Here is a 576,716-nt window from a genome sequence, read left to right as displayed (position 1 = left end):
GATCCTGTATGGTCTGTACGTGCAAAAAGAACCCCACCCTATAATCCAGAAGGTTTATTTAATTTCTGCATGTTCCTACTGAATTCATTGTTATACCAGTCCATAGGAAGATGGTATCGAAGTGTAAGAATGCCTCTTGTCAGAGTTCCTCCATAGAGCCACGAATTTTTTTTAAAATACCATTTTTAAAAATCCCCATAACCTTAATTCTTACAGAGTAATAGAAAAATACTGAGAGATGTCCAAGGGTCAGCTGACCTACGGCTGTATCCCAAGGCAGGATCCTTATGTACTTAAGCCACTCTAGAGGGACACTTTTCTGACCTTTTCTTAAATGGATATTCTGCCAACTTTACTGGTGTTGCTAGACCACATGGTATGCAATAAGAATTTTGTGTTGTGCAGCAATGCCTGATGCTGAGGCTAAATTTGCTGTTCTCTTTCTCACTGGGAATTCATTGGAATTTATGGGATGCTTTTTTCATTTCCTCAAGCTTGGTTTTTTTTTTGCTTTTCAAAACATACATATATTTGTGTGTGTGTCTCTATATATATATATAAAATGTACTAGAGCATTTTTCATGGCTTAAGTGTTTGTATTACACTGCACCTGAGAGATTAATGGTAGGTAGACAGGAACAGTTTATTATTTGTAAGCAAGGACAATGATGGTGCTATCCAAAAACAAGGCAAAGAGCCTTAGACCTTGACATGAATGTGTAAAGTCAGAGGGAGATTTGGTGAAGACAGTAGAGGTCTTTTTCTTTCTAATCAATTAGAATTTTTAATTACATATTAGTCCCGCAAGGGAACAGAATCTAACTGCCGTGGCAAAGCAGGAGGTAAATAGTGTCAGTGGCCAACCTCCTTATTCCTCCTGTACTTTTCTCCCCAGACTACTACCTGCTGCCCTACCCTTACCATTATTTTCTTTTCCTAAATCTAATGCCGGAATCTACAGGTCAGATGCATAAAAATATCCTGCATGTAGACCATCCAGTCTGAATTAGAGCTTTTGTATTGCACTCATAGATGTGTTTTCCAGGTTCCTGGTCATTGATACAGGAAGATATATTCACGTATGGGAAGTTACAGCACCCCAGCAGAAACAGAGCCAAGAGGCTACTCCGTGCTGGCTACCCTGCCGTTTCAAACAGCAGTATCAAATGGCTCCATTCCTGTCTCAGAAGATTGTGGAGGGGATATACAGTGACTGAGTAATTCCAATACTTTTCACTGGGTAAGAAAATAATTGAAAGGGATTTGTTTCCATAGCCATCTCTTCTAGAAGCAAGTTCTTCAGCTCTCTGGATGTATTTACCTTTGTTACATGCCTGTTGAGGTCAAGAAAGCAAAGAAATATGGGTCCTTGCTTCCATAAACTGTAATGGCACATATGTAGAAAGCTATGCCATAAATACTAGAATTCTGTGAATTTTTAACTTGGTTGGAAGGTGAAAAGACAAAGGCACAGCTGAAAATGTTAGCTGATTAGTCTTGTGTATAACATCTATTTAAGGGGAAATAGCAAAGTTCTGTATAAAAATTAATTAGAACATAGCACAGTCAGTTGTGATCAAAGAGCATACATTTATCGTGAAATATATGGTTGCTGGAGACAATTAATTTTTAATTTATTAGATTCCATAAATTGTTTTCTGATAGGTTAGGAACAGAGATATATCAAGCTTATTCACATAATACTGGCTCTGGTAACTAGCTAAGTGAATTATAGTTTTGAAGTATATGCTTACCCGTTAATAGTAGTAGACATCAGCAATGAAACTACATGGAAGTAGTGCTAATGTGTTTTCAGGATTACAAATGCACTTCTTGCATAGAAGAACATGTTGATATTAGCAAAGTAAAACCTTGTGCTATTCCTATAAGGACTGAGGGAGAAAGTACACATTGGTTTCCTCTTTATTGATATGATGTATACTGTTTTTTCTGAGATGCAGATTTGAAAACGTGGATTCTTGTGTCATTAAGGATCTGAAGTGGCTGCGTCCAAGGTGCTCTCAGGTTCTTTAAATGTGTATATGAATTTATGGTGGAGTTTTTCTGCATTGATATTTTCTATGTTGTCTTTGGTCTTTCACTAGGGACAGAACAAATCTATGCCCTTCAGAGCATGACCACCCCCTCACCCAGCTGGTTTAGCTTGTGCTTTCAGAATTGCACACATGGGTAGAAGTTGGCCAATGTCCTGCTGCTCCAGCAGTTGCCCCTGGTAAAACAGACCTGTAAGGCCTTGGTTACCTCTTGCTTTTTTGTGTTGGTTCAGAGAGTACTGTTAAAATGTATAAAAGTCAATTTTGCTCACCTTTTTCCTTAGTTATTTCTGCTTTTCCTCCACAATACGATCTGTGCTGTGCTGAAGTCAATTATATATATATATATTGTAATTTTTACATCTTCCTTAAAAATACAATTTCAGTCTGATAATTGTTTATAGGCATAGTGGCTGCAGTAGTATGGGAATGAGGGGAGGAAGGTGAGCAGTGTCCTCATGTTCGAAAACCCTTGACTTAATTGCATGCTTCCCCTGCTGTATTCTCAATGTAACTAGACCTTTTAGTTTGAACCTATGCTCATTTTATCCCAGTGAAGACTGGGATTCCTGACAAATAATCATTCTGTGTTGCTGTAGAAACCAAAATTATTTATGTATATTACATAAAAAAGCAACCTTCATGTGCTTTTTTTCTTTTTCTGTGTCCTAGTGTAATTAATTTTCAAGTACAGCCCTTTGTGGATGTCAAAGATGATCTAGTAAAGTAGAGCAAGATATTTTCCATTCAGAAGAATCCTAAAACATGTCCTCAGTAGACACCTGATGGCTGAAGGATGGAGCAAGAGTATATATTCTCAGAACTGCGTTTGAGTATTCAGTACAGAACATATGCCAAACTCTTCAGGAAAGCAGCAGGATATTTTTGTTTTAAGATTATTCTGATATCTTGGGCCTTTTTAATGTTGTTTGAAATATCTGGTAGCAATTTAAATATAATACACTCACTCTCCTCTCTCCAATTTAGAAAAGGAATGAGTTTCTCAAAAATAAACTGTCTTTTGGGGATGTCCAGGTGTGCACATCTAAATCCTGTGAAAGGTTGCACAGCATCAGACTTCTGTTTTCTGAATAAATAAGCTATTGTAAATCAGCAGGCATGAAGCCAAGTTATAATAGAAGAATTTATTATAATTTAATGTAGATGGTGGATAGAATGGATAGATTGTAATTGAAGCTAAGTGAATAATTCCAGTAAATAATTTATTCAATGAATTTATCCTGTTTTTCTACTCAGAGGTTGTTTTTACTCCCCCCTTTCCCCTTCCTCCCCATGTTTTATAGCCCCTGGGTTTTTTTTTTTTTCTCTAAGCAGAAGGGTGAGGGCTCTCTTTGTTTCCTTATGTGTTGGGCTGTGCTGGCCACCGTGGCAGTGTTGCTGTTTCATGCCTCTGTGTCCCCAGACATGCACAACTGGGACCTCATGCTTGGAGGAAGTCTGGGTGGAGTTGGTGGGGCTCCATGTGGGACATTCCCACCATGGCAGCAATGCTTACAGAGATGTGGGTCTTTCTGTGAGCACTGGTGCCTGCAAACACTGTTCTTGCCACTGCAAGCAGTCCTCTCTGTGCCAAGTGACTCCCAGCACTGCAGCGGGCATCCCTTCAAGGCAAGAATTACTTAGTTATGTCATGGCATTTGAACTTCAGTTCACAGTTGGGCAGGACCTACTCAACAAAGACCTACTCAAGACTGTTAACAAGGGACTTTCTAGAGGATGAGAATCATGTTTCACTTGGGCTGTCGACATCTTCAGTTTGGTTTTTGTGCATGTGTGTGGCTTTTTGGTTTTGGTTTTTCGGGGCTTCAAGGAGAGAGTAGAAATATTTGTGCCATACTAACTCCATCCAAAAAAATGTCTTCAATCCAAGGAATTTGTTTACTGAGTAGGAGCTGTGCTGTTGGGCTGTAAGCCTTGTGGGATTTTGTTTCCATGACCGTATATGCTAGCATCCTGCCCGTTGATCAGGCTCGCCAACATGCAGAGTCCTTGCCCATATTCTGTTTTGTTCTGCTCTTTCCTCTAGGTTTTCTTCCAGCTTTTAAAACAATGTTTCTGGATTTTGGAGATTTTAATCAAGCTTTGTCTCTCCTTAGCAGCCCATCCCTTTTCCATCAGGAACTTGAACAAAGATTATTAGATGCTTACACATTCAATTGATTCATTTTTTTCCCAGTTCCCTCAAGGGCTCAAGCTAGCCATCCACACTTCATGTAACAACAGAGGCAGATTTTTGTAATATTTCCTTTCCTTATTTCTTTAAGTAGTAAGAGTTTCATGTCACAAGAATTAATAATCCTAATTGATATTTAAAGTAGGACCCACTAAAACAAATCGAGCTGCTGACATCTCATAGCTATTATTATTCCAGACAGATTGCAAACTTAAGTAGGCATCACTCTGTCAGGATTACAATGGTCACAGCTTGCTTAGTGCTTAAGTAAATGGAGCACAGACTGAGACAAAATTTGATCAGTAGAATAGACTTGTGATGTTTGATGTTGGAGCTCTGAGCCACTAGACTGGGATACAGAAATTAAACCTTTAATGTAGCAGGAGATCCAAAATGAAGTGCTTATGGCATGCACTCTTCCCTTACTCCTGTGGGAGCATCAGTTTAATGTACAATGCTGAGCAGGTCCTACTATGGTTATAAATTTGCCGAGTTCACCCCTGCAGTCACTAGATCAAGGTCTGCAGATTTTAGTATTATCATTCTGTTGTATGTGTTATCTCTTTGCCCTTCATGTTTATGTTTAGCGTATACTAATATAAAAATCAACTGTACGATAGAATCCGCTCTTCCATGCCCTATCTCACTTCTTGCTCCCGTAGCTCTAAGACATCTACCTGTACCTGTGGAAAAGGGCTTTAATCCTAGCTCTCCGTACTCAGTGCAAGATTGGAGTGATATTGCATAAAATGATCCATCATCCCTGTGCTGCTGTGGATCAGACTTTGTCATTGAGCGTAAAATTAAGTAGCAGGTTTGATTTCTTAATGAGGCTTGCAATTTTCTTTTGACAAAAGTGGAATTTGGTTTTACATAGATGATCCATGTACTCCTCAAAGGGACACTATTCCTCTTAACTTCAAAACATTTGAGTTTAATATTAATTTATAAAAGCAAATTATTTTAATAATAGAATGTATGCACAATAATCTGTTCAGCAGTGTGGTGTATTTTTTCATTGATTTCTATATTAATATTGGAGCAAAGACAGTAATTTCTGGTGCTTTTACAGCTGTGAAAACATGCCTATAGTGAAAAGAGACTAAACTGTACCAAAGGGCTCACTGTGCCAGGAAGATTTAATACTTCATTGTAGGTCCACTGTTTTAACCATCTGTCCCTCATTTAGTATATTTTTAATACAGAATTTTTAGTATGGGCAAAAATGTAACTGTTTATAGCAAGATGCTTTCTCTGCTACTGAGAAAAAAGCAACATAGGATTCTATGAGAAAAAATATTTTTAATGATTTATAGGATTTGGGTCATTGGCCTTAAACTTCCATAAAATAGTACATCATTTTTATTGAAATGAACACATTTCTAAGAACATGACTGTGGCTGATAAAGGAAGTTTCCATGAAGTAAATATGGAAGCTGGAAAGGGAAAATTACTATGTAGCCCCCATATTCTACTGTGCATTGTGTATAAACAGGAAATCATTGAGTTATTCGGACTGAGGTGGATGGGTGCAGCAGTCTCCTGCAGTAAAAAAGAAGAATTAGGAAATTAGTTGCATGTGATTTACACAGCATCCCTATAGTACATGAAACAGGTCCACAGAAAAGCAGAAGAAAACACAGTGACTATCATGTACTAATTTAAATTTCCAGATCCATGCCAAGTGCCCATGCCCACCTCATTCAAGTACTTATCAGACACGTGATGTAGGTGAATCCCTCCCTTCCACAGGTATATGAGACTGCATGGCTTATTTGTGGTAAGAGGACTTAAATTTTCATCTGTAACAGCACAAAAAAGCTCTATCCTTAATTGTTTGTCCTGCAGTAATAGTGCTCAGGCACTAATCAGCTTGTTCAGATAAAATTTTCCTAGATCAGCCTGCTCGAGTTAGCCTGTGGATGGAGATGTTTTATCTTGCAAGGTGGGAAAAAAAATACTAGATTTGTTATTTTGATTTATAAAATGAAGAAGTCAGAAAAGGAACTCTGTGTTGGGACTCAAGAGTTTAACGGTGAGACTCAATGACATCTTAATTGCTAGGAAAAATATTATAGGCCTGTTTGTGTAGGCAGAGTGCTTGAAATTAATATGTCTTCCATTTGTTCTTGTGTTATATCTCTGTATAGTTGATTGATAGGGATTTACACTCTGTGTCTTAGGTGGAGGGACTGTCTGAATGAAGGAAAATAATTTGGCTCATATTTAACGCTGCCTCAGCTATACCTTCCTTTGCCTCCTTTGCACAAACATATTACTTACTGCCTCTGAATATGGATTAAAAAGTGGCTAAACTGGGAACCTGTAAAACCCAGGCAAAACACTTTCTTTACCCAGGAAATCTTTCTTGGTTGTGTATGGTTTTTGTTGTTGCACTGGCAGGGTTTTCCCAACATACTATAACAGGGCAGAAAAAGGAAATCTGTCTGAATTTATATCCAGACGCTGAATAGGTTTAGTTTTGGTTTGGGTTTGGTTTTAGGTGGTTTTTTTTGTTTTGTGTTTTGTTTGTTGGGTTTTTTTTTTAAAGAAAATGTGTATTCCCTTTGTACAGGTACATGAGGTTAATGTGATCTATAAGAATTCAACATCTTCTTATGTTCTGGGTTTTTTTTTTTAAAGCAGTTCTATTGTTACAGTTTTCAGTGATGTGGTACGTGGATTAAAATTGTGCTCTTCTTAGTGATGTATCTAACTTTAGAACATGCAAGTTAAAAAATAAAAACATTCAACAGTATACTTCATGTAGATGACAGTGGTGCTAGAAAAGGCAGCCAGGATGTGTTCCTCTTCATTTTCCAGAAGTTTTTTAGGAAGACTCCCACAAGTGTTGGCAGGCTTCATATCTTAGTGAAAAGCCATGTGATTCTTTTTGCTTTCAGAGTTAACACTTGACACAAACAAGGGATTGTAAACTAAGGATTTGCTTCAATGAATGCTACGGTGTTGGTTTATAAACAGCCTTTAAGGTAAATTTATAATTATTTCAAATAAAATCCTTATTTTGTGAACAGTAATTCATGAATTGTTCTACATGGAATATATAATATATCTTAGAAGACCTATTGTCAGCTGGATCACCAATTGCTAGAAATGATTTAAAAAGAGTATAGTTAACTTGGGAAGACTTGATATTAACTAAAAATATAATACATGTATTTTTTGTAATATGCCAGGCATACTTTTATGTCTGTTGAGGCAGCAGTCATACACTGGTGATAATGTTTAGAAATTTGTCAAAAATATGTCCAAGACAAAGAAAAATCTATTTTGTTTTGAATTTTACGTACTATTTACATACACTGCATTAGGGTCTCATTTCAAAGAACAGAAATCCTGTTCTGAAACAAAGAGAATCTCTTTATCAGGGCCTGTTGTGATAGGATGAGGGGTAATGGTTTTAAAATAGAAGGAGGCAGAGTTAGATTAGATGTAAGGAAGAAGTTTTTTTACAATGAGGGTGGTGGAACACTGGAACAGGTTGCCCAGAGAGGTGGTGGATGCCCCATCCCTGGAAACGTTCAAGGCCAGGTTGAGTGGGGCTCTGAGCAACCTGATCTGGTTGGAGATGTCCCTGCTCCTTACAGGGGGGTTGGACTAGGTGGCTTTTAAAGGTTGGTTCCAACCCTAACTATTCTATGATTCTATGAACAGATGTAGAGAAAAGTGTAAATGTGTTTCTGAAGATGGCCACTGTGTGCAGTTTCTTCTTCTGGGAAGCCTGCCCACAAATCTTGACATGGAGTCTGGAACTGTCAGGATGTGATTGGGACCAAAATCCTAGTTCAGAGAGGTGTGGACAGGCTTGGGGGACTGCTGAGGTAGGAATAGCATCTGACACTTCCTGTTACTGGCAATCTAGTCCCCTCTGCTAGGCCTCTGTCCTCATAGGAGCACTGGGATTAGGCCTGCAGCTGTACACACTTAGTCACTAATTAAGAGAACCTGATTTGAATGGAGTTACAGCCAGGGTTAAAACTGCATATGAAGCCAATTGAGAGATTCAGAGGTACTGACTCAATTTATACCGCTATTGGGATCACCAAAAACTTGTCCATGGTAAGACTTACATGACCTTTCATAAGGATATCTAAAACAAATAAAAAGTCTCTGGATTCTCTTTGCATGTAAAACTGGAAAAAAAGTTTCCCATCACTTGCCACTGTATGCATGAATAACTGTGGTTCACATACTTATTTTAAACATTATGGAAATAAAATATCCCCCTACTTAGGGCATCCATACCAGGCTCAGCAACATGTTTCAGTGCGCGTTTCCATACTGCAAGATAACATTTGCGAAGCAGCTCAGATGTAATAAAAAGTGCTGATTTCATAGGAGATTGTAAATGACAAGCTCTGTGTCAAATTTAGCTGCTCTTTGGAGGTAAAAATGGAAGCAGAGAAAATGAAGAGCCCAGTATAATTAAACATCTTTCTGAACTGCTGCATTTTATATATTATGTTAGTTTTCAAAGGTGAGGGCCAAAGTAAATGTTTGGAATTCACTCTTGGCGCAGCAGCGCAGCAGAGATTGACATGCATTTATGGTTCCATCATGGACATTGGAAAAACCCCGCTCACCGTTGGGGAGGAACACGCTTGGCGCCAAGTCAAATGCGCGGCGTGGAAGCGTTTGCCCAATTAGTGTTTTAACAGCTGCTTAAGGTTTGTTTCAATGGGAAGAAAATTATTGAGCACAATTTTATATAATTAGTAGAGCATAAAACACATGGTGTGTCTAATTAAATGTTTAAAACTATTGACATTACGTAGCTACTGTTGAAGTAAATGAAGTGGAAAATCGTTATGATTTTTTTGGTTGGTAAATTACTTCACAATACGCTCAAAGGCCCATTTGATAAGATGAACTCAATCCTGATGCGGAATGATGAGCACCAGTGGCCTTTTCACACCCCACAGGTATGCAGAGGTCTCACCAAGTTAACTGGTGTGACTGGTTGGTATTTCAGGGCTTTCAAATCCTGCCAGCGTGCACTCTGCTCTTCAGAGCACGCTGTGTTAAATGTAAGTATGTCCTGCTGCTTTGGTCCGCTACTTCTTTATCCAAAGAGTGACGAACTGTGCATTGTACAGCTGAAGCCCTAACTTTCGGAACCCAAAACAAATAAAGCCATTGAGTGAAGATCCAGCAGGTACTCACAAAAGAGATGGGAATTGCAAGCAAATTTGTTTTTAAAACCCGTCGTATTTCACAGGTTGCTGTTGTTAAGTATTTGGCATTTGTTTGCAATTCTTAAGATAAATAAAGAAATGTAGTTATGTATCATGCAACATCAGCTGTGCAATTAATTTAAGTCCAGTCGCACGATGTGGTTGAAGGCTACTCTATCTGAGCTTATAACATCCATGTTGTTGTTTTTATTTATGAGGGTATTGAAAAGTGTTGTCAGTGCAAGCAAATTTTTGAAATTTTTTTTTTTTTCCTATTTGAATCAATACAGCTTTCACCTAGCTGCTACTTAATGACAGACTTTGTCATGTAGAGCACTTTTTTTTCTATTTTAAATTCAGTAAAGAAGTAGTAGCACAAAACTAGAGAGAGATGTTTAATTCCAGCTGTGGCACACAAATCCAGCGGAGACAAAAAAATAACACTGAATTTACACTGGGCTAACTTGAGGGTTACCACCCTAACCTTTTTGCAAGAGCATTTATAGCTGTTCAAGCCAGATTTATCATTGCATATCATACTTTTAGTAGCTGTCAATGTAACCATAAAATGAGCATATGCATAGTTGGAGAGGTAAACATTCTCTAAAAAAATGATAATAAGAGAGCAGCTGTCCTTTTTTTTTTTTGTGTGTGTGTCTGATCATTTATTTGTTTTTTTTTTTTTTTTTTTTATGATCTTCAGGAAACCATGAAGTAGGGTTAAGCTGTGGTTACAAGTTTGCGTAGAATATGCTTGCATTGTCTCCCCGAAAAGCCAGTGGATCACTCTTCTGGTGAGGTAGAGTTGAAAATGTCACTACTCAGTGTCTTTCCTCCAACAGCTTGAAAAAAATAGAGAAGACCTACACATGAAATACTAATTCCTCTTTACGATACAGCTGCAAACCCATAGACTGAGGGGAGGTACAATTTTGAATCTTCTAGAAGAAGGAGGAAGTTCTACCAGAAGTGATGTGGGATTTATACCAGGGGAGGGCAGACAGCAGTAGCTCTTCCCTTTTCAGGGGCACCAGCAACCTGTTGCACAAGTTTTAAGGTGGACTCCCCTTACGGACACCCCAGTGCCTTTGGTGATGACCCGCACTACATCAGTCTGAATCCAGAAGGACCTGTAATGCTCTGGTAGACTCTGGATTCCCCTAGAAAATAGATTTGTAGTTAGGTACCACTGCTGAGCCTTCCTACTTCCTTTCTCAGTAAGCCTTTTAATCCTGGAGACATCCTACTCAAGAGATTGAAAGAGAAGAGGTTATTCTTTTTGTTATACAGGGAAGGAGAGGAGGTGGCAAGTATGTGTAAGCCAGACTTACTTTCTAGAAAACAAAAACTTTTAGCTGATTTCTGTCAATAACTGGAATTGTACTCAGGGACTCACTATTTCAAAAACTCTCTGGTTTGGGACTGAAAATTGTCTGCATTTTCCTGATATACCTCAAGCACAGTAAGAAGTTCATCTTTTTGTTTGAGGAACTCTTTCAAACTGAAATGATTTTATCTGCTATTTTAAATTTCCTGACATAACTTTTCAAACTACACTAGTGACTTTAGGAAGAGCAAAAGTGGTCATCCTTCACAAGATCACATGAAACATGGATTTGCAGAAGTCTGCGTGTTTCCAGTGTGTGGCTTTTGGAGGGCTGTAGCAGAAGCATCAGGGCTGTGTGTGAAGCTGGTGGGACTTCATCTGTGAGCTGAAAGAGTTAATTTTCAAGTTCACCATGAGCTGTGTTTACTGATCCTTTCTTATTCCTTCGTGATAATTGGCACCTCAGATTCTCTACTAATTAATTGGGTTGCAAGGGGCAGGTGGCACCATTCTATTTTTATAATCCCTGTTAGCAATGTCTGTATAATCTCCTTGTTTAATTAAAATGAATTTGTAATAGGGGTGCATGAACTTGCAACAGTTTTTCTTCTTTTCTCTCTCTCTCTTTTGGCTTTGCTTTGCTTCAGTAAGCGTTCACTGCTGGGGGCAGTTTTGCAGTTGTGGCACCAGCACAGTTCATGTGCTATTGTCACTCTCTGGTCTCTTTGGAAATGTCTTACCTCATTAACACTCCTCAAACCATAAGCCATTTATTTTTAAACACTTTCCTTTGTTATTTAAAAAAAAAAAAAATTAAAAAACCCACCCAAAAAAGAACGAATGTATCTGTAAAGAGATTTCAAAATTTCTTCCTATTTAAGTTAAAACCAGTTCAGAATGTGCATTGAGGATTAAAATTATTTGAGTTAAAACCAAAATATTTAACCATTGAAACCCATTACTGTAATGTTTTATCAATTCATTGCTGATACATCTCCATGGCCCTGACAAAAATTTAAAGCAAGCAAACAAAACCCAATGCCAAAAGCATGGCCTATCTTAACTCGAGTCAGTTCAGGCAATATGAGCAAGGGTCAACTATTTTTAACAATCACTCACTGAGGACAGATTTCAAAACGGAGAGCTGAAAGTTTAAATTTCTGCTAAGACATATGCAGTTTCAGTGTGTGTTTTATTATGATTATTGAAACTTGCTCATGCCAACTGCATATACAGAAGTGGATTGTAAGATTCATCCTTGAGGAGGCTGCCTGGGTCTGAAGGTCCCCTCCTTCTCTGAGGGCATCCATGGTGTTTTGTCTAGCTTGTCTTCACAGTCCAGAGCAGAGGACAGAAAGTTACAGGAGTCGACAAAATACAGGATTTGTTATACAAACACTTCAAAGGGATAGGAAGGTAGAGTATAGATGCTGAAGGCTTCCTATGCCATGGATGACATTTCACATCATGTGCTCATCTCCTCCAGTGGCCTGACAGCTCACTTCTGCTGGCTGCTATTCAACAGGAAAACTATATTCTTTCTTTCTTTTTTTTTTTTTTTTTTTTTTTTCCCCCCCTCCTGTGCCTGTACAGGAGGCATGCTGGAGCCTGGCAGAAATAAGAATCTCAATTTTGGCCAAAGTTTAACTGCTAAGAGGTCACTAAAGCAGTCTGTCAAACTCTAGTAGTAATGTGAACTTGCCTGGAATCTAAGAGAAACAAACAAACAAACAAAAGGTGTTGTTCAGTAGGTTAATTACACTACCATCCCTCTGTGTTCAAGATGGGGCACGTCAGGAATTGACAGTGGCACCCATTGCTTTTTTATGTTATAGAATCATAGAATCATAGAATGGTTAGGGTTGGAAGGGACCTTCAAAGGTCATCTAGTCCAACCCCCCTGCAAGGAGCAGGGACATCCCCAACTAGATCAGGTTGCTCAGAGCCTCATCCAGCCTGGCCTTGAACGTTTCCAGAGATGGGGCCTCCACCACCTTTCTGGGCAACCTGTTCCAGTGTTCTATAACTCACATCGTAAAAAATTTTTTCCTAATTTCTAATCTAAATCTACCCCCCTCTATTTTAAAACCATTACCTCTCGTCCTATCGCAACAGGCCCTACTAAACAGCCTTTCCCCATCTTTCTTGTAGGCCCCCTTGAGGTACTGGAAGACCGCTATCAGGTCTCCCCGGAGCCTCCTCTTCTCCAGGCTGAACAGCCCCAACTCTCTCAGCCTGTCCTCATAGGAGAGGTGCTCCAGCCCTTTTATCTTCTTTGTGGCCCTCCTCTGGACCTTCTCCGACTGGTCCATGTCCTTCTTGTGCTGGGGGCTCCAGAACTGGACACAGAACTCCAGGTGGGGTCTCACCAGGGCAGAGTAGAGGGGGAGAATCACCTCCCTCGACCTGCTGGCCACGCTCCTCTTGATGCAGCCCAGGATGCGGTTGGCCTTCTGGGCCGCAAGGGCGCATTGCCTGCTCATGTTGAGCTTCTCATCCACCAGCACTCCCAAGTCCTTCTCCTCAGGGCTTCTCTCAATCCATTCTCCGCCCAGCCTGTATTTGTGCCTGGGATTGCCATGACCCAGGTGCAGGACCTTGCACTTGGCCTGGTTGAACTTCATGAGGTTGGCACGGGCCCACCTCTCCAGCCTGTCAAGGTCCCTCTGGATGGCATCCCTCCCTTCCAGCGTGTCGACGGCACCACACAACTTGGTGTCGTCAGCAAACTTGCTGAGGGTGCACTCTATCCCACTGTCCATGTCACCGACAAAGATGTTGAACAGGATCGGGCCCAGCACGGACCCCTGAGGGACGCCACTCGTGACCGGTCTCCACATGGACATTGAGCCGTTGACCACCACTCTCTGAGTGCGGCCATCCAGCCAACTCCTTATCCACCGAGTGGTCCGTCCATCGAACCCATGTCTCTCTAGTTTAGAGAGAAGGATGTCGTGTGGGACAGTGTCAAAAGCTTTGCACAAGTTGCACATGTTTATTTGAAAAGGGTGGCACAAAAGATCACTTCTTCAGTGGCATCTGTTTCAGCATTTCTTCAGATTCCTAGGACTCTCCTGTGGCCAGTATTTTTCACTGTTACATTTGATGTGTTCACTTGCATCTTGCGCTGAAGCCACATATCCAGCTCATTCTCCTGCAGTGTATTTGCTAGAGACACAGATAGGTAGGAATATTTCTGCTGTATACCTACAGAATTTGGGAATTATATGGTGCCAGCTAGAGTGGCGATGCTGGGTGCGTCTCATGCCACCTTTCCTACTCATTCCTCTCCTGGGCTATCTCCCTGAATCCTTTCTCCCTCGTATTGAAAAAGCAGCTGGTGGCTCAGTGTGAGCAGTTAAGGTCAAGCAACACTCCAGTCATCTGTCAGTGATCATCGTACCTGGGAAATGAGCTCACATGCAAGAGACAAGGTCCTAAAGTTACAATGAGGAATGCTTCAGAAAGTCCCATTTGAAAGTTTTTTTTTCTTTTCTTCTTTTTTTTTTTTTTTAATAAATGACAGTGAATTAGCATTTCCAATGGGAGATTGAAGGATAAGCAGAAAAACTTGTCAGCAATCCCACTGCAGTGCTCTAAATGGATGCACAGAGCTGCCAGCATTTGTAACCTCATCATTAGCCTCCCAGTAATTGCTCTTTGTCTGATATCCCTAGTGTCCACAGTCAAGTGATCAAATGAAAATTTCTGCTTTAATGCAAGAAAGCAAAACAAAATTTCTAGTTCTCATCAAGTCAGGGAGAAGTTTCAAAATGAGATTTCCAAAAGTTTGAAGACTAGTATAAAAAAAAAAAAAAATCAAGAAATTATTGTGTTCAAATCATCTGTGGTTTTAAGGGAGCATCCGAAGCTGTCAATGGGCTTTACTATTAAATGAGAATGAAAACATAAAATGAACAGTGTGCAAACGATTGCAGAGTGCTTTTCCCTCTCCTGAAAAATCTCAATTTGTAAAGAGGTAGGCACTTTTCCAAATGTATAGGCGTTAGGGTATAGCAATGTGGATCTTGTTACCACAGTCATAAGCTGCCTGGCCACTGTTCGCCCCTTTGCCAAAAGGGCGCTGTGGAGTGCCTACTTGGGCACAGCAAGGAAAAGGAAATTTCAGTTCTATCTCCTAGCATGAGCTCCATGAGGAGTTTCATACTCAAAAGAACTTTTGTAACACAGCAAAAAGCAATCCCAAAACATTTCTGAAACTGGAGATGCATCCACAGATTTGCCTGCATCACAGAAATTGTTAGATTTTTCTGGTGTAAAATTGTGCCCTTGAGGTACAAGCTGTGCAGATTTTTACACAGAAAATATATCTCATTGCACAGGGACAGAAAAAAACCCTGAAATCCTGAAAAGCTCAGAAGGTCCAAATGAATGTTTTCTCCAAGTTGTCATTGAGTGTAACAACTAGGGATCAGATCTGCAGCATCTAGCCCTCACAGATGGTGCCTACCACAAGTGAGACTCCAGTGTTTCCTTTTTCCTGTTGTTTAAGAGTCATTAGGGTGCTGTTGTGTGACGGGCAGTCTTCAAAGTCCTATCTGAGCCCCCTGCTCATCTGCCTTCTTATTAGTAGGTTTCACATAATACTGATAGCCTTAACAGTTCTGCTGAGCTCTATTTGTTTGTGACTCCAAAGGAAAACATTTTGGGGAGTGGAAACAACTTCTGAGACGTGTGAAGAGCTCTCTTATTTTGAGAGTTAATTGAATTCCTGTCCCTCTGGCTTTAGGTGACAGATTCCCAGGCAATTTCATGGTTTCTTTACAAACATCTCATTGTGACTGCTATGTGTCTGCAATGATTATTAGTAGAGTCACAATTCAAGTTATGATGCTAGGTTTCTGAGACATGGATGTAATATACATGAAATATAATAATATGGATGACTGACATGGCATTTCAGGTACCTCCATTCCTCCCATTTTGAGAGTTTCAGGTTTTATGAATGAGGGTCCTTTTGGTTCCAGATTTAGTTATTTCTAGATTGCTACAGGCAAGTATGAAAGTGTTTGCTCCCTATTACTCTGTAGAATAGAGGTGGAAACTATTAAAATGCAGCATTTAATTTCTTAAAATCTGACTTTGAACCTGAATCATCATATATGGTAATTTCTGTCCAAGTTTTAATATGACAAGACCTAAGTACCTCCCAAAGTAATCCTTCCCTTCTGCTAAATGTTAGCAATGGCAGAATAGCAATTCAGTTGCAAAGACTACCTTGCACAGTGTTTTGAAAGACTTGCATGAATGCTAGAAACTGAATAAAAACTACTAATGCAGCAGAGGATTAAATGCATTCTGGGAACAAGGAATTCCATATCCAAAACATGATTCTGTTCCTGGTTGGATGCCTGGAAATGGTAAGTCCCTTTCTGTGGTTTGTATGTGCTTACTACAGAGAATCTGGCTTTGCTGATATGAGAGCAAGGAGTTAATGCTGTAAAGTGGTCCCATTTCATTGCACTTCTTATGTCTCCCATGTAGATTGTGAATAATTATTTTTAAATTGAGGTTCATGACATACAAGGGGATAGTAGGAGCCATCTGAAACTTCTACTTGGAGCAATTCCCCTCTCAGAGTCTAGAATGTGGATATTAAGGAAATTCAGTTCTCTCCTGCCCCCAGTACCTGTGCTGTAAATTTAGCGGTTCAGAGGAAAACATATATTAGCTACGTATTGTATAGAAAGAACATCAGTAGTTGAACAAGTAATTGGCAGGGTAAAAAAGACTGAGCAGTAAGACAGACTCATATGGTTGTATGGGGAAGGTACAGAAGAAACTACTTGAAAAATTCTACAGATCAGTTTAGAACAATAAAAATAGCAACTTCTCTATTTACTGACAAAGTTATTTGTCAAAGACAGTGACTCCATCAGATTTATATTAAGTAGTGCTAAATGTGACATCACATTGTAGATTATTAATTTAGATAATTTCTTCTCCACATGTAGTGGAATTAATGACTTTTCAAAAAATGGTATCTGGAGCTGGCAAATACAGTAGCATTGTAGATACTGTCTTGTTGGCAAAAAAAGAAGTCGTCTTCCTACGTGATATTGTGGTGAATCCATTTTGGCAGCTGTTAGAGACTCATACTGTAGAAACTCCACTCTTCTTTCTTGTGAGAACATCTCTGACCTTATGAATGCTAATAGTCCTTTATATGTAGTGTCTGATGCCGACTTCTGTTAGTAATATGTTCAGCGAAGGTCAATATTTCATGTTGATTTTTTGCATGGAGTTGATTCATGGTAGGTCTTAGATGTGAAAGCCTTGTGCTTTTTTTTGTTCCTCTGTAAATATTCTGAGTTGCCCTAAAGTCTTAGTAGAGATTGAAACTAGTCAAGGTCTTGTAGGATAGTTCCCTTAAATTTATTATTAGTTGCTTCAGTAATGTTTTTTGGAAAAAAAAAAATCTGAGTCTTGAAGCAGTCTCATGGGTCCATTTATCAAGAATTAAGATCAAGACTACCAAGTTACTGAAGTGATCAAGATGTTGAATCATGCAACATGAGTTTTTCAGCAAGTACTACACATTTTGGATTTCTTTGACTCATGGAGAAGGACTAATCTCTTAAACTGTCAAAGTTTTAAGTCCAGATTCTCAGTTTTTATCAGTTTTCCTAAGGTCTATTTAGCATACTCTCTTTTTTTTTTTTAATTTTATTTTTCTTTCCTGCTACAGGTAAGCTGTCAGCACCAGGAGCTAACCTGGAAAATAAATATCCTCTGTTCTAGTAAATTTTTTAAACATTAGGATGACTGTGCTTTTATACTTTGATTGTATTTTAAAATAGTGGTTTTTTAAAAGGTAAACAGTTGACTCTAAAGAAACATGGAAATAACATCTTGATTTGGTAACAGTTCTGAGAAATAGCAGTTCTTCAGCATGACTGAATTTAACAACTTGGATAAATAATTATTTTTTTCTTAAAGCAGTATTAGTTAGTTCTGGGAGCCTATTGTATACATTACTGTTATTGTAGGATTATTGCCTGTTCAATCTTTGGCCAGGATTCGAGGTCACAGCCACTCTGACAGCTGAGAGTGACCACACTTGGCCAGCAGACAGCTTGCCTTTCGCGCGCATGCTCCACTGCATGGCCTCTTACGGCCTTTCTCATGCTCTTCAATGGGGTGCATCACTCTTCTCTAGCCAGCTCTTCCTGTTGCCTTTGAGATAGCTTGCTGTTTGCCTCCAGCTTTGAGACCATATTTGCATCCTGAAGCGCATGCATAAAGTACCATCTCAGTCTATGTATTTTATTCACTGTAGCACATCAGCTCTAAAGTAAAATACTGTCATTGGAATAACGGGCTTTTAGTTATCAGAGAAGGACTATAGTAGATGCTTTGAAGCTATATTTGCATGTCGCTGAAAAAGTTTAGGGCAGCCCTTGTGTTTTAAGAATTATTAGAGAATTGCAATAATACCCTATAAATTTGCACTTTGGATATTCAAATAGCTGCATTTCATCATGTCAGTTTTCAGACTTGTGTTACAAACTTATGCAAGCTTACAGGTCTAAAGAAAGCAAGTAGTACCATTTTCTATACGTTGGCCTGTGTCCTAGGGTTAGAGAGCTTTTCAGCCAAAGATGAATGATAAATACCTCATTCAGATCCCCCTTTACAATGCAACTTGTGAGTATGGTTGAATAGCTCTTGAGGATAAGAAAGAAAAGATGGGACTAACCCATTCACGTCATGTTACTTCGGCCACTGAATAGGCCTGTGGTTACTGCCTAATCTATCTGGGGAAAATCCCTTGCAGAGGTTTTAAAGAGATCATAGTCAGCTGTAAGGTGATATGTTAAAAGGACTACCAAAACCACCCAGAGAAATTTGAAGCACTAAAGAGGCAAATACTGGAGACAGAAAACGCAGATGGCACAGCTACCGTATTGATTTGGTTTTCCTGGAATTACAAACCCATTCTTCACTTAAAATCAGTGATCGGCAGGGGCTGGGTCACATGGTCTGTGATCTAGACCCCACTTTTCCCTCTCCCAGGGATTGTGTGGGCGTGAGCAGGCCAGATGCACTGCACTGGGGCACTGCAATCCCTTCTCTGCCACCTGCTCTTCTAGGGGCTTTCAGAGACGCATGCGGCTCTCCTCTTGCTAAAGACAGAATTCCCCCCATCGTGGTACAGAGGAACGGGTTGCAAGAATAACGTGCCTTTTGGGTGTCTCTGCATGAGGGTGAGCCCTGTTGTGGCCAAAAATGCATGAACATTTCTAGTTCAGGTTGGTTGGTGGGCGTAGGAACCTTCTGAAGCTGCGCAGAAGCACGTGTCAATGATGGGCAGAGAAGAAAAAAAGCTGACATCTAAAAAGCTGTCTTTTGGCATGATCAATCTGGGAAACACTTTTCCCAACCGAGGATCACACAGGAAATAAGGAGGTTTTCATTGCATGCCATACTATCTGTGTGTGAGCTCCTGGTGTATAGGTTAATAAAGCTGATCAGACTGTAGCAAATGTGGAGATTTGGTGATTGTCAGCAAGCAATACGTAACCTGAAGTCAAAATGAGAAGGGTCTGTTAACTTCAGTAAGCTCCTCATCTAATGGTAAGTATCAGAAAGAAAATTAGTAATAAAATAATTAACACCATCTCTAGCTTGTATTTGGGCCCTTTAGCACCCCTAACCTGTGCTGGAAATTCTTAGCCTGCATGATAGGCATTGTAGATAACAACACTGAGCTCCCTTACAGTGCTGAATGCCAGGTCAGTACATTGATAAAGCAGGATGAAGACAGATGTTTGCTGCTGGAACAGATGTGCTGGTCCTAATACATGACTGCTTATCTACTATCATTTCTGCCTTTCTCCTGAAGAGAGGTGGCAAGACCACTGATTTCTTCTCATCTGCTTTGGTATAAGCTCCGCTGTCTTGCCTTAAGCTACTGCTGAAGGCTGTTTAAACTAAGCCCAGTTGACTTGTCTGCGAAGTAGATGGAGACGCTGCAGGGTTCACTCTAGCTGGTGTTTTGAAAGGAGCAGTAAGATTTCAGCAGAGGCAGAAACGGATGTGATAACTTTGTGTGACTTAAAATAGCAAAAAAAACACCTCGTAAGAGAATCTCTGCCACGATCTAGATCAAGAAGATAGGAAGGGACGTTGCTGTTACATTCTGTGTACCTTCAGACCCACCTGTGACTTAATAACCACACATCTTCCTAGTTTAGAACTCTTTAAAGTCTTCTTAATCAACTCTTAGGGCTCCTAAAGCTTGGAGTCAATTGAAAATGAACTGTATTTTCAATTTACTCATTTTTGTTAGCAGCATTTATGAAGCATACAGATCTGTATAGCAGCTTCCTCTATTGTGCTGCAGTTCCACACAGAAGTAGAGAAGCAGCATCTTTGCAATTAGGAAAATAAGTAGTGGAGTTAAAAAACCAAAACCAATGCTTGAAACATATTCCCTAAATTTCAAATAGAGTATTTCTTTAACACGGATCTGATTTTGGAGCTCGGGGTGGGGCATGTATTTCAAGAGATGCCAGAAATATCTGCTTACGGGAGTTGTGTGGTACTGGGGCCAGTATTTGCAAGAAAAAAATGTGAACATCTTAAAGATAAAATATTATGTGCTTCCTTAAAAAGCAAAGGGTGTTTAATTTGTAATGCTGCATGCTTAAATGAATGGAGGTAAGAATATACTGCTAATTGGAGTGAAAATTCAGTGGAACTGACCATCTCTACATACAGCTCCTGTTTCCTTCAGTTCTCCTGTCTGCATCCACAGGATGATTTAAAAATATCAAACACATTAATGTTTAAAAAACAAGGTTGGACTACTTCTTAAATAGTTCTTAAATACGCTGTCTTAGCCGTAAAAGTAGCTCAGAATTGCTTCTGGAGGTTTCTTGCTTTAAGGGTAGGGGCATTATGTTCATGTATTGTGTAGAATGCCTGCATGAGTTGCTGCAAAGTTCATTATACTGCTAAGGCTGTCAGTGGTATTTATGGATATTCATGTGCAGTGAACCCTTGAACCTGAGCTGGTCATCTGAGCGTTGCTTGTAGTTAGAGTTGTGTTTATGCTTAGCATTGGTAGCAATCTTTAATTACTCCCTAGGAAAAATAATTGCAATTTGAACTCAGCTGTATAGTATACAAGGGATCGCAAAAATGCAAGGCTCACAGGCAGGATCATCCTTCTTATACAAGTATTAATTATTAGACTTTGGTTTTCAGACTTCTGTTTCCAGAGTTTTGAAATTAATGTGGAACAAGTATATAATTCAAACGGCATCGTATCCTATTCCCATTAAAATCAGTAATAGCAAAAATTGCGTTATGGAATTAATCCTATTTCAAAAATATTTTCCAGGCATTTTTCATGTCAGCTGCCAATGAGAGAAAGGGTGATGATGCCATTTTGCAATAGAGAGGAGTGGAGATCTTGCCTTATACTTATCTGAAGAATTTCTAATTCAAAGTATTGCAATGTTATCCCTGCTAAGGTTTCAGTTCTCATAATATAATATCAGATGAGAAAATCTTGCATAACGTCTGGTATGTCAGCAGAACTGTTATGGTTCTGATCCTGGCAGTGGTATATGTGTCTTCGGAGTTCCATTTTAGAGCTCTCCTGCCAGTGTAAAGGGAGTTTATATTTCTGTAACTCTAGTGGGGATTCCTTTGGCTTGACACAATCCCGGGAATGTCTTTCAAACCATGTACATACACGGAACAGATGGCTTTCATGGGAAGCAGGAACTACTGTTCAATATGTACGATTTTTTTTTTTTTTGCATTTCTTGGTAGCTTTCTAACTTGAAATAATCCTTCTACAGATACTGTGTAATGGGAACAATATCTTGATTCTCTCTATCTCCATCGTGCTTTTTTTTTTTTCTTTTTCCTGTCCAATTCAAGGAAAAATGTTTTTCTCAGATTCTGAGGGTAGGATTTTCTCCAAGCTTTAAATTCAGTAGCTACCGAATTTAAGCATTTGTAATGAATGCTGAATTGCTGAAACTAAGCCTTAGTGGAGAATTTGACAATACAGGGCACTGTTTCCTTCTTCTTGGGAATCAATGCAATCTGCGCAAAACTCAGAAGTGTAGTTTTTGACAGAAATGCAGCTGCATATGAAAAATCATTTTTAGAATGTAATGCATTTTGCTTGTAGTTTGATTAAATATGCTATAATATTTGTAATATATAGCAACATCAGTGAGTGATATGTTGTGATAGAACATGATATGAAATGACTACATAAGAAGATAATTAAAGATCATATTTTATCTAATTTTCACACTCTGCACTTAAAAGGTTGTCACCATAAATATACAGTTAAATACTAAATTGGCTGCCCGTTGCAAGCATCGACTCATTAGATGTCTCTGTTTTCTTATAACCATGCGTTTGCCTTCCAAGTCTTGTGGTCTCATAGGAAATTAGCCTTTTTTGGTTACAGAATAGCAGTAAGTAGGATGAGTACTGCTTCTGTTGTGTTACCCTCTCGTGTCAGTCCGGCAGTCAGTTTCTCATAGATTTTGTTAATAGTTCTGTATCTTAATAAAAAAGATGAGAACAAGCAACGAGATAAAGGAAAACAAGACAACTTAAAAAAATTTGGTGTGTAGATATCTTTGTAATAAAATCAGGATTTGATTTTGAGAACGTTTCCTAGTTACTACAAAGACAAAGAACAGAAGCTGTAAGTTAATATTCAGCTGCCTGTACAATAGTGAATTACAACCTAACATTAGAGAGAAAAAATAAGAGTAGTCTATCGTAATTCTTTAATTGAAAATGTATCATTGTGGAATTGTTACTTGGATACCACTTGTATTCGTATGGAAATGTGTTTCCTTTTATTAGCAGGTCGATTTATTTTATGATATTACAGAATTGTAGGTTAATTTTAATCTACTAACCCTGTGTCATGTTGATACTGTCCAGCTACACGTTTTAAACAAGCATGTGACTTCTAGTGTCTAGTTCTTATTTTCCAACTGAATATTTGCAAGTCCTGAGATTAATGTGTTATCTACACCCAGAGAACTAAATTAGCACATTTTAAAGAAGGTGCATACAGAGAATATATCAAAAAAAGATCAGGCAAAATTAATGAAAAATACGGCAAGACTGAATCTAGACACGAGGTACTTATTATGTTAGACCTAAGTGAATATAATAGGAATCGAGAGCATAAAACTGTAATGTCTGTCTGAATCACTTCTCTTAAAGATAGTGGGGAATCGTTCAAGAAAATAAGTAGCATTTCTGTGTTTGTTTTGGTCACGTTAAGTTTGGGAGTCTCCCATCAGCCTCCAGCTTTCATTTGAGAGTATGAGAATTACCACAGCCTGATGATGGTTTGCGGTCATTGAGAGACAATGAAGATACCAGACTTGCATCAGCACATGAACTGACCATGCAGATGTTGCTGAATCATCCAGCCAAACAAACATTATAGGCACTACACTTTAGCCTCCACCTTGCTTGGATATTTTGGTGGAAGTGGATGGAGTTGCAGAGGCAGGAAAAAAAAATAAATCATTGCATCTTCCATTTCATTTGGGAAGTTTAGTGGTAGAAGTTTAATGAGCTCCCCAGAGCCTCCATTGAATAAACATGTCAGTATGCTTTTGGTGTATGGACACACTGCTTTTCAGAGACTGGGCAAAATTCCTTTTGTGGTACCAGAGCTGCCAAGGGCCACGTCGTTATTATGGATTACCTGAGCAGCCCTTTCAGCGATGACTGACTGAGGCAAGTTCAACATCATAAGACTTGTGTGATAATTGTTGGGCTAGTTATTCCTGACTGTTGGGCTAGTTATTTTGATTGCAGTTAATGGCTGGGAGCTCACTGATTGCCAATATTCCCTTTAGGAGTGTACAGGAATTAAAAAGTACATTACTGCACCATCCAAGGAGGCTTATAGCACCAATTAATATTTCATGTGGTTTTTGAGAAGCTTATTTGTTCTACAGATGACACTGGAGCCTGCAGGCCAGGGCAATGTACTGATAGTGTCCTGCAGCAGAGGAGGTGGTGGCAAGACTTACTCAGTGCAGGGAGATGTGTAACCAATTCTATGTTAAATAAGGTGTTACAGTTATGTAAAAAGTCTTCATCAATGAAGTCTTAAACATCAGAATTGTCCTCAGTGGTGAACACACAGGCTGTGTCATTAATATTTACTCACATCCATACTGAGATGTGGGGTCAGTTTTCACCTTGCCAGATTAAAAAAACCCAAAAACGTGAACTGCAGCAGCAACTCAGCCTGCAAACAGCCTATGCTGTGTGCTTTTAAGGGAGTATGTTTTTGAAAGACAAATTCTGCATAACCCTTAAAAACTGTGTTTAATGCTTATTCAAAGTGCTAGCAGGCTGATCATAAAAAGTGACACCTATATTTATGGCTTAAATAAGATGATCTGTGCTTTGATTCTGCAAAATTCTAGCATAAAGCTCTGCTGCTGAGCCTTGTTCCTTCTCATGGCATGAGATATCCCAAATATGCCTCCTCAGTCCTTGGTCTTTCTACTGCAACCCTCAGCAAGAGACCACCAGTCGCTGCTGCCTTGGGTGTGGAACGTGCCCACTGGGGACTTGGTTTGTGATTACCAGCTAATTTTACATAGGCCACCCTAGAAGCTGCTGGAGACAAATAAATCACTGCAGAGCTGTCCTGGATTTAAGCCACTGAAAGACCTGTAAAAATATTTGTTATCCAGATACCTGAGCTGGCCAGCCCTTTCTACAAACTTTAAACTCTTACATGTTTTGCATTGCTCATTTTGGATGGGTTTAGGCAGGCGAGTTGAAAAAGTAGCTTTTGACAGCTGGAGCAGGAAATGTGCATTGGCCGTTTAAGTGCATGTAAATAGGGAAAAACCCCATTAAATGCAGTTGGTGAGACCATGTACAGTGAAATGAAAACTGACTGTTCTGATAGAAGTAGTTGCTGCAATAGAAGTTTTTCTAATGGTGCCTAAAAATTGTTTCCATTTCCTTGTAGAGCAGTTTAAGACATCCCAGCCTTTCTTGCTGTCACTCCCAATGTCTCGCTTACATCTGCTCATCACCAAGGCCTCTCCAAGGCTTCTCTGTGGAGGTCCTTCTCCTTGAAAATGCTTTCAGGACACCCACAGCGTGGCTTTTAAGATTTGGTAGAAGACATATCTCTAAAATAATCATGCCTCTCTTTTTCTCACTCTTCTGTTTCACTCTTTCTGTTCCCCCTGGGGAGGCTTTTCTCCTGTTCTTGGGAACGGCTGAGATGTCTGAGCAGTCAAGCTGGTCGTGGAGCCTCCCCCAGCAAGTGCAACTCCCCAGCTCCTTTGAGATGAGTACTACCTAGGCTAGGGGAGAGAGGGACTTGTCTATGTATAAACAGAATGATTTACGGGTAAAGGAGCTTGCTTAGCGCATGATTTGTTTTACGTGCAGAAGATATTGGGGATTACACTTTTAATGCTGTTTTTCAGCTGTAGAGACAGCGAAGAGAGCTGCTGCATCTCCAGATTTGTTCCAGCTCCTCACTTGCGGCCAAGCTCTGGTTCCCCTGCATCCATCCGGCTGCTGAGGGTTGCTCTGCGAGGAGGGCTTTGGGTGACACTTTTTTTTTTGCACAGAGATTGCTTAAACAGCCAATCCTCACTCCACTCACCCCAGTGAAGGAAATCCTGTATGAACTGGAAAGTGTTAGAAAGGATTTAATGAGATTATCATGAACTGTTACTTCACAAAGAAATCTTAAACCCACAAGCAGCTGTGCTGTGTAACTGGGGACAGGTGAAAGAATGTGAAGGACTAAAGAAGCTGTCTGCTTATTTAAAGAGGCAGAGCCAAGGGATTTTTTTTAATGTTTAATATGCATTTTAGCTAAGAAAACAGAAACAAGCAAAGACGACCTTCCACCAAAAGAAGGGATACTGTTCAAGTCAAATATCTGTAGGTTTATTTTTAATAATATTGCAGAAGTAAGCAATATTGAAGTTACTACTTGAAAATTCAGTAGCCCACTGGACTATGCAAGCTCCTGCTGCCTTCAAGTTCATCGTACCAGTTAGAAGTGACTCAGAGAGGTTGTACTGTGTCCATGTCACATTAGGGACTGCTTTGAGGTTTTGACGTGTCTTCTGTTGTAATATAAATAATTTAGTAGCAAGGGAGTAAAATTTGGTGGGCTTTGTTTTTTTTTTTTTCTTTTTTTCTAACCTGTGCTTGTGACAAACCTGTAAATACAGCTGAGATTTATTTTGATGCCATCCACTACTTGTGCTCTTTGTGACACTGAAGTAATGAAATGCATTTACTTTCTATGTGTTTGGTTACTTCTGTGGTCTTTGTGCACCTGTCATTATAGGAAAGTTATAAATAGTGGGTGTATATTATGGCCTTAACCTCCCTGGAGGCCTGGGTACCTAAAACCAATGTGCCACTGTGGTTCTTCAGGGTGGTATGCTGTCAAGTCCAACCTATAGAGCAATGTGATTGCTAACAGAGGAACGCCTCATTTTGCTCAGTAAAATATGTGATTTCAACTGGAAATTGTTAACCAGTAAGATATACAGGAGAAAAAAAATATCCTCTGCAAGCATTTAGTGTCAGATTTATTTTGGCAGATGCCTATCTTGAATTTGTAGGACACTTTCCAAATCCATCAGACATGCATTGGGGCAGGGGGGTGCAGAATAAATCTATGTCTTTGTCTATTTATTGCTTGGTAGAATAGCAGGCTGAAAAGTAAACTGTGGTGAAAGGAACTTCTGAAACATCAAATTATGTACTGATAAGATATTGTACCAAGAGACTTTGCCATAACTTACTTGGTGAGAATACTTTATGTTATAAAACCATTACCTATTATTTTAATGCATGTTTAAACTTTGTTACTGTAATTTTTCTCAGTTATAAAAGATGACAAAATTTGCGATAGAGTGGCTTATTTAAGCCTTGATGTTTCACACTTTCAAATTTGCATGTTAGCTGGAGTTACAGCCACCTTGAAAGATCTTGCCCAGAAGGGAGATGGTCGGTTTGCCTAACGATGTACCAGGCAGGAGTCGACGTGTGCAGAGATGCACGCGTATTGCTGAAACTCCCTAACGGCGTGCCGAGAATAGGACTGAGCCCGTCTGCCCTCGACCCTTCAACCGTTTCTTCTGGCCAGGCCAGGGGGCTAAATTTAGGTTCCCAGGTGGCGAAAGGGGCTGAAGAGCAGCTGCCAGCCCTGCCCGCAGCAGGCGAGCGGGCGTGCTCCTGAGGACAGGGGGTTTCAGCTCCCCTGCAAGGCTGGCTGCCGATCTCATCTACAGATGAGAGAGAAAAGCCCTGAGAAAATAGTGTGAATGATTAAATGAGGTTTTTTCAGGGTAGTTACAGCCCTCTCCTTGCTTCCCTCTGTACCCAACCATCACACCGAACCATCCATCTCTGTTGGTCTTCCTCTTCTGTGGTCTTGCAGCCTCGTTCTTTGGCATATTGAGAGGGAAGGAGAAATGGAGATTTGGGAGGCACACTGCTCCTGCCGTGTTAACCAGGAAGGCTGTAATAATCTACTTCTGGAATTGGTTTTGGATATGTTAGGCTTTGGAGGAAAGAGTGACTTCAGAGAAGGAAAAAGTAATTATCTAAATTAGCTTAGATCAGAAAGAATCAAGTAAAGCTGTGAGAGATTTGCTAAAGTGATACGCGTAGGCAGGTTAAAGTATTTTTTGGCAAATGTACATTGTCAAATATGAAATCCTGGTGAATTTCTCCAAATGTTGAATGAACTCTGAGTACAGGAAATATCCTTCTTGTCCTCTTGAATAAGTCAATGAAATCTTCTGCTTTTGTACAGCGAGGAAAGCGAATAGAACATCTGACTCCAAACAAAAGATAGAGCTGGTTTCTGTAAGTGATTGTGTGGCTCAGCGAGTGCCACATCCCTCGGGGAACGCTGCGTTCATATCTGGCCACCTCAGCCGATAAAAAGGTGCAGCAGAAATAGGTGGTTGACTAAAATATGAGATTAACTGTCTCCTAGAGGAGCAAGGAATTTAAGATTTGGGGGCTGGTTAGAGAGGACTTTGATAAGAGGCGACAGAAGAAGGAAAATAATACCTATAAAAAGAGGAGGCAAATTGGATTCTTCCATTTAACCTTTTACATAATGAAAGACAGGAGACTTCCCAATGAAATTAAAAAGCGATGCGTTTAAAAATTAACAGAAAGCAAATACCTTTTACTGGAGACAGGAATACGGACAAGGTGAACTGTTGCTCTGATCTGGTGCATCGGTGCAAACATCACTACATTGTATGACCCTTTGGGGGTGGCTTTAGCCTTTGTAGCTCAGTGTGGTTTTGTTTTGCCACAGTCTGAGACATCTGGACAGAAGTCTGCTGTGGTTCAACAGCTGGGTAGATATAGCCGCTGCGGTGGTGGTGGTTGCAGTAGACATGTTGTTGTCTACTCAGTTGTTTGAGCTGATGGTGGCTATGTGGCTCCCAGTTTGTGGTGGTAAATTTTGGCTGGAGTTAAGCCATGTTAAGGTCTGTGCAAGTTCCCACTGCAAGATCAGGCAGAATATGACAAAACACTATGAATAACTGTTTCTGGTCTATTAAGTCAAACACATGTCCAAGCTCCTTTAACTTTCCTAAATAGACACCTTTTACGATGCTGACTCCTTACTGAAATGCAGTCAGCCTACCAAGGAGCTTTAGTAAAGGTAAAGATGCATTCTTCCTTTGCACATTCAGATTTTGATCCAGCTTGTTGGAGAAATGTGCATTTATTCTATAAGAGTAATGTGTTTGAAACAGACAAATGAACTTTTAATGGGTTGAGCATCTATATGTATATGTTTCTGTGTATGTTCATACTTATAAAAAAATCATTCATTTTCATCAAAATATTGCAAGTATTAACTCGTGTTTATACGCCACTTGTTAACTAAGAAAAAAAACCTCAGACACAGTATTATTAGGCCGAGTAGGACCTGTTACTAGGATGATTTTTTTTTTTTTTAAACTTTGTGGTCTAAATGCTGTGTAGCCAAAAACTTTCTAATGAATGCTTTAGTTAAGACTGAACTCAGCTTTATAGGCAGGACATTTGGACTTAAATCTCGGTCTTCAGTTAGCGTACCATATCCTGATCCCCAGGTGGTTTGCTGTTTGTATTTTAGAAATAATATGTTGCAACACCTGACGCGTAGCCACAGCAGGTCCTCACTAGGAAATGTACCTCCTGAAGGTAGTGATTGTCCAAACTACTTCTGGAATGGCTTAAATGAAAATTTAGAGAAGCTGGTAGTGGATTTCTCTATGCTGTCATCTTAGATATTGTCCCTTTCACTGGAAGCTACTAGATCTTCTTGAGCCTGAAAGCAGCTTTCTTCTCAATATACTTTTCCTGTGGTTTAATCCAAAGGTCTTTTCACCTCTTTTGGCTCTTTTGGCTCTTTTTCACCTCTTCTCAAGGATCAGTGGCTTTTGAAATATAACTGAGAAATAAATGGTTTTAAATTGGAAGGAAAACAAAACAACCAACCAGTTCTGGAAAAGCAGCAGAACTTCCCTATGATGAGATGCATTGTACTGTGAAGTGATCTCCCAAACTGCACCAGCAAACCCTCCATCACTGAGAGCGTCTAAAACTGACAAAGAGAAAATGCAATGAACTCTTCAGGGCATCCTGTCGAAGGCTTTGCTTAATGAACGTTTGCATTTTGTACTTATTTATTTCCAGCCACATGGAAAAATGCCTCAGCTCACTGTAACTGCTGGAGTGGCCAGCGGTGGAGGAAAGTTAGTTTACATGGCCTAAGTAGGTTTCAGTGTTAACAGACAGTTAACATGTTGTTAATTGGAAATCGTACCCGGTTTTGTGAATTATTTCATGTTGTCTACAGATAAGGGGACTAAAAGATGTTTGAGAGCTAGGTATGATGGTTTATTTTTGATATTTGTTTGTTTCCATTAAAGTTTGCAGTCTATAGAGTCTGTTCTGTCTGTCAGGATGATTCTGTATGAGAATTCAGACTTTATAAATTAAGCTGGGCCCTGCTGGTAAGTACATTTCAGAGCACCACATGCATCACCTGCTGTGTGCTCTTATTTCCTCCTGACTCTCATAATTTATAATAAATGTGCAGACTGAAACAGAAGGTTTGTAAAACCAGTTGTAATTCTTGTGAAATCGGGGAAGTTTAAACAGATATGTCAGTCATTGCAACAGATGAAATGTTTTAGTGGTTAGTGATGTTTAGAATATATTCTTTACAAAAGCACGCATTATTTAAGGTAATGAGTGTAAGTGCGTGTGGTGAACAATAGGTTCATGGGTTCTTAAGGATGTGCTTTGCTTTAAGACATGTTTTGAAATTACTCTGGTTTTAGGAAGGATTTTGAGAAATTACATTGTTTTTGTAAATAAGTGGCAAATAAGAAAGAGAAGGGTTTTGGTTGTTTGGCTTTTGCCTTTTTTTTAAAGGACCTGGCAAGCCCTTTGTTTGCCTTCCCTCCTCTTCCTTACAGTCTGCCCCCCCCGCCCCCCCTCTGCCCCAATTTGTTAAAGACGAATTGTTGCCCATGGTAACTGCAGAGAATTTGTTGAAAAGCACACTTTTAGAAGACAATGGGCCCCAAATATACTGTGGCACAGCTTTAAACTTTATTAAGTCTGTCTTGGACTACCCTCTCCTCTCCCAAGTTAAAGGGAAGAAAAGTTTGGCAGCCTCCACGCTGTGAGCGTGATTGATGCCCAGAACATCTGAGGGACTTTTGTGTCCAGCATGCTCTCCATGAGTGCATAATGTGTGAATACTCAAATAAGGTCAGCCCTTATCAGATGTAATCTAGGCCTGAAAGCAGATCAACGGTGACAGTCATACCCCATAAGTGAGAACACAAATCATCCTTGCGTGCTTTGGACAAGTTATGGGATTTTCTCCCTTCTTGCTCCTGTTTCACCCTTTCCAAATGGGGGGGGAGGTGACAGAGAGGAGGGGAAACTTTGGCAGATCTCTGGGGGGAGAAAAAAAAAAAAAAGACAACAAACCTCAGAGGAATACGTGCCTGGAATACTAGATGGCCCATTCAGCGGGGCTGCGGGGGGATGGGGGCTGTTTGCGAGGCAGTGGCAGTCCCCACGCAGGGGCTGGGGTGCACTGCTCCTCTTGGGGCTGCCAGTGGAGTACCCCATGGCTGGAGCGGGGCAGGAGGAAGAAACTTGGGCAAAAGAGGTTCAACTCTGACACCTTTTAAGAGTCTTTTCAGAGATTTCTAAGCACGTCACAGCTTTTGTTGTCTGCCTGTCCCGGGGTTTGAATGCCTCAATTTTTCAAAGTGGAGTGAAAGCATCTTTTTATTCTTTTGGAGTCTGTGCTCCATGAATGAGGATGCTATGTTTCACCACAAAGCAAGTAAAAATATTAGAGAATAGTGCCGTAAAGAATTAATATTTGCCAGCTTTTGTGGAGAAAGGAGCGGTAAGCAGGTTTTGTCTGAAAGAAAAGCCTTCCATTTGAGGATATTACTTATTGTAGTTTAAGTACTGGGTTGTTTTTTAAACTAGGAAAAACAAAAGAGAGCAGCAATGAAATATTGTTAATTTAGACTTTTTTGATTTGTGCATCTGCTTGGAAAAGGATTTTAATGGGCAAAGAGCTTTTACAGAACACAATATATAGGAAAGTAGCATAATTAGCAGGAAGAAATCAAATATATGGTTACATCATTGATGACATTAACAACTATGGAAACAATGACGTCATCCTCTGCGATGTGAAAATATTTTTTCCACATTTATGATAACTTGAAAATTTTCATTCAGTTTTCAGAAGCATAATGTCCCTATCAGCACAATAATTCATAGTACTTTTGCTTGCTTACATAGTCTGTATGAATAAGTATGTAATACTGATGTATTCCCTGGGATTGAGGGGAAGATTCATGAATACTGACATCCTGCCTACAAGTAAAGGACATTATTGCTTGCTTCATTTATTTCTTTTGCTTTGTGATCTAAAAGCAACAGGAGTGTCCTACTTCTCAACGAAAATGCACAATAATAATAACAATTCCTTAGTTGCAGCTCACACCTTGATCTCTGAAGACATCAGAGAAACATGAACAGGATATATATCTGCAAACAATCTGAGCTGTCACCTCTTTGAGCTGAATGGGACGGTATTATTCATATTAAGGTCAGAAACACTGGAATATGGGACGGGGGAACTCTCTTGTATCATCAAATTCATGACCATGGTGTCTTGAGCAACCATGTCACACTTCCCCCCATAGGAAGAATGGTCTGTTCTATAGCATTTGATGAAAGATGTGTGATATGTGGCAGCTTGGGATTTTTTGTTTTAGTAATAGAAACATTTAAAATGGTGTCAACAGATCATAAAGCATTGCTCTAAGGGGGTTTTTTTTTTGTGCTTACCTGGGAGCTTGGGAAGGAAACGTCAAGCATGTTTTTTGAGGACAGCACATAGGTTCAATATGAATTTTAGAACTAAGATAATTTTTCCCATGAAAACTGATATGTATGGAGCAAATCTGTAATTAGGACTAATATTAGAAAATAAATAGTTACGCTCTACCATGTTACTTTCTTGCTATTTATTCCAATGAAAACACATAAGAAAGACTGAAAAATTATATTCACATAAATGATGTATTCCAATGCTGTGCATAGAAATGCATGTCTGTGTTGCAGTTGCATTGTAAAATGGTGTAGCAATCAAGCAGGTAATAGAATATTAAACAAAAGGATGAGGAAAGAAGAATAAATTCCACACATCACTGGGAATACAAGGATAATGCTCATGACATTCATGATAGCTGGTCAAGGTCTGGTTTATGAATGCTTTGGCCAGATTACTCTCAGTCACGTTAAACTGAATTTTATTCTGTTATTACTAATCATTATATGACAGCTGCCAGGCATCCACTTCAAAGATTCCATTTCACTAAGCATCATCAAAGATGTGGATCTTCCCCAGAAAGCTTCTAGGGGTTCACTTTTTTGGAGCAAGATACCATTTGAAGCGTCGTAGTGGAATTTACCTATGGAGATGCCATGCTTCTTTTAGTGACGCCAGTCCAGTAGCAGTGCCAAGCTGAACAAACATCATCAGAAAGGAGCTTTTGAATCATGAAGCCTACTTTTCTCATTCTTATCAATAAAAATAAAGGTGCTTTTATTAATAATGACTATATATTGATATGGACTTTATTTGTAAATACCTAGTTTGCCCCTGCTTTTGTTTGGTTTTTGCTCAGTGGTAGTTTGGAGTCTATTTTTTTTTTTTTTTTTGCAGTCTTTCAATCTGTAATATTCCTGTTACCTTGCTGTATTCGTGTTTTAGGGATCTCACTTGCGTTTTGTTCAAGAACACAGACCACTTAATTCTGCTGTCTGATGCCATCACAGTTGTTCAAAACACTTGTTCCTGTCTGAAGGGGCAGGTGTGTTAGGTGGGCTGTCTGGTGGGTTTGCATCCATTGACGCCTGAGCAGCCTTTCTATGGGCAAGCGATCAGAATCGAAGCAAATAATCAAGAAGTGGTTAACATATAAGTCTAATAACCCCAGGGATGGACGAGGTGGCTTTGTTTTAGTGCACCCAGCAGAGAAGTGACACAACTGCTGTACAGGGGTGAAGTTAAATCCGTACGCATGCCTGATTCACTAACAGGCTTATGGGGAAATCACGCACTGCACATATGTTGAAGCAGCTCATTTAGGACTTGAAGAACGACACCGGCTTAGAAAGTGTTTATCCCCGTTGTCTTGGGAAAAGCAGTTCCCGCCGCAGGGAGGGTGCCTTCCCTTAACGAAGGCCGCGCAGAACCGCGGCTTTTCTGCCTCTCTGCTCCTTCCCGGCTCCTGGCCGGCCCCTCCTGCTTGGGAAAGGCTCGCAGCCCCCCCGGGCCTGCCGGTGTGGTCCCCTTACAGGCGAAGGAAACGCTTCATGTGCCAAAGCCTGAAGCGCTTGGACGGGACGGGACGGGACGGGACGGGCCCGGGGCCCCGCCGGGACAGGGGCGGCCGAGGGGGTCCCTCTCCCGGGGCAGCCCCGCGCTGCTGCCCCCACCCGGCTGCCCTTTTGTTGGCGAGCCCCGGGGGCGGCTGGCGGGTCGGCGGGTTCTCTCTCCCGCCTGCCCTGCCCTGACGGGGCCGGCCGGGGGCAGGAGCGGCCGGGGAAGGGGGCGCGGCGCGGAAGCGGCCCGGGAGCGGTGGTGGCCGCGGTGGCTCTGGCTGCTGGCCCCAGGTGAGCGGGGAGGGCGGCGGGAAGGTTTTTTAGCTCGGGACTGCCCGGTTGGTACCGCGGGGCTGCGGGCAGGGACGGTGCGGGGGGTTGCGGGGCTCCTCGGCGTGAGGGGGGCGGCAGGGAGAGCGGCAGCCGGAGCCGTCTGCTCTTTGGTAGCGCAGCCTGGGACTGCCTGCGCGGCTGGGAAGCAACGCTTTAGAGCAGCTGCCTTAAATCGCATCTGCCTTTAGAAATCCTCAGTGTTTGGGGCTCACGCGTTTTGTAACTTTTGTCTGTTTACCCCCTGTTTCTTAATTGTAACCTTAGACCGAGAAACATCGCGCTGGTTTCGTGGGAAGGCTGAACTTGTCGCTGCTTCGGTTTTAACAGCAACGCATCATGCTAATTGTAAGTGAAAATGCCGTATTTACCCATCACGAAGGAAAAATTTGATATAGCTAATAAAAGGGGACACTAATTAGCAGTAAACAGAGACTGTAGTAAGGCAGAATTTTGATTGACAGCAGAATCATAGTGGCTTTATTCATTACAGAGACTGAAAATAAGGAACGTGTATTTAATGAGTTTGAAATGTACTTACGACAGATGCATTTGACAACAAGTTCAGGACGCAGCAAATGAGATGGAGTGTTTTCTCGGAGTTTATAAACGTGCCTTATGTAGTGCGCTTCGTTCACGTACTGATGTTCTTTAGAAGGACTGTAAAATTACTGCCACTGAAGAAATCTTTTTGTGTTAAGCTTAGTGTCTTTTAAAAAGCTGTAAATAATTTAATGAAACACTCTCAATCTTTTTGCTGGCATGTTTTCATCATGAAGCAGTTAGTTTAGCAAACTGAGTATCATATCTAAAAAGCAAAAAATACAGCAAGGAAGGTTTTTCTTTCTCACAGTAAATTAGTCAGTTTTGTTAACTAAACAGATAAACTTTCTGTGACCTCACTTGCAGCCCTTCAGCATCAACCAGGAGTTTTTCTGGTGCTTGAGATGATTTTACTCTGGCTTTCTAATAAGACATGATAAAGCTAAGGAGCAGAGGAAGCAGCAGTGCCACTCATGTAGTCCATTTGTCCTGAAAGCTTTCATGTGGTGGGAGGTCGACGGGGGGTGTCCACGGGAGCAGCTGGGCTTGGGGAGCACATGATAGCTGCAGAGCAGGATTCAGCGTAGCAGCTGGGCTGCAGGAATCTGTACCAAGTGTAAGGGTGTACGCAGTTCAGAGTCAAGCTTGCGATCCTTGGTCAGTCATTTTCTCCTTGAATCACAAGAACTCCTGAACTGATGTTTTTATATCTAACATTTGACCTCGTGTTCAGACTTGACTTCAGAAGCTGTATATGAGGCATGGGAGTGAGCACGCTGCAGTTTTGTGTGGGATGAGCAGATCTTACACACTTTACGTGATATTGAAAACCTAGTTTAAAACCATTCACTGATGCTGTTCTTCCAAAGTGATACTTGTGTGAAGTGCATGCTCTGCACAAATTGCAGTCACACCTGACGGAGAATATTTTTGCGGGGACCCTCAGTATTCTGCCAGCACCCTCTGCTGCCGAAGCGGGGAGTGCAGCTGGGGCTGTGTACAGAGGTCTGCATCCCCTCCCCTGAAACAAGGAGTCATACGTTTCTGAGACTTATTAGTTTCTCCATTCCCTTTTAAAATTTTGATGGATAAATGCTTTAATGCATTTTTTTGTGTGTGTGTGGGTGTATGTGATCCCTTGAAAAACAAGGAGGTACTTAGGTTATCGTCAGAGTTATCCATGTCAAAATAATATGCTCTTAAAGACACTGAGAATCTTGGTGTGATGACCTTCAAGGAAATCGGATGTATTCTGATTGAGGAGTATCCGCAAGGGCATTAGGCAGATCTGTATAAGAAATGTAGTAAGTTGCTGAAAGATGTGCACGGAAAACTTCTCTTGTCCAGAAGAGACCAAGATTCTTCCCTCTCTGCAGAATTCCATCCACAAAGACGAGCCTGCAAAAGTTATGCCAGAAGATAAGATCCTCAGATATTGTGTCTTATCAACAGTGTAACTGCAGGTGTCAGCAGGAGATTCCCAGGAGCATAATTTGAAACCCAGCTGCTTGTGAGTTCACAGTTTGCATGTGAAATACATTCCCAACTTCCCATCAGTTGGGAGTCAAGTCTTTTCTTGATTTTTCAGCACTTGTACAAACTTCTCGGGGAATATAAGTAGTGTCCTGTTCAGCACAGGATTTGTTCCCTTCTGAGGACTGTATATTTCTTGTTTGCCAGCACCGCTCAGAGGGTGAGAGGCTTGTGTTGGGGATCCTTTGCTGGGGAGCACCCTTATGCATTCCCATGGGTGCTCTCATTGGCTCTGTGTCCTCCTCCAAAATGCTGAACATGAGATGGAATCAGCCCAAAATCTTTCAGCAATTAAAAAGTGATAGCAGTTGAAGCTGAATGCTTTAGGATAATTTTAGGAACTAAATCCTTGAAAACAATCTTGCAAAACTATGCACTGTGTAATGATGTTACTTACGTATTTATTTCTTTGTAAGTTACATGACTGTAACGCTTTGCTTCCTCCTACCCTTTGGGTTTTGGGTCAGAGTCTCGTTGCTCTAGGCAGTTTCAAGGCCAGAAGTTGTTATGAAAAGAGAGCTTAAATCAAATTAAGAGATTTTTTTAAGTAGTTCAGTCCATGTCGCAGGCCAAAAGCAAGGTTTTTAAAACAGTATTCGTTCTAGCTTAAATTTGTGTAGTAGATGCTCCTATTCTTTCCCTTCAAAGCTTTTATTTCCTTACAGGATGATCACGGTAGGGACATGAATTATTAGCTTGTGGAGTTTGCCTTTTGCCTCTGCATGTGCTTGGGGAGATCCTGATGGCTCCACATGGTTACTAATATCAGATATATCATTAACGTAACGGCAGATTTGCAGTGCATATAGGGCCGGAAGGCAACGCCAAGGGTTTAGTCAGTCCGTCTGACATGCATATGATGTTTGTTAGCAATATTTAGCTTTCCTTCAGTGATGGGGAGACCACAGGTTTCCAGGCAGTTGGTTCCAGTGCCTCCCTATTCTCACCTCTGGAAAAATTAATCTTAAATGTACTCCAGTCTTTTTTGCTCCTTTACAAGTGCAATTCTGTTTGTCTGGTCTTGAGGGTTTCCAATTATTCTTGCTGACCTCTGCTGTGCATTTTTCATTCTCTTCATATAATCCTCAAAATGCAGAACTTGGACCCAAGCATTTCTTTATTTGTGTAATTGCTTACATGTGTGTGTTATGTTACACCAGCTGTGTATGTTATGTTAGACCAGCTGAATGGCACCCCAGCTTCTCCTGATCATTTCTCCACCTTCTTAAGAACATTTTTTAATACTAGCCCTGTCCTCCAGTTCACGTGCAATCTCACTTGCCTTATCTCCATAAGGCCTATACCTTATCCTAGAGGGAATTTAAATACTTTTGACGTGGTTTTTTCTTGATAAACCTATGCTGGCTGTTGCTTATCTGTCTGTTGTTTGAGGTATTTCTGGCTGAATTTAATCTTCTCTGAATTTGAGATCAAACTGTAAAGAGGAAAGGCAGAGCAGTCCAGTCAGACTGAACTGCAGATTTTGTATTCAAGCTTTAGGACTGAGCACTATTTTCTGTTACTAACTTGCATTACAAACTTACAGAGGGTGATTTTTCCAGTCTGGAATTCAGACTTAAGGAGATCCTTTCTGAAGGAAAGCAAAGTCAGAAAAGATAATTATAGTTTGAAAACTGAAGGATAAGTAATATAGACCAAAAGCGAATTTAATTGGATGTTTAGAAAAAATGCTTACTGAGCTGGATGATGCAAACTAGAGGGTTGTACTGTAAAGGAAACAGGTGACAAAAGCTCTTCTTGCTGAAACACCTCTTTTTCTTTTGGAAAACTCTTCTATAATCTGAGAAAAGTTCAGCTCAAAAAAAAAAAAAGAATTATTGTGTAAGAGGCTTGAGTTTTGGGGAAAAATTGTAGTTTGGACCCAAATCCCTTGCATCTGACACTGCATGCTGTATCAGTCCTGTAGGTGGAATGAAGTGTAAGCCTTAACTTACTGTAAAAATGGAGCTTTACTAAAAAAATGGAGCTTTTCCTGCCCATCTTGCCCATGTAGGATAGAGACAGGATATTGATTTGACAGATTTTTCCACCTTTCCATACTACCATTGATGGCATCCCAAGCAGAGCTACAAATGAGCGTCTTTTCAATAGGCACTGGTCATGTGGGATTGTATGCAGCCTCAGCAAGCTTGCTGATGACACCACGCTCTGTGATGCGGTCAATACACTGGAGGGGAGGGATGCCATCCAGAGGGACCTTGATAGGCTGGAGAGGTGGGCCCGTGAGAACCTCATGAAGTTCAACAAGGCCAAGTACAAGGTCCTGCATGTGAATCGGGGCAATCCCAAGCACAAATATAGGCTTGACTGAGAGTAGATTGAGAGCAGCCCTGAGGAGAAGGACTTGGGTGTACTGGTGGATGAGAAGCTCAACGTGAGCCGGCAATGTGTGCTTACATCCCAGAAGGCCAACCACATCCTGGGCTGCATCAAGAGGAGCGTGGCCAGCAGGTCGAGGGAGGTGATTCTCCCCCTCTGCTCTGCTCTTGTGAGACCCCACCTGGCGTACTGTGTCCTACTCTGGAGCCCCAAAGATAAGAAGGACATGGACCTGTTGGAGCAAGTCCAGAGGAGAGCCACGAAGATTATGAGAGGGCTGGAGCATCTCTCCTATGAGGACAGGCTGAGAGAGTTGGGGCTGTTCAGCCTGGAGAAGAGTAGGTTCCAGGAGACCTTATAGTGCCCATCCAGTACCTAAAGGGGGCCTACGAGAAAGCTGGAGAGGGACATTTGACAAGGGCATGTAGTGACAGGACAAGGGGTAATGGCTTTAAATTGGAAGAGGGTGGGTTTAGATTAGATGCAAGGAAGAAATTATTTGCTATGAGAGTGATGAAGCACTGGCACAGATTGCCCAGAGAAGCTGTGGATATCCCGTCCCTGGAAGTGTTCAAGGCCAGGTTGGACGGGTCTTTGAGTCATGTGATCTAGCGGAAAGTGTCCCTGCCCATGACAGGGAGTTGGAACTGGATAGTCTCTAAGGTCCTTTCCAACCCAAACCATTCTATGATTTTGTGTTGGAGACTTGTTCTAAACCAGTACGTGGAAATCACTGAGAAGTCTTTCTGAATGAAAAAGTGCAGCATTCATGAAAAATACAGGAGAGAAATTATGAGAAAGCTGGGTGGGAGCCCGTTGTGTTTTTGAGGAGGAGTGTAGTGCTTACATTACACTGTAATGTGAGCGTGGTGCTCTCTGTTGGTAGACTTCAGCCGCGTGCTGTGGAGTGACACGTCAGCCTTCACAATTAACAGCTCCAAAGCCACAGGGGCTTTGAGTAGATGCAATTGTTAATTATCGTTGCAATCTGGTGAATATATAAACCTGATGTAACGAAATTCTTTGGCGTAATTACTTGTCATACAGTTCACTGCTCAAGGGATTTAGCAGGCAGTACTGTACTTTGGTTTAATCCAAAAAAAATTTGTGTTCACCTGCTGGTCTAGTTGTTCTCTGGCAGAGCGCCAGGCCTCCCCCTCCCGACTCTGATATTTGCTGCTCTTCAATGCGTTTTAACATTCGGAGGCTTAAAGCTAAAAGTTCTGGGAATTAGGAGATAGAACCTGAGATTGTTTGGCTTGTTGGAAGCTGAAGGATGATTAGAGAAACACAGGGATAGGTAACCTTTGGGCTGCATTACTTCAGAGGTAGCTGTGCGGTGTAGTTGTTCAGCGTGCGTTTAAAGTCATAATTTTCTAAGTGTAAACTGATCCTGGTTACCATATGGCAAAATCCACTGAAAGTGTGAACCCAGCTGTTAAATGCATAACCAGGACTGTGTGTTCGAGAGTTTTATATTGCAGCTATTATGCGACATCCCCAGCTATTAATCTCTCACTATTAATGAGCAATAAAAGCTGCTTGTGGTGAGCATCACAGATGCTCAAAATCTGATCTCTTCAGCATCATACCTGTAGGGAGGGCAGCAGTACTAGGATGTTTCCTTCTTTTATTACCTCCTTCCTTGTTTTTCTGGGAGATACGGTTCAACTGAGGACACATGTAGCATACTTTGCACCCACTTGTTCTGAACTGGAGTTTATCACCCACAGAGTGTCAGGTCCTCAGCTGTCTGGCCTCGACAAAGATTCTGGATTTGAAGGCTTGACTTGTTTTGCAGTTTGGCAGACGCTTCACTTGTGTGATTTTTTGATTGCCTTTTGTTTCAGATTCATCGCTAGAAAGCAGAATATTTAAGCAGACTGAAACTAGATGTGCCATGTGTTAGCCAAAGTAACCATGAAGCGTTTACTCAGCAGGTTACTTCAAACATCTGTATGATTTTAAACTTAAATGATCCTTTTGAGACTGACAGGACTACTCTCTTCCTTGAGTACTTTGCAGAAGTGGAAGCTTAGCTCCTTTAAAAAAATGACAGGAGTAGTGTGCCATTTTGGTTAGCCAGACCAAGGATAGTCATGTCTATTTACTAACTTCTATTTGCAGCTCTATTATTTTTTTTTAGTACTTTATGCACAAACTGACTCTAAGGAGATATTTTTTAATGCCACCGATTTTTTACATCGGTTTGTGGAATTACTGTGATGCTGCAACGGTACCGATCGTCTATTGGCAAATTTTTTGACTGTTGCTTCAGAAACAGCGTGTTCACGTAAATACAACTCAAAACCTGCACACTAAGAAAGCGTATTGTTCTTCCTCTGCTGAAATCTGGCCTTGCATTAGCTTAGCAGTCTAAAATGTACTCGAGTCTTAGCATATAAACATCCAATGAAAAGGAAATGGGATATTCATTGCTCCTATTTTGAAAGAGTTTGGGAAATGTCACTTGCTGGGCCTCTTCAAATAAACCTCTGCTCTCCTTTGGGACGCCTCTGCTGTCCTGGCGTGTCCAGCAACCCCATAACGTGGTCGGGGAGGAGCACAAGAGCGATGGGAAGTGTTAGACTGGTCTCTGTTCCTTCTTTGCTGAAGTCAAAGCTTTTTGATTCCTGCTTCAAAAGTATTCAGAGAGCCACACAGAGAGCTGCAGCCCCTTTATTATTAATCCACAGAGTAAATATTAATCTGGTGTATTAGTTTTACTATGCTAAGACCACCACATCTGTGTGAATTAAGTCACAGTTCTGTATTTGAACGGATATTTGTATCAGGCAGGATTTTGAAGTAATTGAGTGCTAAATGATCCAGAGATTAACTCCCTAAAAAATTCTTCTGGGTTTATCCGTCCCTCAAAAGAGAGAGAAGAGCACCTTGAGAGAGTGCCACCCTTTCAAAGATGATTGCCTGCAGAGGGATGAAAGGTAGGAACAGCTGGGAAAAGAAAACCTGATCATGTTCTGTAGTAGTGCTTACCGTAGCGATAACAGATCTGCTCAGACAGGCAAGACCTGGCCACGGAGAGAGAGAGAGATGCTAGCTGTATTTGGGGATTTTATGCAAGATGTTTATCATTGAAAAAATGGAGGTATTTAGTGCTTCCATGGATTCATTTAAATGTAAATATTATCCTAATTAGTTTATGCTTTCTGGTGCTCTTACCCATTGACTCTTCTTTACACTGCTCTTTTGAGGAAGCCAATACAACTGTGAAATTTTGATGAACAAATAGACTGAAGATGCCTCAGAATATATTCGTTTGCTTAAAGATCTGATAGCGTTCCCTTAAATGTGGAACAGGGAGGGTTTTGTTCATTCCACTGGTATTTGGTGCTCAGGGTATGGTAACATTACAGAGTACTGGATGTGATTTGAGCTTTCTCTCAGCCTTCAAAATACTAAACTTTTGGTGGATAAGGAGTAAAACATAATGGTTCATTTCAGTGTGTTTTTTATAAGTGTTTGATACACTGGTGTCAGAGACAGTATTTGTGGTTGTTGTTTCTGGAATGAGTGGTTTGAATAAAAGCTAGGCAGTCTACAGGAAATATAAGCATCTCAGGAGCTACATGAATACCATCACTATAACCTAACCGAACCTGGCTGGGCGAAAAATGTGGTTTCCTGTCTTCGCTTGTAAAAGTGTTTTTCAGGCTTACTGACATGCATCCTGCAAATTTAATTTTCATAAATATTTCATCTCTCTCTTATGCTCAATTTAATCTATCAAAGCCACATGGTGCAGGAGACATCTGGGATTTTGCTTAAGCAGCTAGGTTTCATTTGGAGGAGGTTTCTAACAAATTTCTCTTTCTTGCCAGCCACAGAATGTCTTAGTGACTGTGCAGTAGCACTGAGAAATTCAGCATAAGTGACAGAAACAAATAGGCTTAGTTTCTTCCTTTACCTGGGTTAGATGCAGGTTGATGAAAAGGAGCCCACCTGAGATACACTGTTTGAGGGGGTGAATTAGCTGGGTCCCTCCATCATAAGGTGATGTGGTGGTCTTTTGGGACTTGGTCTGATTTATTCTTTCAGTGCAAATTAGCTGTTGGAAGCTGAACCAAACGACGTTTTTCTTCTTAAAACGGAATGCATATTGATCAGATCAGATGTTATACTAACCTCTTTTCTTTTGTGACTGAGAAGCAAATGGAAACTCAGTATTTTACTTGTTAAATATATTCTATATAAATAAGGGCCATCAGGTAGAATTTGTTGAATGAATGATAGCTGCCTATGGGAAGTCACCAGCTGAAAATACAGCTAGAGACAAAGAAATAACATTACCGCCTTCTGAATCTGTCACTACTGACTTCAATTTTGCAAATAAATTTAGACTTCGGGAACATTCTTTCAGATCAGTTTTCAAAGAGCTGGAACATCTCATAAAATCTCTTTATTTGTTAAATGTAGTTTTCTGTATATTCTCTTAGCAGTTCAGTTGTTAGTAGCTGTCTGAGGATGTACTGTATTTATTATTTTTGTTGCCTTATAAATTGGAAAATAAATCAATATATACCAGAAGGCAACAGTAAAAAGAAGAAAGGTAAAAATTGTCAGCAGTAATTATGACTTGCATGAAGTTTTATACCAGATTCTGTCCAAATCAGTTGTTTATTAACATTTCTTCCCTTTAAAAAAAGGAGGGAGACAGGAAAAATTCCAGCTATAGTTGCAGTAAAGGAAATTTAGAGACATTTCTTATTGCAAATAGGGACAGCACAGTTGCAGTAGGCATTTTAGTTGGACAGTGAGGATTAAACTCTCTGGAGAGAAGCTTGTTTGCATGGGAAAATTTGGATATGGCATTGCTACTCTGTATGAAATAGAGAGGCTGGTGTGTGTAGTGGTTCCTCCTTGGTAGTGACTGTATTAAATGTACATAAATTCACATTTCTCTTAGATTACTGTCTTCATGCAAACCCAGATGTAGAAGTATAGTTATATTCTGATAGTTCAATTCCCTTTAAAATGGTGTTCTCCAAAATGTTTGGGATTGATCCAATGCGTTTAATAGCAGTCAGTGATAGCTGACCCTGTTGCTGTGGCTGGTTATTAACAGTTCTGTGTGGTGGTTTGGTTTTTGAGGGTTTTTTTAACAGTTGCCTTAAGCTGACTTTTCTCTGGGACGGAGGGAGGTGCTGTGCTTTATACAACCTGAGGAGGATTTGGTCTGAAATACCTACTGTCACTGTACTTCGGTATTTTGTTTTTTAAATACAATGTTGTAACTTTTTTCATAAATCACTCAGAAATGCTTCTTTGAGAAGGGCGAAAAAAGCCCTAGACTCTTTCTAGTTCTGAGGACATGCACTTGAGTCATGTACATGCTTTGTTAATAACAAAATAGTACCACTAAAGAGCAAAATATATCTCATAAACAAATAAAATGGAATGCTGCTAAGGTACGCGAACACATAAAGTGCCTGGGCAGTCGTTTATGTAAAAATCTAATCTTTGTAACCAAGTTTCTTCCAGCCCAAGGAAGGGGCTGCCAAATGTATTTCCCCTGAAGCATGTTTGTGCACCTAGCTAGCATCCTACCACCACAAAATGTGGTAAAATCAGCTTAAGGATATATCCTTCCTTTTACAACAAATAGTTTATTTTATGTAACAGAGAGAAGTAAAGCTGTAGCTCATGTGAAACAAAGGGAAAATAAATTTGGTCTCTAAAACACATTGTTTTTAATAGGTGAAGAAGCTCCAGTTTTTCTGCAAGATCTATAAGTGACGTGTTTGCAGAGTCCTCTCCTTTGAGCAGAAGAAAGATCTGTAAGTGACGTGTTTGGAGAGCAAGGATGGAGTGTAATCTGTAGCTTTACAACCGTGGGCACCAGCAGCCACTAGGAACGAATGCTTCCACCTGGATGTTTTCATGTCCTGGCACTAAGATGACATTGCTGCCTCTGGGAAGCACCTTCAGGCTTTCGGCAGGAGGCTGTTATAGATGAGTGTTACATCGGAGAAAGGCTGCAGCAAGCAGTCGGCCAATAGAGAAAATGAGAATGGATGAAAAAATTCCTGTGACGGTGTACTGCTCTCACTTCTTTCCAAACAACATGTTTCTGCTGGTGGGCAAACACCTTCCGTACTCAGACTTGAGGAGAGCTTTGGTCTTGTGGTTAGGTTTAACACTTCTGTCTGACATCAGAAGGATTTTTCAGAGCTAACTAAAGGTGTTATTGTAAATCTTTATTATATTGCTGTATAGATCTAAAAGATGTATAGAAATTTGTGCTTCCAAAACCGTTGGCCAAAATGACAAGATTTTTCTTACTGTGTGACAGTATTAATGAGTTTTCTATTTTCAATGTTTATTGGCATACTATTTCTTCTAGTGTGTGTGCAATATTAGGGGAAAAATAAGTCACGAGCAGTGTGAAAAAGAGCCATTAAACCCACCATTGCAACCATTTGGTATAAAAAAAAAGCCTCCTTCCCTGCCTAGCCCCCTGATTCCCCCCAAAATTTCTCTTCTCTGTTTAATATTGTCTTGGTGCTAACAGAAAAGAAGACCTTACTGAAAGAAATAATACAACTCAGTTTTCCAAATAGGCATTTTTGTGTTCAGTCCACTAATGACCTTTTAAAGATATAAAACCAGAGTGGGACTTAAAATTTTGTCTTGAGTACATTTTGCAGCTTTGTAGTATAATCCCACCTAGATGCACATCCAGATCCACAGAAGCTCTGTGGTTGAACCCAAGTTTGACTGATTTCAGTGGGAGTTAGGCACAAAGATACCTTTGTGAATCAGGTCTGCTCCCTTGTTTCACCTTGTCTCTTGCAAAATGGAAATAATAATGCAGTTTAACTCCATAGAGCTGTTTATGAGAGACATTAATTGGGAGCAGCTGTCTCCTCTGGTTACAAAGGCTATAGAAATATTTGTAGAGATATGTATGTATATAAACAGCAACAGAATGTTGCTGTTCCATACACTGGACCAAATGGCTTTCAAAATCTGAGTGGTCTTACGGCAACCCACCTAGGCTACAGGCTAATTTCCTGTTACGGGCCCATCGTTTTTCTCAGGGCAGCTTAATCTAAAATAATATTGAATAAATTTCCCTTGTGGAATGGCAAGAGAGTTCTGTCATTCATTCTCACAGACAGGACCTTCACTCATAGAATGAAGGCAACTGTGTTTTGGCCTCATCACAAGAACCATAGGAGGGATGTGATGGAGGAAAGGTGTGCGTCCCAACCTCAGTACTCCAGACTGAAACTGGATCTGGCCTCCTGCCTGATCTGGACCAAATAATTTAACCAAGCACTTAATGTACCCAAGCTAATAGATTTTAAGGAGAGTAACATGAGATTTAGAAAGACAATTTATAGATCTAAAATGAGGGCAAGCCTATAAAGACAGCCTGGTGAATTTTATATACAGAGCAAGTCATGCTACACAAGCACAAAACCAGATGAAAATACCCGTGATAGCGTTGCTTTCAAAATGTCTGCATTTGCGTTGCACATGCAACCTCTGTTTGACCCCTGTGCGTATGCATTACTATGCAGTCTTTAATTGCATGGTAACAGATTAGCTTTTCCATTGGGCCCCTGCTTTCTTCAGTCCAAAGGATGGGCGGCACTTGCTTAATGAGTGCCTATTCAGTATTTTATTTCAGTTGCATTGTTCAATGTGTGACCATTGCTTTATTTACTGCATGCTATTCAAACCCTGCCGAGGCCGTAATTATTCATTTCCTCACTTTTTTTTTTCCCTGAGACACCAATCATTACAGTATCTGAATGTTCATTAACTTCAGTTTAGTTTCACAAATCCCCACGGTTAGACAAAGAGGTATCTGTCTCCCCACTATGCAGATGGAGCACTGAGGCAGAGGACAGTTGAGGCTAGAAGAGGACACCCAGGCTGTGGTTTCACATTTGGGTAAAACCAGCTGAACTCAACATGTGAGCAGCTGTGTATACCTCCTCGCTGTCGATCTCTCTCTCTGCTTGTCCCTGGTACTTAGACAGCTGCATGGTGGAGCAGATCACTGATAAGACTGCAAAATAACCCCACCAAAACAGAAGGAAAATCAGTTTTTGGCTGGACTGTCTCTTTCAATGGAAGTGTGTTCTGACGTTGGCTAAATTCACTTGTGAAATCATGCTATTGTTTTACCACATGCTTGGTTTGAGGTACTTTGGGCTCGATCCTTTGGCACTTATTTACTTGAGGGAAAGCGCAGCCTTCCTGAGATCAGCAGTATTTGTGAGTGCTCAGTGTGCTTGCTGATGAGACCCTAGATTTTCAGGTTGAGCCCATACAAAAAGTGGAGCAAAAAACTCTGCATCGCCTGAAAAAAGAGCGGCTTGGATGTTTCTTCTGACTTCACGCCCGGGTATTGCTGGGAGAAATAGGCATGGCAGAGCAGGTAGCTGCATTACTCAGAGATCATTCCTTTTCTTTTTCCTTTTTTAGTATTTTTTTGTTCTCTTTTCTATTATTTACCTTATCTACCTTTTCAGTTTCTGACAAAATTTGAAAAAAGATTCTACAGGCAACAGAAGTGTCCTTTATTAAACAAACCTGCAGAAGTAACACTAATTCGATTGTCTCCTAAGTCAGTGGGTGGGTAAGTTGATGATTTTTTAAAGTGTGGTTTTATAAGTGATTGTTTAAACTTGAAAAAAAGCGAATGGAAAATAGAAGTCCTATCACGTAGCACACACACCCATTGTGCCAAAGCATGATGCAGCATGATGACCATGCATATCCACTGCACAAAACTTTTCCCTTGAGTGAACAGAGTAAGTGGCACAAATAATAGGTTACAAATCTCCATGTGTCTAGCACTTGGAAAGGACAGGACGTTTTGTCAGAGCCTTGCAGAAAGGTTCTTCCACAGAGGAGAGATGAAATTCAGCAAACCAAAGTGCCGTGCTAAGCTATAGAGAAGCATCCAGTGATTCTTGCTCCCACTCAACTCAATTGTCCCCAGCCCATTTCTCTCCCTGAGCGAATTTATATAGTTCCCACTGCCCTGGTTTCTCAGCTCAATTTTGCTGCCTGTCAGGCTCATTGGCTTTACCTCCAATGCTTTTTCTCAGCTTTTCAGTCCAGTTCAGTCTGTTTTCTCCACCCATTCTGACTCCTCCACAGATCTTCCTCTGTTTCCAGGTATTGAGGTGAACGACAGCGCATCATCCGCTGTGCTGTTGCACAGCCTGCTGTAGCCTCTGGCAGGCAGGAGGAACCAAGGCTGCTGGAAAAGCCCTGCTGAGTTGGCATATTCCCTTTGGAGGTGACATTGTCAGGAAATCCAACTCTTCAGGTCCCTGAGATCTGAATTAGTACAGCCTAGGGGTTACTCGTTTATTGCTTGGTCAAGCTAGGTTGAATTTTTGAAGGAACAGCAACAAATGCACAGCTGGGTCAAACTCTTCCACTCATAGGTAGAGATTTTGTTTAAGAAAAGGTTAATAGAACTGCTTCATGGAATGAACTGTAATGCTTCAAATTATATTTACCACAAGCCTGTAATATTGAAATATGTTTGGAAGTCTCTAGGTCTGAGTGCCACTGGTAAGAATATAGGTCTTTAAGGGGAGGGAAAAAAAAATCAATCTGTGAACACATTGAACATTTTTTTTCCTTGGACTCACATTATATCGGTGTTGTAGGAGTAGTGGAAATCAAAGCTCATGGCAATGTGTGCATCCAAGATCTGAAGTTCAGTTCCAATGAACAGTGGGTTTTTCTCTTTTGGACATGTTTCAAATAATGCTCAGTATAGCACTGGAATGGCTTATGCTTTGTAGGCTTTGGAGTGTGATTCACTGCTTGGGTTACATCCATAGCACCCTCCGCACCATTCAGTTCGACAGGAGGGCGGAACTCGGATCAGGTTGTTATTTGGTTGCTTTTCGTATCCCTGTAATGCCTAATACCACCTGGCAGTGATTTTTTTTTTACTTTGATATATATTGCAGAATACAGAAAGCTGTTTCTGCTGCTGTTAACAGTCAGCTGTTGGGTCTTTTAACTCTGCTGTTCAGGGAGGGTGTTTGCTCTTCTCTACCACTTTCATCCCTTGATTCTAAGAAAGGAATTTTTTACTTAGGCAAAACATGGCCTTTTCCTGTCAGCAGCTGGGAGAATGAGGATTAAGTTCTCTAAACAAAGCTCAGCGCCCTTGTCAGGTCTTTCTTTTCAGAAGGTCTCCAAAGCCATAATAATCAATGGAGCATTGATTATTATGCATTCCTTCCAAACACCTGCCTGTGCTTCCCAAAGGACAAAGCTGAACGTGGCATCCTTGCAGCCTGTCGCACTCCAGTGGTGCATCTGAGGCCGCCTCTTTGGAAATTTCCCCCGATACTCAGTGGACACAAACCGTAAAGAAATTCAAGACATTTCTGCAATGTTGCAGGCACTTGGTATCTGTTTCCTTAAACCCCCTGAGAAGAGACATGAAGGAGCTCTTTGAAATAGCATTTTTCCTCCCTTTTTTGAAACATTCTTTTGCTTGTTAGGGATCTAGGCTATACATAGAGCATTATTGTTGGTAGCAAAGAAACTGTATTGCCTGGCAACTTCAGTCCAGCAGAGCTGACTTGTTTTACCATGTGCATACGTGGCAGTTTTGTGCTAAATGCAAAGTTCTCCAGCAGTGCCTAAAGAATGAGCTTTGGAAAGCAAAATTTTTCTGCTCTGACAATCAAAATCCCACCTGGCAGAAGCTACCATTCGCAAGAGATCGCATACGTTGAATGGGGGAAAACATTTGTTACAGCTTCACTTTGACTCATTTGAAAAGTCAAGGCCAGTTATAAATTAAGTACCTCTGTATTTCAAAATATTGATTAGTCTTTTGGAAAAAAAAAAGATTGTGTAGATGAAGCTGAACATCTTCCATGGGAAATTGCATTAAACAATTAAAGGTCTGGAGACAAATGTCATATAGATTATTTTACTTGAAAAAGATGTTTTCTTGCCTTCATTAAAAATAATCTCAGAGGACATTAGAAAACATGAACAGAGTCACAAAGTAGTTTTTAATGTTGCTTTGTTCCTCTGAAATTAAGCTATCATGACCAAAGAAACATACTTCAGAGTCAGGTTCAGTGTTTTAATTTAGCCTAGGGCTTGCTGCAAATTCTGAGTCTCCGGAGTTAAGAAAGAGCACAATACTGTAGTCTCATTGTTTCCAAAGCTTCAGTGTCTCTTCAAAACAATTTTCCCCTGAGTTCCTTAGCATTTCTTCAGCTGCTGCTTTCCTTTTTTTCTTTTTTTTTTAATCTCTCTGGTGATAACAGTCTGGATTTCAGACTGTCACCGAGACTGATACTATAACTGATCCAACCTCTATTCATATTCTGATGCGAACACGATAATGGAAACAATATGGAACAATATTGTTTTAATCTTGTAATTCCAATAATGGAGTTATCTTGATAAGAGCTCTGTGGAGGATGAATCTTTTGGCTTGGTGGACAACTAGCAGTAGTACAGAGAGTCACCGTAACACATGTTTTATGAACATTATATTGAAACGTTTGGATTTTAGATTATTTTATCTTTTGTTCATTAGGCCAAGTTAGAATTTTGATGTTATGAAATAAAAAAGTGAAAGTACATTAAAACCAGTTTTGATGTTTTAAAAATTTGGAGGTTTGGATTGAAATTTTGAATGAGTTGAATTTGCATTTTAGGGTAAATTTGTAGAGAGTGACAAAAAGTAAGTCTGAAAGGAAGTTTGAGTTGTCTAGGCTGTCCTTCCACCTGAAGGCATGTATAACTGTACGTAAGCCATTTCTGACAACTATTTGTCTAATCATTTTCTAAACCTTTGGGAAGAGAGGTTTGTTCTTGTACCTCTGTAGACAGTCTTTTCCCATTCTTAGTCAGACTTTTGAACAAAACTTGGTTTTCTGAACGTCTGAGATCTCTGTGTTAAAATTTCAGCCTTTATTTCCCATCCTGTGCAAGTGCACATGGAGCAAGAGTACATTTCACCCCTCTGTGCAGAGACCTTTTACTTATTTCAGAGCTGTTACCATGTGGCCCTTGTCTCTAGACTAAACAAACTATGTAGTTTTAATCTTTCCGTATAATTAATTGTATTCAAATCTGTAAGCGTGCTTGTTGCGCCTTTCTGGACTTTTTTTTTCACAAGTTCTTGCCCTTCAGGAGTGATGCTGCCCAAAGCAGGACACCGCTCCTGACGAGGCTTCCCAGACCTGAGCTGGAGGCTTTTTTTTCCTTTCTTACACAGAGCAATCTATGGATATCTCCTGATATGGTAACTGCTTTCTTATCAGTTATTGCACTGATGACTCGCATTAAGTCAGTGAGCCACTGTCTGATGCCGCAGATTATTGACTCTAGCCAGTTGTTCTCCATGTTGTCTTTGTACAGCAAATTGTGACTATTCATTATTTGGACTTGTCCTTACTGAATTTATGGTGTGTCAGAAATGTCTCATATGGATTTGTCATCAATGCACATTGTCCCTGTTTTTAATAATTGTTACTGTTTTTACAGATCAAGTAGTTTGGGATCAGATTGAAATTACAGGATATAATAATTTCTGGGACAACACTTGAAAATACATCAAACCTATGAAAGTAAAAAATACTGTTGCTAACATCGCTTACTGGTTGGTAACCAAGTGATAGCAATAGTTACTTTATATTATATAAATCATTCACTCGTACAGTTTAAGAACATGTAGCCTGGCGATATGAAGGCATGTTGCGCCCTTGCCCAGCTCTTCTCAAACGAGTGTGGAGGAGGATGACCAATGCAGGCATGAACAGTTTAGGCAGAAGGAATGGGTGTTCAGAAAAATGAAAACTTGCAGGGAGAGGAGTGCTTCTGATAATGTAGTAGCTGAGCATCCTAAGCTATTCATGTTTCTGGTAGCATCGTCCTACTCAAGGACAAAGCCATTGAAAATTATGTATATTCCTCTTATTTTCCACTCCCAAGGTGATGCAGCTCTCTGGAATTTTTCACAGTATTTTCTGTTTTCCTTTTTTTTGTTTGTTTTTTATTTTTGGAAGGGGATAAAATAATCTGCAGTTGCTTTAGCAGTCTCATCACAGGTGATGTAGGACTGGAAACATGAGCTTTCATTCCTGGGGTGTGCTACTATTTATGGCCGTTTGAACAGATCTTTGATAGTTGTGCTGGGTGTTATGTTTTGAATGAATGTATGTATACATACAGAGTAGAAAACCGCGTGTGAAGTAGTGCAGAGCTGACCAATGACATTGTTAGCAATACAGGCACAATGGACTGGTGCATCCTCAGTGCTGGCAGGGGAGGGAGCTGGAGCTGGCGAGTGGGAGTGGGGACAGGAGACTGGGGAGACATCCTGCTGCTTGTGCTGCTAGGGGATGGGAAGAGTTTGCATGGGAACTGCTGTTGCTCTTGCTCTGGTCGGGCTCTCTACCCCCATTCCTGTGTGAGCAAGCTCCAGCAACTCTGGCTTTCTGTGGTTCGCATGTAGGCCAGGCAGGCAACGGGGCTGATGCCACACTGCTTCCCCCATTGATGTGCTGCTTCAGTCCTGGCGATTCCCTGCAGACCTTTATTCCTGAAACAGCAGTCCCCTTGAAGGTGATGTGCGAGTTGTTTCTAAAAGACAGGGTGTTCTCTGCTAGGGAGGGAGGAGGATTGGTTGGGAAGGAGGCTTGGTGGTTCATCCAAACCTCAACATCGATTTAAACCACTCAAAATGTGGAACAAGTATGAACTGCTGCAGTGATGCCTCCCCAACCTCGTGGGTGGGCATGAACTGGTGCCTTATTTGCTGTCTTAGTCATAGCTGACTCAAATGCCAGAGGTTGCAGCTTGAACTCTAAAACCTGTGATGGACATCTTTGCCTCAAGTCACGTACATCCCAAATATTTAATAAGATTGGTTTTCGTTTATCTGGAAAGTATCAGTGTTCAGCTGTGGGGAGAGAACACTGTAGACGCCCAGCCCCAGCAGCAATGGTGGCTGCTCCTTGCTGTGCATTCCTGGAGTCAGGCGCTGCTGCCACATCCCTATTGTGCTCAGGGAGCTACTGCCCCGCCAGCATGGAGGGAGGCTGCTATCTCATAGGCCGTGGAGGGAAATCGGTGCCATGGCTGCTTCCTGTCATCTGCAGTTTCACATGTCAGTATTCTCGCTAACCTTTTCAAATAATGCCCAAGAATATGTGATTGACGTCTGAAACAACACATTTGTTCCTAGCAGCAAAGACTAGACTCTGAGTAAGTTATTGTAAAGCTCTGTTTCCACCAGACAGCGATCTATATTGAAGCTTATTAAAGTCATGTGTTCAATTTTTTCATAATTGCCCCCATTCAAACCATGGCAGGCAGCCAATAAAGCACTAAGTGGAAGTTTCTGTCGGTCCACCTGTCTTTCTGTAGCTAACGAAGTGTGCCGGTTTTTGTCTTGTAGACGTTACACAATTCATTGTCAGAGGAACTTGTTATATATAGACTTAAAATAAATTAGTTCAAGACAAGGCCAAAGCCATTCGACTATACTTCTTTGTACAGTAAGTCATGTATTTATTATACAGAGTGACACATTAATACTTTGTTTGGGTGGAGAGCTTACTCTTAAACGAGAACAGGCAGTTCTGGTTCTTAGCCATATTCGTCTGTTAAATGTCCTAATTAAAAAGGATGGCATCCTGAGCAGCATGGGGTTCAGCAAGGGCACCCACCAATCTGGACTAAGGGCTCTGCTGCTTTGGTTCATCAGTTAGTTGGAAGCTCTTCCCCTGCAAATGTTGCTGTGCTTTCAGGCTCTTGTCCTCTGCCGAAGCCCAATTTACAGCTGAGGTTTCCTTTTGCTATGCTTCAAGCCATAGGAAGACATCAGCAGTTGCCTCATGTTAGCCTAGTTGGAGGACTGGAAAATTAACTTTACAGACTTCTAGGAAATAAAAGGGGGTTTTAAGTTTACCACTCCTGATCTCTATGAACAACAGGTACTCAGTTTATCAAACCTGTAATTAATTTGCAGCTGGAAGTGCCTCCAGGATCAGAAACTTGACTCCAGGAGAAGCAACACTGGCAAAGCAAAGAAAAAAAAATATCTCCTGCTTTCTATCAGAGCAATTAATCTTGAAAATTTTCTTTGCCTGTGAGGAGATTGGCAAAGACAGCTGTTGCTTCATCCTGGAAAATGGCCTGAAAAAGGTCTGCAAAAAAAGATCTCGCGGTGATTTTATTGTAAGCAGTTAAGTTTAGCAGCAGGGTTCTGGATTTTCCCTTACTTCTGCTGTAAAATTCAGGTGTGCTGGGGCATATTCATAGAAGGAAATGAGCAAGCAAGCAAGCAACTTTTCTTGCTGGCCGTTAGCAGTGAAACACTTCTGGATGAGCTAAGATAATTCTTCAGTGGAGTGATCTCAGAGTAAGACCTTAACTTTGGTGACACTTAAACTGTCAGCACGTGATTTCCTTGTCCAGCTGGCTTGTAAGCAGCCAACTATTGTGTCTGGTGAAGCCTGAAGGGGAATAAAACCTGGTCTCCCTTGGATCAACTTTGAGCCGCCCTGATTGCTGTTACAGAGAACCTCTCACTTTTGTAAACTGCTCCTGGAAGGCTTTTTCTGATCTATTTTCCCTCTTCACTTCCTCAGAAAGACTCTGTTAACAGAAGCTTCTCCCTAGAGAGTCTTGCCCCTTTTTTAGACTTTTATATTAAGACTCTTAAGCAAAATTCCATTTTTTGATAACTCAATTCAGATACAAGGATGCAATTCACCTTCCTTTATGTATTACTAGCTCTTTGCTTTTATTGAGCAACTTAGGAAAGGGGAGAGAGGAAAGGAAGGATGTTGAAGAGGTTGCCACTGGTTAAATTCCTGCTAAGACTGGGTGTGAGGCTTTTGTCAGGTGACTGGGCGTATGACTTGGCCTTTGGATAATAGGTTTTCTGGTTCTAGGTGTTTTTTACAGGCTGGATTAACTTCTGTGACCTGTTTTTCCAGGGTGAACATACATGTGATTCCAACAGTGTTAGAGCTAATCAGGATTAGCTCCTTTGTTGATTTTGCTTGGAAGGATGACTGAGGTGGCTGTTTACCATTCTGCAGATGGGACAAAACACTGCAGGGTAAATTTACACACCGTTCAATCCAGCTACTTTTCTGAGCAATGCAGAGACTTGTCTTTTCCTGGGATCTGCAGTATGCACATTCATGTAGCGTGCAGAAGAAAATGAGGTGTAATCTCCCATCTCTGCCCATGCAAAGACATTCATGTTCCCTTTGAAGATCTAGGTCTCAATATATGCACATTATATAATGCTTTCGAAAGTTGGAGAAAACCTCCTAATGTCTTGATGGTCTGTTAAATAATTTGAAGACTTTATAAAACATACTTATTAAATACTAAGGTCTCTTCTATCTCTTCAGGAACTGGAGAGTGGTCTTCTCACTGAAGCAGTGTAAAGGGGCCTGAGCAGCGTATCTAATTTTAACTGAACAAGGATTAGTTGTCTAGGGTGTTTCACACAGCCATACTATTGGGTTCTTTCACCACGATAATGCTTGCAAAGATCTCTGTGTTGTTTTATCCCTTCTGAAGGAAATGCCAAAGCTTTGAGTTTCGTTTTCAGCACCTCCTGTAATGTATCTTACTCTTTCTGTACGCTTAACGTGTCTGTTTGCAAGTGTATCCATCAGCATCTATTCAGTGTATGAGAGCTGGCACTGGATTTTTGACTTGAAGGCTGCCCTTCTTTCAGCGTAGGAGACGAAGGTGAGAACTGTAGTCTCATTTTAAAGGACTTCGTAGAGATAAGCATGACAATTTAAAGTTCACCTGCTTGGACTCAGAAGTTTCTCACCTCAAATTATCATTTGAACTTTTAAAAAATCATAAAAGATTGTATTTATTGTACAAAATCCCAGCAAGGGGCAGCATTCTGTCCTTGTACACAAGTAATCCCAGTGTATTTGTGGGAAACAAAATCCATAGTCCATCTCTTCCTTTTGTTAATGAATAAAGGTGAACTTCTGGGTGACGGAAAGGTGATAATGGAGAAATAATTCAAATAGCTGTTTTGCCTCTGATCTATAGAGCGTGGAAGTAAATCTCACTACCAAACACTTGAAACTAACCCTCAAAATAAAACATTGGAGCCATTCTTTTCTGCTCCTTCACTGCTGTTTTTCACACAGTTGGCAACAAGAAGTTGAAGTACAGACAGAATTATTTCTTAAAAGCAGAAACAGTTCCAGGGTTAGCAAGTTTCATTTATAATTCTTCTATAATTAGCATTATACTTACAAGCTCCTCTTTTTAGGTTATAACTTTCATTTAAAGTTATGTAAATGAGGGTTAATGTCTGAGCTGGTGAATGAAGAGGTGTTCTTTGTAGGTGGGTTTTGGCCACGTTTAACACTCATTCTCTGAAGATTTGCTTCTGTCTTCTCCTATTGTTCTGTGGGGACCAACATTCATACAGTCTTATCCTAGCAGGACATGGCCATGCAAAGTACAGATCTCTTCAGAGAATAAGAACCCTTGCATAATTTGGTCCCATTTTCAGGGGCAAGCATTTCTGAAAAATAATATATTAAACTGTAGAAAGTAAATCTATAAATTCCCTTAGATTTCCTTGCACCGGTCAGTAGCAATTATTTAAGATTTGCTCCACAGAGTTTACATGTACTCCGTCTAAATATTTTTTTCTGTATTAACAGCAGTATATCCCACAGAAAGTAGCGTAAGACTGACATTTTGAACACTAAATGTTGAAAATAGAAACAAATGCTGGACATTTGATACATTTTACTCTTGAAAAGGTATTTAATACTCTGAAAATGCTAATGAAAAATTTATTTCTGTTGGCTTAAATAATGACCTTGCCAGGTGGGCTGAAAGCAGAGGAGAAGAAAAAGGAGTGACGAGCAGTTGTTAGCAGTAGTGTGCTATGTGAACCATGCTGAAGTTACCCTGAAAAGTCCAAACTGGGGACAAGGCATGCTGCCAGAACTGGAGAGCTTTTCTTATGGCTGCCCTGTAGTCCAATACAGACTTCATACATCAGGACTGCCATTTGATTAGTGCTGAATTTGTCTAATATTAGAAGCTACAGCTTATAGTTGCTTTACTAGTAAACGCAGACGTTACTAGCTTGTAGCCGTGTTGCATAGAGAGCTGAGCAGGGTTTGAAAGGCATCTTTGAACCTTCGCCTTCAGTGCTGACCTCGGGCAGCCCCGTGCTGGTAGAAGTGAAGCTGTGGTGGAAACGAAAGGGAACTGCCCTAGGAAGTTTGCATGCTGTGTGAAATGGTGCACACTGCAACACACCAGTGGGAGAGGAGATGATATCCTTAGCTAGCTTTAGTTTTTCAGCCCACCTGTATTTTACGTGAGTTATTTCTTTCTCTCCTTCTTGCTATCTTCTAATAAGTGAATGGAAAGCAGCAAAGTCAGCCTTCACACAGTAGAATGTTTAGAAAAGACTTGAGTGATTGTGCAGTTTGCCTCTGAAGGAGAGCTACAAGAGAGCTACTTCCCTCCCTGTCAAAATGCCACTTTTCCGGGATTCCATGGGAAATATTTGGTGTGTCCTTCATGATGCTTTTTATCCGGTAGGGCTGGCCCCAGCTGTGGCTGAAACCCTTGGGATTCAACTATTGATGTGAAGCTGCAGCCTCTCTAAGTTTTTGTTTGTTTTTTTTTTTTTTTTTTTAAAGAGTGTGGTTTACATTAAACCTTATTAAAACGCAGGATTACTTCTAAATGAATGATTGGCATCTTTGTGAGACCAAACTTCTGAGGTGAGTTTGTGAAACCGGAGTATTTCCCAGTGGTATGCTGCCTACTGTGAGAAAGGCTTGAGTACAGAGAGGATCATGACTTATTTTAACTAGGACCCATTGTGGTACCTTTTTTTTTTTTTTTTTTTTTTGCATCTAAATGGAGCTTTTTTAGATATTTATCATAACGCTGTAGATATTTAAGTGACAATCTTACTATGGTGACAAATATCTACAGTGTCTTCCTATGAATTTTCTAGCTGCTAATTCCTCTGAATTTCTACTTTTTTAAAAAGGCACTTTAATTTAGTTTCATCTTGTGTTTCTTTTCAGTCCAATATGTGACTTTATAATTCTATTAAAATTTATAGATACAATAGGAAATTCTTAATTAACTTTTTCACCATTGTCCTTAGTTTGTCTCCCAGAAGACTGGAAAGTGATATGATTGATAGAGCTGATTGAAAAAGTTAAGACAATTTAAAAGTGTGTAACAGTACAAACTGGCAGAAAAATGTTTGGGTTTAGGCTGAAAGTATTCACAAATTTGAGTTACAGTTGACTGATAGTTTCAACTAAATAAAAACAGGATTTTTGAAAACTGGTACAACTCATTCTCGGTGAAATGTAAATATTTTTATTTCAAAATAACATTTATGTATAAATGTTGATCTAGCTCTAAGCAACAAAACCAAAAATAGAAGGATTTCAAGAAGCAGTAAATAATCTAGAAAATAAACTAGATCCTTTGAGCTGAACAATACGCGTTCAAAGTGACACTTGCAGATAGGCTGGGGCATTATCAGAGGAAGCTTCCATAGCTTATTTAAGCTTATTTCAAACTTTTTTTTTTTTGAGTCACCAAATTTGAAAATTCCGTATGTGTTCATCCTCAAGCTTGGGTGCTCTTTTTTTTAAAAAAAAAGACAATGACAACAGGCACGAAGACAGACCATTCAGGGAGAAGTATTATGGAGGGGGGAGTGAAAGATAGATAGATAGATATATATATGTATAAACATGCAGCATATGTGTAGAAACCAGACCGTGGAAATTTTAACTGACTGCTTTTCAATGTGCTTTAATATTTCCATACAAACTCCTCTGTATGAGTGTCTTCTCTGCTTACTGGTATGGCAACATCATTGGAGATACCACGTTCTTCAGGGAAAATGCTGTACTACTTTTCAAAGCTATTTTCAAGTTAAACAAAGCATCTTCCACACCAGAAATGCAGATCACTTAGTGACTTTCCTCAAACAGAAACTCCCAGGCGTCTCCTTCGATGAGCACCCCACAGGAGCGGGAAACACTTGCCTTATAAACAAACATGGCCTAGGGAGGATGGCCTGCTGGCTTGCAAAAGTAATGTATGCGGAGGCAGGGTAAATAGTTTACATCTCCTTCAGCCTCTGGGTTGTGTCACGGAGCTGCTAGTTGAAATGAGTAAATCTGCCACGGCCAGAAACATGTACATCTGGAAAGGGAGGATGGAGAGATTGTGCTTTAGAGAGCTTCTTGTGGTGAAAGAAGATTTCTGCTGTTGTCCTGTGGACCATGGCTGGCCAAAGAACATCACTGCATCTGGTTTTGGCAACAGGCATTAAAACAGCACAGAGGGTTTAAGCGTTTCAGATACTGTGTCCTATTTTTCTTTGCGAAGTGCAAGCAGGAAAGGAGCCACTTGCTTCTAATCCATACCTTTGTGAACCACAAAGTGCAAAAAGTGAAGAGTGTATCCAAACCATGGGAGTACAATATGTGTCACCTGTACTTTACTGCCTAAATGTTAGCTGTCCAAAGCCAAAGGAGGGTGAAAGATGATTTAGAAATATTTAGGTATTTTGGAAATATAGGTCTAGATAATTATTCTTTGTATCCTAAGTATGTGTCTGAGTTACGTGGGAGGAAAGTTTGGTGACTAAATTTTGACAGCTAAAGTGAGAGGAGAAGAGACCTAAATCCGCCAACTTTGAATTTGTTTTGTTTACAGCTTAAATCTGATCTCCAGGGTTTATTTAGGTTTAGATTTCAATTGTTTGTTTTTCTTTAAGAATAATTCCTAAGTGAAGTCCCAGCACATGTGGTGTAGGACTGGAAGATAAAGCAGTCCTTCAACCAATGGCCTAGAAAATTAGGAGGGGGGAAACACCTGCACATCCCTGCTGGCCAAGGAATTTTGAACAAGGTGTTTCTTTTGGCAAGACGAGTTCCCTAGTTGGGGTCACTGTGGAAGTGGAGTCTTTTGTCCATATCCTAATTGCTGGGGGACGTTGGGAAGTTCATAAGCAGGGCTAATTGCTCAAGCTCATTGTCCTCCATCTCTTCTTGAATGAACCTGTGGAAACCTTTTATTGAGATGAAGCTGAGTGCCAACCTTTAAAATCTTTAAGCTTTATTGGGAAAAGCTTGGCCTTCACCTGCCAGACGTTACCGTGATGTCTTTTTGGGGGAGTTAGGTGACCCTCTGCTCTGGCACATTGGAAGGAGTATTGAGCTGACATTCTCCCGGAGACAATAGCAGGGCTGGAAAGGAGACACCGTTGTGACACTCCGTGTTTACTGTAGAACAAACTAAGCAATGGATATAGCATATCAACATACAGAAAAATGAGGAGGGATGAATTCTTTGGGGGATGGGGAGATGATGTTTCTAAGGCAGATTTTCTAGTGCATCTGTTTTGTAAATAATTTTTCCTGGTTCTCACCACATCTCTGTAAGATGGATGACTTACGGTTATTTTTCAGTTTGCTGATTTTTTTCTTGTTCGCATAGTTAGTTTGAAAGGTCTCTGAAAGAAGCGTACAGAAAAAAAAGAGAAAATCTGTTTCGCTGGACTTTTTTTGGACTTGTGTAAAAATACAGCATACAGACAGAGTAATTTGATTGTGCTGGTTTCTTGTAAGCATGTCTGAAAAGCATGGATTTTTTCACTTTTAATTTGGCAGTATTTTGGTTTGAGCTATTCTAATACAATGATCTATATAAAGTACATATGATCCTTGCTAGAAGTGTGCTGAGCCCCATTTTGCCACCATTGTTACAGGCAGAAACTGCATTTGCCTTTGGCAGAAACAAAAGCTCCTGAGAGTGCTAAGAGGGAACAATTTTATGGGGAAAGGACAAGGTGGTCTTAAAACGCTTGATTAATATTATTACTAAATCTGAAAACATTTTATACTAGTAAAGGGAATCAGAAATATGATGCTGCAATACTGTTGTTCCTAATACTCTCTTTCTGAATGGGTGTGAAGTTTTTAAGTCAAGGGTTTTGACTTCTTCCCAAGGCTCCCTGGTATTTCACGGGCTGCAGAACAATGAATGTGAAATCCAAAAGGGACCCTATAAATCTATTACAGTGCGTGCTGGGCTTGGTTTCAGCTTCATTTTTAACATTATAGCTCAGTTTATTTTCAGTGGGAACTAAGGTCTAGGTGAGAAACAGAGGAATCCCTTCAGTACATAAATTTTTTAATTGACTTTTGCTAACTGACAGAAAGCAAGAGACATTCTGCACATATGAGATCTTGTCTTGAAATCTTAAACCCATTGGAGGTGACGGCAAAACTAATGATGCTTGTAGTAAAGCCAGGATTTTGTTCCCTACCTTCAGGATTTTTAAAGGGGTGAAGATTTGAGAGCATGTCCTGTATTAGAGATGTACAAACAGTTTGCAGAAATCACTGATTCTTTCCTGAAACATTGCCAACTTTGAAATTGATTCCGCCCAATTTAATAACTCATGTCAACAGTGCTGTTGAGGGTAAAACTGAAGAAGTATGGTTGTTTTTATCCTGAGTGTATCACATCCTACTGAAATTGCAGCCGGCAGGATGTAGAATATATTATAATGTGTTAATTCCGTTATTTTTGTATTTAACTCTTCCTCTTCTGGATACTTTTTCATGGGTATCTGACGCCTTTCTCAAAGTGTACCTTCCTGGGTTTGTTGATTTCTGACATTTGTTTTCATATAAGAAATTCTGCTGGATGACAAAAATACGTAGTTGATTATACAAGAATTTTGTCTGTTTGTTTGTTTCAGAGTATATTCTGGACTTTTCTGAATGTAAATTTATTAACATTATTCTTTCAAGGAGTTATGAATAGTTTTTTTCTTGCTTGTTTTGAGCTTAGATGGGTAACGTTTAGCACAGAAGTAAAGTGCATAGCCTGCCAACACTTCCACAATCTCTAGACTTGATGTTGAGCTTCATGTTTTTCTCATGCTAGGAGTCAGGGTTTTAAACTTTAGTTTTAAGCCAGCTTCCAACATAAAGCTAACAGAGAGTACCCACAACGTTTCCCCCCCGGTAATAATCCCTTTTACTTTTCTTGAGACAACCCAGCAGCTGGAATGCGTGCCTTGCAACTCAGCTCCTAAAGAGGATCCTACAGCCGTGTCTCACTATCAATTTGGCAAACATTAGTCATAGTCGCAGCTGAATTTCCGCTTGGCATTCTTGGGTTTCTGCCATCTGTGTTATATGTCATTTTTGTCAGTGAACAAAGTGGGCATTGCAGATATGCAGACCTGCAAGTGCAGTATTCTAAAGAAATAATTTTTGAGTGAGATTAGTTAATTACTTATAATCTAACAATTATGTATTTTACAGCAGAAAATTATTAAAACTGACATATTTTATGCTGTCACACAGATTTAAGCATTTGCATTGATTTTCTGATTACTAAATCTTGTAATTACATTTCCTTGGGCGTGGTGATAACTTAGGGCAAAAACCGTGAACTTTGTGTTGGGGCAAATCAGCAGGCCTTTTCTGAAGGATTTTTGCACAGCCTGGGTGTTGGGATCAGCCCAGTTCTTTAGCTCACAGAGATGGTACTTCTTTCCACCACCTTCAGTCCAAGGGGAAGCTGCCTCAGAAAGGAAAGCAGCATAGAAATATAAAGTATTACCTGTAGGAAAGTGTGTGAATGTAGTCATCACATCCATCCTTAAAAACCGCTTTTACCCTTTTCCTTCTCCATCTGGCTGCAACGCCGTGATACTGGTTGTTTTATCTGGTATGGTCCCCACCCAGGAAAGGGCTTTGGAAAATCATTCCTCTGTTGCGGAGTTGAGTGGGCAACTAATTTAGCACTGGTGCATTAAAAGAACAGCAATAAGAAATACAAGTGGGGAGGGAGTAATTTCAGATGGCTTTATAGGAAAATAATACTCCCTGTGCTTATTTACAGAATACCCAAATACTTTTTCTTATTCCTTAGTTAAGGTTGATCAGACCAATAGTCAGGCTTTGTAACATGGAAACAACCTCTTATTTGTCAGAGATTTGACCACCAACACATTCTTTAAGAATTCTGCTATTTTATAGAAGAAAGCTAACTTATATTTTTTTACCCTATATTTGGCATCTATTCCCTTAAATATTCTGATGGAAAATGTTGCACAATTCATGCATTTAGTTATGTTAACAGTATTTACAGTGAGTTACAGTATGTTACACTAATGAAGAAGTTTAATTTTACATCCTTACCTAACTATAAAATAAACTATTTTATACAAATGAAAAGTTGAAAGCTTGGGAAAATATTTTTCTTTCTCTCTGAAGTTACACAGCATCTCAGCTTGAAACATATTTGCTGTAGGCCCCTTTTTCATATGACTTGGAGTATTTTTAGAGATTGACTGGAGCTGAAAGAAATTAAACTTCAGCTGGATGACAATTTCCATCTCTTTAAAATAGCTGAAAAGAAGAAAAGGGAAAGAAAATTCTAATTTTGATTTTTTAAATTCATATCGGTGAGCGTAACCACGTCCTTACAATTTCGCATGAGGTCGCTAGAATACCCGTGCTATTGCATTGTGTTGGTATTAGTTGTAACTTCTCACTGACTTTTGCTGAAGTCAAGGTTTCTAATTCCATTTTAATGGGCTAATGGAAGCTTGGTGAACTTCAGATGGGATCTCAGTTGAAATAAGTAGAATGGCAGCCTCTGTTCTCTTATCTGGATGTTCTCTAAAAAGCATACCAACCCCAAAAAAACAAATCCAAAAAACTTCATCAGGGAAGAGAAGGCAGCTTGTCATGTCAGCTAGCGACTTGGCTAGCAACATGTCGTGTCAGAGAGCTGTTGCCTGTCTCCAGTTTGCTTTTCCTTTGCCTCAGGGGAAGCAGTGATTTTGGGGCGCTTCTCAGGGGGAAACCTGGGAAGGGACTCCCAGGGGAGTGTGAGGACGAGCGGGAAGGACGTGCGGAGGTTGCCCTCCTGTAGAGGACTGAGTGTGTCACATTGCAGGTGTGCTGGGTGTACAGGAAGTGAGGAGAACATAAGTGAGAGAGAAAGGGGAAGAATATCAGTGAGCTTGTGAGAGCATGACTAGAAAGTGGGAGGAGTGAGGAGCTGGAAGGGAGATCAGGTTATAGAAGAGAATAGAAGAAAGGCAAGTGAGAGAGGGAGATGGTCCGGGGGAATGTAAGTGAGGGGAAAATGACTTTTTGGAAAGAAACTTACTTGACTTATTTAAAAGAAAACTCCATAAAGGAAGAAACAAATATTAAAAAAAAAAGGGACTGGAAAAAAGAAATTAAATGCTTAAAACATTCTGGAGGAAAATAAGTTGAGGGAAAATGGGAAAGAAGAGATAGTGATTTGAAGAAGAGAAGAATAAATTATAGGAAGCATTGTTTTATTTTTGTTTCTAAGTGGTGTAAAGTATGATACTTACATTTTTCTTTTCAGCGTGGTATGGAGGGCGTAAGCAGTCACTATTGCTGGGCTTGGCACCAGGTGGTGGTCAGAGCACATGCGCTACACAGCGTTGCGTCTCTGCCATAGGGTCTGTAACTGAGCTGTCCAGAGGCAGGAGTGGCTGGTCTCTTGCACAGGGCTGTTGCTTCGGCTTGTTTTGCCAGTCTGTTCATAATGAGCAATTTTAATTTAAGGAGTCCCTTATTTTATAGGTAGATGCCTGTGATCAAAGTGTTATATTTCAGACTTGTGTTCCTTGTGCATGTGCGAAGAGTGGCTATTGCTGATATTGACATTATCATACTGAATAGTGGCAATATTTTCAATTTTCAGATAATTTCATTTTCACAGTGATTTGTTCAGTGTAACTCTTTGTTCCCCCTGTTTGGAGCTCTCATGGGTTATTTACTCATGTCTATATTTATTGCTTAGATAGAGCATGTATTTAATATATGCAATATAGAAATAACATAAACATTTATTTATTTATTTCAAAAAATTGCTGCCAGCTGGAATTGAACTGGCCAAAGGCTGGATGCATGGCTTGCCTTCTTCCAGTGCTTTTGCTGCATTTCCTTTTCCCAGTGTCCTTATTCCTGGCAGTCCCTTTTGGATGTTTGTAGGTTGAACAGCAGGCAAAATAATCACTGGAAAATATGACACTGCTTGGTCTGCTGTTTTCCTCGGAACAAGCAACTTACGGCACAACTGGTTTTATCATTTCAGGATTGTTATTAGAGTGTGTGCTTAGGATAGGCAGATATCCTTTGGCTGCATCTCCTTTCTGTATTTTGTTATCCTTTGCTGTATTTGGAGTTTCAGACCATTCAGGACAATCTGGATGGAGTAGGGGAAGACAGAATGGCTGCAGGTGGTATTCTTGTACCAATCCTGTAATAGTGATTTTTGTCTGCAAACCAGAAATGCTTTTAAAAGAACATTATTGTTTGCATCAGTGATTTGCAGATGGGCAAGGTACATCATGGAGCATCTGGGATAAGGTCACATAGGTAGTTATCACTTTGGGAAGAGGATCCACTTTTGCTCTCTGCATGTTGTAACCTCACTTTTATGTTGTTCTGCTTGAATGCAGACTAGCTCCTTTTTTTGGCTCCACGATAAAGCTAGGTGTAAGCATGTTCAAATTTTTAAATCATTTTAATGGCAGTGGCTATTAATGTTGAGAGAACCGAGTCTGTGTGATCCCACTGAAGGCAAAAGAATTTGTGTAAGGAAGGGTCCAAGGCCATTTCAGGAGTGTGAAGAATTGTAGGTCCAAGAAAACACCTGCTTTAGGAATACTGTCCTGCTAATTCATGTGGGCTAGCCTGCCTGCTGAGATGAGTCACCCATATAAATCTATCAAATCCTGTTTGGAGAGTGGTCTTTTTACACTGTATTTATTTATGGGAACAGAACCTCTCTCTCTTAATCTCTGTGTTGTAGTCTTTAGGACATTACTACCGTATGATGAAACTGAATATTTTTATTGAATCTATTGTGTAGTGCTAGTGGACCTGAATAGGAGAAATGATACTGGAGAGAACATAAAAGGAGTTTCTTTTCTTTTAGATGGGGGTTAGAGAGTTCAATACTACCAGAAAAACTGCTTTGAACAATGCTGATAAAGAAGAGGTTTAATGAGGCTGGGGCTGTTTGCGGAAAATTAGTCCGCATTAGGCTAATATTCCTTCAGGGAGCGTTTATAATGCCTGCAGGAATGTAGAGAGGGGGAGCAGATCAAATTCCGGCCCAACCTTGCAAGCTTTCAGCTGCCGATGCATGGTGCACCTGCGTGTTCCCCTGTCTGACCTCAGAGCTGGCTTGAAAAGCTCTGGCATCTGGAAGTGCGAGGAAAGATCAGGTTTTTAATTTTTGTGACACAAAAAAAAAAAAAATCCATCTTTTTTTTGATGCTTAGAATGCCTCATATTTTAGATCTTATTAAAGAATACTGGAAATTGTCTTGTGGGTATGCTTTTTAGTGGTTTGGGGTTGGGGTTTTTTTGCTTTTAATTTTACTAAACTGTTATCTTAAAGATCTCACAGAGATATCTCCAAATAGATGAATAGTATTCAGTGAAAAAGTTGGGTTAGTTGGCAAGACTCGAGAAAATAATTTCATACTCTGTTGCTTATCTCAGTAAGAATGTTCTCCCTAGGAAGTGCAGATTCAGGCATGACAGCTTCGGCATTTATCTCATCTGCAGAGGGCTGGGATAGCATCTCATTTTCAAATTGTAGCAATGTGGAGATAAAATTGAAGTACTGCTGTGCAAGGATTGCCACTTCATAACGTTATACTTCATAACAGGTATCTGCAGTAGTAACTTGCAGATTGTAAGTGCATCTAATTTATATCACTTGGAATTAACTGTTTTGTAATTACACTTTGATTGGTATTTCTTTATCAGATATCACAGAGTGGTTAAGCTGCGCTGCTTATGAACTTCCATGTCAGTAATTTCATGGTATGAAATTGTACTTATTAAATGCACAGATTTTCCTTTTTGGAATGTAAAAGTCACTTGCTTTGGCATCTGTAGCTTATTTCTTGCAATCTACTTAATTGAGCAGCTTCTCTGTTTATCTTAAAATGCAGATAAATGGCTTTCAGAGCAGTGTTTATAGCTTAACAGTTCCTGAAATAAGAGTCAACATTATCTCCTAGGCTCTGCCAGTCATAACTAATGATCCCTCTGCTTACACTGTAGAGCAAGTCAGGAGACACTGAACTCTGCAGAGAGCAAGGGCCCTGTGCAGTGGGAGGATAGTTTGTATGTGATGGCGCCTAGTAGACAGGGCTTTCATGGCGCTCTGGTGTTAATTGGGAACCAAAATTTGTCCTCAGCCACCTTTAACCTCCTATCACTGAACTATTCTTCTACGAATATGGATACAAAGCCAAGGATGAGTTGACAGCGCTCAGTAGTCTCCTTTCCCTCATCATTTAAAGTAAATAATAGCAGTTTACTCCTTCTTTTGCCCATCAGAGCACATTTTGCAACACGAAATCGCTACAGAAATTGAGGATATTTTTCATGTTCCAAACATCTCTGGCAGGCAGCCTAACAGAGGCATTGTGTTGAGGGCTGAAAAAGCTTGAGAAAATAATTAGGCAGCTGGCAATTACTGTATTTTGTCCTAGGGCTTTTTTAATGACTTTTTAATGTATTAATGAAAGTAAGATGCCTTTTTTTTTTAATATTTTCCTGACAAGTCCTTTGGCTTAGATTCTGAATGGAGAGTGGTAGGCTTTCCTTTGTAATAGGGCTAAGTGCGTGCTTCAGGAAGAGAGAAGGAAAAGAAAGAAAAAAGGAGCAGATTTACCACCCGTGAGAAATGGTATATTATTATTACCTTGGAAACAAAAGTTGCTTGTTTATCCATTAAATGTAAATAACATGGGGAGCAACAATGCCTCATGGCGTATAAGCATTAATATTCTTCTGCTCTTCTGTCAGCTTGTCAATGTGATCTTTGACCTGAGATTTTTTTTAACTTGCAAGAAGAGTTTTTATTGGCAATTGCAAATACAGGTGTTGCGAGATGGATATCGCCTTTAAAGAATTTCAGTGAGGACAATGTTCTGGTTTCACATCGGCAGTCCAGCAGCCAGGTTTTGTTGGCTTTAGGTGAATTTTAGCTAGTGATATACAAAGCAGTCTCCGTACCTAATTCCTATGTCTCCACAGCCATCTAGTCCATTGTTATGAAAAGCTAATTAAATGTAAACATTTAGGTGGGTGACCGGTTGGAAAAGGAACTGTGTATGAAAGCTGTTCCTACTTAAAGAAACTTATATCAGTCTTGTTTATGCTTGAGCTTCCATTTTTTCATTGCTTTTCTGAGCTTTCACGTTATCTTAAAAGTAAGTTTTGAGCTTCGTGTTGGCTGGAGAACAGCAGGCTGGTACAGAGCACAATCTGAGTAACACTACATATGGTGCAAAGGCCACACTATACAAAGAGAGCAAATTCAAAACATTGCTTACAGCTTTGAAGATGTTTTTATTGGACATTGCCATGAGTGAATGACAAGAGACACAAGGTAAAATGAGCAGGATGCCCTCGGAGAAGGAACGTGATGGATGCCGTTCAAGCAGTTTCTAGCTGGACCACACTGCAGCATTGTGTTGGCAGAAGATTGCATGCCATCTGTCTTTTTCACGTGGTACACGTGGTCTTGTTAGCAGGTACCAGTAGCAGGAGCAGACCAAACAGTATGGCAGAGGAAAAATTCAACCATTGCCTCTGCTAGTACCAAATAGCTTTAAAAAGGTAAGGCTCCAAAAAAAAGGAAATGAGTATTTGCAAAGACAATATACAACTTTTTTTTTGAAAGAGAAAATTGGAGGCAACTTTTTTATTTTGATGTTGATATTGTATAAAGTCTTGTTTCTTACCTTTTCCTCTGTAGACTGAATCGTGTATCGAGATACCTGTCTTTGGTTGTTGCGCTAGGAGTCATACTGGTTTCACTCAGCATCCTGAAGAGTCAGCCCTTCTGTACGAAATCAGTTGAAAGTTCATATAGTTCCAGATTAGTTTTGAGCATTTTCTCATAGGAATATAGCTCTTATTTCTTTGGAAATCATCCCATTGGTAAACAACAGCAGCAATAAGCTTTCCAACAAGAAATTGGATCCATAGTTCTGAATGTGCAAGTGTATCTTATTTTCATTACCAGTTTCCAAACTTGGAGTTAGATTAGGCAATGATGGAGCAGAAACTGAAGTATCATTTTGTAGGAAAAAGCATTTAAGTACAAAATGCTGTGAGCGTGTTCTGACTGCAGTGTCTGAAGTTTACAGCCTCATGCCAGAAAGAAAAAAAAGCTGATTAGTAACAGTAGCTGTCGGTCATCTCTAGCAGTTACACACTAGCATGGAAATGATAGCTGTTATGTGTTACATAAAGGGGGTGTGATATTTTAAATAACCATGTTATCTGGAATAAATGTCAATTACGGGATTACTTTGCTTTGCATTAAAGTTACAAGCTAACTAAATTATATCAAGGATGTGAAAGAATAAATCTGTGTTGTTCTTTTTTTTTTTTAAATAATATTCTTCTGTCATGTATCTGTGCAGATCACAATTGCAGGGAATTTTTGTCAGTGGTTAGTCAACCCAGGAGACAAATATCAGGATAATTAATTACTCTCAACTGTTATGCCTCTACCTTGGAGTGAAATTCTTGCTATCTTTCCGTTATGGGGACCAAATTTTGTTGCTCTTTGTATATAGTTTTTGTCAAGTTTCCTATCTTTGTGACATGCTGTGATAAAACCTACATATCCTTCATGATGTCTTTGGTGGCCCTTTCTCTGGAAAAAAAAATCACAAATTGCCCGTTGTATGCCATCTCTTTTAATAGTCTGTTCTCTGTTGTCATTTTTGTTTTGCCTATAAAGTAAACAAGAGGAAGCCTTAAAAACATGGAAACCTTCTCATGATTGCTTTCGTTGGAAAGCACTTATTGAGTTGGATAAATGGCCACTGCTGTGTCCCGTGCTGCAGGTAGACCGGCTTTAAGGAGAAGTAGGGAGCAAGAGGCTCCCGCTCCAGTGTGCATTTCACGTACTGACCTTGGAAGCTGCTGTCAACCATCTGGAAACTGTTACAAAATCTGTATAGCTCAAAATCTTTATTTTATTTCTAATTCCAAGATTTTCTTTTTTTTTTTTTTTGCTTCCACCTTTTTACTGTCATATCCTATGTAGGCTGAATATTGCTTTGCGCTGGGTTGAAATAACATTGTTTGCCAGCTCACAATCAAAGGGAGTACAGAGAAAAACAGCTGAGCCGTATTAGGCAGAGGCAGTCTGGACTAGGTTTCTTTGCTGCTGAATAACGCGCCACAGGTGCAGGATTAGCCCAGCCTACGGTGCTGTGTTTGCTCAGCGGAGCCCCCCGAGCTGCCCTCTGCCTCCTCACATGACTCTCATCTTTGGGGAATCTGGCAGCGATGTAGCAAGCCCGTGGAAACCCTGTGTAAGTAGAAGGCTTAGCTTTTCAGCTCACAAAGTACTTGTGCTTTTTTTCCCGCTCTTTTTTTTCACTTTGTTTTTCTTTACTTTTTCTTTTTTCTTTCTTTTATTTTCTTTTTAATTTTTTTAAGGCCTCGTTTGAGCAGAACACTAGACTGAAAACAAAAATTAAAAAATGAAGTTCTATGGGTTTTGCAGAAAGGTCAGAGAGGGACATGCGTGACTGAGATAAAAGCAGCATCGTTGGCATGCTGGCGAGATGTGGGGCTGCCCCATGGGGCAGCGGGGAGCCGGCTGCTCGCGTTGTCTTGTGTTTGAAGCTTCAGTTCTTGTGGCAGGGACGTACTGCAGATTTCCTTTTCATTCGCTTGGACTTTGGGCCAGAGTTCCTATGGTGTCAGGGTTCTGCTGCAAACCTTTAGGTGCACTTTGATTAGTTTTGTTTTGAGGAGAGAGGTTGTAGATTTATGGAGAAAATACTGCAGATAAACCAAAATATTTCCTGTTCCCATTTTTGGTGAGGAGTGAGAAAAAAGAGATTTTTAGAAGACCTGGTAATTGGCTTTCAGCCTGACTATGAAGTTAAACGGATGTTTCTTTTTTTCCTGAAATGTGCTTTTATATTAATTTTTGGGTTTGAAGTTTATTTCAAAATAAATGTTTTGGCAATAATAGACCAATTTTGATGCCAGTTTTGCATTTTGAGGATGAATTACAGAGCTGGAACTGGTTTTAGCCTTAGCTTTCTGTCTAATTTTAAAGGGACGTTGGCAATATATAGTGCATGTGTATGTCAATAATCTTACTAAAATGCTGTATCAGTTCTATACATTTTAAAAACTAGTTAATTTGAATAATAGCCAAATAATAAAAACAAATGTACTTTCTCTCCTAAAACTTTTAATCACTGTTCGTATATGGCTAAGTGCTGAAAAAAACCCCTTTCTTAATTTGACCAGAATTGTTTCTTGCTTCATACTCTGTAGGGAGAAAAAGGTGGTCATGCAGCTCTTGAAGACTTCTGGTCAAGGAGAAGAGCACATGGGATACAAGTTTTAAGGGTGTTTGCAATTAATTCTCTTTTTCTTTCTTAAAGTTTAAGGTGCTTTATGAAGTGTGTTTATGAAGATGTAGCCGTATGACATTGGAATAAAACAAGGCAAGCAAACCCCAGTGGGGCTGATGGCTGCTGGTTCCATCTCGTCCAGAGATTGGAGTGGATGGGTGAGCGTGGCAGCCTGCCCGCAGGGTCCAGTTGATGGTTTGGCGGCAGCGTCATTGGGCATGGGTGGCATCCACCTCGTTTCTGCCCAATGACAAGTTCAGCATCTGCTCTGACGTTCAGACAGGGAAATGCTTTTAGGCTACTCAGACACTTCAGGGAAACCATAGCACTTATGTCTGCAGTCAAAATTGATTATTGTTGTTCCATGTATGCAGTTAATTTTAGTTTGCAATAGAGATGCTTTCCTCCCGTTTTAAATGGATTTATTTGTTTTCTGTCGAAGTGAATAAGTCAATGACACTTTCTATTGCTTTTGGCGACGTTTGCAGAACATGAGATTTGTGCCATGGCCCTCCTTTGTGAACACAAAGGTCTTCTTCACTGCCTATGATTTCTGCACGTGCAGTTCAAATCCCTACTCAACGTGTGTGGTGAGGCCAACAGTAGCGGCAGTCGGTTGAATTCAATCCCTGCCTTGGCAGCTGGACAGGGCAAGAATTTATACTGTCATTTGTTCAATTACTTAAAATGCTGCTTGGCCTGGTGACCTGGCAGGGTGGCATTTGCCTCCAGGAAGAAAAATTCTTGCAGATCCCTGAGCGCTTCATTCAGCAGCAGTTAGTTACTGAGTGTGTTGTAAACGTGTGGGATATAGGGATGCTGATGGCATTCGCCTATGAAATATTATCAATATATACTAGTGATTTTTTTCAGACACCAAATGATCTGTCCTTCTAGGAAATAGACAGGCACTTGAGGAAAAGTAAGGAGGGGAGTTGGTAGGAAGCATCATCATCCCCATGATTTGGGAAGCACGTGTGATAAGCTAATCAATAAACCAAGTTTAAAGAAAGTTATATATCTATGGCTATAAAAAATTTAAGAAGCCATTAAAAGTATAGCATGCTTGTGCCATAAGAGAGCTATATGACAGTCTTGCTTTTGTGAATGTCTACATGGTTTAGTTTATTCTTAGGAGAAGTGAGAAGGAACAACTCCGATGTAGTAGGATTGAGAAAGGAGTTAGTGATTTATGAAGTAGGTTACTCTTTAGGCTGAGCTGGGGATGTGTCACATCTACTTATGAACAGCCAAACCCAGTCAGTCAGAAGGGCACTGACACCTCTGAATAATGCTGGCACCATCTTTTGCAAGCATGGCATGTGCTAACTATATTTTAATATACAGGTGCAGTCTTTCATGTTGGGGTGAGAATGGCTAGCTGATATTTTTATCTTCCAGGCACTATTTTTGTCTTGACTACTGGCATGGTGCTCTTGGGTTTCTTTTCATTGGAAAATGGAAGAGGAGTGACAATGATTTATTAAACATATCTAAGAGCCACCGGGTCAAAGCTGTCTGTTTCTTTTTCTTTTAAATGCCATTCAGATGATATTTAGACTGAATGCCTCAGTCTAAATATCATCTGAAATGATAATAAGTAAAAATCTACAGCTTGTCCATTGCAATCTTTGATGCTTTTCTAAAGATCAGATGGCAAAGCATAGTTTAGTAGGAATGGTATCAGTGCATTGCTTCCCATCTGTACTTTTTTTTTCCTCCTATTGCTAGTGTTTAGGAGAGTCTTCAAGATTGCTTGTAGTGATGTTTGCCTGATGGCGGCATTTGGTGTTTGCTGCTCAGAACTGCAAGTGTATGTGGAGATTTGCAGCTTAAAAGCAGAAAAAAACTAGCTTTGGATATTAACAGCAATCTTCGTATCTTTCTTTACATAAAAATTCTGTAAATGAAGAGTGTGGCACAGACTCTGCTCTTTGCAGCTTAATATCCAGACTGCTTATTTCACATCTTTGTACCTGAGTTTCCATTCCCTGTTTTGACCAGGTGATGCTTATAGCTGGGAGATGGGGTTTTGCAGCTGGCATTGTTTCAGGAGTTTTTGATTACATTTAGCTAGACATTTTCCAAAGATGCTATTGAGGAAGAGATGAAAAACCTCAGGTACATAAAAATGATGAGAGACAAAAATAACCTCTTTCAAAGAAACTGCTTCAGCAATTCCACTGAAATAGTTAATTTTGTTTTCTGTGGTAAGGAATATTGTAAGTTCGATGAAGATATGAGACTATCCTTTAATGTTCCTTTGTACACTGAATGCATTCAGTAGCTTATTTTCTACCTGAAGCTATCCTATAAAGAAGATGTAGGCACTCAGTACGAGTCAAATTGATAAATGAAGCAATACTTAAACTAATGCCGCCATGGAAAACTTAGATTTCTGCATGTGGTCTCACAAACCTAGGCTAGTGTGCCTTTGAGATAAATATCCCTTTCTAACTGTTTTGTGGTAGCTTAAATACTAACACTCTGGGGAGGTCTGAAGAGGTCTGATCTAGCTACATCTCCTCTAATTTTTTTTTCAAGTAATGCTCTGTTATGACTCAAAATCCCTCTGGTGATGAAGTCAGAAGAGTCAGTCATTCTCAGATTGGACCTTGGATTTCACCTTAGTATTCCTAAGATACAGATTCCTATTGCAGGTGATACCAAACTAGGCAGAAGTGTCGATCTGCTCAAGGGCAGGAAGGCTCTGTAGAGGGATCTAGGCAGGCTGGACTGATGGGCCAAGGTGAGCTGTGTGAGGTTCAACAAGGCCAAGTGCCAGGTCCTCCATTTGAGTCACAACAGCCCATGTAACGCTACAGGCTTGGGGAAGAGTAGCTGGAAAGCTGCCTGGTGGAAAGGGACCTGGGGGTACTGGTAGACAGCCGGCTGAACATGAGCCAGAGGTGTGCCCGAGTGGCCAAGGCCAGCAGCATTCTGGCTTGCAGCAGGAAGAGTGTGGCCAGCAGGAGTAGGGAAGTGATCATCCCCTCTGTACTCAGCACTGGTGAGATTGCACCTTGTATACTGTGTGCAGTTTTGGGCTCCTCAGTACACAAAGGACGTTGAGTTGCTGTAGCACGACCAGAGAAGGGCAACAAAGCTGGTGAGAGGTCTGGAGAACAAGCCTTATGAGGAGCGGCTGAGGGAACTGGGATTGTTTAGTCTGGAGAAGAGGAGGCTGAGGGAGACCTCACTGCTCTCTACAACTACCTGACAGGAGGTTGTAGGGAGGTGGGTGTTGGTCTCTTCTCCCAAGTAGCTTGTGATAGGACAAGAGGAAATGGTTTCAAGTTGCGGCAGGGGAGGTTTAGGCTGGATATTAGGAAACACTTCTTTACTGAAAGAGCGGTCGGGCACTGGAATAGGCTGCCCAAGGAAGTGGTGGAGTCACCATCCCTGGAGGTGTTCCAAGAACGTGTGTAGACGTGGCACTTCAGGACATGGTTTAGTAGGCATGTTAGGTTGACGGTTGGACTTGATCTTGGAGGTCTCTTCCAAACTTAAGATTCTATGATTCCTGAAATATTTTAATCTCACTGTTCAGTTTTATTACCTGTTATCCTCATACATACATCAAACAATAGTGCTTTTACACAAATGGTTGCAAAAGTGTTTGTTCATTTTGAGTTGTACAAGAACACACTATTCAGAAAAGAGTAATGGTAGCTCCAACACATTTTACCTTTGCTGTGTAAAATGTGGCTCTTGGAAAGAGATTAGAAATAAAGATAATATGTTGATATCTTAATGAGAATTATGTGAAATACCTTTTAATTAATCTTTGCAAATATTACAAACTTATCTTTTAAAAGCTTTAGTTTGTTATGGAATATTTATAGATGGAACCTAAAGTATTGTAGAAGGTAGCATTATGTGAGCGATTCAACAGAGTTTGGGAAATTCTTTGTTAATGGGGAATTACAGTGGGTAGGGGTAGATTTTACTGAGTCCACCTGGCAAACTAAAACAGTTAGCATGTACTTTCCTTTGGAAATTTTAAATAATTCTTTCTTTTGTGGATTTTTTTTCTATTTGTTCATGTGATATCTCATGCTATGAAAAATGTGCAAACTAATTCTCATTTTCTTCCAAATGAAAAATATGTCAAAGATTAACTGTGGATAGCAGAAATGAGAGGAAACCAGGAAAAAGTAACACTCAATCAAACTGTGATGTAATGGTGGACAGAAAATTACATGTGCATTTTCCACGGGCTGTGACACTAAGGAAGCCTTTGCATTTTTAAGTTGTGAATAGTATTGTATGACTATTAATTTGAAGGGTCTTGTCTCATTGGCTTTGGCACAGCTTGTTACATTCCATGCTGAACTTAACTAATTTAGCTAATAATGTAGTGTGTGATTAAGATGGTTTAGACTTTTTGGAGAAGGGTGCTTATCCTTTTCAAATGAAATGCACTAGCAATTTCTGAAAAATAAATACATTATTTAAGTAGTCCTGTCTACATGTAGCTGTATTGACACTTGGTGGCAGTTCTTTGAATTTGGACAAAAACAATTTTTAAGAAAACTACCTCGACAGATTGTTTAAAATTACATCAGATTGTAAGGCTTACTTATTTGCATCATGAATAGAAGCAAAACCACCCCAAATTTTGAAATACAGAGATTATAAGGAGCAATATGTAGGTTCTACATACTTTGGTGTACAGAAAACCCAGTATAGGTGGGGAATGAATAAAATTGTATGTTATAAACCCAGAAGTGCTACAGTTTTTTTTAGTATGCCAGTTTATTACAGTGGATGTATATCGGGGTACAGCTATTTTCAAGCACCATTTGATACCAACCTCAGTTCGGGCTCACTAGTGCAATGTAGTCACACACTGAAAAGAAAAGCACATTGTTTTCATTTTTCTGGGGTTTTTATGCCAGATTTTGTTTACTGTGGTTTTGGATCGAAAATATGTAGATCTCAGCATCTGAATTTTCATTGAGTTTTATGGTAGCCATGAATATCCAGCAAACTGAATCCATTTTTTCCTTCTCTGTTATATGATTGTCTCCAATAAAAAGCGTGTTACTGTTACCTCTTGACTATTTTACACAGAAGATCAGGCTGAGTTAAGAGGTGTAATTTATTTCAGCTTCTTTGACTGCACTGTGTTTTCATTGCTGACTATTTGCCAAAAAATATCCCGTGGAAATTGTTTTATCTGATGACTGTAAAGCACGGTGAGTTAGCAGTTAGTTATTTCCCTTTCTCTTAAAACAATCATGTCGATGGTGTAACCCTGGCCTGGTGGGAAGTCATCAGGCTGTAGTTTATGATATAGCATAGGAAACTCTAGCAGGGTGTTGCATGACAGTTTCATATTTTAATAAAAATATGATTTGAGGAAAAGCACACTAGCTGTATAGGCTAGTGCAGGGTATAGAAGAAGTAACCTTGTGGTTTAAAATTTCCATCCAACCATTTTATGAAGTTGACTGATTTTCTTTTGAAGTTTGGGTGTTGGTTTTTTGTTTTTTTTTTTAATTACTATTCGACACTTTTGTATGGGTGTACTTGATTTCCAGTCCAAAGCAGCAGTTAAAGCAGCCATTCCATGGTGTGCAAAGCTCCCTAGGTGTGTACCTGCTCTGAAGCAGTGAGCATCACTCCCTGTCAGCGGATGCCACTGCTAGTCAAACATTGTTGTTGTTGGCCTGGGAAAACATGAATGGATGGTACTGCATTAATCTGAGGCTTCAAATACCCTATGGAGAAAGAAGAGAGAGCACAGCAGTACTCTGTTGCTTTTTTTTTTTTTTCTGAACAGACTTGTTTGTGGCCCTTAGCATCTGTTTTGGGAAGGAGTGAGTCTGACTTTTACTCCTGACGAACCCATGCAAGCTCATGGAAGATCTACTTTTTCACTGCATAGATAGCGCATAAATCACACAGCTGTGGCACAGAAATCAATCTGTTAAGATAACTAGTGCTAATTATTCATCTTGTGGGAACAGCATGGCTTAAGATTTGGACTACAGAATACAGAGTAACAGAACATAGAGCTTTTCACCTCCTACATTACCGGACTTGTTGAATCAGAGCAGTGCCCAAAAGTCATTACCATCTGATGGCTGTGGGCCGGTGTGAAATGAGTTACTGGGCTTTTTCCAGATTCTAGTGGAGAAATTCCTGTCCAAATCACATAACTATGGCTACAGTTGGCAGGGGCTGGAGTACTTATTGGCAGCCACAGCAGAGAGCTTGAGGACTGAATGTACACTAAGAGATGGGCTCTCCAGATCAAATTTTTTTTTGCACCTACATGAGTCAATGCAAAGCTTAAATAGGCAATTTTCCTAGGTACCACTGTCTACAGACCTGTCAAACCAAAACTAAACAGCATTTTTTTTCAAACCAAGATATAATTCATCCTGATGGTTACTTCACTGTGATTGTGGAGTGGAAACCTGTGATGACTTCGCTATCATTTTAAAAAAAAATTACAGAAAAACAAGCTGGAAAACCGTGAAAGGGTTTGCCATATGAGAAAGTTTGTATTTAGATGTGAAAGCTTAGTGGTCATAGATTACTGTGAAGTCTAGGAGGGATGGGAAGCAAAATGGAAGAATATATCTAAGGATTATTTGTTGGCATGGAGGTTAGTAGGGGCTTAGACTAGATGTTAGTCATTCTCATGGTCATCCAGGATAATGCTTTCATTTTATAGCACTTTATTTTCCTCGTCTTCCTTCTCCTGGCTTCGGGATCTTGGTAGACATGCCTTTCGGTAAAGGAGCTCAGGTGAAGCAAACCATGGAGAGAGAGAGACACTAACGCATTTGGAAGAGAACCAACATGCTGCTGCTGAGCTCACAGTCTCCCTTCTCAGGTAGGGATGTGTAACAGAGGCCATCACATCCCAATTTCGACTGATCCCAGTCCTATACAGGAAGGTGTTTCTCAGCAGTAGTACTCCAGAGAGACATAAAAGCCCTGATGGCCACTTGCCTGTCCTTGTGGTGAAAGGTGGTTTGTACATGCTGGGGAATTTTAGTGTAAAAAGAGGGATAAGCTGAGAAAACCAACTAAATTGGATGAAGGTATACCGGTCTGATGGTGACCTTCAGGCTCTCAACTGTTTCGATTAATTCCCTGGTGCAGTCAGTCAGTTTCTCAGCAGAGTACAATAACCTTATTTCTGATACCACTCTTTTTCTGCAGTTGTCCCAAGCTGTGCTCAGTTCTTCAGGGACGGGAAGCTGGCTGTAAGCAGGCGGCAACAGAATAGACTACAGCAGAGAAGCAGCCAAATTTAAATAGCCTGAAATCCCTTGCTTTCAGGGCACTTGGATATAGCTCTTTAGGAGAGCTTTCAAAACCCAAAGGGCTTCTAATCCCTAGGCAGAGCCAGGGCTGCATGACCAACACGTGCTTGTTACAGCACAGCAGCAAATGCAAGAGGAGTAGGCTGTTCACCCTCTCAAACCTTGTATTTCGCACCTGAAATCGGGAGGAACTTTCTGCCAAACTGGAAAGCTCTTATGGGTTTCTTCCTACGTGTCACATTTTGTGGAAGGGACTGCTGAAAATTTTTCTGCTCCAATGTCAAGCAGACATAGAAGTAGAAAGACCTTGTTGAAACTCAACTCTGAGTGGAAGAAGAGTTCTTACATGTACCATGGTCATCTGCTAGGGGAGACATCTGAATTTTAGAGGCAAAAATCTGCCCATATTTTTAGCTAGGAGCCAGCAATGTAAAACATGAAAGGATCAAGAGAAAGGAGTGAGAAGAGGTTTTCTTTTTAGAAGGCAGGAAAGGGCCTGCTTGAAAGTATCTTATTCCTACTACTTTTAATTTTATTTAATATATTCAACACTATACTGCAATAATTCTATACCAGTTTTGACCCTGTGCATTAGCGGAAGGCAAAATTCTGGGCTACATCCCTGCTTCAGACTCTTAGAAAGTGTAAATTTGAATGTCAGCCTATTTGTCCTAAGTTTTCTAAAAACCAAGCTACATCTCTAAATAGCCATCTGTGATGCTTTGCTGGTACTTCAGATTTCCGATTCTAATTCAGCAGCTCCTACCTGTCTTATTTTAACTGAGACTGCAGCCAGGTCTAGGGATGGAAGCTGTTATTGTTTGTGGCAGGTTCTGCAGAAGCTGGTCATGATCACATCCCTGATGAGTGATGGGCACAGGTTGCTTTGGAGTTTAACTGTCTTAGACATTTGTTGAAAAAGGAATGACCTACAGTTGTATGTATTACAAGGAAGGTATTTAGTTTTCTAAATTTAACATCTTCAGGCACTTCAAAATGTGTAATTAAACATTTCCCTTTTTTTTTTTTTGTGCTAGTGCTTTTGGTTTTGCACTCCTTGCTGAGGAAAGATCCCTGCTGAAACTGTAGATAGCTCGTAGAAAGAGCCATGGGAAATTATACACAAAGCTAACTATTTCACTCAGTTGCCTCATGAACTAGTAATTCACTTTATTGCCTCATGAGCTTGAAGTCTGAAAAATCTTGACAGGAATATTAACACTTGAATATTCTCCATTCAATGGTAACAAAGTAATACAGACAAAAATTGCTGATAGAAAGAGCATTTATTTAATCTGTACTTCTGTGACCCAAGGAGCAAACATCTGTTAATACTAATTTGTTGTCCACAGGCTGCATTTTGAAGTATCATAATTATGTTATGAGGAACAAATAACAGTGCCTTTTTTTCCTTAATTTAAGCACCTACTGTATCTTAAGGTACAGCTATGAGTACACAGATATACAATGCATCTTGAGTGAACTAATCCATTTAGTTCTGATTTTGCCAAATGTTAGTATAAACAGTGTGGGACTTTGACATCCAGTTATGTAATGAATCCAACTGATGTCTTGATGCTGGGCACGAAGGTTACAAGCCCATAGTTGGTGTATGTTTTGCAACTAGTTTTTTTGTTTGACTTTAAGAGGTGAGCTGATCAAAAATCCGGTTGATTTTGGTGGAAGACCTAGGTACTGAGCAAAGATTAAACTATGTGAGTTTTGTTTCATATGTGTTATAGTTGGATATGATGCATTATTGTCTTTCATGTGTATTGCCTTAATATTATTAATACACCTCTTATGCAAGAAATATACAAGCAATGGAAGGACTACAATGTTCAAAAAGCTAACATTTCTTTAAATGAGCTGTTCTTATGTGCAAAGCCCCACTTTTCGCAGAGCTAACAAGTTTTGGCTTTTATCTAGTTTGCTAGGGGACAAGCTTGCATGTTTCTTGTTAAGCTGAAGAAAACTAAAGCCTATCTGCCAGATGTTGCCAGTGCCTGTCCATTTGCAGGGCTTTCCTAGCAGAGCTGTCACAGGAGGGATGTGCAGCACACACACCGATTCTCAGGGCGCTGGCTGGTCCTACGCACCCAGGAGCCGTGGACTGGACTTTGTTAGTCCTCCTAAGGGCGTGGGCTGGTTGAACAACACTGCTCTTTCTCCAGCCTTTCACTGCTTCAGGACCTTTTGGCCTGTTCTTGCTTGCCATCTAAGCCCTGAAGTGTAGCTGCTTGTTCCCATCACCTCTGACTGTTTGCCCACTCCATCTCTTTGTAGGGAGCTGAGAAGGATACATTTTTCTGTCAGCTCCACAATATGCCAGTCCTGATGGTGGAAGTTTGGGCAAAATTTTAATTAGAGTCAAAACAGCAATTCAGGAGCCGATTAAAGTAATAATAATGCCGATTGTTTCTAAAGACTTAACAGTAAATCAAGAACTTCAAGTCTGCTCTTCAACTACTCTGTTGGAGACAGCTGTTTGTAAATGACCCTTTAGTCAGATTTCTTACAGGGAAGCAAAAGGAAAGTGAGAAACTGCCAGCTGAAGCTTTTCATGCTGATCTCGTTTTTGTCTTTGAGGCTTAAAATATTCACAAACACCGAAAGCTGGTATTTATGAGCAGGGCTAGGGGGGTAGTGTCACTAAAACAGCTCCGAGCCCATCACCAGCATCTCTAGCTGTACTCCACCAGCTCCATGGAGATTCAGTATTCTGATATTTTTGCAAGTAATTACCTCCATATATTTCAGCATTGTTCATTCTAAAACACATTCTTGCCTTTTACTTTGTTTATAGAAGTTTTTTAATAGAAATGGGCTATTTTTTCCCCAGTTTTCCAAGTAGTACTTACACAATTCAGTTGCAGAAAGAGCATCACTTGCTGTTAAATCTTTGTTAAGTTGGATGCCTGTGTTCTGCTCTGCCTGGAGTATCATAAATCCCACTCTTTTATAGGGTTCAGTGGATGTAGATGTATGTGCCAAGTATAGAGACAAAGAGCAAATGTGTAACCAAGGATTTGACCTGCATAATACAATAAGTGAAAAAGCTGTACTCTGCCACCTGAAAAGCACAACATATCTCTTTGGCAGCAGCAGAACTGGAACTTCAGCACCTTTGATCTAATGTCAGTGAGGCCAAAAAAACATGGTGACCATTTCAGAGGCTTCTATAGAAAACCACTCTGCAGTGAGCAACTGGCTTAAATAACTTTCTCAAATTTTGATGGGTAGAAATACTTTGAAGCCTTAATTCCAGGTCTTGCAATCCAAGCTAGAACTGTTTCTCTTTCTTTTCCCCTTATGTTTATAGCTAATTTTGTAGACAACATGCCCTTACGAAGTTCCAGCAAGTTGAGCATGGAGACCAGAAAAGAAGATAGTGAGAGCACAGCACCTGCCCCTCCGCAGAAGAAGCTGTCCTGTCAGTGCCACCACCACTGTCCTGAGGACTCAGTCAACAGCACCTGCAGGTTTGTGGAATACATATTTGGTGGTAAAACATGGGAAAACCTATTTGCAGTAGCTCAGCAGCCTAAAATTGGGTATTACAGTTTTTCTTTAGGCAGCAATATGTAAATTAGTTGTTTGTACATTGTATCTAAAAATCAGAGGTAATTTTTACCTAGATACCAGCTACATATTTATATTTTTATGGAATGTTCACATCTTTAGAGTTTTAGTTAATACTTTTATCAATTCATTGCATATGAAATACTCTGAAGGTAGGAGCTTATTTTTAAAAGTGCACGCAGTTAAGAAGAGGAGACTTAATGGAGATATATTGAAATGTCAGTAAATGCTTAGAAATTTATAATCATTCTCTATGGAACACCATTTATAAGAACTCTGCTCTTGGTGTGTGTCTTTGCAATAGCTGAGCTATCTTTTGTAGATCCTCAAGGCTTTGGTTTTTTTCTTACTTCTATGCTAGAAGGAAAGTGATCTTTTTCTTGAGGTGAGGTGTTGAGTATTTTCTTATACTAGCTATAGTCTTCTGTTTGGTTTTGTGTTTAGATGTTTAGAGTACTACAGACTTTTCATTTGGGTTGGATTCTGCTTCCTCAGGTCCTTCTGCCTCCCTTGGGGAGAGGCAAGTCCAGCTGTGCGCAGTCCCCTTGAAGGCTCAGCCTTGGTCTGTATTGCTCTGACATTGCCTGAAGCAGCAGAGGTGACTGAGGGTACCTATGGTGGGACCAAGCTGCTGTTCCCCCACCCAAAAGCAGCTCTCGCTGGACTATTGCTATTGCTGTTGAATGAGGGTCACAGCCAAACACCTCTGTTTTGGCTCGAGGTGCGTGTACAGTTTGGCATAGTTGCAGCAAAGCAGGGCTGAGCTCTTTGTGTTCCGCAGACGGAATTTAAACTTTTCTGCTTACTTAGAGCAGGTAAGATACTGAAGATACTCACTATCAGCTATAGCCTGGTGGAGTTGTGGAATGTGAGAAGCATCAAAGCAGGGCACAGATGCGAGCCCAGCTGGACGTGCCGGTTGGGTGTGCGGTGCTGTTTGAGGTGGGACAGTCTAACATTGCGTCAGCTCTTCAAGGCAGTGCATTAAAAAGATAGATACAGAAAAACCTAAGGTTGCTGAAGATGCTGATTGCTTTGTTGCATATTTGAGTGTTGTTTTGTAACCTGGCTTAATTCTGCTCAGCCTGCAGTTTCACACTGAAGTGTATCAAAGTTTTGATGACAGCTGTAAATACCATTTCCCCTTTTTATCCTCTTCCTTCAAACCCATGCTCTAGCCAGGAGTTAGACTTAACTGCTCTCACATGGCAGTCAGTTTAAAAAGGTGTAAAACCCCACTCTGATACCAATTTGCTGATCCCCTGCAGCATGAATCAGCCGTTTCCTGTTCCTGCCCAGCAAGAGCTGCTCCTTTCACGTGTGCTGTCTCACACACACAGTAACAGGGAAGTTGCAGATGACTTTTAAATCCATGAATTAGGAAGTACAAAGGGATCCATGTTAAGAAGCCCCTTGAACAAGGTTTATCCCCCAGCTGGGTAGGCCTGCTGTTGTGGATTGCTTTGTAGGCATCATTGACATTAAAGATTTTTTGTATTACCAGGAACTGTGGGTAAATGTCCTATTAAAATGGATTTCTGCATTTTCCCTCACTGCAATACTTTAAAAGAACTCTCTTCAGAGTTCCCCTTACAGTGTCAAGTACTAAACTTGTTTTTAGGTGCTAATGCCCACAGATAGGCAGTTAAGTGGTAATAAAACACAAAATTATAACCCCTTTTGTCTTCATAATCTCCACACATTTCAAGATTGAATGTTCTACTTGAGTGACAAAATTATTTTTTCTAATTTAGACATCAAAATAATACTTGAAACTGGCATTTGCCCATCAAATATTAATCATTTTTCTGTCCAGGAAAATGGAAACAGTCAAAAGATTTGCATTAGAGCTACTCCTCTTTCCTGTCCTGGGCTGTCACCTGAGTAGTATCCAACTTGCCATTTGCCCAGTGCGCAACAACATAAAATTGCTGAAGAGCTTGGAGTAATATAAAACACAAAATTTAAATAGACTTACATTAAATACTCTGCCTTCATGGCTTGTCAGCAATAATCCTTTTCAGTACCGTGATCATTGCTATGATCTCACCCCCTGCCTTGGTGTGAGAGCTGCAGTGGGGTACAAAGGACACAGCACCCCTTGTTTTCCCTACATCTACTTAACTGTTAGTCTGTAATAATTTGCTTCTTAAATTCCCTACTACACAGCTGGAATTACAGATGAAAAGTGAAATGGAATATTACAGAGAGAAGAGGGTCCTAAGTCTACTGTTAGAAAAGAGTAGCTACTGGGTCTCTGTTTAGCTGGCTGGGTTGAGACCAGGTTTCAAAAATTTGGCCAAGACCAACCAGGTTAGCAGGGATTATTTGTTTCCCCCATGTTTTGGGATCATCCTACTAGTCAGGCCGTAGCTTTTATGTTTCATCCTAGCCCGAACGAGTGTCGGCACAGTTTTAAAGCACTCAGGAATTCCCACTGAACGTCACTATAAAGGAAGTTCTATAAAGTTTCCCCATATTGAAGTTCAAGCAGTATCAATCACACTGCGTTTGTCTGAAGAATAAGTGAACTGCTGCAGATTAAAAATTATTGCATTAATTATCTGCTTCCCTCAGAGGTAGCCACTAAAAGCCTTCTACATTTTATGTTTAAAAAAAAAAAAATCAAAAATCAAACCTGTTGTCAGCTCTGAGTCTGTTAAGCCTTGGGCTGTGCTTGGACCTGCCAGCCCCACAGGGATGAGCCAGTGCATGCTGGGACACCCAAGGGCCTGGCAAAGCCCTGACACCTGGGAAATTCACTGAGCACATCCATAGCCAGTGCTTAGGCTCTGGAGAGCATCAGGCACTGACCCTACCAGGGCTCTCTCCAAAGCAGAGAAGCCTTCTGTGTGCCCAGGAGCAAGGAGGGCTCTGAAAAGTCAGTGGGAAAGCATTTCCAGCTGTGTTTAAATTAAAACTCTCAAAATAAAATAGCTAGTTCAGTTGCAATCGCTATTAAAAATGTCTCATAAAAGCAGTCTGCCATCCCATCTGAAGATTTTGGTCTCCTAGCATAGGTATTTATCTATTGAAGTATAGATCCTGCCTGTAGTACCAGTAGTCTGAATGTTTATATAAAAATGAGGACATCTGGTGGCCATTTAAAATCCTCTCCATAATTGTATTTTTAGAAATTTAAAAGTCTGTATTCTTTAACCACATCTGTATCAAATCCTCTAGCAGCCTGCTGTATTCCTATACAGAATTTCCCTTTTTTTATACTTCTGCAGCATAAGTCCAATAATAGCTTAGGAAGCTAAGGATAACACTGCAGCTTAAAATGCAGATTGCTTTCTATATCAACTGAAAAGCAGCAGCTCTGGTTAGAGTGTTCTTTTAAAATAGGGCAATCCACAAGCACAATAAGTTTTGGAAGACCTGTTACAGGGTCATCTCATCAAGGGAGAGTTAGTGTCAGGGAGCGGTGAGAGGGGTCCAAGCCCAGAGCCGAGGGGTGGTGGGCGGGCCAGCCATGTCCTCACCCACTGGGACCCCATGTTCCCCAAGGGTACCTGAACGCAATGGGCAGAGACAGTTCTCTTGATGGCCCTTCACACAGCTGCAGCAATCTGGATCCAGGCAGGAGATGGGATGGGGCTGAAGACGGGCTCTCCTGTACCATACTCAGGGAGGGGTTTGAGGCTCGGACCTGAGCTTAAATGGAGCCCCAGGCAGGGAGGGTGGGTTGGGGGGGATCTCAGGTGGGGCCATTCCAAGCAACTGAAGCTCATGAGTGCGTTCTGGGCCCTGACAATTAAGATCTTTGTGGACGGTTTGCAATCCTCTGCTTGTAAAGGGTGTGTTAACCTGCAGCACGTTGAAACTGTATTCTTCTCTTTGAACATCTGCGCGATTCGTAAAAGGCTTTCAGTAAAGAAGCTCAAAGCTGCTTTGAACACAACCAGGACTTTGTTTTACTGTTCCATTTCAAGTTTTGTGTGTACAAAGTGAATGCGCGGGCTGTTGTGTCTAATCATAATTAATTGCATATTTTAAAAAATAGTGTTATATTTAATTGGCTTTGACTGTAATGGGATTGCTGTAAAGGCAGAGGCTGATTAGGTGCCTTGTACTGTATTTTCCATTCACAAATAAATGCTGACAGTTTTAAAGATTGGGCTGATAGAGTTTAATTTCTTATGTGTTGCCTACTGGTCTTGATTGTGTTTCTGCCCAGCTGTGTCTTGAGGTAGCTTTGGTTACCTAAAGCAATCTAATAATTAAGTTACTTTTTCAGTGTTACCAGAGGTGATAATTCACTTGAGTGATGTTATTTTTATTCTCCTGTTCTCCAGATGATAGAATTTAATTTTCTTCTTAATTTGGTATGTAGAAGAAAGACGATTTCAACAGTGGGCCAAAGCACTAAGTTCAGGCAACTTTTCTTTTAAGCAATTTTAATTTTTAGGGTAAAGTTGAGCATTTTCTGATAAAGGAGCTATGGTGAGAACTTCTAAGTTAGCCTTACAATTTTTTTTAATGTTTATTTTTATTTTTTAATGTAATCTTTTATACATGGCTGTACTGGAGGCAGTTAAGTCCCCTTTGATGATTAAAACAAAAATAAAAGGTCAACAGAGACAAATTCTTGCAAGCTCCAGTCTTTCCTTGCCGCCTCTGTCAGGGCTGTATGTCTCGTATGTGGCTCAGCTAGTGTCTTTGCCCAGGTGTTTAAACTGAAACGCAAGGTCCCCCTCCCACGCTTTTCAGCTGTACCCCAGAAATTCCTTGTTCTGAGTTTTGTTCACTGCTTGCCCATTGGGTGTTTAATATAAACCTTAAACTAAGTAGTAATGCAAGTCCAGTCTCCTTGTATTGAGAGCTGTTGCATTACTCTTGGATAGTTTTTTAGCATGCGGGAGTACTTTGGTGTCACAGTGCAGAAAGTGTGGAATACCTAAGACTTCCCTTGCATATTGAATTTACTTATACAAAAAAAAATTCCAAAACAGCAAATATCCATTTTAAGTCTAGCATGTCCTATTAATTTCCTGGCATTAAAGAAGAAGCTAAACTAAACTGCAGTGTAATCTTGAGGTCAAGTAAAGAAAAACATTTGGTCTGTTTTTAAATTTTGGAGACGAAGGACTAGAAGAAGAAAAAAAAAGAAAAGGAAAAGAGGAAGATGAGTAGCTGTATTTTGACTATTTGCTTGTTGATAGTTCTCACATCTGCCGAGATGGATTTTGTACATAAGTGAAAGATTCTAGAGAGTCCTGGTGAAAATGCAGAGGTACCTGTGCTTGGTGCTATTGCCATATCCCAGGTTGTGCTCTCAGGTCTATAGACGTGTCAGAGCTCATACACTCAGCAGGAAGCCTGGACAGTTTCTAGGGCTCTCCCTCACAGATACGTGTAATGGCTGGGTTTCTGCATTGTGACCCCATGTGTTAGGAAGAACTGTTTAATCTGATTTGTGATTTAAGTAGAACAACGCAAGACACATTTGGTGGGCTGAGTCATGTCTCATTCCTGGGAGAAAAGTATGGATGAGTAGCATAGAGAAATTTGGATTGATAGATCTATATATGACATACGAGAAGATGCTCTGCTAGGATGCACTGAGTACCCTCCTTTCTCTCTGTGGGTGGGGTCATTGTTGAGCACCCAGAGAAGCCTAAAGGTACCATACACAGCAGAGCATGCATGATAGGACCAGCATCATAATCTTGGAGACTACTGCGGCCAGAAACTGTGGCGTACTGTGAAACAACCTCTTTGCTTTGTTACACCTGTAGGTCTCTCCTTGCCTTCAGAGTAGCTATGTAAACATCTGAAGGTGTATCTGGCTCAAAAACTGCGTAATGCTCTTCTCACTTGGTTTCATGTTACTTCCCTGATGCATGGCCACTAACTGTATTATTTTTTTTCTGAAAAATTAGCCTGTGTTGAGCACATTTATAGTGACTCTTTGTTTTACGGATGGTGTCCAAAGACAGTGTTATGCTAAATTTGGACTTAATCATCTTTGTTAACTGAAGGATGCGACAAAGTATGTGAATTAGATGCAAATTGGAAGTCAGTCATTTTTTGAATTAGATTATTTCAGCCATTTGTTAGAGTATGAACTTCCCAATTTCTGTATATAATATAACCTATATTTAGATTATATATTCTATATAATATATATATTATATATCTGTATATATTATAATCTATATAATTTTGTATATAATATAACATTGTTTGATCTTTTTAAAAATGGTGCAGAAACTTGTTGTGTTGCTTGGTATGGAAATGAAAAGATGCTGTAGCTTTTTCTGGTATCAAAAGCAGGGATATAAAGAAGAGGGGTGGACAAAAATAATAATACTTGTATGGACTCAGTTGCAAATAAAATTAAAGAGAAAGAATCTTTTCATCAAGTTATTTAACCCATCTGTTTGTGATGGGCACTGAATGAGGGGAAAGATGTTGCTTTTCTAAGTTATATGTTACCATTCCTGGCTGCATCACACACAGAGCAGGACAGGAAATCTCCAGCAGTCAAGTTTTGGTAGCTGAAGTACTGCGTCTTCTGTGAGAAATGGCTGTTGGCCAGTGAGGACATCTGTGTGAGCAGCTGCAAAGCTGTTGGCCTCTGTTCCTCTCTTCTGACATTTAGTAAAGGTCTCAGTTAAGATCACCTCTTTCTTACTGGTAGTCTGTAATTGTAGCAGCACCTTCTACATTGGTGTCTGTCAGTGTTTCCGCTATTAACTCCCTCTATTTTTCTGGCATTTGACTTGGCTGTAAAAATTCACTCTTGGCAAATATGTGACATACCAAATCTGTGGTTATTAATGATCACACCCAGAATACATGTAATCACTTTCCTGCACCATACTCTGATAGGATGCTGCTTTAGTGGACGAGGTTAGTGGATGTGTACTTGGATGTATTCAGTAACATCAGGTTGAGTTCCTTCTTTACAGACCATTCACAGAATGAAATTATACAGAACTTAAATTACCGACTTTAAGAAACTAATAATTCTGTACTACAGATTTTTGCTAGGAAGTGGAGAATAGGTTTTTCGTATTGCTTTGCATGTATCAGCAATGTACGTATGTTTCTATTTGTGCAGTCACGAAAATAAACATAAAACTGAAGACAATGCAGACTTATCTGACGTGTTATAATAGTAAGAACAGATTTGTTTCTGCCATAGGCAGTTGTGATGTAGGGTGGTCAATAAAATAGCAGGGGTATGCCCTGCCCTTTACTTGCAGCGTGTGGTCCGTCTGACATCCTGTGAACCAGGAGAAGAGGTCAGGGGCGGGAAGAGGGAAGCAGGTAGGAGACCCTTTTTTCTTTTCAGAAGAGTCACTTCTACCTCTTGCCCAAACACCTGAGAATTTTTCAGTAAGACAGTGAGTTTATTCTGCTCGGCATTGCTGTTTTCAATTTTCTTGCAGTTTTCCTTTGTTACTCTACCATTGTCTGTAAAGAACGTGATTTATCCTTATTGTTGGAGCTTTATAACTGTTCTGTTTTGCTCTATCCAGTCTAATTTTGTTTGGCTTTTTAAATTTGGAGTAAAATTTTCAGAGGGACTAAAGTGCTTGTGGAGCCTGAATTTAATTTTCAGAAATGAGCCAAGAATCAGAGTCCCATGGCAAGTCAGAAAATAAAGTAATAAACCTGCTGACTTCCTTGCTTCTTTTTCCCCTTTTGCAAAGCATTTGACTTTTCCTTTCCCTATTTTCTTTTGGTGTACTGAGTGTTTTGGTTTTTGCTGGGAACTGTTAGCTGTGGAGTTCATTTTTGTGTTTCTCTCGATTGCAATTTATTGTTTTGTTGCTCTGTCCCCTGAGCTAAACTTACTCATTACTTTGAATCAAAGGCATCATGCAAACAAATAAAAGCTAATCTAATCTAATACTCTAATGGATTCCCTACAGTCTCTCTTCTTGGCAATCCTATTGTTTCTTTCTTTTAAGCTTAAGCAATGAAATCAAGGTGGTTGTTGCCCAAAGAGTTGCTGTCTCCTTTGCCTTACTCGTATGCACAATGTCAAAGAAGGGTAGAAGTCATCGCTCGCTTCTCCAAGAAAGTAATTTGTAACGTGCAGCTGGTTACTTTTCAAATCCAGAAGTCAATAAAGCATGATAGATTATTATTTGAAGTAATAAGCTTACTGTGGCTAGACCCTGCACCACTAATATAAAAATATGCCACAGCAAATACATGACATGATCCTATCCAGCGTCTCTCTATTGTGTAGCTAATACTTACAAATTGTGTTTGTCTCTTATATGTGTAACTGTGCCTCTCGTTTCCTACATCTTCATTGCCTTTGCTGTTGTTGCTCTGTTAGACTCTCCTTTCATTCAAGTAAGGAGCAAATCATCTGAAATTTTGCTGTGTTTAAATTTTCTGATCTTTTTTTTCTTTTTATTTCCATGTTTTAACTGAGTTTGTTTCCTCTCTTCTGAAAAATACTCATTGCACATAATAACCAGTGTTATTTCCCTAGGGAAATAACAGAATATTTTATTTTTATGTGACTTAAATGTCTTTTATTAAAGAGTTTTTTCTTTATTTTTGGATACTCTTCCTGCAAATCAGTCAATTTGTGTTTCTTACACACGTTACGTATCTCCCTCCGAGTGCTGAGAAATTAATGTACAGCAGTCTCAGTAAAATGCAGCCACCCTTTTCATGCCCTCCTCCCCCTCTTTCCATAGCACTCAGGCATTTGACCTTCATCAAGGAAGGACATTTATCACCAGCACCATCTAGCCATCTGTTAGTATACTTGTCCTCCGTGGTGCACGTTCTTGTAAACGGAAGCATTATGGATCACTTTAGGCTTATAACCCAAGTAAACAGTTATGAAGGGTGTTGATGATAACTCAAGGACTCATACACAAGTGTTGCAGTTTGTAATATGGTTAAAACAGGAATCACAGATCACTCGTAATAATATTTTACATTTAGTATCTCAAAAATGTTTCTTTCCTCAGGTCTCCACCATGGTGCAAACATCCATGCCTTGTTTCCGCACGCAGGGCAGACCCCCTGTACCATTGATGCTTGTGTTTATGTGGGGCTCCAAAGTTTTAACATACTAATGACCATAGGCAGAGAATGGAAATGTTTGTTAGTGGGATTTCTAGCTGTGAAATGTTGGAAAGGTAACTGTGTCAGCTCCAAGGCAGAGCCTCCTTTGTGTGTGCAAGGGCTGGTCCGCAGCGCTGTTGGCTGTTGGACTGCATTGTGAGAGGTTGCCTTGGGTGCCCAAGTCTTCCAGCCTGTCTTAGTATGTCTGTTTGCCTTGCAAGGAAAAAAGTTTAAGACTGTATTCAGGAGCACATTTTTCACTTCAAAGCCTTCTGATTCATTCTTTCTAATCCTCAGCACTGATGGCTACTGCTTCACTATAATAGAAGAGGATGAGTCTGGTGGACATTTAGTCACCAAAGGATGTCTTGGATTAGAAGGCTCAGATTTCCAGTGTCGGGTAAGAAAACACTTGCTGACAGTGTCTCACTTGGCTTTTTGATAGCTTTCCATTGAAGTATATTCAACAGACATTACTATGTCCATGTTTTTCACTTCTGATCCTTTAGCAGTTGATTGCTGAGGGGAGTGCATTTATTTCCCTGAATGGTGGTGTTATAGCTGGTCCTAACAATAACTTAAGTTTTTTGTTTTGGCACTGCTGTTACTAGTAACACTCCCACTCAGAGGAAATTTGAATTTAGAGAAATGCAGCCTAATTCCTGAAGTCTCCATGGTAGCTAAAGTTGTTTGGGATGTTGTTTGATGGACCATGGCAACGTTTGTATCCTACCTGCAGTTGCACTTTGGTTTTGGATTTCTGGTGCCAGAAATTCCCTTTAAGTATAGTGATCACCTGATGGAGAGCAAATCTCACTGCAGGAATGGAAGGGCTGTGGTCAGTGGAGCAAGGTGGCTCTAAAGTGTTTACCTTTTCTAATACTAACCTTAAATGATTTTACATGACTACAGGAGCAGTCTAACCGTCAAGGTCCATGGAATGTATTTTATCTAGCTTCCCATGAGAGCAGAAGCAGCAGCTAAATTAGTCCATACAACGATTCCTGTATTATTCTGGCTAAACTGTTTTGAATACCCATGTTAACTTATTTTTGTAATGTAAGTTGAACTGATGGACATATGTGACTTTCACTGTTCTGTCTTGCACCGTTAGAGTCAATCAGTCCCTTCTGCAGTGCTGAGGCATCAATAGAAATATGTTAGGGGTGAATTAATCTCTTAATTATCTAGGTGAAATGTTGCTGGATACGCCCCGTGGCAGGAACCCTTACTCCACAGGTCCTAGAAATCTGTAACAGATTGCAGTCCAGCTAACAAGCACATCTTTCTCTCAAGTGCCAGAATGATGGTGAATATTTACAACACAAATAATTACTTTTCTTTCTATCAAATTGTTTGTTGCAGGACACTCCTATTCCACACCAAAGAAGATCTATTGAATGTTGCACAGGCCAAGATTACTGTAACAAACACCTTCACCCTACGCTGCCACCGCTGAAAAATCGAGGTAAGGGGAAGTAAATCCAGTCCCAAACTGATCTTTTCCAGCTGTTGCCCTTTGTGCCTTACGAAGAAACAAAGACAAAACCAAAGCACATTGTCCTAGCACAGACCTGCTGGCTATCAATGATCATCCCAAAGACTTTGGTTAATTGTGACAGAGGATGTGTCTTGGCTGTGTGTGTTTTTAGGCTGATAATAAAATTGAATCCTCTTATGCGTCCCTGGAACATGCATTACTGTTGTTCATAACTCCACACACATCTGGGACCAGGTCTCCAGTGGTTCATCAGTCAGTTTAAGTTGACTAAGTCCATTAAGCTTTTCTTATTTAAAAGACCTGCTAATCCAGCACTAGGAAAATAACTAGTCACTAAAGCAACTTTTCTACTTGAAAAATGTCGCTGAAAATAGAATGTAGAGTAAGAACTCAGGCACTGATTTTTTTTTATTTTTTATTTATTATTTGAGAACAAATGGACATGTATTAACTTAGTAGGTTCTGCGGCAAGGTTTTTACTTTTTTCTTTGTTTGTTTAAACATCACTTTCTGAAAGCTGGTAAAACTGTTTTGGCTGGACGTTGCAGAGTACATTTTATAGAAATGTATTCCTAAGTAAGTGTAAATTCATCCATGATAAACTCTTGGCAACAATGGCCAAGATTTGTGTTGGTCAGCATAGAGTTTAGTCTGTGAGACTCAGTTCAGGGTTGCAGAAGAATTTGTAATCGTGGCGTTCTGGGTTGAAAATTCAGATCAGTGTACAGATGTGCTCTTAATTGTGCAAACCACAGATACTTACACAAAGGCATACTCAGAGAAAGCCTTCACTCATGTAAGCTGTTCCCTTCATGACTATGAAATTCTGCACAGATGGGCTGCAGAATCAGGCCTATGGAGAGTAGTATGTAAATATTTTACTTGTTTACAGCAAGTCAGTAAGTCAGTGAAACCTCATAAAATTCTGACTTCCAACATACGAGTTATGTACTACTTTGTCTTTTTTTTTCAATTTAAAAAGTTATCTGGACTGAGAGAGAAGCTCCAAAAGGAATTCAATATTAGTTCACATTTACTTAGTATGTCAATAAATATCATTTCAGTTTGGAGAGCACTGCTATGATTTCTTCTTGCTGCTGAGTTTATTCTACATTAAAACTGCTTAAAAATACTGAACCAATGCCTAACACTAGACATCTGCCTTATTAAAATTTTAGTTATTTGGCAATGCTATCTGCTGCTTATACAGAAAGCAATAAAACAAGCCTTTGGTAGTGGCAAAAGTTTTTTGGATCAATGTTGGTTTTGCTCTGTGTGTATATGGGGTAAATAAAGCATCAGTTGGGCACTGTGGTGGCAGACCCATTAAATAGCAGAGAGAATATTTGTTGAAAGAAGGATTTCATAGAGTTGGAACAGGATTCTAGCTGCTCTGTGTTGCAAAGTTGTCTATTTTAGCATGATAAACAAAAGGCAATGTATTCACTCAACATATTCTAAAGACTTTTGTTTGAAATAAGCTCTCGTGCTACCGGTATCTTGATGGTATGTTGTGGAAATACATTTCAGGAGTTGCTTCATTAAATGTGGCGGGACAGGTCTGAAGTCAGCATCTTTATTAAAACTTTAATTAAATATGTCATTCTTGGTGCCAGGCCTTTTTAGTTTGTGCTTGCTATCCGAGTGTTAAAGCTGAGAGAGAAGCCATAGTTTGAACTGTAGATCCTTACTGCAACCAGGTACAAATACATGCTACTGCCAGTGCCCAGTACTGTGGCTGTGATCATTGTTTCTGTTGGAAGCACTTACATTAGGCTGTGATTGACTGAGTACTGTTAGAATTGTATATCAAATCTAACATAAACTCTAAGTACAAAGAAAGAGAAGATGAACTTAAAAACAAGCTTCTAGGAACAACCTTCTGACCTCCAGGTTTCCATGAAAAATACGCATGTTCCTCAGCATTTAAAAAACAAACAGAAATTTGGCTTCTGATGAGCTTATGGTCCAAGACCATATCTCATGGGAAATGGAGTCTAGGGAGAGCGTCCAGCTGCAGGTCAGAGGTTGTTGAACTGCAAATTAACCTATGCACCAAGGTAACATCTACAAAGGCAAGTGACTTGTGTTCCCAAAGTGCTTTTCCAGACCTGGCATCTGCTGGAAAGTGGGTTTTACTACTCCCCCCCACCCCCAAAAGAAAGGAGGACCATGTGTGTGGAAGTGGGAGCTAGAAGAATTAACACTGATCAAAACAAGGCTTGTTAAGCAAGATAGAAGAAACAACAGCTAAGCCTAAGTTTTGAGCTCATCTTGGTACAGAGCTAGCAGGATAAAATACCCCAGAGAAACCATGAAGTCGTTGTCCCAGCCGTACATCTGTCTTATTAAGGAAATGAGAGTCATAATTGGGTCTGATACAACACCTCTGCCTTAAACAATAAGAGATATTCCTGGAAATCCTGGCAAAAGAGCAGGCTGAGACCAGTCGAAAGGAGAAATATATCTTTACTGATTTGGAGCCTATATAAGCAGAAGTGGTGGTGCCACCGTGTCTGGCTCCCTGCCTGTAGAGCTAGTGATGAATGGGCAAGGGAATGATTGGAGGAACGATGGGGTTTGATGTGTGCACACAGTCTCCACGCCTCAGATTTCACTGCAGTTTTTACTTGGATAACCGTAACATTGTGAACTGGGGGGACCTGGGGAGGGAGGAGAACCTCCTCTCCCTTTGATATGCTGACTTCTCCCTTGAACCTGCTAGGTGGCATTTTCAATGCGCGCCTCAGCACGGTCCCACTGGTGGCAGAGTGAGGGAAACGAGTGGTGGAGGAGGGGGAAATCACAGGAAAATAACTGAGAGGCAGCTTGGTATCACTGAAGACACTCCTTTTGCTGCCACCTCTCCCTTTCTATGCTGCTCACCACTGACACCCGCCACACCACTGTTTTCGTACAACACAAAAACTGCTAATGTGCTGTTTGCTAGGCTTCATTGTTACTGGCCCGCCAAGGTATGTGAAGAAGCTTCCCAAACCTACCGCCTGTTTGTTTTGCACTCCCTAGTCGTGCTCCTGGTAATGGCTCATTCCTGGTTCTCTGGAAGCTACTGCTTATTCTCATAACCTCACTGCTTGGCATGTTGCAGTTGCCAAGTAACATAGCACTGAAAAGCACAGCACAGGACTTCTTAAAGGACAGGGTATCTCCATTATGCAAACTGGCACTGACTGGTACGCACCGCAGTCTTCACCACCGAGCGCACGAGCCACTGATTAAGCAGACTGAGAACTGAGCTGCCCCATCCTTCCACCTGGTCAAGGGGGTGACAGACATGGCGCAGGGAAGGGGAGATTTGTCTTGCTGTTCTGTGTGGAACAGCATGGGCTGGAGGAGGAGAGCAGAGTCGGTCTCCAGGAGCACCAGCCTGGCTCAGTTCAGCAGAACAGACAGATGTTGCTGGTATAAGAATGGGAGCATGCTTTTAATCTTGTGTTGTCCACGTGCCAGTGGGTTTATGAAGTCCTCAAGTGAGCAAGCAAATGAAATTCTGCCCAAACGCTTTGAAAATGCAGGAAGTGTTTGAAAAGTGAGGCAACAGCTCACTTATCGTCAGTATTGCCTCTCATCATATGTAGCCAAATAAATATAAAGACATATGGAAGTTATTCTCCTCTCCTGTGAGAGCCAGTTGCACGCCCATGATGTGCGTAGTGAACCACTGCTGAAGCTGCATTAGCTGACTTCAGCATGGGGACCATCACCTACTGCAAGAGTGTAAGCGTCATGTCTGCTGCAGTCTGCATCGGCGACCCCCAGCACAGGGATCAGGACACATTCCTTTATGTCTTGCATGCTTTCCTTGCACTTGCTTCAGGCAATTGCGTTTGGGTACCAAAAAGTTTTGCAGTGTTGAAGCCTGAAGTTTGTTTGAGAGTTACATAGCACTTCCAAGATGCCTTCTGGCCTCTGGAAAGATCGAACTGCATTTATTTGCTTTTCTGAATGTCAGAACTGCATGAGAAACACTGAGCAAAGGGTTTGGATCATGTAAAATGATTGAAATATGATTAAGATTTCAGCATCTTTATCATGCCTCTCCCAAATGTACACACAGGCAGCATGAACAACAATATGGGTGCTTTACAAGTTCTGGTAGCACAACTTTGTGTCTGTGTAAATGTGCTTTAATGTCTAGCACACACAAGTATGAGCAGCATCTGAATTGCTCCCTTTGCGTCTGACATAGGTGTTCGTTACTGCTAAGCACAAAAGCCCAACTTCCATCGTGGATTATTCTGTGAAGCGGTAAAACCCTCGCTGCAGACAGATATCCAGGTTTCTCCCAAGTATAAAAATCCCTCTCTGTGGTCTGCGTGCTCTGTTTATCCTCTCCTCAGCTGATGGGCTGCAATATCTTAAACTGCTACAAACCACACGTTTTAGAGGGAGATGGCTAGCTGACGCAGGCTGCTTATGAAGCACGAAATAGAGCACTCAGCCCTGCCGAGCAGCCATCGCCTTTGTGAGAGAGGTGTGGATTCCCCAGTGGGCTCTCCGTTTCGGCTTGCGGCCCACTTGGAGTGGCAGGCCAGGTAGAAATCTGCTGCACAGGGAGAATGATTGGCTCCCGTGTTTTCCTGATAGGCATCGTGTCAGCGTCACCTTTCAAAGGCATCAGCCGTGTCTCGAGTGTTTACATTGTTAGTGCTCCCGGAGCAGGTAATAGCAGGTTAAAACATGACCAGTGTGATCAAAAGGTGCGTTAGTAGGTAATCTCTGTTTGTAGTGGAAAGGAGAAGGAAAGAAATATTTGGGGCCAAAAACAGAAGGAGAAACTGGATCTTTAAAATAAAAGAGCCTGACGGTAAACCAAGAGTCCCTTAGGAATCTCCTTGTCTCATTATACTTGTAAATCTGAAACGTAATAGTGCCGTTCCAGGGTGAGTCGATAAGGATAGATTTCTTGCATTTTACGACATGTTGGGCATTAGCATGAAAGATGCAAGACGGCGAGGCTGGAAGAGCTTCAGAAAATGTGGTCCTTGTTTGCAGCTTTTGGGAGAGCAGTGCGTGTGTCTACATGCTGAAACACCTTAATTTTGAGAGTTGCGGGGGCAGGGGACGTGTAAGAAGAATAGTGCTAGGTTTCTTTGTTTTTCAGCAGAGGAGCATGCATGAAGGTCAGACTTGCTTGCCTGTGTTGAGAATACAAATTTGGAGATTAATGGTATACTTTAAAGGAGAATATGAGTGTCCCATGCAAAGACTGACTGAAACGTTTTAATAGTTTTTACGTAATGACATTTTCTACAAGTTATTTAACACATTTCGTTTTCAAAGTGTTTTTCCAGAATAGCTCCTGGGCTGGTTTTGCCCACCAGCATAGGAGGGACTTACGGGCACACAGGGCTGCTATAGAGCAAATGGAGGAGAAGATTGCTGCTCTGTTTAGAACAAGATCCGAGAGAAGGATTATTCTGTAGTGATAGAAATACACTTTCAAGGCCTCTCGTGGCCTGCCTTCTTGGGAGTTAGATGGTCCACTGTGTCTTCCCTCCTAGGATAAATACGATTATTCATTTTTCTTATATTAACTGCTCAGTAGGATGCTACTTAATAAGAGTGATTTAAGATAGAGGCAGTAATTTTTGTATGTCCTGGCTGATCACTGAGGTTAACACAGAGCTACAAATCTTAATTGAGTTTTTTTTCAGAGCCACACAGGGAATTGCAAATCAAGGTGATGTTTTGTCTGAGTGAGGGCTGAAAAATCAAACAGGCTTTTGGAGGTGCCAGTTCTTCCCTGGTCAGTGAGGGTCAAAGAGGAAGTGCACAGAATGCCTGGGGAATCCAGGGGTATCTTGCACAGGACTTCAGTAGAAAAGAAATGATCTTGTGCTCGCTGCACTTTTTAAGGCGTGTGTCTCATTTGATACTGACTTTGTACCACCTCCCTGTCCAAACTTTCCACCTTCCTTGTTTTTAACCCCAGACTTTGCTGAAGGAAACATTCACCATAAGGCCCTGCTGATCTCAGTGACTGTTTGCAGTATACTTCTGGTGCTTATCATCATATTCTGCTACTTCAGGTAAATGAGGAATACTTTGCCAGCTTGTTAATGTTCCTCCCAACATGTATCTTTTAATAGACTTAGGAAGTGGAAAAAACTGAAATGGACCTTCAGGAAAAGAAATTAGGAACTGTAATTTTATGATGAGGAAAAACGTGTATTTTATTCATGTTAGTCACAGGTGTACCTGTGTGATGTATTTCACATAGCATCTCTTGCCCAGCATCCTAAAAAGCCATTCAGCTAGAACCACAGATTATTCTTTACTGAGTCTGAGAAAGCCACAGGACAAATTTTATATAGGGCAAATAAACCTAAGGCTTCTAAATGTGTTTATGCAATGAAGAACTGATCACATAAAAGAGAGGGATACAGGAGTGTGAGTAAATATGTCTAGAAGGTTATCATTATCTACATACATCATGTTTAAATAATTTGTCACATTTTTAAATAGTCTTAGATCTCATGACCTTAGCTCCTCTGGCTCCTAAAAGATCCACAGTAGTCAGTAAAATAAAACTAGGTATTTACTTGCTCTGTGTTTTAAACATATTTAAGTTCCTGAAAAAAAAAAAAGGTTGCTTTGCAAACTTACACTGGATTGCCTGGTCTTTTGAGTTTTATACTTAGAGTTTTGATGCTGAAAACAGTTGCTAAAAATAAAATAGAAAATTCTGGGCGGAGAGTCCAGCATATTCCTCAGGGAAGCAGAGGAAGCTGTGAGTCTACAAATGAAGCAAACGTGAAGGATTAATTGCATTATTCATTGCACATGTGTTCATTGTATTCAAAACTAATTTCACTTTCGTGTAAAACGGCAGATACAAACGCCAAGAGACGAGGCCCCGCTACAGCATCGGGCTGGAGCAGGACGAGACCTACATTCCCCCTGGGGAGTCCCTGAAGGATTTGATCGAGCAGTCCCAGAGCTCCGGGAGCGGCTCCGGGCTCCCTCTCCTGGTAAGAAAGCAGTGTTATCTTAGTGCAAGTTTAAAAGGCAAAAATGAGTAGAAGATGACAAAATGAGGCACAAAAAATTATATATTTATGTGTTGTCAGTTGTTCTAGCCTGTTTTTTTTTTCTCTCCCAGAAATGACAAGGATTTAAGCTGGAGAACAGCTGCTTTAGAAGCAGGAGACTTTTTTCATGTAGACTAAGCCAAAAAAGCTTAAGTTTGGGGTTTTTTTTTATTTTTTTACCTCAGCTTATTTCTTATTTTAGATACCATAGCTTAAGTACAGGCTAATAGAGCTCATAGAAATTAATCAGGATTTACCCCAGTGTACAGGACAGCATCTAGCCTGCTGATCGTATTTTCTTGCTTTATATGTGTAACACACAATAGCATTTCAAACACTGACACATCGTCTTTATGTAAAGCGAACTGTAATTCATGAAACCTGGAACCTTTTTGTGTGTGGGCTTCACTTTGTATTCAGAAGTCAAGAGCAAATTATTTTTCCTTGTAGTGTGGCAATCTCAAAGGTTAAAGGCACGGGGATGGAGTTTGATTATTTCTGAACTGACTCCAGGATGACTGAGCCCCTTGAAAAGGCTGCTGAGCCTGCTGAAAAGGCAGAAGTTTTACCTTCTGTGGCAAAACAGTTCCATTCACCAGAGTTTTTTTGTTTCTGCGGGTTGTCGTTGCTTTTTAGCACTGAAAAAAAAGAGCCAGATTACTAATTTAAAATATTGCCTTTGAGAAGATGGATTAGATTCCATTTTCATTTTTCAGAGATGTCCCTCTTGTCTCCCAAACCTGTTAGTTTATAGTGATCCTATTACTGTAGATGTTTTCCAGTTTCCAAGTACTGTGTACTGTCTGTCTGTTTTGTGCCCACACATCTTTTTTTTCTGCATCATAAAGAAGAAATTAAATGGGAAGTTTTATAACTTCTTAAAATGAAGCAACAGACTGAGTGGTTGGTGAAAATCTGATTAAACTCAGTTTGTTCTGGAAGAACTGAGTGCTTAGAGTCTTGTTTAAATAAATTGCTGACTTTTTAAAAAAATCAAATTTTCTGACAATTAACATGGCTATTGAGAAAAAAAGCCAAGCTGCCAAGTGGGTGCTGTGACTGGTGCTGAGCCTGGGAAACCCACAGTCATTTTTCTCTGTTGAGAGAAATTCTATCATTTAGGTCTAGACTTTAAGAAAGCTCTGTCATTTGCCATACCAATGTCTCTGTACCAGCCATGGAAAGGGGGAGATGCTTACAATTTAGGACCATTCCTAACGAGTGCTTCCAATTGATTGAATTATGAAGTTTTCTTGCTTTTTTTTTGCATTGTTTTTTTTTTTTTTGCATAATATCTGCCACATCAAGGTTTTGGTCTGCACTTGGTGTTACAGTGACAGAAATAATACAATAATATAGAGCAAACCCAAGGAACTTGGTTGTTCTTCTCTGAGAGGATGTGTTTCTAGCAGCCCACGTGGGTAGCAGGTGTCCTGGGGCATCTTGTAGACATACATGGCTCGATACTTCATCCCAGGATGCCCTTGAGACAAAAAAGCTGGAGCAGCGCGAGTTGTGACTGCTTGTTCTTTATGCCTTCTATCCCCGCAAGCTGTTTGAAGGTGGAATCTGCGGTCTTACTGGTGTCCCTAGGTCTACACTTGTAGTGGACAGGAAAACTAACTTCTGCTAATTAACTACTGTAATGGCTGAGGTGCCATCCCAACTGGGTCGTTGCTCCAGTAGTTCTCAGAGCTGTGCCAGTGCTCCTTGAAGCAGAACCCATCCTGTCTTCTTCCAGTCCTCCTCTCTCAAGCCTGGAGACTTTGCAGCCACTGGACCAAGTGTTCTTCCTGGAGGCAGGCTTTTCCCCTCTCTCTTCGCCTGCGAAAACATATACCCTTTTTTCCCCCAGTCTTTCCCTTTCAGTAGTGATTTTCTGTGGAAGAGGAGAAAAACGAGAGCTATAATGAATCTTGCACTTGGTGATAGATGTTTGCTGCATTTCCCAAACAGCTACAACTTCTACAGGCTCTCTAGAAATGCACAGATTAATACCTCTGGGCCCATGCCTGAAACAAGTATATAAGAGTGTCTGGCAATAATGCTCTGGACTTTATTGTGGAAGAGTTTGTTTTTAACTGTATTATACATTTCTTATGCAAAGACTAAAACATCCAAAGTTATTATTTCAGGAAAGTAAGCCGCAAATTTATTACAAAATGTCACTTTATGCTAAACAGTAATGTTTTCCTTCTGTGCAGAACATTTATTCTAATGGGTACAAATATTGTACCAAAACCAAGCATTAACCAAGATTTTATTGATATTTTGACATTCAGCAAGCATTCTTTCTCCTGACCTGTTTGTACCTCTGACAGAAAAGTTTGCTGCTGGTCGATGCTGGCAATCAAATTTTAAATCAAGAAAAAAAATACAGTAAGTTGTAAATGAAGGCTTTGAGCCAGCAAACTGGGGTACACAATCAAGTCTGTGCAAGCAAGGATGTCGTGGTTTTGTTAGTGAGGGGGGGCCTAAGGTGGTAGCTTCTGTAGGAAACTGCTAGAAGTCGCTCCCCTTGTTCAGTGGACTCGGCTGGGCCTAGGGCGGACCTGCTGCTGGCCAAGGCCGAGCCGATTGGTAGCAGAATGTCCCGTGATAACGCCTCTGCGATAACGTATTTAAGAAGGGGAAAACAGAAAAAAAAAGAGAGAGAAGAGAAGATGTGAAGAAGCTGAGCGGGGGCAGAGGCGCAGAGGGGGAGGTGCAGGCCTCATGGGCCTTGCAGGCCTCACCCTCTGGCCTCTCGCCAGGCAGCCGACTGGACCCAACTCGGTCCAGCCCAGCTGCAAGAAGTGGAGAGGAGATGAGAAGTGAATAAGATGTAAAAAAAGATCCTGAGAGACATCTACCAGCCTGTTGTGAGGACCGGCTGCAGAAGCCAAGGTCAGTTCAGAAGGAGGGGGAGGAGTAATGCGGCTCCTGGCCAAGATTCCCCTGCAGCCTGTGGTGACGACCATGGTGGAGCAGGTTGTCCCCCTGCAGCCCATGGAGGTGTCCATGGAGGAGCAGAGATCCACTTGGAGCCCGTGAAGGACCCCGTACCGGGGGAGGTGGATGCCTGAAGGCAGCTGTGGCCCATGGAGGGCCCGCTGGGACAGCTGTTCTAGAGGGACTGCACCCGTGGAAGAGATGACCCACGCCGGAGCAATTCCACGAAGGACTGTGGCCAGTGGGAGGGACCCCACGATGGAGCAGGGGAGGAATGTGAGGAGTTCTTCCCCCGACCATGAAGCAGCAGTGTAAAACAACGTATGATGAACTGACTGCAACCCCCATTCCCTCTTCCCCCCTGTGCCACTCGGGGGGGGGGGGGGAGGTAGTAGAGATAATATTAAGCTTGGGAAGAGGGAGGGGTGGATGGAGGTTATCTTGTTCTCTGTCTCATTATCCTGCTGTTTGTAATAATAAATGAATAGTTTTCCCCAAGTCGAGTCTGTTTTGCCCATGACAGTAACTTTAAGGATTTCTCCCTGTCCTTATCTCAAACCTCAAGCCGTTTTTCCTTATTTTTTCTCTCCCTGTTCTCTCGGAAGGTGGGGAGAGTGAGAGAGAGACTGCGTAGTCTGGTCCTGATCGGGGCTGAACTACGACAAAGGAGAACCCCATTGGCCTTGACAGAGCAAGAAGTGTAGGTGAAGCTGTTGCCCCCGTGAATCCATGTGCAGAATTGAGGAAGGAGATTTTTTGCTGGGGACATTTATTTCAGTGGTCTATATGAAAAGTTTACTGAATTACAGTTTGGTCTCTACCTTTTCACTTATTTTTTTTTTCCTAATTCCTCTTCTAATTAATTTTTCCTTTCAAGGGACTATATCCCAGCCATAGGTATGGAGTTCTTTGTTCAAAATATTGAAGTTAAAAAAGGTTGGTTTGTCTGAATTTTCATCTGCAGTAGCTGAACACATTTAGCTGAACATCAGAAAAATAGAAAGCAGAAAGTAGAAATAGTTGGTAATTGGATTGGTTCCAGTCAGGGAGAGGAAACAAAGAGCCATGTAACCTAACTTAGTGGCTCTCAGAGCTCAAGCAGCAAATATACAGATTTGAGAAGAAATAAATAAAACCCAGCTCCACTCAGTGTAAATAATTCATATGAACACATCATTCAGCATGCTTATGAAATCAGTTCATCCAACAGTTTTGATTAACCAATTTCTTTTAGAAATCATAATCAGTTTATGATTCAAGCAAGGGCTAAATTCCTTAAAATAAAATAAATTGTTTGTAGGAAATCGTTTGACCAGTTCTAGCAAGAGGAAACCAGGTTAAGGCCCTTCACATAGTATTCTGCCGCCTGAAAACCCATAACAGAAATGTGTTTTTCATTTTCTTAATGTAATTTAATAAGGAACTTTTCATCATTAGGTATTGTAATTCCGTGTACTTTATGATGCCATTACATATATTTACACAAATTACGTTATTTGATATAACTGCATTATTGTTCAGGATGCATTTTTAAAATGGGCAAAATAGAAAGCAACAATGCTAAAATCACATTACAAAATGTTACAGCAAAATTCCAATGTAATATGACTATTGTTCAATCACTATATGAGGGTATAAAAGAGAATAAATCAATTTAAATATTAAGGCTAATCTCTGTTCTTGGCTTTCGCTGATGTTGATAAAAAATAATGGCAGTGAACCCACCATCTTGGATGTCTAATAATACATTGCAGGGCTGAAAAAAAAAGGAACTCTGTTTAAGTGACAGAACAAGAAAGCTGGGAGTTTTGAAATAGCTTTGCATAAATGCCGCTGTATGTTTTTCTTCTTTAAATTGTCTAATATGAAACCCAGTAATTAATTTACAAAATAAATTTTAATAGAGCTTACCTAATAGGTTTTGAGTTTTGTCTTTGGACGTACATTCCTGCTGCGGTGGGGTTGTGGCAGTCCTGCTCTGCGTTACCAAACTGGTAGATTTCCGTTGGACCTCCCAGAGATAACAAAGGAAGCACATGGTTTTAAAATCAAGTTTGGATCATTTCTGTCAGCCAAGATTGCAAAAATATTTGGGATTACATGAAATGCCTCTGATTTCGATAGATATTCAGACAGTGCACACTTGCTGCAATAAACTACTTGAAATTTGTATGCGGACGGCGGCAAAACCAAGAGATCTTGAATTTGCACTTGTCCAGATTTTGCCAAGTGCTTGGACCAGATAAAAAGCTCCTTACATTTGAGGCTATAAAGTTACTTTCTTTCAAAATCTTGTAAAATCTTACCAAACTAAAGATCATTAGCTGTGGATTGAACTGGCAACACTTCAGCACAAGAGGGTGACAATTTAATCTCCTGTTACACTAGGGTGAGGCTGAGTCAACCAGTGGGTTGTGGTGCAGCACCTACGTGAGGTTTTTATTTGTGAACTTGTAGGAATATGTGATCTGCGGACATGCTCCAGTCCCATGAGAATGTATTAGTCTCCATTTGTCTAAGACTTTTTGCAGTCATAAAAGCGTGTTAAATGTAGAGACAGTCCATCTGCTACGTGGGGTCTGCCGTTCTTTTGAAGGGTCTCTCTGCAATGCTGCTGAGTACCTTGATCTTACGCTACAGCTGCACCAACGGTTTGAGTTTAACATCAGTTCACCAGCCACTAACAGAGCTGATATGGACACTAGAAAGGGCAGTTTTAAACCTGTGCTTCCATATCTTTGGAATAAAAATTCTTACTTTTTATTATTATGTAATGAGGATTATAAAAATTAATGTAGGCATATGGGTTCTAACTGTGTAAGTAGTGGATGAGGTTCCTAACACCAAATTTATATTTTGAAATTATTAGGCATGGGATTTTCAAGGAAGGTCGTAGGAGGCTGCTCTCAGGAATTTTGCTAGTTGTGGAGCACTGATATGCTTTTGGCTCTTGTGAGTCTCAACGGTGTGGAGTATGTAACAAAAATCCCCGCTTTAATTAAAAATGTGTTACCTACCCCTTTAGAATTTGGTTTGGGTTGAAGTGGCCAGGAGTGTTTTCTGTCAAAGCTTTTCCAAAAATAACAAAAAAATTTCCACGAAGTGGTGGCCTCCCACAGGAAAACAAAGATTTCAAGGTTAGTAGCCAAATGTTTCCTTCACGCAGACCAATTTATTTTCTTGAGAGGCCATGGTGTGTTTTGGGAACATATGGAAAAACTTCTTCACCGTGGCAGGAATGGCCTCGCGAGCATTGCTTTCTGGGGGAAATGGGGAGCATCCATATTGCGGAGCTTTGCTGAAATCCATGTCGCAATGGCTGCGTATTCCCCTTTCCACTGGGCTTGCTGCGTGGGAAGGAGACACAGAAGGAGGGAGATGAACACAGAAGGTTTCTGCGGAGCAAGTGGTAACCGCCCGTCTTTGCATTTCACAGGTTCAAAGGACCATCGCAAAACAGATTCAGATGGTAAAGCAGATTGGAAAAGGTCGCTATGGAGAAGTCTGGATGGGAAAGTGGCGTGGCGAAAAGGTAGCCGTGAAAGTGTTTTTTACCACCGAGGAAGCCAGCTGGTTCAGAGAAACAGAAATCTACCAGACTGTCTTGATGAGGCATGAAAATATTCTCGGTGAGTGAAATTAAAGAGAATTATTTGATAGCATACGGGTTTCTTAAGTTTGATAATTCTGTATTTGCTGTTGTCTGATGCCCTTTCCTGTGTGCTTTGTTACCTGCTGTGCTCTGCAATTAGGCACCCAGCACTTTTCAAAAGAAAAATGTTTCAAGGATTACTGAAACATAAATTAAAAGTCAAAAAATAATAGGGTCTGGGGGCTGTTACTCCGAACACCACACGTCTGGTTTTGCCACCTGTATTTCCATATCTGGGCTTTCTGAAAATATGTTAAAGGCTAAAGGTGAGGCATAGTTGCATGGAAGTAAGATGAAAGAAATGAAATATGTTATTAAAATAAAACTATTGAAGTGACTGTCAGTCCAGAGTTCTGAGCAGTCAAAAAAAAACCCCTGAGAAGTATTAATTTGAAAATCTTTTTGCAGGATTTATTGCCGCAGACATTAAAGGTACAGGATCATGGACCCAGCTGTATCTCATCACCGACTACCATGAGAATGGCTCACTTTACGATTATTTAAAATCTACTACCTTGGACACAAAAGCCATGCTAAAACTGGCCTACTCTTCTGTCAGTGGCTTGTGCCACCTGCACACTGAGATCTTCAGTACTCAGGGCAAACCCGCTATTGCCCACCGTGACCTAAAAAGTAAGAATATCTTGGTGAAAAAGAATGGCACCTGCTGTATAGCAGATTTGGGCTTGGCTGTTAAATTTATCAGGTGAGTAGAAGTGAGGAAGTGGGGGGAAGTTGGTAAATCAGACACAAACTCTGGTTGAGTTGTTGATGGAGCAACATGTACGCACCTGCAGTGTATGTGCATACCTTTCACGCTATGCTTACCTGTATGTGAGGTGGGACTACCCTATGTAGATGAGGATGTCACATAAACATAATGCAGGTGTATAAATAGTCACTTTTTAATTGTTTAGCACATTAGTTGCATTTGCATAAAGGTTCAATTTTCATCACTTCCCCCTCAGTAGCAACCTGGATATTGCTACCACGTGCTGAAAGGACATAGCACTGACAGGTTGAAGACAAGTCAGTAAACTTTTCACTGAAGCTTTCAGCTTGTCTGATCCCGAGATAATTCACTCACGACTTACATAGAATAATACTAATCATTTGCACAAGTCACTAATTGGGATTTATTGAAAAGCACCCCATTTGGGCTGCCTTTTGTTTCATTTCCTACAAATCAAATTGCCAAAGTACAGATTTGATTTTTGAAATGGCTTTTAAATTTGATTTAAAAAAAAAAGATTGTGTGTTTAAACAACTTAGAAAGAGCAGACAAGTAGGACTTAGGCACTCCTGGGATTCGTAAAGGAGTCGTCGCTGTCTGACAGCTCCCTTCGAAAGCAGCTTGAGCTCTCGGCACTTCTCCTGGTGATGGAGACGTGTGTTAGGAAGTCTCTGATTTTTCTGTGCACAGAAAGGTGGCCATTTCAGAGGTCAGCTTTGAAACTGTGGGCTCCCTGAAGTATCAAAAAAAATTTAAGAATTCTGTACAAATCTTGAACTTGAAATTATTCAGAGTGTAAGGAAAGGCAGTTTTTATGTGCTCTTCTCACTGTTCACTTATCTACCAGGTTTCTTGGTGAGGCTTTTCCTTTATGAACCTGACCTTTCTTTAGGAGATGAGAAATGAATATTTTCACTTTGAGGAACAGGGGTCTAGAAAACAACAACTTGGAAATACAGTATTGGCTGTAAAAGTTTTAGGGAAGAAATTCACCCTTTGTACGTATACCTTGCCTGACGAGTACAGAGCAGTATCCTGCTTAGGTATGAACTGAAAAGAACTAGGAACTACCAAGTGTGGCTATAAAAAGGTGAAATATGTATTTGTCACAGTCCAAATGGAATTTGCATTACATACTCGGCTGATTTTCATACTGAATCCTTCCTTAGACAGCATTTGTCAGGCAATGACTAGGAACAGAAGAAAAGCGGTTGAAAGGAGTGTGCTCTGCTGAAGCTAATGAGTTTAGTAAAGTTCTCTGCATTTTACATTTTATTCAAAGTATTGCAAGATGGTATAGGTCACTAGATTTATGTTACATTCTGGGAGGTATACAGAAATGCCACCAGCATATGTATTATTTAATGACTGTGTGTGTGACTGTCTGTACCTCAGGCTTGGTTTTTTTTGTCATTTTCATAACTGTAGGTGAAGAAGATGACAGAAGTTGTATAATTATTCTGTGAGATCTTGTATCCATCACATTTTAAATGTTTACATTTTGAGGGTGGGGAAAGGGAAACAAACCTTTCTAAGCAAACCAAAATATATGCCATATATTAAACTTTAAAAAACATGAAAACTGATACACCTGAATTTGAGTTAATGAGAAAAAAATAAATCCAGTCACATAATTCATGGGAATTTGCCTCCTATTAGATATATGTTGTCTCTTCTGGTCGATGTGTGGGGTATGACACATTTGGTTAGATTTTTTTTTACACATTTTACACATTTTACATATTTACATCTATGTGTTTACACATCTTGATGCGTGCACAAAAAAAATAGTTAGACTTGTCTTCCTTGCAGATCTGATTTGCTACAGCTAAGTGATACTGCCCCAGCTATTTAGTGTCCTCCAGTAATTGCTAAGACTAAAGCATTAGGTGGTGGAGTGTGTTAAGAAAACAGCATTTAATGAAGATTTGATTGTTATCACCAGCATAGAGCTCAGGCTAATGCTAATGAAATTTCACAAATGTTACAGCATCCCTGTTGAGTTTTATCTCCGTTGTGGTTCTGCATTTGAATGCTTAACGTCGCCCTGGGCGGGTCAGCCTTTTAAGAAGGGTTGCCTTCACACTAAGAGGCTTTCCTTGTAAGCATCCTTCCATTAAGATTATGTGTTAGTTTTGACCTTGTTTGAGAGTGGATGTGGTGTGAATTTACTACTTCTTCCATCTAAATTGCCTTCTTTTCAAACTACATTACTGCATATTTGATGCCTTTTTTTTTTTCCCCTTCTTTTTCTTTTAGTGATACAAACGAGGTAGACATACCTCCAAATACACGCGTAGGAACAAAACGCTATATGCCTCCTGAGGTGCTGGATGAAAGCTTGAATAGAAATCACTTTCAGTCGTACATCATGGCCGATATGTACAGTTTTGGACTCATCCTTTGGGAGATAGCAAGGAGATGTGTTTCAGGAGGTAAAGAGCTGGGAGATGGCTTTTAATTGTGTCAGTGAACCCCAGTTACAACCTAAATTTTCCATTACATCCTTTTCTCTGGGTAATTGTTTTCAGTGTAACAAAAAATGTGGATAAACTATGGGTAACTTTTAATATCTATTATCTTGTTGAAACTTATTTTAAAGCATCAGTCAGTGCTATTTGAAGAGCGCAGATTTAGACTGTATTTTAATGGCTTGTTTGAGGGCAGCAGATGCCTGCAGTGAAGAAGGAATATGTAACGCATTTGGGGGCCTTTTCCAATGGCAACGCATTTTTGCTGGACAGGAGGTATCCAGCTATTTTGTCAGAAAGAAAATAGTAATTTCTTTGTTTTGCTAGAGTTAAATAGAAGGAGGAGGACAAACAATTTGGGGGTATGCTGTGCCACTATTTAAAATAAATAACCTATTTACAAAACAAGTAGAAAAAACAGAGGGAAATGGCACTTATTACATTTGTTGTCATACCAGTGATGTGCTTCATTTCCTTCTGGTATCAGGCATTCAAGCGTGAGGACAGCAAAGATAAAGCAATGCAGCCAGCTGCAGACTCGGGGCGTAGATCCATCCTTGTATGCGCAGGCTGTGAGTGCTTTCAGCACATACTGCTCAGTGTAGTGCAGAAATGATGGGTGTTATTACCTCTATTTTGCCACTGAGGAAAGTTAAATGCAGAGAAATGACTTGGCAGCAGTTATGTGCCAGATTGGTAGCAAGTAAGAGTAGAGCATGTCCCTCTCGGGTCTGTGCTACCTTCACCAGACTTTATTGGTCTTTAAAGCCTGCAGTATTGTGCTGAATGCTCACTCCACGCTTACCCTAGAGGAGCTGAATTTCACCGATAAGCAATGTGTTTACAAACTGGTAAAGGGTATTGCAATGATGCGATGTAAAATCTGTAATACCATCATCATTGCTGTGCTGAAGGAATGGTACCTTGCCATGTTCTGAAAAGGCACAGAAATGCCGTTTAATATATACTAGGCCCACTGATAAGAAGGAGACCGACCTAATTCATGATTAATTCTCCGCCTAATTGCTCTGATTTGGACCCATTGCTAATAATGCTTTCTGTGATAACTTTCTGGAGATTGCTGGGCTGGGCAGCAGTGGTGGAAGCTGTCTCACTTGGCAAATAACTTTTGGATTCAGGTGCCTGGTCAGTCTTTCAATGGCAACGGTTATGTTGGAGCTTGATTGTGGAATAAACTTCCAGGGCAGGGTAGTCCTTTTAAGGAGAAGTACATCTAATTGTTAAACAATATGGTCGATCAGTTATAAAATGAGAGGGGAAGATGGTAGTGGACGGTGTCTTTTGCAGGTGATGTGCAACTAATTGCTTCTTTCAGGAATAGTTGAGGAATACCAGCTTCCGTACCACGACCTTGTGCCTAGCGACCCCTCGTATGAGGACATGCGGGAGATTGTCTGCATCAAGAGACTACGGCCTTCGTTTCCCAACAGATGGAGCAGTGATGAGGTATTGTCCCTCTTAAAATACAGCCTGTGTTCTTGATTAGAGTGTGTGAGTGAGATTGACCCAATTCTGCATCATTTTGAGTGAGAAGGAACTTTACCACTGGTGCTAGCACCAGTCGTGGTATAACAGGGCTTGGGAAGGAGTGCGACCTTCTTGGATATCTCCACTGAAGGTGTTCAGAGCCCCAGGGGCCATAGTCTAGGATACTTGCAAGTAGATTTCTCGTGTGCCTGTACCAGATGCCACAGCAATAGCAGGCTATGCTCAGGCCTTCTTAGTCTTTCTGTTTTCCTCTTGCACTCATTTAGCTTTCTGCTCCTGGCATTAGTAGCATTAGATCAGTGGCCAGCCAAAAATTTAGAAAGAGAAATTATTTTGCAATGTATAGTGCAGTGGCACTTGGTGTACTGACGGGTACTTCAGTGTGTACTGATGTGTGGGCTGTAATTCCAACTTTTTTCCTTTTGTTTTCAAAGAAGGAAATATCTCTTGAAATTAAATGAGCCTACAGCTTTTCTGTGATGACAGGTGTGCAGGTTTGGAAACACAATTTTACCATGATTTTACAGTAACATTCGCACAGAATATTAAGTTTCACTGTTACAGTATTGAGATGCAATAGTGCAGATCACTGTAGCCGGGCTGCAGCAAGGAGCTCTGATCATTTACTGCTTTACACCTTTGCATTTTAGCAAAGAGGGCTACGGGTGTGGCCTTTCAGAAGAGATGTAGGAACATGCTTTCCAAAATAAAACGAGGAGATGAGAGGGCTGGGGGAGAATCTGAACTCTCCCTGCTGAGAATCTATAATGAGGTAAATTGTGCTTATGGATTCAGAGACGAACAGTTGAGGTACCACAGCAAACAAGCTGACTGCTCTTGAGATGCTGTGGAGAAGGAATCATTAATCATGTTAATTTGTACAGCTGAATGCTGTAGTTTTCTACAGTTGCAGAAGACAGCTGCCATTTGCATTGTGTAGATGAATATTCTACAGGTAGATAAAAGATTTAGGTGGTTTGAAATATAGGCAGTTTAGAAATATGAGGGAAAAATAAAACAACCTCCTTGGAGGACTTGTGCAACAGCCAGGCTGGGAAAATTTAACCAAGACTCACCCACCTCATCCTCTCCCTAGCCAAATCCCTCTGAGCCTTCAGACCAGGAGTAGAAACACTGGAGGAAGCGCTGTTAGTATCGATTCTGGAAAGGACTTTTGTGTGGTGGCACACACGTTTTTGGTCTGCTGCCACATCTATCAAGGACTGGGGAGGCTCGTTGAAATAACTGTTCTTGAGGAATAGATTAGCATCGTCTGTAATCCCCCGTCAGACATTCTAGTGATGAGAGGCAAACTTGTTCGTGCATAAAACCTTGTGTATCATGAAAACACATTTATAAAAATCCACATTAATCTGAAATGTATTAGGCTGGTCTGGGCTCTGCTGGTGGTGTTTATGCTTTCATGGCGTTCAGGATCTGCACTGCTTCTGGGCCAGGAGCCTCATGAAAACAGAGAGCAAGCTGGATGAGATGGAAAACTTCTCTCTTCTTCTTTTTTGCAAGCAAGTCTTCAGGCAGTGTAGCTCTGTAGGCTGATGAGGTTATCACCCAGCTGTGGTGGCTTACGTGGTGCTTTATGTTAGGATGAAGGTGATGGATGCAGAGTAGATATGTCTGCTGCTTTTCCAGGGTGGCAAAGGCGATGCTGTTGGCAGATGAGTTGTTGCTGGGAGCCGGAGGAGGGTCTGGCTCTGGGAAGTGAGCGGGGAATGGCGCAGGACAGGGTAGAGCCGAACCAGATGCTTGCAGCAGTGGCGGCTGGGGAGGAGCCGTGGGTGCGTGCTCACGCTGGGCTGTGCCTCGGGGGGCAGGCGCTTTCTGAGGAAAACTAATTCCACTGAATTTGTACAGCAAAGGCCTCACTGTACAAAGCCACACTTGTGCAGGTCAGGGTGCATGGGTTTGGGGAAGGGGAAATAAGAAAAGCGCTTTTGTGGAGTGTATTGCCAAGTCTAGTCTATAGTCATAAATTTTAAGAGTAATTGGCATGTTTGGAGAACTCTCCTTAACATACAGAAAATGAAAACTCAGGAAAAGCAGTAGCAGCCAGCATGTTGTCTTTATTTTGGCTGCCATTAGAAAAGACCTTTTCCCTTCAGTTTTTCGGCATTGCCACCAACTGCAGCCTCCTCTTCCACTGACCCAGGTGAGACTTTCTCTTCCACTTCTCTCTGCAGTGCCTACGGCAGATGGGGAAGCTGATGATGGAGTGCTGGGCTCACAACCCTGCCTCCCGGCTCACAGCCCTGCGGGTCAAGAAAACACTTGCCAAAATGTCAGAATCACAAGACATTAAACTCTGACTCAGCCAGAGACAGCTCTCATGAAGGCCCATGGAAACAGACTTTCTCGTGCAGGCAGAACTCCTGAAGAGGTATTGAAAGTCTTCACTAATAAGTACCTCGAAGGCAGTTATGCTTAAGAGCAGCTGTAAGTTTGAGAGCTTTTGAGGAGACTATCCTTTGCAAAAATTCAGCTGAATTTTGACTTACAAGATTGGAAGAGGCTTGTCTGCCCTTGTTTACGTGGGGAAATACAGTTTAAGTAACTGATTTAAGATTATGCATGTTGCTTTCTGTGAAAGCCACTTATTATTTTATTATTATTATTGTTATTATTATTATTTTGATTGTTTAAAAAGATACTGCTTTAAATTTTATGAAAATAAAACTTTTGGTTAGAAGCAAAAAAGATGTATATTGTTACATTAAAAAAAATTGGAGGAAACTGTGCTGAAAATGAAAGCAAAGCTACTTTTTCATTTATAAAGAAACTATTGCACTCGAGCATTAAAAAAGAAAAAGGAGAGCAGGTCTGTGCAGCTCAGAGGAGCTGTAATGGAAACCGTGTTAAAAGCTTCCTACCTGCAAAGACGACTTTCCATAGCCCTGCGCGTGCGAGCAGTTCCTACAGTATAGAGGTGCAGCCCAATTACATCCCTGCCATCGTTAGCACGGGCAGGCAGGTTCCTGTGGGCGGCCTGTCCCAGGGGAGGTTGTGCTTCGTTTAAGATAATCAGGAGCCATATGGATATGGTTCGGTGTGGCTTGTTTGAAGAAGGCTCTTCATGTTTCCAGGAAATCTGATGGGTATGGTACCAGAACAAGCACTCCTTTTCTTGGCTTTCTTTTTTTTTTTCTTTCTTTCTTTCCCCCCACTGCAAAACAAAGTATTTTGTGTCTGAGCAGAAATGAAGTACACATTTGTATCTGCTGGTGAATTTGAAACTGCCACGACCTACATACACAATCACTGGGTAAGAGGAAGTGCCTTGTGAGAAAAATGTGTTAACTTGCTGTTTCATCTCTGTAGAAGTGAGGTATCCATCTACAACAACAGTTGGCGGGGGGCAGAAATCTCTGTTCCCTTTTTTAAGGGAAAGCTCCAAAATTCCCTTTTTTTTTAGGGTGGTAATAATTTTTCTTCAAGCGTAAGGAGTCCCAGTTCCTCCTGTCCACAGTAGGAAGCCAACAGGGAAGGAGCATGGACCTGGGGTGGGCGGTGAGAGCTGGGCATCGTAGCTGGCAGCGGGCAGGTGCCTCCAGTGCATCTCCCGTTGTAGTGAGAGGCACCACAAACTGAACCATTTGGCTCAAGCTTCATCTGCCTTACTATTTTGGATGGCCTTCCAGCAGCCTCCATGCCTCCAGGAGCCACTGTGCAGTAGTGACAGGCTCTGCCACCAAGCTGGGGCTGCGTAGCATCGTGGTTCCCAGCAAGAGGAGCTTTTAGGGGAGAAGAGCAATGGGAAACCTATTTGCCATCTTTCCCCTTTCCTCCTTCCTGGGGCTGCAGCAGTTCCTGCAATGTTAATACTGGGAGAAGAAAGGGAGATGAGAGGTGGAATACTCCCCATGAAGTATTTTCTTTGGAAAGGTCTCTGTTCTTCATTGGATTATCAAAGCTGAGCTATATGGGAGTTACCAGATTACCCTTCTTTTATTTTTAATTTTTTTTTTTTGCCTACCTGTGACCTGTTTTCACTAGATGTTGTTCAGTTTAATATTGAAATAAGTTCTTACAAATGCTGCTTTGATTATGCTAAGCCTATTTGAGAACAGAAATAATTGCTGTGCTGGATTTAGCCTCAGCATTTCTGTAAAGCTTCTTTTTTCCCTTTTTGGACAAAACTGATTTATTTGTGGTAGGTAGCTATATAATTGGGGTTTTGCTTCATGGCTCCCTCAAGGTATTTCTAGTTGGAAAAATTACCATTTTAACAGAGAAAAATATGCAGGTTCAAGAAAACCGGCAAGACCTTCATGATTATAGATGTTTAAAAAGTTTAATCAGAGGATTTTTGTTGATTAGAGTTCTTTTTCTGCACTGCAGTTTCCCTGCATGTACCCAAAAATGCAGAGCAATACAAAAAGAAAATCTCTGAGAGCACACCGAGCCCTGGCCCCAAGAGGAGCAATGCTGGTTTCCTCTGTCCTTATTAAAGAGCATGCTTGTGCGGCTGAGAGCAGAGTTTGCTCCTCTCCTTGACGGCCTTGGCTTGAAGATTTGTGGCCCAAAATGAGGAGGACAGCCCAGCCTGTTTTCACCTCTTTGTCTTAGTGAATGGAGCCACGGGGTTTCTACTCTCACTTGTTTCGTCTTCATGACCTTTCACAAAGATGAGCCCCGAGGAGCTGGGGTTTCTTGGCTCTGATGAAGCGGATGGGACTGTTGACTTTGGCAGTGGTCGGGGACAAACTCAGTTGATCCCACCTCCAAGCCCGGTCCCTGCGGGTGTGGGGTCAGCAGTTGCGCAGCAGAAATGCCTCTTCCCTGCTGTGTTTAGGTGTGTTTCACATCTGCTTTCCTCAAATAGATTTTTTTTTTTTTTTTAATTATCATGACTCTCCCTAGAAATGTTTTGGAGGCTGATATGCCAGCTGGTGGATGTGATGCCCCTGGCACCTGCCGTCACTGTGTTGCGAGAGAAAGGGCCAGTTGCTGGTTTTCTGAACAAGTCTTACTTTTTTTGGTCCAAAGGAAAGGGATCTAAAATACTGGTTGATAGGTTACATAAAGTGTGTATGTTAAATGTTCAAGTTTATGTGGTTTTTATATATATATAAAAATATATATATATAGTCAGTTGGGAGTCTGGAATAACTCCAGTATGTGGATTAAGAGTAAACTATTATGGATGATAAAGCACTAAATAAAACATAGTATTTATTTATGAAGATAGATGACGAATCACTGCAACGGTGCTATATAGGAAAGTAAATATACATATATGTGAGGAGACACACCTCTGAGAACGCAAAGGGTCTGCAGTTGTGTAACTAGTGCCTGCCCATTTTCTCCCAAGACTGGAAAGGCCAGATTTTGCCCTCAATTCTCCTACCCACTGTAATCAATGCTTTTGTAAAGGGATATTCTTAAGGCCAGAAAACAGCCCAAGGCAAGTTTGGAAGTCAGTTGTTCTAGCACTGTGACATTTGAGTTACCGCCTGCACGGTTGACTTTATGCCGCACTCAACGTGTAATTATTATGGTTTCAGCATGTACAGTGACTACAGGTTAGTACATTTATTTTGCCAGGTGTGGCCTTTTAATGTCACTTCCAGATTCTGGTAGTTTCACAGTGTACGCCAGTTAGGGCTTGGAAATCAGTGGTGGAGATAATCTTGTCTTCAGTGCCTGCTGGTCTGGAAATCCAGTTTTCAAATGTAAATCACTGAAGGAAATTTAGATTTGTGACTTATTGGCATAGGTAAGATGGCATAGGTAAGTGGAAGAAGAAGGAAAAAAGCCACCCAAAAAGGAAGAGAGATGCCATCTAGCAACTGCTATCATTTCTCTAGCACAACGTTATTTCTTTTAAAGAAAAGGTTGACTGTGTAAAGACTAAGAAAAAAAATTTGTGTTCTTTTTTGAGAACCAGTGCCTTATTAAACCTGTAAATACTGTAATTAGAAACCCTGGGGAACAAACTGTTATGTTGTATTTGTTCAAATTGTATATAGTTGTTTTAACATTCCCCAAATAAAATTGTTTCCATATCCCCATGAAAGAGATTGCTTTTACTTCTATTTAGTTTCCATGTGCTTGAAAAGCACCACCTTTGGATTTCATTTCACTGGCAAGATTATTTCAACTGTGCCTCACTTTATTATTTTTTTTAATAACATTTTTTCCTGTGAGCAAACAAGTAAACAGTAAGACGTTTCGTATGTTTCCACTGGCATAAAAAAGCATCACCCCTTTCACAACTCAGTGAAGAGAGAAATAGTAATTAAAATAGTGTTATCACTAATAGAGAGGTCGCACGCACTTTCTGGCTGATTATGTAAATCTATAGATATTTAGCATTCCCATAACATTTTTGTGAGGCCTCTCTTTCCCTTCTTTCACCCACATATTTACGAATTGCTGCTACTATTTTTAATAGCACAAGAGGCAGAGGAGGCAGTCTCTGCACAGGCTGAAGCTACATTTTTCACCCCTGTGCTTCAGGAGACATAAAGTTGCAGCCTCCATACACGGCATTGGCTGAAACGTGGCATTGCTTAGTGCTGAGAGACATCACAGCGTGTGTATCTCTACCTACGTATTTACGGTCTGAGCTGTCTGCTCTCCTTCTGCAGTGCCGTGTTTCAGCACGCAGCATCCAGCTCAGTGTTTTCTAATGTGTCGTTACCTTGCTGATTATTTTCAGAGAAGTGTGTAAACAGCAATTTTCCCTTGAGCCACTTCTTGCCAGTGACTTAACATAGGCACTCCAGCCCTCCTGCTTTGACTCAGGCCATCTGCTCTCAGTGGCAAAGCCTTCTGTTTGTTCTCCGGCAGCATTTCCACAGTCCCTTGGCCAGGCCACGTCTAGGTGGGAAAGCCCTGCATTTGATGTACATTGTCCCTGGCATGTAAGAGTATCCCATAGTTTTGGGGCTGTTTCTGCTTCCCTGAGCTTCACAGCACTGGAGGCAATCTGGTGCTCCAGCATGAACTGTCTAGGCTGCATCTTCTCCAGGATGCTGCCAAGATAAGTGTTTCTGCAGCTGCCTTCTGTTCCTCCCATCCTGCTTGCTTTTTTCCCTGACTTTCTAGGGATGGCTTTTTGGGGCAGCCCTAGGCTCTGTTCTCGTCTTTCTTTCTCTTCACCTTGCTAGGTGCATGTCTACTCTTTAGCCTTGGGCTCAGCTACCCATATCTTCTGCAGCTGCAGGCAACATTGGGGCTGTTTCACTTCCATTCAAGGTTGGCAGAGTCATGCTACTATCCCCTGCCAAAACTGGAGCTCTTCTTCATCATGAAACACAATGAACCATGCCTTTCACTACCTGGGAAGGAGGGTTGCAGTCCCACCTTCAAATGCAGAAATGCTGGAGCAGACACTTCCAGGTGTCTCAGGAAGAACAGCTAGAAGTGAGGTAGCTGAAGGAAAAGTTCCTGAAGATAGATAAAGAAGGCATTGCTTGACCTATGCCAAGATTGCAGGCTATGGCAGACCCCACCCATGGAGGTGTCGGAAACCAAAGGAAATTTGAGTTCGGCAATACATGTAGACAGGGCGGGAATAAAGGAACAGACAGAAAAGATCGCTCCTCCTGTGAAAGCTAAGTATGCAAAGAGGAAGGCAGACAGACAGCAGGAAATGTAAATGCAGTGATATTGCGTCCAAAGTGGGCATCTTAATGTTGCAGAATCCAGCCCTGCCTGCAGCTCAGCTCTCTTTTGCTGTGGGACTACAGTGGCCAAAGAAGTTATGCCTCGTGTCCCTTGGGATGCAGATCCTCCCTTTACATCATAACTCCAAGTCCTCTTCATATATAGGTTGCCCAAAGAGGCGGTGGATGCCCCATCTCTGGAAACATTCAAGGCCAGATTGGCCAGGGCTCCAAGCAACCTATCTGGTTGGAGATGTCTCTGCTCCTTGTTGGGGGGGAGGGGGGTTGGACTAGATGGCCTTTAAAGGCCCCTTCCAACCCAAACTACTCTATATGATAAATATGATTCTATATAATCTCTCTTCCTATTACGGAGAAGTTAATCATAAAATTAAAAAAAAAAAAATTGAATAATTCTCCCCTTGTGTTGCCAAAGGTCCAGTGCCTTTTGGATGGAGTAAACCTGTCGCTGGTGCTTGGCCGCAGCTCTGTGCCGTACTCCATGTATTTGAGCAATGCCCAGTAGCTTGTCTGGAGTCGGAGAGTCCGGTCTTGGCTCAGTAACCTGCCAGTCCCCAGCTCTGTCCCCAGTAGCTGCAAGGGACAGCCGCATGAGCTGGTACCACAGGGCTGCCTGTGCTTGCCTGCCTGTGAAGAATTACTGCCTGTTAAGTGCAAATAAATTGCAGGAGACAGTGGGCAGAGATTGCCCACATCCCTGTTTTAGCAAAAATGCCAGGGAAATGGAGGAGCCTTATGTTGGTGGTACACTTCATTGTGCTCAGAGAGAACAGCCTGAGCAGTTGCCTGCCATGTAGCTTGCATTAAAAATTGCAATGGAAGGAAAATAAAATAAAGCTGCCTTGCAGATACATTGGGAAACATTTGCTCAACCCAGGCATACAGGGGATGGGTTTTTAAAGGTCTGCCCTTTTCCAGCTGGACTGCAGTGTCTTGCAAATATGCTTTTTGCCACGTTCTCAGCTTTTGGGCTGTGTGCTGTTCAGCTTTGTACACTGTCAGTGTGCTTTGGCTTTGACTTAAACTTGACTTGCCCCTCGCAGGGAGAGCTGCTGAGCGAGCACGTTGCTTGACTGTGCTGGCGGGTGGCAGATCTGGTGTATGCGACGGCAAGGGTTGAGTGTTCCTTGCACGGCAGGAGAGCCCAAGGGCTGGCCGGCAGCCCTGCACCCCCAGGGGACGGGCTGGGGTAGGATGCAATGGGGTGAGAAGGGGACGGGACGCGGTGGTGGTGCCCCCGGCAGCACACAGGACCCCATCTTGCCTCCATGGCAGGCAGGGTGAGTTCCTCAGCCCGGGGCTGACTCCGTGACAAGGGGGTTGGCTGAAAGCGATAACTGTTTCCCCACTGCCACTTCATACCTCAGCTGGGAGAAGCAGCTGTGCAGCTGTGCTGGGGAATTGCCTCTTGCACCCCACCCAGAATTTCAGTACTGAGCACAGCAGGTCTAACAAGGCCGGTGAGACAAAACCACCATCTCTGACAGTGGGGCACGGGTGCAAGAAGGATGAACTTCAGGGTTTGGGCTTTGTATCAACTATCCACCTGGCTAAATCAGACGTAAGTACATGTTGCTGGACAAAAATCACCTCATCCAAGTGGCATCTAATTCGCCTCTCAGGCATTTCCAACAAGCCCTGTGGGCTGCTCCCCCCACCACAACGAAAAGGCGGGTGGGGGGAGCGGAGCTGAGGTCAGCAGCTGAGGACACGTTCTCTTGCCCATTGCTTTTCTCCACCTTTGACGGTGACCACAAAATGCAAACCCCAGGAAAACTGTCCAGGGCCAATCCTCCCATAGCTGCTGGGGTAAAACCCCATGGGTAGGTGAGAGGATTTATAAATTGCAATGAAACAGCCTGCATGGGCGTGTGGATGTCATGAATGGTATCTTATGAGGGGGACTATATCACAAGGAGTTCTTACACACAGAAACATTTATTTTAAGCAGATTTTTTTTTTTTTTAAAGAAAGAAACTAAATAAAAGGCTCCTCTTTCCTTCGAAGCTTCCAGGAACTAAAGAACTGAACACAAGGTAGTTGTGTATTTTTTTTCCAGTTGCTTATAAATATAATTTATTACCTGTTTAAAAATTCTTTCTTACACTTTGTACATGTCAGGCTGACAGAATAAATGCAGGCATTTACAAACAGAGGGAAGGAGAAAAAGGGATGGGGGTAAGAGGCACACTCAGAACTAGTAAACCACACCTCCACTGTACAGCAATACAAATAACGCAATGGCTAGCACTTCTCTGGTAGTACGTCAGTCTTTAGAAAAGGAATTGCATAGAAGATACAGCAATAGGGAAATCAAAACCAAAATAGTTCTCCAAATCTGAATAGCAAAGAAAACAAATCCCATGAATCCTGGGAGAGCTGAGACATGGGAAGAGGAGAGAGACCGCAATACACCTTCTCGGCCTGGGTCGCACAGATGTTGAGTTTCCTTTTTTTTTTGTTTACTCTTCAACATCAACAGAGAGAACACGTGTTAGCAAAAAAGTCTCCCACACAAATGTGCCAAAACAGTAATGCCACAACTTCCCTGTCTCAGCCGTGTCACGCGCCGGTTCAAAGTAGGTTGCTGGCTCACGGCTTGGGGGTGTTTTTTGCAAGGTGCCTTGCAAGATCTATGGGAGAATAGTGTTTTGCTTCTCATTCTTCCTAATTTTGTTTAGTTTCCAGACTGATTTTGCTTTTTATTCATATTGTTTAAGCTCTTAAATTTGCTGGCAAGCCTTAACAAGAGCCAGCTGGCAGCAGCCAAAGAAGCTCTTGGGGCTGTGCAAGCTTTTCTCATCTAAGGGCTATTGTCCCACCAGCTGCAAGCCGGCAGCTGGAGAGCAGAGTGCCAGTGCTGGAAGAGCCAGCTCACTGCTGCGGGAGGGCCCTGCCCCATCACATCCCACTTCTTCACAGGCATCCAGCAGTTACTTACATGCCGTGGCATAGGATGCTGCGGGAGAAACGGGCAGGCCCAGGGTACAGCACACGCTGCAATTAATTTCTTTGTAAACAGTTGAGGAGACCGAACCACTACACTAACCACCATCACAGAAAATGTGAAATGCCTATTTGGTGATAGAGGTCTGTGGGAACTCTGGATTACCATTGCAGAGCTCTACCACAGGCAGAGCTTATCAAAGGACTTTGAGATAAAGGGATTTTCAGATTTCAGGAAGCAGGTGCCAAGCTTAAAGGACAAGTAAGTAAATAAACTAAATGCTCCTATTTCAAGCGAGGAGCTTGACCTACCAAACTGGAGGGCTCATTTCTGTGGCTTTGGTTCAAGTCCAACTCTAGTTCCTTGCCAGTTTTTACTCTGTTGGCTAGCGATGTACTGCCTATTTGACCTTGCAGTTCTGATACAGCAGTGAATTCTGACCTTCACTTTCTCAAGCAAAAGTTGGTCACAAGAGGATGTCCACAACTAACATCAGAGTTAAAAGCCTCCAGCAGTAGTGTCCTTTATTTCTCCTCTCTATGTATGTGTTTATATATGTGCACACACACACACACACACACTTTGCATTTCTGTTAAATTCCCACTTCAAAGGATGTCAGAGATACATGCTTCAGCATTTAAAAATCTGCAGTGCAGTGCATTTTATGAACTCAAGGTTTCACACACAACCTGGGAATGGATTGCAGTGGTGACCCCAAAGTCAGTGCCTCATTGGAGTCCTCTCGGGGGAAGGACCAAAGGTTTGGTTTTCATTCACAAGTGACTCACATCTTTGCACTGCCTGATATTAAGCAAGCCAGCCTGCAAACAATTAGTTACTTCATGGCCAGACGAGAGCCAGAGTAATACCTGAAAAGACTTCTGAACACTCAGTAAGATAGTTTACAAAGTGCCCTGGACACGAGATTTAAAAAAAAAAAAAAAAACAAACCACAATCTCAACAGTATCATCATGTTTAAAATTAATCTCAGAGCTGTGGTAACTACTTGGCTAGAGCATACAATGATCTAAGGGCCCCCTACCCCTCCCGTCCCCATACCCCCCACCCCCCAAAACAAGAAGAGAAGGAGAACAAAAAGAAACTATTGTAGGTAGCAATACAAGACATAAGGACACTGTCCACAATGACGGGCTTACAGCATGTAAATACATTAATTCTATATGTAAGCAACAGAACTAGCAAGAAGCCCAAGGAACAGACATGTTTTGCTCTGTGGGCATCCCAGACTCCAACACGTCTCATGAGTATCTGCATTTCTGCCAGCGATACAGAAAAAAAAACAAGTCTCAGTCTCCCATAGAAGCAAATTTTGACTGAAGAGACCCTCACTACCTCAAAACTTTTTTGAGATTCAGTAAAACAGCACTTTGGTCTTGCACTGTTTAGTGAGAGACAGTGCATCAGCTATGATCAGAAAATTCTGAAAAGAAAAAAAAAAATCCCAACCAAACCCCAGACTTACCCTATACACTGACAGCCACCTTTACAAGACCACAACACAAGAAGAACTGAAGAAAAAAAATCAGGTGAAAAGAACTGCCTCTGATAGTGTCTTACTCAGAAATTAAAGGTTTTCCTTGAAGTCAGTATATATTTTATATGGATTTATAATATATATATTATTTATACCGCTAGCAATCAACATGTAATGAAGAGCTGGTGTGAAGAGCAGCAAAACTGCTACAGCACACAGCCGAAGGTGGACAACTAAAAGGATAAGCATTTTAAAAAGCAGTAATAACTGGTGGATAAGAAGCCTGCAGCCATTTTCTTCTTAAAAGCAGATGTGCTTACCTGACATAAAATGTACAATAACTTTTAAGAGTCGGTTCTGTCTGCCACAATTATTTGCCATTTTCAAGAGCTGCCCATGGGAAAGCCTTTTCCCCAGCGATGTTGCTCAATGCAGTAGCGGCGCGTTGGAGCCGGGGCTCAGCCCCACGAGATGGCACTGTGTCCACGCAATCCAGGCAGAGGGATTGCTGCTGGTTTTTCTCCCACTAAAAATAATATCCTGAGCAGATCTGGTTGCCCTTGCTTCCCAACCTTCCTCCTTGGGACAGCAGGACGGGGATGCTGAGGGGTGCGCATCACCGGCCCGCCACAGAGCCCTCTCCCCAGTAGCATGCCCTGCCAGTGGGGTATGGCCAGAAAAAAAAAGAAAAAAAAACTGAGCAAAATTAGTGCAGGGGGAGTGTCAGATGAGGCGGGAGCTGCCATGAGCAGTGGTAGCAAAGCATGAGCACGGAGCTGCTGGGATGAGGTCTGGCTCTGAGGAGGAAACGTCCTCATCCCTGTCACCTTCTCCCTGCCCTGCCTGGGCTGGGACAGCTCACACAGCACCACACTGGGACCCTGCCAAAGCTGATGAAAATTGAGATGGAAGAAGAGCAGCTCCAACTCCTAGCACTGGTGATGCTGCTGCCCTAGCCAGCAGTGATGTTTTGACCCCCTCATTCACCTCCGTCTTAATCAGAGTGTGCCTGTTCTTCTCAGTACATCCCCTTTACAGTGATGCTGTAGAAGGAAAATGCCCCAGAATATTTTAAGAAAGTTGCTCATCTGGATTTTTTGAAGGAGGAATCAGGGGGTAGGTCAGAGATATGGCAAAAGGAACATCAAGTTGTAGTGATACAGTCGACGAGACACTTCCTGGCAAGGCCCCTGTGAGAAGGGTGCATGCGCTGCCCACCGACCAAAGCCCGGAGCCAGGAGTACCAGCAAGTCTGGGCATCACTAGCAAAGACTGAGCCAAAGAGTAGAAGGGGCCAAAGGACAGTTCAGCACACACATCCACCTTGGAAGAGGAGTCAATGCAGGAAGGATGCACGGGAAGGGTGAAGAAATATGAAGTAAATACAACTGGTTACACCTGAAGACAGCACAGGAGGGAGAAAAACAGACACTTATCTTTTAAGAGCCATTTTAGAGCTCCAAGGTGAGTAAAAAATGTAGGGAAAGGATAGAGCTGGAAGCCCCAGCTGAAGCCTCCTGAAGTTGCAAGTAAGACTCCCATTAGCTTTGCAATGGGCTGCATCAGATGTCCAAGGTGAAAAAGCAGCTGGTTGTCTGTGGGAAGGATGCCCTTGGCATCTCCACATTCAGAGAAGGTGGGGCTTGCATGGGCAAAATGCAGACAGATGTTGAAAGTTAAAATGTATGTCCTCAGGTCTCCTGTTTTGACTGAAATGTTGGTTTGCAAACTGCTGGGTTACCGCTTACGAGGAAGCAAGAGATTTGCAATCGCTGCCCAGCTGTCAGTCAAAACCCCGCTGGTGTCAGGGAACTGAGAAATTAAAAACAAGAAGTCCCAAGCCTATGGAAATGTCAAGTGGGAAAAAGGTCAGATGAAATTTTCCTTTCATTTTGACCAATGACATTTTCAAAGTTACCTTTAAAGGTGCAATCCGGAAAGCCTTGGAGGAAAACAAAACCAAAACCACAAAAGAAAACAAGCCAATGCCAGTCTTGGAGAGCGCATGGAGTGGGAATATGGAAGTGGGGAGGGGCATGTGTGTGTGCAATAACCAGGGCCTTGCTGGAAACCTGGAGCAGATGGACTGGGGAACAAAGCCTTCTTTGCACTGTAAGTAAAAGACTAACAAGCCTGGCAGTAAAGCTGCTGTGATCCTATGCACTGGCATGTACCAAAGAGCCAGTCTTTTCACGGAGCAGAAAATGAAACAGGTTTGCAGTGACAACTGAAAAAGCAAGCGGTCGCTCCTTTTGCCGAGTTCCCACTGCACCTGTTTGCAGCAGCCAAGAGGGACGTGGCCGAGAGGGACAAACGTCTCCCTGGTCACAGCCCGTGGGCCTGCACTGCCCTGCCCAGGCGGTGGCGAAGGCAGCAAGCTGCAGTACACGGGGTTTCGGCTTCACTTCTCCACCACCCTACGCTACCCCACGCAGCAGAGGCTTCCCTGGCTGCAGCAAGCCTGGGAATATCTGCGGAGATCTGCCAAGTGCATCTCACCCAAAAATGTCTCAACAGAGGACTCCCTGTAGTCCTGACCACCGCAAACATTATGGGACGAGGTGGGTTTCAGTAAGAGTGAGTACCTGCGCCTCTGCGGGAAGCTAATGGGGGCTGCTGGCTCTCAGACTGCTTCAAAGCCTGAGCACCAGTGAATGTCCCCATCCCTGGAAACATTCAAGACCAGGTTGGACGGGGCTCTGAGCAACCTGATCTGGTAGGAGATGTCTCTGCTCCTTCCAGGGGAGTTGGACTAGATGACCTTTAAAGGTCCCTTCCAACCCCAACCCTATGATTCTAAAGCAAAGCAAGACATAAGGAGGCCCATATCAGATGGTCAACATCAGTGTCTCCACATGCTTGCCCCTACTACGCTCCTGAGCCAGTGGGCTACATGTATTTGGACTGGGAGGCTGTCACTGGTTCACAGCCACCTCAGGACAGGACTGCTTCTTGGAGCAACCTGGAAGCACCAAGCTGGTGCAAAACATCCCAGAGAGGGGTGCTGGGTTGGATTCTTTGCGGGTGTAGATGAGTGACTTCAGCGGAGTGTCACCAATTCATACCAGCTTTGCATTGAGCACGAAGCACAGAAACGCTAACACGAAGTGAGCAACCCCTGTGGGTAGCTGAGGACAAGTACGGTAGCTGCAGAAGGGAAGGACAGACAGCATATAGAGGGATGTGTCTTAGAAAAGTTTCAGGAAGGGGACAACTGGTTCCATAAAAAACGGGAATGATTCATCCTGCTGCTGACAAAATTAGAAATAAAGTAATAATGGCAATAATAATCATTATAATTATAATCCTTGCACTAGATACTAATTAGTAAATAATTATCATAGCAACTTCTCTTTTTTATTTTTTTCTGAGTTTCTTTTTTTTGCCCCCTAAACACTCTGAATTGTATATCCGGCCCTTCCTGTATAACAACATGGTGGAAAGGGTGTTGTTACATTGTGAACTGAAAATTAATGCCGATCTCATGTTCCCCACTGCCCTACAGCTATTTCCACGCAGGCTCAGCGGGTCTGCCTCGGGGAAGGAAGGGGACGTTATGTGTGTTCCTGCTTAGCACCCAGAGTACCTGCTTTCCAGATGCATGCCTCTTAAACTCTGATTTTCTTGTTTTTTTTTTTCTTTTTTTTTTCCTTACAAGTAGGTCTAGGAAACAGAACAATGACAGGAGGATCATTGTGAGACAATCGATGTGCAGAATTGTAGCCAAAATCTGAGTTCACCAGAAACCAATAAGCTGAAAGAGCCACAACCAACTGTCCATAGCCTTGTCTAGAATGGCTTTAAACAAAAAATACAGAAAGCCATGGACAGTCTCCTTACCCCTGTCCAGAATTTGATGTAAACAACATCCATAGAAACTGGGATTGTTAAGAAAGTTTATCCATATATCTGGATAGCAATAAAAAGCGTTTCCTAGGAAACTGTAAAATCCTGTACCAAGCAGTGTACAGCCAAGCCGAGAGGAACATTAGGTTGATTTATATTTTCAAGGTACAACTTTGCATGATTTCTTTTAGATCCTGTGATAATGTACAAGGAGAGCAAGTGTGAAGGTCAGGGCTGGTTTCTTTTTTGTTTGTTTCCTTGCTTTCTTCTCTGAAATGTCTCTTGTGTAACTCATTGGTCTGGGTTTTCATTTCAATTCTCATTTGTAATAACAGGGCATTACCGCTCCCTGCATCTGTCCTTCCTGTTCGCACCAAGGCTGCATCAGTAATTTCCTTCTGCTGCCAAAGAAACAACAGTTTCGTGTCTTCCCATTTCTTCAAGAACCGCCGCCAGCACGCTTAGGTTTCCGTCAGGGAAATTCTGGGCTTCCCAGAGATCCAGGATCACCCCGGTGGGACTTGATTTTGTAGCAAAATAATTTAGGTACCTGCAAGAAGCCAAAAGAAAAGTAATTTTTTGAGTTGCATGAAGGCTACCTGGATTTGTATGATTTCAGACCATCCCCATCACTGGTGCTGTCAAGGTGCTCATCTCCCGTGCAGTCAGTCTGACCAGTTGTCGACACATCTGCTATCACTCCTCTTCACCAGGACCCGTTTGCACATCCCTCCCGAGGGGTTTTGCCCGACCACACGCAGACAACCCCGCTCACCTGTCCAGTTTCAGTTTGTGGGCCAGCATCCGCCAGTCGTGGCCCCTGGTCTGGGGCGCGTCCAGGCTGCTGCACAGCTTCTGCCTTATCGGGAGGGGGATGCTGAAAGCACTGGGCCCTACTATGGTGGTGATGGTGTCTGCTGAGTCCATGGGAGGATAATCAATGCCAGTAGGTTCCTGAGATTGGAAAGAAAGAAAAAAAAATACAGCATTTTTTTTTACTGAGTGCTGAGATGATTGTAGAAGTGTTTCCTCTGAGACTTGGTACTTTTACTTGCATTAGAGGGGAGCAGCCCTCTACTAATCAAGTGTTTACGTTAGTCAGCTGAAAAGAGAAATATTTATAACTGACTTTTGGGTAGACAGCAGATTTTTTTTTTCCTTTTCTTTTTTTTTTTTTTTTTTTAGGGTAAAGATTACTCTGGCTGGAAAAAAAATTGAGCCCAGCTTAATTAATCACTTACTGGGAAAAAAGAAAGATCAGGCACTTTGACACATTTCAGAGCAAATTGCTACTACTAGGGCAGAACAGCGCTTTCCTGGCTCGGTTGGCAGCCCCCCAGGTCCCCCATCCCAGCACTGGGCTCAAGCCACTGACACCCCTTTGGCAGCACCCGTGCTCTCTGAAGCCTCTGATGCTGGGCAGACCACGGAGAGACATTAATACCACCCCAGGCACAAGCTGATCCCTTATCTTCATGCAGCTTTAACTCTGTGGTGGAGATAGATGGAGCGTGTGTGCTATGGGAGGTGGCCATCACCCTCCTCCCCAAGACCAGCACTGCACTCAAAGGCGGTGGCAGCAGTGTTTCAAGGGGAAAGTCACCTCCAAAGCCAGCCTGTCTGCTGCGGGTATGGGGTTGGTGCTCTCTGATGTGGTCCTCCCAGCTGGGAGGCTCCTTATAACACAGTTGTAATGTAGCCCTGCTGGGAATAGCAAGTCGCTGGCTCTTCCAGGCAACGATTTTCTCTCTTCCTTGGCCTAGAAGGATTTAGTACTCAAAGGTAGGTAGAAAGAGGGCTTCAGTAGTTGGTAGGGTAAGAGTAGTTGGTGGCTGGGTTTGCTTAGGAATGACAAGATCCTGCAGGGCAGCTGAAAGCCTTGCCAAACCCCATTGAAGCCAACTGGCCACATGACCGTGCAGCAGGGATGCTCCTTCCACACACGGCACTTGTCACCTCCAGCTACCAAAGCACACGATAGAAAACGTGGCAAGCAGGGCTGGGTCTCCTTTCATGCCTCCCACTCATCTTCTCAATTGCTCTCCTTTGCAGCAAGACAGATCTGAGGCTGGGCTGGCAGAAACAAGGGAGCTGCTTCATCTCCACCTCTGCCCCAGTCACAGCCCCAGGCAGCCAGAAATACCCATGCAAAACTCATCGTTCAATGCCAATTTGTTTTCTCCTCTGTGAGCTGTCTTGTTGCTTTGTGTCAAGATGGCTGTTGGGAAGGCCCTGTAAAACCTGAAAATGTCTCAAAACCAGGTCACGCCTGGCTTAAGCTGCCATCACAAATCCCCCACCCAGGAAGCTTGTTGGAGATGCTCACAGTCACACAGTCTTTGGTTTCCCCCTAAAAAATGTACACAGAGGTGGAAAGGGAAGAGCCAGTATCTGTGAGCAATGAACAGAATTAAACCTCTTTTTCCTCCACTCTTTCATTCACACCAATTAATTCACTTCCACTCTATAAATATGCCATTTTTGCATTTATTTTTTTTTTTTTTTAGAAATGGCATTGTAGGCAATCGGTGAAATTTCTAACCAAGGAAGGTTTATGCCACATTGTAATGTCCTCAGTTAATGACCAAAGCAGGGCTGAATGTGGCAGCCCCACTTGGATGCCAAGGTCCTGCATCCCAGACCCCACCGCTTCAGGCAACGAGCTACTGTCCTCTAACTGCCTGGCACTGGTGGCTGCCCAGGAGCTGGCAAAACCACTCGTACACCACCGCTGCTGCCTGCAGGCTCACCCGAGCTGGCAGGTCAGAAGCGGCTGTAGGGTGGTGACTGGTGGCATCGCAGATTAACAACCTTCCCTTTTTATTCTGGGCCAAGGGATGCAAGCGATACCTTGAGGCAGTGCTGCCCCAGCTCTTGAGGTGGCCTGCTGCCCCAGGTACATCAGAATGGCTGCAGAGGCAGCCCAGGTATCCATAGCGGTGCCTTGGGGCTCTTTCAGATAAGTACCAACAGCACAAGATAAAAAAGGGGCTTCAAAAACAAATGGTGATAGACCTTTATCTCACTCTTCCTCTTGCCTCATACATTTGCATGTTTTGGCACTCATTGCATTTGTATTTTTTAAGTCCCAGTGGAAAGCATTGTATAAAGCCAGAATAAGACAGTTTAATTTGCAGAGGTTTGTCACAGGGGACAAAAAAGAAAGTCCATAGAGAGGATGCGGGAAACTGTGTTACTGTCTTTTTACCACAGGGTGACAGAGACAGAGAGGCAGATCCAGCAATGAAGAAAGGTGCCAGCACAGTCCTGCAACGCCTAACCACTAGCTGCCTGCCACTCCCACCAGAAGGGAATAGTGTGAAATCACCAGCAGCAATTTGAAATCACCAGTAGTAAACCAAGCCAGACACCATCTGAAAGCAGGGATCAAAACACACCCTTACACGACCTAGTTAGTCACCAGAAGAAAGGGTGAGGAACCACACCTAAGGTTTCCTGATGCCTGGTCTGGTGTCTTTATGATAACCACCCCTTCTTGTTATGCTCCTAGAGGCATACCCAGCGGTTTCCAGGCTGCTGTTATTACACCTCCAGGTAACTTTTGTCATCAAACCAGCTGAGTTTTAGGTTTTTTTTTCTAGCTACAAAGTTGACACGACCCTGTATGCCAGCCCTTAGCAGGCCAAGGTCCTCCTGCCCCTCACATGGACTCAGGAACATCACTATATGTCAACCAGCAGGAGCAATTTTACTGTAGTTGATAGCAGTGGTATTATTCCCTCACTCTATTCATCCCTGACGGATGGGATCGCAGCACAAGACAAGAACACTATGCTATTCCCTCTGAATCCATTAGCAGGCCCTATTACACACGAGCAGCTGAAGATGATTATAGTGTATACTTGCATTTCATTAAAGTTACTCTCAGTTCTTTCTCTTCTCTGCGAAGTTAAATTAGAGATTATCTCAATGCAGCACTTATTACAATAATTGTTTAGGATACTTGTTTTACCATCTGTCTTTAATGCTGTGTAGTCCCCAGTTGAATATGTAACGTTACACCCAATAACCAAGCAGATGTTATGGGTAACGGCGCACACGCTCAGGCCCTACAGCATAAGTAATTTTTGTCTGTGGTCTCCCAGTCCTTCCCCAAGTCAGCCAGCAGTGATGGCTGCCCAAGAGTCTGCTCTTCGTAACTGCTAAGGGTACCAGGCACAAGAGCCACCAGTACATTCACTGAAGTCAATGTCATGTCACACCTGAACATGTTGCTTGGTGTCAACCCTAAGCTTGATTGCCCCAAGGAGTGAAAATTCTCCAGATGCTATGTAGCATCAGCAAAGATGTTGCAAAACTTATAATCATTTTTCTACTGGAAAACACCAGCCATCAAAATAAAAACTGTCCAAGATAATAGTCAGGATTTGCAGCAATATAGCAAAATAGCAAAATCTGAGGAGAAAAGTCTATTGCAACTAGACCATCTGATATTCCCTCTTGCACAGTAGCTATTATGTGGGATCTGAGTGGAGTGGCTCATGCAATCATATGGCAATGACATTTTCCTATTTTCCCTCCACCCTCTCCAGGGAAATCTCGGGCACGATGGTCATGTGGACTGCCAGGCAATGGGACCATGCAGTGCTTTGCGAGATGCGTTAGGCAGTGGTAGGCAAAGAGCTCCTCCACATAGACACAGAAAGGCAGCACTAGTAGGGAGACCATAGCTGCCCTCCTCTCTCCCTTGAAGGGAGGATGCTCCCTTCCAGATGAGAGAAACTAAGGGAAAATGCAGCAGGATACAAAGCAACAACTTAATCCATCCCTCATGTCCATCTCACCAGTCAGGAGGAAACAGGTAGCAATGGGAAAGGATATACCTCCTTAGCCCTCCTATGTTCCTGCAGTTGGACAGAGAAATGAACTGATGTAATTTACCTCTGAGACAGAGCAGTTGAGCTGAAAGATCTGCCCTTCTCCTTCGACCTGCCGCACGCAGAGTTTGCACACCAGCTCCAGGGTATTCAGGCTGAACCTTTCCAGTGTGAAGGTGCAGTGCAGGTTCCTCTGGCATCCACTCCAGATGTGGTAAAAGGGAATCTCCTGCAAAAGAAAAGCAAAAAAAAATATAGTAAGGGAGGGATGCGAGACCACGGCATGGATGCTATATGACCAGAGACTGTGGGCTCCATTCTACTGTCACTGCAAATGGTCCAGGGGAAAAAATGTCCACGGCACTGCAGCCTGACACGGGGTGTTTCTTAAACACCTCTCTGTGCCACTGTATTTTTTGAAGCCTCATTCTAGGAGGCTAGGATCTTTCACTGCTAGGATCTCATGTGAATGGCTTGTACTGCTCACCTGGTATTTAGCCAGCAGTTTGCTCTTCCAGAGAGAGTGGGCAATGTCATGAATGGACAGGCGGAGGTTGTGGGTGCTTCCCTTAAAATGCAAAGCTTTAGGTTCCTCCAAAAGCTGCCCGCCCATCTGCCGCTCCAGCTGGAGGACCTCCTGCATAAAGTGATAACAAGAAGAACGTGGTCAGGTTTTATCAAGACAGCACAGTGGTCTTCTGATTCCTCAAGATCAAGTGCTGTAGATGCTGTAACTTGTATAATATAGAAAAAAAGTGCACAGGCACAATCCAGAGAATTGTGTTTCCCTGTGAACTGGAGTTGCACTAGTGATCTGAGTGTAACTCCCTCACCCCCATCATACAGCAGCAGCCCAGCATGTCTCCTTTGGGAGACACAGCGTTATCTGACATGTCCTATAAGCAGAAAGCTTATTTGCATGCAATTACATTGTACATAAAGACACTGCATACAGGCACTGTTTGAATACTGAAATGTATCAGTCTTCTCCATCGCCCACCAAACTGGACATCTAATGGTAGCTTTACTATTTTGCTTTTGGAAGCTCTTATTTGCATAGGTCCTGCTGATATGGGACCTGTGCATACTGCTGGTTCTTCAGCTTGCAGCCTCCTCACAAACTTCTCCAATGCTCCTGAAACTGACTGTCAAGCAGGATGGTATCAAAACAAGAGCAAGACACTGTGATGGAGCATTTTGTACATATGAATACACAGGTTCAGGGTTACTGAAATACTGATCTTATAATTAAAAGCTAGTGAGCCAGGAGTCTGGCCATTTTCTGGAGCTAAAAATAAACATATGCCTTTACATTGCCTGCAAACAGCCTAATTGTAGTTCACATGGAAGAAGCAAGTGCAAAGGCACCTACATGAGCCCCATTAGCACCCAACATGGCCAAATGCAGTTATATTTAATTACAAAAGCCAACCAACCGACTAGCCTCATGTGGCCAAAGCCAGTCACACACAGAGTGACCAGACTCAAGGAGTACGCAGGTACACAAAACCAGGATGCTACCCCACGCCAACTAAAGGAGCCTGTGTTTTAGCTAAGCTGAACAGCAGCTAAACAAGCTACTCTTGATCACATTCAGGATCTAGTCAGCATACAACAAAAGCCCCTGTCCCTGGCGAGCCCAGCACCTGGCATATACTGAAGCTAAAATGATATTTGTTATCAGCCATTAGAGGAAAAGAAACAAGATCAGGAAACCTTTTAGATTAAGATTATGCCAATGAATCAGTTCCAGCTTCTTTCCAGTGGCCCCTAATTACCTCATTGAGATGTCTAAAGAGCAATCGATAGTAATTACCTGATTACTATAGATCTTCATTATGCCCAAATTACCTCCCTGGAAGGGCCAGAAGACAACTTGCAGCACTATGTGAGCTAATTGCAGACGCCACCTCTCAGGCACGCAGGGCATGAGGGGCCCAACAACCACTCCTGCCTGTGCAGCACCTGGGAGCCACAATTCTGTGGGGAAAAACATTGCAGCGTGATGCTGCACCATCCCACCCACCAGATCTGGGTGTCTAGCTTCAATATCCCACTTTTGGTAACCACCCTTGGTCACTGCAGCCCCTCTACATGCTCCAACTGGAGGATGTTGAGCAGCCCATGCTTCTCCCATGTCGCTCAGCTAATTAATTCAGAACTAATTTGGAGCCATGATTGGCACAGCCCTTCAGACCTTCAGGCTGGCTCTAGCCATACGGCTTTTTATTTAGAGCAGTGCTTATCCCACTGGTTGGCGCCTCTATGCCCACCTGAGCTGAAATCTGAGCTGTGTGTTGCCTGCCCCATGCTGAGGTGACTCCAATCACCCTCCTTATTGCCTCTCACCACCTCTGTGAGCTGGGACTTAACACCCTCACGCTCTTCCTAGGAGAGAGGAAGCTGCGTAAGGCATCACTCCATCGTCAGCGCCATCAGGACAGACACAACCTGCATTTGGAAAGGGCTTCCTCATTAACAGGGCATAAGCAAGCAATGGGGTTCAGTCTAAGCTGTTACTTTTCTTCATTAGAGGGAAAAATACTCATTAAATAAGTGAGAGAAGATCAGATGCCTATTGTGCCTTTTTTTTTGGGAGGACAGTTACTGCGCAGCATGAGGCGAGCTGGGGGGATGCCACCCTGCTACAGCCTGAAATCACTCACTCGCCCCTGGTGTGGGAGGCAGCCGTTTCTGCGCGTCCAGCTGCTCAGCCCCTGCCACTCTGCCACACACAGCTCACATACCTCAAAGCCATATGTGAATAAACAGATGAGAATAAAGCAGCTGGATTTCTTTATAGTTATGGTATTGTTACACTTTTTTTTTACAGCAGGCTAGCGTGGCTTCCCCTTCAAAGTGCAAAAATCAGCCTTAGAAAAAAGGCCAGTGCTCAACGTCACAGCTATCCTCTCTCTTCCCCAAAAAACATTCTTGTGAGCATGCCATCCAGGAGACTGGGGACCCTGCGGGGCAGAGGATGCTGCATGTGTGATCAGCGTGGAGCTCATTCTGCTCCACAGCCCGCAGAAACCCTGCCAAGCCCTTCCCACAATAACCAAGCCTTATTGATGACAAGTCATTACATTTCCCTATTGTCCCGCAGGCTCTGGCAGTTCGGCAGCGAGCGCTTACTCTACAGGATGAGAGGAAAAGCTTGCTGGATAAATACAGCACTGAGTTTTATACCACAACTGCTTGTCTTCCTTTGGTGGCTGTTAGGACACATTCAGCATATGGCACACTCATTCCTAGTTGTAAGTAATAACAGAACGCATTTGGTTGCCTATTAAACACATAATCCCCTACAAAGGCGCTTCCAAACCTCAGACATCCCAATGTGGGAACACCTCATGCTGCTCTTCCCTTTCCTTGCTGTGCCTTGCCTGGAGCAGCCGGCCCCAAGACACTGAGATGTTGCAGCTGGTGCCTTGCTTGTTGCCTATAACTTTCCCTCCCTCTCCAAATTTCTTTTAACCTGAGGACCCACCAGTGCAGCCCAGTCTGCACGCCTTGTCCTGCACAGCCAGCAGTAGTTGCCCAGTGAATGCCTTCCCTTTGCCAATACGGCAGTGCCAAGGACCTCTTCCCAGCATGGCCAGGGCTGCTGCGGGGGCCGGGGGGGAAAGCATGCGGCAAACACTCCAACCTTTTTTATTTTTCTTTCTAAATAGTCAGTTTGTGTCTATGTAAGTGTTTGTACACGCTCGACCCTTTCATCTACAGGTAGTTTACTAGGCTCATTTTTCTTCAACCTTCTCCTTCCCCAGACCCTTCATTCCACAGAAGTGCAACTGATACACTGATAAGTTGTGTGCTTGTCCTCCTGTAACCACCAGCTAGCTGGGTTTTGAATCTCATGGGTGGCCTTCCAGTCTTGGGGTAGATGTGCCAAAAAGAAGAAAATTAAAATGTGTGTACTTTGCTGTAAAAAAGCAGTAGGTACGAGGTGGCCACCTGACTTTTCTCACCTTTCATCACCAAATTAGAAGCTTGCTTTGGGGTCTACCTGCAGCAGAAGACAAGGACTGGCCTGCTCCTCTCCTAAACGCTGGCTGCAGCTTATCAGGTGCCATGTCGCTCAGTGGCTTTCCTGACCCCTTCTGCTATCACACTGAATCGGATTAACTTTACCTCACAACGCTCCCCACAGTCTATTAGAAACAAACCAACAGCTCTTGAGTAACACCTAATTGGATTCCCCCAGCTCTGACTGCATTAGCTGCCTGTCCCAGGCCCCTCCGACTCTCTTATTATTACCTCAGGCCTCGACAAACCCATGGAAAACTGTATTACACAGAACCGGCATAACATCATCAGGACGTTCAAAGCTTGACTGCTACAAAAGATCCTTTCCACTTTTTTTTTGAGGAAAAACAGACGGGAAATCAGATTGGGGGAAATAATTGTTTCTAAAATCCTGATAACACCAATGCATTGACAGAGGCCAAGCTCCCAGGCCCTGTGCAGACAAAACCATGCTAAAGTCATGATGTGCCTGCCACAACCCTTATACTTTACTGCCTTTCTTACAGACAGGGAAAGAGTATCCCCCCAGCAAAGCCTGGGCAGACAGGCCTCGATATTGGGTACTACTGGGGAGGAAAAGGGAGCGTGGCATTCGCAGTGATGGAATTCACTGCTCTGAAAAACACAAACATCTCCCAGCCGGGGTCTGTGGGTTTAAATCCCAACAATTCTCACATGGAGCCAAGGAAACAAAAGCATATAAAGAACCAGGATGACTCTGCTTAGAGCCAGGCTTTGAACTCGTTTTGCTGCAGAGGCAATTGGGAAGTTGCACTGCCTACCATTAAAGAAAAAAAAAACCCCACCTTTTAATAACTTCCACTCTTATACATGCAGTTGGAGCTACATATTTCATGAGTGCATCTATTATAGATACCATCTGTATAAATACATGTACTTATAAAGAGAAATAGCAAGTATGGTTATCTATCTGCTCATCTGCATGTAGCAAGTGTGGTTTGTGTGCCCGCCAGAATTACGCAGTGAGAGTAAGGTTATACAGTTGGAGAAAGCAATGGCTTTGATTTATCTTAGTTGCGAATTCCCAACACAAAAAACTGCATGCGTAGAGGTGTAATAAAGCAGTATGAAAGCAGACAGTGATTAACAGCCCAGAAACTTCTTTTATCATTATCAGCTATTTACAAAGAAGCATTTATATGTCTCCCCATCTCTGGGGAGCTGGCACTTAGCATTAAAAATACATGAACAACAAATGAAGCCCTGTGTACCTTATGGCCTTTTAATAATGAAAAAATCTTAGGATTCAGGATATGATACAGGTAAACAAAGGAAAAAAGACTGGTGGGTGGAAAATTGTGTGAGACCCTTACGCAAAGGACAATTTATAGCCTGTGGGGGTTAAACTGCAAAACAGTGGTTTGTTGTCAAGCTCTTCTAATCGGAAAAAAAAACAGGGAACAGAAATACATGCAGCAGAGTCTAGTCACCGCTACGGCTGCAGTCTGTGAGAGCTGGAGAAGGACAGTGAGAGGCAAAGCGAGCGAGAGAACAACAGCCACCTTAAGGGCATCCTGCGTGTCATCGAGGCAGTAGACCCGGATGCTGTACTCCAGCGAAGAGCAGGACAGTGGTCCGAAGATGGCCAGTTTGAGACGTTTGGCTGCTGCTTTGGTGATTGACTGTCCCACCAAGGCATACGTGCTGAGGGTTTCTGTCAGGATATGGCAGGCCTCCGGGTCTAGCTGGATGTAGCATGGCGTGGTGAAGTTTTCCTCCCCAACGACCACCACATCCTAAGGGAGAAAGAGACCAAGTTAGAGCTCCGGATCCCTTGGAGTTGTTCCACTTTGAGACAGCAATGCCCCTTTCAAGCCTGGATGATGCACAAAGTCCTTGCTGTTGGCACCTTAGATTAATTAATATTTAAAATTCCTGCTTCCAGCTTTTCTCTGGCGTGGGCAGGGGATGATTTCTCTGGGGTGCTGGTGGTGATGATAGTGGCAGAAACCTCCTCCTGTCCTTACTCCCCTATGACTTGTAACTCCTTCCTCTAGGCCCTGCAGCAGCTTTTAAAGCCCTAGGCAGAGTTAGGCAAATAATGAAAATATCACAAATACTTTACTGAAAAAGATACTGCATTTGGTGACCATGGCTTAACACCAGTAGTCTGGTGTGTTGAATAAATAACACTTTTCACTTCCTAAGCATGGCAAAAAAAAAAAGGAAGGGAAGTAACCTCTATGAGGGCTGAATGCTGCATCTACATGGAATATCACCTGGTGCTTCATTGGAATAATCCTCTGTCAGGAGACTGCAAGGTGAAGAAAAAAACACCTGCAGCTCGAGTGCAAACAACCTCCACACCCTGTGCCTACAGGAAAACAGCTTCCCTGCTAATTTCTCTTTCTGACCCTGCATGTAACATCCTGCACACTACACCAAGTGCTTTGAATGGCTTTGAGAGAGAGCAGAAATGAAAAGGCAGCAGTGGATGATGGCCACCTCTTGCAAAGCCACCACAGGCCACACAATGCTCAGCACAACTCATCTCTTTCACAACATACACCTGACAGCTGAGCAGTTGAGCAGGCTCAACTGAAATCTGGTGTTAAGCTCAGGCTCCCTAGTCTCAGGAAAGACAAACGTGTCAGATCTGCACGGGTGGCACAATCCCTCTGGAGGGCAAGGTGCTGAGGTGCTGACTGCACTCCCCTATGGCCACGCTGGCAATTGGCTGTGGCAGGAGGCGCTGGCCCGAAGCAATGCTGCATGGGTGTGCACGTGTGTGCGTACATGTATGTATGCATGTGAGCATGCACGTGTATGTATGCATGCGTGGGGCTCAGCTTGGAGGAGCTGCTCCAGAACTAAGCAGAGCTGTGTGATGGCCAGGAATCCTGTGGACACTACGGAGGTCGCACTGGCACCGCACCGTGTGCACGGCCGGCAGAACAACTGCTTTGTCAAGGGCACAAGGAGAAAATGAAGAGGTGCCAGTAACACACAGACACAATAAGGAACATATGTGCGGTGCCAAAAGTCAGGCTGGTGGGGTGCAGATTAGCTGGCGAGACAGACCCATGTTCACTGCATGCTCCTTCCCAGTGCGAGGAAGAGACGGTGCTGCAGGCAGGGAGACAAAAGTAAGAGCTTTCCAAAGGCAATGCTGGACACGGTGCTCTTGCTGCTGTCAGCTCAACTGCCTTCAAAAGTCACCCTGCCCTCATTAAATCTACCGGTAGGAGAAAGCACCCTTGCCAAATTAATTATGTGAGACCAAACGGGTGGCAGCAGGTACCCAGGAACGGGACAGGAGGGCTCTGCCAGGAAGGGCCAGCCTTGCTGAAAGCATCATTTCATGCTCCAGTTCCAGTGGAGGACCCTTCTGCCACCCTGCCCAGGACATCCACCTGCTGCACCTCTGGCAAGGAACCAGCCCAGGCTCCCACTGGGTCGGCATGGCCCAGCAGTGCTCATGCAGCTCCCCTGAGCTCACAGGGGGCAGAGTTCAGTCCTGGCTGCTGGAACTGAAACAAAGTGATGTTCCACCAACGTCTTAGGAGGGAAAAAGAAAAGAAAGATAGGGCCTACACATTTTATTAAGCTGGTCAGTGTCCTGATGCTGAAGCAGGAGATCATTTGCAGCATTAATTTAACTTTCTTGAAAACAGACTATAAACCAGGGGAGTGAAAAGTATTCTGCAAAAAATATTTTCCTATTTCTAGAATCGAGTCAGACCTGATTTTCAGTTCTTGTTCTTTTATTTTACCTTTTCTCTTCCTTCTCTCCCCATGACTTCGGCACAATATCCTGCCACAATCAAAAGCTCAAGTGCCAAAATCCCGCCAGGATGTCTATGTTGCATGGAAAAATAGCTGGAACTAGGTGGCACCAGAACTGTCCCAAGACAGCATCTCTGCATGAGCACAGGGCAGCTTAGACACCTGGTGCTGAAGGGCACTCCCGCCTGCCTGCAGCAGCCACCTATCTCGCAGGGAAAACCTGCGATAAAGCCATCCTGGTTTGGCAAGGCAGCTGAAGGCTAAGCAGAGAGTCCCGCACGCAGTCAGTGCAGAGGCTGGAGCTCTGGAGCCTCACCTCCCACGGCCCCTGGGCAGCCTGGTGCTTCAGCTGGATCTGCCAGTCCTCCGTGTTCGGCTCTGCGCAGTGGTGCATGGTTAAAATGACGGGCCGGGTTAGCAGGGCTCCTGGCGGGCCGCAGCTCACCACCGGCGTCAGCAGGGTTTGGTTGTCCTCTACAGGTGGCCTGACAAGGGAGCAGAAAGATGGATACGTTAAGTGAGTTGAAAAAGGCAAAAATGTACATTCAGGCATGTAAAAATTAAAAATCCTTCTCTTAAAATAAAGACATGGCGCAAGCAAAGACTGGGTGCGGGGTTTTGTTTTGTTTTTCAAAACCCAAAACATTGTGGGTTTTTTTTTCTCCCCCAAATATCACTCAGTTCCTAAAATGGAGGTTTACATGGCAGCGAATTACAGACCACACTTACTAAGCACCCTCCACTCTGAAGTATCCTTGCAGACCATACTCAGAGGCTTCATTTCATCCAATGCCGAAACAAGGCCACTGCTGCATTTGGCACTTGCTTAGCAGCATACAAAAATGAGCAGTGGCTTTTGTAGGCATCACGTGTGAGAATTATTTACTGTCTGGACAGGGAGAATTGAAGAAGAGAGGAAGACAACGAACTAATGAGCACATCTGAAACCTCCTAAGTGGTATGCAGCACATCTGAGATGTGTAGTTTGGGTTCAGAGCCATCACCAAACCCACTAATATTCCATTTTACTTGAAAGACATTCAGATCTACCAGAATGGCTACTGCAAACGTGCCTGAGGGGAGCAAGCGTCACCAGCGGTGGGGGAGAAAGGGTGAAGGGATGGTAAGGAATAGGGCAGAGGGCAAAACACGCTCACAAAGCCTGAGATATCTAGTGATAACCCAGAGCTGTTCAGTTAAAAATACGAGTATTGTCCAGCACACCTGAGAACAGTCACTAGGAATGGATGATATGGGAAAGCATATAAATACATAGGATACACTGCATACACTGTAATTCGTAAATGACAGTGTGTGTGTGCGTGCACACGTGTGCAAGCGTGTGTGCATGTGTAAACTATCCCAGACCAACTGCTGAGGAGCTTAAAAACAGAGGAAGCATGAGTGACTTTAACTATCCTGACATCTGGTGTATGACAAATACAGCTAAATGTGCCTCATCAACTGCCTCCCTAAATATGGCAGACAAATTAATAATCCAGAAACCAGCAAGCGGAGATTAAGTGTTCGATGAGATCTGTACTTCAAGTCCAAATCTGCCCGCAGGACCTCCCATCTTCTGCTCCAGCTAAGGGTTCAATCCCTTGTTGCATTTACAAATACTTGTATTTACATCTGTATTGGCTTAGTAGAATTAGTTGAGACAACATTAAATACTGTTTAATTCTGCAAGTACTTGTCTTTACCAAAAGCACAAAAAAAAGTAGCTGTAATCTTAAGTAACACTTTCAAGGAGGCCAAATCAGGACAGAAGCTGTTTTGATATCCAATTTATTGCACCTGTTCTCACTATTGCAAAATTATGTCCATAGGCGTAACCTACTTTTGCCCACCTTAATTCTCCCTGAATAAACCATTAATTCCATAGAAAATGAAAGACAAACTTTTGAGAAATCCTTTTTTAAAGTGGGATGAAGTTGCTACAAATGTTGTGGGAGGTTTTTATAACATTTGAGGGAAAAAAGGTCTGGCATGGAAAAATTTATATCTATGCAAATCAGTAAATCCAGATGATATGCATCAATGGAAATTAACTGATGAGTTTACTAAATCACTTAACAATTGTTGCTGAAAAGCCGTGGACTGGAAACAAACAGCTGCGATAGTTGCCTTTCAAAAAAGATGTAAAATACAACAATCTGGACAGCTATCATGTATTATGCTGGTTACTTTAGCCTAACAAACAGTACACAAAAGAAATTAAACACTAGCAGACAGAGTACCTAGTCCAGCTCATCTTGCTTGTTGTACGGATCTCTGGATTCCGATTAAAAAGATCAGGGATCATTCTCTTGTAAGACTGAACCGAAGAAATCACTGGTCAGTTTTTGACTAAAATGATGCTTCTTTTGCAGACTCATTTACTTTTTTTTTTTTTCAATAAGAAGCTTAAAAAAATGCTCACAATGTGGTGGTGGTTTTTAATGGTCATTTACCTAGTGCATTAATGGGTTCCTACAGTTTAATTCAAGAAATTTTAAAAAAACACATGGTCTTATGAGAAAGATCTTTCAAAATTACAATATTTGTCTGGAAAGCTACAGATATGACAAGTTACAGATTTAATCATCCGGTTAACCTAACTTCATCTAAAAGACTACTGACCCAAGAAGAAGGAAGAAAAAAATACAAGTTATCACAGGTTTTTGGACTGAATTACAAAACTAGCAGTCAAAAAGAACATAGTAGGGAATATATCATGATTGCTGTAAAAAAAAATTTCATACACTGTCTTTCAGGTGAAAAATGAGTTAAAAGTGACTAGAGTCTGAGCACTGATGCATGCGGTTAAAAAAAGCCAAAAGGTCATTAAAATAATGCAGTACTGATAAATCATACAGCCTAAAGTTGTCTCAAAGTAAAATGAAGTTTAGTCACTGCTCTGTGACAAAATTTTGTTAGCTGTTAAATTTTAGGACTCTGATGGAGGGCATAATTCTGTGCCGCAACATTTTATATCTGATTAGCACAAGTATAAAAGACGATGTGGAACACAAAGCTGGGAGGCACTCTGCACAGTCAGCAAGTGAGATGGGAAATGCAAAAAAATAGCAAGGCTTAGTATTTTTTCTCCAAGTTGGTAAACAGCATTTTGCCACCAGACTTACAAGATTTATTGCCAAGTGGATGAGATATGCATGGTCCTGACCTGAGTATTTATGATACAGGACACTATGACTGAAAAGCAGAAAAATGGGCCAACTGGGGAGAGTGGTTGACTTTGCAGTCCCCAGTTGCCCACCAGACACGCATCTGAGTCCAGCATCCCAAAGTTATTGAACACTGCTGGTTCCAGTGACTCTTCACCATCCACCTCATGCAAATAAGCCTTCAAAAACGGAGATATAATGAGTTGCAGAGAAGTTCTTGAGCGGAGTGAAACAGGTGTCATTATCACCGAATAGGCAAAATTTCAGCTCTATTCAGTTCAATGCTAAACCTCTCTCTGACTACTGTGAGGTCAGGATTTCTACTCACAACGGGTAAGACAACATAAATAGCAACACAATCATTAAATTTACAGGTAACAACAAATAAGTAATTATTGCAAGTAACAAGAGCCTGAAAATAATGCAAAAGATCCAGAGATGGTAAAAATATGGGTAGGAAATAAAATCCTATTAATTGTATAGCATTTCACGCTTACAGAGTAAAACAAGTTCCAAACATAGCTATTTAGTAGCAAAGAAGAGCAATAAAGGTGAAAAATATCTCCGGTGAGCTTACTGTGAGCTTACAACCCAGCAGGCATCACCTTGAAATGTGACACAGCGGCACAAACCAAACCTGATTTCTGGGGCTGCATAGGACAAAGCATGTCAGAGCACACCGAGCTGACATTCCCTTTCCCATCCAGCTCTAACGTGACTGCAGGTAGCAGGGTGTTTAGGGACTGCAATGAGATCTCGGAAATAAACACTGGAAACCCAGAGGAATAAGGCTAGACCATGCCATGGCACATAAAGCAGAGTGGTACTCCATGACAACTGACAGGAAAAAGAAACAAAAATCTCTCGACAGATCTTTTCTTATTTCTCACTGTTTCTAATTTCCATTTTAAAACAAAAGGATTATGCCTTACGATAGCTAATGAGAACAGAAACAGATGCCGTAGACAAGATATATTATACAAGAGATATTAATCTTTCTGCTTCATGGCATAAACACAACACTAATTGATGGGATTAGTAAACAACAAATTCCCCTGAAGACAGGTTATTGTGTAGTCATTCATTACGAGCAATTTTCTACCTTCTCCTGGAGCAGGTGATCCTGGCCTAGTCGAGTGCCTGTTGTAATCAAGTACTGCGATTGCTCTGTTACAGATCGCAGGAGATCCAGCACAAACACAGACACAGGGGAGCACAAAGAGCAAGGGAGTTATCTCCTCTAAAGCACAAAGATCTATGAATAGACATTTTCAAAACTGTGGGCCAGAACCTACTTTTACACTGTTACCAAAAACAAAAAACCCAAACCCAAATCCCTCAAAAACCCCATCCACATGTGCTTCACTTTAGGCTTGCAGCGGTCCTGGAGCTACTTCTTAGATCAGCCTGGACATTCAGCTGTGCTAGTGACTCCAAAGTCACTCCCCACAGGCAAAAGAGATGTTTTTGTTTTACAAAGATCTGTCTGACTAAAATTCAAACCCCTGTTTAGCATTGCTATTAAAAGGCACTAACAGTAACTGAAAGGTCTTCAGATATTTTTAAGATGTTGTCCCATCCCACACTGCTTCTCAAGAACAGTCAACTTTTACTTAAAAGCAAACAAACTTTTATTTGCTATATCTGCTCCCTTCACAATCAAATTTGTGCTTTTTTAATGGGATTACTCATTCGAAACCGTCTCTCTGTAATAAGCCAGACTATATTCATTAAGGTAGCTGTCAGACAGCAGATGTGAGCACAACTAGAGAGATCTCTGCTCCTCAGTGGGTCTGCATTGTGCTCCCTGGCACCGCGCGTAGATGTTACAGGCAATCACAGCAGCTCAGGAAGCACAGGAGGAAGCACAGGACAGAGCAGGGACAGAGGAATGGCTAACTCATAGCAACAGATGGCAATCCTTCTACACTGCTTAGCCAAAAGTTAGAAGAAAGACATTTTATTTCTTCTTTCATTGCTAGGGCTTTGTTTTTCACATGTGTTCCTTCTTAATATTGTTGACTGACCCTGCTTCTTCTACCTGTCTATCTTTAGAAGGAAAATTATCTGAAAAGTTTTCCTTCCTTTTGCTCATGCTCTAGTCTTTTTTTATTTTGAATTTTTCAATTATAATGACTGACACTTCATGAAATTGTCTTCTGGATTTGCAAAGTAATTTTGTTTATGCAACTGAAATACAGAAAGAAGGCGGAGAAAGAAGACATGGGAGACTTCAGTTTCTTTTATTCCACATCACTAAGCTCAGAGTTTACTGGTGAAAAAGGCAACATTGCTCCTTGGATTAAACTCATTGATCAGCTGCACGACTTTAATATAAAGTCCATAAATTGTGAGGCCACTGAACCAAATCCTGACAAGACTCACCTGACTCTTCTCTCTTTTAAGGTAGCTAATTTGGAAGTTGCACAATTTATTTGTGTCCTCCGTTAAGAGCTTCAGGAGCGCTGCTTTCTCCATTCTTCAGGATTGTCACATTTCATGGGCATGGCAATATCCACTCTCATATGCATCATCTCCCATGTGATGGATTATACAGAAGTGTCCTTCTCTGTGCCATATTTAGTGTAGTTCTTGCCTCTGATTAGAGTATGCAAGAGTAGCTCCACCTAAAGCTGTGCAACCTCGGCAGGGGTTCACATGGGAACACGGGAACTGCCATAGGAGATCAAATCAGTGGTCCATCAAGGTCCAGACTCTGTCTAGCACTGACCAGTGCCAGATGTTTCCAAAGGAAGCACACAGCTCCACTAATTCTGCTCACAGCTAAATTGGTTTTTTAACCTGAGGCAGTCAAGAAAATCCTGAGGGTTGAAGGCTTATACTCATCCTGTTTAATCCTTAATCATGTAAGACCTAGGCTCTCACAGATGCTCACGGGAACAGGCTCTTGCTAGGTACTGGTCACAGCAAAGTGTTTATTTTATAGGTTAAACCACAGTTCAAGAAGGCATCTCTGCTTGCAGATCTCAAAGTCAGTGATACTTCCACAGACTAAAGGAGAGAGCATCTGATCATCACTGCAAAGGCAATGAGCTTCAAGCCAGAAACCTGCAGGTAGCTATAAAATACTCTCACAGGCTTGTCATTTTTTCAGTTACATGTATCTATATGTACAAACACACAAATATACATAGATATCCTCTTTGCCACTGTAGCTGCTTCATAAAGCACATGGACCTTTCCATGAGGTCAACATGAATCTCTCATGCCCACGAGGGATCAGAGCCTGGTAGCTGCTTGCCATCCATCCCACCCTGACTGACAGGCAGAATGAGGATGAACTTCCAATGCAGGAGCTGGAAAACCAGCCTGCTGGAGTATTAGTCTAGGAAAAGAGAAAACCCACTGTGCCACAAGCATACTAACACACAGGGAAAACAACTTGCTCTCAAGTGGTGGTTATTGCAAGCCATCAGAACCTCAATTCACCGCAGAAGGATAATGATTTTAGGGTGACCCTCCTGCTCTCACATGTTTTGATGGATATGAAATGGAATAAATAGTGTGTCTGGGAAAGCTCTCCTAACCACTCTGTAAGGCAACACAATGAGTGGTATTACTGGGTTGTGATGAATCTCAAATTTCTGCACTACAGGTTTCAGAGACAACTGGGGAAATGTATTAGGAAAACAAAGGAAAGGGAAGAAAAAGGGAATTTGCAAGACTCTGAGGGATAAGAGATTTCCTGTTTCAGCTTGACTGTTCAGAAGTCGTTTCATGTTTCTACAAACAAAGTGTGAGCTAAATCTTAAGTTGCTGCAGATATGTGAGCTGTGATGGTCAGCCTCCCTGCTGCTGCACTGGTTCTATTTAGGGTAGTGCTATGGGGACCACATCCTCGCCTCAGTGGTGGTTGTATATCCAGTAAAAAAGTCTGCCTTCATTCCTGATTACAACAACCATTTTACAGTTTCTTATATATCCCCTTCCAAACTACATCCACACACGACAGGACTTTTCAACCCATACACATTTACACAGCGCACAGAAAAATAAATCCAGGGTCTCACAGGGTTTACTGACCACATTCCAGTCACTGCTTGGCCACAAAAGCGAATGTCTGCAGCTCGCCCTTGCTGTGGACCATCACTCTCTGCTGGAGTGCCATAAGAGAGCAGTAGCAAACTTAGAAAATAATTACGCCACACGCTAACTTGTGGTACTCATGTGACTCCAATTATATGAAGCAACATCTGTGGCCCATGCAGTCAGAAAAAGAGGCTGTGACCAAGCTGCAGCTCTCCTACAGCAAGTGAGGTGGCTGTTAACAGTCCTGCAGCAGGAGACCACGACAGCTGGGTGCTGGGTGCCACCCACCCCTCTCTGCTCCTGCGCACCTGCGGAAAGGGAGCAGGTAACAGGGGAGGATGTTACAGTTCTATCCTACAGTGGTTAAGCCCTTTTTGGTGAATATTCAGTTCTGAGTGATCTAGACAACACCCCATGAGATCCATTTTAAAGTCCCAGAAGTGGTTGGTTTCCATGAGCGTGAAGAGCCTGGCATGCTGGAAGGGGGCTGAAAAGCTGCCATACACCAAACAAGCAGCTGGGGTCTGTGTACCCAGGCAGCAATTACCACCACAATGGGATGAGCCCTGCTGCCCCAATGGCCAGGGCAGCCGCCTTTCTACTCTCCTAGGGAAAGGAACCACTCCTCAAAGTCTTCATTGCGAGTGAGGATTCACACCTTTCCGGTCACTTCTGCAGGCATACTTAGCATACTTCCTCAGTTTGCCTGAGCACAGCTCCAAGCATGCTTTTCCCAATACAGGTTAACTTATCCTTCTGTCCTGTGTGACCAGCTGAGTAACAACTACCACAAAGTACGCAGAGGAGGCTTTATGACCCTCGAAGAAAATAAATCAGGCTAGCATGTGACATTGGCTGTCCACAGCTGCATGAACAAAGCGGCAGGGATTCCCTCCGTAACTGGCTGGAAAGCCACATATAGCTCCTCCTAGGAATGAAATACATTTTTTTCAGAAGAATTATGTATTTTAAACAGGGAGATTTGGAGGCAAGCTGAATAACAGGGGATACCTTCTGATTTTAAGGATTTTTTTTCCTTCTGGAGGAAAAGAGTCCTTTTGCAATGCTGTTTCTAAGCGTCTTTAAAACATAGCCAAAAGTAATAGGAATACAATCAATACTAGCTATGAACAGAGACACTTCTTCTGTAGCTGCAATTAGCTATTTTCAAAGAGCAGGCAATGAATAATGTATGCAAAAAGATGGGTGGAGGGGTTCCTTATTTTTTCTTTAAGCAGATTATTTTAGCATGGGTGAAAGACTACCAAGCTAAAGAATAGTGTTCAATATCACACAGCGTATAAACAGCTGTGGCTTAGCACATAATAAAAGCCATTAAGGGGCTGAGCCAAAAAATATATCTAGCTATGAGGAGGGGAAGGAGGCAAAGTACCGTGTAATGATTGCTTAGATACATTTGCCATTCAGCCTTTGTGCATGAGTCAGAGCTGCAGACTAAGATCTCACCTTTCTCTTCATTAGGTTTTTCTACACTGCTTACAAACAGTATCTTGGCCTTTTTGGAAACTCTTTTGTTATGCCAAGGCTACCAGATCGCTCAGTACACCTAAAGGCCTAGAATATGAATTGACCACACATGCAGATAACAGGTGAGAACAGGGGATGACAGGGGTCATCCCAACATTGGCTTCGGGTGGCCTCTAGCCTGGAGTGCCTGGAGCTAAGCAGGACAACTACTTGCTTACCTCTGCCTCGGAGCAAAGAGGGGGGGAGGACACCAAAAGCTTTGGCTCCACCCTCTTCGCTGCATGGACCAGTCAAGCCCATGAAGGGTAAAATAAAAATTCACCTTCATTGTCATAGGAAAGGAGATTTTCCAAGCCAGTGCTCAAGCACCTGTCCTTCTGCTGAGCCAATTTGTCACCTTGCTTCTCTGCTCCCTTCTCCTTTGCAGCATTGGTCTTTATTAAGGGATTACCTCACACCTTCTCTGCCACAACAAACTCACGCTGGCACATTTTCCTTAGTTCTGGCTCTGATTCAGCATCCCGTCAGCCTGAGGGCTTGCTGCAGAGTGCAACTCTTGGTTAAAAAAGCAAAAGTCTGAGCTGGTTTTGTGGCAAAGTGTATTCTCAGCTTTGCTTGCCTTTACCTCCAAGTCATCAAATAGCTTGAACACTGTAGGCTTTGCATAAGCGTATCCCCACAGGTCTTTAGTTACTGCATTTTTCCCCTTTGTTAATGCACAAGCAAATAAAGGCAGCTTTTTACCTCATGTTCTCCTTCCTGTGAACCGTCACATACATCTCATAGACTCTCCCTTGTGGAACAGCCCCCGCTGGGATCAGCAAGCTTACTCCTGCAAACAGAAGAGACACAAAGGATGAAACAGAGAAAAAAGAGGCAAGCGGGCCTGTGAAGAAGAGTGACCGGAGAGGCAGAAGATGAAGCCTGCAATGCCAGATCTTCACCCAACCTCACCAGCAGACTCTACATGACCTCAGGTCGGGACAAAAAGTATTTAGCACGACCTGGGTGTCTCGGGCAGTCTGTTCTCATTCCTCTTGTTCATCGGCACTGAAATATGCGAGTGGAGAAGACGATTTTATTCCCTTCCCTCTTATTTTATTTTAAGATCTGATAGATGGTTACGCTGCTGCTTACCTTGTAAAATGATGGAAAATGATCGACTCTGACTAAAACTTCCAGCAGCTGTAACAGGACATCTTTCCCTAGGCAATTCTTATGTAATCAAAATCAGGAAAGAAAGGCAGCAGAGCACTGTTCGGGGGAGCAACACGAACTAGCTGTTTCCTGAAAGATGGCTTCTGTGACTGAAATCCTGTATTTTAATGCAGTCAGCTTCCAGTTAGACTACCAGGGAGACAAAATGGGGCTTCTTGGTATTTTGAATATGACTAGTCCTGTAAAGTGGCTCAAAATTCAGGTATCCAACCTTGCAAACAATGCGGGGAAATATGCTTGGTGTCCCTTTCAGTGGTGATTAGCTGCACACTTGACTACCAAACACTGTTCTTCCATTACTGCCATTTCAGAAATGTCCTGTCATTACAGGACAAACACAGCACACAAACCAGCTACTTCACTCTACTGGCCACGTCTCAGCCAGCTGTCTTTGCAGATGTGGATTAACTGGAATCAGTGGCAAGGACTTTAATACAGTTATTACTGCATAGCTGAAAACAAACCTGCAGGCAGATTATTTACATATATACATATGCACAAGAGAGGCTTTATAGAAACCTTGCACAGCCCTGTCTCTTTTCTTTAGCATATGTGGTTTGGTTATGCTGGAGACATCCCATGGGCTCAATCCCACCAGTTGACTTTGAAGGGGAGGGATTAGCTAGGAAAGCACTTTTGACGAATGTCTTCTGACACTTGTTTCTTTATAGGCCTGTTACAAGCTTACCTGTGCATGTTCCCAGCCGTAACAGGGCAGGCACAGCATAAATGAAGGGCTTTGATCATAATACTAGGAGGGTACACATACATCTAGGAGCAGCACAGAGGCACAGTAGCAGCAGACAGATTGATATATTTTTACAAAACTTATGTAAATCATTTTGAAGTGATTACACCAATAAATAACCTTTTTATTTTCTTTACAAATTGATATTAATATATGTGAATTAAATGTGACTAATAGACTTTGCTGACAATGTGCACCACTACGGCATAAGAAAACTGAGTATTAATATCTACCTTCAGCTGCTCCTTAGAGAAATGTGAAATCCAGGATCTATATGATGAATTTTCATCTATAGCATGAATTTTCAACATTCCTTAGTAGTCAGCACCAGATTTCTTCAAGTAGTTCAGCTTTCACTTAAATTTAATAGCTGTTTTTGCCCCCCATTCCACAGTAGCTCAGAGAGGAGGGCTACTGCTTACCAGTCACTTTTGGCTGCTTCCTGGGCAATGTGGGACTGCGCAAGGACCAAATCATCTAGGTTACCTGGACATTTTGCTTTCTCCATAATATCAACAAATGAAAAAAGATCCAGCAAAGGAGCAGGAGGCATGAGTAAGCACTATCTCCTCAAGCAGGGCACTACACTGTAAAATGGCCAAGAGTTGACCACATAACATTAAGGAGGAAGGCAGAAATGCTGTGAAACCTTGCAGCTATCATGTCAGGTAGTAGTGAGCTGTGGTCTCACATGTACTGTGGTCCTACCGGGACTCAGAGCTCCAGAGAAACCAGGCAGGGGGACTCCTGATCACTGCATAGCCTGCATATCCCCCACATCCAGTGTTCTGTGCATTTGCTTCGACCTCACTTTTGATGTTAATGTTGCTCTTCATTAGTAGGGCAAACCTATGGGTGCCCTTCCTTTGAATGACACCACTTAATTTAGGGACCAAACAGCAGTATGGCTCTCCTAAAAAAAAATCCAGCTGTGAGAGCTGAGCTCTTCCAAGGCTTCCCAGGAGCTCCCTGGATGCTCTGAAACAGCCTCCCGGTGCCTTGGGGGCTTGAAGGCTGCTCAGCAGCCTGGCCTCCGTATTGCATGAGAAAGACTGAGCAGCACTTTCCAACTAAACCAAAAGGTACTCGCTGCTCAGTCCCCCTCTTTCCTAGTTGTAAAACAAGTCAACAATACATATAACAAGGAGAGAAATATTTAAAAAACATAGATTCTTGGGCCTTATCTTCCTCGGGTATGTAAAGTGTCCAGGAAAAAAGCCTTCCAAAAATTAGTATTCTGCTGTCCTACTTCAATACCACACAGTCTGAAATGAATTGGAAGTGGAACAACCAATTTGTTTTTTAATTAATTTGTACTTTTAAAGTGTGATGACAGCACTGAGGCTTTCTGGCTTGGAGTCCTTTTTCTAGAGCTGCATGAAAGGAAAAGGTCAAGGATGCTGAATCTCACTTCACACAGTGAAGCTCTGAAGCCTCACACATCTCAGAAAGTGGCTAAGAGCCCTGTGATATTCTGTCAAAAAGGTGGCCAGAACTCTGGGAAAAGAATACTTGAAGTACCTTGGTAGACCTGAATGGGGGGAAACAACCATCTGTTTGTTCTGAACAAAGAAAAGGCAGAGTCCCAGGAGTGACTCTGCTTTTTCCTGCATAAAAGCAAGCTAACTCCACTTAAAACCACAAAACAACTGAGCCTTTAAGCCAACACAGCTAGCACTTACCTGAATTCGGAATTACTAGGTGACCTCCTAAAGAGTTGAAGGTCCCAAATGCAGTGCACGATGAATCTGTCTGCCGAGCAAGGCTCTGGTTTTTAATGTTTAGGGTTTCATTTTCCAGCAGAGACTGTGTAATCTGTGGGGACAGCTTGGAGGAGAAGTCAGAGAGGTCATCCTGGGGAGTGACTGCGCCAGAGGTGTTATAAACCTTGATTTTCAGGTTGGGCAGTGGGTCCAGGATTGGAGAATTGGTCATTGGGATTTTATCAGAGACATCATGCAAGGCATAAACAGGACCCCTGTACATGGCCGCAGCAGAAGTGAGGTCTGGTGGCACCGCCAGGAGGTCTGCAGCGGAGATGAGAAGGGAGAACTGTATTACTTCTCTATTCTGATTACTTCCTTCCGGGTAACAATTAAGGTTTGCATTCTGCATTTTGCATTTCTTACCAGAGGTTAAGATGTGCAAAGTTCTTGCAGACTGACCTTGGTTTCCTTTACTTGTATCTCTCCAGCAAATCCCCAGGGCTTGTATTGCCCCAGTCACCACAGAGTCTAATAATCATACAAAATTACAGCACATTTCTGCTCTAAGGATTTTTCACTGGGATTATTTTTCCAGGCTGCACTCAGATTTCCAGTATTACATGCTTAGCTTCAGGGCAAGATGTTTTCCATACTCAGTAGATCTAGTTTTATTAACTATTATCCTCTCCCTAAATGCTAATTGAAAATCATTAACCAATTTATCTACTTGGCCTAACAATAGCATTCCTGAAATAAAAGTCAGAACAAAGCTATGAAGTCATCATGCTCATGACTCCCCACAGTGAGGGATCAGTAGCTGCATCACACTTTTTGGAGATTTGCTTTAAAAGTATCCCCAGCAAAGAACATGACACTTCTGCTAATCTTCCACATGACAACCATCTTGTCTTCTTAATTCTTATTTCAATTTATTCTTTTTGCACACATATTGGGAAAAAAAAAGAGGAACTCTACAGCCTAAATATGGGTCTTGAAAAAGCCAGCACTAACTTTAGAGCATTTTTTTTCTGGCCAATGAAGTGTGGAAATAATCAAGCTGTTATGCACCAGTGATAAAAATGCCCATTATTAAATGATGTTCTACTGCAACTTCTTCTACATTGTGTATTGAAAGTACAGTACTTCTGAAACTACTATTCATGCCTGTGGAGACAGGGCACAGTAAAAAAGGCTATTAGTGAAACAAAAGGGAGGAAGATGCAATAGAATTACTGCACTGTAATATCACTCCTGTGATGAATCCTGCCTCCATTGTTTCTGTCAGAGCTTTGCCTTTGGTTTAAATTTGAGCTGGACCTGTATTTCCATAAATGTCTCTGTGTTTCACTCTCACATTCATGCTCTCTCTTAAATTCCTCTGCTTTATGCTCTGGAGCACATCTGAAACATGCCAATGTGGGTTTTGAGCACTTGACCGTCAGAAACAAATGGATATAATCTTTCTCCCTTTTATGAAGTGCCAACAAGCATCCAGCAAATATCATTCATGCAGCCCAAGAGACCATAACCTTATAGCATCTCCCTGAATTGGTCAACATGGAGTGAAATGACAACTAACCTTGCCTTGCAGCCTTGATGTTAACGGGCTGAAATCCCCCGTTTAGCGCCGAGGAGTCGATAATATCTGACTCAAAGTCACGGTGGTTCTTGCGATAGACAAACAGGGCCACAACCACAGAAATAGCCAGGCACACGATCACGGCTATGACGATCCCGACGTAGAGAGCAACATCATCTGAGTCAGGAGCAGCTAGAGGGAGAAAGGCCAGGAACCTTGAAGAAATGTTCTCCTCACAGGGACTTTCAAGAATTGAAACACATTCTTATTATTCTCGTTTCTTGCAGATATTTACTACCATTTTTATAGGTTAATTTAAAATCCATTTCCAAAGCTATATAACAGGTCTATGCCCTTTTGATGGAAAATGATCTTTGATTTCTCTCTAACTTGTGTTCTAATTTTTCCCTATCTACTTATTCATCTCTCTGGTACACAGGCCGTGAACTACAAAGCATAACACACGTTACAGACTTAGTCTCAGGAAGCAAATTCACCTCATGAAATAAAATAATATGTCTTAGTGACATATTGTGATAATATTGGTATTTAGTAGTCATCTGATAACAAAAAAGTGTTGTGGGTTTTTAAACTTCAGAAGCCTTATTTTTTAATTTTAAAAAAGTCAAATCCCCCCAAAAGTCCATTTTCTATGGAATACCTGGAATATCGGGATGTATTTTTGATTTTGCTTTTTTTGAACTATAGCATGTTAAACCACTTCTCCCTTCCATCCATTTATCTTTAAAAAAAAAATCATCTAGTAAAGCAGAAAATCAAACACAGAATTCTCATCATTGGCATTAACACATCCATATTTGGATGAAAGCCGAAGTAAGAACAAGAAATAATGTGGTAATTTACGAAAAGGAACCCAGATTTATTAGAGCTGTCTTGTGAGAAAATGGCTATGATATTTCTGCTAGCTGCTTATACCGTATCTTCGGCACTAATTCCAGGCTAATCCCTAGCATCATTATCCAGTAGACATTTTTTTCCAAAATGCCTGAATATATGATCAAAATTTGATGTGTTTCTATACAGTGTAGAATCCCAGTTTTAGAGAGAGCGTAATGAAAAAAGAAAGTGCAAAAACAAATCAGACTTTTTTAGTACCCCATTTTTGCTCGTTTGAAACATGTGAAATACTTTTAATTTTTTTGCTCCCTGCATTCTAGCCATTTAAGCCAGGCTGCCCTACAGTGCAGAGGTGAGAGCTGGCAGATGTTGAAAGGGACTGATCAACCTCTGTTAGCTCTTAGCTATCAGCCCTTCAGTGTGCCAGCCCTGAAACATTACATTTTTTTCCTCAGCAGTTCAGGAAGCAGATCTCTGTGTTCCAACTCAAAGAAAATTTAGCCCTCTGCCACATTTCTTCCATTTGCTAAGGAAATTTTAACAAGATTAACAATTCTCTCCAGTTTCTGTCTCTGAGGCAGCATCTTCTCCCATTTTCCTTGTGCATAAGAACCTTTATCATTCTGCGTCAACCCACTGACAACGAAACACTGTGACTGCTGTCAAAGCAAGCAGCATGCCCCTGAATCTGCCGAATAGGTCTCTCTTTGCCTTGTCACACAGAGCTGGTGTAACAGTAAAGCTTGACTCAAGGAACAGCATCAAATTAGCATCCAGGAACGTAAAATCAAACATTAAACTTACAAGAAAATCCATATTCATTCTGGGTTCTCTGTTCAGTTGAAATAGGATAAATGAAACCTTAAAAAGAAAAAAATTAAACAAAAATGGGAACAAAATCAAATTAATGAGTAGAACAAAAAAAGGGAAGCATGAAAAATGGTTTAATTAAAAAAAAAAAGAAGGAAAGGAAACTGATGGCACTTTAAAATTCTGATACAGCACAGAATTATGATTTTGCATCCCCTGTCTCCTCCAGAACCTTACTAAGAATTAATAAGCAGGCAGATTGAATTTCTAAGCCAAAATCGGTCTCGAGTCACTAACTTTGGAGTGCTTAAAGTCTTTCTTTTATTGAGCATAAACTCTAATGGATCTAATTTATTTCAGACATCAAGGGTCATTAGCATATGGAAAGTCTTTTTTTCCCTATCCCTGCCATATGCTTTAATTCCCAGGACATGTTCGGTGAGGCTCTAAACAGTTTTTTTATTTAATTATAATAGCTTGCTGTTGATCTAATAGAGCTAAAGGAGACCTGTCGTCACCGGTCAGAGGTTAAATACCCATTCGCTGAGCAGAGTCCATGCACAAAGTCCTCTCTCTGTCTTTCCCTGAAATTACTTTATTCTATCTTTAATATATGCTCAACAGGAATTCCTCAGGGAGCAAAGAATTTGCCAGCAAACGGGAAACTGAGTGGTTTCTCTTCGAAATGATTACAAAATCAATAAGGCCCCTGGGGTCATAGCATTATTTATTTGAAACCTGTGCAAGCACCGTATATCGACAAAATCATAACACAATTTACAGCTCTATGTCAGAACGGATAAGTAAGAGAGATCGTTTCTTTTGTCTTTTCTTTCTGCAGCTCCTACAGCACGGTGCGCTGGAGCACACGAGTCCTGTGAACTCGCTAAGCATCTCCCAGCTGCTTTCCATTCGTACGGGAAATGGGTGAAATGCTGCAAGTCCCATCCTGCTGGAAAGGTAAACAACAAATCCAAAGCAAGCGGGGCAGTCGCTTCCAGGGACAGCATTAATTGGTGTAAGGCAGAAGTTCCCTCTCCTCCATCACCTTCCCTTCAGTGGTTTTGAAGGGAATTTCATCCCCTCTCCTTGGATCGCACTGCGAGGAGCTCGCACAGCCAGGGACTCCCTGCAGGTGAAATGAAACTGGAAAATGCACTCCTGGCGTGCGCTTAATGCACAGGACCGCATTACAGGCAGATCAGAGTAATAATCCCCAGCTCTCACAAGTGCTGAGCTTGGGTGCTTGGCATCTGCTGTGCTTTACGTATCTCTTCCTGCTTGGCTGCACCGCTTGCTAATGAAGATACAGTCTATCCCAATTGCACGTATAGGCACACCTCCCTCTGAAGTTTCCAGACACTAACTGTCCTGTAAATGCTACCTTAACTGAAATATCAGAGCAAGAAGAGTTGCTTTTTGATGATGATGTTTTTTTCTGAGGCATCATGGGACAGACTATATTGCCTGCAATATCTATTTAAAACTTTTACTTCACAGCAATGTCTCCAGCCTTACAATTGCTTTTAGAAATATTATGTTCTCACATTCATTTAGTTGGTTCTTTGAGGCAAGTTCACCTATGTGTACTCTCAACATGCATACTCAGTCTTTCGTAATAGCTGCTTCCTACTTCTACTAGGGTACTCCAGGCATTGGCCATAAAAATTCAGGTGAGCAACTTCTGAGGGCTTGAGTGAGGGCTCAGCAAGTATGGCCATGAATGTACAACACCCTCTGTAGTCCCCACTTACTCCCCAGATGAATGCTGAGGCCCGTGTTTAGTCAATCTAAATTTCAGCTATGGCCTTATGCCCAATATTTTCTTTGCCAAGATGTCTCTGAAGACCAAGAGGCAGCCAGTAGAAAATATGAGGCACAAGAACAAGGTGGAATTTAGGCTGACTGCATCTCCAAACGCCTTTTTGCCTCATGCTCAAATCCCCTGGGAAAGCTGAGGACGTCCCCCTGCACTTCATGTGCCCCAGCATGTTCTCAGGGGAGCTGGCATGAGGCCGCATGCGTCCCCTGGCTCCGCACACCCGTGAAGCTCGAGCTCATTCATGCAGAGCCAGAAAGGCTATTCCTCTCTCCTTATGTTGCATTTCAGCTGGGAGGTTTTGTATTCAAGGTTGTGCATCATTCCTGCCATGTCTGAAGTGATCTAGCAACTGCCGCTCAATGGGCACAAAGGATGGCACTGCCTGGATTAGCTGTGATGCTATTGAAAGCTTTCTCTCCTCCCAGGAAAATGGAAATCCAAATTCAAGTCTTTTCAGCAGTGTAAACAAGTGTTATCCTCAAATACTCTAAGAGAAATTTACCTCATTGCAACCATTTCATAGACCTTGTTTGTCACAAATACTTACTTGTGTCTTACAAGTTTGCATAGATTCTCAAACTGGTAACAATGGAGTGCATCCTTGCAGCTACATGAGAGTGACAACAATTTCTTCAACTGAAATGTTTTGTTTATGTATTCAAAGGCATGTCTAGTAAAATGCGAGGAAGAGGCGAGGATGCTGCTTGCTGCTTTCATTAGCCTCGCGCACCAACATGCTTAGTAAAGTGAGCTTGATTTTATTCTCCTCTGTGTGCTGTGAACTGAACTAAGCACCCAACTCCAGCCAACTCTTCCCATAGCCTGGCTCGCATAAATGTCTGTGAGGACACATTTTCAGCCTGAAGAACGTGGTTTTTAAATAGAAGGAAGATTTGGCTGAGGTGGAATGGTTAAGGGCTGCTGAGTGAGATGCCATGTGTTTGAGACATGGGCATGCCAATTTTTTGCTGAGGGACAAGAGTCACAGCTGACCACCCTGGCTGTAGATGGATAGGTGGCCACTCGTCCTGGAGGTAAAGTCCTTGTTGAGGTGATGGCACTGCACAAGCTAGGCTGTGGTCGTCATACAACCCTGTTTGCTCACAGTGTGTGGGCAGGCTCCCTTGGCTGAAGCTAGCGGAGACCTTACCTTTGTTTGACTTTCAGCAACCCAGCCAAGCTGGCAACCCCAGCCACCCCCTGGTCAAACACCAGCTTCATTTGCGCTTGCAAATTAAGCACGTTTGTCAGAGATCACTCAAACACTGCAACTACAGATGCCTTCTGCACTTTGGGCAGGACTTTTTAGAATAAAACTACTTTTAAAGACTCCTTTGTCATGAAAGCGCTCTTCCAAAAGGGAGTGGGCATTGCAGTGGCAGCGGTAAGCAGAAGGCTTGCAGCCACGCTGGTGGTGGTGGCTGGGCAGGAGGTAGGGTTGTTGTCATGCTCCCAGCACAACAGCACAGGCTGTTTAGAAAGCTGGCTTTCACATCAGCCCCTCTGACTACACCTTCAAACAATAAGAAAGGACATTTTCATCAGATAATGATGCAAACCTGCTGGGATTAGTAACTGAAATAACAAAGAATGACTTCCCACCTGTCCTGGTTTTGACTCTCTTCAAAGTAACTGCAGTGAAAAGAGATCTTTTTTTCTTGTGGTTTGGGTTGTTGGGTTTTTTTTTTGTTTGTTTTCCCTCCTTGTATCAACAGCATTGCTTGGCAAGTACCTGAGGAACTCTGACCAGGATCATAAAAATTTTTAACGAGGGTGAATTTAGAAAGGTGCTAGTGGGTTTGACTCTGGGAAGGCTGCTGACTCACACTCGGAGCAGTTGGTTTCACAGTGAGCCACTTGCTTTGAGAAAAGTAATTTAAGTTTCTTCCTACAGCTTGTTGGGAAACGTACATTTTCAAAGGGTCTTTTGATGTTTTGTTGTGTAACTTACTGCTGCATGAGTAAAATAGCAATAATCATACTTTACACTTGCATACACCCTTCTGTTTGAGGCTCTTGGAGACTTACCAAAAATGGATATTTATTTCCTTCATTTTAAAAGCACCTCACCCTATGTCATACCTGGAGAATCAGTGGGAGGCTTGGGTTAACACACAGAAATTGCACCACTGTAATTGCACAGTAAATGCATTTATTAAAAAGCCTTTAATTAAGTTAATGTTTCTCCTTGCATTCTGCTATATATATTCCACTTTAGGCTTGTAAATACATTCTTTGTCCCTGTGGAAGTGCTTCTATTACACCTTAAAGGTGGGCTTTTTTTAAACTAATGTAATTACGCTGGCACTAATCCTTTGTACAAATGCAGGTGTATCATTATAAAGGTGCACTACGTAGGCATTGCCCATTCTCTTTTTATAAAGCATGTGAAGAGCAATTTAAGCACTTTTATAACGACGCAACGCACTGGGAAAAGTGAAGAAGGGTGAATACGTCAGATGGTACCAGAAAGATAAACCAGTCCACTGTTGGTATATAGAAAAGACTTCAGCAGGCTTTCTATCAATTTAACTGAATTTCAGCATCAGTCACACTTGCACTGATTTGGGGAACTGTGTCCATTTAACTAAATAGATTTTGAAGCCCATTTAATTACTTTGGTGCAGTTAGTGAAGGCAGATGATCCCCAAATGCAGGAAGTCCAGCTTAAGCACTCTGGTCCCACATGCCTTGCTCTGACCTTCTGGAAACACATTTGTGCCAGAGGCCACAGGAGACTCAACAGCGGGTCTCCGTGGCTGAATGGCCTTCAGCACATCTGCCTGTGTGTGATCATCTGCCTTAGGGGGTTAGCTTTGACAAATGGACAAGCTGACCCTTTTTGCAGCATGAATTCATCTGCGGCAATTTGCCTTGGGAGGAGTAGATAAACCTGCCAAGTTGGGGGAAAATGAAACATTGGGAATGGAGAATCTCAGACCTATGGAAGATAATTGTGCAGATATTATGGCACAACTCCCTCAAGACTGAAATTGAAACAGAGTGCCACCAAATAGTCACCGAAATAACTTTTCTGAACTCTCTTTTTTCCACTGGGGAAGAATCTATCCCTCAGCATATTAATGGGCATAGATACATACACATGGTGCTCAGACCGAGAACTCAGTATCATGACCACGGGCATCCTGGAAGCCTGTGTTTGATTCTATCTAGAAAGCCCTGGGAATACACTGCTTTGGCCTGCAAAATGGCGTATTTTAAAGACAGATTTTATCCCTGTGGTATAAAACACTAGGCCACAGCTTCATGCAGAGGGAACTTTGCAACCGGCTCCCCTTTTTGGTCCTTAATAGATTTTCCTAGCTTTCTAGTCATGCTAAATTTATATTAATGGATATCAATTTTAGAGTGAATTGATCAGATTATGAAAATACTTTCCTCTGTTGCCTCAGAAAATAAAACATTCACGTAAGACAGAAAGAAAAATTCCCAGTTTTCCATTTGCATTTTTCCCAGATACTTTCTCTCTTCCCAGCAAGCAACTCGGTAAGATGGTGGAGTAGCTGAAGGTGATGTTTCTGGGCACTTTTTTACTAGGACTTCTACAGTTTGGGTCATATTTACAAAAATATTTACAATTATCCTGCAATGAAATTGCTTTATACCATTAGCTACTGAGGTCACAGTTAATGATACCTATTTTGAGACCGTATCAAGGTCAGTGAGAGTTGGAGACATGTACTTCATTTAATAAAGTGAAGACTGCATAAAGCATGCCATAACTGCTTGTTTCTTTAATGTATCATTTTTAATCTGGCACCATTTGCTTCTAATCTATAAACACTCTTTACTTTACCATGTATGCAGCAGTTTCAAAAGGAGCTAAGGTCATGTAATTACACAGCCCTTCCGAAAGCCCAGCCACATGGTACGTCTCCACAACATCCTGTTGCAATGAACTCAACAGGTTGAGCATAATACATCCTAACAGCGCTTTTCCCCCTTTTGGCTCCAAAGTCAATGCCCTTAAATTGCCTGTAAGAAAAGAAGAGGGCAGTCATTCAGCTGCTGCCTTTCTTTCTCTGCTTTGATGGTTTTACCTAGTGTAGCGACACTGAGATAGGAATAAGCTCTTGCTGGCAACAGTCTCTGAACCACAAAGTGAGGAAGGACAGATCAACAGAGCCTAATTCTCACATGCAGATGCCTGAAACGTGAAGGAAGCAGTTCTGAGACGATTTAAAGTAGGTATGTGGTGCATACATTGTGACATGAGAGTTTAGTGGAACAACCCTTTGTTTCTCTGTGATACGTACAAGTCAGATGAGTTCCAGTATTTAATAACTCAAAGCCAGCATTCTTCCTGTATCAGTCCCAAACATGTACCCAATTGCTCCGTTCTTAATTCCCACAATGAGGTTTTTTTTTCAGCATTAATTCAGTTATCTTCCTCTTCCCCTAGGCTTCAATAGCTCAGAATTTTCTTTAAAAATCTTTGCGTTTGGCTGAAATTTTCTATAATCAGTCTCAGTCTCACAAATAATCCTGAAAAGTTCGAGTCAAATCATGTTACATATATTTGCATATATATGTAAATCATGTTAAGAACCTTTTTTTTAATTTTTAAATTTGGTTTGTTTTTGATGATTTTTTAGTTAAATGGATCTCAATGGATTAAAAAAAAATAGTATATACTGCTGTTCCCAAATTCCAGGTTCTAGAAATTCAGCTTCTTTCCCTTTTCCTGCAAAATGCTATTCTCAACACAAAGACAGCTGAAATTCAAATTTTATAAAACTCTGCACTCCTCAGAAGAGACATCCAGCAATTCTAAATTCTGAATTCCATTACAAAGAGACATTTTTGAGACAAGGAGGAAAAAAGCCACATGTCCCAGTGTATGCTGTGCATACTGTAGCAGTGACCCAGCATTACCAGTCCTGTTTCCATCTTATGCCTCCTTTTGCCTTACGTAGTTCACCATAACCTCTGAGCAATCCTACAGCTATCACCAGCTCGCTGAGTTTCTTCATTTTATTAAAATAAATTATAAATGATCAATACAGTGTGCAAAGGTTCAAAGCTTTCAAAAGAAACTTTCAAAAGACGCTTTCAAGAGCTTTCAAAATGTTAACTCAGACGCATTGCAATGCTATAGGTTTCCATTTAGTCCCTATGACGGACAAGCAGTCACATATTCTCACATCAGGAGAAGGAATTTAGGAGACTTAATTTGACGTCCTGGAGTTTTTAATTGCTCCGTGCACGCCCCACCATCCAGAGACTGCGACTGCACAAACTTCCAGTATTTCCTTTCCTACAACAGGGCAGACTTAACTGTACAAGAGTAACCTCAGAGTAAACCCTGTATTCTGACTGTTTAGTAAGGCTTCATGTTCACTTAATGTGTTGCTAATGCAGATTTACCACAGGAGAAATATCAACCATCATCTTTGAATTGCAATTGCTGTTAATTGTTTCTCTCCCATGATACTTCCCAGGAACTCTAGCACATAAAGAAGTGGTATCTTATACCTTATTCGTGATGGTTAAAAATAAAAAAAAAACAACAACAACAAACAAAGTCTCTAGAGTTGCAAAAAATGTCTTAGACAGAATGGGCCCAGCTTCTTCCTATATTTGCTATTCTGAAGAAAGACCTTCATGTCTGCAGTAATGATGCTGAAGGTCAGATATGATATCAGCCATCCCAGAGATAATGCACAGTAATTTATTTTCCTTCTAAAGGACTAATTATTGGCATGTTCAGGGTGGGCAAATAAGCAGGGAGCTTGAGGTTTTGTGACTGATTATTTACTTGGGTATTATCTCAGACCTCTCCTGATTGGGCAGGTTAAATGGGGAGTCTTTCTTATTCTGTCCTTGAACAGGAGTTTCTGATATTCTATAATTAAGATTGCAACTATGTTTTCATTTTAAATTAGATTCCTGACATTTTGTTAACATTGTTAGAAAGGTCTTGCCTGAGTTTAAACACGCATGACATCTATACAGGGGTGGGGGAAGATGGAAGAGTAGGGTAACTTGTTGCTAAAACTTGATGTGGATTGGAATATGCAATTTTGACATCATGCAATCTTTTACAGTTAAGGACTTTGACCTTTTGGCTAAATCTTCTGTCAGTCTTTAGTTTCTTAGAAGCACAGAATATTAACATTGGGTTCGTTATGCATGTTTGACAGCAAAAGTAAACACATGTCTAGCGTTGCAATTTTCTAGGCCGCGTATTTGCAAATTCCACGTTTGCAGTGACTGAACGTTAACTAGACTTCCCCGGGTTTGCTTTGTTTTGGAACTGCAGAGGGACAAGAGCAAAGAGATTACAGAGAGGGTGGAATAAGGCTACAGAGCAGCACTGAAAAGGGGACACACGGCAAAAAAACAAGATGAAGGAAGGGACAGTTGGGACAGGATCTAGAAGAAGGATTGAAACTGTTAGGATTGCTAGGAAAAAGGCTTGTGGAAAGGATGAGTTATCCACATGGATGTTCAGTGACACGTACAGGAATCTTTGGCAGGTCTATAAGCTCACAGGTACGGTAACTTGTATTCTCCAGCTTTCTGGCTTGTAACCTCAAAAATCCCTGAGGGTCAGAATCATTTCATCTGCTCAGCGTTCGTTTCCCAAACTACAGAAACTTCCTTCCCCAACATGAGTTTTCATTTAAGGATGCTGCCAATGTTTTTGTTAGTCCTTTATGTACGTCATAGCTTAGTCTCACATGGGACCAAGCTACACAGTCTCTCACTCACTCCCCCCACCCTCCAGTGGGGCAGGGAGGAGGATTGCTAAAGAAAAGAAGGCAAAAAACTCCTGAGTTTAGATTAAAATAAAAAGTTTAAGAGAACAACAGAAGAAAAGAAAATAGAGATGGAAAACAAACAAACCCAATAACAGAAAATACTGAAGCACATAATTTACAGTACAACAGCTCACAGTGGATCCTGATGCCCAACTCCCTACCAAATAGCAGGACCCTCCTCCCCTCAGCACCCTTCTCACTGATACACTGAGCATGATGTCACAAGGTACGGAATGGCCTTTTGGCTAATTTGGGTAAACTATCCCAGCTGTTGGCTAATTACCAAACTATCCCAGCTGTGTCCCTCAGCCACAGGTGCCTCCAAGCTCCTCTTCCAGCTCAGGTGAAAATTAACTCTCTCCTAGCCACGACCAGGACAATGTAGAACACAGCTTTAGAAATAGAAAGTGCTGAGTTTTACTCCAGATCCTGTCACTGACTCCCTGATGGGCCTTGGGCTGCTCGTGTACCCTCACTCTGGCTGACACCCTGCCAGGAAAGCGAAAATCACACAGTATACCCACTTTTGTACATGGTAAGGAAAATATAAACACTCATTATTGTCATTGTATTGTTGGTGTTTTTTCCATGATGAAGTTAATGTCTCAGTTAGACTTCATTATAAGCTTGCAATTTCCTCTCATCTGAGTAACTTTTTTCATGTGCAAAGGAATAAGGGAAAAATAAAAGAAAAACCTAAGGGAATTAAGAAGAAATAAAACTACAGATGAAAAAAGCTGGGCTTTTTTTCTCCTCTCTACACAGCTATAATATTTTTTAATTAGATGAGATATTTCAAAACAGCATAGAGATCTTAGAGCTCTTGCCTTTAATTAGAATTAATGTGGAGGTGGCTTTTTCTGAACAAACTGGGGTAAGACACAGCTATTTCGGTGTCCAGGGTCCTGCTTGTGGCTCTGCACTTCTGTTTTCTCTCAGTATTTTTATCTCCTTCGAGCAGTAGGTTTTCTAGGTAAAGAGCTCTCAGTTTCAGAGGGCCCAACAGAGTACGGATGCTTCTCAGCTGGGGATTTCTCATGTCGCTACAGTAAAAATAAAGATGAGTTGTAACTCTGAGATGTGTGCATAAACTCCCTTGGCTGCTACATCATTACACAGTAGTTGGGTTAAAAATAGAGTGAAGCATCATATCAAATAGCAATATTACAGAAAACTTCCTCTAGGAACAGATGAGATGCATTCTTCAAATGAATGAAACTCCCCCCGCAAGGGCTGAGTAAAACAGGCCAGGTGGCTAAATCATTATGCTGACAGACTGAACATATTAGAAGTTCTCTCTTGACCCACGTGCTCTTAATAAAAGGTTTTATTTCATTCCTCTGCACACACGAGCTTCTGTTGCAGTCTTCCTTGAGAGAGCTTTGCTTACCTCCCGGAGACTGGAAAACATTCCCCTGCTCTTTGTACACTAATCTGCTGTGGAGGACCAGAGGTCCTCATCGAACTGCTCTGCCCTTGAATTCTTCCCTGAATGTCTGCTTTAGAAGCAAGCCAGAAAGAGAAACAAATGCTTATTCCATCAGAGGTCCTGGCATGTTACATTAAAGAAGCAAGGCATGTACAGAATATGTTTTGAGACAAAAGAGATATTAGTATCAGGTTAATCTTGTTTTCTACTCCAGATCTGCATAAAACAGGCAGGAGACTGGAAAGGGGTAGCAGTTAACCATTTCATGCACAAGCAGGATAAATGGCATCTTTTTCACTTGCTGAGGCACTATCATTGTAAGAGGGATCCTTATAAACTTCATATCACCTTTCAGATAAGGATTTCGAAGTACTCTGCAAATATAGATTTACCACCATCATTTCACATCAATGAACTCTTCACTAGAAGGCAGCCTTTTTTAACAAGGAATGGAATTACTTGTCTGATAATAACATCTTCACCATGGAATAGGTGCTTTTTTCTCAAGCGGTGTATCCACTGTTTGAATTTCCAAGTACTCAAGCTACACGCTGGGAGAGAAGCAAAGCCACCTGAGAGTTAATTCAGAGTGCTGTCCGCAACAACGGGTGAAGAAATTTTGAATCTTTTCTTCCATTAAGTGATAGTAGCACATCTCAGTCTTTGCATGCTCATTTATTTAAATCCAAAGCCACAAAGGAGAAGTCCACACTGGATCTGATGACACTCGGCAATGATTCACAAGCAGAAATTTCCTTTTGGCCCTTTTCTATGATGGATTTGTATTCCATATGGTGACATGGTATAAAGCAAACAGTTTTCACTACACAGAGCAACAGCACTATTTATTTAACTATATAACCCATACTCCTCAAGCGACAACAGTGCTTCAGTATTACCTTCCTGCTGTAAGATAGCTAGCCCTGTGTTTTGGAAAAAATTGAAAGCACAACTTAGCCAGCCTTTTATGAAAAGCCACAGTGGTCTACTAAAGCTGAGAGTGAGCTGAAGAAGGGGCACTGCTTGTCTCCCTCTGACCACACTAGTGCCAACCCTGAGCATCACAGGCATCATTTCAGACAAGACCAACAGCTTTACCAGCGTACACAGGCACCAACCTCACACCTATGGACTTTCTGTACTTACTTACTTTCTGTACTTATTTATTCAGGACAGATTGAATACACATCTGAATGCTGTCACTTCAGATCTTCAACAGAAAGGACATCAATGACATGCTCTGAGCATGACAGCTACACGTCACAACTCATGTAATAAGACTTCAACATAACCATGCAAGGCAGCTAACCCTCCTCATGGATTGTCCACCTCTTCCTGACTACTAGCAGCATTTTCTACATAAAGCAAAGCAGCATTTGGCCCACTAGGGACTTTTAGCATCTGTTTGGTACCACACACACGATCTCACGGTCTTTCCAGACTGGGCCCAGCAAAACACTTCCCCTCGTACTTCGTTTTAAACATATTTGTGATCTAGTGAAGGGAACTGCTTGTGCTGAAGTCTGAGCTAGCAGTGGAGTGCTTTGCTTTCTTAGTCCCCACATGGAACGCCCACAAAGTCATTAGGCGGGATGAGTGGAGGGCTAATTGCAGTGTTTCAGTTTATAGCGATCCCCTGTGAGATGCAGTGCGTGCCTTTAAAAGTGTTGTTCCTTGCAATGAAGTATTTACCACAGTGCTCATGCTTCAAATGGGAAATAATGCAACTATGGAGGTAATAATGCAACTAGTGTGGGAGGTAACCAGCCAATTCTTCTTACACCTTCAGCATATTTTGTTCCAGAAGATCATGTTAATGCTATTATGGGAATTACAAAATTGTTATAATGGGACCTGCTAGGCAATATTGTGTATTTGGAAACTCAAAATAGTAATGACCGTCCTAAATTTTCACTACAGCTGCTTTTCTTCTTCAGTTCAGCCTGCTGTCTCTCTGCAGGCTCCCTAGTTTAATGACTGTTCATCCCTTCGTGTTAACAGAAAAATACTAACTACTGGAGAAGGAAGTGTATGTGTGCACTAGCAAGATCATTAGTTTGAATAAATGTGACAGCAGAGTTGCATGAGAAATGCCACAGTTAGTGGTAAGCACAAACTACAGCTTTGGGTGTAAAATACTGTAATTACAAGGGATGGAGAAAGCTCCACAGTTCTTATCCCCACAGAAATCGATATGGTGCAGACTGCTGCTCTTTACTGGAGTAGGGACAGTCTGATGAAAGAGCTTATTGATTTATCCAGCTGATGCTACTGTAGTGAATAATAGACTGGAAGAGAAAGGGCTTGTCAATCCTACATTTTCCAGGATATCTTTTATGTACCCCTACATAGAGATATATATTTACAAGTGGGTTTTTGTCAAAGCAACAGCCTAGTGACTCTTGGTAAGAGGGTCTGTCTACAGTCTGTTGACTATACTCATGGTGCTAAAGTCAACCTTCAAGCTCTCACTAAAGACTGACACCAAAGAGGAAGCACCAGGGCACCCTGGAGCAGGATTGGGCTACGGTGCAGGCAAGGGGCTGGTCAGCATATCTCCTGGAGGGCTACGGCCACAGAGGAAAGGTGGCCATGTCTCTCCCATGCCACCTGTGCCTCCACAGACCCACTGGCATGAAGGTGTTGGAAAAGTCTGCTGTGGATCCACAGGTTTCCAGGCCAGGAAGAATGTCAGTGACAAGCCAATCCTCACCAGCATCAGATAACATGGAAAGAAGCATGGTGATTTAGGAACAAAAGGAGTTCTATGTTCCTTCTTAGTCCAGCAGGCAGGATTGCTATGAATCTAGATCCCCACTGGCAAAAATGTAAGTAATCAGATTGGTTTTGCAAAAACTGAGAAGGAGAAAGAAAGAAAAAAGAGAGAGCAGCAGGCACACTGCCATCAAGTATGGCAAATCAATCTTCTCAGCAGTGATGGATCAGGGAGCAGGACTGTAAGTTTTACAGGTATATGGAATGCCGCGAGTATAAAGATACCATTAAAACACTGCCATTAAATTCCAGCACCAAAGGATGATCACAGCCCCTGGGGCCAAGCAGGTCAATATGTGACTGTATATTTTTCATTACCATTTTTTATATACATATATATGAAGCAGAATAGGATTCACAACAGCCTCACTCTCTCTCCCGCTGAAGTCCTCTGCTTTATACTCAGCATCCACTTTCACAAATAAAATGCAATACACTATCAACAGATAAATGAGATCCCTACAGGGCTTTTATTTCGCCGTACCATTATATCTACTTTTCCACGAGATTTCTGCTTAAATGGCTCTCTTTATGCACAAAGATGACATACACCTGTCTAAATATAATCTGATAGTGAAGAGCTCTTCTGTATGGGGTAATGTATCTTTTCTTCCTAATTTACCATAATGACTTATTCACACCACTGGAGCTAGGGGCTATGTTAGGTTCCTCGCTATAAAAGTCACCAAAGTGTTATACAATAAGATGTGTCTGGATTTTTTTTTTTCTATCTTTAGAAAACAAAAACAGAGGAGCTCTGAATCTCACCCTTCTGTCTTAACCACAAAACCAAACATTTTGAGGAATTACAGCTTTATAGGCTGCTGACACTGACTAATAGTTTTTTAACGTGATGAAAGTGTTTGTGTGAGCCACACTGAAGAAGCCTTTTTTGTAAATCTGGGAAACCTCAGAGCAAATGACCATGCTGTGACATATGGTAGCTCAGAGATCACTGCCAGCACTGTAGCCACCTATATGGCACTTATTCAAGAAGCAGACCTATTTATTAGCTAGTAGTGTCACTTTTCTGTCATCGCGACTACTTCAGTCAAAAGCAATCTGCCTCAGAGAATAAAAATTCCTGACTCCTTTTCCATGAGAGAACTCAAAGCTTTTTATGATCTGGACACATAGATAACGGATAGTTACAGCCACAACTCTTTGGGTAACGTAGAACTGATGCTCGACAGAGAAGTACTGCAGAGAGACAGGATGAAGGAACAGGAGAGAGGTGTATGTAGGGATTTTAGCTCAGGTTATTGTGCTAATGAAATGTGAAAAGAAGGTTCAATGCACCAGCAGAACAGAGAACACCTCATTCTTGAGAAGGGATGGGGTGCAGAGAAGACTAATTAATCATCCCTTCCAGCTCTAACCATTCTATGATTCCATGATTCTAAAGGCCTACTTTTTTTTTGACTTCTTGCTCTTATTACTCACAAAGGCAGGATCATGGCATGAATAGGCACAGGCAGAATAGACTTCAGCACTAGGGCTGATCATGAAGCTACAGCATGCTGATAGCTACATATAAAGTTTGTGCAAGCACTGCATAGATACAAGGTACCTCTTTCTTACCACAGGGCACTCTGAATTAAAAAGGGGCATAACTATTATATATAGAAACACATGCACCCACCATTCCTGACAGCAAGAAGCCACAACGTTGTCCACTTTGCCAAGTTCACTCTTTTGAAAATGCTGGCTTTGCCCTAAACCTTCTTTTCATTTGCATTGCTTTAAGAGTCACTGCCAAGCTTCCCTAGACAGATGTAGCAGATGCTCCATCCCTGGAAACATTCAAGGCCAGGTTGGATGGGGCTCTGAGCAACCTGATCTAGTTGGAGATGTCCCTGCTCCTTGCAGGGGGGTTGGACTAGATGGTCTTTAAAGGTCCCTTCCAGCCCTAAGTATTCTATGATTCTATGTTGAGCCAGTACTAGAGAGAAGGGCTCTTTAGTTGGGAGGGCAGGAGGGAGAGGGCTCTGCTACGAGACTTTCTAATTCTTCACTGCTCAACTTAATAAAACTCAGACAGCATTACATTCATCTCCAGGGAAGAAGAGTGGAGTGTACAGACTGATGAGAACCGGATTAACTCATTTCTCCATCCTACAAATGATTCTGTAACTTTAGGTCATCGATGCCAATCTGCAGCTATTGCAGTTTTTTCTGCAGCCACATACATCTCAGACCCCAGAGGTGTCACAGTGGCACTTACCCTGCATGCACAGCCCATCGGTGCAGTTCTTGGACTGCAGCACCAGCCCCTCACAGTCCTTCCCCCCATTCTTTGGTGCTGGAGCCGTGCACTCCCTCCGACGCCAGTGGGTGCACTCCGTACCACAGGTGGACCACTTGCTCCAGGACGTCCACTTGCCATCCACTGAGACAAAGAAAGGACGTGACTTGTTAGGGGGTACATAAAAGCGAGACCATAAAAGCGAGTGATGCACGTCTCGGCACAAGCCAGCCTGCAACTCCTGGCCATTCCTGGCAAGGCAGAAGGATCGCCAGTCTGCTCTTCTTAAAGTCCAATTTCTGACCTGTAAATGCACGTTCACTCTCCTTCTCCTTTTTCTCTGGCCCCATTTTTGCTCTTTCCTCCCCTTTTTATGAACTTGTCAGCAGTTTATTTGTGCTCAAAGTGTACAAGAAAATGAAAAAGTCAGGAATCTGTTTTTTTTTTTTTTTTTGGGAGGGGGCATTTTTTAACACAAAGGTAGAAGTTAAACTTGGTCAGAAATTCTTCTTTAGTAGGAATATAGTAATGTTAAATACTTCCTATTAAAAGAAATATCTAGAGGCACTGATCTATTTCATATGAGCAGAATCAGGAATGTGGCTTTCAAAATCCCACAAATTATTTTCAAAAGCACTAAACTGAACAGCCAAACAACAAACTATGCAATCGCTCCAGTGATGCAGCCTGAGCCAGGAGTCTGTCACTTGGAATAGCAGGCAGAGATGAAATTTCAGATTTTAAGTCTCACCCACCACTAAGAGTTGGAGCTGGATGGCCAAGCTTCATGAGCTGAAGATGACCTTACTGCTGTAGATTTGAGTGGGATGGCAGACATAGGAAAGCACTAGACAATAGGACAGATGGTAGAACTTTGTCACAGATAAACCACCAACTACCTTGTGTGCCGTGAAGCAATTTTGTATTTTTCAGAAGTTTACATTTAAATACTGTTTGAAGATATGCATACACATGTCTTTCCAGTATAAATGTCTTTGTATTTGAAGTCAGGTGAACACGTGCCTCAAATTTAACATCCGCACTCCAGATGCTCCACTTGCTGTGACAGCTGGACTGAACAGACATTGCAAATATATTTACACCACAGTCACTTTCTATATTCAAATTCCAGTCCTTTTCCAGAGCTTTCAACCTTATATCCTACAATTTGAAGCTCTGAATGTTCCCCAAATCCCCTGAATTACCAGGGCTGAGACACCGGTGCAAGCTGCCTGCAAAAGTAGGACCGAATCCCTTGCTGCTTGATATAATGTGCTCACTATTTTATCTGCTTACATAATACAATTTCATATCATTCACTGAAATGTTGGATTTATTAATCAAGAGAAGGAGGCTTTTGTAACTAATAGTCTTCTCCTGAAATGACTGATGACAAACTATTTATGTAGGGCTATCTACTGTTGATACTGAACCTGGACACAGAGTGGTGCAAGCTATCTTCTGAACACTCTGGCCCTCGCAGAAAGCACCACCGTTGAGTGGGGCAGGATTGGTGCAGGTCCTTGTACGTTTCTGAAAGCCTCTCCCACACCGGCTGTTACACACTGACCACTCAGTCCAGGTAGACCAGCCTCCGTTCACTGAAAAGCAAGAGAGAAAGAGTATGATCGCGTAAGCAAGGCATCCTGGTCATCCCGAATTTGTCTCTGGCTCTGTGTCATGCTGCCTCCCACAGTGGTCACAAGTTGCCTCAGAAGAGCAGGAGAAGTAACACTGACAGACACAAACCCACGTCTCCAATGTACTGAAGGTACAGCGTGCCAGAAGTCATTGTACAAGTCAAAGAAATACTGACACTGAATGAAAAACACCATTTAATGACTATTAGGAATGGCAGGTGACCTGCCTTCTCCTGAAAACCAACCTGACCCAGCACTAGGTACCCGGTGGTGTGTGTACTGCTGAAATCCCTGCAAGTTCAGAGATTACCGGCAGCTCTGCCAGCCAGAAGCCTGCACTCTGAAAGCTGCACCACCTTCCAAAGGGAGGTAACCTGCACTCCAGCATGTTCTCAGGTGTACCCATCATCTGTGCACAGTGAGAGGCTCCTGTGTTTTGAGTAGGAATTGGTAGTTTTCTTTCCCGTTCTTCCCAGAAGGTGATTTCAGGATGGCAGGGCCACTTCCCTCACCCCTCTGTGGACATAACTGGTGCATATGAATGTCCCAGCACTTCCATAACAGATATTTAAACTGCTCTGAATGAACTCACACTGAATGCATTCTTATATGTGGACTATGGGAAGATGTTTATGTCTAGGAAGACATTTGTGCTGACTCTCTTTTTCACCCACCTCAGTTTCTGGGATGGATGGATGGATGCAGAAGGAGCTGTGCTGCTCTATGGAATAATGTGGTCATCAGGGTATGGATAACTTACTAACTGCTCAGATTCCCTAAATCCAAACGTTTGTGATACGACACAACCCTTAAGCAGCTCTGGTAGCAAACCCCATAAAAACAGCTGCTCCTCTACATAAGTCTGTTGACTGCACTGTTGGAAAAAAAAATGCTGTATATGTATGAGGAAGAGTTGCAGTATGCCTACATCTTTATGTTTCTGCATTCATCACAGTTACAAAACACAGTGCTCCTGCATGGTCCATCTCTCACTATCACAAACACTGCTAATCAACTCAATTCAGTTGGTTTTCTATGAAAACTGAACTAAAAGGCCCTCATTGTAACTTCAGAAAAGCAACCGCTTACAATTAAATCTAAATGCTACCCTGAATATGAAATGAATATTAGGGATAATCATAGGGATTTTTTCCTACTTGTCTATCCTATAATTAAGCTGATTGTAAGCAACACCAGGATAGTCAGCTGGCACATTGTCAGAGCAGGTTTTGTTCTGGCGAATACCCTCGTCTGGGACACACCGAGGCCGTAACTTTGCAGGGGCAAAGGCTCGCACTGGTGGGGCAGAGCTGCTGCGCAACACAGGCTGGAGAGACCCCAGGAGGACATCTCATACGGACCCTCCCCAGCCAAAGCACGGCCAACCTCAATATTAGATCAGGGCTGCAGATGCAGACAGAGAATAATGTTATCCCACGTGTCTCATTTCCCTGATGTTTATTTTTAAGCTAGGTTGTGTACATATGAACTGCAATCCCAGAGTGCTCTGCTACTCTGTCCCTGACATCAGAGTATGTGTTGGTAACAGACACCAAAAATAAGTTCTATTTAAAGAGACATAAGAAGATGGAAGATTCTTCTGAGCTCTGACACTCTTACCAGTATCGGGGAGCGCAAACCTCCTTTTGTTTTCACTCTGGTTTCTGAAAAGCGTCACTAAGAACATGACATGAAAATTGCATACAGGCATTTTGCATTCCCCTCCTGTCCCGCTGCTCACTTTGAGCACACGTCCATCCATGGGCAGCAGGACAAGGCATCACTTACCATAGACAATCACAGTCGCTGTGGTGCTTTTCCTTTTGGCCACAATGTTTTTGGCGACACAGGTGTAATTGGCCGTGTCAGAAAGCCGGGCTTGCTTGATGATCAGGTTGTGATCGATGGTGATGTAAAAATTTCGATCTTCCACAGGATCAATCACCTCTTCGTTCTTTAGCCACTCCACCTTAGGGTTTCAAAGGGCCAGAGGGGAGGCAGTGAGTCAGCACCAGGTCACAGCACAACAGGCATAGTATCTGCGATGGTATTGCTCATCCCAGAAAGTGCAAGGAGTCAAGGCACATCACGAAGGACTCACCTGAGGCACGCTGCCATCTGAAATAACACACCACGGCAGAAAGGCTGGATAGCGCCCTTAGCGCCTACCCTTTCCTTCAGCTCCGCTTTCCTCCCACCCACGCACCCAGCAGCTGTCTTGCCTTGCCCTGAAATTATCAGTGCATTTTCAAAGGCTGCCCACTACTGTACAGAGACAAATAGCCGATCTATGTTTTCAGAGTCTGAGGCAAGGGATAAGGAAGGGGTGATACCTTAGGATTATATCCACAAACAGAAAATTCCCTTACAACACCAGAAACTCTGTAACAGCAGAGATCTCGCCCATTGTTTTGGACATCTTTTCTAATTAGGCAGTTAATAATGCAGCGACCTTGTACGTACCTGCCTGAGGTCTAACACAATGAGGGTCTATACCAGAGTAGGTCACGCTAACAAACTACAAACCCGCCAATGTTTTTAAGTATACGTGTACTCACACTTACATGCATGTTATTGTTTTGCTGCAATCAGGATTAAACAAAATAGAGACAGTTACCAAGGAAATAGGGAACCACAAAGACTACATCAGTGCTTATTTTTCCATTTTCTTTATGTAAGCTATATTTTATTTTAATAAAGCATAATTTCATCGGTTATACAGAAAAAATATTTTCATATGTGATTTTTAATCTAGACAATGTTCTCTTTATTGCTTTCCTAGAGAAACACTCTATTATGTCCCAGCGGCCTGCTGCGAGCCACCCTGATAAAATTTGGCTGCAAATCTAGTAGCTTGTTTTGATTTGAACTGAGCGTGCTCTGAAGGATGGGACTGGGGCCCCGCACGGATCAAAGCTGGGCCTTCGTGTCACTGGGCCACTTCAGCTTGTGCCCAGGATTTAATTAAAGGAAGAAAAACATAAACACAATCAACTCACTGGACCTGTGAGGTGCTAACTGGCAAGACCTGCTCTCACAAACCCCATGTTTCCAAAGACATTTGAGGAACTGCCCCAGCACTGACATACCCCAAAACCAACAGAGAACCTGCTCCCTCCCTGAGACAGCGATACAGACCACCTCAAGCTGTGGGGAGACAACCAATGTCCTCCCCCAACGTTAAACACAGAGGGCTCAATTCATCCCTGGGCGGAGACGGTCCAATGCCGCAAGGCCAGAGCTGCTGAACGTGGGCTTGGATTCAAGTTGCCCACTGCCCGCTCCACATCTTTACCCTTACCTTCAAGCAGCTCCAGCTGCACTACCCCAGTTTGGGTGGATGTGCATCAGGTGTGAGCTGTTTCCAAAGATGTACACCTCAGCGAATATAAAACACTGCCCCAAGGAAGGCTTGATTTTAACCCTCCTCTCCCACAGTAGATCACTGTAGTATGTGGTAGCCTCACAACTACCAATACTGTACAGCTTAAAACTGGTGGTGCAAAAAGGGCTGTGGAAACGCATATGTGTGGCTGCAAGGAAAAGAGAAGGAAGAAAAAAAGACATAAGGCTCCAGGGAAACCTTATAGCAGCCTTCCAGTACCAAAAGGGGGCTTATAAGAAAGATGGGAGGAAACCCTTTAGCAGGGCCTGTTGTGATAGGATGAGGGGTAATGGGGTAATGGTTTTAAAATAGAGGGAAGCAGATTCAGACTTGATATAAGGAAAAAAATCTCTATAATGAGGATGGTGAAACACTGGAACAGGTTGCCCAGAGAGGTGGTGGATGCCCCATCCCTGGAAACATTCAAGGCCAGGTTGGACGGGGGTCTGAGCAACTTGATCTGGTTGGAGATGTCCCTGCTTCTTGCAGATGACCTTTAAAGATCCCTTCCAACCCAAACTATTCTGTGATTCTATGATTCTATAAACCTTTGGAGGCTGTGTTTCTGTCACTACAGCATTCAAGTTTTACCACGGAAGATACAAGCTCTTAGTCAATAACCTGTTTTTCCTTGCCAGGATGACTAAAATTGTTCTTCTTCCTTTCTTGAATGCTAATAGGTATCAGGTATAATCAAGACAGAAAGATTCTTGTTCAGTCAATGGCAATATTTAGCTCTGTCCTCACTCGCAAGCCAATTCTTCATGCATCCCAGATTGTAAAATAAGTCAGGAACTTACCTCTCCACCAGTGGTAGGCTGCCACTTACTCCTGCCTCTCACACAAATGAAATGTCTTTCTTGGTTTTTAAAACCATAATTTATTTCTGAGATGGAGTACAGACTTGTATAACGACTCTAGAAGATGTTAGATGTGCTGCCACAGCTGTGTACATACGACCTTCAAATCCATCCGTACTTTCCCTGTGCTTTGCACATTGAGGACATCAGGATGTCAGTGAGGACAGAACTACTACAGGGTCTACGGCTCTGCTCAGAATGTTTCTGGTACGCCCATCCAAGCACATACTCCAGCAACCCTCGGCACTATGCAATGCTCCAGGCTCAAGCACGCAGTTCTCTTTTTCCAGGACTCTGCAACACTTTCTCTCTCCACAAAACCACACACATGCATATTCAGTCTGGGTCTCAGCTGATTAGATAAAATTAAAGCAATGAGCACTAAATTCCCTGTCATCCCTGCAAAATAACTGAAGATGATACAAAAGTAGGAGTTGCCAATATCGGACAAAAAAGATATTCTGTATAATTCAGCATACTGCCTCTGGCTCTTCATCAAATCTCTTGGAGGAAATATCCTTTTCACCTAATGGCTCACTAAATTTGCTAACAATAAAACATTAAGTTTGGAGAACAGCAGGATGCCTTTTTTTTTTCCTGAAAAATCTGTTTTGCCAGCACATCAGTACTGTGTGTACCTGTCTAAACCCTATCTCTTTTACAAGACACCTCTTTAATATATCTAAATCAGTCTTCCTCTGGCATCTCGACTTTTATGATGTCACGAGTCTGTTCATGTTGCAAACTATAATGTTTTCAAATCTGAAGGGAGGAATGGATGGACATTTTGACAAGAAGCAGGAGTCTCTTTTCATACACGTTTTCGCCATCAACAGAGCAACACAAAAAAGAGCACACCCCTCCAGCAGTTGCATTTTCTCCCTCAGTCCTTGTGGAAACAGTAACTAATTAAGCACACTATAACATGTAAATTGTTGGCACTTATTTTCAGTTACTAACAGCCTCATTTTTTCAGGTGCAGGTGACTGCAGATTTCAGGACCTCCAAACCTTAGATTTATTTTCTGGAGGTAACCAGAACAGATGGGAACAGGGTTGTTCCATCATTTAAGTAAGGGGAGATCAGGTGTCAAATACAAAAGAGAAGAGAACAAAGCGGAATGAGACGGTGTGATTTATGAATGACAAGTATGCAAACTGTTATTACAGAAGTTAAAATCAACGATCTCTTTTGATGCCATGTCATTCCACAAGGTGCAGCCCCCTTGCTGAAGTAGGCTGTTAATTCAGTCAATGCAGAAACTTACCCTAAATTTAATTCCACCGCCTGAATAATGGTGACTGGTGCCCTGGGGAAACCATCATGCTCACAAGATGCTGGCAGATGAGGCACTGGACATTTATGTGCCAAAGACTTGCACCACTCTGGGCGAGCGGACAGAGGGGCCGCAGGACACCCATGGGCATTTCAAAGTGCACAAGATGCCTGTCTTCAGGGCCACACCGACCATGCCTTCACTGCTCCATTTTTCAGCTCTCTGGAGAAGAAGTTTCTAGAGCAGATGTTCACTTTTGCCTAACTATTGAGGATGTATCTTCACTGGCTATAGTCACAACGATTCTTGAACAGGTACCTAGCTCTATTTATTCAATTAAATTATGCACGTCCCACCCACTGTTATTAATAAACGTACGGATGGCTGTGCATATACATAGAAAAGCCCAGGCATCAGTTTTTCCTTATCATAACAGAAATAATTTAATTGGCCACAATACTGCCATGAAGGATGGGGTCAGTGTTCCCTTGTGGAGATGACATATCAGCCCCCTGAAACAAAGCAGGCACAAAATCCCCATTTATTTTTGTTAGTTTTCCACTCAAAAAGGTATTTCTCTTATATATTTGCAAACTAACTAGCAAGTGAAGGTTCCTGTGTAAAGGTGTGAGCGCAGTGAATGAAATCCTGACTAACAGCAACTGTGGATGCTGAGAAGGTAGAGCACACCCGAAGTCAGCTACTTTTTGGTTGGAGCTCCTTAGTGCTCTGGATGTAATTTGCAGAGTGCACTGAGGCACATGGCTCCTGCCAGCTGTGCTGGATCTACACATCCAGCACTGCTAACTCACCGGCAAGCCTGCCATGAGATTAAGCCGTCCCCACGACCAGCTGAGGAAGCGCACGATCCAAGGCGGCTGTAATTCAGAGCAACATACCTTGCAGCGTCTTTTCTGTCAGCCCGCTCCCCAGCGAGAGACAGATGTGTTGTCTCTAATTATTCACTGATTGGTATCGGGAGATACATTAACATAATTGGCACATTTGTTCTAATTAACAGAGGGAACTTGCCACATGCCACCCCACATGAAAAGCGAGACCATCAGCAAGAAGAGGAAACCCACAATTGCTGCCCCGGCTGCACGCCGGAGCTGCAGCCAGACCCACGCTGCTGCGGGATGTTTCCAGCATGTCGTGGTTTTGTTAGTAAGGGGGGGCCTAAGGTGGTAGCTTCTGTAGGAAACTGCTAGAAGTCGCTCCCCTTTGTTCAGGGGACTTGGCCAGGCCTAGGGCGGACCCACTGCTGGCCAAGGCCGAGCCGATTGGTAGCAGAATGTCCTGTGATAACGCCTCTGCGACAACGTATTTAAGAAGGGGAAAACAGAAAAAAAAGAGGAGAGAGAAGAGAAGATGTGAAGAAGCTGAGCAGGGGCAGAGGCGCAGAGGGGGAGGCGCAGGCCTCATGGGCCTTGCAGGCCTCACCCTCTGGCCTCTCGCCAGGCAGCCGACTGGGCCCGACTCAGTCCAGCCCGGCTGCAAGAAGTGGAGAGGAGATGAGAAGTGAATAAGATGTAAAAAAAGATCCTGAGAGACATCTACCAGCCTGTTGTGAGGAACGGCTGCAGACGCCAAGGTCAGTTCAGAAGGAGGGGGAGGAGTAATGCGGCTCCTGGCCAAGATTCCCCTGCAGCCTGTGGTGACGACCATGGTGGAGCAGGTTGTCCCCCTGCAGCCCATGGAGGTCCACGGAGGAGCAGAGATCCACTTGGAGCCCGTGAAGGACCCCATACCGGGGGAGGTGGATGCCTGAAGGCAGCTGTGGCCCGTGGAGGGCCCGCTGGGACAGCCGTTCTGGAGAGACTGCACCCGTGGAAGAGATGACCCACGCCGGAGCAGTTCCACGAAGGACTGTGGCCCGTGGGAGGGACCCCACAATGGAGCAGGGGAGGAATGTGAGGAGTTCTTCCCCCGACCATGAAGCAGCGGCGTAGAATAACATATGATGAACTGACCGCAACCCCCATTCCCTCTTCCCCCCTGTGCCGCTCCGGGGGGGGGAAGGTAGTAGAGATAATGTTAAGCTTGGGAAGAGGGAGGGGTGGGGGGAGGTTATCTTGTTCTCTGTCTCATTATCCTGCTGTTTGTAGTAATAAATGAATAGTTTTCCCCAAGTCGAGTCTGTTTTGCCCGTGACGGTAACTTTAAGGATTTCTCCCTGTCCTTATCTCAAACCTTGAGCCGTTTTTCCTTATATTTTCTCTCCCTGTTCTCTCGGAAGGTGGGGGGAGTGAGAGAGAGACTGCGTAGTCTGGTCCGATCGGGGCTGAACTACGACACAGCAGCAGCCTGGAACTAGGCAGCACATCCAGAGAGTGAGACTTGCAAAGCCGGGCCCAGCTTCTGCGCAGACTAAATGAACACAGGGAGCATAAATCACACAAGCGATTACAGACGCAGGAAAACCTATTACGGAAGCTAATTGCTGACACAAATTTAGCCATACCAAGTTACTAGCATTACCAGGTGCTTAAATCTCTTGGCACAGTTGCATACACATGACTGGTTTAGAAACCAGTAGAGCAGAAGCACATTTGCTCCAAAAGAAACCCAAGAACGGAAAAGGGATATGAGCTCATCTAGATCCTCCCCTCCTGATCGTAGGCATTGTTCCTTAGACCTCTCACAATCTCAAGAAGAAAGTCAGCAGGGTACGAGTCCTGGATGCTGGTCTGTCATTGCCTTCTCCACACCAGCCTGCCCTAGAGTCATCATCTGAGCAGGGAGCACCTGCCAAAAACATCAAGTCTTCCACCCTTTAGGCACAGGCAAAGCCCTCTGGTGCAACTCTTCAGAAGAAATAAGATGCAAATGGCTGGGAGCAGTGAGAGACCTGCGTTGATAAAAGGCAATTTAGGATTCTGGGAGGTGAAGCCATTGCACTCCTGCCTTCCCTGTGCCTGGCCAACACGGCAGGATTGCTTTCCATCTAGTTCCCTAACCATGCCGGCATTGCAGCTGGTGTTCTCTGCAGTCATGCCGACCGGTCATGGCAGCACCGCTCACCTTGCTGCGGTCCCTGCTGAGCTCGCATGGCCTCCAACAGCCACAGGGAAATCACAGCTCCCCTGCTTCACCTGAACTGTTACAACAGACAGGCATCCCATACCACATTGGTAGTAAGGGCACGCATATACGTGCTGGTAAGAATAAAACATTTGTGGAGCTAACTACTGATTTGGACACAGTACAAGACACCCAAGTGAGACTGTGAAGACTTCACCAGTTTTCATACGGGCTATTGAGCCAGCAGCTATTTCAGGTACCTTGAGACTTGAGTGCCTCTTTGAAGAATGTTATTTGATTTTTGGATTTGGTTGCAAACCTACATTTTCATCCCAGCAACTGCCCGCTGAGGATGCTACTGTCCTCCATGTACTACTTGCTGAAAATAGTTTGTACTCATTTAAAGTTACAAAAAAAAAAAAAAAAAGGTGGTCTCGAAAGAGGTTGAAATTACAGCTATGAGAAACTGCAAAACACATATTGAGAACAAGACAGCAAATGCAAACCACTATGACATTTTGTTCAGTTGTTGCTACTGTGCTTCTTCTGCCAATAAGGGGAATTTGTTACTCCTGCTGTGGAAACAGTTCCTTAATTGCACATATATCCAGCTTTCTGCGTGTACTAAAATCTACGTACAGCTGCTGGATGTCTCTGGCTCTATTACAGCTTTGCTTTATGCACAACAGGGAAGTGGAGCCTCACAGAAGGAACTCCAAAAGCTGAGGTGGACTGGTAGCAGCAGACAGGAGAACTTTATTTCATAGAGCCTCAAACTCAAATACAGATCACGGCATTATTAATCAAAAACCACAGTTGCTGCCATACAGGCCCCAGGAGTCGCTGGGCTTCCTTTCTCACCTGAAAGAGGTGCTAGGTCTGGAGGTCCCATGGCTCATGTGTGCTGGGTGGCACTTTTGGCACCACGTGGGCATGCAGACCCACCAATCACTGAAGCAACTGGGAGGAGTCTGTTTGGAAACAGCTTTAAGAGAGTTACCAGTGTGATGTCTGTAGTTCTTTGTTTGGATGGATAGATGAATCTCATTCTTCACAGCAGAGAGCTATATGCTTTTCAGGATCCTTGAATTCAATAAGGGAACAGGATGTTGAGGCCTGGCTGCAGTCCCTGAGGACAGCCCCTTTCCCATTTTCCCTGAAAGCTGCATAGTGCCTGTTGTCATACAGACAAGTCCTCCTACCATTTTTAAAAGGCATACAAGATTTTGTCCAGGTTACAGTTTTTAGAGAAAGAAAAGCATCAGCTCTAGAAGCATATGGAAATTGCCAAGCAAAAATCTGATCAAACAACTCTTGAGTGACAGGTGATGTGTGCTCTGCAGATCGCATTGTGGAAGTACCTCTGTTAGAACATGGGAGCATCATAATTCTTCATGCCTAAGATGAGCACTGCATCTGAAGAAGTTACTGCCAGAGGAACTGACCAAGGCAAATACTATCACTGGGTGACTGAGGATGCTGGTAAGAACTGGGGGCTCCACAGAGCCCTGTCCGAGGTAACTCTCGCGCTTTAGGCACCACGAGGGCTGTTGGCTATAGGGAACAAGAATCAGTTGGGGTCAAAGTAGGATGGACTTACTAATCTTGCATGTGTACAGAATAGTATCTGCAAGATAACATACTACCTTCTCTATGGGGAAAGTTAGGAGGTACACTCATCTGCCTCATAAAAACATGCACAGCTAAAAAGCTGTGTCCCACACTGCATATCTTCCAAAAACATGTGTAATGTAAAATGCTCCTCTTTCTGAAGAGGAGAGGTAGCTTGTGTTAGCTAAACCAGCATCTCGGAGACAGAGGATAAGCTAGCAGCGTTCATGCAAATGCTCTTGTAGAAAACTTCCCTTTGCTATATTTTATGGAGGAACTAGAAACCTGACCATTCATCCTTGCCTGTGGTCAGATCCAATCATATAGCAACTTGATTCACTTAGCAGTACACACTGTCCTCACTTATATTGGCATCAATGGAACTGCACTAGAAAGGAAAAGTATAGGGGTAGATCCTATAGAAAATTCAAGTCTCAAAAACCTCGGTCCCGCAAGAAGAGCTGCACATCTTGGCATGCGTTTCTGCACTGTGGAAATGAACTGGTAGGAAATGTGAAAATAGGGTCACCTAATAAACTAGTAGTCAGTGTATTTCCCAGGAAAGCACAAGACCCAAATACAAGACTGTCCTCAAACAGAAGGTTGTAATCTACCTCTCGTGCTTCTCAAAAGAGTGCCCTGACCACCCACCAGTGGATTGAGGTGTAAAAAGTATGGAAAAAGGAACAGAAACGTATGGGACCAGACCCTGACAATTATGGGGAGCTGTATACTTTCGGAGAATTGCCAGACCTTCCCCAATGGCTCTCCATGGCAAAATAAATTAGCGGTCCTCATTCATTTTGGGCTGTGCTCCTTCTACATACAAACCTGCCTCCCCCTCCCCGCTTCTCCTCCTGTTGACACCTGAAGGCAGCTCTGCTGCATGTTGCGAGGCACTGCAAAGGACAGTGTCACTTCCCAGCTAATTAGTATTTGTGGCCACAAACTCCTCTGCTCCCCTCTCCTGGAGCTCACTTTCCTGCTGGGAATATAAAACACTGCTTCAGCGACACACACCTCCACGGAAATGCATACACGTGAACTCCCAATTAAGGGATGACTGCTGCAAAACATAAGTGGCTCTCATGAAACAAAGCAAACAGCGGTCGTATTAATAATCAATTAGATGGAGCAGCCACCGATGCTGCCTATTTGGAGAAGTCCCCAGCTTCCACCAGCTTTTTCCCGTGCTAGAGCAGCTGAATAAAGTCTGCGCGACAGTCATCTTGACTCGGCAAAACACTCTCTTCTGCCTCTTGACTCAGGGATGCTCTTCCCCTTGCCTTAGTTCCTAATTAAAGCCAAGAATGTGGATACATATCACATCTAGTTTCAAACCCAAAGCGGGTCACCAAACTGTTCGTTGCACCCTGTTCTCCCATTAAACTACTCTGTTAAACACCTCAATTATAATTAAAGAAGCAATTATCCCTCTGTTAAAGGTGCCACAAATCACACATTTCAATGCAAAAGTTCGTCTGGCAGCTTATGGCACATTAACCAATCCTACATCTCATTGATGTTTTGATCTATAACCTATCGTAATGAGCTAATTTGATGTGACTTGGTGACTCTAACAATATTTTATCATGTGCAATATGATGCTGGCATCTTTCAGAAAAACAAATTAAACAAGCTAAGGGGTTAATTGCTAATAACTCTGCCATTACTGCTGGAGCATCGCAGAAAGGGATCCTTCCTGCCTTCTCAGGTTAGGTTTGAAAAAAAGCACACAGAGAAAGGAGTGGAATTGAAATGGATGTTTCTGTTGACACGGAGGAGCTGCAACTCCCTGATTTCTGCTGAGCACTGGCAGCTCCCGCTGACACCGGCGGGTCAGGCTGCTTATCTCACTGCCTTATCCTACTCCTCTCCCCATTGAGGAAAAGCAGAAAGCAGGGAGGCATGGAGCTAGAGCAGGGTGTTGTTTGTTTTAATGTCCATTCCTTTTTTTTTTTTTTTTTTTCCACACCAGGAATATATTAATTTGCCCCTTCATCCCTCAGCTACGTGTAACATTGCCTGTGCTGCTCCTTCTGCTGCTTGCCTGGGCCACATATAGGAAAAAAAACCCCACATTTACCCAGGTATTTCAGAACCTGTGCATAGGTTTGGTTTGATATTGACTACAAAACTAGGAGTGGGGAGGCATGCCATGGTGCAGCTGGCACCGATGCTGGTTGGGACTGGTGGGCAGGGGAATATGGCCACAGAGAAGCTGAACTGATTTTCCCAGAGACCAAGCAAACCCTTGATTCCTTACTTTGTCCCAAGCAAACAAGCAGGACATACTTTGATTTGACCTCAGGCTAAGAGGTTGGTGTATTTTAACACACCTTTTTCTATTTGGATCTTGGGTTTTTTTTTCCTAGTGGTCATGTCCTCAGCCTACTGTAATGCTCACCATCTCCTAGCAGATCTGAGGGACTGGTAACTGCTGCCTTAAAAGCTTTGCTGCCCATCTCTGTCTTTGTCCTTCTTGCCCTCTGGAGCAGCTGTATGCTGCTACGTGGTTCAGCTTTTCTGCTCTAGCATTGATCCGTAACAGCTTGACACAGTTAATTGCAATTAAATATGCTGGGAATTATAAGACTAAATTCCCAAGCTACTGACAAGAGGACAGAATGTATCCCTAAGCGTGGTTTTTCACAGCACTTTGAAACACCAGGCAGAAAACAGAATGAAGTAGGAGAAAAGAATCAGAGAGAAAAAGCAAAAGGAAGACGCTGGGACTCTGAATTCCAGCATTACATTACACTGAATGTGTATTTTATGCAGTTTCACAGCGTAAGCTTTTCTTCCTCTGTTTTGGTGTTAAATCCACTGACCACTTCAGAAGTCAGTAGGTGGAAAAAAAACCCAAAACACAGTGCCCAGAGTGGGAAGAGCCTGAAGTACATGCTCACCAAAGCACTTGGAAATGCTGCTCACAGCCGCAGCACAGGCATTACCCTACTCTACCTGAAATCAAAGCCGTCTTTCAACACGACAGAAAACAGCCTCAGCCTGCTGCCTGCCTTCTCCCGAGTCCTTTCTTACTTAGTTACCTGGACCATCATATCAGAAACATCTCTGAACAAATAAACGAAGTCTTAAACAAAGAATGTGTTCATCTCTAAATTAAAATAATCATGTAATCCTTCAACCCACCAAGTTACCTTTCATCTTTCCATTTTTTTAAATTTATCTTACCAGCTTCAGCAAGTGGCTGTAATAAAGTGTCACATAAAGGTATTCATATTCATTAGTGTTCAGGTCTTTGTTCTTTTAATAGTGTTGGAAAGAATCTACAAAGAGGCTGTATTAGGCGGCTGTCCAATCTGGGTGTTTGATCTCCCTCTGACTTCAAAAGTCAGAAGAGGAAAAAAAAAAAAACCAACATTGAGAACAGTTCTTTTGAATGTCAGACGTGGAGTATACTATTTCTGAGCCTGCCAAGTGTTAATTGGTGTCTGCCCCAACCACGGTACAAATAAGATTCAGAGCCAGTTAATGTACAGTCATGAATCTCAGCTATTGACAGAGTGAGCCAGGATACCAAAAGGCAGGAAAAAGTGCAATTATTACAAGAGCAGCTCACAGAGGATCTTTTCAGAGATCACTTCCACACATAATGCTAAATCACGCTGTTTGGGTCCCAGCCACCCAACCAGGCATTACAAACCTTTCTGAGGGAATAACCAGACTTGCTGCCGAAACTTCAGAGGTGCTTGTAACACTACATCCAAACAAACCACCCGCCATCGTCAATCTCGGTTTCTAGCAAACTAATGAAGTTCCCCAGTACTACTCTGCACCTCCAGAACAGCATATCCCATTGCACACACTCTTGTCATGGCACAACGGCAAGTTGATTTGATGCAAAGAAGCACCAGAAAGGAAAATTTAAAAATTGCTGCTAAATTCCTGAGGAAAGCAAACTGATTAATATTACAGTTGTCAGCAAACTGGCTCGGCAGACCTAAATGCTCTTTACAGTTTTGGGGATCTTAACGGGGAAAGAAAACAGCCTACAGAAAAAGAAAACGGGAAGAAACTTCTATGCTAATTGTTCCTTCTGATGTTTGTGGACACATTTCTGCAATTCTGATTAAATCTAAACTTGGGCTAGATGGAGAGGTAACACTTTAAGCTTTGTCTCTTGAGAGATCAGTCATCAGTGCTGAGTGACAACCACTTTGCTACTTAGCCATGACAGTCTAACTTATCCTAATGCAAATTGGCAACAGTTTCTTCTGTGCATGGCAGAGGAAAACCAAGGAGAATTCAGATAGGGGAATTACCATCATTAACGATTAATTTTTCCCTCAACAGCTGCAGCGGATTTAAGATTTCAGAGTCCCCTCTGTGACTCAGAGACCCCCCACCATGAGCAATGAGGCTGAATCTGGAGCCACCACTGCACTTAGGCAAGCTCCTGTTCACAGGGACACCCGCCACTGTCAGTGAGCACAGATTTTGCTGAAGGGTACGCTCGCTTCTGCCAGTTGGAGGGCAAGCTACCTGCTCTGGGTTTACTCAAACGCCAGCAGGAAAACCAGATAAGCCCCCGAAGATGGATTATTAGGCAGACACATCCCCTACTTGTCCCCAGCTCACACTGCTTCACCTGGGAGCCCGTATTGGACCATGGTACGTCCTCGTGTGGCTAGCTGACCCACTGGTGCACACACAAGCACGTGCATAAACATGTGAGGGAAATATAATCTGGCAAACTAAAAATTAAAATGTTTTTATACTATGCTTGAAAGCTGCCTCTCAGAATAACTGAAATGTTTTTTTTTTCTTTAAAATGAAAAGGAAAGACAGTAGGCTGGTATTAATATGCTCCACCAGCCACCTGTCCTTTGGATGTCAGATAAAACTGTAATTTTTGAAAGTGAAGCAAAACCAGAAATCGAACTGCCTGCAGCTCTGCCCAGCAAGGCACCATATCCAAAGCCATTAATCAGTTCCTGATCACTCTTGTCTACAAGCAGCAGTCAGTCAGCTCTCCAGTACCACTCATTTATCATGCCATGCCCTAACTCACTGCACCATTAGCCACCGATCAGGCCTCGGTTAGGACGCCCAAACGCCAGGACACTGCTGTTGCTGCTCACCTCGGCTACTGGGACACCTTCGGGGGGACGGCACTGGAGCAGGACCTCTTGCTCCAGGGACACTTCTTTCCCCAAGGGCTCCTGCTCAAAAGTTTTCCGGAGATCTGGGGAGAGAGAAGGAGAAGAAAAATAATTAGTAGCATTAATAGCTGGTTGTTTAAATTACATTTGATTGCCATTCTGCATAAATGCAAGAGATCTTTCTAAAGAGAGAAAACAGCATTTCTGCTCCTTGGAAAGTGAAGCCCTTAAAAAGGACTGGGACATATCTTCACTTCATTCCAACATTAAGCAGTTAAAGGTTTCATAGTGGATTTATTATTTATGTTGTGATAGAGCATGTGAACCTAGCAAGCATCCAAGGCCTCACTGTGGAAGGTCATGTCCACAGAACAAAAAGCAAAACAAGTCCCTTCTTTAGATAATTTATGTCAGGTAAACTATCCCAGTGAAGAACTAAAGAAAGTTATGGAAAATTAAATAAATCTGTGAAATTACAGCATGTAAGCTGAGTTGCCTTACACTAATGGATGAATGTGCTCCTGCTGAGATTTAATGTACCTCTGGTTTATAAGCATTAACTTTCTAACTTTAGCTAATTTGTCTTCACCTTACCATTATCCCTGTAGCACCAAATAGATAGTAACAATAACCACAATGTGGAGCTGAACCATGCTTGGATCCATGCACAGCACCACAGAAATGTGGCAAGTAGAGAGGGCATTGAATGAGCCTCCAAATGTTGGATCAGTTCATCATACTGGACAGCGGTGCACTCTGGCTTTTTTGTACACTTCTGTAGTATCTTTGCATTGGTGGTAAAATGGACTTGAGAAGTTCTCTCCTTACCACCGGCTCAGTATTTCTGCCACGGACTGGCACTCTCTCTCCTATGCCATGGAGGACAGGGTTTTGGAGAACCGTGCATTCTGTCCCAGTAGTGACTGGGGATACTTCTCCCTGCTGCTGGTTCCTGCTGCAAATGGACATGAGGCCATGTTCAAAATCACATCAGACAGCTGGCCTGACTTAAAAAAAAACCTTGCAAAGAAGTTATTTTTATTTTACTTTTTGTTCTGAAGTCAGACCAGTTCCCTATGCCAACTCATAGCGAGGCTGCACAAATACTTGTGTCATATTGGAAACAAGTAATATGGGAACAATTTAAAAGCCAAATATTTCATATTTCGAAGCCATAACCTGTGGCTGTGCTGGAAAACAGATCATTGAATTGAACCAAACTCCAAAGAGTTATTTTTTCATCCAGATTACTGCCAAGATCTGATTTACAGCTGACCCCACAAGGAACTGCTTCAGCACTACCAAAAGGCAAAATCTGAGACAGGCGAGTGCACAGACAGAAAAGAAGATGGGGTGTCTGCCACCAAAACCAGCTCCTCTGAAACTCATCTTCGGACAGCACAAGACCTCTATCTCTTAGCCTGTATCAGGAAAATGTGTTTGTTCAGCTACCTGGAATTAAATGTCAATCTAGTTGTACCACGGAAAAGCTCTGTCATAGCTGCAGATGCAGATTTTAACTTAAGCTGATAACACAGTAAACTTGTAATGTCCTCAAACTCATGCATTTCCCTAGAGAAACTCAGGCATCTCTGTTCTTCCCCTGCACTGCAGGCACACGAGGAGTGACTCCAAACCCCATTCCCTCCCCACTGCTGGCTTTCCTGCTCCCTCTGGCTCACAGGGCAGGGATGCTGAGAGCCCCTCTGATGGGATGTGATTTATGGCCACAGTTTAGGGCACAGAAAGATAAGCTTTGACAGATCTTACTGTAGCAATGTAAAAAATTACTGCCTCCAGCAGTCTGCTTGTTTCGGGGTTACCCTCTGTCAAAAGGAAGTGCATGCCAATGTCAATGTCTCACTACAAAATCCACCATTTTAACCTCAGTTCTTGATGAAGGGGGCTTTAACTTACAACACCGGATAACTTATGGCAAAGAGGAGGAGCAAACATCTGGAAGTGATCATTTCTTAGGATTACATGCCAGGCGTCACCAAACTGTGCCTGTCAGCATCCTTGTCACACTGGAATTATCCCAGGCCGGCGAGGCTCATTCATGTGGGAGCGACCACAGCAAGACAACCAGCCAGATTAGGTCAAGTCGCTGATGCCTGTACGTTAGCTCCCGCCGCATTGTCAGTGCCCATGTGATCATATTATTGCTAGTTCCACAGGTATTTCCAAAGGAACAGAATTACCTCCACATCAGGTACAGCTTAGTGCATCTAGCAGGTATGCGTATGTGCACGGTGCAGACAGTTATAGCAGATGTATTGTGCTCTAATATCATGGTTGAGGATAAATGAGACAGTTACTGTGCTGGTAATAGATGCATATAAGCACAGTAATAAATAGTTCATTAATAATAGCTTTCAGATGTTCAGATAGGGAGGGATGAAGACAGTGGAGGCAGACTAGACAGATAATAATCTGAGTTTTTTCTTTGACATGTTGATTTACTGTCCTGCCTACCTTCCTGAAACATTAATAGAGCGCTGAATTTCTCCATAGCTTCACGTGCACAATAATCACCTCTCTCATAAAGCACTTGCCTTTAAAGAAAACTTCACACTTTAGTGCATACAAAACTAAACAGCATTAGTCTAGAAATGTATAATAACAGTAAAAAAACCCCACTTTAACCTCTTCATTATCAACAGCTGGAATTGCTGAGTAAGAACAGACCCTTTTCCCTGGGAACCATTGCAGGGGGACTGCCACAGGTGAGAGGAACCCTGTGGGATCCTGACTCCCCCGGCCGCCCCCGCCCACGGAGCCTCACCATGTACAGACGCTTTAACGGCGCCATTGGATTCCAGAGGGTCAATGATCCACAAACTAAAAATACACTAAGTAGGGGCCTTGACATAATAGACAGTAATGTTCTCAAAGGAGCCATTAGTTACTATTGGGTAAATGATACTGATTTGTAGGGAAGGGGAAAAAAAAGTACATAATTGTGTATTTACAGGACTGGGAGCTCTTAAACTCTACACTGTTGGCTCCCTCCCACGTGTTCACAGTTTTATCCCACCAGAACTACCCATCGCCTCCCACTGCAGCCATGCCACCTACAAACAGCTACAGACGGCGGCTATGCAGGGCGGGTTTTACCTAACCAAGCATAAGGTTCACTGGTTGTAACAGACAAACAAGTTAACAAGGTGGTTTTTTTAAGTGACGAAGAAGCGGAGGGCCTGGACAAATAACTTTGTCACCTGCTCTATCATGAAACACCCCGCTGGGACAGCACTGGATTTTGAAATCACTGCTTGCTCTCTATGGCCCTTGCTATGATTTCTGTGGATAACAACATCCTTCTAATTTTTCAATCTTCAGCTTCCTTTGCCATTTAACAATTACAGTCATCATGGCAACTTCACACTGTCGACCGGGAATGGGTGAGCTTGCCAATGTACAGAAGGACTTTGGCTCTTCTCCAAGCAGAGTATTTTCAGTAACACTTTTCACTCTTTCAAAGTATCATGTAAGTTACAATTGCTTGCAAGCAAGGACAGAAAGGATACATTTTGCCAGAGAATGGTAAAAGACAAATAAAGCACATCCCATTTATAAAAAAAAGAAAAGAAAAGAAAAGAAAAGTTTTAACAATCTTCAGAAAATATGCCTGAAAAGCCAAAACAATCAAACATTTGATCCATTCTGGGTCAAGACCTCTTTGACTGTGATGAGGCAGTGTGAATTATTAAAGCCTTGAGTTGACAGCAGCCCTGGTAATGTGACGCTGAGAGAGAGCTTTCTCTACCCTCACCTTCAATAGAGAGAGACACAAGAGAAAGGTAGTTGCACTTTCTTTCCATTATTATTTTGGTAATGTAGAATAATCCCCCATTGTCTGTGTTAGCAATACTCTTCCTCCCCTTATACAGGTAATATTGCTGCCGCAGCTCATCTCTTCCGGAGTGGAGGGAGCCCTCATGGAGAGCGATGCTGAAGGGTCCGTCTTGTTTTCCTCACCAGCTCTCTCACGTATTTCACCCAGCTACAGGTGGGGATGTCACCACCAAGCTCAGGGGACGGCCTGCACCCTCATCAGGCATCTTCCCCTGCCTTTACCTTCCCTTCAAGGCTGTCTTCACAAAAATAATCCAAGGAGAAGAATTAAAATTCTGGTTTGGCACCTTGAGCCAGACTCTATTTTCTTTACTAATGTATAGTCTTAGTAAATTCAGAGGGGGCTCTTGTGGCATATATCGCAGCACATTTACAGCATACTTAAGATGAGACTTTCCTCCAAGACTCCTGAAATACTCTCACACAACCCTTCCTGGTAAGGACAGATGGCTGCATTCAGAGCTGCACTGAAATGAGAGAATTTCCACAAGCATTAAACTGAAATAGTAGAATGGGAAATCAGAATCTCAGTGTACACCATATTGTTAGCTTTGTTCCTGCATCGTTATGCTTTCTGGGGAGAAAGGCATTAGATTTTAATTTTGATGCACTGCTAAATGACTTCCTTCTATGTTTAATGCATTTTTAGCTTACAAACCACTTAGAAGTTGCATTTTTGCCTGCTAAAGGTAATAGTTTCTACAGGAACTCACGGCATTTCCTCACTTCCTTTTCTACCTGTCAATTTCTGAGAAAGAGCAAAGAATGACCCTATTCTTCTTTTTTTTAAATCAAATGTGTTTTATATCTTTGCCGGTCTGGGTTTTACTGCGATGGGTGGGTGGGCAAAACTTTAAGGATATCTTTTATCATTTCTGAGAAATGTGGTAAGAGGCAGACCAGACACCTTCAAGGCAGTGCTAATGCAAGGGTGACTAATGAATGAGCATGAAAAACGGACACTTGTCAGCCAGGAATTAGATGTAAACCAGAAATGAACAGAACAATGCAGCATTACTGTCAGGGAAAGATGAATTTCTGCCCTTGGTAGACCTTAAAGCCTCTGTGCTCCTAGTAACTCCATCATCAACTTTCTTTCTATAACTAACAATTCAAAAAATGAGCACTCTTTAAGAGCTCAAAAAGAAAAAAAACACATTATTTTCTATCCAACTTTCATATTAACTATGCCCATTCAGAGAAGTACATTTGGTGTGTGCCTTCAGAGAAACAAGATTTTAAGAATGTGAAAAGACCTTCACAAGTAGTTCATACTCCCATATAGAAGTTAGCTTGCTTTATATGGGTAAATATATATAGGTATCCATATAAAACTCAACATGTCATAAGCAAAAAATGCAATTAAAACGCTAGGAAAAAAGGGAATATGTCTTGCTATTATCTTAATCATTATTAGAGGATCAATATGTAGTCAAGTTCTCCACTTCAAGTCTACTCCTACCATTGTTCTCAAAAGGCAAGGTTCAATTCTGTTTTAATTTTACCTAGCCTAATAAGAAATACCCAAACAGAAAAATAATCGTCAAAAAAGAGTGGGAAAAGACCACTGATGTTCTACAAAATGAAAGAGAATTCACATGCTTGTAAAAACACTTCTCTCTGCATTTATTCCCAAACTTGGATGACTGATGCTGAGTTAGAGAAACACGACTAATACTGTAAAATGGCCCATTCCTCTTCCATCACTTTCCACGATGCTGGTAGAGTTAAGAGATGCTTCTTTTTTTTTCTGCCAAAAAGGCATTAGAGACTGAATTGCAATTCTAAATGTAAGAAACCATGTGCTATCAAAGGCATATTTTGGCCTCTCTTTTCTGTTCACAGCTGAGTCTACGACCTTTGTGCAGGAATCAATCACACTGGTGGGTAAGTAATGGAAAGGTTAGGTACAAAAAAAAAAAAATCTTTTTTTTTTTTTTTTCATTTTCTCCCTGTGTGGTTCCAGCTCTCTGTTGTTAATTAGATCAAACCAGATTTCCACTGAGACAGTCACAGGAGTGTCATCAGTCTGTAACCCAGGGGATCCCTCTGAAACCTCCATCAATTGCTCCTGTAAGCATGGCGCCTCGCCCCGCGGAGTCCCTGCTGTATCAGCCGCACGCTGGGTGCTGATCAAAGCTGCCTGCTCTCCCTCACCATGCTGCTGCTCACGGGATGAGATCACAGCTGGACAGGGCTGCGCTCTCAGCCAGCCCAAGCATCAATGCCTGGAGCTGAGGACAGAGGAGAACTCGACACCTCGAAAACCCATCCTTATGCTCAACACACAATTCTGTGCCGCTCTCTCCTTCTCTGAAGGGGCTGTTTCACATCTGGCCAGCCCTAAGGACAAATGCTGCAGCACCATGAGGCTACCCCAGCCACCATCTCAGCCTGGAGAGGAACATTAGGAATGGTGGAACTTCCCCCTTTCCAAAGATGCCTGATGGCCTGCAGCTTGGGCTGAGCTTGCCCATTGCCCTCTGGCAGCTCAGGGAGTGAGACTTCAGGCTGCCATCTCACACAGCAGACAAACCACATCAGCCTTCACAGCCAAGCGGCTGATGGGGACTGAGGCAGATTCCTTGAAAGTGCACAACATGTTCTGGGGACACAAGCTGCTACATCCGCTGACCCAAGGTACCGAACAAGACAATGAACACCCTTTGCTTGCCAGGCTACAATCTGAAAGATGCTTTGCCTGAGCCCAGGACCTTCTCTCCTCTTTTATTCTCTATGTATTTGCAGCCCGAGCAAACGGGAGGTGCATACTTGCCAGCCCCTCATTCTGCTGACGGCACCTTCAGCCCACCTGGAATAATGCTGCACCTTGACAACCCCTCAGGGACTCGTTGCCTGCATGGCCGCAGAAAAAACACTTTTCCCCCTTCTCTCTTCAGCTCTAAGCTAGTTCAGCCAGGTGCTGGTAAGGCAAACCACTCTTTTACAACAAGGCTTCCATGTGGGCTATGCTTGCAACAAAGAACGACCCACTCGACACATTTGGTATTGATACAACTGTAAAAAATACAAGCAAATAAACTTTATCAAGAATTCACTGAGCAGATGGGCTCCCAGGTGTACATCGATCACATCATTCTCCCCCTTTTGTATTTTTACTTGATAGTTTGGTATTTCTTCATTTTCTTTCTAAGCTTAACCTGCAAACCAACTTATAAACTTAACTCTATCCATTATTTTATTTTACTTGATGATTGAGATTGAATTGAAAGTTCTTGTTTTTCAAGTAAATCTAAATGTAAAGTTCAAATGGCCTAACACTCAACAGGTGCCTTTCTCATGTACTAAAGGTATATTAGAAACATCCTGTGAACATTGCAATTTACATGTAGAACTGAATTTACAACACACTGAAACACTGAAACAGAAAACAATTTGTATAAACACGGTATTTCGTTGTTGCTCTTCTGTTACACTAATCTGACTCAGAGAGCTTCTCCTCACACAAAATCTGTTAACTTCCTGAATGCATCTATGTTACACCATCAGGCACTAAGCAGACTCTACAGAAAGAGAATAATTTCTTGGCCATGATGCTATAAGTAGGATATTCTCAAGGCTCCTACCTAGAGGATTAAATTCATATACATTCAGTAAAGGGGTTTCTTTTTGTTTCTTAAGTAGCATTAACAGCAAAGTCAAGTCCATCTTAATTTATAAAGTCTTAGCTCCTTATTACAAAGTAATGTGATCTGGATTTATTACTGTTGCAAGTGCATCTTTAAGTTTGGGAGTCAGTCATGCCTGCTAATTTGGGAAGCAGTACAAAAACATGCTGTCAGGAGCAAAAGCAAAGTGGTCGTATCAAATATGTTAAATGCTCAGTTAACTTCTTTGCTGCCCTTTCTGTGATCTGCTGTTCCCTCTTCAGTAATCTTAGCTCAAGATGACGCGCCTCAGTTATCCCTTTAGTAACTACAAGGTGCAGATATTGATTAGTAGCAACTTAAATGGTACACAAGGAAGGAATTAAGGTCCTACCACTGCTAGCTCTCACACACGCTTACCAAAGTGCACAAAACACATTTTGGGGTTATTTTTCAATACTGCATATCCTGGGCACAACTTCCTATTAAAATTTTCAAGTGATGTCCTTCCCAGCTTGCTTTCCTTATCTCAACATCCACCCAACTCTATATCTATTGCAATGTGCTCTAATACTTTGGTGGCTACAGCAGCATGTCCTCACAGCATTGCCTGGATTCGGTGTGTGAAGAGAGCGAAGAAAGGCCCTGCAGCAATGCAACGCAGTGCATGGGCCCCAGTAGTAAAAGGTGAGATAACCGAGTGTCAGTAAAGAATCTCTGATATTTTTTTCAGATCTGTTTCTTTGTACGACTGCATACCCCTTGTAAGTAGAGATAAGGCATCAGGTGAACTAATCTACTTTTCTGTACTACATTTATCTTATCTGTATACAGTATCTGACACGCATATATTAGCTACGCTCCTTTGAAAACCTGTCTGGGGAAAAAAGGCTTTAGATAAGTACATAGGAGACTAATATCAAATTATACAAAAGATTAACAAGCACAGTTCCTTACTACATCAGGGCTTTTTAATATGATTTTTTAAAAATTCTGATTTTAGAAAATGAAAAAAGGAAAAGACGAGAATACACACATTCATCACACAAAAAAAAGATCAGGTAACAGAAATTATGGAGAAAGCCACTATTTTCTTACAGGTTTTCAACAAGTCCAAAATCAGGCAGCAGATTTAGGGCTTATATTCTTACTATATTTTCTCAAGGACAGTCTGGGTTAACATCATGAAGTCAATGAGGCTACAGCAACCTCAAACTGGAGCAAATGAAAAGTGAGGCTGCTTTATGCACATGGGCTCAGAGCAATTTGTCTTAGCCACCCCTTTATTATCTGATCTAAAAATTAGGTCAAATCCTGCAGCTATTGTTTAGTCTTTATCAGATGTATTTTCCAGTGGGTTTAACTCTACTCTTGGTTACACAGGCTCAGGTCTCATTCATCCTTTTAAAAGGAATTTTGCCCTGTTAGGTTTTATCTGTTCAATGACATCAGTCTTGTTACATAAAATTCACATTAAAACTTTATATTGGGCTTGGGTTTTTTCAACAAAAGATAAAGCTATCAAATCCCCCTCCTTCCTCCCTCCAGAAAAGTAATCTTTTTTTAATTGAGCAGAAAAACTGTATCAAAACATATTAGTGACTCCTAGTGCTCCTGATAGGATGTGCCTAGAATAAATAAGAAATGCGTGAATAAAAAGGAAATGTGTTTTGGCACTTTCATAGGCCAATATCTCAGAAAATTACATCTTTCCAGCTCCAGCAAAATATACATTAGGTGTCCCTACTTTGTCAGTTACTGACATCTAGAATGGCAAAGTGAAAATTAATCCCAACAAATCTACTATTTGAAGAGGATGAAACACTCAGCTCTGTTCTCATGGGCAGACCAATGCCTCAGGAAGATGAATCCCATGAAACAGGAAAAAACCCTGAAAATAATTATGTTTCTATCACCTATTGTTTCTCCTCCTTTGCAGAAACAGCCTGCACAGACGGGAGTGATTTCCTACCACACTCGTCATCCAGGAGTGCAACAGTGAGATGTCGTTAAATGCCCTGAACACTTAAGAGAAGCCAGGATGCTGGCTTTAGGCTCAGACTCTTTTCCTGTTTATATTGCTAGCACGGGCAACCTTTGAAAACCAGCAGCATCTTCGTTCCATATTTATAGATTACTCCCTTCCTGAATAACTGAAGCTCTTGGCCAAAGTGATGTTGCAATTGATTTTCACAGAGACCTTTCATTGACTAGGTTGTTACGTACTTTCTGACACATGCCTGACCCTGCATTAAACAAACACAAGCCGCTTTTCCAGGATGCGCATTTTTCACACTTTCAAATTACTTTCTAGTTAATTCTATTACACGCTCAGTGAACAGAGATGTTGAACGCTATTATTTTTGTTTGTTTTAATGGAGTGCAGCTCCAGCCCTTGAGAGGACGCAATAACTACAGAGTAAGACCGGTGGGCACAAAGGAGAAAAGAGACAAAGAGACAGAGAAAAGCAGGAGAAGGAGAAAGGGGATGAGAGGGAGAAGAGGGAGAGGAGCTTTTCCTAATGTGCTAAGTATGGCTGGTTAGGTTACAGTTGTATCTGTCAAGATTAAATCACCAGGTTCAGGTATTAAAATAAATAATAGTATAACTTTAGCAGAGCACTTTACGTGCTCCATTTACCCTTCACGTTTCACAAAGGTGTCAGTGTTCACTTTTTGTACCAATTAGAAATGAAGACTGCATTGGTGACAAACATGCGACTATAGCTGCAGACAGAGCTGGAGAGATGGACTCTTCTGTTCCTCTTAAATTTTGAGCACCCTTGGTTTTCTAGATTTATAAATACTGCATGGACCCTACCCCGCATCCCAGACTCATGGCACATTGTGTAGCCATCAGAAGACTTACCAGCTGTGTTTACAGTTTAGACAGGCCTCCTGGTTTCAGCAGGGATGGAGTTAATTTTCCTCTCAGTAGCCAGTGTGTTTTGGATTTTCTATGTGAAGAATGTTGATAAACACCCTGATGATATAAGTTGTTGCTAAAGAGACCAAGGACACTGTCTGGCTTTCCAGGTCTCGCTAATGTGCAGGTGCAGGAAGCTGGGAGGGATATAGCCAGAATAATTGACCCAAACTGGCCAAAGAGAGTATTCCATGCCATAAATCTCATGCTCGGTATGTAAGCGGGGGTTGTCTGGTGAGGGGCATCACTCTTGATCTCTCTCTCGTGCTCCTTTACTTGCTGCTCCGTTTCGTTTCCGTGATCACTGCTCAGGACAGGCTGTATCAGTCACTGGGACATCGGGTGGTGAGAAACCATGCATTGTTCATTTTGTGTATGTTAGTATTCTTATATTTTGTTATTATTATAATTCTCCTTTGCTATTCTAGTAAACTGTCTGAATCTCAACCCACCCACCCACCCAAAAAAGGAAGTTTTCCTTTCTTCTTAATTCCCTCTCCCATCCTGCTGGGCAGGGTAAGAAAGAAACTGTGTGGTGGCCAGGGATAACCCACAACAATAGGAAACAACGGCTATATTGCCAGGACAGATTCAGCCCTCTGAATTCCAGGCTGCAAATACAGGCGAGTATCGTTTTATCTGAGTCCACAGTTTGAAACAGTGGTCTTGTAGATCAAACGGCACCACGTAAGACATATGGCCCACATCATATGTCTGAGTTCCCCAAAAAATAGTCCTGAGTTACCTGAGAAATTTATAGAAATCTGTGAAACTGGAAATGGACAATTTTGCAGAGAATGTGCTCTTGCTGCTGCTTGAAAATCTGCAGTTTGAAGGCCTAACACTTCAACCCTTAATTCCAAGGAATTTAAGTGATTTGCCCGTGTCACAGCTGCCCAAGAACCCCAAATTCAGGAACAAGAGGTTAAAAAAACTTCACTAAAATACAAAGCCACATCTGAGCTACAAGCAAATAAAACTCCCTGGAATTTATTTAATTAGATTGTTTAAAAAAAACCCCACCAAGACTAGATAAATCACTGAACAGATTGTTCCTTTCTCTCCAAAATATGGTAAGAAAAGAAGCAGAAGTTATATTCTGAGCACCTTCAACAGCAATTTGGACACCTGAGAAGAAATGTCAATTGACATAAAATAACTTGCATACATGTACAATGACTATGTGTTATACTGAAATAAAGTACATAGGTATCATAATATACAAAAGTTACTTAACCATCAAGTGAAATACACTCAGACTTCTGAACTGCGTTAATTTAATGGTCATCTGTCAAGGGCTAACTGGCAGGACTTGAAAATCTACTTAATGAGTTAACTTAAGGAGCCATAATCTAAAAAATCTGTTCAAACATTGCTAAGCCTCTCTGAAGTGCAGACTCCTTAGAAGAAAAAAAAAGTTGAAATCTCCCTCTTGTTTCAGTACAGAGAAAGAAAATCCTCAAAGTCTTGAAAAGTTTCCTGTCATCAGAAAGGACTATGCACATATGAAATGGTGTTTTTAATTTTGCAGAAGGACTGTTTGTACAATAATTTTAGTTCCCCTTAACCCTAGGGAAATTCTTCTCATCCTGTACTCAGAACGATAGGCGCTCTACTTCCAGTCAGTTACTTGGACTAAAAGCATTAAAAAATGGGTATTTAAACTGCATCTCCTAGATCTGTATCTGGATATTTACACAGACGGTAACTCCTCTTCAAGGACTCAACACCATAATACTTTCACAAGAACAAAAGGAGAATCAAGTTCTAAATGGAGAGTTTTAAATGACAGAGTCCTTCCTCTAATGTGTCTGTGAAGAGCTTTATTGGGCTGGAAGAATCCTCTTCTCTCATTATAAATTGCTAAGCACAGTGCAGGAAATACAAGTATACTGCAAATCAAGCTTCTAATGACCTTTTCTCAGAAAATGTGTTTTGGCTGAGGTGAAAACAGCAGAAGAGATACAATTCTGGATGATCTGTTTTGTTCCCATTATACAAAACAGGATTTCATCATGTGAAAGAGAAACGGGAGTCCCCAGTGTGACTACTCTATTACAAAGAAAAGCACCCCTTTGAAAATTAATGAACATTAAATATTCGTACACTAAAATGAAGATCTATTTTCAGGGAACTGGATGCTCTGTGTTCTTGGAGTCTAAGCTGGGAATGGTTTAAAATAAATACTGAGGTTAGTAGCCATGAATAACAATGATAAAATACTAGGGTTGAGATGATCACTTTCCATCTCATATTACCAATCTGATTACATGATATGCTAAACACACACTTTTTTTCTGTGTTAACAAACAGTAGCTTTATTATATGACGCAGAGGGATATATTTTCATCCTTGTAGAAAGGGACCTGGGAGTCCTGGTGGACATCAAGTTGACCATGAGTCAGCAATGTGCCCTTGCTGCAGAGAAGGCGAATGGTGTCCTGGGCTGCATTAGACAAAGTATGGCCAGCAGGATGAAGGAGATGATCCTTGCCTCCTACTCAGCACTGGTGAGGCCACATCTGGAGTACTCAGTCCAGCACTGGTGGGGCCACATCTGGAGTACTGGGTCCATTTTTGGGCTCCTCAGTACAAGAGAGACATAAACATACTGGAGAAAGTTCAGCAAAGGACCACAAAGATGGCTACCATCTCTCCTACAAGGAAAGGCTCAGAGAGCTGGGACTGTTCAGCACAGAGAAAATGCTCGAGGGGATCTCATTCATGGGTATGAACACCTGAAGGGAGGGTGCAAAAAGGATGGAGCCAGGCTCTTTTCACTGGTGCCTAGTGACAGGACCAGAGGCAATGGGCACAAACTGAAACACAGGAGGTTCCCCCTTAAGATCAGGGAACACAACTTCACTGTGACAGGTTGCCCGGAGAGGTGGTGAGGTCTCCCTCCGTGGAGATATTAAAAGGCGTCTGGAAGCAGTCCTGGGCAACCGACTCTAGATGGCCCTGCCTGAGCAGTGGGGTTGGACCAGATGACCTCCAGTTGTCCCTTCCAGCCTCAACCACTCTGTGCTTCTGTGAAAGAGACAGCTGTCATCTCATTTCATAGCTTGCTTTCGTTATATTCCTACTCGCTAGCTTCAGACACTTTTCTTGAGCCATGTAACTGCTGTACTCAAGAACTAGTGGTTTTGATGCTTTCCCCCCACACAAAGAATGAGATTTTGCTCTTAAAAACAGGATAAACTGAAATTCTTATGAACACTTCTGAAGGCCTTAATTTCAGCAAGCATCAATAACTGCAGAAAATACAAACCCTAACTGATTGGAAACAAAATCTCTCTCCTGAACGACAGAAACTCCACTTTTCCTCACCCAAACACCATAGACTCAACACGCAGAGTAAAGACACTCACATGCAATGCGGACGTAGGCTTTCCGGCTCTTGGTGGTGCCTGCAGAGCTCCAGGCAACGCACTGGCACCAGTAATCTTCGGGCCCGAAGAGCTCCTCGACTTGCTGGCGGGAAATCTCAATGCTTACCTCTCGGACAATCAGACCTGTCAGGGCACAAGCAATGCTGGTCAATGTTATGTTTACAGATAGAAGGAAAGAAGTGTAGGAACAGAAGTCTGCCTGCAAAATTGTGAGAGCTTACAGCTCTCTACCAGTATCAACTCAATACCTACTGTCATAAGTACGTGAAGGAAAAAAAAGCAACACTTTATCTGCATAATAGAAGAAGGTGGTGAATCAAAAACTAATCACTATGATTTCTATGATTATCACATACCGCATGTATGTTAGACAAATAAGAGGAACAGCACTTCAGCTGATATAAGTTTGTACCATGTCTCTAGGACGATTTACATCAAGCGACGATACAGCCCAGTTTTACTTTCATACAAATATCATAAAAGCACAGAGTTATTCAATTTATATGACTGCCATAGCCTTCCTGTATTTCATCTGCCTTTGCTAGACAGATACAGCACAGGGAGAAGACTTGCTTGCTCTGACACCGAACTGCCCAAGAAAATTGATTTTGCCATTGTAGAAAATGTCCTGATACTCTGTAATGATGGGCACATGTGCTGCATTATGGTTATCATAAGCTGCCAGTTTGGGGACTGTTACTGCCATATATACTGCAGATGTTGTGATAATTTTAAGATTATTTTATAATACAGTGGAATACACTTCAGTGACTGATGGTGTCCTCAGCCCTGCCCTCCATAACACATCTCAGCACAACCCCCCCAAACCCAGAGTCGCACTGACTACAACAGTGACCCACTCACTATCCTTCCACACAGACTGGCATTTGCCCACATTTCCCACACAATGCTCTCTGTTGGGAAGCTGTTTTGCTTCTTCTAAGTGCAAGGAAATACTGCGGTGTCTCGGTCACCACTGCAATGATTGTTGGTAATGTGTTGACTCTCTAACGACAACTACTGTGTTTCATACTGACACAACCCATTTCTCCGCCTCAAAATGCACTGTATGGTGAAACGCTCTTAATTCCAGCCAAGATACAGGGGGGGGGAAGAGAGTGCTTACACCTCTTGTCAGCATATTTGGTCTTTGTTGCTGATGCCAAAGTACCAATAAACTTCTAATTTGTGTCTGAAAACACCATTGTCATTTCAAAAATGCACTCTTGCAAACAGCCTTGACTATATAAATCCACACGCAAATATTTTGTGTAGTGGAACTGATCTTCTTTTTCCTTCCAGAATTGCCAGGAAACTCAACTGAAAGATCCTTGGATCACACTGTGCGCAGTTTGTCCCCATCACCAAAGGGCAAGTCCTTCTGCTGAGCATAGACTCGAGCCTGTGGAGGCCAGATACCCTCACCCTCATGCTGCACGGCTTACAAGGTGATATTCATAACATGAATGTTCTCCATTGTACAGCACGGCACGTTCCTCAAGCGCTGGAAACCAGTCCAGCTCTTTGATTTGCCTCCAGCCTCACAGAGGCTCCATTCAGGGAGCCAACGATTAATTACTGTTTGCACACACTCGTGCACTGTCACCGAGGCTGCATGCTGTTTGCATCCAGAACTTGGTTAACAACTTAACAGCAGAAAGGCATTCATGCATGTAATACCACAGGCTTCTCTGGTGGGAATGCCTTCTAATGAGATGCATCTTCCTGCCAGAGACCATCACAGCCTAGCTCCCTTTTTATTTCATTATCCTTGACATCTTTAGCCACTGAATAATCAGCTACGTTGGGAGAAACACTTAATAGCTTTCCTCCTTGAAACGACGTACTCAAAATACAGCAACTGCACTCCAAAGAATGGAAATGAAAGCGGTACATGGACATTTGATATGCACTGAACACAGTGTTATAAACTTGTTCTGCTTTGATGAGCTAATTTGGCTCCAAAAGAGGTCTGAGGGATAGTTTTTGTCCTGTTGAGAAAAGCATGAAGAGGGTGGGGAGGGAGCATGTACATTACATGGATAAAAACGGTTATATTTTCCCAGTGCAACCGCTGCTAGCCTGAAGACTACTTCAGATCATTCCCAGTTATTTTAGCACTAGCCCAGGGAGTCTTTGAAGGTTACAATATTATGTTTTTAGAATAAGGCTGATTATGACAGAACTTGATGAAGCAGTGAACTTTGTTACCCGAGGGCTAAAGCAAGCAGGCTCATAATGACAGCACTTGTTAATAATGATTATGAAATAGTCTTAACATTCAGGACACAAATGCCGTTTTCTGATAGTCTGCTGAAGATAAAAAAAACATACAATAAATAGCTCCCACTGAATGAAGCAGCAGAACTTTTTATCTTTCCCTTCCTGATATGTTTTCTAATTCAAAATAACAAGCTACTCAGGTAATGTCTTTTGGGACAGCCATGAAGTACTGATAGGTTTCAGGTTCTTTAACGTAATTTGCCCTTTGATCTTTGAGTAATATCAACAGTTGTGCCATCACCAAAGAGATGCACACTTTCTTTACATACCAAATAGATGCCACCTCGTTCTGCTCACAAGCAAAAAATATCATTGTGTCTTTGTCCCTAAGGTAAATTATTTTTCCTAGAGTTCAGAACTTATCAAACCAGTTGGTGATGGCATGAGATAATCTACGATGTAAAGATGCATGGTCAGAACTCAAAGCTGATTCAACTGCTCCTTCCCAGCATTGCCCATCGGCACCTCCTTGCACAAACAGCCACATCAATTTAAGAGAAACATCTCACCAGCTGAAATGCACCCAGCTTCAGACACCGGGTCAAGCACAACAGGATGCCTTCTCCTTGCTGTAGCAACGCGCAATCCTATTCCTTCTAGCTAACACACTTCGACGTAACATCTAATAGAAAATCCCTTTCTAGACTAGATTACAAAAAATGCAATTTGCTGAGATACCTCAGATAGCAACTACTTTGTTACCGGATGACATACTGCTGTACATCAGATTGCACAGAGGAGCTGGTACAGTCTGTCTGCTCCCATTCAGGAGCATATCGCTTACACACCTCACGTGGGCACCAAGTGCAGGGCAACCCTGCTATGATGACTTTAAACAGAGATCTTCATATTATACCTGATGAAGCTGCTTCTATTTCAAAGAACAGTAGCTAGAGTCATAAAAAAAAGAGGAAAAAAAAAACCAACAAAAAACCCCAAACAACCCATGTCTCAGTATTTCCAGACATGCTGTGCCTGTAGTTCAGGCAATTGTTTATTTAATTGTTTGATTATAGGTGAGTGCAAAGCCTCTGACTGCAAAATTAGAAGTCACTTTATAAAATGAGTCCCTATGTTGTGCCTAAACATATTTAGGACAAGATAGATCAAGAGATTAGCAGTAACTTATGCAGCACATAACCTGCCTGGTATTGGCCAATTCTACTTTGAACAGTGCTCAGTAACAAAAAGTCACCCTCTCACAGTGAGTATCTCCTCTACCTTACCTTCTTTATTAGAAATATATTGAATTTTTCAGTCCAGCTCCTCATATGGCTAAGCTATACAGCAAGTGAGGATATGCAGCATAAACATTTTCTTATAACACCTGAGTAAGCTGCACATTTCCATAATTAATACAGTCACATAGATGGTGGCACAATCCACAAGAAGTCAGGATCTTCCTATTTTAAAGCAATACAATAACAAACACAGCTGAAGGGAGATAACAGAAATGTGGGCAGCTAGAATGCTTGACAGGTCCCTTCTAACATGTATAAATCCATAAAGAGCATCTATATAGTATTTCCAACTCATACTCTCCCTGTCATGAATAGCTGGAATATGACAGGGAAAAGTACGTGCTTGCACTGTCCGAACTTGATTTGCATTCAAGAAAGCGAGAACTGTTTCTGTAGCCTCTTGCAGCCCATCTGGGTCTTGGCTATGGAGACAGATACATTAAGATATTGGGTTTAATTATCATAGCTGTATTTCTAGCAAGAAGAAGATTGTGAAGAGAGAAGCTTTAAAATGAAAATGTAGAAAATCAAAGTAATTTAAAGCAATTCTCCAAAATAAATGGTAATTGTATCTTAAGATTGTTCACAGAAAAAAAACACAGATCCTTAAAAATGCATCCCCAGGTTGCTGGGCTTTTTCTGCACAAGCGTTTGTTTTCTGATCTTGGTGAATAACTGCAGCATTCCAAAGGGAGAGGGGATCTAAAAAGTTTTACAACTTGAGTACAAGGAAGTAAAAAAAAAAATTCAGGAAAAAATAAACCCAAAAATATTTGTTGTCCTCTCTGGGTCCTAAGTATACAGATGTGGGTCTGCTGGGTTATAAAAGATGTCACAGAGGTTGCTCAAAGCTTGAGTTATTTGTAAACACAGATCAGTCAGATTTAATATACTTACCTAAACCTGGCATCAGAAAAAGACATTACATTTGCGGAATTTCCCAAAAGACAGGTCCAAAGCCCTTTAGCCGTTAGGAGACTAAATAAACAGGTCTAAGATATTCTTTTAGTCCTAATAGTTTTCCGTCCATTTGAGGTCAGGGGATGGCTCAGGGCATTTAGCATAATCAGTCTGCAACTATGTCCCAGTTCCATGAATTAAACAGCTTCTCCATGAGCGACAATTTTACATATTTCAGAGAAACACAGAATGGTTTGGGTTGGAAAGGTCCTTAAAGATTATCTGCTTCCCACCCCTCTGCCCTGGGCAGGGACACCTTCCACTAGACCAAGTCGCTCAAAGCCCCATCCAACCTGGCCTTGAACACTTCCAGGGATGCAGCATCAACAACTTCTCTGGGCAACCTGTTCCAGTGTCTCACCATCCTCACAGTAAAAAAAAAATTATTTCTCATATCTATACCTAAATCTACCCTCTTCCAGTTATAAAGCCATTACCCCTTGTCCTATCATTACATGCCCTTGTCAAAAGTCACTCTGCAGCTTTCTTGTAGCCCCCCCTTTTAGGTACTGGAAGGCTGCTATAGGGTCTCCCCGGAGCCTTCTCTTCTCCCTCAGCCTGTCCTCTGACAGGAGGAAATGCTCCGGCCCTCTGATCATCTTCATGGCCCTCCTCTGGACTCGCTCCAACAGGCCTATGTCCTTCTCATGTCGGGGGCTCCAGAGCTAGATGCAGTACTCCAGGTGGGGTCTCATGAGAGCAGAATAGAGAGGGAGAATCACCTCCCTCAACCTGCTGGCTATGCTTCTTTTGATGCAGCCCTGGATGCAGTTGGCTTTCTGGGCTGCAAGTGTACATCGCTGGCTCATGTTGAGCTTCTTATCCACCAGCACTCCCAAGTCCTTCTCTTCAGGCCTGCTCTCCAATCCATTCTCTGCCCTCCTGAAGTCCAGAGTAGAGAGCTTGCTGTGCACCCTGCTCACTGCCCTAAGCATCTTGAACTCCACCATCTCACAGTCACTGCAGCCAAGGTTGCCCTTGAGCTTCACACTCCCTACCAAGCCCCTCCTTGTTGGTGAGAACAAGGTCCAGCATAGCACCTCTCCTCGTTGGCTCCTGTGTCACTTGGAGAAGGAAGCTACCATCCATGCATTCTAGGAATCTCCAGGATTGCTTATGCCCTAATGTGTTGTCCCTCCAACAGACACCAGGGTGGTTGAAATCCTCCATAAGGACCAGTGCTTGTGACGTGAGGCTGGTCCTATCTGTCTATAGAGGGGATCATCCACTTGGTCTTCCTTGCTGGGTGGCCTGTAGCAGACCTCCACTATAATGTTACCTGTCCCTGCCCTCCCTTTAATCCTGACCCGTAAGCTCTCTGTCAGTTCCTCATCCATCTGGAGGGTGACACCTCCTCCTCGTCTCCCCTGCCTGTCCTTTCTAAAGAACTTGTATCCTTCCATTCCAACACTCCAGTCATAGGAGCCATCCCACCAGGTCTCCATGATGCCAATAAGACAGTAGTCCTGCAGCCGTGTGCACATCTCTTAACTCCTCTTGTTTATTCCCCATGCTACGTGTGTTTGCATAGAGGCATTTAAATTAGGTCCCCGACGAAGCCAGTTTGCTGGCTGGAGAGACCGGAATTCCTTTGTGCTGCTCTTCAGGTGCTCTCCTGCTGACCTGTGATCCTTCTGGGAGGCAACAGGCTCTGGGCATCTACTGCTGGCACAGGCATCAAACTGGTAGAAGTGGCATGGATTGAGGTTACCCTCCCCTGGCAGCTTTAGTTTAAAGCCCTCTTCACCAGCTTGGCAAGCCTATGGCTGAAGATGCTCTTCCCCTTCTCTGTCAGGTGGACCCCATCAGCCCCCAGTAGACCAGGTTTCTCAAAGCAAGTCCCATGCTCTAAGTAGTTGAATCCCTGGGCTGTGCCACCGTTCTTGTAGCCATTTATTGATCTGCCAGATTTGACTGGCCCTTTCAAACCCCTTCCTTTTGACTGAAAGGACTGATGAAAAAAACTACCTGAGCTTCAGAGTCCTTTACTGCTGCTCCCAGGGCTCTGTAATCCTTCTTGATAGTCTTCAGACTGCTCTTGGCTGTATCAGTGGCACCCACATGAAAGAGCAGCAGACAACAATCCAGGCTGTACGAGGCTTGGTAGTCTCTCAGTGACATCCCTGACACGAATCCCCGGTAAGCAGCACACCTCTCCAGGGAGTGTGTGAGGTCAGCAGGTGGGTGCTTCCATACCTCTCAGAAGAGAGTCGCCTACTAACACCATCCATCACCTTTTCTTAGTTGCGCTGGTTGTTATACAGGAATACATATTTTTATATATATAGTATATATTTATTTTATATACATATAATAATAATATTCTCTATATTGATGGTTTAGTTTAATATATATTACATATAATAATATATATTTAGTATATATTTACATATATTTAGTAGTACAGCATATACAGTTATTCATGTCGATAAAGTAGATGTATCTCTGGGACTAATACAACTTGGGCTCTGAAAAGGCATCGGAAGGAACAAGAACTTTACTTATTTCTGTATTTGCATGTTAATGAGGGATCAATGGGCAGACAGAGGCAGAGGGTGGAGGGAGCCTTGCTCAGCCTGCCTACTGCTAATGTGTGCAGCCAAATGAGCACAAGGGAGAGGCACTGGCTGATGGCATATGTCAAAATAAAATTATTACCCCTCCTGGAGCAAAAGGAAGTGTGAGGAGGGAATTGTGCCTTATATACATGGTCTTTTATTATAAGCTGTATCCTAGAAACACAATCAAGTGAAGACACACTCCATTCACACGGTCCCCAAGTGCTTAACTTATTAGCTGGCTATACAAACTGTAAGGTAGATTATCTGGTCTTCAGAGGCAGAAATGTTATCTTTTTTAATGTATGCAAATGTAATGTAATTGTATGACATTACGGTAGATTATTAGTCACTGCAGTAATAACTCATGGGTTCCATATTGCACCCACCAAAGGAATTGGCAAATTTCCCAATGAATTTAATAGCAGCAGATTTGCCAATCAGACAAATTTCTTTCTAGAGGGAAACAAAAATGTCTTAGAAGGTTCTACAACTGAACATGACTGCTCAAGACAAGAAATGTCTGAAACCAGAAGATTATTATCAATTAACCAAAAGTAATAATCCAGTCTGGAGTCAGTCCGGGTCACAGAGTTAGCATCTACACCTCACTGGACATTGTTCTGCCAAGAAATTATTTTGATGTATTTTGGTTGCCATAAATGTTGGGCGTTTGATATTAATGCCCCGTATGTGTGAAAATTTTCTACAGGACTTTGATGGAGCAATTTTTGGGGAAGCATTATATTGGCATGTGCCTGACTCTCTAGCACAACACTGAACAGGAGCCATGGAGCTGCAAGACTAAATTGTGCTTGCAAACTCTAAGAAACTGCATGGATAATTTGTTTATTTTCTCTGTAAGTAGAAGTTCAAACAATTTCTGTGCTTTTGTGCTTTCATTTGCCCAAAAGATATTTCATTAATTAGTAATCACATACGCCATAGAACACATTTCTCAAGGAGATGGAACTTTATGACCTACTGGTCTGGAAAAAGACATTACTGTAATACATGCATATAGATTGCAGGCATGTCACAGCCACTGTAAATAAGTAGGGAAATACAGCCCATTTTCATGCAGGTACCTTGCAACCCTTTACAACCTCAATTTCTTGAAATCAGTACTCAGAGCACCCTCCCAAACCCGACATTCAATGCTGTTGGCGCCCTCCCTGCTTTGGCAGGCACAATTTCTCCCGATTGCATGCACCCTCAAATCTCCCTTCCTGCTGTGCAGTGAGGACACAGAGGGCAGGGATGGTGTTTCTTGACATTAGAAGAACGTCAAGACCTAGAAGAGGCTTTGGGCAGTCAGTAGCAAACCAGCTCTGGGGCAGGGGGATTCCTCTGCACATCCATGCAACACATGCTGCTACAGAATCAAATTATATGGCATGTAACTTGGAAAAACACGGTGTGTCCCCATTCAGACCCTCAGCCTAGATATAGAGAAAAATGTGGCGACTTTCTCAGTCTTAAAATAAATCAGTGCCAGTCTGAAACATTCCATGCTTTCTGACTCACAGCTCCTTTTTCTAGCTATTAGGAGTAGGAAAGGAGAGTGGAGGAATACTTTATGAATGTTGCTAAGTCGCGACAGATTTGAATGACATAAGTATACATACTTTTTAATGCAAGATGAGAGTGAAAGGAGAATCCCGATACCAAAAAAGAAAACTGGAGTTTTGCAGTCATTGAGGAGGTGTTGGATTATCTCCACAGTACTTGGCAAAAAGGATTCAAGGCCAAGTCGGACAGGGTTCTGAGCAACCTAGTCTAGTTGGAGATGTCCCTGCTCCTTGCAGGGCGGTTGGACTAGATGGCCTTTAAAGGTCCCTTCCAACTCAAACTATTCTATGGTTCTATGATTTCCAGTTCTCATAGTCCCCATCTGTCTTACATTTTATACAAAGCTTCACCCAAAAAATCCTTAAAATGGCACAGTATTTTTTTGCTTCATGAAAGTGGCCAAGAACATGCACCAAAGTGTAATGACTGTACACAGACTTAATAGAAGGTAAACAGATTGCTTTCTTATTATGCAGTTCTCTGTCATTAGATTGTTCTCTGACAGTAAAACTTAAGAGACTAAAGCCAAGAATTATGATATTTCTACTTACTGATAGTCCAGAACGATCTGTCCGATTTATTTAGTCACTCACCACAGGTGCTATAAATAACTGTAATAATTTCTGTAGCAGAAGGTTGATCACTTTACTTGGTGAAATAATCTTTTCACAAAGGTAAAAATAAAGTCAATGCTATGTCAGAAACGAAATTTATTTACCCTCTTGTAGAGATGGATCCCTCGGAGTCAGAGAGTTCTTCCGCTCAAATGTAACAGAGTACTTAAGCTATGAAATTTGGTGTTTAAAAAATGAATAAATGGGCTATGCACAAGAAGAACGGCTTCAAATATTAAACTTCTTGCTGAGAAAAATGTACTCTGTGCATCCTAATGGGACAGAGATGATTTCATAATGGCACACTTTGCCTATAGCTTATTTTCTATATAGAGTATCTGTAATCTTAACAAAAGATAGACAGACAGATAGATACCTAGAGATAGTTTAAAAGAGCAAACAGCTTTAACACCCAATAATCCTTCATGCTGTGACTGCAAGCACCTGGTTTTGCCTCAGTACTGCTTCTGCATAAATTGTGGCTGGCTGGTGATATGAAATAACTGCATGAAAACAACAAACAATTTTCCACAAATATTAGCTTAAATATTTAAATTAAAGGCTTCCAGCTATTTTTCCTCTCTTCATAACTTTCTCTTTAGGAAACAGACACATTCTTAACTCAAATTAATACAGATGGAAGGCAACAGCCTAAAAAAGTCAAGTTTGTCTTAAAATCGATGTCAAGTTTGCACTGGTTTGCAGCAGTTAGCTACTGGTATCCAATTACCAGCTAACAGTAGGGAGTTAAGCTAAGATCCCAGCTCCCCTACTATTTTTTAACTGACTTGCACAAAAATTACAAAGGGCTGTCTTCAGAGAGATTTCACTTTGAACTGGAATTAAAGAACACACATTCTGTTTGGGTTTTATTTTCTTCTAGTGAACACAAGGCCTTTTTGTTCTTTTCCCGTTAACAACCGAAGGGCCAAGTTGTGTAAGATGCAGGGAATACTTGGAAACAGAGTTCTTGAATGCTGGTGGAAAACAAGCTTCGTGCCCTGGTCCCTGCCAGGGTGGTGGAGGTGGGCAGCACAGCCCTGGGGGCTTGTCCCCTTGGGGAAGGCAAAATAGCAGCTGATTGCTGTACATCAGCCTTGAACTACTGCTGTTTTCTACCTTAGAACAGCACTGCATTCCTTGTTCTCAGCCTATAAACAGTTCAGAGACAAAGGAAAAACACCCCCCCTCCTTTTTTTTAATGGAGGTTATTTTCTGGTTGATGGCATTTCTTGTTAATATGCACAAATTGCTCCAAAATGCATAGTTCTCTTCCATATGTAACAATGTGTGCCTATTGTCGCTGTTTTCTTTTTTATTTTTCCCTTTTTCCTTACGAAAGTAATAATCATGCTCTAGTGTAGCACAACTCCAAAGAAAACCTCACTACAAGCACATATTTACGTTCAGCCATGGGCATCATCGTTTCTGAACTGACACAGGCTGAGGTCTAGGAGCAGAACAAACGCGAGTAGAAGCGTCCTGACTCAAATCATCCTGATATTAAGCAACCCTGAGCTGTGGTACCCAAGCAATTCTCTGCTAGGCTGGTGCTACTTACAGGGAGCAGGAAGAAGAGAAGTCATCTGCATAGGAAAGCCTAAGTATGAGCTCTTAGCAGCTCCAGATTTTGGGTCAAAGTCCAGTCTTCCCTTCTTTTGGTTGAGGCACATGCAGCTGAGAAAAGATGTTGTGGCTTGTTTTTTTTTAAGGGCCAGAAAAAAAAAAACTGTCAGTAGTTCATGTTTTACTTAAAGCTGCAGTTGAGACTTCACAAAGCAAATCTGTGCACTTTTTATTTCTGGTTCAGAGGATTTACATGCTCTTTCTAATGATCTGGGCCTTCAGCAGTGGGTAATGCTTCCCAGTCCCTAGCTTAGTGCTCATGCAAAATTGAAGCACTTTTGAGGCAGTTTAGAGCCTACAGATGAATCTCAATGTGCAGGCAAAAAGGAAGAATGGTTGTTTAGCACTTCACTAGAAGAAGCGAGGAAATTATGAAAAAAAAAAAAAAAAGAGAAATCTAGTGAACTTCAAACATCTGGGAAGCCAAACAAGAGCATCTGAATTTTCAACAGCATGTTTACATTCCCTTCATATAGTGGAGGGGAGGGCGTAGGGAAATGAACAATAAATGTGTTTCTGTGTAAATTTTTATATAAAAATATACACCCATTTGTTTATGTTATTGACTTACTGATATATGCATATGTGTGTGTGTGTATATATATAAAAATACGAATCTGCACATGTGCTTATATACCACACCCACTCTGTGTGGTTTTGAGAAGCAGAGACAGCGTGAAAACGCCTTATTTCTGTGAATTTGATGCAATGACCCAGTTCAGTGACTGGTGCAGGTACTGTGGGAACAAGGACAGTCGCAGTGTGACACAAGGGGTCACTCGGGAGCCTTCCTCAGCTCTTGTGTTCCTGGTTTTCACTCCACGATGTGCAGGCAGGAACAGCAGGCTGGGGCAGGAGCGTAAAAGCCCCGTCGTTTTTTGCCGCTGTGGTTCTGCATGCTAGGGGTGACATTTGACAGCCGACTTAGGTATTTTGAAAAAAAAAAAAAAAAAAAAAAAAAAAAAAAGAATTGGAAGAAAAAAAGAAAAAGCAAGCGCTGTTTTCAAAGCGGCTTTGTCCAGTGCGCTGTCATGTGAAGTGACTTTCACCAGACAGAGATGAAGCTCTGGGAATTTACTGTCTGTTCCCCCATCCCGCGTGTTTTCAGGGCTGTGCCAGGGCAGCAATCAAAACACCACCTCCTGAAAGCCAGGAGATTTTTCTTAGTTTGTAGTGAATAAAGGAATCATTGCAGAAAGGCATGCAAAAAGGCAGCTGGGTGGTCACAGAAGTCATTTGGTGCACACATGCTTCTGGATACTGCGCAACTCATGATCCCCGTCAGCTATAGCGAGGCACCAGGGATGCAGGCAAGTCACTCTGCAGATCCATGCGACTTTGAAATGAAAAAAGACCTTTTTTATTATGTAGGTAAACACTGTTAATATTATCCTTGTGATTCTGGCTGCTTCATTTTTCAGTATTTTTTTCTTCTGGTAACCACTCAGACTGAATTCAGATATTGGTTTCCACCTTAGTTGAAGAACAAAAGGATTAAAACTAAACCCCAAAGCAAGCCTGATCCACTTCTATGCATCGTTATTCTTCGAGCCTGGCAATTCTTACTCCTCTTCAGAGGAGGACATGGCAACCAAGCCAGCTGCAGTGTCAGCAGTCATCACAGAAACATAATTATACAAGTCACTGGAAAGCCAAAAGCAGCAATCAACCAACCAAGATCCTCTCTAAAATCAAAACCTGGGAGCAAATAATAGAAGAGGCCGCCAAGGTCTAAAGATTGGTATTCAGGGGGAAGAAGAGACAAAGAAGAGTCTGACAAAAGGCGCCCTTTCTGCTCTCACAATCAAAATATGAAGAGGGACGAGAAGTTATGAGGAATTGTGAAAGGCATCCCATCAAAACCTGATGAAAAAGAGCTGTACATAACCTTGCAGGTGAATGGCAGCACTGCTGGTACCTATCGCATCGCACTGCTCATTTATACATGAATCAGGAAATCATGGGAATGACAAAATAAATACAGGCAGTAAACCTGCAAAGGTAGCACAAAATTAGATCCTGTACAGGTCAGAGCTGCATGTGACAGCCACCTTGCTTTCCCTTACACATTAGGGATGACTTGGTACCCTATCCGCACAGTGAAAAAAGCCTCACTAAAGGTGACCTATGTGCAACAGTTGTTCAACACAAATACGTTCTTTAAAAAAAAAAAAAAAAGATTTCTCCAGTGTTGTTTTAAGCAATAAGAATTCTTCTTCAGAGAAGTACTTCACTGTCTAATGAGCTAAAGTACAAGATACTACTCAGGTAACTGAGATACAAGCTTACACAGACATCAAGGGACTCAAGACAACAACACTTAAATGTCTTGCACAGTCATCAAGTCTCTATGTCCCCCAATGTCTCTAAACAGCATTAGATCACATTTCCAGTGACTGCATCAGACTATAACTTGTTCTCATAGAAGAAAAAGTAAGGTATAACTTCCATTTCCCTGAATATTTTCAGGGATTTTTGCAAAGAAACTACACACTTACTAGTCCTACTCATTCTCATACTTAATTAACTGAAAAAAAACCACATTTATAGGACGCCCTGTAGGTGCCCTTGGACTGCCAAGCTGCTACTGACTGCAGCACTTTTGTTTGACAGCCCACAAGACCTTGCCTCAGTTCTTCTTTTCCACCATTCCTGTATCCAAAACCCAATTGTTTTCCATTGAGGCCAGCAGATGCAGGATGAAGACTAACCTTTGAGACTTGTCTCCAAACCAAGTAGACATTTATTGGCCTTTTAGGCACCAGACCACCCTTGCTGCGAGGACTCCTCATCCCACACAAATGGTGTTCAGCTCCAAAGGAGCCAGTGGAGGGGGATGGAAAAAGGAAGCACTGCTGTGCAAAGCTGTGACTAGTCGGAAGCTGTGGTGGGTGGACTGGTGTCTGAAGATGTCTTTTGAGGAATTAATGGGAGCATGTAACAAACCATTTTACTGAAGGAAAAACTTGAAGGGAGAGAAGTGTAGGCTAGAAATATTCAGAGGGGTATCCTCAATTGTTTCAGATGAATGCACTAAGCATCCATATCCCTCCTATTATTATTTTAAATAACTTTATTTCCTGTCTCAGATTTGCTTTTCTAGAAGCCCACAGGAAACCTTCAGGACATTTAGGCAAACAGCTGCAGATAGGAAGTTAATGCTGCAATAAGAAAGGAATAAATATCCTAAAGCTTTTATCTTTTAGTCCCAAAGCATTTTGCAAAGGTAAATAACAGAGACATTGAGTGATTTGCACAGAGATACATGGTGTATCCACAGAAAATTTGGAAAAGGCAAACGAGCCTTCTCACGGACCCATCGTTACTCACAGGAAGAGCACAAGCAGGATTAACTCGCAGGAAGAGTAGCTCCCTCTGGGCCCCCCTGTTAGCATCCCTGGATGCCCTGAAGGATAGCGGGACTGCTGAAGCTGGGAGAGCCTGGCTCAGTCAGCTTAGCAGCACCAGGGCAGAGGGTTCGCGAGGTCCATGGCTGCTGTCTGTAAAGGCAAAGAGCTGCTGGAAAGGACAGCAGTAGGAGAAGAACAGGCAAGTGTTAATGGCTGTGAACATGTAAAGAAGATACCTACATGTATCTCCTAGAATATGAAGATATGAAGATAGAAGCTAGAAGCAGCCTTCCACAAAGACTTTTAGGGACAAAAAAACCCACACACAACAGTCTAATTAAAGAAGAGATTAATGATACATTAACGTACGTTTTATAATTATGTTATACATGGTGGATACTATACTCAGTGTAGTCTAAACTAAAAAAAAAAAACAAACAAAAAAACCACCAAAAAAATAATGGTCTTTTACAGGGTTCTATACAAAAAGATAAACTTGCTGAGTTTGGGGGGTGGTTTTGTATTGCATGTAATCATGCCAGAAGCAAATACCTGCTCCAATGTTCTTATTGTGCTTATAAAAATATTATTTTCCTTCTTTAGGTCAGGACTGACCTCAGTGATGTCTCCACTCACTTCAATGAAAATGAACACCATTTTGAATTCATATCCTAGAAAATGGTGATTCTCTGCCCCTGCATGCGTGTTGCTTCCAGTGTTTCCAAACTGGCTCTTTTTCTATCAAAGTATACTGATTACTGAAGATAAAAGTGGAAAATTTGCCTGCTGGCAAAAAAATGCCTGCAGCAGCTTTGTTGTCAGGTATTCCCTTGACCTGAGCATGCTGGGGACCACATTCCCAGCAGCTGATCTTGAAGATGCAAACTGCAAGAAGAGATAACTTCTTTTGCAGGGGTGACAGGCACAGGGCTCCTCTTCCCTGGGAGAGCTGCCCATCAGGCCACAGGCAGCAATAGGCAGAGAGAAGACAGCCCGAGTGACATCTAAAACGGCTGCAACCTAAATGTCAAATTGGAAAAAAAGCATGAGTCTGTTCATACGCTTTTATGTAAGTAAACAGCCTGTATTTCCCCAGAGAATACCAGTTCTTTGGAGAAATAGAGTTGTCTGCTCCTTTCAGCACCAGCTGCAGCCTTTTAGACCACGTATACAAGTATGTTTTGCTTACAGTGTACTTCCAAAGAGGGTACAGGCTTTGAATTACTAAAGAAAATGGACTGTAGTATCAATTCTAACCCACATCTCAAAACTATTAATAGAAACATTTGGGAAAAGATACACAGACACATTTTTAAATTTCCTAAAATGAGTTGGATTACAGCAGAGTATTGAAGAAGCTGAGCTAAAAACTGGCAACATGTTGCTGAGAAAAAATTATTTTGAATCAGGGTACTTGGTGTTTGTAATGGATTTGATCCAATGAAAAACGGAAAATAAAATTACTTGTGACAACAGTGGAATGAAAACAATCCTTATTTATTATATGTGGCTACCCTTACTAACATAACCCCACGGTATTCTACCCCAGAGAGTCAAAATACTGCAGGCTAAGTATAACTGGAGCATTTAGCATCACTTGTCATCTCCTTAGTCAAGTTAATGGGCATACTGTTGCTCAGAAAAATAGCTTTTTTCCCCTTATCTTTTGGACTCTTGAAAAATAATACAGAGAATTAGGAAGCTACAGCAGGTCAAGAAGCAAAAAGAGATTAAGGAAGGAAGATGTGCAGAGAGGGAAAAGAGCAGTAAGGAAAGGAAGATATGCAGGTTACAGAAAAGAAGTAAAATGGTACCCCTCTGCGCTCATCTCCCTGAGCTGTGCTTATATGGGGACAGGTAGCACCTGAATTTCATATCTGGGCTCCCAAATTAAGTTCTTCAACACTGGTATTCAAAAAATGGCTGTATTTCAAAAGTCACAATAGTTTTTCCTATTTATAAAAATTACTAAGACAAATGAGCACAACTGCTCAAAAAGAGCGGTTAGATGATGATCTTTACTGTATAAAAGTCCCAGTTTAAACAACGTCTGAACAAGTTCATGTGACTTTTGTCTTTACGGCAATGCAGCCTTCCAAAATGTGGTGTCACAAACACCAAAATAAACGGCTTTCATGAGATGTATACACAGGGAGGAAGATAAAGTGACAGAGCACTGTGTGCTCAAAGTGATTTTTCTATCTCTGCACACAGTGCCAGAGGAGCAGAGACAGTCGCTGTGGAGGTTTCCCTACTGCTGTCTTGGCTGCAGCATCTTGTAAGAGCTGTTTGAAAGGCAAAAGGGCAGATGTCAATCTTTGATCTTTCTTTTGAGAGGGTGATCTATTAACAGCTTACCTAGCTGGGTATCTACTCCCTCAACAGGATGTCAAACCCATTACTTAAGGTAAAGACCTCCTATTTGCCAGATCAATGCTGACTAGATGTCAAAAGCTCAGTCTCCTTTCATCAAATCTGCAAGTCATCCAAAAATACTTTATTAATGGGGAATGGTAATGACGGGAGGTAAGCGTGGGAATCACAGTAGTGACTATGTAAAGAAACTGAAACAAAGAAGTCTGAGATTTCTGTCTGAAAAGTAGGGCATATTCATTCACCTCAGCACAGTTCGATAAATCCTCTTAATCAGGACAAAAATCTTATTCTGAGCCAGATTCTAACTATATTTTTTGTTGATTTGTGGGGAGGTAGAGAGTTGAAGTGGTACCTGAAGGAAAAGTCCTCGGAGCCACCTATCCTCCTTGCTGAAGGATGAGTAGCACTGGGGATGCTCCTGGGGGACATTAGGTCTTCTGAGAGCCTGCTTCTGAAGGCAGGACATGGGAAAAAGGACTGGCAACTTCACCTGCTCCTTAACAAAGCCTCCCTCGGTGTGCCTTTCCTCTGAAACTGCACAGACAAACCTGTTCATTTTGCACTAGCTGGGCCCTCAGGCCAGACTCAAGAGTTCTTATTCCATCTCGCTGCTACTTGGGAACACAGAGGAGGTCATCAGCAAGCTCCCTGAGCCCTCCTCTCTGTATGCATCCCAGCAAAAGAGGACAAAAAGCCTAGGCAAACAATAATGCTGGTTGAATTGCCCAATATGTCTATTTAATTAGCACTTAGAAGAGTCCCAAATGTTGTTTTCTCCTTGCTTGAAGGAGGCAGAAGAAGAACATGTCACCAGCATTGCAGAGGGCAAGACGAGTTTTATAGATCATTTCACCTTAATAATAATGGATAAACTATTACAAAGCATATCCAAATTGAAAAGACAAAAACAAGATCCATGTAGTCCTGAGTTTCCTCTGTCGTACCTCTCTGGAATGTGGGGTTTGATTTAGCAGCATTTAATCCCTCTGGACAAATGAAAGGAGTGCGGGACACTGATTTTCTATATAACCACAACTCTCCCACCACTGTAGAATTAGTATGTTTGTGTGTGTCTGAAAATATTCCTCCATAAAAAGCATACATGCAAAATAAATTCTTTTGCCATAGCCATTTTCAGAGGTACAGTGACTTGAAAAATGTCCACAAATTGCTCTAACAGTTATTGATGCTATTGAGCTTCCTGCCCTGTGACAACGGAATTTTCTTCCACCCAAAAGCATCAGTTCTGCAGGGTTCCTTTTACTTTTGTTGCTGTTATCTTTTACGACAGTCAGTCATAAAATCAAATATGTTCCCACAAAACAGCTTTCATCTTTGTTTTTTTTTTTTTAAAACCAGTATTCTTATTCTTTAAATATATTTTTCCACATTAACAGGAAAATATTCCAGTAAAAACATAAAAAAGACCATGCTCTGCCTTGTATTTCACATACATAGGAAATGAAAGAATCAAAGATGCACACTAAAAATTTTCAAAGCACCCATTTGACTTCTTCATGAAAATGCTTAGCTTTTTCCATAAAGAAGAAACATGCCAGCAAGTGTGAGGATTAAAAAAAAACCAGAATGTAATGATTTTCTGTGTAAGGCTTCTGGCTTCTCAGACTCAATCACTGGAATTTTTTTTTGCAAGGTTCTCTCTTCAGGCTAATTTAATTAAACAAAGTGGTACCAGAACACCCTGTCACTGTTACTGTTCTCATCCTCTCCAACCAACAGAAGGCAACAACTCCCACAGAGTTCCTGTGCCTGTTCTTTACGGTAATGCTTTACCTACTGTTTAAAAATATTCCACGGTGTGAAGTGCATGTAACTATAACTCTTATTTTGTACCTTCTTTCTGTTACAAAGAAAAAAAGATCTATACATAGGAAAGAGATAAAAATACTTACTTTTTCCTCATAAAAATTAACCTTCTTAATACATTCAACATTTCTATCTAGCAGCTCTCTTCAACGAGAGCTCAGCTGCACTCTCATTCCATCTCCTGTGCCACTGCTATTGCTGTGCTGTTGTCTCTGGTTTTACCAATGACAGAAACAAATTTGCCTTATAAGAAGAGTTAATCATCTCTACACAGATTTCATTCCTGGGCACAGGCTCGAAGTCCATGAACACATAATATTTTGCAAATCAAAACGTATTCCTCTCTTTCATGCATCATTTAGAATCCCAAGATGATAAACTGCTAGCATCACACTTGTATTTTAGTCCTCTTTCTTCCCGATTACTTGTCCTTAACAAAAGAAAGCACAGTTGACCTTTACTTTTTTCCTCTCATGTATTTTATTATCTGTTTGTCTTGTTTTCCTTTGCTTTGCTTTTCTACCAAAAAAAACCTGAGAGAGAAAGCCTGGTTCAAAAATGGTAGCAGAAGACAGTCTCAGCATGGTGCTCTTCTTCATATTTAGGGAGAACAGACCTTAAGAATGGTAAAATATCAGGAAAGAAGAATCCGTCCAGTTTTCAGTCGCTTGGATGACATGACTGACCCGCCAGAAACACTGCATAACCGAGATCCCTTTGAGCCCCAGGTTATCAATGTAAAGTCTAGATGTAAACTGGTTTGCGGTTTGCGGACAATTTCTCCAACCTCTCTAACTGCACGCCTGAAGCCAGCAGCAGCATAGGATGGGCTTGGGCTGTTGTCCTTATGCCATCCTCTGAGCAGCTCAGTTACTACTGCTGTGCCCTAAGTTACAACTACCGCACTAGCTATCCAAAAACAGCAAAAGAAACCAAAATATCCTCAAAAGTGGTGGAGTCAAAGGGCTTTGCCAGCCAATGAACTCATACCTCCTTCTTTGGGCACCAGAATAAATCCTCACGGTCACTGTCGCCTGCAAATTTTTCACCAGCTCCAGCTGGATATATTTTCCTGAGCTTCCACTGCTTTGAAGAACATATTATTTTACCACTACCTTAAATACATTGTTTACCCATTTCTACACTAACTACGTGCTATGAGCCCTAAATTCTCAGTCTACTTACAGGAAGGTGCACAAACACTGCAACTGTGACACGCGTTAACCAACCTTTTGGCAACAACCGGGTTGACCGATAAATTTAGGTTCTGATGACAGCTTCATTTTAACAAGCTATTAGTGTGACTGGGTTTGTGGCTCTTGTGCTAATAATCTGATGCGCACAGGTTTTGACACCCCCCTTCCCCCAAACACCAGTAGATTATGTTAATCTCTAATTGGATATGGGTTTCGTTTGCATATAATTGCTGCTGTTTGTTATGCAAAACGTTTGTCCTTTGATACATTCAGATGCATCTCTTTTCAAGACTGGTGTACATCTGTAGAATTCAATTTGCTTTACGGAGCGATGAAGTTTTTCTACAGTAAGACTTTTGAGAAAAAAAAGAATAAAGTTCTCACCTGTAGTGAAAAATTTCATCTGTAGCGAAACATTTTCATGTTTCTCAATGCTGATGTTAATAAAAGCTTAAAAAAATTAACACAGTGATAGCTACCCTCCCGCTTGTCCTTATTCATTCCAGTGGACTCCCATGGATTAAAAAAATTGAAGATATATTAAGTAACAAGAATTTTTTTTCTCTCCAGTTTTTCTGCTGCAGTCAACTTGTTGGAAAAGCCAATTCTTACAAACAAACAAACAGGCCCAAAGTTCAATACAGGTTTTTTCCTACAGCCTTTCTTCCTACACCCACCTTCTCTTTTTCAAGCTGAGAACACTGCAGTACCGTTAAAAGCTTATGCTTTTGATCTCTGTGCAAATAAATGAGCTGAAACAAATAAAACTCAGTTCACAAGAGACTTCCAAGACATCTGGTGGAGTTATTTTTCTAAGTAATTAGACCAAGTGGTGGTGTAATTCCCAAAGGAAATGTACCTTCTTGCTTGGTATCCAGTTATTTCTCAGCACCATCAAAACAGCAGTAAGTCCTACTTCTCTCCTTGCATGTGACTTAAACTCTATTCATTTCCAGTTTTCACAAACGGGAACAATCTGGTTTATCAAGTTTTTAATCTTTCCCCCCCCTCCCCTGGTACTATCAGTGTCCTATTTTTCTTCCATGAATGTCAGTAAGATTTCTGATATTGACTGAGGAAGGATGAGGCTCCTAGATGCTTCTTTTTTTTTTCCCCTCATTAATTTACTGCATTTCTCCTTCATACAGGCTCCATGAAGCAGGCAGAAAAAGTGTAATGGAATAACAGCCAGGTACTTGCTCTGGGTCAATACACTGCTCTAAACTGTCCCCAGGTGTTTCTGCCAGAAGCTGAGTAAATTTCTCCTTTTTTTTCCTGAATCTCCCCAAGAAAGCATCATTCTGGGAACAACCCAATGGCATTTTGGTGAGAATGCAGTTCTCAGTCTGTGACCACAATACAGTGCAGCCACGGGGAATTTGTGACACTGTGGAAGCACACAGGGAGTAGACCTGGCTGCGAAAGCAATTCTGTTTTGTTTGTGCACATTTGTCCTGTGTTTTTTTTTTTGTTTCAAACTCAGGCAGGGTGCTCTACAACCATGTTTTACTAAGTGACCTGGATGCAGACACCACCTCTGTGCTATGACAGCTAATGTTCAGCAACGTCAGATAGAGAATTCACAGCTGTATCAAAAGTGAAGAAAAGTGAGTAGCTGCCATATGAAATAGATGCTAGATTACAGTGGTAGGCTTGATATTAATGCTTTTTACTTCTCATCCCTCCAAGACATAACGCAAACTCACCAGAGGTTTCATCTACTCTCTCATCCACCACATGGTCCTTCTGATGAACCCATTCGCTGTTGCACTTAAAATAGATCTGCGTGGCTGGGCTCGCTTTGCAGTACAGGTTCACGGGTTTGTTCTTCACAATGTAAGCCTCTTCGGGTTCGATGAGGAAGTGGGGTAATGGCTCTGGAGGATCAGATGGAAAAGTTTCTGGAAGTTCATGAAAAAAGTCATCATCTGTAGGGAAAAGACAAAAAAGACAAATGAAACAACCACAATTCACCTGTCAAAGATTTATAAGCACTTTCTGAAAATTTCAAAAGGAGCATATTTTCATACTTCTCATACTAAAAACTGCTGGGTTTAGACCAGAAGAAGTTGTTTTTTATATCCTGAGCTCTCTTTCCTCTATGCAATGTGACAGGATGTGCACATTCACTTGACTGGGAACGGTCCTTTGTTAACATCACCAGCAATTCTAGCAATGAAGCATTATGTTAGTGCTTGAGAGACTTGCCTGCAAAACCATAAAAAGAAATAACAGAAACTTTTGGAGGCTTCAAGGTCACACTTTTCAATAGTGACTTATCACACTGTTTAATCAAGTGCATGCTCATAGCTAGTATTGGCTGAGGCAGTCAAAAATAGGAAATAGCTCCTTTCATTTCAGATGAGCAATTTGAAATCTGCTCTAAGGGCAAAAGATTAAATGCAAGTCCAGTCTACACCTCTTTGTTCATACTCTGACTCTCTTGCTAAGACTGCTAATGAAGGTGCCAAGCTGTGCTTTATTTACTTGGTTTGTAGTACACTAGTCTGCAGGGTCCTCACTACAGAGAGGAACTGGGAGCTGGAACATGGGGCAGAGCAGCTGGGAGATGGTGACATTTTGGGCCAACGCGGATGCATGCTCCTGACTTAAGGAACCTCTGCACCTCTCTGGTACTGCTGGTAATGAATAAAGTCAACGCAAGAAGTCTCGAAAAGGAGGAAAAGAATCCCATGCACAGGAGGCAGCACTGAAAACACCTAACACATACTGTCCTTTCTCTCTCTCTCCCTCTTTACAACTTCTCTGCTCCTTTCTGCAGAGGAAGTCTTCTACATCAGAAAGCACCAATTCAGCAGAGAATAACACTCTCCCCATCCACCTCCCCACCTGCCGGCAGCACACAAGAACATCCAAGAGGCTCCCAGAGGCAAAGGGGTGGGGGGACACCAACTACTGCCAGATCCACCAGCAGCAAGCTGACAGTCCTCAAGGCCTTATTCAATCCTCCCCTTTCTGCCTCTGAAGCAGCTATTGTTATATGCAGTGATGGATGCTGCCGATGGTCAATAAAACACCAATGAACATCAAACCAAAAATACCGGGAAAGGCTGGCTATCTTCTCCTTGCCAGTCTTCATGGACATGAAATGTCAGGCGGATACCTCCCCATACCTAAGGCATGCCTGAGCAGGCTGTGTCCAGAATTACAAGGGGCATGAAAAACTCTCCCTTTGGCCACTGCTTTTGCAGAAAGAGAAGAAAGAACAGGAACAGATGAAGGAAACAGGGGGAGAGATGGTAATATGGTACTCATTCATGGAACTATATGGACATAGACCATACGTCTCTATCAGTGATTGGAATACCTTACACAGCAAAAGATTTTGTGAACCTCTTGAACTATTTATGAAGGGAGCATATGTTCACTATTTTTTCCTCCTTCATTTTAATTTAAAAATACTCCTGCCCTTTTGGGTGTTTCATTTTACAAAGAGTAACAGGCCTGACTCACCACCACATCACTCCCCAATAGCTGATAGAACTGAACTGTTCAATGACAGAAGAAAGGGCCACTAAATAAGGCCTGGCATTTTTCTAGCAAAGGGAAAATCTGTGACATACTATAACAACTCAATTTCCCTCTCCAACTAATCATCTCTGAATATTCAAATTAAATTTAATTTTTATCACTTTCCCATCCTTCCTTTTCTTCTGTGCTTTCCTCTTCACTCTGACCACACCAGCCTCCTCTTTCTGCAATCCCATTTCCACTGCCCGTTAGGTCCTTGCTCCATTTTGCTCTCCAGTTTTTTTTCCAAAGAGAAAGATAAGTTAGAATAAGTTAATGGGAGTCTATATTTGGTTTCATGACAACAAATCACGCCTGAACTGAAGCAAGAGGCTTTCAGCATTCCTCATTGCCTTCTATCCGTATCTCCCCCTCTTCCCCACTCCCTCCCTCTCACACAGGCTGCTCCATAGACATCCACAACGCAAAAACATTAGAGATGAATCATTTCCCCTGAATTACCACAGGACGTATCTTTTTCTTCTGGTCATTTAATTGCAAATCACTGAGCAGACAGATGGAAACTAACAAAGCACACATATGTTTTATAATTAAACAAGCATTGCTTCACTAATTTCTGGTGACTGGAAGAACAAATGTATTTATTTTCACCACTAGATTTCTGCACATTATCAAAGACAATACTTACGCTGCCTGACCAATTAACTGCATCTTATCAAAGATGTAACTAGAATGTCTAAAAGGAGGGATCAGCAAGCTGCAGAAAAGAAAAAAAGGTGGGGTTTAATATTATTCCTTTAATCAGTCTGGAGACTGATCAGTGTGGGCTTTGGCTCTCCCTCCTGAAGGTAACTGCTTCTGAAGTCTAAATATTATTTTTATGTTACAGTGGATTCACAGTACTGCCAGTACGTGACAACCTAGTGTCACATTTTGATTGTGGCGATAGCTGTTTCTCTCCCCCAGCCTGGGATCCCGCAGTCAGGTACAAGCCACTTTTCTTACCGGCTTCTTGGTCTAATTCCACCTTACTCTTCTTAAGCAATAACAAAGCCCAGCTTTATTTTTCCACACTCTTTCTCATCACTATCGAGAGGCATCTGAACTGCTCTTAAATGTTAGAGATATAGATGGAAACCATTCACAAACTGTCACACAACAGAGTGCGCAGAGGCTGCCTTGTCCCTGGAAACTGGCATTTAGAATCTGCACTTTTCCAATAAATTTAAGATGGTAGCTAAGACGGATTTTTTTGGCTTTTAAAACCGGACTATGTTCATTCAATCCCTGCCCTTGTACTGTTGCTCTTAGTAGCAACACTGGACTCTTTTTTTTTTTTATGGAGTAGGTTCTTAAGAGGAACATCCAGAATATGACCACAACTAGGTTTTTCTGTGTTTGTCAGAAGAAAACCTCAATCACACTGCAAAGCTAGTACTACCAGCATTAGCACCCAGGGCCCCTCGCTCCTGCTGCTCACTGCTGAAAGGTAACAGGCGGCTGTACCAGCCTGTCTGAATCGCAGCGGGAAGTCACTTGGTGTTCCCTGCGTTCCCCAAAGGGATGGGATCGGCTGCTGCAGAGAGGCACTCTCTCCCTACCGTCCGTCCAGGCACACCAGCCGCCAACGGTTAAAGCTGCAGGACGGTGGTTTACAGGCAGACAGGATGCGGAGCCGCGATTCCCCTGTGCCGGGCTGCGGTACTCGCCTCTCAGGATGAGGATGCATCGAGGAAGAGGAACCTTAAATCCCTTTGTGATGGCTTGTCCATCACAACAGACACAGCTTCGGCACGGCACGGCTTAGGACAGTTGACTGATTCGGCTGCTGATCTGGGACAGGGTTTTGAACCATCAACCTTAACATACATCTTGGATCCAAGTCTTGCATCTAATTTTTTTTTTTTAATTAGACTGATATACTGCTATACTTGCAGCAACACATGAGCAAAATTATAATGGCGGTGTAATTATAGAACAAAACATTTTTAAGAATCCAACACAGATATTTACCTCTGAAAATGTCAATATCGGACATGTGATTGTGTTAGGTTTTTTGCAACTGTCTACAAAACAAACTTTTGGTAAAACCAAAGTAAACTCATGAATCTGTGTTTTGAGGAGGCCACAGTTTCTAACAACTTAATAAACACTTCCATCAAAGTTTTACATGACCAGCCCTAGTTGAACACAGTTGGTTCCCCTGGTCCATACAAAGACCAAACTCTGACTTAGGTTCTTCAGGGATGACTGTGTAACAACCATGGGCCTATTGCGCTTGTTTCTGTAGTTTGGATTGCTATACGAGGGGATAAATCTTGCCTGAGACTTTGATTTTAACCCTCCTGGTTATTTAAAATGCTCACCTCTCAACAGCAGAGCAGAAGAAAGCAGCAAACTTTATATATCTCTTATTTAACTCTCCTAAGAAGCTAGACATTTTTCTCTTCTGTCTGGAGGGAAAAAAAAGCTAATTAAACCATTTGGGAGTGATCTGGGAGTGTAGATACAAACAAACACTAAAAACTCACATACTTGATTTCCAATCATTATGTCAAAGTCATGTGCAGCAAGTTCCCCTTACAACCTTGATCAAACGCAAACAGGAGGCATCCATGGTTCTCCCCTGTTGTAACAAATCCCCTTCTGTGCTCAGTAACTTTGAGCTGCAAGTTTACCTCTGCAGTATGTCACATTCATCTTTATTTTCACATAATAAAGTGTACAGCCCATCTGTTGTTATTGACTGATTTATATTAGCAAGACAAAAGACCTGATTAATGGTACCGCTGAACTGGTTTCACTCATGCAATTCATTTATATTAAGAAAATAAATTTTTAAAAGCCATTTTAATCTATAAACTTCATTTGGAATTTTTATTTTAGTCACTGGCCTGAATACTGATACGCTCTTTTATTTGCCTTTTGTAGTACCTGACAATTTTGTATTTTTTTAAATGCAAGTCAAATGCAAAATCTATAGGAACAGGTGAAGTGTCACTGAAATCAGTATTGATAGAAGCTGGCATGGACTGTCACACGTAGGACTTTTAGTTTAATTTTAATTAAATTTTCTTCTAAGGTAAAATAAATCTTTGCTTAAGCCAGGAACCTTTTGACGTTAGGAAAGGTCTATTTTTTCCATGCATTTGTTTGTAAAACTGTACATATTATAGCTCTTCGTGCAGAATGAGTGAAAAAGGAGATTTTATGGTATACTTCCCTTTTTATGGACTAGTATCCCTGCTTTAATCTGTGGCAGGAAAATATTGTGCTCTGTACACCAATCTATTCATCTCTAGATCACTAGTTTTATTACTATATATCAAGCTTTAATTCTCATCAACCCAGCATATAACTCACTGTATTTCTGAACTGCGAGACTTAAACTATTATTGCTTAGATCATAATATATTGGACCATTATCTCTTTGTGCGAGACCTGAAGCAAATTTTTCTCAAATGGAATTTACTTCAGAATGATTCAAGAGTAATTTAAAATGAATGGCTGCAGAGCTAATTCCATTTGCATTTGGATGCCCATCACTCGGCAAGATCATTCCATGCGTTGCAAGCAAGGCAGCTGGAGTTAACTCTATGGATGAGATTTCTGTTCAGTTTTTTAACGTTATGATTACAAAGCTTTCTAGAGCAACAAGTACTGTTTACTGTGAAATTAACAGCAGGTGCTAGCTCGGTAAGGCAGCTTATCAGGATGGAGGCAAGGGTTTGGGTTACAGTACACACATTTTCAGGAAGGGAAAATTGTTTGAGGTGGAAGTCCTTTGGTCACCGGGTTTTCTGTCCTCCTAGGAAGGGCATACAGTATCACAGTACCACCAAACGGGAAGCAAGGAAGCAAAAAATCCTGTATGCCATACAGCCTGCCTCCACTTTAGAGCCTCATAACACCAACAGAGCTACAAATCCAAAATTAGGCCAAGCTGAATGAGAAACGGGAGAAAATAGCACTTTTTCTAAGTTTCAACTCCATAGAGATGGAGAATGGGCACAGCAAAGCAGAGTCTGTGCCCTGAAAGAGAAAGCACATTTTTCTGTCCCGCCTTGGAGAAGAGGAGGAGGAGGGTGGCCTTCCCAGCACTTATCCTCTGCCAGCCCTGCCTCCAGCTGATTGCAAGGTAGGCATGCAATAAGGCAATCACACATTATTCTTCAGCATCTCAGAAGTGGAAGATTTCACCAAATAGCCCAGAAAGAGTGCAATTTTGTAGCAGCATAATATTTGGCCAGCTTGGGAGGCTGGCATCCGCTTGCTTGTAGCTGAATTCACTGCAGGTCTTTACGTGCCTAAAGACGAGGCTTGGTTTTGCGGCAGCCCACAAACCAGATGCTTGCTGAACCTCGCTGAACTCTCATGGGAGCAAGGTCAAGGGAATTTCAGACTCAAATTTACTGAGCACCTACAAAATTAAATGCTCTTTTTGGCAGGGAAAGTAGACTGCATGCATGGTCTGGGAAAAGTGATAGAGAAATCGATAGGGCATGCAATGTTCACTGTTTTTGGGTGACTTCAGTCCAGAAACAGAATAAATAAAGTCTGCAAAGAGGAATGAACTTCCCCTGCACCTGCAACGGCTAGGTGAAGACCCTCCTAGCACATCTCAGCTTAACAAGACATCCCCAGGAGGTTTAACACAAGCTTTGCATGCACTTAAGAGAACAATGAATATATCCGTGGAGTGGCTACATATAGATAGAAGGTTGCTGGGCAAAAGCCTCCCAGACAAACACACACACTCCCCAAACAGAATCCAAGCACATCCTTTCCTGTCCTCCTGTATCCCTACCAAAAAAAGCAACTGCTGGCAGCACTGCGCCAAGCAGCAGTTTCTCCTGTTGTGCACCTTTCTCCATGCTCCTAAATTACACAAATACTGCACAGTCAGATATAAAGCCAATAACAGAGGAAGACGAAAGAGTGAACGGTTATCACTTGGCAGACACAGACACTATGCAACCATGTCACCTACAGCAATCAGCTTGTGCTTTGTCTCCTCTGCTTTGACAGCACCATCACCTTCTCTCAGGTTAATTCTTGGAATATATTTTGCCTCGCTTACCCTGGCAAACTGCACTGCTGGTCATCAATTAATTCCAGCGGAGTCAGATTTGATTTGCACTAGAGTAAGGAAAATGAGAATCACATCTACATGAGGAAAAGACTGACTGTATCAGCTTTATAAAAGAGCTTTCAAGTTATATATTACTGTCTGGGAAAAAAAGGTATCTTCTCTCAGTTTGTTTAATTCATAATTATAATGAAAGTTTCTGCTTCTCCTGATGCTAATGGCAATTTTATCATTAATCAGATCAGAGGCAAACTAAAGACAAAACATGTGTCCTCAAAACAAGTCCCAAAGCCCTAAGGGAGAGAGATTCCTTTATATATCCCATTGCTAATCCAAGACAAAAATTGCAGATATATACACAGGCATGAGATTTAAGATTCTGTATCCAGAACTTTACCATTACCCTGAGACAAACTCTGTCAGACTACCACTGCTGCCTGAACACGCAAGAGATGGTACAGGTACTTGTTAGCATCGGACTTGGTGTAGGAAAACGACAGAACACAGTATGATTTCACGCCAGTCAATGAAAATACTTTCTGTTGCGTATGAAGAGCACCAAGTTGTTCTTGGGGCTACAAGGTTTATGACAGTTGTCAGTATAAGAAATCTAGCACAGAAATCTGCAAGCGCTATCTATTATAAGCCTGCCTAACCATGTAAGTAAATAAAACAGAGGGGAGGCAAATCATCAGGGGGTGAGGCTGCCTTACGAGCACTGACAGTGTGAAATGCCAAGTGAAGAGGCAAAGGCCCTGTTTCTTTGCTGCCCTGTCCTCTGTACCAGCAGTCACATCCCTCTTTGCAACATTTTCATTAATTCTGATGGAAACTTTGGTTTTGTGCTTGTACAGAGCTACCAGATAAAGCTGGCTCAGTTACTGTGCCATGGCTATAAAAAAATACAGCACCTGAAAACACAATCAAAGTGCTCGTACAAACAGCAGATGACATCAGTGACATTTCTTGGTAATTATTATCCTGTGGAAGATTGCTCTGCTTTGTCCTGTTGCTCTCTCTTTCCATTTGTTTACAACTAATAAAATATTCATGCTTTAAAAAAAAAAAAAAGAAAAAGAAAAAAAAAAGAAAAAAGATGGGTTGCAGACTGTCTCTGAAACTTTATCTCCCTTACTCCGCCATGTAACAAAACCACAGAGAATAACACTCAAGTGTTACTTTGCCAAGCTCGCATGCTGTATTGCATAAGTGTGAGCTCTGGGCATTTAATCTAATTAGAAAATTAACACTACTCCTGTTAGGCACGGTTGTGCTGGTAGAGTTCAAGCAGTCTGGCTGCATATTTTTGCTAGTTCTGTTTTCTCTGATACAAATGCAATGTATGAACAGCACAGAAACTCCAGTGTGAGACCATGAGATTTTACGTCCTGCTCGTAAAATTGAAATGTATTTTTCCTTTTGGATTCTAGCTTGTGATGGGTGGTCTGCACAATGGCATGGGACCCCCTCCTAACCACCTGCAAAGCAAAGCCTAATTTGAAACATTTCTGCCCCAGCTGCCATTAGTAGTCATAATGGTTGACACAGGGTCAAAAAATTATTAAACCTCTGAGGAGCATCATTTCCTTTTCAGTGCTAGGCTTCACTTTCCTTTGACACATTAGTCCTGAAGCAGCTCCAGGCTCTTGACCCCTCCTTTAACCCTGATAACTAATTAAAGATGGACAAGGCTTAGGCTAAAATACTTTTTGTTAAACCTATTCATTCTCAAGTCCCCTTCAGGCACTCTTTGTCACACTGGACAGAGCCTGCCATATTTACATTAACATGAAAGTAGGTGCCTGTCACAATAATACAAGAAATCTCTTTTTACAAGACCTAACTTAACCTTTGTGGTTAGACAGTACGATGTACTTTATAGCACATAAAACATATTCTCAACATATACTGGAAACAAGTTTCCTGGGTACAGTCCAAAGCACGCAATTCAGGAAAAATCCCAGGATAATTAACTCTGTATGTATTTTTAGAATCAGAAGTTCAGACTCAGGTCCCTTCATCTGACTGCTATGTCAACAGTCCAAATGTGGTGTCCTTAATACAACAAGCAAATGAGGAATTAATTGATCCTACTTTTTCTCACGCAAGGATTTCTTAAGGCTGTATCACGTACTAGAAACAGTAACAGAGCTCAGGCTAAAGAGTCGTCACCCGTAGGCAGATGGATTTTAGGGCCAGTCGTAAATCGTATCACACAGCAAAGTTGGTTTAATATAGATAAATCCGTGTGCAACATACTGTTGATGGCTAGGGCACAATGAAAGGAGTCCCGTACTGCTAGCTTGAGAGAGGATCTGTAACTGGATGTGGTACTTTGCAAATACTTTCTTAGCTTTTTAGGTTGTTTCATATCAGTAATTAAACTTACTTCTTGTATCTGTACATTAGGGTTAAAATGTCAATCCTTTTGTTCTAGTAAGAAGGGCTATTTTTATCATTACTTTTCCCATTATTAAAACTGCTGCAGAGCTCTGCTCCCAGATTTTCAATGCTTTCAAGGCAAGCATTTTTCTCAGCAAAGAGTGATGATCCAACATGTCATGATTAATAAAACTGAGATCCAGTGGGATGTCATGGATCCTGATTTCATGTGCTGTCTAAAGTGTACGGTTAATCTAGTTAGTGGGATCACTCCATCCCAGAAAAACGCAGGACACTTGTCTATACCTAAAATAATAGCTCAGTCGTATGGCCACCTGGTTAAGGCATCAAGCTGAGACTCAGGGGACAGACACTCCTGTTTGACCTTGGGGAAATCGGCTCTGTCAGGTTCAGGGTCCCATCTGCAAAATGGATGTAGCAGTCTAATAGGTAGCACTCTAATTCACTACCCTCAAACTGAGCAAACAACTTGGTACTCAGATTCTTCCTTCAAAATTTCTCCAGAATACCTGTCAGCATCATTTACTAAACAGCCAACAGCAGTTACCCAAAACATCACAAGCAAATCTATGTTTATGAAACAATTAGGGAAGAAAGTCTAGCTATCTTGGAGCTGATGTGAGTTTTGTCGCTGGTCTCCCTCTGCATCAATGGAGCAGTTGAGGAGCAGGATTTGGAGTGGGAGTCAGACCCTGGCTGCTCTGAAGGACTCTCTCCACAGGTTAGGGGCATCCTGGTAAGACTGCTGTCCTAAGACTAACATCAGTCCTCATGAACATCTACCTACTCACTACTTTCTTCCATGGAACTTAATGAGATTATTATTTGCCTGGTGCTAGTTACCTAATTTCAACCACAGGCAATTTTTCAAGAACCATAAATTATTTTGTATGAGGCTGATTTATCCCAGCAGAAGTCCAAATTAAATTAGAAATCCATTAGCTAAATTCTAAGCAGGAGCTTCTGGGGAGAAGGGGAAAAGGAGGGGGGGGAATCTGAGCACCAGATGTGGAAAAGTGGGGAAAAAAAAAAAAATCCTTAAAAGAAGTAGAAAAGGAAAATAAAAGATAAATATCTTGCTATTGAGTTAAGCACCCAGGTATTTAGGAAGCCAGATGGAAGAGCACGGATTATTGCCTAGGATCAGAAATATGACTCAGACATTTATTTATTTATTTTGACTAGCAATTGGGTTTGTAAATACATAAGACTTTGTAAGCAGATGAAAAGCACTGGTCCGCTTGACTATCCTGGTTGCACTCATGAAAATAACAACAGATTGTGTGTACTATATATACTAATAAAGCTAATAATAAGGTGTTCAACCAAACCTTAATACAAAATAATCAAATATATTCCTCTTGCCTCTGAGGGAAAATGAAAGCAAGAAAGGCTTATTTACTGTGGAAACATAAGGGATGATTTAAACAGCTACCACCCTCCATGCAGAGCCTGCTTATTTGAGGAAAGGCACAGACAAGGCACCTCTTTAAGCACACATTTGTTTACAGGAGGGCACATCCTCCCCTCTTGCGGCTCTGCCTCTACCATCAGTAGACCCAGCAAACGAAGGCTGATGGAAGGAGAATGCAGCTAGTCAATTGACATTAATATACATTTTCTGAAGTTGGAAACTATGATGGACGGATCTCAGGGCCCACAGAAGGAAACTGCAACACAGTACCTCTCATACAAGTCATAGAAACAGTCTGCAGCCACACAGTTATTTCAGCAGTCCACCAAAGGTCTGATGTATTCGGTTACAGATTGGAAATATCCCCCCGCAGCAACTAATTTCATCCACATCCATTTCCTAAGTCTTGCCTTAAAATACAAAGAGCAACCTGAGACAGTAGGCTCCTGACTTTGCTTTACCTCCAACCCAACCTTTGGCTGCAGCGCCTGTGAAGTTATCACCCTTTCCATCATCAGGGCACCCAAGATAACTCAAACAGAAGTTCTTGAAACCAGAGAGCAAAGGTGCAGTGCGTATGGGAAGCTCTAACATGTGGATCCCAGTGTGTAAAACTCCAACACCAGCAAAATCATGGTCACTCCTCCTAGCCTTTGTCTCCAAATCTTTTAAAGTTCACTCCACAGCCACTAACAGGAAGAACAAACAAGGGGAGAAAGAACAGGAAATCTTCTGAATACGCACTAATCACAGCTAGGACTGGCAATGGTGGTTAAAGTAGAGAAATCCCCAGGAAGTGCTGAGAACAGATCCAGCACTGATGTTTTGTGGAAAGACAGACAGTGCCAATGTTAAACTCCTGGATCTATCACACACTGACTTACTTCCCTTCCTTATCTGTGAAGAGTTTCTTGTCTGCCACATCCATTTTTAAGGCAAGGTTCCTACAGGGACCAATATCTCTTAATAGCCCAACAGAAAATGCCACTGGAAGTGGGGCTTCAGGTCTTGAAAAGAAAAAGCCTCCCTACCAAGTTACATGGCTGTTTCTCACCAGTGATGTGAATTGGTTTGGACTGAATCAGAAGCTCTATGAAACAGAAACTATGGGTCAGATAGCAACAGCACTGCATTTCAGTAGCTAATGCACACGTGCAGGAACAGACTGAAAAGGTTGCTTGAAGTGTTTCTAGCTTGACTGCCTCTACCAGCAGCGATAAGAAATGCTGAGAAAGATCAACCTCTGTCTTGTAGATGCCACAGGGGCTAACACACTGCATAGCACTCAGGACAATATTATTTAGCAAGGGTTAAACTGGCACTTAAATATACATTGCCTGTACTGGGACATGTGGTCATTTATACCTGCCTTTGACTCTCTTGTGTTCTAAAGACAGCAGTATCGTTCAAAAACAGCTCAGATTATTCCAAGAGATTGGATTTGTCTGTATCTCAGTCTAGTCCAAAACTGTACATCTTTGAGGTCTCAATTCCCTGCACAAGTAACTTTGCTGCCTGTGCCAGAGCCTTGGCCCTAACCAGAAGTAAAGAGACTCCTTTGGTTTTGATTTTAAAAATATGGACCTGCACTCCAAAAGACAGTGCAGCAATGTTAATGAATGAGGCCAAAACACAAAGAAGAAATGTTGCAGAGGAAAAATGGAAATGCAGTTAATTTGCAGGCTTTGCTGGACATGTTTTATATTGCTGTATCATATTTATTTATTCAGCACTCCTCAGGAGGTCAGCTCGAAGCTGGGGAGCAATGAATCAGTGCTCTAATCTCCCTCCTCATCATCCCCAGCCTTTCTGAGGAAACTGATATCCAGTCCAGCTGAATCTGTCCAGTCCTGATCATAAACGCCATCACTAGAGAAACACAGACCTAAGCTATCTGACTGATTTTAGCATAAAACATACCTATTTCAATCCCACTTTGTTTTCTTATCTCTGACCTTCATCTCTTTTCTTAGGTTTTCTGTCGTATCTTTTATTCTCCATTTTTATCCTCTTCTTTCTTGCCTCTAGTCTCTCTACCTTTTTTTTTTTTTAATTCCACATCCCTCCCATCCTTTTTTCCTCAAGTTCAGCAAACCTGACTCGTCAGGCATCTCCCTATCTTGTTACAAATGGATAGATTAATAGCCAAGAAAGGAGACAGAGAATGATTGAGGACAGATCTTGCAAAAGCCTAAACAGTTGTACTTATTTTTATAATTCTCAGAATAAGTAACTAATAGATCTAGTTTATTCGCATTAATAGAAATCTGTCCATCTATGCAACAGTTATAATATTCTAATATTTAAATAAGGCAAGAGGTAATCCCGCTTTATTCTCATGTCCAACCAGAGACTACAGATTAAAGTGGTTCTCCAGTGAGTTTAAACTGTTTTTTATGCTCTTCATTTGGCAAAACTGGCTTGAATAGCACAAATTCATTTTGATGTTAGGTAGTCTCATTCAGCAAATTTCTAATTTGTGACCACAGAGCACAGTAGTATTAAATCAAACAACTGTGAATAGATGATAGAAGGTCGCATTCTGTGATTGTACAAGGCTTGGGGCAGAAAGGGTAGAAAGCATATAACATTAATTATTAGCCATAGTATGTGCAGGGTTTATACCAAAAACCACCATCTGCAGTGGTTCCATTTTACTCTCTGAGCCACATTTCCTTTTAAGTGGCAAAATCACAGCACAAAGGCAAATTAATATATAAATTAAAACAGCAGCTGTGCATTTGGGTTGTAATTGTATGCAAGAAACCTCAGAAGCCTGTTGCTAATACTTAAGACAAGGGGGGTGTTTTGGTTGGATTCCCACTGTACTCAGCGCTGATGCCAAAATGCATTACAGCACAGCTGAAAACAGGTATTGTACGAGCAAGACAGTAAGCATTTTGCCTCAGGAATCTGGGCTGTAGCTTCCTGCTAATGAACAAAACCTCTATTAGCCGAGAGACTTCTTTTCCAAGTCCACCTCTGCTGTTTGCTAATGTGTAGGACACTGTCACTGAGCACAGTACTTCCCACCACTGTAAATTAATCTGAATTTAACCCCCCCTCCTCAAATCCCCCCACTATTACATTAATCTCTGCCAATCAGCTGAAGTTAGACTGCTGTGCACTATTAACTCACTTACAGCTGGAGCTGGTTTTCAAGTGACTTGCTCTCTTCCAGGATCCTCCTTCCCATGTAGGGTAGGATATGCTGTGATCAGGTAAGCAAAAACCTAAAGGGTGTGGAAGTCGACTGGGAAAGGACTGTTTCACACATAAGCCAGGCAGCAAACGGGCCAGGCTACTGAGGACACACTCTAATGCATTGCACGTGCTTCAGAGATAATAAATTACCAGCCTGTTTCTCCACCGCTCCACACACAGCAGCTTCTTTCAAGTCCTGCTGATCTCCCCCATAGCACCCCTCAAACCCTGTGACCTGCAGGCTTGGAAAGGGGATGTCCTGTGTCATCCCCACCACCTCCGTACTTGCCACAGCTACCACTATTACCTGACTATTGCCACTATGACCTACCAGGACTGCAGCACCTCCTGGCTTCATATCCCTCTGGTCTGCTACTCCCAAGTGGAAAAATGTCGTTACCCCAAAAACATGCTTAATGTATGCAAAGGTAATCTTGGATGCAGAAGGAGAGGGGACTGGGTAGCAGCAGCGAACAAGTTGCTGTACATGACAGTTCATTTCTGGATAGCTAAGGAGATTAATGCCTTCACCTGCTGCTCGTGTATTACTGTCCCCAGCCATACAGAGATGAAATGCTGTCATGTACAGCAACTTGCTCTTCATTGCTCAAGCGGAGAGAGCTCATGCAGTGATTGCTCTCCCGAACCCCAAGCCATGGTGCAGAATGTTTAATTAAGGAAAGCATGAATATGAAGCAGGCATTGTATTTAAATAACGTACTGTAAATGCTACATTCCCAAACAACTTATAGAAAAGTGTAAAAATTGATGCATGATAAATATCTCGGCACAGATCACAGCAGTCAGCTATGAAACGAGTCTTCTCTATCTTTGTCAAATGAATAACATCAAAGAATACTGCTCAAATCTTTCTTCATATTTGTCGCACCCTCCCTGGTTGTATCACTGCTCTTATCATTTGCCATTTCTAGTATCTCCTTACAAATCGGAAAATAACTGTTCCTCAGATACATTTTTTTGAAATTCGTATTCATAGTATGATTTAAGAACTAGAAAAAGTGCTAGTCTGGCTGTTCCAAAAACCAAAATTGGACATGTTGAGGAGTTTCTGGAAGTGCAGAGTAATCCTGCCCCCCTGTCAGCGGTGGTCTCATGCATCCTGGAGATAAAGATGTTTGGGTTTTTCTTTTCTTCTTTTGTTTACAGCATCAGAACACTGTCAGACTGGAAACTGGTTGAATCAGGACTCAAATCCACTTTTCTAAAATCTCAGTCTAAGACTTCACTCTTCTAGATAATCCTTAGTCTTTACTTGGATAAACTTTTCTTGAGGTAGGGTTGTCACTTTGAGTTAAGAGTTTTGTCATAGCCTAGAGAGTTTAAACTCAATTCCTCCTTTAAGGCAGTTTGTCTAGCTTTACTAGACTGCTTTAAAAGATCAAACTTTATCTCTAACGCAATCTAACTCCTGGTCTCACTGCTGAGGCTGCAAATTGTGACCAATCTTGATGCCGAGATTCATGCAACAGAAAAGCGTTAGTTAGAAAGCCAGCAAGAGCACACAGATTAACTTCACAACCTTCAAGTATCATTTGACTTATACGGTAAGAACTTTCATCTTTAGCAACCTCAGACTAGAAATAAACCAAAAAATAAACCATATTGCTGTCCTCTCCTCTTCCAAACAGGTATTTTCCACTTGGTTGTTGCCGCCTACGCTCTGCAAGTCAAAATACACCTCAGCCTATAACTGAACTACGCAAATGTTTGTCAACAAAGTTCATAAAACCACCTGAATATCTAGATTTCAGTACATCTACGCTGACCTTTTCCACCATTAAACTACAACAGGGTACACATGATTTTGATTTATACATCAGCATCATGATAGGGCCACAGCTCAAGAGGGTTTCCAGCTGCTTCTGCAGTCAAAACAACTTGCATTACAGCTGACAGTTTGGAGACTGGGGGGGGGGGGGGGGGGGGTGTGGGGGTCTAAATATATTTGGGGAGTATAGATATATTTAGCTATATAGAGACACAGAGGTGCTCTTCTTTAGAAAGAACAACTACATGTTTCCTTCTGAAAAAGAAAAATTTGCACCAAAATGGGCATTCTTGAGCTTGTATTTATTGGTCTTGCAGCTGCTTCCACTAATGTCACACAAAAACTATTGCCTTCATCAAGAGTAGCATTGATCCCATTATTTGGTGCAATTTTGTCAAATTATTTACTTCTAGCCTTATTGTCTCATCAGCTATATCCATTCATTTCTCTTGTTCCCCTGCTTTAGGGCTTTCTTATCTTACTTCTGGAACAACTCAAGTTTCAACTGCTTAGATATATGTATTAGTCAGTCTTACACACTCTGTAAATACTGCTGTTTATGTACACTAACAATCTTACTGAGAGGGGACAGAAGGTAAAGCATTTCAGTTCAGGAACACCCATACAGATCTTGGCTGTGGACTGGGAAAATAAAATCCTTTTCATCTATTGTGGATGTTGCCATTTCTATGCACGAGGAGTTGCAACATCTGCCTCCTCCAAGGGGATAACGCAGGCATGACAACATCATGGGACTTTGAAGACATCTGGGTCAAGAGATTCTATGCTCTCTGGGCCACTCCATATATCTTTTCCTTTGCCTATAAACTCAAAGGACTGTAACAGGGTAAATGTGCTCTGAAAGAGCCACCAGATAGGTAACAGCTTTTCAGCCAAATCCAGCTGCCTGAAATTGATCCTTGTTGGGAAAAACACATCATTGTAATTACTTATTATATAGAATTCCTCCCCACATTCAGTTTTCTGACCACAATTCTCCCTGGAAGAAGTGACCCAATTGAATTTAACAAAAAAAAAAAAAAAAAAAAAAAAAATTGAGAATATGAAAGGCGGAGAAAATTAGCATGCAATAAGCCATTTCTTCCTGTCAATTTTCTCGTCTCCTTTTATTAACAGATTTGTTTTTGAAGCAATTATACACGTGCAATCCATTTGTGGCATCTCTTTACTTGCCTCCTGACACAACCATTATTAGGGCTGTCACAGCTGATCGGCTGACAGCTAGAGAGAGGCAGTTCCGCAGTGTCCCGGTACTGCCAGTCAATACCGGCCGAATAATAACACCACAGCCTGCGAGCTGCCTATTGTTTTTCTTTCCAATGGCTGTGCTGAGAACAGTTCCTGCTAAATTTTGACAGAAACAAGGGAGATGGAGGACGGTCTTCACGTGCTCCCTGCATCACGTGCTAGCCACAGCCGCTGCTGTTTCACATGTCCTTATAAGCAGGCGCCTGCTGTGATTTGCGCTAAGCTCTCAGCAATCCCCATTTTTGCCCTGGCCAGTAGCCGGTGCACAGCAGAAACGACTCAGGAATATTCCCGCAAATGTATGGCGCTGCTCGTCCTGTCGCTCAAAAGCAAGCTGAGTATGCCCTGAGGTTTGCAAAACTAAACGCAACCCAGCTGCCTGGATGAATTTCCCCCCCTGCTAGAGAGGGAAAATTGGCAAAGCTGTCCATTAATATGAAGAACCTGTGAGAGCGGAGCCAGGAGTGCCAGCACTCTTTTTCAATCATACATCATTACGGAACATTTGATTATCTTTGCTGTGAAGCACACTGTGTGCTGACTATATCAATTTTGCCAGGAAAATTGCAAGCATGCTATACTACAGCTACCAACAGCTGTGTCCCACACTGCAATGACACCTCGGTTCTCTGTGTAAGGATGTGTCAGTCAGGTGGGAGCAAGACTTTGCATCTGATGTGCGTCCCTTATTGGCTTTCCCAGTCCTCTCAACATCCTAAGTGAGGACAACGTGAAGTGCACTCCTGAAGTAAGGACTCCATGAAGTGCCAGGCACAGAAAGAAAGATTTAACCTCTCACACAGTAAACAAGTCCAGCCCAATACAACATAAGCCCAGTGGCAAAGTCCTGAGGAAAAGCAAGCTGAGCTACGTGACAGACGTGTACAGAGGGCTTAGAAGGTCAATCCCAGCTCTGCCACAAAACTTGAGTAACCACAGGCAAGCTATCCAGTCCGCAGGATGGTAGCAGTAATCTTTATTCCTTCCACCCTTATTTTACCCCTTAATATTTTCAAGTCTGGCAGGGACAAAGATGAGCTCTCACTGCATTCACGTTGCATCTAGAACAGGGCAAGCTTACCCCTGAAGTTAAAGGCTACGTGTCTACAACAGCTTCCCCAAAATTACAGAATTGAGGCACAGATGCAACAAGGTATTTATGATTCAAGCGGGAAGACACTTGACCTTCTGCCGACAATGAGCTTACAACTTTGATCAAAGAACCATTTTTTTTTCCGAGACAATGCAAATAAACTGAGTGATGTGTGAGTTTATTTTAAAATGAGCCCTTCAAGAAATTTGGCCTGTGGGTGTCAGACAATTTCCTTCTCATTATTGAATAAGATGGATGCATTATGCTTCCCTTTGAGTTAAACCTGGGTCTACATCACAATCTGAATTGTATTTGCAGGCACTGTGCCACTTTAATCTTTATGGCAAAGATAACAAAAGCAATGAATAAGTGACAGGTTTGTCTTCAGTACATTGTGTGCCAGTCCACCTGGGACCCCGAATATTCAGCTTTCATCACAATCTGCAGTGCTGATCTTCAACAGTATTTGTACCAGTGGTGCCTACGAGAAATGCAAGTTGCAGTATGTCAAGATGCTCTGCAGTCAGAAATAGCCAGGGACTCACTGAAACAGCATGCAGAAGCTGGGCATGAGGAAAGGGAGGGAACCTTTTAGTATTTTTCCAGCAATTATTTTTAATTTTAAGCACTTTTACAATTTTTTTTCAGCATGAACACGATTGTACCATAGAGAATGTAATGTAGAATTGCCACCTTTCCAAATGGCCATAATTTCCTATTGCTCTGAAAGGGACAAAGGTCATAATTTACCCACTGATGGGTGGCTATTTTAAGAACATTTATCTCCCATTATTCACAAGGAAACTGAGACTACAGCTAGCTCCTGGAAAATGCAACTTCACTTCTTTGAAAATAACGAAGGAAATGAAGAGAGAGGGCACCAAAGCACAGCCCTGTCACTGGTCTCTTGACACCGAGGGGAGATGGCAGCATGCTCATTGGCAGCAAATTTAAATATTTAAGCCTTGGGGAAAGAAAAAAAAAAAAAAAAAAAAAAAGAGCAGGCGTTTACACCTTTAGGGTGGGAGGCCCTGGCAGAAGAAGAAGATACTGCAGAGAGAGGGGAACGTAAGGGCACATGGGAATGTGTGTGTCCAAGGGAAGCCTAGAGGCCTGGGAAAGCAACATCATCACACAGCCAGAGGAGAAAAACCTAGAAGAACTGCCCTTCAAGATCAGCTTAACATAATCTAGGACCAGAAAAGTTAAATGCTTCACTCGTAATAACAGGGTTGTTAACTGGGGGATGGTGAGAGTAAAGCTTGTTTTGATAGTGAGCGCTTCCCTACCTTGACAAGCATGGATCTCTGAACTGAAGTCTAAATATCCTGCATCTATAACCCATGACTGGGGATAATTGCACTGTGTTTCAATAAAATTATAGATGTCTACATTCTGCCATTGCTCCATTTTAATACAGCCTTTTTCTCCTCCTTTTCCTCATATTATTCAATGAAAAATAATACCAGTCCTGTTCCAAAATACAGTTACACAATATAGAGCATCTTTACTGACTTGCTCTGGTATTCTCAGACCGTTCATCTCGTATTCCTTCAGCTGGAATGGGCTTTTGTGCCGAATCAGATGAATCCTTACTCCACTCTTGGCTACTGTAAGCCACTACCTTGTGCCAACTGACAAGCTATTCCAATGTGTCAGAATAATATATCCTTCAGTCAGCCGGGACCAGAGGATTTGGGCTAACACACAGAATGTACATGCAAATGGAAGCATTCACCACTGTTCTTTCTATACTTATTCAGGCACACAATTAGCCTTCTCAGTAGCAAGTGGCCTTCATGTCCTTTAGCCTCTGCAACATGTTATGCACACCTGGTACAACCGGTTGGAGTTTCTAGTAAAACTGTCATTTAAACAATAATAAATAAATTCTGTTGTTGAAGGAGACTGGGTTTATGAAGAAATAAATGCGAATTTGTCTCTTTGCTCTAGGTGTCTCCGTGCTCTAGATCAAACAGTAACTGCACACCGCTTGCAATGAAGATGACGACCATGGCGTTGTGTGGATGCATGAAGCCTGGAAGTCAAAACATCCCTTTTTGCCCTATGCCTGTGGCACGGGCAGCCTAGAGCATCGTTCCAACTCTGCCTGAGCTGCCTCTGAACCAGGCTGCTAACACAACGCTGTCTGGACGAAGGACATGAGTAATTCTCTGCCTGCTTATTCACGAAGTCATGGCTGACCAAGAGTAAAGCTTTTTCTGACGGGCAATGCATATCTCTGCAGCATAGTCTTTGTGTAACAGCAGAGAACAAGACTGAATGTGTAATAAAGTTGTGCTCTCTGGAAAGGGAACTGTGGAATGAATCAGGCATAAGAAAAAAATTTATCCTAACAATTTCCTTTGCTGGGCAAATCAGTAGTCTATCAAGAACAAAATCAAGACTTCAATAAACTATCCATGCCTTAAATTTTTCTATCAAATAACAGGCTTTGAAAGTCTATGATATAATACAAGTGCTAAGCTACTCTTCTCAGTAAAGAAACAAGTGCATGAAAGCATGGGTCTTCAAAACTAATACAAATTCACTGCTCGCTCTGTGACTGCCAAAAAACCCGATTCTTTTCTCCTGCCATTCAAAAAGTACTTTTGCTTATTATATTAATTTTATTCTAAGAGTTAGATTTCCTCAAGATGTTAAGTGACGAAACACATTAAACAGGCATTACTCTTACAGTCCCTCATAGCCTACAGCCTTGGACAACATTTCAAAGAAGCTTGTTTCTAAGACCCTGCTGTCCTCCCATGTTTTTTACTTAGCTTCTCTGCCTCTCTTACTGTTATTTAGATGCAATGAGGTATTGCTTCGGAATCAGATCAGGATGAATAAAGAGCCCTTGGCACAACCTCATCTCAGCCATATTAAAAATGCTCCTGTACTCCTAGTCTGCCAATATTTGAGTTCCTCACCTGTCCCAAATCAATATTATGATGCAGATTGTACAAGCTTAGGTATCGACCGCACGAGACTTCTATATTACCACGAAAAATCGAGAGGAGCTTTAGAAGGACCATATTAAAAACAAGGAGTTAAAAACAAACAGATGACAAGCACCATGCAACCAAGGCTCCCAGGGTATTAACATTTCCTACATAGATTAATAAAATCTGTTAAATTCCTATCTCTTACATCTCGGAGCCTACATGTGACTCTGAATCATAAGTCAAAAACTAATTTGATATCAAGAATAAACAAGAGTAAGCAAAGGCTGGAGATGTTCACTGATTTTCAGGGCTGGTTATTTTTACATGTGTTTATGAAACTGTTCCAAAGACAGGTCAACCTTTTTCTCCTTAGAAAATCACTACATATGCACTGACTCAGATTTTGACAATTTTCCATCATAGACTCTGTCACTACTTTCACCTGCACCAACATCCCTGCCTGCACCCTCTCATGATTAGGTTCCAATGACTCCAGTCCATGGAGAGACTCTCTTGAGCATCTATGGGATTTTGATAAGAAAATTGCAGTACAATACTCAATTCATACATGAAAATAGCCTCAGCTAATGATTGAGGTTACATTATTTCAATGCCGTGCTATTCCAAGACTAAGGAAAGAAGGGCCAGATCTTCAGCAGCTCCAAGTGACATTTCAATCACAGTCAGGAGAGCAGAACTCCTCACTATCAGCTGAAAGTCTTGTCCCCAGAGGAACGAGGGTAAAACACATGCAATCTTGACACAGTAACTGAGGCAAGAAATGACAAGTTTTTAGGGTGAGAACGGTATTTGTGAAGGAATTGTGACAAGAAATCCTTTCAGCCTTTCTTCCACAGCAAAACATCTGCTTAGTTCCACATCCTAAGACATAAAATGCATAACATAAACACTGTATAAAACATGCCTACCTTTGCACCCACAGACACAAATATTTGTACATTTGTTGCCACTTTGTTTAGACATGTTTTTTGATGACGCATCTCCTGTCACCAGGGATATAATTAAGCTGCTTCCTATCTACTGAGTAGCAGTATGCTACCTGCTACCGCTATTTCCTAAAGCTGTAGCAGTCCAATCTCACAAACACATAAAACTTTCACCACTGATGCCTGTTGTTTAATGCTAATTTCTTAGTGCTTACTGAGAGAAATTGCTATTGACTACTTTCATTAGGAAACTATTGACCCTTATCCACTGGAGTATCCTGGAGAAGAAATTCACTAAACGTGGCCATATTTCATTCTCTGAAAATCAAGGTAGGAGAGTCATGCCGAAGGATACGGTTTATTTAATCCAAAATTAAAATTTTATAGGCTACATTACCTAAAGTAAATTGCTTAATACATTCAGATGAACAGCTGCCTTCTAAGTGTTTGACTTCCATGTTTTCAAGGCCTAAATTAAGCTAAACAATAGAACACCACTGCTAGCACCATGGACTTCCAGGAGATGAGACATACTCTACCTAAACTTAAGAGGCAGAATTTAAATTCAGCAAAGCAGTAATTTCCAATACATTCCTCTAATACAGCACAAGATGATTTAATTTTCCTTTAGTAATAGCTTTTTCAACATACGTTTTACATAGTCATGACCTGTGTAACAAAGAGAAGTGTAAGAGCTTAGTTGTATTCATATTTGCCATTTTCAAGCAATTATATAGAAAATCACCAAAGTACAGAGATCCAGTGTGCACTAAAGACTTCGGAAGTTTGACCCAGCATCAATTCAGTTACTCATGTCAAAGGCAAATATATCTTGCCAATGCAGAGCAATTTTGGCACAGTGAATGAATCCAGTTGGATCCCTCTTTGTGTGTGACATTGTTCTACTTGTGCACAGAGCCACTCATCAAATGTGCCAGGAGTCAAACATGTAAGGAAAATCCCTGCCCAGGCTCTATTTTATGGGACAGAGGGTACCTGTGCCACTGGCTGGGAGATCACTCCAGCTGCAGCCCTTCCCTGAAAGGCACTGATGGAAAGCGACAGTTACAGATTTTATGTGCTGCTCTACGTTAGCCAAAATGGAGCACTTCGGAAAGTCAAGACCTAATAATGTTGCCATAAAAGCACCAGGCTCACTCGCACCCCTGCCATCAATAAGCTGTGCAGCTCTGCAAACTCCCTTCAAGCCAAGCTGAAGGATGCAACATCAAATTCATTAATAAATGTCAATGGCACATGACATCAGCTCATCTCTCATAACTGAACACAAACGTAACTTTCAAAACCACCTCACAAATTTATTTGTCATAATTTTGACCATTTACCTACATTCTCTTCACTATCTATCTCCTTGAACATGCTGACCCACTTCCAACAGCTGGTCTTCTAAGTTAACTTAGCCCCCTTTTAAACAATTGTGTAAGTAGAGAGCAGTAGAACACCATATGTGGAGTAGGAAGCCGTGCCATAAAATTTGAGAAGCATACGAGAATTTATCATACCTTTGACAAACTTCCTTGCAGTCTGTTTCTTACCACGTCCATCTCCTTAAGACTTCTAATATTACAAAACATGTGAAGAGTTACAAATAGTCGCCATTGTTTTTTATTAAATCATCTGGAATTGCAAAATTGTTATGTCAAAGTTATGGCAAACTGTAACACAAAACAGTCCGTTTTCATGCTGCACTGATCTAAGAATATGTATAGAAAAATGTGTACAGCAAAGCTTTTTTATATGCCAGACTTGTGACAGTGATTTTTGTGTGATCAGCAGAGGCATATATCAGAAAATCAGTGCAATTTACTATAAGCCTGATTATATACCTTACCCACAAATTAATCTCATTGAGATTTATTTCAGCATTCTAAACTTTTATACATGTGTCTGTGTGACTCTATTATAGATATAATTATTGTTTATTAGTTCTGTCTGGTAGTGTTCAAATACTACAATTACAATGAAGCCCAAACACCTATTAAATCTTCCTGCACTGGCAAGCATAGGATCTAGAAAAACACAAAGGAAGATGGGAGAAAACCAGAACAAAAAGTGAAAACAGCAGATGCACTTCTGATCGCTGTCTCTTCTTCCTTCCAAACTGTCGTACCACATCCTTTGGCTTGAAATCTTTGAAAGTTTAAGTACAACACTTCTTACAATAAAATAAGCCACTGCCTTTCACTATCACATCATTATTTTCACTCCTTCTTGTCACTGCCATTATTTAAAGACCCAAAGCCTTCTGGGATTATTAAAATGAGCTTTAGTGATGTCTGTACCCATTCAGCTTTGTAATGATCTTTATTAATCATAACTCTCTTCCCAGCATTCGTTACATAAAAGCACTCGGCTCTGCCTCCCCACTCCTGATGTCAACAGAGACATCCACTGCTGCAGGTTTGGACCTACCCCCAAGCGTCCCTGCCTACAGCCCACCACTCCAAAATGCTCCTCGCACTGCGGGCCGTGGGCCCTTGCGGTGCTGGTGTGCATCCCTACGCGCACATGCGGTGCCTCCACATAGCTTGAGCATTGCTGAAATAAGCAATAAGCTGACTAACCTACTAATTGCTTTTCCAGAACTCAAAAGGACAAAAATATTTGAAGTTCAGACTCCCTAACGGCCAGGCAGCAGCCTGAGAAGTGCTGACTGAGCTAGTGGGACTGTGGGACCAGATCATGCTTTTGGAAAGGAGAGCACCAAATATAGGGCACAGCCATTTACTCAGTTGGATCAATCCATTTATTAAGCTGCCTCCTTTCACTTGCAACCTTCCCTTGAAAAATGGTTATAATACATTTTTACACCCACCAGACCCACCTGGCAGGAGTGCAGTGAGGTTTAAGCAATTAATGGTTACCTGTTTCTTTGAGACTCTTCTAGGAAAGCTACACCATGTATTACTAGCGATAATCAGAAGAATGATTACCAGTGTGTTACTTCCAATACAGCCTTGTGCAAAAACTTCGTATATTTGAATGAAGTAAGCAGAAGAGGTCCAGCTCTTCTGTAACTTCTGATAAGGGATTTGCAAGCTCCTGGCAACTGATTTAGAAAACCTCTACAGTATACTCCGCATGCACTGCTTTGTAAGATAAGCCACCAAGAAAAGGATTTATTTGAACTTTTTCAAATGTCTTTTTAAAAAATCTCGTACCGTAAAGGGAGTAATCTCTACCTGCATTCACATATTTCCAAGGCTCGTAAAAAAGTTGCATTTGCTTACACCAGAGTTTCCGCATTCTTTTGCGAAACACACCGTCACTCTGGACATAACGACATTACAAGGGCAAATGAGATAAAACAGCAGCAGATGTTGTTTCTGTGCCCCTCTGCAAGATTTCCTGCCAGCTTGTGTTTCCTCCTCAAAATCTGCAGAAGTTGGGGCTCTGATGTCACCCTCCCTAGACAGCTCTGGGCCTTTTATGCTGTGTAGCATTATTACCGACGATACAATAAGCCCAGTGACATCTTCATCTAATGCTATTCACTGCATGTACTTAGTGTCTGTCTGTACTATGCCATTCTAAGTGGTGGAGGAAGAAAAGGGTAAGCAAGAGGAATAACAAACAGGATTTTCTTGGAATAATGTTTCTCAGCCTTGGACTGATAACGTGCTGCAGTCAAATATATTCCTGTCACCACTGGCACACAAAGCTGTCTAACTGTGTAACATTTGTTTTACTAATTGAACAATCAATTATTAACCTAGATTATTTTCACAGTCATAAACAGCACTGCACACAGACACCTGCTTGATCTGACAGAGCCTCTGGTCCAATTTACAGTCCCACAAGCGACTCAGCAGCCCCTGGTTTCCACTAATGCTACCCTCTTGTACTGTTTCAGCTCCCTGGACTTTGCCTCTGCCCCTAAACGCCACTTGGCATGGCCAAATAGCTGTCATACCTATGTTCCCTGATTTCCTCACCTGCAAAGTCCCTGAAATCCTTCTCTCCTTATCAGCACACTGACAGGGTAAGTTAAAATGCAAGTTAAGCTCTCTCTGCGCTGCTTTTTGTCATCATAAAGTACAGTTCATTCGGTCAGAACAAAATGCATTGAATCTCACTATTTGATTCCAAAAATCCACATTTCCCAGTGGGTGCACACTGCAAACTGCAGAGAATCCACCCGAGAAATGAGACTTATCCATCCCTAAGCTTCAGTGCTTCAAGACCTCCATCATCTTGAGTTTACACCCATTAATGCAGCCACCAGAAAAATCTTGCTGCTTTTCCCTCCTGCAGCGGCACCTCGTCTACCTGCACCGGGAGAGGATGAGCTCTCGCTCTGTGGGAGCGGGCAGCCCACCAGCCCCAAGCTTCAGCCGCTCAACTGGGGCTGAAGGTCAGGCTGGGGGCGTATTCGTGCCAATCAGCAAAACCTCATATCAAAGCTGAGCCCTCAGGCTGCGTGTATGTAAGCTGGCATCGGCCCACATGGATAAAGATTTTTCAAAGCTAGGTTTTTCTGTTATCAGGACACTCTGAAAGACAAACCTCACTTTTTAAGTAATGGTACTGGAGTTTTGGACCCACCTGGGAGTTGCATGAGGATGTTATGTAAATAATCTGAGAGACTTCCCCTGGATCAGACATACTTGTCTCTGCTGGCCCTGGCCTGCTTCACTTTGGCAAGGAAAACAATCAAGCTGGAGGAAGTATCAGACTTTCCATATACACAGGCTTGAAGAAGTTATTACTGTGGGATCACCAAGTGCAAATTCTGCATCTTGAAGTCCTTGTTAAATCTACCTTCCTGCTTAGTAAAAGAAATAACAAACTGCCTTGGTTTTACCCTTGAGTTAAGACAAGAAACTTCAACACTCTCACTCCCTAACCTACAATGACATTTTAAAATTCCTTCTCAGATTCCTCTTTGCATTTAGCCTGAGAGTCCTTGTGGGAAAAGGCTTGTGGGAAAACCATGATCTGACTGTTTCTCCTGCCCATGTGTGCACACACACAAACACACTTTTGAGGATTCACTTCATAAGTGTTTTAGGAAATTAATCCTGGGTGTGGTTTCAAAAAAGAAAAAAAAAAAAAGAAAAAGAAAAAAAAAGAAAAAACCTTATTGATTCCTTGTTGGTTTGTTTGAGGACTCAAGCTGAATAAACCTGAGAGAAATTCTTCCACATGTGGCTGCTGTCCCTGACGTGAGCAGGCAGGCACACAGGGGTTCCTCCCAACACGCCCCAGGCACTTCCAGGTGTCCTCACAGAGGGAGTTTCACTTGGTGGGGAATGAGGGAAGGAAAGCTGGGATGGGAATAAACTAAATCCACAGCCAAGTTTTCCCCTAGAACAACCAAAGGCCATAACCATGAAGAATACAAACCCTAGGCTGAGTTTGATGTGTTTGAGGCAGTTTGGCTTGGCAGTCTGCACTGACAGCAGTGAAGGCAGCTCTGCTACATGAACCCCATTTCCAAATTCACTTCAGAGCAGCTCTCATTCAAAAATAATGTTCAGCCCAGAGGCAGGCATGAGACAAAGTGCAGGAAGATACTGAATATGCAGGAAAAATATTAGGAATCAGGGCCCCATCCAGCAGCTTAATCCATTAAAGTGCAGAACATCAGCCCAATGAAACAGTGTTTTGTCTCAGAGTTAGGTTGGGCTTTAAGAGACCAAAAGTAATTAATCACTGCTCTCAGCATCCAAGCACTCATGCCAGGCAAGCTCTTAAAACACACAAATACCTCCTCCCAAGTAGTCCACGTCCCTACTTAGGTGAAAAAGCCTGGCTTCTCACCAGTGCAATCCAAATAAGTAACAGATGGTTATAAATGCAGGATTAGAAAAATCTGCAACAAGTCCCAGAATTATTTTGCCTCCCTCGTCTACAAATTCATACAGGAATTTTTGCCTCAAAGTACCCCTAAACAATTTTTTTTCCCCCTAGCACTGGTATATATATTCCAGTAAAACTGAGAATGAGAAAAAATGAACTAAACTGCTTTTTTTTACATCTTCATTAAAATATTTATTGCCAAAACAGGTAAGATAGAATACTGTAGAAAAGTACCTAGTTTTATTTGAAAGAGGTAAGAGCAGTTGTCTACACTGTAGAGGAACTTAATTTTAACTGATTTTATGACAGAAGCAGTAAAAGCCAATTATTCACTTTCTGTTTCACTTTCCCTAACCCTGATTCATACAGAGGAATTCAAGTGTTCCCCATGCTTAAGCAGTCTTTGGTAACATGATTAGCAACGTTCCTGCTTTTTTCTTTCACTATATACTTTGGGCATGATTGAGTGTTCCAGAGTCTTAAACGATTAAGGAGACAAAAAGACAGACAGTGACAAGCAGGAGAAAAAAAGAGATAAGAAATGGATTAGTCTCTAAGAAACCGAAAACTCCTCTAGAGACCCTAGGCCTTCAAGTTCATTTAAACATTAACGAACTTTACATTTCAAATCATATCTAGGAGGACAAGCGATAGGATTACACAGCTAAATCTATAACCATTGATTTTGTCTCACAGATGCACGCTGTGCAGTATTGGAAAATCTGCTAAGAAGATAAGGTTATGGCAAACAGCAAATAGCATGCAGCCCTGGTTTAGATAAACCTTCACGTGTCTTTAAAAAAAACCCACCCCCTCCCTCCCAAAGAACCCAAACACCCACAAATGTCACATTGTCTGAAAAACAAATTCTGCTGGAAGCATGTGCAGACCCTTCCCAACGTTGGCATTTCATCTAATGGTTGCTACAGAACCTGTGTGAATCACTGTTCCCAGAAAACAAGTGTTTTGATTGATTGTTTTTAAAAATTGCCAGGTAGCTCTACATTTTAAAGTCACCATATTGTTTTGCACAAAACAAGAGATTTGTGTTGTGTATCTCAAGACACTCTTGCTATGTTCCCAGCTCAAATAATCCTGTGAGTAAACAGTGCACTATTAGTGGTTAAGCAATATGTTTATATCCCTCAGGTTCTTGGCTTGAATGGAAAGCATTATCTAGTTTCTTAAATCACAGAGAAATTAATTCACAAAGCAGCTCAAGAGATAATGTAACTCCACTTCTTCTTCCTCCATAGCTACCCTCAAACAAGAAGTCTTCAAGAGCCCTTGAGTGAGGGTGGCAAAGATGGGAAACGGACAATGTTGCATCATTCCTATTTAATTTTCTTCCTCCAGGTCTTTATCATATGCTTTGTCAGGGTAACCAAGCATTACTGTAGGCTATGGAGTTAAGGTTGTAAAGCAGGGAAGACATCTTCCTAAAGATTTATAGCTGCAAATTTGGATCTCATTCTGAAAACCTCTAGAGGTGGTTGCCAGCTGACTCTAATTTAAACAAGTCCAGTTTTATTTGAGCTACCAAGTCAAAAGCAGCAAGGCCTAACTCCCACCACATCCACTGCAAACTGCTAGTCCATAAACTGCCACCCTTTAACTGTACTAGAAAGGTGCACAACTAGGTATTTTGATGCAGTTGACCTACTTCTTGTTTAGATTTTTTTCATTCTGAAAGGAGCTATGTGCAATATGGTCACATATCATTATGCTGCATAACATCACTCTAACAGAGAAATGTGTTATCAGAAAACAATTCTCCCTGTCACCTTTTATTTGGCTGTGGTAAGTACACGTCCTTAACAGAAGCAGAACCTAAAAGGCCCATACAGTGTACGACGTAGTATGAATCTCTGCTATGTCACACGACTACGATTTGCTATGCTGAGAAAGCTTGATGCTATTTAATCACTGAACTTAATTTTATATCTTCTGGTACAAAGCAAATTTAAGAAAGTTAACTTCTTGTAGAAAATACCGGGATATGTTAGGAAGAGCTTGGGATCAAACGTTCTGGTTGCAAGTCTCCAATGGTATGTTCTTTGTGCCAGCTGTGCAGAGGATTACGAAGTGAACAGACACTTTGACAGCAGGCAGGACGTGATCTTTTTCAGGCAAACCTGCTGCTAAAATCACAACCCGTTAGCCATAATGCTGCTGTGTCATTTCCCCTGATCCTTTCTCCCTCTTCTCTTCCACCCACATAGGCTTCGACCTGGAGGTCTTTCTCTCCTGGCTCCCAACTCCCATCCCACTCGTGTGTTTCTTGGCTCCTGACCTTGACCAAAGCGAAACTGAGGGGACAGACACTGCCAGTGCAACATCATGGAGCAGCAACCTCCACATCCCTATGCTACAAGCCATTCAGTGTCCAAATTTACTGACTAGCAAAGTGGGCATTCAAAACCAACAGACCAAACCCATGCTTTCTTTCCCCAGCACTGGGCTAGGCAAAGTCAGAGCTTTATTTAGCCCACTAGAGCCCACAGCTGATCTGTATCTTTTTACACGTATCTTAGATTTTTTACAATGAGGGTGGTAGAACACTGGAACAGGTTGCCCAGAGAGGTGGTGGAGGCCCCATCCCTGGAAACATTCAAGGCCAGGTTGGACAGGGCTCTGAGCAACCTGATCTGGTTGGAGATGTCCCTGCTCTTTGCAGGGGGGTTGGACTAGATGACCTTTGAAGGTCCCTTCCAACCCAAACTATTTTATGATTCTGTGATCTGTAGCATAACCCAAATACAGTCTTCAGGTCTAGCTTGCAGAAAACACGGAACCAAAACTAGTGAAGCAAACACTTTTTGTATAAACTTCAAAAATGGGTCATCTCTGCAAAGGAAGCAGGTGCATGTGCTAACATGTAGGCATATTTTAGGGAGTGTGGGGGAAGACAGGAAGTAGGACAGGTTTTAGGGTTTACATTTTTCAATGTTAAGTTTGAGGGAAGGATTATTTCCAGTATCTTTACATACTTTGAACTGAAATTTTAAGCACAAAACCCAAGGATCTTACAGAGCCCCATGAAGTCTGATGGACATATACTGCATGTGATGTGATCCATACGATCTTTGATAACCTACAACTATTACAGTAAAACCTGAGCTCTAAGCAATATAGGACCAAGCATCATGATGCCACAGCATTCAATCTCAAATAACTCAGTGAAAATTACATAGATTTCCATATTTTACTTGGAAAGACTGCTCATAATTTTTACTAAACTTCTGATATACTGATATATACATCCAGTTCAGAATGGGTAGAAATGAAGATCTAATTTTAAGACACACACTGATTCTGCACACAGACCATGACCCACATTTGGGTTAAGAACTGAAGTAAAATCACTTCGCTTATTTGAACCCGGCCACCTTCCTAAAGGTTACAGCTCTAGTTGCAGCAATCTAAGAGAGACATAACTGAACAAAAGCTGTATTAAAGCATAAGGCAATAATACCCAGGAGAAAACCCAGACAACCCAAGGAGGTAGAGTATTCCCAAAAGTTACTGGCTCAGCAACTCTGAGTCATCAGGAGACCTAAGCTCACTGTCTCTGAAATGTTATTAATACATAAATTCATAATGAAAGATTTAAAAATAAGTGTGTGCATATGTACAGCCCTAATGAGCCAAATTCTGCTTTCAATTTGCCCGGGTATAAATCTAAAATAGACCTATCAATTTCAGTAGAAATACACTGAATCTATATCACTGCAAATTAAAGATTTTTTTTTTTAAACACAATTAATCCAAAAGATTTGTGCTTGGTGAAGAAAATATAGGATTAGGCAAGAAAGTAAGTAGCTGTCTGCAGAACTTCAGGACTTAAATAAAAATTGCAAATGTCTGAAAAAAGTTGCCAATGAATGCTGGGTGAAGATGATTTGATCTCTGACCACTGTAAGCTTCTAAACCATCACTTCTCAGACTATGTATTATCTTTATTTTTGAATAAATACTTTAAAAATACTCAACAGCTAAACCCCACAGTATTGCAGCAGTAGAGTAATAAATTTAAGGTATAGGGAAATGCTGTGTAATTCATGCAAAGACATGTAAAATAATTCAGGGAATTTTATTGTATGAAAACTGCATCCCTCTCCTCCTTCTCCCCTATCCTTTCAGATAATACTGTTTGAGTTCATCTTTGTTTGAAGGATTTTCCTAGTAGTTTTAGAAGATAAGTGTTTCTGTACTGAGTAGAGATCACATGCTTTATGAAAAAAGAAATAGCTATATTAAGATCTGGATAATCCCAATCCCCATCACTTGTAGAATCATAGTTCTACTTTGGATGTTAAATCCCTCAAGAAGTTCAGATTAATGCCTCAACAGTACATGCATAACACTGTTGACTCTGCTTACAGGTCACTCCTTAAGCTACTCGAATACTCCAACATCTGGACAAGCCAAGCACCAATTAACCAGGTCAGCCCACGTACATACATTCTTTGTCTCATCACTCTTTCTTTTACTAAATATTGGCAAGATCCCCTCTGCATGGCTGCACAGACCCTGCAGAGTTTTCCCAGTATCTGTCATCCTGCCACCTTGCATTAATGACTACGATGAGACCATACATCAGTAAAGACTTTTACAATTTTCCCTATCTCCTTAGTCTTCTTTTTTTAAGGGGAAAAAAAAAAAAAAGAAAGCCTACACCACCTGATGCATAAAGAATAACCAGCCAAGCACAGGGCTTACTTGAATAAACACACCAAGTGAATGTCCTTCAGGCAGTGGGGGTTTGACAGAGACCCTTTTGGCAATGGGATAAATAGCCACGCTGCTGTTTGATTGGAAAATGATTCACCTAGTTAGCTCCTGCTTCATCAGCGCTTGGCTGCACGCAAAAAGGAGGGTGAGCGGCTCCCGCGGGGTGTGCCGCGCCTGACGAGTTAGCTGTCAAAAGCTCCATCGTTCAAATGACGTTGCTGCCGCGCACTTTCCGTGAAGAAGAAACAATTTACCGCAGCGGTGTGCCATCAGTCTTCTGGCCCCTAGTTCAGTTAGTTTGCAGGTATCAAAAGCTGATTAACTTACTAGGGGCATCAGAATACTTCCTTGAACCCCCTGTCACGTATTTGCCATGATTTCTATTCACTGTCTTGTCAGTAGGGTACAATACTGGGAGACAAACAGCAAGCGTAGTGCACACGAACAGAACCGCTCTAAAACACAGTGTAGCATCAAAGCTGAGCTGCAGGTAGTTTGACAATTAGACAATAAAAAGAAACTTAACTTAAAAACACTACTACTTTGTCTGGTGCTTCCTTTTGAGATAAGGGGTGCTGTCATAACGCCATGACTCAGAAAAGAAGCACCTTTCACTTGCCAAGCGTATTTATCACAGGCAGCAAACAAAGCAGGGTACAGATTGGCCAGAAACGTACGCCAGACCCCAGGCTACGGACTGCACGTCTAGGGGCAATACAGGGAGGATAAGCTTAGCAGCAGCAAGCTGCAGTCTTGGCCAGCATTCAGAGTCCTGTATGAGGCACCCTCGGAGCCAATAGGCAATTGTTACAGATTAAGGAGGCTGCTCTGCTTTCCAAGCTCACCGTACCAGGAAGCGAGGGCCCTACACGTCACAGCTGGGCAGGCCAGGCACCCAGAAATCACAGAATCATAGAGTAGTTTGGGTTGGAAGGTACCTTTAAAGGCCACCTAGTCCAATCCCCCTGCAAGGAGCAGGGACATCTCCTACCAGGTCAAGTTGCTCAGAGCCCCGTCCAACCTGGCCTTGAATGTTTCCAGGGATGGGGCTTCCACCACCTCTCTGGGCAACCTGTTCCAGTGTTCCACCACCCGCATTGTAAAAAATTTCTTGCTTATATCTAATCTAAATCTGCCTCCTTCTACTTTAAAACCTCCTTGTTGCCTTCAGGGAAACTCATTGCCTCTGAGACACCCTACACCTACCTGCAGGACTGCGCCATAGCCTGTAACTCCGGGTAAATCACTCCTAAGTGGGACTCTCAGAAGCGTGTGGCTTTGGCTAAACATGCCTCCTACTGATCACAGCAGACAACCCCACTCTCAAATGGCTTATCCATCTCTAGGCTGTGCAGAGTGCTGCCCAACACCTCTGATGTGGTCTCTGCACTTAACCGCACCTAAAGCGCCTCTGCTCGTTATGCCTTACGTACTCCAAAGCGGGCAAAGCTACTCATTGCCCAGCTGAATATTTGCTTCTCTTTTTTTAAATTTAGGATAACTACCTCCAGCTGAAATGCCTCTATATGCCCATTAACAAGACGTGGCATTTTTCTGTGGTCACTCAAGGCAGGTGCTTGGGCACCATGGCAAGAACACTGTCACTTGGTAGCCATTATTAGTAACTGATGCAGGTAACTACAACCATATATTTATCATCCTGAGGGAAAAAGTTATATTTTTTTTACATATGTGAAAATTTGTTATCTATACTGTTAGGTTTATCATATCCATTCAAAATTATTCCATTAACTTCCATTAACTGTTCTGTTCATTTATTAGCTTCATATATTTGCATAAAATGCTGCTACAGGCTCTTTGTTACTAACTTGAATTTTGCTTAATTTTAACCACAACAAATATTAAGTGAAAATAGAATAAAAATCCCTCTCCAATTACATACATTTGTTCTTTCCCTTTTTGCCCAGCTACCTTTGCACAGCTTGGTGAGAAAGCTACAAAAATTCTCACTGTGCCATGTAGGTGTGAAAAGCTCCACCAAAGAAGATGTAAAAATAATAACCCGGGGTGTGCCACTGACATAATAGCTTCATCTGTAGCTGACCTAGCTCCCAGCCCTAGCCTGCACATGAAGCACATGTGCTTGCAGTCACAGCTGCTGGCTGGCAGTGCTCTGCAACTCCGAACGAGCTGCGGTGGCACCGGTTGATAAAGGGGCCTCGCTTTTCTAGCATGCCCTCAAACCACATTTTTATCTCATGTATTTTGTTCATTTGGGTTTTCATTACTGTAACAGCTGGACTAGCTGTATCTCTTGTAAAACTTCAGGCTTTCTAAGATCAATGGTTGACTTCCATCAAAAATACATGAATTCTAAGAACATTTACAAGGCAGTTCAACAGCTGAACAAAATTCACTAGAGTCCCTCTTTGCTCTACGATGGGTACAAAAACAGTGCCAGTACTCAATATTCAGGAAGCAAACGCAGATACTTTTACATGAAGACTGCATACTGTTGGTGAACTATTTTTAAATAAACATGAAAAGCCTTACCCATGATGTTACCTAAAAGCACGCTCTGAGAAACAAGCAACCTGGTGAACAGCAGATTTAGAAGAAGGAAAATAAGACAGCAAAAGCCAGCAGTACTGAACCATTGTTTTTTGCTTTTTTTAAATGTGCAATTTTGTTACATAACACTACTGTGCAATGATTTTGTAGCTATAAAGACCACTTCTTGATTAAAAGCTCAATGCACAATTCATTATAGTATTTTAGTGGATTAGTTATATAAACCTAGGTTTCAAACAGACTTCTGCTGTATAATACTCTGGCAATCTCAGCAAACCACAGACTGTATCAATGCAGACTAGATGTGCTTAAAATGCTAGTTCGTTCAGCTGCAGCTGCCTTTGTATCCTTGCAAAAAGCACCAGCCACCCAAGAGCAGCTTCAGCAATTGCTGGCTTCTGCCTTTGTCCTTTCCAGCAAGTGCACAAACCTTTTCCCAGCCCAAGAGCAGCACACGCTTCACCATCCCGCCCAAATGCACTGCTTTCTTCTCCTCCTGCTGTTAAGCTGATCCCCTTGCTTGAGGTAGGGTAATGGGCAGACTGACAGCTGAAGAGCCAAAAAATTCAGCCTGGCCTGGGTCTGGAGAAAATCCCAAGAAAAAAAGTCAGTGATCGGTTAAGAAGGGAAATTAAGGCACGTTAACAGGCAACGTGAGGAGCTCTGTGCTGCTGCTACTCCTGTTTTAGGGCCTCTGATGACAAAGAAGAGTCTTCCCTCTCCACCGCTTGTCCATCTGGCACGTTCTACAAGCACTAAAAATTAATGCTCAATTTTTTTTTTTAACATATTAATTCCCTTTAGTTATTAAATTAAATCTTAAAATGTAACATATGGGGAGCAATCTGCAGATGGGAGGGTGAGGAGAGCTCAGTATTTTACTCTGTATATGCACTTACTGGAGTTCAAAAAGAGAGCCGTATTTTGCATCTGGGAAAGGAGGACACTCGAACAATGCTATATTTTAATCCTGTCACTTTAGGATGCATCAACATGCGAGTCGATACATTTCAGAATAACAGCAATGGAAATTTAATGCTGTGCTCCTCGAGCTGCTGAGTTGGAGGACATTTTACCACATTGAAAATACACAGAGATAGAAATACAAGGCAGATATACTACTACCTCAGTAGAACTTTTCACCAGAGTTAACAGTTCCAGCTTACTCCTTCGGCAGCACAGTGGCTTTACTTCTTTTTAGTGGTCCATCACCAATCCTAGCAAGAGTCACGAAAAATCACCCCAAGAAGGCGGTTCCCTCACAGCTAGTGGATCAGCTACTAGAACAACCTTATTAGCAAGTCTTTGACTCGCTTGAGCGGTGGCTTTGGAAAAGCAGGTTGTTAAGATGGAGGATACCACAATATGTGGTCGAGTTGGTGGCAGGAGCCAACAAAAGGAGGAAAATAAAATTTCACCAGACCTATAACAGGAAAATCAGAGTTTGGATATGAAATAGTTGTGAATGACACCTTTGACACAAGCTACACTCCTGTTCCACATCTTCTGCGCTCTCTCCCAGACTAGAGAGGTTTAATTAAGAAGCTGAGCAAGTCCTGTGCAAAGGCATGAGATGCTCCACAAAAGCACATTCCACTGGCAGCTGTTGATAGCAGAAATTCCATTTTCAGCAGACTAAAGCCTCCCAGATTTGTAGGAAATTAGCTAATAAACAGAAACAGATGTTGCATGGCCTGATAAGGGAGGAGGGTTGCTGTCTTTCCACTGAGCAAAGACAAACTGACGGCTGAGACTGTAGAGTTTTAGGGTGCGTGGGAGCAACAAATATGCGGTACCTTGACACTGTTGACCCTCCCTGGGTCAGGGGAGTGTAAATCACAACCCAGCATGCTGGGATGTCTCCTGTGTTGCACAACACTGCAGCCTGGGCAGCATGGGGGAGACCTTTCATTGCCATCGTTCATCTCCTTCACTTTGACCGTCTCTAGACACCTGTGGCTGTTTAGGGATAGCCTTTTGAGGCCATCTTGGGTTCTCTGGCTTGTGTTGCTCCAGTGTGCCACCTACTCAACAGGCCCTGGCCACCATTAAGCTGTTCAAACTTTGCTCAGTACCTACCACAAAAGAGAAATTACATACTTTAAGCTATGTTGGCCTTCCCCATGGAAGACTCTCTGCTCTGAGGACCTCTGCATCAAAGCTTTCCCTAACTTTTGCCACCAATGTTATTAAATAATAATCAGTGGAGCTTCCAGCAAATTCAGCTTAACTGCTAGAGCTGCTAAGAGGAAAAAACAGAGGTACACATCAGAAATACCTAATTTGAAAGTCAGAAAAATGTCAGATGAATACACTAATTGCTTGAATTTAACAGAACAAAAACAAGTTACTGTGATATTACTGATCGAGAAAAAGTAACTGCTTAGCACTAGCTCTTAGATGCCACAGGGAGAACTGCAACCATGAGCACAGCGTCAGCTTGCTATCAGGATAACGCTAGATAACAGGCGCAGGGGCAGCATTCACCAAAATCTGCCCAGTTTAGAGAGAACTAATTCAGCAACCATGATGCTTTTTAGAAAATGGTTACAAAACCCTTAAAAACTCAAACTGATAGTCCTGAATCCTCTTATCGCTTCAGGAGACTAATCACAAAGGAAGCTATATCCTTTCCAACCTTTTTCTGCCTGTATTTATCAAGAATAGATAGCTTAAAACACCCTGAAAGCCAAGGAGAGTCGCTGCACTTATTCAACAACCAAACCCATCATTGAGCCTCTCTTCCCAAGCATGCCTTAATCTTTCCTGGCAGAACCATCTTTGGGGATATCCTTTCACACATGAGGGGACAAAACGTGTCTGCAGCTCTGGCCAGACTATGCATCCTTCCCCAATCTCTTTTTCCCTCCAGCACCCATTATTTTTTCTCATTGTTTCCTTCCTCTATCCAATAGAATTTAATCTTGTAAGGAAGTAACAGCTTACAGTGTGATTACTGTAAAGGTGAAGATTTGAGATCAGCTGGTAGTAGGAAAAATAATATTGAGAAATACTAAGCGTAGGGGGAAGTAATTTAAAGAACTACTATTTCTTGAAGTAATTTAGTTGGTTAAGCATAAGCATGTGGGGTTTGTTACACAAGTTACCTTTTGTTCACATTCTCTCCCTTTTTTCCTGTCTTAACTCCTGTGGCTTGTGATATTCCTCCTTACTTGCACTCCCAGCCTGCTCACTGGTACAGGACATATACCAGAGCCTTGGACTATGGAAGCGGTCGTAGGGAGCTGGTGTATACGGTGTGCCAAGCTTCTTGATTTTTTTGTTTTGTTTTGGTTTTGGGGTTTTTTTTGTTTGGTTTTTTTTTTTTTTTCCTTACAGTAGAACTAAAGTCTTTATTTTCCACAGTTCATTTGCTGAACTTAGCCTTTGTTTTTACCATAGTTGTTCTGGTCAGAGCAGAAATGCATTCTCAGTGCTGCTGCTTGGATAATGGCACTACTGGGTCTTGAATAGAAAAAATGTAAAAAGCTGGTTTGAAATCTGTCCTTGGCAGATCATCTTCTTGTTGTTTTTTTTAGACGAAAGAGTTGCTGTAGCTCTGCAACATGATTAAACTTTCTTTTTTCAGCTCTTCAAGCACACAGACCTCCTACTCTCCAGAAAGCGATGCCTTTTCATTGCAACAATCTTTCAATGAGTGCTGAGAAAACTAATGGACCCTTAAAAATCCACTACATCTTCCTGTCTCATCTACTCATCAAACATTGGGGAAAAGAAACAAACTTACACCTCTGTTAATATATAACATGAAGTCCTCACACAAGGACATAACAACCATTTTCTCTCATCATTCTTATTTGATGAGACAGAAGCAAGACAAAATAGTTTAAGTAAAACTGTGTTTTACATAAAGGCCATCGCATGTTGCAAACTGTATGTGTCATATCATCAGGTATCCAAACCTATTGCAATCCAGTCTCTACATCAAAAAAGAAGTACAAGAATTCCGATGACATAAAAATGAAAAGAGGGTTGGAACAGTTTTGCCATCAAAATCTAGTTGCCTAATTTTTCCTTCCCAAGTGCTATCATATTGGGTTTCTGCCAAGCCCACATTACCTTGCTTGAATGTTAACTGCCAACCTGCTTTTGAAGAAGGGATTTTCCCCGTAGTGGGCAGGCTTACCACAGCTGCCATTCCAGTTGCAGCAGTTCTTTAAAAAAAAGGGTGGCCACAATAAATTTAAGCTGGTTTCCTTAGAGGACCTAGGAAAAATTATTCAAAACAGAAGCCCACTCTGGAGAATGCGAGAAAGATCACCAAAAGGAGCAAATTTGTTTTCAGTGGAGGTAAGAGCTCTTCTCTAAAAATAAATATATATTTTTTTTAATTTTAAATCTATCTTTAGGTCCATTATTTTATTTCCCATTCTACCATGTCCTAGACTCTGTCAGTAAATTATGGATGGGTCTGTGACAACAAAGTAAATTTAAGGTCTTCAAGGAACAAAGGTGGTAGAGAAACAGGCATCAATATCGTTTTAAGTGGCACTTGACTTTATGGGAAATTTCATTTCCAAAAAGCATACCTGTAAGTTATGAAGACATTTACATGGGATCAGTATCATGAATGGTATTTTTCTAAACAGCCATGGGATGAAGAGGCTCCATTTGTCCTCTTCATGGCCAACGTATGCTAAGTGAACACCTATTATATTGAAATGTTACAGCAACTCCTCTCTCAACCTTAAAAAGAACTTGTTTATAAGAACAGCAAAAAGAAGAATAACTTAAAAATCTGAAGGTCACTGATTTAACAAAACTGCACTTAGCAACTTTTTCTCCCTCTCAAATTCATTAGAGGTCACATTTTTTTCCTAGATCTTTGAGCATTCTGATGCTCCTCCATAAATTTTTATTGGCTATTATTTCATCTAGCATCCTTCTCTAACGTGTTACATTAAGACTTTTTAGCAGTAAAGAGGTGAAAAGCTTATAGCTGGCACCTGCACTTTCTAAGTGTGTTCCACATAATTGTATTTTTCCATGTCATGTTTATTTCAGTTTAAGGACTCAAAGTAGAGCTTTTCTGATGTTTTATTATGGACAGCTGTTCTGTGAATTACAAAGGATTTTATAGACTATAAGAAGTGATTCATAGGCAATCTGCTTTCTTAAGATAACTTACTAAAAGTCTTTCGCTAGGCCTTGAGGCTTGCAGGAAGAATTTTAAATTTCAACAAGATTAAAGTTACGATAATAGAGTCCCATTATGAAACCTGTTCCTGGCAACTTATATTGAGAAGGAGAAATAAAGCTGTATGTCTTTGCCTAAGCAGCATTCCCGTAACAAACTGAGGGTCTTTTTATTTAGCTTTCAGTTGTTCAGAACTAACATTTTTCATGTTTCTCTCATAGCCAGAAACCCAGAAATTACTTTCTTTAAGACAGAAAAAAAAATTCAAAACACAAAAAGAACAGAGATAATTTTTTTTAACTCTCTGTCGCTTATCCCTGCTCTGCAGAACGAAAGCTGAGACTGGCAGCAAACAGCCAGGCAATGGCACATCGTGAGAGAGTCTCTCAGACTGCCACAACGAAACCTCCTTTGTGTCGCTCAACAAACCAAACCTGATGCCTTCTAATTCAATAAAAATGCAACAACTGTCGATTGCTAACAAAAATCTAAAGTCACTGTTTACCATACCTGCTACTTCAGAGCCCAAGAAATACCTTCAAAAGGCAATCAGCCCTGGATCTGCGCAGTCTCTAAGACATTAGCCATCCCTGGAGTCTCTTTCATTGTACAACAAAAGCTCCAGAGTGGTTTAGAGTAAGCACAATTCTTGTGAAGTTAAGTTTCCAAATATGCAGAGACCTCAGGATCTCACCATTTGGTACTGCATTTTCAGTGAATCAGCCTTAGTGGGACAATGTGCAGGACAGGAGAGATGCTGCACTTTCCTCAGGACAGAAAACAAGATGGAACGGTGATCTCATGCAGTATGGCAAGTCCTTTGTGTCTGACCTAAGTGCAGAATGCAAATTAATAGCTATTTTTCACAGTTACTCCGGTGCACCCCATCCTAAACATATTTGCCTCTAAAGGCTCAATCACCAATGCTCCAGAGAAGTTCAAAGCCAAAGCAAGGCGTTCCTCAAGTCTACTTGCACATGACTCACAGGGAAAGACAAAAATATTTAGTTACAAGTCCTGTAAGAGAGACCTTTTTTTTTTTAATCATCGATTATATCTTTACACTATTTTTATCTACTGTGAAAACAATCCTGCTGAGCTGAGAGCGAGGAACGTGGAGTGCACTGTGTGTACGCAGTTAAAAGCAACTGCTTGGCACTGGGAACCCTGAAGAAACGAAAAATAGAATACAAACCAAAAAATAACCTCACTCTCCTCCATTCGCAACACCTAAAACAACAGGCTGTGAAAATGGTTTCATTAAAAAATAACAAGCGCACGCTCACCAGGGGATAGATCAGGGCAAACTGAATAAAAAATTCTTCAATCATTGCTGAAGTAGGTCAACCAGAATTAATTCAAAGGGCAAACATTCAAACTGAGCCTGCCACCCCCCCCACCTCACCGCTGCACGTCTCTCTGCCTGCCCTTTGACAGGGCCAAGTAGGGACCCGGACTGACTTATTACTTAATTTTGTACAATGCTTTCGCTGCAGTGGGTCTCCTTCTCTCCTCAGTGTAAACTGATAGGCCATGGATTTCCTTTGGATTTACACCAGCATGAAGCACAGCAGAACCTGCTGGCATCTGGGAACACAAAACACAGAGCAGCGTGGCTCCCCAGCTCAGAAGACAAGCCCTAAGGACACCTTCCGATATGGCACCTGTCGTGCAAATTTCTGCCAAAAAGACATTTATGCTGGCCTAGAAGCCAGAAAACGTGCAGATAGTTAACACCAGGAGACAGGAGTCAGACAAAAAAGCCAATGGAGTAGCCAGCTGCAAACCACAAAAATCTGGACTGCTCAGCCAGGATCCACCTCTTGCCCTGTGCTGCTGGGACAGTGCCCTGGGACACGATATCTTAGCTAAGTACATTAGTTTGACCAGAGCATTGTTCCCTTGAGCTGACCTTCTGTCGGCATGAACTAGCTCTGATGTATTATACAGTATTAATTGACTTAATGGCTTTCAGCTATAAGGCTTTTTCGCACAGCAAAGCTGGCCTAGCACTAGATGTTCTTGAAAACTTACTTATCTTACAGCAATAGATTTTATGAATCATTATCTGGTTTTTAAATCCCCTCTCTCTTCTCCCAGGTGAGCCATCATTTCATTTAGTAAGAGAGAATAATTCAGGTCATCATAAAAGAAAAGCTTATTTTTTTTCCCCTTAGCTGACTCTAATAAAATACATTAACCTCCCCTTCCCCAACCCAGCAGCCTTTTCAAACCTAACCTCACGAGCAAGCTTTGAAAGGCAGGCAGGAAAGGTTAACTCTGGGAAGGGCAGCCTCTTAACTGTTTTATTCAACAACCTGTCTAATGAAACAGCTGTCACACTTTCCCTCCCACTGCCCTAAAAAGCCAATTAACTCTATCCCTAGAAGAGCACATCCTGATGGTCTAAACGAAGATGTGTCACTTTTCCTTTGCCGCCAGCAATGCCACAGCCAGACCAGGGGCAAGAGGGGTAAGTTGTGCTTGGATTTCCAGCCTGTGGAGAGCACTGCCCCAGTTGGAAGGGAATCGCAGCATTTTGGGCAACAACCAGGCTCCCAGTCAAGCACGAAGGGGAGCTGCTTCTTTGCTGCATCAGCAAGTATCAGAGTCAGCCCTTTTAGTTAGAAGGCAAGAGAAACAACATGAAGCTTTGGTGCACTTGGTGCTTCCCCTGGAAAGCACTTAAGGGAACTGGGATGCTTATAATATGTGTTTCAGATTGCCTGTAAAGATGAATGCAACCAGGCTTTAAAAAGTAGAGGTTTTCTTCTCTGGGACAGAGACCCCTCCTTATACACACCACTTAAATCACAAAAGCTGGATTCTACTTTCAGTGGTATCAATAGGGATTTTGTCCTTGATTCTAGCAAGAGCTTTATCTGCTCGTAAGAGAGAAAATCAACGCCCTATAAAGCAACGCAGACATGAGATTGGGTTGCTAGCGGCCCTCCACCGGGAAACAGATTGGGGCCATAGTTTCTGCCATGCTCTTTTGTGAGGCCAGCATCAACAGATAAGGGAGCAACTCTGCGCCGTCTCCTGTGCCGTGGCTACGTGCAATCTTCCAGTGTATAATTTCCAAAAGACGCATTTAAAAACCTTACTGGATTACTCAAGATGTGAGACCAAAAAAGTCTGCTGCTCTCCGCCTTACAAACAGACCTCTCATAATGAGCTTTTTCCTCTGCTCCTGCCAAGAGCATTGTCTGCCTCACAGTGGGTGTGCTGAGCCGCGGCACGCGTCCCACTAGCGCACAGCACTGCGCTCCTCTGCCGTGTCCCGCCAAGGGAGGCAGAAACTTCAGCAGCAACACCATTTACATCTTGCGTTTCATTTTGCATTACAGCTGCGGTCATGCCAGTGCAACACAGAGCCTGCAGAGCCCCCAGCTAAACTCAGAACCTAAGATAAATGGAGTCAAACTTTGTCCATGTGCTCAGGAAATAATAACCAACATTATGGTGTATGTTGAATATCCAAGCCTGGTCTTGAGGGAATACAGAACATTTAAACAAGCTCTTCTATGCAAGGCAAGGAGTGCGGATCATTTTATTGTGCTATTACAAAAAGATTATTCTCAAAAACATTATCCTAAACTCTCATTTATATTTAAGAGCAATTTTACTATTAATTGTCTGGGCTCCCCTTATGCCATAATTCAGTGTGTCCAAGCCTGTTTCAGACTCATGAAACTGGCATCTTTATTACAGCCTTGGGCTACAATTTTCCAACAAGAATTGTCTAAATGCAGGTCTTTTTCCTCTTCCTATGTAAAATGCTACTCTCTATTACCTGCGAGCTCACTCCCAAGGGGCAGGAGAGGAATTTGTACTACTGAGTATCTGTAAATTCAGACAAAGACATCGACATCCATCATCAACTGCTCCCACTTGGGCTTTCAGACAGCCCGGATAATTGGGAGAGGGTCTTTCTCACCCCTCCTCATGGACAGAAATGCTCCCCTGCCAAAGACTTCAAAAAACATTTATTTCTCCTCCTACTCTGAAAATAATGAAGCTGACAATTTGACATTATTTCTCACATTTCTGGCATCTTGATTTCTTTCCAACATTACTCTCTCTTAGAGAGTCTTCGTACTATCTCCTATCCGTCACAGAGTCCTTTCCTTTTGTTCCTGCAACTTACACCCGTGAAGTCTTTCTGGCATGCCACACAATCCACGTCCTTGTTCAGATCTCTATTTGGAGACAAGATGATACACCACAGTTGTTAATTTAAACTAAAACAGCAGAACTGTTCCCCTTTTGTACTCTGCTTTCTCTTGCCAATTATGTATCTGGAATACTTTACTGTGCTGGTTTTAAAACACAAAAAAAACCCGGAGAATCTGGACTTTGTCTTAATGAGATAAAGTTTGGTCTACCCTTTCTCAGTGGAATTATCTCTCCTGTATAATTGGTAGCAATGATTTCAGATGTGAGTCTTCATTCTGCCAATAGCACACTCTGCAACTAAATGAGGGAGCTGTGGAAGGCAGGCTTTCCTTCTGATGAAAAGTTGGCTTTTGTCAAATTAGAAAAAAAAAAAACACAAAAAACCACAATGCAAGAAGTCCCATTCTGCTGACCTCTCAAATTCTCCAAACGCTGTGGAATAAAACACGTCCTCCTCTGAAACTCCAGACCATGAGGTATTTGTCTTTTAGAGATGAGCTCTGTTATGTCAGGCACGGAAGCCCTCCTTCCCACTCCTTTAGGATGCTCTGATACAAAATTCTTGGCAAACATCAGAAGCTAATACTTTATTCCCACTGCACTGAATTATCAATCCAACTCTTAAACATGCAGACTTGCTATTCAGCTCAACACTGAAAATTTGGAAGAGATGCCCATAAATCTTTTGTGAGAAGTCCAGCCTTTGGATCCCATGGAGGAAACCAGATCTCAGCCTGCTTTTGAAAAACAGTCTCTAGATGTTTTCTTTGCAAAGCTGGGCTTGAGAATGTCGGCGACACAGACTTCCTGCTGCAAGTGAAAGGAGTATGAGTAGGGCTTTGTTCTACCCTGAGTAGAGCAGATAAAGTAGACTTTTCCCCTATCTCATACTTTGAAGTGAAAGGGATCAGTTAGTTTGGGGTTTATAGCAAGCGCCTCCCTAGGAAACGTTCTCCAAATCATTAGTTACAGTCTCTGTATAGGGAGGGAGACAAATTGATTTCCCAGCACTGCTTCGAGTCTTCATTGCTGAATCTTTTTCTCACTTCTGTCTACCATTCCTCTCATCTTTAGTGAGCCTTCCTTCACTCTTTTCTATCATTCAGGTTTGTTTTTTTTTTTTTGTTGGAATGAAATGAGAGAAAATGAATCCCTTAATAAAGGTGAAAAGTTACAACAGACAACATTATGTTCTCCTTAACAAAGCACAACATGAGCGGTATTCCACTCATCATCTTTCTCTGCCACACGGGTATCTTTAGCCATCTATCTTCAGCGCTGCTTGGCTCTGTAAGGTTAATTATGGTCATTATATCTTTGCGCTGGGATGGGTAAGGGAAGCTGCTCGGATGCCTGCACAAAGCTAAATGATGTCTTGCATAAATGCTCTAGGAGACGCAGGCACGGGTACCATTACTACAGGGGCAAAGAAAAGGCAGGCAGAGCTCGTCTGACGCTGCTATGACTGATGCCCACATCAGGCACCTCCACGACATGCAATGCTCATCTCCCTTTCCTCCAGGCACAGGGCTGAATTTATTCTAGAAGAACTTGGGTGTAGTCTGAGGTAGAAGGGACAAGTTTTTACCTCCCATCACTTTATCTCCTCTAGGCATGGCTCAGGTTAATCCAAATTTGTCTGAATACTTGCCAAGTTGTTCTTTCCAGCATGCATTTTATTACACTTGCCTGTCTTGAATTACATTGCCCAAGTTTCCAGCTTTCTTAGGAATTTTCAGTGCACTGTGCGGCTGCACAAACGAGTTCCTGTTGTGCCAGCAGTCACCGCTTCCCTCCCCTTCCTATTCTAAACGTATTTAACAACACCTGATCTAGGTTCGAACCCTGTGGCTATGTACTAATAACCTCCTTCTGCGCTGAGGCACAGATATCAGTCCTTGTATTCTTTTTTCCTATCTGCAATCTAGGTAATCTAATTCTCTCTCTTAATCTCTGAGCAGATCTAACTTTACTCCTATCCTCTAGTTAAAAAAAATTAACAGACTTTTTAAAAAGAACTTTATAACAAGACATTTGAAAAAAAACCAAACAGTTATATCTATGTTCTGATAACACAGGATTTTTTCCTGCATTGTTTTAAATATTTTTGTTAAGCCAATCAAAGACTGTAGGACATCAAAAATAATAGTATGTTAATTTATTGAAACATCTATGTTCCTACTATGGAGATTAAATTTGCTGGCCATAATATCATTCCTGCTACTATTCTTGTCTTTAAAAAGTCTTTTCAATTGACAACTGTTCTCATTTAATAGATTAGATTTTTTCAGTGATAATCTACACATATCTTTATAGTAACTCTGCTACTGCATTTTTTGGAACTCTCAGATGAATGCCATCTGGTCCCAATTATTTATTGACATTTAATTTCCCGAGTTCTTCCACTTCACACACACACAAATACATATCTATAGATACATACAGAAAATTTGTTTTGAAACATATGTCAAAGGGAGCACTGCACCTTTACTCTCTGGAATTCACCTACTCCAAATTTATTTATCATTCTCAGTAGCAAAGACCAAGGAAAATAAAATCTTTAAAAGCACCTGCAACATTATTATCTTCTCCGATTACTCATTAATATCTTGAGTAACCTGCTGATCTCTGTCGTTTCCTGCTCCTGATACACTTAAGCATCAGCTTGTTATTTCCCTTTGGCTATACAGATCTGCCCAGTTCTCACAGTCCCTGATGAGCCCGCACTTAAAACTTATCTGCCGATAAATGTGACTTCATATCATAAGCTTACAAGCAGAACTTAAGATGAATTTACATCTTTTAACACTGCTTTCAAGGCTGTGGTCAATCATATACCTTGTAATGCAACTTTGCTTCTTTTGCGTTAGATGACACGCCCAATGCAATAAGAAGTCAAAAACATTTTTATATATTCCTTATATGTGTGAACACATATAGGGAAATCTTGAAGTCTTTTCCAGCACCAGGTCTTTCTACTAACACTAGACAATAAGAATGTCACTTTTCACTACAGTATGAATTACGTATGCATATTTTATTACACAGTATGAATTAATTATACTGCCATCACCATACAAAGGGGTTAAATCAGTTGCCTAAATGTAGGTATCTAATGTAATTTGAGATGCTCTCTCTTACAGCTCATGCATCCACTCGGTTGGCAAGAGTTAATAACTTAGGGGAAACTACTCTGGTTTTGTTCTACATAGTATGTTGAATACCTTTCTTTTAAGTAGCAAGATTTACCTATTATAAGGGAGATGATTAGAAAGGAAACTTTCTGGACGTATTCAACAGACCAAAGTAGAATGTTAGTTTGGGTTGGGATTTTTTTACCAATGCATGTAATAAATAGGACTCACCAGAAGAAATCTCCAAAAAAGCTGAATTATATATGTCTCTGGAATTTAATTCACAAAATGTGATGCTGCCCCACCACCACCGTCATATGTTATAGTATACCTGAATTAAACAATGAAAATGGTCTTCACTGGGGTACCAGCTCCAGACAGACTCATTAGGCCCTTCAGAAAGGAGGGAGGGAAGAATAACATTTTAAAAACAACTCTGAAGCTAGTACAGCTTCAGGCTCACAAAGATTCACATACATTTTTCTCATATAAATATCACACCCCTATCCTTAGTAAAAAGACCCTGGATCATGACCTAATTCCATAATACTTTAGCACTAACAGGGATTTTTCTTGTTCCTATCAAACCCTCACAACTCACCTTGAAGTAGGGGGGTATTATTTCACACTCAAGGCTAGAATTTGGTCTTTGCAATTTGATTCATTTCCCATTCAGTGACACCAGGGATGCCAGGAGACACAAACATGGGCACAGGCATTTTGAGGGTAGGGCTCTTCATAAAGGTAGCAATTAGTGCCCTAAGCCAAGAAGTGGATTTCTGGAAGGAAAGATTGCAGTGAGGGACCAAAATGAAACCTTCAGAATGACTCTGCTTTGAAACTCTTATTACAGACAGCTTCTTAATGAGATTGCTAGGTTGAATTCATTTCCAACTCTTATCTGACTTTGATTGCAAATAACAAGAGGTCATCAAGATAAATGCTGCTCATGCTTTAACTGACACAATGATGTTATTAGGAAAACCCGAGGGATTAAAAACTAGCCTATTTATTTCCACAAACAGTCCCACTGTGGTTCAGGAGATAAACTGGACGCACAAATTAACCAACCTTATATAAAACAAAGAGAAGTTAAAAGTTCACTCTTCATCATAGATGTAATTTCTATTTTTTTTGTGTGTTTTATTCAGCTGAACCAGTAAAATTAGAAACATTATTTACCACTTACAGTTCCTATTAGGATCAAGATCTTAATTAGCAGCTGCTGTATGAACACCTACATACCATAAAGCACTGCAAACACAGCTCTCAAGAGTACAAGCCTTGCTGTTTGCTCAAAAGCCAAAAAAAAAAACAAACCCAAAACAAAAACCCTCAAAAAAAAAAAACCACCACCCTGTGAAAAACACAGACCTGTCTTGTCTCATAATTCGGTCCCCTCTTACCCCTTTCATCCTCTCCTGTCACGGGAGCTCCTCTGCACCGGCAGCTCAGGGCTGCTCCATCTCCACCCGTGCAGGAGCTTGCACCAGGGCCCAGCATTTGCTGCCGGCTTTCGGCTCTTGCAGCATGCCTGGGCACTGCGCTCCCATGCGCACAGGTCTTACTCTAATGAGGGTTTGAGGATGCCATCAAGGTACACTCCCACACCTCAAACCCGCTCAGTGCTTCTAAAGCTGAGCTGCATTCAATTAAACCTAATCAGTAACCACCAGAGCAAATTAAAGGCTTCCATAGTCTTCAGAGTGTAATGTGGCTTCTCAGTAAAAGCAGTAACTTTAAATGGTGCACTTCCTTAACGAATTACCTTTAAAACCCAGTGTTGATAACACAGCAGTTATTTTTAGGCATGCTAAGACAAAGTACCGCATTGTGTTTAGCAAAGCTGCACAGGGGGCTGAGCACTGCCACCGAAGCCAGCACTCCTCCTTCTGCGAGCAGAAGAGCTTCACAGGTAAATGAAGGCGACTGGGAATGCAGGATTGCTAGCCACGGCTAGGGTCCCTGGAAGGAATATTGCAGTAATTCAGTGCCCGTGTTGTTAACAGCAGTGAGACTGTAGCCTGGGCAGATGGCTGACAACCACTGCCCTGCCAAGCACCGCAGCACCTCGCTGATCTCAGGGTGTCTAAAACTGTTGTGTTGGCTGGCTGTGCGGTTACGCTAACATGCCTTATCTGGGGTCCCAGCGGAGAAAAACTGCGTTATCCAATTGCAGTAATTTTTCTGTTGTAGACAGAGGCTGATTATCTGCAGTGATCATTACTGCAAGGTACTGAGATTCCCAGTGAAGCACCTGCACTAAATAACGCGTTGTCTGCAGCAAAGGTAGAAACAGAACTGAAGACACAAATCTTGCTCTGCGTTAACTCTTTAACCACTTTTATTCACATGCTTCCACCTAGACTCTATAGAAATTCTTACAGCAGAAATCTGCACAAAATTGGTGTATTAGCATATGCAAATACAAATACTACTAATACCAACTAAATCTAGAAATTCCTAGAGAGCAACAACATCAAATTACCTGTCTCACTGAGAGAGTGAAACATCTGTTTTCCAAAGGTAACAATTACTAATATGGCTGTGCTTGCAAGTCTAGACACTAAAGTGAAGTGCTGTGTAAGTTAAATCAGCCTATCTAACACACCAAAAGCACATTTTCACCAAGGTGCAGTGCCGTATGAGGGTGACACACATGAAGGGAGTACCATGTACATGCTGATTCTGGAATGAAGATTTCTGCAGAAAGAAAGCAAAAAGAAAAGACCTTGCACGTGATAAAATACCAGCTTTCTTTAGTGTTTTTAAAGCAATCTGAGAGAAGACAGGAGGCTCTTCCATGTTTACCTCTCAAAGCACAACCATTCCCTTCCATCCCTCCCCAAGCAGGCTATTCAGGTTAACAGAAATATCTATACAGTAGGAAATAAAGAATGCATCATTATTCTGTCTATATGTCAAAAAGTGAATTGGAAACATCCATATTAGAAAAAACCCCGTGAATTAATATGGCTTAAGCAAGAGGCCTGGAGACTCGCATCACCCCTGGGATGCAGAAAACACAACTGGTCACATAAATACTGTGTGAGAATTACAAACTGGCCTCTTTGGGGATTTCACAGCTGAATGTTTGGGATCGGGAACTGAACAGGGGAAGAATTTCAAGGCAAGATAAAGCTTTAATTTAATATCCTTCTGCCCCCCTTATGTTAGCATCTCAAAGAGAGAATGCCACCTAGCATAGCTCCATTTAATTCAACGAGCGACATCAAAGCTGTATTTGCTCCCGCAGCCTCAGCGATGCCCCACACAGACAGCACCCGACTGTTGCCTGTGCAGTGCCTGATGTGAGGCCGGAAAGCTCTGATCATTTTTGGCTGCACAGACCTTAAAACCTCAGATAGAGCATGACATCTGCTACCCTTCCTGGCTGTGCTGCCAGAGAAGCCGAAGCCTGAAACTAAACCAGGTAGAAAGCAAAAAAAAAAAAAAAAAAAAAAATCCCCACACAAAAGGCAAAGAAAAAAGGAATATTTCAGCAAAATGGTGTGGTTTCCAGGTGTTGCTGATGCTTAAGTGACTGCCTACTGCCAAATGCTTGGGCAGAGAGAGAAGTGCATGGAAAAGACCCCCTTCCCTGATAGGGAGAGGGGCAGGGAGGGCAGTAGATGCAGCACTTCAAAGCTGAGAGAGAAGCAAGCCCCAGGCAGGGAAGGGGGCACCAGGTACACTGAGCACTAAGTAACTGGCATCTCAGAGATACAGGAGAGCACCCAAATGGGCCCCTTTTTGGCTTTCTTCTGCTCGCTCCCTCTTGGGGCTGCCGCTGCCTGGGGGCGAGCAGCCGGTTGCGATCCCCTCCTGGTTCTCCTCCACTAATGGTCCACGGCCACAGGAATAATGCGATTTGTCAGGAAGGGGACAAATGCTGCAATAACAACATCCACCAAAACTCAGGCAACGGTGCGGTGTAATTGTCCCTGCAAGACACCCTGGGTAGAGCTAAGCTGGGGAAAGCCTAGTAGAGAAAGACATTATTTGCCTGTCCTTTATTGAAAATTTCAAGAAAACCAAATGTTGCTGTCCCTGGAGACCACAGCAAGGAAACTAAGTGACAGCGAAGATAAATGCTTCCTACTGCCAGTGGGAACCCAACACAGAAATATAGAGAATATTTTCATAACTTTGTGCTTTAAATGTCTTTATTAGAGAAACAAGATTTATGCTGCTGGCTCTGAGGGAGGGCAAGACAAACTTAAACCCTACAAGTGGTTGTGTACACATGGATGCGTGTATGTGCATATTGCATCAGGCACAAGGACGGGAAGAGGATTAAAGATCACGTAATCTACCTCTGAATAGAAAGGCCCTCCCTGCTGTTCTCAATTTTCCTGACTTTTGTTCTCGTTAGAACCTCTAAAATAAAGTACGGTACAATTCAATATCCTATGATCAAAGTCATAGCCTCAAAGAGAAACCAACCAACCTTTTTCTTTTATAGTTACATCATAATTAAGGTCACTAGAGGACACAAAAAGTAGGTATGATTCTTCAAGTAGCTGTGTGTATATATATTGTAAGCAAAACCATAAAAACATTGTATATATTAAAAGAAACATAAAAAAGATAACTTTTAGCAGTCACAAGCCTCTGATACCAACTTCAGACCAACATACTTTAACTTGACGGTTATCCTTTGACTGGTAAAGAGAAGAGAATGAGGGCCCATGACATCCACTCTGCCTATTAGTTTAGGCATTAATGTTAAGTACAATCGCTGCCAAGAAATTGAATTAAAGTAAGGAAAAGGAGAAGCACTATCCAAAGCCAGTATTTCAAAATAAGCCTCCCTGAAATGTGCAGACCATGCAAAGATGAATGCATAGAGAGGAATACAGGAAACATTTTTAAATCCCTACTTTAAGATGTCTTCTAGAATCAGTAAAAACACAATAAGGATGGAGCTAACTACTTATCTTTCTAAAAACTTGCATAGGCTTCATGTCTGTCTTTAAATCCTTTGGGGTTTCAAGTCTGTTTATACCTTTAAAGGTGTTTTTTAAATCCTAGCAGGCACACAGGCAGAAATAGTTGGGTTTCTCTCCCCTCAGCAGCTTGACAAATGAGCATTTGTTAAATGAAAAAAAAAACCCTACAATATAGGGCAGGCTCTCTGTCCTATATTCCAACAGGGTTCCCACCCACGTTGTAACAAATACACACTCATTATGTGGTTGACATCAGGTCAGACTGGAGAAGATGCTGCTGTCTTTAAAAACAAGGCTGCCAGGCAGGCTAGCCTGTAGTTCTGTGATCTGCTGGGAGAAAGGGCCAGGGAGCAGCAGGGCTGTCAGGGCTGCAAACTGGAGAACAAGCGGTGCTCTGGATCAGGCCTCGTCTCCCTCTCGGTTCCCATCTGAATAGAAAGGACCCATTGAAATCTGTAGCCAGTCAAATTTGTGGTGCTTTCCTCTCTTCTATGGCCATTTACTTTTTCCACCTCCAAAGGCAGATCTAGATGGTTCTCCTACCTACATGCCAAACGGACACAGGTACCCTGCGGACTCCCTCCCAGAGGTGAGCTGGTCACAGCTTACTCTCTTGATTCAGCAGGCTCAACTCAGTTAATATTACAATACTAATTTTCATGCTTTCACTTTCCAGCAGACAAACAAGTTTTACACTGTGATTTATACTCAGGTAAGACAACAAACATAAAGGGTCAAATTGGGAATTGAAGTTGGCATTTGGAGTCCCCTGCAAATTAGGCTGTATTTGGCTGTGGCTGTTTAGTCCATAGGCAGCAAAAGAACTGCTACGGAATTTGCTGATCTCTCTGTACCAGATGCATGAAATCATACACCAACTTGGGTTTACCCAGATCCCTGCATAGAGCTGAATTCAGCCCAAGACTACGTGAAATTGCACCGAAGCTTTCCAAAAGAGAAAACTATTCGTCAGACTAGGGCTGGCTTCTGAGCTGACAATGAAACCAGAAAATGAGGCAGTTTCACATTTAATTATGAAATCAATGTACCCATCCATCCTCCCTCTTGGATGTTTCTGGAGAACAAATCACTGAGCACCCACTTGCTAACCTGGCAATTACACTCTGTCGCTGTAACCAAATTCCAGATTGTGTCATTTTCCCTCTCCAACATCCTTGTCCATCAATACATTCGGCTCAGGCATACTGAGCAGCCTGTGACGTTCACTAAAGGCTGAAGTGAAGATAAATGATGAAAATGCAAGGACTCACCTGGCTCTAGTCTTGCAAAGGGAACAAGGGAACTATTCGTAAAGCTGGAGGGCAACTTGACCTTCCCGTCCTGTGTTCCTGCACAAAAGTTTCACAAAACTTCTGCCACTGCCCACTGCTCAACTAAACTAGCACTTTCCGTTGAGGGTCTTGGACAAATCCCCTTCTTTGCTGATACACAAAACTGTTGCAGGTTTCTAGCAGTGGAAAACAAAAGTGAGTCTGGCTCAAGGAACTGTAGAAATGGATTTGGTTCCTCATAACTATGCAAGGAATTAGGGTTTCATTTGCTATTCTTAGCATTCTCTCCATTACCCTCATGTGACTTGAAAGGCTAGTGTGACCTCTTGCAAAAGCACTTCATCTCTTCAATATACCAAGGTAGAAGACATTATACTTTAAACACAATTACATTCACGCAGTATGTGCTCCTCTATTTAAATGTCAATCTCTGATGCAAACATGCTTTCTCTTTAAGGTTTCTTCCAGAATTTATCAGGTTGTTATTACTTAGACTTTTTTTCCTGCTAAGATTTGGAGCTGTTCAGAGACAGATCAATCCGCAGATAAAGAGAAAAAGATTAAATGTTTGGGTTTTGTTTTTTTTTTTTTTTCCCAAGGAGTGAAGTCTGTATGAATAATATAATGTACCTCAGACATTTTGGTGACCAAAAGAATTATACAGATTGTATAGCAGCATGAAGATAAAATTAATTGGGTCTCTTTGCATGGTATCTGTTATGAAAGCAGTTAAAATAGTTTTGTATATTTTGGATGAGTTGAGGAAATGTCACTTTCATGATATTTTTTTCCTCTCCTTTCAATCAGTGTCCTTTTATTTTCGTTTTCACACACCTGCTAAGTGTATCCTGCTGTATTCACAGTTCAGCATGATGGGTTTCATATTTAGTGGAAAATGAACAATTCGTACCCTGAAGATTCCAATTATTCGGTTCCCTCAAAGATTCATCTCTGGAGTACCAATGAGGAGAATGGAAAGTTAAGCCAGGAAAAAGTGAGAAAATATCTTTTTTTTTTTCCAATAAAATATTCTTTCAGGGGATGAGGAGGCTTAAAATCAGCAGCTTGAGAGCCAAAAAGAAACAAACTAAGAGCAAAAGGTTGTTGAAGGAGATCAGCAATTTCACACATTTGCATCATTATCAGGACAGTTTTATTGCGGTTCTAATTCTGTCAGATACACCTGAAGAGAAAAAATAATATTAAAAGGAGGTCGTGCTTCTCCTCCATACTGAACAAATGACTGCGTTCTTTCAGAAGAGTATCAGAAAATCTGCAATGTCACCCTTTCTTGTCCTCCTGACCTTTTGGTGAGTCCTGTAAATTTAACTCTCCCTCTACCAGGGGAGGATTTCCTCCAGCAACTCGATCCGATTCTGAATCCAAAGTCGACTTATAAATCACAAGCACATCTGTTAAATCACAGTCAAATGCAACCCTGGCCACAGGGTATGCCCAGATCCTATGAGACGCTTAATTCCCACTCACAGATTTCGAGACTTTGAGATGTTAACTGGAGGACAGCTCAAGGCTCTGTGTTCCTGGCCCAGTTGTTCCCTAGGAATGAAATATTAGATGTTCAGATTTACTGCATGAAGAGTTAAAGACAGAGATTACCCTTATGTGGAAAGTTTGGGCTCAGTCTGATAAGCCTATGAATCTTCCCAAGGTTTGAAGTGTTTACATTTTCCTTTCCTCTTTCAAACACACTGTCCTCCTGGATTCACATGTTTTCAAATTCGGGATTGATGGATTTGAGTCCAAGGTATTACCCAGTGCCACCTGTATGTCAGGTGTGTTCAGAGCATTTTCTATTCTTGATTACATGGCACTGGCACTTCCAGCCAAGCAGATCAGCAGCTTTGGGTTATGGGCAAGGTAAAAGAGAGGAGACAGCCTGGTTGACATGAGATAATAATGGCCATGCAGTGTCCAAGACAAGGAAAGGTTAACTCCTGTTTACTGCAGAAGTCCCACTCATCTATTTTCCAAGCCTTGCACCAAACTCCCTCTCCTGCACACTACAGTCCCAAACAGAACCAGAAATGAAATGGTCAAGACACCACAAAACAAGCTATCTTTACAATTGTATCAGTGTATGTGAAATGCAGACAAACATGAACTCTTACATAGGAAATACAGTTCTACAAAAAGTGGTTCCCAAAAGCCACTTCCCCCCCTATGTTACAGCTTTAGATATTCAAATGAACATCTGGTGAAGTTCAGGATCTTGGTGGGGCTCTACTGATCCTGTAAATTGCCTAGAATTCTTCTACATCTATAAGAACAACCATCATAGGAGTAAAATGAGGAGAGACAAACAAGAAGAAGTCCTGCTGTTTAAGTTCTCTTCTGGCCACCCAACTGATCACAAAATTCCACGCACTCTCTAACCAGCAGAGTTTCCTTTCCAACCCTCCACAATGCAGACGTGCAATCAACTTTGGGAAATAGATGAAGGTCCACCACTTGAATTTCACAATTTCTCATGCAGATAGATAGGAGCATTCTGCAGTAGTAGTATTCACTAAATATGTGTTCATTGTCGTCTTTGTCACATTATTAAAGTAACACAGAAGCATGGATGGTTCACAAATGATGATAAAGATTGCAATGACAACTGTTGTATACAGAAAATTCTACCTCCTTCTGAAAGGGTTATTACATGAATTACTTGGTTTGGTCTTGTTTCAGTGTAATAACTTGGTGGGAAGGAGAAATGTAATGAAAAAGAAATAAATTGGAGAGCAAACAACCAAAGGTCTGAGATGTACCCTTGGACAGAGGTATGATGCATGGGAAAAGAGTGTATTTATAGCCCACCGAGGCCAGTCTTTTACTACAATAACAGGGACATCATTTACTAAACAAACACCAGCTGCCTATAGATCTCTGACACCTGACCATTTAGGCAGTTCAAAAACCTTCATCAAACACAGTCATCTATTAAAGAGTAATGGCACAGCTTTCAGCACTAAGAATCAAGGGAAAAAAATAATATGGCTTGTTCCTCTTAAAGATATGGGAAATAATTTTTGGACAAGCATTTCGTTTCTTCCTGGGCACACTACATCAATCTGTCAGAGCTGTGTGCAGCAGAGAAGGGAACACTTCTCTTGTTTCACCTGGGAAACAGCACCCAACACAAGGATGGCTGTTTTGAAAACAAACACAAGCATGGGCACACTTGCTCCATTTCCTCAATTGACAGACCAGCTCTGATTCTCCAGGAAGCTTTCCTTTGGGTGCAAAGCTGGAGGAAAAAAAAGCATAAAGCATTTTAAAACATACTTTTGCTTGCTTGGTTTTCCTTTCTTACCCGCACATACTAATTTCATACACAACATAGATCATTTAGCAGTTCTGCAGAACAACTGAAAGCCAGTAATCGCTCGGAGAGGTTCAAAGGTCCATGCTCGCAGGGTGGCATTGTTGCACTTGGGCTGCTGGAAAGTCTTCCCACCAGCCAGATGGGCCATGAGTGATTATGAGTGCTCGTCCCAAAGTGTTCTTAGCAAAAGCACCAAAACCACTTCTTTAATATTTGACAGTGAAATAGCCAATCACAGCAAAGGAAAATAACTAGAAATTACCTCCTTCTCTCTTTTCTCTCTCCAGAGATGCCTTGATGGCAGCTACTACTGGGAGACGAGCTGCAAGACTAGAGCTCTGTAATCCCCTCCAGCTGTCCCTTGCAACATGCCATCCAGGATGGAGGTTGATTGCTTTTTAAAGAAACTTCACAGAGTGTGGATGGAAGAATTGTGAGCCACACACACTGTACGATCTGGGAGGACACTCTATACCCATCAGTGTTAACGGAGTGCCAAGGTCTCTGCAGTCATTCATCATCACCCTGTAAATCTGCACCTGCCTTCCAGAGCCATTATTTATTCAGGAAGGAGATCCTAAAATCTCTGTTCGCAACTGCTTAAGGTTCAACTGGAGAGCAACCTTGAAAGAGAAGAGCGTTACAGTTTAAATAAGAACAGAAAGGCATTTTCCCACTGATTTATTCTCTTCTGCTTTGCTAAATTTGGTGATTTTTGTTTGCCAAAAGTTTACTCCCCTTTGGACCAAAGATCTTTCCACTTAACTCTGAATAAGGTCATTGACCTTTCTTTGCACTTACGTTGTGATTCCAAACTAATGCACTGGCACAAATACCGCAGCACTAGTTTGGGGGCTTTCAGCACTTTAATCGTACAACCCAGTCTGAACAAGGAGAGCCAAATCCAGCCAGAACAGTAGTAACTGGTGTAAGACCTGCTGTCTTTCTTCCCTGTCTCTTGGGAATCACTGAAAACAGACGTCACCCTTCAGTCTTCAGGCAAGATCCACTCAACTTGGGTCATGCTTACAACACATGTCCAACGAGTTTTTAATCCCCTTCAGCACAGACCTGGCCACTTTGGCAGGCAACTATCTTGGTGCTTAATTACTCTTCTCCTTTGAAAGATTTGCAGGAGATCTACCCAAATCTCCTCTCCTGTAATCTCAGCGCCCTCAGCTTCGTCCTGTGAGAACACAGAAAGATGCCTGGTCCTTTCTTTGTAGTATTATTTTTTGTCTGTTTAAACACAAATATCTTACCATCAGAACTCATACAGAAATTAATGAAAGTAAGTGAATTTTTAAAATCTCCGAAACATAAGCAGTCTCTAATTATGGAATGTCATATTGTAGGTACAAAATTATGTGCTATTCAAACAAAGCTTTTGTGTCTAAAGGTAAGTGACTAAGGTGTGAGACCCATGGGGCCCGCATCGCTCACATCAAGAGACAGAAATACACAGGAAACACCTGAGGTTTGGGAGCAGTCGAGTGCATGTGCCATAAGCTATACACCAACATAAGGTAAGCAGAAAGAAGCAGGATGATTTCTTACTATAGATAGCCATTTCTAACAGAGATACAATTCACATTTTGAGAGAATGGCCATGTGAGCCATCAAATAGAAGATTAAAAATCCACAAACTACTGTTTGGAGGTGATGGTGGGAATTGTTTTGGAGGTTACATAGCGTAACTACAGTAACTGGCAATACATTTCTTTTGTAAGCCACTATCACGGGAGACAGTAGCTCCTTTTAATATAACACTCTGAGCTAACATACAGCATCCCTGTCTCAGACTGTGTATTCTTCAGGACAGATAATGTTTCCTGTAGGTTATTCTACACTGCCAGTCATAAATGCAACCATGGTCTAGAGCACAGTTACTGAAATATTAAAATAACTCCTGTGAACCTTACTTCACTCTGTAACCTGAACTCAAGGCTCAGCTTAAATTGCAGACAGATGTAACATTTTCCCTTCACACATTTTCCTTTCCCTTTCCCTCGTTCATTTTATCAGGTTAAAAACTTGGCGAGCCTTGGATGACAAAGCTGTGTGGTGGTGAAAGGCCACGCAGCTTCAAAGCAGCAGCTCTGCTGCACAGGCTCATTTTCAGCCTGCTTGCTTCCCTGCTATTCTTTCGCTCAGCACTCAATTGGGATGTTCAAAGTAAAAGCGAAGCCAAAAGTTTAAGCCATTTTATGAGCTCTCAGGCCGCAAGCTTGATATATGTCTGTGTCATCTCATGACTGCGCAGAATTCTTTAATTTTATGTGCCTAGAGGTCTAATAGACTTGTTTTGCATGGCTGTCTGTCTCCTGTAAACTTCTTAAAACAGTGAACTTTGTTTTACTGACTTACTCTTCTCTGGCTGCAATCCCCAGGAACAGTCAAATTCCTCACTTTGTACCTGGAAATATTCCTTCAGAAAACTCTGCTCTGGGGATGCGTTTTAAAATGACAGTAATTTATCTGGTGTCACTTCATCTGGGAGTGCCCTGCCCTCACCCGTCAAAATCAAGCCTCTTTACCGCAGTCCCTTTGGAGACTTCCCGATGCCGCTCTGTGCCACAAGGCTTCCCTTCCATGCTCACATCACCTCTGGGGCCAGCTGAGCTCTGCGTGCGCAGGCAGCCCAGCAGTCCCTCTGTGCCCACTGTCCCCCTACAGTGCCAGGCACAGCCCAGCACCACTCAGGGATGCCGAGCATCCTCCCAGTCTGCTGCTATCGCCCAGCTGTCTTCCGCTATTTGCTTCTGCACTGCATACACGCACAGAAGAAAAGTCCTTTTATCCACCTTCAAGCATTTCATCTTCTCCCCAGACCCACACCAGCCTTTACCCCTTGGCTCCATCACTAGCGCTTTCTTTTTTAAATAAACTTCACAGACTCGTCCTCGCTCTCCTGTGACCCCCATCCCTGCCAACCTTTCCATCTGGTACTTTTCTGGCTGCCCAGTCCCATCAAGAAACCCTCGCTCTCACAGATTTGCTGGCCAAAAAAAGTGTGTGAGTGAATAAATAAATGACTTAAAGGAATTTGGCCAGTCAGAAAACTGCCCACTGCCCTCTGATATTCACCAGTGCGCAGCTAATTTTTCCCTGACAGCAAAATGGTCTGGGGTAAAACAGAGCAGTTTTAAGGAGAGAGAAGATGGTGAAGGGCTAAAGTGTGAGTTTAACAGTGAGTAATAGAGAAAGTTAATATTTCCTTTTCACCAAGACTAATTTCTGGAACTAACGATTGCTGAAGGATAATTCTCTAACGGCAGGGGAAAAAAAAATGATGTGAATCTGAAGCTAGAAATTTTGGCAGAGATATGTTGCCTTAATTTATTTAGAAGTATATAAAATCAGAAAGCCATCCGCTGGAGGCTAGTGACCAGGGCACACTGAAAGGAAAATAATAATGGCTGGGGAATGCTGACACATGTCTGCTCTCCTTAAATGACTCATTTGGAGGCATTTTAGTTTGCCTGTTTATTTTATAAAGTGCAGGTGGATCAAGAACACATGCAGTCAAAAATGAAGGCGTACACACAAAAAAAAAAAGTTAAAACTTTGGCTTGTTTTAAAAGTTTCTATTCAAAACGAGTCACGCGATCCCCCTCCAGAAGGCAGGGCAGACCTCTAGATAAGGAGTTAACATGATGGGAGGGCTGACAAAAACTGGAATACAGCCTAAGCAATTAGTGGACTGTCAGTAATTGGAATTAAGTAATCAACTTCAACCACTATGAGAATGTACTGTGGGGAACACTCTTCCATTGGCAAAGAGATGAATGGGATAATTGTACAGCTTTTCCATCTCTAGCTGCTATGATTCAATGGTGGCAAAATAATCCATGGGCAACTGAATCTCTGCAATTCAACAATGAAATACCAGGATCAATATTTAATTCACAATTCTCTTACCTTTTCTTCAAATCCACTTTAAGCTTATTAATGCTCTGAACACATTAAGAGGCTCTTACTCTTTCTGGGTGAGTGCATTTGAAGCAGAATGCCACCTGCGTGGTCTCAGGTTGTGGTATGTATTGTCTCAGATTTTTTGCCTCGCATATATATCGTGATAAGTGTTCATTAAAATCACTGTAAAGAAAAGCGCAAGTGAGCACTTGAATCCTGAGACCCATCCGGGACTTCACTACCGAGTCCTACCTCACTTTGGCTGAGCCATTTAACAGCTGCCTGCCTGCCGAACAAACGGTACAGCAGCGTTTGCTCCCCTTGCAGGGCACTCTGGAAGGCTTAACAAAGGTGAAACAGTCGCTGCTCCTTGCAAAGTGATCAAGGAAGAAAGAGGGGCGGGATCCAACCATAACCTGGTATTTTCAAGCACGTGAGGCTTTTTGAGCAGCAGGCCTACTGCCAGCCCCAGCCTAAGGGACCACAGCAAACCTGTCTGTAGCATTGCCTAGCTACCTGCCAGGGAAGTGCAGAGAAAACGATTTCAACAGCTTCTGTAATTGTTGCAGACCTCCCTTTCCCGAGCTGACTTCCTGGGAAGGATGTGCAACATGGAGTTACGGGCTTGGGAAGCAGCACTCATGTGTATCCAGATGCTTCACTCCTCTCCTAGCAATGCTAAGACATCATCTGGGACAGCTCACCCAACACAACATGGCCAGGCCCCTGACTGGTCCCCAGGTAACAGCCAGCAAGAAACAAAAATAAGACCAAGACCCTGCTTAGGACAACAGCCCTTGTAGCCAGCCACCCAGCAGAGGGACCAGGAGCCTGTAATAGAAACATGCCTTCTGAAGAGGCACATGTGAAATATTAATTTCCTAGATTGCCTGCATCTGCATAGTAATAAAAAGTTCATCCTCATGGCCCGCTCTAGTTCCCTTTAATGTTTTTATCATTGTACTTGAGGTCTGGAAGAGGAAGGGAGAGTAACAGCTGTGGAAAAGCCTCCTTTGGAAACGACAGCCCTAATGGAGCTCAACTCTACCAACAGTAATTTAATCCAAAACACTGCGGCGGAGGGTTGTAGTACTATATTAAGAAAACATTCTCTGAAATAAGATAACTTCTAACTTCAATTAGACTCTAGCCTTTTATTTCTCCCCTGCTTTTTCCCTTTTCTTCTTTTCTACGTTCTCTCTTCCGCAGCCCCATCTCCAAAGCCAAAGCGCTTGCAGCGAGGCCAGGATTTTCTCCAGAGAAAGCAGCATTGTCAGTTGTGAATTTCACAATGGAGATGTATCTGACCATCTCGACTGATGCACTGCTTATGACAGTTCAATTAGCCCAGACAAAGACCCAGTGTTCCTGCGATAACGCCCCAGTATCTCTCTCTTCCCAGGGTCTCAGGAGAGGATGCAATCTGCTTCACTTTGTGCATGTTAATACAGCAAGTTCTTTAATTACTTTTATAGCAAGGACAAGTGGTAGTTTTCAGAGGCTGCAGACTTTCCCCAGTGTTGCAGAAAGATGAACAGCCCCTATCATTAGCTGAAGAGAAACGTAGGCAGGAAGATTTTAGAGACAAATCAAGTCCTAAGATTAGACTGGACAGTTTGTAAGAAATACAGATCTTTAAGTTACTGCTGGTAAGATGAGAAGATCCCCTTGGGTGGGAGGCAGCAAAGCAAAGCCCTGTCTGCTCACTGCACATTTCCAAGGACCTAAAAGTACTGCAGGAAGTACAAAGAACTGTATTTTTCGGTTTGTTTTTAAGATGCAAAATCAGCTACTTGACACTGCTGCTGATCATCACAGAGAAAGCAGATCGCACATACAGCATGAAACCCTACACATTTTGAGTAACAAGGCATTTCTGGTAGCAGCTGGTCAAAATTTATCTTCCTCCTTCAGTAACCTTTCTGGTTGGGATTTCTGTTGGCGCAGCTAAGCAAACCAACAAAAACCTCTGGACAAATATAGAAGTATTATTGATTTCTTGGAGGGCAGGTTCCTTTCGGGATAAACTCGCACAAAAAGAAACAAGCAACCTCAGCACAAACCTTGAAGTGTTCAGCAAAGGGCACCCCATGTGCCCGGCTGCTCTCATAAGATAAGGTGTTTGCATACTTGACAGCCAGGTACTTGTTACTGCAAGAGGATTCGTAATGGAGTTTCAGGGGATTATAAACTGTAAGAACCTCGTAAGTAAGAATTTCAGTGCAATCTGTGTAAAACAAAAGCATCACACAATACTAGAGGAAGGGCCTTGTTTTCATTAAAAGACAAGGAGCATTGGAAGAAATAATGGTTTGCAGACCGTAAGGTTCAGCTCGGCACCATCTAGTTAAGGCATTCAGGGAAAACCTCTCATATATTAGCAGGATTCAACAGCTAAAGGCACTGGCACATCGCTCTTGCTAAGGGAGGGGAGAGGAGAGGCTCATGAAATCAACAGGCACATATATGGGACCAGAATGGGACAGGAAAATGAAAAAAAACAACCTGCGAAAAGCCTGGCCTCCCCAAAGGATGCTCTGAGATGCTCTTCCTTCAAAGTGTCATCCTACCCCCTTCCTAGCAAGCACCCCAAGGCGAGGAGTACAGCCCCGCAGGATGCAGAGTGCACATGAAAAGGAAAATTTAACAAAAGGATCTGTTCAAAACCCTTCACAGTTTTTCTGGGATGGTCCTAGTGTGCCCAAGGTCACAGTGTCAGGCTCCTGCCTACAGCAATGCAGATTTATCTGTTACAAATACCAACTGTAGTCCAGCAGCTGTGGTTCTAACAGGACCCCAAATGCTGCAAAACCTGTGAGCGCCCCATGAAAGCCAGTCACGCTCCAGGCCTCTTTTTTACCACACAAATCCCATTCCTTTCCCAGACACTGGGAACTGCCCTCTCATCCCATGTCCACTCAAGGGCAAGTGAGTTGCAGGCAAGGGCTGACAGCCATGGGTAGCTCAGAGATGCTTTTGTCTCAATGGTAGCAGCATGGAAAGCCCCTCCATTTGCAAGATGGTTAGGGAACAGAAGGGGAAAAAAAAGCCCACAACGGCTAGCATCCAGATATATGCCGTATATCTGCCAGTTTTTCCATGTTTTCTCCAACAAAGGAAAATAAGGAACTTATTTCTTCAAGATAAAAGTGAAGTTTTAGAGGGCAGTTCTTCTAGTTATTAGTGGGACATGAGGGCCACAAAGATGATCAGAGGGCTGGAGCACCTCTCCTACGGGGACAGGCTGAGAGAGTCGGGGCTGTTCAGCCTGGAGAAGAGGAGGCTCCAGGGAGACCTTACAGCAGCCTTCCACAACCTAAAGGGGCCTGTAAGAAAGATGGGGAGAAACTCTTCAGCAGGGCCTGTTGTGACAGGACAAGGGGTAATGGTTTTAAAATAGAGGCAGATAGATTCAGACTAGATATAAGGAAGAGATTTTTTACTATGAGTGGTAGAACACAGGAACAGGTTGCCCAGAGAGGTGGTGGATGCCCCATCCCTGGAAACATTCAAGGCCAGGTTGGATGGGGCTCTGAGCAACCTGATCTGGTTGGAGATGTCCCTGCTCGTTGCAGGAGGGTTAGACTGGATGACCTTTAAAGGTCCCTTCCAATCCAAACCATCCTATGATTCTATGATTTTCCCAGCATCTATGTTTTCACTAAGAAATAAAACCAAAATGACTCTTAAAAATAAAAATCATGAAATAAGTCTACTTTGCCTTTGAGCTTAATTGCAAACCTACACAAACGCATAGACACACATACACACATGAAAGGGCAGAAAATATTTGGGAATTTGATGGTAACCGACTGGTAAAAACCAAACAAAAGTAATAGATTGAAAAAAAGACCACTTTTGAACTAAGAACAGTGAATGAAGTAACCATTCGGCCACGTCACTTGTCTGAAGCTCTACCGACTGGCATTGTAATATCAAGGTCTGATCTTGAAACAAAGCCTTGCACAGCATAAATGAGAAAAAAATGTGCTCTGCAGCTTTGCACTGGGGTTCCTGGGGTCCCTGTGAGTTTTGTTACCACTTCAATATTTGTCATCTGCATTTTTCTGTTCCTATAGAAAATCTTTGGTATTATTAAGCACAACAGAGCCTAGTCCTGCAGCCTATATGCACACTCCAAATACTCCAAAACAGATTTCTGTAGCCAGTCTACAGGATCACACCTAAAGATTTACAGATTAAAAATCTGCATCCCTCCTGTGGTTCCTCCTCAAGTTTTGCAGCCACTTTGCTGGTTATTTAAAACCTCCTCAGTGGGAAACAAGCTCAGAAAATGCAGGAACACAGGAGTTTCTTTTTATTCCCATTAAACTGTGGCGTTTTAAAATATATGTTTACACAAGAATTCACACAGTAGTATTTCAAAGACTCTCTGAAGGCAAATAAACAAAGAGGGGCCCAGGAGATACGGCGGCCGCTGGCCTCCGAGCCTCAGCGCAGACCTGCGAGCTCTGGCAGAGCAGACTGCTTCTCTGCAAAGCTCTTTGCAAGCCCCTGAAGCCCATCGACTCCCACCAGTGGTCAAGAGGGAAAGCCTAGCAATTCTCCCTCCCCAACAAGGCTGCTCCAGTATCCCTCTCCCATGAAGTCATCCCTTCTCTGCCCCATCTTTAGGCACCACCTGTAGCTCCAAACCAGCTCTCTCTTTCACCGGCCCTGCTATCAGCTCCTTGTAACGGCTTCTGGAGAGACAGCTAAAAGCTTTAACCCCCCTCGCTCTGTTTATTTAAGGCAGTACAATTTAAGCAGGAATGGCTGGGAGGGATGAGCGAGCTTTACCCAGGTGACAGAGACCCTGACAGCAACCGCATGGCTCCCCCGGTCCATGAGGCATTGCCCCCCACCAGTTCCCCCAAATCTCGCCTTCGAGACACCCAGGGGACAGTACTTTCTCCACCGACCAGCTCAGCCTTATCTTGCCGTGTGGATAACAAATGTTAGTGATTCCTTACTGATGAAGGAAGGTTTATTGTTTAATTGTTTTGTGCCTGGACTGCCTGGATTACATCAAGCACTGAAGGCAGCAAGAAGCTTTATCTGGCCCCTTATCTGTGGCCAGCAATTCCCTGATCCAGCCTGAGAGCCAAGCCCCACCTTGAAAACCGACAAGAAAAAAAAAGAGAGAGCCACGGGAGGCTCCTAGCTCTGCACCCTGGCACCCTGCAGAAAGCGCTGCTCAGCATCAGACTGGTTTTTCCTGCCTGCAAGTGTCAAGGGGAGCACACTGATGCTCAGCTCCCCCTGAGCCTTCCTTTGAATTTTATCTGAGCCCAGCAAGAGCCTGCTGATTTCCAGTGCAGGCTGCCAACCTCAGGAAGAGTCTTTCCATGCTTAAAGACTAACCTACATGCTCACCTCTTGAACTGTACTTTGTTACCTGACTCGCACTGTTGTGTCCAGATTCTCAGCTTCAAATGGAAGGAGGCAAGCGAGATACTCAGAGAGATGCTCACACATGGAAGGGAAAAGAAACATTTGCGCGCACCGATGGGGCGCACAAAGCCTAACCAGCACAGCGGTGCTCCGAGAGCTGGGAGAAAAGGAGGAAGGCAGTGCCCATCCTACTGGGATTGTTTGGCTCGCTCTTATCTGTGTATAACCCTCTGGGCCCCACACTGAGGACACTCGTCACACAAAGTTGGAGGCAGCACTGTGAGAAAGGAGATGTACATAAAAATGTAAATAAATGCAGTCCATCCCGTCCGTCCTCCCCCCTGCCCCGCAAAATTAGATTCAAGTGAAGACAGCTTAGAAGTGGCAAAGACCCTTGAGGTCAGTTCTGCAATCTGTATTTGCACTTCCTCTACTTCTATTTATTTATTTATTTTTTTATTATTCCTTGGATTTAATTAGCTGCAGTGCACCCTAGAAAAAGTCTCAGAAATTCCTGACAGACTCTGGACTCTTTCCAGTCATTAGAGGAGCCTGCCTTCATCTGCCTTCATTATGAGTTGATCTGAGTATGGTTGTGAATGTAAACAGCACTTAACAGCACACGCCTCAAGTATACAGCTAGTCAGAGAGAGAGGGGAAAACTCTCCCTTTTACAAATTGCTGGTTTATTCCAAAGAAATATGCATATTCCTTCTATTAAGGACACTGTAAATTCACATGTGGGGTTTTTTTCCCTAATATTAAGCATACATCTATACAGTTATATTGTTATGTTCTGTAATATATCAAGTTTGGCCTTTTGCCCACAGCAGCACAGAATGGGCCAGCTGTAATTAGGAAGGGCATTCTCTGTTTGACTGTATCTTATCTCTGCTCTCTCTTCTGTCTCCTGCTTGGAAAAACAGACATCACAGTGGTTGGTCAAAGCAACATTTTTTCCACTGGAACATGACCAAACCCATACTGTAATTGCAGAAGCAATTAAATGTCTCTGACTTACAGATTAATAAGGGAACTTTGTCTCCTGACTAGAGAGAGTCAGCAAAAACAAGCATCAGAAAAGGGAAAATGTTTGCACAGAAAACGTATGGGGATTGTAAATGACCAAATGCTGGGAACCCAAAATGGTTATTGATGCTCTCAACTAAACCCCACAACTGTGTTGCTTCTACTGAGAAGCAACATATCCAAAGACCAAACAGCCTCTGCCTCTATCGCTCACAATCAATTCAATGTTAGTAGAAGCACTTCATAAACTAAGTTATAAAATTAGTACAAAGCCTTTAACGGGCTCTCAGTAAAACCGTCTTCATTTGTATAATCCAATCTGACATTCACCGTGATACCTTGAGGACAATAAAATTGATAAAATAGAATTTCTTAGCCTAAACTGTAGCATAAAAGCTTTAATGGGCTCCATGGAGAAGGGCCAAAAGTGGAAGCAGCCGCAAAGCTCCTGCATGCCTGGCTCATACCTGACCCATCTGTGAATCACCGGGGGAAACATAGCCCTGCTGCAATGCCATTGTGAAAGACGAAGTGGAGCCAGAATCAATGGGTGGAACAAGTTCTTGGACTGGATCAGTCTTTGCTGGGGAGAAGGTGCATTTTGATGTCAATATCAGGAGCCGCCGCAAAAAGCAACTGTGTACACAGGCTCCAGCTGAAAGAAAATCAGTGCTTATCCATCAGCTGGGAGGCTCCTTAGTTTTAAGGCCCTGAGACAGTAGATGTCTTCTCCAGGAGGCCTTCCAGCATGGACTCCTCTCTCTAGGGAGATCTAGCAGAAGGCAAAGGCAGGAAATACTACAAAAGTATTCTCATTTTCTTTATTTCTAGCCTAATTTTAATTTCCTAACACAGTAACGGCAGTTCTGTTGTGTTGTCCATTGTGCCCAGGCAAGCATAGGTAATTTACTGCTTGGTTTAACATGGTAAATAAGTGCTGAGCCACAGGACAAGAGACGCTTAATAAATCCAGAGAAGAAATTAAAGTAACTTGTAATGAGGATGCAAAGGCAGCCAAAAAAAGAGTTACAGTTACTTGTGTGAACACTACTGCTCTACAGCACTGGTCTCGCCCGCATCCCACTGTGACAAATATTTCTCTCGCTGTCTCTCCACCACCCCAACTGCACCTCTGCCTTTTCCATCCTCTCCTGTCATGGGAAGTACCCCTGCCCTATCCCAGAGACTGCTGTGACCCACAGGCAGCAGTTTCCAGCCCTGTGCTGGAGAAGATAGGCTCTCTGAGGGGGCCCTCGCTGCTCTCCCTCACAGGTACCCCACTGCGACGATGAACTTTCAGCTTGGAGAGGTTATTTAATCACCCACGTCCCATGCGAACCATAAAAGCCCACAGCGTAAAAGCCCAGCGTCAAGGCTTTGCGTGGGGTGCCTTTCCCAGGGGCCGGAGGCTGCCTGTGCCAGGCTGCCCCAGCACATCCCTGTAGACTTGCCCACCCGCTTGCCGAGCAGTACGGGCAGTCCCTGTTACTTGCCGTGCCCCAGGGTGAAATACCCACTTCCAGTTGCCAGCATCGGCAGGCAGACAGATCCCTGAGCCTCCTAGGGCCCCTCCAAGGACGGCAGGGACTTTTATCTGCCACCAGCAGATACCAGAAAAAAACATTCAGGTGGCCGTAAGCCCATGGAGACACTGCTGGGATTTGGACCCAAGAGGTGCCAGTCCTCAGAGTCATGCAGAAACCAACCGCTTGGGCAGGGCTGTGTCTCTGTACGCGTGTCCTGCACAAGAGGATGGTCCCGGTCCCCTTCTAGATAATCCCAGATATAGCCTGGACACTAGCGAAGCCAGGCTTGCTCCTGCATTATTTGACACAGACTGCATGCAAGCGAAGTGTAACAAATTGTAAATGCCAAGAATGGTTTATCACCGGACCTCTTCCCTCCGAAAAGAAAGGCCAAGCATAAAACATCTTTGCTGAATGCAAGGGGAGATTGGCATTTCGGTCACATTGACATTTTTGGTGCCACGCAGAAAATTTAGACTTCTAAGCAAGCCTAATCAAAATAAAGAGTTCCTGTAAATCTGAGGTTTAGGTTCAGAATCATTCCTAGGAAAAAGACAGTGTATCGGGCAGAACAAGCATTTTTTGCTATTCGTAATTTCACAGCTAAAAGGAACGAATTTACGTGGATGGATGACTCAATGGATGGATGGGGAGATAGATAGATATAGACAGACATGTATTATTCATTATCTTATTATGTTATAATACATACAACTACTTTTTAAACATGATGGTCATTGTTACAACCACAAGCTTGTTTAGATGGCTTTTAAATATGAAACAAACAGCATTTTTTTTTACAAAATACATCTCACTATTCACATCTGAACCAAAAGTGACATGGGAAAATGTCTTCTCGGGAAAACTTAGCTTTCTTTGAAGTGCCTGTAACTCTGCATCCAAACCTCTAGTCTTAATTGGTTAGATGCCTGATTTTTCTTTCTTCTAAGGATTATTTAAAAATTCAGTACAAAGACATCAGATCAGATCTGCAGTGCTGTCATTATAAACTTAAGCTAGTGAGGCAACAGAATAAGAAAGCCATCTTGGGAGTTAACACAACTTTAGCGGAATGCTTTGTATTTGCCTTTTTTTTTGTGTGTGATTCACATCAATAAATGAGAGAGCTGTAAGTGTCAGATTTCTGAAACGTATCGTGCTGATAACTCCAATAGCCTTACTGTATGTTATTAAGCAAACTGATTAAAACATAAAATTCCCAGGGCTGAAATTTTATACGTTAGCTTTTCTTTTTCTTTTTCTGTACTGAATCTCATCTTTGTAGGTAATTTAGCATTCCCGTAGCTCAAAAGATGCATTATGTAAAAAAAATAGATGTTTATTAAAGATTTATCGATCTGCACTCTACATAAAAATAGAGAAACCCTTGCAACCCTTGCAACCATCGTTAAAAGGTAGGTTAGTGAGTCTCTGAGCCAGTGACACATTTTCTGACCATTTTCTCTTGGGTAGATTTGCGCGTAAGAGAAGACGTTTACCCACAGAGATGAACTACGCACAGCTTTACAAACCAGGGAGCCTGATCATGTAAACGTAGCTGATGCAAACGGTCATGTTGATTTGAGTTGGAAGAATAAAATGAAAACAGAATATTCCCCTGTGCAAGAGCTTGAAAGAACAGACCAAAGAGTAAGAAATGGATCACTCAAGTGCACAGACAGGGGATGTCGTGGGCCAGACCCACCGCCGAGAGCCCTGTATGTTTTCCCCGCTCTGCGAGCATGGGTGACCGCATGCCTCTCCTCCTGGACGGGGAAGGGAGTGAGATGATCAGAGGAGCTCCCACGAGCAGGGCCAGAGGTTAAACTCTGCAGTTACACTGCCAGCAAACTGCAGTGATGCAGAAGGGGTTATTCTGCGTTTCTGCTGCTGTGACAGTTGGGAGAGGCCGGATATCTAACCCACCCCATGTCCGGCACTTAGCATGACCACCATCCACCCCGTGTTTGTCTGGTATTTGGAGGCAAGAATTTGGATATTGCAGTAGATGACAGACATCTGGCTCTCCAGAAACACCACCAAAGAGGAGAATCTATTTTTTGCTTCTGCTTTCGTTGTACTCAGCTAATTAACTGTTTCCAGATCTACCAGATACGGAGGGCTATTTGAGTGTTTACATTATCATACAAAATTGACAGCTGACCAAGAACAAAAGTGGAGCGTGCGTAGGTACCCATGAGGGCATCTGGGAATAAAATGGGAACCGCGACCCTTCCAGCTCACACACATACTGCCATCGGCGATGCATCCTTGATGTCTGTGAGGGCTCTACATGCAAAGAGCAAGGGCAGCTCACCCACCCAATGCTGCACAGCCATAGAGGACAGCATCACAAAACACAGAGCAGTGTTACAAGTGTGTCGAAAACTTTGGCACGCGAGTATTTCAAGTGGCATAGCAGAACATTTGTTTTCAAAAGCACTCCCAAGAACAGGAGGTCATCTCTGCCAGCTATGCGCACCATCATGTTGTGGATGGCTGCAATTTGGGCACTACCCACCCTACCATAGTGGCCCTCCTCCTCCTTTGACAAGCCTGGGCTGAATTGGTCTGCAGAGCATCACGCCTTGTTTTAGCACACAATTTGCATTAGTCCAGAGGCAAACTGAATTTTAACAATATTGTTGCCCCCCACTGGCAACCCTGAGAAGTTCCTGACATCCAGCAAGTCCCATCACTAGCTTAAAGGTTTTCTACGTCAACGCCATCCCACCCAGGTGACCTCAGTTCCAGCCACAGCAAAGCACACATGGCTGGTCAGGCATGGGTCACAGGCAGCAGTTCTGCACCCAAGCCATGTGAATCAGAGTGCTAAACTAGAGAGAGAATACCTGGCTGTGGACACTCTTTGAACATTTTAACTTAATACTGAATGTTAGAAATTATCAGATAACAAGTGTGGAAATTTATGTGCAGCTTACTAATTTAAATCACCTTCCAGATATTCATCCCTAACCAATCCTTTACAGTTTGCCACCTTGCCAGCTTAAAAAAAAAGAAAGAAATCTTTCTTCTCCAGATATTTAATGGCATAGCTCCATTTTGCAGTCTTAATTACATTAAAAGGGCCCCACCTCAGGGTACTGTTTGGCCTCAAGGTCCAAAATCCACAAAAAAAAAAAGTACATACTCGCTTGAATTTATGCAGTCTAGGTGAAATCCTAGCTGGCCACAGGATGCCAAGATTTTATCTTCCAAATACTTTCTTTGATCTCAATGGACTCTTCAGCCAGCACAGCTGAGCTTGTGCAGGATCAGTCCATAACACGGATTACTCCTCTTTCTGCTTGCTGAAAGCAGGCAGAGAGGTACGTGTCTTTCCAAAGCAGCTACAGGGAAGCCTGAAGCCTGTAGTTGGAGCAGCCTTAATGTTTACACTTACAAAACATTGGATGTCCTTGTTATGGGGTAATATTTTATAAATTATAAGCTCTCACTGATGTTCAGGGACCTTGAATGCTGTGGCTAGTAAGTTACAAGCTTATTATATTAGTGTCTGAAAGCACACTGTAAAGGAACTTATTTCCCCATTAATGTCAGAAGTAACAATCTGAAAATAAACACTAACACTCACTTGAAGCAGTGAGTGGTCTTAGATACATATCATCTATGCATGTACATGTACATACATGTCTATACGTATACACACATATACAGAACCCCCCCTTACTTTTCACCACTGGATTACATAATGACACACACACTGCACGGCTTTTCTATATTAATTCCATTAAAAGAACCCCTGAATGGGATACTGCTTCTAGCTCACCTGTGAATCCTTTATTTAGCTTTTATTTTTTTTACTCTATAAGCGAAAAATCTATTTTCAAACAGCTTAAGGAAGAAACAAAGAAGTCTCACTTGAGCTTACTAGCTATAGTGCTGTCACTGTCAGCTGATACTGCACATCATTCTTTGCTTTTTTTTTGCTACAGAATGGGTTGGACATAAGACCTGGAGCTAAAAATATTTTAAAATGAGGTTCCCAGATTCCTTACAAGGTCTTCAAATCATGATGCTGTGTAGGCACTTACAAGTGCATAAATACGAGGTCATTTTTACTCTCAGTGCTGAACTACCCAAAAGCCCAGATCTATTGAGATGTGGTCTTTTGGCTTGGCCGAATCTCCTACGTAACGAATGTACATGCTTTAATGTCTTTCTAATTGTTCAGACTATTAAAATGTACAAATATACACACTGGACCTTCAAATTGCCTGAACATGCCCTGCAGCAGACCGGCTTAAATCCAGTGAGACAATGAAATGCAGAGTAGTCCTCTATTCTGCTTTTAACATATCTGGCCAGGACAACTCATTGCAGCTCATACGGTCTTCTCTCGCACAGAAATAGATCTACAAGTGGCCAACACATTTGGCAATAGCAGCATGAATTCAGAACGGACTGAAGCTTTAAATGGATTTTCCTCATTTTTTTAGGTTTCAGTCAGAGCACAACTTAATTTCAGAACAACCAGCAAAATGCTGCATACATCAGAAGAGCATTGCTTTGGCACCTTATCTTGCATATTTTTAGTGTGAAACAGTCTCAAAAGTTTTCCCTACTTGAACTGAAAGCTACAATGTACCTGTCTGAATGCAAACCTTCCAAATTAATATCACGCAGATGAGAGATGAAGAGCGTTTCCCCAGTACAAGAGTTAACGGGTCCAGTCATAAATCTCATCTCATGGATTAAACTCAGAAGATCAAATGCAGAGATTTATTACTTCATTTATTACTCCATCCAAGTTAATCACTTTCAGGAAATAGTTCACTCAGTGAAACTAGAATGCTTTTTTATAATCAGGTCATGGTTTCCTCAGACATACTTGTTATTTTTTATGACTATGGTTTATAACATCTATAGTGCCGAGTGGGTTTGCACATACAACAAACCTACCAGTGCTCCAAAAAGGATGTGGCTTCAGGCTTGGAGCCTACCCCTACTCACACGATTTGTTAGGCTGTCTTCCTTCCTGTCTCCAAAATTTCCTCATCCTAGCTTTAACACAGTTTCCTTCACCTCTTTCCACCAAAAGCAGTAGTTTCCTCTGTTCCCACATCTCCAGTCCTTCCTGAAGTGCACGTATTGGTGACCGATGGTTTAGCAATCCGGAGCCTGGGCCCTTCCAAATTTTAGTCATGTTGACTGCGTAACAGAAAACCTTCCTCTACAGCAAAGGTGTAATTAGCTTTCCTGTCCCAGTTCATTTAGCAGTGGAGTTGAAGAAGGTGGATATAATCGCTGGAATGCTGCTCAGACACACCAGTGCTGCAGCAATGATAAGATCCAATGTAACGCCGTAGGTGCCAAAATGGGAGCAAACTGCACATCCAGAGGAAATCAGCTAAATTGTTTTCCAAGCTCAAAATAAATAAAAGTAGAGTGGCATTTTCCTTATCAGGGACCAAAAATTTAATGTGATTAATTCTGCAATTTAGCTGTAGTTTACTTGTGCGTTAGAGATAACAGCAGGGCTGTGGGTAAAAGCCTGCTCACTCGTGCTCCTGACTATTAATAACGCGTGCAGATCGTATTCACCCACCAAAACCAAAACAAACCAAACTAAAAAAAAAGAAACCAATAAAGGAGCTCTGCTGTATGGAAAATGCAGTTAATGCTTTTGCCCTTTTCTTCCCAGAGAACATCTCTGCAACGCTTTTGTTAGCACTGCAGGTAAGTCAGATTTATCTTGCTAGTCAGTGCCACTTTTTCCTCCAATTTTAGAAAAGGATTATCCTGGATGTGTAAAGCAGCAGATACACAGTATAGAAAATATGAGAGTGTAATAGGCATAGCAAACACCCACCACCTGGAGAGATTTACATAGATTACATAAAAAGAAGCCATAATGGTTTTTATTTTTTCCTACCAATAGCTTGTATTACTCGGTGCCTAGATATGACAGTCAAAATGGAGCTCCCTTCGTTCTGAGTATTGAACATGGATATAGCAAGGGAGAACGCGAGAGCTGGCTAGCAAGAATTGATGCAAGGGTTGCATGCTCCCTTACTTTCCCATCTCCTTGCCTAGGCACGCGCCTTTGCTCTCCCAGATTTCCAGGCATGAAGGAGCACCTGTATCCTATGATTCTTACATATTTCTGGTGTACTTCTATTGTGCAATATCTATGACCCCACAGTGGTGCGTGCCATGGCTTTTCATGGAAATCTCAGGAGGACCAGACACATGTCACTGGCTCCAGGAGACATCTCTCTGAATCTAACCTTTATTGCCTGATCCCTGCACATAGCAGATAATCAAAGATCTCCTTCCACCTTCTCTGTGCTGTGGATCATACTGGTCCTTGATGTTCCAGGCAAAACTGCAAGCATTTCTAGAAATTAGGTTACTACTGATCCCTAACAAAATTAGCTGAGAATGCAAATTAAGAATAAAAAGAAGTGCATTTCAAAGTTCTAGTATCTCTATTCTACATCAATGCAGCAAAGCCCAGCTGGGTGCAGAAAAACAACGTTCCTAAGCTGCTGTGTCATCTCCATATCCTTAGTCCCACCCTGTGGCATTCTTGGATGCTGGATCTCATTCTCCTTATTTCTTTTATCCCAGACCATGGCCCATGTAGGCATGAATAAGTAAAGAACTACGTAACACCTGACAGCATGGAGCAGTTTCTCATCTCATACATGTTTTTCTGCCCATCAGCAGTCTCGGGACCACATTCTGTTCACTCAAACACTACAGCTGGAGATGCTCTACCGGCACGTTCCCCTGTGTGTGTGATCAGGGCAGCTATGCTTCCACTTCCCCGGCATGGGGTTTCTGCTCAGCGATGGCTAAGGCTCTGCCTCATGCACTGGAGAGAGATACTTATGAGCTGGTACATGGACGGAGAACCTCAGGAGTATTATGTGATGCTACACTTGTATCTGCTGCATGAGTTGTGGCCAAAGGTAAGAATAAACAGGACAACAAATAGCAGTGAAAAGAGGCCATCAGATTAGGCCTGGGAAAATATCCATGGGTTTAGGTTTTCTGTACTTGCCAGCTCAGCTACAAGACTTTCTATCCATATCACAATACTGGTGGATAATGTATTTCTTGCTCTTCTCCCACTTCTCTTATTTGTGAAGCATTATTACATATTTACCGAAGCACATTTTCTTTCCCTTGCTTTCTGAGATACCCTTCCACACAACGGGACAAAAAAAAATGCCTCCACATGTGCAGTAGGCTCAAAGTAAAATATCCTCCTGCTCCTCATTTTTATCACCTTACAAATAAGAATCCATGTCAAGATCTGCAGGCAAATACAGGTAAATAACTATGTCTCACATAGATGTTCAGAGGAGGCAGAAGGGAATAAAACCCTGCTATGGCTCCATGGAGGCAGAGCAGCACTGCCTCTGTTACTAGCAAAAGTAGAGGGTACAAATTAAGCACTCTGAGGATAACATGCTCCTTAGGAAATACAAAAGCTTTGCTTGGTCTTTGCTCCAAGAGTGTGGCATCAAATCAAGCTTAACTAAGACTCTCTAAATCCACAGAAAGCCTCTGGGGACCTCCGGAGCTCCAAACTGCAGTATGTCAAAAGGGAACCGCACAGATATTGCAACAGTACCAACTCCCAAACTCCAGCAGTGTGCCAGCACCCTGCCAGGCAAAGCAAGGAGACTGCGTCTGCTGCAGTTTTAGCCTTTAACTACTCAAGAAATACTGCTTTGGTTTGGTTTTCCTTTGTTGCTCCCCCCTCAAAACACTGAGGGGATTAGTCATGGAAAAAATGCTGATCATGTTCTGTAAGAAAAAGATGTAACATGAGAACCCATTTAACCCCACACATATTAAATGATAACAAGTCAGAGTATCTGATGAACAGTAGTTTTGCTTAAGCATTTTATATTTGGCCATCACCTAGAAAAAAAACCTGGCTACTTGACAAGCATTAATCCATTTTTGCAGCAAACAAGTACATTTTTAAAGGTCTCTGAAGTGGCAAAAAAGTAAGCAACAACAAAATACTGAGTTACTAGATTATCCTCTGAAGAAAAGCCTTCAGAAAGTCAATGGGATCCTACTGCCTGGTTTTAATCACCTCATAATTTTACGCTGATTTTCTATGTGCTCAGAGAAATTTCATACTGTGGAACAAAGAAATGCAGCAAGAGAGAGGGGAATGGTAAACTCCAGTTACTTGCTGGGTTACCTCACCCTCCAGAGTACTTTTTAATGGCAAGGAAAAAGTTATTTTGCATTTCACAGCCCTGTGGAGAAACACGGCTTTCTGGATCCCGGCACAGGACAGTTAACCACATTCTGTGGTTACTATAGCAAAGGAAACCTTATCTGTACCCTTGTGTGTCACGGTATCTTCTACTCTGGCCTCTAGCTCAGGAGAAGTTTTTGAGACTCTCTTTGGCCCCTCCGACCACCATGGTCTCCAGTCAACGTTCATCAGACCTCACCAGGAAGGTGTCAGGTCTCCTTGCTGACACACCAGGTCCAGTGTGGGAACGGCCCGGAGCAGCAGACGTACCTGTCAGCAGGTCATTTCCAAAAACGTGGCACGGTAGTTGCAAGACTGACCTCCAGGTACAGGAGCAAAGGCACCAGGGCTGGAAGGATCATGGAGCGCAGGTTCCCTGCTTGGCTACCCACTTATTTAAAAAACCCCAACTTCCAGGAAAATTTGGACTGAGAAAATTTGAAAGAAAGAAAAGTGGGGCAAGAGGGAGAGGGATTAACTCCTCTTCCTTCTCCACGTCCTTGTGTACATTGATGTGTTAGAAGCAGATGGGCACATCTGACACTGCTGCTTCCTTGCAGCAGCTCCATGGGATTTGAAAGCAGTTTCAGGAGGGAAGGTAACAGTTCAGAAAGTGAAGCACCGAGTATGTCAGTCATGAAGACAAAGAGAAAAAAACCAAACAAAACAAGGCAAAGCTACTGCCTCGTTCCCAGTTTGCTGTGATTTTTGTCGTGCTTTGGCAGAGGAAAGAATCTGAAGAAAACAGAACATTGCAGTGAAATTTCCAGGAGTCTTTTGTCCTTCTGTCGCTTCTTTCTCCCTTGCACTCTAAAAGGCACTTGAGGAAAAAGCTATTTACTCAATGAACTGTGCAGGATTCCCATTTATTTTTCCACTATTGTTTATTTTTCATGTCTTTCTTAATTTTTCCTTGATCACAATAAACCCATCAGGAACCAAATCTGAGATTATTTTAAATTCCAATCATAGCAGACATTATTTGTACTAAATATTGCTATAGAATAGCTCAGGTCACCTATTAAGTTAACCTACTCAGACACCTCTTAATAAGGCATGCTCTTCATTATAGCCCTTGATCATCCCTAGAGATACACAATGCCCCATCAAAGCTCTGTGACATCCGATACTGTGGAGTAAGACCTCTTTTGCAGTAGGGTTTGCGACTGTACAAAGCCAACATAAAATCAATACAGTTGACTAATGAAGGACCCCTTCGCTTATACAGCCAGATCCTAAAGTGGCTAAAAGCCGTCAGCATAGTGCCCACACAAGCTGCTCTGGGATCCATTCTAGAGATGGGTAAAGAGGCTGATGGGACACAAGCTAAAGGAATTTTCCCCAAATCAACGGTGGCCACCCAATTTTCTATGGAACAGATAGTCAGCACAACTCAGAGCAGTCTCTGAAGCACCAGCCCTGTACACCCTGCGCAGGAACTGAGGGACACAAGGATGCCACAGTCCAGGCAAAGGTTTGACCCCTGGCACCAACATGGCTGAGATTTTATATTTCCAAAGCAAAACAAAACAAAAAAGAATTGCAAACTTGACACACTGATTGGAAAAGGTTTACTAACTGCAACACTCTGGGTTAAATCTCAAAGTCCCTGAGTTTCTTAGCAATTTTGAGGGATTAATTTTGCCTCGTACATATTCCAGAATGTCCTAAGAACTGCCGTTAGCAAGTGGTTTTGGTTAATCTTTTGATTAATCTCTCTTCAACAGGGGGAATTGTTTTTGCCACTCAATTACTATACAGCAGGCTAAATTCTGTTCTCATCATTTGACTTATAAATCTCCCTGTTATTCATTTTTTTTTCTCCTTGGTTTTCTAAAAACATGCTATCAATAAATAACAGAGAAGAAAACTAATTTAAACTCAAAATCTTACTATAAAAACCCAAGCAGATGACAGCATATAGGTCACCAGCTGTAGCGCAGCATAATATGAAATTTGTAGGAAATCTGTTAGAAAGACAATTTCAGCAATGAGGAATACATGATAGCATAAACAATTCCACACAATGATCACAAAATGAACCTGCCCTTCCATTGCCCTCCTATTCTCCCACTGTTTTTTCAGATTTGAGTCTTTATTACAAGAAAATATACCTCTCGGTTTCACTAGCACGTGTCTGAGGGAACACTCTGCATAACAGATAGCAGAGAGCAGAGCAAGATGTAAGTGTGACTCAAGGCACATAACAAGCCTTATTTTGTAAAACCCCACGCAACTAGCACTGAGGATGCAACACTCCTGCGTCACATATACAACTGATTTTTTTTCCTTCGCTCTGAGCACAGTTACCTGCTCTTACCCAAAAGCTTTCCATCCAAATTCAGATGTAATTTCCAAGGTTTTCAGTTAAATACTCAAAGCACAGAAGAGAAGCAAGAACAATACATCATCCATCCAAGAAACGCTGCATAGCAGTAGGGACTCGAGGGAAATTCTGAACAATGACACCAGGACAAATCCCTCTGTGGCACAAGAATCCTCTTAAAGAATGACATGTACCCAATGGAACTTCCATTTTTAAGGTCAAACCTGAAAATCTACCCCCTGAACAACATGAAATCCTTCAAGCCAGTATCACTGACATTACCTGAGCAAAACAACCCTTGTGCAACCAACCAGAGAGTCAGACTGAATGATCTGTTTTGAAAATAAAGGTATAAATGAAGCTTGCCTAAATTTGAGCTGACGGCCCTTGGGAAAGCAGATATTTCAAACCAGATGCTTAGACCATTAGGCCATCTGCTCTAGAAGTGTCTGAAAAGCCAACTGCTACAATGGAATTCTTCTCCCTCTCTTATTTTCTCCTTAGATCAATAGGTCTCTTTACATAAAGTATTTATACCAATGATTTTACTTTTTCAACTCCTTCTTTATTTGTAAATCCTAAGGATCTCATCCCTCAATGGGCTGTGAGGAGAAAAGGAGTATTAGTTGATTCCCTCCAAGGAATGGTATCTCTTCTTTCAAATCATAAAAATAGACTAATATTTATTGTGTTCCCTTTTAAAAATACATTATTAACTACTGCAAAATCATGTCAAAATACTGTCAAAATCATCTGTTATGGAAATGGCTTTCACATGTAACCCTGCTTGCTTCTGTTCTTCAAATGAAAATGATCTGTATCTTGATCTTGAATTTGGGGATATATGTTACTTCGAAGTATTTGCAAAATAACTTAGAAGAACTGGTCATTTAAATCATGCAGGATTGTTTTTTTCTTTACTAATTCACTGACTGAAATAATTTAATAAAAAAAGAACAATAAAAATTAATGAATAACATACAGCAGGTAGGAAGGAACACACTGTCAGTGCTAAAATTCCTAAGCAGTGGGTGCTTTGGAAGCACATTAGTTTCCTGAGGTCATCCAACCTAAGTCACTTCAGTCTTTTGATGCTATGTCTCACAGCACACAGAGGCATCCGCCACCTTTATCGGTGCTTTTGTTTTACTTCTCTCTCTCTTACAGTAGGCAATTAACCTAACATCAAACAGCAAAATTAAAAAAGAAAAAAGAAATTAAATGGTTTCATGCTCGTTCAGAAACTTCTACTTTGCAAAGTTGCCCAGGTCAGTCCTTCTGCACTTTGGCTGGCTGTAAGAAAGACCTAACCATAAGAAGATCTTTTAATTTGTTGCTCTGAAAGCAACTGGAAAAAGAAAAGGGGGAAAATACCAACCAGATATTGAAGCATGAATAGCCCTATTTACACTTGATGTGAGCATGAAGCGCATGGAATTGAAATGAGACGTCTCAGCGGTACCGTGGTCTGTGAGAGGAGGCAGAGATTGATCATATCAGCGATCGGGAGTTTATTCCCTCCTCCTTGCCATGAAACTGACAGCTTCTGTTCTCCCAGCCTCGCTCAGCACAAGGAAGGGTACAACATGGGCAGATGTTCCTAAGTCATGAAGTGTCGAGAACGACATCAGGCATCAGAAAACCTTGAAATGAAGAGAGTTCCGTCTCAGCCATTTCCACCTTTCTGAAGCAGGAGACAGACACAGCCCCATCATAAGAGCCTTCCTGTTCCTACAGCATTGGGCAACAGCTTCCAGCCAGGACCAAGTACTTCACAGGACGCGAGAACAAAATGTATCTTTAAGCCAAGCTCCTCATGCATGCGCAAACTAGCATCATCCTCAAAAAGGTCAGGCTGCTGAAATGGTTGAATATTACTCGTCATTATTTCAAGCGCTCGTATCTTGCGCAAATTGAATCCATGTGCACCAGACCACATCAAGCTTTTTACAATTGTTCATGAGGATACTTTAAAATTTTATTTTTTCCCCATTCTGGAAAATATTTATTGTGGTAGCCAAGAAATTACTCCCTACATTTGAGAACTCTAAAACAGTAGATACATTTAAATAAATGTTGTTGGAAAGCAGATGTAAACGTTAAAAAAAAAAAAGTTACCTCCTTCTCCAAATTTGTATTTTGCAAAAGGCAGAACATCTGAATGGTTTTATTTTCAACAAGACTTACTACAAATCCAAGACCCAGAGGCAAATAACCTGAAGTCTGAGGAGCTGGAGACACATTTTAACATTGTGGTTCTTTATTTGCTCTTTATCTTAACCATCTCTCATGGAGAAAAATCCTCCTCAGTTTTTCCTTCTCCCCCTTGCCAGTTTCACTTTGACTTCCATCGCATTCTTCTCTGCTCATCTTGCTCAGGCTATTGGAGCATCTTCTTCCATTTTTTAATGACTTCCCATAATGTCCTGCAAAAACACTGCTCCTTCTGACCATCTGCACAAGAGCTTTCCATTACAAAAACTCACTGCCTATTTGCAGTAGGGTTGGCATGAAGCACAGAAATTGGGAACAAACATGGCGATTAAATAACAAAATCTAAATACAGGTAGTTTTTTTTTTATTTCAGATAAAATGTTGTTGGGACTAGAGGAAACATTTGCTCCTCATTCTTAGTTAGGATTTTCTTTTGTGTGTGTTAAGTCAATTAAATCTTAATAGGGTGACTCCCTGGCTCTTTATTTAAAACAGAAGAAGCAAAAAGACAGAATACAAATCGTATGGAAAGAATGGACCTTACATTTTATTTGTACCCATATGGCATGCAGGGTTGCTCATTTCAATAATAACGATTTTTAACTAAAAAAAACCTCCATAACTTTCACAACAGTCAAGTGGGAACTGCTGAAGAAAAGATGTTTATTATCCTGGCAATTTTTTCCCGCTCCTCAAACTGGCACATCTATCTTTTGCAGCACAGTTGCAACCAGCTACAGCTAATGGTGTTCCCTGCATCCCAGCACGTCTCTGCAGAAAAGAGAAGCAGGAACTGTGTGGGGGCGGGCAGCACTTTTCCGTTCTGCAAAATTAGTTCGGCACACTATAAAAACATGATTAGCTATGATGCCTCAGCCTTGTTTATGCTGAAATTCTTTTAAGGCTTTATTTTATCAATTTGTAAAGCGATGAGTAATATTGACCTTTCCTAAACATTCCCATTGTCACAATGGCATCATAGCTGAGCAATCTCCAAATTAGTAACAGTTATCTCACAACAACTCTACTGAGAAAGTGTGTTTACTTCTCATTAAAAAATGAAGAACCGAGTCATGGAGAAACCACACGTCCAGGCCAACAGAAGACGTCTCTGCAGATCCACAGCTAGTACCCAGGCTCCTTAAATCCAAGCTTAATCTATTATCTACAAAACTTGCAGCCCATTACGGTAATGACAACTGCAAAATGGTGGTTTGCATTAATATTTAAACATTTCTGGTTGTGGGTAGGACAGCAGAAACAACATGCAGCACAGAGTAAGGCAGCCCATGATATGAAGTTGGATGAGACGATATTTAGGGGCTGTTATAATGCAGGCCAACTGGAGGCATTAAACTGCACCAGTGTCTTACAGCACATGGCCCCTGAGTCTGGTTGCTGCGAGACTCACCTGGAAGGGAAGCGATGTAGTACATATGAAGACTTTGCCAAATAACTCATTCAAAAAGGCAGAGCACACAAGGAAAGCCAGAATCCCTTTTGTATGCATGGAAATACCCTTCAGCAGAGTGCTCTTACTCCTAGGCTTTGCACAGAAGAGGCTAAGCAGAAGGGAAGGAGTCCTCCAAAGCACTCAAGAAATCTCGGGGTCAATAGGAATCACAGCAGCAGCCAGTCCTAAGTGTTTTAACTGATGTAAGAACATGATAAATTAATAAAGCCCAGCTGCAAGAACCAATTTCATCTAATATTGCTTGTAATCACTACCAAGAAGACGAAGAAAGTCTGCAGACAGAGTTTGGTGAAAGGCCAGGAAGCTAATTTGCCATTTGCATAAGTCATTTAGAAGAAGAAACTATTTAAAATTATGTATCCATGACACATTACATGTGAATAGATGAACTGTAATCTTGAATAATAGTTCAGTGTGTACGTGCAGAGGAGGGGGAAGGGAGCTGCCTTGATAAAAGAGTATAATTTGCAAGCCTTAGAGCAGAGGGATGAAACTACCCAGGTTATAGACTATAAGATGTGAAGGAAAGCAATTTGAAGATGCTGCTTCAGGGCAGACGTTTTGTTTTGTCCCTAACTTGAAGGGAGAAAGGAAGAAGTAGCCTTGCATGTACGTCCTCCAAAGTTTCACTGCAGCAGTGATCCTGATGGCACCATGCTACCATCCAGGACAACTCGTTGTTCTTCATGCTATTTCATGCCATTGTCTTTTAAAGTATCACTACTGAAGCACGGCGTTTCCATCATGTGTAGGTATAAAAAGAGAGCTGTTTTACCCAGCAGTTGAATTTGATGGGAGGGGGAGAGGGGGGAAAAAAGACACACACACTTCTTTTTCCTTGAAGACCAGTGTGAGATTTCCAATCCTCAGCTTTAACACATAAAATATTAAGAGCCAATTTTCAGCTGCACCTCTGTCACTTCCATTATCATTCTACACGTCCGGAGGTGATAATGGACTCAGTAAATTGCAGCCTCTTTCCATCCCAGACCACGAGGGCTTTCACCTGGGGACAACTCCGCGCAAGGGGCGGCCCAGATATATGCTAATGGCACCCAGCAGCAGGGCGCTTGGGAAGACAACAGGATGTCTTCAAAAACCTAAGGTACCGTATAACAAAGGCAGGAAAATGCCCAGCAACAAAGCAAAACAAAGAAGGAGCCAGCTTGCTGCCCCCAAAGTTATGCCTGTATTGCTATCCTGACAGACTTTGACTGAAAATATGCCAGGCAGTCAAACTTTTTTTCACTCAGTCACATCCAATCTGAGCTGCTTACTGCTTCAGTTCAGCCCTGGTGCCAAACATGACTGAGAGCACTGATTTTTTAATTATGATGTGACAGCAAAATGGACTGCAGCATGGGCATTGACAGGGCTGTAACTGGTATTCAGCATGTCCACTGAGCACACGGGCGTGTTCCAGAGCCAGGCAAACAAAAGCTACTTACAAGGAAATACTGCCGCTGCCGGCTGCAGCCTTCCCATAGTCCCAGCTCTGTTTGAGAGCCCGGGACACATACACTGAATTCCACAGGAAATAAACCAAAAAGTGGGAGATCTTTAAATTATGAGAGCACAAAACAGCCTCCATGGATCTTAAGCATAAAAGGCATCTCTTTCTTTTCCCATGGATGCAACAAACCCAAATCACAAATCCGATGAAGTAGGTGAAAAGTCTCCAACTGGTATTAATGAAATTGGGATCACGCCCAATCCACTGCAGGGTTTTCCTGTATTAACAAGCAGCCTTCAAGGAAGAAACAGCAAAAATAGAGAGCCAGACCATGAGGATGTTGGTCAGTACTGGGAAACCCTACGTGATTACCTCTGTCAGGGCTGAAAAATCTGGCACGCTCGGGTCGTGGGGACAGCATCCCTCCTGCTCAGGCCCCATGAGCATTGCACTTTATTTCCCCAAACCGAACAAGCAACATCTGTTAAAGCCTCCATCCTGCCACACTGCTGAAGAAGGCAAAGTGCACTTTGCTACTACATGCTGTACTTCAGTGGTTATTATTTAATTATGTTTTTCCCCAGTGAAACATTTTTCACGTATAATAGGAAAGTGAGACAACATGAAACATAGTTAGCACCCAAACACGCTTTTTATTTTCCCCCCTGAAATGCACAACCAAGCCTTACAGCTTAAATAACCAGCTCAAGGGGAAAAAAAACCTGATAAATCCTCAGTTCAAAAAGTCATGTTTGACGTGGGCTTGAACTTCATAGCACCATGGCTAACTAAAGACAGCGGACATGCAGCCAAGAGCTCTACGCAGCCCATTAACAGCAGCAAAGCATTATCATTTACTTACTTCCCAGCTCTCCCACTCAGGCATTGCATCCTGCTACAGCACGTATCATCCTATCAGTGCTTAACAATCTTTACACATTTTTGTCCCTGCGAAGCTATGTATCAATTTTACCTCCACTTACTGCATGTGCTTACAGGTATATCATGCATAGGACGATATTATTTTAGGAAGTCAAACAGCAACACTTGATCCAAGTTGTAAGGCGGCAGCAATTAGCTCTCATAAGAATTACAATTTTGAAAGTTCACGAGGTTGAATTACTCCAGCTGCATTTCAACAAGTACTAATTTTGCATGTGCCAGTCTCCTCACAAAAATTTCATTTCTATGAATTTTTAATGATGCAAAGTAATTTTTTCAAGGTCACTGAGAGACCGACCAGTTATTCAGACATTAAATTTGCTCACAGTTTCTTGGCAGCTTTGCAAGAAAGCGAGCAAGGATGGTGTGTGGTGGCAGTTGGGGGAGGGAAGAATGATGGGGTAAAAAGAGCAGAAAGAAAGTTAAAGAAAAATCAGGCAACAAACTTGATGGAGAACTAACTTTGAAAACACACCCATGTATTTTATTCATGTCCTAAAAGTAGAAAGGAGTAAAACTCACACCTTGGGCACATATATAATCATTTAAACCCCCTTTTAGCATTTTATTCTGTTGAAATAAAGAGGAGGGAGGGAATAAAGATATTTCATTTTATTTTATTTTGGCTTTTTTTTAAAGTCCATTTATGTCACAGCAGATTTTCCAGTAACCTAAATATGGCAATACTGAAACGACTGCTTTACCTCATCGATCAGTTCTGTGAAAAAGCTGGCATGACACCGATGGAAATTAACAATTCAAATGGTTCTGGCAGCCACAAGAGTGCCCGCTCCCAAATATTTCACCTCCTAACACCACCAAAATCTTGCCAGTATGGGAGCTTAGTGCCTGACAGCCATGTAGCAGCACCACCGCTCTCTCCGCTGTTCAGGACAGACAGCTCAGAGCATTTTTTTCTATTCCTCAGGTTATTTCCTTTTCTGAGCTTCAAGCTGCTATTGTCTTTCGAAGCAAGCAATTCCCAGGAAGAGTGTCTGCAGGACTCCCCCCTACTTCGCTACCGCGGCCTGTGCTGGGGCAGCCCACGCTAGAACATTTGACCACTAATAAATGTAGGAACACCACAGACGAAGCTTGGTACCAGGGTCACAATGCAGCCCGTCCTGAGGTCCTGATTCACCTCAGTAAAGCCACTTGTGTCCCCAAGCCTCCACAGGCGTTGGGTTGGCAGGGGCAGCTGGCGCTGTATGAGAACGTGTGGTTTCTCCTTAGCTGGCTTAGGTGCTTTCTAGAGGTGGCTTTACATTGCCTGAACAACCCACACTGGCTGTTAAATGTTATCAAACAGACAGCTTTGGCTATCAAAGAAAGGCTGCTGCAATAACCGCCGTCCTCATCACCCCTGTCACTCTTCATTTGGGCAAGCAGAGGAGACTCCCCGCTGGCGGCAGCGATGCGGGGAGCGGGTGAGCTCGAAGAAAACCGCCTGGAGGAATCTTTGGCCTGCGCACACATTTCCGATTCACCTGCATTTAATGCCGTTAATATTTCAGCAGCTGCAGTGCCAGGGTCAAACTGAAATTTTGCACTCTCTGTTTCACTTGGAAATGTCAGTCGCAGACCTTCTGCTGGAATTTTTTTTTTTCTTTTTAAACGCTGGTGAATGAAGAACAAAAACAAAAAGAGCAGGTAGCAAAAAGTTTACAAAAAGGTCAGAATACTCATTTCCACAGCCTCTAATTTAAATATTGTTTTGAACAGGACCTGACATTGCCATCTAAGATAGACAACATTTCCACGCAACGCAAAGGCAGCTGTGCACCCACCATCACTGCTGGATTCTCTCTTCTCCAGCAAAATCTACAACAGCACGGAGGGTGGGGTACACAAACCACCCCATACTCTGTGGGTAAGCCCACCACCTAAGGGGAACCTTTCCATCCTCTGCATGCTCTCTGCAGGTCTCAGACCAGCAGTGCTGTATCCCTGGTGTGAGACCGACCCTGAGAAGGGCCTCGAGGTGGGAGCCTTGGACATCGCCTGAGGCACAGGGATGGTGTAATCTGGAAGGGACACAAAGGGCAGCAAACAGACACCTTACTTCTACCTGCGTGATTCCAAGCACTTGCATGAGAGCATCTGCAGACCACGTACAGGACCATTTGAAAGCATGGAAACACTCCATCGAGTAGTAGGAATAGCTGGAATATGGGCCTGATCCTGAAATCTGAATAAAGGTCAACATTCAAACAGATAAGGCATCACATTGCACCGTTCAAGTAGACTGTACCCTGCAGCTGTCCCTGCTCGGTGCAGGCCCAAGGCCCTTACTTCTACAAGAAACTCTTAGGTGATGAAACAAGTTGGTGTCTGTTTCTGTTTAGCTTTGCTACCTTTCAGCTAGCACAGTGAAGAAAACTGTCAACAAACGTGTGAGTTGTATCCACACATGTTCATTTATACAAACAGAACATACAGTCTTACGTGTAGAATCACAGAACAGTTAGGGTTGGAAGGGACCTTTAAAGGTCATCTAGTTCAAACCCCCTGCAAGGAGCAGGGACATCTCCAACCAGATCAGGTTGCTCAGAGCCTCTTCCAACCTGGCCTTGAATGTTTCCAGGGATGGGGCATCCACCACTCCTCTGGGCAAACTGATCCTTATATATACTGTAGCTTTGCTTTCCATTTCTTTTAGAGAGGTGAGTTTTAAGCCCTCAGATTTCCCTAGAGATTTCTCAAATAGAAGTCATTCATTTGTGAGACTTGATCCTATTCTGTCAATATTAATGTAATTCACCTAGAGGGAAAAAAAAAACAAAACCAAAACCCAACACCTCGATGTTTTTCTTAAAAACTAAAAGTTAAGCAAAAAAAACCTTGAAAGGAGCCTCTCAGATTCCTTCCACCACTGACACATTTTGAAGACATAATCAACAGAAAAAAACACCACCAGTAGCATTATTTGCACAGACATGCCGGAGTAAAGATTAACCAGCTGTATAGCTTCTCTCATTGACTGTGTGCATTGAAGCCACTCCTTGCCTCAAGCCCGGCAGGAAATACTCAACAGAGGGATGCCATACTGCCTTCAGAGATTAGGTGCAGGACTCATGGCTTCAAAGGGACTCACAGCTGGAAAGCTCTGCTCCAAGGCCATGGCCCCTTCTGAACACTCGTCCTTGAAGCTGGGCCACTGCGAGATGCCTCTGGCCACAGCGACCAACTGCAGGAGGATCCAGGTCCATGGCTATGTCTGGTCTGTGCTCCCCAGGTTATTCCTGATGGCACAATCTCCTCTGATCATTAGGGACTCTGGAGGACTTCTGGAGGTGTCAGGAAGTCAGAAGAAAGCTTAGCAAAAGCAGCTGAGTGCTTAATGAACTCAAATGGCCAAAGAGGACTTTGGATTTCAAATTAAATATTCAGTTATATCTTTTTTTTTTTTCAGCTGGCTGATCCTCAGAAAAGCAGTTTCAGGATTCTTTTCATCCATACATCATTTTTTCTCCAGTCACCTACCAACAGTCCAGCAAACCTGACTGGACTACATCCCTTTGTTTCCTTCAACATAAGGGACCAAATTCACCACTGCTTTTCAGTTACGCTCTACAGATATTTACTGAGCCGGTAAGTGTTTAAACATCCCCTATATCCCTCCTGCAGAAGCCAAACCCTAGACAAAGGAATACTAAAATGGACCTCTAATTTCTCTGAAGACTGATGATTCACAGTGGACAGGTCAGCTATAAATTTAACAAGATTCCCAGGAGCATTCTTATTTTCCCTCTAGAAGCAGGTATACCAGGAGTAGTATTAAAAATTAAAATGTTAGCTGTTAGTTTTAATGAAAGAAAATTAAATGAATAAATATTAATAATTATATTCCCCAAACAGTCCTGTGAGCTAAAGAATTAATATTTAAGTATTTTACACAAAGAATAAACACTATAAAATTCTGGTTGATTGGGAGAGGTTTGCTTTTTATGCCAAACCATGAGCGAGATGAAACTAGAGAGATGTGTCTCTCCATCTGATGTTGGGGCACTTTTTTTCCATTTTGAAAGGTGGTAAATAGCCTTCTCTGCAGTGTAAAATAAGCCAAAAAAGCCAATATAAGGATCTGATGATGATTCTCAAACGTCTTCCTCTCCCTCAAGGTCTCTCTTAATTCAAAACTGAATTTTATAATACAGGCTCTATAGCTGAAAAATAAACATATTATCAAATGAATGAGGGATACATTCATAAGGTTAAAAATGCTGGATTTCAGAGTTCATATAAACAGTAGAAGCATGTGAAGATTATCAACGCCAGAAAGATTTTCTGACCATCCAACTTCTTTTTCAAGACTTAAAATGTTTTTTTTTTTTTCCTTCTTGATGAAGGCAGGATAGTCAGCTTCACACTTCTCCATGCTCATTTCCTACTCAATTTTACCTTCATAGCATTCTGTCTGAATTTCAAATGCTTAAGCAGAATTCCAATAATCATCAGTGACAATGCATGATCTGTCTAATGCGAATAGATAGGCAAGACTAAATTCACATTCACTAAAAGGTAATATCCCTTTAACAAAGGAACGGTAATCATTTTGTGTCTTCATGTGGGTACTTACTTCTGAAGCAGTGACAACCCACCAATAGAAAAACCTTTCCAAACTGTAACTTTCTATAAGACAAATGATGGCTCGACATTTTTTCCTCCCCTTAATATTCCACTTCTAATCCTGAAAGCTGATGCACGGAGATGCCCTGTCCTGCTTCGGTGAGGGCAGGGCTCTGTCAGCCTGCAGACATCCATTTGCAAGATGCAGCACTTAAGAAATAACACTTTTTCCCCTTCCTCGTTTGCATAACGATTTGCCACATTTTATTTTTATTCGCAGCCCACAGTTACAAAGCTCAGGGAGGTACAGCTCTATTTAGGACAAAATCCATGCTGGTCCCATGCCATTTACATCTCTAGCTTCCCATGTGCTGAGAAGGGCAGACAGAGCAGCTGCAGAGATGAAGGCTGGATCAGCCCCACGTGCTTGGAAGTGTGGCTTGCCACAACCACCTGGCAGGTAGCACCTACCCTAGGAGAGAGTTTAAGCCATGGTGTGAAAAACGAGTAAAATGCAAAGAGATCTCAAAGTCCCAGCTGCACTGGGACTATAGGTAGCTGCCATCTGCATCCAGCTCTTTCCAGTACAAAAGAAACATTTCTCCATTGCACAGACGAGGCCAAAACATGCAACGGAAACAGGTGTAGAGTTGGCTTTTTATTCAAGCCTTTTGCCCTTATTTGCTTTTGAGACAGTCACTCAGCTCTGTTTTAAAATCTCTACCACTTTTTCTTTCAGAAGCAGCCTATAGAGAGCCCTTCTCCCTGAGCAGGGCTTTCGTGAAGGTGATGTCCCATGCACAGCCCCTGACTCCCCATTTGACCTCAGAGGACCCTCACTGCGCTATCGCCAGCAACCCCTTGCCTTAGTAACAGAACAAAGTCCACCCGGGCAATCTGCCTGGGGTGCCCTAAGGATGTCTTCTCCCAAAACATGCGGCTCGTACCAGCAGTTCCTTTACGAGTACCCACCAGCACTGGCTTTTCCTTCCCTGTTCTTTGCAATGCAGCTCCTGTGAGAGATGCCTCACTGCTCGCAAGGATAACGGGAAAAGCAAGTAGGAGGCACAGGATGTCTTCACAAAGTCCTTGTGAAACAAAAGCACTTACCCACCAACATCCCCTTCCCCACACAGCTGCAGGGAAGCACGTGCCACCACAGAAACCTTGCTTGTTCATCGCTGAGCTTTTCTTGGTGTTATTATTCTCTTCCCTGATGCCTTCCTGAGCTGCAGCTTCAAGTTCAAAATAAAATGTTAATGAATTTGGTTGTTTTTCATAATTTCTACTTCTATAAGAAAACCTGAGTTCTGCCTTGCTTCTGTTGTTCCAAAGGCTGAGGCACAGCAGAAACATAAATTTTAACTCCTTGTGGTTTTTTTTTAATTAAAATTGATTTCCTAAAAGATCACGTTTGCAAGAAGGCGTTGAGCAGTGAAAATCAGAAACAATCAGTATGGTAACGAGCCTGTTTTGTTAGCCTTCATTACATTATAACAGACATACTTTACTTAGACATTGCTACAAGCTCCATGTGAATAAACCAGTACCATACATTGGCAAGCACTGGAAATAACTGGACTAAATGCCTCTTTCTGCAGGCAACACAGGACTCTAAACACATGATGGCATTAGACTCTGGTCGTGTCAAGGCTAAAGGATGCTTTGCCTTTAGGGGGCTATGCTCATGTCTAGGAGCATGCAAAGGGACATGTGGGGTGGTGACAGCTGACCCTTTTGGGGGTCTGGCCCCACGCTGGGACTCCCATAGGTGTCTTTGAGGCAGAAGATGGTGACTAAATTCTTTTAAAGTTGTCGAGCAGTAAGCAAATGACCCGTACACACCAGGCAGGCATACATGCACCTATAGAGTTTCGGCTTTTTGTAGATTTTTAGTATTGCAGGGGTTAATAATTGCCCTTGAACTCCTGGGAAGTGGACTTGAAAAGTTCCAGAGTTCAAGCACGATGCCATAAGCAAGGTGCTAAATAATAAAAGAGCAGCCTCGTACAAGGCTCCCTGGCAGGGGATGAGCCTGCCAGAAGCTCTGCCTGGGCTGATGGTCCAGACTGCGACGCCGGCAGCATAATTTCTACAGGGTGTCAGAAAATGCATTACTACTAAGTGGCATCACTCTGAATGAAATCTGTATGGGTCAACTGCAGGTTAAGCTAACAAAACAATAAAAAATTTAAAATCTAACAATCACAAAGCCCCCCAAGCACTCAAGAAAAGGACCAATGGGTGGTTTCTCATGTGGACAAAGGAACGAGTCCCCACCTCCCAAGGGCTGGCCTCTCCAGATGTGAAGTAGAATGCTTTTTTATTTTTCCATGGGATAGCAAGACGTTTACCCTAAGTGGATTTCACCAGTTTATTGGCTTGAAAACTGGTTTATGATCTTCCCTTTCATTAGTGAGAAACAACTCAACTAATAATGTCTGAAAACACAGCCTACATATAAGTGCTCGCTATGAACCTGACTAATGTCTATGGGTGGTGAGATCCCAATAGAAGGTTGCTCATTTTCTCTGCTACTACTGTATACAGAAAGCATGTGAAGGATTTGGCATAATTTGTTGACAGTCGTTAGTATATAGCCATGCTACACGTTGGTGACCAACCAACATTCTTGCAGGCAACTTTAGGAAATGGAAAACCTCATGGGATACCTGGGGGAGACATTCTGGTGAGAAAAAGATACCATGGACATGTCATAGTGTCCCTAAAGAAAGATTTTGCTGCAAGAAGCAAGAACAGGGGAAGCAGCAGCAAGCCAGGGGAGGGGATGTTCCTGCTCCTTGCAGGGGGGTTGGACTAGATGACCTTTAAAGGTCCATTTCAACCCAAACTGTTCTATGATTCTATGTTCCTTTCCAAGGAAGGCATGCTCGGGGGAGAGACAGTACTTCTGGGTGAGGTGGGCCTCTGCCCAGGGCTGGAAGGTCTCCAAAAGTCTAAAACAAAATTCAGGGCAATGGAGGAGCAAATGGCACAAATGAGTTCTTATTGTGGCCAAATGTCCTCATTCCTCTTGAAGACCCTTCCTGAGCACTACCTTCTACTTTCATGTAAACGCTATTTTCTATTACTATTTTCTGCATTAAATGACAGAATGAAATAATTGTGAGGCTGGGGTATATGCTGGTCTCGCATTCAGTAAGAGTCTCTTCCACATCAACAGGTAATAAGACAACTATGAAATACATTACATCTCACAGCAAGTTTCAAAGTACTTCTGTGCAATCTCAAAATGTGTTTTGTCTGGCATGTTTTCATATATCAGTGTATACGGGCTCATTAGCAATGAATTTTGGCTGCGTTTTGACTTTAAACCCTGTGCTTTCCCTGTTACAGCCCAAAGGAATGCTATCTATATACATCCTGCTAATGGACTTTACAAATAATTTCAGTGCTTTTAAGACTTCTGTATATTTTTTTAACATTTATATTTGTACTGAAAAACTATTTTGAGTCAAAGACACATTATTAAGCTAAACCTAGATATATATGTATATATTCTAATGAAAAGGCTTCAACCATCTCTTAAAAACATATATTTACTTAAATGAAGCTAATATGGGAATAAATTATTTCATGAGCTCTCTCCTTAACTTCAAGAGCTACTCTTTTTTTTTTTTTTCATAATTAAATTGGAACAATGGCTTTATTTGAAAAGCAAATGAAATGAAATAAACATCAGACAGAAGAATGGAAATCCAAGTAGCAGAGTGCTGTGCTGATCCACAATGATGTTTTCTTAGTGAATGCCAACCAGGAATGGAAACCCAGCAGAAAAAGAAAAGGCCTGAATATGTTCAGATTTATAACAATATTAGTGATTAAAATGAAAACAGGAGAAGGTCACTGCCTTACTCCCATTCAAGTGAAATGAAGAAAACGAAATGTAATTGTTGCAGCTTGTAACTTTCTTCCAAACTGAGTAACAGAAAATAATACATATCCCTGAAAAATGACCCATTTTTGCCTTTAAAAAGAAAAAAAAAAGCAAAATTAATAGCATTGCCTTCTCTTTACAAATATTATTACCATGCATATTTTCTTTTATCACCTAACAGACTACACCACCACTCCAACAATTTCTCTCCTTAACAATTTCTTAAACTTCATAATTATTTTTCTTTTATTTTTCTTTGCTGCCTATCCTGCTTCCTTTGGGCGACATGAAGGGACTTGCTTGTTAGTGGGTGGAATTACAGTGTCCAGATAGTGCTTTTCAGCTAACTAAACCACATGTGCACACACAAAAATAAAAATCCTCTCTGTTGTAAAATGCTTTTCCAGAGCCAACAGCAAGTAGTAATTTTCTTGTTATAAATATTGGCAAACTTCAAATTTTGCAATCCCCCATCCACCTGGATTTTTTTAAAACTTAAAATTATCCCAGCATCTATCTGTTCATCCATCAATCCATTCATCCGTCTATCCATGCCCAAACCCCCCCTCCCTCTTTTCATAAACAGCTCTGCTAATTAACTCCCACATTGTAGCAATCTTTCCATTACAGAAAAAGGAGAGAGAGATTGAATTTATCTATACGTGATGAACAAATGCCCTGGAGAAGCTCTTGTAATCTATCAAGTCAATGTAGATGAACTCCTCGGGATTTCTCTTCTTTGTTTTACCATCCAATAACAGTAAAAATAACACAGAGAAGAATGCCAGTACTTAGGCTACGCAGCTAATCAACGTCTGGAAAGACATTCAAGGTTGCTCTGCATTTGTCTTTTTTTGAACAATAAAACTTCAGGGTGACTGCTCCTGGGTTTGAGGTCTAATTAGTGTAACAATTAGGCTCATCAGTGCATTTATTGTTATTAAGGAACGACGATGGAAAACTGATCTCTATCTGATTAAACGAAATAAAGCACTAATTGAGACGAACAGCAAGTCCATTATTTTTCAAGTCCCTGCAAAAGGGGCCGAACTTCGACAAACGGAGGCAGCAGTAAGCCTCACTACAAGGGAGATGGGTAAGAATGGGCACCTTTCTGAAGGACTGTGGGACAAGCAACATCCCACCGCAGCACGTAACGCAGCACCGGCAGCCACCTCTCCACCCCCAAGTCCTGACACACCAGCCTGTCACCACGATTTTCAGAAGTCATTCATTACCACGACACCTCTTATTTAAAATCGGCTCCGCACTCGTTTTTGCAATGATTTGTTAATGTCACAGTCTTCACTTACACCTTTTCTTTTTTAATTCTTTTTCTCAGTTCTGTTTGGGGATAAGCTCTCGCTGTGCGGTTATACGGTAAAACTCTTGCTGGAGCAGTGGGCATTGTGGCTGCAAACCGAGTGGGAGCTCCGAGCCGCTAATGTAGGAAATAAAATCCCCGTTCACTGCGTTTTTGAAAACATTTCCAACTCTGGGGTATGTCAAAGGGAGACTATCATGGTATGTCACACTCCTCTCTCTTTTGTGAAGCACAATGCAAAAGAGCTAAGGGTTGGGGTTTTTTTTGTCTTTTTATGTAGAAAAAATATACCAATATTTCAAAACCACTGAAAAAAAAAACCACAAAAAAATCCCAGAAGACTAATTACGTCAAGCCTCAAACTTTGTTGTAAAACCAAACAGAAGAAAGTCACATCAGGTGAGATGCAGAACAACCTCAGTTTCCTCCTCTCCTCCCATCTTTCTACATTTTCAATAAGCAAGAACTGTTTTGTTTTGTCGGTTTGTATCTCCTTGCACTCCTGAACACATCATAGCAGACCCCATTTCAGCTCCAAATTCCACCTAAATTAAAAGACTGTGCCTTTTTACTTGGTAAATCTCCCTTCCTGTTTGCAAGGAATATAGTTTGTAACAACATCACGAGACACAAAGCATTAAGCAATCCCTAACCAGTTATTTAACCCCAAACAAACAATGATGATTTCACTTATGGAAAGAAAATAAGACTTATTTACTTCCAGTGGAGAAGGAAATACGTTGTAGGATGGAAGTAATCTACTTGCATGCAAACAGATACACTTTCTTGATCAATAAGAGAAAAAAATATCAGCTCTGCATGTCTCAGACCAATCCTCCCCCTTTTTAATGAAGTATTTCAAAGCTATCCATACATAATGCAGCTGCCAAAATATTTGATGTTGTTTTAATGTTGATGAGTAAAGCAATCAGAAGCTTTTCACAGGAATTATAAAAACTTTGGTTTTCTAATGATGTTGAACAGACAGCTAACAAACAAACATTCACACAAGCAGCTTGGTGACCGCATTTTACCATCATCACAATGGGAGAATCCTCTAACAAAAAAAGCTACCAAGACTCGGGGATCTGCGCTTTCTGAGATGCATGGTTCGTTTTATCCTGTGCAGCACCATTTCACAGGGCAGCAGATTAATCCAGAGCACCGCCTGTTCGAAGCCGCATGATGCAAATATAAATTCACCTTTCAATCACTTCTTCGGGTTAATGACACTGAGTAATAGCACATTAGCAAAGTGCCACTCCAGACACCAGTCAGGCATGCCAAACAGATAATCTGACAAACGTTTCGGATTCATTTTCCATGAACAGAAACACCGTTCGGGCTTATTAACTAGCAAATCTGCATACAGTGCAGTGCAGAGCACAGAGGCTCCATTAGAAGTAGCCATCTATCTCATTAATGTAATATGTAGAGGTGTTTGGCCTCTTCTATTGCCGCAAAATTTAAAAAAAAATACGCTCGTGCTCCGTAATGTTGTAGTACATTTGCACTAATTGCTTCGTATACTCCAGTCAAGCTTTCGATGTAGAGGAATTTCCCAACTGGTTTAGACAGAAATTGTGTTTTCAGTTACTATCGCTTTCAAGTGTGCAAATAATTCCAGTAGCCTTCCCAAACTACTCGCTGTACCCACTTCATTTTTCCTGCTTCTGTTAAATGCTTCCCTTGCAGTGTATCTGTATCTGGTCTTCATGTCTGTTACTGCATCTCTGCTTTTACAGATGTTATTTGAGCATGTGGAGGAGTAGAGTTACAGGGGCTGATTGCTCACTTAATCCAAAAATCAATAGGAGATGAACGGGATTTGTCTTCTTATCTCCAGCATATTGATAACCAAATGGGAAAAACAGCAACTAAAAAAGAATACTTCTCCAAAATGTTTATTCAAAACTGTAAATAAAATTACTTGAGTGCTTTCACAGCCTTTAAATATCGATCTTACAGGAATGTTAGAAAACAAGAGCGTTGCTAAAACAATACATTAAAAACAAACTTCCCAGCAGGTTTATCCAAACCCAATTCTAACAGCAAGCATATGGTACTGAAAACCCAATTAAAAGCACCATTCCTGTCCAGAAAGCAGAAACAATGCTGCGTTATCCATATGTCAGCTCAATTCAGAATTTTTTTTTTTAACAGCTGGGACTTGGAAAACTATCTATAGACATTTCTTTTGTTGTCTAAATCTTAACCATCTTCCTTTGCCTAGCTTGTTAGCTTCAGTTCTTTGGATCTTGACACAGTAGCAGTGTTTTATTCTGACTTTTCCCACGTAAAGATTGGGGAGGGGAGGTGTGTAACTTTTTTGATTTTGCCTAAAGTGTCCTTAACACATCCATTTCTAGCCACAGAATCACTCCCTTGCAGTGTCCAGGACTAGAAGTCACAGTTTACCACCATTTATAACAAAAGGCAGGTGGAAAATCAGCTTTCTGCCCCTTCGTTGGTCACCCTATGGCTTTCCTCAGAGCTTTTGTTTGAAAACGTGGCTGCGGATGATTACTCCAGCAGACCCCCAGCTGGCTAGGGGGGCTGATGCTGATGCTTCAGTCTTCTTTAATGCTGAATTTGGAATTTCAAGCTGTGATTTGCTGTTCTGGATTTCCCATTCTGCGCTGTGCCACTCTGTGTCGGGGTACTGGAGGCGACAGGGACATCTTCCCGCTCCTGGCTTCGGATCAAGGTAGTCCAGGTCTTTTTTTTCCTTTTTAATCTTGTGTTTCATTTTGTATCCATTTTACAGTGCTATGCAGAGCAGTAAAGAGGACACATCATGGTGGTGCGGCACTGCCAGGCTTTCTCCAGATTACTTCAGGAAGCATTTCGGGTTTGCATGGCTCGGTAATCAAGTATTTTGCTTTATTGTTCGTTATATTGAACGGCACACACACTATTTCCTTTAGAAATGCCTCAAGTGCCTGCGTTGGCTACAATTCTTAAATAACCTAGTTTTTAATGACACTGCAGAGTATTTAACAACAAAATACTGCTGCAATTATGGGATGGCAAATAAATGTGTTATCGATTAGTTCAGAATTTGTGATGAAAATGATGTACCAGGACTCGGGAGATTCAATTGCCAGCGCATTTGTGAAGACCCTGGGAGATTACAGGCAAGTCTGTTAGTTTTTCAGACACCTCTTCTGCAGAATAAGGATGAAAATACTCCCTCCTCTCCAAACTTTTTGCCTGCTCAGACAAACCAAGCTCCTTTCTGCTGGAATGGCCACAGCGCATGCAGCAGCCCAGCCAAGGAAGCGTTGATCTCGTGCGAGTGCCTTAGGCACTACGCTGCTATACAGCAAATCTGCTGCTACGAAAGTTAAATCAGAGTTAGAACAAAGGATTTAAGTTACGACTGGCTTAGGATTTAGTTCAACGGATAGAGGGTTCCTCACATTTGTAGTTTACACTATTCTATATATTGGTATGTATACTAAGATAGCCAAACTCTTGCTTTTCCTTGAATCATACGCATTGTTTTACATACATTACAGTCTACAGAGACTCAGCAGCAGAGAGCAATTAAGAAAACAAACAAACTGTAGTAATCAACCATATAAGGAAGAAAAGCAGAAATGTCACCATCAGCCTTCAAACATATGGCTCTCCAAGGCCCTCCTTGCGCCACGCAACCTCCACTGCTCCATCAGGCACAGATGCCTGCTTATTTTGGAGGAGAATTTGCTTAGAAAATGTCTCATGGCCAGCATGATTTCATACCTCATTACTGTTGTCCTGATGCAAGTAATGGAAATAAAAGTCCTGGAAGCCAGCAATTCTGTACACATGCAGAAGCTGCGTGCTTATGAGAGGCTTAAAAATGGTGATGGAAATTGGAAAAAAAAATAATGTGGCAAGGTGTGGGATAAAGGTAACTATGAAAAGGAAAGAGATTAGAGTAGGCACCAGTGGTGTTTGCAGCTTAAGAGAGTGTTGCCCTCATCACCTGGGAACGGAGAAAACAGCTCACTCTTTGCCCAGACATGCTGATATTTTTCAAGGTTTTTTTACAAACTGCATTGGAGAAGTGATATGGGCAAAAAAAACCCCAACCAACTCTTAATCTCCTCTAAGGCTTTCTTTCTCAACTCAGATCATGTCAATAAGGTTACAGCACTGCCTCACAAACACTAGTCTGGGCATAGGCAAGAGGGAAGAATCTGCTGCAGTGGGCAACAGTGAGAAAAAAGGAAGGATGTGGAGCACAGAGAAACCCTGTAAGTCAACTTTTCTGTCAAGGAAGGGTGCGTTAGTCAGGCACAAGTCACTAGTTAGGTTATTTGGTAACATAACTAGGAAAATACTCAGCAATCTCAATTTGTCTCTATTAGTACTTTACAGACTTCTACATCCGATATCTGCAGCCAAAGAAAATTTGTCCAGGTAACCTTGAGTAGGTTATCTTTTTTTCATATGAAATGGAAAGAAGTTGGGCATTTAAAAGTAGAGCAGTTTTAGTCACAAAGTTTCCATTAGGGCTACTGAGTCTCTGAAATTGGGATCTCTGGCCCACTGGCCACCACTTGAGTCAACAAGCCAACTCTGACTTGCTGTCAAAATCCACAGTATTTTAAGATACTCTGTCACTCACACAGAACAGACTGCCAACAATTTTCCAAGGTGCGTAACATGAAAACATCAGGTGAAAGAATGTGATGTTCAAATGAACAGGAAAACCATTCTTTCAGACTTCCTTTAGCCCACCAGCCGAGCACCACTGCAACACCAGCTAAGATATCTTATTGCACTGTAATTAAACTTCATGTCTGTTGATTACCACAAAATTTAGTTGTGTTTTTTAAGTTGCCAGCCACAGAAATGTTAAAAGAGAAGAAAGAATCAGCGCTGCAGCCAGCATCCCGTTTTAGTCATCTTGGCTGGCCATTATCAATAATAAAATGTTCACTTTGTGGCTGTTCTTTCTTTCTCTATTATTGAAACAACTTTAGTTTGTGCAGAACAGCCCTGTGATTTCAAAGCAGTATCTTATTGATTCAGCAAAAATTTTTACAGATTAACAGTGACACAAATGGCATCTCTAATCATGGCCAACCTGGAAACGACTGCCTGAGAAGGATTCCCCCACCCTGCCTCACCACCACGCCCTGCCCCCCTGCTTCCCACAACCTCAAACTTCTTTGGGCTATTTAACACAAGCAGCAGTACCTTGATCATCCCTGAATTTCATTGCGTAGCAAAACAAAGGCCAATTATGCAACAAAACCATTAACACTAAACATCACCATAAAAAAATCCAGCTTGTGCCAAAACCACCTTCAGCACAGCCTGGGGCACACCAGGGCTGGCACGGCCCCGCTGCCGTGCCCAGCGCAAGAACAGGGCATTTTGAGGGGACCCCAGAGCGCCTCCCAGGGCAGCAGCAGAGCTCAGGCACTGCCCACCGCCAACTGCTGCCAGCTCACGGCAAGCAAAGCTCTTCCACTGCCTCTCCTTCAGGATCCCCTGTTGGAAAGCAAAGGCCCAGGCCTCTCCCTGGTATGCCAGGACATCCACTGGCAAACAACTCTGGCTCCATCAAGCATAAGAAGTCATCACTCTCATAACCGGCACATAACTCACCCCTGCCATTTCCTCTCCTGTTTGGCAGCTGACCTCCTGTGGAGGCGGCTGAAAGGGGCATTAATGGTTTTTGTCAGGCCACTTTGTTTAGCAGCTATCAAAATCAAATCAATGCCTCCTCCATTGTCTTCGCTTTTTCCTTTGCAGGTTTTTTTTCCGTACTTCACCTCATCATCGCTGTGGGCTTTGCATCATGATTTATCACCAGGTTCACAAGGTTGCTGCTTCATGGGAGCAATAAGCAAAAGTGTAATTCCCGCAAGTTTGCTTTTCAGCTTGTTCTTGCTGAAGGCAACAGCTATATCCGCACTACCCTTAAACATAACTCATGCCCCAGTGTTTCCAGAAGGAAAAGACAGCAGAAATACTTCAGAAAAAAATCTTTTGCCCTTCCCTAACTCTTCCTTCCTTTTTTGTCCCTGTATCTCCCTCCTCCTGCCACATCTGGAGCCCAGAGGCCGGGTGCAGGGACATCACAAGCTGCCGCAACGTTGCCAGCCGCAGAAGGATGGTCCCGAGGCTGCGGGTCCTCACAAAGCAGAAAGGCAAGGCAGGGTGGTAAGGGTATGCTCGCAGGAGGAATTAAAGAAGGTTGGTCCCTCCCTGCTGAGTGTGCTCCCACACCCCCACCTAGAGAATCTCTGGTTTGGTATCTGGGTCACTGCTGTAGTGACCCAGCAAATGCTAAGAATAAGTCTGGCAGGAGCAGATTGGCAGGGAAAAAAAAAAGTCATATAATAAATTGATTAAAGAAAATCAGATTTTATGCTCACCAAAGACAAGGCTTATGAAATAACCAATACCAAATTACTCACTGAGCTCTGATCCTGCAGTACTAATACAAGATCTGTCCTGCAGTAGCATACAGAATATGGTCCATCATTCTCAGAGGTACTCAAACCTCTTACTTTTATATAGGTGGTTATAGATCTTGTTTATACATAAAATTTCATGCTTTTATAAAAGTCAATTCCAAAGCAAATGTAACTCTTCAGAGCCATCGTTACCCAGGGTTTTACCGCCAGGCTTGTTAACTCTCCTGGTAAGCACCAGGTCCAGGCGCTCTGCTCAATCTTGACTCTGCTTCAGAGGCCAGTAAGATTTCTTTCAGTGACTGATACCCAAGTAAAGTACACTTTCCTTTAGCTACTGGATACATTCACTGTACGACAGACTTGCTCCTCTGTTTTATCTTGTACCTTCTCTCCCCTGTACCCACTTCACAGACCTCTTTGACTTGTGGCCACGGAGGGTGTTCTATTAACAAGTGCCTTCAGGATGATGCCTGCTTTTTTTCTACCACATGTTTGCAACACACCTAGTGCAATTAAGCCCTGATCTTTACATGTGGCCTCTAAGGACCACAGTAATAGAAATAATAAATCATTATAAACAATGCTGTCAGAGGGAAACTTGCATTCTCTTTCCTTTTATCCCAAGGCCCCCAGCAGGGTGCGTGGGTGAGGGTGGGAGGTAAGAGAGAGGGAAGAGCTCTTTGACTTGGGAACCAGTGCAGCAGCACCATTTGACATGCTTTCAGCAGAATGTGAGAAATAACAAACCCAACAGAGAAACAGCCACACAGTGCACCAGTACAGACGTCACCTCTTACACTAGGTCCCTTGGCTAACTCGACAATATTGGAATGAAAAATACCAAGTATTTCCTTCGGGTGATGCAACATTGCACAGGGACACTGCAGGAAGACTGAGGCGCTGAAACATTTTAAATGCTTAAATGAATCCTGAGCTTATTTTTTAAAGCTTAAGGAACAGTGCAACATTTTCCTTTTTCTTTATTATTTCTTTTTGACAAGCTGGATTCTCTAAAGAAAATCAGCTGAAAGGTCTAAAATGAACCTGCCTCCCCAATGCATACAGTTCTGCATGGGCAAATTTCTGCACAGCCAAACAACTACAGAAGGAACGTAGGTAAACAAGATCAGTCTACCCCCAGGCTGTTTCTCTGCACTGAAGCTGTATTTCAAATGAATCCAGTCATCTCAAAACAGTTTGGAATATCTGACATTAGTAATTCTGCCCCCTTCCATCAAAGCAGGCATTTCAACTGTGTGAAATTTATATTCCACTTACATTCAGTAGTATCCTATTACTGAAGTGTCTCTGGTAAACGTTCTTAGGGGAAGAAGCAAAAATTCATTAACTCACTGCCACTAGCCCACATTAGGGAAAACCAGTCACCTTCAGGAAAAGAATTTTCCCAAGAGAGATGAAATACAAAATTCTCTCTCAAAATGTATATACATTGCCTACATACTTGCATACATACGAAGAAAAGAGAGGCAGGGGAAATATAAATCAGAAAATATTAATTTCAGAGAATGTAGCAACAATAACACGAAGACTTCTATCCTAAAGCACTTTATTCTGTAATACACAGTATTCTTCTATTAAAGAGGCTCAGGAGAGCTAAACCTGACCAGACAGCCTCAAACATGAGTATTAGTACATCTCTTAACATCATCAGTCGCTTAATGTTGCATCGCCAGCATCATGTTTGGTTTGCATATTATGGCTTTTCCACAGAGTGCAGAGTCGCAGCAGATTTTTGAGATCACAGGAGGGCACATGAGCAAATGAGCCATTCAGATCGCCTTATGATGTCTCCTGTATCTCTCCATCTTACACACTGACAGCATCTTCTGCTTTCTACTCACCGCTTGAAAAACAGTATGATGCTTATCAATGAGCAGTAATTAGTACAGGGTTATCAAAGAACTTAAAATGGAAAGTTTTACTTTCCAGATAACATAATCTGTCAAGTAAGTGAAGCCAAATCTCACTTCCATGGATTGAGTGTTTCCCTACTGACTCCTTATGGGAAGAGATTTGGTTCACTGAGGCTTTCCTGTTCACTCTGTGCATGCACCGCACAGGAGGAAACAGAAATGATGCTTTGGTACAAATTACTCAGGTTGAAGAATGTAAGACATGTAAAGGGACATTACCAAGGTAAATGCCATAAGCCAAACCCTCGACCAGAGCCCTGCTGTAAAGGGGCAGGCAGAGCCCAGCCAAGGGCACTGCCCTCTTCCTATCTGCTTTTTAAAAATGCTCTGAGACCATTGTAATTAAAAGAAATTTTAAAGCAATGCAGTTGACAGTGCATAAGATACGCTGTTAAGTCAAAACTCCTTAAGACAGATATTCAGTATCAAATTCCCTCTTAAAGGCACAACTCAGTGCACATGCCTGAGTTTGGGAATGTGTCAGACCGGTCGTTACTTCTGCAGCCCTATATCTACACGAGCTACTTGATGTCCCAGCTTTGCTCCCCATATCTTGTTCTGTTTTCAGGACACCCTTGCCAAGACAGAGCCTTTCTCCACACAGCAGCCTAGAAAATATTCTTGTTTTCACCCTCCTATCAAGGTCAAACATCCAAAAGCCAACTGCCTGGTACTGGCAGCCCAGCAACTCCAGCAGCGGCTCCAGTTTGCTTCTTCCTCTCTCGTCCAAGCTCTGAGCACAGCGAGAGCAACCAAGCTCTGTACAGTCCGCAAGATGGGACATGCCAAAGATACGATGGCCTGCAGTGATCCCAAACTAATTAGTCAGAGAAACATCTTTATTTGTGCAACCACTCAATCCTTTACAAAAATTTAGACTTCATGTACTTTTGGGAACTGAAGTTTTAATTGCGTTTAAAAGTTCAACTCCTACAAACGTAGTGTTGCGTTGAACAGACTGTGACTTGACTGGAGACTTAAATCACACGGAGGCCAAGATGATGTATTGAAATGTATTCTCCATGCATTTATCTCAGCCTGGATAATGAAATTAAGCTGTTTAGCTTCATTACCCATGAAATACCCTCAAGAAACAATTGTGCCATATTACAGCGAGCAGAGTTGACTTCCATTTTAATGGTTTTTATCTGCTCTGCCCTGTGTTGTCTTCTCTGTGCCTATACAGATTTGAGGAACTCTGCAGTTGGAGGTATCATGCCTTCCTAGCATCTCTGGATAGATCCTACAGCATGTCAGGTATTCCAGTATAAACAGCAAATGACAATAATTCACCAGTATCAAGTTTTACGTTTCAAATTTTCCATGCTGCAGCATATGGAAATGCTCTCCAGTCTGCCACTTTCTTAAAAAACAAAACTAAAAGATCTTTGCAAAATAAAGGCAAACAAAAACCCAAGCATATTTCTCTCTCTTAAAACAAAAATGGGACTACATCTTTAGCCTACATACAGGGCAGCTTCTTTCAGGACCAAGCTGCGACCACCAGTAACCTAAAGGCAGTTACATTGTGACAGGTCTCAGCCCACGAGAGTTCTCAGCCCACCCTGACTTTCTTCCACTGCTGTTTTAATGATCTTTACTTCACTGTTCTCTAATGATCAGCCCAAGTAGACAACTCCCAATGATTGCAAAAGGAGCATTAAACTCTCCACAAGAGATTTTAAAATGGCCGGAGGCACTGTCAGCTTGCTTTCTTTTCTTCTTAGCTCAGCACACAGCATCAGTCATACGGAAGTAATTTAAAACAGATAAGCTTCCATAAGGAATTGATTGATATTTTCTTTATCTCTTTTATGTAACAAGTTTTACTTTTCACTGATACAATGAACCAGCCTTGCGGCTGCCACACAGCAACCAAATCAAAAACTAAGGATCAACCAATGGACAGAAACAAGAAAAATAGAAATGAGCACTTGAAATTCCCCATGCTGCCGTGCCTAAAGCAGAACGGACAAACCCGAGCATCTTAATCGCTGGGGAGCTGAGGGAATGCAAGACTTTGGGGGTTGCTTAGTGCTCTGCAGGATCGGGCCCTTTCTTGTTTTCTCTCAACCTTCCATGACAGGCAGGTGAAGGTGGGTTTCCACCTCAGAAAGAGGAAGATGTGAATGTGTCGCAGGGCGCCCAAGGGATGAGGTTGCAGTGCAACTCCAAGTGTCACCTCTGAGCTGCAGACCAGTGCAGCAGACGGAGAAGAAGTAACTTTATCATATACACCCAGTGGCTGTGAGTTATCTCAATCCTTGTTGGCTCCTAAACACCAAACGCTCTTGTCGTTACTTTTAAGTCATGTAGAATAGGTTACTTCATTGCATCATTTGTTTAGGGAAGGAATAAATGTGATGTCCATTGTTTAAAATGTCGTAAAAGCCAAAATGCAAGAGGCAATTTTTTAACCGTTCAACAACGATGTGAGTTTGTAGGAGAGAGCTCACTACTTTTTACATGTACTGGTTGAATGACTCGAGAAAAATTATTTACCAGGTACGGACAGTTAAAGTGCAAGGGCTTTCTGCTGGCCTGAAATCAAAACCTAATAGCTAACGCTTTTACAATAAATCATGAACAAGCTAGACTTGATTTGTCTTCTTGTCCATAGATTATATTGAAGATATAAGTAGTTATTGATGTTATGTGGTAAGTACAAAGCTGTATAAAAAAAAAGCTCCAGAGTTTTATATGCTGTAAAGTGATGAATGACTAGCAAGAAGGAAGACTTGGGGGAGGGAGGGGTGGGTCATTTTACATTTTCAGCTCATTTCTGTAATCTACAAAAAATACTCAACATTTGAAAAAGTTACAAGATTCTCAAAAACCTTCTATACATATATATGGAATCTAACTCAAAAGCATATATTTTTAAGAAAGAAGGCAATGTCACTCTTCCTCCAGCCTGCAGAAAGGAAGCTGATGACTGCTGATACAAATCATCATCCATAAAAATGTGATTCAACTATTTCTTTCTGTAGATATAACAAATAAAAAAAAATATTATCTAATATGCAGTCTAATTTGGCTTAGAATTTATAGATGAGTGAATTATAATCAAAATTCTACAGTAATTGAGTAATAACATATGCAATTACCTCAACAAATAAATCAAGTCAGTAGGTGATAGCATTAACATAAGGGAGTTGAATTTGGTGACCTCTGAGACATAGACTTAGTTCTCAAGTCTGGTGCTAAGTGACTGGGCTTCTCAGGGTGTGTGAAACACAGCCGACCCTTTCACGCAGACATTTGTCTATAATTGCATGTGGTTCACATATGACTTCAGAGACGTTGGCACATTTTACTGAGGACATGGCCAATTAATTATGATTTACTGTAAAATAGGCATAGCTCTATTTTTCCTGCCAGGTAACATTCTCTGTTCACACCTTAAGTGCCATACTTCATGCAGCAGGTTGCATATAAATGCAATGATTTATGGATCGTGGATCCCCATGGATAGACACTGCACTGGATGCTGCCATTCTTTCAAACATCTATACAACTGCTAGAGTACATCATACTGCTACATAAAGGATTTAGGGAGTAAGAAGGACAGACATTTGGAGATTCCTTTCATCCAAGTCAACTGGAAAATGGCACGTGCAGACATATGCAAATTTGGTCTTTAGAGGAACGGATGCCTGAAACACAGGTATTTCATCACCCATGCTAACTAGCCTGTTCAGGAATACTCCTAATAACAGCCTTAGTCTGGGATATGATGCAAAGGTTTTCTACAAAGAAGTTCATGGGACAGTCCTGATTTTATGGGGAGTATCTCACATCCCACAAGCTTAGCCTAAAGCTTTGTTATTTTTCTGAACTAGTTTGGGTCTCCAGGACTCCTGAAACTTTGCAATGGAATAAATTGACCCAATGGCCGCAACTTAGTCAAATTGTGTTAATTTATGAGGAAGGTGTCTTGTCATGTAGTGATAAAAAATCATGACAGGACATGCCTTAATCACACATCAACATAACATGACATGAAACTACAAACAGTGAGATGAATTTATTCTCTGCAGTACAACAAATATGATTATCTCTAGTGAAAAGCCAAAGAGAAAAACTGTGACTTATGCAAACTGCAGTGACAAAACAGCCTGTAGTGTGAACCCATTGGAGTCTGGCCGAAACAAACAACTAAGAGAGACAGGATCACAGACTTGGAGATGTAACAGTGGCAAGTGGGTAGTGCTCAGAGCGCTTCTCGGAAGCAGTCGTTCTCTGCACGCATTTTTTTGTGTTAATTTTTTTGCCACTGATAGAGTGCTGAGGCCAAGTAAAGTAACTCTGAATATTACATGTCTTACACCGTAATTACTTACTGCCCTGCTTTATGATTTCTTCTTTTAAAACCATACCAATGCGTCTTTAACACAAATTGCCAACTTTTGCAAACAAGACAGTAAAGTGGAGAATGGCAGCCCTCTGAAAACTTGGCCAAGCCTGGAACAAAAGCAGCTATTTAAACAGTGAACATTGAGAAGTCTGTTAAATCATCCTATTTGTGTAACCTGAGCCACACCATGTGAGGTGTTTCCTCTCCGCTGGCCAACTCTGACTGCCACAAGGGTGAAGAGAACAGGGTTCCTTAGAAATGTCAACCTCTGTTTATCAAAGACCTTTGTAAAATTACTAAAATAACATTTAACCTACAGTGGCCACCCTTAGAAACTTGCCAAATGCTTCTGATAACTGAATAGGTACCTCAGTAGTCCCACTATTCCAGGAATTTCCTACTGTAAGTACTGGGAAACCCAAGTCAATGCTCAGGCACTGCAGCATCGAATGCCACGCTGGCAATCTTACACGGAGCGCATGCCACAGTCCCCTACACCCGCATATTCAGCCCCGAGAAAGTATGATGCATTTATCAGTTGGGATATAAAAGCAAAAGTCATTCCATCAGTAGCAGAATTGCTGAAGCCTGGTTTCCTTTAAATTCCTGCCTTACCTCCCCTAGATCTCCTTCCCTGGTCCCAGTGGGCTCTCACCACTGGCAGCACCCCAGGCTTCCCATAGCGGCTGCAGGGGCAGGGTGTGCACACCCTTCCCTCCACCAGAACATCGTTCAGGTCCTCGCATATCCTGCTACTGATTTTTGCAGAGCTTGGAGAGATACCTCGTGGGGTTTCTTACCTCTTTCTGTTGAAACAGGCTATTTATATTAAAAAAATACTAGGTTTTTGGAGGGGCAGCCTGCTTGAAAAGAGCATGAGTACCTACATCTCACATCTTTAGGAACTCAAAACGTCTTCAGAGGAGGAAATTGCAATGATGGACAGGTCATGAGAACATTTTGGTGAAAACATGCATATAAATGGGTAAACTCCGGTTCCATTAGAGATGATGACAATTCTGCCACCGCTGCCAGTAAGGTCAGGGCTTCATACTGACTATTCATGATTGACATATTTGGAATGACAAAGCTTTACTTTCTACTTATTTACTTACTTGTTCTCCTGTAACGCACTACTATGGTAAGGCAAACATACAGCTTGAGGAACTAACCCCATTCATTAGCTTTAGCCTGACTTTATATGAACTCCCTGAATTTTCTCTCGGAGCTGTTAACATTTACTGGAGCTGACCTCCCCTGCGCCAGCTGTACAGCTTCTCATTGATAATTAAAAGTGACAGTGCTCCTTTTGGTTAAAATTAACAGAGGTGAAACTTAACAGAAACCACCTACTCAAGGAGTCGCACCACTCTCCATTATCAGACTCTAAATTATTAACTTGCCTTAGTTTTATCATGATTAATTATTAAAATTCAGCTGCTTGTCAACATATTCATCATAGGACTGATAGATTAGCAGTGTCTCGTGCTATATTAGCTGTGCTCTAAACAGTGACCTTTTGGCAGTATTTCACGTCTCAAAAGGATTCTTGTAGTGGCACATTTTACTCAGGAGAAGAAGAAACAGTCACCACCACACTGGAAATTTAAGGCAAATCCTACCCTCCCTTTTATCCCAAATATCCAACTGAGTTAAGGGGGAAAACAAGAACTAAAGGTAGTTGGTATGTGTTCTGCAGGAGGAGGAGGAAGGGGTTTTCTTGTATTTTTTTAGCTTTATTGCCTCAGTACTCTTTCCTTTAGACCGAAGATTTAGAAGAACTGTTCAGACATTACATGCTGCTTAATTGTAGCAAGGTTTGCCTCTGGTGTCGAGGGGCTGGACTTGAAAGTATACATTTTCAACGTGTTGTATTCCTGGCACTAAAGACAAAATACTTTGTTATTTGAGATTTATTTTTTTTTAAATAGCAATAATTACAATTCTATGCAGTGTCCTGCATATTTAACACTTATTGGGAAAGTCAGCTGAATACCACAGATTGCAATCAACATCTTTCACAGATGCCAGTCTTTTTTTTTTTCCCTTTGAATGTTCAGAGCTTTGCAAGTCATTAGTCCATTAGCACAAAGTTAAAGTACGCCAATCAATGTCATTTAAAGCTGTAGGTCATCTCAGGTTTTCATAAACAATCTTAAGGCTAATGACAGCTATGTACCCTTCTGCTCTCATTTTCATTTAATCTTGAGCTTTCTTTGAAACACTAGATTTGGCATTTGCAAAGAAATAAACCCACTGCAGGTGCTGCTTTTCACCACGATAAAATAGAAATTATGTTCTCAAAATTCACCAGGAGACTTCAGGAAAATGCAGGATATTGTGACCTGGGTTTATTCTTGAACTTTCTAATATCCTTGGATTTACTAGGACGATGTGAAAGAAGCCATGCCAGAAAGAACTGTAACTGTTTGGCTTTAAACACGTTTTATTCAAAGGTTAGAAGAAGTCTTGAGCTCGAGTTACATGGCTGGGCAACAGTAAATTCAGGTCTGAGCTCCGGTCAGACCCCCTGCCCAGCCTTAGGCATATCACTTAATCTCTCAAAATGTCTCCAGTTCTCCCTCTAAATGAAAATAAACCAGATTGCCTGATATTTTTCCCCATTTTTTTCAGGAGAGCACACTGGTGCAGACCATTATACTAAGCTGGCAGGGAGTTAAATAGCTCTTGTGTGTCCTCCATCAACCTACTGCTTTCTGACTACCTACAGGGAAAGGCCCATCTGGGAAATAAAACTGCTGAATTCTGAAGCCTAAATCCAGAGCTTTCCACGAGGGATGAAAGGGTCGCTTGCAAAATCTGGTGCCATCCTTGCACCAGCAGCAGACAGGAAAGCATCTTCATTCCCAGTCTATCAGATGCCAGGTAGCTGTGGGGGGATGTCGTGGGAACGATGGCTGGACTCCCTGTGCAAAAGCCAGTGCGGAGCACCGCGACACACTGTGACAGTGGGAACAGTCAGGCAGCCAGGGCTGGGTGGGAAGGAGAGCTTAAGACAGCCATGCTACATGGGGAAGAACGAAGGAAAGGGGAAAGCTCTGTACCCTCTTCATTTCTGTTCAGCTATTTAGATAATTCTTTGTCAACCCTAGTTTTATTCGAAGGTAAGGTGCTGTTCTCTCGGACACACTACGAGACCCTGTGTAGGAATCAAGCACTCTGCTGAGGAAAAACTCCCCACCAACAAAGTGCTGCAGTGACCCTGGGTAGCTGCTTGCCCAAGCTGTAAATGCACACTCAGAAGTTGTCCATGGGCTCTAACAGGCAAGATCAGTGCAAGACACAAGGACTCCCTTGAGCACAGTCCTTCAGGCCCAGCGCAGGGACCAGGGTTGGGAGAAGGATCTTCCCTGGTGCTTGTTGCGAAGAGTCATCATTGTATCTCAGCTTTGGCAATGAAGGGTCTTCGATAAGGTTGGAAATGTTTAGACTTATTCTTTTCACTCACTCCCAAAGGAAAATTGGCATAATGAAAACAATTTGATGAAATAAACTTGTTTCTCTGAAGCTTTTGCCAGTTCTTTCTTCAGATCAAAGATATAAGTTCCGATGAAGAAATGAACACAACAGCCAATAGTCAGGACACTCAGTGGGTGTTTTTCAGCAGAAACTGAAATTCAGGTCCCTGGTCTGAGTCAGACAGAATGGAGACTCTACCTCCTTATGACCAAGCACCCAAACTGATGGGTACTGGCTACTCTTGAGCAACTAGTTCTCCCCTGAACAGCTTTGTCATTCTAAAAGTCTTATTTGATAGGCCTGTAGTTTCTAGCCCTTATCCCATCTTTTGCAACAGCAGAATGTCCCTATAGGTTTCTTCCTAAAAACAATATAAGAAAGATAATTACAGGAACAAAACCTGAAGGTTTGTTGGAAAGAGGAAGACACTCTCCTAGTGAACATCAAACTGACTTAGAGATGCTCTCTCTAGATTCTCCACACCACTTTGGTGAAAGAGCTGAGCAGGAAGGCAGAGCCATTTCTGCAAGTCTTGCATGAGTCCAAGCTTCTTGGTGTTCATAGCATCCAGTGCGTTGTCCACTTCCTCAAGGCCTTAATATAACAGCTTTCTGCCTGGGAGGTTTTTGTTACCATTCCATCTTTATGAGAATAAGTGGGTCAAGTAAGTGCCAGCCTCCTTTCTAACACACACCAGCTCTCCTGCTAATTCTAACTACAGAAATCTTTCTTAAATACAATGGATTTGCTTTGCCTAACACCCTTCTCACCCAACTACTCTAAGTAAAACAAGTGTCACGCACGGAGTTACCCCAGATGAGTCAGCAGGGCAAGGAAACACGCAGTTGTGCAGACTCAGCATGCACGAGGCTCAAACTGGGTTTTGCAAGCAAGTTGACTAATTGCCAACTTTTTCTTTTAATTTAGTCTGTTGCTCTTCTGCCTCCTTTTTCCTTCCTTCCTTCTCCCTCCAGTACAAGGAATAACTTTAGATTATCTGGCACCAAGAGGAGAAATAAATCGGGTACAACAGTCATTTCACGCAGCAGCCTAGGCTTTGGTACAGGGTATCTCTCCGCAGAAACCCCAGTTCTCAGCCTGCTCCAGCCTCCTCTCCAGCTCTCCATGTCACCACACTCTACAGAGAGCAATTCCCTGATAATCAGAATCGAGCGTTGACATTACGAACCTTTTCATTACTTGTGGTGTATTGCTGGTTTGTAAAATATAGATTAAGCATAGAGTCATGCTGTGCCCTACATCAGGCTAGTGCTGTTACACATTTCTTAAGAAAGTGATTTAAAAGGGAGATCACGCAGTGAATTACTGATTCTGCACAGCCTACTAAAAACTGGGTGATGAAACAACATAATCATCATGTATCAGCTTCCCATTACCTGATTTAGGGTAATTTGTATTCTCTGCTTCTGTGCAAACAGAACGTCACTTACTACACTGTCAAACTTTATTTTAAGAGTTAAAAGGTGGGTTTATTATTCATAATGCTAACAATCAGGAGTAACTAAAATGTTCCATATGCCAGAAATCAAAACCTGTTACCATGGAATTGGTTACAGGAGATTTAAAGCAAATTAAAGCTCTGACAACATTAGTTTTAGACTGGGAAAGCATAAGAAAGAAGAGTTGCACAAAGACTAATTCTGTGCATCTGCTCCTGCAGGCTGTTTTTGTATTTCAAATGCATATTGAAAGATAGAAAAGTTAATTATTTCTCTGGGCTAGGACAGCACGTGTGTGAGATGGCGAGCACGTGAGACGGCAAGTGTATGGTGGCGTGTGTACCAGAGAGTCAGATGGCCCTGGTTTTGTTCTTTTGCCTCGTTTTTGGTAGGACACCTGCCAACACCCATAAGCGACTGCCACCAGGGCTCTTGTGGCTCTCTGATTCCAGACCTCCGGTCAGGAAGTGTTTTGCAGGCCAGTAAACCACTCAGCCCTGGTCTCCCCTTCATAAATAATTCCTCTCGGCCACCGAGGAAGGCTAGAGCTGGCTTTCAGCTTCATTATAGTTACTTGAGAGCACTCTCTGGCCCCGCATGTTCGCAGGCAGCCTATTCCTCTGTGGGAAATACTAGTGGGCTATGGGGAGTGGTGAAAGAGAGCCGTCAGCAGTGACTGCTTGCCTAGCTGGAAGCCACACTCCTGAGCACTTTCCATGCAATCAATCATGAAGGAAAGGTCAACAGACAGCTTTCAAATAACCGATCCATTTAACTACTGACATTGATCTGGGCCAGAGAAGTGGAGCTGGTGGGGGGAGGGAGGAAGGGAGGGTCCAGTGATCAATCAGTGGAAATCTAAACCCCTTTCAGTCTAATGGGAAGACTAAACACAGTCCTAAGCTCTCTGCTTTAAATCTCGGAGTGATTTGCCTGAAGCACTACGGGACCTTTACGTGGATGTCTTCAAAAGTAAAGAAAATAAAAAAAACCATTGTTTTCCTGCATAAAATCAAATACCTAAACCAGAAGAGATGCATCTTTCACTGCATAATGCAGTGCTGTACCAGTGAGTGCAGAGAAAGCCCCTGGCGTGATTCTAGGGCCAACAAAACTCTAGCTGTTTTGCTTTGGCTATAGTTTGGAAGACATTCTTCCTCCCATCCTAAGTAGGTCCTCCAGTGCAATCCAAAGCATCCTGTCACCAGCCATTCTGGAGACCAACTAATTACCTTCCAACTAAAAGAAACAAAAAAACCCAAACCCAGAATTTCCAGCTTAGGACTTTCCAGTCCTGAACCCTCTTCTGAAGAGCTGATGTCTTGCAAGAAATCTCATAGGAACAAAGCAGAACAATATGTCACTGGTCATTCACTACCCTGGCTCAGTTCCAGATAACTCAAGTCCAATCTGTCTATTAATAGAGTCCTACAGCCACCAAGCAATATTCCATGCATGGTGGGTTTTACTCCCATTGCATACATGTCACGGAGCATAATGTTGAGTGTTGTTCTGGTTTTGTTAGTGAGGGGGAGCCTAAGGTGGTAGCTTCTGTAGGAAACTGCTATAAGTTGCTCCCCTTTGTTCAGTGGACTCGGCCGGGCCTAGGGCGACCCGCTGCTGGCCGAGGCCGAGCCGATTGGTAGCAGAATGTCCCGTGATAACGCCTCTGCGATAACGTATTTAAGTAGGTGAAAACAGGAAAAAAAGGAGGAGAAGATGTGAAGCAGATGAGCGGGGGGCAGAGAGGGGGAGGTGCGAGCCTCATGGGCCTTGCAGGCCTCACCCTCTGGCCTCTCGCCAGGCAGCCGACTGGGCCCAACTCGGCCCGGCCCGGCTGCAAGAAGTGGAGAGGAGATGAGAAGTGAATAAGATGTAAAAAGGATCCTGAGAGACGTCTGCCAGCCTGTTGTGAGGAATGGCTGCAGACACCAAGGTCAGTGAAGAAGGAGGGGGAGGAGTAACATGGCTTCTGGCCAAGATTTCTCTGCAACTCGTGGTGAAGACCATGGTGGAGCAGGTTTGTCCCCTTGCAGTCCATGGAGGTCCACGGAGGGGCAGAGATCCACCTGCAGCCCGTGGAGGACCCCACGCCAGAGCAGGTGGAGGCCTGAAGGAGGCTGTGGCCCGTGGAGGGCCCGCTGGGGCAGCTGTTCTAGAGGGACTGCACCCCGTGGAAGAGATGACCCACGCCGGAGCAGTTTCCCGAAGGACTGTGGCCCGTGGGAGGGACCCCACGCTGGAGCAGAGGAGGAATGCGAGGAGTTCTTCCCCTGACGATGATACAGCGGCGTAAAACAACGCGTGATGAACTGACCGCGACCCCCATTCCCTTCCCCCCCCCCCTGTACCGCTCGGGAGGGGAAGGTAGTAGAGATAATGTTAAGCCCGGGAAGAGGGAGGGGTGGGGGAGGTTATCTTGTTCCCTGTCTCATTCTCCTGCTGATTTTAGAAATAAATGAATAGTTTTCCCCAAGTCGAGTCTGTTTTGCCCGTGATGGTAACTTTAAGGATTTCTCCCTGTCCTTATCTCAAACCTTGAGCTGTTTTTCTTATATCATCTCCTCCTATTCTCTCGGAGGGTGGGGGGAGCAAGAGACAGACTGCGTAGTCTGGTCCTGATCGGGGCTGAACTACGACAAGTGTGTACCCAGGAGAAAAAGAGCAGGGAGAGAGAGAGAAAGCAGATTTGCCCTTCTCACTTAAGGATGTCATCCCAGAAGGATGGCTAATCCTGGATCCCAAGCTGTGCTCCCAGAACTGTTCGCACACTACTTCACATGAACTGCATCATCTGAATAAAGGATACGTACATTTCACCGGCACCTACAGCCACTTGGCAGGGCCTTTTGGTGACAATACATTGGAATTTATTTATACCAGGGCTTCCATAACTGAATTCATTCTCTTGCCAGATCAAGCACTTCATCTCGCTGTACTTCAAATCCCCATCAATAAAGTGGAAAGACTACTGCTTCCTTATCTTGCTGGCATGTAGTAGGATAAATATATGTATTATGATATGCTCAGTGATAATGATAAGGAAGCATAAAAGACAGACAGCCTGACCAAGAGATAATAACCGAAATCAATGAAAAGGTTCCCTGTGTATTAATTGGGCTTTGGCTGTAGTCCCCATTTAAAGGGAACAAGGCGCAACGGGATTTCGCAGTCCCGAAGCTGGAGGTATAGAACAATTCTCTGAATCCCATAGCAGCTATTTCTCAATCAAGTGTGGTAAGAAAAGAATCTCTGCATGAGACACTATCACAAAAAAAAAATAAAGACATGAAATCCTGTGCATGTTTATGTATGTGCGTCAGGGGAAATGATATTAAATTCAAGGGGAAAAAATAGAATTAGGTATCAAAAACAGGATTAAACCATAAAAATCTATCCACTATGGAGAATCCAGTTTGTAAGATAATCTTTTCTATAAAAGGCAGAATATTAAAGTAAATAACTCAGAAAAGCCCAGGAGAATCTGAGCTTTCAGTAACCAGCCAGATGGAGAATGCAATATAGGGAAGAGCACTGCATGCTACACTTCATGTATCTAACAACAACAACAAAAAAGCTATTTCTGGGGAACATTATTGCTCCTCATAGTTTTCTCAATTATATCTTCATTCTGCTCTTCCCCACGTGCATCGACACCACTATTAGTAAAGTCAGCCATTAGTACTGAAAAGTATGATTTTGTCACGGCGCTAATCACAAGTTCCCTGCTCTCTGCCATGACATGGAGAGGCCCCAGCTCTTTGCTCCGACTCCCTGCCACGCCGTGATCTGTAAATACATTTCTGGGACCACAGCAAGGAAGCCAACTGAAAGGTACACATCAATCTGAACATGCTTTTTAGTCTTTGTTTTGTCCAAACAGAGAGGGCTGCTATTTTGTCCTTTTCCAGGGGAGTCTGCACAGACAGGCTAGGAATGCTGACAAGCTCTTTATGGGAAAAGCTGGTATATTCATGATAGTCTGCAACTGGTAGCATCACAGTCCATCACCAATGGAAATTACCTGCATTTCTGAAAAATCCAACACAGTACATACTCAAAAAAAATGAACTCCATGTATTTAACTTTCAGAAAATAGCCCCTACCTTTACTGTGTCTTAGTTAGTCTTTCAGGAAAGAGCACAAATACCCAGGTTTTGGGAGGTACCAAGCCATAGCATGCTGCCAGTCTTCATCAGTATACAAGCAATAAGCAAGAGATTACAGCTACTAAATTGCTGTGTTATTTCAGAAATGCATTCATTCTATTTTATTTAAATTCTCTTTGATTTATTTTATTTATTCATAATGAAAATAAAACCCTTTGTGGTAAACTGAGGTTCTGAGGCTTAATTAAACCCACAGGCTGCATGAACACAGAATAAAACTGTTCTTTAAAAATAACAGCAAAGCACAGAGAAGATCATGCAAGAGGAATCACAACTCCACAGTATAAACTATCTAAAACCAAAATAAAAGCAGATGTAGGCCAAGCTAAGAACAAAAAAGGTACCCCTGAAAAAAAAATAAATCATTTTTTTGGCATATTAATTTTAAAGGAACTTTGTTCTTTTAATACCCACAGGGATCTAGACTTGGTATCTAAATGTTTTTGAAGATCACAGTCCTAGCTATCTCCAGCCAGCTTGCATCTACTCTTCTGTGAAAAGACCCACTAGAATCAGTGGTCTAATTCTGGATCTCCTTCCACCACATGTTACGTATTTAAACGTGTAGAGTTAGCGTGAGCTGATCTTGAGCATCACAGTGTGAGCGTCAGCAGAAACTCCCACCTGATCTATTACGTGACTAAGACAAGCATCATTCTGCTCTGGCAGGAGGTTTTATCATGAGCTTTTATCTAAACAACAACAATATCTGCCACATTATCCCACAGGGGCAGAATTCTGTTTTATCCAACAGTTCAAGGTTGTTTCTTTTTTGGCTGATGTCTCACATCAAGGAAGGACATGGACAGGGAAAACGGTATAAGAATAAAAAAGGAAACAGAAGCATAAACATGTCCAGAACAAACAAATAACCAAATAGGCCTGTACTTTACTGAAATACACCCATGTTTCTCTTAAGATATAGTTAAAAAAATGTACGATTGTTTAATGTGAAAAACAGAAATCAAGCTTTAGTGATCTCCAGCTCTTCAGCTGGATAAACAACAACTTGCCCTTATTTTGATTAAGGAGAGCTATTACATGTTTTTCCTGAAGCTATTATTCTGCTAGGAGCATGCTGTAATTTACAAGTCTCTCCAAAAATGTCCCTTTAATGAAATGAATAGGAAATTAATGCTGTCAGGCAGAAAGCTTTTAGCTAATAGTTTCTAACACTTCTCTCTTTGAGAAATTGGAGAGCAATTTTAATTTACCAGCTACCTAAAGGTGAATACAACCTGTAGTCTCACTGACAGCACTTTGATCCTCTTGTCTGCAGTTGTCAGACATTTTTGGTTTGGGGACAGCATACAGCAATCGTTGAGGTCTTCTGCCCAGCAACACTGACACGCAGTATGTGCCTGGACCCGAAGCGAGAAGAATTTCAGAAAACAGCATTCCACTTACGGCACAAAAGATGCATTCCTATTCCTAAGGTGACTAAAAGAAGCAGGGTTTAAAACTCCCACTGGCTTCTATGCATCGAAGGAGATGTTAGGTAAGATCACGGGGAGACCAAATATGCATTTGTCACAGAACAGTGGAACAGTCTACCCAGACTGAGACCCAGAACAGCCAGCATGTTGCACAGAAACAGCAAGATAAGAGAAATAATGTCTTCACATTGGTCCAAAGCAATGTCACGGAAAAAATGGCATGACTGATTTAAAGAGGCAAGAACTGATAAAATCATCCTTAACCAGCATTAAGAGCAATTTAACATGTGCTAGTTTCACATGTTTATTCAGAAAACATAAAAATGCCCAGTCTGCTGAAGGACCCAGTTTGTACCAGGATCCCAAAATTTCATCTCTGAATGGTGGCTGTAGTGGTGGGAGCGAGAATGACCGAGGGATGCAACATCTGCTGCTGTCGAACCGACAGCATGCACCAGAGAGCCACATCACCGCATCTGCTGCCTTTTCTTACCATGGGAGTGCAGGATACCCACTGGCAAGCAGATTCCAGACCCAGTGCTTATCCCACGCTGATGTCATATTAATGGAGCCATTTCAAGTGTGAGAATCACATAATCATATAATTTTTATGGTTGGAAAAGACCTCCAAGATTATCAAGTCCAATCATCAACCTAACACCAGCACGTCCACTAGAAAACACCACGACTGAGACCAGCGCTCTCCCTTTCTCTCCGAGGAATGGTGACACAGAAGGAGGGGCACTGTTGGCCGGCTGAACCCGTGCTGATGCTAACAGGCAGCGGCGCTCAGGCATGGCTGGTAATGCTGAACCTGGAGTCTTTGAGATGGAGATGAAGAGCCATGTCTCTCCCATTAGGAAAAGTTAGGTAAGGAAGGATACATGGAGTACTGGCTGTGCTTCTCTCCTGTTAATTCTCCTCTCAGGAGCCCTACTTTGAAGCACTCTTGAATTACATGCCTGACACTTGCTTTGAACACGCTCTCAAAGTGATGAATGTCCCCTTAACCGACTTTTTATTTTGCAATACATTATTATATGGCCTTCTAGAGAGATGGAGTTGTCAGCCATGTGAATGACAACCCCTGGCAGAAGACCAGATCGCAAACCCCCTCTTCCCACTGTCTCTTGCACAAACCTTAAAACCGAAACAAAAGCAACTAATTAATCATCACTCATACATCATCTAATGGAAAAGGGTTCCAGCAGATGTAGAAATAAACAGACTATTGATGAATCTTTTTTCCTGGGAAACAGGCAATTTTTTCTTAAGAAGACGAGAGACTAAATTCTACCGTGGCTGGGCCCAGCTCACAACCAGGGCTGGCTTTTCCCAGCTTAAGGCTTGCTACAATTTTTCAAATATGGTATTTCCTATCAAATTGTTTAAAAAGACAGTCTTAAAATGCACTTTTAAATTATATTAGTAAACAATCTACCAGAGACTGTAAATATTGACTTTCTGGTCAAGAAGCCAGGAATTTGTGAGACCAAAGAGAGGATGCAAAGATTAATGTTACGTGGGACATTTAATCACAAAATAAGGAGAGCTCTGATACAAAGCAGCCGTCTCTCCAGGCTGCACGTACCATTGCTAGGATACCCAAAGAACAGCTACCACACTTAGCAGATTGTTCCACATCAAGGCAAAAAAAGGCATGGGGGCAAAGACCAGACCCCAGGCCTTGGATCTCCGTGTTCAGAGCCACAATTAGGGGAACTCGGGTCATGCTTCCTTTCTTTCTCGCTAACACTTTGGACCAAAGGATCTGTCCTTCTGCTCTTCATTTCAGCACACTTCACAAAGGAGACCCCAGGGGGCAGGGGATGGTTTCTCACAAAACAGCCTTATCTTTGTGATCAGAGCTGTCTCCTGGAAGAGGCTGATTTTGCAGGGAGAGGAAGGACTGGAAGCTGGACTCCCCGGCAGTGCTCCCATCATTAAAACTCCCATTTAAAGAAACCCCACACTTTTCCCGAAACTAGGAGAAAAACAGCAAGCATCCTGACCAGTTCTTGGAAAGGCACGGCCCGTTCCAAATTAATTCCCTGCGTCAGAAGGATGCTTTATTTCTAACTTGTGCGGGCTGTCCACCCCTCGCCTGAGCAGTCTCACCGAGGCCAGCAGAGCCTCAGCCTCTTGGGCCAGGGCTGAGGCCTCTACACGCAGAACGCTGTGAAAATGATACCCTCAACATATCATTTCTCCTTCTGCTGTGCATCTTGCTGAAGCTTCAGAATCACAGCATCGTTTTTTCCCAAAAGGACATGCCTTGATTTCAGAGGGAAGGGCAGACCTTCACAAGGACATACTCGCTGATAGAAAACACAGAGGTTCACTGAAACCAGTGTCACCAGAGTCCAGCAATGGTCTGGCGGATGTGAAATGAAACTCCTTGAAACTGCAGCTGCAAGAAAAATGAACACTTCTAGCTCCATGCTCCTTTACTTTTTAAGAGCACCTAGTTAACTTGGAACTTTATCGTGAAAATAAGTTTCTCCCTTCCCTTATAGGTGTGTACAAACTCTTCACACAAGAAAAGGACACTATGCCCCAGAATTCAGTCTATCCCCTCTAAATTTATTTCACCTCTCCTTCATTTGTGCCTGTTTCTGTGTTTTCAGAACCCCCTCCCTGTTCACAATAAAGACGTCACCCTGTCTCTCTGCAACTCACATATTGGTTTTAACAGCTTTGCTCTACAATTTATTCCATATGTTTGATTCCCTTCAAGTAGAACAGTTCTGCCTGACTTCCCCATCGCTCGTAATTTCCTAATAATTATACTGACTGCGTAGCTCACTCTTTTTTAAGAGAAAACACCACACACACAATGCCATGCAAATAGATTACTAGTGGCCTACTTTAACATTATCATCTTTAGTCTCTATTCTGTTAATGTTCTTGATAGGTCATATTAAATTGTTCTCTAGAAAAAGAGATAAATGGTTCCTTTATTTTTGTCTCATAAAAAAAAAAAAATTAAATAAAAAAAAGTAGAGACAAAAAGAGAATAGGTCCCTGGCCATCCACTCCTCCCCTTTTTGGGTGGAGGACAACTGCAGTCAGTTCTCAAAAAAAAAAAAAAGAAAAAAATCGTTTAGAGCCTTCAATAATAACACCAGTTCTTTGGACATGTATTCTTCCATTTTACTGACGAAGCCTGTAAACATCTGTATGCTAGCCTAACATTTTTAAGGATGTTTTGCTGCAATGTACATTAAATTCTGACTCATTCTGAATAAAGAACAACACAGTCAAGGTGTGGTCTAGTTAAGTGTGGTTTATATTTTTTACCATTTCCACCTTTTCCATCATGATATCGCATCTTGCAAAAAGCTACATTTCCTACACATTTACCTCTTGTCCTTGAAAACTGTGGGTAAAATGGAGCAATTCCATGAAGGATCTGGCCTATAAGACCAAAATCCCATCAATTCTGTCTGTTTATATTTGATTACACTGGTAGTCCTTAACAATGACAACTACAGTGAACCCTGCTATTGCCATCATTTGCATCTGTCCACAAGAACATCTCTTAAAACTAACCGCACTCGCTTCCTGATTAGTGTCTCTGAAAGGCACACGCACACCCAGTGCTACATCTGAGCCTGGGATCACAATCTGCCATCTGTGCAACTCCGAACAGATCCAGGAGAGGTCATAACTGCTCCCCCATTTATCTTACCTATGCTCGCACTCCTAGGTAATGGGAAAGCTCCCCAGATGCTGAACTCACAGAGCTCTCTTCAGACAAGGGCTCTCAGCTTTATGGAAAATAAAATGCTTCTCTACCTTCTCTTTATTCCCCTCCTGTTTCTTGCCAACACAGAAGGAGGAGTGGGTAGTACCTAGCCCAGCTTTTACTGGATCAAAAACTGGTGTTTATGTATTTGAAAATTCATACAAATATTTATGCAAAAGAAAACAAAAAGCACATAAAACCTAAATCCTCTTTTTTTTCCTTGTCAGTGTTGCCTCTCAATGGCTTGGGTAAAAGGGACTTTCCTTTTATCATTCTTCCAGCCTTCTTTAGAGGAATGACATTTTTTCAGCTGTAATGCTCTCCACTAAACCTCCAAAAGAACTTCCTAACAAATCTCCCCCAGCAGATCCCCAGCAACCAAAGCCTGCAGTTGCTGGATTCTTTACCCTTTCCTTTTAGAGAGGGGGAAAAGTTTTCCGTTGTTCAGAACATTTTCCTGATCTCTAGAGGACTGATGGCACTTATGTCCTTTCAGACTGGTAGAAAAGTAAATCCAGAAGGACAATATTGCCATCTTACTGTCAGTTTACCATTAAAAAACTAGCCATCGCCACACTCCTGGAAAAGGCACTCACGCAGGTGTGAAAATGGGACATACACACACACAGGGCCAAGAAATACTTTACTACCTACAAAAACATGAGTGAGTAAGTACAGGCTCTACATACCCAAGCCAAGTTTGCAGAGGACAGCAGCCTTGGCATCAACAACAGCTTCACCAGCAGCTTTGAACCCAGCTGGCAGAGCTGCAGGGGCAATGCACACAGCTCAAGGGGTGGGGGGCTCCGTCTTTGGATGGAGCTGCTCCCTCTTTGGATGGAGCCGGAGACTTTGTGCTGCAGGGCCAGGGCCTCGCCGACCAGCGGGCATCCACTTCTTGTGCTAGTTATGATCGGCAGCTGTACTTCAAGGCCACCAAGGAGTGCTTGCCATGAAGGAGGACCTCCCTGTGCTAGACCTGGATAAACCTACTGCTACCCCCGTTGTCCCCTTTCCATCTCTCTCTTCCCAAAGCAGCAGCTACCTCATTCCCCTTAAGTTTTGTAGGAGAAAAAAAAAAAAGGGTGGTGTTGGTTTTTCAGTTTTGGGGTTTTTTTTAGGACTTCTCACCTTGTTTGTTCTCAGATTAGTAAATAAACACATTTTCCATTAAATTACAGTAATTACTGAGAATTCTTTTTGTGATTTGGCTTTAGTTCAGCCTTGAAATCTCGGTATGAAGTGGCTAGGGGGGTGTTTCACAACTGGTTTTTTGCTTTTTTCCCTCCACAGTATCTGGATTTCTTTCAGAAACAGGCTCCCTGACACAAAACCGTTTGCCATAGCCTCTGACTTAATATAAAAACAGAAGGAAAAGAACCACTGCACAAATCTGCCGTTACATGCCTTGTCATCCCTCTGTTTCTCCCGTTCTCAAGCCTGCAGAAAGCTGCTCCCACTCATGCCCAGCTGCAGATTCATCATGCTAAACATTTCCATTGTTCCTGGTTGAAATACATCTTTGCGAAGCTCACCTTCTAAACGGTGCTCCCGAAACGCAAGAACACATGTTAAGCACTGTCGGCCCCTCTGCCTTTTGAAATATGCCTTTGCACAAGGCATCTTTCAAAACAATAAATCCACAATATTTAAAAGTCAGCAGCAAGGTAAGGAAAAACAAACTTCTCCATAGCCAGCGATTACAGAGTAAGGGGCTTATTTCTTCTTTCTTGGATGTGCAGTAATGAACTTGAGTGTTTTAGAAAAAACAGGAGACCAGGGTGTTGCCGGAAAGTCGGTGATGGAGTTAACGGCCCCTTTGTCCATCACCGAAATTTGACTCTGAATCATTCATTGGCCCCAAACAACCCCCTAGCCAAGGGGCTTAAGCGAGCGGCAGAGGCCTGGGGAGCACTGCAGGCCCATGCACGGGCCGGGGGAGGAGGGCAAACAAGAGGCTGATTCAGAGGAACTGGAAGGGATCCCAGAAAAACAAACGGTGGAAACACTTCAGCCACTGAGCCGGGACTTCAATGAGCCTCTCAAAGAGGGTGTTGGTACAGCCAGCTCCCAGCAAAGGTTACCAGTGAGCCGCAGGGCTGGCACTGGCCCTGCCGCCTGGGAGCCTGCCGCCAGCGGTACGGCGCATCTCCTCCTTGAGGAGTCTTCTTTCAAGGTGTTGCCAGTGATCAAAACACAAGCACGATGGTGAAACATCAGGCCACCAAGCTGCTGGGCTCATCCGCCAGTATTTTGCGTTTTGGGTGTACTCACGGGAAAACACTTACTCATTTCGCACCATAGGAAGTGAAGCAGCCCCCCGGTCTCAAGAATAATTTATTGTCATTAATAATAATACACTGATATAGAACTTTTCATCCCAAAGGATCAAAAAAGCAATTTACAATCTCAAAGCAATTTTCAGACTGGAATAGTTTGTGCTTTAAGGCACAGGCTGCAGTGGCACACGAGCCTGCCCAGCTGTGCCCACACCAGCGTAGCGGATGGAGGAGGTGTGCCGTGCTGCTGGCTCAGCTGATGTCCCCCCTTGGCACCCCAGGATAAAAAGGGGTGGCAATGGGGGAATTAAACATAGTAGGGAATGCGAAGTCATCGGCTCTACTGAATTCAAGGGCATGAAGCCATTAGGACCACATTCCCCCCATTCCTCTGGGAAGGGGAACAATCTTCCATGCGCAAACTGGTGCAAAAGGAAGCGGCAATGCACCAACTACTGGAGGCTTCAAAAATGAAAGGAGAGTGAGAGCAAACTCGAGAGAGACTGGCAGTTCCTGCACTTACACCTCCTTTGCTGCCCAAAGCTAAGACACAGTGTTTGCTGGACATCAGCTGTTAAAACATCAGTATATCCTTGATGCTTTTGGGTCTCTCAGGCTGAAAAAAAACCAGGCACCAACAAGAACTACTTTTTGGTCACAATTTCACATCGCAACCTGGGTGCCACGTCCCTCTTGCACAGTAAACTCTGACTTTAAAAAAAATTAGTCAAAAATTGAGAAAATATAAAGCTGCATAAATATTAGCAAGTTTGTAGAGTTTTAAAGTAAGGTATTTCTGCTGCATATCTTCTGTATCTTCCTTCTCTTAGGGCTTAATGCATCAGCTGGAAAAATAAAAACATAACTTTTGCTTAATGACCACAGGGATGAAAGGGCAATGCATTTCTTCAGGGAGTGTTGGTCGCATATGGAACTTCTCACCGTAGATCACTAATTCAAATCTAACCTACTTTACTAGTGACTCAGATGTATCAGTGTTTACTGTTGCATGGTGGCTTACAAGTAAAATTATTTTTCAATCTCAGATGAGTTCTCCGCACATAGTAGTCTCCAGCTTATATAGATCTTGTAAAATCGCCAGCTGCAGCGAGGAGGCCAAGGGCCAAAGGAGTGAAGAGGCTCTCCCTTGCCAGTTGACCCAGCTGATCTGTGTAGATCGGGACTGGAAGGTGGGATCTCTGTCCTCCTGGCATCTCCCTCACTCTTCTTCTGATCTCTCTTCTGAGTCCTCTTCCTTTATATTTTTAATTATCTAATCCTTTTCTTCAGGGTTCTGCCTTAACAATGCAAGTACACTTTCCGGTCTTCAATTAAAAAAAAAAAAAACCAAACAACTAATCAACCAACCCTGTCAGCACTTCCCCTCATCATGAACTACAGATCTCTCTTCTCCATGTCTCACTCCTTAGCTTGTTGGGAACATAGTTCATACAGCAGCTCAGAAATTAAAACAGTTGAAATGAGGTTAGAGGATGAGGTCAGGTGGAGAAATCCCCACCGCAACTCAACACAGCTAGTTTTCATTATGGTGAAGTGAAGTGGTGCTAAAAATAGGTCTGAGTACGAAGCATTGTCAGTACCAAGACTCCTATCACTGCTAACCCTGGGAATTAGTTTATGATTTTTCCCAGCGCAGACATAAACACACTTCTGTGATCTTCTTTGGAAAAAAAAAAAAAAGAAAGAAAAAGAAAAAAAAAAAAAAAAGACCATGTCAGATATTTATAGGGCCATGACTCTGTTTACCTGGAGGGTAGGTAAAATAAAAATGTATGCCATCTATCATAAGGCTGTATTCTGGAACGGAAGAATCTACGGTTCTTTGCATGCTATCCAGCTCACATCCATGAATTCTTTTCTAAGACTACACTGAAATTTTCATTAAGCATTTGGGGATTTAAGGAACCATTTGTGTGTACTAAAATCAATATCAACTTGTATTATTCACTGGCAAGTCCCTCTAATAGCATTATACAAAATGTTTTCAACCCTACTGAATGAGTGATGACGGTATAACCAGTTCTGAGGAAACTTTGATTGCGTTAAGTGCAGGGTTGTTATTTTATTCTTAAACAGTCTTTACCAGCATCAAAGGGATATAATTGAAATATGTTGCAATGATTTCAAATGTTGATGGCTGCTGACATATGATTTTACAAACGTGCAGACAGAAATTAGGATAGCACAGGCTATTACAGCTACAAATAAACTTTTAAGCAATTCAGGAATACATTAAAGGAAGGCAGAACACTCAAGAGGACCGAGCAGCTAACTCTCACAGCTTCTGAGGAATAGGTAATGATAGACAGATACTGCAGCATAGCAGGAGCACGCCTGCTGCCAGGCAGAGTGGGTCTGGAAAAGCCAACAGTCTCCCCATCCCCAGATCATTACAGAGAAGACCTGTAAGACCAGGATCCTGCCTGCATTGCACAGCCACGAAACTGAATGGGAACGTCTGGTTTTAGACCATCAGTTTCCATGGTGGTCACCCCTGCCTTGCCAAAACCTGGGCCTGAGTGGGTTTTCTCCTGGGATGAGATGGTGATCCACACACGTGTCCCTAAGGCTTCCAAATGTCACGCCTTGCTCTGCTGTGAGCGCTCCATGTGACGTTTAACATGAGTACAAGCTGGGGCCTCCTCCCGTAACAAGGACAGTGACCCTTCTGCCTTGCAGTGGGAAGGGAAGAACCAACTGCTTCCTTTAAGGATGCAAAGCCTTGAGCATTTGCGAATATTGCGTTCGAGGCATATTATCAACATGATGCCAACAATGAAACTCTATTTTCACTGCAGTAGGATGGAAACTACTTTCTAAATTTGTGCATTCCTCGTTATTGTATACACGTGTGTGTCTATGTATAAATACATATATATATACACATACAAAAAAAAATATCTCCAAGAATATCTGAAATGAGCAGAAGAGATGAGTGTCTTTCTCTACACACCAACCAGGGACTGACACATCTCCCCTGCACCTCCTGAGTCCCATCAGGGGCCACTCTAAGCACCCTCTTCCGCACAGCTAGCCAGTCAACACTCCTCTATACTTCTCCAACATGGTCCTTGTTCTTCTCACAGGATGAAAACAGCTTACATAAATTGTGTTATTTTTGATGGAGTCACAGTTTGTATGCTATACAAATACGTATTTTCCGTTAAAAAAAAAAAAGATTTCCAGATGCTAGAGTTTTTAATACTGGTTTATGGTATATGCTGCTGAGATATGTATTAGACATAAAGTTAATGATAGGTTGTTTCAGTTTGTTTTTAAATCTAGGCTTCTCTGAGATCGCCCTCAAAGGAAATAAAACTCCCTCCCCAAATTATTAACAAATAATATATACGGTGGCCAGACTTTGAAATTGCTTTAAATTGCACAGCAACACTGATTTGAATGGGGATACATCAGTTCACATCACTGCAAGGCCTGACTGAAATGAATATTCCAGACAGCTTAGTAATACTGGTACACGCTGCTCCCATGTGTTTATTTAATAGCCAAAGTTAAGTGTAAGTTTGCAAATAATAAATGTGTTAATGACTATATTTATATGCACATGCTTCTATCAAAACTTCTAACAAGGCCTGAAGCACAATAATAAACCAGCAACGAAGTTGAATATTCAAGCCAGCATGTAAGAGCAGACATCCTCCCACACCCACCCACAAACACAGGCGCTTCCAGAAAAAGGAGAGGCAGGTGAGTGGGGAGGAAGGGTGGATTTGAGGGCACCATACAGACTACTGTGTTTTGGAAGTGCTATACCCTCTTGCAGCACCAGTTTTCGTGTGGTCCAGAACTGGTTGGAGTAGGGGTAGGAGGGGTTGGCACTGGGGTGGCTACTTCGGGTTAAAGTATGCATCGTTCTACGCTAAATATGGGACAGGATGAAAAACACATACATGTTTACACATCTCCATAGAGATACAGCTTCAAAATATCAATCTGATATTAGTTGTACAGGAAGACTTCTCTAAGACCCATTACCTGTAATAACAAAGCTCCCAACATGTCAGACCACAAAATCCCAATTGCACAGACCAGCAGTAATCCTTACAAACTTTGAGTACAATTTTACCTCATTGGTAGAAAATTAAATCAAAGCATGTACCCATGCTTAAGTGGACAGCAAGGGATGGTGCAGAACTCGTTCCTGCTCTGCCATCCCCAGATTCAGTGCATCAGCCAAGCAGCGGCATCCGCGCTCGCAGATCCTGCTAGCCCCACAAATCAGTGCAGTTCTTAGGTCATAAAGAAAGGATCTGGAGTTTTGCAGCCGTTATGGCTATGTTAGTCCCTTAACTTCTTTTAGAAAGTTACAAGAGATACCACAGATTGCGAAATACAAAAGGAATAACTGAGTTGGTCTTCTTTACCGTTAAAGATGAGTACAAATTCCAATTAAAACATCCGCATGGATGAATCCAAAGTTTACATGCAAAAATAATACAATTAAAATTTCAGTCGTTATACTTTTTCCAGGCTTTTAAAATCTCTGATTCACTGAATGAAAGGGATTGATAGCAACAGTTGTAATAGTCAATTTTAATTGCTATGAAAGTAGCTTCATGGGGATTTAGTGGGAGCATTAAAACGCTTTCAATGTTTAAAATGTCTCGCAGTGCTAAAGCTTCATTAGAAAGCCATCAACACAACCGCACCGTTTTCAAAGCAACGGGTGCACAAAAGTCCACTTTCCTCCCCGGACCAGCCCAAGCATCTCAACCCGAGCAGGGGAGGGGACCCGGCAGCCCCGCGGCCGGGCCGGGCCCTGGCGCCCCCGGACGGGCCGCTAGAGGGCGCCCTCACCGCGCGCCTCCGCTCCCCGCCGCCTGGCGGGCTGGGCGCCTCGCGTGGGGGTGCGGGGGGCGGGCACCGCTAGCTCTCGTCTTTCGGAGGTGGTTTTTTTTTTTTAATTTACCTGGGTACCGTCGTTTCTTTGTGTTTTCTGTTTCCTCTTCTCCACTCCTCAGTGTGAAAACGTGGTCCGGCAGCGATTCACAGCCGGACTTCAAAATCAGGAGGATTTTAGAATCATAAAACAGTTTCGGTTGGAAGGGACCTTCAAAGGTCATCCAGTCCAAGCCCCCTGAAAGAAGCAGGGACATCTCCAACCAGATCAGGTTGCTCAGAGCCCCGTCCAACCTGGCTTTGAACGTTTCCAGGGATGGGGCATCCACCACCTCTCTGGGCAACCTGTTCCAGTGTTCCACCACCCTCACTGTAAAAAATTTCTTCCTTATGCCCAGTCTGAATCTACTTCACTCTATTTTAAAAGCATTACCCCTCATCCTATCACAACAGGCCAAGATTTTGCTGAACTTCTACACTGCAACTTCGCAGCAGCATAATGCAGACAACCTCAACGAGGAATGACAAGTAACGGCTTTCCGAAGGATGTTAAAATCCCAGGTATGTTAGCAGAATCAAGTCAGCTTGCCCCGAATTTGATGTAATGTACTCTGAGACCAGCCTTAGCATTTTCATAACTCAATTTGCCTCTGCTCTGACAGAGATGTATGGTATTGATATGCAAAGAGAAAAAGCGGTTGTGTCGGTGTCAGGGACAATTAAGGTCTGGGCTCCCGTGCCCATTAGCTGAGTGATTCGGAGCTGCTGGAAAGGTTTAGTCATTCCTGGGGGGGATAAAGGACATGGATACTCTGTCTGGGGATATTGATTGAGGAGGACACAAACAGTAGCTAGGATACTCTTTCAGTGACACAGAAGTTAATGATTTAGTGATTCACACAAGGAAAGCTGCCTTGCCACCTTTGGTAATTGTTTGCATTGCAGATAGGGCCACGTGAAGTGACCTTGTCAAATTAGCAAGAGCCCGGAGCACCATACTGCAGGTAACTCCAGTATGAGGTTGCTGCAGGTAACTGGCACATTAGAGAGGTGAGTTTATCAATAAGTGAATCTCTACGTGCACGCACGCATATACACACGCTCTCTGTGTTTTATCATTGCTGAGCACAATTTCAAGGAGCTCTTTTTAGGACAGAGTAGTTCAGTTCATTTCTGTTCTGCTCATCCCATTCCTTGGTGAAAGATCCCAGGAAGCCCAACACTGACTTTCTCACAGCCAAGAAAACTAAATCCTGCTTCCCTTCTTTTCCTCTACAAACAGAGAGTATAAAAGCAAAATTAAAAGACAAAACCTTGGAGCAGTCCCTCTTGGGATCAACAGGAGAAGCTGGAAAAGGGAAACTGCCTAACTGCTGGGAACCATAGACCACAGTTGCTCCTCAATTTGCTTGCAAGTCGCAAGTACAGCAAAGGAAAAGCAAACATGAACCGAGCTCTCAGAAAGAGTAAGAAAAGGGCTCAGCTGCAGGATTAGAGGCCTCCAGAGATTGTTAATGGGCTACAGAGACTGTCACCTGCAGGCTACTATTGGGCTTAAATTCACACTGGCTCAAAGTTTTCACCAGATGACAACTCGCTCGTGGTCCGTCTGGAATAAGCCAGTACCTTCCTATCCACCTTAAAATCCACTCTTCTAATTCGCACTAACTTTGTCATTGTGCCTGGTTTGTGCTTTCTTCATACCTACGTTGGGGTTTTTTTTAACATTTCATGCCTATCTAGTATATTTGGAAACACTGGTGCAGAGGACACTTTTTGAAGCAGTGTAATTTAACTTGGTTCAATAAAGCCAATGGCCTGTGTAATCAAAAGCACAGCTCTCAATGCTGCTACAAGAAAAAGTATGTGAAAGCTTTTGTTCTCCCTGTTTAGAAACAGCTGGGTTTTGCCACTGGATGTGTAACATGTTACCCGTCACATGGTAAAACTCTACACAAGGCAAAGCAAAGCAGCTTTATGAGAAGTATGGCCGAGCATCTTCCCCCTATCTTGCCCTGGAGGGGGGGAAATTATAATTTGATATTAACAATCCAGAGGGATTTGTAGCTTTTCCATTAAAGTGTTCAATATAAACAATTTATTTCATAGTTTCCATGTTTTTAACAGACTTCTGTGATGGAACCGCCCTGTTCTCCTTGAAGCTAATGGAAGATTCGCTGTTTAGATCAATTACATTCACTATGTCCTGAAATATACACATTTATTAGACCATGTTGCTTCCCAGCACCCACCGCACCCCCCCTCTGAAATACAGTAATTTATGAAGATGTTTAAGTAACAAGCTAGAGCGGGACTCAAAACATTTTTGCTAAACACGTCTAATTATTTCCACTTAACTCACTGGGGTGACTCCAGTTTCATTTCAGTGGCATGATACCTGTGCAAAACTAAAGTACCGTTGGAGGTACATCAGGCCCAAGACTTTTAAAGTCCCATCCTGGTTTAATGAGGGATTAATTAAGGTACCTCAGAAGCACTGTGTACTCAATCTCTTCCTTTTTCTTAACTCTAATTAAAGAAAATCTTTTAGCCAAAAGCACAACTTCTTTGATGTGGGTTACTCATATCCTCCTCCCTCTCCTCCGAAAATGTACACCGTTACGCATGTAAATCATCCTGAACATTACCAGTCTAAAGGGAAGTGACAGATGACTGTGACTGCCATTAAATGTTTATTGCATCCCTGCCACGTAATGCAATTAGATGGCAAGGAACATGTAATGTGTGTTGCTCTGGTGGGAGAATGGAGAAATTATTGGATTTTCTCTCTTAATCTATTTATATCTTGCAGTGGGGGCATTAGGTAGATTAAGCTGGGGACAGTGCCCCCATTCAGTATGCTAAGTAGCGTTTGTCAATCATTGCATTACACAGTAATAACAGCTGTAAGAGTCCCGCACATCGCAAGAACACTGAATCAGAGGGAAAGTGGCTGAAGAAATCTTCTGCTACCAAAGAACTCTCTTAGTAGCTATTCTTAAGTGCTTCTCTCAAATACGGGGTAAAATCCGCCTCCTTCAAAAAAAATAATCACTAACTCTGGTTATTTATTTCTAGGGACTGGTGCTACAAGAGCTGTGTGATGTGTTGTTTTACTAAAACACCAGGGCACTCCTTCAACACAGCTTTATATGCAGGTGGTTCTTCAGCCTCTGCTGAGGCTGAAAAGTTCAAAACTTTAATGAACTCAGCTTCACGGTAGCTCCTGGAGGCCAGCAAGTTAAAGAGGAACATCACTTTAAAGTGGGGACATGAAGCCACTAGAAGGTACAAATACAAGATAATGAACAGGTAAGTAAGCAGGACTCAACACGCTGTTCCAGCTTTGCTATTGATGCACACCCTTCATCATTCAAAAATTACGCCTCATTATCTCTGCAAACTCCAGCTCAGACCCTATATTTTTCTCATGCACCTCTAACAGTGAATCTGCAGCCTGGCTTCCGCAGCAGGCTCTGCAGGGGTAAGGGGTACTTACATGGCTATAGCTTCAGCCACATGGTAGCCCCAGGACCACATCCCACTCCATAGTGGTCCGATCCCTATAGCCTCAAAGGCTCAGTACAGATCTGTCAGCATGTGGTTTTTCCAAAAGTTAATTAATCCTTTGAACATCAGATCTCAAAACTGTCCTCACAATTCTGCTAATACAGGCTTCCTCAGCAGATTTCTAGGGTTTTTCCTGACTCGAACCTAGCAATGGTTGCTAATGACAAGCTAAGTGGCCAGCTGTGGCTCCTTAATATAACCTCACGTAATTGCTGCTCTAACATCCTTCTCCTCCAGCCCTTGCCTTCGTTTGTCTGAGGTAGCCCTAGAAACCAACGACCTTTGTTCATGCCCAGATGGATTTAACATGGTCAGGAGCAAAACAAGGCTTCCCTGAGACATCCTGCTGATGCACTTTCACTCTACGCCACAGCAGCACAATTAAAAGTGTATCTTTGCCAGGGGGTTAGCCCAGCACTTGCTCCCCATGTTTAAGTACAGGGCTTAGCCCAGCAGAGCCTCCAGTGCCCACATGTTTTTCCTGAGCCCGCGTCACCTCACTGTCGCTCTGCATGCGCAGGAGCGTGTCTGGGATTTCTGAAGCCCTCTTCCACTGCGCTTCGTGCTGCAACAAGCTCTGCTGCAGTCTCCTAGAAAACTGTGGGAGGATGTAGCCACCCACCTGGGCACCTGGCAGAAGGCACTGGAAGAATACTCCTCCGTATGTGACAGCTTGTGTCCTTTATAAACACCTACTAGGGGAAATGAAACTGGACCCCTAAGCAAAGCTGGGGCTGCTAGTCTAGCTTGATAGCACAAACAGTTTAATTTCTCTCTCTAACCTCATCATCTTCCCCGGTCCCTCGCGGAAGTCACCATGCTGCAGTCACAGCCACAACCAGCACCCGACAGCCCTGAATCTTCTCAAAAGGCGGCACGGCTTTCCATTCAGCAACAGAGAATTTGCAGCCCTGCGAGCGCTGAATGTGGTAGCAATGCACAGGCGGGAGGACTCAAGCTGCTGCTCTCACCGATCACCGATGCTTGGGGTAACACCTTGAGCTGCTGCTACCTACTTCAGTAGAAAAAGTCTATGCAAAGAAAATGCCATGCCACTCCATCTTTGTTGGGCAGGCTGGTAGCTCTGGATCACTCTTCTTGCGGCTGTCCCAGGTGATATTTCAGGGATTAAAGACACTGCACTTCAGTAACAGATCTAGGCTAGCAGCTCAGAAAACAATGAGGACTATTCTGAACTCACCATTCAGAATACATCCCAAGGCATTTGAGAGCCATGACTAAACCGAGCTTCAGCTCAAAATTCTCATTTATGGAGCCTTCTGCACCTCTCCAAGATTAAAGGATTGCAAGGGTGGAAAGCCCCTCTCCCGGGGGTGGGCAATTACCACCCCCAGACACTAAGTGCCCAAAGTCTGAACCATTCTGCTGCTTTTCATGGGCTTTGTAGCAATTCAGTTTTCACACCTTTTCTTTGTCAGGCGAAATATTTGAATTGCTCGGTCTGATGAAGGGATATATATTCACAGTGAAAATCTCCCTCCTTCCCACTGTGTTATTTTTACATTGAGCACAGGAACGCTAAAAGTTTCTGACTGACACCTTTTCATTACAGGGAGAAAAAAACTGCACACATCTATCAAATATCTAAATGTAATAATGTAATACGATTATTGCTAAAAATAAGATCAATTTATGGAAGAAAAATCAATTCTAGCAATTTCCACTGCTAGATATATTGCTTTTGTGTCTTTTTGTGTACAGTACTTCAACTAACTGAAAACTGACATTCAGAAGTTCTCATATGAACAACTCAGCTTTTCAAGAAACTAATGTAAAAAAAAAGTATTTTCTTAAGCTGTTGAAGCGGACCAAATGGAGCACCCCTGGAAAAGACTGCAATGTAAAGCCAGTAGAGCCGCCGTTGTTTATACTCGGGCAGAAGCTGTCCATGCAGAAAGGCTCGGTCTCCTGTTTCCTAAGGCTACAGTAATTTGATGGCAGATAACTAATCTGCAAGCTGTACAGGCAAAGAATATATTTTCTTGAATTAAGACAAAGGAAACTCAGTCTGTCTGCCTCTCAAATTTGGGAGATTAATAGCATTATGAAGGGAAGTTTTTATTACCAAACGTAAATCAGGCTTGGAAAACCAAAGCGTAGAATAAATGGAGCCAGTGAAACACCACTTTGCGAACTGGCATTTGGATATTTCTTGGCATCGCAGAGCATCTGCAAACCAGTCATGCTATCAGATAATCTTTTTGGTATTTGATAATATGGTACTAAAGGCACAAGTGAACAAAAGGCAGCCAGGGAATTATTTGTGAATTATACAATATTGGTATTCAGTAATTAAGCCTTAGAATTAGTTGGGAGAGGAGAGTATTAGACTTCAAAATTGCTCTACTGAGTACAATATTTGTCTTCAATGTCAAACACATTTATTCAACTGAATCATGCAGCTTTGCTTCCAAGCTTTGAGACTTTATGCCTACTGAAGGGCTTGAAAATGACTGACTCCAGCTGAAGACGAAAGCATTTACCATACAGTCACAGCTGAATCCCCAACCCCCTTTCATTCCTTAACTTCCGCAGCCAGGCAGGACTGCAAGAATTAAATTCCTATTTTTTATGTACAGGAATGTCCTGGTTTATGTAATCTCATTAAGAAATACTTATTTCCCTGACTCCTTGGTTTGACAGTAGACTTCGGTAGGTGAACCTTGACTACATCCGTGTCTTACTTCTACTGAAACCAGTTTATAAAGAATCCCACTAACTTCACATAGAGCTGTCAGACAGTAAATGTTTGTTACAGACTGCTAAAATAGAGGGATTTACATCTTATAAAGGAGGTACCCATTAGAGTATAGACTTAACTGAAAGTTAGAGAAATTATGGGGAACAGAAAGAGGAATGTCATTGTGAAACTGATGCAAGGGACTATTAAACATCTGGAAGATGTTAGCGACTGCATTGGCTGTAATCACAGAGCATGCTAGCTACGCTCTGAGAGCTGATTCTCCTTGACTTAAAGGGGAAAGAAAAAGTCAAGCGATATAGCGGACGTGTTGCTACTCGGCATAAGCCGGCACCGCTCCTCAGGCAAGTGCTGATAAAATACCAGAGGGGGACTCTGGCTGTGCCAGTTCTCCAAAGGGGAGACGAACAGCCGAAACTCCTTTCAGCTGGGTCTGAGCGTCACACCACTGACAGTCACTCAAGAAACACGGCATGTGCTCAATCCTAGTACGTCGAGTGCTGCACAGCCTCCCACCGCTTATCACTGTGGATACTTTGGGGAGGGAAGAACCACTATCTTCTGACTTATCCTCTCTCTCCACCCCCTCCACACTTTCAAAAAGAAAAGGTTTACATGAAGTCTCACAGAATTTACTGGTTTAATTTTTTTCTCCCTTAAAGAGGTTCTAAATGCTCAGGTATTTTTCTCTAAGCAAGTATTTGCAATTACAAAAGAACAGTGTACATTCAGGTAAAATGCCTAGCACCACGATAGAGGAAGAAACCATTACAACTGGAGTGGAAGAACACACAAACACGTTTCAGTTGGTTTTGTCTCCCCTCTCCCCTGATTTTCTCCTGTGCCCTTAGGGGTACAAATCCAAGCCAGCTGAAAATCAGCACTCCCAATCCTGTTCCAAAAGGCAAACTGTGCTCTGCCACTGAAATGGATATTTTGCTTGTGTTATTTTTCTACAAGTAGAAGACCATGGTGAAAAAAAGTCCCCTACAAGGCTGGTTCACCTGTACCTTCATGTTGGTGTTCCCTGAATGCACTGGGTAAAGTCCTGTCCCTGCCAAAGCTGATGGAGGTCTTTCCACTGGCTGCTGCCAAGGCAGGGCTTGACCCTTGCTGAGTCCCTCCGACCCTGCTGCCGGTACCAGCCCGACTTCACAAAACGCCTCACCTCCACCTGCGCCAGGCTAGTGATGTTCCTTTTAACTTGTTTCCTAAGAAAAATCTGCCTTTTACGTGCAGCATAAGTCAAAGGTGACAACAGGGCTGTTCAGATTTATGTTTCCCGAACCCAGTAACTCAAACGTGCATTTCAAAATAACCACAGTAATTCTGATTGGCGCTGAAAAACGGCAGCAAGAAGATAAAGTAGTGGCAAAAAATGAATTATCATGTTCCTCTTTACAAGTTATATACCACCTTATTTCTTTCTTAGTTTTATTTACAGTCCGATCTGAATATTATTCAGCTACATTTGTGGTTTGCCAGTATTCATTAAATTATTTTCACAGAAAATTTTTTATGTACACTTTACTCCCAAACTCTTTGTGCTGGCAATATACCATTTCACCTGGCAAGGCATACAAGATATTAAGAGCCATTCCTGCTTCCTGGCGCTAGAAAACAGTAAATCGTAAGTATGCTGCTGACATCCCTGTGATACGCAAATACATTTTCAACACAAATTTTCAGACAGACGATCAATCACACGACAACTCAACGGACTTTAAGGATTCTCAAGTAATTTCAATACTACCTTATCCAGATGCTGAATAGTGGCGAGAATAACCAAGAGAGTCACAGAAATTAAAACTAGTGACATACTGACAAATATGCTAATCCGCATTAACACTTCTGTTTGCTCTGGGAGATAAAAAGCATTACAACTAATGACAGCATCAACCTTATCAACAACATCCAGAGAAGCAACAAAATATTTGGATAGCTGTTGGGATAGCTTCTGAAAATAGTCTGCAGATTTCAGGCAGAAAGTTTTAAGTAAAGGTTGCGAAGGGGTGAGTTTTTCTGGGAGAGACTGGTCTCCTGACCTGCAGGACTGCAGCCAGAGGCAAACCTGCTGCTCTGTCAGGACTGTCCTTCAAAACAATGTGCAGAAACAAATCAGGACAATGAAAAGCATGCAAATTAACTGAAGGTTTTAGAAATTTGGAAAAAAATTCAAATTTAATTCCAGAATATTTGGAAGAAGTGGGGGGAGGAAGGAGCAGAGGAACAAGGCAGAGCTTAACTTTTGAGAATCGTTTCACATAGTCATAGAAGAAAAAGAAATTGCAAGGAAAGGCTCAGACTATGCTAGAGCAAATTTAAAATGCTCTAACATACTTCTGCTTTCATTTGGCTTATGCTCGGGGAATAGAGAGAACAGACAGCTACAATGGATGTTATTTAAATACAAGACAGAGAGCAAATCCGACCGGTATGTCTTTTAAAAAAAGGAAGGAAAAATGCCAGTTCTCAATTACATGCTTTCATTGGTCAAGTTTACATATGAAACAGTTTACACAACCCCAGCATTGCCTGCACGTACTTCTGTAGCCAGAGAGCAAGCCAACAGCAGAACTGTTTCGGCTGGGAGACTCAAAATTACTGGAGAGCTCTGCCTCCCAAGTCCAGCCTCCACCGCACCCTTCACTGACCCAAACTTGCCAGTGAAGCCTTCAGTATCAGCACATACACATGAAGAATTTCCTAATCTTTTTTAAAGTAGCTTTGTTTTTTGGTTTGTTTTTTTTTTCCTCTAGTGTTGGGGTTGATACCAAGAAAACCGGCAAAGATCAAATTAGTTAAAGTACATATGCAAACATAACTAACATAATAGCTGCAAGAGATCAGGGCAGCCAAACTTGCTAGTATACAACTGGGAACAACGCTTCTCTCCTCATTCTCCCAAAAGAACAGTTCAGTTGGAAGGCACCTACAACGATCATCTAGTCAAACTGCCTGAACACTTCAGAGTCAACCCAAATTTAAAGGAAATTATTAAGGGCATTATCCAAATGTCTCTTAAACACTGACAGACATGGAGCATTGACCAACTCTCTAGGAAGCCTGTTCCAGTGTTTGACCATCCTCTTGGAATGTTCTGAAGTATGTTTTGGAGATAGGTTGTCTGAAGGCATCATTTAGTATTTCACACTGCAAACCAGTACCAGGTGTGGTCCACTGTTCCCCGTAACAGACACCCTAACTGTTCTGCTGCATCTTTTCCGTATCTTCCCTTGAATCAACAAAGCTGCACTTGTTAGGGACATTTTAAAGTATTTTTTTCCCTTATTCGTCAAGATGCAACACTCTAGTAGGCTTCAAAAGAAAAAGAAAGAAAGAAAAAAAAAAAAAAAAAAAAGGAGTTTCTAGGACTGCAAGGCACCTGTCAGTTGTGTTATCATTAGCCCCCAGTGGAAGACTTGTGAGTAAGAATCAATGGGAAACTGGTGCTTCCTGCCCATCATATCCTAGGGACAGCAATGGGATACCACTGCTGCTCACTCCACCATGTGTCTACGTCATGGCATGTATCTGTGAAACTTCAGTCCATACTTCTTCACCAGAGTACATCTACCTCTTCTTAACTTCTCATAATGCCCATTTAAATGGTGCTAATACATTCCAGAGGACATAAACCCATCATTTTGCCACTAAGACATGGCTTTACAGTATGAGAAAAGCTAGAAAACAACACCAAGTTTTCAATCCAGAAAGCTGTTGCTGTCCCTGTACTTGAGTTTCAATACGTAATTAACCGACTAATCTAACACTCCAAAATATTCCACAGAAAGACAAAGACTCTTATGGAAAGCACGGTATCTCCACATCATCAAAAGTTGGCAGTTGTTTTAGAAACACGATTCCAGTTCCCCAGCTCAAGCATTTGTTCTACCATGTGTAAATTACATGCAGCAGATTTACTTGCAGTATAAAGTACGGCACCATATATTAATTGACTGATGCAGATTTATTATGTACTAGAGAGACAGGCAGATCTGAAAACAGCCTTTTAAGACAGTAAAAGTATGGGTAATAATCCCAATATCAAAGCAAGATTTAGAGTGGTAAACTTTATAAAAAAATATTTTTTAGAACAGAACAAAATCTGGAAGTCTTTTTCCTACCCTGTGCAAATGAATGACATTTCTGAATTTAATTCAAACCTGCAAAGGACCCATACAAAATCTCACTGACACTGAATTCCTACTAGGACATTTAAAGCAAGACGTAAGTGGAGTGTAAGTCACTCTTCACCCATTAAAAATTACAGTATTAGACAAAAGAGAATGGAATGTCCTTAGGACAATGTAAAATCTGCCACTCTGTTTTCCCCTATTTTTATCAGCAGTTCAAATTCTTCAGTAATCTGACCTTGAATGTAACAGACAAGTAAAAGGCAGTCCTGAGCACTTTCACCTTAACGATGTTTTGCACAAGGACAGAGTAAGAGGGTCTCTCTGGGTAGAAGTCCTAGTCAGGCTGCTTGAAAGGCAGCCAGATGGGGACAGCCCAAGGAGACTGCAACTCTATCACTCTTCTCCTCCTTTCACTTTGTGCAGAACTTACTAAAGCATTTGGGAGAAATAATTGAATATCCACAGGTTATAGACCTTCCTGACTTGGAAGAAAGGGAAAGGGGGGGCTGGGGGGGAAGTAACACAAATATTTCTGTGTTGGGTAAAACAAATACCAAAGAAGTAACCACTGAAACAAGATGTAAAGCCTTTTTTGAGATAATTTGCTCCACTAATTTTTGAACTCTGTGTCCAGTGAAGACCAGAGGATGAACTTCAGTGGGAAACCCCTGCCTAGTTGTTTGCACAGGAGCAGCAGAAACACGCCATGTGCCAAAAACCCCAACTGTATCTTGGCCAACAGCAAGTCCCATTTCTCCAGCTCTCAGCTTCAGAAGAGTCCAGCACAGCCTATCCCTGCAGTGCGAATCACAAGGACATAATTCACTTTACAGTGCCACTGAGAAGCAACCCTCCACGACCGAACAGCAGAGTAAAGTTGTGCACCACACCAAGTGAGTACTGCTTCACTGCAGAGCAAGGGTTTTGGCTTTGTGCGACCTTCTGTAGAAGGTATGGGGCTCAGCTGGCCTCCCACAGGAACATCGTGCAGCTTCTTACAGTAAAAGCAAGAAGCGTTATCTGCTGCAGCAGGGCCAGTCACCAGTACCCGGGGCAGTTCCTACGGGATTTGCTCATCAGGGTGTCCAGGAGGCTGTGTGTAACACACCAGTTGCTAGGGGAAGCCTGCAAAATGCCATGCAGAGGAAAGGAGAGGAAGAGGGGAGATGATGGAGTTCGTGCATAGGCAGGGATACCTTGAGTGAAACACAGGGAGAGCTAATCACAGGCAGAAAGCCAGGGATACTTTAAAGGCTACTGCAACAGAGTCCCATTTTGTAGCTAATAATGATTGTATGGAGCTTGAACTCTTGTTCCGCATTTCCAAAAAGCATGGGGTTTTTTGGCTGCTTGTCCAAAACATGTTGCCACCTTGGCTGTAGTCGTGAGCAGTCCATTTTCCTTCTGAGACCAGTAAAATGAGCGCAAGTGCTTAGGACATATCTAGCCAGGCTTTAACCCCTGCTTCTGAACCTGCGGGGAACATGGTTTGCCTCTTAAAACACATTTGGTACCAGTACCACTGTACCTCGGTGGTATTTCTGTGCAGGAGATCACCGTTTCCGGGATTCAAACACCCATTTGGTCCTAAAGGTATAAAACAAAGTAGTAACAAAGACGTTCTCAAATTCAACAGCAGGCAGAAACCTCATGTAGCTTGGAGAAGTCATTAGCTCCACTTTGTCCAGAGAAGTCCTCAGTATCAAAGGAAAGATAAAAACAGACAGCCTTGTAATGTGGCTCATCACTTCTTAACTTATGTAAAGCAAGAAATGCCAGAACACTGGTAAGAATTTCTGCATGTTAATGGATTCCCAGCCTGATGAGAAGTGCTGGGTGGGAGGACTCAGTGCAGTCAGGGTAAGGTGCAGCCCATCCAGAGAGCAGGGCCAAGGCTTTTGGAAGCAGTTAATGATTTTGCCCAACACCACGGGACGGCTGAAGCACAATGCTTGCTGGAGAAGCCTCAGAAACCGCTTTAAGATGAGCCCCCTTACGTCAGTAGTTATTTTTTTCCCTTTGAATTATGTTATCCCCCTTTCCACATGATGAATCAGTCACCTTGGGAATCTGCAGAAGTCAGACAGAAGGCTAGGCAGCAATATCTGCGGCAAAGGCCTCCTAACAGCTTTTATTTTACCGATAGACACATCATCAGCACTCGGCACAGATGTTTGGCAGCTGCACTCACCTGCAAGCTCGCAGAGGCTGGCGTGGGCAGTTCAGGGACAAAGCAAGCTGAGTCACCAGGACTACAAAGGTGGCCATCGCTCCCCGGCAGCCAAACGTCTCCTCCGACTGCTACGTGCTCCTACCTTCGCCTGGTGCTGCCAGGCACTGACAGCTAAACCCAGCTTTGTTTGCACTCATTTATATTGTCAGCTGGATTGTGCAGAAGCATCTTTAGACAGCTCAGCACCCTCCCTCCTATCCCCCAGGCTGGCCACCAAAGCCATCACACAATCTCTGAAGCACGCTGCCAAGAAGAAAAAGTAGCCATTTCTGAAGCACGCACCATGTTGGCAACGGATTGATTAATCCCCACTATCTCTCTTCATCTTTGCATCCACTCATCCATCTTTTTGTCTTTCCGTCCACCCAGTTATCTCTCAGTCTTTTTTTTCAGTGTTTTCTGTTACAAAGCTGGGGGCATCTGCCTTCTTGGAAATGCACTGCCTGGAAATGTACTTGGAGAGAAGTGTATACAATTGTGCTTACTCCTTAAGTTATTACTGGAGTGCCAGGGTCCAAATACTTCTTGGCATCCTTTAATCCTAATTGCTAGTTTGATCAATAAATAAAAGAACTCAGTAGCTTAGCTGAAGTAGAAACTACATATTAGCAGCCATCAAAATGTCTAACTTTCAAACATATAAATCTACTGATGTATTGACATGTCCAAACTGCAAGGAAGTTTACCCAAAACATTCAATTAAAAGGCAAATAACCTAACCTTTATTCTTGCATTCTATGTATTTTCATGTATTCTATACATGAAAATAAAAAGGAACATGTCTGCCTGTCCCTCTTAGATTCACTTATATCCTGCAATGGGTTTTAGACATATCGTTCAGATAATCCTGCAGTTTTGTTACAGAGGGTTACTCCAGCTGTTTTTTGGGGGTGCTCCTACCCAGGGAGATCCAAGCAATGGATTTTCTAGATATACCTCCCAAAGAAAGAAATAGAGAGCCTAAAGTACTACAGATCTCTGTCCTCCAGTGCAGACATAATTTCATAAATACCAGAGCCTGAACGGTCATTACTCAAAACCCAAACCAGGAACAGAACATGTAATACAACTTAAAAAATATGAAAAGGAGAATTGACTTGTACCCGTTGGTGCATTTCTCAGCCCACGAAACACCTAGCCCCCCAGTGTCATCACAGCTAATAAAAGTGCAAGAGCCAAGCTACAGGCTGCTTCTGTGTTTCGGGATGTATCTCTTTACAGCCCGATTTTGTAGTGCTCTGAAGGAGACAAACTCAGGAACGGGAAGCAAAGCCACTCACCCTCTGGGCACGTGCAAAGTCTGACCCGCTGCACGATGCCCCTCTGGCAACTCCGGACCAACATCTCTAGCCCATTTCATCCTCTTCAAATACAACTGGTACCTGACATGGAGGTGAAGCAAGGGCACTTCTCTTGAGTAACCACACCAAGACCCTGAAGGACTTCCAAGCTGTGCAGATTTGAAGCCTGCAGCAGTGCAGTGCGGCTCCTTTGCGTGACACCCAGCACAGCCAAGCACAGCCCCCACGGGGCATGGGAGCAGTGGTAGAGCTGCATCCCCTCACCTTCTCTACTCAAATGGTCTTGGAAATGCTCTGGGAAGACTGTCCATCCAGCAGGGAGAAAAGCAGGCTTTCACAAGGGCAGTGAGTAACAGGAAAGCGATGTCAGGGTGTCATGAGAGTCACCAAACTTGGGCACTTCAGCAAGGAGGCTGGAGAAAACCACATGGCATGGAGCAAACTGGGGAGGGCTGGTCCTCAGAGGCACCAGCAAAGCAGGACCAACAGCTCTGCAGGACTGGGCTACTCCAACTGGGCTTTTGCAGCTGTTCTCATCACAGGTCTGTAGAGCCAAAAATCAGGATCAGGAGCTCCACTCCTAATGCCTGTACCAGTAGTGTGCTGACCACCTTACGAGGGTGAGCAGCAAAGACGAGGTGGGCCAGCAACAGTTCGGCTGGTCACAAATTGAACTGTGGTGTAAAAACCCAGTGCCCGCTTCCTACATTCTCCATGGCCTTGTTGATGGAAAAAAGCAACACCAGTCATTTTCATACCACAAATTACTTCCATGTTTTCTGTGAGCCCACCAGAGGGGAATTCCTATGTCTGCTCACTCCCTGGTCCTGCCTCCCATTCCTCTGGTTTCCATCTAAAAATGGAGATAATTATACTTGTCTCTCTCCGGTATGTTTTTCCTACTGCAAATAAAAATGCGCGACATTCACTCAAAGGCTTCTGAGCTTCTGATGAGCGTGATCTGAGCTTTCACCATGCAAAGGCATCCCTTCTCAGGGGGCAGTAGCTCTGTACTTCATAGCCAAGACGGCCTTCATTAATTTAAGTGGTATAAAAAGAAAATATCTTTAAGAAAAATAATGTGGAATGAAATAATACACTGAAAATTCTTTCCAAATTTTATTATGAATAGTTTTTAAGTTAGTTGATAATTTTTTAATCCAGTGTATCGTGTTTAATGCTTTACCAAGCCAAATCCATAGATACCTCCAGCTCTTTACGTTTCTTCCTCTGTTAGCATAACACACTGGGTCAAGTGTGACTACTGTTTATTTTAACTTTGCAAAACTGATCCCAGCTTCATATTTTTCAGAAAGATTGGTCTATTTTGGTACATTTCCAGAAATAAATCCTGCCTGCTCTTTTAAAGTGGGATAGACTCTTGACATACCACCATTGTGACTGTGGAAGGCATTTCTGGCACGTGTAATGAGCGACTGACTTTCCTGCTTGTTTTCATAGTGATAAATATGTGGTACCATTAGGCAGGAAAACAAAGTATTCCCAAAAAATCTCTGCTAAGCACATTTTGGAGTTAACGGGTTAGTATGGATACATCATGCTCTCTTTCTGTGCTAAGAGGTATTTGATTCCGTGAAATTTACTTGCTCCCACATAATTTAAACTGCCAAAATGGAACATTGTATTTTCCCTTTTCTGCATATGCAAAAAGAGCAGGCAGGCTTGCCAAGGTTAACTATACAATCTTGTTAGGCTTCTATAGATTTCATTAATGCCTCATAAAAGAGAATCAATAAAACTCCTGGCACGCTGATATAAAAAATAACCTTTCGATTTACTCTTTAAGATACAAAAAAAATAAATGTAATCAATAGACACTATCAAAACTTCTCTGGTGAGAGCTTCTGCAACTGGGAGTTTAGATGAAGAATTCTTCAGAGTTTTGTTCCTGCTCTGAACTTCTTCCTAAGGGACTGGTCCTGATCCTATTGGGGAAACTTTGGTGGGACTACTCATTTTAGGCCAGAACCTTGCAAAGCCGCATATGAGAGGCGGGGGATAACTCAAACACTGAAACCCAGACGCTCGCAGAAGTGTTGTCACACTTCAAAGGTTAAGAGGACTGCTCACAAGAGAAAAGATTTTTACAGAACTGTGCCTTTACTCCCATTTATGCTTTAAATTTCCCTTTGACATTTTTCCATGGGTGTGAAACCCGACAACGCTTAAATTGACTTTGTCACTTTCTTTTATGTAATTTGCAGCTTAGCACACTCAGGAAGGGCACCGAAACGACACCCATCTCAGCATCCCAACAGCAGCATTACTGATAACAAATGGCTCTGCCCTGGCAGCAGCATCAGCACTCAAAACCAAGGGCCTGGTCCATGGCCTTTTCATGCAGGCTTTCCATCTAGGTTGCTCCAAATTCCTCACTCAGACAGCTTGTGGGATCGCATTTTATGTTGGCTTTGGGGTTTACAATTTCCTCTTGCATTCAAAGATAAAAACAACCCTCTGGTACCTTTTTTTTTAGTGGCTAGGTGGACCAATTCAGAAAAATTGTTCTAAGTGCTCCCCTCCCACTTCTGCAAGATTTCTCAGGTGGCTAAGGAAAAGTCTCACATAAAAAAAAAAAAAAAAAAAAAAAAACAAACTAAAAAAACAACAACAACAACAAGAAGAGATAAAAAAATAGTATTGCCATCAGGTTACCTTGTTTTTAAAGTACCTCTGTTACTTAATACCTACTTAATATGCCTCATAGACATAGACAATATCATAGACAGTTCATAAAGATAATGACACATTTATTTAAAAAAAGAAAACAAAACTTGAATTTATGTTAATTTTCTTTTGGTTTTCAAGTTCTTCCTCCCTGCTTGCCTCAGCTTATACTGAATCATCTTCCAGCCTGAACCAAGGATCCTGAGGTCCTTCCTAAAATGAGGTTTGCCTCTTCAAACATCTCTCCAGCATTTCTTTTTGGGCCTCAGATGCTGGCAATTCCTGGCCTGCCTCCTAACCTCTTCCCCTGTTTTATGCCAGTCACACACAGTCCACTCCACTGCACACAACTGCTGGTGAGAGACGACCGCGTGGCCCCTCACCGCCATCAGGCGGGATCAGTTCGCTTTGTGAGTACTGGTGTCCCAACCGAACGAAGCGGTTTCTTAATCGCAATCTTCCCCTTCTTGCCTCAAGTAACATCATGCACCACATGCTCTGGTAACCTTTAAAAAGACCTCCTGCCAGCATTTGTGTCTGCCTTGTGGTTTTGAAGTACCTAATATATACACACTCCTCTGCTCCCCAAAACATATTATTTAGCTGGAGAACCAAAACACTGCCTTCCTCCAGCCTCGAAGCCCACAAATAAGTTTGTTCCCATCCCAAGTTCTCATGCAAGAGAAAAGAATGTTTAGTCTATACCTTGTGTTTATAAACACGTATTTTTGGGGAAAGAGGATGCTTTAACTTCTTTATACAGTGCAGTATTTGTCTTACCACCCAGGGAAATAAAAATAAATACTGTAGTGTATGCAAACCTCTTAATTCTCCAAAGAAATTTCTTTTTTCCACCATTACTAATTAATATTGGAAACTGCTAATCCTAACAGGTTGATTTTTGTATGCTTTAATTTTCCATTGCCTAATTTGAGAGCAAACAATGAGGAAAATCAAGTTGGTTTTTTTTTGTTTTCATAAATATCCTCTTAAGATGATCAAAAGTGACCGGTCAGTGCCGTAGCAAGGAAGACGGCTTCGATGGTACAGAGACCTGCTGAGAAAAGTTCATCTCAGGTTTTGATCGGAAGCAGGCTGATGTTCTGAGAACAAACAACCACAGAGCGCGGGGACAATATGAACATAGAGTCTTTGTCTTTTAATTACTAACTCTTTGCAGAGGCTTTGCATCGGTGGGATGGTGGGTGGCTGCAAAAGCTTCCAAAGAAAATTTTTTGTTTAAAACATAAAAAGCCCCAAACAACTAGCAGTCATAAACCAGCATTTTACTGTTTTAGATGCCTATCTTTTCTTTCGGCTCTCTTCAGTGGGAGAAGACCTTGTAAATATACAGACATTTTCCTCCTCATTTTAGTGGCAAAGAATCTCTTTGTTAACACTGGGACCACTCTCTGATGTACTTTGCAGAGTCTGCTCTTTTTTCTTCCCATTTTTTTAAAACCGTTCTTAAGAGTCATGGAAATTTTTCTGTGTCCAAACAGACGAGATAGAAATCTCTCCACCATGACTACAGCCTTCCTGAAATCCTAACCACTAACAGCCCTCAGCTGCTGTCGGACTGAGGCACTTGCTGAACTCTGGGAAGCTGTGCTGGTTTACACAAAACGAAAGGCTCAGCTGCAAACACATTCTGTGAGGGCCGGCTCCTCCACTGAGAAAGCTCACCTGTCCGAGCATAATCAGAAGTTTCAAAACCTAGAGCCCCGTGGGCTGGAATTTATTTGGAACAGATGGGGCTAAGTGGCATACACAATTTACCTGTGCACCTAAATGCAATTATATATATTTATAAGCATAAATAAACCAGCTGGTAGCCATTTCCTCACTAATCAAAACACCTTCAGCCTTCTTGAGTTCCAGACTTATGCTGCTACAAATACTTGGGTTTCGTACACACGAGTCATATCCCGTAACCCTCAAGTCATGAAAAGTCCGTGTTGCACAAATTCTCATTAATAAATTTTGGCTCCTATAGGAAGGCTCATGCTTCTGACTAGATAACGGCAGCAGCTGAAATCTAAGGGTCATATCACCTAATATGAAACAGCCCAGCATTTGAGAAACAACCCAGAGCACAAGTCAGAAGAACTGACTTTTGAAGGTAGGGCTACTGTCAGGTAAGCTCTTTACACTTGCAGGTAAGTGCATCTTCCCAAATAATATTTCATGGTCAGTAAGACATTTCCTTGGCAAGAGACTTGCATAAGCCTTTAAGCTGGGTTTGTGGGAAGGAAACATGAAGGCTTACATAAGTTATTTCAGTCCAGAAATTCCTTGTGGTTAGGTAATTATATATACTAATAACTTCCCAATGACAGTGTCTGGATGCAGCCTGCACATACACACAACAAAGCAATTTAATATTGCTCATGCACTGCAATGTTCTCAAGCAATCACTCACGCATTCAGTGCAAGTACTCATACTACAGAAAATGAAGAACTGGGACTTCAGCTTTCCAAAATCAAAGTACTGCATTCAGGAACCCATGTGATCTCTCTAGAGACAATGACCTACTACATATTTCATAGTCATACCTTTGCAAATCATAGCTATGTATCCCTAGATGCCCACAGGATGTTGATAGGGACACTTGATACTGATTGTGTTATTACACTGATCAAAATATACTGATGTATCTTAAAATATGGAGCCTCTTCGATGAAATCTGATCATTAAAGAGGATGATTTTTTAAAGGTTTTTTTTTAATAAATAGGCCAGTATTTGTATTTATTTTTCAGATGCCATTTCAGAAAAGAAGCAGTACAAGAGTTTTTACTGTGCAGTGTGGGTACAAGATACTTTGCTCAAATAAACTAAACTTCAGTAGCTCACAAAAAGTAATCAATAGTGTCTTAAGATTAATTTTGACCTTACAGACCATGTGGCAAATACAGTTCCCCACTAATGTACTTCCATGGACTAAAGTCCACAGCTCAAAACAAGAAGCTTGAAAAAGAGCAACCAGACTTTCTTTCTTTTGATATTCAGAGAGAAGAAATGGAAAAAGGAGCAAGTACAGTAGAAGGTCCTTATATATATTTTTTTTTTAGTCAAATAAGAGTAACTTATTTGTTATTCATAACTTCGGAGTCAGAAATGCATTTGTATAAGCCCATCAAATTCCAAAATATCTAGATATCGTAACAGCAGAAACCTTGGAAAAAATCATGTTAAAGTCAGGTGCAACACCAAGAGCTGACATAATCAGAACATCCCAAAAGTTTTGCTTGATAGAGGCTTTTGCTTGCATAAATCACCACATGAATCATTTATTGTCCTTAACTAACTGCAGAAAATATTAATGGCAGCTTAGTGTGCCAGTTACGCCATGGATCTTCACCTGACTCAAACAAACAAACAAACAAAAAAACCCCACAAAAACACCTCTGCTGAGCCACTTAAACTGCTTTTCCCCTGCTCCGGTGTGGGTCCTCCCCATGGGCTGCAGTCCCTCAGGATATGCCTGCTCCAGCCTGGGGTCTCCAGGGGCTGAAGGGGGATCTCAGCTCCAGCATCTGGAGCACCTCCTCTTCCTCCCAGGGGTCCCCCCGCCAATGCTCAGGCACCTGCACCCAGTGCAGGAGAGCAGTTGGGACACTCAACCATCTGGAGGCTTTGTTTATCACCTCAAAGAGGTAGGGGAAAAAAAAAAAAACCAAACCAAAAACAAAACACAAACATCATCTCCTGCAACACTTCGCAACATTATCACCCACCTGATAACAATTTTTAGTTGTGCTTTTTATTTAGGGGGTGGGGTCCTAAGCATGTGAGGCTCATGGCTCAGAGGTGACAGCATTCATGAAGGAGCCTGGCACAATTTTGGAAACTAGTAATTTCATCAGAGAGTGCAATGGCCAAAACATTTGAAAATTTGTGTTAACTTTCATGTGGGAATCCAACTGCAGAACAAGGGTAAAAAAAGCCCAAAAGTGAACACTTTTCAAATTTGTCTTTCAAAATAGTATTTTGGTTATTTTATTTCTTATTTTATTTTAGAGGTTAAAGAACATTCTCAAGTAAACAAAAATTGCAAAACGTTTTGTTTTACACAACTGGTTTTTTTTAAGGTCTTTGTTTGGGGCAGGGGAAAATGACTTGAGGGATGATTATAAATCTTTCCTCAAACTTTCAAGGCCTTCGGCTGAACCAGACAAGCTACATGCACAGTCCTAACTCACAAAGACGCTTTAGTAGCTTCATGCAACCCCAAATATTCTGTGGTGGACAGACAATCAGTCTCCTATTCCTCTTTCTATTTAAATACAGGCTCAAAACCTTCCCGGAAAAGCGGGGGGCAACACGTAACAGCCTCGTACGTCCTCCAGCACTCCACTACAAATCTGGCTTGGTCACCTCCGGTTTTCACGGCCCTTTGGGCACCTGAATTAGCTGCATAACCAGCTGCTTCTAACAGTTTTATACATGTATTTCAGGCTGAGTTCACAATATATGGACATCCAGATGGATAAAAATAATAAAACTTTGAGAAAGACAATGAGGATTGGCACTGCAATGCCTTTTCCAATGAAAAATATTCACAGCTATATTAGAGCAACTGTCCCGTGCCAATGAGAACAGCGTCTTTTTGTTGGCTCCAGCATAATTCAATTACATGATTCGGACAGCTCATGAACATGTATATATTTACTTTTTTATAATCAAATACAATAATGACTTTTTTAATAACTTTCAGGCAAAGTAGTGCAAAAGATTAGGGAAGAACATATGGGAAAAGTCACTTTTGACCTATGTTTTATCCTTAAAACCCAAAAGTGGATTCAGTATTAAAATTAAAGCACTCTAAGTATTTTGTGAAATATTTACAACTGTTATTACTGCCTGATTTATGTCTGCCAGAGACCAGATTATTCAGACTGGTTTCACAAGCAGTATGTCAGTAAACAGGATTTTGTTTGGTAATTATATTAAATGTGTCCATATAAGCTTGGAATTAATTACAACTGGTATTTTACCGTACTTGATAAAAGCACTAAGCAGCAAGAACTAATGATGGCAAAAAAAAAAGGTCTTCTCTCATTTTCAATAAAGCTTTCCACGTGAAAATCTGTCAACATGAAAAAGTTACTGCTTGTAATTAAAACCAGGCTTTAGTTCAGTAATATGTTTACATGTTATGTTCCAGGAGGGGGAAAAAATGCAATTGAATTACTCTTTAAATCCTGTGGTTCACAAACACACGATCTGCTCTGGGCACACTACTGATGTCAACTCCTCCAGCTCAGGAAGACAAAAAATTCAAGCCTTACTAAGAGACCCTTTGTGGGTCTCCACAATGACTTCATAGCACAAGATCTATTTTCAAAGCAGACTTCAAAAAGTGACTTTTCAGAATTAGACCGGTTGCCAAACCTAGCACTAAACTGTGCTTCTGCAGATCTCAAGACCGCAGTACTAGGACCTCAGTCTGCTGGTTGCTTTTGAAGATGAGTAACAAGTTCATCAGCTGTCAGGCTTCTCTTTACCAAGCACATGCCATTGTTTCAACCATACTTCTCAACCCTCTTTTCGATACACCGAGATGGGTAGATGCTATTTGCTGGCTAACTAGAATCTAATGCCACAGGCATACAAACGCTATTTTGACAAGTTTAAATGCTTTCACACTGCTGTAATGAGATATATTTTCTAAATAGCTGGCAAAGAACCTTTTTTTTTTCCCCCACTGCAACCCAGTGCTCCACATGACAAAGCATCTTACTGACTTCAGTAGAAACTTTTCTCAAAGTCGTAACATATTTAATGATAAATAACCAAGCAGACAACCAGCTCTGTGGTTATCCTATGTTACAGGAGCCGGTACAGCTAGATTTGTTAATCTAGCTTTAATTCAGAAACCTGACACTCTCTCATTTTCTTGTAACCATTTTTGTTTCTTGCTAATGCAACCAGATGGTAACTTCAGTTTGATTACAGTTCTCCCTACTTTAATGTGAACTCTTCATCTCACTACTATCAGATGGCATTTGCTTCCCTTAACATACATAGTTTTCAAAAAATTACAGAAGTGCTATTGCTGCATTACATGAAAAATTCCAATGTACATTTAGCTGACATAGCATCAGCTGCTGTTTAAACTGGGCTTAGCTAATGGACTTTTAATGTCAGCGGGGTTACGTGCAGTTACTGGCTATTAGCAGGAATGGGCCCTTTCTATAAAAATCACTTCTCCTCAAGTGTGTTGTTTGAACATTCCTTCCTCTGATTTAGTGACTGTCATCAAATACAAAACAAATGCAAGGACTCTGGAATCTACTGTTATCTTTAAAACCAACTTAACCCCAGCTCGGCCTCCACGAGCAAAATATATGCTCTGCACTGGTGCTAGTGGATGTAAAACTTTAAAGACAAAAGACCGAATTCTCCTTGTCTTGCTCCAGTGCGTAAATCCCAGGCAATCCAGTGAAACTAATCAGACAGAACGCAAAATTTGATTGAGGTACTGCCATCAATTGATTTCCTGAAGAGAAAGGATCTTTGCCATGAAACCAAGTACTCACGAAACAAGCACATCAGTAAAACGTAGCAGATGAATAGTCCACGCAATGTTACTTTGTCATTTTAATTCAGTTTTCTTTGCAAATGTTTCTTATAAACGCAAATTTAAGGCTTTCCTCTCGAGACTACAAAATGACAGAAACGTTTACAAAGCAAGTAAGCGAATTAGAACTTTTTTTTTTTAAAAGTTTTGTAAGGTTTTATCTAATAGCTATGCGTACCACAAAGAATTAATATATAACATTTAGGAAAAAAAAATCCATACAGAAATACTGCAGGACAAGCAAAGGACAAAAGCTAGCAGGAGCTGAACAATTTTGCCTTTTCCAGTGCTCATGAAAGGCATATGGCACTTCTCATTCTACTGCCTAACCCAAGATAATAACCGCTTTTGTTACCAGCTACCAGGTTGCATTTCTAACTCAGGCCTTCATGCTTTTAGTAGCAGAGGTCTTTAGTTCAAAAGCGACTGCTTGCCGAGGCAGGAAATTGCCCCACATTTGTGTGTAATAGATATTTACGTGGATATCTGCCTACAGTTGGTGACATTTGGCTGTCAGCATTCTTATCTGAAATAACGTGACAAAACCTAAGAGAAAAAACATCTACCTGGAATAATCTCACCACCATGTTCTCAAGTGAGGCACTGTGTTAGTCTCTCTACAGGAAAGAGCCACACTGCTACATGTAAGGGAAATTGAAAGGTATAAAAATCACTCAAATTATTGAGTTATAAAAAAAAAAAAAACCCCACAAAAAAAATTGCCAGCAAAAAAGGCAAGATCAAGATCCATCCATTCTAAAGTCTCACTCTACTGTGTCAACATATTATTAACACAGAACCAGATCAGCTTCTGACATGTGCTGGCTTTGAAATCAATGGAGCTATACTCGTTCATGGTTATAACCTGGCCTTGTATAGCGTAAGTCTACCTTTGGTATAAGCAGCAGGGATTTACAAAAACAAAAGGAAACTGAGAGTAAACTGACAGCTCTCAGTACTGAACTTTCTAGTTACAAACTTTCTAGTTGCAAACTTTCTAGTTAGCTGGAAATAAGAAATTACGAATTTCCCATTTACTACAGCACAGCTATTTCACACGAGGAAAAGAAGGAAAAGCAGTACTCACATTCCCGCCAGCAGAGATCTGCTGCCTAAGACGACTGCCGCATTTTATTTGAGCAAGAAACCAAAAAAAGTTACTCTCACCTTCAGAAAGTGGTGAGGAAGCAGAAAGGAAGTCCCTAAAGCTATGTTTGCAACTTCTGCATGAAAGGAATTTATAATGGGGATGATGACTTGCCAAGAACTAGTGCAGCTTTGGGGCCAAAAAGCTTAGAGTAAGGAATACTAGTACTTCATGAGCCAATTCAGCGAGGCTTTCAGTGAATGACACTGGTACAAGGGCACATTATTTTCCATTTAATTGCAGCCCCATCCCTTAATGGGGCAGATTTCTGGTTTCCACAGTCAATTCTGATTTTCTGATTCTGATTTTCTGAAGTGACCAAATTTGACAGGGGACACTTTATCTCCTCCAAGTTGAAAGCACTGTGGAGAATTTGTCATAATCCTAAAATAAAGGCTCGAGCAGCAGAGGTTTCTCTGTAGTCTCGTCTGACTGCAGACAACCTGAAATCTCAGTCTGGACACCTCACCTCACGAGGTGGACACATGAAGCTGTTGATGTTGGAGGGAAAGGTGAGAGGAACACCTCTGTGCTAACTCTGTGAGCAACAAGCAAAACTAGGAAATATATTAACGAAAGAGGAATTAAATCAGAGTAAGGAAGTGTGCATGTCTGTACTCTGAATTATTCCCAGTAATTACCTGTGCTACAGTCAGTGTAGGTAAATCAAACGCACACGAGAAGAGAATTAGTCTTGCTTGCTATTCTGTCCCACTTCTTATTCCTCGATTTTGGTACAACTGACCTGCAGTTAACCTCATTCAGTGAGACCATATTACTATTTTCACTCATTACGTAAACTTTCCAGTATAAACACATACCATGGGACTGGATAAGACAAGTGATGTGTTTAAACAATAAATAAATATACCATATCATAAGAGTGCAGCAATTCATGTTCCAGCCATTATTTTGGTTGGAATATAGATCTCCAAGAAGATCTGAATTACTGTGGTGGTCACTTTTCACTGACTGACGTGAAATCCACTAAATTCAAGCACATAAATGCCTGAGGAACAACTATCAGTTCAAACAAGTTTCCAAAACAGCTGAGATAGAGTCAACCTCTTTTGACAGATGATTCAAGGCTTACTTGCACGTTTCCTTGTATCTAGCTGATGAAATTCAAGATGTCTCAAACAATTGCATCCAGCACTCAGGGGACCAAGAAAAACGCACGCCTTCCTTCTTCTCAAAGGATACACTGTTAATCCACAAAGCTTAACATTTCAACCTCTCACTCAATATGAGACTTAGAAATAAAGCTACTTTACTTCTTGAAAATAACTAAAAAGGGATTGGCAGGAGTTACCTAGCAAGAAAATGCTCAGCTGTTGCCAGGCCAGTAAAGCCCATACGAGCTCCTTGGCATTACTGTTGATAATGTTACCTCCAGAAGAGAAGAAAAGATACTGATTTAATTGCCTAGGCAACCTCATCGCTTTTATGACTCGTCAGGCAACAGGGTCCTTTGGAGCGTCAATTGTTCATTCAGACAAACCAACTACAGTTGAATAAGGTAGTCCTGAATTGCAGATTAAACCCACATGAAATAAACCAACCCAAGGCAGCGATCCTTATTGCACTTTCAGCAGTGCTGCAGTCCTCCACTGGATCTGCTCCTGCTCCTTCCAAATTCGGGATGACACTGTGGATTTCACTGAGTGAAGCAAAGCCTTCCAAACCACCTGCCACCATAAAGTCAGAGCTTCCAGGATGCATCCCTCTTTCTCAGCAACAGAATATGCGTTTGCCCTTCATCTTTTATACATTTTTCTAGATACCAGCAGATATAAAGAAGCCATTAGTGAGACCCAACAAATTCAACATTGGGAAAGCACCCAAGAGCCTTCAACATAGCATTCCCTCCATAGCATCCACCTTTGGGACTGTCAGACAAGACGGAGGATGGACTGGAGCACCAAACACAGTCTCGGGCACTCAGAAGCCTGGAGTTTGGATTTTGGCTTCCTTAATTCATTTGCTCTGCACCCTCAGGCAATTCCCCTTATATCTCTCCACCAAACAGAGACAAATATAGCTGTCCTGCCAATCCAGCAAGATGGACTAAAGATTAAATGGCTAATGCAATGTGACAAATGAGAACCTCCCACCGTCTCTAGCAACGCAAACACGTACCAAAGCTATCCTAAACAGGTAACTGCAGATGTCCCCCGAAGGAGGTATCACCAGCTGAGATGAGCATGCACAACTTTGTGGCTGCCTCTTCCTGCCCTGCCTGTGGAGGACTCATAACAGAGGAATGTGAGGATTTGGGGGGGTGCTGATGCACTGCAGCACTGCATACTGGCATAGGGGATGTCTCTGCCTGCGTGGGACTACTGCACAGTCATGCAAAGTGGGGCAGCACTGCTTGTATTTGGAGAAAAGCACAGGCACTCACCTAAATCCAGTGTTGCCTGCCCTTCCCTGGAGGCATTAAGGGCATGTATGGCACCACTAGTTTGATTTTTTTTTTTTTTTTTTTAATTTTTAAAAAGAAGCAAGTGAGACCTAGGAAGTGCTGTAAATAAATGCCTCAACCAGAGGCTAACCAGGTCTGTAAGTCAAGTTTAACGGTAAGGTTTTTCATTAGGCTGCTTGAAATAGATGGAAAAATGGAAATGGAAATGAAAACTGTTATTGTCGGAAGACTTTACAACTTTTAACTCTTTCATTTTCACTGAACATCTAACAGGTTTTCAGAGCATAAGTAGAAAGAGTTTGGCCAGTGAGGTAAATATTTGGGGCTTTAGTGACCTTTTCACTAAAATAATTGAATCCTTTCTGGTTTTGATTAAGGTTTCTTGCCTTTTTTTTTTTTCCCCAACCTCTCTCCAGCAAATAAACAAAAAGGACTCTCCCCCTGCCTCTGAAGTTTTCCATGTTGATAAAACAAACATTTTAAAGTGAAACTATTTTTGCATGAAGCTTCTCTTCCCTGGCCCAAACTTTCAGACAATGATGCGCCAGGCTATAAAGGGGACTCCTCAAGTCCTGGTGTTTGATGAATTAGGAGGAAATCCCATGATGCTTGCTTAACGTACGTATGTTTTGGGACAGAGTTACAAAAGCAAACAGGAAGCTTTTCTAGTGATGACTACCTAGGGGGAAAGCCGTATACAAGCATCTCTGAGGTTACTGACAGCTGGGAAAATCTCTGGCAGCTCTTGCCCGCTGCTCTAACTCGCTGCGCCTTACTTCCTTGTGATGTTGCTTGTACAAGCAGAGCCTTGAGGAAAGCGACTGGAACACAACTGCAGTTTGGGGCTTTATTTTGCCTTCTCTGGCCAGCCTGCACACCCACAGCTTACAGTCAGTTTTATGCCACATCCTTACCCAAGGAAGACAAATCTAAATACAAAACCCACAACTGATGCTCTGCAGAATGTTAAAGCAGACCTATCACAAGAACACTGACAATATTAAATAAATCCTCTCCTCCTCACACCGCTGAGTTTGGGGTCAGAGTATCTGCAGATGACCCCATTAAATTAAACACAGGGAAACAAAGTACGTGCAAAACTAAGGGGAATTTTGTTGTTCCCATTTGCTCGACAGAAGTTTCTTTATAACCATTTCCCTTTCGAGCATAATTTCGAAGGCTTGCTTACAAATGATGCAAATTAAGTCTTTCTTTGGATACAGTTTGCCTCCCAGAAGACTTAATACCATTTCCTTCAGATTGCCTCTCGGATAACGTTATGATGGAAAGCTCCAGGGGCGCCTGCTCCCGAGACTGGACTCTACCGAGCACACGCAATAAATCACTTAAAACACCACCATCCCTTCAGTCCTTGGAAGCTGTTAGCACCGAACTGTGCCTCTGCACGACATTATTCTGCCGCTGTGTCGATGGAGGTTGTAGCCAACTGGAAAACTGCTGCTCGTCTCCTATTCCTCCTGTTTAATCCTCGACTTAGGCTTTAAAAGCTTGCGCAGTTTTAAACCTCCAAGCTGAACGTGAAAGCAAAGATGGCTAATGAAAACGACAGGAGGTGTAATTACTGCTTTATTGGCACCAACGACAAGATTGCTGCCTGCTAAACTGAAATACCTCCACTGGGTGGCTAACAAGACGTGCACCTCACACGCTAGCACAACCCTCTCCCCACTCGAAAGAGAAGACAGAGGGACAGGGAAAGAGAATGCCATTTTTTCCTACAGTGACGTATGTACAGTTTTACGAAACATATTGCATAGGCAGAGCACTCGCAATGAAACCGACCTTTATTTCAAAGACAGCCTCCGGTGATTTTTTTTTCAATGAGAAACCAACCATCTGAACATTTGAGACTCATGTTGAGTCAAATCCTCTTTGTCTAAATCGCAGCAAAGCATCCACTACTTTAGGCAACGCAAATTCACCTAGGAATTCCCCTTTGTGATAATAATTACAACATTTTTTTTTTTTAGATTCCTCCAAAGTCCAGTGACTTAAAATCCAGGAAGACACCAGAAAGCAACAAACATAGCCACACACTATAAAATGGCTTACTCCAAACAAAATTACTTAGCTGGTAGCCCAAAATAAATGTAGTTTTGCTTGTCAAAGTACAGCACTCCATAGTATTTTACATACACACAAAACTCCGGTCGTACACTGAACAGAAATATCCATTTGTTACCCTGGCCAGCCTGGGCTCCTCTCACCCCCTCCATGGGAGCTGATGTTGCTCTGTATCTTAGTCAACAGAACTGTACAGACTGTGCCTCAAAACACCACTCTTCAACTTGCACAAAAAAAAAAAAAAAAAAATTAAGATATTTACTTGAAAATGTCTAATAAATATAATCCACATTTTCTCCCTTCTTGCTGCACAGACCAGCTATGGAACTGATTTGCCTGGCCTTGGCATAGGGTTGTATTCCTGTTTTCAGACATACTGTATTTGGAAAATTAAATTAGGAAAATCTTTTTAATAGAGTTAATGCTGCTTCCTGTTTCTGAGTTTGGATGTCACACACAAACCTAGTCCCAAAATACAGTAAATAACCAAGGGTCTGAGGTCATTACCAGAGGGGAAAAAAAAAAAAAAAAAAAAAAAAAAGGTTGTGAAATGAATGATCCACATAAAATGACTAAGTGTAAATACGCACGACAATTGTGGAAATGTTTAGATACGCTCATTCATTCCTACTGTACAGAGGAATAAATGACACTGACAGTAATGCTGAAAAGCCATCAGAAGGGGGCTGTATTTGATGTATATACTTCTTCTCATAACTGTTGCAACGGGCTACTAGAGACTGGAGCTGGAGGAAGAGGAGCCCAGATTCTGACTCCCATGCTCCTAGGGAGGAATCCCTCCTCCTCAGACAGATCCATCCACTTCACTTTAATCCTGCCTAAACAGCACCTCAGTCACCAAAGGAAACCCGGTGGCTGCTTTGCTTTCAGCAAAGCCTACTCCAGTTCTAAAAAGCTTCTCAGGGCCAGTATGGGCTACCACATCCAGTCCAAACTCGTCAATATCACTGAAATCTGCCAGAGCACATTGCTTTCAAACAAATTAAAGTTCCAAGCACTTTTATCCATTCACAACAGAATACTACTTGGCCCTCGCTTTACTAACAGAAATACTATTACACCCACATGATCAAACACAAATGGTACACTGATGCATCGAGATAATTAAGTCCTTTCCCCTGTTTCTTCAAGGAGATGCATTTAGGTATTTAATTAAGAAGTGCATCCCCCAAGGTTAGTACATTCACATGTTAGATTTCACTTTTTCCACACCAAGCATTTTCAAACTGCTGCTGTTGTTAATACAGACTAAGCTGGGGCAAGACAACTATCTGCACATATGGCTCTTTTACAGTTTTCTTTTTACATTATCACTTCGATTTAATTAGGTTTGAGGGGTTAAGCATAAAAAAAAATTACTCTTTTATTGTAAAGGAACAACCAAAACAAAAACTCATTAATATGCAGTCCCTTTAACTTTTCTATCCATCGTTATCAGCCCATAAACCTCTCTGAACCATGTGTGTCACTACAGACAGCCTGACCCTCCTTCCTGTTCCACCTACCCCCCAAAAAATGTGGGGGCCACAGGACAAGTTCTTCAAACACTTTTAATGTCCAAAGAAGCAGGGGCAGGGAAAAGTAAGGAAGTGCAATGGCTGAAACTCAGTCTCTGCTGACTGAAGAGCCAAAGGAAAAGCTGGTCTTACAGCAGACAGCACTGAAATGCCGGGCAGGAGTAGGTGCTTGGGTCCAGGAGTGGCTACTCTTTCTCTCACAGTTTGGGATGTGCAAATTCTCATTCTGATGTAGCTTATCATAGAGTTATAATGAATGCAGCGAACGTCAGATTAGAGTTGATTCTGGCTTGATAATCACTCTGGCCCCACTCACCGCACTTTGAGAATTAAGGGCCGTCTCTATCATCGGGGCAGTTTCCTGTTCTCTCCTGATAACAGCAAAAAAATGCTTAGATAGCTTCAGATAAGAAGATAAGGAATGCTAATAAAACAAAAAGTGTATTTAGCTCTGCTGAGAAGCTCACAGGAGGAGCGATGTCTGTCTCTGCCAGGGAGTGAGGGGGTTGGTCCAGCGACTACTCAGTTAACGAATTTATTCTCCACAAGGCAATGGAAAAAGAAGGCATGAAAGCAGAAACCTCAGCAATGCTCACGACCTCCTTAGCCTGCTTCAAAAGATAAAGATGGTTGGGAAATGGAGAAGAAAAACAAAACAAGAAATAGTACTAGCAGCAAGTACTGGAAAAAAAGTACACACTCTCTTTCCCTTCCCCTCCTCCCCTTTCTAAATCATAAATATGTTTCCTGTATGAAGACATCACTTTAAGTTTTTTCTCCTTTTCAAGGTATCACAAAGGAAGATTGATTTTTTTTTTTCCCCACAATTAAAACCAAGTGAGTTGGCTCCAGATCCACTGAAAGCCAGAAGACCGAGATCAGTTTGGTGTGTAACTTCCACGTGTCCTATTTCTGTTGCTCTCAAGGGAATGCAACTGAAAAGACTAGAGGGGTGTTTCCATTGTGACAGACACAGATCGAATGGAGGATTACTTTAGAAAGAGAGGTTGGGTAAGAATCATTTCAATGTTCACACATTTTTGGAAACGTATAAATAAAACGGAGGCAAAACTTTGTCCGATGCTATATGACGAGAAAACTTCCTGAAGAGGGCATAGTTAAACTGTTGATTCATTGCCTCACTGAAGCACCGCATACACACACATGAAGATCCCCCACAGCAAAGATCAGTCAGAAAATCCCTCAGCTCTGGGAAAGATGCCAAAACCAGGACTGCCCCCAAATTCTGTGCCTACTCCCAACAAACAGGAAAGAGAAAAAAAAAAAAAAGCATACATGGAAAAACAAGTCCAAGATAAATTGCTATATCCCAATTACATTCCCTGGATTTTCCACTCTGTTGTGAAAGTTTACCATATGCCGTGCAACGGGAAGCGTTGCTGAAAAGCTCTGCACCCCTTCCCGGGTAGGTGAGCACACCTGTGTCCTGTGACAGGTCCCACATGCACGCCACCCTTCACAGTGCAGGCAGGCTGGCTCCTCTCCCCTCGTGGCATTTCTGACCCACAGCGCTGTCACCAAGGGTACGCGTGGGAAGAAGAAACCATCTGAAAGCGTGCAGCATGCCCTGTGGCACCAAGACGTGCGTTCTGAAACAGCACAGGGGGTCCTCTCTTCCCCGCTCAGGCCATCTGTCAGGCGAATTACCCGTGTCCTGCCGGCAGAGCACGCAGGCTCCTTTCTGCTCCGAGTCCAACTATCCGAGAGGATCTTTCCTCTTCAACACCCTCATCTACACAGACAGATAAATACCAACTGACAGCTGGGTCTACGTGCACATGGTACTATTAAAATCTTTAAACACATAACATCAAACCTGTCATATATCGAACGTGAAATCAACCAGTGAAAGGAAATGACGGTATGTTAAGAAACAAGAAATTTGGCGTGATGCATAAGGGATATTTGTGCTCTCATTCTCTGCTACCCCCTTGTCATGACCAGGTTTCTGATCCTCCTGCGAGATAAACGTCCAGTATGGGCGAGGGAACGCGACTCCAAGGATGGAGTGAGTATCAGCGGGAAATGGATTAGCACTGTTACGTGGACAGACATGATGTATGGTGCATCCAGCCCACCGACAGCAAGCCTACGGCTCCCAAAAGCCTTCCAGGGGCACCGGGAGGCAGAGCAAGCAGCACCGCTCTCCTGTCGGAAAGGCCATAGAGGAGTGAGCTTTGCAAGGGCCGGGGGAGAGCAGGGGGTCAGCTCGGTGCGGTCATCTCAAATGCCTCTCCACAGAGATGATGGGGGGAAACCAAGCATTCTTCCACTTGTGTTATGCCAACAACTCCAAATTACAGCTTTGGCGCATATTATTATTTCTTGGTGGCATATATGGGAAAAAAAGAAAACAACAGAAAAACAGAAAACAAAACAAAACAGCTTCTAAAATTCGTTTTCCCTTGCAAACCATATAACCAAGATTTCCAAGTGCTTTAATGAACCCGTACATCCTTGCTATGCGCAGCTCTGCCCACATGCAGCAGCAACCTCTCTCTCTCTCTCCCTAGCGCTGAGGAGGTTGTAGAAAAGTATTTCCCAGCAAAAGCCCCCATTTCCACTTTAGGTCCAACTCCTGGGAAGAGAGAGGAAAAGCCCCGAGAAAGTTTACCCGGCATCAGCCCGCGGGAGCAGCAGGCTCCTGCTTGTGGCTGTGCGCGGGGCGGGTGACACCGAGCCGGGGCTCTTTGTGATGCTTTCAAGACATCGCTAAACACGCGCTGAGCAGCAAGACGTTTGCGCTTGGAAAGGGGAATTTACACACGGGCTGCAGGGAAAACAGGTCCAGATGTACTCGAGAACCCCCGGCCAGCGAGGGGGGAAAGAACAAAACCGAGCGTGAGTACAGAAACATGGTAACCCCCTTCGGCTGTATCACGTTTTAGCCACGAAGAGGGCGGGGGGGAGGGGGGGGGGAGATGGGGGGCTCACGGACGGCCGCTGCCCGCAGCAGAGGGGCACTGGCCTCGCACCTGCCTCTCCTCCGCCCCGCGGGGCGCACCGCGGCCGCCCCCCACCACCCCGGTGCTCAGGCCAGAGCCCCCCGCCTGCCTGGGCGCCCCGCCTGAGGGGGAAGCGCAGGGAAACGCCTGTCCCGACCAGGCTCCCGACAGACCCGACCCGCGGAGGGGTGGGGGGGACACGACGTGCATGCGGGGGAATGCGCTGCTTGCACATATACACATCGGGGGGAGGGGGGCGGGGTTGGGGAGGAAAAAAAAAGAATTTAAAAATTAAAAAAATACAAATCCCAGCATAAATTCGCATTTTCAGCCCGCAAGCGGCGGACCCTCCCGGCCCCGCTCCGTCCATCCCCGCCTTACCTTGCGCGGCGGCGCCGGGGCGGCTGGCCCCCAGCACGGCCAGGGCCGGCAGCACCACGCTCTGCAGCAGGTAGCCCACTCCCAGCCCGCAGCGGGCCGCCGGCCCCTCCGGCCCCTTCCCCATGGCCGGGGCAGCGGGGGGAAAGTCGCGCAGAGCCGCGGAGCTTCTCGGTGCCGCCTCTGCCTCCGCCGGCCCCGTCCCAGCGCTGGGCGCGGAAGGGGCGCGGAGCCCCCGCGAGGCGCTCAGAGTGCACGGGGGGCGGCGGCGGGGCGAAGGGCGCCGCTGGCAGCGGGGGGGCAGGGGCGCTGCATGGCCCCGCGGAGGGGGCGCGGAGCGGCGCGGAGCCCGGCGGAGCGCTGCCTCCTTCCCGCGGGCGGCTCGGCACGGCTGCCTCCACCCCGGGGGTGGGCGGGGGCCGGGGCCGGGGCTGGGGAGAGGGGGCTGCGCCGGCCGCCTGCGATAAAATGCGAGCCGGAGCGAGGAGCGGACCCAGAGGAAAGGGGGCGGGGGAGGCTGGGAGCCACCCGCTGCAGAACCGGCCCCCTTTCGCCTTCCCCCCGCCCGCGCCCCCTGCGCGCACACCCGTGGGCACACCCGCACGCACACGTGTACGCTTGTACACGCACAAACACACCAACACCCTCCCTCCCCAGTCCCCCACCTCCCACGGGCTGTGCAGCTCCGGGAGCTGGGGCTGACCCGGCGGACCCCACTGCACCCGTGGATCTCTTGTCCCCTGTGGGCCTGACACCCAGCCCCTCCTCATGCCTTCCGGGCTCTGGGGGGCCAGGACCGTCCTTAGGGACCCCCCAAATGCAGAGTGGAGGAGCCCCACGCCAGGCGGGGGGCACCTACTGGTCTCGAAAGTGGCTGAGTGGGGAGCAGGGGTAGAGACAGCACCAGGACAGATGTGGGGGAACCCCCCGCATCCCTGGGGAACATCTCCCCGGGTACCCTCCAGGGTCTCTCTTTTAAGGCTGGGGTCGCTCCATCCCTCCTCACAACCACAAAAAGCTCTCCTCTGGCCTCTGCCCTTGCGACGTGCCCACCCAATCTTACTCTGTGGGGTGGCAGCACCGGCGTCTCAGGTCTGCTGCTCAGCCAGGGCTCACTTGTGTTTTACCGTTGCTTTCTAGGGCTCATTTTGTGGTTTGGTTTGCTTTAAGTTGCCTTTCCCTTTGCAGAGCCCAGGCAGGCCGGCCCCAGACCCAGCTACTCACACACCAGGCTTTGCCACTGCCAGGGGGCTGCAGCCCCACAGCCCTCCCCATGCCATGCTACTCCAGAGAGGATCCAGCCCAGAAGCTCGCCCAAGCAGGGCTGCGTGCGAGGCGAGGAGCCTCTTCCCAGGCACGAGGCAGGGCTGGGATCTTCCCAGAGACGCTGGCTTTGCCTTCCGCTCCCGGCAGGAAAACAGCAGTGGCGTTGCTGATGCTGACGGAGGGTTTCCCAGGGGCCACAGGAGCTGCCTGCCCTCCTGGAGGCTCCGTGGCACCTGTCCCCTGGCTTTAATGCCCTTCCCAGGGCATTACATAGACTGTTCCCACCTCGGGGCGGAGGGGGGGGAGGTGGGTCTCCTGCACAGCAACTGACACAAAGCTACAGTGACAGGAAAGCAACCTTTCTTTTTTTTGTTGGTTTTTTTTTTTTTTTTTGTATGGGCACAGAGCAAGGAAAAAAGTCAGGTCTTGTTCTGGGTGGTGTACCCGGGTATGCTTGGAGGGGTGCGTTTCAAGTCCAACAGCCTCATTTACCCAGTAACTAAGTAGTCGTCTCCAACTCTCCACCTCCTGACTGTGCTACATCTTTGAAGTGGGCGAGTCCCGTCTGTTTCACGCACTAATGGCGTAGTTTGGAAAACGTTAAGGCTCCACCGTAACCCACGAGTTAAGTCCCAAGGCTGTGTAAGTGGTGGAAAGGAAACTCCCAACTTGTAGCCATGTTCAAAGAAGAACGTGGCTCCTGCACAAGAGCTTTTTTTGATTGCATACACTCCCCATACCGATCCCTGACCTCGTGCTCCCTAGCCTTGTGTCTCAGGTTGGCAGTCAACGGAGCAGTTCCCCGTGTACGATGTCTGTCTGTCACTTTTGCCATAACTCTGTAAGTTGGGAGCATCCCTCATTTGCCAGGTATTTACTGTTTCCCCTGCACTAGGGGAAACTTCACAGAGGCAAGAAGAGAGACCCCCGAAAGATGTCACACGTGGAAGATGTATTCGTTGCAGCACCAGCTGACAGGCACATCTACTGCCATCAGGGACAGGGGAGGGCGGGCTTGCTTCTCCATTAAGTGGAGTTAATTTATTTTTGATGTTTTGGGGCTTCCCAGGAGTAATACCTATAGTTCCAGGCTTAGTTTCCAGTTAGTAGCTGAGTGACCTCATTAAATAGGTCCATCCCAATTTCCAGACAATGTCCCTGCAGCCCTGCCCAGAGATCCCTGGTGGCTGCCAAGCTGTCAGACTCTCTGCCCCAGAGTAGGTGCAGAGGGGGGCATTGCTACTTCACAGCTGTGACAGAAATGGTGCTATGAGGACCGCAAGCTCTGGTCTTGCGGAGAAAGCAAGTGGTTCCCCAGTTCCCAAGGTGTGGTGGACAACAGAGGAACAAAGGTACTGCAGCCTGAGGTGTTCAGTAGTCACTTTTCTACCAGAAGTAGATATACCTTGACCTGGAGAAGATGGTTCAAGCAATAGCAACAAACAGATAAATATGGGTCTTCTCTGGAAAATGTGTTTTCAAATCCTTCTGTGCTCCATTATGCGTGACAGAGGGCATCCAAGGATGCTCCATGTGCCTACCTGGAGCTTCCTCAGAGGCCCTCCATGCAATGACAAATGACGCTTGTGCCTGGGCCCTAATGCCACCACTCTGGATCTTGCCCATTCAGCAGCCAGTCTGTCCCGAGGGCTCTTTACCTTTCTCCCTATGAGATAACCCAAATTATTAGTTCAGCTTAATACTTTTCAAATTTGACACAAGAGTTAAAGGACTGAGATAATTCAGGGATTTGGGATTAGAAAGTGCAAATTGCCTGGGTTTATTCCAAAAATGGGGGTTTTTTTCCCCTGATAAAACCTGGCTGGGGAGGTGTTTTCCCATCTGTTTGAAAAGTTAGTGACTAAAAGTACATGTAATATAAGGTTATCTTTCTGTCACCTTTAATGTCCTCAAAAATCACTGCATACCCTTTATAAACTCATCTGAAGCAAATATTAATCTCCAATTTTCATACTTAGACAAAAATAGCAAGTGTCAAATAGTTTGCATTGGCAAGTGGATTTAGCAGCCTAACAGGTGTTGCTTTAGCTAGTTTTTCAGGTAAGTTGAAGAAATTGCAACTTCAAATTAGATACCCACAGTAAGTGACTATAAAATCTAGGGTAACATTTAAAATATTTCTGTGTAACTTGTGTACTAAAAGGTTTGTTTGTTTTCCCAAAAGAGCTTTTCAAATGAGTTAGGTTCTAAATCAATACTTGAAGTTTTTCACCCCTGCTGTCAACTCAGGAATTTCAAGCTCTTGACAAGCAGTTTTTGAAAGTACAGAGCTGGTGAATTTGACTTCAGTGTATTTTATTGCCCGGGCATCTGGAGCTGCAAAACAATCAATTAGGAGGCATATCGGATTTGAAAAGTCCTATCAGCTTTCGTAATTAATATTGTGAACAATAGTATAGGTACCAGGTTTTGCTCTAGCTGTTTCCTTAAGATCCTCTACATTTCTAATGATTTATACAAACCTTAATCTAATGATAAAACTCAAGGGAATTTTGTATTTTCGTTTGTTTTGATGGCACAGCTCATGACCACATTGCAGCAGGCACCACACAAAACCAGAGAGTCCCAGTCCCCATTGCAGAGAGCTGCAAAATTTGATTAATGACTTTGGAGCAGAGGTACTAAGGTCCCCTGTGTTACATGTAACTTGAGCAATGTTGGTTTGAACAGGGAGAGGAATCTCTTCCGTGCCACTGGTAATTACAAGTAAGATTCAGGAGCCCGTCCTCACACTGAGCGTTGTGTCCCTAGGCAGATATCGTCACCTCTGCACAATTGGCCTGAGGACTCATTTGCTACACAAGAGTTAATAAGGAATGCAGATTCAGGCTCCGCCCCAGGTGATTATGTTTGCTAGTCAAGATGCCCTCAGCTACTGAGATACACCTGGAGCAGCACGGAGTATTTGAGCGAGGGCTATATTTTGCAAGCTTCTCCACTAGCTGTTTGCAATGTTGGGTAGTGTGTGGCACGCATGCCACAGAAGGTGTATCACACACCTGCTTTTGGCTGTGCCATCCCCCCAGGCTCTGCCATGCTGCTCTTACTTTATGGCAAAGCCCAGCAGAACACAATCCAAAAAGCAGGTGTGTGACAAGCCTCTCACTTCACTAACGTACATACCACAAGCGATCAAGCACTGCAGTTTTCTCTCGCAATTTAGATCAGCAATTACTTCCTCTGTGGTCGCCTTGTGTGATACTGTGGATCAGCAAATGAAACTACCCTTCTGATAACTTACATTTCAAGAGCAACAGAACCCCATTCCCAGTAAAAACCTCTGAGTGGTTTTTTTTTTTTTTTTTTTCACGCTGGGAATGACTGGTGGAATTGTGGTCTGAGGAAAATTTCTTTCATACCTAGTGAAATCTAATAAAACAACTGACAGTATTTCAGCTTCCAAAATGACTACTTTGTTTGCTTATTTATGGAACTAGGTCTTCCAAAGTTCATCCATACTCATACACTATACTAGTGTGCTAAATTTTCAGTCCTGACATATTAGCAAGACCATGGGTCAACACACTACCCACAGCAGCAGTTAAAAAGCATTTCACCTCATAACAACCATCACCTGGAACTGTGCTGAAGCACCTGAGAGGCCATATGTTGTCCTGCTCCTGATGCCTTTTCAAGTGCACACGCTGCCATTTGTTTAATACATTTATGGCAATTAACACCTCTGTTGTCCTCACTGTTCTTTGAAACAGTGTGGCTCTTCATAATCTCTGAAGGGGACGTCCTTGAACTAAAGAACTATTTCAAGTGATTATACTAAAGGTAGAGCCAAACTCTGTCCCTCTATTTATGCCGGATACTGTGTATATCATCCTGTTGTATCCTGCTGTGCATATCATCCCCTTGTAACTTGTGCCAGAGAATGCTGCTGGAGTTGGGGACTCATATGCCTAGGGAATAAAGGTAAAAAATTCAAAGTTGTTTAAGTTTCACTTTCAGTAGTCAGAGGCATCATATTCTTCAATGGCAATGGGACTTAGGCTCCTTGCCCATTTTTTAAATCTGTGTCCTCCAGCTACAGCCAAATAATGCATCCAAAGAGCTTTTTCTTTTATGTGAATGATCTGTAAACAGATCACAGAGTGCTTGTTTATTTATTCTCTCTTCACATTCGTTTCGTGAATATTTTTTTTCTGAGCAGTTCCTGAGCTGTAGCTCATTCACGCGCAACTTATCATGAGCATTTGAAGTGCAGTATTCAAACTATTCCCCTTATTCCTGTTGCATGACATGATATCAAAACGTTTCCCATCTGCAGTTATTCGGTAACACTTAAAAAAAAAAAAAAGAAAAAAGCTTGATCGTTTTAGTCTCTGCGCTCATTTGCCTGAAAACTCCCCGCAAGAGCACAGAAGCGGAGGCCTGCCGCGCCGGTTTCCATTCGCCGCGAAGGGCGGGGAGCGCGCCGCGCCCGCCGGCAGAGGGCGCCATGGCACAGGGCGCGGGCCGCCGCTGCCGCTGCCTCCCCGGGTCCGGCCGGGGCGCGGGAACCCGCCCGAGCCCCGGGAACCCGCCCGAACCCTGCGGCCGCTCATCGGCTCCTCCGCGAACCGACCCCTCCCGGGCCCGGCCCGTCGGCCACCGACGGGCTCCTCCGGCTCCGCTTGACGCGAGTAGCTTGAAAAGCACCTCAGCCTCTCGCACAGCACACGTGTATTCCCCTCTCACTTTTAAGTTTCATAGCATTGCAACTACAGATTTACCTCTGAGGTGAATATTAATGCGACTAACAGATGTCAGTCTCTACCCCGGGGTTATCCCCATCAGTGTTTACTTTTATTTACCGAGTACTAACTTCTGATTGTCCGTTTCAGAGTAGGCTTCCTGCAAATTTCTTCACTGGTGGCACAAGAGTCCCCTCTCCACCGTCTCAATGTCACCGCACTGCCCTCCCCTGCCTTCACGTCTCCTCCCTGCCTTCCGCATGGGGAGATAAAGGCATACTGGCAGTTTGGGACCTTTGTTTCAAGTTCTCCCTGTAGGTGTGTATGCTGGGTTACTCTCACTCCATTTGTTATTTTATGGATTCTCTTGCCTGATACACTTTGTATAAAGTGACATTAGGAAGAATTATAATTACAGTATTTGTTAAGCCACTTCTTAAAGGAGGAAACTGATAGCACATAGAAAGAAATACAAAGAAAGAATAAGGAAACTTTCCAGGAAAAGATGTTTAAGAATATGCAGATTCTATGAAGAAATGCACTTTCCAAGAAACTCAATTGTTAACATAGTATTTTGGTGCTCTACAATAAGATCAAACTACACATAGACCTGTAGAACCTTCATTTGTGGTCTTCTAGATAAAAAATGACATATTTTAGTTGTTACAGATATTCTTTATAATTAAATATATTTGCAGTTTCATGTGTGAGCTATTTAGTGAAAACAGGTCACATGAAGCAAGCTATGGGAATCTGATATATGGTAATGGCCTCAGCCTTCCCACTTAAATCTCCTTTGTGAGAAAAAAAACAGCTACGGCAAGAACAAGCACTTCTGTTGTTTGGGTTTTTTTTTTTCCTTTTTCATTTTGAAACTTGACAAACTATTCTGTTGTATGGTGAGTTTGAAATGCAACTGTCGCTGCTAGCTGCTCTACTGCACCTTCCTAGAATGCATTTACTCCTGCCAACATACAGCCAGATTATCTTTTTTATCTGAGAGAAAGAAGCTTTCATAGCAAAACCCTCAAATTCCTCAGCAGTGTGCAACAGTGGGAGGAAATCTGCTGTAGGTGCCCGTAATGGGAAGCTTGGCTGCATGTTTTCAGTCTTTTTTCTCCTGGCCTCTTGGTGGCAGGGCAATTAGAGCTCAAATGTACAGGGAAAAGATATCCCAGTACAGTAATCAAAGCAAACATTATATAGATTTTGATTGCTCCAACAAGAATGAAGTCTTTGTTAACTGAATGAGCTTTATTGATTTGAATGAGGAGATGTATTTATTCTGTCTTGTGAAGTGCTCCAAGCTGTGCATGTATTTAATGCTTATGAATTCAGAGATGAAGTAGAAAAGTTCTGTGTAAAACCATAGAAAAGAAACTGTATCATTTCTAGAACATTTACTCTAACGTTCTTTTCATAAAGGCAGTTATAATACTTGTAGTCATCATTATCAGTTTATAATAGACCTTAATGTTTCACAAACGGTGTGATTTGTTTAAGTCAAATAATTAACAACATATTTAGAAATAATTTGTTTTCATAGAAATAGTCGGTTTTACCTATCTGTACAGAGGCTGAAAAATGATGGAATAACAAAAATATTCAGCTCCACGGCTGAAGATGAAGTTTATGAAAATAAAAATCGCCCACAATGACAACATGCGATCCTGTTTTAAGTATGATCCTTAGCTCCTTAAAGCGCATGTTATTCAATGCTAGCAAGTAACTTGTGTGGCTTGAGTTACTACAGCAATTTAAATTGACAGCCTTAAGATTTCTTTGTCTGAAGACGTTATTAGGAATTCAGCTGGGCATTTCCTCATGTGCAACACAGATAATATCAAGCAAAACTTGAAAACTAAAGAGAAGACTCCCCTTACTTCTGAAGTCTGACCGTGACCACATGGGTTTCTCGTAACGCACCGAAAAAATAAAGGTTTAAGTTTTGTCCCAAGTAGATGTTGTTATTCTGAGTCTGCTCTTATTTCAGATGAAGTTCCACAGAGATTTACGGAAACCAGCTCAGGCCCTTTGGGAATAAACCCTCTATGTGAAAAACTTCGTGCCCTTTTGCCTATAGGACTCTCTTTACCGTAAAGATAATAGCGAGAGCATTATTTTGACCAGGGAGCATTGCAGGTTATCTGCAGCTATCTAGTTTATTACCGCTTTGAGACCTACATTTTTATTCATTGTTTCTCTTTTGAGTAACGTTTTGAAAGGTAATATCAAATAAATGGACCCTTGGGTATGGCCCCACACAATACTTTCTGTTATTAGACATTTCAGCTGATCTGTGTTTGAGGATGATTAAAGTACCTTGCACTGAGTTTCTTAGCTCATTTCATTCCATGTGCATTCATAAATTAGTTGATAGTAATCTATTAATAAAAACTTAATATTCTACATTATTCCCTATAAAATGTTGCCTTTTTTTTTTTCCCCCTCTTTTTTCTTTTTCTAACCTGGAACTGTTCACAGACTTTCTTCAAGAGTCTGATAAGATAGAGATTACAATACTGACTTGATAACGGGCAAGACTTTTGCTTCCTCTCTGAGCAACACGAACTCTAAGATGAGAAGGGATACATTACCTTCATAACTAAAATATCATTCATTATTTAATTTTTAGGTTATTAAAACCATCTCTGAAATATGGAACAAGAACTTACCACTGAAAAACTGGATATGGTAAAGCAACTTGGGCCCAACAAAGCAGTACCTGTGATCGTATTATCAAGAAGAAAAAGAACAATTGTTTACATACCTAAAAGCTCCTCCTTCTCCAGACCACAGGAGGCAAAAAAAGGGAAGTAAACAATTTTGACAAGAAGTTTCAACCATAACAGACCTGCCTGGGGACCCATTAATTTCTCAGGAATTAAATTGTTCCAAGTAGCAACAATGCCAGCTCACTTAATGATCCCTTTGAGAAGGAAGTTTTAATGATCCAGTGACCAAGATAGAAGGCATGGGATGGAAGAGAGTAGACATGGGAGGGGAACGAGACAGCACGTTACCAGATGGTCTCAAAAATCACAGGGAATGGTGCTAAGTTTGTTAACGATTAGAGACCTCTACATGCTCTCAAACATGTCCTGGAAGAGGAAGGCATAAATTGGAACTGAGCAAGAGTAGCATCTTGGATGCTGCTGGCTGATGTTTTCATCCTTTCAATTTTTAATTGATAAGGAAGATTTGGTTACTTTAGAAGGAAAATGAAGAGCTGATTGCAGTTTATAAGGATGAGCATGTGGGAGGACTGCAGGGGATGGAATGCTGTAAGAGTAGCAGGACATCATATATAAGCAGCAAGATCCTCTTTCTTAGAGGAATTAGATAAACAATATGATCATAACTAGGACAAGATTCACAGTTACAAGCCAAGAAAAGGTTTCATGATTCTTGTTCCTCCCCACACCTCTAACATTTCAGGGACTTTCAAAATCACTTCAGGAGCACAAAACAAAGCTCACTCCATTTTTAGCCAGTTTTCCTTCCTGCCACCCACCCAAAATAATTTATTTTCCACTTAAATTTACTTTTATTCCACACATGCTTTCCATCTTTCTCAGCAAGGAAGATCATTCTCATAGTGATGCTGTTCTGCTTTATCCTCCCTAAAGGGAAGGCCATCACCTGAGCATAGCAGCCAGGTTTATTGTCATGGCAGGCAGAGAGTCCATAACCACCTTAAAGGTCTCAGCTATACGACGTGTTCAGACATATCTTAACAGTGCAGCCTCTGGTGCCTGACCTCAGCAGTTAATTACTTATCATCCTTTCCACGGTGGTGCTGGGACAGCAGTGGTTTGCACAGCAGTATGTGCTGTGAGCTGGCCTGCCCTTGAGTGTGCGGAGGAAGGTAGCTCTGTGACTTTACCCATCTAGCCAGATCTTTGTGCCTGGTGGAGCTTCAAAAAAAAAAAGAGCACAGAGAGTGCACAGGAGCCACTGTGCAGTCTTACCCCATTTTCACATGGGTCCAGATCTTTCACTGCCCTTTTAAGGACATTCTTCTGCCCTAGGGGTACCATGTGTCCTTAAAGTTTACAAGATAATTAAGATCTCCGGTGATAGTCGTCTTAGGATCAAGAGGCAAGTCTACATTCAATACTGTGTTTATCCTCCTAGCTGGTTTTCCCAGAATTAGTACACACATCAACAATTCCATAATGTATGAGTAAGATGTGTTTATTCCTTACCACAGCCCCAGCATTCATCATTTATCCTTCTCCAAACCACCAGTAAAACTCTGTGCAGTGGAAAAGTACTAAACAATGTGTAGCGTCTTGGAGGAGGAGCAGGCTCAGGCCTAGTCCAGGCTTAATAATACAGTTTTGCACAGAGACATTACACTGCAGTACAGCTCTCTGGCCCCAAATAAAGAAGTTTTTCAGTTTTCCATTCAGCTGATTACTGAAAGTATTGATAGACCTATTTAGTCACATCTTGCTTTCAACCAGTAATTTTGGAGAAAAGATTATTAGACACATCCAAATGTAACCATGTAAACAATTTTGAGAACAGCAGATCATTTATGTGGTTCTTTGTATCTGAACTATAGAAAAAAAATATAATCTGAGAAGACCCCCACATTTTACAGTGCTGTAGAAAGCCGCAAGGCCAAAGCTAATGGAGTTTTCTTGGGTATCGGATTGGTGTCACACTTATTGTCTGCTGATGAGTGACATAATTAAGAAACCTGTGCCAGTCTGGTGATTTACGAAAGGAGAAAAAAGACATTTTTAGATCACTGTCTCTAGTTGATTCATGTGGAAGCACTGATAAATAGACACAGCTGGTGGTGGAACTAGAAGCTGAGCTGCCCTTTTTTTCCTGTCTCCTATTAAGTGTTAACACAAGGTGAACATGACTGATATTGAGAGGCATAAACTGAAAGCAACTGGAAGAGAAAATAACAAATAAGAGAACTAATATTTATCTAGAGTTACCTAAAATCCACAAAATCATGAACAAAATCTTCCATGCTTTGTCTGTTACTGGTTTCCTGAGAACTTCAGCAGATAGGTCTTAGTGAACTAACTCCTCCTATAGCTACTGGAGGTGGCGTGTGCATTTGCAGATTGGCCGTGCAATTACTAAGCCATTCCAGCAAATCACTGTGGGTGTGTGTGTTTCTTGAAACTCAGGACCACAATATTCGGTATGGTTTTCACCTCTCACCATAATGGTTTTCATCTGGACCACCTAACTGTTTGTGGTTTTTAATTCAGCTGGTCTGCAAATACAGATGCTATTTTCCCCACGTACAATATTTATGTCCTTCCACATTTAAACCCCAATAGAATTGGTGCCAAAGGTGAACATTAAACCAAAGAACGATTCCTTTAATTACATCTGCTACTGACACAAATGTTCTTTATAACCGGAATCTCCTGCTAGTACTCTTATGAACTACAGTATACCTCTGGCGGGAAAATACATGTTCACAAGCTTAAGGAATTCCATATGCATTTTATTGATGGTAATTCTGTTAGCTGTGTGCTCTGAGGCTGCTGCTGGAATGAGGACTGTTTTGGCTTATGGATTCTGCACACAGAGCATACGTGCAAGAGGAATTCACCAGAGAATTGAAAAATGAGCCATTAAGCTTGTATGGACATTGGGAGGAAAAAAAACCAACCCAAAACAACCCATCCAAAACTTAATACAGCAATATTTATCAAGTGTGGTTCAGCCTGGACGGTGGGGTTTCTAGAAACCTCGCTTAAATAGCTGTAACCCAGTCCAAAACCAGAAAAGTTTAGTGCAAGTACTTAAAACGTGTACATGGCTTACAGTCTTTCCTCAGACATTTCTAAAGATACGTGCTCCACGTGGATTATATTTCTTTGTCTGTCCCCCTGACATACACAGTCCTCAGCATGATCTCAGAGTTTTTTTTTTCAAAGAAGGTGCGGTGGGAACCCGTTATCATTCTTGGTTCCTTGTGGAGACATTCGCTGTCTTGCCCTGCCTCCAGGAGGGGAGGCAACTGGGAGCTCCTTGGCCAGCGTAAGTATTCGTGGTCAGTAACCACAACCACATCCCACTCTCTCAGTGTGAAGAATATGCATTGCCTACCAATACTGCTTTTCCCTAACTCTTCACATCTCCCTTCCAGCCTTTTCGCAGACCCTTTGGGAGCAGCAACAAACTGAGAAACACTGGCTTAGAGGACAGCTGGTAGCCTGTTCAACCCCTCTGCAGAAACCAGTACAAGTTGATGGCAAAGGAAACTACCCAATTCTGCAAATCTCAACACACATGAAAAGTCCTGGCAATTTATTTCTGTAGAGATTACAGTGTAAGATCTGATTAACCTATATGAAATATCTCTGGGACAAGTCCTGTTTCCATTAGAGAAGAGCCCACACAGACATGCTTGCCACGGTTTCTACCAAAACTTTGTGAGCTCCCTCCTTCCAAAGACAAGGGACGGAAGTAGTGGTCATTAGCCATTAAGTGCCAATAGGCATGATGCAAAGAGGATTAACAACGTCAGGAGTTTGGGAACTTGAAGATGAACATTTTTAGTCTAAAGCCACAAGGTTTTGTGTTTCCGGACTCATCACTTGGTCTGCGCGCATCTTAACTAGACATTTAATGGAACTCAATTCTCCCTCAGAAATTACAGAAAGAAAGGTTGGAAGTTGATCTCACTGCCTGAAGGAGGGGTAAATTAGTCTGCATCTCAAGCATGCTGTTAGGAATGACAATTAAAATCTAATTCTAATTAGCAACACTGGATGCTACTCTAAATAAACAACGATGTGCAGATTTGTTGTGCAGATGCTTAGCTGCAGAAGTAGGCAAGTAGTAGACAATGTGCAAGTTAATCACCTCTGCAACAGCAAATGGACTGGCTTGTAAATACACAAAACACACACTTGAGACTTCTTTTGCAAGATGAATTATTGTGAGAGCAGACATTAAGGCTGAGGCCAAGGCAGCCTCCTTAGGCTTTAGGTAGTGTCTGGTTCAATTTCTGGTTAATTAGGGCTGAGAAGCTGGAAAGTTTGCAGGTCTGTTGCATATTCTTTACCTGCTCTGAGGAGGTAAATTAGGAGAAACTCCAGGCTGTCAGTTTCCTATCTTTAATAATCATCCAATAAAAATTACAGAGAGGCAGAAAGTCTCCAGCTGCCAGGTCGGACTCATTACTGCTGGTCATGTTGTCTGGAGAGCCAAAAAAAGCAAGGATCCAGGAATTCTAAGCATTAAAGGTAAATTGTCTTTTGTTAAATCGTTATTATTGAAACCTTCAGGAGATCTGCAAGCTGTGTTCCAAATAAGGCAATTACAGGGCGCTGCATTTGCTCCTCTCAATTTATGACCAGGGTCCTAATGCATACTTTCATTAATTTCAGTAGCACTAGCTCTGGATTCTGCACATATCCCACCACGCAGTAACTTCAGCAATGTGACTAGCGCTATTACTGTTCATGCGTGTACATCCTGCAATGTGCCTAGGGCCAAGACCCTGAAAGTTCAGCATCTAAATATCTTTTAAGATTATGGCCTACATTAAACAGAACTGAATTAGAGATACATTTTGGCATAATACTTCCAGAAAGTACACTAATAACTGTAATAATCCCTAACCTAACTGTTATAAGGGAGGGGAATTTTGATAGACTTATGAGAAACAGAAACACATGGAAATATTTAAACTACGTTACCTGACATTATCTATTGTGCTTTTTAATTGCAAGGGAATGGGACTGCAGTGTTAAACAGCAACACTTGTGAATTTGGACTGCTATTACTGTCCCATTTTGTTGAGTACTACATTCATATGCATTTTAATAGTACTGGAAATAGAATACCAAACCTGCTCAGCTTTGCTTGCTCTATAAAAAGAACCTGAAGTCAATGTCTAGAAGCAAAGGAAAGAAAAGGGGAAAATAAAAAGATGAAGAAAGAATGGAAAAGAGGAAAAACCTAAGTGATGCCTTTCCTAGAAGCAATTCAATGGAAATAGTAACAATAAAACTATTCTAGAAACAAAGAAATATAATCCACTGCTCCATAACGAAGTAGATCTTTTTACTACTGCATAACATGTGAAGTGCTACCTGCCAGTAGTTAAGCATAAAACAAAGCTTTTCTCTTCATCTTCAAAACCAGAAATCTGAAAACTTGACAGCAAAACTATAAATACAAATCCAGTTAGTTTTATTAATCCCATTCTGTATACATTTTTATACTCTGCTTAATTGCCATTTATGTGCAAGTCTTATAATAGAGCCCCAGGCTTTCACAAAAATATATTTTATGACTTCATGAGGGCAACTTTATGTATTACAAAGGAAAAGGAAGAGGAAAAGACAACAATTTAGCCCGAAGATGTTTGGATACCTTCTTGCTTGTACTTCCATACAGCAATAAAACTTCTGGCAAATAAGGGACAAAATTGTCCTCTTTTTTGCATCTGTCAAATTGTAGAGCCCATATTAATATTCATGGCCTCTCCTCTCTCTCACCTTGAGCATCTTCAACTAAAACTGAAAGTCTGAGTCTAGCGCTTCAAGAGAGACCTTTATCTTGGCACTTACTTAAACACTGCTTCCCCAAAGTGGTGCTAAGTAAATTTGCATACACTGAACTTATAACATTAAAAAGATATGCTTTCACTTCCAAAACACCACCATACCTTTTCTGAGCTACTTAAAACTTAATTCAGCTCAACTGTAACTGACCAAAGCTGTAGAATGAGGTCTGCACACACTCATGTGATGGATGCTGAGTTGCAGGCACGGTAGATGTGAATCAGTACTTAAGCTGCCTTTCAACTTGCTGGCAGTGTCAGCTTTTTAAATCATTCCTGCAAATGCAGCTTTTGAACACGTGATGCCTAGAAATGATATTACACTATTAGGTAATTCTCATTAATTCAAATTATTATCTTGCTGCTGCACCTCTGCAAGTCACGTCGAGTTAGCCCACCAGTTTAACTAGGATGCAGGAAGGTGCATATCTGGGAAATAATGGAGGAGTTACCTTTGTTTTCAGAACTTATCAAAGGACTCCCAAGACACTGACTGCATTTCAGGACCACACGTCCACGCCTCAAAGATTAACATGTTGCCAGTAATAATCATCCGAGCTCTTATTCCTTAACTGAATTTAAAGGCAGTGACATATATAAAATTAAATCTTAAAATTAAATAGTTCAAAGTAAAGGACTTGATCTCTCACTCATACAGTTAATGAGACACATCTGTTACAGAAGGCAGCCTTACAAGTATCTAACTTAAAAATGCAAGTTAAAGAGTGTCTCAAAACATTGCAGCAACTTCAGAAGAGCACTGTTTACCATCACACTCAGTGATGTTAAACTGCTTCTAAGTTAACACAAGGAAAGTAAAATTGTTTGCTTGAAATTCAATGTCATATGAACTGGACTTGAATTTCTTTAAGCAAAAATGGATGCCTTGCTATACCTCCTTGCAGCTCAGACCTCTTAGGGCCTATTGTGTTGTGTCAAGATGAGCTGCAGAGGTTTGCACTGTAGATGTGCTGCTGGTGAAGACAGAGTGGGCTTGTGAGCACATAGGCACACGTGGCAATTTGTGATTAAGTCCTATATCCATGCAAATCAACAGTAAGATTAGTGGGGCTGAATCAAATTCAGGGATCGTCCCATACATACTCCTTCATGGGCCTAGAAAGCAAAAGTCTAGGGAAAAGCTCTGTAGCAAATGCAAAAATATCCTCTAAGATTTTCCTCTTCCCATGGCATGGACATAGCAATGTCTCAAATGATCTAGAAATGATTGTTATGATGATTGACCTACTTGATTGGAAACAGACTGAATTTGCCTGGGGGGAAGAGGCAGGACAAAAATATATCCTAATACAATTATTTTCTGTGGGATGCAACAGGTCATGTATGCACAATCCATATTCAGCATTGCTGCACTGCAGATGCGGCCAAGTGCCTGCTCTGTGCACTAACAAGTAGCATTAACAAGGACCTCAAGTTGGTGGCCTTGGGGAGAGTCGGCACCTCCTCACTGCTTTTGTTCCCAACAACTTCAGTGGGAACTCGGGGCACTTTGAGTCTCCACAGCCCAGCTATCAATACGAGTCTCAAGACACAAAATATTTTGGAATCAACCTCTATCTTTTGCTTCTAGTGTGACCTGCAGATAAACCATCGGTGAAAGAAATTCCAGCTCTGAGTAACAGCAGTGTCTGCATCAGCATGATTAAAGGAGCAATACATTCAGAGCTTTGCATATGAGATAAAGCTTTTTGTTCAATGGCACTGAACACGTTAGAGTTAAAAAAAGTGCATAGAGTGTCCCTTCAGTAACCCTGCTTTGTCATCATGATACACCGCCCCGTACTCCTAGGCTCAGGAAGATGAAGAGAAGCATTTATATCTTGCATTAATGAAGCAACAGATTATGGGGCTTGTGCACTCTGTTACTGCTTGTTTGCTTATTTTTTATTATTTATTTATTTTATAACCTAAGCAAATCAAAGTTACAATGGGCTGAAGAGGATGATCTCAGCTGATGTCTGGAAGTAATTTTATAATTTCCCTATAAGTCAGCAATGACAAAACCTACTCCCCCCCCCGCCCCCCATGGCACTGAGACCACTAGTTGCTGTATTTCCTGCCATGCTTTATGCTGTTTGTACTCAAGAGGTTTCAAGAGGAAAACTATTTACATCCATGAGCTAAGATAAGATATATTGTGTGGTGAAGGATATTTGGTTATAGAAGAAAAAGACTGGGAGATAGGGAGAGAAAATAAAAACAATAAACTGTGACTTAAGCCTCCAAACATTCTCCCATCTTTTTAATAGTGCTTTGGGTTGTGTTTTTTTTTTTTGGAACAATTTCTCAGCAGAAGTCCAGGGGTTTCTCACAGATGAGAATTATGTATTTCCCCAATTGTTTTTACTCTCTGGTCGCAGAAAGGAGCACAATTACTTTCTCAAACAAAGGGCACCTGTAACCCTGCCATCATTAGAGAGGTTCACGGTGACTCCCAGCAATCTTTGTATGAGGGAACTTTGCTCAAATTGACATTGTAGCAGCAAAGCCTGGTGGCAAGAGGTGCAAACCTGATCTTTCTTATTTAATCCCAAACCTTCTGTGAACCCAGTAGATAGCACTGAACTTCAGAATTACCTCCAGGTCTCTCTCCTCAGGGTGAAAATGTAATTACAGTAAGTCCCACTTCCTCATTGTACCATTATAGCTAAACGGAATGAGTCAGATCTCAAAATTAACAGTTACTGAACTCCTTTCAGAGCTAGTAAGTATCTCTCTCCCTTGCCTAACACATGCTGTCTTCTGCTTGTACCTGCAGCTAGCACCGACATCCGTATGGTCACCCCCATTCAGATCCCAGAGCACTAAGAGAGGCTTTTACTTATGAGCACAAACGGTACAAAGAAAAGTACACACAAGAGGAGCAGAATGCAATCAATGAAGTAGCCAGCCTGGTGCTTTGTATTGTGTTTAACTCCCTGTTCTCTGCTAGAGAATGAGGTTACATACTGCATACCCAAATCAGGCCAGTCTTTTGTGGTTGGGCACCCTCAACCTCATTCATTTAGACTCTCCGCTTTTTGATTGCAGAGGTTTGTATGCTCTATAATGCAACAAAGTCCTGGTCTCCGGTGGGACCCGCAGGTGATATTGCAATCAACTTAATAGGGAAGTTATATTTTGTGATGTCCTTCATCTTTTTACAAGGGCGTTAGGCACCCTGAGGTTGGCCAGTTGGGATTATTTCTTTTTGACTGGCAGGCTCCAAATTATGTCTCGTCTGAGTAACTGCTTTTATAGTTTATCTGCAGGTGTCAGTGGATGCAGTGGGGCTGCCTGTAAGCAGTTCTTCACTGTGACAAACTTAGAGAGACCAAGTGACTTTCCAAATATTTTTTTCAGGGTTCCTGCTGCATACAATCTGTCTTTTTGGCATCTACAAGCCTTATGATCTGCATGCCTTCCCATCATCTGCTATTTGGCTATTGTCTTGTTTAGAAAGTTTTTTTTTTTTTTGGAACTTAAATGTCAACAGGTGTGGCAGAGTGTATGAAGGCATGCAAGTATAGAAACTTGACTAATTATAATCTTCTCACTTTAATTTTAATTGCTATCTGGAGAAAAAATAATATAACGTGCATACAGAACCCTGTGACTTCAAAAAAAAAGTTTCCTAATTAATACAGCTTCTAATTAATGAAGTTTTACATGCTGTGATGGTCATAAGTCCTCCCAACTCACATACAACTTGCTGCTTTCTGCAAGTAATAACTGCAAGTCTGGAATCAAACTGACCCGTCAAGCTTTTTGTACACGGCGTTTCTGGCGTAGGGGCAAGGGTCTGACCAACATCTAACCCACATAAGCAGCATCCTAACAGATGGGATTGGAGAGCTGGCAGCCAAAATACCCGTTCTGTTCATCAACTGTGGGCACAAAGCATAGCCTGTCCAGCCAGATTTTGCATCTTTAGTTAGCATGCCTATGGCAAAGGTGTTGTACAAGGAGATCTGTGAATATTTTAGAGCTCTGAATCCCAAATATCACTGATGTTGAAATGCCAGGTGCGAGAGAGTATTTGTCTCTCATTAAAGTGCTCCTCAGCACATATTTCTGCAGAACAGTGACCCACAAAGAGAGAAACAACTTTTGGCTCATCTGTTGCTTTACAGGTGAAGAGCTAGCAGAGGATCTGGGAGCACATACATCACTATGGCCTATGTCAAAGAATACACTCTCTACCTTTCCCTCTTGTTTCGCCTTAGAGACAGAAAGGAAAAAAAAAACAAACAGTCATGCGTTGTGCTTCATCACATACAGTTGCTTAGGCTGAGGGGAACGAAAACCACATGGCCTCCTATTCATACATCTCCAAAAACCCTAACCAAAGCACTGAGACATGGGCTGCCCTTAACATAAAGGACACCACCCAGAATACCCACCTTGCATCCTAAAGTGCTGACTTATGTTTGTCTTTAAGCATCTATAACTCCCTGCCCCCTGGAGCTTTATTAGGCTAAATAAGGGAAACATATCTGAGGACAAACAATGGAGAGAAGCAAGGCAAGGAAACACCTATGTTTTTTATGATTATTCACAGCAGATTGATTCTCTTCAGTGCCTTATTGTCAGTCTTAGAGTCATTAGCTACTCAGAAGCTTCTCATTGCTACACTCAGAGTCAGAGCAAACACTCTGGATCACATTTGTGTATACTTGTTTGTGCAAGTGTGGGTGAGCTAAAGGGAAGAATGAAATGTCAGGAATGCCAGTGTTGTAATTCCACCCTTGTTGCTTCATATTGAGATTTTCCTGTGTTCCAGGTACTGCCCATTTATCTCTAACTGTGTCATTGCCTCTCGTACTTCCCTTAATCCAGACAGTGCAGTAAGGTTAACAGAGGGGGCTGGGCACAGAATCTTTTTGGATTATGCCAAAAAGATTCTTCAAAATACGTCTGTGTAAAAAACTTCATGATGAATTCACAAAGCCTCCTGTAAATGCCTAAGGAGTTTGCACCCTATAAATATTTAAAACAAATATCTCTCAATACATAAACACTCTCATTTCCTGCTGATAAACCCAGACACATCAGCAGGGGTGGAAGGAAGGCAGTTATCTTCACTCAGATGTTGTTTAGCATATCCCCAGATGCAATGAAACTTTTTGTGTTAATTCTTCCTTTTCACTTATCCTTTTCATCATTATATAGCATTTCAAAAATGCAGGAGATGTAATCCTGCTCCTAATTTTAGCTAATGGAAGCTGTGTCTAATTAAAAACTCATCAGTGTAAAAATATGTTTTGTTCACAGTGAAAGTTAAAAAAAACCAAACCAAACCAAACAAAACAACCAACCCATCCTTAGAAATTCCAGCCTGCAATTTTGCTATTATTATTTCTTGGGCATGATCTGTGCAATTAGACAGTACTTTACATCAATTAAACAACATCACATACTTGCAAAAAAAAAAAAAAAAGAAAAAAAAAGTCTTGTTTACACTAAACAGTTTGGGAAGAGCAAAGCTGTTTTCTAACACAGGAGTAAGCTCATTCACTACCGAAAAGTAACAACTCAGGGGCAAAAGTATCTCCCAGAGCTCAGTGTAGTATTACATAGCAGCAGAAAATAAATAATAATAAAGGTATCAAGTTCTACCTAAGAGGAAATTCTACACAGGCAGAATGTTTCTGTCTAATGAACAGAGCGACACCAATTTCTGCTTAGTGGAACAGCGCATCTGGGTTATCGGGGTCTCCAAATAATTAGCCCTCATTTTTCTGTCTCAGCTGTGCAGTGCCCACTCTGATCCTGCCGCTGAGCAACTGCAGGTTGGATTCAGGGAGGGAACATGCTCAGCAAGCGCTGCCATCGTGTCTGAGGCACTTGGGCTCCTCTGAATGTTCTGCTTGGTAGCTGAACCCTGACTCTGCTCCTCTGACCTCGTGCCATCTCCGAAAGGCCACAAGGACAGCAGATACAGAGAACTAGCTCCAACATCTTGAGGCCTGGCACTTTCCCAGATCTGCAGGAGATGCTTCACTGCCCTCTCCTGAGATCTACCAGCTGGTGGGTGAAGGCCCAGAAAGTGTGCAGACTGTTGTCCTTCCAATTTTATAATTTAAATCCACTGCAAAGCTCATGTATGTATGTTGTTTACTTACCAGCATTTGTTTGCATTGCTGCATTTCTACTTCAAGAACAGCCTTCCTCTCCTCACTTTCCAGAACAATGCTTTGCAGGGAAACACTTATTAATCTACTCAGGAGAGCTCCTGCTGCCTTTGCGTGGGAAAGAGCATCGATTGCATGTGGAGATAGAGGTTATATTTCTCCCTTTCTAAGTTCAAGTAAACTTCTTTAATTTATTTGGTAACGTGGAATTAACTTTACATTTAAAATATGTCCTGTCCCTGTGAACCCAGCATAGCAGGAAAACACTCCTTGAGTTTTAAAGCCTTTAACCCTTGCAGATCTGGAGAAATTTCCTCTTTTCTCCCCTTTGCTACTCTTGAGTCAGTTGACAACAGCACAGTAACTGGAGGTGGGTCAGGCAAGCTGGGTGACTGCAAAGACACGTGTACAGGTCTATGCATGACATTTTATGTCTGCCCTTACAAGTGCAAGAAGGTTTTTATTTTCTATTTCTGTCCTTTGACTTTGTCGTAGTTTAGCCTCAGTCGGGGCCAGACTACGCAGTCTCTCTCGCACTCCCCTCACCCTCTGAGAGAACAGGGAGAGATAATATAAGAAAAAAAGGCTCAAGGTTTGAGATAAGGACAGGGAGAGATAGATCCTTAAAGTTACCGTTATGGGCAAAACAGACTCGACTTGAGGAAAACTATTCATTTATTATTAAAACCAAAGCAGGATAATAAGAGAACAAGATAACCTCCCCGCACCGCTCCCTCTTCCTGGGCTTAACATTATCTCTACCACCTTCCCCCACCCTGAGCGGCACAGGGGGGAAGAGGGAATGGGGGTTATGGTCAGTTCATCACATGTTGCTTCACGTTGCTCCTTCCTCATCGGGGGAAGAACTCCTCACATTCCTCCCCTGCTCCATTGTGGGGTCCCACCCATGGAAAGCAGTCCTTTGTGAAACTGCTCTGATGTGGGTCATTTCTTCCACAGGGTGCAGTCTCTCCAGAACAGCTGCCCCAGTGGGCCCTCCACAGGCCACAGCCTCCTTCAGGCCTCTGCTTGCCCCAGCGTGGGGTCCTCCACAGGCTGCAGGTGAATCTCTGCCCCTCTGTGGACCTCCATGGGCTGTAGGGGGACAGCCTGCTCCGCCATGGTCATCACCACAGGCAGAGGAATCTTGGCCAGGAGCTGCATTATTCCTCCCCCTCCTTCTGAACTGACCTTGGCACCTGCAGCCATTCCTCTCACCAGAAATCCTTCACAATCAGGCTCAGGCAGATGCCTCTCAGGCTCTCTTCACATCTCATCTCCTCTCCACTTCTTGCGGCCAGGCCGGGCCGAGTCAGGCCCAGTCAGCTGCCTGGCAAGAGGCCAGAGGGTGAGGCCTGCAAGGCCTATGAGACCTGCGCCTCCCCCTCTCTGCCCCTGCTCAGCTTCTTCACATCTTCTCTTCTTCATTTTTTTTTCCTGTTTTCCCCTTCTTAAATACATTATTGCAGAGGCGTTATCATGGGACATTCTGCTACCAATTGGCTTGACCTTGGCCAGCAGCAGGTCCGCCCTAGGCCCAGCCTAGTCCACTGAACAAAGGGGAGCAACTTCTAGCAGTTTCCTTCAGAAGCTACCACCTTAGCCACCCCTCACTAAATAAAACCAACACATGCATGCCTTGTTTGCTCCAGAGCATGATCTTTCTGTTCAAGCAGCTCTACAGATTCCTCTATTTCAGTACCATATTGATAGCCACCTGTGGCTGAGAGCATGCAAGAGTTGCCTGGTACACTGTAAGGGGACATGCCATCAAGTGGTTTTGGAAGCCGTTCAAGGGCAGCTGTATTTCCTTTCTTTTAAATACTCCTTTTTACTGTTATATAACTCAACTAAACTATCTAAATTATGTATCAGCTGAGCTTTTGTTGTTGGTGCTTCAGAGGACACACAGCCACCATGCCACAGGACTTACTCTCATTTTTTTTTGTGTGGGTTTTTTTTTTTGTGGGTTTTTTGTTTGTTTGTTTGGTTTTTTGCTTACTTTTTTAAAGTAAGCAAATGGAAAGGGAACCAGGTTTGCCACAGGAAAGTCAGTTAGCATCGCTGTATTACTAACTATCTGCAAGCTGGACTTGTTGTTTGTACTGTATGACACCTACCACAACCAGGGCTCACGCTTGGCTGCTTGAGACATCATCATAACAGACAGCATGGTGAATTAAATTCTGTTCATCTCCAAAATAGTATAGCATGCTTGTTCCACACTGCTTTATGACTTTGCCTCAGCCAGATCCTTAAGGCACACAATTGCTCAGCCTGTGTCTTCACTTCTCCTGGTGCTACATTAAGGTACACAAAGTCCAGATCAGACTGTTACATACATACACGTAGTGAAGCTAGGAAACTTTAGAGAGACACAGAGCCAGTACAGCCAAGAGCACTGACAAAATTCAAGTACGGTATTAGATCTTACCCAAGGAACACAGGCAATCAGAAGGAAAACTTGCTTCTCTGTGAAATTGGTGAGCAAAGTACTGCTTGGGCTGAGCTCTTGAGTCAGCAGTTCTCCCAGTGAGCAGCTCTGCTGGTAAGAAGTATCACCCTGAAGGACACAATCTGTGCCATCAGAGCTACACTACTACTGCTCTGAGTCCCTGCTAGACCTCAGCTGTGCCAACGCTGAAGGCCTCCCAAAGAGGATATGCTGTGGAGAAGAACATTGATCCCCTGGAACTGGTTCCCACTGTGTGTCTTCTCCTCTTTTTAATCACAATTTCTTTCCATTTCTCCTTTGCCTTCAGTTTTGACTACCTGGTCAAGTGAATCCATTGTGCTACCATTAAGGCTCAGTGAAGCTATTAACAGCCATTACTAAATAGCACAGAAAAGAGTTGCAAGCTTACTGGGTTGTGGTAGGCTTCAGATTGTCCCTGTCCCTTACCCATCAGGGGACTGGAGAGGTTGAAGGAAGAATCACCATTAACAGCAGAAACTCCATTTGCTGTGTGATTGTGAGTGTTTGTTTACAGGAAGCTGAGGTTGGACTGTAATGGCAGCAGTCTAGACCATCTCAACAAACTTGGTTTTTTTCTCCCCAAAACCACAGCTTCATCCTTCTTAAGACTAAATACTTGCTTTCTCTTTCTCTAAATAAAGCAAGCTCTATAACTAAAGGGTTAAAGGAAAGCCGAGTGAAAGCCTTGATACTCTACATTTCAGTGACTTCAATGTTTGTCTTCATTTTTCTGAATCTTTAATGAAACTTAAAAGATTTTTAATGGTGCTTTTTGCCACAGGACTCAGCTGAAGTCTGTGCTCAAAACCCTAAGCCTTGTTTAAGCGTACAGTGACAGGGTCGTGCTAATGCCTTTGACTCTTTCGGCCAATTTATTCTATTTAAATTAACACAACATCAACGAGTCCTTGGCCTCTTCACTAAGGCCGTCAGCAAGGCTGCCAGTTGTGATGACGGCATTTGCAACATGAAACCTTGCCTGCTGTGAGCTGCTGGGATGAAAGGAGACTGCTAGACATTGAAATCCAATGTAAAGCAAAAGTGTGATGATGTTTTGGGAATGAACTTGTAGTAAGATTCCCATTTGTCTTAATTTCTATGGTACTGCATTTCTTCAACAGCCTGATTCACACTGTGACGCTTGTCTTGTTACACTTTACGGAGTATACAGCAGGGCCTCTCCTTGCATGGCCTATGTGGTCTGAAGTCTTAATCTATTTCTGACTTCTGTATTCTTTAAAAAAAAACGTGCAGAGCAGCCCTGTAGTTCTTCATCCTTTGCCCCTTATCCACATTTTATTCTCCCTCCTCTTGTCTACTTCCATAGATATAGAAATGAAGAGGATGTATTGCTTTTTTTCCCTTCCCAAAGGACAAACCAGGGGAGTGTGTCTTCCCACCTCTTTCAGTTACCATGCTGAGGTCCAGCAGTCTCCACAGTGCCTTGGTCTTCTGGCCTGGGAGGTTTTATTCCACCTTGTGAGGCTCAGCCTTCACAAGTAAGTGAGGCATTACCATGACATATGCTCAGCTAACAGAAGTGGTGAAGTTGTGGATGGTAAGATAACTCACTCACCAATATTTTCTCTGAATTGAAGCAGATTCTGTTTCAACAGGGCAATATCCATCCTGCCAACTGTATGGAGAGGCAAGCAGAGGCAAGCCTAAAAAGGCTTTTTGCTCCCCCCCCCGCCAGATCAGATTTTTGCACATGCTTTCTACATTTTTTGATTCAAAAGTAAGAACAGGTATTAGCAATTACATATGCAGGGCTCACCTCTGCTTTGAGATCTGTGCAGTCATTTATTCATCTACCAAGCAACAACAGAACAGCACCTGAAAGACAGGCAGAACTCTGCACCTGCTCTCTAGAAGTATAATTGTGACAACCCGTGCTGCACAGGAGATGCAGCTTTACCACGCTCTACTGTATACACTACGATATGTGATCCATCAGAGAACAGGTAGGAGGAGCACTGCCAGCACAAGGAACTGAGAAAGGTGGAAGGAAAAGCGACTGAAGCATTTGGCGGTTATAAAGAAGCACTTTAATGTATTTCTGCTTCAATGGCAGAGTAGAGCGTGATCAGGTAGAGGGAGAAAGGTGTGCAATATGCAGATAGCGGTGAAAGTAGCACTGGGACAAGATGGAAATTGCACTGTGGGTAGACATAAACCCGCAACTTGGAATAGCTTTTTTTCTCTAAAAAGAGGAGAGCTTTCACACATAGCTATTAATTGATAGGGCACCCTTCACATGCAATATCAATAGAAAGTGTAAAACCTAACTATTTTCTGTTTCTCTTGTAGGAGGTTTTAATCACAGAGCAAGCAATAGTTAAGTGTACTGTAGGAAAAGCTATGATAAACACTAAATTTTCATAGTAAGACAGAGCTTTTGCCTCTGCTCCTTTACTGGCAAATTCTTGCTGTGTGAGAAGAGTGACAATTAATGGAAGAGATTTAGGTTAGAAGACACAACATGGAGGCAGTGATTCTGCTGCTGCTGCTATTCCTGCACTTCTCGCAGGAATGCTCCTGCTCTTTTCAAACATCTTGCCAACTAATTTTGATGTTCAGTGATTTACGGCTGTTTCCCCGGAGTAGGTGGCAGAGGTCATGGTCATTTTTAACAGCCTACATAAAGGCAAGTTCATCTGCTTCACTGGGGCAATGGTTACCTGGCATTATGCAAACTGGGAAATTCAGACCGTGTTAAAGACAGTGGGAGTTTTGAACAAGGCAGCTTTGGGGCTGAGCTCCACTCAAGCAAAAAGATTGCCTGATTCCACGTGACATGACTGGTTGTGTTACTTGAAGATGGGCCGATGGAAATCCCAGCTGTGACCAGCTAGATCTCAGAACCAACCCACCAAGCAGAGCTGGAAGTTTCTCTGCATCACCACTCTGAATGTCTCCTATATTGCAAAATTTGTTAACAATATTCAAGAAATAGTGGATAAAAAGAGATAAAAGGGAAACAACAGTATTTTATTGTTTGTTTTTTTTTTTTTCCTTTCTGATTACTGACAAAGTTGGTTGGAAAGGATCAACATTTTTATTTAAGAATAAGCTGAGAAGGGAAACATATTTCCCCTGCATCTTTTTTTATTCTTTGTTTGACCTCACAGCAGAACTAATTGCCACTTCCTTCTTTATCTGGGAAGGGGGAAGCTTCTGATCTGAAACAACATTACAAGGAACACATGGAAGCAGAAGTGGGCATGGGTCTTTGGGACTTGGACAGAAAGATCAGCCATTTGTGGATCAGAGGGGCTGGCAGATCATTGAATCAATCTGTTGAGGCAAAGAACAAATGGACTGCATGCTTGATATCAGGACTATGTACTGCCTGTAACATGTTACCTACTGTCCAAGGTTACAAACCTAACGTACACAAAATAAGGTCAATCACAGCAGCATCTGCTGCATTCAATATATTTTTGGATGCGTGTGACTTCTCGATTTCACACCTGTGCAGCAGGGCTTGATTCCTGTGTTATGATTGTTTCTGACTCAGTAGGCACTACAAATAACCAGTGCTCCTTGATTTCCCCACCTCTCTTCCCATGAAATCTGTTACCTGCATTTGGTTTTATGCCAAATCAAAAGCAATTAATTTCATTTTAACCCTTCCATCACTGTGAGAAAGTAATGACCCATTTTTAATGGGTCTGTAACAAACCCCCTCCATCACACAATTAGGTAGTTTAAAACTGCTCCAAAGGGTCTATTGGATTCACAAAGAGAAAAAAATAGCTTTAAAAGCGGGTCTTAGAGTAAGATGGTCAGGCAACTTTGCTATCATACAGCTAATCATAGTTTCTACGTTTCAAGTATTTTGGGGGCTGGGAAGGGGAGGACATCTGCTAAATTTCTTTAGGCAGCACAAAACATGTTAGAGATATTTCAAGTCTGCCCATGCCACCTTCACACACAGATTGCACACTATTCCTGCACAGCTGGGTGAAGACACCTCTCTGCAGAACTACCCCCTCTTCCCTATGATCAACTGCAGTGTACTTGATTGTCTACCTTCACATTAAATTCACAGCAGGTACCAAAATATGCCCAAGGTACAATTACTGTACTCACCTACCTTAAAGTTCTGTTGGTAACTGTAGATGTTATAGGAGACCTCTGGAAACAAAATGAGCTCTCTGGAAAGCAAGAGATTTTAGGGAGGAGAAAGCTTTGAGTAAAGAATTTCTCATGGTCAGAGAAAGAATGGACAGAATGAGTAGAGAGGAAACCTAGGAACAAGGATCTGATGATTCCTCTCAGCTTGCTTTTGTTAGTGCAGACCAATGTGCAAACACAACACAGCTGCTTACGGCCCTGTGGGCTGCACCTCCTTCATTTCTGCCTCTAGCAGTACAGGCAGCTAAAGCTGCAAGGGTAGAAGTCCCTTACAGACAAGCAGAAGCCACAGTCCTGTGATACTACAAGGGTTAGCACAGCCATACCTCTAACTGTAATATGTATGGCTGCTTCTTACAGCTTTGTTCAGGAGTTTGCCTTGGAAACTGCAACACTTAAGCTTATGCTCCTCAGCAAAGTCCTGGAAGAGCTGGTCACTGAGGAAACTGCCAGCTACCAGGAACCTTACCTTGTAGCAGAGGGAGTGAGTCCCCATTAGCATATTGCCGTGCTCAGCATAACATAGTGGGACTGATGAGGGTTTAGGTAGAGCACTCATGGACAACATATGCTGTCAAAGAATCCTCTTGTCTTTCACTGATCCAAAAGGCAATGCTCTCAATGTTCCCAAAGCCAGAGACATTGGTTAAACGATCACTATGCGTGAGTTTGTGTGAAACTGTTGTAATGATGTGATATCAAATGTGTAGCGAGGATTTTATATAAATGGGCTTGATGGAGTTATGAATTATTGTCTTGTAATTTTCAGAATGGGGAAGTTCACAGAGATGCTCCAAACATCTGTGATTGGAAGACTGATACATAGAGAATAAAATGAACATTACTGGGGTCAAGTCACAAATTTAACATTATGAGTGACAAACATGCATTTAACAGGGACTGCATGTGTCAGAATTAGTCAGATTTTTCTATTTAATCTGATTTTTGCATTTTCCTTCCTAGGAAAGATCATAGGTATTTCAAGCACAGAGGACTAAATATCTGGCCAAACACCATAGTTTTATTTCCACTTGGACTCTTATTCACAGTTCATTTTTTTTCCATCACAGCTGTGTTTCAGGTGCTACCTCTGCTTACAAGGCTTCAGTCTTTTTCACGGTAGCAGTAAAAGGAGCTCAGTGAATTGAAGAATGGCCCTAATAGTCAGCAGAAGCCTTAACCTTGTTTGTAGCAGGTGCTAGCCCATACATATCACATCCTCTTTCAAGGTAATTCATAAATTAATAAAGTAATAAGCACACATGAAATATTACAAATGGTATATAAAATAATAATGACAAAAATATACAAATATTTCTCATAAAAATACTTAAAAGAAATTTTAAGTATTTCAGTTTATTAATAAGGATTCCAACCTACAGCTGACAAAAACTCTGGGGAAACAGAAACCATTTAATCCAGCCTTTCCCTTTACAAAAATAAAAACAAACCATGTGTTTCATCTAGGGTTTAGGTGGTAATAAGGGGTAATTTTTGCCAAGTGGTTACTAAAGGATATCTACCCACCTCTGTCGTAGATATTGCAACTGGAAGAAGCCCAGGTGGCTCAAACAATGTTTGTCAATCCTGTTTTGATAGAGTGACTACCTTTCCCTGAGCTGATGTTGGTGCTTTCAAGCACATCGATTGTATTCAGTCAAGGTAATGGTGTTCACTTTGCAACACTTCCTTGACCTGCAGGATGTTTCGCTTTTCTGCAATGCACCACAGCAACTGCATGGGTAAGACATGTCCCTTTGGCTTGTCATTTATCTGGCAAGCTTACATCTCCACAAGCATGTCAGCACCTCTTTGGATTTTAGTGGGAGTACAAATGTTAGTTTATGCTAATAAGTAATACAATGAAAAACAAAGAAAAGGTCAGAAACTGTAGTTTCATATTAAGTGTGATTTCCCAAGACAAAACAAATCCAATTCATGGCACATGCTTACAGTTTTCCAAGAGATATATTTATAGCTGTGAATATGTACTTTGGCTAACCCTATTGTAAGCACAGAGGAGGGATGAGGGTTTTTTTTTTCACTTTTAAAGAAAAAGAAGGAGGTTAATTGGTTCTGCTAGCTGAAGGGCTATGCGCCAGGCAGTGGAAGCATGCATTGAATGGAAGAGCTACAGAGACAAATGAGCCAGTCTACATGATGAAAATATCTACCTAATGCCTTGGCATAAAGAGGAAAAAACACCAAGATACCAAAAATAAAACAAAATAAAATAAAACAAAGAAATCTCTGGCTACTTCAGGCACACTGTTGTTAACCAGCATTTCATGCAAATAATGAATAACTGTTTGCTTAGAAAGGTAAAGAACATATTGTTTCTTTTCTGTAATTGCTAGAAGAGGCGGTCATGTCAAGACTGAAGTATTGCACAGTCGTCGCCATTGTATTTACCCTTTCTGGCCCAGAGACTCTAGATCCCAAACTAGCTAAAGGCACTTCATCTTTAAAGATTTCTGTCATAATCACAAAGAACAAATCTCACTTATTTTCTCTGTTTAAATCAGAGATGAAGATTTGTGGGAGCAAAAGAACAGTGCAGTAAAAGCAAGTAGGAACAGACTTTTGTAGGCCTTGAAGGAAAATCACTAAAGAAAGGGACAGTTACTCCATGGCAATGTTTCACAGACACTGTCCATCACAAACATGTACATAAACTCAGCACAAAATAACTACAGAAGGAAGAGGAGTTCCTGATAAACAAAAAAAAAAAGCCCTACATAATTTTCCTGTTTATCCAACTTTTCTCCTACTTAGTTGCAAGGAGCCCATGGGCAAGATGCATAATTTTGTGTGGAAAAATTATCTTTAATTGTCTTCTTTCTTCTGATTCTGTGTAGCTTGCTGTCTCTCTATCCTTTCTTTCTTTATTTGTCAGAAACTACAATTCTCCTTCAACACCTACTTGCTTTGGAGAGTCTCTCAGTGTACGTACTCATCACTAGTCATTTAAGGTCACACATAATTTCCAACACTGATTGAAAATAGTACCTCGTACCATCCCAAGGCGCACAGAAGCCAGTGAGAACACCTGCAGTAGCCCATCCTCAGGAAAAGCATTAGATACCACTTACTGTACTGACAAAACTTCTGTTACAATACTACCAGTTTCTCTCAGGTCTTCATTTCTATTCACAGCCTTATAAAAGCTCAGGAAGTGGTACTATCTATCTCTGCAGTACAGATGGAAGTTTATGAAAACCTATATGAGCCAGCACTGGTGTGTGACAGCAATTTCCTCCAGACCTAGCTGGAGCCACAACGCACAGAGCTTCAAAGGTGTTTGATTCAATGGGAATTAAGAACCTGAATAGCTTTCAGAATCTGAGACAGCAAGATGAAGAGATGGATGTCTGGAAGATATTTTGATCTGACTCTATACAGACCTAATGACTCAGGGGTTTTAAGCCTGACTTTCATATATGACCTTCATTTAACAGCTTAGGATCACACCTTTTCCATGATTTTCATAGGAATGTCCATCTGGAGAACAGGAGTTTGCAGCTTGGATTAGACATAGTCTTTTCCTGCTAACAGATGTTTTACTTTATTGGATGTCACAACTCCTTAGCTCAGTATCCTTACCAGTAATTGTTAAAATTGTAGAAAAATTGCATTCTGCTCTACAAAGTGTGAAAGAGTTTAAAAATGGACAGCACTAATGCTAATGCAAGATGTGGAAATTCTGCTGTGCCAATTCCATGGTGCCCTGCATTGCTGAGGTCAGAGTCTTCTTTCCTTGCAGCTCTTTTTAAATGGACTTGGGGAAGTAAGACTACATTTCCTTTGGTAGGTCAACTGTAAAATTTTGCTTACTAACTAAAATGAAGTTAAGAAATTATTTCCACTGGGACTGAATAGATATGTAACTTTGAGAGAAACACAGAGAGGCACTTTAGCAGGGAGTCTTTTTTCTTTCATTTATTATTATTAAAACATCAAATTATGAAGCACTAAAATTTCTGGAGTGAAATTTCTGTTACTTTTAACAGGCTGCAAGTCCATGCTTTTTTTTCATGTGCTTGACACATATAAGAAAACAATATTTTTTTTTTCCAAAGACAAATCTTAAAAGTTCTCTAACTGTTCAAGCTCACTGCATTGCTATGTGAATGCCTAGTTTTGTAAAAATGGGTGGATACTGTGTAAAATAGATTATTTCTTTTCTCACAGAAAATACTGTGCATTAATATACATAGTATTCATATACATAATTTTCATAAATCCATGGCTTGAAAAAATAGCAGCCATCTGCAAAAAATATCTTTTGTGGAATTAGACATTAACATTGGAATGATTTTGTTTCCAACATATCTTTATTTTTCTGGAAGGAGTGGCTGTTATACAAAATTCTCTGTTACTCTCTCCAGTAAAAGGCCACATTAACATATGCTGAATGACCTACTTTCCACATTTCTACTTCTTCCCTCTTACCTCATAATGATAATTGTGCTGGGCTTGTAGTTATGTTAACATAATCATTTCTGTTTCTCACTCTTTTTACAAAGGACAGACAGGATATTTATGGGACAGCATGTTTGAGTGACCAATCCTTGACATGAATAGCTGGACTGCGAGCAAATTTAACAGCTGACATCTCCCTTTAGAGTCAGAAGCTGGCCTTACTCTTGTTTTAAAAACCTAACTTTCATTTGCTTTACTATCAGCTAACAGGGCGCCTACCTAGCAGCAGACATTCACGGTCACCTTCTGGCACCTTGTTTCCCAAACAGTCCTTGATTAGCAGTGAATATTTAAAGGTGTTGCCTTAGTGGTGAAATGAAGTACGGAAATTATAATCTCTTTTTCTTTAGCTTTCAAGTCTATTTTAATATGCAGAATCAAGGTTAAGGTAAAGCATGAAAGGATTATGATTTGTTTCCACTGCTGAGTGACAAAGCATTTGTCCACGCATCCGTCGCAGCCACAGGACCGAGGTGAACTGATCTGCTAGGGTTACAGGACTGCTTCCTCTGCCCGAACATAGCTGCTTAAAAGTCAACATGGGTATCTCAACCACATTCAGAGTCATTGCTATTACTGTAGTGTGGACATACCCAATCTCTTGATTTTATGCCTCAGATAACGGGCAGTGAAGAGGAAGCAGGAGGAGCACCACCTGCCGCTGAACAGACCCGCCGTAGAGGAAGAGAGTGACAGGAAGATAACCAAGAGTGACTGGTATGTGCCTGGATTTTTTTCTCTTTTGATTTAGAAATGTTCTCATACAAGGTCACTGCTAATCCACAGCCTCTTGAATTCTGAGGGAGTTTCGTTTGGCTAATAAAATCCTTTAGATACACTTGTGGTGATTTCTACCTACTGCAAACGAGCGATGTGCCACTATGCAGAGGCAGCCTTGACACCAGTGAGTACAATGCTCTTCAGAGACACTAGTTTGAACTCGGAAGGAGAATATTTATCTTACTAGTCCATGTGCCTTTAGCAAACAGCCTCATTTACCTGTACAGTCTCCCCATGCCTGTGTTTTTCTCCATGCACACCTGATGTATTGTCGTAGTTCAGCCCTGATCGGGACCAGACTACGCAGTCTCTCTCTCACTCCCCCACCCTCTGAGAGAATAGGGGGAGATAATATAAGAAAAATGGCTCGAGGTTTGAGATAAGGACAGGGAGAAATCCTTAAAGTTACCATTACAGGCAAAACAGACTCGACTTGAGGAAAACTATTCATTTATTACTAAAACCAGCAGGATAATGAGACAGAGAACAAGATAACCTCCCCCACCCCTCCCTCTTCCCAAGCTTAACATTATCTCTACTACCTTCCCCTCCCGAGCGGCACAGGGGGAAAGAGGGAATGGGGGTCGCGGTCAGTTCATCACGTGTTGTTTTACCCCGCTGCTTCATAGCCGGGGGAAGAACTCACATTCCTCCCCTGCTCCATTGTGGGGTCCCACCCATACGCCACAGTCCTTCGGGAAACTGCTCCAGTGTGGGTCATCTCTTCCACGGGGTGCAGTCTCTCCAGAATGGCTGTCCCAGAGGGCCCTCCATGGGCCACAGCTGCCTTCAGGCATCCACCTGCTCCCCCAGTGTGGGGTCCGTCATGGGCTCCAAGTGGATCTCTGTTCCTCCGTGGACATCCATGGGCTGCAGGGGGACAACCTGCTCCACCATGGTCATCACCACGGGCTGCAGGGGAATCTTGGCCAGGAGCCGCATTACTCCTCCCCCTCCTTCTGAACTGACCTTGGTGTCTGCAGCTGTTCCTCTCACAAGAAAAACTCTTCACAACAGGCTGGCAGACGCCTCTCAGAATCTCTTCACATCATCCAGCTCATCTCCTCTCCACTTATTGCGGCCGGGCCGGGCCGAGTCGGACCCAGTCGGCCGCCTGGCGAGAGGCCAGAGGGTGAGACCTGCAAGGCCCATAAGACCTGTGCCTCCCCCTCTCTGCCTCTGCCCCTGCTCAGCTTCTTCACATCATCTCTTCTTTATTTTTTTTTCTGTTTTCCTCTTCTTAAATACGTTATCACAGAGGCGTTGTCACAGAACATTCTGCTACCAATTGGCTTGGCCTTGGCCAGCAGCGGGTCCGCCCTAGGCCAGCCGAGTCCACTGAACAAAGGGGAGCAACTTCTAGCAGTTTCCTACAGAAGCTACCACCATAGCCACCCCTCACTAAACAAAACAAGAACATGTATGGTTACACGTTCCCCATGCTCCTTCCTATCTAAACCATCACAATTAGAATGATGAGAATAATTCCTGGTTTAGCTCAGTTTAGCTTCAGAAGACGCGTTTTCAAACGCTGTCAAGTGACCTGCAAGGTGGGATTTTTTGTTAGTTTGCTTTTGGTGTTTCAAACTGAAAGTAGAGGAGTTTTATTTCCTTCTGCATTGTTGTCAATTTGAGGTCTTTCAGAGGGGGAACATGAAGAATGGAGGAACAGATGAAATATTTCAATGAGAACAAATCAGAATAGTGGAAAAAAACCCCACCATTTTTATTTCACCACTTAAAAAAAACCCACCTGAAATAAGCAGGAAAATTTCAAAATGTAAATATTTTTGAACAAAAAACTAAAGCATTTTCACTTTAAAAAATTCATTCTAAAAGTTCCAAGTAAAATATTCACATTTTTTATTTTGTCTTTGTTCTTTTAATGGAACAATTGAATAAAGTTTAATGGAATACACATCTTTCCTAATTAATGTTTTTCTTCAAAGAAATTGCTTCAGCTAAAAATTGACATGGGTCTGAAAAAAAGAAATGAGGATACATATTATTTTATCCTTACTGTGATTTATTTGCTTCCCTGAAAAGAGAAGTCTTTCTGAGCCTTACCATTTGATGCTGAGGTGAATTTAGGATAGCTAGAATGGAACAAGAGATCCCCAACAATGGTTGCAATCATTTGGGACTACTATTGTATGTATGGTTGAAAAAGTACATATTTTTACTAGTTTAACTGCTGAGATGACCACAACATTGTAACTTCTCATTCACTTTTATGGGAACTTTGAAGTTAATGATAAAACTTCATAGAAACATAGTCTCATTGACTATTTTTAAACCAATTGAAATGTAAGCCATAAAACGTGATTGCATACCCCCTTTTCACAAAATACATTTTATTTTTATTTATATTAATTAGAGGAAAAAAGAGGAAAAAAGAAAATAAAGGTTATTAAATTTTGATTTTTTTTTTCATTATGGAGCTCTTTGAAAACTCAATTGAGACTTTCTATTAGTATAAATAATGAAATCATTTGAGCAGATGATTTTTTTAAAGTTTTTACAGTTCTGTTTTTTAATTAAAAGCTCTTCAGCTTTTACTTTACTATTAGAAAATGCTCATTGCCATTTTAATTTAAACTAGTATGGATTATTTGAACTTTTAAAAGCTCTATTTAATAAAAACATTTAACTGAAGCTGAATTAGTACATATATAATTAAAATTAATTAAAATGTCATTAATCAGATTGTTAGATCCTGATGCTAGATTTGTAAGTTTCTCAGAATGGAAATAAAATAATTTAATTGTTTACATATATGCTTGTACATATCCCTTAGAAGAGAGAATGGATTTTATGTCTACTATTGAATGCACTCACGTTGCACTACATAAATCCTTAAGTGCATTATGAGGTTAAGGAAATGAGCAGTACCTATAGTCAACAAATACCAACTAGAAATATCAGGCTTTGCATTTTTTACTACTTCCAGAAAAGGCAGAGAAGAAACTGCATCATTCTCTATGCTAAAATTGGGCTAATCAAAGACATCAATCAAATTCACACCATGGAAGAATTGTTGTGAAAAAAAAGTTATAGCACACTGAGTTCCCTGTGTATTTTAGTATTCACCATGCACCACTGGCATCAGGGACTACAATATAATAGGGTATAGGTAAGATGATGTTCCACTCCATGCAACACTCATGGTGAGCACACTAACATGGAAGCAAGAGCTCCACTTAGGGCAGAATGAGCAGTATCAGTTCTGTTCAATGAATTCCCACAACTTGCACGTAGTGGAAGAAGCGAGGCAGACTGACAGAAGGCAAGGAAATTAGTTCCGATGTGTTTTTGCTTTCACATCAGAAAATATTGAAATAAGCACTCAAGACAAATAGTTACCTTTTTCAAAGCTGCTCAACCTTCCTCCTTCATTGCTGACTCTATCAGTCTGAGAATGGGAGTGAGACATCATTTTGCAAACAGAGGTCATTTTGGAAAGAACGATGCCATGCATGACTAATGAAGTCCTCTGATTCATGAGGGAATTTTGATTTACATTGCAAATCAACAGTGATCTCTACCCAAAACAGGTTTTGAGCAAAGAAAAAAGTGAACTCCACATTTCCATGGAGATAGTTTGTGAAGCATAACATATGATGGGGCTAATCTTCTTTCATATGTCATATCTCACCACTGAAGTACACATTACTCCTTGCTAAAAGAGCACGGCAATTCATGAAAGCAATCTATATTTTCCTGTTGATTATACTCCACTTTGTGTATATCTAAAGAAGTGAAGTCCTTTATTATCCAATTACTGATACTACTTTATATAGTTTTATTTCTTACATATAATTGAGATAGATTGTAGTCCTCAATACGGAATAGCTTCCATAATAGCTTAAGAGGAGAAGAGCAAGTCAATGCTATCACTAATAAAACTTTCTCATCAACATTATATTGCTTAAAATATCCTTCCCTTTAGCGATGAAAGGTTTGGTTAGCATACCTCTGACATGGTTTGACTTTTGTTTCCTGTGCAGGGTAGAAAGCTGGCAGTCTCAGTTATGGTTCATAGGAAAAACATTTTTGGGGTTTTTTGCTTTCTTTTGTGCCTTTAGTCTTTGCCAAGAACAGATTCTTAGTGCTCAACACAGCAGAAAGGGATGGGTTGTAGCAGGGAGACAAATACAAATGGTTACACCAAAATAGATGCAAACCCATATGGCCATCACCTCTTCTGTTTACATGAATAACAACACACTGAGCAGCACCAAAGCTTTGGGAGTGGTTAAAAACATTTTGTTTGCTGTGGCAACAAAGAAGCAGAAAACGGTCCCTCATTCAAACTGATGTCCAAATTCCCATCAGTGGAGCAGGTACCCAAAGTCTATGCCTCCATCAAATTGTGGGAATGGGTGCATTTTGACACAAGCCGATGGGAATTAGAGACAAAAATGTGTCTTAGCTGCTATCTTATTTTTGCTAGTCATGCAGGTCTGGCACACAGTGTGCCTGAGCTGGATTCTGCTCTCGTTCACAACAAACCTGTTAACACAACTGCAGCTGCCAGTCCAGATGTGCCTCCGCAGCCCCTGTGCAGTTTCACTGTCTACATCCCTTCAGGGATATACAGGGAAACAAAAACGTGATAGGAACTGAGGCATCTGATGGCAATGAAGTTGCAGAAATGTAAATTAGGAAAAATTTTGCCCTGCTAGAATTTTTGTTACAGATGAAGTTTTCTCTGCCAGACAGAATAAAGATGGATTTTCAGGTGCTAACACTGGCAGTAGCCAAAAGCATTATCCATTAGGAAATTCCTAGCATACTTTGCCTGTGACCTTTGTGAGCAGATACTCCAAAGTCTCACAATGTTGCTTTCACAGGTACAAGTTTCAAATCATAATTGCGATTTAAACCTGGAAGCATGCACACTGCCGATTGCATGTGAGGTGCCTTCTGCTGCCTGCCTGCACTTCAGAGCTCTTCATTTGCCTAGTGGGGTGCGCTCTCCAGGTATGAGTATCACATTAAATCCTAGTACAGGATCATACAGATGACAGAAAGCACTAAATTACTGAGGAATGTGTTCCACAGAAAGAGGAGAAATGTGAAGAAAAATGGCACCAAAAATATCACATAAAAATTCTCATACAATAAGAACTCCCTCAAACCCCATTGTTATCCTTTCCAAACACTAAAAGGTCCTTTGACCTTGTCTTCAAAAGTAAACCCCAGAGCATCCCATAGCAAACCACGTTTCCCTCTCTCGATAACTTTTTATCTAGTTAGAAGTCAGTGAAAGAGAAAGCAAAAAACATGAAAGCTGCCACTCACCTGGTCTAACACCTCTCTGGAATAGTCATGGGTGCAGAATAAAGTCATAAAAAGTATTAAACAGAATTCTGTGGTTTAGATACAGAATCAAAAAGAGTAAAGCGAGGAGGTGAAGGATTAGATCTATTACTGTGTTTAAATAACAAGTGGAAAAGGGAAAGGAAGAGCCAAGTCACCTTTATTTGACAGCAGCTCCACGCAGCTGTTTTCTTTTCTGAAGGAAAGGAAGAACAGGGTTCTTGTTTCTTTTTTCCAAGTGAAACTGCAAGTGGAAATTTGAGATGAAGATAACCTAATTACATAAGTAGATTTTAGCTCTGACAGCAAGGTTAATAATCCAACACTTGGAAGTATGCCAGGACACATTAATGACCATAAGCAGCCGTAAACTTTGTTTTACGGTTAAGTGAAAGAAGCCCTGCAGTACAGCATCCCTTGTCATCCTGGTGAAACGTTGGCTATGTGCTGAGTTGGGAAAAATAAAACCTTTGCATTCAGTAACATCCTTCCCTGTGATAGCTGAGTTGTATCTGGAGATTACCCATTTGAACCCCGACAGCAATCGGGGTTGTATTATTATTACAATTTTCTTTTTGGGTTTGTTCTTTATACTGTGAAATACAGCACTCTAAAGGGATAGTAAAGGCCCTGTTGTTCTACCTCAAGGAGCGTAAAACTCAATAGTACATGGACTTGTATACAAAGGGGACAGGGAGGAGGGTACTGAGGCCAGTTACTGCATTGCAAGACAAACACTGCAGTGTTAGCTGGTAACTGTGGAGAGTGGAAAACTGTCTCAGATCTTTTTTTTTTTTTTAAATTTTGAGAAAATCAAGATCAACTATTCAGAGAGAAGTGGGTGATATGAGAAGAAGCACGTGCTGTGATCCTAGCTCTAGATGATACAGCTGCCCACAAAAAGAAAGCAGAGAGCTGAAAAATGCCAAGGGAACAAACAGCAGGTCTACAGCAAGTAAGGGGAGAATAAACAGTAAGCTGACAGAACAGACAAGAGAAATAAATCAGTCAAACTAGGGAATTAAAAGAAGAGCAAAACCCAAAGAACTCTGTCAGTTTAATATAGCTTTTAAAGTGTCTAACTTGACAGAACCTTACGAGAAAAATTATTATTTCAGTAAGAAATACTGACGACCTTCCCTGCTGCACAAGGAGTCCTATAAGAAAGACTTGGCAGGTTGGAGCTAGGAGGGACCTCCGAACAGGCCCAGGAATGGGAAACAAAAGGAGTGGGCTTAGATGAAAAACTTGCATAGTACTAGCATGAAAATGCAAAACCAGACCATTACAATACAGATTGAAAGACAGATAGATCAGAAGCTGAAGATAAACAGGAACCGATTTCATTAAATAAGCACTCAGCCTATGATAAGCAGGATATTGCTTGGGCAAACAGTGCACAGGCAAAACCTTTCCAAGAACAACCACATTCAACACTTATCTTTGTTTATATTCACTGTAAATATACTTTCCTAATGTATGTCACAATAATAACTCCTAATTTTTCTCTCTCACTGAATTGACACATTTATAAGTGCATCGGCTTCATCAGTGGGCTTCCCAAATTCCTGCAGGCTCTGTGAAAGCAGCTCGTACCAGCCCAGTGTAAGAGGAACACATTTCCACTACAGGCACTGCAAACACAATTCTGTTTCACTCCTACTTGCAAATTCCCGGAGCTCCTTTGTGTCATTTTTCATTTCTGAATCCTTCCAAATTTACTTTCATTCCTTCCCATAATTTCATTGGACCCCATCAGTGCTTGTAGCAGAGCACAACAACATATATTTTCCAAGCAATGGGAAACGCAATCACCACATATCCCCATAGAAGCCCCAGCAGTTTACCTCGGCTCCCTGCAAAGCCCTTGGTTGAATTTGAGCCAGAACAGTTGTCTGCAGGTTATTGGACTGGCACCCATTGATGCTGGCTACTAGTAGATGGGAGCCCCGGCTTCCTCATCACCTCTTCCTCACCTTGGTAGCTATTTGCTTTCTGGTTTTCCATTTTAAGCTCATGCATAAGTACCCTTTGGCACATGGGGCCATTACAGCTGCAGACCGTAAACAGCAGGAGCTGCCAATGCTGCCCAAGGAGGTGCAAGCAGGGGTCAGGCCATGTGTAGTGGGTGCAGCAAAGGGAGCCTGGGGGGCAGCAGTACCTGAGCACAGTGAGCTGCTCCTCGCTAACTCTCATTACCTTCTCCAACTTCCCAGAGCCGCGGCTGCTCCATTCTCTGCCTAGTGGCTAAATGCTACAGCTCCCTGTCAGTATCAAAGCATGAGGTTAATGGTTATATTTGCAGCAGGAGTCTTTTTCTCAGTTCACATCAAAACTGATGTGTCCTGAAGAGCTAGTCATGTATTGCTTTGTGCTTTAAACCCTGTCTGACTTCAGTGGGAAATTTGACCGAATGAGCAATGCAGCACAAGAGTTTCAGTGTCAGCTTCAAGACTCAGGGAAATTGAAAAAAATGCTCTGATTCATTTTAGTGGCCCTTAGAAGGTAAACTGATAATTATTTTTTATGATTGCATCATGTAGATTTTTGCAGCTTGCAAGCAAGAGCCATTTATGCTGCGCAAACACCAGTGGTACTTTCTATATTTCTCTCCATCTATCTTGCCTTACTACAATGATAGTTGCTATTGTCTGCCTCTGAAATAAACTGAATATTTAAATGATATAATTTTAGTCTTGTCTTGACTAAATTCCAGTTAATTCATCTTCCTCCATTACCTATCTCTCCTTGGCACTAAAAAAGCCTATATGCAACAGTATCTGCATTTCACAGATAGAGGAAGCTATGGAAGAACTACATAAAAAAGATTTCACTGTTTCTGAAAGCATGATCATATGCTTATGTTCAAAGACAGGAGGAAATCTTGTAGATATCTGCCAATATGATGTAGAAAATACTCAAGCTGTACTTAACTAAAGTACCAGGAAATACTGTAATAAATATACTTATGTTAATACAATGAATTTATCCTTAGTTTAAAATTAAATGTCCTTTTGAGGAGAAGGAGGGAAGTTGAGTTGATGGTAAAGGCATGGAGCATGTGAGCCTCTACTGGACGAGCTAGCCCCACACCGGGAGGGGATGTAGGGTACTTACACCAGGCAGAGTGGCATACAGACATAACCACAGGCTATCAAGGACCTACAGAGCCTATGGCTCATTCGCAGCAAACACAGGCATTTCTGCAGATGGCAACTCTATCAGTCTTCCTTAATTTACTGTGCTAGCATCACCATACCACTCTGGGACTGAATTGGGTTGGCCAGAGCTGAGCTGGGTAGCCACCAGCATTGTTGTGCCTGCCAAACAACCCACAGTTTGCTGAAGTGGCTGCTAGTCCATGAGCCATGAGCCAGAGCCTTCCCTCTACTCTGTAAGTGGCAGAAGCAGCAGGTAATGCCCAATGCTTATGCTTGTCTCGAGAAAGTATCTGACCGAGGAGACGTCAGGCACTGTGGAGAGGTATGGTGAAAAAACTGCAGGTGCAAGGCTGCTTTCTCATTGCCAGGGCGAAGTGAAGGTGAAAGGTCTTTGTATAGCTTCTTTTTCAAATGATTATGCACATAAACTAGGAATAAATTAGGAATAAGTTAGCAACAGACTAAGTAGGAGATGCTCAGGAAGACCTTATTAAAAAGTGCATGCACATAGCACTTTCTTTTTGAAAATCCTCTTTGAATACAGTCCTAAATATAAGGGCTTATTGTTAATTTGAAAAAAAAAACCCCAACAGCTGAATGCGAATAGAGGTGAGTTTGAGATCACAGTTCTCACTAGCACTAGCACATCTGGCTAGTTGGATGGAGGTGCAAAACCTAAGGCATAAAGGTGGAAAAAGGAAGCGACATTTTCCAGAAGTTGGTAGTGACAGTGGCACTTAATCTGTTGTCATTCACTGCACAAAAGAGCTAATGCCTGGTTTTTATGAGGGCTGAAAACTCTGAAAAGCTGTAACTTCTAAGGGAAGGGGTTTAGCCCTTTAGCATCTGAGCCATTATTTGTCTCAGGCTGAGCATGCAGAAATGAGCCCTCCTAAATCTGTGTGCAATCCCGAAAATGCTGACTTCAACTTTTTAACCCTCTGCTAATTTGCAAAAGTAATTTTTTATTTCCCAGCTCACTGTACCTGCAGGATGTACCCTGCTAGAGGACTGCAGCATCTCTAGAGGAAATATCTTTCCCAGCTACAGAAACAAATGCTATCAAGCCGGCAGACTGAAGGAAAGAGTTCTCTTTCTGCCCAGAGACACCTGCCTCAGGCATCACGTCCCTGACATTCGGCTTTCCCTGCCTGTGGCTTTGCCCCTCCCAAGCTGCTATTGTCAGCCGTCCTATATTCTCACGTTCTGTGTATCTGCCAACAGATGTAGCAAAATTAAACCACATCTGTTGGATATTGTGTTAAATTTCCTGTGCTGTTTAGGTCTCTTTGGCCTACAGTCTCCAAAGACAGATTTAAACCGCTGGTTTGCCTATGGCTTCAATCAGAGCGGCTCACAGAGCTATGTGTGTGTGTGAGCCTTTCCCTGAAGTCATTTTCCTTGTTCCCTGTTTACAACAGCCAGGCACTTCAGCACAAACTGTTTTTGACAGGGGAATAACGTGTGTACTGTGCAGGAATATTTAGCACCAAAGATGTTCACTTTGCTGGAATTTGCAAAGGAAAACTCTGCCCAGAGTCCTGACTGGGGAGCCTTGTCTGACTGCAGCAAGTGCAAATGGACAAACAAATGATTTCCATTCCCCAAGACACTGTGCAGAATTTGCACAATTTCAAAGCTAGCTGGGAGGAGGAGTTGTACAAAGCCTTGGGGCAACGTACTCAGAGGTGTTGTGAAATGCCAAAAGGATTTCTCAGTGGGCAAAACAAAGGTTATGTTTTAATACGGGAGAAAGACCTCAGATAATCAAGAGAGATCTTAAGATTTCCTCCCGCTGCTCACCACTTGATGCTACCAAAACATATGTTTTGTTACCTCTCAGGAGGTATGAATTAATGCTATATTTGACCATCAGTGGGTTTCTGTTGGTTTTCTTCTATTCAGCAATCACTGTCCTAGAGATGTCTCAATTCTCACGCAGGAAAGAATGTTTTTACTGATAAAATTCTCCTAGGAATAACACCAAGTAGCTTTCAATTCAGCAAAAAAAAAAAACATTCAGGCACATTACCAAATTATTAGATATTTGGACAATGAAGAAACTACACATAATCAGGCTTTCCCCCCCCCCCCCCCCCCTTATTTGGACTTTAAGAAGCAAATCCTATTCCCCTTTAGGCTTCTCTGCAGGGCGTAAGTAGATCCTTCTCTGCCTCTACCCCGCAGCACACTCATCCCTATCCTGGAAGCTGTCACTCAGCTGGCCGTGTGAGACAACAGCCATGTAACCAGTCCTGCTGGGCTGTGAACAGAGAATGTTTTCTATTTGTGTTACTACTGCTACGTAAATGTTAGTATTTTATTGATAAGAGCAGTTTTTAGTAACGAAAGAAGCCATGTGGTAGGCATGGACCTTGGTGTGCCCTTAATCCATTTAATGGGCAAACGGAAGAGAGAGTTCAGGGCCCAGTGCCTGACTATCCCTTGCTCTGCCAGAGCAGATTTCTGCCCTATTTGAAAGAAGTGATATCTACTCTAAAAGAGAATGCAATTGCTTGATTTTCTGTCTCTGCCCCAGCTTGAAATTCATAAAGAAAAGATTCCCTGAAGTTATTTAATAGTAAGAGGTTCTGAGAAAGCTGGAAATCAAATACAATAGATATTTTCTGATACCGAGATGTTTCTGTGGATGTGGAAAAGGATTAGATGATCTCTTTAGCTCCCTGCCAGACCATCTCCTATGATTATGTGCAATCAAAAAAACCCTAAATCAGTCAGCCAATACTTCTCCTAAATACTCCACTGTTCCCTTTCCCCCCCAAATACTATTTTCAATGGCAGAGAAGGGTGGCTTTGTTGTTTTTTAAGGTGTGAGCTGAAAGACTGGAGTTGGTTTTCATTTATCCCAAGCTGTTTTACCAACTATTCATGATTTGATTTTATAAATTGCAGATCGTTGAGTGGTCAGTTCTCTTGCTCTTTGGGTTGATTTGGCATTTCATCATCAGAAATTTAGGTGTGGGCTATTTCAGTCTTAGTTCCAGTCGCAGCACTGAATTCCTCTATAGCTATTAGCATATCTCTAGTGCTTCGTGTCTCTGCCATCACTGCCCCTCAGTAGATGCTACCGCTTCTTAATTAATTTGCTTCCTCTGTTGTTCAACAGTGGCCAGCTGTGAATTGCTATTGCTTGGCCACTAACCACAGGTTTATATGGTGAAATGTAATTTACAGACATCTTCTATATTATAATCCACATTATATTGTAGTATATCACAATTTGTCCCACCTCCTCAAGCAGAACACCAATGCCATGTTCCCCACTCCCTTCCCTTTGTCCTACACTGTCTTTGTGCCCTGGGGTCCCAATTGTGTGCCCGCATTTTCCTCCTCCACTTCCACAAACCATGACCCCAGGCCACAGTTTGCAATGAAGTAGCAATCTTGATTATACTTACCTTTACATTAGTCGCCAATTTAATTATGCAATAAATTCAGTGATACGCATGGTGCTATTTCAGAGCTGGTGTAATTAAGATGAAAAGCTTCCTCTTTCTACAGCGTTAAGTAAATTGTTATCAGATGACATCTGCATGGTGACATGTGTGAAGACAGGCAATGGTCCCAGCTCACATTGCATTTGGCACTTGCAAGGGGTTCTTACCTGCCTGCTACTGCTTGCATTGCTTCCCTTCAGACCATGACTCAGTTTTTGTAGGTTTAGACCCTCAGATAAATTAGAAAATTATCCTAGTTCTAAAGAAAAAACGTAAGATCAAATGAACATTAGGAAGTGCTACAGTATCCATGCTTCTTTCTGCTTTTCAGTATTAACTGTGGCACCCTTGCTTTAGATACTGTGGTAGAAAGTCAGGCAGAGCACAGCCTGACTTTTTAGTTCCAGGTTTATTTATTTATCCTACCTCACACAGGACTCTGCAAAACCTTACAAGCATGTTCAGGAAAATAAATTCATTCAAAATCTTCCAGTATTTCTTCAAAGGTTAAAAACCAGGTGGATTAAAATCTTAGAAAACATTTTCCTCATCACATTTTGTTGCTGAAAGGGAAAAAAAGTTCATAGAAGAAAGAAAAATCCTAAAAAATAAAGTAATGAAAAATAAATTAAAACCAGTTCTGACAACCCCTTAGCTCTGGTCCTAGAAAAATTTGTGAGCAGTATCAAGCTAAGCAGAATTTTAATGTAATTTTTCAACTAAAAAAAGGCTTGCTTTATAGGTTCTGCTCAACAGGGGTGGCTCACATTTACTGCATACTCCATATCTACTACTGGTCATGCTGGTCTTCCAACTTCCAAGACAAAGTCATTTTCCCAAAGAGTAGTAGCTGGTTTGTAGGTCACCTGCTTTACTTCCCCTTTGACTCTTCTCAGCTTTTTCTGTGCTTCCTCCTCCTTCTGTCCTTTTTCAACCCTTAGTTTCCAGAGGGCATTACAGTATTGTTCCTGCTCGCTTTTCAGTTATTGAAAGATGTATATTTTTAGCAGACATATCTCTTCTCATCTACTTGGAGGCAAGTGATCATGATAGTGGGAGGGCACCACAGACAGTCTGGATCATCATGCTTCCTAACGGCAGCGTAACCTTTATGGTCTTATTAGCCTTGGGATGGGTGGTAGGACAGGGATCTTCCTGACACAGACCCACGTCCAGTGAGGACTCAGAGGAACCCTTCTGCCAATGCTGAAATCAGATTTCAATCAAATCATACCATGTGTTTCATTTAAAAGCAGTGAGATTTTGAAATCCTGAACACAATTGCAATTTGAATTTTATTCTGTTCAAAGTCTTGTCAGATATCCAGATAACAGATTCAAATCTTTTTTTTTTTTTTTCCTGCAGCTATGAGGTGTAGAAAGATTTTGGGTTTGTTTTTGTGATAAAAAATGGTTTCTGGTCTTACATCATTACAGAACCTGAAGTACTAAGTAAAATATAAAATAAAATTTTTAAAAAGAGTAGGTATTGACAACACTCAACCTGATTGAAATGTAGAGATTTAGAGGCAGTAAACTGGTGCCTTTGCTCTACATAGCTGAAATGAGGATAGGATGCTTACAAAGTAAATTAAAAAGGCAAGAAAAAAAAATTGCAGTTTTTCCATTTCATTGACTTGTAATGTCAGTATTAGAATTACTAGTTTAATATGTATGGGCTGTTTATAAAGAAAAAAAATGATCATTTTGTTCAAGCAGGGAAATGACTGTCATTTGGTGGGTGGGACAGACTGGCTTTTCCAGCGCCTGGCTCAGATGTCACCTATGCAAGATGTCAGAGTACATGGACGGGCAGGTGAAGAGAACATAGTTGTAGTGTAAATTCTTTTGTTGCTTAAAAATGGGTCTTTGCAATATGAAAGGAAAATGGAGAGGACATGCAAAATATCATATTCCAATTCAGTGGAAATAATGATAATGAATTAGGCTATCAAAACCTAAGCTTAATACTGGATACTTTCTTAAATCTAAGCATTAGGATGCAAAACATTTTGTACATACAACATTTTTTGGTGTATCCTTATGTGGAAAATGGACTAAATCTTGGATTTTTTTTTTCCTGATACCTATGCAAAAGGTTAATATATTCCACCACATACAGGCCTTGTCTCACATAATTTGAGCAATTTAGTTATGCAAGTATTAGATATGCAGCGGGTAACTCCAACAGGAACTATGGTTTAATATAGTTCAGTGTCAACGAGCTGACAAACTGACAGGTAAGCTAGAACTATTTAGGTCAAAATTTTTTTAAAAAGGCAGAATGGCATGATTTATAGAGAACAAAAGTTTGTCCTTGGGTCTGCTCCTAGTTATACTGGCATGAATTGGAAGCAACTCCAACAAAACAAGACTGGAGGAGCAGACATTTGCTGTTGAACTGCACAAGTCCTGGAAAGGGAACTTCAGTGCTCTTGTTATTTACATTTGCCTTTTAATATCATCCTTTGAATTTTCATGTTTAGAGTTCTATACAGATTAAACTGGGCTTTCAGGCAAAAATACATAATTATGAAATCTTCTAAAACCTCTATTATTTAATTCACTGACCATCTGTTGGATAAATACCTAATTAAATCTCTTTGTTATTTATAGATCTTATCACTCTATGTTCCAAAAAGAGCTGCTTCAGTCTTTTGGGTAAACACTGAATAAATCTGAAATAAAAATGTTTAGGATATTTTAAAAATAAAATGAAATAAACACTTCTATAGTGCAGCAAAGACATTAAAATGGCTCTTTTTTTCCCCCATTCTTTATAAATGAAGGAAAAAAAATGGATGCCATTTGTTGCTTTTTTACACGTGTAAGACAGGACTCAGACCCCAGAACTGCCTGTAGCAGTGCTGTGGAAAGCATTTGGTATTCAAAGTCAGAAGTACACAGCTGATCATTCTCTACCTAACACCTACATGGCAAACACATGCTTTGCATAAGAAGAGAAACGCCAGAATTACAGAATGGAGCCTGACACGGAGTAACATTATCACAATTGCCATGTTTAGCCATGGACAGCCCCTCACGAACGCACACCAGTTCACATGCTATAAACAGGGTCCCAATCTGATCTTGTCACTAGGAGGCTCGTGGAAGGGAAGAGAGCAAAAACAGACAAATAATAACTGGAGAAAGAAAACCTTGGCTTGCTCTAGCTGTTGAAAAGGGAGATGAGTTTGGGATCTTCCCCACCTGAGTCACTCTCCACTTCTGCTGCCTGCCACAAATGGGAACTACATTTGCAAGCTGGAGTGCCTGGCCATGCTATCGAGCTGCCTGCCTGCATAGCTACGGGCTACAGCAGCTCAGCCAGCAAAGAACGTTCCCGCGCTTCTGCCAGCCTAACTTGCCATGCTTGCTATGCAAAAGCTATGCCATAGGTACATTTCCAGCATGTTGCTCCTATAGCTGATCATCACCTTTTGTTGAAGTATATACAGAGAATACAGAGGATAATTCAGACAAAACAGAATTATTGGACTGGGCAGGCAACTGGATGACAGAAGCACTTTTCTCCTCATTGCCATCCTAGGCAAGCTACTCTGTAAATCTCTTCTTCCAACCTTTTAATAAGGTTAATAATATATCAGATCTTGCAGATTTGTATTTTCGTTTAGCCTATACAGTCTTTCCTCCAAACATCAAAAACTTATGAATGCAAGGATGCTCCCTGCCTGCTAAATAGACATATTTCTGATGATCAATGTCTGCTCCTGTGAATGGGGGCATTTTGTACATTGCATTTTATACAATATTTGCACAGATCTGGAAGGCAGTAAACGATTTCTTATTTGGTTACAGCTGTTCCTCCATGGTTTCTGAGCTAAATACTCATTAAGTCATTTTTATCAACAAATTAATATGCGTGTTTTTTAAGAACCCACTCAGAATGCTAATTTTAGGAAGACATTTGAATGAGAAGCAAAATTTCTCTATATGCAATTTATATATCCACTTGAAAATATGGTTTTGTAATGAAATGCTGAGAGATCCTTAATTATTGCAGCTTTAGTGGCGCCATTATAATACTAAGAAACCATCTAAAGAATAATTCTCTTCAGCAGAGATTTGCTGACTACACACCTGCTTCAGCAAATGAACACAGAACACAGTGCAAAGCATCCTTTTGACTTAGTGCTGCTTTCCCACTCTCTTGGTCTCACTACATCTTGCACATGACTGACAAGTATATCTGCAAAATAATAAAATGTGAGAAAAAAAAATAGCCTCCTAGTTAGTGTTTCTGCTGATGTATTAATTCATTTCACTTCCTGCGTGATATCACCATTATGTCTAAGCAGATTTTATGAGAAGGCTCACTGAAGTGAAAATCAAGCCAATGAATCGTTTAATATGAACTAATGAAAACCAGATATAAAAGGCTTTCACAACTGTTTTGGAGCTTTAATTGTCAAGCTGATGTAAATTCAGAGCACTCCTAAGTAAAGAAAGGGACTGCAATGCAGAAAACGGGATCACTTTGTGCTAATTGGTTTTAATTATATAGTAATATAAACAGCTCTGTCCTGCAAGACACTAAGTGAAATAAAGAGTTTGCAAGGTAAAAGTTGGAAATGCTAAAGAGTGTGCAAATGGCAAGTGCATTATCATTTGTGCCTTCTGCCTCATACTTCAGTATAACTGCTGATGAAGATATCTTGCTATAACTTAAATAATCAGTCTTGTCACAGTGGCATTTACTTTTGCTTGATCAACAAATACTTCTTCGCTCTACAACCTGAAACCCAAATGAACTGAGTATGACTGATTTCATGTTTGAACCTCTCCCATTGTTATACCGCTGTAATACTGGTAATGCCAAGTCATGGACTTGGAGTCCACTGTCTTAGCATGTTCGTCCCTTGACCGTACTCATTAAACTCCTGCTGGGGTGAAATATGCCTACAGACAACTATCAGTATGATATCCAATTCCTACCAGTTTATCCTACTCCTACTAGGTTTTGTTTGTTTGTTTTTTAGCATAATCCATCCCACTCCTACCAGTTTGATGCCAGTGCCAGCAGTAGATGCCCAGAGCCTGGAGAAGGATCACAGGTGAGCAGGAGAGCAGCTGAGGAGCAGGCCAAAGAATTCTGGTCTCTCCAGCCAGCAAGTAGGCTTCATCGGGGACCCAACTTAAATGTCTCTATGCAAAGGCACATAGCATGGGGAATAAACAAGAGGAGTTAGAGATGTGCACATGTAGCAGGGCTACGATCTTATTGGCGTCATGAAGACATGGTGGGATGACTCCTATGACTATAGTGTTGGAATGGAGGGATACAATCTCTTTAGAAAGGACAGGCAGGGGAGATGAGGAGGGAGTGTCTCCCTCTGTGTCAACGACCAGCTGGAGTGCACAGAGCTCCAACTGGGGATGGATGAGGAGCTGACAGAGAGCTTATGGGTCAGGATTAAAGGGAGGGCAGGGACAGGTGACATTATAGTGGGGGTCTACAACAGGCCACCCAACCAGGAAGACTGAGCAGATGAGGCCCTCTATAGACAGATAGGAGCAGCCTCACAGTCACAAGCCCTGGTCCTCATGGGGGACTTCAACCACCCCGATATCTGTTGGAGGGACAACACAGCAGGGCATAAGCAATCTAGGAGGTTCCTGGAATGCGTGGATGATAGCTTCCTTCTTCAAGTGATAGAGGAACCGAGGAGAGGTGCTATGCTGGACCATGTTCTCACCAGCAAGGAGGGGCTTGGTAGGGAATGTGGAGCTCAAGGGCAGGCTTGGCTGCAGTGACCATGTAATGGTGGAGTTCAAGATCCTTAGGGCAGCAAGGAGCGCACACAGCAAGCTCTCTGCCCTGGACTTCAGCAGAGCAGACTTTGTCCTCTTCAGGAATCTGCTTGGCAGAGTACCATGGGACAAAGCCCTGGAGGGAAGAGGGGCCCAAGAAAGCTGGTTAATATTAAAGGATCACCTTGTGTAAGGTCAGGAGCGAGGCATCCCAACAAAGAGAAAGTTGGGCAAAAACACCAGGTTGCCTGCATGGATGAACAAGGAGCTCCTGGACAAACTTAAACACAAAAAGGAAGCCTACAGAGGATGGAAGCAAGGACAGATCGCCTGGGAGGAATACAGAAAAATTGTCCAAGCAGCCAGGGATGAGGTAAGGAAAGCCAAAGCCCTGATAGTATTAAATCTCTCCAGGGACATCAAGGGCAACAAGAAAAGTTTCTATAGGTATGTCAAGGATAAAAGGAAGACTAGGGAAAATATAGGTCCTCTCCAGAAGGAAATGGCAAACCTGGTTACACAGGACATGGAAAAGCCTGAGATACTCAATAGTCTTCACCAATAAGGGCTCTAGCCAAACCACCCAAGTCGCAGAAGGCAAAGACAGGGACTAGGAGAATGAAGAACCACCCATTGTAGGAAATGATCAGGTTTGAGACCATCTAAGGAACCTGAAGGTGCACAAGTCCACAAGACCTGATGAAATGCATCCACAGGTCCTGAGGGATGAAGTTGGATGTGGATGAAGTTGCTAAGCCAATATCGACCATATCTGAGAAGTTGTGGCAGTCCGGTGAGGTTCCCACTGACTGGAAAAGGGGTAACATAACCCCCATTTTTAAAAAGGGGAGAAAAGGAAGGCCTGGGGAATTACAAACCAGTCAGTCTCACCTCTGTGCCTGGCAAGATCATGGAGCAAGTTCTCCTGGAAACTACGCTCAGGCACATGGAAAATAAGGAGGTGATTGGTGACAGTCAACAAAACTTCACTAAGGGCAAACCATGCCTGATGAATTTGGTGGCCTTCTACGATGGCGTTACAGTGTTGGTGGATAAGGGAAGAGCAACGGATGTCATGTACCTGGATTTGTGCAAAGTATTTGGCACTGTCCCCCATGACATCCTTGTCTCTAAACTGGAGAGACATGGATTTGATGGATGGGCCACCCAGTGGATAAGGAATTGGCTAGATGGCCACACTCAAGGAGTTGTGGTCAGTGGCACGATATCCAAGTGGAGATTGGTGATGAGTGGCTTTCCTCAGGTGCTGGTATTGGGATCAGCCCTGTTCAACATTTTTGTCAGTGACATGGACAGTGAGATAGAGTGCACTCTCAGCAAGGTTGGCAATGACACCAAGCTGTGTTGTGCAGTTGACACACTGGAGGGAAGGGACATCATCCAGAGGGCTGGAGAGGTGGGGCCATACAAACCTCATGAAATTCAGCAAAGCCAAGTGCAAGGTCCTGCACATGGTTCGTGGCAATCGCAAACACAAATATAGGCTCGGCGGAGAATGGATTGAGAGCAGCCCTGAGGAGAAGGACTTGGGGGTGTTGCTTGATGAGAAGCTCAACATGAGCTGGCAAAGTGCACTCAGAAATCCAGCTGCATCCTGGGCTGCATCAAAAGGAGTGTGGCCATCTGGTCGAGGGAGGTGATTCTGCCCCTCTATTCCACTCTTGTGAGACCTCACTTGGAATAATGCATTCAGCTCTGGAGTTCTCAAGATAAGAAGGACATCGACCCGTCAGAGGGAGTCCAGAGGAGGGCCATGAAGACGATGAGAAGGCTGGAGCCTGGAGGACAGGCTGAGAGAGCTGGGGTTGTTCAGCGTGAAGAAGAGAAGGCTTCAGGGAGAGGGTACCTAAAGGGGGCCTACAAGAATCATAGAATCTTTAAGGTTGGAAAAGACCTCCAAGATCATCAAGTCCAACTGTCAACCTAACACTGCCATGCCTTCTAAACCATGTCCTTAAGTGCCATGTCTACACATTCTTTGAAACGTCCAGGGATGGTGACTCCACTACTTCCTTGGGCAGCCTGTTCCAGTGTCTGATCACTCTTTTGGTAAATAAGTGTTTCCTTATATCTAACCGAAATCTCCCCTGCCACAACTTGAGGCCATTTCCTCTCGTTCTATCACAAGTTACTTGGGAGAAGAGACCAACACCTGCCTCCCTACAACCTCCTTTTAGGTAGTTGTACAGAGCAATGAGGTCTCCCCTCAGCCTCCCCTTCTCTAGACTAAACAATCCTGGTTACCTCAGCTGCTCCTCATAAGACTTGTTCTCCAGACCCCAAGAAAACTAGGGAGGGACTTTTGACAAGGGCATGTAGTGACAGGACGAGGGGTAATGGTTTTAAACAAAAAGTGGGTAGCTTTAGAAAAGAAATAAGGAAGAAATTATTTACTGCAAGGGTGATGAGGCATTGGAACAGGTTGCCCAGAGAAGCTGTGGATGCCTCATCCCTGGACATGTTCAAGGCCAGGCTGGATGGGGCTTTGAGTGATGTGGTCTAGTGGAAGGTGCAGGCAGGTTGGAACTAGATGATCTTTGAGGTCCCTTCCAACTGAAACCATTCTGATTCTATGATTTCTATGATACACTTTGTGTTTCCACACTGATAGGCACTTAACAAATAAAAAAGAATTAAAAAAAAAAGTATGTAACACTTCTCCCTCTAGCTGTGTTCCAGAAAAGCTGAAGAATATTTGAGAAAAGTATTTTGTATTTTATCTGTATCTACATTTACATCTATATCTATACATATGAGTTTGCATTTTCCATAACAATCCTGGGAAGCAGTGGCTATAGAACACTCTGTAGAGTTCATTCTTCACTAGTTTTTTTCTTATACTGCTGTCACATGCCTTCTGTGGGCATTTAATATTCAGATTTGATAATTCCCACCCACCTTACTCTCATCATGTATTGGTGGAAACAGTCAACCTGTGGATGCTGCAAAGGAGGATCAAGCCCTATATTCCTAAAAACACCAGACTGAATGGCATCTCTTTTTAAGATTATTTAAATTCCATACAGCCCACATGAATTCAGAGACATATTTAACCAGAATTCAGTGTTATGTAATAGAAGTCTTGCAGAAAGGAGGGGAAAGTATCTCCTCACACTGAAGGGATTATCAAAGCTTATTATGGAATTTAAGCTTTTATTATGTGCAGAGACTTAACTACCCCCCAGGATAGAGGTCTAGAGCAGAATAAATTCTGTTCCAGTTATCACCTAATTTTGGCAGTCTTTCATATTTCAGTATAGTAATTTTTAGATTTTTAAGCTAAAAGATAATTACTTTGAGGTAAATAAAACTTGAAAAATCATATCCATCCACATCCTCTATCTAAAAGGCACCACAACAGAATTTAAGGATAAAAAAGATGCCTCAGGATACGACAAAAGGAAAAGCCACATGCCAGTAGACCTGGGCAGCCTGCACACATTAATCCAGGTTGAGGAGGGAGAAAGACTGCTCTGGACCATGCTTCACTTTCCATGGGACCTTTCCACCACTCTGACAAAACCTAAATGCAGTCTTCTCTTGCTGTGTCCTCACCCATTCCTATCTATTGCAGAGGGAATTGCTGCTCAGCGTAGTTAAACAGCAGGAGTCAGAGGAAGGTGCTCCAAGCACCACAGAGATCCTTGCAGAAGAACCTTTGCTAGTACAAACACTCAGCTGCTTCCCACAGTATAGTCTCTCCATTTCTCTTGCACCCAGGTGCTGGTGCTCCTGATTTTTTCCTGTTCTGACATAGAGTTACAGGGGTCCATTCTTCACTTTCAGAAACATGACAGTTCTTTTGTTTCAGAAGTCAACACATTACGTGCCACAGAGCTGAAATGATGTAAGAAAAAATTGCCTGATGTCACTAAGCTCCCTTACGCCAGAGGACAAAAACATAAACTAAGCCATATAAACTATGGAAAGCCCAAGGATTTGTTCTGGTGCTTGTACAACAACATGGGTAGAGCTTGATGCCATACTGTCTCATCACTGGTGAGAAGACTGCTTAGGCTTTTGCTTTCCAGGCCGCATCATGGTGTTGAGAGAAGGATCATCACAAGCTGCAGGAAGAAAATGGGTCCATATTCCATTTTTGCGAAATATGGAAGGTTTATGCAGTGTCTTATGATGCAACCGTGCAGCTTAGAAGGGCACAGTTTTTCCCTGTGCAGAATGTCCTTTGGCAGTATAGAAATCTTTACTGCTCTCGGTTTGATGGGCAGGTAAATTGCAGTTCTCTAGTAGCGTTTTGTTGCATGTTGAATTCGAGCCTACTTGTTGAAATACATGGTTTAAAATGAGTGAAGAATAATGTTTGATAGGTTCTATTTAGCATGCACATTCATCGATCTCAGGGGAACCTGGAACAGAAAGGTCCATGAGGAAGGTAACAATCCATAAAAATAAAATGTAACAGCGTGCCTAATATGTAGTGGCAGAATCAATATCTGAAGGACTTTCTGTTTTGATGCCTTTGAGTGATGCCACAGAAACCGTACAGCTGCAAGGCTGATGAATGGAGCTAGCAGAGTTGATCTGACAAACATGGGTGAAAATGAACTCAGAATCTGGCCTCCCTGAACAAGACTGACTTTATTCATTTCATTCATGAAGATAAAGTAACTACAGGGAATCCAGCTACATCTGGGGCGCTCCTGTTTCAATTGATTTGTCTTGTTGTATATTGGCAATATGCTTTAGCTCACAAACATCAGCATTTTCTTTGGAAAGGTTTAACTTTGCTTGCAGATGCCACAGATTTATACCACACTTAGTATTCACTTCTGAAACGACAAAACATTCTACAGAGCATGGACCTTTCTGTTCCTGCCAGCTTCATTCTCACTTGCCTCTGTTGTGTGTGCTTGGGTAAAAAGAAAACCCCTGGCTTCAGCATATTTTGATATTTTTGCAAGGCAAAGTTAATTTTATGTTTTCCTAATATATCTTCATTATGGTGAACATAATTATTGGGCCAGCTGAAGCAAATGCTTTGTTTAATCCATGCAGAAGTACATATGCTCTGTCTCATTATTTCTCATTTTTCACTGGAAATATTAAAGAAAAGATCTAGCCACAGTGCACAGTTGAATGGATGAAGGACCCAGTCTTTGGCATTCATTTACCCATATGTATCTGTAATCATATATTATTTTTCAAAGTATTCAGCACATACTCTTCAGCATGACTAGCTTTCTTCTGCCTACCCATTAGTGGAAGCACCATTACCTATTGCGTTTGCTCTCAGATTAGCACAATCGGTCTCCTCGGTACGGTGGAGCACCCAGAGAGATCAATCAAGCAACGGTCTTCGCAGGCAGTGGCGTTTCTGCTATTGGTACCTGGTGGCTCCCGCCTCAGCTCTACCTGGATAACCTTCTTTGGAGAACGCAGGCTGTGAAATCTTGTCGTTTTTCCCCACCAGATGGCAATGCGACAGCAAGAGGCCTACTTCATCTGGTAGGAGGGAAGCAAACAGCACTTTCCTTGTCGCAAGTCGTTTCCATGTGGAAATTCACCCTGTTGCAAGTCTTTTCCAAATCATTTCCATTTCATGGATGACAGATGTACTTGGAAGAGCGTTCCTGCTTACTTCTTTCCTCTCCATCTCTTAAGTTCTTTTATTCAGTCTTTTGATTTTTTTTTTCTACATTTCCTACCCTTGTTTACAGCTAGAATGTTCATTTACCTTTTCTATATTAAAACAGGCTTTTATTCTCTCGTTTGCATTGTAGTCATCCATAGCAAAGTATAATAACAATACTTAGCATGTACATAAGGTTTAATATCTTCAAAGCACTGTAAAAAATATTCCCACTTCTGCGAGGCAGGTAAGCAGTCAGTTACATTTTACAGAGAGCAAGTGAAGCACTTAGGTGAGTAATGCGGCTAAGGAGAGTCCAAATTAGCAGCAACCATGACTCAGAAGTTCTTTCCAGCCTTAGGTGTTGACCATTAGATAACACAACTCTGTTGCTGTATTTACAGCTGTTTCTCTTTGTTCTTTTTCAAACACCCAAACCCAGGTTTTGTCTTTGTTTCAGAAGCACATTTCTTACTTTATTTCATCTCAGAATATAATTTTTCTTCCCCTACTTGTATTTCAAAGCAGAATTCTTTTGCTGCTCAGCTAAAGCAAAGTTCTTCTTACTGGTACCTCTTTTTGTAGTTCAAAGCAGGATTTTTTGATTTCTTGCAGTTCAAAGCAGTGGTCTTTCTCTTGTAGTCTAAAACCATGGTTCTTTTAGCTCAACCCTAGATAATTTGTTCATCTCAGTGAATTAGATATGCTATACATAAGTGTTCTGGATATTAACTCTTTCCTTCAATACCAAGACTAACCACAGTTAGTTTCAAAATCTTACTGCTTCCCACCATCTCCTTTGGCTTGCTGTTTCTCTCATGACCTCTGGTGTTTTCTATTTCTTATCTAATAGTGATGATATATTCAGTGCAGACAGAGATATGTATAGTGCTTAGACCACATTTTCAAATGGAGCTTCCATATTTGTCTGATTTTGGAAGGCATGCTCATTTTGAGACACTGACTTGGCTAGAAATACTTCCCACTATCCTCTGTATCTCTGAAGAAGTACTCCTGATTTTTTTCCCCACTTTCTGAAGTGCAGAGGAGTTACTAGTTTGTGTCTCTCTTCCTCTGTCCCAACACTCCAGAACAACAAGCTAATGGCTAAATCTAATGACCAACCATACAAGCAATGCAGTGAATTCAGACACATAGGATACTGGCTAATACATATTGTATTTTGAAAAACTGACTTTATCCTCTCGCTTCTGCATAGTGTCAGCTTTTTTTTTTTTCTGCACATAATATAAATGAGAAAAAAAATCCTCTAATCCAGAAAAATGTTATTTTTCAAAAACATTTCATGAAATGTCTCTCAATGGGTATTTTGAGACAAGCTAATATTGGAGATACTATTGGATTTTAACCCTTACTTGTCCTGCATTTCAAAGTGTCTCTTTGATGCTGCTGAAAAAGACCTGTGCTGACAGAGTTCCACAATACATTATAATGCTTTACTGAAAAAGAAATAGAAACTATTGGGAAACATATTTTTAAATCTACATAGCTCTTAGGAGAGAGGGATGAAACTAGAAAGACTGCAGAATGAGGTCTCTGGAAGACACTTTTGGCTGTGGGCAATCTCCTTGTGTGTTTGTTTCATCTACCAGTTGTGCCCTGTGTCGTTTGGCCTCCATGATAGTATTTAGCAAGGAAGAGGAGTAGCTACAGACTTGACATGGCAGAGCCAGAATGGGCCCTGCAAATTAACAGAGTTTTTCAAACTCTGCTACAGAATACATGTGAGACCCTTTGCTTTTCAATCTGCAAAATGGGTTTCATAATCTCTGTTTCTCTGAGAGATGATAGAAAGTTCTTACCTCAGTTAGTTCTACCATCAACTGGTATAAATGTGGTGTGGCTCCCTCTGTCATGAACCTGTGCTATCCTAATACAGACCATGTCACAGAAATATATTCTGGTCTTCGATACACATAAAGGGGTCTCATTTTAAGCATGGAAGATTAAAACACTAGAACTCTTCAAAGTGATTTACAGTTCTGGCAATTGAAAACTTTCACTGCTTCACTGTGTGCTGTACTCTGAAAGAGCGAGTGCTCATCTGGTCTCAAATGTCACCACGCCATTAAAAACAAGAGCTCTTGGGACTCCACATTGTGTGACTGGAGCTTTAACTTCTTAGATAATTGTCCATTTTGTGTCTGTTTGTGTGCTGAAAATCTGGTCTCAACAAAGCTAATTTTTTCACCTATTACTCCCTCTGCTCCTTTCTGAAGAAGAAAAAACAGATTTCCTGTGAACTGGCTAGAAGCTCTGTTAGCTTTCCTTTCTCTCTGGAGGAACGCATTTTAGTCATGGGAGTGCAGCTGATAATGGCTGTAGAAATAACACTTCAGCTCAAAGTTTCTTTAAGCAGTACTTTGTCTGTCACCTGAGTATTCTCAGGAGTAAAAACTGTTATTCTACCTGCACTGAAAAATATGTGTGTTTTTGAAAGCATTTCTCTCTCACCCACAAATATGCACACACAATACCTACCTCTGCTGAGCAAAAAGCACTTACTCTTATCAGTGTACTCCCCTTTAAGTCCTCCCCACAAGTTTCTCCTATTCCTTCTTGCTTTATTAGTAACAGATTTCTTATTTACCAGACAGAATATCTCTGCTATTTAATATGTGGGAATACAAAGTCCATCTTCTCAGTCTTACCTGAAAGAAAGAGGGATGGGGTCCCCAGAAAGATAGAAAAATAAAGACAGAATTACTTTGCCTAGTAGCACCAATGACTCAAGAGTTTTATCTCCCAACTGTTGTATCTACTATCTAGTGGATAGCTAAGAAAGGGTGTAAAATAATTCTGCATCAAATTCTCTTTCAGCCATTATATTCCTACTGCCCAAAAGAGTAGCTGTGGTTACAGCACTTGCCCACAGGAAGCCAACACTGCCAAGTGTGCGTGGCAGCCTAACAGCCTACCTTAGCTGCCACATTCCTTGCTCTCTTTTAAAATATTAGGCTCTTTCATACATAGATAGAAGAGACATGGATAGGTCCAAGAACAGCACAAAGGAATCTAGTTTATTCCTTTGCACTTTATTTCATAGCTGTATTCTACATGAAAATAGCCATCTTGCTTTCACATACCCAGCTAACTATGTGGAATATTTGCAGCTATGTCCTGCTAAATGCAACATAAACCAAGATAAGTACAACACAAACCAAATGACTTCACAAGGAGTTTAATTCGATGTAACCTGGTTGCTAATGAGGCTGAAATTCCCCACTGGTTCAATCCTATGAAGTATGTAGGTAAAGGGCTGAGGACCTCCACACTCACAGTGTCCAAAATTCACGGACAGAACAGCTCATCAGGAAAGAACTGGGGCCTTGTTTTCTGATAGCTCTCTGCGAGGTGACCTGAGCTTCGGTGCGAACTACAGCTCTCACAGTGGTGTCCCCTCATCACTGTGGAAACCTTTTCCAGCAATAAGACATCAGCGCCACAGTAGCTGGGAGATAGTGGGAGCTGCTGGGAACTACCATTAGATGGTTCCTGGACGGGGTAGGATGGACACTTTGCTTACTTGTCTGCCAGGGAACAGTCCCTCTATTCCCCTCCTCACTGATTGCTCCAGATAGCTTTCAATGCAATGCATGCAAAAGTACATCTGAATGACTCATTTGCAAGGAGTAATTTATCAAATTTATTTAGTCTCATTTCCTGGTTGTGGAACCATCCACATGCAAGTCATGATTTCCTCAAATGCATTAATTGTCCAAAGTTAATTTTGTTTAACCATGTGGACTGAATAAGAGCTGTTCTCTGTATTTGATCTCCCTTGCTCCAAGAAGACTGGCAAATAATTGTAGGAGATCAAGTTTATCATGTGGCTTCACTTCTGTTTCTTAACTGCGTGAAAGCAATGGTGGATGTGAAAGCTGTAGAAAGGGGGTTCAGCAGATGCCTTGCATGTGAGTCCAGGAAAGAGAAGAACAGGACGGCTCTGGCTCTCACATCTTGTATAAATAATCACTGGCTGGCATGCACAGGGCCAGCGCAAATTCCAGTCAATAACATCACTGGGAGAGATTGCTGCCTTGTGCTCATTTCAGTGACTGACATCCCCAAGCAGATCTTTTGACAGCATAGATCAAGACCAAGGCACTGAGGAACTGGTCTCCAGTATATCGTCCGACTTGCTCACCTCTTTGCTGAGAGCCTATAAAAAAATTCTTTTTCCTCACAGTAAACTACAGCATATCTTTTAAAAATACCATTATATAACTTTTTTTTTCTGTGACTGACTCATCTCTCCATTATGTCACTGTTATATTAGTAAATGCAAGATATTCCTGATTTAAACAAACAAGCAAGAGGGCAATCAGTCCCTACATACTCAGGCAAACAATCTAGAAACTGAATTATAGATAGGCCTAAAGTAAATGTATGAATGTGTTCAAGATGATTTGTTGACTCAGTTCAATAAACACCTCTTGGATTTTAATCTACAGTCTTCTGTTTTCTGTTTTTATGCATCACTATTTTTTTACAATTCATCTTTTGTGTTAGATTTCTTCATGTATTTTGTCATTCAGAGGCTTATGAATGCTGCACATTTCAAAATGTGTATGTGATATATATCTGTTTTTCTCAGGAAAAATAAAAAATAAAAATAAAAAAAAGCATAAAGAGTGAAGAATATGTAAAACCCAGCAACAGCAGCATCTGCAATAACAAAAGCAACAAAACTTGCTATTCCTATCGGAACCAACCCCGCATTTCCCATTGTATGTTACCGAGGCACCTGATTTTATCTAGCCACTGTCTGTCCCTCTCGGTCTCCCGCACTCTCCTTGGTGCACATCTCCACTGTGGGGTTGGTCTGCCGAACCTTCCTGCCTCTTCCATTATCACTACAATCAAGTTAGACCTGCCAGTTAGAGTCTTTCAACGGACTTAAATGGCTGGTGTAATTGCTTGCTTCACCTCGCAATCCATAATAAAAACCCCTGGAGTTTTTTTTTTGTTTTCAGGGGAAGAATGGGATACACAAGCTTTTTAAGACTGAGAACAGCATCTGAGTCTGTGCTTCTCAACTTCTAAGATTATCAGCCCCAAATGCAGACCAGGGGGAAAAAAAAAAGCACACAGGAGAGAAAGCAGTTTCAGAGTGCTAGCTTAAAAAGAAACAGGCAGCTATTTCTAGCAAAAGAAAAAGTAAATTGTATTGATTTTACCAGGCACAACTGGGATGTGAAAATCAACTTGGATGACGTGTTTACCTATTTGTCCTTTAGTTTGTATGTCTGCATTTTCTTCCCCAAACAAACAGTCCCTCAGTCTTTCCTTCCTCTTTCTTTCTAAGTCCATCCTAACAAACCAACAAATGTTTAAAGTAGCAAACAAATATTAGTAAATTGTTGCTGCTCCCTGTGACACTGGGTGTATATCACTGTACTCAAATGAAGTCAGAGCAAACTCAGCCTGAATAAAAAATACATAGCAAGCCATTGGACCTGTATTTGACCTATTTTACCTCTGCTTAACACCAGTATCACGGAACAATTAGGTCGCTCATTTGTACAGTATGTCTAACAGCATATTGGATTGGTGGCTTACCTAATTACTTTTGCACGCACTGGATTTTCATGCATATAGATATTTTGTGGGCTGATCATAATTGCTTCATTTAGTTCCATAAATCAATTTTGGCTATAGATTGTTTTATCTAAAATGAACTAGATACAGAAGCAGATACATTTTGTATCACTAATTGTTTAACCACGTCCTAGATACAGCATCTCAAATTTATAACTGCAAATTGAAGACTAGCTCCTTAGCTTCTTTTTTTTTTTTTTTTCATTTTCCTTGAAGTAAGTTTGGTAGCTAGGCTTCATTAAACCCCTGAAATAAATGAGTTTGACAAGATCTCAACTGATTCTTCTGGCTCCTGGACCTTTCCACGGAAGAGAGGAACACAGGGCCTCTGCGGCTCATGCTTAAACTCTCCTCTCCTCTTTTTTATTTTTTTTTTTCTTTTTAATCCATGTCACTTGTATCTAGCACCCATCCTACATGTGTGACAAGCAGCTGAAACTAGGCTGTTGTTGGTTTCTAAATATAACACTGTGTGAACACTTCCAAATAAGTACTGATCCTCCAGTGAAGTGATGAATTCAGCTGCTGACATTATATTAGTCCCATTCCATTAAAATCATTACAGGATTCATTTTAGACACATATGACCTTAAAGTTACCTAGTTCTTCCTCCTGCCAAGGCAAGACTGCCTCTTACAGTACACTTACCTTCCACTGCTTCTCAGGCATCTCAAGAAATAGGTCTTTCAACAAATTTCAAGGGAAACACTTCCCCTTCTGATAGGAAGTGATATTTAGTTTGAATACTCTTAATACTAAATTTAAATTCTTTTCCATCCATTGTTACACTAACAAATCTGCCTTATCTCTCTCTTCAGTCTTCAGGATCAATATTTTGAGGCTATTTGGAAGTTCATTAGTGCACATCCCTCACTAAGCTAGGAAAAGCCAGATCCCCATTTGCCTCTATAATGTTAATTGTGTCCTTCCCAGCATATCCTGAGAAAAAGAATAATACAGGAACAGACATGTAAATATCATTGATATTTGTTTTTTCCTGAAAACTGTGAGAAACTCAGGCGTGTTCTTCCAGACCGCATGCAGTCATCTCAAAGTCTTTGAGGCTGACACACTTCCCAGTGGCACGGAGGCAAAACAGCAACACCCTGACTGGACCCAATGGCCTTACCAGGCCTACTGAAAACCTGCAAGAGAGGAGGAGATCAGGAACAAAGGAAATTCATAAGGTGCAAATGAAGACAGAATTTGGATGAAGATGTATTAACTTTTCTTTTCTGGTTTGATTTTCATTTTATAATTTCCTGCTCACAGTTCCATTCTCTGTTCTTATTTCTCTCCTCAGTGGTGTTTGAAGTTTCTTCCAAGGCAGGGTCTTTTCAGCCAGTTTCAATCCTTTTGACTGCACTCACTTCCAAATCAATTTGAATTATTGTTATTTTTTCTATTCACGAAAGGTTATGCATGGCCAGTCTGGAGTTTCTAGGACAAAAGTCAAACCAGCTGCCCACAGACTTCTCGTATTGCTTGCTGTTTGTATTTGAAATCTCACAAAAAAGGAAAATTATTTTCTGCACCGTGCATCTGGGAACAATTGATACGGTTTATGAGGCCAGCAGAAACTCGAAGGGTATTTAAGCAGGTTTTGGAACACTGTAACAAAGGCCTGACCCCAAGTCTGCTGGAGTAAATGGAAGAAAATTCCCACTGATTCCTGTGGTCTCTTTGGATCTGTCCCTTAGTTACCTAAGCCAAAGGACGCAGTGAGGCACTTCAATAATTAGCAATGCCTGACTTCTTTGCCAGTGACACAGCCTCTGAGGGCAGCATATGCACTCTCTGTTTTCTGACTTACTCAGCCTCAGAGTAGCGGCATGAAAAACTCATTTGAGGTAAGAACCTTAAAGTGATTTTAAAACCTTACTGCAGCTCTGTTGGCCCTGTAGCTTGGGAGGTTTTATATGGACCTAAAGTGATCAAGGATGCAAGATGAGACAGACTGCTGCTCCTGGGCAGATGAGATTTGTACCCTAATGCTTTGTATCCATAAGGAAGCCGCAGAGAATAAAGTATCAAGGGCTAAAAGAAGATTTTTCACTGAAAACAGTAAGCAAAATGCTGAATTTATGCACCAGATTTGTTTCACTTGGCTTGTTTCTTATTATAACATGGCTTTTTGCTGCCATGGCAATTTCCTGACCCTGGACCAGCTTGTTGCTCAATCTAGAGCAGCTCACCACGCAGGTGAGCAGCCCCTGGCATATTGCATAGCACCTAGGATTGCTCTCAAGTCTTCTCATAAAATATACTGTGTCCTAGATTCTCACTGACTCTGGAGTGTTTCTGCGTAATTCTGTGGAAAATTATGGCGTTCTTTTCCAACTAATGTGAATAAGAAGAATCTGGCCAACATAATTCAGCCATATTTTATATAACTTTTATTTATTAATATACCACATATTCCTAAATTCTTTATACAATTTAGCAACAAAATTGATGGGTTATATAATAAAAACTGCGAAGAGAAAATTAAGAGATACTGGCAAGTGCTAAAAGGTACATCTTCAGCTGAGATTTGGAAGAAGATGGAGAGTTTATGAGGCAAAGAACTATAGGGAATCAGTTTCACATGTCAGGAAATGCAGTAAAAATGTGTCACAGACCACAAGTGGTGAGTTGCACAGAGACACAACGAAAATTCATCTGTAAGATGAGTATGAAAAATAAAGAGGATGATTGAGAAAGAAAACATGCAATAAAATTTCCTGGGGCAAGGTTTGTGTAAAGCTCAAAGGAACATGAAGTCCAAGTGAGAAATAAATAGGGAGCTCATAAGAGAGCCAGTGCCATCTTTTTGAGAAGATAGGTAAAGCCACAGGGAATGCGGCTGCTTGGGAATGCCACACAAGAAAGAACTGAACTAGTCAAGGTAGGTGTATACCAATAACATGGCAGAAGAATTCAGCAGGCATAAAAGCAAGCGAAGGCAGGCTTGGGCAGTGCTAGGTAATTGCAATGTCAGCAGGGTGCATGCTGTGTCCCCTAGGAAGAGATTGTTTTGGAGCACCTATCTCTTTAAAGCTATCTTTGTAGAATCACTCCATTATCACAGTACCCCACAAGTTTAAAGACCATTATTTATCCCTAAGGATTATCATTCCAAAGGTATAGATCTAGGAATGGAGGCACAGAACCAGATCCTTACATTGCGTGTGTGCTTCCTTGGAGCACGACGGAGGAGCTGAGCAATGCTTGCACATTGATTAAAATTGCTTCTTCTCTTCAGACTTGCTATACAAACAGGTGAGCTGTCTCTCTCAGTCCACGGTGCTGCGAATAACCAAAATACCCAATAAAAATAGTATATATACATAATTTTTGGTTTAATATTGGCCCCGGACCTGATCAGAGGGATTGAAAATGCTGGGCTTTCTCCATCAGCACTAAGGGCACTTAAGGAAGAGAGAGCTCTTCTTTCGTTCAAAAGAAGAAACCATGGTCTTACATGTGAAATTATCTCTGGCTGTCCCTTTTCAATTAAAGCTGGTCATAGTTGACCTATTCTTTATTAAAAGCTAATCTGTAGCTCCTTCTGAGACAACAGCGAATTCAGAGTCTGGACTTGAATGTCAACCAGCTCCACGCTATTAACCAGCTCCGGCAATGATGCAGGAAAAACGCTGTTTGCCCCCATGCTAAGTTTGCTTTTGCAATTATCACCCTGTAATGTGAAGGATCACAATTAACAGAGAATGGAGTTTTTAAAAGGGCTAGTTAGTATTTCTAGCCACTGTCTGTATCAATAATACGATGTATAACTTGTAGCCAGTGACTTTTCTGTAAAAATACCTTTTTTTTTTTTCAGGAAGTAGTCCAGTTAGGGAAGAATTAGCATTGAAATATATGAATATTTTATGTCTAAAGTGTGATAGGCACATATTTATTCACACAGAGTTTCTCACAGCTCAGCATTTATGCTGTTTGCTCTGCATTTGACGTAATCTGAATAATATGAAAGCTCCCAGGCATATTATACTTGACAAAACTCATGCTTTTCTACTCAATTCTGCCACAAAATTTTCCAGTCTATATCCTGCTGTTATTTCATCTTAGTCGACTTTAAAAAAAATTAAATATCATGTCAATGCTTGCAGCTTTTTCTTCAGAGAATGTAGTTTTGTCTTCTTTATGCCTTCATGTTTATCTGAGGGCTTCTGGTCCCCTCACATAAGATGTTGACTAGGTTATGAACATTATTTTCTTTCCACAGTCCAAGTCCAAAGTAATTTTTGATACAACTATTTCTTACCAAAGTAAATAGCGTCCTTCATTTTAGTGTAATGAGATATCATCCAGGAATGCAGACCAGGACTTTAACCTTCTTGCTGGAACTGTTAAAGGAACCAGAGTTCCCTCACTTTTTTCTTTAAGTGCCTTGGATAACAAGTGCTTCCTCTACACATGCTTGCCCTATTATTTTATTCTCCTTTTCTTCTCAATACTGTCCAAAAGCAAACATCCTCCTGAAGAGAACTTTCTTCGTTGCACCATTTCAGGTTTTCCCTACCCTATTTTTCTATATCCCTGCACTATTTCCTTGTGATGTTTTCATGAGGCAACACTGTTTCAAAAACATAAAAGTTCTCTCTCACGTCAAGGACCATCAGGGTTCCCAGGCACCACTGCTGCTGACAAGAGGGACCAAGTGATGATCCCTGCAGAGTAGCTGCTACTTCTTATAATCAGCAGGGATCCATCTGAGATGGTTTCTTCAGCTCTGAGGTTCCCCATTATGTACTGAGTGCAGAAAAGTTGATTCCTTCATCCAGTCTTTTCACATTCTCTGCCATATCAGCCATGATTTGTCTAAAGACTTTCGGAGGCCACGTAAATGACAGGATATAATACGTACCATGAATTGTTGCTGGAGGACATACCTGTGCCTTGGTTAACTGGCAGAGCTATTTAGAAAATAACACAATTTGACTGCAGTTTCCCCATCTAGTACACATTTATCAAGCAAGTTTACAGCAGAAGACTCTCACATTCTGACACTTCTCCTCCTCCTCTTTTATTAACATGAAACAGTGGTCTCTTAGCTGGGCCTTGTTAGCACTGCTTTGGTATGCATTAACCTAACAGGCAGCTGGAGCAGAGTGGCCGAAGACAAATATCAGTGAGGAGACTCATTGTGATTTCCTCTGCTACTTAATGTTTTTGCAGATCTACTGAAAGTCAGATGAATGTTTTAAAATCCCACGAAATCTGAACTTTTGCTCCCAGAAGTTATTTTCCCTGTTTCAGAACAACCATGAATCTCAGAGCTTTGATAGACTCACCAAGGAGGACAAGTTTTCTTTGAAGTAAAGACATAGTCTCACATTTGTAACTGTCAATCCAGATGTGATAGATGAGTCCAAATCCAGATGCACTGCCCTCTACTTTTTTTTTAACCCCTCTCTCTGTCTTTCAAAATTCCTTATTTCAGGGATTTTTTGGATTTGTCACATTATCTGATTCAAGAACATTTAATTACAAAACAAAATAAGGGTGTAGGTTTTGGCCATATTCCTGCTAAACACATACTTCGTGAACTATAACTTTATTTATCTTAAAATGTACATCGTTATAACAGTACACTGAGTAGTTATTTAGTTACCTAAGCATTATCTGAATGGCTGACATTACCATTTAGGCAGGGGTTACTACTTTCTAATCGAAAAAACAAGCAACACTGTAAATGACTATGCAAGATTCCTACAGTAGTTCTGTATGTAAGATTGACATATAAGCAGTGGCTAAGCATCACCTGCAAAATAGCTACAATGGCCTGTAAAGTGGCAATTTATGATGCAGCTACAGGCATATGACACTAGAATCAGATGTAGTATTAATACAACTCACTACTTATTTGTATATGCATGCATATAACTTGAGGAAAAAAGTTAGGTCTCAAATGTCAGGGTTTTTTTTTGTAGGGGAGGATGTTTGACATTTAGGGTATTAAAACAGCCCCATGTGGGGCTTATGTTTAATAGATTTTTCAAAAAATGGACATGCAGTAATTTCAAAGATATAAGTAATATACAGAACAAAAGAAATATAAGTATATGACTCTCCTCTTCCCTGCTCACTACAAAGTGGAAAACATTGATGTTCAGTCTGGTGTTTGCAGTACAGTATTCAGTTTAGCTTACACAGACGTGTGTTGAGAGAAATGAGGATTTCAATCACAAGTTTTTACTAGCAGGGGAATATACTTTTACAGTACCAGCAACACATATCCTGACTATAAATCAATGTCTTTCTAGACTCTGATTCCTAACATAAAAAATATTTAATTTAATTAGTGCAACCCATATTCTGATACATGAATATTACAGATTTCTTTTGCCTTTTGTTTGCAGACCTATTCAAAATCCACTGGCTACTTACTGTATTTAGAAGTTATTTTTGAAACAAGTTTTCACAGTCTGTTTTTTTTCTGTTGGTCCAGACAGCTTGGAAGATTGGGAGAGCTAGTTCTTGCTAAGAGAATGACCAAGCCTTAGGATTACAACTGTTTTTCTCATTCTGTTTTTGTTCACTGTGAAGGAAAAACATAAGTGATCCTGTATTTTATAAATTATTATTTTTAACATGAGATATTATTATATCTCCTTTATCAGCTACAAGATGAGCATCTCATTCTCAGTTCAGTCACAGCAGCGTCATGCTTTGTAGTCCTACAGCTTACCAGGGATGCGCAAAACATAAACAGAACCCTATGACACTACTGTATGTAAATCTTTGCTATAGCCCTATGAGTTACTCTGATATGCTTTTGAATCTGATATGCACACTACCCTTTGTAATCTCTTTCTTTTTGTGACTTCACACAAACCATCTGCCATTAAAAGCACTTTCCAGCGATAATGTTCCTCCACTTACAATATCTTGGATCCAAACAGCTCCCAAAGCATATTACTGACTGGCTTTATCGCACAAATGAGCTACTCAGAAATATTTTATTTTGGAGTATAGCCATACTTGAAGGAAAATGCTTCTGGTGCTTAACACTGCACTTCTATCTTAAGCAAACCTTCAAAACGAGTTGCTTACACTAGGCACAGCTCTGTGGAAGAGGTGAGTGTAAACATCCCAGAAATAGCCCCACTAAGCAATGAACTCATCAGTACATTTGCATGTCACGGTTTCTGCATAGGAGAGTATTTTAGTAACACTGTCTTCCAAGGACATATTCATTCTCCTTTTACGCTCCCTGGCTCTGCCTTGGTAGCAACCAAAGCTCCCAAGCGATAATGAGGAATATAACACGGCTGCGCAGCTTCTGCACAATGCAGAACCCTGATTCCTATGACGTTATCATATAAAAACAGGCTGGGTCCCTAGAAGCAAGCAAGGATGCTCCTACAAATATAATAAAAAATATCATCATCATCAAAGTCTGTTGAAGCTATTTCAGCAAAAAGATAGAGATGATCTCTAGTGACAGACTTTCTAATTTTCTTTCATCTCGAGTTAATTCCCTTAGCACCCAGTTTGATGGTTCTGAATTTGACCCTGAATTATCAGTAGCAATCAGCCATGTTTGGAACTGGAGAGGGTCTAGGCAAGTACTCCAGTGCCGACGTGCAGTCTAGTGGAAGGTTTGGCTTTTGGGAGTAATGCAATGATGAGTTGCTGTCATGGCCTTTTTTCCAATTCAGAGCATATGTGAACCAGATCTAGAGACTAAGGTCCTCTGGTTTTAATTCTTCTTCACTGAACTAATAGAAAAAAAGAAGAAAAAAGCACAAGGGGATGCAGATTCAGAACCAAGAATTGCAATCTGCATCTCTAAGGATCATAGATTAGATTTGCCCTGGAAGGAAGATTCAATTAGGTTCTGGTTTGAGAAAGATATTGTAAAGTAAGGTTTATTTCGTGCATGATTCCTTTTTCAACAGGAAGTAAACCACCTCATATTACTTCTAAGGAGACTGTCTGCAAAGTCAGATAGTTTGTAGTATGCTAAAGCTAGTATTCAGGAGTTTTTAATTATATGTTCCTGTTCTACTGGAAAAGTTTATTTTGCAATAATTGGTAACTGATTAGGGAAGACTTTAGGTTTGTTCAAGCACATAATCTTATACCACTAGTTTAACAGTTTTTGTGAACTAAAAATACAGAAACTGCTATGGTAATAGGTCCAAATTTAACTGACATGATCCCCAGAGACCACAGTACAGATTCAATGCAAAGATCTCAAAGCACTGCCAGAAGAACTGTTTTAATTGCCAAAAATACAAATAAAATCCTTCAATAAGGAATGACCAATCACGTTTCTGTACCAACGGGTGGATGATAGCTTGCACGCAGCTAGAGGAGCAGGAAATAAGTCTCTTCCCTAAGCAATTTAAGGAAGGGGGAAACCTCATTTTCCTACGATTACTGCAGTGGCTGAAAGTAAACTGCAATCTGATCTGATATGTGGATGAACAAAGAACTAAAAGTTTAAGAGTGGAACACGCTACACATAATTAAATATGGATCCTTACAAATTAACAGTGAGTGTATAATTACATTTCTCAAGGTTAGTTAGGCACAGTGTTGCAAGGAGGCACAATGAATAGAGTCAAGTAGACAAACTAGAGCATCAAAGATGCTCTGCAGCTCTATGGAGGCTGTTTGCAGTCAGTCTTGTCTGAAAGTTTTACCAGTAGTCTCATTAAGGAGCCATCAAGTAAGGTCAAGAAAGCCTCCAAGATGAGGCAAATCCACTTAAGCAATGCTGCAAGACCACTCCAGCAATATTGTCTATGTCTATCCTACTCCAGGGTATTTCTGCATTTCTACACTTTGAAGAGTAGTAAACAGAACCAGATCAGATTCCTTCAGACAGTGAACATTGCTTTCCTAAAACAGGTTCCACTTCTTTAAAATGGTGACATGAAAAGTGCTTAAGACTAAAATGCTGATTTCCCTGATAGAAGGTTCTGTTGCAAGCCTAACATCTTAACTGCTAGACACAATTACAACAAAAAATGATATTTAAAAATACTTTAAAGAAAATGACTAAGCAATGTGATAATTTGAAGATGCCAGGTTGGCATATAGGGGCCACTCTGCCCATCAGACAGAAATACCAAGCAATATAATTGAGTATTTATGCTAACTTTGGAGTTAAAAAATCAACACCTGACATGCTCTCCTCACACAAATTATATCTATTTTAAAAAAGAGTTCATGTGAAAGCATCTTTGAAACTTTTGATTTCATCATCTTTTGACCAGCTGTTTGGATCCTATTAATTTGAAAAGAGTCCTACACCCATGTGCCACTTCTCAACGGCGAGGGAGCTCCATGCAGCACCCTGAGAGTGCACACACACTCCTGCCCCTGCCAACACCAGCTCCCACCGCTGATGCAGAAAAACTGCAACATTGACTGGGAGTGTATAAAACCTCTGACAAAGTGCTGAAGCTCTGACATACTCAACTTTAGGGTGAGATTCTGTAAAACATTTTCCTGTAACATTTAACCAATTCCTACAGTAGCTAAAATCAAAACATTGGAATTTCCTTCAAATTTAAGTTAATAAGAAGAGATGAGGGGAAAAGGGAAAAAACTAATCCAGTTCAAAGGGAGTCAGTGAAGGCAGTGGTTCTCCAAACAAGCCTGGAGGGATTTTTGGTGGGTTTTAGTTGGATTTTTTTTTTTGCATGAAAACTAGATCATCATTTTTTGTAATCCTTATACAGAGACATATTCACAATGGCTAAACTTGACCAGATCTCCAAGAGTACATGTACAAAGTATGCCATATATATGAACACTACCTATACTGAACTTAAAGAGAATAAGAGGAAAAATTACAAAGTGGATAGAGCTTCAGATAAAGATTTAACTTCTACTCATCTGCAACTGTATGGCCTTAATAAACTCTCTATCAATTTTTCCCTTAAAAACAAAGCCATTACTTGTGGGTTTTGTGTAGCATTTTGAGATTTCCTGATCAAAAAGCTTTAATCTCTGTAGACACTGAAAGTTACTCTTGATTTCCACCAGATTTTTACCAAAGAGGATTTAAGACACAAGGATGCAAAATAGTAAATATTTTCTCACACAAACAATTTTTATTTACCTAAGCCATAACAGTCATTTCAGCACAATGGCTAAATTAAATGAAAGCCACTTAGAAATCAGATTGCCTCAGTCTCAGGCCTTTTGACTCAGCTCTTCTCTACTGAAAATTTCCTACAAATTTAGAATAACTGTTTTGTTTTAGTAGCACATCTTCATGTTAGCATTAAAACTATATTAGAATTTGTCTGTCATATTTTTTTTTTTCCAACCAGTACTGTTCATGAATTCTGATAAGACCGGATGCAGAATAACTGTCCTATAAGCAGAAAAAATACTGGACTAACTGTACCAATAAATACATAAGACTTGATAAAGCACAGACTTTGCAATAAATGGTAAGGTTTTCCATTACATGCATATTCTTTCCCCACTGGACATGGCTTTGCTGGGTGAGGTACAGAGCATGCAAACGCTTCACTCCAGTCCAAGAAGGCTGGTGCTGGCTATTCCTCAGATGGCAGCTGCTTATATGCTGACTCAAAAAAATAAATGTAAGTAAAGAGAGCTATATGCATCTCAGTGTAAACAGTTTCTTGGCCTGCATTCTTCTGAGAAGCTGTCTAGGCACAGTAAACCAGAGGATATGTTTCTGAGGTAGAGGAAAATCCCTCATAAATATGAACAGAACATCCTCGTTACTTAATTTCCCTTAGAAAACAGATACAGAGTTTGACTCAGAAGTGATTAATAAAATTGCCTAAATTAGACTCTGTCACTCTTAATCTAGGCATATATAAGGGAGTCTAAATTGATAGAAATTTTATATCACAAAGATGCAAATTGTTTTAGTTTAAACCGGCTGCCAGGGCCCTGACACTGGGTTAGCTCTGAATGCCCCTGTCAGGTCTGGGCTCATGGGCTGCCGGCAAGACTCCTCCCAGGCTCAGGAAGGACAGGAGCCAATGGATCTAACTTATTACTTCACCGAGAGGCCTCAGTGCAGAACTTTGTTATTTAATTTGTCAGCCAGACTGGGATTGCTGTTCAAAGCTCACAGCTTGTTTTACAGCACAGTTTTATTTCTATATATCTCAACATTCTCCTTCATCCACCTACCAAGACCAGGTCTGCTTTTTGCTGTAAAATCTTGGCATGTTAATAACAATCAAGGCCAACAATTTTCCCACAAGTCTTACCTTACCTCTAAGATATCTGTTGCTGTTAAGAATTCTCGCAGGAGAAACACACCAGATCCTGGATGCTGGAGAAGAGAACAGAGGAAAAAGCTCTTCTCAAGAGTTTTGTTCTAAAAAGCACTTGAAAGTTTTAAATGCTGCTACACAGACTATTCTCTTACTGAGCTGAGCCTTAAAAAACCTTTTCTTTCTTTTTTTCAAAGTTTCAAATTAGACAACCAAGTGTGTTGCAATTGCTTCTGAGCTGCTTGTGAGTGCATAGTAATAGCAAGGCCAGTCCTCCAGTACTGCTTGGCTGATGAAAGTGAGCATCACTCTCATTTGCCCTCATTCAGGAAAAGTCTTAATGGGAAGCAGAGCTCAAAAGAAATTGGCACTTTGAGAAAAATGGCTATGTGGAGAAGAGCACTTTTGTTAATAGTAATTGGAGGACATACTGAAACATCTTTTCCAATTGTCTGAAAGTCTGTGGACAATCCAGAGCCCCATTTACCCCCATTTTCTACCAGAGTAATTCCACTGACGGTATTGTAATGATCCCTACTTTACACCAGTGTTAGCAAGAACAGGATTACACTCCCATGCTGAAGTCCCTAGTAAAGGTGCAAATGTCTAAAATCCAGAGAGAGCAGATGTTTAATTCAAGGCCCACATTGTGCCTAGAGTTCAAGGCTCTGAGGATGAGGACAAAACATAAAAAGACAAAAGAAATGTTATTTTGACTCAGTGTCTCACTGTAAAATACCAGAAGCATAATGACATAATGTTAACTTCAGCAAAGGATACAGAAGGTGACAAGGTTATTTCTTTTTATCAGCTAAGATATCTTTTGTGACAAAACTACTGTTCTGCAGTGCAGCCTACTTCATCCTCATACAAATGCAGAACAAAGATGGTGAAAAAAGAGCTTTTCTCTCCCATATTCTTTTAATTTTTTTCCACAGCATTACTCAGAGCTGAGACATGGCCTTTCAGGACAAATTGTACTCAATAATTACATAGGTATAGTATTAGACAAAATTATTTGCAAGCAAAAAGCGGAACAGTAAAATCTCTTCATTCCTTGTGTGTAGCAGCCATCAGGTAGGGAGAGGCGCAGTTACGGGCAGTTCAGCTGAACCCTTCCTTTCCTTGCTATCTGCCCATAGCAATTCTGCCATTCTGATGCGTGTTGAATGCATGAGCTAATAACCAAATTCTTTAACTTAGATGTAGGTCTAACGGATGAGTGATGATTATTTAAGACCAGTCTTCAATTGGAGTGCAGAGAGTTGTAACATCAGGAGCCTGAATCCCCAGTCATTCTGTTGTTCATTCCTCCTTATGACTGATTTTGGGTGAGGAACAGTCATATTTTGCCACAGATTACACTTGCTTCTCCAAAGAGAAAATGAGAACTGGGAACCAGAGGAGGCCAGATGGGAATCAGCTTAAGAGATCCCTGCCCCTGCCATGCTCTGTGCTCCTTATTCTTGCTGTTGCTATCACACATTGCCAATCCCCCAGTCCTACTGAATTGACCATTTGTGTGTCCACACCATTAACCAGATATGTGCAAGAAAACATTAAAAAATAATAAAAAGGGAAAAGTTGTGATGGATTAGGTAGTCTAAGTGAAGGGACTGGAGCCTTTTGTTGAAGGTGAAAGGGAAGAACAAGTGCAAGAAGCCACATCAGGCTGGGAGCATTAATAGTACAGCCAAGACGGACTACCAAACAGTCCTGCGGTGTCAACAATTTGGCTATTTTTGTTTCAGAAATACTTTTTTAAGCTCTAGTACTTCTTCGACAATACTGTAAGACCTGTCCTCAGGTAACTTTGTACACAACAAAGTGAAACATTCTAGTGATCAATGTCTGCAAAAAAACAGTTGTGAACCATGAAGCCCTGGACTCCAGTAATTATATCTGTAGCCAGAGTTCCCAACTAAACATGATTTACACTTCTCCTTTGTATTAGTACAAAGAGTACCACTGGAGAGAGACAAAAAGATGGATCCACACATTATTCCTGTGCCAATCACCATATTTTAAATAAACATTGTAGTACATTTATCAAGAAGTAACAAATGTGAATTTGTACAAATACAGAGCCTGGCTCCAGTAGCTGTGCAGGTATTATCTTTGCTCAAGAAAAAAACATTTGACTTTCTAGAGCTATTTTCATCTGAGGGCTTGATAATAAAGCTGGGCTTGGAGATATTTTCCTTACATACTGGTTAGGAAACGTAGTGTAAGTTAGAGCAACTTTTCACAAAGTGTTTATTTAAACTCTTCAAAAGTTCTCAGCAGATGCTGTGACTTCCTTCATTTATCTGTTCAACCAACTGAACTTATTAAGTCCATCAGTAACAGTATCCCAGCTTGCAAGTCCTTTGGTTTCGTATCCCTGTTCTCAGGTTGGGTTGTTTTCCTGTGAAGATGATTACCCAGAGGGTTTGCTTCTGTTACTGCCCAAAATCAAATCCAGTATAGGATTAAATATGCAAGGAAAACATTTCTCCCTAGTTTTAAGATTTGACATTAATTTAGTTTATTTGGTTGGATTTCTTCTCCATAATTAGTCTGTTGAATAATATTAAGTCCCATATACTTTACTGGCTTAAGTAATATGCAGTGTTTTGTATTCAGAAATGTTAATTCAGCCACTGAAAGAGTAATCTGTTTTTAGTGGAAAAAAGCTACTTTGCTCTGATCACTGAGTTAAAAAAATATTTGAAATAATAAATTTCAAGATCAATTCAGACAGCCGTTAAAAAACATGTCAGAGATTGCAACGTGGGGAAGATGAGAAACACACTTTATCTTCATTCTTGTCTTTTTTTTTTGTCTATGTATCTCCTTTTGATTCTTAATATCCTACCTTTTTGTTTTGTTTCATATGGTAAGTAGACAATCCAGTCACTAGCATGGGAATAGAGAAGAGAATCAACCTATTTTGCATGTGAGCTGCTGGGAATATTATGTATGGAACATATGTAGTCATTTTTGCCTATTCTTGCTTTATGTTTTAAGAATTTTTGAGTTTTTTCATGACTCGTGTTCTTAAATTAGTGGAGAAAGACTACAGAATGTTTCAACATTAACATTCTGGTCCTTGGAAGTGTGAGACTAACAACAACAAAAAAATTATTGCTATCAAAACATACAGAGCCAAATCCAAAGAGGATGCATGACATACCACAAATTTCTTGCACGTTGTTAGTTTCTCATACCTAGTATTTCATTAAATGTTCTTGAAGGGAAATTCCAATTAAGTAGTGACCAGTAATGTCCTTAGGCTCTTAAAGAGTACCATGATAACATAAGTGGGTTGAATATTTGATCTTATGCCAATTAACACCGGGTAATAAACAAATCCTATTGAAATAATGTTGTATGGGGGAAAACTACAGATTTCATTAAGTTTTCTAAGGATTTCTTCCTGTTCAACCAATTTTATCTGGTGTTCTGGTTTTGTTAGTGAGGGGGGGCCTAAGGTGGTAGCTTCTGTAGGAAACTGCTAGAAGTCGCTCCCCTTTGTTCAGTGGACTCGGCCGGGCCTAGGGCGGACCCGCTGCTGGCCAAGGCCGAGCCAATTGGTAGCAGAATGTCCCGTGATAACGCCTCTGCGATAACGTATTTAAGTAGGGGAAAACAGGAAAAAGGGGAGGAGAAGATGTGAAGCAGCTGAGCGGGGGGCAGAGAGGGGGAGGCGCGAGCCTCATGGGCCTTGCAGGCCTCACCCTCTGGCCTCCCGCCGGGCAGCCGACTGGGCCCAACTCGGCCCGGCCCGGCTGCAAGAAGTGGAGAGGGGATGAGAAGTGAATAAGATGTAAAAAGGATCCTGAGAGGCGTCTGCCAGCCTGTTGTGAGGAACGGCTGCAGACGCCAAGGTCAATGAAGAAGGAGGGGGAGGAGTAATATGGCTCCTGGCCAAGATTCCTCTGCAACTCGTGGTGAAGACCATGGTGGAGCGGGTTGTCCCCCTGCAGCCCATGGAGGTCCACGGAGGGGCAGAGATCCACCTGCAGCCCGTGGAGGACCCCACGCCAGAGCAGGTGGAGGCCTGAAGGAGGCTGTGGCCCGTGGAGGGCCCGCTGGGACAGCTGTTCTAGAGGGACTGCACCCCGTGGAAGAGATGACCCACGCCGGAGCAGTTTCCCGAAGGACTGTGGCCCGTGGGAGGGACCCCACATTGGAGCAGAGGAGGAATGCGATGAGTTCTTCCCCCGACGATGATACAGCGGCGTAAAACAACGCGTGATGAACTCACCGCGACCCCCATTCCCTTTCCCCGCCCCGTGCCGCTCGGGAGGGGAAGGTAGTAGAGATAATGTTAAGCCCGGGAAGAGGGAGGGGTGGGGGGAGGTTATCTTGTTCCCTGTCTCATTCTCCTGCTAATTTTAGAAATAAATGAATAGTTTTCCCCAAGTCGAGTCTGTTTTGCCCGTGACGGTAACTTTAAGGATTTCTCCCCGTCCTTATCTCAAACCTTGAGCTGTTTTTTCTTATATCATCTCCTCCTATTCTCTCGGAGGGTGGGGGGAGCGAGAGACAGACTGCGTAGTCTGGTCCTGATCAGGGCTGAACTACGACATCTGGGAAGTGCTTAATAATCTGATGACATCAGCAGTACAACATGCTCTTAATAACAAATAAATGTCATGGCTGAAAATTTACCATATGGATGTAAGCAGGTCCTTAGGCTGTAGGTGGCCTTAATCATACTGTTTCATTCCTTGTTTTGCATCTGACCTATTGTGTAGGTTTTAAAAGTAATGGATATAATTCCTTAGAGAAACTGAATCACTGCTCTGCCTTTTTTACTTTTTGCTTTCTGGTATTTAATACTGTGTGCATAGATTTTCATATGCATGATATAACTGCCTTGCCACTCTCACTTCTAATTCCTGTGGCTGGTCACACACAGCCTCCTTCATAGCTTTGCCTTCTTGCCACTACATCGTAGTCTTGGCTAATACACTCCCTAAAATACATCCTAGTCATATTTTCCAGTAAAAATTATCTCGTAAGAGTCAAACTAACTTGCCAGAAACCTTGCTGTTCTTGTAACACTTAGTCTTGAGTGTGTCTAGACTTTATATCCATCACTTGCGTGTTCTCGTGCTCTCCCTCGGGTGAGCAACAGAAATATTTTAATAGTATTTTAATAGTATTCTGATACCTGGCACTGTGTTAAAACAACAGACAACTCAAAGGACATGGAGGATAAAACTGAACACACAGGGGAAGATACATACAGGTAAGAGATCAAATTCTTCCAATTTACCACTCATCGGTATTCTCTGTAGCACCTGAGCTGACCCATGTGTGTGTCCGTGTGTTTGTGTGCGTGCATACATTTTTCTTTAAACTCAAGTTACATTTATGCTGCGTGTGTGGTTTCTCAAAAGTGAACAGCAAATAATATCTTATGGTTTCATCCTAAAACATCAAAGCTTTCTATACAGTAACCACAGAAATGATCCACTCCCATTATACTGGGAATAAAGGTCAGAGCAATTTTCATCATTTTCCCTTTCTCTCAGCCTCTGAAATCAAAATCACCATGACAGCTTTCTGCAGCACTGATCTTAAACCTTGAGTGGGATTATTTAAAATACGTTTTACTATTTTTCTGCTGTACAAAAATAATATAGAGGTTGCTGCTATTAGACAAGCCATATCACTTTGGAGTGGCATTTGCAACACGCTCTCAGAAAGTGACCAATCCCTCCAGAGGTGACATGCGAAATATCTGACAGGTATTTTTAAAAGGAAAAGCTGGTATTTTGACAAATTGTATTTCTCTCATTGAAAGTAAGTAGCCAATGACCAATGTAGAGTAAAAGTTATGATGAGTGACTGCAGGGTATAATAGACTAGATGACAGCTCAGCTGCTATTCAGCCCAGTGTGTGATCTGTGTCTATCAGCTCACCTTTTTTTTTCTCCCCCACTGTTAGATTGTTGGCTCTTTATGACTTCTCCTGCGGTTGACCCAGAGTTTAGGTAGTTGGTTATCCCTTTAGAGAGGGGAATGTGAACACGAGGTGAATAACATCTCGTGTCATTGAACAGACCACAAATCCCACAGAAGATCCTTTTGCCAGAAAATCTGATACAGCAAATCTGTGAGGATCATTTTTAAAGCTCTATCTTTGAACAGAGGATGCTGCACCATGAAAGTCTCTGATCACTGTGTAAGACACACAGTGGTGTCTTCAACCAGAGATACAATAGATAATTTTAACTTGGGAAATTTTACGGGAGTAATTGAGTCAACCCGTTCCTGTGCATTCTTCCACTGTGCTTTGTAATTTTAGCAATATCATAGTGATTTTGAAAAAAAAAAAAATTAGAAGAACTTCACACACTTGATGGGGGCTTGTGGGCCTGAGAGTAGCAGTATGAGTTGTTCTGGTAAAACATATTCTCTTTCTCAGGAAAACTTGGCTTTCTTTCATCAATGGGTATGGGTTGGACTAGATGATCTTATAGGTCCCATCCAACCATGTGATTCTATGATTCTATGGGACTATGCCTCTGTTTATACAGTTTATCTTCCCTTCCCACAGAGGAATACAACATTGAAGGGGTGAGACCTGGCGGCTGGAAGGCATTCTCCAAAATGTCATCTAATATAAATGAATGTATAAGTGACACTGCTAAATAAACTGATTGAAGGAAGGAGAACATGTGTTCCCTCTTAGACAACTTGTTGTTTGCTTGTTGGGCAGTAGTTAGCTTCAGCAAAGGTGGAGAGGATCAAAAGGAGTGGGAGAAGGTGGTAGAACACAAAGTTGCAAGATCAAGGCCTCTACTTAATGCCCTCTGATTTTAGGGTGTTAATTCCCAAGTCTTTGAAATCCTTTTAACACATATTCTCTCAATAAGTTGTCTAGAAGCACTTGTGTAGGACTTAGGAGAACCTGAAGGGAAAATCCATGAATGATAAGAATAAATAAAATAAAAAGCAAACCTCAAGCACAACTGTTACTGTAGTAGTGGATCAATAGAAAGAAGTATGTCTCAACATTTAATAACTACTTAATCAAGTAGTGGGAGTGCTGGTCGATGAGAAGCTCAACATGAGCCAGCAATGCGCCCTTGCAGCCCAGAAGGCCAACCGCATCCTGGGCTGCATCAAGAGGAGCATGGTCAGCAGGTCGAGGGAGGTGATTCTCCCCCTCTACTCTGCCCTGGTGAGACCCTACCTGGAGTACTGTGTCCAGTTCTGGAGCCCCCAACATAAGAAGGACATGGACCTGTTGAAGTGGGTCCAGAGGAGGTCCACAAAGATGATCAGAGGGCTGGAGCACTTTTCCTATGAGGACAGGCTGAGAGAGTTGGGGCTGTTCAGCCTGGAGAAGAGGAGGCTCCAGGGAGACCTTATAGTGGTCTTCCAGTAACTCAAGGGGGCTTATAAGAAAGATGGGGAGAGGCTGTTCAGTAGGGCCTGTTGTGATAGGATGAGGGGTAATGGTTTTAAAATAGAGGGAGGTAGATTTAGATTGGTGTCACATTCTGATTTTGGATGAGAGGAAGGCCCCCTTGCGTTCTAGCCGACCCCAGACGAGTCTGGGAGGCTAGGGGCGCCTGGACCAACCTCTCACACACTGCAGCGTGGTTTTGCTCGTATTCTCAGGAACAGAATTAAGACTTAAAACAAAGTCAAGCGCCAGGTAACTTTATTAACCTGACAAGAAGTTTGTAAATGCAAAAGAAAAGAGAGAAAGAAAGGAAAGAGGGAAAAAGAGTTTCAGTTGTAATAGCTACCACCACGGAGCTGCGGCGTCCCGACAGTCCAGTTCACTCGATGGGGGGGAAAATCCGTCCGGTGTTGGTCGTTTTGATGTCCGTTCTGTGGACGTGTATTCTGGCGAATGTGTATTCCGTTGAATGAATGAATATTCCGTCGATGTGTATTCCCCTTTTATGTTGGTTGTTTTCATTATATTTCAAGAGCTGGTTTTCCTAGCCGCACCCCTCTCCTGGCGGTGATATGCATGCCCATTACCAGGGGGTATGGCTAAATTTCTCGGAATCAGCTCTGCATTCAGGTTTGCAAGACAACAGGAGTTGGCTTGCAAGATAACGGGAAGCCATTGTTCGGGTGGTGGTTTGATGTTTTGACAATGTTGAGACAAATATTCGACACAGTCTTTTACAATTGGATATTAGGAAAAAACAACAATGTGAGTTGTAGAACACTGGAACAGGTTGCCCAGAGAGGTGGTGGATGCCCCATCCCTGGAAATGTTCAAGGCCAGGCTGGATGAGGCTCTGAGCAACCTGATCTGGTTGGGGATGTCCCTGCTCCTTGCAGGGGAGTTGGACTAGGTGGCCTTTGAAGGTCCCTTCCAACTCTAACCATTCTATGATTCTATTATTCTAATGTAAACACTGTAACATGAGAAGGAAATAATGCATGAGTTATAAAGAGCAATTAACAATAAACATAAAATCCAAACCACCATTTGGTAGAAATGGCATTATATTTATAGCTATTGTGGTGTTCTAAGGTACCTATGACTTTTTTTTTTCAGAGATATACTGCTTCTGGATACAAATAACATACCAAATACTGAAGAGTTGTTCATTTAAAACATGTGCAATACATTTACTCATGTCTTACCATTTGCTATGTTTGTTCTCACTCCCATAATGGCCTCCTTTGCATGCACTACTAATAAACATATTGTCTCTCCTCTCTTTCTGCTGTTACTGACCTCCACACCCTCTCAATCCTGCCACTCCTTTCTTCTACTGCTTCCTTATGCATGCACCCACGCATCCACACACCACTTTCCTGCTTCTGTTCATTTGCTCCCATCAACAGGCTGTCATTTGTGCCAGGGCATGGCACGGCATGGATTCCATTATCCCAATATCCATTTTTGCTGAAAATCCTGGATTTTTTAAATGCCTGTTTGAAGGGGAAAGAATGATCATGCGGTTAAAACACTGGGTTAGTATTGTAGGGTTCAGATTGTGTTCCCTGGCTTCCTGCCCAGTTAATGTAATATGGTTTTAGTGTAATTGAGAATAAGGAACACCACACATGTAGAACTTTTAGCAAATCACTTAAAACAAAATGCTTGGATGTCTGAAAGCTTTCTCCGAGGTATTCATGGTTCTGCAATTCCACTGGGAGTTGAGGGCACACAATACTATGTAGGACACGTTTATCATGTTGAAGGATTGGGCTTAGTTCACCACCTGCAAAATGGGGCTAATTCTCACTCAGCTCACATAAGGCTTATGATGATGAAAACAATCTATTAATGTTCATTATGTGTTCAGTTGCTACAGCAGTGAGTGCCAAGAAATAATTCTTTCAGTAAGATGAATGCCAGCTAAAATAATTCTGCTTTAATAGATTAAATTCAATGCAAGGTCACCAATCACCTTCCTACAGCACCCTTTATCTTTAATATGTTCCTAACATGGAGTGAGTCTATGGAGGAAAAGTTTAACATTAAAGTCCTTGCCTGTGGGAACACATATCAAAGACCAGTGATACTTCTCTTAAGCAGAGGAGTATGCTCCAGTGCCCATGGCCACAGTTCCCACGTAGGCAGTGTGTTGGTTTTTTATGTCTTCTGGCTGTCAGATTTCACATTACAAGTGTCTACAAGGCAGCAGTGAGGCAAATTCTCTTGATGTCATGTTGAGTTCAGAAGCACAGATTCAAATTCACTCTTTGTACATCACCTCTGGATTAAAAGACACTGGTTTTATTACTTATATACTTCTCTCTCCTAATCCCACAATTGTAGCCATCTTAGGTATTTTTTCCCTTTCTCTATTATTTTTTGAGTCTCTTCATTTTCTGTTTCCTTCCTATCATTTGTCTTTCAGTAATTATTCTATATAGTGGCCATTTCATACTTTTCATCTTCTATAGCCACTAACGTCTTTAATTGGTAGCCTAGCTGATATGATCTTTCCCCCTCAGTGCAATTTTTCATATGAGTTTGTTTTGAACTCACTATATTTTGTAATTTCCTTACTTGGGCAGAGATCATAACTTCCATTTTATAAGCTTTTCTATTTCTTCTTGTAGGACTGGATTTACCTTAACACAATTGAAACTCCATTTTGAAAGCAAGAAATGGAGTTTGTGCACATTTATGTTTTGCTGCATGTGCCTGAATATCTTGCAGAAGTAATATGCTGGTTTTGCAGAAGTAGGGTGTACCTCTCAAGTGTATTCAGAAGAGACAATGGCAGAACTGTAAAATTTCTCCTTTTCTTAAGGAAACTGGTGATATGAACTGGTGGCAGAGTAGAGAACTGAAGGACTTTAGAATACCTTAATCTTGAACTCATTCCCTGAGAACTAACTGAGGTTCCTTAACCTGTAAAACTGAATGGTCCACAGCCTCCAGCCAGGAGGATTTGGAGAGCCCACACAGGATGAGGAAGACCATGGTGACAGAAGTCATGGGGAGCAGTGCTGCTATGGGATGTAGGCAGAATGATTGCTGTGAAGAGGACTCCACAGACCTGCCTTTCAGTGCCTACAAGTGATCATGCTGTCATCTGTAGGAAGCCTCAACACTTCTATCTTGTGTATCTGGAAAGGTGAAAGGCTAGGCTAAGAGCAGCAGATAGATCATCATCCCCTTAGAACATGAAATACTGAGGCAAGGAGCTTTAACTCAACACTCTTGCATTTTGTTAATGGCTTTTATTTTTGAAGCTCTCATAGCCAGATTCTTCACACACAGATCCTAATTCTGCCACTGGACAGCCAGAGAAGGCAGGGAGAAGATACACAAGTGAAGTGACATAATTTTGTGCAGACTTCTTATCCATAATGTCCCTGCCCTTTTATTTTATTTTGTCTCTCCAGAATAAATAACTTCTTGTTGCTCAGTGCGACTTGATGTTTCATATTTATTTCAGGTATCACAACTTTCTGAACTACAGAAGTGCCAAAGTTCAGATCAAAACCAAACCAACCCAGCTGCTGCAGCTGTCCTGACCAGGCAACCGCTGTACAACTAGCAGTCAGTGTACAGCTAGCAGTCAGTGTACAGCTAGCAGGCAGCCCGAGAAGGCGCAGGTCTGCACTGTGCTGCACAAATGCCTTGGTCGCAGGATTAAGTTGCTCAGCTCATTGGGAGAGAGGAGCCTGCAGGCAGCTCCCGCCTGGTACCCTTCATTACACCACGTGCGTGGCCTTGCTGTTATCTACAACTGCGGCAAGATATTCCCCTGTGAATATCCTTTCTGTTTGACCCCAGAAATGACGAACAGAGTAGTTTTCTTGCAAGGAAATCCTATAATAGCTGGAATGACCAAGACAGGAAAACCTCTTCTAAGGACAGGGACTGCCTGGAGTGTGGATCAGAGATCATTTTGACACAATATTACTTGGAGTTCCCAGCATATAAAAGGATATAAAATTACCTATGCCATTCTCTTCCTATAGTGTTAGCTCTAATAACTAGCTGTTTAAATGATAATTTACAGGGATCAAAATGGACCAGCACTTCCTAGTGCAAAGCAGCTCCTTCCTTTCTCTCTTGTTGGAGGGTGCACTTCATATCTCACAGAATTCAGGTTCTTCCTTCCCCAGACAATGACTATGATTTAGATCTTTGTATCAGCAAGACATTACATGGTACCTTAAGTCTGATCCAGCACAGTACCAAGAAATGTTGTGAGTTTTAACTGACATTATATTTAATGGGAACTGAACGTAAGCAGCATGCCCTCCATTGATATATTGGCTTGGAGGTATTACAGCACAATAGGTAACACCGTGTTTGTGACCCAGCCATTCAAAGGTTGAAGATCTGTAAAGAGCTATTCTTTGGTAGTTATGTTTCCCAGCAGGCTTTGAACAGCAGAAGTTCATACAGTCTCCAGCGTCCTTGGCTGTGTGCGTACATGCCGACACTTTGGCTGAAGTTCTCCTTGCATTATCTTGGCGGAATACCCAGTCTTCAGGAATCCTAATCTTTTATTTAATCACTTTAGCTTTTCAATTTCATCCCTTTCCAATCCTAATTCTTTCTTTTTCATTAAAGCCAGTACAGAAAGATCAAGCTGGTAGAATGTGTTCTGTACCTGTCAATCAGTGGGCGCAAAAAATACAAAATGTGAACAGTTAAATCAGTAGACTTGCCTGCTGGAGTTATCTGCATGGCAGAGATGTCAGAGTATTGTCTCCAAACCTGACTTCCACATGCAGGGAGTAGCAGAGCATGTCCTGGCCTCTTTTATCTTCCTCAGGAGAGCAGCCAAGTGGCATAATCAATTCTTCCAGGCTTTTGTCTTTCACCTGATGTTTACTTTGCTCACTGCCTAAGGCTCTGCTGTTCTTCTGCCCCTTAAAATGTATTTACTTTCAGATGTTATGAAAAATAAATGTAAGTTTCGCATGGTGAGATATATATATTTATGGACTATATCAATAAAGAAGCAGGAGGTTTCTCCTTTTCTCCAATTACTACAACCGCAAACTTTCCTCAGTTTTGAGGCATAGACAGGCAAACAGAAAATTAGTGCTAAAATGTTAAAGAACAAGGAATAACCTTCCTTGTACAAGCTAATGAGGGAATTTTAGTTATACAGGCAGTTTTGGTGAACTCGCTGTATTGGGCTGTGGGATATATTATTGCAGCTAACAGGGGCCAAACTTTAGAGATGTGACTTTTCTTGTAGCTCCTGGTATTAAAAAAAAATAAATCTAGGACTGAGAAAACCTGTAAAGCATTTAAATAAATGCAAGGTGGTTTAGCTGGCACATTGCCAATGCATAAAGCAAAACTAAAGCTGGAAGGAAGACCAAGCTAGATTTTACCATTGTTTTGTTTTCTCACTGATTTAAATTCGCAGGCCTGAGGTACCATAACAGAATAATAGTGACACTCATGATAAGAAAATACTTCCTTTCATTCAGGTCAGTTCTCTTTCAAAGTCAATGTCACAAATTTGGATTAATAGACATACAGCATTTCTTTAAGAGCCATACTTTTGCAAAATATACCTTAGTACAATCTTTCAGAATATAACAAGTATTTCCAGTGAAATAAAAGGGGGAACTGGTGACTGACCCGTGATTAACAAGGCAATCATGTATGGAAGATAAAATATCAAAGTGATAGTGAAGTCGGTTTCTGACTTATTATTTAATGCCACAGATTTTTGTGGACCCAAATTTTTATGTGCTCTGTGTTTTGTATTTGCAATTTACTCCAAAAGGAGCTTCAAATACAGAATGCAATCACTGTCAGGTCCACAGTGTAACTGAAAATACCTCTGCTATACACAGATATAGAGGTGCCCAGTTATTGAACAGAAATAAATAACCATATTTAAAAATTATTTTTATGATAAGACTCAGAGGGTTTTGTAAGCTGGTAATTCTAATGGAATTGTTTATTTTATGTTTTACTTTCACCTGCTGTGGATTATAAGGCTTAGTTTAAACACGTACACATGGATCCTCAAGTGAAAGAGCAGCCTGCTTTATAAAGAAATAGTTTCCCAATACCTTCCCTGGAAAATTTTAGACAAGGAGAGCAGTAATATGAATTTGGCCTCATATACTATTTGACCAAAGTTAAAACTTGTTTTCAGGAATTATTTTGGATAGATTGTTATTTCTAAAAAGGGGAATAGGCACAGTTAAACAGTCAAGATTACAAATAAAGTATATCATAAGAAAGACGTGGAACAGCTGGAAGTACCAAAACAATGCAGTGGTTTTCCTGTCATTATGCTTATTTTAGAAATCCCCATACTTGGTCTTAACTTTGAATTTCCTAATTTTCATGGATGTTAACAGATTTTTTTTTTGTAATACGCTCTGCAAATGTACATTTTTCTAATATTTCATTTCTTGGAATACTACCACTGTGTAATAGTGCCACTGTAATGAAAGCTGTTCTATTGCCAGGGCACGAAAAGTTGTTGCATGATAATGAAACGTGATGGATATATAAAGCATCAGTCCAAGAAGTAATTATTCATGGAGTTTTAAAAAAGCACTCTCTTTTTTAAAACAGTAATCTTGTTGGATTCTTGAATATCACATGTCTAGAGCTGGAAATACCTACACATATAGATTCAGCTTGCAAATGTAAATAAAAATCCTCAATTATTATCTAACTTTTAAAAAGTAACTACAGAGTATAAAGTATTATTCTTCCAGGATTTAAGTGCCAAGGAAGGATCAGGAAACAGCAAACAAATCCACTGAAGACAAATCAAAAATGGGAAAGGAGGATAAAACATATTCCTTTACCCTGTTGATGTCTCAGAGTTTGCAAGAATGATTTAAGTCTCCAGGCAGTTGTGAGCAGCTGACTGAAGACCTGTGTCAGGGATGCATGCAGTTGTGCAGTCCTTGTTACCACTTCTTTTTGCTGAAGTGCCATACTGAGCATGCAAAATGGTGCTATTGACTACTGTTGGCGTAAGTCAATATTTACCTCTTGGAACAATATATACAAGGATTCACCTGAACATGAAGTCAATGAGCTGTAAGTACTGCTACACCCATTCATCCATAATCACTCAGAGAATGAGGGTAAAATACAATCTCTCTCTAAAACATGAAGAAGGAAATACCTCTTTTCTTTTTTTTTTTTCTCTCATTTTAAGAAGTGATAAAAAGCTGAAATCTCCCAGAATCTCACACAGAATACACAGATTCCCAAAGCTCATTTGTAAAGGCTTCCACTAATAATTGCCCTGGAAAACCATCATGACCAGGGTGTTTTAACTTCAACACACTCTGTAGAAAGATCTCTAGTGGTCTCTACCACCAGAATTGCCCAGCAATGGAGTATAGACTATCCCTTTCTTGGCTTCATTAACCCGCTGCCTGGTTACTTCTTAGGGGCTGGTGAAAATCAGGCTATCTGGATTGAATTGAGGCTGTTTAGAGACCTCAGCTGACAGACACTGAAGGTTCCTAACTCCTCCTACAAAAGGAAATTCTGGAGAAAGAAGCAGCACAGAAACAATAAGCAAGAATTTTACAGGCTGGTGTTGCTCTTCTTTCTACAGACTAAATTTGATCATACCGAAAGGTAAGATTTTTATCTTAAAATAAGATTTCTATTTTTTTTATTTAAGCTTTTAAATTCAAAAGCAATTGAAAATACAGAAAAAGAATACAAATATTTATATCCTCTACCTTCCCCTCTCTCACTGCTGACCCTCACACAGGGACCACAGATGTGCAGGGCTGGGATTACATGGAGGGCTCTGTTGTCACCAGAAAGGCATCACCGTCCCATTAGTGGCTGTGCAAGCAGTAGACCAGTACCTGAACAAAACCAAACTCAAAGTCGTTTTGGTGTCCTAAGCCAAAATGAGAGCAATTCTGCCACAGGAGAGGAAACTGTGTTAGCCATCCAGCAGCACTGAATAAGACTATGACCTAGTGGGACTAGCTGCATCCTATCAGAAATTAAGGTGCCCATCATGCTTTTGAACTTCACTCAGAGCCAGACATTTTGTCTTAGATACAGAGCGTACAGACTCTTTCCTACGAACTGTAGTCACTGCAGTAGCTCACTGAATAGGTTTCCGTAGCTCCCTCGTGCACTGAGCAAAGGTATCCATATATCCATATGCTTTTTAAAGGCCTTCATTGCTTTCAACCGAGCTGTAATTCAAAGGATTTATTACAACATATGAAAAGAAAATGTCTTGTTTAGAATGGTTCTTTAGTCTGCAATTATAACAGTACAGAAAAATTATTTTTATATCTGTAAAAATAAAGAGAAAGTGAAAGAGAGTAGCTTGTGTCTATATCACAGATAAAGTTCCAACTGCTGTTCATCCAAAGATTCCCACTTATTACAAAGAAACCATTTAAGTTCTGCCATTGAGGTATCATCACAGCCTGGCATTCAGCATCGGCTGCAGAATTTACAAATGGGCTGGGTTGCCAGGTTGTTCTCGGTGCAAGAGCTAGTTTAAAGCTCAGAGAGCATGGCATAATCGTAGTGCAATGAAGGGCAAAGCATTCAGTTTCAGTCTGGATGACACATTTAAGATTAAGACAAACAATGGAAAGTGAAGAGTGAAAAGGAAATCTTGACGAGAAGGCAGAGTTTATTCTGCTTTCTCCTGCTCTGGAATTAGGAGACTGAACACTTACTGCCTCAACAGCAGAGATGAGGGAGCTCTTACATTTCAAGGTGCAATGTGCAGAAAAGAACCATAGGTTTTCCAGGCAAACTCTGTGGCTACAAAATCTTATTTTTAATTATAGGATACAATTGATTTTCTAGTAAGAATAAGACATTCTGAACTTAAAACTGAGACAGTTAGCTTGTATATTCTATCACCAAGCTTGAGCCCACCATGACAAGCTTAGTAAAGCATGCCAGCTTTTACAAAACACGTCCTAGCTTTTATCCATTTGTTATCACCCTAAGGTTATCCAAAATACCATTTAAATTAACAAGATCATCCTTGCTTTTCTTCTGATGACATTGTATTACAGCAAAATGTTAATGAGAACAAACCTAAAAAAACCCAATGGATGACAGCAGCAGTATTGTCCCAGTTTCAAGGGCTCTGAACAAATGCATAAATAATGGACACCAGACATGGTCCAGTGGCAAAGCACAAGATTACGGATGTGAAAGAACACTGAAAGGAGGTAGAAAATAAAGTGAAATGATATTTGGGGTGAAAACTTTCAGCCTAACCTTTATGATAAGCACTTCTAGTAAAATAAAACTGAAAAATCTCTTGGACACACTGAATTCTGCCTTTAGAAAAAGACAAAAATGTTTTGGTGGAGGAGGTTGGTTCACTAGTATTTATAATGTATTTCCTTTTTTGAAGACGCTTACCAGAACCAGCCAGTCTCAGTTCAGCTAGGGAAGATCCCAGAGGAAAACACCGATCTAAAGTGCCCAGGACAAAGACAGTCAAAGACCAGGTAGCCATGTCCGTCCTGAACAGGACACCTCCCTGGCTCCCAGAATCTGAGCCGTTCTCAAACTTGGAACCTGATAAGCAATAAAATTCAACATATTTTTAGGAGTACAATGTTATGGGGAGAATATTTTTTTTTAAAATGACTGGTTAAAGAGGTTAATTTTCCACAATGAAAACTGGCATTTGTGGGTTAAAGTGATGTAAATACGCTTTAAAAACTGGGCCAAACTCACTTGGCTGCTTTAAAGGTTTTACAACCCACTTTTCTTTCATCCATTTGCATTTCAATGTCTGGTAAGTGGTTTCTCTGGAGTTTTTTTTGTACAGACATTGGACTCCACTAACAGGAATGGTACAAGAGGTTAATTGCTAGAAAGATGAAATATTTTCATTTAGAAACAATAGAAGTATTTCAAACTATCTCAGACATAGCTTACATCTGCTCCTCATACAAAACTAGGATGGGGCTCACTTGCACATTTACAAATTTTATTTAGAAAGGACAGTCACAACGGGAGGGACACAATTGCTTGATGGGACAAGTTACTATTAGATGTGAAATAAGTAAAATGCAAAAAAAGTTCACAAAAATACTTTTTCTACTCCACACTAACTCATTTCCCAATTGCTCCTAATTTAGGGGAAATGGGTGGTTGCTATTCCAAATGATGCCATGAATCTGACTATCTAATCAACCTATATTGTATTAAAGAGGCTATTAAAGCTTATTTAGAAACTCATTAAAGACAACTGCTAGAATTTGTTGTGTTATTCTACTAAAATATTCCCTTGATTCAGGGAATTGCTTTAGTTCTCGTGATTTCAACTATTCTGATCACTGCGCTACATGTAGGCACCTCTTTGCTTCCTAAAGCTTTTCTGTACTTCCTTTATCAAGTGGACAAAAACATGGAAAATCAATATGGAAATGTTTTCAATGATTTTCCTATGGTGCCTCCAAGATTTACTCTTGCTGTGATCTAGGACACATCTATGAATAAAAACTCCCAAGCAATCCATAAATAAAATAACCCTGAGCAGAAGGCATAACTGTTGGAAAAATGATCTATTTAGTAGATGTTAAGAACGAATCATAGCAACAGCGCATCTGAAATCCACTTTTGAAAGCACAGTTATATAGATTTGCCTATATAACCTTTCATAAAATAGTTTAATCTTAAATCCATATTGGAAACAAGGTGAGGCTTTTAATAATTAGCAGGTTTGTAGAAATAAAGATTTGGTTGTCTCTATGTTGTACAATAATGGAAACAGGATTACAGATTTTGTGGACTGTACAGTAAAAATCAGACACAACACAAACGAACAGAATGAAACTCCATTTACAATCAAGCCCAAAAGTGTTTTAGTTCCATTTCGTGAGGATGCTACAATTCCACTAGAATATAGGCAAATATTTTTTAAAAAGTGAATTAATGTTATTGATTTGATAAAACAAACCCAAACCTCACTCTTTACTTTTGACAGTTCTCTTTTTGAGAATGTTAACTTCCTGGAGAGTATATTCACAGAAACTATATTTTATTTTAAAATTTAAAAAAATATTTCAAAGAAAGGAATTCCAAAACCCAAGTGCTTAGACTCAGAAACCCCATTTTTTTTGTAAGTCAACTAACAAGAGAACAGAAAAAAAATGTAGTATGCCACTAAAGACTGTAGTCAGACCAGAAAATTAAAAAAAAATGTTAACTTAGTAATACTGACACTTATAGAGAAATATATTTTGATATTTGTCATGAGGTATTCTGAATAAATATTCAAAATTAATTGGCAAACATATTCGATGAATAGTACTGAGAAAGACACACTTCACAAAATCATGTCATGATTATGAAGAAGTAACTAACATCCCTTCCCCCATTAAAATGACTAATAAATAGAGTAAGAGATTTTCTTCAAATTGCTCACTAAATTTCAAGGTGAAAATCATGTGCTTAGACATTTGCCTAGAAAAGGCTCAAAATATTTCTATTAGCATATCGTAAATCTCCCACTTCAGCAGTACACTTACTTAGCAAATGATTGTAAGTATCAGTTGTTTTCATGCCAGCAATGTTGATATTTCCTAAGCATTGTCTTAAAGCATACACTTAAACAGTCTGCTGAATAGGATGGATGCATGGAATACTGTGGTAACCACTGGAGCCCTCAGAATTCAATGTATAAGAATTTGTCTCAATTGCACATACAAATTCATTGGTCCCTGAATGAAGCCATCTTCTAAAAAAAAGGAAAAACTTTTACAGAAGTTTCTATAAATTGTTGGGGTTTTTTTTGTGGATTTTCATCAGATGCTGTTTTATACTTGGCTAAAGGACAATGATAAAACCTGTCAGGATGAAAGTTTAAATTCACACCAAAATCTGTGGTGGGTTCGTTTTTCATCAGTCTTGCTGCATTAGTTTCTTTTCTGCCTGAAATGACTTGTGTTCACAGAATTTTTTTTTTTTCAGCATGAATGCTTATTTACAAACAGCCCTTATTACAGGGCAGTTGGGTGGAAGCGCAGAGATAAACCTAGCTGTTACTTTATTATATATTAATTAGCTTAACAACTTCATCACCATAACCATTGTCATCCAGCTTGCCAAACTCTAGGCTGAAAAATGCAAACCAATAAAAGATTGTAATAAAATATGTACAGAAGCTGTACTGGAGATGTGTTTATTTAATCTCCTTGTGGCATAAAACATTTGTTAAAATCTCCTGAAAACAAAATAATAACATTACATTTTATTCTCACAGAATATTAATAATCTTAATTTTAGAAAACAAAGCAGAAATATCTTTTGTGGGAATTACCCTGGCAGTGTATTACTTGTATTTTGTATGTGTTTGAACAGTAAATTAGCAACCTGCTCATAAATCCGGTTAGCTGGGAAACAATACATAGGAATCAGACTATAAAGACCTTTCCTTATTGCACACAATCAAAAGGTACACAGTTAAAGCCACACTGCTAAGTAGGATACTTAAATGTTATCCTTTCTGATGTTTTCCTTGTTTAAAATATTCCTGACATGCACCAAGTTATATCTAAAATTCATCTTGAACAGGACAGAAGGACATTTAAAACTAAACATTCTGAATTATAGGGACAGAACTATATACCCAGGTAGATGGCCAGAGAAGGCCCAGGCATCCAACACAATACATAATAACTTCCTTGCACTTGCCTTCCTTCTGGAGTATCCACCATCTGTTCGTACCGAGCTGTACCTTTTTCATTGCAACTGATAGGAAAGAGAGGGGAAGCAATTTCTCATTCTGCATCAATTAAAGGACGAGAGAGACCCAGAAATTACAAAGGAACATTTCCCTAGTTTGCATACTTAACAAATCCCCAGCCATCATAGTGAAGTGGATTTAAAATCAAAGTAAATGTGAATTTTCCACTCAAAAAATATATATTTAAACTCATTTTAAAAAGCAATTTTGCCTAAGTACAGATTATATAAGCACTGTTTCAAAAACTGAATCAGGAAATCACTAAATAATTTGCACTTTTTACCCTCATTTTGATCAGCGTCAATTTGCATATGTGGCGGTTTTTTTCCCATTTAAGACATCATCACTGTTTATTTCAAATAATGTACTGAAATCAGAACAAGAATTACAATCATTAGAAGTTACAACACTTACAGTAAGTAACTTACTGTAACTTACAAGAAGTTACAATACCCAGGCTATTGGAGAAAATCAGCTCCTGCCTACTATTAAACTTCACCTGTTAATAAAATATTAACACATATTTACATTTATATTTTTGTCTTTCACTTTAAACTTTTAGTAAGTTATTTGCCTAATTTATTTATTTCTTAAATATTTTCCAAATTTATCAGTAATGACATTCAGTCCAGGAATTCCCTGTCAGCTAATGACCAGCTAGAGTAGGAAATTCTTAATCCAGAGTTCATTAGTACTTAAATATTTTTAGGAGTTTTCTTATATTTCAGGATGTTTCTTATCTGGCTGTATCTTTCCTTCATGGAAGTAATGGCCTACAGATGGCCGGAGATTCTGAGCACTGTTGATGAATATTCCTTTTTTTTTATTCTGAATTTTAATTCAGTTAAGGGGAAATCAGGGGAACTCATGCCTTCATTACTCATTTATGCCCCTTTTAAATATACTTGTGCAGTTCTAAACCCGAGAGTATCCCTTGTGGTGGGCTGGAGCAGAATCCGGGCAAGTTTGATGGACTTGCTTTGTGGAAAAGGCATATCACATCACTGAGTGGCAGATGAAGGGGCACTTAAACAGCTGCTACTGAGGCAATAAAACTAAGCTATTAGATTCAAGACAACAGTTAGACTCATGCTTTGTCTTTATTGGGATTGATCATGAACCATTTAAAGAGGCAATCCAATCATATGGCTGTGAGAGTGCATGATGCTGTAATTTTTTAGTTTGCATGGCGTCATTTAAATTACTAATATTTTACAGGTACAGTAGGAAATTTGAGATAAATCTTCATCATCATTTCTATGCTCATTACAAGTAATGAATAGGTGTTATAGAATAACATTAAAGCAATGCATTTAGCAAAACGAAACCAGTGCATGTACTGTCTGGATCCCAAGGGCTGCATGCAATTTTGCCTTGAAATACATCAGTACATTACTGTTCTCTTAAAAACTAGAATGAGTTTTTTAGGTAAGAACGATGAAGGACACTTTTCAGGTCTAATCCAGTGTCTTTCACAACCCAAGAGCCAAAGCCCTGCCTGAAGATTCAGCACAGACCTGGTCATGTGAATGCATATATTTCTTAGCTTTCTGAAATATGCCTTAGTACACCCTTGTCCAAATAAGCAGTGACTGTCATGCATACACTTGCCACATATTACCCATACTGTCTGATGAAGACAGTACTGAAAAGACTCTCTCTCCTGCAACCAGCTGATTGTGCAGGACTATCCTGAGGAAGGAGGTCTTCCTGCCACTTTACTGGCATGGCAAAATGTGTGTGATGCTTGTGTCCTGCTTTGAAGAGACGTTTCCTCCTTGAGTGTTCTTGATAATTACCATGTTACCTGATATATTGTAATGAGCTCCCATCTCCCAGACATGCTGCCCTGAGATCAGACAGTGCTGTAAGACAAATTTTGCAGACAGGAAAACTAAAGCTAAGAGTAAAGTAAGGAAGTGACCTGTCTAAAGTCAGACAAGAAATAACAAATAGGTCTACTTACGTAATGAAACATCTTAAACAGCGAGATAGAAAGAGTTTAGGAGTCATACAGAGCCTGTGTCCAGGACATAAAAGCTGGATTGGGATGAGCTGTCTCATGCATGGGTGTAAATTATACAAACTGAGCAGCCTGGCCATTTTGGACTGCTTTCTGTGGACTCCTAGGTCCTATTTCCCATTGACCGGGCAATGAATGACTTTCATTTGATTAAGGGAAAAGGAAGCAAATTGCATGGTCACCTTCCTCTTATCCCAGTTTTTTCCTCTCCTTGCATTAGAGCTTAACTATTTTTAAGTCTGTGTTTTTGTTCTATAAAAAAGATACCTTCAATCTGAAGGAAACTTAAAGTCTTCACAGATAAGCTATTATATAAGTCATTATTGGAACAGTAGTTAGCTAAATAAGGAAGAAATAGCTAGCAACTCAAAATGGCAATTCATCACCAAGCGTCTGCTGCTTGATGTGCTAACAGCCTTTCTCAGCTTCCTTTACAGCATCTGCTTGTTTCAGCTATCTCTCCATACCACCAGCCTCTCCCATTCTACCCCTCTGCATCTCGCACACTTCCCAGCAGATATCTCATCAGTACTCAGACTGGTAAGACTTTGTGTTTTACCTTCTAGACACTCTTGCCTTTCTCCACAGACATATTTTTCTAGCAGGTAGAAGCATCAGCAGACACTCCTTATGTGAAAGAATAAACTTTTTTTGTTAGCTTCTTTTTGTATCAGGAAGCACGTCCAAAAACCTTTCTCCATTAAAGTAGGATGTTGAAGGACAATAGAGAAAATCAGTAGATTTTGACAGGCAGGACTTGATGACAGGTACTTAGGGATGACAATAAAGTAGTGAAAATAAGAAGCAAATCACACATAAAATTTTTGTCTTACTGCTACCACAAGAAGTTTTCCTTTTGCTATTTTAAAACATAGATTTAACTGAAAAAGGTTTTGTTGTTGTTATTGTAGTATTTCACAAATGCCTAGCTACAAAACTGCTGGGTGGTGGGAGTGGAAATGCAAAGGAATTACTCAAGTAAATGTATAGGAGCAGGAAGACTTGAGTATACAAGCTCATATTCCAGATGTACGGAAAACAGCTGTTACAGCAATAAGTCATGATGTTGTGAAGCACGAGGCTGAAGGCTAAGTAGTTGCAGCCATTCAAGAAATGCAAACACTCAGCAAGGTTCATTGCTAGGAAAATGTCGGTCATTAATTTAATAAAACATTTTGGGGAAAAAAAGGAACAGGATTCATAAACAGTTTAGTGCCAGGCTGAAATTAAGATCTTGTGGTGGTGAGCAAGATGAGAGTGGGAGATACGCAGAAGTGGATGGAGCACAGTTCCTGTGCGTAGGAAGGACCCTGTTCCGGGAAGAATCAGCGTGTGCCGGGCAGAAGCAAAACCCTCTGCAAGGAGACCAGAGGCACCCTGCACAGAGGAGACAGGCTGTGCATTGCCTCTCTTCGCAGAGAAGATTTTGTCTTATAGGACCCTTAGAGATTGCTTAGACTGCTTGCACATTTTTAAAGAAGAAAACTTTAAAAGCAGCTGTTTGATATTGAAGTGCTGGTGAAAAGACACATGGGCAAGAAGAGAAAGCTAAATAGGTACTAATTCCTTCCTATGATTTATAATTTGATAACAAATACTGTTGCACTGGAAATTTCTTAACCAGAGAGTAGCTAGATACTGTGAGGTCATTTCCGTATTTACTTTTTTTTTTTTTTTTTTTAATGACTAACCAATAGATATGGAGAGGCCAGCTTCAAATAGCCTGGAGGTCTGGGTTGACAGAGATGTTTTTCTGAAAAAAATGATTCTTGTTACAGTTATCCAGTATTTATTATAGTTCTTATAACACCTTGTATCCAGATACTGCATAAAGCAGAATCCAAAAGCCACTATGCTGACCTAGCTCTAGCCTGAAGGCATAAAAAGCTCCACAAAACTAAATTTAGGACCATCTATCTTTAGTATCCTACATTCTTTAAGATATGATAGGCTGTAATCATGGTCGTTTATACACAACTGAAGAAAACCGAGGTTAGTTCCAAATGTGCTGGAAATTAAAATCTGAAGAGTTTAAAACTCTCTTGTCAGTCACTGTAAGTGGAACAGCTCAAATAAAACCAGTCATGACAGATCCACGCTGATTTTCTGAGTAAAGCTGAGGGGTCACTCCAGTGATACTTGTGGGATCATGCTACTACTTGTAAGCGTTAACATTGAGGGGCTTGTTCATTCCAGTAGGAGAAGCTGTTAATTTGTTATTTTTTTACACACGCATATACATTTTTGTTAGTACTCCTTACAGACTTGATCAAACAGATTTTTAGACAGTCTAGAATCTCTTTTTCTACTGACTTCAGTTAACTTCAGTTCCAGACCTATTCTTCATTTTTTCCTTTCATTCAAAATTTCTAATAAATAGAACAAGCAATAGAATACACATTGTTCTGTGTTGAACAAGTGACTAAATCCAACAGTTTGCAAGCAGCCTTTGTGGTATTAAATTCTTCACTGAAGCCAGTGACTAATACAAATACATGCATAGAGAGCAGGATCAGTTTGAGAAAATGCAAGGCTACCTCTATCAGATAGTATGTTCACAACCAGTATTTCAATTACATCACTTTAAATCTCTGTCTTAACTGATGTGAATCATATTCAAGCTTTCGAACACTCTGAGGAAAGCAAAATGAGTGCCTCTTTTTCCATACTTCACCCCTTGATTCCCTTTTCATATGTGATGTCTTGTACTCTGCATAGTCATACCAGTAATGCAGGCGATGTTTCAAAGGCAACTGTAGAAACCACCTTAGGTATAATCCATCAACCACAAAATGAAAGATTATATCACAGTGACAGGAATAGCAATTATAATAATGACTATCTTTTATTAAGCTTTAAAAATAATTAAAACTAAAATCTGTCACTGGCCTTATAAAAGTGATCATCTGTTTTTCTTTTAATTCTACATAAATTAAAAAATATTTGACGTTAATTAAAAACGTGGGTTTATACTTGCGTTTTATTGCAAACAGATTTGTGAGGGTGTATATGGGTGACTATTTAGCCCTGGTATAGCATAGACATTTTATTAAACAATGACAAGCAATAAAGCCTGTTGTCCTGAGGAAGGGAAGAATGCCCTGTTGGCTGTCATGCTTTTGAGAAGCAAAAGGGATTGCCTTGTATTCAAATGGTATAGAAGGTAGAACTGCAAAAGAACAACGAATTAATTAGAGCAATCATTTCTGAAGAGCAGTTCCAAACCCCATTTTAATTAGCAAATAAAGCAGGATACTAACTGCTTAAGAACTATTTTTGCTTTCTGATTTACTGGGTGATGGCAGTTGTACTGTGCTTTGTTACAAATCACAAAATCTAGTGCCTCATTTTGCATGTAAAGTGCATTAAAATACCTTCTTTCCCATTCTATAGGGGCCTTTAAGATATATGGCGATGGTAAAGTCTGTGCAATCCAGCACAATTATTTTCTAATTAGCAGCCTTAAATGTTGCATTGTGGCCTGAATCAGTTTTAGCACTGTCAAAGAGTTCTAGAAACAGCCCTATCTGCACAACCCAGGCCACATGTGACAAAATTAAATTGGCACACTTCACCGTATAGACCTTGTGCTCTTGGCAGTGATAGCCAGCTCAATACCTCAGAGAGAAGGCTCAGCTGTCACTCACTGACCCATTAACACTCTAGTTGCATCCTGCAGTGTCATATTCCTCATTCGCACAAATACAGTGCTCCCTGGAGATCCCCAGCACCTGCAGGAATGAAGGAAGGACAGCAGTGACAGCAGCACTGTCAAACAGGGCAGCAAACAACGTAGCGTGAGAGCACCTTGTGCCAGCATCCCAAACTGGAGTTGAAACCCTCTATGCTGCCCTGGCAAACCAGTTTTAAGTGGGTTATCATCTCTAACAAGCTGTCTCCTCCAACATCATACACACACGCACGCATAAGAGGCCACTGCCGAGCACCTTTGGCGTACCGCAGGAACAGTTGAGTTTGCTCAACTCGCGCTGTGGACCCATCCAGTGGGGTGTTAAATAAAACACCACCTGCTGCTGTTTCTCAAACGTAAAGGGGAACCATTGGGAGAATAATAAGGAAAATCACGCATCAAAACGGTGCCTCTTTTCTTCTCTTTATCCAGAATTCTGTTACTGCCTGTACACAAATTCACTTGAACACATGGCAATGCACTGCTTACCATATAGAGAATATTGCTTCAGGCTTCGGTGGGGTTTACGCGATGGGGAACAAAACCCCAGGCCCAATTCAGTGCAAGGGAAGATAATGTCAGCATCACTCTGCCTGTAGAGTTCAGGCACATCTCCCCCAGCCTAACGCACTGCGGATTCACCGCAATTGTATCATTTAGGCCACGCTGTGTGCACTGGGAAATTAAGTTGTACCTCACCTGTAGTAGGGTGTGGGTGTGTGCACATACGCATATGGGGACACGAGAAAACGTGTGTATGTGTGCGTGTGCACGGACAGGAAGAAAAATGAGAAAAAGAGACAAATAAAACCAGTCTGAAACTTAATGGAAAAGATAAATTCAGGGACGATTACAGCTGTGAGGCGAAAACAGAAGTCCCAATTCTGTTGATTATGTAGAGAATCATCCAGTAACAAGGTTTTATTTCTAAAGATTCAGACCTCTCTCTTCCTCTCTTCTCACAAACAATCCATGCCACATCCAATGCAATAAAGATCACATAAAAGAATGCAAGATGTTTATACAAATGCAAAAAAAAAATAGTTATTTTTAGAAATAAATAATTTAATATTGATACTGTTGCCGGGGACTCCATATATTGCAGAGCCCATGTTCCAGCCTTTAGGCCACGTTCACTGATGAACATAAACCAAGGTAAAAGAATTCCGCCCCCCAGGTTTTGTAAACAACGACAAAAGCAAAAACCTCAGGAAAAGAACAAAGGGTGGACACTTGACTCCACTTGCTCTGCCCACACAGAACTGAAAGACAGATGAACTCTGCTACTTAAGATTTATCATGCAATTATTTCTGGTGGACAAGTAGAAATACGATCTCAAGAAAGGAAAGAGAGTAAAAGCCCAGTTTGCTAGCAGAATTAAAAATACCAGAAAATCTTATTTTCTCTACGGTCAGTATACAAGGTACGAGTGTTCTTACTTTGCAGTACCTAAGTTGGCCCATCACTTAAAGCTGGATCTGCTCCTGTTTCCCAAGCCCAGCTGACACTTTAGGCACGAACTCCAATGAAGTGCATGTTTACGCTTTGCCGAGTCCAGAGAAAGACTTACTTTAATATATGGACTTGACAGCATGGCACATGGGGGTCAATTAGTTCTAAAGAACATTCCTACTCTGAAATGTGACCTGGGGGAAATGGGGATCGTTGGGCTGGATATTTACATTGCAGTAACTTTAAACTCAAACTGTCTTCAGAGCAGCTTAAGTCTTTTCTGCCATGGTGTCACAGGGGAGTAATGACTCTTGCTTTAAATGGGATTATTTCTGGTGCACATTCCCCAGCAATTGCTCTGCTGGACAGACCAGACAATGAGCACCGCTATTTTCTAATTATATGATCAGAATCGTCAGGGTTGTCCCAGTGCTCTCCATGAGATTGCACAGAGGTAGTTGGAATTTAGACAGATATAGAGCTTTCATTAACTTGCGATACCAATATAAAATTTCACAATAACAGATTACAGAATTAAAACTATACATACACACACATTATACTAATATATATTTAAGCTATCATTTCAGAGCAAAATTAATTAGAACAAAAGGTAACTCTTCTTTTCTGAGGCTGCTGCCTTTGCAGGGCTGCCGACACTGCTGAGCAGCAAGGATGCTATGCAGGCATTGAAGCCAGTTAATGCGATTCTGGCTCCTGAAAGGAAGCAGATCAGTTGAGTATAATGGTGCCACATTACAGGGTCTCACTTTTCTTATTAGACACATACTTTGAAGGTTAAAAGGGGGATTTATTTATTTCATGCAGCACTATGTGTCTAGAGGTTATTAGTGATTTAAACACATAAAGGTTGGCTATTTTAGGATTTCCCGTGACGAATTTCTCTGTGGTATAATTTCACTACAGCCAATGAAATTATGGGAGGGAAGAATTTGGCCTTATATACCTTAAAACCAAATGTTGCTGTCAGCATTTCAGGGAGGTTAAATACTTGCAGAGTGTTAAATTTCAAGGTTCAGGCAGAGAGCTGCACTGTCAGCTTAATGCAAGGCTGTAATCACACAGCAATTGTAAGGCCCACAGCCATATGATCAGAAAGGAATGGGAGATCCCCTGGCTTTAAGAGAGGCTTAAAGTTATTTCCCCTTTCCCAGCCCTCTCTTTGATGTGGCAAGATGCCCACACGCGCTGCTCTTCTCCATGCAATGGTTGCTAGCAGGAGACAACCTAAAGAACATGGAAACCAACTGAGGGTTCAGCCTGCAAAGATAACTTGCTGCCTCTGGGAGAAACAGAGCGGCTCAGCTGCAGCAGTCTGTCCCCTTCTTTTTGAAGTACAAGTCGACTGCACTACATATGCAATTTGGCAGCCGCTGCCAGCGGCGCAGTGTGGGGGGATGACAAGAGAGTGTGGCGTACTGCAACTGCAGGGACCTGGCAGCAGTTTCTGAAAGCACTGCTTCCCTACGGCACAACGGGGAGAGCAGGGCACAGCCCTCCCACGTTCCGCACCTCGTTCGGTTTTCCCTGAATTCCCCAGCTACCTGTTTCAGCTGGGCATGGGAACTGAATAGACTCAGGTCTAGTAGGAAAACTCTGAGTTGCTGATCATAACATGTTTCTGAGGCAGCAGCAAAAATAAGTGCCAGAGACCAAGCTCGCTGGTTACCATGCTTGAGGGCAATGAGGCTTCAAAACCACAGCACAAGACGGTCCTTAATTTATAGAGGTAACAAAATGTGGTTTTACTCTTCTTTTAATAATAAAAACCAAAGCAGGTTTGAGTCAGGAAGGCGCAGAAAAATAAAACACAAACCCACCTGTTGCCCATTTGATCAGAAGTGTACACAGAAGTGTACAACAACAAATGCTCACATTATGGTGTTGTTTCATATATATTTTCTATTCCTCTTTGCTTGTGAAAAGAAAAAGAAAATTAAAATATGGTAAACAATACTGTGAAATATAGCTCATGGCAAGAAAAGCAATGTCCTCAGATAGTGTTTTCCAAATGTTACTTTTGCTTTTAATCATATTTTAATTGTATATCACTAGTATTTTATTCATGTATTCATTCTCTTTGTTGATTCATACATATGTGTGCATATATATATTCATACCCACACTACTCAAGTATTCATGTGTATAAATAAATACACACACAAATTTGAGAGTGTGAAAATGGAAATAAAATTAGACAACATCAGAGTACAAAAAGCTGTCACAGTGCAGCCTGAATGACAGACAAATAAAAGCACAGACCAAATAATTTAGTAAAATAAGTAAGATGGGCTAAGTCCCATGACCTTTTGGGCGATGGGAAAGAGAATAATATTCCCAGGCAGGTTCTGTTTAACTCACAGCATCTTGATATGTTGAAACCTAGTTTCACTCGGGAATTATTGAAGTACTGTCTGGACAATTTACATTCTCCTGCTAGAGTTTAGGTTACCTTCCTTTCAGACAATCTGTTCTATGAAATATTACTTTGCGAAAAGAGGGAGCAATTATTTTAACAATGTTTCTGGAAAGTAGAAGCTATTAGATTCCACTTGAGTACTTTTAGTTGCACATTAGTGAAATGATACTGTCGCTCTAGGAAGTCTATCATTAGCTTCCATTACAGACTTTCAGACTGCCAGTTCCAGCAGAGCCCAGAATAACTTCCGTTGAAGCTGTAATTCCAGTAGTGGTAGCAAAAGAACAGTGCCTCCCTTGATGAATTGCATTCTCCCTCTCTTTTTTTGAGCACTGTAACATTTGGGGGCGTATGTGGAGAATGGTTTTTATGCTTCACGTGCAATAAAATTGTCTTACAACACACATTTCTGAGGTCCTTGTCAGTGTATCTGATAACTGTCTGCAATATTTATGCTTATGAGTGACAGTATTTACCACAGTACTGTGTTTCCAATGAAATCCTACTCATCTACAGTGTCACTTTGAAAAGAAGTGAGAGGGAATATCATGGGTGATCTAAAAGGCCTGGCAGTAGACTCTAGAGAAAGAGGCTTTTCATGCATTGTTCTAGATGTAGCTAGCTTTATTGATGCATATCTTCACTTATCTCAAGCAACCTGATCTAGTCGGGGATGTCCCTGCTCCTTGCAGGGGGGTTGGACTAGATGACTTTTGAAGGTCCCTTCCAACCCTAACCATTCTATGATTCTATGATTCTATACATTGCTTCAGGCTTCATATATGAGAAAAGCACCACCCCTCAAGGAGATAACAAGGCTTCCAACCAAAGCAAATGCTGCGGTGAGCTGTTGGGAGACAGGAATTCACAGGTGACTGGGCATAGAAGAATTAAAGGCCTTCCAGATAATTGTCAGGAATACTCATTTTACCTGCAAGTTAATTGGCAATGATGCAGAAAATTGACCTCACCTGCGCATGTGCCTCACTGAAGACAACAAATAAACAACTTCTAACTTCTTTCAAGGAATTAGGTTTTCTAATGAAAGCCCAAATTACGTTGCTTAAAGCAAAGTTTAAATTTTTTTTTAACATAACCTCAAAAAAGCATATTTGTTCCCAAAATTTTCTCTACTGAAACTTCAAGATAACCAGATACACAACCACAGCAATGCATCATCTCAGAACCACATGGAACACGACTCTTCTGAAATGTAGTTTTCACCTTAACTGTAACATCAGCTAATATTATGGCCCTTACTGAAGGACCTCCAGGCCAGAAAAAAAAAAAAAACCAAACCAAAACTATGACAAATACTTCTATAGGAAACCTTCTTACCAAGATTTTCAGTCATGTTTTGTTGCATTGATACAGTTGGATGCTTATGTGAACTTGTGTACTGTTTTTTCCAACAGCTTAATTCTAAGCCTTTGAGGTTCATTCATCCTCTCATATTATGCACAATGCTGTTTTATGTGTAAGAAATATGATCTTCTTTCTGCCTTTCCTCAGAAAATATATCAAAGACGATTCACTTACTGTACATTATCATTTTTATATTTTTTTTCTGGATGCTGTGGCTATTGGCAGTTCTAAGTTTGCAATGGAAAGAAAGGAACTGTTCAGCTACATTATGTGATTAATGGTAGCTAAAGGAATGATACTTGCCCTAGTGTCTGTATTTTTTGTGTGAGCTACAATTTGCAACACACAGCACTTGCCTTCCTAAGCAATAGCACTAAACAATAGTATCTATAAATAGAACATTTGTTGTATTCCTGTTTCCCCTCCTGAAAACAAGCAAAGATGAGAAGCAAAGCTTATACAATACCAAAAGAAGCATGTTATTTATGATATGAAAGATGAGAGAGAGATGGAAGGCTTTTATGGGACTCTGAGGATGTCTTCCTATGAATGTCTTCCTGAGGATGTCTTCCCTATCATTTGCCTTTGACAAAAACTGCCATTTAATGAAATCTGTTTACAGAAAAGAATTTGCTGTTCAATATTATGTTTGTGAGTCCAAGAGCAATAAGTCACACATGGCAGAGGCTGTTAAGCAACATTCAAAATAATCAATGCAAGAAAATAATTCCAAGACTCAGCCTAATCTGAGCAATGTTTCTTGAATCCACTTATGGACTTGCAGCACACAGGTAAAATTCCATGTCCAGACAAAACCTATGAACCACCTAAGTCCCCATTAACTCTCAAAATAGAATGTTTGTTATATTTAGGGCTTACATACACTCTGTGCAATGTTGACTTTCATTCACAGAGAAAAAAAGTAAGAAGAGTTATACTGCTTAAAAGTTCCCTGTTTAAACTCCCTTTTCTGTGCACAAATATGAATATGTAATTTCTGTTTACAGTGCTGACTCAACCATTGTTCTAGAAAATGAATTCAACTACAGAGTAACTCCTAATTGTCAGCAGAGGAAGTCTAATGTAATGTTTGTTTCAAAAGGAAGAATACAAAGCAAACTTTTTTTTTTGTGCCTTGACAATGGGTCCTTCATGGTTTGTTGCAAAATTACGTTATAGTAACACAGGTGATAAATGATGTCTCTTCTCAGTGAAACCTACCATCCAGCTATAGCTGAAATATCTAAGTGCGTAAACAAAGTTTTCCATGAAATAAGGAAGGAGACATTGATGTGAAAACATGCGTGAACCCTAGTTCTTGTTTGCTTTTTCATTCTCTTTCTTCGTCGTAAGATCTTATGAACGAGGAAAAATCAAGAGTAGAAATGACCTATGTATATTTGGTTTGACCAGTTAGATCATGAGTTTATACTGCCTTCAGAATGACAACAATCCTACCCAAAAGCACTACTTGTGCATGTGTGTATTATGCATGTGATTTAATTTTGGTTGTCCTTATGAAATCAGGTTTGATGATCAAAAGCCCTGCTTTTTGATGGGCAGCACCACACAAAAGTTATTCAAATTCTGTATTAGTTTAGTGTTACATATGTTTTGCTATTCACACTCTTTACAGCTTCTAAAATGTTTTGCACATTAATAAAATCATCATCATTTCTATTTGGTCTGGAAATTTATGAAATGACTCAGTAGTTAGGGTCTACAAGAATTCAGTTTATGTTTTATGATGATAACAGTATTTTTTTCTTCTTCAAGAAATCAGTACTAAAAAACCTATAATGATCTGTGTTTGACTCCACATAGCACCATCCAGATGTACATTCACACTTGTCCTAAAGCAACAGTGATAGCATTTTCATTATTACTACTGCGGAACATAACATACAGGAGAATATTGCTGAAATAATTAAACTTAATAAATAACTTAATATATTCATTATAAACTATCAAACAGAACTAGAAAGAAACTTGAACAAAGAAAAGACACCTAAGGCTTGTGGAATTATATTCTTATTGTGAATAAATTAGCTTCTCATATTGCTAAATAAGATGGAATCTATCTTCTACCACCTTCTTCCAAAAGTAGGGAGCAGGTGGCTCTGTTATGTCAGGGAAGGAGAACAGCAGTGTGAACACTCCATTTATTAGCATTATTCATAAACTTTCTATCATGAGCAGCATTACACTGCTTACTATTCACCATCAGGGTACGAAAAGCGCACTCAGGCTTCAAAAATCAATGACAACTTGCCCTGTACCCACCTCTTTTCTCTGGCAAGCAGCAAAAAAAAGCCACTCCTAAAACTCAGCATGCCATTTTTTAATTCACAGTTATGTTTCCACTTGAAAAGACAAGCCAAAACAAACTATTCCTCCCTGAGAAGCACCATGGGAATAAGTTCCCTCCCAGCTTCAATAATTATTAGGCAAGGCTGTTTCTCCATTCCCTCTTACACTGAAAATACAGCCAGTTTATAAGGACAAGCTTGTGTTCTGCTCCTCTGTTTGCATAATTCACAAATGTCAGTCTGCAGGTCGGCCACATTCAGCAGAATCCCAGCTTTGCTTTTCTCCATTGGGTTGAGCCCTTTCACAGCTGTAAATGGGCTTACACTGCTGCAGAAAGTGATAGGTGAAGTCCAACAGCCAGAACTGCGTAAGCAGTAGTACAACCCTTCTCAGCTGAGCACGCACCTCTGACTATTTCTCACGATTTCTTTAAAATGTAGGGCTTCAGGCACATGTGTGCCCTAGCATGTGTGTTTACAGCAACTGTAGTTAACCGTAAAGAAAAAACTAACAGCTGTTTTCAAGATGTTTAGACCGTCAATATCTTATTTCTCAAAATAAACAAGAAAAAAAATGTGGTAATTTACAAAACATACTCTTAGTACTACATGCCTAGTATCACTTAGGTGATTCTCCCCCTCTACTCTGCTCTCATCAGATCCCACCTGGAATATTGCATCCAGCTCTGGAGACCCCAACACAAGAAGGACATGGACCTGTTGAAGTGGGTCCAGAGGAGGGCCGCAAAGATCATCAGAGGGCTGGAGCACCTCTCCTATGAGGACAGGCTGAGAGAGTTGGGGCTGTTCAGCCTGGAGAAGAGAACGCTCCGGGGAGACCTTATAGCAGCCTTCCAGTACCTAAAGGGGACTTATAAGAAAGATGGGGACAGACTCTTTGATAGGGCCTGTAGGGATAGGACAAGGGGTAATGGTTTTAAACTAAAAACAGGTAGATTTAGGCTAGATATAAGGAAGAATTTTTTTACACTGAGGGTGGTGGAGCACTGGAACAGGCTGCCCAGAGAGGTGGTGGATGCCCCATCCCTGGAAACATTCAAGGCCAGGTTGGATGAGGCTCTGAGCAACCTGATTTGGTTGGAGATGTCCCTGCTCCTTGCAGGGGGTTGGACTGGATGACCTTTGAAGGTTGCTTCTAGGCCCCAAACTATTCTGTGATTCTACGATTCTACTACTGAGGTTTGCAGAGGAAGGGAATTTAGTTCTGATTTTCTGTAGTCATATGGCCTTACAAAGTGGAAAATTATTTTCCAGACACCATGTAACACATTGTTAAAGTTTGTTCTTCTGACTGATTGGCACTGTAAATTATTCAGTTGAATTCTGCCAGCTTTATACTATATTTAGTTTCTTTCTTTTGAGCAGCAAAGCTATGGGGATACTTGCAAGGAAACCAAGGACAGAATCCCAAATGAAAGCAGAACGTAGAGTGAATAATACACCATTATCCATAATAAAAGACCATTTGATAGAAGGACAAATGAGAGAGTGGCACAGCTCACATTACACACTGTAATAAGCCTATACAGAACTTCATTATGTCAGAGGAACAAGATGAGAAAGAGATGTTCCTTAGACTCAGCAACACCAACAACCATGTGCCAAGTGGTTTTAGATACCCACAGTGATATCTATGGCATAACCATACAGCCTAAACATAGAGATTTCAAGATAAAACATTGGCTGAAATAATCAGTGATGAATTACTTGCTCTTCAGGATGGAAATGATAAATTTGTTTTTCAACAAATTTCAACAAATTTCTCCTGTTTTTCAAGAGAAGAATATTTTCTTTTCAGAGCCCTGCTTTGTGCTGATCACATCTTCATGTCTAAGGCAACACTGTACAGGGAGTTAACTGTGTTAGTGACTGGTGAATGAATCTTTCATGTGTGAAGACCACTTTTCCTTTATAGGTGGTGATACATAATTTATTTCATTCTTAATTCCGCAAAATTGATTAACTCAATCTGAAGCATTTCATAAAACAAGAAGTTAATTTTATATATGAATGCATTGAAACTATCGACAATTATGCACCATTTATTCATAGCAGTTAAAACTTAAGTGTCTGCGGAGTAAATAGATATTTCCAGGTACTTTTGGAAAATTTCTGCTTTCTTCGATAAAATTCTTCATTTTCTGTGAGAACTTAAAATCTTCTATTTCTGGTTCAGGTGAATATTCACAGAAAAGAAACACTTATTACATCCTTTCAGACTCCATCTGATGGAAATCAATACACTTTCTTCAAAGTCAAGTGATCTGGAGGCTTTGGCTCCAGAAGAGAAACCAACTGAGAGACCTGCAGTTGGATCAAGTCAGTTGCTCAGATATATTTCTACTACTCAAAAGAAGCAATGCAGAGATTATGAGTTTTCTATGATGATTTCCACATAGGAGAAAGGTTTTAGAAATTACTATCATGATGTCTATTTGAATTTCCTTTCTCAATTGTGTAGTGAGTGAAAAATCATTGATCCAATGACAGAATTACTGAAACAACTAAGGAGCCTATTTTCCTCTGGTGGCTTGATGCCTGTTTTGAGTTGTTGTACTGGGATCATATTTAGATTTTCCTCAAGGAAGTACTTAAAAGAGACCATAAATGTTATACAGTTCTGCAGGTCCTTTTCCATGTCAATCAAAACTTTTATTTCATTCTTGGTTTTATTCCATTTCTTTGTGAAAGATTCCAAGTCACATCAGGTTTTTATTCATTTTTGCATCTTTCTGAGAATCTTCTCTTTGGTCTTTCTTTGTAACTAATTGAATACTGATTTCTAAATTGATATTCTTTCATTAGACTCACATATTTTATAATACTGTATTTTCCCACAGTTTCACGGCAAAATAGGTTCAGTCAGGTTGCTCTTTCCTTCTTTCTTTCTGGACAGGAAAAATAGATTTTCTAGTGCTTCCTTTGAGTCCAACAGCATTTTCTCCACCTGAATATTCCCAGTAGACCAGCCTGTGAATAACTGATGTGATAGTGATCAAATAGCAAGACTAATGGTAAAGATCTCTTTAAGAGATGGGTTAAATCAGGTTTGTTTATATTCTTCAGCTTCACCAAGTTTACATTCTTTATTACTTTTATAGAAAGCTTTCTTCAGAAGCTCCGAAGTGTATGTAAAGTTTATGAAAAAACTCTTCCCTTGCCTCTGGAATGCCAGTGGGGGCCACAGAAATGAAGAGTAACTCTCAGACGAATAGTACGTCTGGGTTTTTATAAAGGCTACTATGTCACTAAGGGAAATACCATTATTTGTACTGTTCTCCTACTCTACTGTTTAACATCTTAAAGGTTTAACCTCTTGATTTCTGTCCTTCATTGAACACACTGTGAGAGCAGTCTTATTAAACCACTCATAAATGTGCAATGGCGTGAGGGAAATAAGCAGTACTGTTTGATTTAAACAATGAAAGTGTATATTGAAAAAGAAAACTCACACAAAACCAGAAAAAAAGTGCAGCAGCACTACACTCAAGAGCAACAAAACTTAGATTCACTCAGGACAATAAAATCATTTTAGTAAACATTGAATTCTTCCATTCGTACACCTAATCATAAGCAAGAATATTATCCATCTAAACGTACTTAGAGTTCCAGTCTTGCCCAATTCTTCTTTAGAGACAACTATGAAGATCTCTTTCCACAAAGGTGCCAAAGTACTACGCGCTACAGACCTCTGACATGTCTGGCTGTCTAGTGAAAGAGAACAAGCTTCAGGAAAGAGTGAACAATTTTAGCTGCTGCTGAGGAGCAGTGCAAGAAGTCAGCCCTTAAATAAATTAATAAACTAATTTATTTTGGTTATTAATAACTTCCTGAAGAATCTGTTTTCTAAGGCTCTCAAATTTATATAAATCTTATTTATATATATATTTATATAAATATTATTTAAGTATCATTATGCCCACAGAAATTAACTAAGTATGAATCTTTTAATTTTACAGAAGAAGAAATCAAGATACCGGCAAACTAAACGACTTATTGAAGGGCACACAAGGAATCAAAGTTAAACATCAGTTCATAGGCAAAGCAAGAAAGCCTTGTGCCATGGTAGTTGGTGGAAATGAGGCCAGGATCACACTAACACTTTCAACTATTTGACATTTGCTGTGATGAGGTTTTAATCTGCATTTTCCTCACACTTCAAATATTTCTGAAGCCTTTGATTACTTGAGATCATAAAAAGACATAAAAATAAATTTAATATGTTCATTTCAATCTAACATATGTCCTTCAATTGTTTTGAGTCCTATGTGAAGAGTTCTCTCTCCGTGTCAAGGTTTTGACATTTTGAAAAATTGACATTTTGAAAAAGCTGCCCTACTTAATAAATGTAAGTAACTTGAACATACTCCTCTATCTGTAGTACACTGTAACATAATAAGTATTTATACTGGCAACAGAGCAATGTCAAGAAACTACAACAATCTGTAGAACGAATCTCTACATTTAGGAATTGATGTAGTGTATTATTTTGGTATAGTGCTGGTTATTGCTTTCAGAGCTTCCCTCTTTTATTTTTATTGATTGTTTGACATGTACAAGATCATTAACAACCTCCACGAACGTAACATCAAAATAACTATGTCAATAGAAAGCAATGAGACTAACCATCTTAGAACGGCAGGCTTTGAACCCCGAGTAACTGTTAGCAGAACAAGACAAGAGGGAGGATGCTACTAGCTGTATGTCCATTTTGTGGCAGGTGTGCTTTACAGTGTGTCTTGCAGCCTTTATCCTTTAATCGTCTAGACAAAGGCATTTCCTGGAGTGTGCTGAGGGCTCTCTAGAGGAAAGCAGGGCACATTGGCGATGCTTCACTGACAGCCCCGACTGTGGTGTGAAATCAGGACACAGACAAGCTGTTCGCCAGGAATGAGGACCTTTCCTGTCCAACAGGGCAGACACACACAGAGCCAGGCACTTGGTTCAAAGGCTAGGTTCAGTTAGTTCATAGCTTCCTACATGCCTTCCACAATAAGTCATTTAATTCTGTATTTAAGATCCCCTAAATTCCTTATCTATAACAGGACAATAATAGCATTCAGCTTCTTCACCCTTCATAATTTTAATTTTTTACATTTTAAACTCTCCATAATTATGTGTATGAGCAATGTCTTGCATATGTGTCCTCGGTCTTAGCTGGGATCTTGCTCGAACTGATGCTAACTACCACATCTTGCACCACCATATTACACGTGCTAGTGACATGTCTATTTAATCCCTGAAGTAGAGCTAGAAATCCTATTTGGAAGCAATTCCTAAGTGAAATATGCAGTCAAATATATGCATATATTATACACAAATTTTAATCCTGCAAAGTAAAACTTTCAAAAGATAGGAATTACTGGGATTAGGACTGCCTGCACATTTTGCACTAGAATATTTTCTTTAATAATTTATTTACTTATGTATTTTCTAGAGAATTCTTCCTATAATTAAGCTGAAAGTACTTGCTCAACTGGCTATGAATTTTCTCTTCAGCAGTCAATGTACATCTTGTAAAGCAGACTTGCTTTCGTCCTCTGCTGAATATAGAACGAGCATCCTCACAATCTTTTCTGATACTACTGTTAAATTATCAAAAAGCTTGTCTTTGCTCATTGTAGTGGCTCTATGAAGCAAATGTTAACAATTCCATTTTAGGATAGTAAGAGTCTAAGGCATGATCTAAAGTTAAAGCTTCCTATTTGTTTTGTAGTGTTACCTCTTATCTTCTTCATCCTAACTTCCAGCAGGCAAGGAAAGATTAAGCAGGTGGCCACACAGAAAGGCTACCACTGATACCAGAGTCGAATCTCCCCATTCAATTTTTATTTTATTCTCTACTTAGACAGAAAACATTATGCATTTACAAAACATTGCATGATGCATGGTAATAAATAATTTTAATAAATGCCTCTAATGATAATGATAAATCATAAATTATTTTATGTTTTAATTTCCTTGGGTAAATATATTGAAGCACAACATCTCATTTTCATTGGTGACCTGGGGTGAGAGCACAGCAGCGTGACATTTACAACAGATACTTCAACTGTAATTACCAAACAGTTAATATATCAATTTAATTAAAATCCCATAGTGATGAACAGCATAAAGTATCAAAAGAAGTTAACTCAAGCAAAAACAAACAAGAGGATCAAGGCAATCAGTTGAGGCAAAATGAATTAGCGTACTTGTCCCACCAATTCAGAGGGTTATTTGCTCCTTGGAGAGAAGAGATCTCGCTGCAGCAGTTCTTCAAAAGGATATTCATTGTAAGGCAGTGCACAGGAATATTTGGAATACCAAAATGAAAAAAAGAAAAAAATATCCAGGTTGGATTTTATACCAAATTTGGTGAAACAAAAGTGACTTTTGTTCCTTAGGTTTATTTCCTGATAAAATGAAAAATAAAAGCATGTTAAGTCTTGCCAAAATTTCTTCTACTGGTTTCACTGTAGAACTTCTAGAGTCCAAATTACTGTAATTTCTAGACCAATTCATCTTGGATTGCTCCATCTTGGATATTGTCAAACTGCTCAACATCTTGCTACTAGAAAGAACTGCATCAGCAGTAGCTATCTGAGACACTGCTCTCAATACCAGATTAAGAGTGGCCAAAGTGAATTAATATCAACAGAAGAGTTTGTGTAGATGCACAGAATCCTTTGTCCTTAAAATCTAACATCCGCCCTTTCCCTTAATTCAGTCCAATTTTTCCTTCTTCCTCCTTTCTTAAGGGCAATCTAGCCTTCTTTAGATTTTGCTTGGATGAAATCTTAATTTTTCTTCAGTATCTTCTCATGTAGCATGGAGAGTATTTAAGCCCTACAGTGGGGAAGCTGCAATGAAGCATGCAATTTGAGGTTTGAAGTGGGGAGAAAAGCGTAAGCAACTGCAAACACTGTGGCAAGAGTGGATTGTTGGAGTGGTTTTCCTTGAGAAGCATAAATTCAACTCTTAAGATACAAGTCTGGCAAATAGACCTTGCTCTCCAAACACTAGTACATTCAAGGATTAGGTTATGGGTCATGATGAGAATAACTTTGACATATGAAATATCAATAAGATTTGGTAAATGCCTGATTTTTTTTTGATTTCTTCTTCTTTTGAAAGCTGCTACAATCCCTTATAACATGATTGATATACAGATGATTAATCTCACCTGTCATTAAGCTGGTTCACTTTATTGTCTCCCTCTATCAGATTAAAGGAAATCTCTGCCTTGAAAAGGCTTTCAACATAAACTTTAAAAACTTTAACTCAGTATAATACATTTTAAATGAAACCAACATGAAAACTAGCAAAATCCAGGACTGGATTAAGTGTCAAGGAGCAACACTGGAAGCTTTCAGAACAGGATCGAAGAGAACCAGTATGCTAAGCACAGGGCCAAACACATCCTACGCTATCACTGTGAGGGCAGGCAAAAGGAAATGCTGCTGGGAGCAATCAATGCGTTTTAAAGATGACCTCTTTGTTTACAGTGCAGTGATGTGCCTGTGTCTACTTAGATGGTATGTGGTTCCAAAGCTGAGTCTGGTTTTCTGGGGACAGAGGGCTACAAAAAAAAAAAAAAAAAAAAAAAAAAAAAAAAATCTCATGTAAAACTTCTCAAATTTGCTATTGGAGTTGATTCAAACCAGCAACACTTACTTGCACAAAGACTGTTTTAACCACAAGGCTATTTTACTTGAAAGACCCCAGAAAACAAAATCGAGCCAACAGTCTTTTGGCTGCGATCTGGGCTTCCCTTTTCCAGGCAAGTGCTCAAGACTATGGATTCATCCTCAAGTTTACTCTTTATTCCTGACCTAATAAATGCTTTTGCACTGCAATAGAACTTCCACAAGAACAGAAGCATGTCCTTATTCAGTGTTACCTATGGCTGCTGACTAAAGATCCATCTTCCACCTTAGAAGAAAAGTAGTTTTGTACATGATCAGACACACAGCAGAACTGAACTTTAAGTGTCCCACTTCATAGATAAATTCTCTAAGTATTCAGTAATCAAATAAACCAGGTTCACACCAAGAGTAGTAGGAGTCATTATTGGATTTGAGAACCTGATTCTGGGCACAGATCACAAATATTCTGAGATTTCTTCCTGGATTGAGCATCTCAGGGTGTTTGGAAAAAAGTTTTTTTTTTTCTGGCTCCTGCTCAGGATTGGGTAAAACTTAATATCAGCTGATCATCCTGTCAAATCTCTTGCATTTCTAGAACGATACAGACAAAGCTGTAAGGAACTTGTCCAAGAAGTACCATGCTACTGGAATTTAAGCACCTCTGGGTATAAGGAGCACTTCAGCTACAGTTTTCATGATCACAGTTTTGAACCTCAACCAAGTGAAGTAGAACATAACTTCACTTATGTTCTGCTCTAGGCAATTTATGTTTGGCTTTAGTTCTATTTATTTCTAAAAATCCAGTAGTAGTTTTAAGGCCCATTAAGAATTAATTCTCTGGAATGTGTAGTTCTCTGTTCACTCTATTTTAAAAATGTGATTATCATCCAAATTCAGTATATTTTACTTAATTTTTGCAATAAAACTTGCAGAGTTTTTTTTTTCTGAAAAATTGTTTAAATAGTATTCAAGTTCTACTATGTAAAATAATCCAACTGCTATTATTGTTATTACTGTATGCAAGAATTTTGTTCATTCTTAAGGGACATCATCAAGTCCAGTTCCTTCCCACTGTAGAGTCCCAAGCTGTGTATATTTACACTTATTCTTATTTTCCTTCCTTCTGGCCAGCCCACTGAGTGGGATCCTTTGTTCAACTGAGCTGTACTTGTTACAGGGATCAGAGAGTGGGAGGAAAAAGCAGTTTTAAAACACTATGTACTGGAAGTAATGTGGGTCTAGTCCTTAGAGGCTGTTCAAATTTATTTTGGTTCCAATTGTCTCCAAGGTTCTGTTTCTCACTGGAAGTAAGCTGAAGCAGTGTCCTGATGTCCCCTTCTCTCTGGTCAGCCTCCCTGGGATTTTGTAGAGGGCCAAGCAGACTTTTATGCTTGAAAGACCCCTCTGACAGGAATGCTTACTAGCGGTTTGATAGGGCAGAAGAGCAAAAGCCAGCAGGGAGATCCTCTTCTTCTCTACAAGAATTAGTCAGCAAGCATGAACAACAGAAGAGCCAAAGTAGTTGATCTGAAGGGCAAAAATAACAACTCTGGCTATGTACTTCTGCTATAATTATTTTGTTCTTTACCTATTTCTCTACTGATTTTACTGTGGTGCTTATTGCAGCTACATCATAAAGACATAAAAATTCAACTTTCTTTCCTTAGTAAAACCATGTAAAACCACCTTGAATCAATCCCATGGGCTCCAAGGAAAATAAGAATTGCTCTGAGACTCATCCTTCCTGCTGGGAAGTGCAAGGACAAGAAGCGCCAGCGAAAGAGGTACAGTGTGGCAAAGCATGGTATTGCCCCTATCCCCCAGCTTTGCCAGTAGTCCTACTTATTTGTGAAGACTGAAAAATGCTGCCATGCTTGGAGGGATGTGATGGGTTGCTTTTATCCCTGTATACTGCTGAGACTTCCCTTTGCAAAGTTCTCATTTTGGTGTTGTGAGACTAGACTGTTTATTTAATTAAAAAATCCCAATTTAAACTTCTAAACTTGTATTCATGATGAAAATACCAGTCTTTTTTGAAAAAAAAAACACCAAACCAACCACCCTCTATAAGCCCGTATCAGATCTGCACAGCTGATACTACTATAATATCCTTTTCTTTCTTGAATTCCAACAATACTTATTCTTGCTGGCTTTTTTATGATTCTAAATACATTTTCTGGTTTTCTCATCTTAACTCCTTTTCCTACCCTTCACTTCCCCGTGCACTTTAATTTGCAACATTCTGTCTATACGTAGTTATTATTTTCCAAGGTATTCCTATTATTGTATCGAATAAATCTTTCCCCCTCTTTCAGTTTGTATCTCAAATCTCAGTTCTAACAGGTACTTTTCTTTCTACCACTGTCCATGCAACTGAGGATGGGATCAAATGAGTCATTTCAATCCACAACAAGATTTTAAATAACTCCCAAGAATTTGATGTAGAAATCTTTTAAAGAAATAGCAAAAGAGAAGCATGCATAAAAAATGGAGAGAAAACAGGTCATGCGTGGCTTAAAGGGATGGGGTTCAAGTTTTCACACAATTTCAAAAGTGTTAATCACCTGTATTCCCCAGTTAAAAGTAAACTCCTGTAACTTGTAGTTGTAATTCCAGTTCCACATTTAGAAGTTCCAGCTACACATACTTGTTTTTAAGCAAAGGAGCTGTAGCTCTCAGTTAGAATATCCTGGATTCGTGTCCAAGCTATTTTGCACTAAGCTTGTATGGACTAAGGCAGCAGGTTAAATTGCAATTTTTCTTCATTTCCTCCACCACAAATGCTTACTTTCAAGGTGAAAGTCTTCACATCTGTACATATATATTGTATTAAAATAACACTTCTTTTATTGAGAGCTTACATTTGCAAACAGCATAGTTTGGCTAGCGCTGCTCCCAGGATGGGAAAAGGTACTGGGGAGGAGGCAAACTGTGCTACTTGCAAACACTTGCAGATCTACTGCCTGTGAGAAACAGAATAGTTGTGGTTATTTGTGATACCAATTTACAGAAGAACAAAGTATGCTTGGCTAGTTTTTCTGTCCAGATGGGACTACATAGACCCTGATCTTGAACGCTGGCCCACTCTCTTGAAGGAGAGAGGAGATGGCAAAGATGAAACACTCCAATTTTAAGTGAACAGGAGACATTTAGATATCGATGTGGGGTGGCATAAGGTACAATTTGGATCCAAGCAATTGTAACCACAGACACCTGGCACTTAAGAAGGAGAGCTGCTGTCCTTACCAGTCAAATATAAGAACTCAAATACAAGCATTTTCAATAAGCAAGTTTGTAAACAGATTTATCCCTATTAGCAGAAAACAGGTAGCTTTGGAAGTGCCAATAAAGAAGTAAAACCAACTGTAAATAAATAATTAGAAATAATTAGGATAGCAGTTAGTAAACTTGCTTGCAGAACTTGGCCTTTTACACAAGTTATAATGCCACTGGATTATTTTTCTAGTAAGATGTGATTTATACTTTATGTCTGGGAAAAAAGCATATTCTCCATAAAGATGGCTTGTTTCAGTTAATTCCATAGCCACAAGGCGTTTTACTCTTAAGATGTCATGCACAGTTGTAACTTGAGAGGTAACATAGCTGAGGTACTAGTCTCTGGTAAGATAATTGCCATTTTAAACGGTGGTAGGTGTACTACAGCCATTTAGTATCGGCTTGACTAATTAGTATCTGTAGAGATCAATCTTTGCTTTCATAATTACTACTGATGGCTGTACATGGTCTGTTTTATTAAAAATCCTTTCAGAATGACAGAGAAGAAATCCGTAGCATAGTTATAGCGTCTGTGAAAAATGATAACAAAGAATCGGATATGATAGAGAGGCCCCTTGCTATATCAAAGATCAGATTCCACAGAACAATTTTTGTGGTTTATGTGGTAGGTGTAACAAAACATCCACCGGGTATCCAAACTCAAATAACACTAACTTATAAAAACTAGTTTCCCAGTAGCAGTTATTCTGGTATTAGCTCCAAAAGAAGAAATCTCACGGCCATGCATAACTGGGTGCCAAAACCTGAGTAATAAGCTCAGAACAAGCTATTCAGTAGATCGAGTTGTTTCCAAAGAATGAATGCAACAGAAAAGAGACACTATTATTATTAACAATCTTTGTACATGACAAAGATGTAATTCTATAAATCAATATCTGCACTTAACTGTCTCATACAGTCTTAAGTGAATTTCATAAAGGTTTTATTTAAAAACAAAACAAAACACAATACTATTATACCCCATGCCTCAGTACAGGTCAAATTCTTAAGCCATCTATGGCACAGGTTTCTGTGTTCCCGTTTCCATTTCAATGTGAGGGTAGATAAAAGTTTTAAATATCAGAAAAGAAGCTTTTGAAAAATTTTTATGACATGTTGGAATATAACTTAAAGATATGCATTTGCTTTGACATTATTAGATGAAAAAAGGTCTTTAGTCATAGACCTCTGTTAAATGCACAGCAATTATTAATAACACTTGTTATTTAATTATAGATCAAGATTGTTTTTTGAGATGTAGCTCACATGACATTTAAATTACAGTAATAACAAGCAGATATAAAATGAGAAAAGGACCAAGAAGAATTTTTTTGAGCAGAAAATGTTGTCCAAGGTTCCAACTTTTCAAAAAATTCTTTACACTCTTAAATGTACCCCATGGGAGTAGTTTCACTTACGTCATAGAACAGTTTACAGTGGGTAACATTTAAGATAGCCCTCAAAAGTTTCAGCCTATGGCCAAATTTCTATAGAAGTTCAGACTTTCTGTAGAGGTTTCACATTGTGAAAGAAAATAAACTTGATGCCCTTGGAGGAGAGAAAGGTATGACTGTGTCACATGCAGTAACTTCTATGTGCTTTCTCATCAGTATTTCTCTGCCCTTTCTGACAAATCATTCAGACATTTCTACTCTCTGGGCCACTGCATTCCTTGACTTCTTGGTTAATACAAGCAATTCAGTGGCAAGTTGATGCCAAACACACACTGTTTCTGTGACACCTGTTATGAGAATCTACAGCATAAACCAGAGCTTACGATTCAAGCTTGTAACATCTCCTCTATGTGGGTGACCAAGGTGCTCCTATGGAAATGGACTATGTTTTTACTTGATCACTCTAAATACTATATGATTGTTCTGTTCTCTATAATTTCTTTAATCTTCCAAATTGGTGATGTAATTCTTACTCATAAATTATCAATTTTGTATTAAAATCTTTAAAACTATTCTGACAAGAGTATATACCTCTCCATCAGGTACATCAGGGCCCCCAGCTGATACCAGATGAGATGCCAATCAGCCATCAGGCAAGTGTAACATAACATCTATTGATCTGAGCTAGGTTTTGTACAAGTGACCTACAGCTTAAAGCTATGGACATTTACTGCCAACGCACTAGAATTATCCAGATCCTCTCCAGATTCTTCTAAACACAAAAATATGACTTAGAAGGTACTCAGATTTATCTGTTTATTAGCATTTCACCTACCATTAGAAATTCTGGGATAATACATCCCATTTTCAAAGTCCTCGAGAGAGGAAAGTAAACGCAAAGTTGCACTGTCATTTCAGTCCATGCAGGCTACTGTCGTAAAACAATCACCAACAGAGTTGCAAAAACTCATGTTATGCATAGGTTTTCAACATCTTTGAAATATATCTTTATATATAGTACTACTCCATACTTTCTTTAGTGTTAACAAGAATTTTAGAAAGAAAAGCTATAACCAACTTTCAAGTCACACATTAGTATTGCTAACTTAGTTCAGATTATCAAAAATGGGTAAGCTTGGGGGAGAAAAACCCTACAGTAGTGTTTTGGTTAGTTGACTTTGGAAACCTTTCCCTGCTTTTGTTGCTGTTTCCTCATAGGCAAAGAGAGAACACCACCACTATTATGAAGGTGAAATTCTTAATTAACTACGTGATTAATATTAAACTACAAGTGTACTTCTGCCTTGGGATAGATCAAGTGGCTTTTAAAGCTCTTCAATATCTTTGCCTGTATCAATCTGTGATTGTTATTAATTAAATCTTGTCCAATCAAATCACTTAGCAACATGGGTTGTAGCACAGCCAAGATAACATCCATTTTGTGGTCTTTTAAGATAGATTTTGATTTGCTAACAGCTTGCCCAAGTTATACGTAAATCCTCATACACTGAAATGCTCAGGCTTGCAGTATGATGCATGTGGTCCATCTCTGCATGAAACTGGCCAGATCTGTTTAGTTTTGTTTAGTTTACTTGGGAGAAAATCCCTATTCATTAGTGTTCCTCGCCCCTTATATATTCTTTAGGAATGCTGGTGACTCAGGTAGTAGCACAAAGCATTGGCAATTATTTTGATCTCTGTAACACAGAACTAGAGTATAAGACTGAGCACAGAAATGGAGTATCCTGTATGAGCAAAAGTCAAGGGAACTCAAGGAAAAAGTGTGAGAGCAAAGGGCTTCCATTCAAACCACTGTCTTGTGGAAATGCTAACAAGAACAAGAAGTGAACTGGAGAGCCTTTTTGGACAAGACACTGGGCTATTTCCGAACAATCACCTTGACATCTGTTGGAGGGACAACATGGCAGGGCACAGGCAATCCAGGAGGTTCCTGGAATGTATGGACAACAACTTCCTCATGCAGGTGATAGAGGAGCTGACAAGGAGGGGTGCCATGCTCGACCTTGTGCTCACCAAGAGGGAGGGGCTGGTGGAGGATGTGAAACTCAAGAACAGCCTTGGCTGCAGCGACCATAACACAGTGGAGTTCAAGATCCACGGGGCAGTGAGGAAGCTACGTAGCAAGCTCTCTACCCTGGACTTCAGGAGGACAGACTCTGGTCTCTTCAGGGACCTGATGGGCAAAGTGCCAAGGGAGGTGGCCCTGGAAGGAAGAGGGGCCCAGGAAAGTTGGTCCATATTCAAGGAGCACCTCCTCCAAACTCAGCAATGGTGCATCCTGATGAAGAACAAGTTCAGCTTAAAGGCCAGGATGCCTGCATGGATGAGCAAAGAGCTCCTGGACCAACTGAAAGTAAAGAAGGAAGCCTACAGAGGGTGGAAGCGGGGACAGGTAGCCTGGGAAGATTACAGAGAGGTTGTCTGAGTGGCAGGGATCAGGTGAGGAAGGCTAAAACCCTGACAGAATTGAATCTGACCAGGGATGTCAAAAACAACAAGAAAGGCTTCTATAGGTATGTCGGGGACAAAAGGAGGTCCAAGGAGAATGTAGGCCCCTTGCGGAAGTGAACTGGTGTCCTGGTTACCCAGGACATGGAGAAGGCTGAGGTGCTCAATGACTTTTTTTCCTCAGTCTTCACCGATAAGAGCTCTTGTCTCACTACCCAAGCTGTGGAAGGCACAAGCAGGGACTGTGAGGATGAAGAACTGCCCATTGTACTCGAAGAGCAGGTTCGGGATTATCTGAGGAACCTGAAGGTGCACAAGTCCATGGAACCTGATAAGATCCATCCACGGGTCCTGAGGGAACTGGCAGATGAAGTTGTCAAGCCACTGGCCATCATATTTGAAAAATCGTGGTGGTCTGGTGAGGTCCATGATGACTGGAAGAGAGGGAACATAACCCTCATTTTTAAAAAGTGGAACAAGGAGGACTCGGGCAACTACAGGCCGGTCAGCCTCACCTCTGTGCCTGGCAAGGTCATGGAGCAGGTTCTCCTGGAAACCATGCTAAGGCACATGGAGAGCAAGGAGGTGGTTGGTGACAGCCAACATCATGGTTGCATGAAGGGCAGATCATGCCTGACCAATTTGGTGGCCTTCTATGACAGGGTGACAGCATGGGTGGACAAGGGACAAGCAACGGACATCATCTACCTGGACTTGTGCAAGGCATTTGATACTGTCCCACATGACATCCTTCTCTCTAAACTGGAGAGACATGGGTTTGATGGACGGACCATGCAGTGGATAAGGAGTTGGCTGGATGGCCGCACTCAGAGAGTGGTGGTCAACAGCTCAATGTCCATGTGGAGACCAGTGACTAGTGGTGTCCCTCAGGGGTCCGTGTTGGGCCCAGCCCTGTTCAACATCTTTGTCGGTGACATGGACAGCGGTATAGAGTGCAACCTCAGCAAGTTTGCCGATGACACCAAGCTGTGTGGTGCCGTCGACACGCTGGAAGGGAGGGATGCCATCCAGAGGGACCTTGACAGGCTGGAGAGGTGGGCCTGTGCCAACCTCATGAAGTTCAACCAGGCCAAGTGCAAGGTCCTGCACCTGGGTCATAGCAATCCCAGGCACAAATACAGGCTGGGTGGAGAATGGATCAAGACGAGCCCTGAGGAGAGGGACTTGGGAGTGCTGGTGGATGAGAAGCTCAACAAGAGCCAGCAATGCGCCCTTGTGGCCCAGAAGGCCAACCGCATCCTGGGCTGTATCAAGAGGAGTGTGGCCAGCAGGTCGAGGGAGGTGATTCTCCCCCTCTACTCTGCCCTGGTGAGACCCTACCTGGAGTACTGCATTCAGTTCTGGAGCCCCAACATAAGAAGGACATGGACCAGTTGGAGAAAGTCCAGAGGAGGGCCACGAAGATGATCAGAGGGCTGAAGCACCTCTCCTATGAGGACAGGCTGAGAGAGTTGGAGCTGTTCAGCCTGGAGAAGAGAAGGCTGCGGTGAGACCTTATAGTGGTCTTCCAGTACCTAAAGGGGGCCTACAGGAAAGCTGGAGAGAGACTGTTCAGTAGGGCCTGTTGTGACAGGACGAGGGGTAACTGTTTTGAAATAGAGGGAGGTAGATTTAGACTAGATATTAGGAAAAAAAATTTTACAAGGAGAGTTGTGGAGCACTGGAACAGGTTGCCCAGAGAGGTGGTGGAAGCCCCATCCCTGGAAACATTCAAGGCCAGGTTGAATGAGGCTCTGAGCAACCTGACCTAGTCAGGGATGTCCCTGCTCCTTGCAGGGGGGTTGGACTACATGACTTGTGAAAGTGCCTTCCAACCCTAACCATTATGATTCTATGATTCTGTGATTCTAAATCCATTGAACAAGTGACCATCTTTCAGTTGTGGGATTTCAGCGTAGCCTCCTGATCTGTAGAAGCACCTCTTGTATGGAAAAACAGATCCATCTCCCTCAATTTTCTCTGCCTTCCCAAAGAGGTAGGAAGATATCAATTTCTCTACAGCCAGGTGATTAGAATTTATCCTTATAATAATGATTCATAGGCAAACACTGATCAAAGGCCTTCAGTCAAAAGGTACAGTAGCTTTAAAGTCTGACCTTAAGAAATTCCTTTACATTAGAGCTTTGATATGAAAAACTCCATATGATACGTCTGACTGACTACAGGACAAGGAAAACAATCTATGACACAGCTTGTGATAGTACTTTGTGAAACAAAGCACCAGGTACAGAAATTTGTCTTGATCTTTTTTTTTCTTCTTCTTCTTTCTTCACAAGACATATTTTATTCTGCATGGATGTTTGAAATATTCTTTTATTTCAGTTTACCAATGACAGACTTCTCAGATACTTCCACAGAAAACTCAGAGAACTCTTCAGGAGCAAAACAATTGAAAATAATCAGAAAAAAAAGGTAATGAAGATAAAGTATTTGAGACTGTTGTGAATCAACACCAGAATTCACAAGGCAACTGCATGCCCAAATACAGGTTTTGAATAAAAATAGCCCCTTGAACAAAATGAAATAAAATTAAAATAAACACATTTAATTTAATGATGAAATTAAGACCAGTAGCCTGTTTGTGGGGTTGTGTCCAGGGGCTTAAATACAGACACCTAGCATCATTTTAAATGCTATATGGCCTGGTAGGTATGCTGAAGGGCCAAAATGTTTTTGAGTGGCAGCCAGAAACTAATATAAAAATGGCACTGAATGCTTAACTTTAAGCCCTTGAATTGCTTCTTTAGTACTTTGAGCATACATGTGTTAAGCAGTGTGAAGTAGAAACCATAAGGTTTTGGACTTTAGCAAATGTGAAAAAAGGAGGGTGCACGTAGAGAAAAGCTCTGTAAATGAAGGCACCCTGGCCTATGCTGCACACCTTGTCTTTTACCTTTTGAACCACAAGACTTAAAAAAAAAAAAACAACAAAGAAAAGCTTCATGACAATTTTCAAATGAGCACCTCCTTTTTTTTCTCAAAAGAGACTACATTTTATTTCTGACAGATTACATATTTGGAAGAAAGTAGGAAATACATAGCTAGAGCTACTACCATGCAGTCTTTTCTTACAAAGAGTCACTGAGGCCATTTACAAGACTAGCTACCTAATTACTTTTTTTGACTGGTCAAATCTGTTTTATGTGCCTCAAATATCCCATGTGGTAGCTCTTATTGACTTGTGGCGACATCTACTATAAAGGACAAAACTGTTCACTCACCAGCCCCTTGCTACTGAACTCAGCCAATACATTGCTCAGGACTCACCAAGTTGCTTCCAGACCCAGAGCCTGAAGTTGATAAAAGCTTTATAGGATTTTCCACTTTCCCCATACCAGAAAAATAACTGTGATTTTATTATTTGTAAAGGCATTGATTAACATATTGTTGGAACAGAGTGTTGACCTAACAATCACAAACTCAGCATGAACAAGTCTTCTACGCAGATGTGTGTAGCAGAGTAAGTACTCATTTCTCCATAAACATTAACCATTTCCTTAACTTAGAAGTTCTATATTCCACTTGTTATATTAGTCAGGCAACTGAATAAAAGCAAAAAAAAAAAGACTGACCATCTAATAAAATCAAATTATCAGCTCATCTAGAAAAGATCATTCAATTTTGCTTTCAAAAACTTTTCAAAAATAAAGATACAGTATTTTCTTATACTTTCTATTTGTCATGTTATTTATTTAAATAAAATTGGAAATGACCCTAAGATGATTCAGGCATGCACCCCCAGAGCATCAAAAATGTATTTACAGACACTCTGCTATCCAATTCAAGACAGCAGGACATAAGCAACATGGGATTGCTGTATTTGTAACACTCCTGTTAACCCAGCTGCGATGCAGAATTCAGAATGATCACAACAAGCTTCCTAGACGTTTAAAGACACAATGTTTCTCTTGATCTTGGGTGGTGGGCATGGAGAAGGAAAATAAAGTCATTCTGAATGAAAACCTACGTGGGGCTGTACTGGGAGACAGATCATTGCAATGGCGTATTGCAGTGGAACAGAAGTACTTTAGGTACTTTAAAGGATGGGAACTGCAGGGCATGTAAGATGTGAGTGCGTCACACTGCCTCCTATCTGCCTGCCTGTGCTTGGTTTGCTTTCCTAGAGAGCTGCTGCAACCTTACTCCCAGTTTCAATTTTAGATTCGCGGGGCATCCACACTTCCTCAGGGAAGATCTGGCTTTAAAGTACTCCTGTTTACGTTCTGGCTGAGTCTGTGCTGTACAACTGATGTTGATAACGGAGCTATACTGAGATCATGAAGAACAGGAACTTTTAGCAAAAAAAAAAACCAACAAACCAAAACAGTTCTTAACATATGTTTCTCTGCCATTGACTAAGGACAGACTATACCCCTTGTCTCTAGGAATCACAGTACTTCTCAGCCAGCCTCTCTAGCATGCTGTTCTGATAGTCAAGAGCATGATGTTTTACAGCTCCCAGAACGCAGAGCAATGCTTCCTCACTATAAGCAAAAGTTTTTGATGAATCAGTTCAGAGGGGTCCAATGAACAACAAAAGGCTGGATAAAAAGTATCTGAATTTGTCTTATAATGTATTCACTTCTGTGGATGAATGTGAATTAGTTTTATATATACTAGCTCTGCTACAATTGTGAATTCATTCACAGATATAAATCAGAAAGGATTTAGGTATATATGTATGTATATGTGTACACTGCCCTCCACCTTTTCTAAACCAATAAAAGCATGTAGAGCATGTTTCTTCCAAGACCTGAGTTTGTTTATACAGATTCTATTTATTAACACTCATTCCTGCCTCATGGCAGAAGCTAAATGCCTCATTACCTGATTATGTCTACAAAATAACTCTGTATCATTCTCATTTTTACACATGGAGCTCTGAGGTGAAGCATAAATTGATTGTTCAGAGGGCAAATTATAGTTGACCCAGGACTGAATCCCAGCCCAAACCTCTATGTACCAGATGATGCTTCTGCAGTTTGGCTCTGAAACCTACTCCCTGTAAAGGGAGAGAGGAGATTTTCCAGAACTAGAGAATTTTTTAAGAGCAATGGACCTTCGTAAGGTGATACGCTGTCCTGATACTTTAGTCTTTAAAAACTGAAAGAAGAATGCAAGATGAGATTGAAGACAGAACACTTCCTGAGAAAGTGGGTGTTTTAAGGTTGTATAAGGAGGCAATCCTACAAAAGGGAGAGTGAAGGTAGTAGTGCAAGTCAATGCAATTATACTGATGCACAACTGGCATAAATGAGGGGAAAAAGAAGCATCAGATTAATTTTATCTTGCTTGCATTTTAGATGTCCACTGTGTTTGTGTCTATGAGCACGTCACCCATAATTCATCATAGAGAGAAAAATCACTTCTAAAATTGAATTTGTCTGTTTAATTTTTGTGCCTTGGAATGAGAGAAATTGCATTCTGTAAGTTCCTTTTCCCTCTCTTCCTTAGGGAGAAGTAACAGATCTCCTCAGATGTAGCAGTATATTGCATTATTGCATCTTCCCAGGTATTTTTCTGCAACAGTGGACATATACTAAGTGTAAGTAAGCATCTGAATAAACCATGGAGAAGTTTTTAAAGTGGCAAATGAATTAATCCAGAGGCTTCTAGTTGTTTCTATTCTCTAAGTCAGTTTGCGCCACTTTATTCAGTATTCTTCTCTTTAGCCAGTTTTTCACCTATTTCATCATCCTCTCATTGACTCTAACGTTCTTGAATCTGCGTATCAGCTTCTTCTGAGAAACTTATCAAAGCCTTACTCAGATCTAAGTAAATCAGATCTATAGCATCCCCAGTCTCCAATTTCTTTGTCCTACTTGCTCCTTGATTAATTCTATCACATGCTTCTGACAAGATCAACTTCTATAAACCCATGGCTCTTGGCTACTGCTTAACAGACTTTTATCTAACAAGCTAACAAGTTCATCCTTTATGAATAATTCTAGAAATCTTTCCCAACACAGCAGTTAAATCTGCAGGCCTGTTGTTCTCTGCTTTACAACCTGAGTAAACTGGCAATGAAGAAAATGTCAAAATCATACAATTCTGTGTATCGTACCTGTTCAGTGTTGCATCGATATGACAGGGTCTAAGATGTGCCTTGTCATCCAAAGTGCAAGATAGATCAGGGGGAAGAGACAGCACATAAACCGACTTTGAAGGCTGTTAACGTGAGAGAAGATTTAGGAAGCAGGGATTTCTTTCCTGGAATGACATAACTTTCACTGAGTTGTAGAAAAGTACGGCCGAAAACAACACAAAAAGATAAAACAGCCCGCCTATTTGCCCAAGTCACATTACACCCGTATTAGCCCAGACAGACAGTTGCCTAACCTGTTCTTAAAGACATACACTGACAGATCAGCATAAGCTCCAATCTATTTCAGTGCTTCATTGCCTCATTACTGATAGAAAGCTTTTCATGGGACTCTTTGCTGAGAGATGTAGTAGATAAAAATATTATAAATGGCTTTAAAAGTAATTAAGCTTTATTCAACATTTAAACCAAAATGGGAACTAAAAAGCATGATGCTGACACACCGTTGAACTCAGGAATTCCCTGAATTCTAACTTACTATAATGTGGGAAATACATCAAGAGGCATTTTGTTCTATGCCTAGTTTTTACTCTTTTTCCCTGAATACTCACTGCTCGTTAGTGTTAGGGACAAGATACTGAACTAGATGGACTGTTGGATGCTCTATAGCTATCTTTTTGTTCTTACAATCTTGTTGCTCTGCACTGGACTCTCTCCAGTGGGACCGCATCTTTCCTACAGTGTGACTATCAATTCCAAGGCTCTCCAGCTTACACTGTCAAAAGCTCCGTATCACAGTCAAGCTGGTATCATCTTGCACTATGAAGGAATGCACTGCCACCTCCCCTGTCCCATTTATGTTTCCACTTGTTGCTTAGAGGCCTCCAAGACTACAGATTTGCCATGATGGCCTAGGCAATGCTTCTTTAAACTAATATCCTATGTTTGGAGGCAAAAATATCCCATTGCCCATAATGGTTTGTAGGGTGGTATATAGTATCTGCATCTTTTCCATTGCACTTTGACTCCCTTTAGTCATTGCTATCTGTTCTTTGCATTAATATTATTCCTGTCTGTTCCATTGCAAGGACTCCAGTGAAACAGAAACTCATCTCCTTTAGAGCTGCTTGCCCTCGCCTAGGAGGAGGAGATCTTTACTGTTTTTCAGGGACCCAATTTTCTCCCCTTTCTTCTTTTATCACCAAGGCTACAAGCCTTGGCAACAGGGAAAACAGAACATCTATTTATAGAAGCAATGTGTGAGGAGTGCAAAGACCGAAAGATGGACCAATTAATAACTACTCTGTCTCGTTAGCATGCAGTTTAGGGTGGAATAGAAAAAGGCAAATCTGATGATCATCTGCATGAGATACTGGAAACAATGAGACTGATCTGACACTGCCTAAGGGAAAAACATAACCATGAAGCAGTATGGGTCCCAAAATGGGATCCTGTAGAAACCCAGCACTGATGAATGTTGCATTAAAGAGGCTTAACTGCAACAAGCTGGCTCCCGTGAAAGAAATATGATTCATGCCATGCTAGATAATCCAGAAAAGATGGTTAATCTCTGCTGCAGAAACTGATATTCATTGATAACAAATGCTGCAAACAAATTCTAAAGTAGGAGATTAACATGGTGTTTTTTAGTAAATACGTGAAGAGAGCTCTGCTGGATACTTATATTAAGCATCTGGGGCGATGTAGGCAGCTAGGGTCTGGCGGCCAGAAGATATCGCGCTGTACAGGAAGATAGGACCCCTCTCCAGATAGCCAATAGCGTTTAGTCTATGATAGCCAATAGCGTTTAGTCTATGATGTAAGCAGACGGAAGTGACGTTATAAACCCAAGCTATATAAGGCCGTGTTACCTACTAATAAATGCCATTTGCCGTCCACCACATTGGTGTCTGCGAGCTGATGGACCGAGCGGCCTGGGGGTGGTCGCCGTGCCGTTCCTGAACCAGGTCGCCACACCGACAAAGGCAACAAGGTGAATGACAATTGAAATTGCTACTGAAATTTCTTGCATATGTTGCTCACCAGGGGATGTTCTTCCACCTGAACTACAGCCACACCTTGAATGAGTGGATGTTAAAACAGGGTATACAAAAACTAATTCTACATAGGAAATACTAATCAATTCAGTATGTATCACAGATACATCCAAACCTGTAAAATGAAACATGGTTAAACAGTCATAATATTGGAACTGGTAGACAATCCACAAGGAACAAAATTATTACAATACTGATTACAGATAACCACTTCAGAATAAATGCACAGTCTTCTATTACTCTGTCACTGACTAATATGTCAGTTGAAAACAGACCTAGGCCTAATTTTTCCATGAGAATTTATTCAAACAGTTTTAATCTTCCTTATTTGAGAACCACCCATTTTGAAAACACTACTGATTATTCATGCTGCCCAGACAACTACCGTTAAAAATTTTATTCCCTAAAATTGTATCCATGAAATACCAGTAAATACTGAGTGGCAAATAAACACAGCTTTTAATGGCCTTTTTCTTCCACACACAGGTATTTGAACAAAGAATTTTCATTTTGTAGGTATCTGTCAACAGGATAAACTTAACATGAGATTTTAAACTGTGTAGTTTTCCTGAGGATGTTTTTGTTACATTTTGAATGAAAACTGTGGTCACTTTGAAAAACTTGTTACAGTGTGAAGTATTTCCTGTTTATGAAAGCCATGCGTATTATCCGGGTCATGAAAACAGACACTGAGCAGTAAGAACTTAATAGACAGGCAGTGAGGCCTTACCAAAACAGGGAGAGTAGCAGCTCAGGGTAGAAAATACGGTGAGAAGGTTGGACAAAAAGATGCATTGCTAAAAATTTTATGAAACCTAAGGTACACATTTTCTTCAAACATCCCATCTTGTCAGAGAAAGCATTAAGTAAACAGGTAAATTAACTCTTAAGGAAAAAAAATATCCCTTGCCAAAGAAAGAAAGAAACAAAGAGAAGCAAAGAATGAAAAAGTCTAGCATTGATGTTTTGCAGTTGAACAGCTGGAAATTCTCCTGAAACTTTCCCTGTTAAGATACACACTCACCCACCTCCATATTATCTTTAGGAATTAGGCAAACATAACTCCCACATAGGAAGGAAGGAATTTGTTAAGCTAGGGTTTGACACTCAGATCCTTTCTGGAGATTTCTCCTCCTGTAGTTTTCCCTAGAGAGTTTACAGGTGTCTCCTGGTGGACTGGCATTAGTTGAGGAGAGCTTGCTGCACATAGGAGCTATCTGATCTTCCTGGAGATCCCTTCCGACTCTCCTCAAATGTTAATGTTTTAATCTTCACCATCCCCATTATACTTCTTAGCCTTTCACAGTTAGGCAAGCTTTAATTTCACCAGCAATCAGACTGTTCTCCTCAAAAGGCTCCTTGGCAATTACATCTTCTACAAGCGCTACAAATCACTCTTGTCACCCAGGCTCTTCCAGAAGCTCTTTGGCTGTCTGCATGGGAAGTACTGAGTGTACTAGTGAAAAACAGATAATCAGCACTCTCCCTAGGGGATGACATTCAGTAGCTGCAATTACAGCAGGAACATTAATATCATCTTATCAAAACAAATCCCAAGGAAGGGAGTTTGATGGTTAAGACCCTAGAATGAAACACCAGCAAACGCACACCACCAGTCTTAAGAGTGTCCTCAAAAGTTACAGTGCCTTTACAACTAAACTTTTCCTGCTCCTTACACATTTTTATTGTCTTCAGGGCAGGAACACTATGTGTTGAATTTACTGCAGCCACCACTGCTGTGTCACAAAACACTTTCAAGGTACAGAAAGCAAGAGCAGAGTTCACTAGCAGAGTCATGAAGCAATGTCACTAAAGATACTTTGCTCATGCCTTGGTAATTCATTTCTGTAGCCACTCCATTACTTGGCTAGCAAAGGACTGTCAGAAGGGGAGATATTCAAATCAAAAGCGTTAAAAAGGTGAACTGTAACATAAAATACTGGTCCTATGCAGTCTTTTGGAAGAACAGTGTTAGATTTTTCAGGGTACCATTATTTGCTACCAAGGGAGATGAAAGACTTGTGGAAGTAAAAATACACGTATATATACACACATACATATGCATATATATGTGTAAGTACAAGTTCCAGGGGAACAGACAGATTTGTGAGGAACAGGGAAGTGACTGCTCCTGGGTCCCACACCATCAGGCAGTTATCAACCAAGACCAAGCAGTGCAATTGCCAGGCAGAATATACTTTTCTGAAGTTAGTTACTCACACTCTGAAAACTACTACTGTGAACATCCTTTCTCCCATCCAGTCTCCGCTAGACAGAGAGGAACTGGCAGTCAGCATCAATGGATCTCACCTGCCATACTGGCACCATATCCCTCCCATCTCTGCTTCTTCCCAGAACTTCATTGTAAACCTGACCCCAGCTGCTGTGTCCAGGTCACATCTGGTCTCCACATGGCTGCTGCAGCCCTAAGCATGGCTCCTTGCCAGTTTATTCCATGAGTCACTTCTTTCTGTGCTTGACTTGCCAACTGGCGTGGAGAAAAGGATATACGTGTGTGTCCGCACAGGGGTGGTGGTAAGACAGGAATGGCAGCATCTTGTAACAGCTAGCAGAGCCGTGGTTTGACAGCACTCAAACAAGATGGGCCATTGCCTCCTGTGCTGGTTTTGGCAGGGATGGAGTTAATTTTCCTCTCAGTAGCTTGTTTTGGATTTCGTGTGTGAACAATGTTGATAAACACCCTGATGATACGAGTTGTTGTGAATGAGATCAAGGACACCGTCCTGCTTTCCAAGTCTCGCTAATTTGCAGATGCAGGAAGCTGGGAGAAAGACGGACAGAACAATTGACCCAAACTGGCCAAAGAGAGTATTCCATGCCATCAACGTCATGCTCAGTATATAAGTGGGGGCTGGCCAGGGTGGGTATCTGCCTTCCTGGCATCCATCTTTCTCCCTCGTTTTGGTGGCATCGTTCCCTCTACCTTGCTGGCTCCCTTTTGCTCCTTTGCTTGCTGCTCGGTTTTGTTTCCGTGATCGCTGCTCGGGACAGGCTGTATCGGTCACTGGGACATGGGGTGGTGAGAAAACATATATTGTTCACTTTGTATATTTTAATATCCTTATATTATGTTATTATTGTAGTTTTCCCTTGTTATTTTAGTAAATTGTCTTCATCTCAACCCACGAGTTCTCCTTACTTCCCAATTCTCTCCCCCATCCCACTGGGGAGGGGGAAGGTAAGCGAGAAACTGTGTGGTAATTCAGGCTAAATCATCACACCTCCAAGAACTTCTGTAGTTAATACAAGTATTGGAAAATAGCTGAAGGTTGTTTCATGGCATTATTATGAAGAGAATGACAGAAATGTGACAGCAGATCTGAAGAATGTTCAAAGACAAATGCTTGGCAGGAAAAAAAATCCAAACAAACATTAAAAAAAAATTATTTCGTACCTAATTGAACACCAGTGAGAAACTCCCAATCATAGTTTTCAACTCTTTTTTTTTTTTTTAATTTCAAGCGTACCCTTTAATCTGTAGACCACAATGAACCCACTTCTGATTAGTCTAAGCTCTGTTTTTTATGGCCTACAGCTAAAGCAGTGCCCTTGTTCCAGGGCTAACTCTCTTCCCTGATAAAGACTGCACTACTGCATGGAAGTTTCAGAAAATGTTACATACTGTTTCGCTGTCCTTGGGACATTGAAAATATCAGAATACATGGCAATCATATAGCACCAACGCCTGGCCAGACTTGAAACAAGACTATGAAAATAAGAATACTGTGCATTTTAACCAGGCTTCCAGTAGGACTATGGAGGAGCTTACTAGGTAGGAGATCTGCCATAAAACAGAAAAAGGGTGGCACCATTCCTATGTATTCCAATTCAAGGAGTTGGCTCCTGGTTTCTCAATTGATTCCAGCTTCAAAGGATTACACTGTTTTCATCTTGAACTCTGAAAACCAGACTAGTTTTTTAGCACTTTTGGCCATATTTATGAGCCTGTGTGGTACAAGCAGCATGCAGGGGATCAATTACAGAGGTCTCTTGTGCTTTTACATGAGAAATAACTCACAAACTGAAGGGGCTAGAGTTCCACAGGGTTAACTGGTTTTCAAGTTTGACACCAAATCATGCTGATCATTAAAAAAAGATGAGTTGAGCCTGATAGAGTTGCGGCTGTTCAGCCTGGAGAAGAGAAGGCTCTGGGGAGACCTTATAGCAGCCTTCCAGTACCTAAAGGGGGCTTGTAAGAAAGATGAGGAGAAACACTTTAGCAGGGCCTGTTGTGACAGGACAAGGGGTAATGGTTTTAAAATAGAGGGAGGTAGATTCAGACTTGATATAATGAAAAAATTTTTTACAGTGAGGGTGGTGGAACACTGGAACAGGCTGCCCAGAGAGGTGGCGGATGCCCCATCCCTGGAAACATCCAAGGCCAGGTTGAGTGGGGCTCTGAGCAACCTGATCTGGTTGGAGATGTCCCTGCTTCTTGCAAGTCCATTGGACTAGATGACCTTTAGAGGTCCCTTCCAACCCAAACTATTCTATGATTATTTATGGTCTGTGAAAGGTCACAAGAATGCCATCCTTTGTCTCTTCATAATCCCTCCCCTGAATATCTCCATTTTCATGACTAGCTTTTCAAAAATACTGATAAAATTCTGAAATAAGTAATGATCTGAAAACTTGCTGAGTCTCTAGGTTAACACATTTACTCGCCATCATGACGTTAGTGAGTGAAGGTAGTCAGGTATATTATTCACTGATGTAACTACCCAGAGAGATAAACCCAAGGAAGAGCCCCAGTAGGTCTTAGGCTTATCATTTTAGAACTTTACTACCCATTAAAAGGCAAAGTCACAAAATTGCTATTTCCCTCAACACTTTTTTTAACTGTCAATCACAGCTATGCTAGTTACATAGTAAATGCATAAAGCTGAGCTGACTGCTTCACAGCTAGGTATCTGGCTGGAGGAAACAACATTGTGGGCTAATACATGGGCCATGGAGCTTTGCAAAACAAACAAAATGCCTTGCTTGAGCAGTAGCCCAGCTCCAATTGTTTTAATTTGCGATGTCAGAAAATCACTGCTGACTATTAATAGGGAAATGTGCACCTTCCTGGGTGCTCTGCCACCAATGAACCTGATCACTAATTAGACATGTTCTCAAATAATAGTTTTTACAAACTAGCATATCTGAAAGAAAATTAAAAAGATATTTACAAAAGATGTTTACAGATTGCTGTTTTATAAGAAATCTGAAAGGTGAAAAAAGGTGGAGGGAAAAGGTGATACTGAACCTCTGAGGTCAGCCTCAGAGCAGCGGGCATCTCAATAATTTAATTTGGTTTTTTCTTCTTTGTAGCACTGACATTTCTGAGAAGTCTTTATATATACGCAAAAAATTCAGTCGTGTTCAGGTGATATGGTGATTATGTATCCAGTGAATTTCACTGTGGGGCAAACCCAAAACCCCCTGTATTTTATGAGTTTTAGATGACAGAGAAAAGAAAGAGAAAATAATAATAAATAAAAAAATATTACTACACTCAGAACTCTAAGAAAAGGTCATTAATCATCTCCCACATCCTAGGCCTCTTTATCAGCTATTTCTCTGCCAGCACAATGCAACAGCATTTTCCTAAAATATAAGAATTTCATTGTGACATAGAGATGGTTTTGCCATCTAATTCCTGGTCATTATATAATGGTTGTACTACTGATATAAGTCTAGAGAAAGAGCTTCTTCTGGCTGTAGAATAAGCCTTTGATGGCCATTACAAAGGGTGGTAATTGAGACAGGATAGAAGTGTACACATGTAGGACAGCTCTTCAATAGAAATGCAGTTTTTGTGTAGCTGGTTTGAGCTTTTCTTTATTTTATGATGTGTCACGTGGAGGAAGCCATGGGTTCAGAGTTATTAATTCTTTTCTGGAAGCATTTTTGGTAGGCTGATGATGATTTAATAAATAAATGAATAAATAAATACATAAATAAATAAATCCAAATGAATCTTAAGTTCATTGAGCTGTTTTTACCCACAATGACTTTCCAACATACACATTTTAGAAATTGTGGCCAAACACATGGATTGGTAGTTCTCTCTTCTTCTTACCCAAACACACCTACAACCTTAATCCCCAGTTACACACTGGCTGGGTAAAGCATTTTTCATGTGAAATAATCCCACTGTATATGACTTTGCAATTTTAAACTTAAATTAGGAGCAGGGAGAAAGACACAGCACCTGTGAATCAGAATGGATTTTCACCAGCAAGTTTCATTTGCTATCATGCCCAATTCAAGACTAGATACGTGATTTCACTTCAGAAAAGTACACTATCTGTTGTTATCTTTTATCTTTCTCCTTTATTCAGCATGCAATATCATTTCAAGGACCCTGATGCTTCTGCAGTTGTGTATCAGGTGAGGCGTTACATATATGCACAGTATTTTCACTAGTGAATTCTTCATTGTGTGTGATGCAGGGTCATGACTGTTCTTTATTCATTTGGCAAATTGATTATAGTTCTTTAAAGCCTCTCAAGCAACACAAAGCTGACAGAAGAATTATGAGCAGTTTAATGCATTTTACCTTGACAGAAAAAGCTTGTAGCTCAGCGCATCAGTTAAGAAATTACATACACACACGCACAGCCTTCAGCTTGAGGTTTTCACTGCAAGCTGCTTGACCAAATCAGAGGTTTATTAGTACTTTGTCAATGACTTTGCTTGGAAAATGAACCAGAGTACTGATGTAGGAAAAAGGTTGTTAGCTACTGGCTAGCGTGATGCATAGCTGAAATATTTAACAAACCACTATAACTGGTTGACATATCTTCTTCAAAGAGCAGACTTAAAAAACTTAGATTGAGGTATAACAGGGCTAACTGTGATTACGTGTAAGTTTGTTACACATTTTACATTTACTAAAATTATAAGCAAGACTTTGTACCAAATTTAGATTTCAATCCAAAACTAAATTTCACACAGTATCTGAGGCTGCGAATAGACATTCCAATTTCTATATTTACCAGCTGAACTGCTTTTTTTTCTGTTACCTAAGAGATTGTGGCAATTTGGCAGCCTGGCACGTGGAACAGGAAAATTCTGCACACCATGTACAGATGTACATCATCCGATGTATCCTAGACATGACATTCCATATAGAGCTGACTGTGGATACAAAATAGGTATACCTCAAACACATTGGTATCATCAAAAGTCATGATCCAATACCATCCAGAAACAAATATGTTTCATTTGCTAAATGTCTCCTGCATTGTCACAGTCTCCCACTTCTCAGGGCAAGATCCCTAGGGTACACATCCTCTGCTTTTCAAACAGGAATACCAACCTGGAAGATGAAATCCAACAAAGATGCCTAACCTGTAAGGTTTAGTGAGGAAAAGACATGAGCTATGATTCTTCTGAGGCATCAGGCCAGATCTTCACATTCTCTTAGGGCTGACACATAATGGGGAGAGCATTAGGAAGGATATATTTTAATCAATCAGCTCTAGGATAGCGCTTGTACAATTTTTGAAAGTAATTTTCATATTTTTCATGCATTTATTAAAAAATTTATTCAATCTACAGTGTTCTTTTCAGAAAGTCACTAAATAGGTTCTGGTATATTCTCACAGTGCCAAAGACTGACCATTTTCCCTTCCTCCCTTTTTTCTCCCCCCTGAGAACTGCTTACAACTAGAACTTCCAAATATATCCATTTGCTCTCTGATTTTAAAAAATCATGTACTCTTTCGAAGCACTGACAACACGTCCTTACTATTAGATCATTTGTTGAGGGGCATTTCTTGCCCACGTAAACAATTATAGTAACATAATAATCTGGAAAAAAGTGTTATTCTATGTCTGTTCTGAAAACTAGATGCCTCATTTGAAGATGTCATTTACAGCAGAATCTGTGCATTCACTATTTAATAACAGAATACAAGTGACAATATTTGCAGAAAGCAGAAAATTTAGGTTGCTCAAGCCTAAAAAAAGATTGAGAGAATGTCAAAAGGAGAGATAAAACACAGTGACTCTTGTCATTCTATGTCAAAAGCATTGTGTATACTGAATAGATAATTAGTGATTGTAAATCTCCTGTAAGTGAGGAAAGAATGACTTTGAATTAATTTTGGGCACTACTAAAATACCTATTCTATTTTCACAAGGAGCTAAATACAAAGTAGAAAAAAAAAGACTAAGATAGCAAATAATTGAAAATACATCATTAAATCAATTATGTGCTTTCATTGACAATAATATTTTCTCTCCCTATCCCTTTAGCCAGGGAAAAGCAGGCATACAAGAAATCCAAACACAGGTAATAGAAATTTGTAGGAAAATGGACAATTTCCAAGTAAGATAAATGTACAGAACAGAACTAATCAGTGAAAGGAACAGACTAAGATGAAGCAACATGATAGAAGTATACAAATAATGAATAACATGGCTAATAAAAATCATGATACACCTACTTGTCCTTGCTCATTCTACAGTCAGAATACCTGCATGAGTGCATGTCCTGGTTCTGGCTAGGATGGAGTTAACATTCACCTGAGCTGGGAGGAGAACTGGAGCTGGTGGCACCTGTGGCTGGGGGACACAGCTGGAACAGTTTACTAATTAGCCAACAGCTGGGATAGTTTACCCAAATTAGCCAAAGGGCCATTCCATCCCATGTGGCATCATGCTCAGTGTATCAGTGAGGAGGGTGCTGAGGGGAGCCTTCTGCTACTTGAGAGGAAACTGGGCACTGGCGTTTGTTGTGAGCTATTGTACTGTATTTGTTTTCCATTTCTGTTTTTTTTTTCTTCCCCCTGTTATTTCTGTTAAATTTATATAGATTTATACATAGATTTTTAAATGTTCAGCAGTAAGACTTTACAACCTCATATGAATATGATGGTCTTCAAGACTAACAAGAGTGTTTAGACCCCAGGGACAATGCGGATGCTTTACACTGGGAAAACAAAGAGCATAATTGTTTGGGTTTTGGTATAATCCAAATACAAATGTTTTTTTTTTAGCAGGTATGGTTTCTGCTGCATGCTTGTTATTCTCAGTGTCTCCCACTGCAATATTTCATTTGCGAACTTATCTAGATCTGTGGCTTTGATTTGCTATGGCACTTCTATCATGCTAACAATCACAGAAGTTATTAGCTTAATGAAAATTCTTTTTCTCCTCCTCCTGACACCATTACCCTTTTCCTAGAACAATCTGAAGTGTGTATTTGCTGGCAAATATTTGCACGAAGCTGTGAAAACAATAATGTGTAGACATCGTTGGATGATAGGATTTCCATCCTCCCCTAAATGCAGGCAGCACATCTAAGGCAAAATTCTGACAGGGAAAATTAGTCATCTTGTACAGGAACCTTAGTTTCAAGTTCCTTCTACTCTTCCTCATGCAGGCAACAGACAGCTGAACCTTATTTGGAAGCATAGACTGTGCCAGATGGAGCAGGCTGGTTAAAAATCAAAGGGACACAAGAGCTTGCTTTCTGTAGAGATAAACACAAAATGTTCTGTGCTGCCCGCACCTCTGAGCCCTCCTGTACCTTGGTGCAGCAGGCATCAGTTGGCTTTCAATTGCTCTGACGCCCACTTCAGCTATGTTGCATCAAGTCCAGGAGCACCATCATTGTGTCAGCCTTAACATTGTTTCTGAATGTTATTTGCGAGTGTAAGGTACTGGTGTTTATGTGCTGTATTTAAAATAATTAGGTTGAGGGTCTGAAATATTACAGAGAAAATCTACTTGTAGTTTGATACTGAGTCCACACATCACAAACATCGGTTTAGCTTTAGAAAAAGTCTCCAATTGATTTGGCATTTCATGGTAGTTTTCTTAGGAAAGAATAATGATGAAGGGAGGACAAGGTGGGCAGGACCCTTAAGGTGTTTGGTGTGAGAATCTCTGCTGTGTTAAGATCCAAGAACCGTTTGGGTCTCATTCAGAAGGCACAAGTACTATGAAGAGCTGCACAGAACTGGCAGGAGGAACTACACATGGAGGTCTCGCTTTTGCCAATATTAACGCCAGAAATCTCACTAAAATCCTCATGAAAATAAAGATTTGTCTCAGCTTTTTACAGGCCTAAAAAAGATTTTCTTTTTTTTTTTTTTTTTTTTTTTTTTTCTGGCCTTGTATAACAGCCACCTCATAGCTGGTGCTTAATATGAAACAGTGATACAAATAATGTGAGTAATTCCTAAAGGTACTGGGTTCTATAAACTTCCTGTTTGAACTGGTTTTATTTATTATTTGCATTAACAAAATCTTCTTGTTTATGTCTTTGCCTAGTTAGGACTTGGTTTCCAGAAAGTAAGATAAGGAGTCCATTATCAACATGTAGATACATACTTAGGCAATTATTTTCCCACCTGCACAACAATTTGTTTGCGCTATAATTTATAGTGATAAATAAAGGTTTCCGCTGTAATTCTGGGTAATTTTGTTACTGTACAGTGCAGGACTGTGACTTACAAGCATATGGATCACAGAAGTTTCACCACAAACCAGGCTGCGCATACTATAGCCTTTTACTGTCATTTTAATTAAAAACATTTCTCTAAGCAAGTCCAAGCAGACTGGTTTCTAATTTATCCTGTATGCATCTTTGCAAGTAACCAGTAGACTATAAGCCTGAGAATCTGATAATTTTAAAAGAATTTTTGGATCCTGTAAGGAGAAAAATGTATCTACATGTCTTATTCTGAGCCCCCTTCAGTTTTTTTCCTTTGGGGGAGTTATGTTGGCTAGTGTTATGAAAAAACACGCTACACAAATGAAATCACATCAATTGAAACAATTAAGGACATTGAAGGACTAGAAAGGCACCCCATCTTCTTGCCATGACAACAGTAATAGTATCTTCTCTTGAAGAGAGAGTTTTGATCAAGACACACACAGGATTATGCTGTTACAAATAGTTGGAGCCCTGTATCAGTTTGACTAGGTGAAGGAATTTATTGGCAGAGAATACAAAAGGCTTATGCACAGCCTATATATACTCAGAAATGAAGTCCCATGAAATGAGTGGTGTTCCTCAGGGGTCGGTATTGGGACCAGCATGGTTTAGTATCTATGTTGTCAATGACACAGCCAGTCAGATCGAGTGCACCACAGCAAATTTGCCAAAGACAGCAAGCTGTGTGGTGCAGTCAACATGCTGGAGGGAAGGGATACCATCCAGAAGGACCTGGACAGGCTGGAGAGGTGGACTGATGTAAACCTAATGATGAGGTTCAACAAGGCCAAGTGCAAGGTCCTGCATATGGGTCAGGGCAATCCCCCCGACATCCCCCGCCCCAAGGGTGGGGGATTAAGGGATTGAGAGCAGCCCTGTGGAGAAGGACTTGGAGGTGCTGGTGGATGAAATGCTGGACATGAGCCAGCAATGTGCGCTCGCAGCCCAGAAAACCAACCGCATCCTAGGCTGCATCAAAAGAAGCGTGGTCAGCAGGTCAAGGGAGATGAATCTGCCCCTCTACTCTGCCCTGGTGAGACCCCACCTGGAGTACTGCATCTAACTCTGGAGCCCTCAGCACAGGAAAGACAGGGACTTGTTGGAGTGGGCCAACACAAAAATGATCAGAGGGCTGGAGCACCTCTCCCATGAGGACAGGCTGAGAGAGTTGTGGCTGTTCAGCCTGGAGAAGAGAAGGCTTCAGGGAGACCTTATAGCAGCCTTCCAGTACCTAAAGGAGGCTTATAGGAGAGATGGGAATAGACTTTTTAGTAGCGCCTGTTGCAATAGGACAAGGGGTAATGGTTTTAAACAAAAAGAGGATAGATTCAGGCTAGACATTAGGAAGAATATTTTTACTACGAGGGTGGTGGAACACTGGAACAGGTTGCCCAGAGAGGTGGTGGATGCCCCATCCCTGGAAACATTCAAGGCCAGGTTGGACGGGGCTCTGAGCAACCTGATCTGGTTGGAGATGTCCCTGCTCTTTGCAGGGGCATTGGACTAGATGACCTTTAAAGGTCCCTTCCAACTCAAACTATTCTATGATTCCATGAAATACTGTGTTTGAAGTTTGCTGTAATTAATCTGGATAGGAAGTCAAAACACAGCTCTGCTCTTACTAATATTTCTGAGTGAACTTTTAGTCTCCCTAAAAACAAAGTTTGTTTCAAGAAGAGAGTAAGCCAGCAACCTGATTACCAGCCTAGAGCCCAGACAAGTCAGTGGAAGGCTAAGCCATTCAAGAGTTCCCTCATTTACTAGAACTTGTAACATAACACGAAATTTTATGTCATTAAAAAAATTACTTCTGTCATACCTATTGAAATGTTTAAGTGGCACTAGCAGAATCCCTGAACGACAGATACCCAGTATTTCTGGTGCTGACAGTTTTTCACAAAATGCCATTCATCAGTCTTGGCATAATTATTCCTATTGAAAGAGGAGCTATGCATGTTAACACAACATGTACGTGGCATATCAAGTTTAATCCAAGAAGTACTATTTTTGAATTTTTGATTGACAACTTCTTTTTGCTGCTCCCTTAACTCAGCTATGACATTATCAGCACACATGCTTCTGATCAACACATCAGTAAATTCCAGGGTTGTTCTAATGATGATTTAGCCATAAAAATGGGTAAACATTTCCTTTGTAACACACATCTGTTAAACCTCTGCATAACAGATAATGCTGCTGTGTCCTGTCAATGTGGATGCTGTCTGCAAAGAAAAGATGATTTCTGCATTCTTCAACAGATGTTGCAATACTCACTAAAACATGCTCTGGCATAGGAAGGCTCTGCTCCAAGCAGGACTATTGACAGAGATGAGTTTGTTTCGAAGCACTTATAAGCAGAATACAGAACGGTTTCGAGACTCATGCCATTGGAAACGGTGCTATCAGCTGCCTTCAAATCTTGAATAAGAAGCAGAATTCCAAAACACTAATTATAGAAGAAATAGTTTTTAATATCATAAAAAATGAGTAAATCAATCCTGATTACTTGGTTATTAAAATCAAATAATGATAAGCAGATAGATTCACGTTTATAAGCATTTCTCACAAGAGGACCATATTCATCTGGAGGCAAAACATGCTTTGAAGAGTTCAGTTGTTCTGAGCATGATCTGTGAGCTGGTATAAATAAAGAACAATGGTGTTGGGCCTTTGAGGATGGTTATCAAAATTGGAAATGACTGGTAAACCAAAAGCAAGCTTCATAATAACGACATTTTAAAATGATTCTTTATAGCACAAGACTTCTTTTTCTAGGCACACACAAATTATTCAATCATATGTAAAATGCATGAAATGGTGAAAATCAGCTTTTTGGCAATGGATCTTGACTTCCATTTTAAGTAAGCCTACACTCATCATCACAGAGGTCTACTGAGCATTGTATGCAGAGTCCTGTACTTCCAAAATAATTCAGATTACATTTCAATTTTTTGGGTAAAAAAAACATTAATAACCAATTTAAGTAGTAAGTAGGTAAGTTTAAGCATACACAGAATGTGAAAAATACTGGGGAAATTAAAGCACTTCTTTGTATATGACATTTTCAGTACAAATTCCATCATTAGCAGTTGGACTTGATGATTTTAAAGGTCTTTTCCAGCCTAAACGATTTCTATGATTACCACAACATTTGCCCAGCGCTTTGCTGCAGTTCTTGTACTACACAACACTGCTCTCTGTGCAAAAAGCCTCAATTATTTCTTGGCACTTGGTAGGAGATAAGCTCCTCAAAAGCCATCCTCTTGTTTACAGAGTGATGTATATCATTGTAGAAGTGAGTGTGACCACCACCTGCCAATTGTGTTGATAAAACATGAAGCAGATATGCAACAAGGATTCAACTTTTGATCATTACTTTAGCCTTTCCAAAATAATGTTACACATCATTATACACATCACAAAGCACAGACAATTATGCAAGATACTTCACAGAATTCATTTTTTTTTTCCTCAGGAAATGTATGCATGTGAAACAGCAAGAGGGACATAAATGACAATCCCACTGCAGCAAGGGGACAACAGCGAGTTGTGCTCATTTAAATGCTTGAGAGTCCTTGCAGCAAAAAACCCACAGCAACAGCTACGGGGAAAGATGAAAGCTAGCACAACTCACAGTGTCAGTTCTAATGAGGAAAGACTATCAATGCAAACTCTGTTGGCCACATCAGTAGGACAATGAAGCTCAATTTGCTGAATGTTCCAAAAATAAAATCACAAATTAAGCATCATCATCACACTTTTAAGTGTACAACAACAGCTTTTATGTTTCCTGCTGAGAACCGTATATTATTGTGGAACACATGTAAATGCATGTTGTATATCACAGAGCATTTTTTTTCCCATAAAAATGCACCCATCCAAAGTCTGTAAGGCATAAATGAAAAGTTTAAAAAAATACCAGCAAAAGTAGCAATGACATAAAACACATAGTGGATGTTGTTCCTATTGGCTACCTTCACAAACCAGTTGATGGACCAATATTAAAAAAATCTATATAGATGTCCTACAGATGACAAAGACAATTCATTTTACTAGTGATATGGAGTGCTTGAGATATTAAACAGGATCAAGAGGTATGTTGTATTACCACCAAAAGCAAGATCAGAAAAAAGAATCTAGGTCCCACTTACTGAGAGAAACTGTAGTGTCTCATGAAAGACAGTGCTTCTGAGAAAATTTGATTATGTGCTGGTTTTGGCTGGGATAGAGCTAATTTTCTTCATAGCAGCTTGTACAGGGCTATGTTTTGGATTTGTGCTGAAAACAATGTTGATAATACAGGGATGGTTTTGTTACTGCTGAACAATGCTTACACAGAGTCAAGGCCTTTTCTGCTTCTCACACCACCAGTGAGTAGGCTGGGGGTGCACAGGAACTGGGAAGGGACACAGCCAGGACAGCTGATCCCAACTGACCAAAGGGATATTCCATGCCATACGACATCATGCTCAGCATAAAGCTGGAGGAAGAAGAAGGAAGGGAAGGATGTTCAGAGTGATGGTGTTTGTCTTCCCAAATAACTGTTACATGTGATGAAGTCCTGCTTTCCTGGAGATGGCTGAAAACCTGCCTGCTGATGAGAGTTAGTGAATGAATTCTTTGCTTGCACGCACAGCTTTTGCTTTACCTATAAACTGTCTTTTTCTCAAACCATGAGTTTTCTCACTTTTACCCTTCTGAGTCTCTTCTGCATCACATTGGCAGGAGTGAGCAAGTGACTGTGTGGTACTCAGTTGCTGGCTAGGGTTAAACCATGACAATTATAAGTAGACAGCCAATTGATACTGCTGCAGCTTAACCAAATGTCACAGATAATTTAATGGAATGAAAAGATGACATCTGTATCATGGGGAAGTGAGTTTTATAACATGTGCTTCTTCCAATATTCCAACTAAAGCTGCAGATGTAGGGTACTGGAAGAACTTATAAAGACCTCATGTATTGCAAGAAGCTGCACAAAATTTAACCCAGTGCAGATCCTGAATCACAGAACAATGTGGTTTTTCCTTGCAAAAAGCACAACTAATCACATCAGTATTTACATTTTGCAACTGTTTTCTTGATCATCTTGGCACATGGAACACTCAATAGGGCAACTACCATACTTACAACTACAAGAATTATGCTGAATAAAAAGCTGAGATGCAGACCTTGACAAAGGTACGGTTACTTAATCTCCAAAACAGGTCAGTAATTTGTCACATCAGCCCTTTTGTGAACCATCAACCTCATTATCACAGTTCACTGCGCAAACTGCCCTTAGGAGTCCAGTAATAATAGTGTGCAGAGAGAGGTGAGACACACAGTCCAAACTACCTCATTTTATATCCACTTTAAAGAAACCCTCACATATTAGGGTGAAACAAGCACTACATTTAGAAAAACAAAAATCAATAAGAGGAACCCAAATGCTAAATGTGTGTTTTGAACTAATACCATCAAAACTGGCTTTAAGAAGCAGCCCAGGAAATCATACATGTGACAAGTATCATTGATCTGGCTGTTAGCGAGGCTGTATGAATGGTGCCATTATACGCTTACCATTACTGGTAAAGGAACCGCATGAGAGAAGAATTGCATATTTGAATGGGAACTTGCTTTAAAACAAAAGCGACAAAACACCTCAAATTTTACATCTGCATGTATGTGTCTGCATTATTCTCCAGGTGTAAACGACAGCAGCGCCTAAGGCCTCAAGCCTTTAAGTTGCTAGGTGCTCTGGGGAGCCCTTACTGCTTTTATTGAATTTATGGGGAAATGAGGATACTTAGTGCCTTCTTGGCATCATTGATGAAAATTTCCCTCAATGAAGCTTTGAAAATGTGTGGCACAGTAAAGCAGAAATAAAGTTTCCTCACAAAATTCCCTTAACAACGTTAAATATTCAAAATATTCTAAATAGGTACCACACCTCCAATTTTTGATGTAGCCACTGTGGAATAAGAGGACAATTAGTCTTTTCCTTAAGGATGAAGCTAATAAAGAGAAACGGTAACATAAAATAAATTTGTTGTCAATTACAAAATACTTTGTTCTGTTTAATATAGCAAAAGTAGATTACCCCAAAGTCTCCAGTGCTTTATCAATTTTAAACCCACTTGCTTTTCTACTCTTAAATTTGATCCTGGCCCTATTGTCCTCTTTGTGACACTACTGTAGTCTTAAGTAGAAAAAAGGTAATGCTTTAAGTGTCTGAAAAAGCATTTTGAGAATTTAATGCAGACACAAATTCTGTATCAATTTTATGTCTTCAGCTTATCTCTAGATTTGAAGACAACTTACCCAGGAAAAAGAAGAAAAATATATTGTTAAGACATCAGAAGGACTGAAAACAGATTTGTTGTTCATTTCTACACACTTTATGGACCATTATTTTTCTCACAATTCAAGTGGACTCAGATCAAACTTCCCTCATACACTTTTTTATTTGTTGTCATAAAACACCATCGATCCAAAATAGCCACTGTGGAGAATTTTTTTTCTTGATAGTATACTGTGACCAGGTATAGTGGTATTACTTCTTCAAAAAATAATGTTTAGCAAAAGGAGATGAATGAGCAACAGGTCATAGAAGGCTAGATAAAACACACATTTCAAATATACTTCAATAACTTGAAGGGAAGATTTACCAAAGCAGTCTTATCAAATTCTGAACATTTAGTAAGCCTGAAGTATAAGTTACATGAAAAACTTCGAGGCTAGAAAAGAATGGGAGAAGCTACCAAACAGTAGTAGAGTTTTACTTCCAAAATGTAATCCTGCTTTATAGTCTAGTTTAGCAAAAAAATGCAAGATAACAGCATCATTTTTGGCTAGTTCCCAGCCTGCTGGGAGATCATACACACCTATACCTAATTTTGTTAACGTAAATACATTGACCTAAACTGACTTCACATTCTTCAGTTGATTAATTTTAGCTATGCTTGCTCTCTGTTTTGTTTTCCATGTACTGGCTTGGAAGTAGGTCAACTAGGATTGAAATGCAGTGGGTTTCAGATCATGTAGATCAAAATGACAGATGGAAAAAACTGAGTTTCCATGGGTTTTTACCAAGTCGTACCAGGTAAGTCTCTGGCTCTTTGGGACAATTGTTTCTACTGTGGTATGAAGGTTTCATTTTAAAACTAAGCCAGCCAAACAACATGTTGTACAAAAGGGAAATTCTGCTCCCCTCCATTCTCCTTTCCTTCAGCACTTGTTTGAGCAGTAACCAGCTCAGGGACTGAAACTGGAAACTCACAGAAAATGAATAGTTTTCTACTCATTAGGTTCCCAAAACCAGCTCATGGAGGGGTCAGACGAGCCCTAGACGCAGCCCAGAGGATGAGACACAACCGTGTGTGAGAGAAGCAGGAGGAAGGACTCTTTGGCCCCAACTTCTCATTAGACTGGCTTACTAGCTGAAGGCATACTCTTACACAAATGTTCCTTTGTAAAACACATAATGACTTGGTAAAGCGTCCTCTAACAGTATTTGCAGAAGATGTCAGTGCCTCCTCTAAAACACCTTGGTACACTCAACACATTAATACAAACAGCCTTGATGTTTCCTTCTACTGTTACAGGTGTTTTTCTTATTTCCCCTGCACCTTTGTTTCTCCAGCTCTACACATCATCTTTTAGAATGTCAGGGTCTAAAATGTGGTGTTAAAATTCATGTTTTACTACTCAGATCAGCAGCCTGATTATCAACGCATACTCTGACAAACGCTCAGCACTACTGTACATCAGACCACCTAAACAGAGATCGTTATTATCTACCTTTGAGCTTTGCTTGTGAAAGTCTGTCTTCTTCCCAAGAGGAGCTGGCAAGAGGTGAGGATGTTTCCTACTTCCTGTACAGATCCTGAGTGAACATGTCCATTCACTTTTCTTTAGTTGCCCCAAAATAATGCAAACAGTCTCTTGCTTTGGTTTACTGACTCTTATCCCTGAGGCACAAGAATAGAGCTGAACAAAAGACTGTGACCAAATTTTGAAGAGTGTAATAAATTGATAGATGCACTGTGAATTGCTTTCATATTCGTCAGACAGTTCATGTAAAAAAAAATCCACTAGAATGATTCAAAAAATGCATCTACTCTCTCCAAAGCTTGAAATCTTATGTGAAGAATATGTGAAGTTGCACAAAGAATAAACTGAAACAACACGCATAAGCAAAATGTGCGATGTCAGCTATAAAGATATTTCAGATATGATTGTATGAAGAGATTTTGTGAAAATTGGGAGTTATTCTTGAGTGCATGAAGTCCTTCTCCCTCCTCTTTGCCATCCTCTCTGGCACTCAAAGTCTAGGTAGAAGTAATTTTGAAGTTTTCTCTTGAGAGAAGAGTAAGACAAATCATGGCGCCGATAGCCTTGACTTTAATTAAAAGGCACAGAGATTCTTTTAAAGCATTCTTCTACCTGAGGAACAAGAGAGACAAAAAGCAGAGTAACATCTGTGAGGCTTGCCATACTTTGAAGGAATTGTGAAAAGTAAAGCGTTCAATGCCGCTGAGAGCACAAAAGGGCACAAAACAGCGCTACTTCCTCACAAGCGCCACGTGGATGCAGTGCCCAGCTCCTGGTGAGGCCTAAACCCGGCGTTACAGACCACTCCTCTCCAGCTCCTGCCCTGACACCAGCGTCCAGGCCACCACCGTCTCTGCAGTCCCGGCGTGGTGACCCAGGGAGGAGAAGGAAAGGTGGCGGCGCCTCTTGAACCCTCCTTGCGGTAAGGCCTGTGCCTTCCACTGCTCCCACAGCCCCGCCGCAGAGGGAAGCCAGCTCCCTCACCGAGGCCTCGAGGCGGGAAGCCCTACCCAGCGGGTGGGGTGAGGCAGCCGGGGGCCGGGCGCTGGGGCTTGGTGCCAGCCCGCTGCGGGAAAAGGGGGTTTGTGGGGCGCTCCCGGACTGCGAGGGGCCGGTGCGGGTTGCCTGGCTGCCTGCAAGCCGCACTGCTCCAGGGGACCAGGGGAGGCTGGTGGCGAGCCAGCCAAGCACCCTGCATGCCGGGAAGGGGAAGAGAGAGAGGGAAGAAATAAAATCCTCGCCTGTCTCCTTGCCGTTTGTGCTCAAGGCAAGTGTTTGAGCACTTTCTCCTGTATTCCGGTAATTGTTTCCAAGGAAAACCCGAACTGGGGGGGGGTTTGAAGTTGAGCTGGGCTACAAGCAGGGGGGTGGGAACAACTGGGGATGGGGGCAGAGAGGGGCTGGTAATGGCGGGAGGCAGGGGGGACAGTTACAGAACGGGATTGTGCCTGCGCCTCGCCCTTTGCTGTGGGCAGGCAGGAGAGCCTGCGTGTGCGGAGGGGCCTTTCTCTGCACAGACACAAAGGGGCTGCGCTGTGGGGTGTAAGACCCTCTTCCCCCTTCCGCAGGCTCTGCTGCCTTACCGGAGAGCTTTAGGGATCCTTTTGTGGTGTAAGCATAGACAGGACTTCAGAGGAGTTCTCCAAAGGCTTGTTCTTCTGTCTTTAACTGAGTGTGACCTGGCCCTTGGGGAAATGGCATCGCTTGGAAATCTCCTTGTTTCCTCACAGAAGATGTGTGGAAGTGCTCAGCGGCCTATCGCGGGGAGAGCTGAGAGTGGGCAGGCGGCCCTTGATGCGGCCGTGCTGTGAAGTGTTGGGAGCCAAGGCTTCTCCAGGCTCTTGCGCTCATCCTCTCGTGTACGCTGCTTGGCTTGCCCACACGAACGATACAAGCTGATTGATTTTGAAGCTAAGATTATGTAGAAGCACTTCTTGCATTTCCAGAATTTTATTTTTTTGAAGGTCAGATAATTAGATTACAGGGCATTGCCTTGTATCATTAATTTTAAATAATATTCCAATATGTTTACTACATATGATAAACCACTCTGCCTTTGAACTCTACTGAGCAAAAAATGTTGTATTTTTGTATTTCTCTCAAGTACCTGGTGCTTAGATATAAAAGTTATTTTGCCCTAACATGAAACAAGAATTTCTGAGCTAAGTCACATCAAGGGTCCATCTAGTCCCCTTTTCAATACCTGCTGTAAAGAGTGAGACTAGGGCAAGGGTACTTCATATGCTCTTAGCCTTGTTGACATTTTCCGTTCAGGAGACTTGCTTGGCTGGAAGTAGCTGTGAGTACTTAGTAACTGTTTGAGTTTCTTGTTTGTTTTCCTTGAATTCATGTGTTCTTTGACATACTTGCGTCTTTTGTTAGTGAGTTTCATAGATCTGTTTCATGAAATGTATACTGTGAAATCTAAATGTTTTGCCTTTTACCTATCCATTGTGAAGCTAAGCAGACTTGTGTGTATTTCCCTTCAGTCTGCTGACAGTTTTAGAGCAAGAAGATCCCTCTTCTCATTCTGTATCTAACATACCAAATGAAGCTGAAATGAAGATTGTGTACTGTGTCAGGGCAGATGTGCACCTCCTTTCATGCTCACATATATGGAAGACTCCCCTCTTATGGATGGATGTGCCATTCCTTTTGTAATGGCTGCAGTTTAGACAAACTACAGCACTTTGTTAATTCCTCCCAAAGTTCATGTTGAAAAAAGTAAAATAGCTTGTACTGAGCTGCAGCGCTAGAATTATACCCAACCTGAGCTAGTGAAGTCTATCTACAGCCAGTTATATTTCCAGTGTAGACACAGTGTACAGCGATCTCAAATAGTAGCTTTTCAAACATAGGTCTTAACTAACTTTTACTCATGTTTTGCAATAAGGAGGAGAAAACGGACAACCAGAAATCCTTTGAAGGCCTTGGTGTGTAAACACTGTGCTTCAACACTGAATACAAGTTCTAATTCCCCTCCAGCTTGCATTGTGACAGGCTAAATAGTTTGGAGGATCGTATTTTAACATTTTAATAAAATTTTTGCTCCCACTAGGTGGCATACATTCTAAATGCAGATTTAGATGCACACTAGTATCCTTTGGGGAAGAATAAGTCATTACAAGCCTAAGCGATCATAGATTGTAGCTTTTTTCCCTTGCACTTTCCAAATCCTTTACTTCCATGCTGTCTCTTAGTTAAAATTCAAGACTAGTACTAGGTACAAAAGGACTGCTTTTCAATTAATGTAAAAAGCTTTTACACTGCTAGTAAGCACACCTTATAGCATATGGACACCTTAAATTATTTGTAACAACCAAAGATTTAGCCGGCTCTCAATCTGAAAAAAAATGATATGTGCCCATTTGGGTAGGTTTCTGTCTGGTTTTTTTTCACTGTGCCAATTTTTTTCTTTATTTAATTTCAGAATCCCTCACAGTCCCCAATCAGTTCTGTTGTGGTATGCAAATGTGTGAAGGAAGTTTGAAGAATGTCTGTTATTTTTATCTCCTTGCTTAGGACATGATTCCTTATTAAATTGCAATGCCTGCTTGTTCATTAAGTTTGTTTTAGATCAAGGAGTCAGTGTAACAAAAATAAAGAGCACAGCATACATTAGTTTTCAAAAACTTTATTGTCCTCACTATTTCTCTTAAATTACTTTATCTACATGTAATGTGCTTATCCCACTGCTATATTGTATACTCTGCCACTTCACCTCTCTGCAGAACACCTTGCAACTGTACTGTTGTAGTGAACTAAAATTTCAAGCAGCTTTCTGCATGTGCGTAAAGAGTATAAATTAAAAATAGGCACTTTTTGTCTAGACATCATGAAGTTTACATTAGAGATGATTACCCAAACACCATAGTTCAGCCATAGTGTTTATAAAAAGGTACAGTGTGAGGGATGTAAAAAACTGATTAAAGTGCTACAGTAGAGAAGGATACCACCTCCTTGGGGCAGAATACTAGTGGTGAAGGAAATATTTTGGATTGGTTGAGTAGATTATAAATCTAGAAGTGCTGAATTTTATTTGGTTTAGGTATAGATCCTGGTCTCACATGTCAGCATAAACCTAGAGCAGCACTATGGATGTCTGTAGACTTGCACTGGAGTAAAACCTAGTAAGTGAAAGAAGAGCTACCTCTGCTGACAGTCAGTTTTCCAAAGAGAATCCCTAACTATGCAGGCACCTTTATGCTGTTCTGTAGGAGGGAGCAAGGATTCATCCATGTCAGGTGCAGAGAGGGCAGAAGGGGGATATGTCTGAGCGTACTGGAACACACAGCTGATCTTAGTGGCAATTTGGAGTAATGTTAGTACTTGTAGTCTGATATAGCTCAGGTTTTAAACTGTTAACAGTTAATTTGGTCAAGTAATCCTTATGGACCTTCTCTCCACTGTAGAGAATCTTAATGTCTTTTGCATTTTACTTTACTAATAGCTGGATTGCAAACCTTTTGCAAGTGTGAGCCAGTACGCCTGAGAATAGTACCATCAACTTCAATAAGATTGCAAGGGGAAGTAATTGTTTATAAATGATAAGGAAGGAGCTGCAGTCTACTTCTTTCACCTTCTTCCCCTCTCCAATTTGGGATGAAATTGAAGGGACACTTGGTTGATAACCAAATAGAAACTACTGTACATGAATAACTGTAATTCAAACAGGATTTATAGCTTTCTCAGAGCATTGCCATCAGCTCGACAGCTTGGAAACGTAAAATAAATATACTGTCATTAATTTCAATCATTATTAGATGGAGCTTAGGGAATTAAAATTCTGTCTTCATTCTTCTGCAAAAATAATTTTTTACAAGTGCAAGGAATACTTTTAATAATGGCTTTTTATTGGATTCTTGGATTCCTTATGTGATGAAAGTAGCTTATGCTGGGTGAGTACAGACCACGTGGTCTTTGGAAATCTAGCTACTTTACGTCTGCGTTGATAATTACTTGACATGACTTTAAAAGTGTTAGCTGTATGTTTTCTTCTCTGCTTCTTTTTCCTATCCTTAATGTCGACATTTTCTCTTTGACTGTACTACATAAAATATTCTAAGGGAAAATCTGGGTTCTTTACTTGGAGTGTCCAGTAACTTACCCTGTTCTAACTTCTGCTGAAATCTGTCAGACTAACCTGCAGGCTGTTCTAAGCACAGTGTTCATAGAGAAGTTCTGTTTCCTCAGTTTATTCTTTTGCTCAGTGATTTAACTTGGCTTCTCCCGTGGCTTTCCCCTCCTTGTTCTTATCTTCTGAGATAGTGCTTTGGTTGGATTTAGATGGAAAGATTAAAACAAGTAAAATTTGCTGTCATTCTTTCCTTCCACTGTGAAGAAAGAACTCCATGTGAATCCCTTAACTGGAGCCACTGCGTACTTTTGAGTTATGCTTATGAATTCCACAAAGAGAAAATTGCATTACAGTTTAAAACTCTAGTTTCCAAATGCAGACGTTGATATTACCAGAGTTCACTCAAAGCTATCAATCATTAGAAAGCTTATTGACTGTTCAAAATAGTTCTATCAATATCTCATTTGCTGTCTGATCTAATGCACAGGTTGTGTAATGCCAATGCAATGACTCCATCTTTCAAATGATAAGACACAATTTCTTACAAGCATTTGTAAAAGGCCTACATTTTTATGTTTGGCCCATTGACTTAGATGGATGTGTTTGGCCTACTTTGCTGCTAGGCTGATAGCTGTGAAGAAAAATTGCTCTTACAACATATGTTTCAAGTACGTGTAATAAGACTATTGAAGGAAATACTTGCTTTGATGAAATACTTCTCAAAGTTAGGCATTAGGAGTGGCTTCATGTAGTCTAGGTTAAATGGCAAGCATTGCCTCTATTTGATGGAGTCCAGAATGGTAACAAAACCTGATCTAGCTGAGTGATGTATGATGTTAACCCAAGACAGGGGTGACAAAACCCAGCTCCAGATCCTGCTCTGACTTTGCATCTTTCTTTGTACCTGCTGACGTATCACCGTATAATGATATATAGGAACCACAGTGTGTTTGCAGGCAGCTTTGCCCTTTCTGGAGCTCTGGAAAGCTTTTGCAATCACTGAGGACTAGACTGTGATTTGGGTATCATGTCTGAGCAAATCCAAATGCTGCCTAATCATCTCAAGAAGACTTCCCAGACTGGATATCCAGGAGCTGAGAACAGCATACGTGTGCTGATTTGCTGGAGCAGACAAAGCAGAAGATGGACAGAGATGTATTTCCATTCTTTGCAATTCAGTGGCCAGCACAGCTGAGCTAATGTTTAGGGCAGGAGGGGTTAATGATTTGCTGCTGCTGTAGGCCAGCAGCTAATTACTTTCTGTCTCCCACAACAGGGAAGCAGGATGGAATTGCCTCTGTCTAATTTGCAGTCATTCCTGTGGAATGCTCCAGTGCAGAAACATGCTGCTCCAGGCTGTGTCTTAGTGACATTGTCTAGCCCTTAGTAAAATATGCAAACTCTAGTAATGTCTTAGGGGGATAAGAAGGCTTAGCTTCTGTAGGATGTATATGGCAACAGCAAACTTTTCAATACATCCTGGCATCTGAAAAAGGAGACGACTGGGGTCACAAGGAAGCAGACTTTCATAGAAGTGTACAAACATTCAATATAGTTTTCTAGATATACGCAAATCCAAGGGCTATATGCCTTTGCATAACATTGTAAACTAATTAACTCCTTCTAAGTGCAAATATGAAGTTGAAAACAAAGATTTCTTACAAGATTCTGGTATTTCAACATTTTGATTAGGCTGGAAGAACAGACTGGCTCACAGGAGCTGATCTGTAGTCTTAGCTGAATCTGGGATGAGCAGTCATGCAATGAGATGGTTTCAGGATGACTTGATGATACACACTTTAAAAATTATCAACAACAGCCATTCTAAAAAGCCTAGGTTTTTCCTCTCTCCCCAAAGAGGAGATCAGCATATCTGATGGGAAGTATTTTCTTCTGGAAAAAATGTAAGGTTCATAAAGTTTTCTCTCCTGGAATTGGGATTAAAATTCCAGAATTCTGAAAACCAAAAATTGCCTTTAGGAAATGCCAGCTCAGTTTTATAATTTTAAAATGTTCTCCTTAGCTGTTTTTATTACTTTTTCGTACATTTCCTCCTTTTAGAACTACATATGCCAAAAAAATTAGTATTTTAAGTAGCTTTTGATAGGGAACTTTTAAAAAAGATTTAAAATACTGACACATTTCTACAATTATAAAAACATTTTTAAGAAGAAACAAATTTGTACCTACTTGTTTTGAATAAGAACTTTACCTTCTTTGAGGGTGCAAAGGAAGGAAGCAAAACTAGCTCAGTTTGGAAGTAGTGAGTCTTTAACTTGTGGTGACCTGCTGTAAGGACTTCTCTAGTAAAATATTGGTTGATGTGTAAAAAATGTGCTGTGTTTCAAAGATGTACTCTTTCTGCTAGTGGAGGATTCAGTTCGTCACATGAATCAGCTTTTGCTGCTACAATGGCGGGGGGGGGGGGTGGTGTTAAAAAAAAATCAAACTAGGTGTGAACCAGAATGTCAGGGGTTTTTGTTGCTGTTTTTTTTCTTTTGTGTCTCTGTGTGTGTCTGTGTGTGTGTTTTTCCACAACCACAGGCAGCTCAGTGCAGAATGTCCTCAGAGGACCAAAATTCCCAGACAGGAGAAACTAACAAGTATTGAACAAGTTGCTTCGTAGAGAGAATACTTAGGGACTCTTGAGAATTATTGTGATAACAAATGTGTTAGAGATGTAGGAGAATTTAGAAGTAGTTATGGTAAATGTGTATAAATAGAAGTGACTTACAGGTGGTAAAAGGTGACTATTACCACTTGTTTATACAAAATAATGACTATGTAATGGTTTTTTTTTTTTTCAGTTTCCTCAGGCTGATAGCACGGAGTAAAACTGGCTTGGTTAAGCTACTGTTTATTGTAGATAACGAAAAGTACAAGTTTTTTACTTATGTATGTGTGTGTATAAGTTTTGGTAAGCAGGTGTGCACCTGAGAGCTGCCATGGTTAGGTTATTTCCTTGAAATCTACAAGCAAATTCTTGGTCTTTTACATTAGGTGCTGTGTACAGAGCATGACAAGACTACTTTTTCCAAAAGTCTTAGTCTGGCAGAGCAGAGGAATTATGGATGTAAAAACTGAATTCATATTACTTTTCTAGCACAATTTTTAGATTTGGTGTTATACTACTTTTCTTTCTTGACTGCTTAATGGTATTAAGAATGTCAATGTGACGCTGTATGTATGCATTGCTGCACATTTTACTGTGGCTATTTTGTGCAGGAAAAAATACAGATTTGATCATAGTTCTTGGAGATTTTCAGTGTAACATTGTAGAATATTGTTTAGCTGGTGCATTTTTTTTACTGTAAAAGAAAACAGAATATCTTTATTATGAGTGCAAATTTGGGTACTGAGAATGTAGAAAATGCCACACTTTGGACTTCCAGCATGTAGATATTAGAGAATAATGACATAATTTTTTACATAAATATCTGCAGTTTCAAGCAGCATAATTCATTTATTTATAGGTACATGTTTGTTTCTCTTCATGAATATAGTTTGCTTGTGTGAATGAATTACTGGACAAAGCATGATAAAGCTAGTCAAAAGTCTGTGATACTTCAGTTATGCAGAGTCTGCAATTTATTGGAAATGGCCATGTAGTTATGATAAGATGTTTGGATTGCGAAGCATTACAAAGAGCTATATCTTTCCTAAGTTGAAGCAAGTTGTCAGTGGGAAGTATTAGAGTGCAACTTTATACTATATATGCTACATATGTTTTCTGTGTATTCTGTTTCCATCCCTGTATCTATAAACATTATTGATGACAATGTGAATGTTATTTCAAAATACACCATATCATTTTTATATTAGATAGAGTACAGCATGATCAATTTGTGTGGGAAATAAGTATCATGACCTCCTAAAAGAAAAGATCTTTGGTCTTCATGTAAGTGTAGTCAATTATAAAACTGTGGAAGAGATTATGAAAGTGTTGACACTTTAGTGCTTTTATGGATGAGATGATGTTTTCACTAAAACATGGAGATATATAGGAAAGACCATTCTGTACTTGTCTGTTGCATGGTGGATGAGAAGTAATATGTGTCATTTTTCCCTTTCCCCCTGCATGGAAAAATCAGATATAGTTTAAACACTCCCTGGGCCATGTGACAAGATGCTATTTTGAATGTAGGGTCAGACAAGACAAGACAAGCTGGGCTACTAAATCTAAAGAAGCCACTAGTCAGTTTTGGACTGGAAAAGGTCTTGTTAAAGTAGGCAAAGAACGCACACTATAGGTACTGACCAGCTCTACTTCACTTTCTTGCATCTAATATGAACTACTGTCACCTTTGAGCTGAGAAATGCACAATACTTCTTCATAGCATTATACCGGAAACTCTGGAAAGACGCATAACTAATCCTTGTCTGATGCCATTGATGGCAATGTAGGTGAGCTGTTGGTACTCTCTAAACAGAAACGTGTCAAAATAAACACAAGCCAACTTCATGAAGAGAGCCAAGATACAACATCCAAACCTTCTTTTACAGAACAGACTGACTCTTCAAGGTCTTACCTTGCTAAGGCAGCTTCTGTAAGCCATGTAAACTTGCCATGCCTACTGAAGTCAAGAGATGCTGAAAGAATGCAGTATTGCTAATCCATGTAGAAGCATTGCTAAATCACTTGGTAGTCTGTGGGGTTGAACTGAGTAGCTACTGGAAATATGACAGAGTTGTGGACGGAGGTATGTCCTACAAACATGTCATCTGTTGTTAAATGCAGCAAGACCATTCAGTGGCAGTAATATCAGGTCTAGTGGGAGATATCTTATTGCTACGAAGAGCAGTAAGCCCCCAGAACCTGTTCTGTTCTTCTTTTGTGTGTATGTGTGTGTCTATTCCTGACATTGGTGTTTTTGTTTTGTTGTTTTGTTTGGGGTTTTTTACCATGCACATAAAGATATTTCTTTTTTATCTAATTTTCTTTGGGATTTTAATGTTAATAACTTAGTGTTTTTATAGAGGTTTGGTTCTGCTACAAAGGATGAAGAACATTTTGAAAAGATGTGGTGTAATGCCGTGGTGTGGAGTTGCAGCTTTACTGAATTATCAGTGAGTTAATGGAAGGAGGTGGAGGGTAGGAATAGTGTCCTTTGCAGTCCTGAAGCATTTTGGAAAGGTTTAACCCTAACAGATGAAGTGAAGATGATAAATCGTGCTGTCAGTTTTGACCAATCAAGCAATGAAATGGCAATAAAAGGATACTTCTATCTAGTGTGTGTAGATTTGGGGTTTTTTTTTAAGTTCTTTGTGGCAAAATTTTGCAAGCGACTGTTACTTTCATTAAAGGACTCTGCCAGTTATCTTGTTTTCTCTAAGATGCTTTCCATCCTATAGTAAAAAGTTTATCTGGAAGGCATACAAGGTATACATTCTCTGAAGTAACAGCTGCTGTGTGAAAGGATCATAGGTTTAGCAGTGAATGAGAATTGATACAGGTGCTTTGTCTTAACTCTTAACTACAATTTTGTTTATTTTGAACTAACTTTGTATCCTTATGTAGATTTGCTCTGGGATACCAATTACTGAAGCATCCCTTGGGATTTTATTTACTGCTAAACAACCAATTCACAACAAACATCAATTTAAGAAGGCAATTCTTATTGGTTTTTTTTAAACAAATGACCGTATGCCATCTCTTAGTTGGGAGTGGCAGCTGGAAGGATCACCTTTCACAGTTGTGATCATCAGACAATAATTATTCAAGTGGAAGAGTTAAAGAAGCCCTTTGTGAATCTTACTATAAATGGCCAAATCTGTGTGGGTTCCCTTTCCTCCTCATTTTTTTTTTATTTTGAGGAGTGAAATTTGTAAACTTATTTGAAATGGGCATAACCCTATTTCCATTGGAGTCCCTGGAAATGCTTTGATTGACTTTAGGAGACAGGCATAAGCTGCTAATGAAGATCTTATCCTGACATATCCAGTATAATGAAATGTGTTTTCTCAGACTAGAAAGATCAGTCTCTGAGCAGAAGCAGTTTTCTGATGGAGCTGTAAACCACTTATGAGTGACTCCTGGGAGGGATTGTTGCCTGGGAGAGAATGGCAGTTTTTCTGATTTCTCTGTTGTGAATCCTAAAATAAACTGTACCTGCTTGTCCGTGTTCCCTTGCATGGAAAGGCAATGGTGTGGTCCTGTGTATAGTCAAGAAGTATGGACACCTTCAGGTCCTGGCATATAATGAAGTAGACCTTCACCAGCATTTCATGAGCCCCAGCATGGTGAGCGTTTTGAGATGACATGACATGGCTGGAATTCCTAGATCCATAAACTGTGGTGGGGATAAATTACCTATGCAGTAAGGGAAGCAGGTGCTGTGGAGTTGTTTTTGTAAAACTCTACAGTTTTGTGGGAAGGCTGTATCCTTAGGGGAGCTTACAAGTACACACATGGTTTCTAGAATTGCAGGAACTTTCATTTAGCTCTAAATGACTTATTCATAGAGGTGTTAATTTGAACGATGAAAAAAAAGAAAAAAAAAAGACTCCAGAATTCTAACAATGCATAAACAGAATATTTTACAGTATTTCTAGTTAATATCTAATGAGACAACACATCCTTCCTGGAATTCCTGCTTCTAACTCCAATTATTGTTAATGAGAATTTTATGCCCTCTGCATTAAAAAGAATATGATAAGGACACACTCATGCAACAACTTGTGGCTATATATTCATATTTAACACCTCAAGGGGAGATGAAGATAGTGTGTGTGCCTATATCTCTGTAATTAGTATTGTCATCAATTATAAATATAGCAGCTTGATCTAAACTTCGAATCTGAATTCAGCCAGGGACTCAGAGCATCCAGCATGTCAGGCTGTTTGGACTGTAGTGGTTGGTAGGTAAGATCTCTGAGAGATGTGCTACATTTTTGTTACAAAATTTAGCTATAACAGCAGCTATGTTATTTTAGAGAAATGAAAAAGTCATCTGCTACAGAAGCCCATCAGTGTAGCCCATCTGACTCTATATTGTACCCATATATGTTATGTATATTTTACAGCCTTAGGTTAATGGAACCTCCTAACTGCTGATATAGGGAAATGTCATTTATGCTCACAGTGAAATATAGACAAATCCATAGCACGTTACTGAAAGTCACATGTGGTTGTCCAAGTCTGACCAAATAGAAAAATAATTCTTGCCTGATCAGCTATTAATCTAATGGGAAGGTATTGGGATTTTTTGGTTTCCATTTGAATTTTTGAAGTACATTATAATGTGAGATAAAGGAGGATACGAGAAATCTTTGATTCTTTAATTAAGATAGAAGTAAAATGAGAGCTTATTTTGGACTTTAAAACCCTCAGCATCCTTTGAGTTGGTAGTCTGCACCAGTGATTGGCTGCATCTAGCTGGGACCTGTAATTACTGCATTTCCACCTAAGTCCACAGACTTATTTAGCAAGATCAGTTTCTAGGGATGACCTTGAGCTGTCAGTGAAGCTGTTTCCTTTGTTCTTATATTGTTAACTTTCTACAGAGGAAAAAAACCTCTGGTGCCTGATGGTACAATAGGTTGAGCCAAATGCAAGTGAAATGCAGGCCACGTACACATTCAACCACTTAAGTTTTAAAAAAAAATTAAAGCAATCTTTTTTGTTTAAAGTGCAAACAACAGATCTTAAAAGTATGTGCTGCATATTGTGTGTTAACCTCTGACACACTGTACAACTGCAAATGTGGAACAATCTGTATAGTCTGAAATATTTTACTGGAAGTTGCTAAGTATTTTTTGCCTTTATATCATTTGCTGATATCCTTAGTCAAGCAGTTCTTTTTATACTCTTGAAAAATGCCAGTCACTTTCAGCACAGTGAATAATCTGCATGTTGAATTATTTACATTAATTTACAACATGATCTATAAAAATAAAGCATTTCAAATTTTGTATGCATGCCAGATTCTTATAAAAGAAATAAATATTTTTTTTTTCTCTCCTCCTTCAAATTAGATGTCTTTGGCATATGGTGAAAATATAAACACACGTGTTCAGACAGGATCCAAGTGGGTATTATGTGTGTTTATATCAGCATTCAAATTCAGTAACATTTAAACATTGACTTTTCTGCAAAGGGAGCAGACAAAGGATAGTTTCTTTTCAGTTTGGGTCTGGCATGACCTCTGGAAGAGCAATTCCTGCTCTGTTATTGATAACTAAGTGTCAATTTATTTATATCTGGAAAATTTAGTTGGGAGCTAGTCGCGTAAGTCTGAAAACACGTTTCTCAGGCCTTCATCTAGCCCATTAGGTACGTTAGTTCTTGTAAAGCTCTCTGAGTGTCCAGAAGTTCTATCTGTGATTGTCTTAGACCTGCTTATCTCTTCAGCACTGAGCAGCTCAGTGTCATCCCATCTTGTGGTGAAACTGTTCATGTCTGCAGTCAAATCCTTCTACTGTCTGTATTCTCGGAGGACCCTGGTCCCAGGGGCATGCTGTGAGGAAGACGAACCAGCAGCTGCAGGATCTAGTGTTCTGCCCTGTGCAAAACACAGTGGCAACAGCTGTTGCAAGAACAGCCAGATAAAGATGCCTGTTTTTACGTAAAGTAGCCAGTCTTAAAAGCTTTTGCCTTGAATGTGGGGAAACCCAATTCATCTTGCTGTAGGATTTTAAAATTCTCGTGGAAGGGGCCAGTCATTGGATCTCTGGGTTGCAGTAAGAGGGAAGGCTTAAGATTAGAAGACAGTTCTCTGTCTTTCTGTTAAGTCTTTTTCTGAACAATAGAGCAGCTTTAACAGTGCATTAGTTCACAAGGAGGGGAGAGTATGTTTTATCAGCTTAATATTTAGGATACTCATCTGTGGGGAATTCAGTCCTTGCTCTGAGTACAGTGCCTGTGTCTTGCATAAAACGGTCATAGGCAAGAATTCAGAAATGATCCTTCAAACAGGGGCTGTAACCTATCGTCATGTTACAATCCTTTCTCATCACCTGGCTTGTATTTTTTTTTTTTAATGCAAATAAGCCTCAAGGTTTTAGGATGTTTTAGTGAACTGTCTTCTTCCACGGATGTTCCACAGCTCTTTTCATCTGAGTGTTGCATGTTGAGGTTAAGCCCAAGCGTTTTTCCAGGCTAAGCATAGGAGACAGAATACATTATCAAAGTGTCCCGTTGTTGGGTTATTCTTTGAGAATCTTGGTTGTATTTGAAGCTTTTCCCACAAACTGGATTAGCTACTGAAATTAGCTACTGAGATTTTTGCCTTTTGGGACAGCTTGAAGGAATTTGTATTTAGCAAGATTTGGTAAGGGGAGGAAAATAATATGATGGGAGAGAGCATTAGTGTATTGCAAGGAAGGAAGAAGAGCTGGCTACTAGGAAACCTGTTGAAGCATGGCATTGCAGAAAAGTATGGTAAATTTGACTGATGCTACCAGGAGACTGTCCCCTTACGTGTTATGAGGACTGGTGTCACATTTTAGTGAGTGGTAAGCTGCAGGAAAGCAGAATTTAAGTGCATAGTGTTACTTGTTTGACAGGAACACCCACAGCACATGAGGAATTTGTCTGTGTTTTACAGTGAGGCTGGCTACTGTGAGGGAGTTTGGCTCAGAGAGGTAGTGTGAAATGCCAAATATGGTTTTAAAGAAAGATGTATACAAACAGAATTTTGTGTAAAAGCCAAAGCCATCATCGTACAGTGCCTCAAACCTTACAGTTAAAAACCGTTAAAGAAAATCGTGAGATAAGAAGCTCTATTCTCCTTATAAAATTCTGTGAGCTCACTATCACACATACTTAATTAGATTGTATAACAATACCTTTTTTCTTTTTACTTGAAATGTAGAAATGGCCAAAGCAAGTCTGTCTGTTCTGGAATTCTGAGTGCTCAGCACCAGCTGCTTCAAGGATAAGTGAAAGAAGCACCGTAACAAGTAATTCTGGAGCAGTTTGCCCATTGGGAAAGATTCTTTCTAATGCTCACCAGGAAAAAGTTGACTTATTCACTGAAGCGTCAAGGTTTATCTCTCATGTGTTTTTTTTAATCTCATCTAATGTAGCTGTGGATGTTCTCATTATGCATATAAAAGTCTAAATCCTTTTTGAATCTTGCTAAGCTCTTGGTCTTAATAATACCTTCAGGAAAACTGCCGTCGGTTAATTATGTGTAAAAATATTTTCCCCCTCTTCTTTTCAAGTTTTTTTTTTTTGTTCAATGTCACTGTCTTATCTATTTGTTTTTGTATTATAAATTGTGGTAAATAGTACTATCCATTTTTTATTTTATTTTTTTTATTATTTTGCATATCTCCGTGGGTTCTGCTTACACCTCTCTCATTTTTCAACCATATGGTCCAAAACTTCAAACTCTTTTTCCAGATTCTAAGCCTTTCCTTTCTAGATACAAGCATTTTCCCTTAACACTTACACCTTAGTCATGAACTGGGCTGAGGATAAGCTGCAACTCGTTGATCGCTCTTTCTCCCAGTAATGAAGTTCTGCAGTGAAATTCAGTCGTATGCTCCACTGGCATTCAAAACAGAGCAAGATTTCCAGTTCTGAATTGAATACCTTCCATTACAGGTGTCTGATCTCTGACCATTCTTGACTTGTCTTATTTGAATACACTGGAAAAGCATTTTCTATTTTAATGTGGTTGACTTACATTAGTTTTCTGCTCCTTCATGTTGTCTTCTTTCCCCCTGGTTAGTAGTATTGTTAAATCCTATTATGCCTGTTTCAGCATTGTGTCTTTTGCCTTCAATCCAGAGGGGAAGGCATGTTTTCATAGGTGCAAGTTTTGTTACCTTTTCATGGGTATTAGTAACACTTGCTAAGTGCTCTGAGCACTTTGTAAATATTATCCAATCTCAAAAGCAGGTAGCATTTTACTGAAGACTGATAAAATACTTTGACTAGGAAACTGAAATAGAAGGCTGGAGAAAACCTTATAACCCCAGGATAACTAATAGTTGAGCTTCGTTGTTAGATTCAAGAGGACACTTAATTTGCTCCTCATTTCTTTTGAAGACTAACTCCCTGAACCATGGTGAACATTAGGAGGCCTCAAGTAATTACTCCTGATGTTTCTGAGGACTAAAGTAGAGATGAAGCATTTCCCAGAAGAGCCAGACCATACAGTTACACTGACGTACTGTGAACATGCTGTGCAATCCCATAGTTCTTTAAGCATGAGAGCAAAACTGGTACTTTTGTTTGTATCTTCTTAGTCAGCAGTCCTCCTTTCCTAGCGATTATGCCTTTTAAATAATTTGGGCTGCTGTTGACTCCTGCTGAGGGAGTAAGAAGGAATGGAAGTGATGCTGATCACTTGAACGTCACTTGAGAAACTGCCAGCTCCCATGCTGTATGCAGCGTAAGAGGTTGTCGCTGTTCCCAGAGGTGGAGGCTCATTCTGTAGAGTCAGCAATCGTTTCTTCTGGTACATGTATGTTCACTTTAGCCTGTAACTGGCTGAATTGAATGTGGGACTTTGAGGATTGCCTTATGGCATTTTTAAAATTAATTGCTTAAAATACAGATAAAATGTCGACAAGAAGATACAAGCGGCAGTCAGCAGGTTTAATCTCTGTAGTTGACTGAAGCCTAAATAACCATGGTGGCTGGAAAATGTTCCCCACTTCGAAGTTTATCCCCTCTCAACAGAGTTTGCCATTCCTGTAGTCTGCCTGTGACGATATTGTAGTTTTTCTTAACCTGCTTCAGGCTAGACCAGCTGGGTTTGTTTATATGACCTAAAATAAATAATGAGCTATCACTTGAGCATTTTTGCCAGTAGGGACAAAACCTTCCAGCTGGTGAATGGAGAAGTTAAGGATACCCAGTGTCTGTCCAAGGCCTCATTGTCTCAGCTAGCAAAGCTGTTGTGTAGCTTAGCATTCAATTATTTCAGAGAGACTACTGCAGCTAAAAGTTGCCTTTGCCTTAGTACTTAGCTTGATTGAGTAATAGAAAAGATAATTCATAGTGGACTCTTCTCATTAGTTTTTCCAAGTACACGTCTGAAACAATGTCTGTAGGCATTGGATGAGAGTATGAGGCACCGCATACTGCAGCCTGAAAACAGATGGGTATTTTTACCGGCATACTTGTGTGTGCCCCTTCATCCTCAGTCCTTGTACATGTACACTGCACCTAACAATCACTGTAAAATAAGTGATTTGTATGTTACTGTTCCAAACAGGAACCTGAGCAGTGGTATCAAGTAGTACTGAAGAAACTCTGTTAAGGTTTCCTCTCTGGAAAAATCTTACTTGTTTGTTGATCTGAGGTTATTAAGTTTCTTGAGCAAAAAATTAAGTATTATACCTCTATAGTCCATTAAGCATGCTGTGATCTTTTACCTCCTTCAGTATGTTATGGATTATTCCAACAATTACTTACTGTGAAAGATTTGCTCATTCTTTGATGTGAAATCTGCTGGAATAATTCAGGCTGAAAAATCTGTATTGGGATAAGTTTTTCTTCCTAGAGTAGTCCATGAACAAGCTCATGTCCTAGGTTTCAAGATCAATGCGTAAATATCACATTATATTACTTGCTGTTGGGCCAGCAAGTCTCTTCAGTTTGTGAAATACTAAAATTTTGCTCTAAGCTGTTCCTGAATTCTCTGTAAAAACTGGGATCTGTTTAGCTTGGACTGGGCCATGTCATTTGGCCAAATCAGGCTATTTTAATGAAAGAAGTCCTTTTGCTGGACCAGTGTTAAAATTACAGATGACTTCATGCAAAACAAAGACTGCCTATGGTTTGGTAATTGTTTCTTTTAGCAACAGTGTATGCCCTGGTCCTTTATCCTCATTTTGTTGCTGTTCACTTTCTTCCTGAAAGCCTTCTGTTTATCCAGTAGTCCAGCTCATTGCTGCATCCGTTTACTTTTTTCCCCCTGCACTGCAGTTTAATTAGAAACAACTCTTTGTGTTAACTGCTGATAGAAAAAAGAAGTACAAGGGAGAAGGTTTATAGGATGTTGGCTCTGTTGTTTACAGAATTTTTCAAAATTTATAAGTAACTGATGATACATCAGCCATCAATCCAAATCCATGTCCAGAGAGACACTTTAAAACTTTAGTGCTTAACAGAGCTTGAAATACCCACCTGTCCTCCATTCTACCCAGCAATTACAGATTGAGGGAAAGATAGACTGTTGTAATTATTTGCATTTCAAAACACTGTCTGCCAATAACTATCTCATTGATGTTTGCTGGTACTTTGTGCTAGATGTTCTCATCAATTTGGTAGCACAAAGTTTAGCACGTGCAGAAAAATGTTAAGAACCAAAAGCTGTCATCTACAGAGGAACAAATAGTGTGATTTAAGAAAAATAAATATAAAAAGTAGCTTCCTCTAGACCCAAAGGAAATAGATCACACATATGTTCCCTGAAGGGGCATGATATTTTTATTGTTCCATGACTTATGCATTAACATTTGTTTTTTGGAAACATGTGGATCTTTTTTATTATTTTTGTTGAAACTCTGACTATACCATTAGTGGTGGTTATGTAACACAGTAGAAGCAGTAACACTTTTTTATTTATTGCTTTCCAGTACTCCAATGATGAAGACATACGACCTAGACAGAAGAGAAAGTTAAATGATAGTCTAGATCAAGTTGTGGCTAACTATAATTTAGTTTATAAAATGAGAATATTAAGCTTTCTGGCTCAGGCATAAGAATTAAATTAGATTTGATATTAACATATGATGTTAAGTAAATGTATGTTTCTTTCCTCTTCAAAGCATGTAAACAATTTCAGGTAATACACTTCTGGTGATGCAGCCAAATAATTTTTTTCCTTATCATAAGTGGAAATGAAGGCACCTGTACAAACGAGTAGCCCAAAGCCACAAAATGAGCAAAATTCAGATCCAGGCTAAGAACCATGAACTTCACATACTTGTACTTAATACTAGTTCATGAAGGCACTGAAATTTGTCTAAGTGTATGAACAGTCTCTTTGACTTTGGCACTATTCATGGTGTTGGGTTTAAAATTGCGCTTATGCTGAATTGCTTTCCTAGATTAAAGCTGAAAAGACATCATTCAGTGCATTTTCATATTTCAGCATATTTCATATTTCAGCATGGAGTGACAATCTTTGGTAATACACTGGCATTTTACTTAGCATCTCAGCTTTTCACCGTAAGAGCTTTGAGCACCAAAATGAGCTGCATTTTTTTTTCCCTTTTGTAGGTAGAAGCTTTTTAGCTAAAGATATAAGAAGCAGAAATCGTATTTTTGGAGTGAAATATTTATACTTCTTGTTTTTTTTTTATGGGAATACTCAGAGGCAAAAACTATGTGTACTTTATAACTGAATCTGAGAGATAACATTGCTTTGATTTCCAGAAAAGCAGCAATGCTGAGTTTCTGGCTGTAGCATTTTTCTACATCTACTGCTCTTCCCAGAGACGGCTCCCAGCCAAACCCCTCTGCATACTAGAGCCCACCTCCTGCCTAACAGGGCATAGGTCATACTTAGATTTTCTCATCTCTGCTCATCCCTTCCTCCATGCTCACAGCAGGGACTCTATTTAAGTGAGAAAATATTGTTGTCTGCAGTTGTTTGCAAGTGAAAAATTCCCTTGATTCTTTTTTTTTTTCTGATTTCAGTTTGGTAATGTGGATGTCGCTGCTAAAGATGTGTGTTAAAGCATAAATGTGGATAAAAAGTTACCCTTACAGGGCTGAGATTTTAAAGAAAGCTATTGGAAGACAGGCTATTAAATTCCCCTGAGAATAAATTAAAAGATATTTCCTGGAAATTCTGGCCTTGATTATCAATGTACTAAGAAAGTGTATTTTCCATAACTTTTTACAGGTTTGAGAATAGCCAGTATCTTACTCATCATACTTATCCATCAGACAGGTGTCAATCAAACATTCTCATAAGTGTAGATCACTCAAAGTTGCTTGATGTTTTAAAGGGAGGCCATTTTTAGCTTTTGCCTTTGAAAGAGCAGGTCAAGCACTCTCTCCAGCATTAATGATTTTTCTCAATGCATCACTCGATTGACTCAGCAACTTGACTGTTATTAACCCAGACCATTAAATGCTTTTAACCCTTTTCCATGGAAGGAAGGGACCTCTCAAGTATGGACAACTTCAATGAATGTATTAATTTCATGCAGTTGCCATTTGCCCTGCAGCATTGGATTGCTTTAGCAATACATTTTGTAAAGACAATTCAAACAGCAAAAGAAGCTTTTTTAAAAAAAAAATATTCTGCTGCACTGAAAATTTTTCTTAAGACGTGAAGTGTTATGTGTTGAAGGTGTCAGTAGAAACTATAATAGTAGAAGCTGGTATGTTCCATGCAGGTCTGAAAGGTGTATGCATTAAGGCAGGTAATAAAGCATCAACAGGTGGAGGAAACTCGTATAATGCAGAAAAAACAAATGGCAGAAGAAAACTTTTATTCTGATAGGAAATTACAAGAACACAAGGAATCCTGTATACGAACAAATAGCGTTTGTCCTAGTATGTAGCACTGATATTTATCCATGTATTCTTGCTACAACCAAAAGTGAAGGCTGTTTCAGAAATTAGTACAAGTAATAATTTAACTCCTGCTCCTCCAGCCATGTTAAAATTAAGTATATGAGGGGTAAAGCCCTTGCGTAGTAAGGATTGTAAAGTGATTAAGTATGAAAGACAGGATTAACCAGGAACGCTTCTTCCTATCCCCTTAGGAATGGAGCTATTGTAGAAAAGTCACTGAATTCCCCAAACTTGAAGATTTACGATTATTTGTTCCTCAAGCTGTGGGTGCATTATGTGGTTTTGGAAGGAAGCCAGTCATCCTGTTTGGTTAGGGTTTTGTTACTGCTATGGAATTCTGTTGAGCAAAGGTTTTTGCAAGGCAGGACAAGTCTTTGCTGCTCTTCAATAACAACAAATGCCAAAAGAGAAGAATTGAACAAACTTTCTATCCTGTGTTTTTACCAGTCAGTCAGACCTGCATCTGATGTGAAATGAGTCATACTCTGTTCCAGTCAGTGGGTGCTTGCTAAATGATACCCAAACAGTTCCTATTCTAAGATACTACTGCCAATCACTAACTGTCCAATTGTATTTCTTTTTGCCAGACCTGCCCCCACCCATTCCTCTCGCATGCCATTAGCTGTTTACTGTAATAGTATCTCAGAATTTGGATCTCCTTGACTAGAATTTTAGCAAGTAGCACCTTCTTCTAACTGCTTTCAGTGAGAGGGCAAGACAGGGAAGTAGAGGTTCTAGTTTTTTTTTACTGTTTCTTTTCATTCAGGGTAATCGTACTCTGCCTGATCATCTGACTACAGATCTTGATTAAATTCTTTGTGGTAACAACAATGTGATTATAACTAACTGCTTGTGGCAAAAAAAAAAAAATGAATGAAAAGCCACATTATGGATAATCTGTTTCTTTATAAAAACTTAGTAATGGTCTAAAAAAATAGATAATTACACAGAAGGTTTTTATCATGGAAAATGAAATCAATGTTCTCAGAAATGTAGATGTTTAATAATGGTAGAAAAATCCCTAATAAAGGCAACAACTTGTGTGTGTGGTACTGTCTTTCCAACTTTCACTGTATTTTGTACTCTTGACATAAAGGAGCTTGATGCTTTTAATAGTTTTTATATAGCTAGCAAAATGACTTTTTTTGGGGGGATGTCTTTTGCTCATAGTTTTTAATTATTTTGCTAGCCTATTTCAAACTAATTTACAAATTAGTTTTTGGCACATTAGGATATGAAGACAGTTTGATTAATGACTAAAATGGTAGTTTTTACCTTGCTAATGAAAATTTAAAAACCTGTGTAAGATCAATTGGTGCTGTATAGGCATATTTAAAATATTTTTTTTTGGACATATTCAAAATCAGAGTACTACTACTACTGCTTTATAAATGTGTGCATTCTTTATAAACAAGGTGCAGACAAAAGCCCTGCAGATGAGAGCTGACTAAGGAATTTTACAGTGGTTTTAAAGCACGGTCTTACTTCACTGTGATCAGAGAAGCGTATTGGCATAGCTGCTAAAACATAACCCTCACCATGGTCTCAGAGAGTTCATCAGATACTCCTTTCTATGCTTGACCACTTTTGGGGAATCTCTTCCCGTTTTACTTGCTCATGGTAAAATATGTAAGATAACTTATATGCTTGAGCAACGTGTGCTAGGATTGCCAGGCCCGTATGTTGCTGAAATGGAGTTTAAGTTATTTATCACTTGGAGTTGCAAGGAAAGCAAATGCAGTGGAAAAATATTATCAACATATTTTATGGAGTTTTGATTTTGTGGGTGTTTTTGTTGTTTTGGTTTTTTATTTTTGTTTGAATTCAGAGGTCCTGTTGTAAAATTGTGGAAATAAGAGGCAACAAATTTGATTGGAGACTCCTTATTCTTGGATGACAGAATCCTGAACCCATAGTATCCAGAATATCCCAATAACTCTTTTTATCCAAATGTAAGATTTGTTCATTTTTTTTCACATAATCTGATGATAGATAGTTAAAACTCACTGAGAAACTACTGCAGTTCCTGTTAACTACTTTGGCAATCCCACCTGTTTGGTAGAAAATCACACACAGCCTCAAATCTCAGGATTTCAGCTTTACTCTTTTGTATTATATTACAATTTTACTAGCATGCATTCATAAGGCCCCAACAAGATACATCTTTCACGTGTCTTGACAAGAAATGTAGGAGACAATTGTCTTTGCTTCATACAGAGGGAAACTTGCTGGATAATGCATTTTTAAATAGTATACAAAATGAATTAAAAGTGGTTATCATTGTGGGAATGTCAATGTAAAAACTCAGTTTTTCAGCAAAAAAAAACTTGCAGTACTGTGACGTAAAGTATTTGGATTATGAAAGTATCTGAAAATTCCAGTGAAGTTGTAGTTTATGTGATCATGTGAACCACAGAATCTCAAGTCCGTGTGAAATGATGCAAAAGAATCACTCTATCAAAAACTCAGATACTGATGTCTGCTTTTAAGCTAAGGGAGTGACAAATGACAAAAGTGATCTGTCATATTTTGTAGATAATAGCTAAATAGGGGTAAGGAACTAATGAGATTTATTGAGAACTATGAGAGAGAATGAAATTTTGTTCTCGTAACACAGAACTACAGGAAGCAGAGTTTGGCTTTTTCTCTGCTCTGCAGGAGGCTGCATTCTTCTGCCGTTGACATTTCAGATTCTCCGCAAGGTCAATATTTCCTTTTCAAACAATTTCCCATGTCTATTTTCATTTTTTCTTTTTTTTTTTCTTTTCTTTTCTTCCTGATTCCTGGCTTTTCATTCCTGTCCTATTCTTGCTCATCCACCCCCATTTTTATCCTCAACATTCTTATACAGTTAGCACTATTTCCACTGCTCTTCTTTCCTTAGTTATTCTTGTTTATTTATGGGTTTTGAGCTTTTTTGTTTCTCTTTCCAGCTCTAGTTTGTGTCACTGTGCTGTGTCTTTCCAGGTCCCAGATGTGGCATCCTTGTTCAGCACCTCTCTCCACACTCAAATGCTGACCTCATTCTTTCTCCCTAGACTTTGGTTTCTCTCAAGTATCTTCCACTTTTGTTCTACCTGAATTCAGACAACTCGGCATTGAAAACGGAGGAGAGAAAAATTATTCACTGCTTCCCACATTTCACTTGTAAGGAAAGTCTTGCTTAGTCTGGACTCTTCAGAGACTTCTGCAGTAAAGATACAACAAATGTAGGCTAAGCATGTCCAAAGTATGGGGTTTTTCCCCAAGTTTTACCACTTGGTGTAATTTAGCAGAATTCCTCAGGAATGTGTAGAAGTGCATCCCTGGGAGAATTCATTCCACTGTCAGTTTTCTAATTTGTATTTTAAAATGCCAAAAGTATTAAAAGTTCTTTAAGAAAGGTCAATAAAATGTTGAATAGGGGAAACAACATTGTTTTTCTGTAACATTTTTGAAAATCCTTGAGCTGTTCTGGCTGAAGTTTTTAAAATAAAAGAAACAAATTAACTTCAAAAGAGATTTTTTTCATGAAAAATTGTACTTCGCACAATTTGGTAAAGCTATGACCAATTGAAAATGAGAAAGGAGACAGCTTTTACTAACAGGGAAAACTATCCATTTGCTTATACGTTTGATGATTATAAGATAACTACTCATGTCTTTAGAGGTACTATCTTAATTCTGTGTGCTTTGCAGCAAAAAATGATTATGTGGCTCTCTAAATTGCTTAGCAACTGGGATCTGTATTAATTTCAGCATATCTATATGTTTTTATTAGGGAAAGATTTTTGTACAAGACATCTTTAGACTTGTATAATTAAAGAAAACCATCAAGCTCTAGGTTACATTTTTTAAAAATAGTACAATATGAACTCTTCTATAATTAGTGATAGTAATGTTTTGTACTTACACGCTCCTTTCACCGAAGGATCCAAAAGTCTTTTACAAACATTACATAAGCCTCACAAGTTATCATTGTATAGAAAGACTTACACATTTACTCCTATTACTTGGTTTGCAGGAGCTACAAATGAACTAATTATTTGAAGTTCATCTAGAGATACGAATTCATTGTGTATTGAGCTGTAAGAGAAGATCTCCAAAGTGAATCCATCTCTGCTCATTAGCTCCCTACTTCTTTCTCCATTTTCAGAAGTTTTATGCCCTAGTTGTGCAGATAAGGTGTGAGAGATAAGGTGTATTTTGATGGGCGATTGCTCTCAGGCTGTGAAATTAAGAAGGCGTGCAAATTCAGCTGCTCGTCAGCTACTCAAAGTTACTCTTAGGATGTTTTTATCCATGGACAAAGGTTTATGGATATTTCTGACTGTTGACCCCAACTATAGATAGGACCCAGTTATTTTTCTGTGGATTTGACTCTGTAGTCTTAAGGAAATCCCCCTTCAAATGGGTATTGCGATTTCTGACAAGATTTGGATCTGCTAATGAAAAGTTGTATGAAGAGCTCGTATTACTCTAATGACATGCAAGGTCTGAATTAGAGGCATATTGTTATTGGCTGGATATAATTGTCTATTTCCTGTTTATTCCCTGAATTATCACTCAAGAGTGAATTTTTATTTTAACACCCTTTGTTTCTCCCTTCTGTGAGGCAGCATCTCCATTGGCTTCCTCTTCCACCCCTTACCACTGTGAGGATGATAATTAAGCAGGCACAAACAATTGCTTTTGAATCTCCAGCAGAAAATGGTTTGCCTGATCATAACCAATAATAGTTTCATTTTCCCATTGGAAATGCAGATTGGATTTCATTGTAGTTGATGCAGAGTAAACCTTTTAAAAGAAAAAAAAACCAACAAACCCAAACCCCAGCCCCCAAAACCCCTTAGTTAAAATGGAATTATTTGTGCTATAATTCATCAAAATGAAACCTCATTTGATGACAAAATTGCTATCAGAAGTGATAAGAGATTTCTCCGCTGTAAGTATGTGTACATTATTTAAGTATTAGAACAATTTTAGGATTAGGAAAACTTGTTACTATCTTTGTGTATCAACTCTTCAATATGGCTAGTAGACTTCAGGCTAGAAAAATAATTTGTATCTTAAATACAAAATCCAATGAGAGAATTGCAGCCACCAAGATCTGACTGTATCCAGGATCTATAGGGAATATGTGACCATCTGCATTAAAGTAGGTTTGTTTTTTTTTTTTTTTTTACAAGCTGGCGACCTTCTCCTTGCAGCATTTTCTTCTTCCCCCTCATCATGACTCCACCAAAAAGAATCACTGTCAAAGTGGTGGACTTTCTTCTAGAGGCAACAGACTCCACTGGGCTGGAATGGGGATGAAAGGAGGCCAAGCTTTATAGTTTAGTAACATTTCATTAGAGTTCCTATTAGATTCTGGACCTGTTTTATAGAGCCCAGAACAAGGGAGAAGTGGTACCCTAGGCAGCTGCATGTTTTCTGAGTACAAGTCCTGAGGACTCAAAATTGTCCTGCCACTTCTCTTCTTTTACAGGTGGTTTGTGGGCCAGTGCGAATAATCAAGGCTTACTTTACTCAGCAGGTGAAGTGGGAATTGTGATTGGAAAGCTATGGCCATGTTGCTTCAGACTAACTTAAAACGAACTATTTGTAAATTTGGTGAACTGAAACTATTCATTCTGGGCTTATTCCATTCAAAAGTTAGTTCCATTTTGGGGGCATTTTAAGGGCAAAAGGCAGCTACTACAGGAGGCTGCTCAGTGCTCTCTTTGGATAGCTCAGGACTGAGGACATTATCCCATGGCATGGAAGTGCAATTCGTTGCCCACACAGATCCTTTCCTCATCCTTGTAGGTTGTCTTAACTTCCAAGTAACTGATAATCTGTCCAGCTTAAACCACTGCATTGTTATAAACTACGAAAGCTAATTAAATCTAGGTTGCCCACTGATTAGGTGAGTGTCTTTAATTAGCTTCATGTCCTTTCTTGTCTCTCTGGGCTATAAAATACTTACTTTAGGTAAACTAGATTATGCTAAAGAGGAGAGTCCTATTCCGAGTTTCTCTGAAGTGCAGTGGTGCACCCATAGAAGGTGTGACACATCAGTTCAAATTGTTGTTGTGGATCAGAGCAGAGTTCTGAATCCAGGCCACCAGCGTCCAACTCATCTCTGAGGTTCCTGGACTGTTATCAATTATTACAACTGCTTAATCTTAACTATTAAACCAGTGTATTTTGACATTGCCAAAATCAACACTTTGGATATTATTTTCATATAGAAAATATCCATTCAAAACTATTGTCTGAATTTTATCTGAATTTCTGGCATTCTGTATTAATTAAGTTTTATTTGTCTGGCAAATGAAGTACTCTCTTTTCCTTTCCTCCTACCCTATTACAGCTCAGCACTTGTGATATGACTCGTCTGCCAGCACAGCATGGGTCTCTTCTGAATCTGATGCAAAAGAGAATAGCTCTGTCTGTCTGTAAATGGGCTCACCATTATTTTCATTCTAATAACAAATGATTCTTATCATAAGCTAATACTGTCTGCAGTACAGATATTGCTGGTTGTCTTATGATTCCTACATAAGAGTCTGGATGGAGGCAGAAACCCCACCTAATCCTCTTGTATTACAGACCAGGAACGACTGTACTGGTGACTGGGGCTTCCACAGCTGCTGTGACTTGCGCCAAGTGCAGTCCTGGTGCAATGCCAGCCTGATCTGACAGAAACATAAAGGTTGATTTAAGGTCCCTTTGCACGTTGCCGCCTTCTTTGTCAGATACAGTCTGCACTACTGAGCTGTGATTGAGGTTAGATCTATGAATATATAATATTTTATTTGTGGGTGCTATGGTTAAAAAGAAGGACAAGGAAGGAGGGAGTTTATGCTAATAATATTTTGTTTCTGCTAGATTAGTAGCAGCTTGCTAAAGTGTCTTGCCATCAAACAGTATTTATAACAATGTATAAAACATATTAGTGACATCCCTTTTAAATTCAAAAGCTTTAGCTAATACTGCTCTCTGCATTCAAAGCAGAGCTCAGTGCCTAAAAGCTGGTCAATAAACATTTTAGTACTGCTCTATTCCAGTGATCTGAATTCAATAATGTTACCTTTCCAGAAGCTGCAAAATGGAAAGTGAAAGAATGATTTATGAAGCTTAGCTATGCATGGCCAGATAAGAAAGCTTTAACTGATGCTTGCAGGATTCTCTTTAATGAAGTACAAGTTGCCAAGATAAGTTTAGGTAAATGAAGCCTCTGTCACAATATGTTACAGCAAAAGAAATGACAGACACAGCAGAGCAGATGGAGGTTATTACAGAACAGTGGTGTCAAGAAATGTAGTCTAGGTAACTGCACAAAAACAGAACAGATGCATTAGGTTTGTTATTAACAATTTCATGATACATACGAATATTTATAGAATCTGTTTAAATTAAACCTAGCAAGCTTCTTTCTTAAATTGTCATTTAGCCTTCATGGAGATCATATTTCTAAGCCATCACTTTCTTTTGGGTAGAATACTTCTCTTTCAGTATCACCCTCCATTTTTTATGTTGTCATTAACTGCAAAGCCCTGGTGCTTTTCTCTTCAAAATGTATTGGTTTTTTTTTTTTATACCTACCTTGTTGACAATTTTAAGCAGCATTAATTCAAATCAGTAAAATTCCTGTTGTATTTTTTTAACAGCCTGATTTAACATCTAACAGCCTATTGTGGATGAAATGAGATAGGTGAGCCTGTGCTTAACTCTTGGGGCGCAGAACCTAGAATTAGCGTGTGTGAGAAACTTACCTTGAATTATGCCCTTTTCAGGACTGGGACCAGTAAATGCAGATTCTGCATTTGCATTACGTTCTGTCCACTGCTGTTTTATACTATGTAGGTAAATGACTTTTCGGGAAAAAGATTAATCAGTAGGGAGCTAATGCTAATAGGATTTTTGAGACTGCGCTTGAACATTAAGCTTGTTTGGTGATTGTTTCTTGAAAAACATGCTCTCTGCTTCTAATATTCTTAGAACTTAGGGCATTTTAAAACAAAGAATTATATTTGTAAAGGCTCCCAAATGTCAAACCACAGCATGAGGAAAATACAGTTTTGTTCTTTACATCCTGTCAAAAAAAGCTGTACTAGCTTCCAAAGTGAGGTCTCACACCTGTAGGATGAGAGTCTCTGTGCTGGGCAGGCTGCCAGACAAACACATTGGATTTCTCTACAAATGTACATAGAATTGGATCTCACATGGTTGTGTCACACTATCCCTCTACTTTGTCAGGGTGCTTTTAAAATTTAAAATCTATTTAAAATCTAGCACTGAAGGCACATACTATCTGCATGCATTGACTGCAAGTTAATTTCATAGACTATTTTAATCCTGTGTCTTTTCAAGGGAGGGGGCTAAAGGAGAACATGTTATGAAATGTACCCTTTTTACGCTTTGAAATACCCCCAGAAGAACTAATATTAAACAGATCAACGGAGACTTTCTCTGTAGTACAATATGATATAGAAATGCTTTTTGTTCCTCTGCTTCTTTATATGTCAAAAAGTTTTCCCCTTCCCTTCCCCTGTTTAAGAATTAATGGCTTCGTCTGTTTCTGTGATCACCTCTGTTCCAAGGCTTAGGTTTTTCCATCTTCTGTGATGTTAAAGTCTCTTTTCAGCATCTTTCTTATGTTAGTCAGTGTGGGAAGAATGAAGGAAAAGAGTGGAGAAGGAAGGTGAGGGAGCAAAAGTAGGAAGAGGTAAGGGAACCTGCAGACATAATTTTTTTTCCCTAAGGCTAACAAAATAACAAGGAGGATGTGCATTTCCTCTGGTTAATTCAGATGTGCTTCTCTAACACTGTAGAGTTGTCATTCATTTATTGACAAATAGCATTCACATTGAGGTAGCACCCTAATACACTGTGAAATCTGTGTATTACCAAAGTTTATGTCTTTTGTATTTCCATGCTGTCTTCAAGCTCTGGTATGATAATTTGCAGAGAGTGTTGTATAATGAAACATGAACTGATGCCACAAAACTCACTTAATATAGAAAAAATTTGTGTTTTATTTGTCCAGATCTGAAGGTTACAAGTTTTTTTTTTAATTAAAGATATTTTCTGCTGGTTTTGTGTTGTTTTTTTTTTTAATTTTAGACAAAAAACATCCAGCCTACGAGGAACTAAGACATCTCTGTCTTGGTTTTGCTGATTCGTTATGCTTTTTGTTACAGTTTAGCCTGTATGTAAACAAAGACAGATTCCACTCAGATGCCACAATCGGCTCAGTGTTCCTTGTGGTGTTTTAATAATAGTTTCAGCAGTGGTGCCTTTTTATCCCTGCAAGTCTTCTTTCCTACTGCTATGTTTATTAAGGCGGCAGGGAGGGGGGGAAGCTTTAGAAAGAGAGTGAGAGCTAAAGACAGCAAGAGAGAATAAGAGCAGTAATTTTGTGAGGCTTAGAATTAGCTCCTTGTTTTTTCTTCATACATTATTTGTCTTTAGGACTGTCACAGCTAGGAGAGTGTAATAAAGTCTGGGATTTATTTTTTTTTTGTGTTCACAAAACCTGAATGTTATCTGGGTTTTGTAGATCTTGGTAGAGTCTAAAAGAAGAAGGGAAATTAGCTTCTGCTTCACTTCGTCTACACAATGAACTAGTTAGAAATAAATTTGTCTTTTAGTCTTTTATTAAATCAGAGAAGGAATCTGTACTATTGTTACCAAAATTCAGTTGGCTATGGCTTTCTCTTGTGCCTGAGGAGACGGAAGGTAGATGAGAAGTACAATCCTGTGCAGCTCTCCTCCCCCAACACGTTTTACAGGGATTTCAGAAATTGTTACTGCAATTAATTAACTAGTGAACATTTGAGGGAAAAGGAATGGATGGCTTGGCTGTCAGTTTATGTTCACTGTGCCTTGGTGTTCACTGGGGTGAAATCTGACCAGGCCAGGAGAAAGACCTGAAAGTATTTAAACATCTAAGGTTCCATAAATACAAAACATCTTCATTGTTTTTATCTTTTTTTAAAAAGCAAAAGAAATGTGTGCTGTTCCATTCTTTTCAACTGCCAAACGTTTCCTAGGAGAGATCTTAGTTTTTGGAGGATGAGGGATATTCTGAGCAACATGGTGCAGCTTTGGGATTAAGACATGGCGATGCACCTGGTAGACAGAACAGGTTATCTTCTTCTCTTCAAATAAAGGTTCAGTGGTGCTCTGAATTCTGTGAAGAAGAGCTGCTAGCTGGCTCTAGCTCTTCTTTGCTTTGGTGTGGCAGGGACAAACAATGCTCCCAAGCACTTTACTTGCTCTATATTCCCAATAGCTGGCTGTGGAAAGAAAAGCTGTGCTTTCCTCCGTCCTGCCTGCCTGCCCTGCTCCCATCCATCCATTTACCCACTGTTGCCCCTATTGGTGCCAAGGGCAATCATGGCACCGTGGGCTCTGCTATCTAGCAAAAATGGAGACTTCCATAGAGCTCAGACCTTGCACAGAAAGTTACTTACGCTGTTAACTTGGCAAATCTTAACAAGTTGTGTCTTCCACTCTATAACATGGTTTCTCAAATGTACCTCAGAAATATCAGCATTATTTAGGTCTGCCTCAGAGTTTTGACCTTCAAAATTAAGAGCTGAATCACATGTAATTTTTCATATGGTTTGGTTTCAACGGTTCGTGCAAGTTGCTTAACTCAATTAAATAGAGAATTAAATCATAATTAGTTCAGAGTTAAGGGAATCAATCTTATATTGTATGGGGCACCTAGAAGCTTTAAAGTGAGCATAATTTCTTTTCAGCTACAGGGGAAAATGAAAGGAAGAGAAGCATAGCTTTATTTGTTTTCATTTTTAAGAGCAGGTAGGTAAGATTTAAATAAAGCTCCTAGTAAGTAATGAGAGTAATAATAAAATAATTCATGATAGATTTACTTCGGATGTTCAGGTAACTGTATGTTCAAGGCAAATACTTCTACTCAAAAACTTATAATTAAAAATAGTAATAATATACCAAATGCCAAAGGGATAGTCATGATGGAAATGTGTAATAAAACAACTTTATTCCATATCATAGTACTGACATAAAAGAAGGATTCAGATTAAGAACTTTCTGCTTTTTTGAAGTGACATAGGTCTGTCTCACCGCTTTAACAAAACACTACACCAGAATTAATCCCATTCTGTTTGAATCATCTGTCTCTGCCCCTCTCCCTAGAAAATTTATAAAGATCCATTCAAATCCACCCAGGTGATGTTCTTAAATTGTGTGTATTTGGTGTGGGTTTTTTTTTTTTTTTTGATGGTTGGGGTTTTTTTGGTTGATATGGAGGTTTTAATGGTTGGTTGTTTGGATTCTTGTTGTGTTTTTTTTTTTAGAAAAATAAATCCAGCTACCTGGAGTATACCATGCAACTATTTTTATTAGTGGAGTTTAAACTGCTTCTGTTTCTTTAACTTTTCTTTGATTAATTTAATAGCCTGAGTTTCGGTTTTAATAAATTTTTATCTAGTCATATTTTGAAAAAATAAAATCTTCAATTTGCCCTTCCTTATCAGAGGCTGTAATTTGTTATAGCTGTGCTAGGGAAACTGGTGCTTGCAAACTGAATTTGTGCCCAATTTGGGCAATTAGAAGTGTTTATTTCTGGGTTAGTGGGTTAAGTGCCCTTTTCAGAATTCCCCAAATTTGAAAGGTTGATTGAAACCCAATTTAAAATTTGACCATGGCTGAACAGATCAGCTACATTCCTGGCTTCACAGGACATTTTCTGTTGTGAAGGCAAGCTTTTAGAATAACTGTCTTTTTTACAAGCTAGTAGAAATATCATTAATTTTTTATTAAATGGTCTTTTTACAATCCCTTTGTCTGTACATATGATAGAGTTACAGCTAATGTTCTTCTCCAGGAGTGCTGCTCAGCAGTGGTATGTTGCCTGATCTGTCCAAAAAACTGCAGTGCCTGAAAGTCACCTTGTGGCACTTTGCTTTCAGGGTCTTGTGATTTATTCTTCCTTTGTGCAACATGATGCCTAATGTCCAGGTACGGCATTTATCTGAGGCTAGTTTGAAAATTATGCAGGGAAGAGCAGATATTATATAGTACAGTTGTCACTACTGCTTAATTTTCATTTTTTTTTATTTGTATGTAAGGTTTGGGTCTTCAGGATACTGTTTTGGGACTGTATACCATAATCTTTCTTAGATTTTGATCTGCCAATCCAGCTCTGCAGCCAAAGTTCTGACTCGACTGTGAACAACAGAAGGTGTGACACTCCACGGTATCAATATGCTTCTCTTCATTCACTTCACACAAGCACTAGTTTTGTGTTTAACTTTCTTTCACTAGCATTTGCACTAGTTGTGTGAGTGGAAAAATAAGCTCTTAGAGGTTTTTTAAGTAATGACTCTTTCTGGAATTTTCAGAATTGAATGAATAGCAGATTGTTTATGAACTTTTTTTTTTAAATAGACATGTATTTATAAAAATGTCTGAACAGTAGAATTGCATGTCTAAATTTCAGAAACAGATAAAAGAGTTGGACCAAATGTGAATCCATTTTCTGTGGTGCTAGATTTTTATTGTGCACAGATAAACTAAGTTACGTCACCTCCTGCAAACCAACATTTTGCGATAGCCTAGAAGTCCCAGAATTAATTTTTCCCTTAATTTTTAAAGTGATATATATTAATTAAAGTACTGCAAATTACTAGATTATGCAAGTTTTACTCTTTCAAGGCATTTGTGTAATGTCTTTACTGGTTAAGAACGCAGAGAATTCCTGTTAACTGATACAAGAGGTTTTTCAATATAAGCAGATAGAAAGAAGCAGCCATAATACATGCACTACTGTGGTCCTGTTTCTTCTTAAAAGCTTAGGTATTGTGCCTGTTATTTTGAAGAATTTAATTTGACTTTTTAAGAGGCTTATGTCTGAACTACTCTCAGTTTTATTAGGTCCCAGTAGTTTGTGGTATTGATCTTTTAAGTAAATACTAAGTGATTCAAATGGAAGCTTTCCAAAACCTAACTCACAACTGGTTTTTATTTCTTGAACATAAACATTTATCTTAGATTTTCAGTCCATTGAAAGAGCAATCTGTCATTTAGTATGCCCCTCATCTGATGACCAGTGAATGTCTAAATCTGATGAGCTAATTCTCTGCGCAGTGGTGTGGGGTCAATGTGAGGGAGTCTGTAATGGAAAGATTCATTTCAGGTTTTCCGGATGCGTCTTTCCACATTGATGCAAATTCTCATCAGTTTGGTGAAGAAACTGTTCCATGAAAATTAGATTTGGCTTTATTTTTTTACTTAAATGTGTATTGCTGATGACTTTACTATTGGTCCTAAGTGGAAAAGTTCCAAAATGGTGGACATGATTTTTAATTTTTTTTTTTTTAATTTTACTTTTTCATTGTTAGGAAGGATTGAAGTTCTTATTTTTATGGTACTGGCTACAATATATCTGGCTTTCAACATGGTTTTAAGCAGTTCAGCTCTGGACAGATTTACAAGGGAAACCATAGATTTGGTTGAATATTCAGACATTTGTGAGTCCAGTTCCTCATTGTCCTGGTTTTATTTAGTGGGGGGGAGCTACGGTGGCAGCTTCTGTAAGAATCTTCTAGAAGTAGTTTCGCCTTTGTCCAGTGGAGCAAGTGGATGCCTGAAGGCGGCTGTGGCCTGTGGAGGGCCCCCACTGGGGCAGCCGTTTTGGAGGGACTGCACCCCGTGGAAGAGATGACCCATGCTGGAGCAGTTTCACGAAGGACTGTGGCCCGTGGGAGGGACCCCACGATGGAGCAGGGGAGGAATGTGAGGAGTTCTCCCGAGGAAGAAGGAGCGAATTAAAGTGACGTGTGATGAACTGACTGTAACCCCCATTCCCTCTTCCCCGCTGTGCCGCTCGGTGTGGGAGGGGAGGAGGTTAAGCCCGGGAAGAGGGAGGGGTGGGGGGAAGTTATCTTCTTCTCTTTCTCATTATCCTGCTTTGGTTTTAATAATAAACAAATAGTTTTCCCCAAGCCAAGTCTGTTTTACCCATAACAGTAACATTAAGAATCTCTCCCTTTCCTTATCTCAGACCTTAAGCCTTTTCTGTTATATTATCTCACCTTATTCCCTTGGAGGGTGGGGGAAGTGAGAGAGAGGCTGCATAGTCTGGTCCCGAGCGGAGCTAAACTACGACACTCACGTGTAACAGTGGGCACATTAATCCTCCCTTCTTTAACACAGACATCAATTCATTGTCTAAGCAGAAGCTTTCGCATTAGGATGTACAAGTGCCGGGTTGCTCTGTGTAGAAAGCTGTGACTGGCGCCAAAGCACCTGAGGACTAGCTGGAGAGTAGCAGGGGATAAAACTGTAATGTTTTCAAACCTGGGTTAAGTAGACGTGCGTGTTGCTGAGCTCTGTGCGATGCTTTGTTGCATGACGTGTAGAAGTTCTCTTGTTGCAATAAGCAAAGGGACGGAAGTGTGTTTTAAAAGTTTAAGTCATATCCATTACATTGGGGAAAGCAAGAAAACCCTAAATATACAAATAATAGTAACTTAATATCTTTAATTTTTGCTCACTGTGTTGCAGATGGGAGATATTTATTTCTATGTCCTGTTTGGAACAGCTCCATTAGCAACTAAAGAATTTGCTTTTTATGTGTTTACTAGTCAGAATGCTGCCGTGCTTTTTAAGCTGTCACTAACTGGAACAGGCTAACAATGTAATTGTAGTGGGCTGATGGAATATAAAGTGAGAAAAGTTTTGCTAGAATAAAGTGCTCTTATCCATCTCTCTGGTCTTTGAATGTAACAGTGTGATAAATGTATTGTGTGAAAGTGTTACATTAAGGAGGATAAATAATACTCCAAGAAAAACCTCTCACTTCTGATTATTGAAGTGATTTGTGATACCTGTATTGATCTCTATCCCAAAAGTGTAACAGATATTTTCTGCTGGATTTCTTACAAAATCAATACTAACAATTTTCAGAGAAGGAGTTCAAATCAGATGGGAAATTTCTGTATGCTGTGACTTGCCTTTTGTTTTCTAGTTATTGTTATTTACACCAGCCTTGGAAAGATTAAAAAATGTGTGGCTTGTGTCACAGATAGTCTTCTCGATTACAAGCCATATGTTATTTTAATTTTTTCCCTTAGGCTCTTCTTTTTTTCTCCATTGTTTAAGGATAGTGGATCTCTTCACACACATTTAGATACGAGGTCTGAATGCTTTTGGTAAACATCATGAGGGGGAGTGAACTTACCAACCACAGTTTATGGGATGCTTTTCCCATGTGGTGAGCAGGTTTTGTTCTATCCTAAGTATACTTCTCTCGGAAATATGATTTTTTGAATGGGAAAGCTTCATACAATCTCCAGGATGATAAGTATTAAAATGGTTTAAAGATACACCAGCACCTTTCCTTACTGCACGAGCTTTGACCACTGGCTCTTCTGAGAATCTTGCTCTTTAATCTCATAGAAGCTACCTATATGTTCCAGCGGGAGAAGAGGCTGATGCTGCCAGGACATAAACTAACTTTTCCACAAATTCTTCAAGAGGGCACTAACAGTGGACAATTCTGGAAACTGGCACAATATGTTATATTCTAAAATCACATGTTCCTTGCACACAGCTGTGATTTGCAGAAGAAAACCCAAATGTGTGCCTGTACATGTTTGAACATATTTTGACCTCCTTTATGAGCAGAATGCAGAAACTTGCCTCTCAAATAATAATTTTGAAACTTCTTGAATTACAGTAGCCTACTGCTACACCACCTTTAAGCACACACTTTTTTTTTTCTGTGACGCATTTAAAAATTAAGGCCTCAAATATGTTGTCATATAAAAGATGTACTGATTCTCCACAGCCATATCCAGATAAATACAAATATAATCTTCCCCTTTTTGTAATCACAGAAGTCTTGATATTCCTGGCTATGTGCTCTGGCATGGCAGAAGTAACTAATTCTTTCCTTCAAGGACAAGAGAAAACAGGTAAAGGAAGGCAGGAAAATAAGGGAAGCTGCTTCATAGTGAGAAGAACTTGATTTTTCTTAACTAAAGACAGCAAAGTAGTGTCAGAGCAGGCAATGAAGCCTCAGCTGAAAATGAAGAGACAGAAAAATTCAGGAGAGAACTATGGGAAAGATAAAAGCATAGTAAGATACACCAGCCATTAACCGAACTTTTCTGAAGAGAAGGTGTGATTATTTCAGCCTCCAAAATGGTTCCTTAAGACACTTAGAAAGAAAAAAACAAAAAAGATGATCATAAAATCAAATAGATATTAGAATACATAAATATCTAAATTTTTGTAGAAATTAAAAATAAAATAGAGGAAGGATAAAGTGTTTGAATGCTTTCAAAATGTTCTGAAAGGTGGCAGGTCTTTAAAGGCTTTTACTTTATTCAAAGATACTTTCAAGGTAATAAACTTCTTGTATGCTCTTAGAAGAGTTTAAGTCAATCCTGAAATATACTTCCAAGAAGTAATTTTTCTTCTCTGTTTCATAATTTGAGGGGGAAAAAGTCCTCCAAATTTCTTGATGTTTGGTTTGGCTCATCTCAGAGCGCAGTAAGCAATTCTTGCCTATCCTTTTTTAATTCCCTCTAAGATGGTAAAAGTTTTATTGGTATTGAAAATCCAGTTTCCTTAGTTTTAATTTTCTTTCTAGTGCCATGTTACCATCTTAAGTTATTCAGAACACTTATGTCTTTATTCCAGGAACTTTGGTTATTCAAAATCTCTATGGAGAAAATAAATACTTTCACTGTTTTTTTCCTACTTCTGTTCCCCGTGTGTTTAATCAGTCACATTATGTATCTTGGACTTATTTTTCATACTAGTAGTTGAAATTCTGTCATTCATTTTTGTTAGCACATTCTTTGTATGAGGATAATTAAGACCTATATAACTAAAAACATCAATCACCTTTTCAAATAGGTTTGTGTTGTGCTTCTGCCTCTGTGTTTTATTTAACCTTCTGGTATTTTTTCAGTTGTCTGCCCTCAAAATCATATTTTTAACCTTGAGCCCAGTTTAAGTGTTGTTGGAATTGCAAATTCATTCATATTTCAAACTCCTGTTCAAGACTATGTCCCTAGGGCTATGAATTTTTGTTAAATGTCAGAGCTGCAGTTTATGTTGTATTTAATAAGGATTCCAACTAATATGCTTCCTTGAGGTTTTTAAGTCTGCATGACAACAAGAAAAAAAATCTTTTACCCTAAAGCTTTGGTCATATTAAGCTCCAGAATATCAGTCTTCTGCCCTATTTGAATTACATGGATGTATCAAACTTGTAAAATTTATTTAGCAATGAGCTAATTAGGTATTACCTGAGCCATAACATTAATTTCAAACTAATGTATCACTTAATAGATGTATTTTGAAAACTGTTCCAGATACTGTATTATTCAGATTTTTTTTTAAATGGATGAATGTAGAGATAAGATATGTACTTTTTACATTTCAACAGTGAACTTATCACAGTAGAACACTGTGATTAATTCAAAACTCAACTTCAAATTATAGTTGACTTTCTAGTTCTGAGTGTTTAGCATTCACAAAAACTGAGAATGAAGCTTGTCACCTTGATTAAGTAAAAAAAAAAAACAAACCAAAAACCCAAACTGTGAAATTTCAGCTTTCAAAGGTCTTTGTGTGTGGATGAGTACTTTTTAAATGAAGGACTTTAAAACTGAGCCTTAGTGGAAATAGTTTTTGCAGTTACTGAAGAGCTGTTTTCCTTCATTGTCACTTAAAAATGTATTTTTGAGCACAACTTTCTTAGCATTAATACCAGATGCATCAGTTCAAGAAGTCAATTATTGAAGTTAGGTTCTCTCAACTTGTGTGTTTCCTGCAATCCATATGCATATGAGCCTGGGTATAAGCCAGACTCTTTCTGTGGGTTCTTTGCAAAGGCTTGTTCTTGTCTGTGGTAATTTCTGATGCTATACAAGTGGAGTTTGGACAGCAGTGTAAGGAGAGCTTGGTCAATGGGCAACAGCAGGGCAGAAGAGGTGTAGTGCTGATTTATCTCCTTGTAGGGAGTGTTCCTCTCCAAAAAGGTATTTCTTATGTAGCTTGTAAGTCTTAGGAAGTTTATTTTGCCATTTCTTAGACTTCAGTTTGCTTGTGAAAACTGACCCATCCATCATACTACTCTGCAAAGTATTCCTTAGTTGACAGAAGAAAAAGAGCATAGTATATCTATATATACACCATTTGTATGAATCAATCTCCAAAACAAACAGAATATAGGGATATAAAGTTCTAATTCTGTGTCAGAGGATTGTTTTTAATTTACATTTGTAACTTAAAATGAATTATCTAAGTTCTTTCCTGAACATCTCATTTCTATAGGTGGTGGGAACGTAGCGCTCTGCCTATGAAGTCAATTATTGTAATCTAAAGTATGTTGTTGGCACAGTGAGTTCCCCACATCAAAATCTGAGCCATAGAAATGCATCTTGCCTTTATTTTCAGGAAGCTTTTTAATTAAGAGCAGATTTGGAATTATCTGTCAGTGCTGTGATGAGGTGTTATGGTAAGTTGAGGGCAGTCCTACCATTAATGCTTTGAATCATCTTCATTTAGTACACCTCAGTATTCAGTTTCTGTTCCACCTCATCCTAAGAACCAAAGCTTTTTCTGCTTTTAAATAGGAAAACTGGCAAGTTCCAGATTCAAAGTTAACTTGTACATAATTTCAGAAATTTTCTTGAGAGGTTTTCTGTGATTGTTCCTCAGCACACCATGTTCCTTCAAACAGGAGTGCTGGATAACAAATGTCAACATTTAAAAGGATAAAAAAGCTAGAGGTTGAAAAAAGCATTTATAGTAGTAGTTTCAGACTGAGCTTTCTTTGACATGAATGATACTTTTGCAACTTCCCACTGCTCCTCTGCCACTTAGCTTAAAGCTTGGAAGTGAAGGATAAGCAGGTGATGAAGGGCATTGTGTTTGCTTTCAGATGATCTAAATTCAGTTCATGATAAAATCAGAAACATGATATTTTTCTCTCTCATAAGAGTATTCTAAGGGTAGATGATTGTAGATCATAAGGTATTCAGGTGCTAGAGTGTGAGTTTGCTGTAAGTGTATCTTCTGTAGCCTCTGTTTAATTCTTTTATTTGCTCCTCAGTCCTCTACGCTTCAAGAAATGCTGCTGTTGAACTTTATGATAGGATATTTGCTCTTGTCTCTTATATTCTGATGAAAAGAACTATTTGTCATCTGATTTAGCACCTGTTGAAATAGGGCAGTTTTGATCTTAGAACGCTTCTGAAAGGATCTTTGCGAATTTGTGCAATTGCATTCCTGCATTAAGTAAGACAGTCATGATCTTGAAGGATATTTTTGGTTGATTTGTTTGTTTACAGCAATTAGAAATAGAAGCTTACCTTTTATTTATGAAAATGAAATGTGAGATGGAAGAATGTAGGCGTATCTATCTGCGTATCTAAGCTAGTTTCATGCCTTTATTCAGAAGCTATTTTTGGTAAGCACAGCCTTTATAATTTTAAAGTATATTCTTTGCCACTAAACATCTTAAAGGTCATTCTGTCTTAAAATTATTAATTCTGCCTTTTGTGGTACTCTGTAACTGACTATGCATGACTTCTGGTATTGTCTCGTTTTTCATTGCAGAACCAAAGGAAAAAAAGCCATCTAGTGCTGATACTTAGTATAGTTTAGTATTATAAAACTATAATTTTGTTTTCCTTTGCTTTTTTCCCCAGTGTATCCACCAAATCTGTTTAGTCCAGGCTAATAGACTGTGCTGTCTCTTATGCTTTGACTTAGTCTGAAAGGAAGCAGGCTCTGTGTTTTATTTAAGGCACCGTGTCACCACAAGTTGTTGCAATGAAAGATTACATTATTGCTACAAACCTGTATTGTAATGTCTACTGGAAAGCCTCTTCTGTTGTATGGTGGTGGAACTTTTTTTTTTTTTTAAAGTCCATCAAGAGGTCTACAAATATGTAATGTGAGTTTCCAAACTTTGGTTCCTGAATTTATGTTTCTTGGTTGAGGTTTACCAAATGAGCTTCAGAGCTCAAATGCCTAACTTCCGTTGAATTTCGGTAGCTATGGCAAGCTGCACTGAAAATCTCAGCAGCAGCTGAATTTGGACACATATGTGAGGGAAGAAATTGTTTTACAAGTGGTGCAATTATGCAGTTAAATATTAAGGACCTCAGGAAAGAATTAATTAATGTCAAATTGATTTAATATCTGTAAAAGTGTTTTAAGAGGCCAAACAATATTTAGTAATGTTTGCTATGTGGATGAAATGGAAGAATACTGATTTTGAATTGCTGAGCATATTTTTCCTCATTGGAGAGTCCTGAAAGGATTTGGAAAATCTTAGATACATGCATTTTGGTAACTGTATTCCTGTCCAGTTTATTGTCAGTTCTGGCTGACTGGGATGACTGAACAAATGATAATGATAGGAATTTGTTGGTCTTTTATATTAATTTCGAATTTTATCAATAATCAAAATCATCTATGGTTGTTAATTCCATTGACAATCTGTGTGCATGAAGACATATACAAAAATAGCTGCTTTTATGCTGCTAAGATATATGGGCATTCTGGTGGTTCTGATGAAGGATTACAAATGCTCATGAAATAAGTCAGCTCTGCCTAGTTGCTTATATAGAAATAATTTTCCTACCAGCCATAGACAGTTCATCAGGCGTGAAAGTGTGATAAAGGGTAAGGCAAAAAAAGAATTATTATGGCATTTGTCAGTAATGTGTCTGATCCTGAGAGGCTGTGCAGATGGATATGCAGATGTGCGAAGACAGAAGATTATCCTTCCATCATCTGGATTAATCTCCAGAGTAGCTAGTAATTTCCGACAGGGGTTAGAAGTTGCCCCAAGCCTGTCCCTTTGTACGCCATCACTGACAGCAGAATTAAGTGACTAGACACTTCTTTGATGTGCCGCATGGGCAATGAGATCTGTGTTAGTCTCCATTCAGACTTAGAAAAGATGAGTAAATACAATATTTTTCTCAAACATTTCTCACTGTGAACTGACTATTTCTGTACATGATGTACTGTTCAGGCAGAAATGATTCCCATTGAACCTCCCTGAGTCTGGTTGACTAACTTGATGTGTTGTGGTTTTTTTGATGAAGACAAAGTAGTTAAATATTGCCATGGTGTTTAAAGTATCTTACTTTAGGAATTTATTTGTATAAATAATTTTTGTGGAAACCCCCAAACAGATTATTTTCATGCTACTGTATACAGTCCGTATTTATGAAATATACAGAAATTAATTTTGCTTTCTCTTTATACACTGTTGGGAAGAACAGTTCTTATTCCAGCAGTCAAATGGATGATCTACTCTCAGTTACCATTTTAGTGAAATTCCAAAAAGCAGTGATTCACATTATAGTTGCTCTAGGCTTCTCATGTATCTGCTTTCAAGGATTGTTTTTCACAATCTAATCAACATTCAAAGGTAGTATAGATCACAAAATATATTATGAAGATATCTTACAATAACTAACGCTGTGCTATCCATCTCTGTGGAACAGTGATTGGGAATTAGGGCACTGTTCGGAGGGGAAGTGTGTGAGAGAAGGCAAATACATTCACATCTTCTTCAGTTTCACTTGTGTTCTTTATCTTGCTTGATAAGACTGTAAATTCCTCAAAACAGAGTCTTCTAATCTGTAAGCATATTTTATATAATATCAAGTATGATGCAGGTCTGATCTCTGATGAGGCATGTATAGCTAGAAAAAGATGGTGATGCTATTTCTTGATCAGCACTTTAGATTTTCAGTGCAGTTAATATGTTCCTGTTTCTCCCTCTTGTTTCAGTGCTTATTGGTACTCTCTCTCTCTCTGTGTGTCCTGTGTAAATAGTGTTTTTGGTTATTTTGTTTTTTTTTTAAAAGATAAGCAAGTTTCCATATGGTAATATTTTTGAAATTCACTATGGACTAGTAGAAAGCCTGGTAATTTCATTAACAGTAGTAGGTTTAGAAACCATTCTGTTAGATACTGTGTGATTATTTGAGGCAGATAGCACCATACAAGGCCATTTAAAAGTATTTGCCCAAAGCTGGGACCCAATAATGAAATATAATACCTATAAGAAAATTAAAAATAATAGTTTGTTTCTGCATATGGTTAAATCTGTATTAAAAAGTGCTCATTTGACTTCAATGGGGCTACTCTCATATATGTAAAATAGCACATGTGGAAGTGTAATCAGGTCACACATAATGGTCAATCTCTCATGATACCCTTAAGGTAGTAATTCAGATGCTCAACTATACTAGCACTAGCTCTGCATAAAATTAAAGATATTTGTGGACATAGTTAAAGCTAAGATTCCATTATTATAAGAATGTACAGAATTAAACACACTTTTGACTTTCTCTAGGTGCTCTCAATGTCAAAAGAAAATTCTATAAGAAACGAAATGTCACACACTTGATTCCTAGGCAGTTGCCACTAATTTTAAGTGTTTCTAAGATGACGTTCACAGTCTCAACAGGGTAAAGCCTGAGCAAACACAAGTCTTCATATAATGGTGAATCAAGTTTTGATCCTAGCTCTTTAGAACGAAGACCCATAACATTTCATTACTCCTACCTGTTTGTATTACAGTAGCTTGTAGTCATGCTGCACAAGAATCAGATCCTTGCTATGGCTAAACCTGTTTATTAGGAGTAATAAAGCTGCACTGAAAAGTATAGCTCTTTGGTTTTGAGTGAGGAACATGAATTTGATGAGCATTTCCAAAATACCCTCTCGGGAAAAGTTCCATTCCCTAATTAAGCCACTATGGTACTATCAAATGCAAATACTATTAATAACTAAATGTGGAAATAATCAGAATGTTCCATGGAACAAAATCTACTGAAAGCAGGAATTGAATTATCCAAGTTAAAATGGTGTCTGGTAAGTGAAAAATTGGATTTTGTGCGTTTCTAAAATGACATCACAATGGCCTATTTGGCCATGTGTTTTAAATGCATATTGTAAATTTGATGCCGAATATTTCCTTTTTCTCCATGTGGAACATTTTAAAGACATTTTAAACATCCCTCTCCTCCCCCCCACGAATGTCTTAAATATCTGGTCGTATTTAAATTTTATCAGTGTGCCCATGAAAAATCGCTACTTATTTTAGAAAATCTTGTCCCTGGGTTATAGTTATTTTTGGTTTATATATTAGGTATATAGCTGTGACTTATATAAAGTCAATAATTTGTAAGGAATGGGTCCTCATCCTTACTCCACCGAAGCACTGAATGGAGCCTATTAAGCTGAGATGAATGACTACTGACATCACCTACATTCCTGTGTAGAGAGAAGGTTTTTGCACCATCTGTTGTTGTATGAGTCATGTTTTCCTTATGATTTTATGGGAGAATAAAAACAACAGGAAAGAGAAAATGAGAAAAAAAAATGAAAAACTATTGGGTATTATGGTCTGCTAAGAGGATTCATCTTGT

At 41.3% G+C, this 576,716-nt stretch overlaps 2 protein-coding genes across 4 annotated transcripts; one reads left to right on the top strand and one right to left on the bottom strand.

Annotated features, from left to right (window-relative positions):
• Nucleotides 1–81,666: 81,666 nt before the first annotated feature.
• BMPR1B (bone morphogenetic protein receptor type 1B) lies at nt 81,667–113,305 on the top strand. 2 transcript variants are annotated; one of them, XM_086746147.1, is made up of 11 exons: nt 81,667–81,809; nt 85,755–85,859; nt 91,255–91,357; nt 92,323–92,425; nt 98,415–98,511; nt 99,315–99,453; nt 105,881–106,073; nt 106,505–106,802; nt 109,089–109,264; nt 110,637–110,767; nt 113,008–113,305. In XM_086746147.1, exons 1-11 carry the CDS (start codon nt 81,667–81,669, stop codon nt 113,131–113,133), a joined length of 1,614 nt encoding a protein of 537 aa, XP_086602273.1. In that variant the 3' UTR covers nt 113,134–113,305. The 2 variants fall into 2 exon arrangements, with proteins under 2 accessions (XP_086602273.1, XP_086602274.1); XM_086746148.1 differs by lacking the exon at nt 85,755–85,859.
• A 13,577-nt stretch (nt 113,306–126,882) lies between these two features.
• UNC5C (unc-5 netrin receptor C) lies at nt 126,883–385,620 on the bottom strand. Of its 2 annotated transcripts, XM_086746145.1 has the most exons (17): nt 385,396–385,620; nt 222,058–222,279; nt 200,728–200,871; nt 186,944–187,047; nt 173,471–173,651; nt 171,476–171,643; nt 170,022–170,186; nt 154,981–155,037; nt 153,319–153,510; nt 151,716–152,060; nt 148,812–148,899; nt 139,676–139,844; nt 137,136–137,369; nt 132,071–132,220; nt 131,648–131,812; nt 127,521–127,699; nt 126,883–127,295 (listed from the first exon to the last, which is right to left on the bottom strand). In XM_086746145.1, the coding sequence occupies exons 1-17, from the start codon at nt 385,517–385,519 to the stop codon at nt 127,130–127,132; spliced, it is 2,853 nt and encodes a 950-aa protein (XP_086602271.1). In that variant the 5' UTR covers nt 385,520–385,620; the 3' UTR covers nt 126,883–127,129. The 2 variants fall into 2 exon arrangements, with proteins under 2 accessions (XP_086602271.1, XP_086602272.1); XM_086746146.1 differs by lacking the exon at nt 154,981–155,037.
• Between the last annotated feature and the right edge of the window lie 191,096 nt (nt 385,621–576,716).

This window comes from Chlamydotis macqueenii, chromosome 4 (assembly GCF_036417535.1).
Source record: "Chlamydotis macqueenii isolate bChlMac1 chromosome 4, bChlMac1.mat, whole genome shotgun sequence".
Lineage (NCBI taxonomy): Eukaryota > Metazoa > Chordata > Aves > Otidiformes > Otididae > Chlamydotis > Chlamydotis macqueenii.
Note: the sequence above shows the minus strand (reverse complement) of the source record. Positions and strands in the feature narration are given on the sequence as shown.

Bases quoted from the DNA above. Each gene is read 5' to 3' on its own strand.
- BMPR1B (XM_086746147.1), top strand. From the start codon at position 81,667: ATGCCCTTACGAAGTTCCAGCAAGTTGAGCATGGAGACCAGAAAAGAA. The intron at 81,810-85,754 runs GTTTGTGGAATA...CTTCTCTTTGAA, and splicing joins TCAGTCAACAGCACCTGCAG to CATCTGCGCGATTCGTAAAA. The intron at 98,512-99,314 runs GTAAATGAGGAA...GTAAAACGGCAG, and splicing joins ATCATATTCTGCTACTTCAG to ATACAAACGCCAAGAGACGA.
- UNC5C (XM_086746145.1), bottom strand. From the start codon at position 385,519: ATGGGGAAGGGGCCGGAGGGGCCGGCGGCCCGCTGCGGGCTGGGAGTG. The intron at 173,652-186,943 runs GTGAGCAGCAAC...TGAAACCCTAAG, and splicing joins AAGGTGTCCCAGTAGCCGAG to GTGGAGTGGCTAAAGAACGA. The intron at 139,845-148,811 runs GTAAAAAGCTGC...CTCCCTTGTCAG, and splicing joins CACAGGAAGGAGAACATGAG to GCCACCTGTAGAGGACAACC.